At 48.6% G+C, this 504,083-nt stretch overlaps 22 protein-coding genes and 1 long non-coding RNA gene across 42 annotated transcripts in view; 11 read left to right on the forward strand and 12 right to left on the reverse strand.

Moving 5' to 3' along the window:
- The first annotated feature begins 5,286 nt into the window (after positions 1-5,286).
- Positions 5,287-7,827, forward strand: ZFP36 (ZFP36 ring finger protein). The gene is made up of 2 exons (XM_082608298.1): positions 5,287-5,364; positions 6,189-7,827. The coding sequence occupies exons 1-2, from the start codon at positions 5,341-5,343 to the stop codon at positions 7,140-7,142; spliced, it is 978 nt and encodes a 325-aa protein (XP_082464424.1). The 5' UTR covers positions 5,287-5,340; the 3' UTR covers positions 7,143-7,827.
- A 3,245-nt stretch (positions 7,828-11,072) lies between these two features.
- PLEKHG2 (pleckstrin homology and RhoGEF domain containing G2) lies at positions 11,073-24,592 on the forward strand. Its single transcript, XM_082605892.1, is given in 20 exon segments — positions 11,073-12,108; positions 12,774-12,897; positions 13,693-13,964; positions 14,043-14,143; positions 15,092-15,158; positions 15,256-15,302; positions 15,547-15,697; positions 16,022-16,159; positions 16,352-16,552; positions 16,995-17,087; positions 17,178-17,264; positions 17,861-17,894; positions 17,981-18,082; positions 18,181-18,228; positions 18,306-18,344; positions 18,511-18,527; positions 18,713-18,889; positions 19,010-19,922; positions 20,005-21,507; positions 21,510-24,592. Coding segments are annotated over 19 exon segments (4,323 nt in total). The 5' UTR covers positions 11,073-12,108; positions 12,774-12,794; the 3' UTR covers positions 21,740-24,592.
- A 1,349-nt stretch (positions 24,593-25,941) lies between these two features.
- RPS16 (ribosomal protein S16) lies at positions 25,942-28,551 on the reverse strand. Of its 2 annotated transcripts, XM_082607210.1 has the most exons (5): positions 28,416-28,551; positions 28,177-28,278; positions 26,437-26,533; positions 26,288-26,335; positions 25,942-26,149 (listed from the first exon to the last, which is right to left on the reverse strand). In XM_082607210.1, exons 1-5 carry the CDS (start codon positions 28,461-28,463, stop codon positions 26,004-26,006), a joined length of 441 nt encoding a protein of 146 aa, XP_082463336.1. In that variant the 5' UTR covers positions 28,464-28,551; the 3' UTR covers positions 25,942-26,003. The 2 variants fall into 2 exon arrangements, with proteins under 2 accessions (XP_082463336.1, XP_082463335.1); XM_082607209.1 differs by having other exon boundaries at positions 26,288-26,533.
- A 6,338-nt stretch (positions 28,552-34,889) lies between these two features.
- Positions 34,890-61,467, forward strand: SUPT5H (SPT5 homolog, DSIF elongation factor subunit). 2 transcript variants are annotated; one of them, XM_082608028.1, is made up of 30 exons: positions 34,890-34,965; positions 35,237-35,314; positions 39,725-39,890; positions 43,534-43,599; positions 44,123-44,134; positions 44,660-44,729; positions 44,826-44,894; positions 45,004-45,069; positions 45,362-45,392; positions 46,131-46,199; positions 49,865-50,116; positions 51,314-51,403; positions 51,512-51,582; positions 53,163-53,268; positions 53,500-53,593; positions 53,682-53,818; positions 54,251-54,406; positions 54,506-54,652; positions 55,516-55,662; positions 55,749-55,874; positions 56,757-56,841; positions 57,165-57,284; positions 57,369-57,471; positions 57,555-57,682; positions 57,774-57,879; positions 58,334-58,492; positions 58,611-58,779; positions 58,895-59,098; positions 60,865-60,960; positions 61,047-61,467. In XM_082608028.1, the coding sequence occupies exons 2-30, from the start codon at positions 35,240-35,242 to the stop codon at positions 61,188-61,190; spliced, it is 3,264 nt and encodes a 1,087-aa protein (XP_082464154.1). In that variant the 5' UTR covers positions 34,890-34,965; positions 35,237-35,239; the 3' UTR covers positions 61,191-61,467. The 2 variants fall into 2 exon arrangements, with proteins under 2 accessions (XP_082464154.1, XP_082464155.1); XM_082608029.1 differs by lacking the exon at positions 44,123-44,134.
- Positions 61,468-62,755: 1,288 nt separating this feature from the next.
- TIMM50 (translocase of inner mitochondrial membrane 50) lies at positions 62,756-69,811 on the forward strand. Of its 2 annotated transcripts, XM_082605998.1 has the most exons (12): positions 62,756-62,886; positions 63,046-63,171; positions 63,825-63,981; positions 64,508-64,539; positions 64,755-64,776; positions 66,248-66,306; positions 66,399-66,518; positions 66,921-67,025; positions 67,133-67,231; positions 68,215-68,371; positions 68,711-68,817; positions 69,602-69,811. In XM_082605998.1, the coding sequence occupies exons 1-12, from the start codon at positions 62,779-62,781 to the stop codon at positions 69,701-69,703; spliced, it is 1,194 nt and encodes a 397-aa protein (XP_082462124.1). In that variant the 5' UTR covers positions 62,756-62,778; the 3' UTR covers positions 69,704-69,811. The 2 variants fall into 2 exon arrangements, with proteins under 2 accessions (XP_082462124.1, XP_082462125.1); XM_082605999.1 differs by lacking the exon at positions 63,046-63,171.
- Positions 69,812-74,888: 5,077 nt separating this feature from the next.
- Positions 74,889-82,888, forward strand: DLL3 (delta like canonical Notch ligand 3; the record flags this gene model as incomplete). Its single annotated transcript, XM_082607118.1, has 9 exons — positions 74,889-74,957; positions 75,085-75,366; positions 76,208-76,265; positions 77,187-77,429; positions 78,357-78,571; positions 79,660-79,882; positions 81,428-82,007; positions 82,258-82,342; positions 82,682-82,888. 9 exons carry the CDS (start codon positions 74,889-74,891, stop codon positions 82,685-82,687), a joined length of 1,761 nt encoding a protein of 586 aa, XP_082463244.1. The 3' UTR covers positions 82,688-82,888.
- Positions 82,889-87,391: 4,503 nt separating this feature from the next.
- Positions 87,392-91,541, forward strand: SELENOV (selenoprotein V; the record flags this gene model as incomplete). The annotated part of the gene is made up of 7 exons (XM_082606676.1): positions 87,392-87,655; positions 87,716-88,056; positions 89,467-89,482; positions 89,613-89,666; positions 89,784-89,858; positions 89,959-90,046; positions 90,677-91,541. 6 exons carry the CDS (start codon positions 87,392-87,394, stop codon positions 89,995-89,997), a joined length of 789 nt encoding a protein of 262 aa, XP_082462802.1. The 3' UTR covers positions 89,998-90,046; positions 90,677-91,541.
- Positions 91,542-100,146: 8,605 nt separating this feature from the next.
- LOC309795304 (EP300-interacting inhibitor of differentiation 2-like) lies at positions 100,147-107,804 on the reverse strand (the record flags this gene model as incomplete). The annotated part of the gene is made up of 2 exons (XM_082607553.1): positions 100,147-101,058; positions 107,615-107,804. The coding sequence occupies 2 exons, from the start codon at positions 107,802-107,804 to the stop codon at positions 100,556-100,558; spliced, it is 693 nt and encodes a 230-aa protein (XP_082463679.1). The 3' UTR covers positions 100,147-100,555.
- An 81,602-nt stretch (positions 107,805-189,406) lies between these two features.
- Positions 189,407-197,947, reverse strand: DYRK1B (dual specificity tyrosine phosphorylation regulated kinase 1B). 5 transcript variants are annotated; one of them, XM_082606077.1, is made up of 11 exons: positions 197,800-197,947; positions 195,597-195,760; positions 194,427-194,546; positions 194,149-194,337; positions 193,620-193,767; positions 192,462-192,748; positions 191,596-191,742; positions 191,374-191,514; positions 190,749-191,064; positions 190,249-190,355; positions 189,407-190,153 (listed from the first exon to the last, which is right to left on the reverse strand). In XM_082606077.1, exons 2-11 carry the CDS (start codon positions 195,657-195,659, stop codon positions 189,782-189,784), a joined length of 1,890 nt encoding a protein of 629 aa, XP_082462203.1. In that variant the 5' UTR covers positions 195,660-195,760; positions 197,800-197,947; the 3' UTR covers positions 189,407-189,781. The 5 variants fall into 5 exon arrangements, with proteins under 5 accessions (XP_082462203.1, XP_082462202.1, XP_082462201.1 ...); XM_082606076.1 differs by lacking the exon at positions 197,800-197,947 and adding an exon at positions 197,022-197,404; XM_082606075.1 differs by lacking the exon at positions 197,800-197,947 and having other exon boundaries at positions 190,749-190,944; positions 191,029-191,064; positions 195,597-196,007.
- A 283-nt stretch (positions 197,948-198,230) lies between these two features.
- Positions 198,231-207,238, reverse strand: FBL (fibrillarin). The gene is made up of 9 exons (XM_082606396.1): positions 207,127-207,238; positions 203,415-203,588; positions 203,228-203,329; positions 203,045-203,139; positions 201,854-202,024; positions 200,822-200,954; positions 199,388-199,500; positions 198,426-198,571; positions 198,231-198,339 (listed from the first exon to the last, which is right to left on the reverse strand). Exons 1-9 carry the CDS (start codon positions 207,134-207,136, stop codon positions 198,315-198,317), a joined length of 969 nt encoding a protein of 322 aa, XP_082462522.1. The 5' UTR covers positions 207,137-207,238; the 3' UTR covers positions 198,231-198,314.
- Positions 207,239-212,774: 5,536 nt separating this feature from the next.
- FCGBP (Fc gamma binding protein) lies at positions 212,775-295,021 on the reverse strand. Its single transcript, XM_082608126.1, has 23 exons — positions 294,950-295,021; positions 291,038-291,165; positions 257,876-258,023; positions 252,008-252,064; positions 249,495-250,742; positions 247,208-247,557; positions 242,710-243,280; positions 240,154-240,758; positions 237,112-237,679; positions 233,224-233,816; positions 231,703-232,288; positions 231,396-231,595; positions 230,047-230,185; positions 227,455-227,792; positions 225,764-226,337; positions 224,816-225,432; positions 223,825-224,368; positions 222,156-222,727; positions 221,267-221,840; positions 219,954-220,153; positions 216,643-217,026; positions 213,072-213,340; positions 212,775-212,950 (listed from the first exon to the last, which is right to left on the reverse strand). Exons 3-23 carry the CDS (start codon positions 257,931-257,933, stop codon positions 212,920-212,922), a joined length of 9,078 nt encoding a protein of 3,025 aa, XP_082464252.1. The 5' UTR covers positions 257,934-258,023; positions 291,038-291,165; positions 294,950-295,021; the 3' UTR covers positions 212,775-212,919.
- Positions 295,022-298,182: 3,161 nt separating this feature from the next.
- Positions 298,183-306,764, forward strand: PSMC4 (proteasome 26S subunit, ATPase 4). Its single transcript, XM_082605898.1, has 11 exons — positions 298,183-298,289; positions 299,207-299,305; positions 299,430-299,616; positions 301,028-301,174; positions 301,256-301,365; positions 301,469-301,562; positions 305,094-305,261; positions 305,708-305,784; positions 305,928-306,096; positions 306,304-306,359; positions 306,532-306,764. The coding sequence occupies exons 1-11, from the start codon at positions 298,254-298,256 to the stop codon at positions 306,643-306,645; spliced, it is 1,257 nt and encodes a 418-aa protein (XP_082462024.1). The 5' UTR covers positions 298,183-298,253; the 3' UTR covers positions 306,646-306,764.
- A 106-nt stretch (positions 306,765-306,870) lies between these two features.
- Positions 306,871-312,022, reverse strand: LOC309794424. The gene is made up of 3 exons (XR_014292045.1): positions 311,681-312,022; positions 308,765-308,959; positions 306,871-307,609 (listed from the first exon to the last, which is right to left on the reverse strand). It is a non-coding gene; the product is annotated as an uncharacterized lncRNA (long non-coding RNA).
- Positions 312,016-326,484, forward strand: LOC309794422 (uncharacterized protein). 3 transcript variants are annotated; one of them, XM_082605897.1, is made up of 7 exons: positions 312,016-312,154; positions 312,507-312,601; positions 312,739-312,970; positions 317,637-317,723; positions 319,082-319,208; positions 320,272-320,367; positions 321,247-326,484. In XM_082605897.1, the coding sequence occupies exons 4-7, from the start codon at positions 317,715-317,717 to the stop codon at positions 323,361-323,363; spliced, it is 2,349 nt and encodes a 782-aa protein (XP_082462023.1). In that variant the 5' UTR covers positions 312,016-312,154; positions 312,507-312,601; positions 312,739-312,970; positions 317,637-317,714; the 3' UTR covers positions 323,364-326,484. The 3 variants fall into 3 exon arrangements, with proteins under 3 accessions (XP_082462023.1, XP_082462022.1, XP_082462021.1); XM_082605896.1 differs by lacking the exon at positions 312,507-312,601; XM_082605895.1 differs by lacking the exons at positions 312,016-312,154; positions 312,507-312,601; positions 312,739-312,970; positions 317,637-317,723 and having other exon boundaries at positions 318,801-319,208.
- Positions 323,047-370,272, reverse strand: LOC309794791 (uncharacterized protein; the record flags this gene model as incomplete). The annotated part of the gene is made up of 5 exons (XM_082606677.1): positions 323,047-323,179; positions 352,610-352,707; positions 354,817-354,933; positions 369,416-370,095; positions 370,181-370,272. 4 exons carry the CDS (start codon positions 370,270-370,272, stop codon positions 352,664-352,666), a joined length of 933 nt encoding a protein of 310 aa, XP_082462803.1. The 3' UTR covers positions 323,047-323,179; positions 352,610-352,663.
- On the forward strand, positions 338,105-338,499 carry LOC309795073 (large ribosomal subunit protein eL31-like; the record flags this gene model as incomplete). Its single annotated transcript, XM_082607119.1, has 1 exon — positions 338,105-338,499. One exon carries the CDS (start codon positions 338,105-338,107, stop codon positions 338,480-338,482), a length of 378 nt encoding a protein of 125 aa, XP_082463245.1. The 3' UTR covers positions 338,483-338,499.
- MAP3K10 (mitogen-activated protein kinase kinase kinase 10) lies at positions 369,711-386,283 on the forward strand. Of its 2 annotated transcripts, none has more exons than XM_082605894.1 (10): positions 369,711-370,952; positions 375,056-375,236; positions 378,115-378,146; positions 378,742-378,917; positions 379,544-379,790; positions 381,338-381,454; positions 383,510-383,687; positions 383,788-383,900; positions 384,273-384,959; positions 385,738-386,283. In XM_082605894.1, exons 1-10 carry the CDS (start codon positions 370,271-370,273, stop codon positions 386,058-386,060), a joined length of 2,736 nt encoding a protein of 911 aa, XP_082462020.1. In that variant the 5' UTR covers positions 369,711-370,270; the 3' UTR covers positions 386,061-386,283. The 2 variants fall into 2 exon arrangements, with proteins under 2 accessions (XP_082462020.1, XP_082462019.1); XM_082605893.1 differs by having other exon boundaries at positions 369,712-370,952; positions 378,115-378,263.
- A 334-nt stretch (positions 386,284-386,617) lies between these two features.
- TTC9B (tetratricopeptide repeat domain 9B) lies at positions 386,618-388,748 on the reverse strand (the record flags this gene model as incomplete). The annotated part of the gene is made up of 3 exons (XM_082607211.1): positions 386,618-386,727; positions 387,584-387,766; positions 388,322-388,748. The coding sequence occupies 3 exons, from the start codon at positions 388,746-388,748 to the stop codon at positions 386,618-386,620; spliced, it is 720 nt and encodes a 239-aa protein (XP_082463337.1).
- Positions 388,749-391,225: 2,477 nt separating this feature from the next.
- CCNP (cyclin P) lies at positions 391,226-395,326 on the reverse strand. The gene is made up of 7 exons (XM_082606932.1): positions 395,282-395,326; positions 395,005-395,202; positions 393,461-393,550; positions 393,227-393,382; positions 392,467-392,625; positions 392,225-392,376; positions 391,226-391,468 (listed from the first exon to the last, which is right to left on the reverse strand). The coding sequence occupies exons 1-7, from the start codon at positions 395,285-395,287 to the stop codon at positions 391,303-391,305; spliced, it is 927 nt and encodes a 308-aa protein (XP_082463058.1). The 5' UTR covers positions 395,288-395,326; the 3' UTR covers positions 391,226-391,302.
- Positions 395,327-400,765: 5,439 nt separating this feature from the next.
- On the reverse strand, positions 400,766-449,357 carry AKT2 (AKT serine/threonine kinase 2). 4 transcript variants are annotated; one of them, XM_082606399.1, is made up of 14 exons: positions 449,189-449,357; positions 430,176-430,305; positions 421,371-421,499; positions 419,779-419,890; positions 410,548-410,701; positions 409,932-410,063; positions 408,127-408,192; positions 406,950-407,018; positions 406,035-406,157; positions 404,775-404,903; positions 404,343-404,557; positions 403,763-403,850; positions 403,552-403,654; positions 400,766-402,441 (listed from the first exon to the last, which is right to left on the reverse strand). In XM_082606399.1, exons 2-14 carry the CDS (start codon positions 430,219-430,221, stop codon positions 402,362-402,364), a joined length of 1,446 nt encoding a protein of 481 aa, XP_082462525.1. In that variant the 5' UTR covers positions 430,222-430,305; positions 449,189-449,357; the 3' UTR covers positions 400,766-402,361. The 4 variants fall into 4 exon arrangements, with proteins under 4 accessions (XP_082462525.1, XP_082462523.1, XP_082462526.1 ...); XM_082606397.1 differs by having other exon boundaries at positions 409,932-410,099; XM_082606400.1 differs by having other exon boundaries at positions 410,548-410,697; positions 419,775-419,890.
- A 12,622-nt stretch (positions 449,358-461,979) lies between these two features.
- Positions 461,980-482,409, reverse strand: LOC309795566 (uncharacterized protein C19orf47). Of its 6 annotated transcripts, XM_082608032.1 has the most exons (10): positions 479,616-479,687; positions 478,558-478,755; positions 478,151-478,200; positions 474,559-474,646; positions 474,331-474,445; positions 472,826-472,907; positions 468,365-468,502; positions 466,684-466,836; positions 465,256-465,326; positions 462,623-463,280 (listed from the first exon to the last, which is right to left on the reverse strand). In XM_082608032.1, exons 3-10 carry the CDS (start codon positions 478,167-478,169, stop codon positions 462,786-462,788), a joined length of 1,161 nt encoding a protein of 386 aa, XP_082464158.1. In that variant the 5' UTR covers positions 478,170-478,200; positions 478,558-478,755; positions 479,616-479,687; the 3' UTR covers positions 462,623-462,785. The 6 variants fall into 6 exon arrangements, with proteins under 6 accessions (XP_082464161.1, XP_082464158.1, XP_082464157.1 ...); XM_082608035.1 differs by lacking the exons at positions 478,558-478,755; positions 479,616-479,687 and adding an exon at positions 461,980-462,256 and having other exon boundaries at positions 462,932-463,280; positions 466,684-466,833; positions 478,151-478,194; XM_082608031.1 differs by lacking the exons at positions 478,558-478,755; positions 479,616-479,687 and adding an exon at positions 482,365-482,409.
- A 240-nt stretch (positions 482,410-482,649) lies between these two features.
- Positions 482,650-499,870, forward strand: PLD3 (phospholipase D family member 3). 2 transcript variants are annotated; one of them, XM_082607438.1, is made up of 13 exons: positions 482,666-482,758; positions 491,199-491,387; positions 491,980-492,070; positions 492,182-492,256; positions 492,345-492,487; positions 492,939-493,122; positions 494,974-495,094; positions 495,175-495,302; positions 496,370-496,570; positions 497,815-497,954; positions 498,555-498,720; positions 499,176-499,275; positions 499,368-499,870. In XM_082607438.1, the coding sequence occupies exons 3-13, from the start codon at positions 492,044-492,046 to the stop codon at positions 499,553-499,555; spliced, it is 1,473 nt and encodes a 490-aa protein (XP_082463564.1). In that variant the 5' UTR covers positions 482,666-482,758; positions 491,199-491,387; positions 491,980-492,043; the 3' UTR covers positions 499,556-499,870. The 2 variants fall into 2 exon arrangements, with proteins under 2 accessions (XP_082463565.1, XP_082463564.1); XM_082607439.1 differs by lacking the exon at positions 491,199-491,387 and having other exon boundaries at positions 482,650-482,758.
- A 106-nt stretch (positions 499,871-499,976) lies between these two features.
- Positions 499,977-504,083, reverse strand: part of HIPK4 (homeodomain interacting protein kinase 4) — a gene marked incomplete at its 5' end in the record, with an annotated part of 6,965 nt that continues 2,858 nt past the window's right edge. The window contains 3 exons of the mRNA XM_082607437.1: positions 499,977-501,092; positions 501,648-502,484; positions 503,393-503,749. Coding sequence (XP_082463563.1) covers positions 500,913-501,092; positions 501,648-502,484; positions 503,393-503,749 — 1,374 coding nt within the window. The 3' untranslated portion in view covers positions 499,977-500,912. The remainder of the gene's footprint in view (positions 501,093-501,647; positions 502,485-503,392; positions 503,750-504,083) is intronic.

A 504,083-nucleotide genomic window follows, 5' to 3' on the forward strand; every position in this document is an offset into this window, starting at 1 on the left:
GTTCCTTCCCTTTCTCCCTGACCTTCCTTGAAGTGCCAGGCACATAGGGGCAAGCTTCACGCAGGGCAGCAGAACTCTTGGACACTAGCTGAAGCTGTGGCCCATAGGTAGAATTTCTTCTGAAAGGAAGCCACAGCTCTGCCCATTTATCTGACTGAATCAGCCCTCACCCCCCCATGTGACTCCCCAGATCTTCTAGGATAATCTACTTAAAGTCAACTGATTATAGACTTTAATCATATCTACAAAATACGTTCACAGCATCATCTAGACTAGTTTGATTAAATAACTGGGGACTGTAGCCTAGCCAAGTTGACACATAAAACTGACCATCATAACCTTGTCCTTGTCCATTTGGCACCCATACACATCTCCTTAACCATACGTAAGGTCCAAATAAATACAAAAGCAAAGTCATATTTCCACCTAACATGATGCAATTATCTGAGTACAGCATGCTGTCCCCAGAAGAGCCCAGTGGCTTCCAGCCTGGGGGCACACACATACTGGTAGAGACGTGTCAGTGCACAGGCCCACACACTCAGAATGCAGCACAGCTGGCCCTGTGAGGCAGCGTCCACACGTCACACACAGGTGGGGGCGTGACATCCCGGCAGCCCTGACATGGGGCCCAGCAGTGCTTAAAACCATACCCAGGGAGACCGCGGAGACACCTGGTGGGCAGCGGGATGATGGATACACAGCTCACACAGCCACACAGGGTGGAAATTGTGCACCCGGAAGTGGAGTTCATTCAACACACATTTGCCGAGTATCTATTTTGGGCCAAGCCCTGTACAGTGTAAACCAAAGATCCCTGCCTTGCTGGAGGTGATATTCTAGTGACAGTAAAGTGTGGTAAAGTAAAACACAGTATGTCAGGTAATGAGAAATTCCAAGAAAGAAAATAAAGCAGAGAAGTGAGATCAGAAGTGGAGAGAGAGAATAGGAGGAAAAGAAAAGTATTTGGGAATAAGTAACAAGATTTGCATATGGAGAATTATGTTACTTTATTGGAAAACATGAAAGTTTGAGAGTTTAGGTTGGGTAGTTCACGTGTATTAATATCTGTAAATAGATGTTACATGTATTTATTATCTGTTAAATAGATGACAAGGTTATTTTTAAACCTGTTAAAGTCCTTGACCCAGGTCATGAAGGCCTGAGAAGGTAGTATTGGAGTGAACTTGAAGGAGAGGGAATAAGTTGTGGACATTCCAAGGAGAGGGAACAGTAAGTGCAGAGGCCCTGCCTGAGGCAGAAATGTCATGGTGTGTTGGTGGAATAATGTGGAAGCCTGGGCCACAGTGAAGAGGCAGGGATAGGAGAGGTCCTTAGTGAAGGTTCTTACTGGATTATTAAACCCAGAGGGAGACTACAGCCTCGTGCACAACCGCCCACTCCAGGGAAGCATGCACGTGAGATGCACAGCCACACAGAGCAAAACAGACCATGGCAAAACACAGGCACACACGACACCCTTCTTCCCTAGCAGAGAATGGCATAACCCACCATCCTACAATCATGGTGTCCCTGGTGTCGCCGTCCTGGGGGCAGTCCCACAAACAGACTCAAGGAACAATCCAACTATGTGAATATACAAACAACTCTCTAACCACCCTTTAACCCGCTATCTCCTACCCCATCTCAGACTTTGCCCATCACAGGGTGACTCAGCCCTGCTCAACATTATCAAAAGCAGCGGAGGCTGGATTTAGATAATGCTTCTCAGGTTTGAGTGTGCGTGCATGTTTTCCTCTGCTCTGCCCACGGAGGCCTGTGCGAACCGCAGGAGTGGGCCAGCTGCCCTCCCCATCATGTGCGCCTGTAGACGTCAGGAACCAAAGTTCAGTTTCACTGCCCTGTGACTGAGCCACAGAGGAACTGCTTCCAGACACTGGCCTCCTGGTGTTTTCAGCTACACTCCAAGGACACAGACACAGGAACACTATTCACACACCTGATGACCACACACACAGCTGCAGGCGCCCTGCACACAGCCGCAGCTGCCTGCAGCCACGCACATGCTCCCACACACCCTCAGCTCCCAAGCTGTGTGCTCACAGAGGCTCATCACACCTGAGGACACAGCCACTCTAGCCAGCCTCCCTCAAAGAGTTACAATCACTCAGTCACTACAGATCCCAAGGTGTTTCAGAGCTACAGATGTGCAGGGAGGTATGTAAGTCACACGTTCTCAGGGATGCCACCTCAAAGACAGTTACAGCCGAGTACACACTCCCTCCCCCATAGATGGTGAGAGTAAATACAGTCTGGTCAGAAACACGCAGGCATAGGCGGTTTCCCGCATTTATTCTCACAGCCAGCCTTGCCAGGTGGGTTGTAAGGACACAGCGTTGACAGAGGAAAGTGGGCGCACTTGTGTCCCATACCTAATTGCCCAACTGCACACCCAGGCGCGCCAGGGCAGCCCCACCTCGCACCTACAGCGCACACGCGGTCCACACGCCGCAGGGCCCGCGCAGCCGCGCACACTGCCAGCCCGCGTCGGCCGCACCCGCTCCCGCCCAGTCAATCACGCCTGGGGCTCACAAGGCACACGTGCCACGCATACACGGTCCCCAGCTCGCCCGCGCACTCTGGCCGTCTCTCACACCCCCGCGTTTCCCGTCCCCGCTTGTTTTTCTGGAAACTGCTCAACGTTCCCCTCCCCCTAGGCCGGAAGCACTCGCCGTATTTTTAGCCTCTCTGGTTTCCGCCCCTTTCCCCCTCTGTCTGCCCGCCCAGGACCTGCCCTCTTGCGCCCCGCAGGGGACCCCGGCCGTCCCCCCCCCCACCGTCATTCCAGAGGGGATTCCCGGCTTTAGCTGGTGCCACGGATTTTCCCGCTGGCTACGTGGGGAGCGGGGCGGGGCCCTGCCCTGAACTTCCTCCTGGGCTGGGACGCCTGAGGCCTGGACGGGGGGTGGGGGGTGGGGTGAAGGGGGGATGGGAGCCAGACTCCTAAACCGTTGGGAGAGGGGCCTCGGGGCTCGGACTCCTGCGTTTGAGATCGAGGGTAGCTGGGGGCCTGGACTCCTGGGTCTGGTGAAGGAAGGGGCTGGGGGCCGGGTCTCCTGGGTCTGAGCGAGGAGGCGGCTTGGAAACCCGGACTCCTAGATCTGAGCAAGGAGGGGTGGAGGCCCGGGCTTTTAGGACCCCCGCCCCCGTCAGTGTTTCCAGGGGTGGTCGGTTCTTCAACGCGCAAAGCTCCTTCTAGCCTCTTCGAGAGTCGCCCAGTCCGAAGCGTCCTGGCTCTCGGGCCGATGACTCAGCAGTTGGGAGAGGGGAGGGGGTCAGCTTGACTCAGGGATGGGAAATGCTCCCTGTCTCCAGGGAATTGAAACTGGTATCCCTCCTCCAGGATCGCGGCCAGAGCCGAGCCGGACACCGGGGACCCCAGGGTGCCTCCCAACTCTCGTTTTACCGCCACCTTAGTCCCACTAGCCGCACAAGGATTTGGAGCCCAACCGGGCGGCGGGTGCCAGGCACCTCCCCTTTCCCCCTTTTCCCGGAGCCCTCAAGCGTCTGTTTACAGACGACAGAAGCCCTGGTTACAGAGAGGAACCCTGGCATCCAGGCCTAGCCTCCTCGTCACGGCTTCCAGGAAGCCCCCCTCCCTCGCCCCGTGCGAGTGAGTCACAGGCTAGAGGGAGGCTGCAACCGTGCCAGAGCCGCCCGCAGCCGCCCAGCTCACGAGACCGGCCGGGAAGGCCCCTCGGCCCCAGAAAGCGCCGCACCAGGGATTCCCCCGTGCTCTGTCGGATGAGCAAGTCGGCGTGTCTAGCAGAATCTCCCCACCTCAATACAAGCCCGCAGTCTGCAGTCGCAACCTGCAAGAATGAACTTTCCACCATTATAACTGCACTCCGTGGCAATGGTTTATTTCTACCCCCGTGTTTTCACTCAGGGCAGCTAGCTAGCTCATCGAGACCCAGTTTAAAAATTAGTTTCTCCTCCATATCTTAAGAGAGCGTCACTCAGTGCAACCCCTTGACAATAAAAGACTTGCCAATAAGGGGAGTGATTTCTGCACATTTAGAATTTTTTCAAGGTACATCCCTTTATTAGAGACCCATCCGACCGTCAGCTGGGGACGACCCATTTCTGCCATTCGAGACAGCTTTCCACCAAGGAAACCCACCACCATAATAAAAGATCTCCCCCTTTCCAATCTTGAGTTTTCTCTGAGCACAAACTCTTAACATAATTTAAGGCCCTGGTATTAGGCTGCTGCCATTTACTAAAGGAGGATAACTTGGCCTCTCTCTTCCAGGGTTTCCTCGTGTGTAAAATAGGCATAACGATACCTCTTTGAGTTAATGTACGTAAATAAAGCACTTTCATGCAACAGTGCCTAGCCCAGAGGAAGCGATCAGAAGTGCCATTATCTGCGTGAGGGTGAGAAGACACAGAGGAATTGGGAAATTGGAAAAGGAGGCCCCTTTCCAGCCTCGCCAGGTGTCCAGAACCCCACCCACCCCCAACCCCCGTGAGTGGGGGCGGGGAGGGCGGTCCAGGTCTCTGGATCTGGGCTGTTTGAGAGCGAGACCGTGCCAGGCCGGCAGGTCTCAGAAGAGAATTCTCCACCAGGCCCGTGGGTCTCCTCTCTCCGTTTTGCTCCTGCGGATTTCTGTCTGTGGATGCTTGTTTCTCCCAGTTTTCTCCCTTTTTCTCTGTTTCTTTATGTGACTCCCTCCCTCCCGCTTCCCGCTCTGAATTTGTCTCTCTGGGACTGTCTATATCTTGTCTTTTCAATCTGTGCCTCCCCACCTCGCCTCCTCTCCTTACCCTGTCTCTCTCTCTCTGTGCACGTCTCCCTGTGTGCGCAACTCCCTCCCTCTGTGTGTGTGTCCCTGTGTTTTTCTCTTTGGTCTCTCCATTTCTGTCTCTTGCTCTCCTTGCGTCTCTCCCCGCCCCTGTCGGTCAGTCTCTCGATCGCACGCCCTCTCAGCCTCTGCCCTAGTCAATTCCCCCAGGAGCCCTGCCCCCACCTCCGTGCCAGTTCCCTTCTCCGCGCCTCAGTCTCCAGCCTTTGAAAACTGGGCCGACACCCCCCACCCCACGCACTCCCCGCGGTGTTGCGACCGCACGCAGGCCCCCCTCAGGCGAATCCCGGCCGGGAGCCGGGCGGATGGGGTCCGGTCCAGGGCTGGGCGGGCTGCGCCGGGGGCGCGCGTCCGGGAAGCGCCCCTCCTGGCCCCGCCCGCCCGGGCCAACTCCTCAAGGCCCCGCCCCCCTCTGGCTGGATAAAAGCGGCGGCTCTTCAACCCCACTGCAGCCAGACTTCAGCGCTCCCACTTTCGTCCTGTACCTCAGCCTTCGGCCATCTGCGCCGCCATGGATCTCACCGCCATCTACGAGGTGAGCCCCCGCTGATCGGCACCCCAAGGTCCGCAATGCCTGACTCCCTTTTCAAACCAGGGCTCTCTAGCGCCACAAACTCCCGCCCGGGACCCCTGGCTCCTTTCTCAAACTGGAACTCCTTAGTGCTTTACACTTCGGCCCGGGGTCCCTGCCTCCCGTCTCAGACCAGTGTGATGCTCTGGAGGTGAAAATGGAGCCCGTGACTTTCTGGTCTCGGTCCAAACACGGGTGGGGTGGCCCTCGGAGATGGAAAGCTGGAGAACTTTTCTCAGACTGGGGCTGTCTGCAGGCGGAAATGACCCCACACCTGGCTTACCCCTGGTAGTTGCTGAGGGTGCGGTTTTGCGCGGAGGCGTTTCTTGGGCTGGAGTCTCAGGGTGAGGGGGAGCCGACTTCTGTCTCTCCACTCCCTGACCCAGAAGACTCTGGCAACTCTAAAACCGAAGAGATCCGGACTCCTGGGTTAACTTTGCCCGCTCCTCCACTTGTGAAACTGGAGAACCCAGTGAGCAGGGTCAGATCCCTAGAGGCCCAGAGGCTGAAAATTGGAGGACAGCGGTGTGTCCTGACTTTAGAGCCCCTCTGATCCAGCCGGGGGAGCCGGGATTTCTGGGTCCCTCGGGATAAGTTTCAGTCGCGAATAAACTCAGAACCTCCAAATCGGGATCCTTGCGATCCGGAACCCATGTTTGTTTTCTGCGGACGGGTGGGGCTCAGGCTGGGAGCCCACAAACCGGACTGGCAAGCTCTTAGGTGCCCTGCAACTGGGGCGGGGCGTCACCCTGCATTTTCGGTGTCTTGACCGATCCCTGTTCCCACAGAGCCTCCAGTTGCTGAGCCATGACCTGCCTTCCGACCACGGAGAGACTGAGTCCAGCTCGGCCTGGGCCTCCTCGGGACTCTGGAGCCTCGGCTCACCCGACTCGAGCTCGTCTGGGGTGGCTGCCCGCCTGCCTGGCCGCTCCACCAGCCTGGTGGAGGGTCGCAGCTGCGGCTGGGTGCCCCCACCCCCAGGCTTCGCACCCCTGGCTCCCCGCCCAGGCCCTGAGCTGTCACCCTCACCCACCTCGCCTACTGCGACCCCCACCACCTCCTCCCGCTACAAGACCGAGCTATGTCGGACCTTCTCAGAAAGCGGGCGCTGCCGCTATGGGGCCAAGTGCCAGTTTGCCCACGGCCTGGGTGAGCTGCGCCAGGCCAGTCGCCACCCCAAGTACAAGACGGAACTGTGCCACAAGTTCTACCTCCAGGGCCGCTGCCCCTACGGCTCGCGCTGCCACTTCATCCACAACCCCAGCGAGGACCTGGGTGCCTCTGGCCACCCCCACATGCTGCGCCAGAGCATCAGCTTCTCAGGCCTGCCCTCAGGCCGCCGAACCTCGCCACCACCAGCAGGCCTAGCAGGCCCTTCCCTGTCCTCGTGTTCCTTCTCACCCTCCAGCTCCCCACCACCACCACCTGGGGACCTTCCACTTTCACCCTCTGCCTTCTCTGCTGCCCCAGGGACCCCGGTGGCCCGAAGGGACCCCACCCCGGGCTGTTGTCCTTCCTGCCGAAGGGCCACCCCCAGCAGCATCTGGGGGCCCTTGGGTGGCTTGGCTCGGAGCCCCTCTGCGCACTCCCTGGGATCTGATCCTGACGAATATGCCAGCAGCGGCAGCAGTCTGGGGGGATCTGACTCGCCTGTCTTCGAGGCCGGGGTTTTTGGGCCACCCCAACCACCTGCAGCCCCCAGGAGACTCCCCATCTTCAATCGTATCTCCGTCTCGGAGTGACAAGTGCCTGCCTAGTGCAGATCAGCTGGATCTTAAGGGGGGCCAGTTCTCTTATGCTGTGGGTTCCACAAGGGGTCCCAAGGTTGTGGGGGAACTGAGGGACTCTTAATCAAGTAGCTCCGCCCCACCTTCCAAAGTGCATTAACTCACTCCCCTGACCCTACGCTGGGGCAGGTCCCCAGTGTGCAAGCTGTTCATGCTGTTGGGGGAAGGAGTGTTTTCTGGGGTCTTAAAAAAATGTAGCAAATCGGAGGCAGTGAGGCCTCTTTCACCTCTCCCCTGCCCAATGCTGTGAATAATAAGCCCCCGCTGCCCCCTTCCAATTTTTTCTAGATCCTGAGGTTCCGGTGTCTGATGGTGACTGGAGCCTCCCCTGAAGGGGAATCCTGGTGCTCAAATTTCTCTCCAAAAACAAGCAGCCAAAGCCGTTGCCAACCCCCTGCTCTCCCACCCACCCACGCCTTTGGGCCTTTTATTTATGACGACTTTATTTATTCTAATAGATTTTATAGTATTTATATATATTGGGTCGTCTGCTTCCCTTGTATTTTTCTTCCTCTTTTTTGTAATATTGGAAACGATGGACTAATTATTGTTATAAGTATACTATAATATATGAAGTAATATATATTGTTAAAATTTTATTTTTTTTGGAATTTTTAAATAAAAGAAATCTGTGTGTAAACTGGAATCCTGGCTCTTCTACGGTCTAGAGGTAGTGAGATGGGAGGGGAGGACAGTGTGGCCTTTTTTAGAAGCGGGATGGAATCAGCCGATAGCTTCTCCAAACCTCCCCGGAGCCGAGCCGCCAGCGGCGCTTACCTGGCAGGAAGTGACGTCACATGGCCCTGCCATTCACCTGAGAGGGCGGGGCCAGGTGAGATCACCGGGTAGGAACCAGGAGAGCCAGTTCCCGGGGCGTGGGAGGCGCTCCCGTCCCGCCGGGATCCTTGACCCAGCTCTCGGCCGGGCGCGGGCGGGGACGGGATGTTTCCGTCCCCATGGGGCCGAGGGAGGAGGGCGGGGCGGAGTGGGGAGGACGGAATGTGCCGGGGCACGAGCCCAGGGCAAGCGAAGGAGGCCGGCGCGGCGGGTGGGGGAGGGGTCGTCCCGGAAGCCGCGGCGTCCTGGGGTCCCACCGCCCGGCCTTCCAGGATCGGAGAGTGTGGGGGACTCAGGCTTTCGGCATCTCGGCGGAAGCAGCTTGAAAGCCTTCAGGATTCTAGAAGGTCAACACTGTGGAATCTCAGACTTGGTCTCTTGGCGACTTCTAGACCCTGGGTGTCCCAGAACGTTTAGGAATCGCAGAACTGTAGCCTCTGGCTTTCCGGGCTCCTAGACCTTCGGAATTCCAGAATCTTGGCCTGTCGGGATTCGAGAAGTTCGGGATTGCGAGATCTCGACACTTCTGAGCCTTGGAAACTCGTGGTCTCGCGCCCCAGGCGGGGTGGGGGTCGCGGCCGCGCCGGGACGGGGCGGGGCCCCCGGGAAAGCAGCGTCCTCGGACCATACAAGGCAAGAGGCGGCGAGAACCACACTGGGGCGGAGGAGCCCAGCGCCCGGAAGCCGCCCCGCGTCAGTGCCTGCGCCCCGCCCCCTTCCGCCGCGGCCTCCTACCCCTCCCCTCCTTACCCCTCTTCCCCCCGCCCCTCACTTCTCTCTCCTCTCCCTACCTCACCCCTTCTCCTCCCTCTCAGTTCCTCCTGCCCAGACCCTCCTGCGCCGACCTTCCCCTTCCCCTCTTCCCCCACCCTCCCCAGCTCTTCCCCTCCCCCAGCACTCCTCTCCCCTTCCCCTTTTTAATATCCTTACCTTCCTGCCGCCCATTCCCCGTCCTCTATCCCCTCCTCTCTTTCCTTCCAATTCCCCTCCTCTTCCCCCTTCTGGCCCCCTTTTCTTCTCTCTCCACCCATTCCTTCCCTGCCCACACTCTTCATCCCCTCGGTTCCACCTCCTCACCCCATTTCTCTTCACCCCATTCCCTCCTGCGAGTGTTCTCCTCTTCCCCTCCCCTCCTCATGCCTCCTTGACCTCTCAGCCCTCCTTGGCCCTCTCCCCTCGCCCACTGGCAGGCCCTGACCTTTGATCTCCTCTTCCACGAAGCACCCCCGCCCCCGCGCCCCGTTTTGGGAAAGGGCTCAGGTCCCCATACTTGGAGAGGAGGTTTGGGAAAGAGAGAGAGAGAAACCCAGAAACCCAAAGACGTTGGAGAGGAAGAGCAAGCCACGCAGACATTCACAGGCACTGAAAGAACAAGAAGTAACACATCTCTTGTCCTTCCCTTTGCGAAAAACAGATTCTCTGCCCCTTGGAAACAAACGAACTAACAAACCCTCACTTGCAAAAATGGCACCTAGCACCAGCTACCAGTGCCAAACACCTGAGAGTCATTCCTCTTGACTCTTTCCTCAAACCCACACCCCAATTCAACGTCAGTCCTGTCTGATTCACCTTCTAAAGAGATATTACAATCCACCCTCCTGCCTCCTCCTCTTTCCCCCACCCTGGTTCTATCGGGCATCATCTCCCACCTGAACCATCATAGCAGCCCCTTCCTGGTCTCCTGGCTCAGGCCCCTACCCTCAGTCTCTTCCCCACTCCCCCACTAGGCAACCAGAGGGAAGCTGTCATGACACCTGAGTCAGATCACATAAAAGCCAAAGTCTTAAGTCCTCACCAGCCTACACAGCCTGGCTCTTATCTTTGATCACTCTTGCTCTAGCCACTCTGGCTTCCACCAGTGCATTTGCCATACTTCAGCCACAGGGCCTTTGCACTGCCTGTTCCCTCTGCTTGGAATACTCCCCCAGGTATCCCAACAGCTTACTCCCCTTCTTCAGGTCTCTGCTCAAATGTTTCCTCAGTGAGATGGTCCCTGACTACTATTATTGCAACCCCCATCCTCCCTACCGTGCTCTACTTTTTCCAAGATGTTTATCACCACCTAACTTATAAAATGTACTTAGATCTTATGTTTATAGCAATCTTCCTCCCCCACTAGAATGTCAGATCCTCAGGGGCAGGGACTTTGACTTTGTCTTGTTCACTGCTGTATCACACCTAAACCCTAATCACTCACACAGGAAGCAGTCACATAGTGGTCACAAGCTTCAGAATTTGTTGAAAAAAATAAATAAATCGATTCAGAAATGGGGAGAGAAAGAGAGAAAACTCCAAGACACACACACACACAAAATAGTAACTGTGTGAAGTAATGATGTTAATTAAACATTGTAATTATTTCACAGTTCATACGTATCTAAAATTATTATTTTGTACATCTTGGACTAATACAATGTTATACGGCGATTACATTACAATAAAACTGGGGTGGGGGTGGGGGCGGGAATCCAAGACAGAAGATGATGGAGAAGGAGACAGTATCACATAGGCAGTTTGCTGAGGACCCATGGCCTGACACACCTCCTACAAAAGTCTTAAACTGATTTGCAGACTGAAATTCCCAGGCATCTAAGAGGCAATACCACCCCCTGGTGACCAAGAGGAAAACGGCACCTCCCCACAACAGAAAACACTCCCTAACAGATCGTCACCAGAGTCCCAGGATTCCTCCCAGCTTAAAAATTCAGGAGACCGAAACGTTTATTCTTTTAAGTGATGTAGATGTTCGGGTTGATGAATAAGATGCATAAATTTATAAAAACCGGTAAGAGAAAACTAAAAGTGCTCCAGGTGAGGATCGAACTCACAACCTCGGCATCGCTCCGCTCGCACTGTTATATAAGTACCGCGCGCTAACCGATTGCGCCACTGGAGCTCCGGCCGCACCCTCTCGCCGCGGGGTCTTTCAGTCATTCCTGGCCACGTGACCTTGATGAATTGCTCCGCCCCGTCTTTGCATATACAAATAGGAATCTTTGGATTGGCCAATAGGAGAAAGTGCGTTACCAGTTCCGGATTCTCACGCCTGGAAGGCTCTTGCTGTAAAAGGGAAAAGTCCGCGAGGTTTTTGGAATGTGGGGGTGCAGCCTGCCTGGGACTCGCCTTCTCATGAATATTCAGAAAGCAGAGAGGAGGGGTCTTAACCCTTCGCTGGCTGGCCGGCCGGAAGGCGGCCCCTCCCCCCTGCGGGCGGGAACAGGATATGAGCCCGGGCGGCTGGGGGGAGGGGAAGCCCCAGGCGACCGCCCCCCACCCCACTGCTGGGACCGGGCTCTCCAGCCACAGATGTATGTGGCGCCGCCGCCGCCAGAGCCGGCGCCACCCATCCCGGAGCCTGAGGGGTCCACAGTCGCAGACTCCAGCCTCCCGAAACTGCACCGCGTCCTGAGGGACCCCGAAGCCCAGGCCCCAGCGTCCAGGCTAGAGGACCCCAGATATCCAGGTGCCCAGCGCCCCCTCCTGGAGGAGCTAGGAGTCCGGGACATCAGCGCCGCGCCGACCCTGGAGGCCGAGCTTCCTGCACCCGGTTTCCAAGAATTTAGGATCCCAGACCGGAGATTCTCTCCAGAGTTTCCCAGAAAGCTGAGCCCAGGACTCCCGGGGTTTGAGGAACTTGGGATACGGACTCCTAGCGCCCCATCCAGCCCGTTTGGGGTTGAAGCGCCAGCTACTTCAAGAGGACTCTGGAATTTGGGGCTCCCTGCGCTCCCTCCTGGAGTTGGCTTAATCTCTGCTCTTAGAGTTAGGGGAACTCAGGAATCCGGCCACTCCACCCCACGGCCCCATCTAGAAGACTCAGGAATTTGGGTTCCCAGCACCCCCATCTGAGACTCAAGAGTCGAGGCCCCCAGCATCTTTCATTTAGAGGACCAAAGAAATTTGGACCACTGCACCCCATCCTCCGAGAGACCCCGGATTCTGGTTCCTGGATCCTGAGAGCCCGAAGTTCAAACCCCTGACTTGCAGAGACCCAGGAGTCCCGGCTCTGCGCCTCCCCGGGGACCGTGCTAGGGTCGAATAGGAACTGGGCTGCCTCGGTTCGGGGCTGGAGACTCCCCGGGAGGTGAGGGGGGAGGCGAGGGGCCCCGAAGGGTTGGGGGAGGGGGCGGCGCCGCTGCCGCTGAACAATGAGGGGGCGTGCCGGCGGGGGGCGAGCGGAGGAGCTGGCGGGAGTTGGGGGCTAGAGGGGTGTGGGGAGGCGCTGCAGGGGAGCTGCGGCGGTGGGAACAGTGAGCGGATCACTGAGGGACTGGCTGGAGGGGGTCGAGAACTCAGGGCCAGCGCCCCAACTCGCAGCCCTCCGCGGGGGAGGGAGCCGTCTGCAGGACCCTGGCATCCGGTCCCCCAGCCTCCTCCGCCCTCCCCTGGGACCCCGCGGCCTCCCGCCCACGGCTTTTTCCCAGCCCTGCCCCTCGCCCTCGGCTCCAGCCAGAGCCCAAACGTTCCCAGGATCCCTGAGCCTCCGGCCCCAGACACACCAGACTCACAGCTTGGACGACTCTTTCGCTCGCTTTACTCTTTTGTCTCACCCTTTCCATCTTTTTCTCAGTGTTATCTCTCCTTGCTCCCCTCTTTCTATCACTTTGCCTCTGTCTCCCCCAACAGTTACTCCCTGGGCCGCCTCCCAGGATTTAGACCGCACTGTTCATTCTCAGCCCCCAGCCTCTGAGCGTGGGGGGCAGGGAGGCCTATGGGGTCCTGATATCCAGGAAGGGGGTCTTTCTGCAGAAGCCGCTGAGCCACTCAGCCATGCCCGAAGGAGCCCGTGGACTGGGCCTGTCCAAACCCAGCCCTAGCCTCGGCCGCAGAGGTGAAGTGTGTGACTGTGCGGCTGTGTGTGAGACTCGGACAGGTGAGCCTGTGAGGGAGGGGTGGAGCCTGCTGGGCATTCATTCTTTCATGAAAGACAGTGCAACGCTCTGGGGCTGACCCAGTGCTGGCAACACAGGCTGACCAAGACAGCCCCAGCCCTGCATGCACAGAGCTCCAGGTCTGGTCCGGGAGATGGACCCATCCCCATACCATGATAGTCCAGAGGGGAAGCCCAGCATAGAGTGGTCAGGGCTGGGATGAGGAAAGCCCCGGGGGCTGTGGGAACTTAATCTGGGAGGTCCAGGGAGGCTTCCTGGAGGAGGGGACATCTAAACTGAGAATTGAAAGATGAGGAGGAATGAGTTGAGAGAGGCAAGGAAGAGTGTTTTGCACAGAGCGAACAGTATGTGCAGGGGCACAGAGGTGAGAAGAGGCTGCTTATTTGAGTAACTGAAAGAAGCTGAGTGTGACTGGAGTCCAGAGGGTAAGAAGTGGCGTGTCGGGAAGAGAGCAGATTGGAAAGGTCTCTAATGGCCACCTTGCACAGGCCCCTGTGGATCTGAGGAATCTGGACTTTACCCTGAGGGCAGGAATGGGGTAATACTCGTGGGAGTGACAGAGTCAGGCCAATTAATAAAGTTCTCCCAGGATGACACATGGAGGTAGATTCAAGGAATGGAGGCCAGCAGTCCAGAGAGGACCCTGATGGGAGAGGACAGGGCACAGTGAGGGGAGCAGGGAGCCCATGGGAGAGCTGTTGAGCAGGGGTGGGTGAGCGTGGGGGCTAAGCACACTTAGTTGGGGAGACCCCTGATCGCCTCTTCCACACCCCCAGCAGCCCCTGCAACCCCCGCCATGGCCTCCCCCCGAGGTTCTGGGAGCTCCACATCCCTGAGCACAGTGGGCTCAGAGGGAGACCCGGCTCCGGGGCCCACCCCAGCCTGCTTGGCCTCCAGGCCAGAGCCCCTTCCAGGGCCCCCCATCCGCCTGCATCTCTCACCCGTGGGGACCCCAGCTTCGGCGAAACCCTCGAGGCTGGAGCGTGTGGCCCGTGAGATCGTGGAGACGGAGCGGGCCTATGTCCGGGACCTCCGCAGCATCGTGGAGGTGAGGCGGGGGGGCACCCAAGTGCAGTGGGGACCCAGGCCAGCCCCTCCACCCCTGTAACACCAGTCATTCCCACAGGACTACCTGGGCCCTCTGCTGGACGGCGGGGTCCTGGGGCTGAGCGCGGAGCAGGTGGGCACGCTGTTTGCCAACATTGAGGACATCTACGAGTTCAGCAGGTCAGGGACGAGTTCAGCAGGTCAGGGACGGGTGGGATGGGCGGCAGCGCTGGCTCGGGGGGGTCGGGGAGGCAGGCTGTGTTCTAACCCCAACCTTGGCACCCCACAGTGCCCTGTCCAGGCTGGAACACAGGGCGTCATGACATTGGGCAGGGGTCATGATGGGGAGTGAGGATCCAGAGTGGTGGAGGAGTGAGGTGGATGGGAGCCTGAGGGCCCAGATGAGGTCCAAATATCGGGATGGGTCCAGGCAGCGAGATGGGGCTATTGCTATGTCAGGTCTGGGATCGCGATGAATCCAAGGCTTGTGTGGGGCCTGAGGATCATGACTGTGTGAGCATTTGTGTGACCAGCTCATCCTGGGAAACCCCTCAGTCCCAGACAAACCAGAATGGTTGGCCACTCAGTCCAAGGAGCATGACACCAAGTGTCTTAATGACACCTAATTACACTTAATTTCTTTTTTTTTTTTTTTTTTTTGGCCGCACTGCTTGGCTTGCGGGATCTTAGTTCCCCAACCAGGGATTGAACCCGGACCCGGCAGCAAAAGCGCGGAGTCCTAACCACTGGACCACCAGGGAATTCCCTAATTACACTTAAAGTTACTGCAGGAGGTTTGTGAGTCACGACAAGATCTCGGGGTCACAGTGGGATCTTAAGATCATCACAGCTCTGAGCGTCCTGACACCCCTCTCCCTGGGTTGTGCCATGAGACGTCCCAGGCTCATGCCAGCTGTCACAAGATCTCACGCCAAGGAATGTAATGCTGACCAAGAACAAAGTCTGAGCAGGTCGCAGTCTCCCATGTCGCGATCAGAGGACCCTTCGTACGGACATGACATCCCTCGAGAGATCCTGGCAGCCACCAAGGCCCCAGTCTCCTGGAGTCCTCCCACAGGGTGCTGGGGGGGGCAGGGCAGCCCCTCACCCTTCCTCTCCCCTCCACAGCGAGCTCCTGGAGGACCTGGAGGGCAGCAGCAGTGCCGGGGGCATCGCCGAGTGTTTCGTGCAGAGGGTGAGGCGAGGGCCTGGGTAAGGGGGGAGCAGGCCTGGGCTAGGTGGGGGGGGGTCATCGGGAACTGAGGTCTCCCTGACTCCCTTGCTGCCCACAGAGCGAGGATTTTGACATCTACACGTTGTACTGCATGAACTACCCGAGGTGAGGGCTGAGGAGCCCCTGCTGGGCCCCAGGCTGTGCCCACGAGCTGATGTGCCAGCCAAGCTCCTTCCACCCCGACCCATCCAGCTCCAAGCCCTGCCATACCGTGACAGCGTCCACCTCTCCCTAACCCACCCCAACCCTGGCGGGCCCCTGAGGGTTCCAAAACCCTGGCCACTCCCTGACCCCTCCCAGCCTTGCCCACTGTAGCTGCAAGTCCCCCTGACCTGTGCTGTGCCCCCAGCTCCCTGGCCCTGCTCCGGGAGCTGTCAGTGTCTCCGCCAGCAGCCCTGTGGCTGCAGGAGCGCCAGGCCCAGCTCCATCACTCACTGCCCCTGCAGAGCTTCCTGCTGAAGCCTGTTCAGCGCATCCTCAAGTACCATCTGCTGCTGCAGGTCAGCTGTGGCCCCTGGGGGGCTGCTTGGGGAGGGGCAAGGTCCTGTCCATTGGCCACCTGGTGGAGCATCTGGAGAGTGGACCCTGGACGAGTTGGGCAAGGCCTGGGAAGGCATCCGGTCCCTAGAAACTGGGCCGGTGCTTGGGGCAGGGTCTTGCTGGCAGTGGGGGCTGGCGCCAGCTGATTTCACTTCGTGTCTTCGCCTGTTTGTCTCTCTCCGTCGCTGCCCCTGCCTTTATTTCTCTCTCTCTCTTTTATCCTTGTCATTCTTTCTTCCTCTGTTCCTCTTCCACTCCCTGGGTGCCTGGTGGCTGCCCTCCAGGAGCTAGGCAAGCACTGGGTGGAGGGCCCAGACGCCGGGGGCCGCGAGTTGGTGGAGGAGGCTATCGTGTCCATGACGGCGGTCGCCTGGTACATCAACGACATGAAACGCAAGCAGGAGCACGCCGCGCGCCTCCAGGTGACCCCTGGGAGAGGGCTGGGACCGGCGGCATGGGGGGCAGCGGGCGTGAGGGCCCTTGCGGGGGGTCGGTCCGTGCCTAGGAGGGCGGGCTGGGACAGCACAGTCTGGTTGCTAACCCCCCTGTGTTGGTGTGCGTGCACCGCCCACCGGTGTGTTCCTGTGCCCGCTTCACTGGCGTGGTCCCGGCAGGAGGTGCAGCGGCGGCTGGGTGGCTGGACCGGTCCGGAGCTCAGTGCTTTTGGCGAGCTGGTGCTGGAGGGTGCATTCCGAGGTGGTGGAGGGGGCGGCCCCCGACTTCGAGGCGGTGAACGGCTGCTCTTTCTATTCTCACGGATGCTGCTCGTGGCCAAGCGCCGGGGACCAGAATACACATACAAGGGCCACATCTTCGTGAGTTCAGGGATGGGGCAGGGCCAGAATGTTGCCTGCCAGGTATGTTCTATACACGCAATACCTGCAGACCTAACGGCTGGGGGCAGGATCCGCAAGGAGGGACAACCCAGCTTAAGAGGGCCACGTTTTCTTGAGTCCGAGGAGGGGGGGCAGGGTTTAATAAGGAGGGGTGAGGCCAGTGGGATGCATGGGTGGTGAGGGCCTGGAGGGGGAGGACCTGGATTTGCCCACCAGACAAGCATCTTCATGGGCAGGTACGTCTTCTTGATCCAAATGAGGTGGGGAGGGCTGGTGAGGGAGAGCTGAGCCCAGCCTGGTGGGGAGAGTCGACGGGGAAAGGGGACATCTTTCTAGGGGGTAGGGACCCAGATACACACGAGGGGCACATGGATGAGTCTGAGGCCTCTGAACTTGCCTCCCCTCTCTGCCCCTCATCCAGTGCTGCAACCTGAGTGTGAGCGAGAGCCCTCGAGACCCTCTAGGGTTCAAGGTGTCCGATCTGACCATTCCCAAGCACAGACACCTGCTCCAGGTGAGCAAAGGGTGGAGCTGGGTGGGCAGGGATCCCCCAGTCCCTAGACCTCACCCCTGGCTCCCCATTCCACCCCTACCCCCCGCCCAGGCCAAGAACCAAGAAGAGAAGAGGCTGTGGATTCACTGTCTCCAGCGCCTCTTCTTTGAGAATCACCCCGCCTCCATCCCTGCCAAGGTACAGCTGCTGCCACTGCGGGGGGTCCTCAGGGTGCTGGAGACTCCCCTCCCCCAGTAACACCGAAAAACCCTGAGGGCAGGGGGTGCTGTCTTAGAACGTGATAGTTAACTTGCAGTGTTACGTTGCCTGGGTTTCAATCCCAGCTCCATCACATCCCTGCTTTGTGACTTTAGGCAAGTAATTTAACCTCGCTGGCTTCAGTTTCCTCACCTGGAGGAATGATAGCACCAACCTCATAGGGTTGCGGTGAGGATTAGTCATTATCAGTCACGTAAGGCACCTGACATGTAGCAGCACCCTTTTTTTTTTTTCTTTTTTTTTTTTTGCGGTACGCGGGCCTCTCACTGTTGTGGCCTCTCCCGTTGCGGAGCACAGGCTCCGAACACGCAGGCTCAGCGGCCGTGGCTCATGGGCCCAGCTGCTCTGCGGCATGTGGGATCCTCCCGGACCGGGGCACGAACCCATGTCCCCCGCATCGGCAGGCGGACTCTCAACCACTGCGCCACAGGGAAGCCCAGCAGCACCCTTTAATAGGACTATGCCTGGGGTGCTCAGGGACCAGCCCCCTCATCCCTCATCCTTGTCTATTTCAGGCAAAACAAGTTCTCCTTGAAAACAGCCTGCACTGTGAGTGGGGGCCCTGGGTTGGGAGGATGTGGCAGTAATCACTTCTAAGAAAAAGTAAAGTATTAGCCCCAAATCTCTCCCTGCAGGTGCTCCTAAAAGTAAGTCTATCCCAGAGCCCCTGACACCTCCACTTGGGTCTCCCCGACCTCGAGATGCTAGAAGTTTCACCCCTGGACGAAGGAACACAGGTAAAAGAGATGGAACCCTGAGTTCCCCCTCCCTCCACTCCTCCCCCAGAAGCCTGGAGCTGGGCTCCTAACAAGGTTCTGATCCGCCTCTCCCACAGCTCCATCCCCAGGACCCGCCACTACCCGCCGTGGCCGCAGACAGTCTGGTGAGTACCGTTCACCTAAAAGTGAACTAGGCATCAGGTGGGACCTGGCCCCTGACATCACTGTGTCCTCCCTCCAGAGCCCCTGAAGGACCCTTACGTCATGTTTCCACAGAACGGTGAGGGACCACCCACCCCAGCCTGCCCCGTCCCTGTCTGTCTGTCTGTTCCCAGGGATGCCCAGAGTTCGTGAGGGAGGGGTGATAGGGACAGCTCATCAATGACAAGGAATAACACTTGTTCTTCCATCTCACTCTTTTCTCTTTCTCATCTCTTCATCCCCAGCTAAGCCTAGACTCAAGGTGAGAAACATCCTGGGACAGGGTTTGTTTTGGGTCCTGGACTCCTGGGTCTGAGGGAGGAGGGAGCTTGGGTTCCAAAGTGCTGGGTCTGAAGAAGGAGGGGGCTGGGGACTGGATTCCTCTGTCTGAGGGAGGAGGGGGATGGGGCCTGGGACTCCCGCCCTCCTTCCTTTCCTTCCTCACAGCACACTGGCAGTGAGGGGGAGCTCTACCCGCCCTTAGAGCCTCTGCCACCAGTTCCAGCTTCTGAACCCCCTGAGGACTTGGAGGACACTGGGCCCCCCACGCTGGACCCCTCTGGGACCTCAATCACTGAAGAAATCCTGGAGCTGCTGAACCAAAGAGGCCTCCGGGATCCAGGGGTGAGCCGGGCATCCCCTCACGGTGTCCTTGGGGCTCTGGGCCTGGGCAGGCACAGCCTGGGGGTCAGGGGGGCCAACCCACCCTGATACCTTTGGCTTCTTTCTCAATGCCCACTACAGCCACCCCCCCCTGACATTCCCAAGTTCCCCGGAGATTCCCAGGTGCCAGGCGACAGTGACACCCTCGCATTCCAAGCCCTGCCCAGCCGGGACTCTTCAGAAGAGGAGGAGGAAGAAGAGCTGGATATGGATGAACGGGGCCCTTCCCCACTCCACGTCCTAGAGGGGCTCGAAAGTTCCAGTGCAGCTGAAATTCCTGACATTCCCAGCCTTTCCAAAAATCCTGATGTACCCAACCTCCCTGAAATTCCCAGCCTTTCTGAAATTCCCCAAATGCCCCGCCTTCCCAGTCTCTCTGACATCTCCAGTGTTTTTGAAATGCCCTGCCTTCCAGCCATACCTAGTGTCCCTGAGATTCCTAGTCTTTCCAGCGCTCCCACCCTCCCCTGTGACTCCTGGCTCCAGGGACCTCTGCAGGAGCCAGATGAGGCTCTAGCCACCAGGAGAGAACTCTTCCCTGGAAGCAGTTCTGGAAAACTGGGAGAGCCCTCCTCAGAAAGCAGGGCAGGGCAAGAGGAGGGTGAAGGAGTATCATACCCAGATTTCCAGCCCCGGGATGCCACCCAAGATCAGGAATTCCCAGATGAGCTGGAGTTCCGCTCTTGCTCAGAAATCCGGAGCGCCTGGCAGGCACTGGAGCAGGGGCAGCTGGCCCGGCCAGGTTTCCCAGAGCCACTGCTGATCCTGGAAGATTCAGATCTAAGTGGAGGCAGCAGAAGCGGGAAGGCAGGAGCCCCAGCTTCGGAGAGGTCAGCGTCCCGAGTGCGAGAGTTGGCCCGGCTTTACAGCGAGCGGATCCAGCAGATGCAGCGGGCTGAGACCCGGGCATCAGCCAACGCCCCCCGCCGCCGGCCACGGGCTCTGGCCCAGCCGCAGCTGTTGCCCTGCCTGCCCCGTGAGCAGGCTGAGCCAGGTGAGGTCCAGGTGTGTGGTTGGCAGACACAGCCCACGTGGGGGCATCCGTCCTAACTCGATCCACCTTTCTTTGCATACAGGGCCCCTGCCTGCCTTTGGACATGTGCTTGTATGTGAGCTGGCCTTCCCGCTGACCTGTGCCCAGGAATCTGTCCCCCTAAGCCCTGCTGCCCAGGTTCAAATTGCCACAGCTGTGACTAAGCAGGGAGGCTGCCTGGACGGCCAGGGTCTAAATGTTTCAAGTTTGCCTGAGCAAGACCATCTGGGCATCCAGGTTCCAGCTGCTACCCCTCTGCCTGAGCAAGGAGGCCTCTGGAATATCCGGATTCCAGCCACCACACCTTTGCCCATGCAGGAAGGCCCCCCCAATGGCCAGATGCCAGCTATTACAACTTTGCCGGATCAAGAAGGCCACCCGGAAATCCAAGTTCCAGCGGCCACTCCTTTGCCCGAGCATAGAGGCCACGTGGATATACCGGTTCCATCTACCACCTCTTTTCCTGAGCAAGGATGCCACGTGGACATCCAAGTTCCAGTCACCCCAGCTTTGCCTAAGCGGGGAAGTTGCTCTGATGTCATGGTTTTAGCCGCCACTCCTACGCCCAAGCAAGAAGGCCACCTGGACAGCCAGAGCCCAACCAACACCCCGTTAACTAAGCAAGGAGATTCTAGGGATGTTCCGGTCCCAGCCACTGCCTGTGGCCAAGCCGTCAATCCTTTGCTTATACACAGAAGCAGCCTGGACCCTCAGATCCCAGCTGACACTCCACTGCCCTTGCAACATGACCTCCCCGACATTCAGGTTCCGGGTACCTCACCTTTGCCTGCACATGGAGGCCACCTAGACCATCAGACCCCAGCCAACACTCTGCCGTCCTTGCCCCAGGACCTCCCACACTTACGGGTTCCAGCTGCCACACCTTTCCCACAGCCACAAGGCCTCACGGACACCCAGGTCCAAGCCCTCCCACCTTTGCCCCAGCAGGGAGGCCTCCCGGACATCCAGGGTCCAGCTGCTGTGCCTCTGCTTGAGGAGCAAAGCCTCACAGACCTGCAGGTTCAGAAACTGACACCTTTGTTGGCGCAGAAGAGCCTCGCCAACGACCACGTTCCAGCTGCCCCGCCTCTGCCTGGGCGAGGAGGCCCTCGGGACATTCAGGGCCTGTTACCCACCCGAGTCCAGACCACGGTGGTTTTGTCTAAACAAGAAGGCCACGCGGTCTCTCACGTTGCCAGGTCAGAGTCTTCAGACTTGAGCCCACCCCACAGTCCCCAACTCGCAACCCGGCAGCTCCTGGGCTCCAACGCAGCTGCCCTCTCAAGATACCTGGCAGCCTCATACATCAGCCAGAGCCTGGCGCGGCGGCAAGGGCCTGGAGGAGAGGCTCCCCCAGCTTCCCGGGGCCCTTGGTCCTCCTCCGCCCCCACGTCACGGGCACCTTCACCACCACCCCAGCCTCAACCCCCAGCGCCCCCAGCCAGGAGGCTCAGCTATGCCACCACGGTCAACATCCATGTTGGGGGTGGCGGGCGGCTACAGCCAGCCAAGGCCCAGGTCAGGTTGAACCACCCTGCTCTCTTGGCAACCCCCCAGGAATCGGTGGGCCTTCGCAGAGCCCAGGGGGCTCCCGATGCCCCTTTCCACATGTGAGCCAGGATGTCGGGCTTCTTGAAAAGCAGAGACTTCAACCAGATGCCACAGACCCTCAGAATTCACCCCGAAGTCCAGACGCTGAACACGGGTCTAAAAATTGCCACAGCTTTCCAACACCTGGAGTCTTTGGCGAATGGGCCTTATTACTTAACCTGGATTAACCCAGCAGGGATGGGGAAGGGGATGTCATTAATATTTTGTTAATTAATATTATGAAATTATGTATCTTTCCCCATTCTGGGGGCCGTGGGGGATGACAGAAGACAACAATGAATGGGAAGGTCTGATACAGCACCAATCAGTCGTTCTGAAAATTTGGGGAATCTCAAACTCCTTTGAGAATTACTGAAGACTGGACCCATTACAGTTTGGTGTATGATTTTAGAGGGTTTATGAACTGCTTGATGCCTATCCAGGAAGGCCAAGTTAAGAAGCTTTTTCCCAAGCAGATCCCTCAAAATTCATTCCCTTAGCAGTTTATCCAGTTGATGTGTCCCACTATCATCTATTCCTGTCATCTACTTAGCCAATTCTATCCACCCAGCTATCTCTCCGTCATCTCTCTCTGTCCATCCGTCTTCCAATCCATCATCCCACCCATGTCTTGCTTCATTCAACTTTCTCGACCCTATTCATCCATCATCCTACCCCACCCCCCCATCTAGCACCCATTCCTCCGTCAATCCACACATCTATTATCCCACCTGTCCATCTTCTCCAACCAACTCTCTCCATTCATCCATTTGTCCCTCCATATTCCCATCTATGTCCATTCATTCATACATCTCATCACTCAACCATCTCCTAATCCATCAAGCCAGCCGTCCATTTAACCATCTCTACCACCATCCATCCAACCATTTTAATCTCTTTACATCCATCCCTCCTTAATTGGATTCTTCTGGGTCTTGGTACTACAAAATTTCAGAGACAGTTCCCTGCTAATGCCAAAATGGATCAGGTTTGGGGTTCTGGCAGAAGTGTCCCACATCTGCCTTACTTCTCTTGGCAACCACTCTCCACCCTCCTAAGTATTCCAGTTCTTGTACCCACCCATCGAATTCTTGTGTCAGATCTCTTAACTCCCTCTCTCTAGTTGGGGACCTCTACAGTGCCTCAATATGCCCCCACACCCCACAGTAATTCAGGTCTTAGGGACAAAGGCCTTTATATTAAGATCGTTCTGTCCTCCCAGCAGTGGTATGCCCAGTGAGCAGCACAATTTAAGCAGTTTCTTTGGTAATATTAGCTGCTTTTATTGAACACTTAACCTCTTGTGCTTCAGTGCATCATCTATTTAGTCTTCCCTGGAATTCTCTGAGACACCACAGCATCATGGCTGAGTTGAAGTCCTAGCTTTTCTAGTACTTGCTGTGTTAACTGCCCTCCGAGCCTGGGTTTCCTCATCTGTACAATGAGGACAGCAATATCTGCCTCGCAGGATCATCGTAAAGTTTCAGTGAGCGTATCCTTACTTCCCAAACGTATTTAAGCCTAACTCATCGAGGCAGTGTTCAAGTCAGATGCCCCAGGATCCAGTCCCAACCCATGGAATGAGAACCTCCAAAGGCAGGAGCCTAAGAATCTGGTTTTTAACAGTCAATTAACGGCAACAACAAAGAGTGCCGTTGCAGTACTGACTGCATACCACAGGCATTAGTCACTTTATTTGTCACCTTGAGTCCTCACAACATCCCTAAAAGGCAAGTGAGGAGGAGTTTTACTCCCCACTTCAGAGATGAGGAAACTGAGGCACAGAGAGGATAAGGGACTTGCCCAAACAAGTGGGAAGGAGCAGAACTGGGACTCATCCGCACTGCCAAGCCCGTTGGCACTTTTACTTGAGTGTGTCAGTCGCGATTCTTGTCACTGGGGGCACACCAGGGAGCAATTCCATGCCCACAAGGGGCTTGCAGCCTGGTGCTCCAAAGGCCCTAGGTAATTGGTCATTAGCTGGGTAAACTGAATAAGTCCTGGCTCAATACGCATTAGCTGCCGGCTTCTATTCAGTTACTGAGTGGTCACCATGCCATACACTGGGGCCTAGGCTGAGTCGGCTTCTTGGCCTGGACCTGCTCCACCGCAGCCTCCCGACAAAGGTCAGGACTGAGGCTGGCCCTCCCCTCTTCCGCCCCCGGCTGCACATTCCCAGCTGAAAGAAAGTTCCCAGCCTGGCCTGGGCTCCCAGCGGTGCCGGAATTCCTGGTATTTGAGGAGGCAGCGGGGAGGAAGGAGGCTGTCTGCTCCAAGGCTTGCAGTGAGGAAGGCGAGGCAAGCCCCCTCGGCCACTCCAGAGGCGGCCCGCTGTGCCTCTGCGAGGGGGCTAGGAGTCTCAGTAAGGGGGTCTCCGGACCCCGTGGGAAAACCCTGCGCACTAGGCCTGCCTCGGGCCCTCCTACTCCCTGCCCCTGAATTCCATTCCTCTTGCCTGCCCAACTCCTACCTCTGCTTCATGACCCCAGCTCCAACGCCTCCTCAGAATACCTTTCTTGCTGGTCTACTACAGCCTGCCTTTTGTAAACTGTCTTTAGAGCTGCATTTAAGACAGGCTTGAAAAGGGAAAGGGCAGCCGTCCACTGCCTTCTCTGAGACACTGCTGCCCTCCTTGGGATGTTTAGGTTAATGCCAGCCAAGCCCAGTTAACCCGAGTTAACTCCAGCTCCAGTTAACTCCAAACTTGGTGAGGTAGTTATTTAGCCACTAGGCTTTCTCACCAGCTAACACGAAGACACCTGTCGCCAACCTCACAGGGATGCTGTAAACACTTAGCCTGGCAACCAGCTGGAGCTCAATCAACCCCACTCTCCATCTGTAGGCAGCACTTTATTTGTATGTTTTCTCTGTACACCAGTGCCGTCCCACAGAATTTTCCTGTCAGTGATGACGTTCTCATCAGTGCAGCCCAGCTTGGCGGCCACATGTGGCTACGGTTTTGGTAGGGCAGACATACAAAAAAGGGCAACTAGTCAGTAAATCCCAAGATCCTTCTTTTATAAAGAAAATTTGTGAAACTACTCCTTGATTAAGTGTGTAATGATGTTCTTGCCAATACGCTCAGCAGGGGGAGTAGTGAGGAAGCCCACCTGGGGGCAGATGGCTTAAGTATCCAGGTTGGCTGCAAAGGCTGGTATGGAAGCACAGATGCCCTTCCCACCCCAATGATGTTCACTAGCTTCCCTTAAAAATGGGGAAAGAGGGCTTCCCTGGTGGCACAGTGGTTGAGAGCCCACCTGCCGATGCAGGGGATATGGGTCCGTGCCCCAGTCCGGGAAGATCCCACATGCCACGGAGCGGCTGGGCCCGTGAGCCATGGCCGCTGAGCCTGCGCGTCCGGCTCCACAATGGGAGAGGCCACAACAGTGAGAGGCCCGCGTACTGGGGGGGGAAAAAATAATGGGGAAAGAAACTGAAGGCAACTCAATTCACAAACAGCACTTCCCTATACATATACCAGGGCCGTCCCACAGAACTCTCTTCCACGATGGAAATGCTCTATCATCTCTGCAGCCCAGTGGTAGCAACTGAGAGCCCACCTATGTCAGCTGTTATCATCCCATGGCAGACACAACAGATGAACAAGTCCTCAGACCTGTATGTTCCCAGGCCCATAAGGACAGTCACCACACTGAGCGTAACTGGGACCTGCTTTAAGGAAGCCACGGGGAGTGGCAGACTTCTCAGGAGTTACTGTTGACATCCTGAAGATGTGGCCAATCGGGGGGAAATCATGCACCCATCCACAGTGGGGTGGTTACAGCCCCCTGCCCCAATGTCAGTCCTATCTACACTACAGGTTGGCATTAAGAAAAATTCTTTTCCCAACATAGGCATGGATGGCTCTTAGTTGCTGACTTAAAGACTCCATCCAGGCAGTTTCTCCTCACTTTGTAGTAAAGATTATTGATCTTCCACATTTCCCCTGCTCTTCCCTGACATGTCATTGAAACAACAGCAAAGAGACTTGCTGGTGGCGCAGTGGCTAACACTCCACATTCCCAATGCAAGGGGCCTGGGTTTGATCCCTGGTCAGGGAACTAGATCCCACATACCGCAACTAAGACCCGGCACAGCCACATAAATATTTAAAATAAATTAAAAAATAAAACAACAGCAAAAAGATTGGGAAAAAAAAAACTCACAAGGATACCCCACAACCAATGACCTAGAACCACGCCCACCTCAGCTGTGCCAACACACTGAACTCTACTGGAGGTGCACAGAAACTGAGACCAGGTCTGCTCCCACCAGCCTCTCCAACCCAACCCATCTCCTACCCCCGAGTGGTAGCCTCTAGAAAGGCTTCTGGGGCATCTCTTGCATTCCTTTTAGACAAAGACCACCACAGAAGACCACAGCATAGTCCTTGAAACCTTAAATCCCATAACGTTTTTATTATAAAGGTGAACCCTGATCTTTATGATGGGCCTATCGGTACGATTTCTGGTAGCGAGCACGGGCACCAGGACCTCCAAACTTTTTGGATTCGCAGCGACGGGGATCAGCTACCAGCAGGGTCCGGTCATACTGGATGAGGATGTCTTTGATCTCCTTCTTGGAAGCCTCATCCACGTCTGGGGATTAAAGTATGGGTGAAGATTTAGATATGCCAGGAAGTGTCCTCCTGCTCTTTGTGACTAAATGCAAGAGTGCCAGAGCTAGACCTTGACCTGCCCCCACCCACCTGATGGGAAGGACCCACCCTCACTCACATTTCTGGTAATAGGCCACCAAGGCTTTGGAGATGGACTGGCGGATTGCTGTGCAAAAGAAACACACACACAAAAAAGGTACATCAGCTTTAGGAACACCCAAGGGTAGGACCCACCTTCCACCCATGTGCCCAGTTCCTGGGACTCACCGTAAATCTGAGCTACGTGACCACCACCCTTCACTCGGACACGGATGTCAACACCAGCAAATCGCTCCTTGCCCAGAAGCAGAACAGGTTCCAGTAGCTAGAGCAACAGAAAGCATGACAGGATTTTAGATCACAACCCGGGCAGCCAAGCCACCTCACTGAACATTCCTCCCCAACTCTCTCCAAGTAGCTTCGGCCACCACTGGCCTCAAAGTATTAGTGGAAGAGGGCTGGGCTGTTACTCAAGGCACTCGGCACAGCCAGCAAAGCAGGGAGGTTTCCAGAACAGAAGAGATTGCTGAAGGCAACCTGAAACTTGAGGTGGGCTCCCTCCTCTGTGTTTCCCTCTGGACATCAGATTACCTATCTTTAAGACTGATTCTTAGAATGCTGGCACTTTAGCCCAACACTAAGGAAAACCTCTGCAGCCACTAAGGCTGCCCCAAACAGTGAAAAGCCACTCCTGAGCTATGTCACATGCTCTCCCCACCTGAGCTCTGTGCCCTCCCTTTGAGCCTCACAGATTTCCAGATTACAACTATGTTATAACCCTACTTTGTTTTCCCTACTTCAGGCCTCAGCTCACAAGTCTCCCCCGACCCTGCTCTGACGCTTCCACCCAGGTTTGAGCCAGAAACCTTCTCTGGGCTCCTCTATGGCAGCTCTGACTACTTTGGAGCAGTGTCTGGTACTGGGGTCCAATGTGTCTCCCCCACTGGATTGGGAGCTCTGTGAGGGCAGGCCCTGAAGCCAGCAGGGTCACTGATTTGTCTCCAGCGCTCAACACAGGCTGCACACACAAAGCCTTCGAGTAAACTGACAGTAAGAATAAGCAACAATACTCAATTATCTGCTATATAAAGGAATCTCAGACACCACCTTATCAAGTTTTAACTAACCCTGCAACGGAGACGTTACTCTTCACCTTTAAAAGCAAGAGACTTGACAAATGCATTCTCACACACACGAACCACCTCACAAGGAGAGTCCAATTTACCCTCACAACAGCCCTCCAAGGTAGGAATCATTCCTCTTTTACAGAAAAGGTAAGTTACTGCCTCAAATCACACAGCCAGAAACGGCAGAAATCAAACTCGGATCTCTGTCCATTCTGAGCCAAAGAAACTGAGACCTTCCAATAAAACTTTATTCAGGGAGAAAAAAAAAAAACAAAACTGAGGCTCAGACAGGGAGAGGAGGAACTCCTTTCACAGCCAAGCACAACAAACTCAAATTCTTGTTCTTATAATGCTTATTAAGTATGTACAATATTCTAACTCTACTTTAATCACAATGTTTTGAAAAACAAAACATTGATTCCTGTTGTCGGAGAGTGTACTATGCTAAAAGCCAAAACATTAAGATATAAACAACCTTATGTCCCCCATTAACTTACTGCAAGAAATCAGACCACATAAACTCGGGTAATCCCCATGCCATCCGGTCCCCAAAATTGAGAGAGCTTCCAAATAACCCAATTAAGCACCTGTTTAATCTTCAACATCCACGTTTCCACTCTCAATTCAAGCTTTTATAACATCGCCTGAACCCCCAACACCCGACTCCATTCATCGACAAATACCCCATTTTTCTGTCCCCTACTCAGCTTCTAAACGTCTCACTGTTGACACCAGACCCTTCAGCTTCCAAGATCGACGAGCTCCAGGAACCCACTTACTCCAACATCTCTATCTCCAGAACCCTCCACTCAACCCAAACAACCATCCTCAATTCCAGCACCTTGTACTGCAGCGTGCGAGGTTCGATCATCTCCAGGGGTCGCCCGTTCACCTTAATGAGGCCGTTACCTCTTTTACAGTGCGCCACGGCCGTGGCCGTCTTCTGCGGAAAGCGAAGAGAAAACAACGGAGCCACGTGAGCTCCGGGCCCCGGCTCCCAAGTCGACCCCAGACACCTGCCCACAAGCCTCTCCCCGACCCAGGCCTCCCCTCGCCCATACCATCGGGAGCCCGGCTTACTTTGCGTCCGAAGACCTGCACCGACTGCAAAGGGCCCTTGGACGGCATGGCTGCTGACGTTCACAAGAGCTCCTCACCGCGCGGCGCCGCAACCGGAAAAGGAAAGTGCGGGCCCTCCCTGGCTGCTTTTCAGGGTCTGCGCAGGCGCGTTGTGCTCACCTTCGCGACAGGAGGGAGCTTTACGGCTCGTGGGCGGGGCTTTGGATTGGCGGCGGGAAGGTGGGTCCAGAGAGCGGAGGGGGCGGGACCCAGGAGCGGAGGGGGCGTGGCTTGAAGGGTGTCGGGGGCTGACAGAGAAGGGTGAGGACAAGCCGAAATTCACATCCTTGGTCTTCATTGATCACCTCCAGTTCTCATTTGCATTTAGGCTCTTTAATAACCTCTTTCCGCTTCCATACGCAACCGATTATCACCCTCTTCGAAGGAGGTTTGTGTTACTGCTTCATCATCGGCAATCTTCTTCCCCTCTGGAGTTCCCTTCCGAGAAACCTGGCAGGATTCAGACTCCCCCTACGTCCTAGAACCCACCTCCTTAGAGAGTCCCCCCAGAATCCTCTTCCTCTTAGAGCTCCCTACCCCGAAGTCTGGCTTTCACCAGAACTTCCTTTCTTTTAGAGTCTCCTCCTGCCAGAATTTGTCTCTAAGAGGTCTTCTCCCAAATCCCCCTCCTCAGAATCCTCACACTAGACTCCTTCTTTCCCTGAATCTCCCTCCACTCAGGGCCCTTTCCCCCCACATAATTCTCCCCAGAATCTTTCTCTCCTCAGACCCACGAGCCCTAGAATCCCCCTTCTTCAGAAGCTCCTTCTCCCCCAATCCGCTTTTCCCGCAACTGTCCCCCTAGAACCCGTTTTCACAGAATCATCACTTTCAGAGGCCCCGCCCTCAAAATCTACCTTTCCCAAGAATTTGTTTTCCTTCAGAGCCTCCTCTCCCCAGCAATTGTCTCCCCTGAAATTTGCCTCCCCACTAGAATCCCCCACTCCTTGGAGACCCTCCCTCCAAAATTCCACTCTTCAGAGTCTCTGAGAACCCTCTTTCTCCAGACCCCCCCAAATCACCCTCCTCTCTAGGCCCCTCCCACACAGAATTCTCTATCCCAGGGGTCCCCAACCCTCAGGATCTAACGCCTGGTGATCTGAGGTGGAGCTGATGTAATAATAATAGAAATAAAGTGCACAATAAATGTAATGCACTTGAATCACCCCGAAACCATTCTCACCCCCACCCCCGGTCCTTGGAAAAATTGTCTTCCACGAAAACGGTCCCTGGTGCCAAAAAGGTTGGGGACCACTGCTCTAACCCCAGTCCCCCCAGCCCATCTGAGGAACCTCAGGATTGGGTAGCTCCCTGGCTCCCCACCACTCAGGATGCTCCCTCCCTAGCCCAGAGCTTCCTCTCAGGGCTGCAGGGAGCCCACCGTTGCCTCAGTTTCTCTGGCAGCACTGGGTCTGGAGTCCAAAGTGCAAAGGGGTGTGGTGGCTCACCTGTTCCTGGAGGGCCCAAGACAGGGTGGAGATTGGTGGGCGGGTCGGGGGCCAGAGGGAGGATCCTGCAGCTCAGAATCCAGCTCCTAAAGGGTGAGAGAGGGAGAGGAGCCAGGCCCCGGGGAGAGAGGAAGGGCAGACCCAGAGGCTGACTTGGAGGGACCCACGGACAGATACACAGCACAAGAGAGAGACAGGCACACTTGGAGGTGAAGGCAAAGACGGGACCAACAGAGGAGAGGAAAAAGAGAGACACCAGGTCAGTCAAAGATAGAGCCAGGAGACACAAGTGACAGAGATCCAGAGGCAGAGAGGCCAACCCTCAGAGAAAGAAGATGGGCAGGTACAGGCAGGCACGAAGATTCCAAGACACTTTCAACAGAAATAGAAGTAGAAAGCAGAGCAGAGACTCCCAAATATGCACCTGCAGACACAGATAAAGCCTAACACTGGCGTTTTCCAGTGAGAAGACAGGCCACAGAATGCACACACTTTCACACACTCTGTACTGCCTTATGGGCCTCTTTGGGGAGCAGGGGAAGCTTCCAAACTCTCCAGTCTCTCCACGGTGATCCTCGTAGCCTCGCTAAGTCTGGTATCTTGGGTGGGGGGGAAAGAAGGGGGTCTGGGAGTCCCCTGACCTAGGTCCTCCCTACTCTAGGGTCACCATCTCCCCCAGCCTCTTGGAGTACATTTCCTGGGTATCTGTGGATTGAGTAAAGCTGGAAGGGAGGGAAAGGGGGCAATTCCCCTCACCTATTCCAGTTTTCCAACTTGCTCCCACTCTCTGTACCTCTCATTTCCAGGACCCCAGGCCAGAACCAGAGAAAGTCTGGGGGTGGGCAGGGTGCCCATCTGGACCATCCTCCTGCTGGTGCTGCCCTTGGGAGGCCTAGGACCACCCTTCTGCCCAAGGGAGACTTTCTACTTCCTCATTGCCATCATGAAGGTGCTGATGAGGAGGGAGGGAAGAGCCAGCAGACAGGGGCAGGCTAGTTAGGGAGTGGGTGGGGGGCATGTTTGAGGAAGGGTCAGTCTCTCCCCCCCACCCCCAAGATCTGATTTTACTCCCTACCCCGCCATTGTAAGGAAGCAAAAATGATGGCACTCTTTACACCGCAGATGATCTTTTGGTGAGTATCTCATTAGCTCCTTACTGAAGTTGGAAGTTTAGGGAGAACCCACTAGGCTCAGAACACGCACATGTTAAGGCCAGGAGACAGGCAGGCTGGTATTCTGGCTGACCAGCTCCTGACCCACCCCAGCCTTGACAAATATATATGGCTGCGTTGTGTCTTCATTGCTGCACGCAGGCTTTCTCTAGTTGCAGGGAGCCAGGGCTACTCTTCATTGAGCAGCACGGGCTTCTCATTGCGGTGGCTTCTCTTGATGCAGAGCACGGGCTCTAGGCCTGTAGGCTTTAGTGGCTGTGGCACTTGGGCTCAGTAGTTGTGGCGCATGGACTTAGTTGCTCTGCGGCATGTGGGATCTTCCCGGATCAGGGCTCAAACCCGTGTCCCCTGCATTGGCAGGCGGATTCTTAACCACTGCGCCACCAGGGACGTCCAACAAATATATTTTATTCACTGCTGTCTCTAACACCGACTACAGTGACTGGCACATAATCACAACACAGGATGATGGTGATGATTACAGCTGTTCTTATATAGTGCTTACCCTGTACCAGGTACTGGGCAGTATATTAGCTTAATTACTCTTCACGCTGACCCTATGAGGTAAACAAGGCCATCATGTATGGATGTGAAGGTGTACACTGCACAAGAATCCCACATCTACAAGGACAGTATTCTCATCCTGGATATATTTGTCAGTTTCCGGCAGATGGCAGTAAAGTATCTTGTTCTAACAAAATCAGCACTTAGAAGTACTTTAAGGAAGGAGTGTCTTTTTCTAACTTACACAGGTGCACTTCCAGTAAGGTAGAAGGTAGGGATTATTCAGAGCTCCACTTTACAGATGAGGAAACTGAGGCTCAGAGAGGTGAAGGGGCTTGTCCCAGGCCACAGGTCAGAAATTGTGGGGGTGAGGACTTGGGATCAGCCCTTGCCCAGAGACACCAGATCATTCTGTCCCCACAGGTGTGTCCTACTGAGGCTCTAGGCTGCTTCTGGCTGGAGCTGTCTGTGATTGGGTTTGAGGAGGGCCCATCCATGGAGACTGCTGTGTTCCGGCTACAGCGCCTATTGGATGCCCTGGGGTCCTGGCTGTGGGTGACTGGCTGGGGCCCTTGTCCACCCTGTGGAGGATACCTTCAGAGACCTGTCCATCTTTTTCTGGCCAAACTCTTGGAGTTAAAACAGGGGGCTTGTGCTCAGCATCTGCCCTCAGCATGAACCTGGGAGGATACAGACTCCCTGGTACTCCCGGAGAGGCTGCGTGGAGAGAGGGAGAGGAGATTTGGTCTCCAGCCCCAGTTCCCAAACCCCAAGCCTTCTCCTTCTAGGCCAGAGGACCTCACCTGGAGCCCCAGAAGCCAGGGGAAGAGGAGAGAAGGGAAAAATAAGGTGAGATCTGAAGCCTGAAGTCTCTGACCTACTGGGGCAGAGGGTTGGATAAATTGCCCACACCTGTCCCCGTTGGTCTCCGTCTCTTTCAGATACTCCCTCCTCTCTCCTCTTCCAGGAAGGGACCGAGAATTGCACACCTGTCCTCCAAACTCATCCCCATCCCTTGAGGACAGGAAGAGTCTTGTGGCTCACATTCCTGGCTGCAAATAGTCACCACCTGGAAAACTTTTAAGTGATGCTGATGGCCACGTCCCAGCCCAGAGAATTTGACAATTGGTCTCTGGTAAATCCTGAACATCTATATATGTATTTTTTTGAATTTCATTTATTTTTTTATACAGCAGGTTCTTATTAGTTATCTATTTTATACATATTAGTGTATATATGTCAATCCCAATCTCCCAGTTCATCCCACCCCCACCACCACCCCCTGCCACTTTCCCCCCTTGGTGTCCATACGTTTGTTCTCTACATCTGTGTCTCTATTTCTGCCCTGCAAACCGGTTCATCTGTACCATTTTTCTAGGTTCCACATATATGCGTTAATATACGATATTTGCTGAGCATCTATATTTTTAAAATCAACTCTATTGAGGCATAATTTACATACATTTTTTAAAATATAAATTTATTTATTCGTTTATTTATTTTTGGCTGCGTTGGTTCTTTGTTGCTGCGCGCGGGCTTTCTCCAGTTGCGGTGAGCAGGGGCTACTCTTCGTTGAGGTGCGCGGGCTTCTCATTGCGGTGGCTTCTCTTGTTGCCAAGCACGGGCTCTAGGCATGCAGGCTTCAGTAGTTGTGGCACGCGGGCTCAGTAGTTGTGGCGCATGGGCTTAGTTGCTCCGCGGCATGTGGGATCTTCCCGGACCAGGGCTTAAACCCGTGTCCCCTGCATTGGCAGGTGGATTCTCAACCACTGCGCCACCAGGGAAGCCCCTACATACATTTTAAGTGTACATTTCAATGAGTTCTGACGAATGGATATATACCACCACATTTCCATCACCCCAAAGCATTCCTTTATGCCTCTTCCCAGTCTCCATCTCTAGTCCTAGACACCCACTAATCTGCTTTCTGTTTGTATAGATTAGTTTCGCCTGCTCTAGAATTTCATATGAATGGAATAATATTGTACGTATTCTAGTGTCTGGCTTCTTTCACTCAGCTAATGTTTTTCAGATTCATTCATATGTGTATCAATAGCTTGTTATTATTCCATTGCATGTATGTACTGCAACTTGTTTATCCATTGTCTTCATGATGCACATTGGGTTGTTTCCAGTTTGGGGCTATTATACATCTCTCTCTCTTATCTTCTCAACTATTCTGATGTGCTGCCAGGTTGAGAGTTGAGAACCACTGATACACCAAAGAAGAGCTTTCCACAGGGAGAAAATGACAGTTCCTGCTCCTTCCTGGAGTAAATGTCTTCCTGCAGAAGTGTCAATAGGCATTTTTATGTGGACTCCTATTTTAAAGAACTGCTGTTTAAAGAAACCAAGCTTATAGAAGGGGAAACTTTTTTTTTTTTTTTTTGGCCTCACCCTGTGGCACGTGGGATCTTAGTTCCCCAACCAAGGATGGAACCCACACCCCCTGCAGAGTCTTAACCACTGGAAGGCCAGGGAATTCCCGGGGAAACATTTCTATTGTGTGCGCAGCCCCTCCCCAATCTGTCTTGGGTTCATTTGGGGGTTGGAGGGGAGACTGTATGCTTATGCAGAGATGCACCTGTGATGTATACTCACTCCATGGACTATGAACCTGCTGCCAGTCCAACAGCAACTCATTCCCTTTTAACTAAATAGATGTATATTATATTTCTGTAAATTGAATCCGGATGTCTCAATGCTTATGTGGGAAATTTTAGCAATGTGTTTTAAAAGCTTCGATTACTTTTTCCTCCATCAGGTTAATTTTTCATCTCTCTACCTCATCATACCTGGTTGTCTTTGCCATCTCTCTGACAAATAATTACTACTATGTAAATTCACATTTCAGTCAATTTAGGGAGATTGCTAAGGAAAACAAGGGCTTTGGGGCTACCTAACTTGGGGAGGAGTCTTAGGTCTGCCACTTTGCAGTTACATAGTTTATTTTTGAGATTCGGTTACCTTGTCTGCAAAGTAGGGGTATCTACCTCCTAGGAATGTTTCAGAGGCTGTGAGATAAAGTCTGATTTATATGCAAATTTGTTATTATTTGCTAATCCCTTGCTTCCTCACGGCTTGGCACACCACGTTAGTGATCTGGACTAAATTCAAGCAAGCACTTATTTCTGACTAGAAAAGGCCGATCCCAGAGTGTTATAACACTCCGATTTGACCATCCCAAGATGTCAGCTCCACGCTCTACTTTAAGACAACTCTGCCACTCTCAAGATGGCGTCCTGGAAGTGCGTCACCGGGGATGAGCCCCAGAAATCTCGCGTTAGGCGGGGCCAAGTGGTAGGTTCTCGCGAGAGGGCACGTCAGTCTCAGCCAGGCGTCGTGTGAATTGCAGCTGGTGCCGAAGGCGGAGGTGGCACCTGAGCGGTGAGCCGTTGGGTTGGAGGCCGTGGTGGCAGGCCCGGGAGTCGCCGGGGGCCAAGGAGGTGTAGAGACCTGATTAGGGGACTCGGGAGGTATAGCGGGTGGCGTGTGTCGGGGGGTGGTCCCCTTTCGGGATCACAGTTGCCGGAACGAGGCTGCCGGAAGTGCGCTGAGGGGTTTTTCTTCTCCTCGGGAACCCGAGGGGAAACTGAGGCTCGGGGTGGGGCTCGGAACTGGGGGAAGCGCTGAGGCCGCCGTCTTTTCCTGCGAGCAGAAGATGTCGGACAGCGAAGACAGCAACTTCTCCGAGGAGGAGGACAGCGAGCGCAGCAGTGACGGCGAGGAGGCCGAGGTCTGTGGCTGGGACGCTGGGGAAGGCATTGCGCCTGGGGACAGGACCAGAGCAGAACGGCCCATGTGGGAGCTTAGCGGGGATCAGAAGGAGCTCTGGCCTCTGGGAGCTTCCAGGTTGTCGGGAGAGATAGGGAAGTAGGCAAGCCCAAGTCAAGCAGAGGCTCAGGTGCTGGAGGTCGGGGATGTTCCAGGTCCAGTGAGATAACAAGTGATGTGTTTGAAGGACTTGGCATATAGTAAGAACTCACTATTAGTTTTTATTTTTAGGTGTGCTCAGTCATTCCAGAAATATACTTCTAGTGTCTACTACATGCTAGACGTACTTCTTTACCCTTGGGCTACACCAGTAAACAAAACAGATTTTTAGAATCTGTCTTTGCTCTGGTGAAGGTAAACAAACATAACTGAGAAGTAAATCATTTAGTTAGCTAGAAGGCACTCTGGAGAAGAGTAGAGAAGGGGAATAGGGAGTGCTGGTTGCACTTTGAGTAGGGTGATCAGGGTGATCATGGTGAGTCTGGGAGGGTGACATTTGGAAAAAGATTTGTGAGGTGAGTGAGTGAGTCATGTCATGTGGAAGAAGGGTGTTCCAGTAATGGGGAACTGCAAGTGCAAAGTTGGGAGCATGTCTGTGGTGTTCAGAAAGTAACAAGAAGTTCAGTTTGGCTGGATCAGAGTGAGTGCAACATAGAAGTAACAGGAGCCAGATCTTGTCGAATCTTAAAGGCTGTGGTGAGGAATTTGTCCTTAACTGAGTGAGATGAAGCCATGAGAAGGTTTTGAGCAAAGGAAGCATGTGATCTAATATTTTGAAAGGATCACTTTAGCTTCAACCCTAAGGGGTCTGTTGAATGTCACTGTTTTAGGAACGAAATAAACACTTCCTGGGACATATCTGATTTCAAATATTATTTTATTGGCTATTAGCCTGTTTTATTTATTTCTCATTTACTCATTTGTTGAACAGGTAAATGTTTGAGCATCTATTGCTATGTTCCAGACACTTCCTAGGTGTTGGAGAGAGTGGAGCAAGGCAAATTTCTGCCTTCACAGAGTTTACACTTAGTAGGCAACAATTACAAACAAATAGATGGGAGTATGATTATAGAAACATTAACTTATTGCTTAAGTTAGTTGCCAACACTTGTAGAAATTTCATGTAAAAATCAAGCTTTCTTGCTTTTCTGGGACAATGGGAGGAGCCAGCAATCTGAGTGACACCCACAGCAGCCGTTTTCTCAAGAAGTGGCACCCCCTCTTTAAAGTTAGGAATTTTCTCCAGTTCCCGGGATATATTAATTGCCATTTGTCATCATGCAGATTTAAGAAAAGGAAAGATTTCATAAACCTGTGTTCTGGAAAACATCAGGTAGGTGAAGAGTGCCATAGGTTTCCCTTGAGCTGCCCTACTTATTTACGTTTCCTGTTTGCCCTCTGCAGGCATTTGATTGTCAATCCTTGTTGTGTCCTTTGGGGAGTCCTCAGCTTGCCATGGTGGGAATGGGACGAGGGAAGATGACACGAAGGGCCTTTACTTGAAGCTGTCTCACTGAGTCCTTGGTCTCTGACTCATGGCTTCAAGACACTTTGCTTGTGGTTAAAGCCTGAGGGTAATGAGACCCTCATGAGCTCTCTGTCTTGAGGTGGAGGTAGTTTTATAAGCAGATGGTTACTCCAGGGGATGCTGAGGACGGACTGTGTAAGAGCACATTCAAGCCCTGAGGTAACATAGAGATAGTAGTGAGAGCTATCTCCTCAGAGGATGCGGAGCCAGGTCTGGAGAGAAGACTGCTGGGACTGAGCCAGGGGGATGATGGCAGGGTTCCTAGAAGTCAGGCTGTGGTCCTCTTGTAGTTTGAGTTGTTAAAGTAAGGGACATCGTGGGCTAGTTAGGATTCTGTATTAAGCAAATAGAATTGACCCTTGAACACGACGGATTTGAACTGCTTGGGTCCATTTATATGTGGATTTTTGTTCAATAGTAAATTGTACTACATGATCCAAGATTGGTTGGATCCTGAGATGCAGAACCGTGGATACGGAGGAACCTTGTATTCGGAGGGCTGGCCATAAGTTATGTGTGGATTTTTGACTACACAGAGGGTTGAAGCCCCTAACCCCCATGTTATTCAAGGGTCAGCCTCATTTTTTTAAAGTCATTTTCTGTTCCCAGCCCCAGGCTGGGTGGTGTGTTAGGGACCCAGCAATGCCTGAGCTAGCATGGGCCTTTCACTTAGGGAGCTAGCTCTCGGTGGTCAGGGCTGTGATGGAGGAAGCCCAGAGAGTTGTGAGCCCAGAGAATGTGCCTGACTTTCCCTCGTGGGGAGAGGGCAGGCATCACTTCCTGGAAGAGAGGGTATTTTGACTGAAGTATGAACAAGAGGCAGAAGAGAAAGGCTTTTTATGCTGAGGACCGGCACGGATGATGGACAGTGCGATGAGAGCGTGCTGCAAGTGTTCAGTGTGGCTCAAACCTAGCATTTAGGAGGGGGAGCCCAGCGAGGCGGGATGAGAGGGAGAGGCAGAGGGTACAGTGTGCACTCCCAGACCAGGCTGCTAGGGAGCTGGTTCTTTACCTGAGAGCAGTAGGGATCCGTGGCTGTGTTTTAAGCGGGGGACCAAATGATCAGATTCGTGTTTTTTTGTTTTGGTTTGGTTTGGTTTGTGTTTGTTTTTTGGCCGCATGGTGCGGCGTGTGGGATCTTAGTTCCCTGACCAGGGATTGAACCCGTGCCCCCTGCAGAAGTGTGGAGTCTTAACCACTGGACCGCCAAGGAAGTCCCCCAGATTCGTGTTTTAGGTCATAGTTTCCCAAAACTGTAGGATGTTTTCCGGGTGAGGAGTAATGAGAAGTGCTTTTAGGTGGAATAAGCATAAGACCTGAAGCGACATTGACTCATTTAGTGAGAAAGTTATTTTCTTTTTAGTTGCACACCCTGTCTTTTAATTGGGTCATGGAGAAAGTTTCACTTTAGTGCTACTGTGTTTTGAACACCTTTCTGAAATGTGCTAGTCTCTGTGTTTGGGAGGGAGAACAGGCCTTCAACTTAGCCTGCAGCAGGCGACAATATCATGTTGGGACTTAGTAACATTGTTTTCATTGCTTTGCTTTTATCTTTATGGTTACTTTCTGTTTATAACTAGCTAACCTTTAAAGAGTTTTAACTTCTGAAACATTTCAAAACAAAAAAGTTTGCCTCAGAAGTAAAAATTTTCGTGAATTTAAAGAAAATATTAGATAAATGGGTTGTACCGATGTGGACATGGCAAGAAGTCATGAAGTTAATGGGGGAAAGGTTGAAGTTTGGGGAACACTGTTTTGTGTGGGTCATTTCCTTTTGTGGTTTGTATGAAAAAGAGGGATTGGAGGCCAAGAGACAAGAAAGGAAGCTGGGGCAAGGATTCAGATTTAGAGGGCAATGTTCTAGCCTAGGCTAGGGGCTGTGCAGGTGGGGAAGAAGGGACGGATTGAAGAGATGATGCTCAAAAAGCAGAAAGGTCAAGAATTTGGTGCCTAATGGGAGCTAGAGGAGGCAAGCACAGGTCTAGAGGAAGACACAGAGGCCAGTTTGGGGTGTGGTGGTTGTGAAGGGCTCAGAGGACATCTGAGGAAGGTATCCAGGAGGCTGCTGGCACAGGAGGGTCTCTAGTTCTGGAAAAAAGTAGGGGACTGGAGACAGATGGGATGTCATCTACAGAGACAGTAGGTGAGATCGTGGAAGGTAAAATGGCCAGGAAGAGAGTGCGTGGAGGGAGAAGGAAAGTGGGCCCTTGGTTGAACCCTGGTGATTGAAGCCAGTATTTGAGAGGTGAGCACAGTAAAGGGAGCCTGCAGAGGAGCGGGCGGAGAGGTTGGAGAAAAGCCAGGAGAGTGCGATGTGGCGGACACCAAGGGAAGAGCATTTGCCTGCATAGAGAGTGGTCGGTGGTGTGAGAGGTCTTATAGGTAAGCACCAAAGAATGTCCATAGAATAGCTGTGAGAGGCGGTCAGTGGCCTTGGCAGCAGTGTAGACTGGAAACAGATGTGGGAGTCGATGTCACAGAGATGTCCACCACAACCAAGGGAGTGGATGAGATGGCCCGGGGGAGCTGTAGCATGGAAAGAGACAAGAGCCAAGGACCAAACCTAATGGAGTGATAACATTTAAAGGCTCCGGGGAGGCTAGCAAGGAGATCTGGCTGGGGGTGGGGTCAGCTCCCAGATATCGGTCGGGTGGATGGTGTTGCTGTCACTGAGATAGGATGGCTACCAGGGAGGCCTGGCCGGCGGGGAAGGGCCTGTATGCAGAGCAGAGGGGGGCTGTGATCGTCCAGGCAGAGCTGAGGTCAGATTTAGGGGTGGAGAGCATGGTGTCTGGATTTGGGGGGTTCAGTACACTGGTGCCCCAACCCTACCTGACCCTGCAGGTAGAGGAGGAGCGGCGGAGTGCAGCAGGTAGTGAGAAGGAGGAAGAGCCTGAGGAAGAAGAGGAGGAGGAAGAGGAGGAGGAATATGATGAGGAAGAGGAGGAGGAAGATGATGACCGGCCCCCCAAGAAACCCCGCCATGGCGGCTTCATTCTCGATGAGGCTGGTATGTGACAGGGCTGGCGAGTGCTGAGCAGAGGCTGGACTTCCACCTTCAGTTCTATTTCTCCAATGTACTTTTTAAACATTTTCTTTTGGTAAATGTCAAGCACACAATCGTAGGGGAGTTTACAGAGCCCCGTGTGCCGTCACCTGGCATCAGTAGTGAGCAGCTCAGTGCCGCACCTGCTTTGCTTATTTCCTCCTCACTCCCACCCACCACTGGATGATGTGGAAGCCAATCCCAAGTACATAATTTAACCCCCAAAGATTTCATATGTATTCCTATAAGATAGATCCTTTTAAAACCCAGTTACAATGCCATTATCCTCCTTTAAAAAACTACTAATTGTGAAAAGCTCAGATGACCTAGAAGTAGGCAGCCGGACGGGGTAGCGGAGGCTGACAGGTGCAGGTCCCTTCTGGCCTCTCTCTGCTCTTTTCTCCACGTGGCCCTGGGCAAGTTGCTGCCTGTCTGTCTGAGCCTCTTTTCCCCCTTGTACAGGGGGACAGGCAGTTCTGCCTACTTCAGCAGGGATATTTTGGGGATTTGGGGGACTACGCATGTAAAGCACGTCAAGGTGATGGCAGCCCAAAGTATAATGCCCAGCCTGCAGTAGGCCCTCGGAAAACAGGGTTATTATTTATGTTACATAGACCCACAGTGTCTCTGCTGTTGTGTAACCGCTTTTCTCTTCAATGCTTGTGGAGGTAGATATAACATAGATAGTTTAGGTTAAATGAGTTAATTCTTGTAAGGAAAGTTTTCTGAACATTTGGCAAGTACTCTGTAAATTTTAGCTGCTCTCATCATCATCATCATCATTGTTGAAATATCTGTTTTTTCCAGTGGCTGCAGATTGTTCCATTCTGTGATGTGCTTTATTGAACCAGTCTCTTGTGGGACGTTGATGTTGTTTGAAGTTCTCAGTAGTATAAGCAACACTGCCGTGAGCATCTTCATATAACATTTAGACTCACATATGCAAGTTATTACCTAGATCAGGCGTTCTTAATCTTTTTTGTACTGTGACCCCTTTTGGAGACTGGTGAAACCTATGGAAGTGTGATTCCCTGACCCTTCTCAGAATCATGTTCTGAAATGCATTAAAAAAAATGCATAGGGGCTTCCCTGGTGGCGCAGTGGTTGGGAGTCCGCCTGCCGATGCAGGGGACACGTGTTCGTGCCCCAGTCTGGGAAGATCCCACATGCCGTGGAGCGGCTGGGCCCGTGAGCCATGGCCGCTGAGCCTGCGCGTCCGGAGCCTGTGCTCTGCAACGGGAGAGGCCACAACAGTGAGAGGCCCACGTACTGCAAAAAAAAAAAAAAAATACATAGGATTCCAAAGAAAACAATTATATTGAAATACAGTATCTAAATATTAAGAGAACATTGTGATGTATGTGCTTCTTTTTTAGCACATTGAAATAACAAGATTTAGTGGAGGCTCTGTTAAGAATCTAATTTTGAAGTAACACTGATTGTGAGTAATATTTTGAGATATTTATAGCTGTACTGTGCTATGAAAATATCAGATTTCATGGCTAACACTACTGTGGTTTGTTGCCATTGCGCATAATTGATGTAAATACTAAATTTCACTTAGAGATTAGTGAAAATGAAGATGTAGTCTTTTCATCTAACACAGACGTGGCAGATTTTTTACATGGTAAATCCCTATAAGTCAAATTGCTGGACAATGGGGATGCATATGTTTTTAAAGCTTTTTGATATCTTTGGCCAAATATCAGCTCCTGAAAAAGTCACTACTTGATACTCCCACCATCCATAGATGAGAATGCTTGTTTCCCACACGCAGGTAAAGAGGAGCGACTTGAAACACCACCCTTCATTTTCTTGGGACCTTCTTACCTGAGGGGAAACCAGGGAACAGAGGGGCAGGAGATGCTCTAGGTGTTCCTGGTTCTCAGAGAGCTTCGGCCCTTTTCTGAAAGGCTGAGAGGGAGGGAGTCCTTGCTTAGAGAGAAAGTCTTAGACAGCAGATGGGCTCAGATCAAGAGAACGGATAACATGCCATGTGACAAAGATGTGGGCCACTAGGGACACCCACTTGGTGGTGGTGGGAGTGACATTCAGCACTGCCTGTGGCGGTGCCCATTAACATCTACCACATCAGGACCCTAGATCCAGCAATTCCCTTTTAGGAGTTCACCCCACAGGTACATGAGGATACAAGGACAAAGACACTTGCTGCGATCCTGTTTGCAGTTTCCAATGTTTGGTGACCTAAATGTCCATCGATGATAAGGGCCTGGTACGATGAACTATAGGACAGATAGTGAGGCGTGTGCTGCTGTGGAAGAGCTCCAAGCTACTAGCATTGCTTTAAAAAAGAGGGTGGGACAGAACAGTGTGTTTAAAGAATTGTGTGGAAGGGGACTTCCTTGGTGGCGCAGTGGTTGAGAATCCGCCTGCCAATGCAAGGGACACGGGTTCGAGCCCCGGTCCGGGAAGATCCCACATGCCGCGGAGCAACTAAGCCCGTGCGCCACAACTACTGAGCCTGCGCTCTAGAGCCCACGAGCCACAACTCCTGAGCCCGCGAGCCACAACTCCTGAGCCCGCGTGCCACAACTCCTGAAGCCTGTGCGCCTAGAGCCCGTGCTCTGCAACAAGAGAAGCCACCGCAGTGAGAAGCACGCAACCACAATGAAGAGTAGCCCCCGCTCACCACAGCTAGAGGAAGCCCACGCGCAGCAACAAAGACCCAATGCAGCTATAAATAAATAAATAAATAAATAAATAATAAGTTTATAGAAAAAAAATTGTGTGAAGGGAAAATAGTGGTGGGGGTTTATATGCATTTCTTCTATAAAGTCAGATTACCTCTAGACTAGAAGCTGGTCACACAGTTGCATCTGAGAAAGGGGACTGAAAGGGGTTAGAAATGGGAGGGAGACTCACTGTACACTTACATCCTCTGTACACTTTGGATTTTTTCGTTGTGTGTTGTTTCAGTTTTTAGTGTAATATTCGATACATACAAAAGAGTATATGTTATGTAGTGGAGAGGTTAAGCGCATGGACCTTGGAGCCAGACTGCCTCTCAGGTGTCAGAGAGTCTTTAGGCAAGTTAGGTGACCTCTCTGGGTCTCAGAGCCCTTACTGTAAAATTAGAACAATGGTGGTGCCTCCCTTAGGGTTGCCAGGATGATTCAATGAGGAATTTGGAAAGTACTTAGAGGAGGGCAGGGCACACAGTACGCTGTCAGTAAGGGTTGGCTGTTACACATGTAAGCAAATAATAATAAAACCAACAAACCACAAACCCTATCTTTAAAAAAACAAACAAAAAAAACCTATATACCAATTTTCCCTTCCCTTGATATTTGGGAGGGAACTTTTCTGCTTCCTTGTTTTTATCTTATTTTTAAAATGGATCTGTGGGTGGTAGGGGGAGGGATGACTTCTAGAGTCAGGCGGATCTGCACATTAGACCTGACCCTGCTGCCTGAAGCACTTCTGAGGCTTTGGGTGAGAGCCTCACCTGTCCGAGCCTCAGTGTCCTGACCTGTGAGGTGGGGATTTGTGGTGCCTGTTGCCCACAGGAGATGTTTCCTGGGAGCTGTTGTCATGAGGTCATCTTTTCCCTGGATGCCCCCCTGACCACCTGGTGTTCCCGTTCCAGATGTGGACGATGAGTATGAGGATGAGGACCAGTGGGAGGATGGAGCAGAAGACATCCTGGAGAAAGGTGTGTGTGGGCCCCACCTCTGGGAGACCGCTGGGGGTGTGGCCGAGAGGGTCTTGAGAGCCTACCCCCACCCCCATGCCCGGAGCCACCCCAACCCACACCCTCCTCACCTTGCTTCTTTCTGTCGTTGCCGGAGAGGCCAGCTCCGCACCCTTTTCCTTTTAGGCCCATGAGTTGGGGGGATGGGGGCTGTGGGGAGAGGACTCTGGGCTCCTAGGGCCCCAGTGAATCCCTTCTGGGGGCTGTGGGGGTGGGACAGGCTCTATCCCAAGATACCCCCCACTTCCTGGGCCAGTGCCACCCCTTCCCTGTTATTTTTCCGTTCTGTGCGCCTCATACATTTCGGCTTCTCCCCCCACCACCTGGTGCCTGGCCTTTACTTTTGATTTTCAACCTTCTTGTGTCCCTCCCTTCCCCCTCCCCCAACCCATTGGTTGATTTCGCTGCTATAATTTGGCTCATACTTTGTCTGCCCTCGCCCACCACCACCACCACCACCACCACCTCCTCTTCCTCCGAGTAGAAGAGATTGAAGGTAAGAGCCTGAAAAGTGTGCTTCCCCGACCCTCCTCCCATATCCTGACATCTCCTCCTCCCTGCCTGTGGCACCCTCCCTCACCCCGGACCCCTCCCCGGCCCCGGGGGCTCTGACTCACGTAGGGTCCAGAGGCAGGGGGTCTGGGGCCAGGTCTCCCGCAGTTGTTGGCCTGGAAAGCGTGTATGTGTTTATGTGTGCGTGTATGTGTGAGTGTGAGCGTTGCCGGTAGCAGGGTGAAGGGGTGGGGGGGCTGGGACGGAGTTCAGGATGTGCTTAGGCAGTGGCGATGAGATGGGGAACAGCTGGATGTCCCCAACTGCTGGGCCCCATCCCCAAGGAGGACACTGAGAAGCAGGATGCTGAGTAGGCCAGAATAGGAAGGCGAGGGTTACGGGTTTCCTCAGTGAGGTATCTGCCGCCCCAGGACCCACCTCTGACCCCCTTAACCCCCACCGCTTTCTCCAGGCCCCTGCTTGCTCTTCATCTCCCCTTACTCACCCCATCTGCCCATTTTTTTTGCAGCCTCCAATATCGACAATGTTGTCTTGGATGAAGACCGTTCCGGGGCTCGCCGCCTACAAAACCTCTGGAGGTAAGCAGTGAGGGGAAAGGGAGGTTTGGGGGCAGGTCAGCCCACCCTCCTCTCCCCGACCTTCAATTCTTGTTTACTTTCCCCCTCACACCCCAGGGACCAGCGAGAAGAAGAACTGGGCGAGTATTACATGAAGAAATATGCAAAGTCATCTGTGGGAGAGACGTAAGGGTGTGGGCTGGGCTGTTGGGAGGCTGGGAGCCGGTGGTTCCTCTCTGAGAAGGGTCAGGGGTCTGACAGACCCCTTCCTTCCTGACGGCCTTTCTCTCTCCAGGGTGTATGGAGGATCCGATGAGCTCTCGGATGACATCACCCAGCAGCAGCTGCTCCCGGGAGTCAAGTAAGGGGGTGGGACAGGAGGGCCGAGGTGGGAATTTTTACTGGGGTGATGTGCCCACACGGCTCATTCTCTGAAATAAATCAGGTCACAGTGTCACACAGACAGAGTGGTGGATGGTGGGGAAAGAGGGGAAGGGCAGATTGGCACTGTTCTCCTTCTCTCTGCTTATGGATGGAAGGATGGAGAAGGGAGAGGGTGTGGAGGGAGAGGAAGAAGGATGGGTGTGGTGATTTGTATGTTTCATGATGAGGAGACAGTTTCACTAACGGGCTTCCTTTTCCTCTCCTGTCAGGGATCCCAATCTGTGGACTGTCAAATGTAAGGTATGTGCTCTGGCCTCACGGCCTGGGGGAGGCAGGGGAATGGGAGAGGCGGCCTCGTTGGGGGGAACTCTCCTTCCGTCTTTCCTGGGTCTCCTTGATCTGTCCGTCTCTTCCTTCTGTCTGCCTCTACATCCTTCTCTCCCCCCCCACCCTCCTCCTCCCCTCCCCTCTCCCTCCCTCACTCAGTGTCTCCTCCCTGTTTTTCTTGCTGTCCATTACTCTTGCTCTGTAATCTCTCCATCTCTCTTGCTCCTCTCTCTCTCCTACTTTGTCTTTTTTGTGGCCACGCCACGTGGCTTGCAGAATCTTAGTTCCTCAACCAGGGATCGAACCCAGGCCCCTGGCAGTGAGAGCGCCAAGTCCAACCACTGGACCGCCAGGGAATTCCCGCTGTCTTACCCCATCTTTTTTGCCTGATGATTCTTTCTTTCTTTTTTTCATTGAGGTATAGTTGGCTTACAATATTATGTAAATTTCAGGTGTACAATATAGTGATTCACAATATTTTAAAGTTACTCCATTTATAGTTATTAGAAAATATGGGCTATGTCCCCTGTGTTGTACAATGTATCCTTAAAGCTTTATTTTATTTTGTACATAGTGGTTTGTACCTCTTACTCCCCTACCCTTACCTTGCCCTCCCCCGACTCTGTCTTTCTTGTTGCTGTCTCCTGCCCCCTTTTCTATGTCCTATTCTCCATCTTGTCATTTCTCTTAAGTCTGCCTTTCTTCTTCCAGATTGGGGAGGAGCGGGCCACAGCCATTTCCTTGATGCGCAAGTTCATTGCCTACCAGTTCACAGACACGGTAAGTCGGGTAGGCAGGCAGCTTGTGGGTGAGAGACAGGTAAAGCCCAGAGTGAGGGACAGTACAGGTTCAGGGGTACCAGGTACCCCTTGCACTGAGCAGCACTGCCTGGTAGGTGAGCTGCTTCAGCTAGAAAATGGCCACTTTCTGGATCAAAGTGTTCTTCATGCCTGACAGAGATACTGTCTTCATTCTCTCTGCATTTCTGGCAGGATTCCCCAGCCTCTGCACCCCTCTGGAAGTCAGCCATCTAGCTCCCTGAGCCTTCTCTGCCTGAGAACGAGTTCTGCCTGTTCACCAACCCTGGTGGGCAGCTGTCACCCTCTTACTGTTTGGCTGGGAGTCCCACCATAGGGCAGTGTGGCTAAGTGCATCACGGAACAGGCCTTTTGGGAAGAGAATTCCTTCCTTCTCTCTTTCACTCAGTTATCAAAATCCGCTGAGCCCCTCCTCTGGGCTGGTCCCGGCATTGGGAGATGCTGAGGATACAGCTGTGACAGTGCCAGAGCTGGTCCCTGCCCCTTAAGGGCTCATTCACACACAACACACAAAACATGAAGTAATGCCGGCTGCATGCAAGGCAGCAGATGCTGTATTAAGGGCACAGATTTTTCTTTAGACTCCTGGGTTTTGAATCCTGCCCCTGCTGCTTCCTCACTGTGTGACCTCTATCAAGCCGCTTCCCCTCGTTGCGCCCCTTAATTGCCCCTCAGCATCATTAGGATTAAGTGTATTTGAATATGTCCAACCCTTAGCCGGGACTTGTTCTGCAGCTTGTGTTCAGTAAATGTAATTGTTGTCATAGGCGTAATTGTTAGTTTTGGAACCAGGACGTGCTGGTTGGTAACTTTCTCACTGAATATGATTTGTGTTAGACTGAGTGCATAGCTTTTACCTGCCAAAACAGTGGGTGTGTGTCAGTGGGACCAAGTGGACAGTTGCAGGATTTGCAAATCATGATTTTTTTTTTTTTTTTTTTTTTTTTTTTTTGCTGTACGCGGGCCTCTCACTGTTGTGGCCTCTCCCGTTGCGGAGCACAGGCTCCGGACGCACAGGCTCAGCGGCCATGGCTCACGGGCCCAGCCGCTCCGCAGCATATGGGATCCTCCCAGACCGGGGCACGAACCCGTATCCCCTGCATCGGCAGGCGGACTCTCAACCACTGCGCCACCAGGGAGGCCCGCAAATCATGATTTTGAATGTGCTCAAACTTCTACCCTGTGCCCTGGGCAAGATTCTAGTGACCCCATTTGAGATGGGACTGAAGTGGTACATGTATATCATGAAAGCCAAAATCTCTCCATACCCAAGTCCCATTTTTCAGAAGTAATTACTGTTGGTTTGTGTGTCTATCCAGACCATCTTCTCTGCATATTGAAAATAGGTATTTAAAAAAAATAAAATGGTATTATCTACGTATCATTCTGCAGAGAGCCTTTTGTCAATACCATAGTCCTCTTTCCATGACAGTAAACATAAGGTGGTTTCCATTTTTCACTATCACAACGAATACGGAAACAAACTAGGTGCTTTTTAAAAAATTGAAATATAATTCACATAGTGTATGAAAGCATGTTGCTGGATTTGGTCTTCTACTATTTCATTAAAGATTTTTGCATCTATGTTTATAAGGGATGTTGGTCTGTAATTTTCTTATGATGTCTTTGTCTGGTTTTGGTATCAGGGTAATAATGGATTCATAGGATTAATAGGGAATGTTCCCCCCTCTTCTATTTTTTGGAAGAGTTTGTGAAGGAGTGGTATTAATTTTTTAGATGTTTGGATTTCACCAGTGAAGCCGTCTAATCCTGGGCTTTGGGTGTGTGTGTGTGTCTGTGAGAGTGTGTATGTGTGTGTGTGTGTGTGTGTATGTTTTTTGCTTATTAATTTAATATCTTTACCTCTTATAGGTCCATTCACATTTTCTATTTCTTTTTGAGTCAGTTGTAGTAATTTATGTCTTTCTACAAAACATTCATTTCCTTTAGGTTATCTAATTTATTGGCATGCAGTTATTCATAGTATGCCTTAAAATTCTGTAAGTTTGGTTGGTTGTAATGTCCTTTCTTTCATTCCTGATTTTGGTAATTTGAGTTTTTTCTTTTTTTTCTTGGTCAGTCTGGCTAAAGGTTTGTCAAATTTGTTGATCTTTTCAAAGAACCAACTTTTGGTTTTGATGGCCTTCTCTTGTTTTTCTAACCTCTATTTTACTTATTTCCACTCTGCTCTTTATTATTTCTTCCTTCTGCTTGCTTTGGGATTAATTTCCTCTTTCTCTTCTAGTTTCTTAAAGTGGAAGGTTAGGTTATTGATTTGAAAAAAAATTTTTTTTAAGTTGGTGTTTACAGCTGTAAATTTACCTCTAAGCACGGCTTTCTCTGCATCCCATAAATTTAGTATGTTGTGTTTTTGTTTTCATCATCTCAAAATATTTAAAAATTTCCCTCACGATTTCTTCTTTGACCCACTGGTTACTTAGAAGTGTGTTCCGCGTATTTGTGAACCTTGTAAATTTCCTTTGATTTCTGACTTCATTCTGTGTGGTTGAAGAATATATTATACTTCATATGATTTCATTCCTTTTACATTTGAGACTTGTGTTGTAGCCTAACATATGGTTTATCCTGGAGAGTGTTCAGTGTAACCCTGAGAATTCCACTGCTGTTTGACAGAGTGTTCTAGCTATAGATGTCTGTTAGGTCTTGTTGGTTTGTAGAGTTGCCCAAGTGTTCTGTTTTCTTGTTGATCTTCTGTCTAATTGTTCTATCCATTGTTGAAGGTGGGGTATTGTAGTCTCCAGTTATTATTGGTGAATTACCAATTTCTCTCTTCATTACTGTTGGGTTTTGCTTCCTATAGTTTGAGTCTCTGTTATTAGGTTCATATATATTTATAATTCTTATATCTTCTTGATGGATTGAACTTTTTATCATTATTAAATGTCCTCTGTCTCTGGTAACAATTTTTGTCTTTAAGTCTGCTCTGCTGTTAGTATAGTCACTCCAGCTCTCTTTGGTTCTAGTTGCTTTTTCCACAGAACATATGTTGGATATCTTTCTGTGTCACTACATATAGATCCATCTCATTGTTGCTTTAAGTACTACATTGTATTTCATGGTACAGGCAGACCTCGGAGATACTGGTTCCAGACCCTCACAATAAAGTGAATATCATAGTAAAGCAAGTCACATGAATTTTTTTGTTCCCCACTGCATACAACAGTTATGTTTACACTATACTGTATTCTGTTAAGTGTGCCGTAGCATTATGTCTAGAAAAAACAATGTACATACCTTAACTAAAAAGTAATTGCTGTTGGGAAAATGGCACCGATAGACTTGCTCCCTGCAGGGCTGTCAAAAACCTTTAGCTGTAAAAACCACAATAGCTACAAAGTGCTATAAAGCCAAAGAGCAGTAAAACGAGTTATGTCTGTATGGTTATTCCATAACTTAACAAGTCCCTCTTTGGGGGCATTTTAAAATTTCCAGTCTTGTTTGTTTTCTATGCTAAATGGCTCTGCAGTGAATGTCCCTGTGTGGGGGTCATTGCACAAACATGTTTCTGTGGGATAAATTCCTAGAAGAGAGACTGCTGAGGTGGTGGTCATTCCTGGTACCAGCAGTCGTGTCTCACTGTCTCTTTTCACTGGCTCGGCCCTCCAGCCCCTGCAGATTAAGTCGGTAGTGGCACCAGAGCATGTGAAGGGCTACATCTATGTGGAGGCCTACAAGCAGACCCATGTGAAGCAGGCCATCGAGGGCGTGGGCAACCTGCGGCTTGGCTACTGGAACCAGCAGATGGTGCCCATCAAGGAGATGACAGATGTGCTCAAAGTGGTGAAGGAGGTGGCCAACCTGAAACCAAAATCCTGGGTCCGCCTCAAGCGGGGCATCTATAAGGACGACATCGCTCAGGTGTCCGGGGCCGGGCTGGGCTGGGGCGGCCGAGGAGGCCAGGGCTCTCTGTTCTGTCCTCCCCTCCTTTCTCTTCGTCCTTTCCAGCCCCCTGACTAGTGCAGAGAGCAGAACCCCACATGGATCAGGTGATGCAGAGTCTGGACTTTGTTGCGAGCACACAGGAAACGGATGACCATCTTCTGTGCATGTTCTGTGCATGCTGAGTAAAGATCTGAAGGTGGTGAGGGAGTGAGCCACGCGGAGTTCTCGGGGGAAGGGGTGTGGCAGAAGGCAGCCCATGAGCTAGGACCATCACTGGCCAAAGCAGAGTGAATGAGGGTGAGAGTGGCAGGAGATGAGCTCAGGGAGGCAACGGGGCCTGTGACTCATCCTAGAGCCTTGGCTTTTACTGGAGTCAGATGTGAGGATTCTAAGGGATACAGCGTGGCTTGGATTTTGATAGGATTACGCTGCTGACTGCATTGGGACTAGACCGCTGGTTCTCAAGCAGGGGTTCCCCCAGGGGACATTGCATAGTGAATGGAGACACTTCTGGTTGTTTCACCTGGGGAGGGAGTTGAGTCTGCTATCTAGGGGCTAGAAGCCAGGGGTGCTGCTAACATCTGTCAAGGCGTGGGACGGCCGCCACAACAAAGGCTTACCCGGATGAGAAACCCTGCAATAGACTGGATGGACCACGGGAGCAGGGAGACCAGTAAGGAGACCTGCTGCCACAGCCTAGGTGGCAGGTGATGGTAGGACAGGACGGAGGCTGCAGTAGTAGAGGAGGGGGGAGAGGTCAGAAGTTTTGAAGGCAGAGCTGGCTGGTTTGCTACCAGGTTGGATATGGGTGTAAGAGAAAAAAAGGAGCGAAGAGTGCCTCCCACGTTGTGTGCCTGAGCAGAAGGAAGGATGGAGAGGGACAAGATGGGGAGAGGAGTGGGTTTGGGGCAATCAGGAGGTTAGTTGCAGTTATGCTGGGTGTGCGGGACCTTCTAGACATCCAGGTGGAGACGTCAAGATGGCAGTGGATACTCAGTTTCAGAATGGAGGGAAGACAGGCTAGAGAGTGAATTTGGGGGACTTGTCAGCAGTTTCATTTCTTCCCCATCACCCTCTGTCCCTTGCCCTTCCTGGCATCTCCTTTCCCTTTCTGTGTCTGGGGTCAGGAGGGGAGGGCTGGGCCCCTGCTGACCACCTGTCTGGCCTTCTCAGGTGGATTACGTGGAGCCCAGCCAAAACACCATCTCCCTAAAGATGATCCCGCGCATCGACTACGACCGCATCAAGGCCCGAATGAGCTTGGTATCGTGGGGACATGCTGCCGGTGGGGAGAGGGGGTGATTGACACCCCTGCTGGTGGCCAAGCCCTCGTCCCTCACCCTTCCTACTCATGCCCCTTTTCCTGCACAGAAAGACTGGTTTGCCAAAAGGAAGAAGTTTAAGCGGCCTCCACAGAGGCTGTTTGATGCAGAGAAGATCAGGTGAGTGTCCTTGGGCTGGGCCAGGCCGGGTGCCCAGAGCTGTGGTGTAGGATGTGCCTTTGCAGGTTCCCCCACAGGGCTGGGCTCCCGGAGCCATCCATAGTTTGTGAGTGGTTAGCTTGGCAGTATAGCCTTAGCCACGTTATTTAACATCCTTGTGCCTTGGTTTCCTCTGCTGCAAAGATTATAATAGTAACCCCCACTTCCTAGGATTGTATTGAGACTCAAATGATTTAATATGCATGTGTACCCAGAACAACACTCGACACCTAGTAAGTGTGATTAATGGTATCACATATTGAAATGAGATTTATCGACACATCAGGCTTTATAAAGTCTCTTACCCTCATCTCCTGATGCCTGGACACCTCAGTTGTGGGTACAGAGCCCCTTCCACTCAGGGTGTCTCCCTCCCGCTCCCCGCTGGATAGAGCATTGGAGCAGCCCAGGGTTTCCAGTGTTCCAGGGCTGCCGGGGGCTCTAGCAGGAGGGCAGGAGAGGAGGAGGTGGAGAAACAAGAGCCAGTAACACTTTTCCTCTGGTCCTGTTCTGGAAACACATCATGAGCAGCCAGTTTTTCATTCTGTTAAAGGCTGGACTGTAGAATGAGCCTTTTGATTTGCCAGGCTGGGCTAATACCTCCAGCCCAGGCCAGATTAATACTTCACATGCCTGAATTGGACTCATTTACACCAGTGGTCTCCACCCGTCTGGACATCCCCTGCTGAGCACAAGCTAGAGTGACCCTTCCCTGCCCCCCAGTAGCCGGTCTGACGCAGTGCCCAGACATGCGCAGCTGAGCAGTCTCGCCTCTTGCCAAATGTAGCGTGTGAATGAGAAGATGATTGAGCGGTTGGCAGGAGGAGCTCAGCCTGCTCCCCAGCGCTCCCTTTTTGAGAGCGCGGCAGGCTTTCCCTCCCCACTCTAGAAGCACTGGCAGGAACTAAGGTCCCGCTGCTGTCCCACATGCAGGGCCAGTAGAGTTAAGCACAGGCTTGGGAGTCCCGCCCCCATGCATTTGAATCTTGACTCTCAGACTCAAGGGCTCAGGCCATGTTGGCCATGTGGTGTGCCCTCCCTGAGCCTCGTTCTCTCATTTCCCTGGAAACAAGGCTCATATTACTGATGTCATGGGCTTTGGGGAGGAGTCAGTGAGGTCATATGTGTCCGTGAGTGTTAACTGTTAGCAGCGTCTGAGACTTTGTCTAGCTAGTACTCACCGAGTGCCTGCTGTGTGCCAGGCCCTATTATAGGGGAAATAGTGAATAAAAGATGCTAAGTCCTCCCCTTCTGGAGCTGCCATTCTAGTTAGGAAAATGGGTCAAAGTTGCTATAGTGGAAAATAAAGCAGGGACGGGGGGCAGCAGGGTGCAAGAAGGTGGGTGCTGTGCGCCCTTCCGTTGAGGCGGGGCCTTCGGGCTTTGTGAGAGGTCACTCTCGCCAAGGGGTGTGTGTTTTGGGAGGGGATGGCTCAGGCATCCTGTGTTCTTTTCCCCCTTTGCCAGCAGAGGAGACTGAGGTACAGCCAGATTCTCCTCTTAACCTCCACTTCCAATGTTCTCTCCCCCACAAACTCCCAGGTCCCTGGGGGGTGATGTCGCCTCTGATGGTGACTTCCTCATCTTCGAGGGGAACCGTTACAGCCGGAAGGGCTTTCTGTTCAAGAGCTTTGCCATGTCTGCTGTGGTGAGGGTCCCAGAGGGGGTCGTGCTAATGGCGGTGGGAAGCGGGGAGCCCAAGCTTTCTCCCTCCTGCAGTCCAGGCCCCAGAGCAGTGGGTTATCTGGGCTTGTCTTGGATCCTCAAGTTAGGAGTATCCCCAGGGGATTAATCTCACCATCTCTCCAGTCCCCTCAGCTGGGCTGTGACGCTGACTTTCATCCACTTCCTTCTCTCCCTCTTGTCTCTTGGGGCTCAGATCACGGAGGGTGTGAAGCCCACACTCTCTGAGCTGGAGAAATTTGAGGACCAGCCAGAGGGTATCGACCTCGAGGTGGTGACCGAAAGCACAGGTATTTGGTCCCGGTCAGTAACCCAGGCCAAGGAGGGGGCGGCCCATGGTGAGCAGCCTTCAGTTTAGCCCTGTGCCTCCCCCCACAGGGAAGGAGCGGGAACACAACTTCCAACCTGGGGACAACGTGGAGGTGTGTGAGGGTGAGCTCATCAACCTGCAGGGCAAGATCCTCAGCGTGGATGGCAACAAGATCACCATCATGCCCAAGCACGAGGACCTCAAGGTGGGTACCATGCTGCCTGTATGTACGTGGTGGGTTGAGGGCATGACGAAACCGTGGAGTAATCTTGAGGTCACTGGTTTTAGTTTGCTTAGGGGTGGTTGTGTCTGAGGCTTATCTAGGCCCAACATGGTGTGTCTGGGGTGAGGCTGTCTCCAGGTGGGTCTGAGGAGGTGTCTAGTCTGGTGTCATATGTCTTGGGGACAGGCTGTCTCTGTGCGGGGTAAAGCGTTGTCCAGGCTGATATCCTGAGTCTCCGGGGCAGGCTGAGGTTGGTCCAGGTGGCCTGGGGTAGTCTGTGGTTGGGGGTGTGAGCCTGGAGTGGGTTTTGGCCAGGGTCTTTCTGAGACTACGAGTGGAATCTGAAGATGGGTGGACAGATAGGTTGTGATGACTTCCCCTGACTTGCTCGTTGTCCTCACACCCGATCCCTAGGACATGCTGGAGTTCCCGGCCCAGGAACTTCGGAAGTACTTCAAGATGGGGGACCACGTGAAGGTGATTGCCGGCCGGTTTGAGGGCGACACAGGCCTCATTGTGCGGGTGGAGGAGAACTTCGTCATCCTCTTCTCTGACCTCACCATGCATGAGGTAGCTAGCGGAAGGCTGGGAGTGGGGTGGATGTGCCAGGAGGAGACCAAGGCCGATGAGCCACGTGGACCCTGCTTCACCCTTTCCCATCTCCCACAGCTGAAGGTGCTCCCCCGGGACCTGCAGCTCTGCTCGGAGACGGCATCAGGTGTGGATGTCGGGGGCCAGCATGAATGGGGGGAGCTGGTGCAGCTGGACCCCCAGACCGTGGGTGTCATCGTGCGACTGGAGCGGGAGACCTTCCAGGTATGTGTGCTGCACGCAGAGGCAGGCTTACTTTAGGGGCTTCCTCTCCCTCCAGCTCCTCATCCTGGGAGGTGGCCGAGCATGGTGACTAAGATCCCAGACTGCTCAGGGTTGCAGACCTGGCTCTGTCACCCATGGCCAGCTGTGTGATATCAGGCAGGTGCGTGTCATTTACCCTCTCTGTGCCTCGGTATCACACCCTGTGAAAAGAAGATAGCAGCAGCATGTACTTCATTAGTTGTGACTGAATCCGTGATATCAGATACGTACCCAGGCATTCGGTGCTTTCTCAAGGGCTGGGTGCTGCTGGCGCCTTCCTCCCTGTCACCGTGCACGTGGGAGCCACAGAGCGTAAATGCTTAGGACCCTGGGCTCTGGATTCACCTCTCATCTCTGTTGCTCTGTGCTGTATGACCCTGGGCTAGTAACTTGCTCTCTCTGGGCCTGAGATTTCCCCTCTGTAAAATGGGAATTGTGACAACATCCATCTCAGAGGGAAATTTTGAGGCCTCAGTGAAATCTTGTGTGAAGAATTTAGCATGGGTCTGGCACAGAGTGATGGGTAGACGTTAGCTATTATGTTAACATCTGTTCCTCTGCTCATCTCTCAGGTCCCTGATGCTCAGTTGGAATGGAGGCTCCTCCCAGAGGGTGTTTTGGAATGACTGGGGACATTTTCGGTTGACCCAGTATCGGGGGGGTGGTTCCCTGACATTACCTGCCCCAGAGTCAGGGAGTCTAGACGTCCTGCAGAGCTTGCGACAGTTTCCTACAGGAATAATCATCCCACTGTAGGGAAGCCCTGCTCCACATCACCCCTTTCTACTCTCATCCCCTCAGTATCCCCTCCCCTCCCTCCATAGGTGCTGAACATGTATGGGAAGGTGGTGACTGTCAGGCACCAGGCTGTGACCCGGAAGAAGGACAACCGCTTTGCCGTGGCCCTGGACTCAGAACAGAACAACATCCATGTGAAAGACATTGTCAAGGTCATTGATGGCCCCCACTCAGTGAGTATAAGCTCCTGCCCGTCTGTCACATCTGAAAGAGTTGGGGTGGGGCATGGCCACGAGAGTGACTGTCCTTCCCCATCCAGGGCCGGGAGGGCGAGATTCGCCATCTATTCCGCAGCTTCGCCTTCCTGCATTGCAAGAAACTGGTAGAGAACGGGGGCATGTTTGTCTGCAAGACCCGCCATCTGGTGCTGGCAGGGGGCTCGAAGGTGAGACAGGCATGGTGGCACCCTGTCTGTTGGCTACCTGACTCGGCTCTCTGACCTACCCTGGCCCCAGGAGTGACAAGAATGGGCTTGTGGAGGATTAGGAGAACAAGTGTCAGTGTCAGGTCCTTGGCAAAGTATGGAAAAACGGTTATTGGGATACTGAGCTGTTTACCAAATCATTTGTTCATTCAGTTTTATTGTGCACCTGCTAGGTGCTTGACACTGGAGGTACGGCAGTGAACAAGACAGAAAAATCTCTGCCTTTCTAGTGCTGCTGCTCTGGAGATGAACAGATAAATAAATACATGCATAGTACTGCTGGGGCTGATGGCAAGCACTGTGAAGAAAAATAAAACGGGACAAGGAGATAGAGAATGCTGGGGGCTGCTGCAGGTGGCATTTGAGCAGAGACCTGAAGGAAGGGTCAGAGAGCCACCTGAATGTCTCAGGGGAAAGCAAAGTTCCTGAGGTGGGATTTATAGGGAAGTTGTACAGAACCAGGTATCAGAAAGGAAATCAAACCTGGGATCTGGGGAGCTGGGACCAGGAGATGGTTTTCTCAGGCCCTGCAGGTGGAATGCTGAATTCCCATGGCTTGCAGTTTCTGTGTCACTGGGGGTTTAAATTCCTGACTACCACATTTTAGTCTCACTCCTTGCCCAAGGGAGGCCTGGGCCTCTTGATTGACAGGCCCACAATGGCATAGGGGTGACTGTTTTCCCAAAGGGAAATTGAGGCATTGTGACCAGAAAGAGGGAGGCATGGCTGCTGGGCAGGTTCAATCAGGAACTGTTCCCAAATGGCAGCAGGCAGTGTGGTGCAGGGACTGGGAGCCTGTCACACAGGCCCTGCCTTCCCGTTCACTTCTTGCCCTTTCCCCAGCCGCGAGATGTGACCAACTTCACAGTAGGTGGCTTTGCCCCTATGAGCCCCCGGATCAGCAGCCCCATGCACCCCAGTGCTGGAGGTGAGGGGAATTTGGGGTGGGGATGTGTCTGGGGGGTGGAAGAGAGAGGCTGTTCAGCCCACACTCACTGAGTGTCTGCTCTGGGCTGGCCCGACCATGGTGGGGCTCACAGCCCAGGGGAGACCCGACCCCCACCGCAGTGCAGCCCAGGGTGGCCAGGGCGGTGATGGGAAAGCCCAGGCCTCTGGTGGGGGGCCCCCAGAGGAGCCTCCTAACCCAAGGGTGGAGGGAGTCAGGTGAACAGGGGGCTGGAGGGTACCCTGACTGTGGGCACAGCACATGAGAGGGTGGCCCCGGGGACTGGTGACAGTCTTCTTCCCCAGGTCAGCGTGGTGGCTTTGGCAGCCCGGGTGGCGGCAGTGGCGGCATGAGCAGGGGCCGGGGGCGGAGAGACAACGAGCTCATCGGCCAGACTGTGCGCATCTCCCAGGGGCCTTACAAAGGTGACCTGCGAGGCCGTGTGGAGGCCTGGGGAGGGGCACGGTGAAGGAGAGCCCACCCGGCCTGACCTCCTGCCTCCCCACCAGGCTACATTGGCGTGGTAAAAGATGCCACGGAGTCCACAGCCCGCGTGGAGCTGCACTCCACCTGCCAGACCATCTCAGTGGACCGTCAGCGCCTCACCACGGTGTACGGGCCAGGGCAGGGCTGGGAGGGAGGTTGTTGGGTGGTGCAAGGGCCCTACTTACCCCACTTGTTCTCTGTGTCTACAGGGGCTCACGGCGCCCGGGCGGCATGACCTCGACCTACGGGCGGACACCCATGTATGGCTCTCAGACGCCCATGTACGGTTCTGGCTCCCGCACGCCCATGTACGGCTCTCAGACACCTCTCCAGGATGGTGAGCACTCCCAGGGGATGGGGATGAGGGACAATGTGGGGGGATCTGGAGCCAGGACAGAACTGATGGACACACATCTCTCCCGTTCCAGGTAGTCGCACCCCGCATTATGGCTCTCAGACGCCCCTGCATGATGGCAGCCGCACTCCTGCCCAGAGTGGGGCCTGGGACCCCAACAATCCTAACACACCGTCACGGTGAGGGCCAGGAGCTGGGGGCTGGGGCAGGGTTCCCTGAGCCACTGGGTGTGTGTGCCCATGTGCATGAATGGTTCTGCTGTGTTTCTGTGGGATGGATGGGCCTGTGTGGTCCACCCTGAGTTCTCTCCTCCCAGCCCCAGGCTGGTCATGTGAAGGGGTAGGCAAGGCTGGGGCTGGGGGCAAAGTAATCTCTCCAGCTCCCATCGTAGTAGCGTGCTGTGGTCAAGACCTGGGCTTGGAGACAAATTGTGTGATCTTGGTCATGTGACTTTGGGCAACCTCATCTCTATTTCCCAAGTCTCCTCACCTGTGAAATGGAGGCCTCTGGATGGGGCTGTTTGTGAGGATGAAGTTGCCTTGGTTTTGCCTGGTGTTCAGCGCTGTTCTGGAAGCATTTGCTGTATCATTGCGATCACCACAGTCATTCTCAACAGACGTCTCTCCCCAACAGGGCTGAGGAAGAATATGAGTACGCGTTCGATGATGAGCCTACCCCATCCCCACAGGCCTATGGGGGCACCCCCAATCCCCAAACACCTGGCTACCCAGACCCCTCGTCCCCGCAGGTCAACCCACAGTACAACCCGCAGACGCCAGGGACGCCAGCCATGTGAGTCCACTGGGGCTAGCCCTTATCAACCGCTGTCCAAACCCTCCCCACTGCCACCACCTCCTTCTCTCCCCTTCTAATGCCCCCAGCTAATGCCCCCGCCTCCTTGTCTCTGCAGGTACAACACAGACCAGTTCTCCCCCTATGCAGCCCCCTCCCCGCAAGGCTCCTACCAGCCCAGCCCCAGCCCCCAGAGCTACCACCAGGTGGCGCCAAGCCCAGCAGGCTACCAGAACACCCACTCCCCAGCCAGCTACCACCCCACCCCCTCGCCCATGGCCTATCAGGTACTGCTCACTTGGCACGCCCTTGAGGGTGGTGGGCTAGGATGGGCCTTGGACCTATAGGGACAACCAGGCCAAATAACCTGTTGCCAATGACCCCATCCCTTTTTCCCTACAGGCCAGCCCCAGCCCGAGCCCTGTTGGCTATAGTCCGATGACACCTGGAGCTCCCTCCCCTGGTGGCTACAACCCGCACACACCGGGCTCAGGCATTGAGCAGAACTCCAGCGACTGGGTGACCACTGACATCCAGGTGAAGGTGCGGGACACCTACCTGGATACACAAGTGGTGGGGCAGACAGGCGTCATCCGCAGTGTCACGGTAAGTGCCCAGGCTGGTGGGTGGGCAGGCATCCCTTCCTTTGGGGTCCCCAGTCTCTCTGGTTACTGTTTTCTGTTTTCTTTTTAACTGTCTATCCCCATTTTCCAGTACTCATTTATAGCTGGAAAAATAGATGTGGAAAGGTTTGGCATGTAAGCTCTACAGGGCAGGGACTTCTGCCTTTTGTGCACATGGCTGGGCCCCCAACGGCCTGGGACAGTGACTGGCATCCAGGAGTGTGGTTACTTTTTGACATACTCTTCTGAGATCAGTTCAGTAACATGGACTAAGTGCTCCTCTGTGCCAGGCTTCGGCTTAGCGCCAGGCACCCACGCCCCCTGGGCGTTCCCAGCTCCAGCTCTGCTGGCCTCTCTCCATTCTTCTCAGTCACTGAATTCTCTGCAGCCTCAGGGCCTTTGCTTATTACTTTCCTCTGTCTAGAACTCTCTTCCTGCCATTCTTTGTCTAGTTAACTCCTACTCATCCTGCAAGAAAGCACTTGGGCTGTCTCAGATCTGTCTCTTATGGGTCCATGTAATTCTTTTTCATGTTATCTACCTGTTTAAAAGCTTAAAGTTTACCCTGGTATGGTTCTTTGATTACCAAGCCTATATTTTCTTCCCAAGTAGCCCCAGTTCCTAGATGAGGGACTGACACCTTGTTGGCCCTTCAGTAAATATTAATTGAATTAATTAAACACCAGAGAGGAAGACAGCTCCAGGCCCTACCCTCACAGATTTCACATTCCAGTGGGAGAGACAGACACGTTTCCAGACAGTGACAGACCAAGTGGCCAGAGCTGGGATATGGGAAGCCCAGAGGACAAGGGGAGCTATGTGAACCCAGGGAGGCACCTTATCCAACTTTGGAAGGGATCAGGGAGGGCTTCCGGGAGAAGGTGACATCTGCGCTGAGACCTGAAGAATGAACAGGAGTAAGCCGAGAGAAATGGCTGGGGAAGGGGTTGAGTGTGTTCTAGATAGAGTGCATGTGCAAAGGCCTGGAGGTGAGGGAAAGCCTGGCACATTTGGGGGGTTGAAGTCTCTTCATTGTGGCTGGAACATAAAGATTCAAGGGGGAAGGTGAGTGATGAGGCCAGAGGAGTGGCTGGAGCTGGTCACATGCCAGCCTGGGGAACTTGGATTGTGTCCTCAGGGCACTAGTGGGTGGTGGAGGAATCTAAGCAGGGGAGTGGTGGGATCAGATCTGTGGTTTGGAATCAATTCACTATGTTGCTCTGTCATAGTTGGATCAGGGGCTGGGAGCCCAGAGGGAGGTCAGGCTGTACTACAGGGCTGGGGGGAGGAGAGGAAGGAGGGAGGTGGGAGAGACCCTCGGAGGCTGAATGGACAGGCCACAGAGCTGGAGGTTGTTGGTGAAGTTGCTGACTAAGACGAGGTCTAGAGCTCTGGCTGGTGCCGGGGACCGTGGGGCCATCCTTGAGACGGAGACCCAGGATGAGAAGCGAGTGTGGGGAAGAAACTGAGGCCAGATTGGGGCACGATGAGTCAAGAGCCTGAGAAACAGTCTCCCTTTTGGCCTAAGTTAGCTTCATGCTGGAGCTTCCCTTGCTGAACTGATCACCCTGCCCCCATACACCACAGACCCCAGGCCTTGGAACCAGGCCCAGCCTTCACCTTTCCTGCCCCTGTGTCACTTTGGGAAAGTGACTTCTTAGAATAAGCCCTGATCCTATGTCCCTTGAGGGGGGGTATCAGTCCTGTGTTGGGAGCAGGCCAGGCTGACCAGGCTGTCCCCACCCCCAGGGAGGCATGTGCTCCGTATACCTGAAGGACAGCGAGAAGGTTGTCAGCATCTCCAGTGAGCACCTGGAGCCCATCACCCCGACCAAGAACAACAAGGTAAGGGAGGACAAAGGGATGTGGGGACATTGGGCTGCTGCCAAGGACCGTGACCCCATGTGTCGTGTCGTCCCTGCCCCCCCCAGGTGAAGGTGATCCTGGGTGAGGATCGGGAAGCCACAGGTGTCCTGCTGAGCATTGATGGCGAGGATGGCATAGTCCGCATGGACCTTGATGAACAGCTCAAGATCCTCAACCTCCGCTTCCTGGGGAAGCTCCTGGAGGCCTGAGGCAGGCAGGGTGGACTTGGGCAGATGAATCTGGTAGATGGAGAGTGTCCCTCCTTCCTTTCCTGGCCCTTGGCTCTGACACAGGATCTGGGCCCTGGAGCAGGGCTAGCCGGGTTGATCAGGATTTCTTTTATTTTCCTTTCTGGGTTCCTGTCTCCCTCCCTGATATTCATGGGAATCAGAGTAGAGTCGACAGGGAGGGTCCCCACCTTGTACTCCACCTTCCCCAGCTTTCTTTTGTGTTACGGTCTTTCAATAAAAAGCTGTTTGGTCAAAAGTCGTGCGTGTGTGTGTGTGTGTGTGTGTGTGTGTGTGTGTGTGTGTGTGCTGGTTTGTAAGTGGGGTCATTTGCAGACCCCACTTCCATGCTGTGTGGTCTTAGGCAAATAACAGTCCTACAAAAGCCTGTTTCGCCATCTAGAAAATGATACTCCCTACCCCAGAGGGCTGTTGAATGTATAAGACATTGGAAAGAGATTATTAGAACAGAGCCTGCCATGTGATTGACAAAGTTACATCTTACTCATGCTCGAGTTAAGTGAAAATCACTGAGTATCCCTCAGGAAACCTAAATTGCTCCTTTGGTGCAGGTTACAGCATTTGATAGTTTTTTCTCTTGAGCCCACATAGCAGTGACACCAGAATTGCCGTAGCTTGTGTAAGGGCGTGGGGATGGGGAGCAGTGTGGAGAGTGGGCTTAGTACTTGACCCTCCTTCACTTTCCTCATTTGATATTCACATGTCTCTTTACAAATTAATATAAGCTGTATTATAAAATAGTTCAGATGTTTAAAAAGGTATGTCAGGAGCACCCATGTCCCCACCACCCAGCATAGGAACCATATGTGTACCAGATAGGAAGGACCCACTTGAGCAGCACACCCAGTCCATTCCCTTCCAGAAGTAACCGCACCCTGAATCCTGTCTTTTCCTAACTTTGTACATTTACTACCTTAGTAAATGTCCCTAAATGTTGTGTGGTGATTTACATGTTTTCAAAGTTTACATAAACAGTATCAGACTTGTTTTCCTCTCAAAATAATTTGAGGAAGATTCATCGTGGTTCCTGTAGCCTCTAATTCATGGATTTCCTCTTAATACCCGGAGTCCGCCAGATACGGGCAGCTGTTCTTTTGGCTGAACCTCCATGAAACTGGCTGGTTTTCCAGACCCATTTTAAGAAGCTCACGGGAAGAGGGGCAAGAAAGGGTTCGGAGAATGGGAGGGAAGACGGATGAGGCCTCTGGGCCGCACGTGAGTAAGAAGGTGTGTGAAGGTGGCTTTCAGGTTTTAGGACAAAGCAGGCAGCCACCGGGTTCCTCCGTAGGGCTCCCGCTTCACCTCGGAGCAGTGGGTGTCCGGCGCCGACCTGGAGCGTGGGCGGTGGAACGCCGTCCGGCGCGAGGGGGGCGTGGTGCCGGCTGTCTACCAGTCCTAGTTGGAGCGCCCGCGGCAGTGCGCCCGCAACCCTTTGTCTCTCTCGGGCTCCCGTCCACCCGCCCCTCCCCTACACCACCCATTGGCCGCGGCCCCGGCCCGGGGCGGGGAGAGAGAGTGAGGGGGCGGGGTAGCGTGGCGTCAGCGCAAGATGGCGGCCTCAGCGGCGCCGTTCCTGCGGTTGTGGAGCGGGCTCCGGCAAGGCGCGCGGGGGCTGTGCGCGAGGCTCGCGACGCCGCCCCCTCGGGCCCCGGACCAGGTGAGCGGGGTGGGGGTGGGGGTGGCCTCCGGGTGCTGGGGCTCCTTCCTGGAGTTCCAGGCGGACCGCCGCCGTCCGGAGGTTCTGGGACGCAGCACCTCAGGGTGCTGAATGGAACACCGCCAGCATTTTGGGTCTCTTCCCCGCTTCCCGGGGTAGGCAGCGCTTGCGTCCCGGGCTAGATGCTTGGGGGCTCAAGTGCGTCCTCTGGACCCCACCTCCTCGACCGCACGTGGGCGCCGGGGGAGGGGAGTCATCTGTTCCCCCATCTCAGTGACTGTTCAGGTAATACTTGAGGGGGAGGAGCCCGGGACGCTGGAGTCCCAGCTTGGCCTTGGGGGTATTTTCCCCGCGGTGGTGGTGGTGGTGGTGGTGGTGGTGAGGTAGATGTTCGGGCTTTTGATTTGACCTGCCTCCATCTTGACAGAGACCCAGTCATTCTGACCTTCGGGTCCATTACTTCCGTGCCCTAAGCCCCAGCAAGCGATTGCCCCTCTGGCGCCGCTCCCATTCTCTCCCCCTCCATACCCCGCTACTGTGAGCCCCAGGCGTCCGGAGGACTTAACTCCCCGTCCTGTCCCCTTGAGTGTCCTTCATTGTCTTGCTCCAGGAATCCCAGTGTTCAGCCAGGCTCCCTCGTCTTATCTCCCTGCCCTGCTTTTTCCGGCTCCAGGCCCTCCAATTTTTTGCCTTGGGATCCCGGGCACCAGAGCTTGTCAACTCTTGAACCCCTGGGATCCTGGCGCCAGACAGTTTAGTTCTTGACCCTTCTGAGAGACCCAGTCTCCTGCCTGCCCCTCCAGGCACACAACACCTGGAGGCCATGTGGGTGGCTGCTTCTTGGCTCCCAACCTCGATTCTTCTCAGACCAGGGTGCCCAAACCACCCTGACCTTCTTTCTCTCCTCTCTTGGCCAACCTACCCCCTTTCGGTTGCAGGCTACAGAGATTGGGAGCCGAGCAGGCACTAAGGCCCAGGCCCAGGGGCCACAGCAGCAGAGGAACTCGGAGGGTCCCAGCTATGCCAAAAAAGTCGCACTCTGGCTTGCTGGGCTGCTCGGGGCTGGTGGGACCGTGAGCGTCATCTATATTTTTGGTGAGGAACATGCCCTTGCCCACCAGTTTTGTTCTGTTGGCCCTCTGTTCTGCTTGGGAACTTCCCCCTCTTTCCCCTAAGGGCTTCACCCGTCTTCATTCCCTGGCTCCTCCCTCAGTAGGGCAGCCAACTAGAATTTGGAAATGAGGGAAGTCTCCCTACTACCCCTCTACTCAACGTTCTACTCTTTCTAGTTGGTTCCTGCACTAAGCTATGGGGAGTCAATTGGAAGAGAAGGAAGGATAGGCTGGGCCCACCCCCCTAAGCTACCTCTTCCCTCAGCACCCAAAACTCCAGCCTTCCCCCTAGTCCCTTCATTCCTCAGAGACCCAGGAGACTCTGCCCCAGCCCTTGTCTCAGAGGCCCAGGTATCCTGGCTACCAGCCCCCTCCTCTCTCTCAGGAGGCCATGATGCTCTAGCCCGCTTCCCTCAGGCCCAGGAGGCTAGGCCCCCTGCCCTTTTCCTTCCTTAAAACCCAGGAGACTGGATCCTCAGTCCTCTCATTCATCACTATCTGCCTTACAGGAAACAACTCTGTGGATGAAAATGGTGCCAAGGTGAGCGGGAGAGAGACCCAGAGCCTTACCAGGGGTCCCATCCTGTGGGTCTCCTCCCATTTGGCCTGTACAGGCTCATTTCTGGTCTGGGGTGAACCTCTCCCTCCCAGGGACCTTCGCCTACTCTTCCCAGGGCCCTGGAGATTCCTTTTCTGGGTGTGATGGGGTTCTGCCTTTGCCATCCCAAACCCTCCATTTTTCTCTCTACCTCCCAGATTCCCGATGAATTCGACAACGGTGAGTAAATAAGCACAGATCCTGGGGTCCCCTGACCCTCTCTACTGTGCCCTCCCCATTTGGTGCTCCCCCACCCCTCCATTGGGAGGTAGGGGAGTCAGCAGCTGGATGGCTTGGGGGGAGGGGCATACAAAACTCCAGTCCCCTTCCCTGGCCCCTCAGCCCAAGAGCAGATGGTCAGGGACAGATAGATGGGGGAGGGGAATCCTAAGTGGGTGGGAGTGCTTGGGGAGAACTGGGCTTTCTATTGCCAGACACATGACTTCCTGTGCCTTAGATCTGAGCATCTGCAGCCCCTCACCCCCTTCTTTATGACAGCCTCTTTTTTTCCCACCAGGCCCCTACCCCATCCAACTCCTCATTTCCGAAACAATGCCTCCTTCCTTCCTCCCCCTTCTGATTAACCAGCTCTTAGGGAGCTTCTGACAAGTTGGATAGTAGAGAGTAGTTGTCAATTCTATCACACCTGGTCCCTCCCAAGAGAAATACACAATTGGTAGGTCCAGAAAGCCACTTGTTTGTGGTAGGGATGTTTGCAAACTGGCATGTTAGTACATTGATTGTTTTAAACTAGGCAGGTAGGTAAGTATGCTGTTTTAACTGGGCGGATGTGAATCATACTGGTTTAAACAAGGCAGTATACTGATTTAAGTTGGGCAGGTAAACTTGTAGTTTTAAAGTGTGTGTGTTTATTAGCTTAAGTGGTGTTTCGATATTTTGGTTTCAAAAAGGCAGGCCCACGGACAGTAGTTTAAATGCACTAAAAATATTATATTGAAACAGGTAGTCATGTAAGATTTCTGTTTTAAACTGGATTTGGTGTGTTCATTTATCCAAGATTTGTCAACCTCAGCCATTCTGATACTATAGATCATATAATTCTTTGTTGTAGGGGAGTGTCCTATGCATTGTAGGATGTTTAGTAGCATCCTGGGCCTCTATCCACTAGATGCCAGTATTGTGACAGTCAAAAATATCTCCAGACATTGCAGAATTTTCTGGGAAGTGAGGAACAAAACTGCTTCTAGTTGAGAACCACTGGTTTAAAGTATACAGACGTGTGTATATGTTTATCGTGGCTTAACTAGATTTCACATACTTGCTTAAAGTGGGCACATCTGGAAACCTAGAGGTTCAAAATGGACTAAATATACTGGCATAATGTCAGCAGATTTATTTATATGTATGTGGGATTTAAGTGGGCAGATGTATAAGCATTCTATTTTATACCTGGGGTGGTGTGTGGATATAAGTATTCAGATTAAAACTTGACAGGTGAATAAAAACATTATTCCTACCTGGCAGTTAGTTATGTCATTGCTTTTTACCTTTGTACTCGGAAATGAGCTGTTTCAAACCAGGTAGGTATGTAGACCTATTTGTATCTGGTAGATAAATAAACCCCTGGTTTGTCCAGGAGGTTGAGCAGTGGCTTATCTTGGAATCCTCTTGTGCCCTGGTGTTCTCCTAGATCCAATTCTGGTACAGCAGTTGCGCCGGACATACAAATATTTCAAAGATTATAGACAGGTGAGCAGGAGCCCTGGGCCCAGTCCCTATCCCTTCACCCCCAGCCTCCTGCCTCCTTGTCTGAGTGCCCTCATTACATCTCTCTTTCACAGATGATCATCGAACCCACCAGCCCCTGCCTTCTCCCAGACCCTCTGCGGGAGCCGTACTACCAACCACCGTACACGCTGGTCTTGGAGCTCACTGGCGTCCTCTTGCACCCTGAGTGGTCGGTGTGTCCTGGGGAAGGCAGCGGGTTAGGGACACCAGATAGGGCTGGGTGGCCGGCTTGTGATGATGTGGTTAAGAGCATAGACTCTGGAGCCAGGCTGGGGTTCAGCCCCAGTTCCACTCTGTGATCCAGGGGAAGAGGTATCTCCCCTCATTGCCTTGCTTCCCTCAACTGTGCTACTCCGCAGCCCGGAGGTGGTTGTAAGTGTGCCTTGGCACACAGTAAGTGCCATAGGGGAGTCACATCCTCCATACTCCTAGACCCTCAGTCACAGCCGTGTACTCCTGAACCCCTCCGAGAGCCACAGAGATTTCCAGGAATCCCCCGAGACTGGGTCTTTGTCCTCTTGGGGCTACAGGGGCCTCCGGGTCTCAGTGTTTCACTGTTCTCACTGCCTTTCCAGCTGGCCACTGGCTGGAGGTTTAAGAAGCGTCCAGGCATCGAGACCTTATTCCAACAGCTCGCCCCTTTGTATGAAATCGTCATCTTTACATCAGAGACTGGCATGGTGAGGCCCCCAGGGCATGGGCGGGATGGTCGACATGGCAGGAGGTGAGGGAGAACTGCAGGGCCAAGGCTCAGCCTGACCTTGTTCTCCCCCCCGCCACCCCCCAGACTGCCTTTCCACTCATCGACAGCGTGGACCCCCACGGCTTCATCTCCTACCGCCTGTTCCGGGACGCCACGAGATACATGGATGGGCACCATGTTAAGGTGCCATGTGGGGGCCATGGTGGGGCTCTGGGATTTGGGGGAGGGCTAGCACTTCCCAGAGGAAAGAGGACCTAGCTCTGACCCCAGCCTCAACCTGTTTCTGGTTGAGAAGCAACCGGCTGCTTCTGGTTCTGCCCCAGGTCTGATTCTGGTAGGACACTAGCCTGCCGCCAGCCTAGGCTGGCCCTCTACGCCCTTTTCTCTGTCCCAGAATCTGGGAGTGGGAGCAAGGGGAAGTGGGGTCTCTCCAAAGAAAACAGTTGGGAGTACGGGGTAGGGACATGAAATTTGGAAGTGGATTTTTGTTTCTGTATCTGCAGCTGAGTGTCTCTGGGACTATGTAATTGTAATAGTTTAACTGAGACTGTGTTGGAATTTGACTTGGGGTCTGTTGCTGTGACCAATGACATATCCAGGGGTCCAGGAGTCTGTGGGGCTGTGAATGGGTCTCTTTGTGGGTCTTTGTCCAGGTATCCATGGGTCTTGGTGTCTGTTGGGTTTCTGAGTGTGTCTTGGTGGGTCTGGGGGTCTGTGTAGTTTTTCAGGGTTCAGAAGGACATGGGCTATGATTGAGGGTCTTGAAGGGTCTGTCTGGGTACCTGTCTTTGTGTGACTGACTCCCTGTGTGTTGCTGTGGATCAGTCTGCACCTCTGTCTGTGAGAAGTTGACAAATGTACAGCTTGTCACAATCACCTGGGGCAGTGGTTACATACACGAGTGCCCACCTCCCTCCCCAGGGAACCTCCAGATCGGCCTGCCTGTGCGCCAGGCCCGGGTCCAGGAACCCGTGTGACCAGCTCCTCTGCCCCCGGCCAGCTTTGATGTCTTCATCCCAGCCTGGCCTTCGGGAGGCCCTGTCGTGATGATCCCAGTGTGTGATACCAAGTGCACGTGTAGTCTGTCCACCTCTCTCTCCCTCTGTGGGTTCCTGGTGGGAAGGGAAGGAGCACAGGCCTTGACCTGACCTGTCACCCACTTCCAGGACATTTCGTGTCTGAATCGGGACCCAGCCCGAGTAGTAGTCGTGGACTGCAAGAAGGAAGCCTTCCGCCTACAGCCCTACAACGGCGTCGCCCTGCGGCCCTGGAATGGCAACTCCGATGACCGGGTCTTATTGGACCTATCTGCCTTCCTGAAGAGTGAGGCTGACCCCTGACCTCCTGGCCTCTGACCCTGGAGCCCTTGACATTCAAGAGGAATGATAAGATGTTTGATTCTGGCTTGTTTTTTTTGTGAAACCAGGGACTTGCAATGCAGGAGATCCATGAGCATCTTGCAGTCTTTAGAAGCTTCTTAGAATGTTGTGATGCTCCTCTGGAATGTTTAGGGGATGCCTGGGAATATTCAGGGGAATCCCTTTTAGACTGCTGAGAAATGTTCCACGTAGCTCTGACCCCACCCCAGTCTGACCTTTACCCTTGCGGGCCCTGTCTCCCTCTGACCGTCAGCTGGCTGACCCCCACCTGCTATCCCCACAGCCATTGCTCTGAATGGTGTGGAGGATGTCCGAACTGTGCTGGAGCACTACGCCCTGGAGGAAGACCCACTGGAGGCTTTCAAGCAGCGGCAAAGCCGGCTGGAACAGGTGAGTCCTCAGCTTCCCAGCGTGGGTGGGGGGTGTCACCCTCAGTTACCCAGGCTCTTGAAGGCGGAGCCCTGGGGCAGCCTGTCTCCACTCCGGCTGTGTGACCTTGAGCAACTACCTTCCCTGTCACACCACCCGTCCCCGGGGGCCCTTTAATGAGGGGCACATTGATTCTGCAGCCTGCGCTGAGCACAGGAGGCAGGAAACGCCAAGCATTTGAGATAGGTCCAGAGGCCTTGATGGTCTGGGGGTCCTGGTATTTTGTAGGGTGGGGGTTTGGATCAGGTACGGGAAGAGAGATCCTTGGACACTTGGCCCAAGGGTTTGGGCAAGGAGTTCTGATGATCTGTGATCCTCTAATTTGTAAGTGGGGATAAGAATATGAATTGAGTCTGAGAAAGAGATTCCCAGGAGTCTAGGCTGAGGTTGATTGAGTTTGGGGTTGTGTTCCTGGCTAGAGCTCCTGAGTACCCAAAGGAGGAATCCCTGGAGATTTGGGCCTGGGATCCCTCAGCATCCAGACAGGGGTCTTAGGGCTCAAGACTGGGCACTGGGGGCTTAGGGAGCAACATGTTGTAGTCCAGTGTAGGGCCTGGGATAGGTTCCCAGGGTTCAGGGGACAGGCCCCCTGGGATTTGAGTCTGGGCTTCTGTGGCTCAAAGCTGGCTTTTGCCAGTGTCTGAACTGGGTCCTTAGGGTCTGGGTGCATCCTGTGTCTGGGCTGGGCAAAGGTTTAAGGAAGGTGGCCCCTGGGCTGACTCTCCCTCTCTGCCCCCAACTCCAGGAGGAGCAGCAGCGCCTGGCTGAGCTCTCCAAATCCAGCAAGCAGAACCTCTTCTTTGGCTCCCTTACCAGCCGCTTGTGGCCTCGCTCCAAACAGCCCTGACCTCTAGGCCGCCTCAAACTCAGTGCCTGGGTTCTGGGCCTCAGGCCCAGTGCTCCCAGACCACGGCTTGGCCAACCACATGTCCAATAAAGTTCATCCCAGACGCCACACTGCTGTGTCCGGAGAGTCTCCAGATGGGGGCATCAGGGTGCAGTGTGGGACTCTTCGGGGGTCGTCCCACAGTGGCTGATCAGCTGCCAAGCAGTGAGGGCACTCTGGTGGGTGATGGTTGGTTTTTAACTCTGGCCTGGGAATCCAAAAGCCTGGGTAGGGCCCTGCCCTAGCCGTGTCTTCCCATGTGCCATGTGGTCTGCGAAAGTGCATCTCCCTCTTTGGCCCTGGATTCCCTGTGGAAAAGAGGAGAGAGGACGGCACTGTGGGTTGAAATACAGGTAGCCGCCAGGCTGCTGTGTAAATGTGTGAAGTGTGGGCGCATGGGGCTTCGGTGGACCAGAGGCCCCGCCCCATCTCAGGAGGGCAGTTGCTGCTCAGCTCTGCCAGCCATGGCCCTGTGGGAAGGTGGGCCTAGAGTTGCTTGATCTTCTGGTTTTTCAGTAGAAGCCAGGAAAGGGGTGGTTATATTAAATCTCCCAATTTAAAAATGTTGGCTCCTAACTAAAACAGACTGTAGCAGCACTCTGCGATGGAACTTTCCGCGATGCGTACCCCATGTCATGTATCTGCACTGTCCGGTAGAGCAGCCAGTGGCCTCATGGGGCCATTGAGTACTTGAGATGTGGCAAGGGTAACTGAGGGATGAGATTTTTAATTTTGTTTCATTTTAATTAATTTAAATAGCTGCATGTGACTACTGGCTCCTGCAATGGACAGCACATTTGGGTATTATTTAAGAGTGTTGAGTTCCAGACTGTTTTTTTTTTGGCCGCGCAGCAGCACAGCATATGGGATCTTAGTTCCCTGACCAGGGATCAAAGCCTGCTGCAGTGGAAACGCGGGGTCTCAACCACTGGGCCACCAGAGAAGTCCCTCCAGACTTTTATAAACCCAAATCCAAGTTCGGATCCAAGCTCTATACCACGTCCTGACTTGTGTGATCACAAGCAAACGAGCAAGTTACTTCCCCTCTCGGTGCCTCAGTTTCCACGTCTGTGAAATAATAGTATCTACCTCATAGGCTAGGCTTGAAGGCTGAGTGAGGCCCCCCAGGTAGGCACTCAGATGGTAGCCGTATGCACCTTGGGAGCACCTTTCTGCCTCCCTTTCCTCATCTCTAAAATGGGGGCGATGATAACATCCATCGTAGTGCAGTGGCTGCGAGGAGTAAATGGGACAGCTCATGCTCAGGCTGCATGTATATTCAGTGGGGCTTATTGTTACCAGGCCATGTTGGTTCTTCCCAGACTGAAATATCCTGTACCATTTTGGCAGTTGCCTGCCCCCCGGCTGTCTCAGCCTCTCCTGCTCCAGCCAGCATTTAGTGCTAGTACCAGTTAGATACTTTTAAAAACCCTTCCCTGGTGTCTGTGAAAATAATTAAAATGTATTTGAAACTGTGTGGGCCAGATTAAACTTGAACTCTAGATTTTTAAACAAGGCTCACAGATGTCTACAAATGAGTAACATTTGCAGCCCTCCACCCCCACCCTGAGGTGTACCATTTGTAATCCAGGAGAGAGTTTCCTCAATATCCTCAGGATTCCCTAGCTTGAGAGCATCTGCGGGATTGAGGGAGGGCCTGTGTTTCCTTTGCAGGTAGCTTTGAGTGTTGGAAACTCCTAACTGAAAGCAAGGTATTTGGGGAACATGATCCTGGGGAGAGGGTTTGTGGACGGAGCCACCACAAGTGAGTGCTTGCCGACCACGGGGGGTGACCCATGGGACCTTCTGAGGAGCCTTTTGAAATGTGACTCAGATCTGTCCATCCACGGGGCATGAAAGGAGGAAGTACGTTTGTCCATTGGCCTGTGGCCCTGGGGGTTATGGTTAGCACTCTGGGTGGCACATGCTTCAGTGTCCAGTGGGTTCCTCCAAGGCCACTCCCCGACATTGAGGCTGGTTCAGGGATGGTGCTGTCAGGTCACACGTGCTTAAAGCTGGATGGGAGGAGAGGGTTCGACTTGCGCCAGGTGGCCTGTGAGACGCTGCTTACGTGATATGGCATAGGATGTTTATATCAAATGCTCGGTGCTAGGGCTGCATTAGGGCGTCATCCAGTGGGCAGGATTGGGCCAGTGTTAAGGCATATCCCAGCAGGGGCTGAATTCCCAGGTTGCATGCCACTTGCAAGCCCGGTGACCCTGGGCAAGGTCTCAAGCATCTCAGTTTGCTCGTTCATAAGAGGTTAATAATAGTACCTCTCATTTGCTTACTCAACAAGTATTCCCTAAGTACTGACTGCCAGGCCTCATTTTAGGCACAAGGGTGTATTGGTGAACAAACTAGAGAAAAAACTCTAGAAAAAAAGCTGATGTTCTCATGGAGGAGACAGAAAGTGGTCAGGTATTTCTCGGGGTAGAATAAATGCATACAGAAAAGCATGGTAAGGAGATAGAATGGTTTGGGAACAGGAGTGCTGTTTTAGATTGAATGGGACAGTCAGAGAAGGCCTCTTGGGAGGGTGTATTTGAGCAGAGACCAGAATGAAATGAGACAAACCATGGGGATATCTGGGTGTGCTGGGCATGGTCACCCCAGGGCCTTTGCACTTGCTATGCCCTCTGCCATGAATTTTTTTTCCCAGGATCCATATAGCTCACTCCCTCCCCTCCTTCAGGTCTTTGCAGATGTCACCTCAGCATAGCCTTCTGTGGGCTCTTAGGTGGGCACATAAGGAAAAGTCCTAGATAGCCAAAACGATGCTTGGAAATCCCTTAAAGTATACATACAGACTTGAGAGAATTCACATGAAACACTCATGCCTGGCACAAACCCTCAATAAACGCTGGCTATTTTTACAATCTTTAAAATTTTTGAGATATCTCAGACCTGGAAACTGTTACCTCCCCAGTTATTATCCAGGGCAGGAATTTGCCTTCTCCCACAGCTTCTAATAGCTGTCCAAATCTCATTTGAATAGTTCCTATAATGGGAGGCTCACTCCTTCACCTACCCCAGTACAGGCCCTAATTTGCCTCCTAGTAACTGGGGTCCACAGGGTCTGGCTCTGCTTTGGGGCCACAGAACCTGTTTGAGTAGGGGGATGTGGAGGGAGGGCCTTAAATGTCAACCTTAGAGTTTCAGAAGCTGGAAGGCACTGGGGAGCCATGGAAGAGTCTATGTAGGAGAGGGTCATGGTCAGATTTGTGCTTAGAAAGACCTCATAGGCCAGAGTGGTTGGGGCTGGGATAGAGGAGTCCCCAGGGGCTGTGGGAACTCAGAAGAGGTGACTGACCCCCTTGGGGGTGTTAGGGAAGGCCTCCTACAGGATGTGAAGTCTGTATGGTAAGAACAGAATTTAAAAAGAAGGAAGTGGAAAGAATATATCAAGTAGAAGAAAAATCTGTGCAAAGGAACCTGGGATGTTCTGCACAATTGACCACGGCCCTCCCCTGTTCAAAACCCTTCCATGGGGCTTCCCTGGTGGCGCAGTGGTTGAGAGTCCGCCTGCCAATGCAGGGGACACGGGTTCGTGCCCCGGTCCGGGAAGATCCCACATGCCGCGGAGCGGCTGGGCCCGTGAGCCATGGCCACTGAGCCTGCGCGCCCCGAGCCTGTGCTCCGCGACGGGAGAGGCCACAGCAGTGAGAGGCCCGTGTACCGAAAAACAAAAAAACAAAAAAACCCTTCCATGACTCCCGTCCTCAGGATTATGAGAAAACTGTTTAGATTGAGTTCTTTCATTCATTAAAAATGACTGAGCACTTACTGTATGCCTGGCTCTACTGGGCTGTGCTTTACTGAGCACCTTCTCCAAAAGAAAAGTATGTACGTATATAATTGAACCTGTATTTCCCCCTATAATTATTAGCTTCTAAGTGTTAAATTTTTTTATTCTGGAAAAAAAAAAGTTTACTCCATCTAAAGGGCTTTGCTCAGCACCTGGCACAGAGTAAATGATTAGGACCGGAGGGCTGGAACATCTGCTCTAACCGGCTTTCCTTGCATTGGTCCTGGAATACTAAGGAGCTTCTGGAGGGCGCGGGGTGCCCCCCCCATTCATCCTGGAGTGAGGGAGCGGGCCCCTGATCTGTGAGGACCGAATTTCCTGCCCATTTGCTGCTCACACCTTCCGGAGGCCAAACGGGGCAGCCCAGCTGCGGCCCAAAGGGGGAGGGGCGCGGCCGCCCAGCAGATGGCAGCATTTACATACAGCTGGGAGCCCCCTCTGAGGCGGGGGCTCCTCGCCCTGGCGTCTGGTGCATCCGTGATGCGGGTTTGGTGAGGGTGGCTTTGTTTTGGGGAGGGGAAACACACTCGAGCATGCTCGCGCGCACACACACACACACACGGGTCCACAAAGAACACTGGATCTTCATCGTATCTACACAGGGCTACACTCATGGACCTCCCACACCCAGCCTCCTTCACACACAAACCCTCAGCCATTCACAACCTTGCACAGACCTTACCACACACACACACACAGCCACCTAGAGGCACCTGCACAGACCACAAAGTCACAGGTTCCTATGACTACACGTAGTGGTCCAGGAGCTAACACGTTTTTGTACACCTGCACAGAGAAGCATCTACACAGCCACAGAATCTCAAAAGTTACACAACCATGAAATCATGTACATCTCCATTCTCCCATGCAGGTGTGTGCGTGCGTGTATACACACGCACACACACACAGAGAATCTTAGAATTATTTACAACCTCACAAAGACTTAACCATATACAATTTCAGGCACATGTGGAGCCACACAATCTGACCTAGACACACAATCACAGTCATGTACACCCTCCAGTAGCTCTTGCTCACACACCACACATACTCAGAGTTTTAAAATCATATCCAACCTCACACACAAGCTTAACCCCCCAACCCCACCCTATCCTCAGCCACACAAATCATGCCCACAACCGCATGTAAGATGTACACTCACTGCATTGCCTGTGGCCACGACACAGTCTCATGGCTGCTCCAGCACGTTCTCCTTCCCCTGCGACCTCCTCCCCTAGGGTCCCCTGGAGCCGGCGGCTGCCCGAAGGGGCGGAGCTGTCCTCTCAGATATAAGTCTCCGGAGCCAGCAGCTGCGGCTCCCAAGACCTCCGGAAGGCCATGGTCTCCCCACAGATGCCCCAGCTCCTCTCCCCGACGGTGATCCTGGCGCTCTTTTTCCTTCCCCAGGTCGGAGCCCAAGTGGAAAGGGTGGATGGGAGGGTGTGCAACCCGGGAGTCTTGGGGAGGGGGCGCGGGGCGGATGAGATGTCTGGGTCCCCGCAGTCCCCTCACCCTGTACCCCTTTCCGCCCCAGACACGGCCGGCCGGCGTCTTCGAGCTGCAGATCCACTCTTTCGGGCCAGGACCAGGCCCGGGCGCCCCGCGATCCCCCTGCAAGGCCGGGGACACCTGCCGCCTCTTCTTCAGGGTCTGCCTGAAGCCAGGGATCTCCGAGGAGGCCGCCGAGTCTCCGTGCACCCTGGGCGCGGCGCTGAGTGCGCGCGGACCGGTCTATACTGCGCAGCCCGGAGCGCCAGCGCCTGACTTGCCCCTGCCAGACGGCCTCATGCGCGTGCCCTTCCGGGACGCCTGGCCGGTGAGACCCAGCCCCGGGGCACGCCCGTACTGGGGGCCTTACCCAAACCTCGACTGCCATCTGCCCTCCAACTTCAAAGACCCTGCCCCCTGGGGACCCCAAATTCCCAGTAACTCCATCATCTGGAATCTCACATTCTCAGACCCATAAACCCAAATTTTCTGATTCCGAATTTCCCTCTAGGGATCCCAGATCACAGCCTTGCATGCCTGGAACCCTGAATTCCCAGAACCCCAAACTCACCTTCTAGAAATCCTCAATTCACAGGACCCTACCCCTGTTCCTTGGGGATCCTTAAACACTGGTATCCTCATCTTTGTCCCCAAATTTCCTTGCACCTAGGGAGACTTTCACACTCTGTCTTGGGGAGCCCCAATATCCTCTCACCTTATCTCTTCTCAGACCTTGCAGTTGGGGCCTGTATCCATGACTTTTTCACCTCCAAAATCCTATTTCCCATCCCACAACCCCAAAAGCATAAAGGTGAAGAGAATTGTTTTTTAATTCTAGACACTTATGCTTTTGGGCAAGTGACTTTCCCTTTTCTAGCCTCAGTATCCTCATCTGTAAAATGGGATCATCATGGTACATTATAGTGGTCCCTTTTGAGAGATTCAACCAGGTATCTTGAGTATAGTGCTTACCACATAGTAAGTACTCAATAAAGAAAGCCAAAACAGTCATTCCTTGCCTGGGCCAGCCTCTGGGAATTGTCCCTTGCCTGTCTGGCCCCTGGAATGGTCGTCACTCTTTACCTCTTAAAATCTGGCCTTCATTGAGTACCTACCTGCCCTGACCACTGTCTTCATTCTTCTCTCTCCACCTTCCTCCACCCAACCAGGGCACCTTCTCTCTCATCATTGAAACCTGGAGAGAGGAGTTAGGAGAACAGATTGGAGGTGAGTATCTTCAATTCTGGGACTTCAGTGTAGAGTGTGGGAGATCCAGGGAGTTGGGGCCCGATGTGAGGTCCAGGAGGGTGATATGGGGCTGTCTGTAGGGTGGGGCATTCATGGGATTGCTGGACCCATGATGTCATCACAGCTCCCGGAGTGTGGTGCTGGGTGTTGACAACCCCAGGGCTCTTGGCCAGAAATGTCCTGATACCAGGCAAAGCGGGGTGGGGGCAGGGAGAGGCGGGAAGAAGCTCTCTTACTATCTTGGAGTCGAAGCAGCAGCGTTTCACAGTCCTGCCCTGTCATCATCTGATTTTGAGAACCCAGGGTACAATATGAGTTACTTTCTGGTTCTTGTAGGCAAAGCTCTGTCACCTTGTCCATATAGAGGGCCTCAGGACCCCTTTGGGATGTTGCAGTTTCACCAGAGAGGTTTCAAGGAGGGATATGGGATGATCTTAACCTTAATTCGAGGGAGACTTTGATGCTATATAAGGCCCAGAGGAAGGGTTCTGTCACCATTTTGATATAGGAAAAGCCTGAGGCACAATTTGGGGGTGTTTTTGACCTCACTTCAAAGACCTGTCATTGCCCCTTGGCCATATTAGGGATATTATATGTCCCAGGATGTTAGGGGTCTCATAACTACTTTAATATACAAAAATTCTGGGGCAAAATATAGGGCCACTTCGGCTTCTCTGGGAGAACTGTTATCATCATGATGGTCATAGGGTTCGCGTCATCGAAGATCCCAGGGCGCATCAGGGGAGTTTGCAGCCTTGCTAAGTAACTGCCATTCTCAGGACTCAAAAGGGGTGTTTTGGCTTCGTTAAGATGGGAAAGGAGAGTGCAAGCCTGCGCGCTCCGTCTCCATCCCAAGACCGAGGCGGGCCGCAGCCTAGCACATCTCCCTTCTCACCGCAGGGCCCGCTTGGAGCCTGCTGGCGCGCGTAGCGGGCCGGCGTCGCCTGGCGGCCGGGGGCCCGTGGGCCCGGGACGTGCAGCGCGCAGGCGTCTGGGAGCTGCGCTTCTCCTACCGCGCGCGCTGCGAGCCGCCGGCCGTTGGGGCCGCATGCGCGCGCCTCTGCCGCTCGCGCGGCGCCCCCTCACGGTGTGGCCCGGAACTGCGCCCCTGCCCGCAGATTGAGGACAAATGCGAGGCACCGCGTGAGTCCTGCGTTCAAACCCACCCCATCCCGTCACGGCCCCTCCGGCTCCTTTCACAACCTAGTTACCCTCTTCAGGGCACTGGGGACCTGAGAACACCTCGCCAGCTTCATTCATGGTCTTCAGCCCGCTCCCATGATCCAGCTACCACTCTCTGGGAAACTAAGGGCCCTAGACTTCTCTCCAGCCCTGCCTGGACACTCCAGCCCCCTTCCCTCTTCCCAGCACACTTGTCTCCCCAAATAAGGGCCGCACACCCATTTCCCATCCTTGTACCCCCGGTTCCTCCCCTAATCCATACCCACACCCCTTTCCAGATGCTCGGACCCCAAAGCTCTTCTAATTCTGGGGCCCTCCCTACCCCCACTCAGGAGCTTTGGAAGCTCCTCCCATTCCCCCCAGGGGTTCCACCATCCTCCCTCCCTGTGGTTGCACTCTAGACCCCACTGCGTTCTAAAGCTTGGGATCCCCCAACCCACCCTAGATATCCCAATGTCTGAGCCCCACTGAAGCCCCTAGGACCCCCAGGCTTATCCAGATCCTCCCAGACCTCCCCTAATCCAAGGCCCTCCCACTTCTCCTGAAAGGCCAAGCGTCCCTCCTCAATCCTCTTCCTTCATTCTCCTCTCTCCAAGCTCAGACCTGGGAGCCCCCACTCCATTCTCCTTCCAAGAGCACAGACTCTGGAACTCACTGGTCTGGGTTCAGATCCTAGCTGTGCCACTTCCTAGCTGGGTAAATCACCCTGCCTCTCAGGGCCTCAGTTTCCCTGTCTGTAAACTGGGTGTTGCAATACCATCTAGCCCATTGGGTTGACAGTCACAAAGATGAAACAAGTGATGCACGGAAAGTGCTCAGAAATTTCTCTGATTTCCTATCCTCCCTTCATCAATATTCCTCTTCCCTCTGCCTCTCCTTCCCCCATAGCATGTCGAGCAGGCTGCAGCCCAGAGCACGGCTTCTGTGAGCAGCCCGATGAATGTCGATGCCTGGAGGGCTGGACTGGGCCCCTCTGCACAATCCCTGTCTCCACCAGCAGCTGCCTCAGCCCTAGGGGCCCATCCTCTGCCACCACTGGATGCCTCGTACCCGGGCCTGGGCCCTGTGATGGGAATCCGTGTGCCAACGGAGGCAGCTGTAGTGTCAGTATCACCACCACCCCCGCCCCCCTCCCCCCCGATCCTGGGTAATACTTTTCCCAGGGAGTCCCCTGTCTGGGACTCCATGAGACAACAGCCTGGTGGGGGAGGGGGGGCTGGGGAAGCTATCAGGGAGGGCTTCCTGGAGGTGTCCAGTCTGCATCTGGGGTCTTGAAGTAGGATGACGTGTTGGGGAGAGCAGCCCCAGTGGGTGGCACCTAAAGGTGTGGATGTGGGAATGATGAGGGATCCTATCGGGCCACAAACTGCCCCGCCTATGGGGTAGAGAACAAGTCAGAGCTCAAGGCAGGGGTGGTGGGGCCGAGTGGGTTGAGGATTAGGGAAGGGCAGGCATCAGAGAAGGCTTCCTGAAGATGGACCCGGGCTGGGGCTTCTGAAGTAAGCCCCATTTGGCAGACAGGAGGTGACTGGAGAAGCTAGACCGGACGAGTGGCCTGGGGGAAGCGAAGGTGTGGTGGTGGGAGTGAGCCTGGGATGAAGCAGAGCCTGGTGTGGGCCACCTGGACACTGCCACCACGGGACAGTGAGAAACACTCAGCGTTCAAGTTAGGGGGAGGGCCTGAGAAGGGGAGATCCAGGGAAGGCCCCATGGAGGAGGTGGGCTTAGAGCTAGGATCTGGAATTAGGCCTGGGCCATGCGGACAGCATCGGGGAGGGCAGACAGGGCGGGCAGCATTTGGCAGCAAAGGTGTAGAGGTGGGAACGGGATCTCTCTGGGCCTCCAGAGCGTCCCCTCTGTGGGGTTGGATGGGCAGACCCAGAAACGTGGAACAGAGAGGTTGTCTTGGCCTCAGGGACTTCCTCGGTGAGGCCGCTACACCCTAGGAGGTGGGACTAGACCAGGAGCAGCCCCACAATGGTCAAGACTGAGGAAGGGGGGACTTCCCTGGCAGTCCAGAGGTTAAGACTCTGTGCTTTCACTGCAGGAGGCACGGGTTCAATCCCTGATCAGGGAACTAAGATCCCTCATGCTGCACCCGGCGGCCAAAAAAAAAAAAAAAAAAAAGACTAAGGAGAGGGATGGGATTTCTAAGGAGATGCTGATCCAAAGTCCTCTTGCCTGTGCCCAGGAGACCCCGGGGTCCTTCGAATGCACCTGTCCCCGTGGGTTCTACGGGTTGCGGTGTGAGGTGAGCGGGGTGACATGTGCGGATGGACCTTGCTTCAACGGCGGCTTGTGTGTGGGAGGTGCAGACCCCGACTCTGCCTACATCTGCCGTTGCCCGCCCGGTTTCCAAGGCTCCAATTGTGAGAAGAGGGTGGACCGGTGCAGCCTGCAGCCATGCCGGAATGGTGAGGTGGGGAGGACAGAGCGGTGGGGGAGGGGAGTGGGGGTCCCTGCATGGTCAGTGGGCAAGAGCAGGGCTTGGCTCACACAGTCCCGGGTGGGGATCCTGACTTTGTCTCCTCTCAGCCTGTGGCTGGGCTCCCCTCTGCCCAGCCTCAGTTTGCTCTTCTGTAAAACGGGCGAGGTGACATTCCTATCTCATAACTATTTGTTGAGCATCTACTGTGTGCCAGGCCCTGTTCCCGGGATACAGTAGGGAATGAGATGAAAACCCCCACCCTCGTAGAGCTGATGGAGCAGAGAGACAATAAATAAGATCAATGAGTAAATATAGGAGGTTTTGTGGTGATAAAAACTAAGAAGAGGGAATCCCCTGGTGGTTAGGGCTCTGAGCTTCCACTGCAGGGGGCATGGGTTCAATCCCTGGTCGGGGAGCTAAGATCCCAAAAGCCGTGAGGTGCCGCCAAAAATAAAATAAGACAAAAACAAAAAAATGAAAAAAAAAAGAAAGCCAGAAGGGGGATGAGAAGTAGTGTGTATGGGGTGGCAGGTTGACATTTTAGCTAGAGTGGGTAAGGAAGACCATGCTGCAGGTAGGGAGGCAGCCATGTGGGGATCTGAGGGAAGAGTATGTTCCAGGCAGAGGGATGAACAAGTGCAAAGACCCTGAGGTAGGAATATGCCTGGTGTGTTCAGCATCGCAGGGAAGCCAGTGTGGTTGGGGCAGAGGGAGTGAGGGTAGGCTGGTGAGAGATGAGGTCAGGGAGGTGACTGGGACAGATCCTGTAGGGCTTCATGGGTTATGGGGAGGATTCGGATGTTACCCTGAGATGGAGCCAGAGGAGGGTTCTGAATAGTGGGGAGACCTGATTTGACATAGGTATTAAGATAGTAAATGAGACCATGAATATGAAGGGCTCAGCGCCCTCTTCTTTTAATACTAATTCTCTCGAAAACGCTCACTGAGTGTTCACTCTGGGCTGAGTGGTAGTGGGAACACAGCAGCGGTACATAGGGGTAGCAGTCCAGAGGGCAAGACAGAGTCGTCCTTAGGGCCCACAGTGGCCAGGGTGTGATGGCGGAGCGCAGGGTTGGGATGGAGGAAGAATCGGACGGCTATCTGGAGGAGGGGACACCTGAGCACAGACCTGGAGGATGAGCTCGAGAAGAGAACAGGTGAAGAGAATGAGAGAAAAGGAGGAAGGGAAAAGGGAGAAGAAGGCACGGCCAAAGGCCAGGTGGTTCAAACCCGTTGTTCCAGAACTGTTGAAACTATTTCAGTACGGTTAAAGCCGAGAGAAAAAGAAACAGAGACCCAGAGAACCAAAGAGATGTGAGGCCGAGTTAATCCAAGACTTCACCAGGGGGAAAAGAGGCGGGCCGGTTTTCCAGGCAAACTCCCAGAGGCTGGCCCTAGAGTTAGACGGGCCCAGAGAAAAAATGAGGGCGGGGATCACCGAGCTGAGAAGAAATCGCGGGCGGGCTTGGGGCGGCGGGCTTGGGGGACTCCCCCCAATCGGGCCGCGCCCCTGACACCCCCTTCCCCACAGGCGGGCTCTGCCTGGATCTGGGCCACGCCCTGCGCTGCCGCTGCCGCGCGGGCTTCGCGGGGCCGCGCTGCGAGCACGACCTGGATGACTGCGCCAGCCGCGCCTGCGCCAACGGCGGCACCTGCCTGGAGGGCGGCGGCGCGCGCCGCTGCTCCTGCGCGCTGGGCTTCGGCGGCCGCGACTGCCGCGAGCGCGCCGACCCCTGCGCCGCGCGCCCCTGCGCCCACGGCGGGCGCTGCTACGCGCACTTCTCCGGGCTCGTCTGCGCCTGCGCGCCCGGCTACATGGGCGCGCGGTGCGAGTTCCCGGTTCACCCCGACGGCGCAGGCGCGATGCCCGTGGCCCCGCCGGGTCTGAGGCCCGGGGACCCGCAGCGTTTCCTTTTGCCACCGGCTTTGGGACTGCTGGTGGCCGCGGGCTTGGCCGGCTCTGCGCTCTTGCTGGTCCACGTGCGACGCCGTGGCCCTGGCCGGGATACTGGGTCTCGCTTGCTGGCGGGGACCCCGGAGCCATCGGTCCACGCGCTCCCTGATGCACTCAACAACATGAGGACGCGGGAAGGTGCCGGGGATGGCCCGAGGTGAGTGGCTTGGCCGCAGACGTAAGCCTTGTCCCTCTCGTCTGCTTGCATCAATCTCCGTAATGCAATTGGCCTGATTCCTTGATGGGCCTTCCTTGATTGGTCCCTTTCTCTTATCCCAGCTCCAACCTTTTTCTGGTTGGGTCGTTTCACAATTCCTCTGGTTGGCTTTGGGTTCCCTTCCTTGGTGGGTGGGAAAACAAGATATGAGAATTTGAAGTGTCTGGATCTTACTCTTTTCCTCCCGCAGCCCGTCCTCAGACTGGAATCGCCCTGAAGATGGAGACGCTCGTTCGGTTTACGTCATATCTGCTCCTTGTATCTACGCTCGGGAGGTAGTTACCCACCTTTCCCCACCCTGCGCACGTTGGGCATGCTGGGCAGAGGCAGCTCCTGCTTTTCCTGTAGATCTCCTTTATCTGTAAAATGAAGAGGGTAGTGTCTCTGGAAGGTCCTCTGCCCATTTTTCAGTTTTGACTTAATTTCGTTCTATCTTGCATGCCTTTTGCTATCGTTTTGAGCTACTTGGCATCTTCTCTTTGGATGATCTTTGGGCCTCAAGAGGTCACAGTGGGGAGCCTCAGCCAGAGCTTCTCCACTGATTTCCACTCACTGGGGAGAGGGAGGGGAGAGGGAGGGGCAGACCTTTCTAATGCTTCCTACTTTGTTTCTAGGCCTGAGCTGCCCCTTCTCCATCAGCACCTGGGGACAGAACCTGGATATTTTTGTATTCTCTGCTTCAGACACTTAGGAGTTCAAGCTGGAAGGGGTGATGGGGAGGATTTTACCATTGGAAGTTGTACATAATGGTTATTTATATCCTATCTCTTTTTCTCTCCCCATCTCTCCAGAGACATCTATAAAGGCTCTTAGTTTGATCAGCTTTGACTCATCAAGTTGAGTGCTTTGTATGTGGTTTTGGGGCTGAGGGGAGAGATTTTGTCTCCTGGGAAGAATAATAGACAGGACTCTACTGCAGGGGTCAGAAACAACTCAAAGTAGTTTAAATAAACGAGAATTTATTAGTTTATAAAGGTGAAAATCCTGTGGCAGGTGTAGCTTTAGCAGGGCTGGATTCAGGGGCTCTGTGTTTTCCTCCAGTTGTCTCTAGGATGACTTCATATGTAGACAGGCTTTCATTGGCCCTGGCTTATCACATGACCTTGCTCAAACTAGGGGCCAGGCAGTATGGCTTATTTTGATTGGCCAGGCTTGGCCATCTGTCTAGTGCGTGCATGGCAGGGATTAAGGTCACCCTGTTCAAACCACATGGAATATGTGGGCAAAGGAGTGTCCCTTTCTGTATCAAAAATCAGCATTTGTTACTAGATATAAGTACTGTACCTGGCAGGCAAACGGACAGAACCAGTCAGAGCAGAAAGAAACTATTTTACAGAGGAATGGGAGGCTCAGAGACTGAAGTAACTGCTGCAGCTCCTTCCTGATGAGATGGAACAAATCTAGGTAAGATCTAGCAGAGAGGGGGAACCTTCCTAAATTTGGGGACTATCGTAAGACAGTTCATCGCACATCTAATACTACTTCTACCACTGAAAATATAAAAAGCCTGCATCAGCCAATTTCTGCCAATCCTCCTTCCCCATATTTTCTAGTGGGGAGTAGGCTGGGACAGTGCCCAAGCACTTTTGGAAATGAGCAGAATCATAGGAACTGAAGATGAGAGAACAGAGAAAAGTAACAAATGGAATATAGCAACAAATGAACAAAGGAGTCCTTTTATTAGAACATCAGCCAAGGTATCCACATGTTCTTTTAATTCAGTCAACGATACCATATATTGAATAAATACTTATACATACGAATTCTCCTTTCAAGTTTCACTATATTGAATTTCTGTGTCATGAGAATTAACTGTACCATTAAGGAATATGGACATTGAAACAAAGGCCTACTATCAAATGATATTTAAATTGAGATTAAAGGCAGACATCAACACCAGTCCATTGTTCCTTCAAAGACAACGCGATATTCAGAGGCCGAGTCTTTGCTGCCTTGAACAAATTATACCACCTGCCAAGAGAGCAGAACTCAATTTAAAAGCAAAGCTGGGAAACTGTGTTACACTCATCATGTATTTTTTTAAAAATTTATTTATTTTATGTATTTATTTTTAACTGCATTGGGTGTTCGCTGCGTGTGGGCTTTCTCTAGTTGGCGGTGAGTGTGGGCTACTCTTCATTGCGGTGCACGGGCTTCTCATTGCGGTGGCTTCTCTCGTTGCAGAGCACGGGCTCTAGATGTGCGGGCTTCAGTAGTTGCGGCATGTGGGTTCAGTAGTTGTGGCTCGTGGGCTCTAGAGCACAGACTCAGTAGCAGTGGCACACAGGCTTAGTCGCTCTGTGGCATGTGGGATCTTCCCAGACCAGGGATCAAACTCGTGTTCCCTGCATTGGCAGGTGGATTCTTAACCACTGCACCACCAGGGAAGTCCCTTCATCATGGACGCTCAGGTTCAACGGCCATGCCTCACGGGCCTAGCCGCTCCACGGCATGTGGGATCTTCCCGGACCGGGGCACGAACCCGCGTCCCCTGCATCGGCAGGCGGACTCTCAACCACTGCGCCACCAGGGAAGCCCTTCATCATGTATTTTTGATCAGTGACTGCATGCAAGCTGAAGGCAGGCAGCTGAATCCCATGGATTCCCCCCTTTGATGCACTTCTGGTGTCAAGGATGCCTCACCTATCTCAGAGTCTTGGCACCATCACTCTACATGTTGGTGAGTCATCACAGGAACAGTACTGGCTGGATTATCAAAGAGTGATGACCAGAGTCCTCTGATTCACCACCATAAGGGAGGAGTCCCACACCCAAGCCTGGAGGCCCTTTAAAGTGCAGGCTCTGTTCTATCGCTTTGCCTCACAGGCTGCTGCAGGCTCAGCCTAAGGTCATAGCCTCTGGGGCAAGGAAGACTATCTCAGATGATCAGAGCTTACAGGGAAGAGAAAGTTATCCTGGTCCAAATCCTTCACTTGAAAGGAAGCAGGGCCCCAGAGGAGTAAGGTGGAAGGCATTGCACACCAAGGAGAAACTTGTCATTTTTTTTCTCTTTTGGCAGAGCTTTAAATCTTTAAATCAGGCATATACTTATTGCATTTAGCACAATGGCAGTAACAAATAAAGTAACCTAAATGATCACTCCAAAAAAGCACAAACAAAGACAAAAAACCAAAAAGCCTACAAATGCACAGAAATCAGACTGCTTTGGTTCAGATCTTGGTTCTGCCATGTATTCAGACAAGTCACTTTACCTCTCAGTGCCTTAATTTCCTTATCTGTAAAATGAAACTAGTAATAGAATCTGCTTTAGAAGTTTGTGAGTGTTAAATGAGTTAATAAGTACAAAGCATTTTATAACAGAGGCTGGCATGCAATAGATGCTCAGTAAATATTCTCAATATTATGCTATAAGAGGAAAGCCCATTTCAAGTTCATTTCACAGAGGGGCAAACTGAAGCCCAGAGAGGGGTAGACGCTTGCCTAGCATCACACAGAAAATTCAGTGTCTTTCTTGATCTTCCTGGTTTTTGGGACCCAGGCCCAAGGTTTAGCACAGGAGGGGCTCTCAGGGGTTGGGAAGCACAGTGGACTTATGTCTGAAACCCTTCCATGAATCTGAGTAAGGTCTGTACCTGACCTAATAGCATTGGACTGGACTTCCCTGGTGGTCCAGCAGTTAAGAGTCCACTTGCCAGTGCAGGGGATGTGGGTTTGATCCCTGGTCCGAGAAGATCCCACATGCCTCAGGGCGACTAAGCCTGTGTGCCACAACTACTGAGCCCACACGCCGCAACTACTGAGCCTGCGTGCTGTACCTGCTGAAGCCTGCACCTAGAGCCTGTGCTCTGCAACAAGAGAAGCGACTGCAATGAGAAGCTCACGCACCAAAATGAAGAGTAGCCCCCGCTTGCCACAGCTAGAGAAAGCCTGTGCAGCAACAAAGACTGAGTGCAGCCAAAAAAAAAAAAAAACCAATAGTATTGGACCAATTGGTTTTGACAATGTACTGTGGTTACATAAGATGTTATCAGGGGGCTTCCCTGGTGGCACAGTGGTTGAGAGTCCGCCTGCCGATGCAGGGGACACGGGTTCGTGCCCCGGTCCGGGAAGATCCCACATGCCGTGGAGCGGCTGGGCCCGTGAGCCATGGCCGCTGAGCCTGCGCGTCCAGAGCCTGTGCTCCGCAACGGGAGAGGCCACAACAGTGAGAGGCCCACGTACCACAAAAAAAAAAAAAAAAAAAAAGCCAAGATTAGGGGCTTCCCTGGTGGCGCAGTGGTTGAGAGTCCGCCTGCCAATGCAGGGGACACGGGTTCATGCCCTGGTCTGGGAAGATCCAACATGCCGCGGAGCGGCTGGGCCCGTGAGCCATGGCCACTGAGCCTGCGCGTCCAGAGCCTGTACTCTGCAACGGGAGAGGCCACGACAGTGAGAGGCCCGCGTACCGCAAAAAAAAAAAAAAAAAGATGTTATCAGGGAAAACTGGGTGAAAGTTACACAGGAATTCTCTGTACTATTTTCCCAACTTCTCACGAGTGTTAAAACTATATCAAAATATGAGTGCCTACTGTGTGCCAGGCCTTGTTCTGGGAGCTGAGGATTCAGCAGTGAACGAGACAAGTTCCCACCCTGGAGGAACTCAGTGTGATAGAGCCCTTGACACAAGGTTCTGTGTCAGGACCCTACAGTCTGATGGCTGCCGTTTGAATCCTGGCTCTGCCACTTACCAGCTGTGGGTATGTGTGTAGCACTTAGCGCTACGTGAATGTAAAATCTGTTACTGTTGTTATTATTTTTCTCCAGGTCTCTCAGTCGTCACCTCTTCTAGGAAGCCCTCTCTGATTGCCCCCAGACTGGTTCTAACACCTGTTTTGGGATCCCACAATTCCCCGTGTTTCCTCACCATATCTCTTAACCCCTCTGCCTGTGCCTCCTCCACCCTCACCCTGACCTCACTGGGCTGTCACTGTTTGGTAAGGGGTATATCTCCTCTACTGGACAGGGAGCCTGATAACTGGACTTCGGCTTTCCTGACTGCTCTGGCCCCAGAATCACCCAGTACAGGACTGTGCACATAGCAGGCACTCAATGAACATATAGTGAACGCCTGAACGTTAAGGACGCTGGCAATCTGGAGGTAGGGATTTGGGGGATGGGAATTATCAGGGGAGATCCAGAGGCCTCCGCCCCATCTGCGGCTCAGGGCAATAGAACCTGAGCGCTGAATGGAACCCCGTGTAATAGCACCCCATTGTGTTTGCCTCCCGTTTTAGAACCTGGTGTAGATGAGGCTCTCCCCACCCAAGGCAGGAGGGTCGGGCAGGATCCCAACCCGGGCTACCTGGAGTGTATCCCTATCCCCCATGAACAACCAGGCGCGGGCCCCAGCTCCTTCCCCGGTCTGGCCCTCAGCCTCGGTCCGGGCCTTGACTCTGGCCCGGGGTACGACCCCGGTCAGGACTTCGATCCAGGTTCGGACTCCGACTCTGGTCCCGGCCTTGGGCCCGATCCGGACCCTGATTCTGGTCCGGACCCTGACCCCGGTCCGGACCCCGACACCAGTCTGGTCCCCGACTCCGGTCCAGATCCTGACTCCGGCCCGGATCCCAACCCCGACCGCATCTCAGGTCCTGGTTCCTGCCTCAGAATCCTTTCCGAATTTGGCCCTATCTTTGGATCCGCCCTAGGAACCTGAACCCGAGCTCACTTTGTCATCTGATAGGGATCCTGAGCCAGCCTTGAGGGTGAAGCACGTCCCATCTGTCACCGATGGATTTGGTCCCATCCAAGAGCCCTTTCCTGCCCTTACTCCACTGGCCACCGATTTACTGGGGCCCCCCCTTGGGTCCACTCTGAGGGCAGACCTATCGGCCACCAAGTTGACAGATTCCTCTTCTGGACATATCCTGGGGACGCCCATCCTGGGGGCCATCCCAGCGTTAGCTGTCACCTTACCGATTTCTACCCATGCGTTCGCCTTCACCAGCGAGAACGTCCACGTGGATGGCAGGATCATGATTCGAGTGGTGTAAGGGGCTGTCCCTGCCCACACCTGCCTCCTCCCCGTGGGGAAAGGGCTGCAGGGGGCAGGCTGTACCTGCCATTCTCTTTGGGACTAGAGAGCTCTGAATTCATTCATTCACTGTCCTGCCCGTCATGGGTCAGGACTTCTGGGGATAGAGGGCTGAGCAGAGCCATGCTTTCCTGGGGGTGGGAGGGGTGGGTGGGAGTGGGGAGCAGAGAGCCCTGAGGGAGGACAAGGGGTGGGAGAACTTCAGAAACTGAGTGTTCGGAGACAGCCTTTCTCAGGAGGTGGGTCTTAGGCGGCTACATCTCAGTGATGAAGCTACTAAGTGGGGTGGGGAGGGGAGGGTAGGAATAGGGGGATCAGGGTAGCAAGGGGGAAGGGGAGCAGCCAGTGCAAAGGCCAGAGGAGGATGGCTTCAGTCCGTCTTTGTGGTCTCAGAGCTGAATCTTTGTGTCCATGACAAGAGTAAACAGCAGTGACCTTCCTTGACCTCCCTGAGACCCAGGGCTGAATGTGGCCCAGGGAGGGGCTTTGTCTTCCCCTCCAGTACCTTGCTGTGTCTCTTTTGCTCTGGTCCTTCTCTATAGCTCTCCAGCTCCCTCTCCAACTCACTGCCTCTTTTCCTTTCCCCTTGTGGTATGGGTCTCTTTCTCCTTCTCTCTATCTCTCTTTTCCCATCTCCCCCCTCTCTCTTTCTCTGCCCATCTCCTCTTTTCTATCTCTTTCCCTGACTGCATGGACTCATTCATTATTTTATTCATTCAACAACCATTTATTCAGCACCAACCCTGCTCTCAGCATCACAGACACAGCAGTGAATAAGACAGAGATGCCTGTGGCACTGACATTCTGGTTGGTGTGGAGGGGCAGGGATGGACAATAAATACGACACATGGCAAATTAGTATCTTAGAAAGTGATCAGTGCTATGGACAAAAGGCATCTTGTGGGGCGGGGGTGTCACAATTTTAGCTGGGGTAGTCAGGAAGGCCTCACTGAGGAGGTGATATATGAGCAAAGACCTGAAAGAGGGGAGAGAAGGAGCCATTCAGATACCAGGGAAATAGCATTCTGCAGAGGGAAGAGCAAGTGCAAAGGCCCTGAGGCAAGGCATGCTTGGAGTGTTGGAAGAAGAGCCGGGAGTGTTGGAAGTGGCTGGAGCCAGGGGGTCAGTGGGAGGAGATAGAGCAGAGAGTTGATGGGGGCAGATCCTATGGGGGCTTGTGGGCCATGGGGAGGACTGTTTGTTTGCCCTGAGTGAGATGGCACTATGGGAGGCTTCTGAGCAGGGGAGGGATGGGATCTCACTTAGCTGTTCAGTGTCCCTCTGGGCTTGAGGAGATACTGATGCAGTGTCTTCCTTCCATCTCTCTTCCTCCCTCCTCTCTGCCCTTGCCTCCAGTGGCCTCTGAAGCTATGGACTTCGGGTGAGTAGTTTTGACTTTAGAGGTGCGGGGAGTGGGGTCATGAAGTCTGGAAGAAGTTCCTGTTTTCCCTCCTTTTAAGACCTGTGATCCTGTGATGCTGTGACTACACGATCCCATCTCTTTCCCACAGTATATCCTACTGAAAAAGAGTCTGGAGCAGCAATTTCCAAACTGTCTACTCTTTGTGAGTGTGCTGGTGGCCTGGGAGAGTTGGGGGTGGTGGTGGTCAGGGCTCCAAGACCCCCAGGGAACTTGGAGGGAAGTTCTTAACCTCCCCCAACCTCCACCATTTCCTCCCCAGGTGGAGGACATATCTGCCCAGGCTACAGGGGAATTTGAAGTGTTCGTGGACGGGAAACTGGTCCACTCAAAGAAGGTGATTCTGAGCAAGGGTCCTGGACAGGGAGGGAGGGTGGAGCTGGGGTCCCAGGGGATGGGAGACATACGTGTCTGTGCTCTTTCCCTTCTGTGCCCAGAAAGGTGATGGCTTCGTGGATGAGACCAAGCTGCAGTAAATTGCGAGCCTTATCAATGAGGAGATCAAGAAAAGGTAGCAGGCAACTGGTGAGCTGGAGGTGAGGTGAGGGAGGTGACGTGGGAGGGGTGGAGGCTGGGCTGTGGATAAGTGGGTGGGTGGGCAGGAGGCAGGGCCCTGTCTTGGAGCCAAAGACACCCTAGCCCCAGTCCTAGCTCCGCCAGTCCTCACTGTTATAATCAGGATAAGTCATCTACATCCTTTTCTGAGCCTCAATTTTCTCATCTGTAAAGTGGGGTTGTTGAGATGATTCCATAAGAGGCCTCTTATAAGGTAATAAACAGTACACAGCTCAGAGCAGGGCTCAGTGTATGACAACTATACATTCTTTTCAAAAGAGCTTTAGGGTTTTTTTTTTTTTAGCTTTTAATTATAAAGCTGTGCTGTCCAATAGCAGCATGTGACTTTTCAACGTATAGTGGAGTTAATTAAAATTAAATACATTAAAAATTCAGTTATTAGTCACACTAGCCACATTTCAAATACAGCGACATGTGGCTGCTGTACTGGATAGCACAGATATAGAACATGGAATCCATCATCGCAGAAACTTCTATTGCTAACGTTATCTTAAGGTATTAAAGCATAGACACAATAATTTATTTCCCACCAATACTGGACTTTTTTTTTTTTTTTTTTGCGGTACGCGGGCCTCTCAGTGTTGTGGCCTCTCCCGTTGTGGGGCACAGGCTCCGGACGCGCAGGCTCAGCGGCCATGGCTCACGGCCCAGCCGCTCCGCGGCATGTGGGATCCTCCCGGACCGGGGCACGAACCCGTGTCCCCTGCACCAGCAGGCGGACTCTCAACCACTGCGCCACCAGGTAAGCCCCTCCTTTTTCTTTTTTGTATGTATATCTATTATGGAGATTTGGTTTGCGGTTACCATGAGGTTTTTGTGTAGGAGTCTATATACATACGTGATTGTTTTAAGTTGCTGATCTCTTAATTAGAAATGCATTTTTAAAACCTTGCATTTATACTCTCCTCCCCTCAGAATTAGTTTTTTTTTCTTTTTTTTTTTTCGGTACGCGGGCCTCTCACTGTTGTGACCTCTCCCATTGCGGAGCACAGGCTCTGGACGCGCACGCTCAGCGGCCATGGCTCACGGGCCCAGCCGATCTGTGGCATGTGGGATCTACCCAGACCGGGGCACGAACCCGTGTCCCCTGCATCGGCAGGCGGACTCTCAACCACTGCGCCACCAGGGAAGCCCTACTGTTTTTTTAAAAAATTTATTTATTTATTTATTTATTTATTTTTGGCTGCACTGGGTCTTCGCTTTCTCTAGCTGCGGCGAGCGGGGCCTACTCTTCGTTGTGGTGCACGGGCTCTAGGCGCGCAGTTTTCAGTAGTTGTGGCGCACGGGCTTAGTTGCTCCGAGGCATGCAGGACCCTCCCAGACCAGGGCTCGAACCCGTGTACCCTGTACCGGCAGGCGGATTCCCAACCACTGTGCCACCAGGGAAGTCCCGCAATTACTGTTTTTTGACATCATATCTTACATCTAATTGTTTTGTGTATCCCTTAACTGCTTATTGTAGATACAGATTGTGCATACAGATAGTGGATACAGATTTTACTACTTTTGTCTTTTAACCTCCCTACTAGCTTTGTGTGTGGATGATTTCCCACCTTTACTGTATGTTTGACTTCGCCAGTGAGCCTTTTCTTTCCGTAGTTTTCTTTTTTCTAGTTGTGGCCTTTTTTTTTTTTTTCGCTTAGATAAGTTCCTTTAACATTTGTTGTAAAGCTGGTTTGATGGTGCTGAATTCTTTTAGTTTTTGCCTGTCTGTAAAGCTTTTGATATCTCCATCAGATCTGAATGTGAGCCTTGCTGGGTTTCCTCGTTTAAAAAATCTTATTTCTCTTTCCTCTTCTACTTGTGTCACAGAGTTCTATCTTCAAGCTTGCTAATTCTGTTTTCCATATAGGGTGCTCTATTTCCAGTGCTTTCTAATGCATTCTTCATCTCGTTTATTTTGCTCTTCCGCTCCAGAATTTCTGTTTGATTCTTCTTTAGAGTGTCAATCTCTTTGGTAAAGCATTTCTTCTGTACATTAATTTTATTCCTGAGCTCACTGAACTACCTTTCTGAGTTTTCTTGTAGCTCCTTGAGTTTCTTCATAGACTTATTTTGAATTCTCCATCAGTGAGATCTCAGTAGTCTGCGACTTTAAGTTTGGTTTCTGGAGAATTGTCATTTTCTTTCGTGCTACAGTGTTACCGTGGTTCTTCATGGTGCTTGATGAGTTGCTCCTCCGCCGATTCATCTGAAGTAGGGGACACCTTTCTGCTTGATGCTAACGATTTAACAGGTTAGAAACTGAGGCGTTTCAGGGAGTTCCTTGGCGGTCCAATGGTTAGCACTCGGCGTTTTCACTTCCATAGCCCCGGTTCAGTCCCTGGTGGGGGAACTAAGATCCGGCAAGCCAAAAAGAAAGAGAAAAAAAGAGAAAAAAAAAATTGAGGCGTTTCTTCTGTTTTCCAGTAGGTGGTGATATAGCACAGGGTTTGGGTTTCTCTTCCCTGCGCTGCCTCCGGTTATATTTGAGAGTCTGCATTTTCCACACTCCACTGCCTTTATCGTTGCTTCAAGCCCTCTTTATTGCTCCTTGTGCCTCCGGGGTCATTGGTGCCTTGTTTCCTGCAGGAAACACCAGCAGGTGTTTCCGCCTGGGGCTCGGAGATGGTGTGCTCTTCTCTTACATTCGGGATCCCCACCCCTTGCAGACTCCGCCCCTGGGGGAGGGCGAAGGTGGCGATGGTGGCGGGGGAGCGGTGTTGCATCTGGCGCCTCTGCCAGTATTGTAAGGTTTGCCGGCTCCACCGCTGCGAGTGGGTGGCCAGAGGTCCGAACTGTGGATGCCTCAGCAGCTGGAGGGATGGGATCTCAGGCTCCACTGCTACCGGTGACTGTGGGCACCGCTGCCGCTGGGAGGTTAGAGTCGTGTGTGCCGCTTCCTCTGCTATTGTTACTGGCTCTCTGGGGCTGCGGCCTCAGCTGCCATGGCAGGAGGGCTGGGTTTGCACGAACCACTTCCCTGTTCCCTCAGTTCCGGCTCCTCTGTGTGTCCCTGTACATCCCCCTGTAGGTGTTCAGATGTGTGAATTCTCTGGACACCTGGTGTGTTGGACAGAGGTACCTTTGTTGTGTTGTGGATGTTTTAGCGGTTGTAGATTGAAGAGACAGAGTTTTTCATCTGCCATGTTGCTGGCGTCATTCTTCTGAAAAAGTTATTTTTCATAAAGCTGTTAACATGTAACTTTTTTTTTTTTGGTATCTGCGCCAGACAGGCCTGTGGGATTTTCGTTCCCTGACCAGGGATCAAACCCGGGCCCTCGGCAGTGAGAGCTCGGAGTCCTAACCGCTAGACCACCAGGGACTTCCCTAATGATTTTTTAAAATATTAAAAAATGAAGGGCTTCCCTGGTGGCGCAGTGGTTAAGAATCTGCCTGTCAATGCAGGGGACACGGGTTTGAGCCCTGGTCGGGGCTCCACGTGCCGCGGAAAAACTAAGCCCGTGCATCACAACTACTGAGCCTGCGCTCTACAGCCTGCGATCCACAACTACTGAAGCCTGCGCGCCTAGAGAGCCTGTGCTCTGCAACAAGAGAAGCCACTGCAGTGAGAAGTCCGAGCACTGCAACGAAGAGTAGCCCCGCTTGCCACAGCTAGAGAAAGGCCCGCGCACAGCAACGAGGACCCAGTGAAGCCAAAAATAAATTAATTTAAAAAAAAAAAGAAAAGAAAGGACATGAAGTCATCACTTGTCTTACTTGTAGGCTTTGGATAATTTTTCATAACATAACTGTCGATATTGTTAACATCACCCCCATTTTACAGATGAAAGACTGATCCAGAGAAGTAGAGTAATTCACCTTAGAGCTCACTGCTGGTAAGAAGTGGAGTAGGGATTTGAACCTTGACAGTCCAGCTCCAGTATTCGAGTATCTCATTGGCTCAGCCTAGTTGAAGTGCCACCGTTGATCAAATCAACTATAGTTGGAGGGGAAGTGAAGTCACAAAGGTCAAATAGCATTAAGAGGGTGGGGTGAGATTCCTGGAGAAAGGAGAACATAGTGGGTAGCCATCTCAAGAAGTGTCTTCTAGAGTCAGAGTGGAGTCCTGGGAAAAAATTTTCTGGTCAGCACTCCAGTTCATTTCTAAAGGTGGTCCGTTTGGGCAATCACTGATGAATTGATTATTAGTATGAGTTTTGGAGGCAAGAAAGCTGGGTTTGAGCCCTAATTCTACTGCTTCTTAGCTGTGTGAACTTGGGTAAGCGTGATGATAAATTCTGTGTCCACTTGGCTAGACTATGATGACCAGTTGTTTGGTCAAACACTAGTCTAAGATGTTGCTGTAAAGATATTTCTTAGAAGTGATTAAGATTTATAAACAGTTGGCTCTAAATAAGGCAGACCTGCCTCATCTAATCACTTGAAGGTGGCTTTTTTTTTTTTTTTTTTTTTTTTTTGGCCGTGCGGAGCCAGAAAGATCTTGCGGGGTCTTAGTTCTGTAAGAGCAAAAACTAAAGTTTCCTGAAAAAGTGGAATTCTCCTCTAGATTGCAACATAGATATTCTACCTGAGTTTCCAGCCTTCACATTCGGGACCACAATGTTAACTTTACCTAAATCTCCAGGCTGCTGGCCTGCCCTACAGATTTTGCACTTGCCAGCCTCCACAATCCTGTGAGCGAATTCCTTAAGATCTCTTTCTCTCTCTGTATATACAATATATATGTATACATATACAATATACCTTACACACACACAGAAAGATAGAAGCCCACGTGCCTAGAACATGGCTTTCCTATTGGTTCTATTTCTCAGAAGAACCCTGATTGATACAGCTAGTAAGCCTCAGTTTTCTCATCTATAAAATGGATATGCTAATACTCTTTACCTCACACCATGGTGAGAATTCTGTGAGATGCCATAAATAAAGCACCAAGATCTGTGCCTGGATCACCGTAAACTCTCAACCAATGGTGATGGTGGTTATATCATCTGTGGTGACCGGTTTCCAAAGATGGCTCCCCATAAACCACAGTGCTCAGGATTCAGTTCCTTGGGTATTGCTTCTCCTCCCTGGCCTATGTAACCCACAGAATGAGGCGGATGTGTGCTAGCTCTGGGCCTGAGTCTGAAGGCCCGGCCGCTTCCCACCTTTGCACTTTTGGAAGCCCTGAGGCAGCCACGTAAGAAATCTGGCTACACTATTGGAGAGCAAGGTGGAGAGGAAGAGGGTTTGAAACTGCAGAAAGGGAGAGGCCCAGGCTTCTAGCCTTTTCCCACCAATATGACAGGCATGTGAGTGACCTGTCCAGGACATTCCAGCCCAGCTGAGCTCCTGGCCAACATCACGTGGAGCAGAACTGCTGAGCTGATTTCGGTCAACCTACAGAAGAGTGAGCAGTGATAAAATGGTTGTTGCTTAAAGCCTTTAAGTTTTAGGGTGGTTAGTTACACAGCAAGAGATAACTGGAACATCAATATTAGGGGACAGAGACTAATTTCCCCCAGAATTCGTAAAGAGATGCCAGTACTGGTTTGGAAGAACCATCATGTTAATTTGACTGGACTTTGTCCCTAATTCCTAGAAGGTAACCTATAAATCTTTGGAATTTCCAGCGATAGTGTTACCAAATGCGAGTCTGTGTGCCCGATGCACAGTGAGGCCGAACAATACCAAAACGTCCAAGTTTGGAGCAGAGAAAGGTTTATTGCAGGGCCACGCAAGGGGATGGGTGGTTCATGCCTGAAAAACCCTAAACTTGAAAACTTTCAGCAAAGCCCTCTTATAGCAATGGTGAGGGAGGGGCGTGGTTAGTTGTAAATTTCTTGGTGTCAGATCCTTTGTTCTTGAGGTTAGGTCAGGGTCAGGTAATGTTCCTGTAAATCTCCACCCAACAAATGTTATTCTCTGTTCTGACAAGAAAGAGCAAGGTCCCAAGGCTCAACTTTCACCCTCCGAGGTCTAGGTCCTGGCTAAGAGGAGGGGGTCCCTGCGGGGGCCGGTTACCCTGCCCAGGAGCGTTCGTCCGGCACCCAGTCTGGATCCTCCCGGCTGAAGAGGCAGATCCCAGCTGGCAGTGCCCTCAGGACCAGGTCCCCAGACCCTGCACAGCTGTCATCACTGAGGGAGCCAGGTGCCTAGGACCCAGCCAGCCCTCAGGCTCCTCAGGCCGCCCAAACGGCGGGGGCCAGGTCCCGCAAACCGCGTCCCACGCAGACTGCCGCTGCCATTAGGTCGCAGAGGTGGGGATGGGGGCAAGGTTCACCGCAGTCTCAAGGCCTGGGCCCGGCCAGTGGGAGGCCTTGGCGAGGGCTCTGGAGCCCTGCAGGACACAGCCCCCAGCCTATCCCCAGCCCCCCAGCTCACCTGCTGGCCCAAGGCCAGAGTGCCTGGAGGGCCCCCGGGAGAAGGCCGGGATCCGCCTCTTACCTCACTTTTCCCCAGAGAACCACCAACCTCCTGACTGGCAGAAGGGGCCCTCTAACCGGCCAGGCTGGCGGTCTCGCTCTAACAGTCCCGCATTAGCGGTCTCCCGGTAACGGTTGCCTGGTAACTGTAGCGCCAGAGGCAGCAATGCGAGGGACCTGTTCGTAACAGGGCAACGGTTGCCCGGTAACTGTCGCGCGGTAACGGCCACCCCATCCCCATTACAATAGGAGTGTCTTTGTTACTCGTGTGTGTGAGGGACCCCTTGGGCCATCCCTGAGGGTCTTAGAGGATTTAAGCCTCGCGATTTCGGCCTAACTTCAGGGCTCGTTGAGCATCCCTGGTTGGTAAATGCTCTGCACGTGCCGGAGGATGATGCATCCCTGAGGATGGCAGTAATATCATGTTTGGGACTCTCCCAGACTTGGTCCTACTCGTCTTTCCCTTTAGCTGGTTATGATTTGTATGCTTTGCTATCATGAAATTGTAATCATAACTGTAGTGCTTTCTTGAATTCTGTGCGTCTTTTTTTTTTTTTTTTTCCGCAAATTATTGAAACTGCATGGGAACTGGGAATCCTCAAACTTGTAGCCTGCTGGTCAGACGTGGGAGTGGCCTGGGGACCCTTGAACTTAGAGCTATGGTGTCTAACAGAGGACTGTGTCCCTGACCTGGGGAGTTTGGCTAAATTCTGGGGAAGAAGCCACTGTACGTGCTGACACTGCAGCTGAAATTGTTCAAGCAAGAGAAGAGGCTCCTTAAAATGCTTTGAGAGACAAGAAGAGGACTTGATTTTGCTCCTGGGTTGAAAGGTGAAGAGGAGGGAAGGGGAGAAGTTGAAAGGAGCCAGCCAGGTGGGGGGGCTTGTCTTCCAAGGGATGACCCCAGCCCTGCGACCCACCAGATTTTCACTCAAGTCTACCAAAGTGAAGGGGTCTGTCATGTGAGTGGATTTGATTGGAAACGTATGAAGGAACTGTCAGGGAGGGGGAAATTTTCCCTTGGACCCATCTTGAGGTCTTGTGGCTGGACTAATAATAAAATTGACACAAGACAGATCAACAGGAGAAAAAGAAACAAAATTTAGTTCATGCGCATGGAGGTCTCATAGAAATGGGATCTAAGAAGTGGCCAAGAGAATTCCCTGGCGGTCCAGTGGTTAGGACTTGGCGCTTTCACTGCCAGGCCTGGGTTCGATCCCTGATCGGGGAACTAAGATCCTGCAAGTCACTTGGCGAGGCAAAAAAAAAAAAAAAAAAAAACCCCAAAGGATTATATCTCATTTGTAAATAAGGATCATTTGAAGAATACAATCATGGTGGTGGATATAAAAATAACACCTTCATGGATTACGAAAAGGCCTTTGACAAAATTCTATAACCACTCTAGATAAAACACACACATGTACAAATAGTGAGAGATGGATATGTGAAGAATTTCTACAAAATCAGGACAAGTTAATGATGCTTCACTATCATTCATATTATTTTACATTAGAAAGAAGGTAGCAATAAAGTACCTTCTGTCTAATGTATAAATAAAGAGAAAGAAGTCAGAAGTATAAAAATTATAAAAGAGGCAATACTGTCACTATTTGCATATGACTTGTTCCCCAATCTAGGAGATTCAAATGAAAAACTACTGTAAAACAGTAAGAGAATTCAGTATGTTAACAGGCTATCAAATAAATATGCAGAAATGAATTATTTTCAAATACATAGGCAAGCTTTTAGAAAATATAACAGAGGTAATCCTCATTTACTATAGAAAAAAGATAAAAGATAAAATGTCTAAGAATAAATTATTAGACCTGTAAAAGACCTACTTTAGGAACACTAATTTAAGGACAAACATTAATACTCTTCTGAAGGATACAAAGGAAGTCTTTAAAAAATGGAAAAATAAATAATTTGGATATCTTAGAGATGGCAGTTATCTTCGATTTATTAAATATAATGTGATTCTAATAAAGAACTTTGAAATAAGCTAAGCTGACTTTGAGGTTGACGTAGTAATATAAATAAACAAAAATAGCCAGAACACTCTGAAAATGAAGTATAATGAGAGGTTTTAGCATTATTACATGTAAAACTAGTTAGAAAAATTTAAAAAACAGTTTAGTATATGATGAAGAGGCATCTTTAAACAAAGTTAGTGGGGAAAAGATGGGCTAGTTAGTAACTGGTGTTGGGGCAGCCAGGTAGCCACCTAAAAAAGAAAATTTGGATCCTTACCTCATATTGTACATCAGGATAAATTCCGAATGGTTCAAAAATTCAAATATGAAAAATAAAACCACACACATACATACACATGCACACACACTGAGAAAACCTTGAGTTTCAAAATCTTGCAGGTTTTCTCTCTCTCTCTCTCTCTTTTTTTTTTTTTTTGGCCACGCTGCACGGCTTGCAGAATCTCAGTTCCCCGATCAGGGATCAAACCCGTGCCCCGGCAGTGAAAGCACTGAGTCCTAATCACTGGACCACAAGGGAATTCCCCAAATCTTGCAGGTTTAAAAGATAAAAGGAAACAAGAGCAAAAATCTCCATGCCAAAAGGCTTTCAGGAAAACCAAAGACAAATGACAACCTAGGAAAAAATATCCATAACTCACATTACAAGCTATTATCTATCATATCTCATCTCACTATTTCATTAATAGTTAACAGAGTCAATAAAGAAAGGACAAAATTATTCAGGAAAGAAATGGAGAAAAGATTTTGAATAGATAGTTCATGGAAAAGGGAATATGTATGACTCAAATGAAAAGATATTTAACTTCCCTCATAATGAGAGATAAGCAAATTAAAACCGATATACCATTTTCCAACTATATAGATTGGCAAAATCCAGACACTTGATGACTTGCTGTGCTGGTGAGGCTGCAGGGGAAATGTCCACGTTTAGCAGTTGCTGGTGGGAGTGTGAAGAGGTACAACATGAATGGAAGGCAACTTAGTAATATCTATAAACTTTCACATGAGTGCATTCACCTCAGAATTCTCACCTCTGGAAATTCGTACTAAGATATTATACATAACAAGGAATCTAAGAAGATGCTGATTATAATATGCACCATTATTTTTATGAAAATGCTGTATTACACCATCAAATGTAAGATACACCCCAATTTCAGAGACGTCAATATATGAAAAGTGCATTTAGAATCAGAGCAATACTGTATTTGTGCCCATGCCATGGGATATACAGACTAGATTATTATAGCAACTTTTTTGGCCAATGGAAAATGATGGGAAAAAACCTAAATGCCCATCAGAATGTTCCTGGTTAAGTAAATTACAACATAACCACAGAATGGAATAAAATGCAGCTCTAAAAAACAATGAGGAAATGTAGTGGTTTGGAAGGATATTTAAGATAAGTTCTTACTGAAAATGCAATGCATAAATCAATAAATATAATTTGCCAACTTTTGTGAAGAAATGAAAAAAAAAACCCACCCAGATTTGTATTTGCTTTTGTATACATAGGGAAACTGAAAAGACAGTAGAGGTACAGTGGTTACAGATGGGAATTGTGGTAGGTACTGGGTGGGCGGGGGGAAAGGTATAGAAGACTTTTCATTGCACACTTTATATTTTGGGGGCTTATAGATTATTTACCAAAAAGGTATTAAAAATTGAATGAAAAAAAATCCAGAAATTTCTGATAGTCTTGAATACATAATTTATCATGTAATATATACAGTATTTACTTTGCCTTTCATTTGAAATGCCTCAGAAAACACAAAATCAATCTTACACTATGGGCTCTATTGGCAGTTTTTCTTCATCAAGTCTCAATTACATAAAACCATTCTTCACTTTAGTGAAGCAATTTTAAAAGACATTTCCACAATGCAGGGAAAACAATCCGGATCAATCACAAACTCAAAGGACGTTAGAGGAGTCATAACGGTTTTTATTTTTTTCTATTTGTTTTCTGATGGTTTTTCTTGATAAGCTTCCTTTTCTTTTTCAACTGTGCCTTGCCTTATTCTCAAATACTTTGACTTTTTAAAAGCAAGTTACAGGATTGGTATGACTGTACTGAACGCAGAGGTTCTTGAAGTAGTTTCATCACTAAACTATTCTCTACCGATAAACTTATCACAACCAAGTTCTTCTATCAGAGGATTGATAATTTCAGATGCAGTCAGAGTTATACTAAATGTTAAAATATCAAAATCCATCCTCTGAGGATTCCGCTGATATTCGGCATCAAACGCTGCTTCCCTTGCTCTGCAGGCTTCCACAAATCTCCTGCGGCGTCCTTCAAGCTCCTGAATTCTGCCGGGAGCAATCGGGTAGTGTTCCAGATAGTGGCGGAGGAGCTGCTGATAATTAATTCCTAAAACGCCAAGTGGGTGACGGAGGCGGAGATTCGGCAACGCAGCCTGGCCTGGGCTGTTCCCGGGCCTGGGCCGGCGTCTGCCCTCAGGACCCTCTTCCTCTGCTGGCTCCGCCAACAATCGGGCAACCTCTGCAATCCGGGCTTCCCTGGCCGCCGCCGTCGGACCTTCTCTGGCATCCGCCACTGGACCTTCCCTGGCCGCCGCCATCGGACGGTCCCTGGCCTCCACAGGCCGCGCTGGGGCCGGCTCCCGCCTCCCGCCGCCTACCTCCGCCTGCGGGACGGCGCCGTTGTCATTCGCCGCGCCCTTCGGTGGGACACTGCTGTCTGCGGGCAGCTCGGACATCCCGGACCGCGGGGTCAGCTCGGCCGCTCTCAGAAAAGCTGGAATAACGGTACAACGCGATCAGCGGTGTGCACCTAAATGCGCGTGCGTGAGCGCTGTGCATACGGGTCAACGCTGTGGGCAAACCCACGTGCACGAGCGTAGGGCCTGCGACTGAACCTAAGAGCACTGCGCATGAGTCATCCCCACGCGCCTGCGATCTTCCAGGTGCCACCTAGCGGCCGGAGGAGCCAACAAACACACCTGAAACCTTCCCCTGTTACCCAGAATGTCTAAGGGCGGAGTCGAGCCTTGTTTTACATTTCAACCAGTTTAATGTTTACAAGGAAAGTCTCACAAGACCGCTTCCTGTTGGCTTTCCCAAGATTACATCCTAGGATGCCTCTTCCTAACTTTCTTGTTCTCTAGTGATTATAATGCCACCTCTATTATATACCCAGATAGTTTAGACTCATGGGTTATTTTGGGGGTATTTTTCTATTTATTCGTTTGCCTATCTTCACCCATACCAATCCTCTTAATTACTAAAACTTTGTAATAACGTTCCCTTGTTATTTAAAAAAATTGCTTTGGCTATTCTTGGACATTTATTTTTTTTTCTAAATCTTTTTCATACAATATAACATGCAGGAAAAAATATACAAAATATAAATATACGGCTGAATGATTTATCGCAACGTGAACGTCCATGTAACCACCACTTGGGTCAAGGAATTGAATATTTCTAGTATCCCTGAATCCTTTCCCCCTTCTTATCACTATTGTCTCCTTTCTACCCAGAGGTAACTACTATACTGATATGTATGGTAATCATTTCTTTGCTTTTCTTTATGTTTTACTACCTAGGGGTGCATTCTGATACTGTAGTTTAATTTTGCTTGTTTTTTTGAATTTTACATACTCTTGTGTCTCGTTTCTTTCCCACAACATTATTTTTATGAGATTCACCTATGTTTTTCATTGTGGTTATAAATACTTCATTTTCTTTTCTTTTTTTAAACATGTTTATTGGAGTATAATTGCTTTACAATCGTGTGTTAGTTTCCGCTTTATAACAAAGTGAATCAGCTATACATATACATATACATATATCCCCATACCTCCTCCCTCTTGCGTCTCCCTCCCACCCTCCCTATCCCACCCCTCTAGGTGACTTAATTTTCTTGATAGTTACATATCCATTACCATTATTTTTATGTGTTCCATAATATTACAACATTCATCTTAAATACTGACTCTCCAATTAACTTTTTCCTTATTCTAATTAACGTGAGAAACATCATATAAGGAAATTCCGCCTTTGATTTTGCTAGTGATGACCCCCATGGTGGTGCCATGATTCATGGGCATCAGTAAATAAGTTTAGTGACTCGTTCTCTGCCCTGTCAGGAGTAGCTATTCTGAGGCATTAGGTCTCACCTACAGATCATGAGGTTGCTTTTTTTCTTTTCTTTTTTCTTTTTTGCAGTGCGCAGGCCTCTCACTGTTGTGGCCTCTCCCGTTGCGGAACACAGGCTCCGGACGCGCAGGCTCAGCGGCCATGGCTCACGGGTCCAGCCGCTCCGTGACATGTGGGATCTTCCCGGAGCGGGGCACGAACCCGCGTCCCCTGCATCGGCAGGCAGACTCTCAACCACGGCGCCACCAGGGAAGCCCGCATTTTCTTTTTAAAATTTATTTATTTATTTATTTTTGGCTGAATTGGGTCTTCGTTGCTGCACACAGGCTTTCTCTAGTTACAGCGAGTGGGAGCTACTCTTCGTCGTGGTGCGCGGGCTTCTCATTGTGGTGGCTTCTCTTGTTGCGGAGCACGGGCTCTAGGCGTGCGGGCTTCAGTAGTTGTGGCTCGCGGGCTCTAGAGCGCAGGCTCAGTAGTTGTGGCGCACAGGCTTAGTTGCTCCACGGCATGTGGGATCTTCCCGGACCAGGGCTCGAACCAGGGCTCGAACCCGTGTCCCCTGCACTGGCAGGCGGATTCTTAACCACTGCGCCACCAGGGAAGCCCCGAGGTTGCATTTTTGTTTTCCTGGTCCAAGCACCACATTTATAAAACACAACATCCAGCCTATGTGCTGCTTCAAACACAGCTTCACCCCAGCATCTGGGCAATGACTAAGTGTGTGGCTCCTTTAAGACAGCTCCCAGGCTAGTCTGGAGACCAAAGGTCCATTGCTGCCACCCTCAGGCTGCCTGGAAAATCACAAATATTTAATAGAAGAATCCCCAGACTTGTATAATAACATATACTATTAGAGGGGGAACTAGAAATTGCAGTAATTTGCTATAATACTATGGAGGCAGATATCTGTCCTGCCTTTTGAGGCCCCAAATCACCTTCCAGCTGAAGCTGAAAGGCCCTCCCATTATCCAGGGATAAGAATAGCTCTAGAGAAAATTATGGTGTATTAAACAGAAGTGCTCATGTGGGGAGATGAAAGCAAAAATTTGAGATAGAGTCCAGGTTAGCTATTGCTCCCAAGACTGTTCCTGTGTAGCGGCTGTAGCATCTTTGTCTCTGACTCACCGCCAGCATTTCAGAATCATTTGAGGACAGTTTTAGTCATGGTGCAGACTAAACAATTAAGGGAGCTGATATCAGGGGCTCCACGCTGGCATATTTTTACAGGAAAAAATACAGAATTTAAACCCGTGGTCATACAATTAACATTTTAAAAGAGGAGGTGAAGAGTTTATAAGGAAAGGGACTGGATCTTCTCCCAAAGGCTGCAAAAGCCTGTAATAAATAGCACTGGTGGGATATTTATCCTTACTGGGAACAAAGACTTCCTTTAAAGGATAAATACACATATTGACCTAAATCAGTACTTCTGTGGATATGGGTTGAAACCACAACTCAGAATCTGAAACCTGGCTCAGGAGAATTGGGGAAATCGTGATGTCACTCTTGCCTCTTTATTACCCCTGATTATTCTAGGCCTTACATGTTCTGCTCACTAGATGGGCTTGAGCTGACTTAATGGTGGCTATAGGTGCTTCTTTCTCTAAGGGGATTTTCCAGATTTGCTTATCTCTCCTGAGATATTTAATGCTGTGGTGACTGTTACTGTGCTAGATTAATTGTAAAAGTGGCCCCAATTCTCCATCCTCTCTGTTTCTACACCCTTTGTAATAATAGTTTGTAGCTCTTCTCATCAATAGGTAGATTCCTTTTCTCCATCCCTTGAATCTGAACTGGCCTTGTGACTTGCTTTGACCGATAGGATGTGGCAGAAACACAGACATGTATAATCAAGTGCGGCTCATTCATCCTGGAATGTAAGTGAGCAGCCCTTTGAAATTAAATCAAATCAGACTGAAACCTGAGGAGCCTCTTCTCAAACTGCCCCATATCCCTTTGTATCAGAAGCAGAGGAGGGTGTTCAAAAGTTATCTGTAATGCCGTAAAAAGTGCCACCTATTTTATACTTTTTGTCTATTTTAGCACCCAAAACAGTGTCTTTTATTTTTTTATATAGTGTGTGCTCAACAAATATTTATTGAATTAGAGTGAAGTCCACTTAGGACTTTAAGCTCCCTCTCCCCCACCACTGACTTTCATATACCAAGGTATCCAATATTCCTGAAGCTACTTTGTAGCCTCCCAAATTTCAAAAGCTAAATGAATGACATGAAACTCACAAACATTCATTCAGTGGGTTTAAAATATCTTGTCCAACAGGTGTGCAAAGAAATTAACCACTTTGCTTGACTTTCTTTTTTTAATATTTATTATTTATTTAATTAATTTTTTTGGCTGTGTCGGGTCTTAGTTGCGGCACATGGGATCTTTGTTGAGGCATGCGGGATCTTTCGTTGCAGCGCTCAGGCTCTTTGTCACAGTGTGCGGGCTCTTTGTTGCAATACACGGGCTTCTCTCTACTTGCGGTGTGTGGGCTCCATAGTTGTGGTGCGGGATAGAGAGCGAATGGGCTCTGTAGTTTGCAGCACGTGGGTTCTCTTGTTGAGACACAGGAGCTCAGTAGTTGTGGTGCTTCAGCTTAGTTGCCCCGCGGCATGTGGGATCTTAGTTTTCCCCACCAAGGATTGAACCTACATCCCCCGCATTGGAAGGCGGATTCTTTACCACTGGATCACCAGGGAAGTCCTACTTGACTTTCATCTGTATCTTTTTGCTTTTCTTTCATCTGTATCTTGTCAAAGTTCTGAAGTTACCAAAGAAAATAACCCATGCCATTAATCTACTGCCCAGGACACAATATTTCTGCAGGAAGTGTGACAGCTCTCCAACCACGACAGCTGTTCTCAGGACCTAGAAAAACTCAACCTGTTTTGAGTTTCACAAATGCATCTCTTTTTATTTGTGACTTGCTATTGCCAACAATGGAATTAGGATATTGATCAGCCACAAACCACTAATAAAATGATCCCAGAATTGCTCTGCCACAAGAAAATATAGAAATGCCCCCCACCTCACCCCGTCCCATAAGCAAACCCTAACTTGAGCCCAAGAATTAATTCTAATTATATCAAAATTACTTTCTTTTACCCTCAAAATATTGGCATTGTACTGGAAATACTGATACAAAACCACAGTGACATGTGGGCTTCCCTGGTGGCGCAGTGGTTGAGAGTCCGCCTGCCGATGCAGGGGACACAGGTTCATGCCCCGGTCCGGGAAGTTCCCACATACTGCGGAGCAGATGGGCCCGTGAGCCTGCACATCCGGAGCCTGTGTTCTGCAACGGGAGAGGCCACAACAGTGAGAGGCCCGTGTACCGCAAAAACAACAACAAAAAACTGGTTACATATATTGTGGTACATCCTTAGAATGGAACAGTGCACCTTTGTAGAAGATTGTAGGAAGATTTCTATGTATGGACTTAGAAAGGTTTCTAAGTTACAATGGTAAATTAAGAACAGAGGCATGAACTAGGATATATATCTTTTGTGAAAAATAACCTATATTTGTATTTGTGTTTTAGTCTATGAAGACACTTTGGAAGAACACATAAAGAACTAATAACTGTGATTATCTGTGGGGTTGTAGTAGGAACTGGGTGGATGGGAACAGGCAAGGAAGACTTTTCACTGTATATTTTATACCTTTGCTCTTTTGAGCCTTATGAAAGTATTACCTATTCAAAAGATAAAATAAATAAAAATTTAAAAGTGAAATATGTCCTTTTCATATTTCAGATGTTCTTGGAAACACTTTAACACATAAGATATACAATATATGCTTTGTTCTATTTTGATTTTACCTGTCATTTAAAATATCTTAGGGCCCGCTCGCCCCAACTAGAGAAAAACCTGCGTGCAGCAACAAAGACCCAATGCAGCCAAAAATAAATTAATAATAAAAAAAAATCTTAGGGGACTTCCCTGGTGGTCCAGTGGTAAAGAATCCGCCTTCCAATACAGGGGACGCGGGTTCGATCCCTGGTCGGGGAACTAAGATCGCACATGCCACGGGGCAACTAAGCCCACACACTGCGACAAAAGATCCCGCATGCCGCAACTAAGACCTAACGGAGCCAAAAATAAAAAGTAAAAATAAATAAATAAAATAAATATTAACAAAAATCTTGGAAAAGACAAAACTAATCTTCCACTAAGTAATCAGTCTTCGTTGATTATGACACAAAGGAATTACAAATTCTGAAATTTCAAAAGTTCCTCAATAGTCTTCCATTCCTAATCTTCCAGGTGTTAAGTTTAGAAACTTGGGTCTTGTAGTTATTTCTTTTCTCAACTTGGTTAATATCCATGGGCTTTGCTATTGGCAAGTTGTTGAGTCATGCTTTATTCTTGTAAAACAAACCTTTGTAGTGAGGCAAACATAAAAGATACTTTCCACAATGCAGGGAAAAGAATCTGCATCAATCAGGATTTTTCTAAAAACAGGCTTCAAAAGACCCAAGATTTACTCTCCCTGTTTTCTCGTTTCCTGATGATATTCTTTTTTTTCAACTGTGTAAGAACTGCTTTCTTTTCCCTTATTTACAGTCCACTCCACCTGCCCCAATAAAAATGTTTTAGTTGTAGGATTGGCAAACGACTCTGTCTTAAATGAATCCAAAAGAGAATGGCAGGGTTCTCTGAAGTAGCTTCCTCCTCTTCCGATGTACAGGACATCGCGTGTAACTATTCCCTGTTTCAGCTCATCGCAGCCGAGTTCTGCAGCCAGGTGACTGAGAGCCACAGATGTAAAGAGATCTTCGATAAATGTATAATCAGACAGACGCTGGGATAACGCGTTTGCCAGCTGGCATCGTGGGCTACTTCCCTTGCTCTACACACATCCGTAACACACCCAGTTGGGTTCGTCAAACCCTCTTAATCGGCTGCCGTGGGCGCTGGGCACCTATTCCCCACACCAAGGCTGCGCCTGTCCCAAGTCAGGTTCGAAGCCTTCGGGCTCGCGTTGCGGTCGTGGGAATTCGGCAGGGTCGGGGCCATTCCCCTGCCGGGGCGACTCTCGGGGACCCCCTTCCCCGCGTGGCCCAGCCACCGGGCCTTCTCTGTCCTCGTCCGTCATACGGGCTTCCCCGGGCTCCGCAGGCCCCGTAGGGGCCGGCTCCCGCCTCCCGCCGCCGACCTCCGCCTGCGGGACGTCGCGGTCACCATTCGCCGAGCCCGTCGGCGGAACACTGCTGCCTGCGGGCAGCTTGGGCATCTCGGACCGCGGAGCCCGCGCGGCCGCTTCTCAGAAACTTTGGAACAACGGAACAGCACAATTGTGCGCGTGAACACGTCAGCGAGTGCGCATGCTCGTGCGTATCTCTGTGCGCGTGCGTGCACGTGAGCGAGTACGCTCGCGCGGGTGTATTTAACTGGCATGCTTGTGTGGTGACCGTGCCTGTGAGAAGGTTTATAATGCTAAGTTTCGGCGAGGCTTTGTTGCTGTTAGTGCCCAGCGAATGACAAGGGCTGCTTCATACTTTTAAGTTTTAGTCAAGAATTCTTGGTAAGGCACACCAACACCATCGGTGTCTCGGTCCTTATTTTTTTTTTAAAGATTGGGGGTAGGAGTTTATTAATTAATTAATTTATTTTTGCTGTGTTGGGTCTTCGTTTCTGTGCGAGGGCTTTCTCTAGTTGTGGCAAGCGGGGGCCACTCTTCATCGCGGTGCGCGGGCCTCTCACTGTCGCGGCCTCTCTTGTTGTGGAGCACAGGCTCCGGACGCGCAGGCTCGGCGGCCATGGCTCACGGGCCTAGTTGCTCCGCGGCATGTGGGATCCTTCCAGACCAGGGCTCGAACCCGTGTCCCCTGCATTAGCAGGCAGATTCTCAACCACTGTGCCACCAGGGAAGCCCTCGGTCCCTATTTTATTTTAGAAAGCTGTGCAACTTTTTTTTTTTTTTTTTTTGCGGTACTTGGGCCTCTCACAGTGTGGCCTCTCCCGTTGCGGAGCACAGGCTCTGGACGCGCAGGCTCAGCGGCCATGGCTCACGGGCCCAGCTGCTCCGCGGCATGTGGGATCTTCCCGGACCGGGGCACGAACCCATGTCCCCTGCATCGGCAGGCGGACTCTCAACCACTGTGCCACCAGGGAAGCCCCAAAGGTGTGCAACTTTTGATGCTGGAAACCTGAAACTGCCCTCCCATGTGTGCTGTTGCGTCATAAACTCTTGCCCCTCTTGGCGTTCCTCACCTCCTTTTCTCTTTCCCGCTTTTCTCTTTCCATTCCTTTCCTCCCCTCCCCCCTCTTTCCCTTCTCCTCCTCCTCTTCCCCTGCTACCTTCTTCCATTCCCCCTTTCTCTCTTTACCTCTGTCCTACCGCTTTTTCATCTTCCTTCTTCTCCCAGCCCCCTTCCCTTCCATTTCTTTCTCCCCACCCCTTGCCTTTCATCTTAAGTCTAAGTCTCTGGCAGGCTCCTCTGCCTACCCGACTGTTGTAACGTCCCAGACTTTCAGCCCAGACTGCTTCTAATTTCTAGGGGAACTGTCTTCCAGACTCCCTCGTAATGCCGCCTCTCTGCTTGGGTCTGTTTCTGGACTTCTGCTCTTTTCTTTCCCCTTCCCCTTCTTCTTCTTCCGAGCTGTGTGGCATGCAGGATCCTAGTTCCCCTACCCGGGATCGAAGCCCGTGCCCCCTGTAGTGGAAGCCTGGAGTCTTAACCACTGGACCGGCCGGGGAAGTCCCACGTCTGTTCTTTCCTATTAATTTATATCTGCACCAATACAAATCGTCTTACTATAATTATATCAAACACTTTAATACGTGACTTATTGACATTGGATGAGGCTGAATCCTCCTAGTTCTTCAAGATTATCTTAGCTCTCATTGGACTTTTACACTGTGTGTGAATTTTTGAGTCAGTTTGAGAATTTCCTTAAAATCTTATTGGGATTTTGCTTAGAAATTCATGACTTCTTAGATTAATTCAGGGAAGAACTGGAATCTTTAAAATGGATTCTTCTCCTGAATTAATGTGATGTATGTATGTATCCACTTATTAAGGTTTTCTATTACATCATAAAAGCTTTATAGTTTTCTTTCTAATTGTTTTTAGATGTAGATATTAAAACTAAAAACGATGAATGAGAAATTCAAAATGGAGTTTACTTGGGACAGTGAGCAAGTAGAGGCAGTAGGGAGGGACACCTAGAGAAATTCACAGGTGTTACCTACCAGGGTTCTTGGCCTCCTTAATCAATAGAAATCGATGAGGCCAGACAAATTCAGGCAAGCCTTTACCAGGGCTCCTGCTGCAGCAGGAGGGAGTGAAAACAAGTAACAGTTTCTCTTGCTGGCTCTCTGAGGGGGTGGCCAGCTGGTTCCTTTTATGGGGGTGAGGGTAAGCATGGGTGGGTGCAGGGGTTAGGCCAGAGGCTTGGCTTAGGCCACCCCCTTGGTGGTGCTGGGTGGGTTTTTGGTCTTTTTGTATCTTGTTCATAATTTGCCTCAACTGTGCAGCACGAAGTTATTTTTAGTCCCTTGTAGTTTCTTTGTATTTTACTGCTCTAGGAGATGTTTGTCCAGGTGCAAGCACTGCAGCAAAGGGTCCCAGGTCCCAGCCTGTCTCACAGGTACTGTTTTTATTTCTGAAGCTTGGTGGTGGGTACATGACTATTTTGTGTGTGTGTGTGTTTTTAATTCTAATTATTCTAGTTTGTTATAAGTTTTACGTGCATGATATATTTCACAGTTTAAACAAATCTCGCATGCCTTTTAGTGGATTGAATTTTAGGAACATTAAGCATTTAGTTGCTGTTGTGAATAGGCTCTTTATTGCCAAAGGACTCTCACGCTGCTCTTTAAGAATGCTGATGGTTCCCACGTTGTTTTGTCCAGTAACTTTGCCGAATGTTTGTAAGTTCTAACAGACTTTAAAAAATAGTTTCTTCGCCAGTTGCAAATAATTTGAGCATTCTCTCTTTTTTCTTGGTCAGTATACCTAACAGTTTGTCAATTTTGTTAATCTTTTCAAGGAACCAGCTTTTGGTTTTGTCTATTGTTTTTCTCCTCTCCATTTCTTTTTTTTTTTTTTTTTTTTTTTTTGCGGTACGCGGGCCTCTCACTGTTGTGGCCTCTCCCATTGCGGAGCACAGGCTCTGGACGCGCAGGCTCAGCGGCCATGGCTCACGGGCCCAGCCGCTCCGTGGCATGTGGGATCTTCCCGGACCGGGGCACGAACCGGCATCCCCTGCATCAGCAGGCAGATTCTCAACCACTACGCCACCAGGGAAGCCCCTCCTCTTCATTTCTGTTGTAATCTTTATGATTTCCTTCTGCTTGTTTTGGGTTTAGTTCACTCTTTTAGTTTCTTAAGGTGGGAGGTTAGTTTATTTATTTGAAAATTTTTGTTTTTGTTAATATAGGTATTTACAACTATAAATTTCCCTGCAAACACTGCTTTTTCTGCATCTCATAAGTTTAGGTATGTTGTGATTTTGTTTTCATTTATCTCAAAATATTTTAAAATTTCTCTTATGATTTCTTCTTTGACCAGTTGGTTATTTAGGAGTGTGTTGTTTAATTTCCACACATTTGAGAATTTCCCAAATTTCCTTCTGTTATTGATTTCTAATTTAATTCCATTGCCCTCAACATACTCTGTATGATTTCAGTGCTTTAAAAATTTTGAGAATTGTTTTAGGGCCTAACATGGTCTCTCCTGGAGAATGATCCATGTGCACTTGAGAAAAATCTGCATTCTGCTGTTGTTGGGTGATCTCTGGATTTCTGTAAGGACTAGTTGGTTTATAGTGTTGTGCAAGTCTTATATTTCTTTGGTTTTCTGTCTAGTTGGTCTGTCCATTATTGAAAGTGGAGTATTGAAGTCTCTATTATTGTTGAATTGTCTCCATTCAAGTCTGTTTTTTGCTTCGTGTATTTTGGGGCTCTGTTGTTTCGTGCTTATATGTTTGTTATATCTTCTTGATTAAATGACCCCTTTTAAAATGTCATTCTTTGGCTCTAGGAATAATTTTTTTAAATAAATTTATTTATTTGTTCTTATTTTTGGCTGCATTAGGTCTTTGTTGCCACGTGCAGGCTTTCTCTAGTTGTGGCGAGTGGGGGCTACTCTTTGTTGTGGTCATGGGCTTCTCATTGCGGTGGCCTCTCTTGTTGCGGAGCATGGACTCTAGGTGCATGGGCCTCAGTAGTTGTGGCACGCGGGCTCAGCAGTTGTGGGTCACGGGCTTAGTTGCTCTGCGGCATGTGGGATCTTCCCAGACCAAGGCTCGGACCTGCGTCCCCTGCATTGGCAGGTGGATTCTTAACCACTGCGCCACCAGGGAAGCCCTCTAGTAATAATTTTTATCTTGAAGACTATTTCTCAAATATTAGTATAACCACTCTAGCTTTCTTTTGTTTACTGTTTGCATGGTATATGTCTTTCCATCCTTTTAATTTTGTCTATTTGTGTTTTTGAATCTCATTTGTGTCTTGTAGATAGCATATATTTGAATCATAAAAAAAGTGAATTTTACCAATCCCTGCCTTTTACTTGGAGTTCTCTATGCTGTCATTCAGGGAACCAGGTTGGTTTCAGCCCTGCCATCATTAACACCTGGATTCCCAGGTCACCCTGGAGGTTTGCATCCCAGTCAGCCAGAATAGGGAGAATGGAGCCTGCATAGGAGGTTTTTGTGGGACAGGCTTGGACATGGTGCCTGCCACTTATATTCCATTGGCTAGAAGTCAGCCATATAAATATTTAACTGGTAGGGGGTTAGGAAGTGTGCTTAGATCTGTGCTGAGGAAAAAAGAAGAAAGGGACTTAGTGAAAGACTAGCAGAGTCCACCACAGTTATATAAGAAAAGGACAATGTATTTGGAGAGTAACACTACCATCAACGGGGTTACATATTCCAGTAGCTAAAAGATCTTGCTGATAACCTCTTTAAATCAGATACCTACAGAGATGGTGGCTACTGGAACTAAAGTCCTACAGAATTCACGGCTCTGGATTTTGCTTGGATAGCAGGAGGAATTAATACTGCAATTGTCAAATTATGATAGACCTTAACTAGTAGAAGGGATGTGTACTCTCACTGATAAGGAATGTCAGGCCTATTTGACTCAGAAACTAGAAAATGTCCATAAAGAAGCATTGAGGCTACACAAGACTGGGAGCTGGGTTCTGTTTACATAACTTGTAGCCTTTAGGGAATTTTGGGATACATATTTTAAAGTTATTTTAGTAACACTAGGAATAATAATTGGCACATCTGCAGTGGAAATACTTATAAAAAGTGTAAGTTCGGGGCTTCCCTGGTGGCGCAGTGGTTGAGAGTCCGCCTGCCGATGCAGGGGACATGGGTTCGTGCCTCGGTCTGGGAAGATCCCACATGCCGCGGAGCGGCTGGGCCCGTGGGGCCGTGACCGCTGAGCCTGCGCTTCCAGCAGGCCACAGCAGTGAGAGGCCTGCGCACCGCAAAAAAAAAAAAACCAGAGCTGATTAGATTCAGTCTTATTTGCTTTGAGGGATGATTGATACACTTATTCCCCGAGGGTGCATCCCTCTCAGAGCTTTAGCTTTAGCCTAAGGTGCTTATCAGATCCCCTCCCCCCTTGGCAAGCACTAAGCTCCAATTTTTGTACCTTCCACAAGACTGATAGATGTTCTGCTCTGCTACTGCTTAAGAATTGGAAACTAGCTAACTAACTAACTAATAGTCCATATTTAAATTTCCCCAATTGTCCAAAAACATGTCCTTTATAGCAGAGTTTAAGTCCAGAATCTAATCAAGTTCCATGTATTCCATTGGGTTGTTATGTCTCTTTAGTCTCTTTTTAATCTAGAACATTCTTCTGCCTTGTTATGCCATTTTTGTAAGTTTCCAGGACAGTTGTGTAACCAGCAAGGATTCGTGTGCCCGTGGCCAAGAAAAACAAACTCTCAGTGAGTGTGTGCAGCAAAGTAAGGGTTTATGCAGGGCATTCAGGAAGGGAGTGGGAGACAAGCCCTCCACTTCACTCCAACCTGGTCTTTGAGTTAGGGTTTTGTTTTGTTTTGTTTTTTTAAATAAAGGGGAAGAACAAAGAAGCTGGGGTTAATCATCATCTTGTGATGTTTCTGTGACATTTCTTAATGTAGTTTCGGGAGTCAGGATGTCTCTGGTTATGATTCTCTGGCCATGTGGTCCATGGCTCTGGAGTTTCTTAGCTCCTTTTTGCCCTGGAGAAACAACCCGAGTTTGTACGTTAATGATGATGTCTGTAATAGCAATTTTAGTACATTAATGATGTTATCGAAAACAGCAATTTTAGTCACCTGATTCTGCTTGAGTAGTGTTCAGTTAGCACAGGATGAGGTCCGAGGGGACAAGAAAGAAGTTTTGGATAGAGAGATTAATCAAAAACTTGGTAAAGAGACTTGGTTTTAGGGGATTCAGTTTCAATCCCCGCTCCTGTTTTAACTTTCCCTAAAATTTTGAGGAAACAAGGCAATGATTGCTCTAGTTAATTCCTGCTGAAATAGGGCATAGTCCTGCCTCAATTTGGGGAATCGACACTGAGTTGGAAATCTTCCAAGTTCCAAGTACTGGATCTAAGTCTTTCATGATTAAGAACTTAGTCCCTTGGTCCTCCCTTTTGGGGCAACAGACCCAATTAAAAGCAAGTGGAGGAGCGACAACCAGAAATTTAATAACCCTTGGAAAACAGATCTTGTTCCCTGAGGAATTCAGGAGAATAATCCTGAGAAACAGTCTGGACCTGGCATTTCTGGGGAGACTTGTTTTAGCCTTGTAGCCAGTTGCCTAATTTTATCTAAGTAGGTTTTATTTTGTTATGTGGTATTAATATATACAAAACAAGAGCTATTGGCCACTATGCATATGTCTCCTTTTTCTGCTAAAATCTAATCTAAAGCAATTTTATTGTTGAGTACTATTCAGGATAAAGAATCTAGTGTTTTATTCTGAGAGGCTGTAGCTTGAGCTCTTTCATTTGTTACTACTATTCTTAAGTAAGAGAAAGATTTCACCATTACCTTGAGACTCTAATGTTGTAGCTGGCAGATATTGTTTTGAGAATGGATGGTGGTATCCTTGATTCTGATACAGTTCAGAAAATTCAGGTTCACAGTAATACAGGCATGTGTCTAAAACCATGTCCACAATGGCCATCCAGCTCTATTTTGATTTCTAAATGTATTCTTTCCTTAATGGTTAAAGCAAGTGTACAATCATGTTTGATAATCCAAAAAACAGACCACTCTGGTCAGCATAAAGTTTAAGTTAGATAATGTATAAGCCAGAATGACTTCCCCAATATGTGAAATTTGCTTCTGTCATTTTTTGATTGCAGATCTTTAGCTAGATCAAAATATTTGTCCTTTGATGCCAGGGTGGTTGGTTGCTGCCTGCCCTGGGACCATGATGTCCTTTGGTGCTAAGCCTACTTTTTGTTTATATATATATTTCCTAGTTATCCACATTGGAAGAAAACTAATCATACATAGTGAACAAGCTCAGAGGTATTCTAATGGGGAAGCATTTTATAGGATATACATTTTATTTATCAATTATACCAATTTGTCATACAAACACTGTACACATGCTTTTAGCATAGACTTAAAGCAAGCAGAGACATGTCATGAATAGCTATACTCTGTGACAACTTCACTAGAGAATTTTCTTTCCATCTTAAATATTGGGGCTAACAGTATGGTTAGAAGTAAAACAATAATTTTCAATGTTGTAGGAAGATAAACATCTTGTGAACAGTTCAATTAAATTAGTTGAATGGGTCTTACAAGCCTGGTCCAGATTCTTGGATCAGCTGCCGACCACTGCTGTGGTTTTCTTCTCATCCTGATGTGGGTGTCATTTGGGGTCAGCAGGCCTTTCTATAGACGAGTCCAATGCAAAGGCCTTTCTTAAGTGGGAAATACATATTCAAGAGTCAATTCCCTTCAGTTTTATTGCATATGAGCTATTTAAGAGTACCTGATGAAGGCCCTTTTATCTAGGTTGGAGGCAGTCCTTTAAATGATGCCTTTTCCAGTATGCACAGATCTCCTGGTTGCAGTTCTTGGGGCATCTGATCTTCATCCAAAGACAGCTTGCTGTGATCAGCTTCAGAAGTAAATTTAAAATGTCCTTCAATAATTCAGTTAAACTTTAAAATAATGTAACATAACAGGAAGGAGCTATCTTAGAGGTGAGTCTTAGACAGTAAATACAGACCTCAATCAACAAAATTAGAATTTAATATCCACTGAAGCATAATCTTTTTCTCTCTAAAATTACCCTCATTTCTACCAAATATAGCCAAATAGAGACTAATTTGTTTGCGAAATAAGCTTGGTTTCAATGAACTTGTTCTGATTTTTACATTAAGTGTAATTGATTACATAGGCTCTTTTAAATTAGCTGTGCTGGAACTTTTTATAAGGAATCTTAATAACTTTTAAAAGGCCTCTCAAGGCCACAATGCCATGCCAAGAGCTTGCCATAGATTTGGACTATGCTGTCTGTAGACTTAGGTGAATTTCTGTCTTCTTGAAGTTCCCAGAGTATCTTGAGAATTCTGCACCTGTCAGGAGGTGACCTTCCTTATTCAGTTGATAAGCCTGCTTGGAATTTAAGAGTTTCCAATTCTGGAGGGGTCAGTAGAGAGAAAAGATAAATGTTTCAATTCTGCTTACAAAGTTATAATTTATCAAGTTGCTGTAATTCATAATTATCTTGAGGGGAAATGTTTCCTTATATCTGGAAAACACAGATTAAAAGCCAGTAATATTTCAGATAAAACATAAAATTTTTGCCCATGTTCACCAGTTCTCTCCATCCTGTATAACGAATTCCATTTTGTTAACGGTTTTATGAAACCATTAGGGTTTCCATTAGAATTATTTAATTTCTTACCCAGTTCAGTGGTATGATCCAAAATTTATCAGAAACGTGTACTTGTGAAAAAATCCTTTCTATGAATATTCTTGAAGATGAAGAATTTTTGCAAAAGCATGAGTAGAACAATAACTGTCTATGAAAAACAGAAGACTTAATGTATGGTTAAAGATCTGATTACAATGCAATTAACAAAGAAAAATGGTTACCCTTGTGACATACAACACTTTAAGATAATAACTTGAAATATGACTGATAATATTATGCCAGGACATATCCAAATTTTAGAAATTTCATATAATTTCCAGAATATCTATACTAATGACATTTAGTAAAACCTAAGAATGTTTATCTCCAATCACTTGACAACGTTTCCTAAGTAATTAACATACCAAATAATCCTAATTAGTTTGATATATCTCTCTGAGATGCCTCAGGATTCCTCTGAAGCATCTCTCTCTCTCTCTTTCTCTCTCAGCCATGCTGTGTGGCATGCGGGATCTTAGTTCCCCGACCAGGGATTGAACCCATGCCCCCTGCAGTGGAAGCTTGGAGTCCTAACCACTGGACTGCCAGGAAATTCCTGCTCTGAAGGTATTTCTCAAAGGTAGCTGGAGGTCAAAATAATTCAACTAGGATTTGATATTTGGGAATTTGTAAAAAATATCGAAAAAAAATATAAAAAAACTTCAAAACACTGGGTCAAGTAGGATCACAGGTCACTGTGAAACAATGCTTGGTCCCTTAACCAAAGTGATAATAAAAGATAAAGAAATTTTACAATCTGTTATCAAGGACGGATGAATATTCCAAGAATACTTTGTTCCTCTGACAGAGGGAGAAAACCTAATTCAAGGTTTGTACTACTTTACCTTTAATATTAGAATTCCCTTATTCAATAAAATTAATTCTAATCTTAGTTAGTCCTGACCACACATAGAATTCCTTTTTAAAGTTTTTTTTTTTTCCCCTCACAAATCTACAATTTTCTATATCCATATTACTTTCTTTCCCATTTAGAAATAACCAGTTTTGGACCAAATTACTTTCTTTTCCTTAACAAAATGGATTTCCATTCCTTATGCCTTCTTTTTCCTTGTATACAAAGATGTGTTTCTTATACATTTGAATTCTCAACTCTTAAAAACCTTAATTTCTAGTGAAAACTAAGAAGTAAGCAATTATAAACTTTCTTACATTAGCACTCTGTAAGATTATAAGTTACAGCACTCTGTAACTTATAAATACTCTTCATAATTTCTAAAACCATGTGCTTTTTATAGAATATGTGCAGTGTAGCACCAAATATATGTATTAATCGTCCCAAATATCTTTAGTTTTTCTGTAAAAGGAAGCCTATGTTCAGTAATCAATGTTCCATTATCTTATTTTATTTGGGAATGATCTAGATATTTAATAAACTTCCACCATTTACCTTAAGTTAGCAAAACCCTAAAGGTTCAAGTTACCAAAATCTGGAGAGACTATTTAAGTAGACAGTCATAAAACATAATTATTCCTAAAGAGTTCACCCCAAAACTTTTATTTACATTTAACTTTCCATCATATCAAGTTATTTTTCTTGCTGGCAAATTTGCAACAAATAAAATAACATCTTATTTGACTTCTAGTAAACCTAGGTACATTCAAAGTATTATACTTAATGGATGACTCTAGAGACATGTCTAAATTAATTAAGCTAACTAGCATCAGCTACTTTAATATCAGATAGTAATTTAATAGTGAGTATTTTCCAGGTCATGTGATCCTGAAATTCTTCAGTTTAGTCTCTTTTATATTTCTAAGAATTGATATAAGCACTTAATTTCTTACCTTTAAAAAAATTTATTTATTTATTTTGGCCGCATTGAGTCTTCGTTGTTGCACACAGACTTTTCTCTAGTTGCGGCTAGCGGGGGCTACTCTTTGTTGTGGTGCGCGGGCTTCTCATTGCAGTGACTTCTCTTGTTGCAGAGCACGGGCTCTAAGTGCACGGGCTTCAGTAGTTGTGGCACATGGGCTCAGTAGTTGTGGCGCACGGGCTTAGTTGCTTCGCAGCACGTGGGATCTTCCCAGACCAGGGCTCGAACCCATGTCCCCTGCATTGGCAGGCAGATTCTGGAAGACCAGCACTTAATTTCTTTTAAGCCAATTAAATAGAACTCATTTATAAGTTAGTTTTGATAATGCTGTCTCAAGGTAAAGACATATCATACTCATAATGCACACATAGATACGTAGAACCAGAGATCTCATAAGTTCATTTTAAAATTTAGTCACGGGGCTTCCCTGGTGGTGCAGTTGTTGAGAGTCCGCCTGCCGATGCAGGGGACACAGGTTCGTGCCCCGGTCCGGGAAGATCCCACATGCCGCGGAGCAGCTGGGCCCGTGAGCCATGGCCGCTGAGCCTGCGTGTCCAGAGCCTGTGCTCCGCAACGGGAGAGGCCACCGCAGTGAGAGGCCCTCGTACCGCAAAAAAAAAAAAAAAAAAATTAGTCATGAATCAGGTATTACTATATAAAAGTCACTCATTTATAAATAACAGTTGAAATAATTTAGGTTTATTACTTTTTTTATTAATTTTTATTGGAGTATAGATGCTTTGCAATGTTGTGTTAGTTTCTGCTGTACAGAAGAGTGAATCAGTTATACATATACATATATCCACTCTTTTTTTAGATTTCCTTCCCATTTAGGTCACCACAGAGCACTGAGTAGAGTTCCCTGTTTATGCAATAGGCTCTCATTAGTTATCTATTGAAATAATTTAGGTGTAAAAAGACCTCCTTTACCTTTTTTTCCTTCAGTCTCAGGAATTGGAGGTGGTCTAGATGAGATAAGACAGGAGTTCCTGAGGGCCCTGGTCAAACATTTACATCTCAAGGCACAGGGAGAGAAAAGCACGTTCCTCCTACAGAGACTTATTCCCTTAGGGTCAGAATTCTGAAAAGATGTTTATGGAGTTGGAAAACCGGTTTGGGATTGTTAAATGAGCCTTATCTTGGACATTTTTCTCAGGAGTCTAAAGAATATTGTGGCCATGCAGTGTTACACAAAAAATATCATTTTGGCCTTAGTCATGGAACCATAACTAAAGGTGGTCCAATTTTGTAGGACTCATTTTAAAGGACTGTTTTTAGGAACTGAACTTTCCCATGTCTGCCAATTAAAATAGTGCACCTTCTTTAAGACAAATATACAAGAGAAAAGTTAAACCACTTCCAAAAGATTTGAAGTTAAACCAATTTCAAAAAGTTTAAAGCCATTTAAAGCAATTCCCAAAGCAACCTTAGACTATTACTTTTATCAAACCCATTTTTCCCCCAATACCAGGCAATGGGCCTAGGAGGGCACCATAATACAAGGATAAATGTTTTTGGCCTGAACTGTCATGCTGGCTGCTTACCGAAAGATGTATTTCAATCCAAAAACTGTTCCTTTACTGCATGCCTAAAACATTGCCTACGGCCTTCCCTGGTGGCGCAGTGGTTGAAAGTCCGCCTGCTGATGCAGGGGACACGGGTTCGTGCCCCGGTCTGGGAAGATCCCACGTGCCGCGGAGCGGCTGGGCCCGTGAGCCATGGCTGCTGAGCCTGCGCGTCCGGAGCCTGTGCTCCGCAATGGGAGAGGCCACAACAGTGAGACGCCCGTGTACCACGCAGAAAAAAACAAACAAACAAACAAAAACATTGCCTAGGGTTGCTGATGCTCTGTTGCAAAGGGAATTCCCCAGCTGGATCCCCAGGCCAAAGGGGCCTGGGCGTCTGCTGGATCTGCAAATGGAAATCCCCGCACCTGCAGAGGGCCAGCAGACCATGGACACTATCCTCAGAGGAAACTGAGAGGTCCCTCATGGTTGCCAAGTTGTAACCAACAAGGACTCTTGTGCCTGAGGCACAGAAAGACAGATTCTGACAATGTGTGTTTGCAGCAAAGTAAAGTTTTTTTGAAGGGTGCCAAGCAAGGGAGTATGAGACAAATCTCATATCCATTCTGACCTGGTCTTTGAATTAGGGTTTTTTTGTTTTTTGTTTTTCAAGGGGAAGAATGAAAGAAGCTGAGATTGCATGGCCCATGGAATCCCTGTCCTTGTGCTGACCTACTGGTGGGTGGGGACTGGGACACGAGGCTGCTGGCTGTGGAGCCCCAAGGGTCCTGGGGCTAGTGCTGGCCCACTGGTGGGCAGAGCCAGGTTCTCGTATGAATGGCTGAGGGGCCAGAGCCCCAGAGCTGGTGTCCTGCTGTTGTATGGGGCTAGATTCTGGGGCAGGTGGCTCAGGAGCCCAAGGTTTCTCGAGGCTGGTGCCAGCCCGGTGGTGGGTGAACCAGGTCCTGACCTGGCTGGCTGCAGGGTTGTGGTGGTCCTGGGGCTGCTGCCCACACACTGGTGAGTGAGGCTGTGTCCTGGGGCTATTGCTGAACCACCGGTGGGTGGAGCCAGGTCCTGGGATTTCTGGCTGCAGGGCTTGGGGTTCCCAGAGCTGGTGTCAGCCCACTGGTGGGTGGAGCTGTGCCCCAGGGTCTTTGTTCCAGGGTTCTGTGGGTCCCGGAGTTGGTGTCACCCACTGGTGGTCAGGGCCGTGTCCTGAAGGCTAGCTGCGGGGCCCCATGGGTCCCAGGGCTAGTACCAGCCCACTGGTGGGTGTGGCTGGGTCCTGGACCTTCTGGTTGGTGGGGCCAGGTCCCAGGGCATCTACCTGCTTGGTATTGGGTATCCCAGGACTGGTGCCAACTGACGGATGGGTGGGTCTAAGTCCCTGTGCTAATAAGCTAGAGGGAGGATTCCAGAATGACACTTGCCAGTAGCAGTGTCCTCCCAGTAGAATAAGCACCCCAAAATGGCTGCTGGCAGGGTCTGCTTCCCCAGGGTGAGTCCCAGTTTTCTCCTGCCCCTCTAGGAGGCTCTGTAAGATCAGCAAGTGTGTCTGACACAGGTTCCTTTCAAATTACTGCTCCTGCCCTGGGTCTCAGAGCAGGAGGGAGTGGAGTCTCTGTTTCCTGCAGCCCTCTGACTCTCTCAAAAGTAAGTCCCAATGGCCTTCAAAGCCAAACGTTATGGGTGTATGTCTTCCTGATGTAGAACCCCTGGGTTGGGGAGCTCAGACCCCTCACTCCTTCGGGAGAACCTCTGCAATTGTAATTATCCTCTTGTTTGTGTGTTGCCTAACTAAGGGGGTTGGTCTTGACTATACTGCACCTCTGCCCCTCCTACTTATCTTGTTGTGGATTCCTTCTTATATCTTTATTTGTAGATCTTTTCAACTAGTCTTTGGGTCGTTCTCATAGATAGTTGCTCTGTAAATAGTTGTAATTTTGGTGTGCCCATGAGAGGAGGTGAGCTCAGGGTCTTCCTACTCTGCCATCCTGGCCACTCAGCGAATTTTTTTTTTTTTTTTAACATATCACAACTGACTCAAGAAGAAAATATAAAGTGTAAGCAGAACTATAAAAGTAAAGAGATTGAACCAGTAACCTCCCAACTAAAGCCCTCCTAGATGAGATGGCTTCACTCTGAATTATACAAAACATTCTATGAGGCCAACTTTACTCTGATAACAAAGGCAGACAAAGATATCACAAGAAGGGAAAATTGCAGATCAATATTCATATGTATTTTCTGCATGCCTCGGAAAGAGGAAATATGATTGCTTAATATCTAGCTATTCTCTCCCACAGTGTGACTCACCTGTGAATTTTACAGGGTTGCAAATGACCCCTTCTAAACCAAATTCTCTCCAAATTATGGAAAGCACACAATTTCAGAAAACATTAAAATTAAATTAATTATAGTAGAAGGTAATTGAGTATTCCTAAAACTTCTAGACTCTACAATGACCTAAATTAAAATGGTTCTTTAAAAGAAAAAAACTGCCATCAAATTTCGATGTTGCAAATATTTATAACAGATATAGAGTTGTCCTAAGGCTTTATAGTACATCCAGGAAGTCACCAATAGGTCTCCATATATATGTAAAGACTACCCTGGGATTGCTAGGGACAATGGTCATCAAAGTGTGTTTCCCAGATCAATAAATCAGCCCATCTGGGAACTTCTTAAAATATATATTTGTGGGTCTTAGTCCATATCTACATATATTGGGTTGGCCAGAAAGTTCGTTTGGGTTTTCCACAACATCTAACGAAATTTTTGACCAACCCAATATATACTGAACTCTGAGGGTGGGATCCAGCCTTATGTGTTTTTATAAGCCCTCTAGGTGGTTCTCATGTACCCTAAAGTTTGAGAACTACTGGCCAAAAAAAAATCTCTCTTCTGGTAAAACAAAAAACAAAATAAAAACAAAAAAACTCCTGCAAACTCTCAAGAGAATGAGAAGACAAGCCACAGGTTGGGAGAAAGTAATTGCAGAACACATATCTTGATAAGACTCTTGTCCAAAATAAAAGAATTCTTAAAAGTCAACAATAAACCTAAACAGACCTAAATAGACATTTCTCCAAGGAAGATATACAGATTGCCAACAAACACATGAAAGAATGCTCAACATCATTAATCACTAGAGAAATACAAATCAAAACTACAATGAGATATCATCTCACACTGGTCAGAATGGCCATCATCAAAAAATCTACAAACAATAAATGCTGGAGAGGGTGTGGAGAAAAGGGAAGCCTCTTGCACTGTTGGTGGGAATGTAAATTGATAGAGCCACTATGGAGAACAGTATGGAGGTTCCTTAAAAAACTAAAAATAGAACTACCATACAATCCAGCAATCCGACTACTAGGCATATACCCTGAGAAAACCATAATTCAAAAAGAGTCATGTACCACAATGTTCATTGCAGCTCTATTTACAATAGCCCGGAGATGGAAGCAACCTAAGTGTCCATCATCGGATGAATGGATAAAGAAGATGTGGCACATATATACAATGGAACATTACTCCGCCACAAAAAGAAACGAAATTGAGTTATTTGTAGTGAGGTGGATGGACCTAGAGTCTGTCATACAGAGTGAAGTAAGTCAGAAAGAGAAAAACAAATACCGTATGCTAACACATATATGTGGAATCTAAAAAAAAAAAAAGTCATGAAGAACCTAGGACGGGAATAAAGACGCAGACCTACTAGAGAATGGACTTGAGGACACGGGGAGGGGGAAGGGTAAGCTAGGACAAAGTGAGAGAGTGGCATGGACATATATACACTACCAAATGTAAGATAGATAGCTAGTGGGAAGCAGCTGCATAGCAAGGGAGATCAGCTCGATGCTTTGTGACCACCTAGAGGAGTGGGATAGGGAGGGTGGGAGGGAGGGAGACGCAAGAGGGAAGAGATATGGGGATATAAGTATATGTATAACTGATTCACTTTGTCATAAAGCAGAAACTAACATACCATTGTAAAGTAATTATACTCCAATAAAGATGTTAAAAAAAGGGGATGTGATTGAGCTAATTAAATAAACACATATCATTGAAAAAAAAAGTCAACAATAAGAAGAAGAACAAGTCAAATATCTGAACAGATGCCTTAACAAAGAAGATACACAGATGGCAGATAAATCTATAATAAGATGCTTAACATCAAATATCATTAGGGAATTGTCAATTAAAACAACAAGATACCACCACACACCTTTTAGTATGCCTGAAATTTAGAACACAGACAACACCGATACTGGTGAGGACGTGGAGAGACAGGAAATTTCATTCATTGCTGGTGGGGGTGCAAAATGGCACAGCCACTGTGGAACGACAGTTCGATGTTTTCTTACAAAGCTAAACGTATTCTCACCATGTGATTCACCATGTGCTCCTAAATGTCTACCCAAAGGAGTTGGAAGCTTCTGTCCGTAGAAAACCTGCACATAAATGTTTATAGCAGCTTTATTCATAATTGCCAAAAGCTGGAAGAAATCAAGGTGTTTCTCGGTAGGTGAATGGATAAATAAACTGTGGTACATCCAGACAACTGGGATATTGTTCAGTGCTAAAAATAGGAGTTAACGAAGCCATGAGAAGACATGGAAGAACCTTAAAGGCATATTAGTAAGTGAAAGAATCCAATCTGCAAAGGCTACATAGTGTATGATTCTGACTATAGGACATTCAGTAAAAGGTAAAACTATGGGGACCCTAAAATTATCAGCGGTCCCCAGGGTGAGGGAGATGAGTAGGTTGAGCACAGAGGATTTTTAGGGCAGTGAAAATCCCCTGCATAATATTTTATTATTACGTTATATAAAATATGTTATAATATCTTATAACATATAAATTATGTTATTACACATGTGTCCAAACCCATAGGAAGTATAACACCAAGAGTGAACCCCAAGGTAAACTATGGATTTTGGATGATTATGATGTGTCAGTTTAGGTTCATCTATTATAAAAAATGTACCACTCTAATGGGGCATGGATAATGGGGAGGCTATGCAGCCGAGGGTTTATGGGAAGTCTCTGTATCTTACTTTCAATTTTGTGTGGAACTTAGAACTGCTCTAAAAAATAACGTCTGAAAAAAGACATTAGTGGAAAAACTGGTGAAATCAAAATAAAGTCTGATATTTAGTAATAACATACCAATGTGAATTTCTTTTGGCAAGTGTACTTGGGTATGTAAGATCTTAACATTAGAGGCAGCTGGATGAAGTGTATATGGAAACTCTCTGTATTATCTTTGCAACTTTTCTATGAATCTAAAATTATTCCATAATAAAGTTTATTCACACAAACAAAAAACTACTACAAGGCCTACCTGGATATCTAGACTATAGGAGGCTCCAATGACCAGTTCAACAGAGAACATATTAAAAAATAAGTCGGGGCTTCCCTGGTGGTGCAGTGGTTGAGAGTCTGCCTGCCAATGCAGGGGACACGGGTTCGTGCCCTGGTCCGGGAAGATCCCACAAGCCGCGGAGCAGCTGGGCCCGTGAGCCATGGCCGCTGAGCCTGCGCGTCCAGAGCCTGTGCTCCGCAACGGGAGAGGCCACAGCAGTGAGAGGCCCGCGTACCACAAAAAAATTTTTTTAAATTAAAAAAAATAAGTTCAACAAGGTACATATGGTCTTTGGGAAAGAGTAAGCTCCAAGTCTGGATCCTGGGAAAATCGCCTCAGAAAATACAGAAATGCTTACATATGTTCACCAAAATACATGAGTTAAGACCTATCACAGAGAAAAACGTCTTGAGGAAGAATAAATAAATGAAGGTGGAAGAAAAATGAAGAACACAGGGCCAGTGAAAGGGAAGCTAAGAGGCAAGAGAGAGGCATGGTTATTTTTATTTATTTATTTATTTTTAAAATTTATTTTTAAAAATATATTATTTCTCCTTAGTTGCAGCTTGCCGGCTCCTTAGCTGTGGTGTGCAAACTCTTAGTTGCAGCATGTATGCGGGATCTAGTTCCCCCCTGCATTGGGAGGGCAGAGTCTTAACCACTGTGCCACCAGGGAAGTCCCAAGAGGCATTTTTTTTTTAAATTATATTTTTTATTTATTTTATTATTTTTTTTGCGGTACGCGGACCTCTCACTGTTGTGCCTCTCCCGTTGCGGAGCACAGGCTCCGGACACGCAGGCTCAGCAGCCATGGCTCACGGGTCCAGCTGCTCCGTGGCATGTGGGATCTTCCGGGACCGGGGCACGAACCTGTGTCCCCTGCATCGGCAGGCAGACTCTCAACCACTGCGCCACCAGGGAAGCCCAAGAGAGGCATGATTCTTTAAAATTCATACGTTCCCTTGCTTAGAATTCTTCATGGGCTTTCGACTGTCCAAACTGCAAACTCCGTAACGTAAGTTACAAGCACCTCTATGATTTCAGCCAAGTGTTTCACCCGAGTTTACTGCCGTCTCGTGTGGGAAAGCTGGGCAGAACTGGATATCGGGGGCTTTGACAGTCCATCTCCTCCACAAGCTGTCCCCTAGACACCTCATTCTTGCACCCCAGGTCACGCCAAGAGTTGCCCACCCACAGAACCCCTTCTTCACCTTCTGATTTCAGGTGTCTTACAAAACTTATTCTTTCTCCCAGCACCCTGTTTACTTACTCTTTTGTCCTGAGTGACAATTTTGAACATTTTATTCATTTCTTCCTTGACTTTCATTTATTTTCCTCCACTATTTGAGGTCAGAGATTAAATCTGGACTCACACTTTTATTCCCGGGACCCTGCACAGCACCAGGCACAGAATAGGTTCTCAATAAGCATGTGTTGAGTGGATGATTGGAGGGTGTGGCATTAGGGAGGGGTGGGGCAGAGAACTGATTTTGTTAAAATCTTGCTTAAATATTGGGCTTCTAAGCCCAGCAGACACATAGACGACAATTCAGAGTCAGGAAACACCTGGTTGAATCACTGCACTTCTAAAAGATATCATGGCAGGTAAGCTGGGGCAAAGGCAATGTATGCTTAAGATGCTAGAGTTGAGTGTTTGGGTTGTGATAAAGTAAGGTGAGAGGGGTGAGACTTTGTGGTAGCCCCTGGGCTTTGCCAACACCGGTTGTCAGTTTTGGGAACCACTGGGTTATACCAAAAAGGAGCATTTGAAAAACAGTTTGTAACTGGACTACCACTACGGAGTCCAAGCTCATTCTGCTCGCTGCATAACAGGCCAGTAAATCGAGAGGTGACTTGTTGGGGCAAGGAATAGCGACTTTATTCAGAAAGCCGGTTCAGTGGCCATGGCTCACGGGCCCAGCTGCTCTGCGGCATGCAGGATCCTCCCGGACCGAGCATGAACCCGTGTCCCCTGCATCGGCAGGCGGACTCAACCACTGCGTCCCCAGGGAAGCCCCAGGCTTCTTTTATGCTAAAAGGCGAGGGAGTAAAGTCAAACATTTCCTGGTTTCCATCAGCCTCCAGAGCGGATGTGTTAATTTCTTGTTTCCTGCAGTCATTCACAGGTGGGCCTGGTCAGGATGTTTCCTGTGAGCTAAACAAAAGATATTTTAGCTTAATGATCATTACCTGGGAGGCAGGGTTCCCAGAGATGGGCTATTATGTATAATTTAACATCCCTTTAATGATTAACTTGTAGTAGAATACAAATGTTTTCCCCATTTACACCACCAGTAATGTGAGTTTTTGTTTCTCCACCTTTTTTAACACCTGGTACTGGCATACTTTTTAAATGTCAACCATTTGGTGGTGTTAAAAAAACAAAATTCAACTGAGTAAATTTTTTTTTTTTTTGCGATACGCGGGCCTCTCACTGTTGTGGTCTCTCCCATTACGGAGCACAGGCTCCGGACGCGCAGGCTCAGCGGCCATGGCTCACGGGCCCAGCCGCTCCGCGGCATGTGGGATCTTCCCGGACCGGGGAACGAACCCGTGTCCCCTGCATCAGGCAGACTCTCAAACACTGCGCCACCAGGGAATCCCCTCCACTGAGTAAATTTTTAAAGATCTTACTGGCTTTATTCAACGATTCATGAATCAGGCAGCATCCAATCTAGCATATCAAAAGGAGCTCCGAGGAACTGTGTAAAATGAATGATTTTTATGTGCAGAAGGGAGCAGGAACTAGGAAGTTATACAAGGCAAAAAATCAGATTGATTATTGCAGGGTTACTTTCCTTTATGGGGTGGCAGGAGTCTATCAGGCAGTTACCTAACTATGCTGATTGAGCAATTCCTGATTGATTGGTTTAAGATTCCATTTCTGGGAGAGCTGAAACTAAATTAAGTCTCTGATGATGTGGAGCTTAGCATAAGTGACTCCATTTGGGGGGTTTTGTTTTGAATAGTGGGTACTTGAAATTTGATCCAATTCCATTTCTTTATTAACCAGTGAAATTGAGTCTCTTCGCTCTATTTTAAAGTCTATTTTTAAGTTTTGCTTTTCTCTTATGCTGATTTTCCACTTCTCTCCTTTGCCATTTTTCTAGTGTTGTGGGGTTTTTTTTTTCCCCCTTGAGGCTTAGTAGAACATTTTATTCTAGACACCAATAATGTATTTCTTATATTTGTTGCAAATATATTCTCCCAATCTGTGGCTTGTGTTTTTAAATTTACTCATGAGTTTTATTGCCCAGATATTTTAAATGTTGATGTTGGGATATTTATCAACATGTCCCTTTTATTATTATATTTGGAAAGCCTAGTTTAGAAGTGTACTTCTTGTCCAGGGATGTGAATATAATTGTATACATATTTTCTTTTTAAACTGTTTATTTTTAAAGATTTTTAAAAAGTTTTTTAAAATGTAGACCATTTTTAAAGTCTTTATCGGATTTGTTACAATATTGCTTCTGTTTCATGTTTTGGGGTTTTGGCCTGGAGGCATGTGGGATCTTAGCTCACCGACCAGGGATCACACACACACCCCGTGCAGTGGAAGACAAAGTCTTAACCACTGGACCCCCATGGAAGTCCCCTTAAATTGTTTTTTTAAGACAATTTTCTTTTAATAATAGAAGAAAGCAGTATTGTGCCTCAAGAGGCTCACTCATCAAAACTTGTAACTGGTTCTTCTGATACATGTTCCATCCCTATTGTTTGATACTGAACTAATGAAAATAGTAGTTCATTCATCAGTTTTATATATTGTCCTCTCAGTTTGGTAGATGAAGATTTTAGATCCATAGCCACATCCCACCTCATTTTCACTCTATACACCTTACTAATAGAGGTTAATAATAATCTAACACTTGATTAACATTGGTTAGTTAAAGTAATTTAATAATATTTTAATATTAATATTTTGGGGGCTTCCCTGGCAGTCCAGTGGTTAAGACTCCATGCTTCCAAAGCAGGGGGCACAGGTTTGATCCCTGGTCGGGGAACTAAGGTTCCACATGCCGCATGGTGCGGCCAAGAAATAAATTAAAAAATATTTTGATTAAGTCAATATCAATTTATTTTAATCAGACTTATGTAAATATTGTTCCCTGCAGAATTAATTTAGACCAGAATGACTCACGTAACATAAACTTCACAATTTGGGGTGTTAATATTCTCCTTTTTTCCTCATATGCTTAAGATGCATCTTTCTAAATTTTCAACTGTGTGATTTATCAATTTGGCCTATTGCATATTCAGTATTTTTTCCTGATTACCCAAACCCATCAGGTAATCAATTGAACCCATTTTCCTGATTGTCTCTTATATGGTGTGTTAAATAACAAAATTCAACTGAGTAAATTTGAAGATCTAATTGGCTTTATTATTTATTTATTTTTATTATTGTTATTTATTATAACAATTCATGAACTGGGTAACATCCCATCTAGGAAAAAGAAAGGAGTTTCTGAGGAGCTGTACAAAATGAAGTGTTTTTTTTTGTTTTGCTTTTTGGCTGTGCATGGGCTTTCTCTAGTTGCTGAGAGCGGAGGCAACTCTTCGTTGCGGTACGTGGGATTCTCATTGTGGTGGCTTCTCTTGTTGCAGAGCATGGGCTCTAGGCACGCAGTCTTCAGTAGTTGCAGCATGCGGGCTCAGTAGTTGTGGCATACCGGCCCTAGAGAGCAGGCTCAGTGCACGGGCTTTGTTGCTCTGAGGCACGTGGGATCTTCCTGGACCAGGGATCGAACATGTGCCCCCTGCATTGGCAGGTGGATTCTTAACCACTGTGCCACCAGGGAAGTCCCAAAATGAAGGTTTGTAAAGGCAGAAAGGGGTGAGACAAGGAAGTCATAAACAAAAGAAAGGATTATTTCAGGCAGAGTCACCTTTGGGGGAAGACAGGGGTCACCTTTGAGGGAAGATTAGCTCACTAGTGCTGGCCAGGAAATTCTAGATTGACTAATTAAAGGTCACATTCCTGAGAGGGGCTGAAAGTACAGTTAGGTTAAGTATTAAGTTTTGGTTTGCTGACATGGAGCTTAGCACATTTGGGGCCTACTGTGTCTTTTACACAGGTGCTTCTGTCCTCCTGGAATCAGCTCTGCTTGCTTTCCAGGCCTGGTGTATAGGACTTAACCTGGGAATTCCCCATGTCACCCTTTTGTGTGGATCCTCTTTTCTTCCACACAAATCCCACCCCCTTTTGTTTTTGTTTTCCTTGCCATACTGTGTGACACGCAGGATCTTAGCTCCCCAACCAGGGATCGAACCCATGCCCCCTGCATTGGAAGCACAGATTCTTAACCACTGGACCGCCAGGGACATTCCTCCTCCCTGACCCCCCGTTCTTTATTTTGCTGGGTTGAACTATATCCTCGTGTAGTACACGGAAGATAAGTTGGTTGAACCTGTGAGCATCTGAAAGTGTCTTTATCCTGTTGTCACATGGAAGGATAAATTTGGCTGCATAGAGAATTTTAGCTTGAAATTAGTTTCCTTAAGAATGTGATATTAAAGTCCCTAACTATTATTGTTGCTGTGTATTTCTTTATTTCTTTAATATTTACTTTCTATATTTATGTCCTCCTATGTTGGGGGCAGAAATGTTTACAAATGTCATATCTTCTTGTTGGATTGACCCCTTTATCATTCTATAATTCCTTTTTTGTCTTTTGTTACCATCTTTTAAAGTCTATTTTTTCTGATACAAGTATTGCTACCCCAGCTTTTTTTCCTTCCCGTCGGCATGGTATATATATTTTTGATCCCTTCACTTTCATTCTGTGAGTGTTTTCAGTTTTGAAGTGTGTCTTTTATAGGCAGCATATAGAAGGGTCTTGCTTCCTTGTTTTTTTTTTAATTTTTATTTATCCATTCAGCCACCTATGTTTTTTGATTGGAGAGTTTAGTCCATTTACCTTTAAAGTAATTATTGATAGGTATGTAATTATTGCCATTTAAAAAATTATTTTCTGGCTATTTTTGTAGTCCTCTCTGTTCCTTTCTTCCTCTCTTTCTCTCTTCCCTTGTGGTTTGGTTTTCTTTTTCTTTTTTTTTTTTTTTTTTTTTTGCGGTACGCAGGCATCTCACTGTTGTGGCCTCTCCCATTGCGGAGCACAGGCTCCGAATGGGCAGGCTCAGCGGCCATGGCTCACGGGCCCAGCCGCTCCGTGGCGTGGGATCTTCCCGGACCGGGGCACGAACCCGTGTCCCCTGAATCAGCAGGCGGACTCTCAACCACTGCACCACCAGGGAAGCCCTGATTGTTTTCTTTAGCGTTTTTATATCTTTTGTCATTTTCTTTAGGTATTTAAGTGTTTTCTTTGTAGTTACCATGAGGTTCACATATATAATATACTATGTATTTGACAGTCTTTTTTTTTTTTTTTTTTTTTGAGGTACGTGGGCCTCTCACTGTTGTGGCCTCTCCCATTGCGGAGCACAGGCGCCGGACGCGCAGGCTCAGCAGCCATGGCTCACGGGCCCAGCTGCTCCGCAGCATGTGGGATCTTCCCGGACTGAGGCACGAACCCGTGTCCCCTGCATCGGCAGGCAGACTCTCAACCACTGCACCACCAGGGAAGCCCTGACAGTCTCTTTTAAGTTGACAGTAACTTAATTTTGAACACATACCAAACTTTATATTTTTAATTCCCCCTCCCACGTTTTATATTTTTCATGACACATTTTACATCTTTTTATTTTATGTATCTCTGGACTCAAAATTAATTTTGAATCAATTTTACTACTTGTGATTTATCCACTACCTTTATTATTGGATGTATCTTTTATGAAAGTTTTTTGTCTATTTTTTTACAGGAAAGCCAAATTCAGCTCGCCGATTCCGCACACAGTTCACCTGGGAACAGCTTGGAGCACTAAAAGATACATTTGAAAAGACCGTGTACCCAAATTGGTTCATCATAAAAGAACTTTCTTCAAATACTCATCTTGATGAGTCAGTAATAAAGGTATGTCCCTGAGTCTGTCTCTGTATAGCCAGATAGCACACCTAACCCAGAGTTTCACACACATTTAGTCATCAATATAATTCTGATTGCTTGAAAAATTGCCTTGTGCCAGAACAGATGTTAAGCATTTTATATATTTGTTCTAATGACCACCCCTTTTATTGAAGAGCACTAAGGGTCACAGAGAGGAATTGTCTTCCAAGAATTATAAACACAAGAGCTAGAACTTGAACCCAGGCCTTTCTGACTCCAGGCCCACAATGCTAGATGATATCCTTTGGTGATGGATCTCAGATACTCCCATTTGGGTCTGTTCCTGTTTATTTCTAGGTTCTCCTTAATCATGACATTCACAGTTATCTACATGCCTTGCAGCTAAGTACCCACAGAGTATTCAGGGCATAAGAACCCCTGAACGAATCCTGAAGGCACCCCAAGCTAGAATCCCTCTCCATATTCTCAGGCTTCAGAATCCTCTCTCTGAGAACCCAGAGTATCCACCAAGACAAAACCCACTTTCTTAAATATACCTCCTGTTCAAGGCTTAAGGTGTTCTGTCCTATTCTACCTATTGCTAGCACAATCCTACACTCCCTTTGCCCCCTGGATCCCAGGACAGAGAGGATAGAAAGAACTTTCCTCATTCAAATAAATATGAAGACATGTGAGAGTAACTTTCACACACTAAAGCAACCTAATTTCTGAGATACATGAGGAATTCCCCTTTGGGCACATTCCCCCCCCCCTTTTTTTTTTTTTTTTTTTTTTGCGGTACACGGGCCTCTCCCTGTTGTGGCCCCTCCCGTTGTGGAGCACAGGCTCCGGACGCGCAGGCTCAGCAGCCATGGCTCATGGGCCCAGCCGCTCCGCGGCATGTGGGATCTTCCTGGACCGGGGCACGAACCCGCGTCCTCTGCATCGGCAGGCGGACTCTCAACCACTGCGCCACCAGGGAAGCCCCATTGCCCCTTATTAACCTGCTCATCTCTTCCCTTCCCAGACTTGGTTTAAAAACCAGCGTGTCAAAAGGAGGAAGGAGGATCAAGCTCAGAGAAATCTGTCACTAGAAGACCCGCAACAGGTCATTTCAGTGAAAGGGGAAGAGATGCCCTTACCTGGCACTTCAGGAAACACTCATCCCATGAGTCCCAGCCTTTCAGATGCTCCCTGTCATGAACTACATGAGCCTTTCTGTGTTGAGCAACACGAAGGGGCTGCCAGCACTCCATGCCGTTCCTCCTGCGATTTTCTGCCTGATGATCTCCAACAGATACGTTTCAGAGACTCTGCTCTTCCTTGGGCCTCCATTCCTTACGACGTGGATCAACTTATACAATTATATGTCTTACCTGAGGAGGATGATTCCAGCAGTCTAGATCAGTACCTCTTCCCAAAGTGCTCCAGTTGAGGGAGTATGGCAGGCACTGATCTCCAGAGTGATGGCAAACAAACACATCCATGGATCCTCAGAAAGTTCTGTGATCCAAATCTTGATCAACTGAGATACATTTCTAAACACCTTTAATGGGTCCACTTCAGTCTAAACAGGTCACAGCCCAGGAATTTATTTTTTTTTTCTGAAAGAATAAATCCTTCTATCTTTCATCATTACCAACAATTTCTGTCCTCTAAGTGCCTCCTTAACCAAACTTCAGTATAAAGGACAGTCATCAGGTGTCTTTGGAGAAATAGCAGAAACCAACTAGTTTTCCTAGCTTGTCCCAGTTGAGCTAGCTCCGTTAATACCATGTAAAAATACCTATTTCGCATGGACCATCTTAATCTCCTAAAACAAAAAAAAAAGGATTTAGGAGTGTGACATTAGCAACAGAGTGGACTAGGTGGTCCCAGCACTTGTACCTGACAAAAAACAATGATTTAATAATTATCCACTGGGCTTCCCTGGTGGCGAAGAGTCAGTGGTTGAGAATCTGCCTGCCGATGCAGGGGACATGGGTTCCTGCCCCAGTCCGGGAGGACCCACATTCCACGGAGCAGCTGGGTCCGTGAGCCATGGCCGCTGAGCCTGCGTGTCCGGAGCCTGTGCTCCGCAATGGGAGAGGCCACAACAGTGAGAGGCCCGCGTATCGCAAAAAAAAAAAAAAAAAAAAAAAAAAAATCATCCACATTAAAAATAATAATAATAATTATCCACTGATGAAAACAGCTCTGGGAGAGCTCTGGAGTTCAATTAAGAAGTGGCAGGGTAACAGGCACATGAAAAGATGCTCGACATGGCTAATCATCAGAGAAATACAAATCAGAACCACAATGAGATACCAACCCACGCCTGTCAGAATGGCCATCATCTAAAAGAACACAAATAACAAATGTTGGCGAGGACATGGAGAAAAGGGAACCTTCATACGCTGTTGGTGGGAAATGTACAGCCACAGTGGAAAAGAGTATGGAGCATCATTAAACATGGGTTCTATAGCAAATATTTTATAATAACTATAAATGAAGTATAACCTTTAAAATTTGTGAATCACTGTATTGTACAACTGTAATTTGTATAATATTATACATCAACTATACTTCAATATTAAAAAAAGCAGCAGCAGCAGCAGTGTCTGTGGGGCACAGAAAAACCAAGAAGGTCCCCATAGGAAATGGAAGCATTTTACCTGTGTCACCACATCCTCCCATCCCACATATCTTGCTGCCAAGAGTGATCCCTTTGGCTGTGACCTCGCACTGGAGGAGAAAAGAAGAGCAGGAAGACCTTATCCACTATCACCAAGGAGTACCAAGCAGCCCTTGTGGCTGTCAGTGATACCCGCAGTTTTGCCACTGAGGACTCCCTGAGTCTTCCCATATGCTAATCCCAGCTGATGGAGCTGTGCAGAGTCCATCCCTGAGCCCTCAAGAGCAGGAACTGATGCCGCAACTTCATCAAACACTGGCCCTCACCTACTGCGTGGACACTCACGTCGCTGATGGTTAGGTGATGTCGGAGGAAGTAATCCAGAGGATGTGACCTGTGAGACAGACCTAGCCAACGAGAGCCTCCTCACCCCGTCTTCTGTCCTTGGAATGTACATTCTGCCCACATTTCCCACAGTGGAAGCTTTTGCAAGAACACAGCCTTGAGAGAGTAAGGTGTTGTTGAGACCATCCGAAGTCAGTATGTGACTGAACCCAGTTAAGTCCTCTGTATAAACATTTTAAGATTTGTTGGGTGGGTGTGGGGATCTACTTGTCTTGTGTCCACCCAGGACAAGCCTTTTAACTAAGTTTCTTTGCTCATTAGACTTGTCACCCACCAATCTAGTGTGATCTACATCTTTCTCCAGTCTCTCCTTGCCCTCTGTGAGTATGGGGACCAGTTTATGAATCATCAGGTGGTTATCAAGAAATGGGATGAATAAAATGCAAACTGGGACTTGCGTGGTGGTGCAGTGGTTAAGAATCCGCCTGCCAATGCAGGGGACATGGGTTCGAGCCCTGGTCCGGGAGGATCCCACATACCGTGGAGCAACTAAGCCCGTGTGCCACAACTACTGAGCCCATGTGCCACAACTACTGTAGCCCGCATGCCTAGAGCCCGTGCTCCGCAACAAGAGAAGCCATCTTAATGAGAGGCCTGCACACGACAACGAAGAGTAGCCCCCGCTTGCTGTAACTAAAAAGAAAGCCCGTGTGCAGCAACGAAGACCCAATGCAGCCAAAAATAAATAAATTTATTTAAAAAAAAAGAATAAAGTTAACCAAACAGGTAAAACACATGAACACTGAAATTTATAAAAAATGGATAGAAATTAGAGAAGTCATATTTAAATGGAACGATAACCAGCATTCATGGATTGGAAGAATTAATATTGTTAAAATGATGTTTATACTTCCCAAAGTGATACCCTCCAGAAGTCACCTCATGAGCACAGTGAAAAGCACCTTTATGGCTCTCATCACAGGAAGTGCCAAGGGTTTTAGGAGCTCTGTGTCAGGAGCAGAGACTAAGACAAAATATATATTTCTTATAAATAACAGTATCACAACTTGAGCGCCCAAGTACCTGGAAAAGAATACAGAAGTTCAGACAAATCAGAGAATTGCAGAACAGGAATTATGGGTTATAAGAGATTTTGAAGGAGACTGCAGAGGAAGAGAGTTACAATCCTGGTTCTTCCCTGTACAATGTGTCCCATCTTCCACTTCCAAAATCAGCTATAAATTGAGTTAGGTTCCCCCAACCTAAAGTTTGAGAGACATACTGAATTTGACCAGGACAAGAGTGAGCAAAAGTGCATTGAAAAGTCTGTGCATAAGAGGAGTGGATGAAGAGAGGGAGAGAAGAAAAGACGGGAGAATTAGAATGGAGATATGATCCCCATCAGCACGGGGGGTGGGTAGAAGGAGGGGCTGAAATACATGAATGAAAGGGGGAAAGACAGTAATGAGGGGTGGCAGGACTGGAGGGTATAAAAGACAGAATAGAAGCAGCTGGATTTATCGAGAAGTGATAGTATATCAGTGGGAAGGATCAACACTGACTCAGACTTGGATGTTTGAAGTGAAGACAATATACCTGGGCCAGCTCCAGGTGACAACAATGTCCTGAGTATGTATGCAAGGCAGGCTGGGAAAGGAGGTCATTTACTTGAGTTGAGTGGCTAGAGAGATGAACTCATCACCCACCTGAATTCAACTCACTCAGTGGTATGGGGAAAGCCTGTGATGCAGGGTGGGGGGGAATAGTGCACCATGTAAAGGTATAGGGAATGCGGTATTTTGCATAAAGTTGGGGAGGAAACCTAGAATGCACAACAGGTGGAGGGAGAACTTATAACCCAGCTCCCATTTCAGAGGTAAGAGGAGTGAGAAGGTGAGAGGTTCTACTTGAGAAAGTTTCAAGGGAGAGAGGGCTGTTTCAAGGTAAAGACAGATTTTATACTTGTGTATCTCTCTCTGATGGTGCTTTTTAAACTCAAATGTACCTTTAAGTTCCCTGGGAATCTGTTTAAACTGCAGATATTGATTTCTTGGGTATGGTGATTCCGTTGGCCTGAGATTCTGCGTTTATAACAAGTTCCGAGGTAATGCAGATGCTGCTGGTCCACAGACCACACTTTGAGCAGCTAGGCTCTATGGTACATTTTTATAGTGGTTATCAAACTTTTCATGTATTTCTGTGAGTTACAAATGGTTCTCTTTTTTTTTTCAGGTTCTGAGTTTCCTGAGGGCAGTGTTTTCTTTAAAGCTGAACCCAGAGGCCAAGCAACGATATGAGGCAGGTACTCCATAATCTTGCAAATGATTACATATAAAAATGTGATTATTTTATTTTGTATGTATGACTTATACTGCATACTTAGCCTTGTGTGTACAGAACTTTATGCATTGTAAGTGTTACCGGACCAAACTTGGGTCCACTCGCCCAAGGTGCAGCAAAGCCAATCTCTTGACACTGGGTTGTGGTGAAGCAAAGTACAGTGTTTGTTGCCAGGCGAATGCTTAAAAGACCTGGATTCTCTGATGGCTTTTAGGGAAGAGTTTTTAAAGGTGGCATGAGGGAGAGGAATGCAGGCTCCCTGATCAGCTCATGGACATTCTTCTGATTCATCGGTAACAGGGTGGTATTTCAGGAGTTAACATCATCAACCTTCTCTTTCCAGCGGGTGTGAGGTCTATGTGCCTGTGGTCAGCATGCAGTTAACGACTTCCACCTGGTAGGGTTTTAGTATCTGCAAAACAACTCACGCATATGGCTCAGGATATCATCTATAGCCCTTTAGGAGGAACTAAAGGTCCTTGACTATGTTTTATGGGTATTAACTATTATTATTTTGTCTTGCTTGTCTGTTTTTGTTTCTGCATTTTCTCACTTCTCTGATGAAATTTGCTCTTTGGACTGGGGGAAGACCTAGGAGACTAAAGCTTTTCTGCAAACAGGAGGCAGGGAAAATGGTGGGGGGAGGTCTGTGCCTGGGGGTATCCTGCAGGTTCCTGCTCAGTTTCATAATTAATGTCTTGTTCCTGGTCCCACCTCATGAACTCAGACACACAGCACCCCCTCTTCAGTTCTGGGTATCTCCCACCTGTGAGGGAGGCAGTGGGTGGTCTCTAGCCTTGTCCAGGTAGGATCACCTGAAGTGGATCTGCTACCTCTTTCATTAAGTCTTATTACCTGTTATTTGAATGCTTTCTGCTAAAGTTGGTCATAATTGATGAATTTGATGAGTTCAATCAGGAAATGGACAAAGAAAATTGCTAAATTGATCTAAGAACTCTCAGGTTGTCTGGGGAAGGAAATAGTTCTGGGGAGGACACAGAGTATGGTCTAGGGGGAAAGAATGTGATATGTTAATTATAAAAAGGCAGACCTCAGAATTTCAGTTTCTAATTGGCATGTGAGGTGCTTGGAAGTTGCACCTAACAAAAATGAATCCTAACAAAAAGTGAAAAGATGAACATATTGAAAAACCAAACAACTCTTCCTGAATATATGAGAGAGGGGAGGGACTTCCCAGGTGGTGCAGTGGTTAAGAATCTGCCTGCCAGTTCAGAGGACACAGGTTTGAGCCCTGGTCTGGGAAGACCCCACATGCCTCAGAGCAACTAAATCCATGCACTGCAACTACTGAGCCTGCGCTCTAGAGCCCATGAGCCACAACTACTGAAGCCCGTGGGCCTAGAGCCCGTGCATCACAAGAGAAGCCACCGCAATGAGAAGCCCGTGCACCTCAATGTAGAGTAGCCCCCCCCGCAACTAGAGAACGCCCACGTGCAGCAATGAAGACCCAACGCAGCCAAAAATAAATTTAAAAAATAAAATTAATTTAAAAAATTAAAAATACCTTTAAAAATTATTTAAAAATTATTTTAAAATTATTAAAATAATTTAATATTTTAAATTATTTTAAAATATTGTGTTCCCTGCACTGGCAGGCAGATTCTTAACCACTGCACCACCTGGGAAGTCCCTCCCCTCTCTCATATATTCAGGAAGAGTTGTTTGGTTTTTCAATATGTTCATCTTTTCACTTTTTGTTAGGATTGATTGGCAACTTCCAAGCACCTCACATGCCAATTAGAAACTGAAATTCTGAGGTCTGCCTTTTTATAATTAACATATCACACAGGGCATACTGCTGCTCCCAAGATTGGAGAGACAGGCAAATACATGAAGTCTTTGCTTGCTGGAACAGAGACTAGGGGAAACTACCATGGGAACCAGTGCTGGGGTAGGAAAACCTAAGTTGTAGCTGACAAACTGTTAGAGGACAAGTTGCACAATCTGGGAGTTAACTCCAGTGGGGAACCCAGTCATAACGGGGCTGCTATAGTATTGTGGAATTTGCCTCGAGGAGTTTGACCAGGTTCCCACATTGAATGTGGAGGAAAAACCCCTTGTGCTTCTAGCATGGGGAAGAGAAAAGAACCTTTTTTTTTTTTTGGCCGTGCCATGCAACATCTTAGTTCCCCAACCAGGGATCAGGGATCGAACCTGGCCCTGGCAGTGAAAGCACCGAGTCCTAACCACTGGACTGCCAGGGAATTCCCTTTTTTTTTTTCAGCTGTGCTGCACAGCTGTGGGATCTCAGTTCCCTGACCAGGGATTGCCAGGGATTGAACCTGGGCTATGGCAGTAACCACTAGGCAACCAGGGAACTCCTGGAACCATTTTGAAATATGCTAGAGCACTTTGTTCTTAACAAGGCCTGCCCTCAGGGCAACCTAACTAGCCAGAGCCTAACCTGCTAGGGTATTATCAGAGTCTCACTAACCTGGTGGAAGAAAATATCCAACTTCAGCTGGCTTGAGCCGCATGGGAGAAGGGAAATGCCTACTCCAGCCCACTCTAGCCATCTTGTCCAACCTAAGGGCGGGTGGAATCTGAGAAATAGTTGTGAAGTTTATAGTCCAGAATCAGAGTCACTAAAAGACAGACCTAATCATAGGACTATAGAATATTTCTCCTCCCCTCACCGCAACTACCACATTCCTCAGGTATTTTTTGATGCAATTTTAAATGGGAGTTTTAAAAACTTTATTTTCTCATATTTCATTATTAGTGTAAAGAAATGCAACAGATTTCTGTATATTAATCATGTATCCTGCAATCTTGCTGAATTCATTTATTACTTCTAATGGTTTTTGGGTGGAGACTTCAGGGGTTCTCTATATAAGGTATCATGTCATCTGCAAATAGTGACAGTTTTACCTCTTTCCTTCCAAACTGGATACATTTTATTTCTTTTTCTTGTCTGATTTGCTGTGGCTAGGACTTCCAATACTATGTTAAATAGAAGTGATGAAAGTGGGCATCCTTGTCTTGTTCCTGAATTTACTGGAAAGGCTTTCGGCTTTTCACCATTGAGTATTATGTTGGCTGTGTGTTTATCATAAATAGCTTTTTTTTTTAAATTAAAAATTTTTTTTTAAAATTTTTGGGCTGCATTGGGTCTTTGTTGCTGCATGTGGGCTTTCTCTAGTTGTGGTGAGCGGGGGCTACTCTTCATTACAGTGCACAGGCTTCTTGCGGTGGCTTCTCTTGTTGCAGAGCAAGGACTCTAGGTGCGCGGGCTTCAGTAGCTGTGACTCACGGGCTCTAGAGTGCAGGCTCAGTAGTTGTGGTGCATGGGCTTACTTGCTCCTCATCATGTGAGATCGTCCTGGACCAGGGCTCGAACCCGTGTCCCCTGCATTGGCAGGAGGATTCTTAACCACTGTGCCACCAGGGAAGTCCCATTATATAGCTTTTATTATGTTGAGATATGTTCCCTCTACACCCACTGTTATGAAAGTTTTTTATTATAAATGGATGTTGAATTTTGTTAAATGCTTTTTCTGAGTCTATTGAGATAATCATGTGATTTTTCTTTCCTTTAAAATGTGGTGTATCACAGTGATTGACTTGTATTTGTTGAACCATACTTGTGACCTTGGAATGAATTCAGCTTGATCATGGTGTAGTTCCTTTTTATGTACTGTCTAATTCAGTTTGCTAATACATTGTTGAGAATTTTTGCATCTATATTCATCAAAGGTATTACCCTGCAATTTCCTTTTTGTTGTAGAGTCTTTGTCTGGTTTTGGTATCAGGGTAATGGTGGCTTGTAGAATGAATTTGGGGGTGTTCCCTCCTTTTCAATTTTTTGGAATAGTTTGAGAAGGATAGTTATATGTTTATGTTTTTATGTTTGGTAGAATTCCCCAGTGAGGCTATCTAGTCCTGGACTTCTGTTTGCTGGGAGTTTTTGTTTTTGTTTTTTTTATAATTAGATTCTATTTCACTTCTAGTGATTGGTCTGTTCAAATTATCTGTTCAAAAAAATTTTTTTTGTTCCTTCTTGATTCAGTCTTGGCAGGCTATATGTTTCTAGAAACTTGTCCATTTCTTCTAATTTGTCCAATTTGTTGGCATATAACTTCATAGTATTCTCTTATGACTTTTTGTATCTCTGTGGTATCAGTTCTTATTTCTCCTCTTTCATTTCTTATTTGGGTCCTCTCTTGGTGAGCCTGGCTAAAGGTCTATCAATTTTGTTTATCTTTTCAGAAAAACCATCCCTTGGTTTCAGTGATCTCTCTATTATTTTTATCTCTATTTTATTTCTTCTCTGACCTTTAGTATTTCCTTCTGCTGACTTTGGGCTTTGTTTGTTCTTTTCTAATTATTTTAGGCCGTAGGTTATGTTGTTTGAGATTTTTTCTTGTTTCTTGAGGAAGGCCTATATCACTCTAAACTTCCCTCTTAGAATTGCTTTTGCTGCATCCCACAGATTTCGAAAAATTGTGTTTTCATTTTCATTTGTTGTGAGGTATTTTCTGATTTCCTCTTTTATTTCATCATTGATCCATTGTTTTTATAGTACAATGGTGTTTAGTCTCCACATGCTTAGTCTCCACATGTTTGTTCTTTTCCTGTTTTGATTTCTGTAGTTGATTTCTAGTTTCATACTATCGTGGTCAGAAAAAAATGCTTGATATAATTCCTATCCTATTAAATTTGTTGAGGCTTGTTTTGTGATCTAGTATGTGGTCTGTCTTGGAGAATGTTCCATATGTACTTGAAAAGAATGTTCTTTTTTGGATGTAGTGTACTGTAGATATCAATTAAGTCCAACTGGCATATTGTGTCATTTAAGATCTCTGTTGCCTTATTGATTTTCTTTCTGGATGACCTTTCCATTGATGTCAGTGGGGTGTTAAAAGTCTCCTACTATTATATTATTGTCAGTTTCTCCCTTTATATCTGTTTGTATTTGCTTTACATATTTAGGTACTCCTGTACTGGGTATGTATATGTTAACATGTGTAATATCCTCTTACTGTATTGATCCCTGTATCTTTATATCTTTGTCTTTCATTGCAGCCTTTGTCTTAAGTTCTATTTTGTCTGATATAAGTATTGCCACCCCTGCTTTCTTGTCACTTCCATTTGCATGGAATATCTTTTTTCCTTCCTCTCACTTTCAGTCTGTGTGTGTCTTTTGTCCTGAAGTGGTCTCTTGTAGGCAGCAAGTTTTATTTTTAAATCCAATCAGCCACCCTACATTTTTTTTTTTTTTTTTTCTTTTTGCGGTATGCGGGCCTCTCACTGTTGTGGCCTCCCCCGTTGCGGAGCACAGGCTCCGGATGCGCAGGCCCAGCGGCCATGGCTCACGGGCCCAGCCGCTCCGCGGCATATGGGATCCTCCCAGACCGGGGCACGAACCCGTATCCCCTGCATCGGCAGGCGGACTCTCAACCACTTGCGCCACCAGGGAGGCCCCACCCTACATTTTTGATATGAGCAGGTAGCCCATTGACATTTAAAGTAATTATTTTTTTTAATCAAGCTTTTAATGAAAATATCATAAAATAACAGTTTCTCATCACTGTACACTGCACGCTTCTGAATGGAGAGATTGGTGAACTGCTTTACTATGACACTTGAGGGCTACATACCTGCAGCTCTGACCTGAATTTATCCAAACTCTCAAGGGAAGTGAACTCAGTGTGATGACTGACAGTGGCAGTGGCCAGTACAGGAGTGTGACGGTGGTCCCCCCCTTCCTGGGAAGGGCACAGAGCAGGACATGATCCCTCTTCCAGTTCCCATTAAACAAAACAGCTATAACCCCATCCCTCCCCCTCCCCCTCGAGGTATTTGTGAACGGGCCAGTGCCCAACCTGGGGTCCCCCAACAGGGGAGGGGAAAAGCAAGTGATGGGTGGGGGGATAGAGAGGTTCTCCTCAGCACCTGGCCCCATGGGGTCCCGCCAAGTGGAGGGGGGGGAGCCCTGGGGATTCTCCCTGCCCTGAGTGAGGTCTGTTGTGCAGCATTTTGAGGTCAATAAATTACAGCAATAAATAGCAAGGTGGGGTAGGGGTAGGGGTCCCTGGTAGAAGATTAAAGTGGGGTGACAAGCCCGGAGGGGGTGGTCCTAGGCAGAGGATCCCAGGCAGCCTCAATTCCCATAGAGCACACCCACCCCCTGATTTGGAATGTCAAACTGAGGCTCTGGTCAGGCCCCGCTCCACCACCCCGTCCTGGCATCGAGCTCACATGTTCAATGATGCCCACCCTGGCTCTGGGGAAGAGCGAGGGCCTTGGTCCCTGCAGGGGGCTGGCAGGGCTGGGATCCCTGGTCTGTTCTGAGGCCTGGCACCTCTGCTTTTGCCCCCACCCAAGCCAAGGGGATGGGACGGATGAGGCCACCTCTGCCCTGAACCCTGCCCTCCCACCTGCCCAGGCCTCACCCTGACTCAGGATGGCTGTGGGGAGGGTGGCTGGGGTCCGCCAGCCCAGCCAGCCTGCCCCTATCGCACTCCTACACATAGCCAGTCCAGTGAATACTGATGGGTGGGGCTGGGGTGGAGGCCACGGACAGCCCAGAGCCCCCAACTGGTGACCAACGGTGGTAACACACATGGCTGTGTGAGGTTCTGAAAGTCCGTCTGGGCCCAGATTGTTTGTTTCACAAGCGGAGGTGTATGGCTATGCTGCAAGTCTCTGAGATTCGTATTTGCTTAAAGGTTCGTCTTTTCTTCTTTACCTTTTTTGCAATCCTGGAGGAGGCCCGGTGGTGGGCTTGGTCTGGTGGGAGTGAGCGGTGGCAGAGCCCAGTTGCTGCTCACTTGCCCCAAGTCTGAGAAATAAATACATTCATCACTGCACAAACATATTGATACAAAAACAACACTGTTCAGAATGTTTGCACCATCTGTGTAGGTAAGGACCGGCCCAGTGAGCCCCTCCCATGGCTGGGGTGGAGGTGGTGGTCCCCAGGGGGAAGGGACCTGCTGGAGTTGATGGAGCTGTGCAAAGCTCCTGGCTTTTTGGCTTGAGAGGGACCCTCACATCAACCCACCCGAGGGTTGCAGGCAGAGCTAAAGTAATTATTGATCAGTGTGTACTTACTGCCATTTCATTCCTCGATTTCTAGTTGTTTTTGTAGTTCTTTGCTCATTTCTTCTTCTTTTTGTTTTTCCCATTGTGGTTTGATGATTTTCTTCTGTAGTATGCTTGAGTTCCTTTCTTTTTCGTTTTTGTCTATCTATAGTAGGTTTTTGATTTGTGATTACCATGGGGTTCATATATATTGACCCATAATTATACTCACTTGCTTTAAACTGATAACTATTTAATTTCAAACACATTCTAAAAGATCTACACTTTTTACTCCCCTCTTCACATTTTGTGTTTTTATGTCATATTTTACATCTTTATGCTTATCCTTTTACTGTTTATTGTAGTTATAGTTGCTTTTACAATTTTTTTGTTTTTTCCATCTACACTGGCTTGTTTAAGTGATCTTCAGTCCTTACTATATATTCACCTTTCCTGTTGGAATTTTTTCTCTTTCCTATTGACACTTATTTCCCTCCTTTTAGAGAAGACCTGTCAACATTTCTTTTAGGATAGGTTTAGTATTGCTGAATTCTTTTAGTTTTTGCTTGTCTGAGAAATTCTTTCTGTCTCTTTCTATTCTATTTTTTAAAATTAATTAATTTATTTATTTTTGGCTGTGTTGGGTCTTTTTTTTTTTTTTTTTTTTTTGTGGTACACGGGCCTCTCACTGTTGTGGCCTCTCCCATTGTGGAGCACAGGCTCAGCGGCCATGGCTCACGGGCCTAGCCGCTCCGCGGCATGTGGGATCTTCCCGGACCAGGGCACAAACCCATGTCCCCTGCATCAGCAGGTGGACTCTCAACCACTGCGCCACCAGGGAAGCCCTGTGTTGGGTCTTTATTGCTGCGTGCAGGCTTTCTCTAGTTGCGGCGAGCGGGGGCTGCTCTTCATTGTGGTGCATGGGCTCCTCTTGTTGCAGAGCATGGGCTCTAGGGGTGCAGGCTCAGTAGTTGTGGCTCACAGCCTCTAGAGCACAGGCTCAGTAGTTGTGGTGCATGGGCTTAGTTGCTCTGCGGCATGTGGGATCTTTCCGGACCAGGGATCAAACCTGTGTTCCCTGCATTGGCAGGCAGATTCTTAACCACTGCACCACCAGGGAAGTCCCTCTCTTTCTATCCTAAATAATAATCTTGCTGGGTAGAGTATCCTAGGTTGCAGGTTCTTCCCTTTCAGCACTTTGAATATATCGTGCCACTTTCTTCTGGCCTGCAAAGTTTCTGCAGAGAAAGCTGATAGCCTTATGGGGATTCCCTTATATATGACTCTTTGTGTTTCTCTTGCTGACTTTAGAATCCTCTTGATCTTTAACTTTTGCCATGTTAATTTTGATATGCATTGGTATGTGTCTGTTTGGGTTCGTCTTGTTTGGGACCCTCTGTTCTTCCTGTACCTGGGTATCTGTTTCCTTCTTTAGGTTGGGAAATTTTCAGCCATAATTTTGTCAAATATGTTTTCAATCTCTTCTCTCTCGTCTCCTTCTGGAACTCCTATTATGGGTAGGTTGGCACATTTTATATTGTCCCATAGATCTCGTATGTTGCTATTGGTTTTTCGTTTGTTTTCTGCTGTTCTGATTGAGCAATTTCCATTATTCTACTTTTCAGGTCACTTAGGCATTCTTCTGTGTCATTTAGTCTGCTATCCACTGCTTCTAGAGTGCTTTTTATCTCAGAAATTGAATGACCTATTTTTTATTTTCTTTATAATTTCTAGTTCCTTGTTAAAAGGATCTGTGCTTAGATCAATTCTCTTAATTCTTTTTTTTTTTTTTTTGCGGTACGCGGGCCTCTCACCGCTGTGGCCTCTCCCGTCGCGGAGAACAGGCTCCGGACACACAGGCCCAGCGGCCATGGCTCACGGGCCTAGCCACTCCGCGGTATGTGGGATCTTCCCAGACCGAGGCACGAACCCATGTTCCCTGCATCGGGAGGCGGACTCTCAACCACTGCGCCACCAGGGAAGCCCTCTTAATTCATTTTTATTACCAACTTTCTGAATTCATTTTCTGGTAGACTGATTATTTCTGTTTCATTATTTTATCAGAGGTTTTATCTTATTCTTGCAATTGAGGGTAGTTCCTCTGCCTTTTTATTTTACTTAACGTGCTCTATGAGTTTAGGTGAAATAGTTATCTATTGTGGTCTTAAAGTTGGTGTTTTTATGTGGGAGTGTCTCACGTAGACTGTGTGTGCCCAATGTCTTTGTGAGGACTGGGTACGATGGGGGTGCTGGCCACGCCTTTCCTCACGGTGTGCTGGGCACTGTCACCTTGATAGGGGTGTGGGTGGTGTTGGGGGAGCTAGAGCCTGCACAAAGTGTGAGGCCGAACTTCCTCTCTGTTCCATGGCTGTGGCCGACCTCTCAGAGTTGGGGTCTGCTCCCAAGTTACTGGAGTGGAAGCCCCAGGCTCAAGCTGGCTCTGTTCCCTTTAAGTGTGTTTCTTGTCCTCTCTCCCACTCTGGGGCCTCTGCCCCAAAGGAGGGGAGTGCTGAAGTAAGTGGAGGTTGTGCGCTTAGAGGTCCAGGGTGCTGCCTGTGTAGGCATCTGCGGCTCCACTAGGGTGCAGTTCAAGTGCGCATCTTTTCCCCTGTTGTGGTTGCCCCAGCTCTAGTGCAAGGTTCTGGTGTGGAGCCCAAGCATTCGCCCAGCTGGGAGTGGGGATCATGGCACGGTGGTCACTGGGGTTCCAGGGGCTGTGCAGCCGGGAGGTCTGGCTGCACCTGGGGCAGCAATGGCTACTGCCGCCTCACCTGGACTACTCCCCGGGCACCTGGGCTGCCTCTGCATCCCTAGTTCAAGTCTTTTCCCAGGACCTGGCTGCCCTAGACCCAGCGCCAAGCTGTGGCATGATGGGAGTGGGGCCAGGGGGTTCGCTTAGTTTGGATTTGGGAATGTGGCAAGGTGGCAGCCACTGGGGCAGACCTCTCTCCACCCTGTCTAGTGGCAAGCCAGCTCCCACGCACTCCTCATGAGTGGATTCTGGGCTTCTCCAGCCTTTGTATCTATCCCAGAGATTCTCCAAGCAGCCAAAGGGGCTTGTCTTCTCCACGTAGGACCCCAGGACTGGCAGGTCCAGGCTGTGGCTCAACCCACTCACTCCCCAGGGTGAGTGTCTTCCCATCCTACCCGATTATGTGGGAATCTTTCTTGCAGCCTTGGTTGTATAGGAGTTCTTCTGTCAGTTTCCAGTTAGTTTTCCATGTGAATTGTTCCACATGTAGATGTTTGTTTGTTTGTTTTTTTCTGTACGAGGGCCTCTCACTGTTGTGGCCTCTCCCGTTGCGGAGCACAGGCTCCGGACGTGCAGGCTCAGTGGCCATGGCTCACGGGCCTAGCCGCTCCGCGGCATGTGGGATCTTCCCGGACCGGGGCACGAACCCGTGTCCCCTGCATCGGCAGGCGGACTCTCAACCACTGTGCCACCAGGGAAGCCCTGTAGATGTATTTTTGATGTGTTTGTGAAGGGGGTTAAACTCCACAATCTCTTAATCCACCATCTTGATCCCCCTCTACAAAGAACTCTTAAAACTCAACAATAGGGACGTCCCTGGTGGTGCAGTGGTTAAGAATCCGCCCTGGTCTAGGAAGATCCCACATGCTGTAGAGCAGCTATGCCCGCGAGCCACAACTATTGAGTCTGCGTGCCACAAATACTGAAGCCTGCACGCCTAGAGCCTGTGCTCCACAACAAGAGAAGCCACTGCAATGAGAAGCCTGCGCACCGCAATGAAGAGTAGCCCCTGCTCGCCTCAGCTAGAGAAAGCCCACGTGCAGCAACAAAGATCCAATGCAGCCAAAAATAAATAAATAAAAATAAATAAATTTATTTAAAAAACCTCAACAATAAGAAAACAAAAAGCCAAATTAAAAGTGGCCAGAATATCTGGGCACCTCACCAAAGAAGATATACAGATGGCAAATAAGCATATGAAAATGCTCAACATCATATATCATTAGGGAATTACAAATCAAAACACCAGTGAGATAACCATTACATACCTATCAGAATGACTTAAAAACTGACAATGCCAAATACTAGCAAGAATGTAAAATGTGAGGAACTTTTATGTAGCCACTTTGGAAGGCAGTTTGGCGATTTCTGACAAAGCTAAACAAAGTATATGATCCAGCAATCAAACTCCTAGGTATTTATCCTAATGGAAAACGTATGTCCATGCAAAAACTGCACATGAATGTTTATAGAAGCTTTATTCATAACTGGAAGCAACCAAGATGTCCTTCAGTAGATGAATGAATAAACTTTAGTACGTCCATACCATGGAATATTATTCAGTGATTTAAAAAAAAAAAACATGGGTTATCCGGCCATGAAAAGACATGGGGAAACCTTAAATACCTATTGCTTAGTGAAAGAAGCCAGTCTGTGAATCTGTGAAGGGTACCTTTTTTGTTTTTGTTTTTGTTTGGCTGCATCGAGTATTAGTTCCAGCAGGCCGGAGCTTCGTTGAGGCATGCAGGCTCTTCGTTGTGGCGCGTGGGCTTCTCTCTAGTTGTGGAGTGTGGGTTTTCTCTCTCTAGTTGTGGTGCGCGGGCTCCAGGGCACGTGGGCTCTGTAATTGTGGTACGTGGGCTTAGTTGCCCTGCAGCATGTGGGACCTTAGTTCCCTGACGAGGGATCGAACCTGTGTCCCCTGCATTGGAAGGCGGATTCTTTACCACTGGACCACCAGGGAAGTCCCAAGGGTACTTACTGAATGATGCCAACCATATGACATTCTGGAAAAGGCAAAACTATAGAGGTGGTAAAAAGATCAGTGGTTGCCAGGGGTTTGGGTGGGGGAGAGGAGAGATGAATAGGTGTCCCACAAGGAATGTTTAGGCCACTGAAACTATCTTGTATAATACTGTAATGGTGGATACATTTGTCAAAACTCAGACCGTACACCATAAAGAGTGTTGTACAACTAAGGCAACTTTAGTTAATAACAGTGTGCCAATATTGTTTCATCAGTTATAACAAGTGTACCACACTAATGTAATATATTAATAATAGGAGAAGCTTTTAGGGGTTGTGTGAAGGATACATGAGAACTCGGTGCTATCTGCTTAATTATCTGTAAACCTAAAAATATCTACTCAAAGAACAAAACCAAAACAGAAAAATGAAAACAACAAAATAAGTGTCCAGCTTGATTAAAATGGAATCAATGTTTCCCAAAGAGAGCTTAGTGAGTGCAGTGGCCTTGGAGTCTGCTGGCTAATCCCTGAAATTGGCTGTAAAAATGACTCTCACTTCATTGTTCTTTGTACAGTTCAGCTTGATCAGGGACCTCCTGTCTAGTTTATGGAAGAAGGTACAATAACCCTTAAATAATAATGGTACATAAGTGACTGATAGGAAGAAATGCTTAGGCACTAAAGCTGGATGAAAAAACAGAACGGGTGAAAACTTCTCTGAATATCTAACGCTATGCAACTATAAACAAGAAAGTGGTAAAGCTGCAGATGCTGACCCGAGGAGCCCCAAGGCATAGCCATCCGCCAGGATAGGAACAGCTGCAGAATGTGTGGACAGGGTGGTCTTGTCTATGTAACCTGCCTCCCCACGCCAGCCTTTAAGTGAGTACACATTTGCAGACACAGGAACACATAACACTGTTCTCAGTGGCTGGAGTGTGAGACCAGAGGCTGGAGGTTTGCTGCAATGTAAAACACGTTTTCAGAAGTAAGCATCGATTACTTCTGAAATTTAATAACAAAAGTATTTCTAGAGAACAGATTGGCGGTTGCCAAATATGGTGAGTGGGCGTAGGAGGCAAAATGGGTGAAGGTGGTCAAAAGGCACAAACTTCCGGTTATAACATAAGCCCTGGGGATGTAATGTACAGCATGGAGACTATAGTTAATAATATTATACTGTATATTTGAAAGTCGCTAAGGGAGTATCTTTAAAGTTCTCATCACAAGAAAAGAATGTATAACTATGTATGGTGATGGATATTAACTACACTTATTGCGGTGGTCATTTTGCAGTATGTACAAATATCAAATCATTATGTTGTACACCTAAACCAATATAACATGTCAGTTATCTTGAAAATAAATTTAAAAAAAGGCAAAACAAAACATAAATGTATTGTTTAAACTGCATGGTGGGTACACAGGTATCCTTATTATTCTGTTGTATGGACAATGAAGAAAAAAAACATTAAAAGGTGGGGGTGACCAGGACCCCCCAAGCCCCACAGTCAACTATGCCAGGACTGGCCACACCCACCAGCATGCTGGCACCAGCCTTGGGACCCTGCTGGACCATGCAGCTAGCTGTGCTAGGACCTGGTCCTGCCCACCAGTGGGCTGGCAGTCACCACACAAGTCAGAGCCTGGAAGCCAACAGTCCAGGAGCCAGTCCCACCTACCAAGACACCTACAGTAGTCAGCCCCACCATGACAGAGGGCACACACAGCCCACATAGGAGGCATCCCTAGAGCACATAGCTCTGCTGACCAGCAGAGAGTGTGCTGCTGGGCCCAACAGGATGTTTTCTCCAAGACTGGGAAACGTAATCAACCTACCTAATATAATACATAGAAACAAGCACAAAGAACTAGGCAAAATGAGGAGACAGAGGAATATGTTTCAAATGAAGGAGCAGGATAAAACCCCAGAAGAAGAACTAAGTGAAGTGGAGATAGCAGTCTACCTGAAAAAGAGATCAAGGTAATGATCACAGAGATACTCAGTGAACTCAGGAGGAGAATGGATGAACACTGAGAAGTTTAACAGTATTAGAAAATAAAAGAAGAATCAAAACAGAGCTAAAGAATATAATCACTGCAATAAAAAACACACTAGAAGGAATCAACAGTAGATTAGATGATCCCCTAATCTGACAGAGTAGTGGATATTACCCAAGCTGAACAAAAAATAATGAAAAAAAATTGAGGATAGTTTAAGAGACCTCTGGGACAACATCAAGCCTAACATTTGGGGTCCCAGAAGGAGAAAAGAGAGAAAGGGGCATATAATGTATTTGAAGAAATAATAGCTGAAATCTTAACTAACCTGGGAAAGGAAACAGACACCCAGGTCCAGGAAGCAGAAATCACATTCTTTTCAAGAGTACATGAAACATTCTCCAGGATAGATCATATGCTAGGCTATATTAATGTCCCAATAAATTTAAGAAAACTTAAATCATATCAAACATCTTTTCTGACCACAACAGTATGATACTGGAAATCAACTACAAGGGAAAAAACTGCAACCCCCCCCCGCCAAAACCCCATAAACACAGGGCTAAACAATATACTACTAAACAACCAACGAGTCACTGAAGAAATCAAACAGAAAATCAAAAAATACCTAGAGACAAAAATGGAAACACAAAAATCCAAAATCTGTGGGACACAGCAAAAGCAATTCTAAAACAAAACTTTGTTTTTTAAATTGAAGTATAGTTGCTTTATAATGCTGTGTTAGTTACTGGTGTACAGCAAAGTGATTCAGTTATACATGTGCCTATATTCTTTTTCATATTCTTTTCCATTATGGTTTATTATAGGATATTGAATTTAGTTCCCTGTGCCACAGAGTAGGACCTCATTGTTTATCTATTTTGTATATAGTAGTTTGTATCTGCTAATCCCAAACTCCTAATTTATTCCTCCCCCACTTTGGTAACCATAAGTTTGTTTTCTATGTCTGAGTCTATTTCTGTTTCATAAACAAGTTCATTTGTGTCATATTTTATATTCCACCTATAAGTGATATCATATGGTATTTGTCTTTCTCTTTCTGACTTACTGCACTTAGTATGATAATATCTAGGTCCATCCATATTGCTGCAGATGGCATTATTTCATTCTTTTTTATGGCTGAGTAGTAGTCCATTGTGTTTATATACCACATCTTCTTTATCCATTCATCTCTTAATGGACATTTAGGTTGCTTCCCTATTTTGGCTGTTGTAAATAGTGCTGCTATGAACATTGGGGTGCATGTATCTTTTTGAATTATAGTTTTCTCTGGATCTAAGCCCAGGAGTGGGATTGCTGGATCATATGGCAACTCTATTTTTAGTTTTTTAAGGAACATTCACAGTGTTTTCCATAGTGGCTGCACCAATTTACATTCCCACCAACAGTGTAGGAGGGTTCCCTTTTCTAAGAGGAAAGTTTATAGCAATACAAGCCTACCTCAGAAAACAAAACTCTCAAACAATCCAACCTTACACTTAAAGGAACTAGAAAAAGAAGAAACAAAAAAAAGGTCAGTGAAACTAGGAGCTGGTTCTTTGAAAATGTAAAAAAATTGATAAACCTTTAGCCAGATTCATCAAGAAAAAAAGAGGACTCATATAAAATCACAAATGAAAGAGAAGTTACAACAGACACCACAAAAATACAAAGGCTCACAAGAGATTACTACAATTATACACCAATAGAATGGAAAACTTAAAAGAAATAGATAAATCCCTAGAAATGTCCAACATCCCAAGAATAAATCAGGAAGAAATAAAAATATGACAGACTGAATATACCAGTAATGCAGTTGAATCAGTAATAATAATAATAAAATAAAAACTCCCAACAAACAAAAGTTCAGGACCAGACATCTTCACAGGTGACTTCTACCAAACATTTAAAGAAGAGTTAACACCTATCATTCTCAAACTATTCCCAAAAAATTGAAGAGGAAGGAATGCTTCCAAACTATTCTACAAGGCCAGCATCTCCTTGATACCAAAACCAGACAAAGACACTACAAAAAAAGAACATTACAGACCAATATCACTGATCAGCATAGATACGAAAATCCTCTACAAAATATTAGAAAACTAGATTCAACAATATATTGAAAGCATCATATACCATGGTCAAGTGGGATTTATCCAAGGGATACAAGGATGGTTCAATATCCACAAATCAGTCAGTGTTATACACCACATTAACAAATTGAAGAATAAAAATCATATGATCATCTCAATAGATGCAAGAAAACTTTTGACAAAATCAGCATCCATTTATGAAAACAAGTCTCAACAAACTGGGAAAGGAAGGAATGTATCAACATAATAAAGGTCATAGAGACAATCTCACAGGTAACATCATACTCAATGGTGAAAAGCTGAAAGCATCTCCTCTAAGGTCAGGAACAAGACAAGGATGCCCACTCTCACCACTTTTATTCAACATAGTACTGGAAGTCCTAGCCACAGCAATCAGATGAGAAAAAGAAATAAAATAAATCCAAATTGGAAAGGAAGAAGTAAAACTGTCACTGTTTGCAGATGACATATATATATAAAAATTCTAAAATGCCACCAAAAAATATTAGAATAAATAAATCCAGTAAAGTGGTAGAATACAAAATTAATATATAGAAATCTGTTGCATTTCTATACACTAGTAATGAGCTTACAGAAAGGTAAGAAAAATATTCCTTTTACAATTGTATCAAAAGAATAAAATACCTAGAAATAAACCTACCTAAGGAGGCAAAAGACCTGTACTCTGAAAGCTGTAAGATGCTGATGAAAGAAATTGAAGATGACAGAGATGGAAAGATATACCATGTTCTAGGATTGGAAGAATCAATAATTTTAAAATGACCATACTATCCAAGGCAATCTACAGAGTCAGTGCAATCCTTATCAAAACACCAAAGACATTTTCCACAGAACTAGAACAAAAAGTTGTAAAACTTGTATGGAAATACAAAAAAACCCAAATAGCTAACACAATCTTGGGAAAGAAGAACGGAGCTGTAGGGAAAGAACAGTGGAGCTGGAGGTATCATGATCCCTGATTTCAAACTAAACTACAAAGCTACAGTAATCAAAATAGTATTGTACCAACACAAAAACAGACACATAGATGAATGTAACAGGATAGAAAGCCCAGCAATAAAAACATGCACTTATGGCCAATTAATCTATGACAAAGGAGGCAAGGTTATAATAGAGAAAAGACAGTCTCTTCAATAAGTGGTGCTAAGAAAACTGGACAGCTACATGTAAAAGAATGAAACTACTACTTTCTCACACCATAGACAAAAATAAATGGAAAATGGATTAAAGACTTAAATGTAAGACTGGATACTATAAAATTCCTAGAGGAAAACATAGAACAATCTTTGACATAAATTGCAGCAATGTTTTTTTGGATCTGTCTCCAAGTAATGGAAATAAAAACAAAAATTAACAAATGGGACCTAATTAAACTTAAAAGCTTTTGCACAACAAAGAAGACCATAAACAAAATGAGAAGACATCCTATGGACTGGGAGTAAATACTTACAAACAGTGTATCCAATAAGGGGTTAACATCCAAAATATACAGACAGCTCACATAGTTTAATTAAAAAAATAAAAATAGGCAGAAGACCTAAATAGACATTTGTCCAAAGAAGATATACAGATGGCCAACAGGCACATAAAAAGATGTTCAGCATCACGAATTATTAGGGAAATCCATATCAAAACCACAATGAGATATCACCTCACATCTGTCAGAATGGCTATTGTCAAAAATACAACAAATAACAAGATTTGTCAAGGATGTGGAGAAAAGGGAACCCTCTCATGTACTGTTGGTCAGAATATAAATTGCTGTAGCCACTTTGGAAAACAGTATGGAGTTTCCTCTAAAAATTAAAAATAGAACTACCATAGGATTCACAAATTACACTCCTGGGTATTTTTCCAAAGAAAACAAAAAAATTAACTCGAAAAGATATACACATTCCTCTGTTAATTGCTGCATTATTTACAATAGCCAAGATATGGAAGCAACCTAAGTGTCTATCAGTGGATGAATGTATAAAGATGTCTTATACATATACAATGGAATATTAGCCATAAAAAGAATGATATCTTGCTATTTGCAGCAACATGGATTGACCCAAAGGGTATTATGCTAAGTGAAATAACTCAGACATAGAAAGATAAACACTGTATGATTTCACTTATATGTGGAATCTGAAAAACAGAACCAACGAACAAACAAAACAGAAACAGACAGATACAGAGAACAAACAGGTGTTGCTAGGCGAAGGTGGGTGGGGGGATGAATGAAATTGGTGAGACAGATTAAGAGGTAGAAATTTCCAGTTATAAAATAAATAAATAAGTCACGGGGATGTAACGTACAGCATAGGGAACATAGTCAATAATATTGTAATAACTTTGTACTACCAAAGTCTAGATGGTGGGGCTTCCCTGGTGGCACAGTGGTTGAGAGTCCGCCTGCCGATGCAGGGGACACGGGTTTGTGCCCCGGTCCGGGAGGATCCCACATGCCGTGGAGCGGCTGGGACCGTGGGCCATGGCCGCTGAGCCTGCGCGTTCGGAGCCTGTGCTCCACAATGGGAGGGGCCACAACAGTGAGAGGCCCGCGTACTGGGAAAAAAAAAAAAAAAAGTCTAGATGGTAACTAGGCTTATCCTGATTATCATTTTACAGTGTATATAAATATTGCATCACTATGTTGCACTTTAAAAAAAAAAAGTGGGGGTGGGGTTTGGGAGAGACCACTCTTTAACCAGTTCCCTACATGTTACAGAGGGTCTGTCTTCCAAAGAATTGGTGAGCTGCCTCTCATCCTGCATGCAGCTAAACAGGCGTGGGGATGTTGGAACCGTGAGTGGGTAGTGTGACCCTGGAGGGTACCTGTGGAAACCTCGGACCCAAGAAATGTTCTGAGTTTGGGACAGTGAATGAACACTATGTCGCCTATCTCCACTACCAACACTGAGCTCCAGGTGGCGCCATTTGGGCAGAACATGAAAGATCCTGCTTAGTGATGGTGTGGTACTCTATTCCATCTCCTGCCGGTGGGCACCCTCCTCCGCCCTCTGCACAGGGACCGCTGCTTCTCAGGTTCACAAACTGGTTGGTAAACACGAGTGGATACCGGCTGAGACCCAACCACCTGCTTTCCACAGGGATGTTCTATCCAAGTTTCCTGCTGTGTTTCCAGCATTGTTGCTCAGGGCTTAAGACTCACCCTTTACCTTTGATGTCCAATCAGGACGAGGACTGGATCTCTAAAGGCCCTAGCCAGGCAAAGGATACTTTATACCAAAAAAACTAAATTTAAATGAAAATGGAATTTCTCCATGGAAGTATTAACGACAATAATTGATATGTGAAAAAGTAGAAAATCTGAATAGAACAATAACCAAAGAAGAAGTTATAAAGGAAGTAAAAAGAAAGACATTAGATGATTTGTTAGCCAATTCATTATACATTCAAAGAAAGAATTCCTGTGTTATAGAAAGTGGTCCAGAGAATAGAAAAAGAAGGGGCACTGCTCAAATCATTTTTTTTTTTTTTTTGCTGTACGCAGGCCTCTCACTGCTGTGGCCTCTCCCATTGCGGGGCACAGGCTCCGGACGCGCAGGCTCAGCGGCCATGGCTCACGGGCCTAGCCGCTCTGCAGCATGTGGGATCTTCCCAGACCGGGGCACGAACCCGTGTACCCTGCATCAGCAGGCAGACTCGCAACCACTGCGCCACCAGGGAAGCCCCTACTTTGTCTTTTGATCACAGCATCTAGTCTACTGACTTTTAATTGCTGATAGGTATGTACTTACTGCCACTTTATTTATTTATTTATTTTTTTTATAAGAATTTAAAGCTTGTGGTTACATTTCAAGTGGTGCCCATTATAACAACCCCTATAGCTGAGTCATTTATAAATTTATTTATTTATTTTTGGCTGTGTTGGGTCTTCGTTTCTGTGCGAGGGCTTTCTCTAGTTGCGGAGAGCGGGGGCCACTCCTCATCGCGGTGCGCGGGCCTCTCACTGTCGCCTCTCTTGTTGCGGAGCACAGGCTCCAGACGCGCAGGCTCAGTAGTTGTGGCTCACGGGCTTAGTCGCTCCGCGGCATGTGGGATCCTCCCAGACCAGGGCTCGAACCCTTGTCCCCTGCACTGGCAGGCAGATTCTCAACCACTGCACCATCAGGGAAGCCCCTTACTGCCACTTTAAACCTTATTTTCCAGTGTTTTTATAGTTCTTCTTTGTTCATTTTTTCTTCTTTCCCTTTTGTGGTTTGAGGGTTTTCTTTTGTAGTATGCTTGAGATCCTTTTTTTTGGTTTTTGTTAATCTTTTGTATGTTTCTAATTTTTGGTTACCCTGGATTTCAAGTATGTTGAGTCATAACTATATCTACTTGCTTTAAACTGATGTCATAGAAGTTCAAACACATTATAAAAGATCTACATTTTTATACTCCCCTCCTCCACATTTTGTGACTTTTATGTCCTAATTTACATCTTCATGCTTATCCTTTTGCTGTTAATTGTAGGTATAATCACTTTTATAATTTTTTATTATTTTTTGAAATCCATGTACTGGCTTATTTAAATGATCTTCAATCCTTTTATACATTTGCCTTTCCTACTGTGATTTTTCCTTTCCTATAGATCCTTGCTTCTTTTCTATTTAGAGAAGAACTTTCAATATTTCTTTTAGGGTAGGTTTAGTATTGCCAAATTCTTTTAGTTTTTGCTTGTCTGAGAAATTCATTCTCTCCTTCTATTGGCTGCGGTGGCTCTTCGTTGCTGTGTTGTGGGCTTTCTCTAGTTGCGGTGAGCAGGGGCTACTCTTTGTTGCAGTGCGCAGGCTTCTCATTGTGGTGGCTTCTCTTTGTTGCTGAGCACGGGGTCTAGGTGCATGGGCTTCAGTAGTTGTGGTTCATGGGCTCTAGAGCACAGGCTCAGTCGTTGTGGCACATGGTCTTAGTTGCTCCGTGGCATGTGGGATCTTCCCGGACCAGGGCTCAAACCCGTGTCCCCTGCACTGGCAGGCGGATTCTTAACCACTGCACCACCAGGGAAGCCCTCCTTCTATTCTAAATAATAATCTTTTTTTTTTGAATGATATATTTTTATGTGTTTTTTATTAGTTTCTGCTTTATAACAAAGTGAATCAGTTATACATATACATCTGTTCCCATATCCCTTACCTCTTGCGTCTCCCTCCCTCCCACCCTCCCTATCCCACCCCTCTGGGTGGTCACAAAGCACCGAGCTGATCTCCCTGTGCTATGCGGCTGCTTCCCACTAGCTATCTACCTTACGTTTGGTAGTGTATATATGTTCATGCCTCTCTCTTACTTCGTCACAGCTTACCCTTCCCCCTCCCCATATCCTCAAGTCCATTCTCAAGTAGGTCTGTATCTTTATTCCTGTTTTACCCCTAGGTTCTTCATGACATTTTTTTTTCTTAAATTCCATATATATGTGTTAGCATACGGTATTCGTCTTTCTCTTTCTGACTTACTTCACTCTGTATGACAGACTCTAGGTCTATCCACCTCATTACAAATAGCTCAATTTCGTTTCTTTTTATGGCTGAGTAATATTCCATTGTATATATGTGCCACATCTTCTTTATCCATTCATCCGATGATGGACACTTAGGTTGTTTCCATCTCCGGGCTATTGTAAATAGAGCTGCAATGAACATTTTGGTACATGACTCTTTTTGAATTATGGTTTTCTCAGGGTATATGCCCAGTAGTGGGATTGCTGGGTCATATGGTAGTTCTATTTTTAGTTTTTCAAGGAACCTCCATACTGTTCTCCATAGTGGCTGTACCACTTCACATTCCCACCAGCAGTGCAAGAGTGTTCCCTTTTCTCCACACCCTCTCCAGCATTTATTGTTTGTAGATTTTTTGATGATGGCCATTCTGACTGGTGTGAGATGATATCTCATTGTAGTTTTGATTTGCATTTCTCTAATGATTAATGATGTTGAGCATTCTTTCATGTGTTTGTTGGCAGTCTGTATATCTTCTTTGGAGAAATGTCTATTTAGGTCTTCTGCACATTTTTGGATTGGGTTGTTTGTTTTTTGCTATTGAGCTGCATGAGCTGCTTATAAATTTTGGAGATTAATCCTTTGTCAGTTGCTTCATTTGCAAATATTTTCTCCAATTCTGAGGGCTGTCTTTTGGTCTTGTTTATGGTTTCCTTTGCTGTGCAAAAGCTTTGAAGTTTCATTAGGTCCCATTTGTTTATTTTTGTTTTTATTTCCATTTCTCTAGGATGTGGGTCAAAAAGGATCTTGCTGTGATTTATGTCATAGAGTGTTCTGCCTATGTTTTCCTCTAAGAGTTTGATAGTTTCTGGCCTTACATTTAGGTCTTTAATCCATTTTGAGCCTATTTTTGTGTATAGTGTTAGGGAGTGATCTAATCTCATACTTTTACATGTACATGTCCCGTTTTCCCAGCACCACTTATTGAAGAGGCTGTCCTTTCTCCACTGTATATTCCTGCCTCCTTTATCAAAGACAGGGTGATCATATGTGTGTGGGTTTATCTCTGGGCTTTCTATCCTGTTCCATTGATCTATCTTTCTGTTTTTGTGCCAGTACCATACTGTCTTGATTCCTGTAGCTTTGTAGTATAGTCCGAAGTCAGGGAGCCTGATCCCTCCAGCTCCGTTTTTCGTTCTCAAGATTGCTTTGGCTATTTGGGGTCTTTCGTTTTCCCAAACAAATTTTGGAATTTTTTGTTCTAGTTCTGTGAAAAATGCCAGTGGTAGTTTGATAGGGATTGCATTGAATCTGTAGATTGCTTTGGGTAGTAGAGTCATTTTCACAATATTGATTCTTCCAATCCAGGAGCATGGTATATCTCTCCATCTATTTGTATCATCTTTAATTTCTTTCATCAGTATCTTATAATTTTCTGCATACAGGTCTTTTGTCTCCTTAGGTAGGTTTATTCCTAGATATTTTATTCTTTTTGTTGCAATGGTAAATGGGAGTGTTTTCTTGATTTCACTTTCAGATTTTTCATCATTAGTGTACAGGAATGCCAGAGATTTCTGTGCATTAATTTCATATCCTGCTACTTTACCAAATTCATTGATTAGTTCTAGTAGTTTTCTGGTAGCATCTTTAGGATTCTCTATGTATAGTATCATGTCATCTGCAAACAGTGACAGCTTTACTTCTTCTTTTCCGATTTGGATTCCTTTTATTTCCTTTTCTTCTCTGATTGCTGTGGCTAAAACTTCCAAAACTATGTTGAATAAGAGTGGTGAGAGTGGGCAGCCTTGTCTTGTTCCTGATCTTAGTGGAAATGGTTTCAGTTTTTCACCATTGAGGACGATGCTGGCTGTGGGTTTGTCATATATGGCCTTTATTATGTTGAGGAAAGTTCCCTCTATGCCTACTTTCTGCAGGGTTTTTATCATAAATGGGTGTTGAATTTTGTCAAAAGCTTTCTCTGCATCTATTGAGATTATCATATAGTTTTTCTCCTTCAATTTGTAAATATGGTGTATCACGTTGATTGATTTGCGTATATTGAAGAATCCTTGCATTCCTGGAATAAACCCCACTTGATCATGGTGTATGATCCTTTTAGTGTGCTGTTGGATTCTGTATGCTAGTATTTTGTTGAGGATTTTTGCATCTATGTTCATCGGTGATATTGGCCTGTAGTTTTCTTTCTTTGTGACATCCTTGCCTGGTTTTGCTATCAAGGTGATGGTGGCCTCGTAGAATGAGTTTGGGAATGTTCCTCCCTCTGCTATATTTTGGAAGAGTTTGAGAAGGATAGGTGTTAGCTCTTCTCTAAATGTTTGATAGAATTTGCCTGTGAAGCCATCTGGTCCTGGGCTTTTGTTTGTTGGAAGATTTTTAATCACAGTTTCAATTTCAGTGCTTGTGATTGGTCTGTTCATATTTTCTATTTCTTCCTGATTCAGTCTTGGCAGGTTGAGCATCTCTAAGAATTTGTCCGTTTCTTCCAGGTTGTCCATTTTATTGGCATAGAGTTGCTTGTAGTAATCTCTCATGATCTTTTGTATTTCTGCAGTGTCAGTTGTTACTTCTCCTTTTTCATTTCTAATTCTATTGATTTGAGTCTTCTCCCTTTTTTTCTTGATGAGTGTGGTAGAATATCCTAGGTTGCAGGATTTTGAGTATATCATACCAATCCCTTCTGGCCCTCAGAGTTTCTGCAGAGAAATCATCTGATAGCCTTATGAGGGTTCCCTTGTAACTGGCTTTGTTTTTCTCTTGCTGCCTTTAGAATCCTCTCTTTAACTTTTCTATTTTAATTATGATATGTCTTGATGTAGATCTGTTTGGGTTCATCTTGTTTAGGACCCTTTTTGCTTCCTGTACCTGGGTATCTGTTTCGTTTTTTAGGTTTGGGAAGTTTTCAGGCATAATTTCTTCAAATACATTTTCTATCTCCCTTTCTCTCTCTCCTTCTGAAACCCCTATTATGTGTAGATTTGCAAACTTTATATTATCTCATAGATTTTTTTTCCATTTGTTTTTGTGATTTCCATTATTCTATCTTCCACATCATTTATTCGTTCTTTTGTATCATTTAGTCTGCTATTCATTGCTTCTAGATTGGTTTTTACCTTGGCAATTGAATTGTGTAATTTTGATTTGTTCATCTTTATAGTTTTTACTTCCTTGTTACAGTGGTCTGCATTTCTCTTGATAATCTGTCTTAATTCCTTTAGTATTTTTATTACCTTCTTTTTTTTTTTTTTTTTTTTTTGCGGTACGCGGGCCTCTCACTGTTGTGGCCTCTCCCGTTGCGGAGCACAGGCTCCGGACGCGCAGGCTCAGCGGCCATGGCTCATGGGCCCAGCCGCTCCGCGGCATGTGGGATCTTCCCAGACCGGGGCATGAACCCATGTCCCCTGCATCGGCAGGCGGACTCTCAACCACTGCGCCACCAGGGAAGCCCTATTACTTTCTTTTTGAACTCGGAGTCTAGTAGACTGGTGAGGTCTCTTTCATTATTCTTTCAGGGGATTTCTCTTGTTCTCTTAATTATGAGTAGTTCCTCTTCTTTTTCATTTTACTTAACTTTTTCTGTCTCTATGAATTTAGGAGAAAAAGTTATCTGCTGTGGTCTCAAAGGGGTGTTTTTATGTGGGAGCATCCCTGTGTAGACTGTGTGAATCCCGTATTTTTGGTGCAAGGGCTGATTTTGGTTTGAATGACAGCCACATCTTTCCTCAGAGTGTGCTGGCTGCTATCCCTTTGATTAGGGTATGATTGGTGTTTTGGTGTCCAGAGCCTGTGCTGTATGTTGGGCGGGGCCTCCTCTTTGCTCCATGGTTGTCACCACCACTGGGGGCAGGGTCTACTCCCCAGTTGTTGGAGTAGAAGACCTGAGGGTTAGGTTCTGTCAGGCTCCATTGCTCTTGAGTGCATGCCACGCCCCAAAGGAGGTGACCGCTGCAGCCAGCGAGCCCCGTGTGGTCACAGTGCACCCGCGTACCACCTGTGCAGGCGTCCTGCGGTTCTTCCCAGACTCAGCCCAGGTCCATGTATTTCTCTCCACTGTCTTCACCCCAGACCTAGTGCTGTGGGCCATGGTGTGAAGTGGCCTGGGGCTCAGCGCGGGAGCACTGTTGTTGCAGGAATCGAGTGGCTGTGCTGCTGCCTGGGATCTGGGCTGCATCTGTGGCAGACCTCTTCCAGGACCTGTCTTCCCCAGATCGGGCTCCAAGCTCTGGTGTGGAGTGGGCAGAGTCAGAGGGTTCCTGCCTGGAAACCACTGCATCCTCCTGCCCAGGGCCTGTCCACCTGAGACTTAGCATCCAGCTGCTGTGCATTTCTGTGGCACTGCCCAGCGTGTGTGCCAATAATGACTGCCAGGGCCAGACCCACTCCCACCGTGTGTGTGTGCTGACAATAGGCTCCACCATTCCCCACCATCACCACATCCCATGCCCTCCAGGCTGTCTCCATGCAGCTAGATATAGTCCCCTCCCAGGGCCTGTATGCCTGAGATTCAGCTCTTTAGCCACTGTGCCTATTTGTGGCTCTGCCCGGTGCTTGCCTTGACAACGTCTGCCTGGTTTGATCCACCAGCCCACGCGTGTGCCGACAGTGGATTCTGTGGTTCAGCCCGGATCACGCTCCAGGTAGCCCAGTCTGTCTCTGCACAACTAGACCGAATTTCTGCTCTGATATTGTGCCAGACTGTAGTGTGGAGTGAGGGGGCCAGGGCATTTGCCCCTTTGGGTTGGGAAGTGCGGCAAGGCACAGATCTCTCTCTGCCCTGATTGCTGTGCAAGTCAGCACACACGCACTCCTCACGGATAAAACCTAGACTTCTCCAGCCCCTCTGTCTGTCCCAGCAGATTTTCCAGCACACAAGGGGGCTCCCCAGGGTGAGGGGCTGCCCATGTTGACCTTCTTTCCCTTACAGATCACTCCCAGTGTCACCAGCCCTGTCCTGATGCCTTTTTTCCCCCATTGTACCTGGTTACATGGAGATCTTCCTTGTAGCTTTGGCTGTATAGGAGATCTTCTGTTAGTTTTCAGTTGGTTTTCTGTGAGAATTGTTCCACACATAGACGTATTTGTGATGTGTTTGTGGGGGGAGTTGAGCTCCATGTCCTCCTACTCCACCATCTTGATCCCCTCCCACCACATCTTCTTTATCCATTCATCTGTTGATGGACACTTAGGTTGCTTCCATATCTTGGCTATTGTAAATAATGCTGCTGTGAACATTGGGGTGCATGTATCTTTTTGAGTAAATGTTTTCATTTTCCTTAGATGTATACCCAGGAGTGGAATTGCTGGATCATGTTATTTCTATTTTTAGTTTGTTGAGGAACCTCCATACTGTTTTTCAGAGTGGCTGCACCAATTTACATTCCCACTGACAGTGTACAGGGTTCCCTTTTCTCCACATCCTCCCCCTAAATTGTTATTTGTGGTCTTTTTTATGATAACCATTCTGACGGGTGTGCAGTGATATCACATTTTGTTTCATTTTTTAAAACACCTTCATTGAGATAGAGTTCACAGGCCATAAAATTCATCCATTTAAAGTGTGCAATTCAATAGTTTTTAGTATATTCATAGATATGTGAAACATTCATGATAGTCAATTTTAGAACATTTTCATCACCTCAAGAAGAAACCCCATACCATTAGCTATCACCCGCTAGCCCATCCTTCCCAGTCCGAATCAACCACAATTCTCTCTCTCTCTCTCTCTCTCTCTCTATATATATATATATATATATATATATATATATGTATATATAATTTGGCTATTATGTACATTTCATATAAATGGAATTGTACAATATTATAACATGTGGCCTTTTGCATCTGGCTTTTTTTTTAACCTTACTGTAATGTCTTCAAGGGTCATTCATGTTGTAGCCTGTGTCAGCCCTTCATTTCTTTTTATTAATAATATTCCATTGTATGGATATACCACATTTAGTTTATCCATTCATCAGTTAGTAGACATTTGAGTTGTTTCCAGCTTCTGCTACTATGGATAATGCTCCTATAAACATTTGGGGTTTGTGTAGACATAGTTTTCTTTTCTCTTGGGTATATCCCTAGGAGTAGAATCATTGGGTCATATAATAACTGTATGTTTAATCCTTTGAGAAACTCCCAGACTATTTTCTAAAGTGGCTGCACCATTTTACATTTCCTCCAGCAGTGTATGAGTGTTCTGATTTCTTCACGTCCTCACCAACACTTATCTGACTTTTTTTTTTTTTAGGAGTTTATTAATTATTTTTGCTGTGTTGGGTCTTCGTTTCTGTGCGAGGGCTTTCTCTAGTCGTGGCAAGCGGGGGCCACTCTTCATCGCGGTGCGCAGCCTCTCTTGTTGTGGAGCACAGGCTCCAGACGCGCAGGCTCAGTAGTTGTGGCTCATGGGCCTAGTTGCTCCGCGGCATGTGGGATCCTCCCAGACCAGGGCTCGAACCCGTGTCCCCTGCATTAGCAGGCAGATTCTCACCCACTGCGCCACCAGGGAAGCCCTGACTTTTTATTTATAGTTACCCTAGTGGGTGTGAAGTGGTACTTTATTGTAGTTTTCATTTGCTTTTCCCTGATGACTAATGATGTTGAGCATCTTTTCATGTGCCTATTGGTCTTCTGTATGTCTTCCTTGAAAAGATGTCTATTCAGATCCTTTTCCCATTTTTAATTGGGTTTGTCTTTTTTATTATTGAGTTGTTTAAGTTCTTTATATAATATATTCAAGATACAAGCCCCCCCCCCACTTTTTTTTTTTTTTTGGCGGTACGTGGGCCTCTCACTGTTGTGGCCTCTCCCGTTGCGGAGCACAGGTTCCGGACGTGCAGGCTCAGCGGCCACGGCTCACGGGCCCAGCCACTCCACAGCATGTGGGATCCTCCCAGACCGGGGCATGAACCCGTGTCCCCTGCATTGGCAGGCGGACTCTCAACCACTGCACCACCAGGGAAGCCCAAGCCCCTTTATATATATATAATTTGCAAATACTTTCTCCCATTTTTTGGGTTGTCTTCACTTTCTTGATAGTGTCCATTGAAGCACAAAAATTTTTTATTTTGATGATGTCCAATTTATTTTTTCTTTTGTTGCTTGTGTTTTCGGTGTCATATCTGAGTTTCATAGTTTTTCCTCTTACGTTTAGGTCTTTGATACATCTTGAGTTAGTTTTTTAATGTGGTATGAGGTAAGGGCCCAACTTTATTATTTGTATGTGACCATGCAGTTTCCCAGCTCCATTTGTTGATGGGACAATTCTTTCCCCATTGAATGATCTTGGTAACCCTGTGGAAAATCAGTCAGCCATAGACACAGCTCTGTCTCTAGGTGTGTTCACACACTACACTGTGAACCTACAATATCTCCAAAGTATGCCTGTACAAGATCATGTCATCTGCAGTTTACTTCTTCCTTTCAATCTTGATGCCTTGTTTTTCTTCCTTAATTGTTCCAACTAGAACTTCCAGTACCATGTTGAAAAGAAGTGGTGAAAGCAGACATCCTTGCTTTGCTCTTGATCTTAGGGGGAAAGCATCCAGTCTTTCCCCACTAAGTATGATGTCGCTTAATTGTTTCATAGATGCCTTTATCATGTTAAGGAAGTCCCCTTATATTCCTAACTTGCTGAGAGTCTTTGTCATGAATGAGATTTTGCCAAATATTTTCTATGTATCTATTGAGATAATCATGTGGTTTTTGCTTCTTATTCTACTGATGTGGTGTATTACATTAATTGATTTGGGGATGTGAAACCAATCTTGAATTCCTGGAATAAATCTCACTTGTTCTTTGTGTGTGTGTCCAAATGCAAATTTTATTTAGAATAATTAGGGTTTGCCTATAAGCTGATGGATGTAATACACAGTAGCAAACAGCAGAGAGTTCATGACCTACTTCCTACAGATGCTGAAATGAAAAGTGGTTTGAGTCTTGTCTGATTCCAATTTTATGTCAGAAAATTTGTAATTGGCTATAGGCTAGACATTAAGACACAATACCCAGGTCTATCCAGGAAAACTCCTAACCGTCAATCCTGGGTGTGGATCACACCTCTGCTCTTGGCCTAGATACTGGCCCCAAAGCAGCAAAGTGTTGGACATGATCAACTTCTCCTTGTGCGGAGCAATAATGGGAAACCCACATGGAGCCATCTTTTCCAGCCAGAGCTAGAAGGCGGAGGAAAATCTCACTTGTTCTTGATGTATAGTTATTTTTATATGTTGCTGGATTTGGTTTGTTAGTATTTGAAGATTTTTGCATCTGTATCTGTATTCATAAGAGATACTGGCCTGTAGTTTTCTTTTCTTGTGATATTGTTGTCTAACTTAGGTAGCAGGGTAATACTGGCCTCATAGAATGAATTGGGAAGTATTCCCTCCTATTTATTGGAAACATCTGTGAAGAACTGGTATTAGTTATTATTTTAATGTTAGGTAAAATTCAGTGGTGAAGCCATTTGAGTCTAGGTTTTCTTTGTGGATAGTTTTTAGATTATGAATTAAATATTTTTACTTGCTTTGGGTCTCTTCAGATGCCCTGGTTTCTTCTTGACTCAATTTCAGTAGTTTGTGTCTTTCTAGGAATTTGTTTTTCATCTAAATTATCTAATATATTGGCATACAGTTATTTATAATATTCCTTTTTATTTCTGTAAGCTTTGTATAATGTCCCCTCTTTTGTTTCTAATTCTTATCATTTCAGTCTACTTGCTTTTTTTTTCTTGGTACACCTAGCTAATGTTATGTTCCTATCTTGATCTTTAAAAGAACCAACTTTTGGTTTTTCTGATTTTCAGTATTTTTTTAAATTATCTATTTCACATGTTTCTGCTCTAATCTTTATTGTTTTCTTCCTTCTGCTGCTATAAGTATAGTTTATTCCTCTTTTTCAGTGTCTTGAGGTGGAAGTTTAAGTTATTTGTTTGCAGTACTTATTTTTTAGTATAGATATTTACAAATATAAATTTCCCTCTAAGCGCTGCTTTTGCTGCATCCCATGAATTTTAGTATATGATGTCTTCATTTTCATTTATTTCAAAGTATTTTCTAATTTCCCTTTAATTTCTTTTGGTTATTGAAGAGAATATTGTTTACTTTCCACATACTTGTGAGTTTCCCAAATTTCTTTTTGTTATTGATACCTAATTTCATTCCATTGTCATCAGAGAATTATCTCTGTCTCTTTAAATTTATCAAGGTTTGTTTATGGCCTAGCATATGGTTTATCCTGGAGAATGTTCCATATGCACCTGAGAAGAATGTATATTCTGGTTTTCTGTAGATGTCTGTTAGGTCTAGTTGGTTTATAGTGTTGTTCAAATCTTCTATTTCCTTGTTGATCTTTTGCTGAATTCTGTTATTGAAAGTGGTGTACTGAAGTCTCGAAATATTATTGTTGAATTGTGTATTTTTTCCCTCTACATCTTTGTCTCTATTTCTGCTTTGCAAACCAGTTCATCTGTGCCATTTTTCTAGATTCCACTTATATGAGTTAATATACAATATTTGTTTTTCTCTTTCTGACCTACTTCATTCTGTATGACAGTCTCTAGGTCCATCCACATCTCTACAAATAACCCAATTTCGTTCCTTTTTATGGCTGAGTAATATTCCATTGTATATATGTACCACATCTTCTTTATCCATTCGTCTGTCGATGGGCATTTAGGTTGTTTCCATGACCTGGCTATTGTAAATAGTGCTGCAATGAACATTGAGGTGCATGTGTCTTTTTGAATTATGGTTTTCTCAGGGTATATGCCCAGTAGTGGGATCGCAGTTCTATTTTTAGTTTTTTAAGGAACCTCCATACTGTTCTCCATAGTGGCTGTATCAATTTACATTCCCACCAACAGTGCAAGAGGGTTCCCTTTTCTCTACACCCTCTCCAGCATTTGTTGTTTGTAAATTTTCTGATGATGCCCATTATAACCAGTGTGAGGTGATACCTCATTGTAGTTTTGATTTGCATTTCTCTAATAATTAGTGATGTTGAGCAGCTTTTCATGTGCCTCTTGGCCATCTGTATGTCTTCTTTGGAGAAATGTCTATTTAGGTCTTCTGCCTATTTTTGGATTGGGTTGTTTGTTTTTTTGATATTGAGCTGCATGAGCTGTTTATATATTTTGGAGATTAATCCTTTGTTGATTCATTTGCAAATATTTTCTTCCATTCTGAGGATTGTCTTTTCGTCTTGTTTATAGTTTCCTTTGCTGTGCAAAAGCTTTTAAGTTTTATTACATCCCATTTGTTTATTTTTATTTCCATTACTCTAGGAGGTGGGTCAAAAAAGATCTTGCTGTGATTTATGTAAGAGTGTTCTTCCTATGTTTTCCTCTAAGAGTTTTATAGTGTCCTGTCTTATATGTAGGTTTTTAATCCATTTTGAGTTTATTTTTGTGTATGGTGTTAGGGAGTGTTCTAATTTCATTCTTTTACATGTAGCTGTCCAGTTTTCCCTGCACCACTTATTGAAGAGGCTGTCTATTCTCCATTGTATATCCTTGCCTCCTTTATCATAGATTAGTTGACCATAAGTGTGTGGGTTTACCTCTGGGCTTTCTAGCCTGTTCCATTGACCTATATTTCTGTATTTCTGTATTTTCTCCTTTCATTTCTGTATTCAGAGCTGTTGTTATGTGCATATGTGTTTATAATTGTTATATCTTCATGATAAATTGACTTGGTTATCATTATAAGATTTCCCTCTTTACTTTTATTTAGTAACATTTTAAAAATCAATTTCATCTGATATTAGTATAGCTACTCCAGCTTTCTTATGGTTGCTGTTTACATGATATACCTTTTACATTCTATCACTTTTGGTCTATTTGTATCTTTGAATCTAAAGTATGTTTCCTATAGGTCACATATCATTGGATCTTGGTGGGTTCTTTTTTTTTTCCCTGACAATCTCTGCCTTTTGATTGGATAGTTTTAATCTATTAAATTTTAATGTTATTATTGGTATAGATTTATATCTGCCATTTCACTTTTTATTTTCTATGTGTTTCATGCCTGTTTTGCTCCTTTATTCTTCCTTTACTGTTTCTTTTACATTAAGTGAATCTTTTCTAATGTAGCATTTAAATTTCTTTACTAATTTCTTTTCATTAATTTTTTTTTTTTTTTTTGCGATACGCGGGCCTCTCACCGTTGTGGTCTCTCTCGCTGTGGAGCAGAGGCTGTGGACGCGCAGGCTCAGCGGCCATGGCTCACGGGCCCAGCTGCTCCGCGGCATGTGGGATCCTCCCGGACCGGGGCACGAACCCGTTTCCCCTGCATCGGCAGGCGGACTGTCAACCACTGCGCCACCAGGGAAGCCCCTTTTCATTAATTTTTTTGAGTAATTTCCTTAGTGGTTGCTTAGGGCTTACCATATACATCTTAACTAATCAGAATGAGCTTCACATTTATACTAACTTAATTCCAGTGACCTATAGCAACATTGCTCCTATAGAGGTTTTTTTTTTGGCTGCGTTGGGTCTTCATTGCTGCACACAGTCTTTCTCTAGTTGTGACGAGTGGGGGCTACTCTTTGTTGTGGTGCACAGGCTTCTCATTGCAGTGGCTTCTCTTGTTGCGGAGCATGGGCTCTAGGCACTTGGGCTTCAGTAGTTGCAGCACACGGGCCCTAGAGTGTGCGGGCTTCAGCAGTTGCGGCGTGCAGGCTCTAGAGAGCAGGCTCAGTAGTTGTGGGGCACGGGCTTAGTCGCTCCGCAGGATGTGGGATCTTCCTGGACCTGGGCTTGAACCCACGTCCCCTGCATTGGCAGGTGGATTCTTAACCACTGCACCACCAGGGAAGTCCCTCCTGTAGAGTTCTATTACCTTCCCCCCTTTGTATTGTATTATTGGTATACATTTTACATCTATAAATGTTACCAAGAATGCGTTGTTTTAATTATTACTTTATATAGTGTTACGTCTTTTAAAGAGGATGAGAGAAGAGAGGAGAGCAAGCATATATTTATAGCTTTTGTTATATTAGCCTTCTTACTTACCATTTCTTGTCTTCATTTGTTCTTGTTCGTTTCAAATTACCATCTGGAGTCCTCTCCTTAGCCCAGTACAACTTTGCTTTAATGTACTTCCTTTGTGCTGTTGTTGGCAGTTATATTACCATTCTGTATGTTATGGGCTCAACAATACTATATGTACATGTACGTGTGTATGCATGTGCTGTGTGTGTGTATACACCATGATTTCTTAGAATAATGTTTCTTCTGTTCTCTCTCCTCTCCTTTTGGCACTCCATTAAGTGTATACTGCTCTGCTAAATGGTGTCCCACTTTTCTCTGGGTTCTGGTTATTTTGTTTCTTCATTCTTTTTTCTCTTTGTTCTTTAGAATACATAATATCTCTCTTCAAGTTTGTTAATTATTTCTCCTGTCAGATCTACTATTGAGCCCCTCTAGTGATTTTTTCATTTCAGTTATTGCACTTCTCAGCTCCAAACTTCCATTTGGTTCTATTTTATAATATCTAATTCTTTATTGATATTTTAAATTTGGTAAGTCATTATCATCATACATTACTTTTACTTTTTAAGTCATGATTCCCTTTAGTTATTGGGACATATTTATATAATGGCTACTTTGAAGGCTTTGTCTGTTAAATCCACCATCTGGTTACTCCCACAGGCAGTTTCTCCTGCCTGCCCTTTTTACCAGTTGTGGGGGGTGGTGGTGGGGGAGTCATACTGTCCTGTCTTATGGAACCCAAACCACTCCTCCTTCCCAACCAGCACTTGTCCAATAGAACATTCTGCAATTATAGACATTCTATATCTGCAACAGACACTAGCCAGCTGTGGCTAATGAGCACTTAAAGTGTGGCTAGCATAACTGAGGAACTCAATTTTAAATTTTATTTCATTTTATTAATTTAAATAGCCATGTGTGACTAGCGGCTACCTTCTTGGATAATGCAGTTCCAGGCCATGCACAGAGGACCCAGTTCTCTAGAATCCTCTACCCAGGTGTTCCTGAACCTGCTTCCAGCACCTGGGTGGACCTTTGTCATAGTCCATCTCGCCCCCCAACCCAGGGCAGGTCATGCTGGTGTGCACACCTCTAGATCCAAGGGGTGGGCAAGAGGTGATTTGAGACGGACCAAGCTCCACCATGCAGATTAGGGTGCCCTCACACATGCATAGATGACCCCACAAGGGTTCAGGATGTAGACAGGAATGGGAAGAGAGGGTGAGAACTGTAGGCAGGGAGCCTCCATTTGCACTGTTGGTCCAGGATCCACAAATGTTAGGGGAGGTTTTGACTGGCAATGTCCCATTTCTTACCTATGTGGTGGCTACACGTATGTTCAGTGTATAGTTTTTTTCAACTGTATACACGTGTATAAATGTGTGTGTATATACACATAGATATACTATATGTCACAAGTTTTTAAATGATTTAAAATTTTTACCACTATTAGGTTAGAGCCCAAGTTCTTCTCATGACATGTAAAGCCTTTGCACAATCTACATTCTGCCTGTATGTCTGACCTGACCTCCTGCCATCCTTCTCCCTCACTCTCAGCTCCAGCCACACTGACCTTCTTGCTCTAGCTAACAGGTCAAGTTATAGAGGAGCTTGTTGGAGGGGAGCTTAATTGGCTCTGCATTTAAAGCCATTTGTATTAGCAAAGCAAAGAAATGCCTGTGATGGGGGTTGGACAGCCAGTGTCAGGAATGATGTGGCAAATGCAGCCCACTAGAGGTTAGGAGGAAAGGGGTCTGCTTATATAAGCAAGCTGGAGACAGTTCTGAAGGCAGACGAAAAAGGAGCAGTTGTGGTTGAAGGAACCATCAATCAGGTTCCCTGAACAGGTGGAGGCTGGGGCTACTCCCAGTGGAAAGCAGGGCTCAGAGCTCCAGTTACCAGCACAGAGAACCCAGCTATCAAAACTGATGCCAGAGGGGAGGGAGAGGAGGAGAAAGAAGCCTGAGTCAGTGGAAAAGAGTGATTCCAGAGCACCTGAGGTGACTGCCGAACCACCGGAAAGGGAGTTGGAGACCACTAGCAGTGACATCGAACTCAGTGGTTTTCAAGCAGGGTCCCCTGTACCAGCAGCATCACCGTGACCTGGGAACTGGTTACAAATGCAGATTTCCAGGCTTCCCTTAGTGAGGGTCAGAAAGGCCGAGGGGAGGGGAGGGCTGGGTCATCAATGTTTGAACAAGCCCTCCAAGGTGATTCTAGTGTCCAACCAAGTCTGATCTAACTTTAACGAGCGTGGACTATGTGCCAGGCACTATTCTGAGCGATTTACCTCTATGAACTCATGGGCCTACATAACAGTACTGTCAGATAGAAGTGCACCATTTTCCAGATAGGAAATGTGAAGCAGGGTGATTTATGTAACTCACCTGAAATCAGAGGGCCAGACAGAGAGAGGCAAAGACACAACTTGGACCTCAAGCCTGTGCTGTTCCCCTCCCACCATGCTCACCTATGGTGATGCTCTGACTAGCACACAGCCCCTGGCGGGCTTCTCAAAACCCTCTTGGCGGAACCCATTCCGAGTTTGTGATTCGCTGAAGTTGAACCCAAGAATTTGCATTTCTCATAAGGTCCCAGGTGATGCCGGTGGGCCTGGTCCAGATTCCAGTGTGAGAACTTCTGTACTGTTACACTGCCTTTTCCACACAAGCACTGGGTCTCTTTAAACAACTCCATGTGCATAACCCCCTGCAGGGACTCTCTGGGCTACAAATAACAGAAAACCCAAATTCAAACTGGCTTAAGCAGAAAAAATATTTATAGACTGATCTAATTGAAACAGGTTAAGTTTGCCTTCAGGTACAGGCGGACCCAGGGCCAAGGAGGTAGCTAGGATTCTCTTTCTGTCTCCCAGCTCTGCCTTCCTCTCTTGTGTTGTCTTCATTCCCAGGCACACTCTCCTTTCACAATGGGCCCCTAGCAGCTCTGGCCTTAGGTTCTACCAGCTGGGAAACCGTATGATAAAAGGAGCTCCCCTTCCCTACTAATTCAGCAGAAGCCCACCCTGGCTCTCATTGGCCAGGTTCAGATCACAGGCCCATTTCTCAACAGTCATTGTGGTCAGAGAGATGGAAGAGTCTCATTAGCCAGGTCTAGGTTATGGGCTCATCCCCAGAGAACCAGCAGGTGGACTTTGCTGCCCCCCAAACACACAGATGAAGAGTGAGGGATAATTTGGGGTGCTGCAACCAGAAATATGAATGGATGTTGGACAGGCCAATATAACCAATGTCCACTACACCACCTTCAAAGGAAGGAGCACCAGGAAGCCAAAGTGTGTGCCCACTCCTTAAACTCTCCTAAGATGGGTCCAGGCACAGAGATCATGATAAAAGAGGAAACCCGGAGGTTGATACACTTTATTTCATTTATACAAAGTAAAGAATTGGGGGAAAAAATAATCTACGGCATTAGAAGTCAGCACAGTGGTTATCCTTGGGGAGAGGGGGGTGTATCAGCTACCTACTGCTGCTTAACAAACCTCCCTAAACTTAGTGACATAAAATAGTGGTAACTGATTACTATTATCACTCATGTTTCTGGAAGTTGGCTGAGCTCTTGAATATGTGATTGCAATGTTGGAATTCCTTGAAGGTGATGGGCAGACACAGCAGTGTGTCTAGACCCAGGAGGCATCCAGTGGGAGGCAAGAGCAAGCTTGACAATCCGTAGTCTCTTTGAGGGCCCACAACACCTCACAGGGGTGTTGTGAAGATTCAAAGAAATCATGCAGGTAAGGGCCTCACATACGGCCTGACACGCAGTAGGTGTCCCCTGTGAAAATTAATAAAAGGAAACCAACTAAAATTGGAGTCAGAGAGGCCTGTAGAGGGAGGTCTCATGCCCTACCACTCCTAGTCAGTTACCTCAAACAGGAGTATCAATTACCCAGACAGGAAGATGCCAGTTACTGACCCCAGCAGGAAGAGAGGTACCTTGCACTCCCAAACAGGAAGCACAACTACTTTACTACCCTAGCAGGGGGACGGAAGACTTCCTTCTTGTCTTGCAACAAGCCCAGCCAATGGAAAACACCACAGCTCAGCCAGTGAGAAGCCAGTGTCACCTGAACTTTTGTTTTCCACCAATGAACTTTCATTTTTTCCTTGCTGATAACTTCGTTTCCTTGTCCCATCCTCCTTACTATAAAAGCCTTCTATGTTGTGTAACTTCCAGGAATATCTGTCTGCCGTATAGAATGCTGCCCAATTCATGAATTTTTAAATAGTGCCAATTAGATCTCAATTTACCCAGGGAAATTTTTTTTCTTTTAAGTCTTTATTTTTTTTAAATTGGAGCATAATTGCTTTACAATGTTGGGTCAGTTTCTGCTGTAGAACAAAGTGAATCAGCTATATGTATACATACATCCCCTCCCTCTTGAGCCTCCCTTCCACCCCACCCCTCATAAATTTTGTTTTTTAACACCCCTAAAATGTTAGCAGTTAACTCACTCACCACGCGGTCACCAGTTAAGATGTGTTTGGCTACAGATAAGAGGATCCAAGTCAAAAGGGCCTGAATCAGAAGGAAATGCGTAACTTCACACAGCAAGCACTCCAGAGGCAGGATGCTTGGGGGTTGTTAAATTCAAACAGTTAAGAAAATTATATTTTACTTCCAAAAGAATTTTACTTAAAAGTACCTATATTTATTGAGCTCCAAATAATCACCAGGCATGGAACTGGAACTGGAGACATAGCACAGAAAGCAAAGTCCCTTACCTGGCTCAGTGATTAAGTGGCTCAGGTCCTTTCTTCTGCCTGACCTCCTCAGCATGACAGGTGAGTCACCATATGGTGGCATTTGCCCCCAGCATCACCTCCTTACCCAGTATATCCAGAGGCACAACAGGTAGTCTGTTCTGCCCACTCTCCTTTTTAATTCAGCTTTACTGAGGTGTAAGTTATGCACAATAAAATATACCCATTTTAACTGCACAGTGCAACCAATCCCAAAAGATTCCCTCTCCCCCTTGCTATTTTAAGATACAGTTTTATCACATATTTTCAGATGCCTAAACAGTGTTTCTGTGTGCTTGGTTTTGAGCTTTATAAAATAGTATCATCCCAGATGAAGTCTTCTGACTTCTGCTCCTTTCACACATTATTTTGCTTGTGCACCTGCAGTCCCCTCCTTTTCACTGCTGCGTAACGTGCCACGTGTGAAGGTACAACCTCTCCACTCTCCTTTTAGTGGACGTCAGGTTTGTTTCTGATTCTTTGCTGCCAGTGCTATTACATACTTTCTTGGACATCTCACCTGATGCATGTGCTGATGAGATTCACAACATGTCTTCTGTACACCCAGTAAAAGTTAAAGCAGTTCAAAATGCTGCGCTGATGTCAGGGCACATCAAAACAAGACTTCGAAAGCTGGCTTCATGGTCCAGTTCAAGAGTTACAAGTGCACATGACCCACATCTTACTTGTCATTTCTTAATTCAGTTAACAGATATTACTGACTCTGTGCCCGGTTCTGGAGATAAAAGTGGTGACCAGAACAGACTTTGTCCCCATCCTCATGGATTTATCTTTCTAAAGAGGGAGACAGACATTTATATCGTGAAAGTGTCCCTCCCACTGTCTCTTTGTGGCTTCTTCTTTGTCTTTGGATGTAGAATATCTTTCCTGGTAGGTTCCAGTCTTTTTTTGTTGATGGTTGTTCAGCAGTTAGTTGTGATTTTGATGTTTTCGTGAGAGGAGGTGAGCTCAAGTCCTTCTGCTCTGTCATCCTGTCTCCAGTCTCCGGGAGACAGACGTTTAGACGCTGACATCACAGATGGTCAGGGCTGGGATGGGGGAAACCGAGAGAGCAGAAGCCCAAAACAGATACCTGACCCACCCTGGGGGATCAAGGGGGCTTCCTGGAGGAGGAGACATCTTGAGACCTGAAAGATGTGTGTGATTAGTTGTGAAGAGGAGGTAGGGAGAAGGGGGGGGTGCTTCAAAAAGAGGGAAAAGCATGTACTTAGAGGTGAGAAAGAGTCTGGCGTGTTCTAGACCAGCACGATCCAAGAGAAACATAATTTAAAATTTTCTAGTAGCCACATTAAAAACCAAAAACAGGTGAAATGAATTTTAATAACATTTTATTTAACCTGATATATCCAAAATATTACCATGTTAACATGTGATCAATATAAAAACTATTAATGAGATATTTTACATTCTCTTTTTTGTGCTAAGTCTTTGAAATCTGGCTGGTACTTTACACTTAGAACACATATCAGGTCACACCAGCCACAATTCAAATTCTCAACAGCCACATGTGGCTGGTGGCTGCCTTACTGAACAGCACAGCAAGAGCCTTGTGACTCAAAGCATTGGCATCATTTGGGAGCTTGTTAGGGATGCAGAACCTCAGGCCCCTCCCCAGACCCACTGACGCAGAACCTCAGGCCCCTCCCCAGACCCACTGACTCAGAATCTGCATTTTAAGAAGATCTCACGGGATTTATATGCACGTTAGTTTGAGAAAAATGGGTCCAGTTCTGCCTAAAACACTTCTGTGGCTTCATATTGCCCTCATGATAAACACCCAGATATTGACCTTGGCAATCATTCATTCATTCCTGTTACTGAGCGCCTACTGTGTGCCAGGCCCTGTGCTGGGTGATGCTGGGGACACAGAAGGGATGAAGACAGACCTGAGTCATGGAGCTCCCAGGCAATTAATGGATAAGTACCCAAATCCCTGTTTCATTTCGACTTGTTAAATATACTGTGCTTGAAGTTACAGAGTGCAAGGGGTGTTACAGGAGGCCTGACCTGGCTTGAGTGGAGGGGGTATCCAGAAAATAACCCAAATAAGGAAGAGGCCACTATCATGGCAGAAAGCCACACGTAGATTAAATATCCCTCTGCAGGGGATGGGCCTGCCAGGCAGCACCAGCCATCCACGGTCACTAGGAGGGCCATTTTCAGGCTTCAGGGCAATGTGGAAAAATGCCCGGCGGGGGTAGGGTTTCAGGAAATGGGAGAGCCAGGGACGGAGCCAGTGATAGTATCACATCCTGCACAGGTGTGTCTGCATTTGGAAAATGAGAGGAGAGGGAAGAGAGAATCAGGAAGGTGTTCAGTTTGCCGGAGGGGGGCGGACTTGGGGCAGGGAACTGTGGGTCCCCTTTCCTTTAAAGGCAATGTCTTTTATTTTTTTTATTTTTAATATTTTTTTTGCGGTACACGGGCTTCTCACTGTTGTGGCCTCTCCCGTTGCGGAGCACAGGCTCCGGACGCGCAGGCTCAGCGACCATGGCTCATGGGCCCAGCCGCTCCGTGGCATGTGGGATCTTCCCGGACCGGGGCACGAACCCGTGTCCCCTGCATTGGCAGGCGGACTCTCAACCACTGCGCCACCAGGGAAGCCCAAGGCAATGTCTTTTATTTTTTTTTTTTTTTGTTTTGTTTTTTGTTTTTTGCGGTATGCGGGCCTCTCACTGTTGTGGCCTCCCCCGTTGCGGAGCACAGGCTCCGGATGCGCAGGCCCAGCGGCCATGGCTCACGGGCCCAGCCGCTCCGCGGCATATGGGATCCTCCCAGACCGGGGCACGAACCCGTATCCCCTGCATCGGCAGGCGGACTCTCAACCACTGCGCCACCAGGGAGGCCCAAGGCAATGTCTTTTAATAAAACATATCTGGGTTTGCTTTAAAATTCACTGAGCAGGGGAGGAAAAGGTGCAGAATATGGATGGAACAAGAATGGCCGCATGCTGGTTAACTGCTGAAGCTGGGTGATGGGTGTTCATTAGACTTCTCTCTGCTTTTGTGCATTTTTGAAATTTTCCCTTAAAAAAAAAAAGTTAAAAGTGTTTCTCTTTGCAAGTAATCGGGGATGTTGAAAACAGATTTTTGGCAACTAGAAAAGAAAGTTATTTAACCTCTTCTGAAAAGAAGAAATTGCAGTATTCAGAACTGTGAACATCTCAGGGACCTCCCTGGAGGTCTAGTGGTTAGGACTGAGGGCTTTCACTGTGGAGGGCTCGGGGTTCAATCCCTGATCAGGGAACTAAGATCTTGTTAGCCGTTCCGCGAGGCCAAAAAAAAAAAAAAAAAAAAAAGAAAACATGAGCTTCTCCTTTAAGAATGGAGTCCAGGTCCAGGAGGAAGGGGGTTGAAGGCACAGACAACAGAACCAACGGTTCCTGGGTTCAAATCCCAGTGCTGCCTCTTACTAGCTCTGGAACCTGAAGCAACTGAGTTAAACTCTAAATGCCTCACTGAAACACTGGGATAATGACAGCAGCTGCCTCCTAAGGGCCACGTGAGGTTATTCCTGAATTCATACATGCAAAGGGTGTACACTGGTGCCTGGCATGAAGCAGCGCCATGTAAACGTGGGCAGTGATTATTAAAGCACGTGCCAGCCAGATGTAAAGCCGCAAAAGGTCTCAGAGCAGATGCATCCATAGTTCCTTTACACAGAATTCACTGATATCAGAGGGTAAGACAAGAATTCTCCCAACACCAATGTACTTTAGTAACCTTCCTTTAGACGTACAAAATCCTTTTCTACAAGTCAGTTGTTCCAAATGCTTGTCAAACACCGTCTAAATTACATAAGTCCTGTCTATAATGATAACTGTGAAAATTAACGGTAGAAAGTTCCCTAAGTTGATGTGATTTCGAAAGGAATCTTACAAGCACTCCTCCGAAGTCCAGTCTGGGGTGACTGTTACAGTGTGCTGAGAAACACACCTCTGTTCTCTTCCTGCCTGGCAGGATTTTGTAGGTAATACAAATGATTCTTGAGAGGTCTCTTCCTCTTAGACTCAAACAGCAGGTGACTTTCTTCTTGTTTAGGTAACTCTCTCCCACAGCAGCTCTTGGTGTGTTATGTTAGTAGTCAGTGAAAACGTGTTTGTTTGTTGCAAAAAATTTTGCAACTTCCAACACTCAGAAATGACCACTGGTTACATCTTGTTCATCATCTTTCCAGATGATGTCTGGGAGTGTTTCAAAGTAATATGAGTGGGAAGAAAGTGGGAGGTGTGTGGATTGGGCAGTGCTGGCTGGGCTGGAGGTTGCTGGGGCCAAGAGAGGGTCCATGCCAAGGCCCAGGTGAGAACGCTGGCCATGCTCAAGGGAAGAGAGGAAGTTCAGTGTGTCTGCAGCTCAGGTGGTCAGGGAGACAGGCTGAGCGACAGTCAGGGACCAGATCACACCAAGTCTTCAGCATTAGTCTAAGGAGTTAGGACTTGGTCCTAAGGACTCTGGAGAAACATGGAAAGGCTTCAAGCAGGAGGGCATGATCAGTTCTGTTTCACACAAATCCCTCAGCTGTCAAGTGGGAGGGGGGTTAAACAGTGAGACGGGAGGCCAGGCAGAGACAAGGTGGGAGAGGACAGGGTTAGACCAAGGCAGGGCCATGAAAGGCGAGAAAGGGCAGGTGGGAGAAATGTCCAGGAGTCCTCGTGGTCAAGCTCTGGAGGATGACGGGTTGGGCCGCAGGGCGGGGATGGGGAGGGAGGCATCAAGGGTGAAGCCCCGGGCTCTCTCTGGGAGCCTGGGGTGTGGAGGAACCAGCCCTAAGATAGGGACCAAGAGGAGGAGCAGGTTTGCAACGTGGGACACGGTGAGTATTAGGGGCTCAGGGGTCACCCGGGCCTGAGGGCAGGATGGGGAGAGGGCTTCTTGAGGCCTCAGGACCCTGAGGTCTGGGGCCCAGGGAGGAGGTGGGGCTAAGGGCAGAGAGTGGACATCATCAGCACAGAGATAGGAAACAGACCACAGAAGAGGGTAAGATGGCCTGGGGGGGAAGGAGAGAAGAGCCCGCCAGATTTAAGAGGTCGGCGAAAACAGGAACTTCTTACAAAGAAGCAAGACACAGGAGAAAAACCAGGGGACAGGATTGTCACAGAAACCCAGGAGAGAGTATCCTTATGGAAGGTGGGAATGGTCAACACTGTCAGTTCTTGCCAAGATGGCCCATAAGATGAACAGCAAAAAGTGCCCACTGAGCCAGGTTTCTCACTGCCAGAGAAAGAAGTTACAAAGAAAACGAGGGACGTTCTCACCTGAGAACGAACCCTCTGGAGATGGATTAGTCAGAGATAGCAGTATGGATTGAGGTATATTTTTATACACAGATAGCTATATCTATATATACACACACACACAGAAATATAGACGTGTATGTATACATGGGTTTGTACACATCCATTTTCCCCAGCTCTGTCAGCTGAGAGGGACTAGAAATAGGACACCTCAGCAGCAATGACCACACTCAATGTCCAGACCTTGGTTTCTAATACCATTCTCTATCAAAGGAACCAGTGCTCCCTGGAAAGGGGCTGATTCTAGGGCTGGGGCAAGGAAAATGCAATGTAAGCCTGGAGCATCTCACGGTGCCAAAAAGTAAGGAAGTGCTCAAGGAAAAAGAAATAAAGAATACAGAGCCAACCTGAAAGAGCCCCTAGGGCCAAAACTGGAACAATCTGAGTGAAAAAGTTAATTATGATGGTATTGGGTTATACCCAAAGAAGAAAATAAATACCCATGAGTCCACACTGATGTAAGGTAATGATTGTACAAATAAAATAAATGGGGTAGAAGGGACAAACCTTCCTACAGAAGAATTCCCAGTAATTAATGTAGGAGAAATGAGGAAAATAGAAGAGTATCATTAGAACACCACAGTAATGATTTCTGCAGGCAAGGTCCACAGATGCCAAAATTAGTGGGTGGAACTTTGAGGAGAAATAGGACATTCGCACGGCCTCAAAGGATCTTCCCGTGTTTATCAGTTACTGTAGTGGTTTTGACAATATGAACACAAATTCTTTGATATTTTCCCTCCAGGAACCGGAGCTCACGGGCTGGATTTTGTGACCTGCTTCTAAACAGCGTAAGGGAAGGGAAAACCCGTCAGATTACAGTTGAGAAACCTGGCGGACATGGCTGTAACGAAGTGATCCGGGTTACCATCACCTGAGTGATGTTCTTCCCCAAATGTACAATCCCAGTCTAACCATGAGGAAAACATTAGACAATCCCAGACTGAGGGACATTCTACAAAATACCTGACCGGTACTCCTCAAAACTGTCAAGGTCATGGAAAACAAAGACTGAGAAGCTGTCACAGATTGGAGGAGACCAAGGAGACAGGATGAATAAACGCAACAGGGTACCCTGGATTGCATCCTGGAACAGAAAAAGAACATTAGTGGAAAAACGGGCGGAATATGAACAAAGTCGGGAGTTCCAGTAGTAGAATACTAATCAATGTTCATTTCTTAGTTTTGACAAATGTACTGCAATTAAGTAAGATGCTAACATTAGGGGACGCTGAGTGTAAGGTAAGGTATATGGGAAGTCTCTGTACTATCGTTGCAACTTTTCTGTAAATCATCTAAAGTTATTAAAAAAATTTTTTTAAATATCTACTAACTGGGCTACAAGCAGTCATCGGCAGAGTCCCTAACTCCCTTCATCTGACTCTTCAGGTCTCATCTCGTGGGGTCTCTACTCCAGGAAGTCCTCCCTGATACCTTCAACTAGGTCAGGTGCTTCCTCTGGGCTCCCCCTTCCCGCCCTGACCCCATCTGGTAAGGGGTTGTCCCCCCACCATGTGTGCTCTGTGAGGGCAGCATGGAGGCTGTCTCAGGTCATCGCTGTGTGTCCCTTACTGTGGGAGCACCCACAGGTGGCAGAAGCTGGGCTGGATCCCCACCACCTTCCCAACCCGACCCTAACCCTTCTGAGCCAGAGCCTGCCGGGCCCCACCTTCCTGGTTTCCCCCGCCCCATCACCCAACCCAGGACGAGTCTAAGGCTACATAAATGGTCTGTCCCACCCACCTACCAAAACAGGGTCAAATCACGCCCAACGCCTGCCCATAATACACCAACTATCAGGGACACTGTGTGAATATCTGAGGTGACCGCCCAGTCCACAGCCCTTCCCAGCAGACAGACATCACTGTAGGAATCCTCCAGCTACAGCGGGTTGAGCAAGCTTGGATGCTGGACCCCGGCAACCCGAGTTCTGTCTGGGGGAATTTGGAGTGGGGACAGAAGGGCTGTGGGGCACTGCACGGGAAGGTCGCCTAGAGTCAGGGCAAGAGCCCACCCCGGGCCGGCCCGGCTGCCTGCAGACAGAGGAAGCAGCAGAGACCACAGGGCCTGGGGAAGGAGGGAAGCAGAGTCACTGCCCCACGTTCTGACTCTATTCTGTTCTCAGGAGGCCCTGGTCCATTTCTTTGTCATCACCCGCAACCAATCCATTGTGGGTTCTACCTTCAAAATGCATCCAGACGACCGCTCACGCCTGCCTATGCCCTGGTCCGGGCCACCGTCATCTCTCGCCTAGACGACTGCAGTAGCAACCTCACAGAGCTCGCCGTTCCCACTCCCTTCCTTAGTGATCTCATCCTGGGCCTCACTACCATGAAAATGCCAACAGCCCCCAAGTTTATATCTCCAGCCCAGAACTCGGCCCTGGATGCCAGACTCGTGTATCGTGCTGATGCTCATCCCGCTGGGATGCTTACCATGTCCACAGGCTCCCTCAGCCCCCGCCCCACAGCTCAGGCTAAAAATCTTACAGTCGTTGACTCCCCTGTCTCCCCCCACACCTAAATCCTGCCCACTCCTTCCTTCAAGTCACACCCCCAAACCAGCCACACCTGCCCACTTCCACCGCCGCCGCCGGCCAAGCCACCATCGTCTCTCAGCTTCACTAGTGCAGCAGCCTCCTCGCTGGAGCCCTGCGTCCACCTTGGCGCCCACACGGCAGCCAGAGGAGTCCCATTAGGACGTGAGATCACATCACTTCAGCTCAGGATGCTCCAACTGCTTCCCATCTCACTGCCCGTCAAATTCAAGCTCTTCCCAAGGCCCATCCAGCCCTGCATAACCCCTTGCCCTCATCTCCTTCCTGCTCAACGGGCTCAGTCTGGTCCAGTTCACTCCTTTCTGCTCCTCCCACACACCGAGCACACCTGAGGGCCTTTGAACTTCCTGTTTTTTCCCCTTGGAATGTCCTTCTTCCCAAAACAGGCGCACAGCTGGCTTCCTCCTTTTTTGTCAGGTCCCTCCTCCAATAACATTTCCTCAAGGATATCTCAGTGAACCCCTCCACCTAAAACAGCAGCTCCTGTCACTCTCTATCCCTATCCTCAGCCTTCATAGCTCATATCACTAATGTTAATCTTTAAAAATCATCTACCTTCGGGGCTTCCCTGGTGGCGCAGTGGTTGAGAATCCGCCTGCCAATGCAGGGGCCACGGGTTCGAGCCCTGGTCCAGGAAGATCCCACATGCCGCGGAGCAACTAAGCCCGTGCGCCACAACTACTGAGCCTGCGCTCTGAAGCCTGTGAGCTACAACTACTGAGCCCGTGAGCCACAACTACTGAAGCCTGAGCACCTAAAGCCCGTGCTCCACAACAAGAGAAACCACTGCAATGAGAAGCCTGCGCACTGCAATGAAGAGTAGGCCCCGCTCGCCGCAACTAGAGAAAGCCCGCGCACGGCAACGAAGACCCAACGCATACAAAAATAAATAAATTTATTTTAGAAAACTCATCTACCTTCCCCACTAGAACGTAAGTTCCACGAGGACAGGGCTTTTGAGGGTCTTGTTCACCGTTATAATACCAGCACCTAAAACGGTGCTTTAAACAGTATCCACATCTGATGAATCAACAAATAACAGAACCCAGGAATCAGGATGTTGGTTCCAAGTAACAGTTGGTTCAACTGGGCTTAAATGATTTTTTAAAAAAAAAAGATTTATTGGATTCCCTAATAAGAAGGCCCTGAAGTAACTTATTTCAGGTGAAGCCTGATCCAGCACTTGACAACATCACCAAGGACCTGATGCCTTTCTGTCTCTCCACTAGGCCTCCCAAGAAAATAGCTTCATCCTTGTGGCCACAACACACCTGGATGCATGCTTTGTAGTAATTATCACCCCTGCTGTATATTAGATGTTTGCCCCCTGTCAGACCCTGTGCTCCTCACAATAATCCTGAGATGAGAAGTATTATAATTTCCATTTTACAGTGAAGAAATTGAACCTCAGAAAGGTGAAGTCACTTATTTAAAATCATACCACTAGTAACTAGGTTAATAATGCTCTAATTCCTTTTACTATCACTTCTTTAACAATTATGGAAATTTTAATGCTGATGAACATGCTGCTGATAATAGCTATCACATGCTCAGCACTTACCATGTGTCAGGTATCTTGCTAATACTCCACTAACTTCTCTGTGCCCTGGTTCCCTCATACATATAAAAGCAATAATAATATTACCACATAGAATGACTATGAGGATTAAATGAGCTAATACACAAAATGGTAAGATCTCAAAAAACATTCATTTGTTTCAGTTAGCTATTGCTGGGTAACAAGTCATCCTCAAAACACAGTGGCTTAAAATAGCAACCATTTATTTGCTTCTGATTCTGTAGTTTGGACAAAGCTCTGACTCAGGATGGCTCGTCTCAACGCCGCATGGTGTCAGCTGGGGGCTGGGCTAGACTAAGATGGCATCACTCATGTGTGATTTAGCACATCGGCTAAAACAGTGGAAGAGCTGGGGGATGACTGGGCCCCTCTCTTGCCACATCTCTCTCCAGTGGGGGAGCTGGACTTCTTTCTACGGTAGCCCAGGGCTCCAAGACAGTAAAAAAGCACAGCTGCCAGGCCTCTTAAGGCCCAGGCCTCCCAACCAGCAGAGCATCACTTCTACTGCATTCTGTGGGTCAAAACAACTCACAGACCAGCCCAGATTAAAAGGGAGGAGGAGACTCCGCCTCTTCATGGGAGAAACAGGGAAGAACACGTGGCCTTCTTTAGTAGCAGCCATTTTAATCTCATGGTAACAGCCTCCTCACTGCTCTGTCTACTTCCATCCTCAATCCCCACACAATAGCCAATTCCCCACACAACAGCCTGAGGGAGTTTTTAACACACGTAACTGACCATGCCTGCTTCCACTGTTTAAAATTCTTCTACAACTTCCCTGGGAATTCCGGGAAGCTGCGTGGAGAGGCAAAAAAAAAAAAAAAAAAATCTACAACTTCCCACTGCACGTGGGGGGTAAGGACACAACCTCCTTACAGGATCCACATGGTCTGGCCTCTTGCTCCCCCTCAGCCTCTAGGTTCCCAGCACCACACACACACTTACCTCTTAACAGAGCTAATGCCTACCCCATCACCTCAAACCGCACTTCCTAGGGTCCAGATTAGACTTCCTGTCAAGTGCTCTTATGACACTCTTAACTTTTTTTGTAATTTCATATTTGCGTGATAAGTTGACAATCTGAACCTCCACCCTGGAGACTGTGAGCTCTCTGGGGACAGGGAAACTGTTTTGTTCTCTGCTGTATTCTCAGTCCTGAGCACAAAGCAGAGGCAAGATGAAATGTCTGTTGAATGTCTGAGACCTCAGAAAACTTTAAGGCAGCCCCTTAAGGTTCTGTGCACAGGGGATCAACAGAGTCCCTAGAATGCTAGGATCAGGAATTGTACTACTGAAATCATCCATCCATTCATTCAGTAAATAGTTATTGAGCCTGTACTACATGTCAAGAGCTCTTCTAGGTGTTAGACATAAAGCATGGAGTAGACAAAAGCTCCTGCCCTCATGAAGCTCATGATCTACTACGGGGGGGAGACAGACAATAAACAAGATAAATAAATTATGCAACGTGTTAAGCAGTAATATGATTAATGCTAAGGAAAAAGTTAAAGGGAAGACAGATATGAATTTTTTTAAATAAATTTATTTATTTTTGGCTGCGTTGGATCTTTGTTGCTGTGTGCGGGCTTTCTCTAGTTGCAGAGAGCGGGGGCTGCTCTTTGTTGTGGTGCGCGGGCTTCTCACTGCACTGGCTTCTCTTGTTTCAGGGCACAGGCTCTAGGCGCGCAGGCCTCAGCAGTTGTGGTGCACGGGCTTAGCTGCTCCGCGGCATGTGGGATCTTCCCGGACCAGGGCTCGAACCCGTGTCCCCTGCACTGGCAGGTGGATTCTTAACCACTGCGCCACCAGGGAAGCCCAGATACAAATATTTGTGGCACCATTCTAGAAGGGTGGTCAGGAAAGATCTCAAGGAGAAAGTAACATCTGAGTAAAGACCTAAAGGAGATGGTGGTGAGCCCTGACTATTCGGGAGAAGAGTGTTCAACATAAAGAGAACAGCAAGTGCAGAGGCCCTGAGGCCAGTGTGGCTGGAACAGAGGGAACAAGGAGAAGGGAGTAGACGATGTCAGACAGGCAACAGGGACAGATAATGCAGGGCCTTGCGGGCCATGGAGAGGAACGTGGCATTTACTTTCTGTGAGATGGAGCCACAGGGTGCCGAGCAGGGGAGGGATGTGACCAGACCCAGGTGTTCACAGTGTCCCTTTGGCTGCATGTGAGAAACAGAAAGTGGGGAGCAAATAGACCACTGAGGTCTAGGCAGGAGATAAGGGTGGACAGGGCTAGGGTGACAGGAGTGGAGGTGGGAAGAAATGGTCCGATTCTGAATATACTTTGAAGGTATTTGCTGATGGACCAGACATGGATAAAAGACAAAGAGGGGAACCAAGGACAGCTCCCAAGCTTTTGGCCTGAAGGACTACAAGAATGGAGGTGGCATTTAGTGAGAATGTGGGAGGTACACGTTTTGGGGAAAAAACCAGGAGTTCAATTTCGCAAAGATTACTCTCAATATCTCTAGATATCCAGGAGGAGATTATCATGTTGGCAGTCAGTCAACAGGCCAGGAGAGGGGTTCTGGGCTAGAAATAGAAATTGGGAATATATATTTCCATGCTCATCACAAATTCCTCACAGGACCCACATGATTTGACTCCTGCTGATGTCTTGAGGTTCATCCTGCACCGTGCTAAGTCAATAGTTCACACACAAATCCTGAGCCCTCCACTTCCTAGCCATGTGATCCTGGGCAAGTTACTAATTTTCTCTACCATTAGTAATCTTATTTGCAAAAGGGAGATCATAGTAGTACCTGCTTCCTATGACCGTTCATTCAAAAAAAAAGTTTTATAATCATTTTTGATATGTCAGGCACTGTCCCACAGTGCTGAAGAGATCACTTTCGCGCCCGTCTTCGCCTCCCTCTCCCACACAGCCTGTCAACTCAGCCGTCTGGAAGTCTCCCCCACCGACACTCATCCTCCCCTCCCATCCAAGGCCCGTGCCCTTCTCCATCCCCGACATCTCCTGCCTAGGATACCACAGCTGCCATCCTGGGCTCCCAGACCCTAGTCTTTTTCCCGTCAATCTATTCCCAGCTGGCAGCAAATTGGGCCCCTTCCCTTCTGGAAATCCCTCCGTGGCTCCTCACCGCCCTCAGGACAAAGTCCAAACTCCTTAAAGAGCCAACAAAATCTTCCACGATCTAATTCACAAAGCACTTTCAGTAAGATTTCCACCAACACCAATCACCTGCAGGTCATTCACACACCAGGCTATTTCTCATCGTTGCCTTTGCGCAAGCCATTCCACCGCACCACCGCCACCCCCAAACGTCCCTCCGTCTTCAGGTCTCAGCTCAGACAGCACCTTCTCCCCCGGTAACGTTTCCCTACCGGTGCCAGGCCTGGGTTCTCCGCGTTTCACGCTGCCTCCGTTAGCGAACACATGCAGGCCCGTAACGGGGCCTTTGCCCGTCTCTCCTATTGACCGGGGCTTCCCGCGAGCCGGGCCCAGAGGCTAGTGACGCCCCACGTGGTGGGGCCGCTTCGGGACTCCGCGCTTACCTCCTGCTCGGTAACTATGAACGCCTAACCTGCACGCTCTCCCGGCACAGCGCAGTCACCCACCTTCCGCAAGACTTACAGAACTCAATACTCCCGCAGTCTGGCCAAAGCCACCCAATCACGGCCTTCTCCTCCTCTACAGCCCGCCTTAAGCATCCGGGCCCCGGCTGCTTCTGACTGCCCATTGGCTACCTGAGAACCCGCCCCTAAACACGTGAGCGAAAAGAATTCTGGTCTTTGTAGTTCAGCAACGAAAACGGGGAGAAGAAATTGCCAAATAGAACTCCATTTCCCAGGAATCCTCGGGGGACGATACCCTTTGAACCTGGCGGCTCTTGATTGGCCGGTTAGAGACAGAAGTTTCCAAATTACTGTGGAAACGGGCCCACTTACCTGGAACCCCGGGAATTTCTTTTTGCCTGAGAATCTTAAAATGCTTTGCTCCACAATGGTTCCGAAGAGTGAGACAAGACGTGTGGGGGGTAAATTCTGTACCCACTGCCTGCCTGCCATTCCCCAGGTGGCACCAATAAGGCCTGCTACATGCACTCAGCACCTACCGGATGCCTGGCAAAATGAGCCATGCCTGTGCAGACTCTGTGGAAGCCCTGGCTTATTAGGGCAGAACCTGATGTTTCCCAGAGACAGGCCAGAGCTGCGCCTTTACCTTTCAAGGTCTCAGTTTACCCTAGAAAAAGCAAGTGTGGGCTAGCATCCTATCCAGGATTTCTGTCTAGATTTCCACAGCCCCAGACCTCCTGCAGTCCCATGCCTGCACCAACAGCGATAACCTCCCCAGGGACCAGGGACTCATCCCACATGACAAAGCTCTTCCAGCACCCCTTCCCCAAACACCGTTCCCCACCACGCCTCTGAGGGCTGGGTGAGGGGAGCCGAGGGCCTGCAAACGCTCAGGCGGGAATGTGAGAAAGCTCTTTACTGGGGGGTACAGCAAGGAGGAGCAAGGCCATCTCCCCCTACCTGCCCCCACCCCCTCCTAGGGCCCTGGGGTGAGAGGGAATCTCCCCCTCCCCGCACTGGACCACCACTGTCTTTGGTACAATAAATAGAAAACAAGGGGAGAAAAGGGACCAAGGGTCCAGTCCTTAGTGGGGAGGTGAGCCTAAACCCCTCTCCTTGAACCCCTGCCCCAGGCCCCAATCAGTGCAGGCCTCACCCACCCCGGCTGGGTAGCAGCAATTCCAGTCAAGGGGAGAGATGAGGATGGGAGCCCAGGGCCCCCAGATTGGGTGTGGGGGGGTATGGCTTCAGGAGGGGCCCCAGGGAGGGGGCAGGGTCATGAGCTGGCTGCCGTGCTCTGGGGTATACCACAGAGGCCCAAGTGCGGCCCCAGAGTGGCAGGGTCATCAGGGGGTGGGAGGGGTGGACGACCTCCTGTCATCCGAGTCCGGAGGGCTGAGGCAGCCGGGTGCTGGGGGGCAGGCGCTGGGTGAGGCTGGGAGCAGTCCGGAGGGCCGCCCAGCAGGCTCACGTCCATCAGCTCCGGGGGTGGTGGCGAGGTTGGTGACGGGGGACGGCCAAGGCATCGGGGTTGAGGGGGTAACTGGGCCCCGGCCCCTGGCAGTGATGAGGCAGAGGCAGGGGCCTGATGTGTCTTGTGCGGCACATCACCCCCTGCCCAGGGGCGCAGTGGCTGGGAGGGCGGGACCTAAAGGAGCAAAGGAACAGTTGGTGATGGAGACCTAGGTCCTGAAGCCCCAGACACTCCACCACCCACTTCCAAAGTCCCCAAGGTCCCATTACCTGGGGGCTGTTCATCTCACAGTCAGTGATGGGGGGCCCAGGGCCCCCACAATATCGGTTGCTATAGCGGTAGGTCCGGTTGTCACTGGAGGAGCCACTGGAGCCTCCTGGAAGTGCCAGGGGAAGAGAGGAGAGGCCTTAAGTGAGGAAAGGTAGGCCTGAGTTTTCAGGTGGCTGAGTCTGGTTCATGGTCCAGGCCCAGGTCTGGGCTTTGAGGCCAGCACCCAGTCGAAGGATCAGACCCAATTTTGAGATCAGGGGTCAGAGTTCAGTTTGGGGTGTCAAAGAGTCATAACCAGTTTTAGACGTCTGAACCCAAGCTCAGTTTCAGAGACCAAATCAGGGCCAGTCTGAGCTCACCTACCCCACCCACTCTGGAGTTGCGGATCACGCAGCTTCATAGCTCTAGGTGAAGGCCCAGTGACAAGGCCCCCCCCAGATCAGGCCAAACCAGAGCTGCCCCGACCCCTGTTCTACCCCATCTGGCACTGAGCACCCACCAGAGCTGGAGATGGAGCTGGCGGTGCTGGAAGAGGGGCAGGTATCGAGGGGCGCGGGCGAGGTGGAGGCACTGCTGCCTGCCGGGCCCGTGTTGGTGGCCTCATCAGCCGTGCGGCGGAAGAAGCCATGCTGCAGAGCCCCCAGTGGGCTGATGCGGGCGGCGGGCTCATACTCCAGCATGCGCAGCACCAGGTCCTGGAAGCGGAGGTAGTCGGCGGGGCTGTGGCCCGGCTCCCCCGCCCGCCGGCCCCCGGGCCCGCCCGTCTGCACGCCCAGCACCTCCTGCAGCCGCCGTGTCCCGGGGCCCTGGTAATCCTGGCAGGGGGAGGTGGGGGGGGGCAAGAGAGTGGCCGTCAGTGGGCAGGAGGGGCAGGGAGACACACACGGGGAAACAGAGGCACAGGAGAGAAAGTGGAAAGAGAGGAGCTAAGAAGAGCTGTGGGGTAGGTAGTAGGAGAGATGGGGTGGGTGGGGGAGGAAGGAAAGGACAGACGGGATGGAGGGAAGAGGAAGGAAGGGAAAGACACAAGGGAGGGGAAGCAGGGAGAGAGGGAGGAGGGAGCCCCAAGTGTGAGAGTGAGGGGCCACCGGGGTAGGAGGAGCGGCATGGGGCAGGGGCCGCACCTTCCTGAGTTCCTTTGTCCTTCGCAGGGTCCAGCCACCCCCAGGCAGCCGCTCAAAGTACTTTCGAGCCTTGGGTGCCTGGTCCAGCATGGGGGCTGGTGGGATGCCCAGCACCTCCACAATCCGGTTCATCTGGTCCACCTGAGAGCAGGCAGGCAGTCAGGATCATCAGGCCGGCCAGCCCTCCACCCCCTCCAGCACACCCCCTCCTCAGGAGCACACCTCGTTGGAGCCACTGAAGAGAGGCTCTCCAGTGTGCATCTCCACCAGGATGCAGCCCAGGGACCACATGTCAATGGCCAAGTCGTAGGGTGTGCCCAGGAGCACCTCGGGCGAACGGTAGAAACGGCTCTGGATGTACTGGTAGATCTGGGGGAGGAGAGAGGGCAATAGTCAGAGGTCCCGCCTCCCCGACTTGCACCAGTGGCACCCCCGCAGCTAGGAGGACTGACTAAGGACAGGTCTCCTGCCCCCAAAACTGGGGACAGGGGTCTCCAACCCTGATGTTATCAACACCAGCTTTCCAGGAGTCACTCTGCTGGCCTAATCGGATCCTGATCTCCATTTCTGCTGGCCTGATCCTGAGCCTCTCTTGGTCACCAGAGGCCAGGAGTCTGTAAACCTAGGCCCTTCCCGCCCTCCCAACTGGACACTTCAAACCACTACCAGCATCGTCCTAAATGCCAGCTCACAGGAAGCTGCAAAGCTGGAGCCCCGCCCCCTTCCATCCCCAGCTTTAAGAGCACAGGGTAAACAAAACTTTGCAAACTGCCACGCCAGGCTCAAAGCCACCCAACTCCTCCCGCCCCACTACAATCTGGCAGCCTCAAAACTGGCTTGTTCTCCCAGGCTCCACTCCTCTTTCCTTCCCGCAGTATACCGTGTGGCCCTCTCCTTCACCCACTGGCCCCACGCTCCGTACCCGCAGACACCCCCATCCCAAGCACTATCCCTCAGGCATCAGCCACTTCAAGCTGCACATTACGATCCAATCCCCTCCTAGCCTCGCCCCTTGGCCCCAGGCCACCAGTTGGCCCCGCCCACAGCCTGGCCACACCCACACCACTGGCCCCGCCCCGGGGCCGCACCCGCTGGCCAAGCTGGCAGGAGCTGCCGAAGTCCACGATTTTGATGGCGCTGCGCTTGGGGTTGCAGAGCAGGATGTTCTCGGGCTTGAGGTCGCAGTGAATGATGCTGAGCTCGGGCGTGGCCAGGAAGAGCAGCGCCGTGCAGAGCTGCTGCGCTAGCTTCCGCGTCAGGTTCAGCGAGACGCCACGGAAGTGCGTGTTGCGCAGGAGGTCGTATAGGTTGTAGGAAAGCAGCTCGAACACCAGGCACAGGTGGTTCCGGAACATGAAGTGCCGCTTCAGGTGCACTGCCGGGAAGAGGACGGAAATGGGCCGAGGGAGAAGAAACAGGCTCAGAGAGGGCCAGCGGCGGCCTGGGGCCCACGCTCATAAGGAGAGAGGCTGGAACCAGATCTCTGCTTCTGTCTCTGCTTCTGGAGCACAGGCCAAACTGTGGTGTGCCCACAGGTACCAGCTGCTAATCAGGATGTTTTTATATGTCTATAACTTGATTCACACAGGAAGTTAATCTTCTTTTCAAGTCTCTGTCAAACTTCCTGATTAAACCAAAGAGAAAGTTTCCATTTGGTGCTGATGGGTTTTTAACAGCATCCTACACTTCCTCATTTAATTTTATAATCTTGTTTTAGTCTCAGTTCTGTTTATTTTTGTGACAAGGGATGCTTGCTTTCCATTTACTGTAAGGTTGTATATTTTCCTTTGAAAAGAAACGCACTCCTTAAATCCACTTGCTTTTTCTAAGAGGAATCAGTACAGGAAAGAGGAAAAAGACTGGCATAGATGTTAAGAGTAAAGGCTCTGGAGTCCACTGCCTGGTCAAATTATGGCTCTACTGAGTACAAACACTGTGACCTTCTGCAAGTGACAGCACCTAAGTGCCTCTGTTTTTCCAGCTCCAAGCTGTGGGCAATGATAATGGGGCTTCGGTGCGGGTTAAACAAGTGAATTTATGTAAAGTCCTCACAACAGAGCCTGACCCTTAGTGAGCACCGGATAAACTCTGACCAGCATTCTCATGTGAATAGGGTAGACATCCTGAAAGCGACAGGAGAAATCACTGATGTCAGGGAATTACAGACCAAACCCTGCCCTGAAGACACCAGCCCCTTCCTGTGCCGAGGGTGACCCATCCCCAGGCAGCTCTGCCCCAGGCCTCACCTATATAGTACTTCATCTCTGTGTCGTGCTGGTTCATCAGCTCCAGCAGCCGCAGCTCAATCTGGGCCTGGTTCAGGAAGGCCTTTTTGTTCTTGATGATCTTGATGGCCACCAGCTCCTGGGTCTGATGATCATAGGCTTTCACCACCTGTGACCACAGGCATGTCACAAAGTGAGGGAATGGGGGCGTGGAGGACAGAGCCAGGTACCACCACTCTTCTCCCTCCAGTAAGGAGACCCACCAGCATCACCATCAGTAACACTAATAACTCAGTTTGAGTGCTCACCAACAGTCAGACACAAGTGTAAACACTGGACATGAGATAACACAAGCACCTTACGTGGAGAGTCCTGTTATTTGCACTGTTTTACAGAAAAGGAAACGGAGGCACAGGTAACCAAGTGACTGCACTGGGGTGAGTGGCCCAGCACGGAACTTGAAGCCACTGAACCACTGGCTGTGTGGGTATCAGTGGGTGCCCGTACCTCCTAACCCCTGGATCAGGGCCGGGTGGGGGGCATCCCGCACCTGGCCGAAGGAGCCTTTGCCAATGAGCGAGTCAATCTCATAGCGCTCCAGCCAGCGCTCGCCACTGCGCACGATGTAGTCATGGTTGTCATCGTCATAACCGTGGTTCAGGACCTTTTTCTCCTTCTTGGTGCTCGAGTCCTGAGGTGGCACCTGCTGGGCCCGCCGCTTCTTCTTCGCATAGTATACCTGCCCGGCCGGCCGGGAGATGAGGGCTGGTGAGTGACCGACGCCAGGACCCCTCGGCACCCAGCCGGTGTCCCCCACCCCCTGCCCACCTCATTGATGCGCTTGTAGGTCTTGATGAGGTCCACGGAGAGCCTGCGCAGCGGGGCCGAGGTCGCGTCTCGGAAGGCCAGGGGCAGCCTCCGCGGCAGTAGCCGCCCATCAGGCAATACCTGGGGGAGGCGGGGTGACGGGTGAGCACTGAGGACAGGCCTTCACCTCTGACCTCAGGGGGGAGAACTGCAATGGGCAGCTGGCTCATCATTTCCACACACATTATTTAGTTGGTCACTGTCTGACAACCCCACTGGAATAGAAACTCCCCAAGAGCAGAAACTTTATCTTGCTCTTGCTTCATCTCCCGTGCCTGGAGCAGGGCCTGGCACATAGTGGGTGTTCATGAGAAATTTGCTGAGTGAATGAAGTGAACTATTTACCCCTGATCTTTCATCACATACCTTTATTCTTTTCTAAACCTCAGTGGGAGAGATCGGATAGAAAACCTGGGCTCTGACCCTCCCAATCCTTCACCGGAGACCATCCATTTTGGGTATCCCATGTTGAGGAGCTCCCTATCTTGCTTTATCCTCCTCATCCCTTGGGGCCTTCCTAACCCTCACCCCCCACTCTGTGCATCTTTGACCAGTTTTCTCATCCTAAGGATCTGGGATCTGGGTCCAGCACCCTAGACCTCCTGCTCCATCCTGCTTCCAGCTCTACCGTTTAGAGCCTTAACAGTCTACCCTTGAAGGTCTTTACCCTGCGCCCCCAGGCCCTGCTGGCTCCAAGACCCTGCAGCTCAACCTTCTTCCCTTTCAACCCCTCCAGATCTTTCACTCTGGACTTTTTTTTCCCCTTAATGAACATTTATTGAGTGCTTACTATGTGCCAGACACTGTTCTCAGCATTTCCAATTGCATTTCATTAACTTGTTTAATCCTCACAACAACCCTGTGAGGTAGGTATCATTATAGGCCCATTTCACAGAACAGGAAACTGAAACATGGAGAACCTAAGTAATATAACCGTGGTGCCAGGATTTGCACCCAGGCTCTCCAAACCCTGCCTCCACCAGCAACCCCTCTATACCTTCCACTCCCATGGCACCCTTCATGCTCCTGGGAGACTGTCTTGGGCAACCACACCATCTTTTCGGCCCCAAGATCCTTCTATCCCAGCCTCCCCCGACCCCCAGGCAGGTGAGGATCCAGCTGAACGCGTACCTGCGTGTGCTCCTGGGGCCCCGGGAAGCCAGAGAAGGGACCATGGCCCGGTGGGACGGCCATGGTGGGCTCAGAGGGCCGCAGGGGAGTGAGGCCTGGAGCGGGAGCCCGGCCGGGGGGCGCCTTCTCGCATCCTGCACCTCGGCTGCCACCGCCGCTGAGACCTGAGAGCGGGCGGGAGGCGGGGGAACAACATGGAACAAGGGGATGTGTTGGGCAGTTCCAAGCGGGAAAGAGGCGGACAACACAGAGAAGGCAGGGCACAGAGTGAGGAAGAAAAGGGTACAACACAGCAGCAGGTGGCAATGAAGAGAGGGCACAGAGAGAAGTGGTAGAGGCGGGGCACAGCGGAGTCCCCAACAAATGATTACCAAATAAATGAAGTAGGCAGCACAAAGACAGGAACATGGAAAAGGGAATGATTGGGGAGCCAGGCAGGGATGTGGGCCATGACAGGAAAGGACAGAAAGACACGAATAATTGCGGGGGAGGAAGAGAAGAAGAGAGAAACCACAGACAGTATAGGGAGTAGGGTTCACTCTTCTCTCCCCATCTCTCCTCACGGCCCTCGCCAGGGCCCCTCACACGAGACCCCACCGTCCTGTAGTCTTCCCTGAACGTCATGACCTCATCGTACCACAGCAAGGTCCCTCCACTTCAAGATCTACCCTTCCCAGTTGGTCCCCTAGTCCAGAGAACTCTAAGATCCCCCCAAACCACATGAGAGTCTTCTAGGCCCCCTCCAAACCACAGAAGGGTCCTCAGGGATCTCCTGATCACACCAAGGTTTTCTGAGGATCCCTTCATAACAGGGTCCTAACCCTATGGCATTCTCACCCACCAGGGTACACCCTTCCCAGGGGACCCTCCCCATATGGTGTTAAGACCTCTTCCCTATCATTTCCTCCCACTGAGGACCACCCCTCCGTAATTTCCCAAACGATATTCCAGTTCCCCCATGCCACGTCAGGGCCCTTCCCCACATTACTCCAAGCCCCCGCCCACCCCCAATCAAGGCCCACTCCTTCTGATGGAAGCAAGGGGGAGGCGTTCCTTCCCACGGTTTAGAGTGGATGGTCCTTGTCTCCCCTACCCTTGCTCCTACCCCCACCCTCCCTAATCGTTTTTCCTGTCAGGGCCCTTTCTCCAGTCACTCCTCTACACCAGCGTCAATCCACAACTGTGCCCATTCCTAGAAGGCCCCCATAGGTAAATTCCCCAAATATCACAGAGTTCTCCCCTTCCAGAGCATCTATCATACCCAAATCATCTCCCCACGGACCTTCTCCCATGTCAATCCTCTTCCCCTATGCCAAGCCTTGCCACTCCACGACCCCTCCTCTCTCTTGGAGCTCCCCCACAAAACAATCTCTTCCTCGGGGCCCTCCCACACCAGGACCCTCTCTCCCAGCCCCCACCCCCTACCCAGGTCGGGGTTGGCGCGCCCACGGGGGGCTGGGGCGCGGTGGGGCCCCCAGTGGGGTGGGCGAGCGGCCAGCATGGCGGCGGTGTCTGTGGTGAGAAGACGGCCGCCTGTCCCGGCCCGGCCGGCCCGGCAAGCCCCGCGGCGGGGAGGACAAGCGGGACAGGCGGCTCGGTGGGTGACAACAGCAGCCGCCGCCCCGCCAAGGGCGGGGAGAGGAGGGGACGAGGGTCAGCCCGGGGCACGCGGGGGAAGGGGAAAGCAGGTGGACGGGGGAGGGGCGGGTTAACCCTCACCCCGCCAGCACCGCCCCGCGCAGCCACCCGCCCCAGGGGACCCCAGCGTCCCGCCCCCCACCCTGGAGGCCCGCCGGGGCCAGCGGAGCCCCGGCGGGCGGGGCCGGACAGAGCTTGGCAGTCCACACCTACGATGGCAACAACCTTGCCATTGGCCGCTGCTGCCAAGAGCTCAACCAATTACAGTCCAGGACAGCTGTTGCTAGGCGACGAAGATGCGGCCGGCGGAGCCGAGCCCAAACAAAGAGCGGGAGCGAGGCCCGGCTACCCCCTCCCAGTCTCCCTCCCAAGACTGCTACCTCGGGGCTCGGCCCCTTCCAGGAATCCGACTAAGAATAGCCAGGCAAGGCCTGCACCTGCCCACCGCCCCCCTCCTCTTCTCCCTCGGCCTCATGCTAAATCTCGCGGCGACGCGGGCAGGGCGGGTCCCGTACTACCCCCTTCCCGAGAGCGCGTGCTGCCCCGCCCGTAGCCGCGTCCTTACCTGAGGGCGCGGGCAAGGGAACTCAAACTGCCCGGGAAGCCCGAGCTCAGTCCTGCCCACTGGCTGAAGATATCCGGCAGACGCGGCGAGCCAGGGCCCCGATTACCCAGTAATGCAACCAGCAAAATGGCGACCACAACAAACCGGCCCCCCCCGCCCCGGACTCCGCCTCCTGCCCCCCCAATCTGTTTCCCCCTCACGTGACCCAGGGAAACACTCCGCGCCTGCGCTCAGAAGAGCTTACAGGGATCTACACGCAGGGAGCAACCAACCCCGCCCAAGCCCCGAAGTACACGTTACGGCTGCGCAGGAGGCAGCTACGGTAGGAGCATGCGCTGTATGACCGGATGAGAACGCCCGCCCCCACCACCACGCAAGTTGACTGAGGGCGCATGCGCCCTGTTGATAGAGGTCGCCAAGCAATCAGGGGCAAAGGGAGATGAGTCTTTTAATAGAAAAACACACGTGTAACAGTAGCAACACAGTCTGTCTCGCGATCCTGATGGCGCTGGGCTTCAGTTCTTCACCTTGGGGGGTGGCCTGTGAGAGGAAAGAGATGAGGGGACTCAGAGCTCATCACCACTGTGGGGGACTCGTAACAAGTACTGACTGGACACCCTGCTCACCTGTACACACCCACGACCACAGCGTGGTCTCTTTCGTATGGCTCTAGCGTCAACTGCTCCTGGGGCTTCATGTTCTCCTGCTGCATCTTTTTCACTTCAGACGCAAACACGGCCTCTGCAGAGGCTGTGGAGTCAATGCAGTTGGCCTGCAGAAGAGAGAGGATTTGAAGTCCACAGCAAGGCTTTGGGCTGTTTTCCCTTTTTTGTGCTTCTTTAAACCAGTAGAATTTGTTTTCATTGGAGACTAGGCTTTGGGAATGTAGGGAAAGACTTCGTTAGATAAATTTTCAATTTGGTTTGGATTGGAACAGGAAGCCTTCAACAGAGCCCTATTTATCTAAAAGCCAGTGTTTAAATCTTACACTCCGGGTTTGTTTTTCTTTTTTCTACTTCCTCTTCTTTAACAATAGCAATAATGCAGCTGAGAATACTAAAACAAATGCAGCAAAGGCTGCAAAGAACAATGATGAATCTGGATGAAGACAATGGAGAGGCCTCTGAACTTCAAAATGAAACATGTTTTAAAACGCACCTAGCACTTATCTGGTATTTATTTTACACCAGGTTCTGTTCTCAACACTCCATACATATTGAGACATTTAGTCCTTACATCAACACTAAAAGAGATAGGACTCACATTGCTATTTTGCAAGTGAAGAAACAGGCATATAGGTTAGGTAACTTGATCAAAGACACACAGCAAGATGCAATTCAAACTCAAGATACTCAGACTCAGCGATCATGCACTTAATCGCTACAGTCTATGGCCTCTTTAAATTCTAAGCGTTTTACTCTTGCAGACATTTTTCATTATGTGCTATTTGATTGGGTGGCTTATAGGGAGCTGGGAATACACTGACTGGATTGGGGGATGGAGGCCCCCTTGTTTTGACTGGCTGCTTGGCAGTTACAGATAAAGAAGATACTGCCACCCCATCTTAGGACTCCTCTAAGCCCCGCACCTTAATGGAAATCACAAAGTGTCCTCCATTACGCAGGAAGGTGTGGGCATTCAGGGCTACAATCCGCGTCTGATCTGGCTGGGCCACGTCAGCAAAGATCACATCCACCATTGCTAGGGAGAAACAAGTAGCGGTTAAAAGCTGGATCCCCCAGATCTTCCCAGCTCCTCCCATGGGGCCTGCGCCCCAACACCAGCAGGTTCCTGGCAGAGTCTTCCCTGTCTCCAGTCTCACTTCCCCCCGTTGATCCCCCTCCCTCCACAGTGCCCCCAAGATGGGTCCAAAACCCACAGTCACACCATTCATTCATTCTTCTTGTAAACTGTGTTGCCACCTACTCTGTGGCCAGCCCTGGGCCGGGCGTGGGGGACAGAGAGACGAGTCAGACCCGGACCCTGCCCTCGAGACGCTCCCGGGTCTGGGGGGGAGACAGACACGTCATCAAAAAGACAAGTAAAGGTGAGCACTTACAGGCAAGAGCGACTGCAGGATTGTCAAATGAAAACAAGTTGCAGGACAAAGGGTAAGGTATGAATGCACAGGGGAAAAAACTCACGGAAAGAAAAACCAGGGGGAATGCAAAGTAGTATTTTTAAGGCAGAGTGATTAAAAAAATAAATAAAATAAAAAACTTTAAAAAATGAAAAGATGGTGTAATGAAAACTGACTTTTTTAAAATCAGGAAAAGCAGACATCAAATTGTTCATATTGGTTACCTCTGGGGGTGGTTTATAATGCGCTCCATTTTTACATTATGCTTCTGAATTTGTTTTTAAAACAAAGTTATTTACATTCACAATGGGCCCCTCTGGGCCAGGCCGTACTCGGTTTGTGCTTTCTGGGTTATGATCTCCCCAGACGGTGCTGATGAGGACCGTCGAAGCAGGCTTTTATGCATAAGTCAGGGGTAGTATAAAAGGTACCACGTTTTTGTTTTTGTTTTGTTTTGTTTTGCGGTACACGGGCCTCTCACTGTTGTGGCCTCTCCCGTTGTGGAGCACAGGCTCCGGACGCGCAGGCTCAGCGGCCATGGCTCACGGGCCCAGCCGCTCCGCGGCATGTGGGAGCCTCCCGGACCGGGGCACGAACCCGTGTCCCCTGCATCGGCAGGCAGACTCTCAACCACTGCGCCACCAGGGAAGCCCAAAAGGTACCACGTTTTGCAGGGAGGCAGGAAGTACTGGGGTGGGGGAGATTAGGGGGAGGGGCAGGAGATTGGAGGAAAGGAGGTTGGCCCTCCAGACATCCCAGACCCTGAAGCAGGACTGCCACCTCCACAGCCTCACCTGGCTCCCCCGACCCTTTTCATTTCTGCAGACTCAAGAGGCCTGTTCATCCACTCCAATTCCATCCAAATCAGGGCTCTGGAGGCCTCTTCCAGGAAACCTGGAGTGGCCTGTCCTACCCCACCTGAGCCAACCCCAGATCCCTCACCGATGAGCATGCGGTATTTGTGCGGGTGCCGAGCATCTTCAATGACAGGAATAATGTTGGTCCTCTTCTTGGCCAAGTTAATGAGGTCACGGCCAGAACGGTGGGAGAACTCAACTGCATAGACCAGACCGTCCTAAAATAAATCAAAATCAAACAAAAACAACGATACCAGTTCTCATGTACGGAGTGACTATTTTGGCCCATATACTGCATGCATCTCTTCAAATCCCCAAATCAAAACCCTACCATTTAATGACTTGTTATCATTTTAGATGAATAAACTGAGGTCCAAGGGTTATTCAATCCTGCTTTGCCTGATCTGAGAGCCCAGGCCCCCAATTCAGGCTTAAAATGAGGAAGCTAGGGCACAGAGATGACATCGTAACAGCTAAGAATATTTGTAATGGGCCAGGCACTGCTCTTGGCACTCTACAGGATTTAACTCATTTATCTTCACAATGACCCTATTTTCCAGATGGGTAAACTGAGGCTCAGAGAGGGACAGTAACTTGCTAAAAGCCACTTCACTGTTAAGTGAAGTGCCAGAGCCTGGGGTTTTTAACCACTAAGTTACACAGCCTACAGCCTTGTAGCTGAGTGAGGGGTCATGAAGTGAGATGCATGGGTGCCCTCTCAACGGGGAGCCTGTCCAGCCACACAGAAACACAGGCCCAGAAACTGACATCTTCTGTTCTTTCAAGAGAAACCAGAAGACCAGATTTGGGGGGTATCCATTTTTAAAGAGGGCAACCAAATCAAATGTACTCTCAGCTCTGGGCCCCTCTATCACTGGTCACCCCGATACCCACGCCCCTTCCCTCCAGGCCGAGAACTCAGGAGTGAGGCTGAATGAGGCTTTGGAGACGATGTGGTTCAAGCCGCTCCTTTCACTCACAGGCACTGTGACCAGGAAGGGCCTGGCTCCAAGCCACACGGTGCAGAGAAGTGGCCAGGGCCTCTGACTTCCAGGCTGGCAGAGGAGGTGGCCTTTCCCTCCCTCCCACCCCTTCCTGCCCCCATCTGTCTACTCACCGGGCCTACGATATCAGAGACGTGAGAGACGGTGGTGCCCGAGGCAGCCCCAAGGTACAGCACCTTGGCCCCTGGCTTGATGTGGATCTGGTCCACGCCGCCCAGGATTGCTGCCGCCAGCTTGGAACGGAAGGGGTTCCAGGCGCGGTACTCAATTTTGTCATCTCCCTCCTGGGCCGGGAGAGATGGGGACAGAAGTCAGTGCCAGGCTCTTCTGCAAGACCGCACCGCTCTTAACTCCTGGGCCCTCAAAAGGGACTGGGCGCCCAATCATTGTACAAGAAACGAACGTGGGTACACATCTGTGGCCACGGCAGAGGCAGGGCCTGCCCTCTCGTGGAGGTTCCTGACTCAGGGGCAGCGACAGGGACAATAAACAAACAAGATCATCCCGGGTAACAGCAAGGCAAGACCTATGTGTTCATTCTATAAACACTGACCGTGCCCCTGTGCTTAGGAACTGGGGAAACACAGTGAAGGGGACAAAGGCCTCGCCCTCAAGGAGTGAGGATACGCTGAACTGATTAACACACATGGCATAATAGCTAGTGACAGGGCTAAGGAGAAAAGATCAAGCCAGGAAGGAAGATCTGAAGTATGGGGAGCAGGGCGAGGGCAGGTGAAAATGAGAAAGGGTGGCCAGGGAAGAGCCAAGGAGGAGACATGTGACGCAGACCTGAAGCTGAGGGGCCACTCAAATTATCTGGGGAAGTGCATTCCAGGCAGCAGGAAAGCCAGCAGAAAGGCGGTGAGGGCAGCTCTTGATAGACAGGGTGGTGCAAGGGGGCCTTGTGAGAGAGACAAGGTGACACCTGCCCAGAGCTGCTGGTGATGAAAAGGAACCAGCCATGCACAGCTGGGAGGACAGTGTTCCAGGCAGAGGGAACAGCAAGGTTGTCATTGTGGCTGGAAGACACCAGGTTAGGAGGACAGTGGGAGGAGACAGTGGGGAGGTGGGGGGCTAGAATGTGCAGGGCCTTCCAGGCCACACCGAGGACTCGGGACTTTAACCTGAAGGCAGCGGGACATCACGGAAGGTATCTGAGGAGGGGGGTGCATGATCTGACTTATGGATTAAGATGATCCCCTGGCTGTCACGTGGAGGACGGACGGTGGGAACAGGGAGACCAGGCAGCCGGTTACACCGTCAGCTTGGGGCTCTGGTGGCTTAGCCAGGCGCCCAAGTCTCACCGAAATCGAGACTCTCTTCTCTCCATAAACCGATTCTCCAGGGACCAGATTCTTGGTGACCAGTGCATCTTCCTTTCCTCGACAAATGAAGACACCTGGGTGAGGGGATCAGAGCAGGGGTGAACACCCCAGGGGCCACACCCCACCCCTGACCCCAGGGGGTTCCCTGCCTTCCTCACTCACCCTCATGCCGATGAGGCTCGACCATCACATTCTTCCCCGACTGGTTTCCTTTTTTCCCTCCCCGACCACGACCCCGGCTGCCACCAGACTGGAACCCGCCACCTACAAGGCAGAGATGCAGTGAGAGCGAGACCCCACGATGCTTCCCTCCCCGCTCCCCAAGCCCAGGGAAAGCCCCCTCCATCACCTCTTCCTCCTCCTCCTCCTCCTCCTCGCCCACGGCCCCTAAAGCCTCCGCCTCGACCTCGGCCCCCGCCAAAGCCTCCACGGCCTCCGCCAAAGCCTCCACGGCCTCCGCCGCGACCACCACGGTCACCAAAGCCACCTCGGCCACTGAAGCCTCCCCCACGGGGGCTGAAACCTGTGGTGGAAACAGAAACACCAGGCCACAATAGTGAGAGGCCCGCATACGGCAAAAAAAAAAAAAGAACGGTTTTCAAACTCCTACACCAAGAGTTGTTGACCTCTGGTCTCCCGCTCCCTCTGCAGTCTACTGCCCACACAGCAGCTGGTGACTGACCTTTGCAAAACAGCAAATCAGCTCTCATCATTCCCCTGCCCAAATCCCTTCAAAGGTTTTCCATCACATTCTAAATGAAATCAAAATTCCTTTCTCTGCCTTCCAAAGCTAGAAATCGGTGGGTCTCATCCTTGCCCAGTGCTGTTGCTTAGATTCTCATGTTGTGGCCTCTCCCGTTGCGGAGCACAGGCTCCGGACGCTCAGGCTCAGCGGCCATGGCTCACGGGCCCAGCCGCTCCGCGGCATGTGGGATCCTCCCAGACCAGGGTCCAAATCCGTGTCTCCTGCATCGGCAGGCGGACTCTCAACCACTGCGCCACCAGGGAAGCCCCATGGGGCTTTTTAAAGTTCCCCAGGTGACTCTAATGTGCAGCCCAAACAGAATCACCACCATTGGGCTTGGCTTTTGCTGACTTTTCTGACCTTATTCTCTCTATGTTGGGTCCCGTGCTCTTCCTCCCCAAGAACAAACTTCGCTTTCCAGCTTCTAAACCTTGAGCATCTCCTGTTCCCACTGCCTGGGTCCAGAGGACATTGCTTGACCCACCCACCCCACTGCACTCAGGTCTCTAACTGAATATTCCTTCCTCAGAAGGGCCTTCTCTGGCTACCTGACCTTTACTCTGCTTGCTTTTTCTTCCTATCAGTTATCATACATGGCATCTTAAAGATTATTACTGCCTGCCTCTCCCACTAGAATCAAGCTCCAAATGGACAGAGATGTTTGTTTTGGACATCACTGCATCCTGCATAACACCTGGCACAAGTATGGGCTCAACAGATAGTAAATGGGCTGATAACTCTTAAATCCCTGGGTTCTGTCTCAGGAAGAAAACACCCTCTCTGTTCATTCAGGAAGCAGGTGATCAGATGGTGACCAGAGCCCCAGTCCCTCCCTCAGGCAGCTCATGTATTGACTACAGGGAGACGGCCATGTCATTCACGACCCTAGAGAGAAGGGAAGGCCTGTGGGTATCCTGAGAAGTTCACCTGTAAGAAGCAGATATGGAAATAACACAGTGTCCACCTCGCAGAGTTGTAAAGATTAAATGACAATACACCCAGAGCACTTAATATGCTACCTTGCACACAGTTTGAATATATTATTCAAACTCAGGAGAATGAATCCCTCCTCCGTCCTACTTAGGGGAGAAACCACTAGGCCTAAGAGACCCTCAACACAGGCCTGATAGAACAGAGACCCAGAAAGTGTGGGCACGGCATGGGGCACAGTGGGCATGATACTCAAAACATATCTCAATCCATTTCAGGTCCTGGGGTGCTTAGTAAAATGTACTGAAAGTACCCACTCCTCAGAAAAACGCACATTCACATACCTTTTTCTATAAGTTTTGGCTGGAGGGTCCACAGACCCCCTCCCCCACCCCAGTGTAAAACTGCTCTCCTGCCACAGCCTCCCCCATCTCAAAACTGGAAACTCTACCCCTCCAGTTACACACGCCAAAACCCTTCATTGTCCTTGACCCCTCTCTCTCACACCCACATACAAGCTGTTGGCTCTATCTTCAAAATATATTCCCCGACAATTTGTCAGCCAGGTCCATTGCTACCACCCTGGTCCAAGCCACATCATCTCCTAGTAGATGACAGCAACAAACTTCCCACTGATGTGTCTACTTTCACTCTTGTTCCCCTAAAGTCTTTTGCACACAGAAGCAAGAAGGATCCTTTTAAAGGTCTCAGTCAAGTCTGACTGACATCAGGTCCCCGCTCAAAATCTCCCAAAGGCTTCCTCTCTCAACCAGACTAAAATCCTCGCTAAAGAGCTGACTCCGGACAACTTCTACAGCTTCTTATCCTAACACAGTGAGGGAAGGGATGGGAAGGCGTATCCTCCATTCCTGGGACAATCAGAGCACAGGATGCCTGCAGGCTTGCCAGGGTCTCAGTGGGAGACACACTGCCTGGCACTTCCTATTCCACCAGTAGATCCGTAAACACTGAAGAGAAAGGGAACTTGGGAGGGTGCATGGACCCACAAATTCTGCCCCCCCAGATGACCCCATCTCTCCACAGGCTGAAGAGGGGGGGAAGGAAGGAAAAAAGAAAACCAGCACTAGGAAACAGACCCTTTCAGTCATGGCAGAAGATCTCCCCAATTCCAGGGGAGCAAGTTGTGGGGAGGGGAGAGGGGCTCGGCCTGATTCAGGAAGAGCTGAGACACCAGGGAGAAGGACCCTAATTTTGCTCCCCTTGAGAAGAAAGATAAAGCTAACAATTAGAGAAAATACTATTATATGTCAAGCACCGTGCTATATGAGACAGAACTGCAAACTGTAACATTGTGTAAGTTTAAAGGGTACAACATGTTGATGTGATACACATATATTGCAAAATGATTACCACCATGTGCTATTTTTTAACATGCTCTCACTAAATTAGAACTGGGTGCCATTTTATTGATGAGATAACTGAGGCTCAGAGAGGTAAAGCCACTTGCCCAAGGTCACACAGTAAGTTAAGCATAGTTAGGATTGAAACTTTGAACTGAGGCCCTTCTGCTGTCAAAGCCAGGACCCTCATCATTCCACTAGGAGGGAGGTGTGGAGGGTTCATCAAAATCTCGAGTAAAATCGGAATGAATAAAACCACTCACGCCCTGTGATTACCTCCCTTGCCCACCCCACGATAATCCTACACTGGGCGTGTGAAGTTTCACCTCACCTCTCACCGCGAGTTGAGAATCACTAGGCCCAGGAGCTCCACTCCATTCTCAGGGACCCGCCCCCCTCCGGAGAGTAGAGAGCGGGAAAGTGGGCCAGGGAGGGCAAGCCGGGAATACTCATCTGTGCCGGCCCTCTCTGAGAAGCTAGGTTTGGAGCCAAGGGTACTGTTGTTGCGGCAGCGACTGGGGAGCATATGGGGTCCTAGAAGACCCAGCCCCCGCACCCAAGACCGGGGGCTCTCCGCCTCCCAATCAGGACAAATTCCCAAATCCCACGCCCAGAGATCCAAGACCCCAGATGCCTGGATCTAGATTCTGGTTCAGTACCCTCGACTGCCGCCCGCGGCCCAATATCCAAGACCCCTAATGACTGCCTCAATGAAACGAATCCCAGTTCAGGACACCCCCAATTCTACGCCCAAGACTCTCTACTAACGACCGTGACCTCTGAGAAGTCAATCACAAACCTCTACACCAGGAACCCGAACCCCAGGCTCAGGTTCGATCACAGGGCGGAACCAAGCCCTCCCATCCCCACAAGAGACCGGAACAAGACCCCTTCCTCACAAGAGACCGGATCCGGGGCTCAGAATCCTTGCCCCCCGGCCAGGACCCCGCCCCTCCGTTCCGGCCTGGCACCCCGATCCCCGTCGGATCCCAGTCCTGAGCTCCGACCCCAACCCCGGCCTCCACCTGGCTTCATAGCGAGCGTGGAGCTGCACGGCTCAGTAATCTGCGGCTTCCCCGGGTCCACGCGTCTGAGGCTTCCGCACGTGGAAAGGAGCGCACGCGCGCGGCGACGTACACTGCGTGATGCAACCACGCAGCCCCGCCCCTCGGAGCCTCAGCCCCACCCGGAGCCTGGTGTGCGCGCTGTGGGCGGAGATTTCTGAGCCTCTCAGGGCACCGCCCCCTCGACCGTCCTTGATGCTGCCTTGACCTGTGCAGCGTTCGCTGTCCTAAATACGCTCCCCACTTCCCTTTTACTGGTGCGATCACCCCAGTAATCAGGGCTTATCCCCAAACTTTCGCACGGGCTATGCCCTCTGCTCCTCTTCTCTATTCCTAGTTAGCTCCCTAAGATTCCCTCTACACTCAAAAGCCTTCCCTGATCCATTTCCATCCCCAAGAACAAGGGCCGACTCTGGACTCCCATTCATACATTGGAAAAGCATTTGTTGTGCGCCTGAATGTACCAGACACTGTTCTAGGCCCTGGGAATACAGTAGGGAACAAGACACACAAATCCTGGAGCTCATCTTCCAGTGGGGGAAACAGACACCAGACAAGTTATTAAAAGCACGCTGAATGATAGACGGCGATAAGTGCTTTGGAGAAAATAACAAGCAGGGAAGGGGGATAGGGACGGGTGCTGGGATGGGGGGTGTGGGGGGTGTATGTGTGTGAAACTGCTTACGAGGTGGTCAAGGAACGCATCCAGTGACTTTTCTTAAAAATTAATTAATTAATTAATTTTTGGCTGCATTGGGTCTTGGTGGCTGTGCGTGGGCTTTCTCTAGTTGCAGTGAGCGGGGACTACTCGTTGCGGTGGCCTCTCTTGCCGCGAAGCACGGGCTCTCGGTGCGCGGGCTTCAGGAGTTGTGGCACGTGGGCTCAGTAGTTGTGGCTCATGGGCTCAGTAGTTGTGGCACACGGGTTTAGTTGCTCTGCGGCATGTGGGATCTTCCCGGACCAGGGCTTGAACTCGTGTCCCCTGCATTGGCAGGTGGATTCTCAACCACTGTGCCACCAGGGAAGCCCCATCTGGTAAGGAGTGAGGCATGCTCCTATCTGGAGGAAGAAAGTTCTAGGCAGCTAGGATTTTAGGTGCAAAGGCCCTGAGGCAGGAAAAGTAAGGAGGGTTGTAGAAACACTGAGGAATGTGGTCGAGACAGAGTGAGGAGGGGAGAGTGGGAAGAGATGAGGGCAGGGAGGTTAACAAGGCAAATTATGTGGGGCCTTGGGGTGAGAACTTTGACTTTTACTCTGAATGAGATGGAGGGTCCTGAACAGAGAAGGGATATGATCTGACTTGGGTCACTCTGGCTGCATGTGGGAAACAGAGTGAGGGAGCGGGGTGGGAGCAAGAAGACCAAGGAGGGGCCTGCTGCAGTGGATCAGGTAGGAGACAGGATGGACCAGATCAGGATGCAGGCAGAGGAAGGAGGGAGGAGGGAGAAGATTCTGTGTAAATATTGAGAATTTTTTGGTAACTTTATAATTTGAATATTCATCCTCATACTCATTCCACAAAGCAAAACACGTGCTACTAAGAGAAGTTACTAACAACCTCCAGGAGAATCCACTGGTCTGGTCTGTTCATTGTTGTATCACTTTGTACCCAGAACAGGGCCTGGCACAGAGTGGGTGCTCAGTAAATGTTTGTTGAAGGAACGAATGAACCTATGCTATCTTGAGTTCTCTGTGAAGGGTCTCAGAAACATTCCTGAAAATTTGTTTACATATTAAGATGGAAAATCTGCTGAGTCTATGCTGGATTTCCAGGAGCTATGTAATAATTCAAATGGCTCCAATTCAGGGTGATGTTATCTACTACTGATGGATTTTACTGTTCGCCTTCCAATTAAAAATGTTTTTTTTTCTAAAGGATGAAAATCCTCAGCGTACAGTGCAGACTGTATTCTAGAATCCTGGCACCATCTCCTGGGTCTGAGGTATTTCACCTGCCAACTTGCAACCTGAAATGTCCACTACCAGTGAGTAATTAGGGGGTGCCTTCTGGTTTTGTGCTGGGGGCACAATGGTGACTGAAAGAGTCCAGGCTTCCTGGAGCTTCCAGTCCCCTGGTCCTCAGACAGTGGCAGCCCAGAGGGGTCAGGGCCAGAATGGGGGAAGTACAGGCAGAATGGTCAGGGCTGGGATGGAGGAAGCACTGAGGGCTTTATCGGATGTCCCCCATGTCCTCTGAACCTTCCTTTTACCTTGCTGCTCTGACCACAACCTAGTTCTCCCATGAAGACATGCCTTTCCATGCAGCCCTTCTAAGCAGAGGCTGTTTTCTCTTCCTCAGCCTTCATGCCCCCTGGGCCTGTAGATAGCATAAGCTCCTCCGTGCTGCTTCTAAACCATTCTCTGCCTCGTCTCTAAGCCCCTAACTTTGAAGTTTATACACGGCACCTGCTCCCATTCTTGTAACCAGCTTTATCAACTCCCAAGTCACTGCACCTCATTGCATCTTTTTAGCTCCAGGCTCACTGCCACACAAGCTGCTCCTCTCATAATTCTTGGTGATTTTCAAATTCAGGTAGATGAACCTTTGACCCTTCTGGCCTCTCGATGCCTTGACTTCCTCTTCTCTAGCGATCTCGTCCTCCACCCAACACTTCCTTCCCACACTTAGACTATGTGCTGGGGACACAATGGTGACTGTGGCAGCCCCGAGATCCCAGGCCAGTGGGGGAGAAAGGCCCACCCCCATACAGTGGCAACCCCAAAACCACAGCCCCTGCAGAGTCTCAGTTCCATGCATCTGTCTGCCCATCACCTCATGTCTTTCCAGCTCACTCCCTCTAAACCTATTGCTCCGAGGATCCTTCACCCCCACAAGCTGACCTCCTTTTCCCTGCCCCTCACCCCCTTGGGACCACAGTACTCACCACCCAGCCCGATTCCTCATCCAGTGTTCTCTCCTTTGCTCACACCCTCAAACTTCTAACTTTATCTTTTGCACCCAATTGAGACCACTCTCCACCTCCTCCGCACCTGCACTGGAAGCTGAATATGGATGGAGAAAAACCCACACCCACTCTGGCTGGTCTCACTTCGGATTCACGACCACAAACCCAAGTGGGCCCTAATGCGGCCCAGCCATCCTATCACATGTCCCTAATTAATTCATTCTCTCGTTTCCTTTTTTTGCTTAATAGTATGGGAAATGTGCTCATTTTAAAATGCCTGATTAAGGCATAATTTACATACCATAAAATCCACCTATTTTAAGTGTATATAGGTCCACACATTTTAGTAAATGTATACAGTTGTGCGCCCATCACCGCAATCCAGTTTCAGAACAGATCCATCATTCCATTTCACACAAATAAAACCATACAATATGTAGCCTTCTGCATCTGGCTTTTGTCACTTAGCATCATGTCCCAAATGGTTGCATGTATCAGTAGTTGGTTCCTTTTCATTGCTGAGGATTCATCGTATGGCTATACCACATTTCGTTTGTCTGTTCACCTGTCGAGCATTCGAGATGTTTCCAGTGTGCAGGTTATTAATGCTGCTATAACCATTCACTTACAAGTACTGGTGTGGACAAATGCTTTCATTTTTCTTGAGAAGAGTCCCAGGAGTCAAATGGCTCAGTCAGGAGATCAGAGTATGTTTACCTTTTTAAGAAACTGACACACTGTTTCCCAAAGCAGTTGGACTCATTTTCTCGAAGGATTATCTTACGCTCTCTCTTCTCATCAGACCTCAAGACTTACTCTTTCTTAGCTGATGACCTTGCTTCCCACTTGAATGAGAACATACAAGCAATCATAAGAGAACTGCAGTATCCTCCTATCCCTGTATCTACCAGGCAATGGCACCTGTTACCTCCTATGCCGTAAAAGAAAACTGTTTTTGTGCTCATACACTTCACTTCTGACACCAAATGTATCTCCACACCAAGCAATTCTCCAGTGTTCTGCAGACTCCACCTGCTGACCTATAATTTAATTCAGTTCGGACACTAACTACCCAGAGTCGCATCAGACCCCACAGGTTAAGGACGGAAAGGAACAGAGGAAATCACTTTAAGTGAGGTGGTTGTGGAAGCCCTCTCTAAGGTAGCAACATGTAAGTGGACATTTGAAGGATGAGAAGCATCTAGTCATGTGATGACAGCTTTTCGCAAAGGAATGAAGCGAAAAATTTTGGCATGTTCAATACCCTGAAAGATCAGGTTCCCAAATCGTAGTTAGCAGGAAGGACAGTGATAGATGAGTCAGAAGAGGTTAACAGGGGCCTTGTAGGACAAGGTGAAGGAATTTGATTTTATGACGAGATAAATTTACAGCCAGTGGTCCTATTTATATGTCAAGAAGAGTCATCTAGTGGCTGTGAGGATGAATTACAGGCAGGGAAGAGCAGATGGTAGGCTACTGTTGACAGGCATGAGGATGGTGGTGACAGCGGGCACAACAAGAAAGACAGATTTCAGGTGCGTTTTGATACCATCCAGAAAGATTTGTTGATGAACTGAATAGATGGCAAAGGGGAGGGAAGAAGCAAGAACAATTCCCCATTTTCTGGTTGCTAGACTGAGAATTGGTGGTGCTATTCACTGAGGTGGGGAAGACCACTACAGGCAGGGCACGAGACAGGTTTCAAAGAAAGGGAAGAGAGACTTCAATTTTTGAGTTGTAGTTTGGATGAACACACTAAATCCTTGCTCCAACTCTGAGAGGTAGGTACTGTCCTTAGCTCTACTTTATTATTTTTTAAAAATATTTATTTATTTGGCTGCACTGGGTCTTAGTTGTGGCATGCAGGATCTTTAGTTGCAGCATGCAGAATCTTTAATTGCAGCATGCAGGCTCTTAGTTGTGGCATGCGGGATCTAGTTCCCTGACCAGGGATCGAACTCGGGCCCACTGCTTTGGGAGTGCAGAGTCTTAACCACTGGACCACCAGGGGAAGTCCCATCCTTAGCTCTACTTTAAATATGATGCTTTTGGCTGAATGTTTGTGTCCCCTCAAAATTCATGCGTCGGAACCTATCTCCAATGTGATAATATTTGGAGGTGGGGACTTTGGGAAGTGATAGGTCATAAGGGTGGAGCCTTCATGAATGAGATTAGTGCCTTTATTAAAGAGGCCCAGAGAATACCCTTGTCCTTCCACCAAGGGCGCATGAGATAGCCACCTATGAACCAGAAAGCAGGCTCTTACCAGACACCGAATCTGCTGGTGCCTTGATATCGGACTTCCCAGCCTCCAGAACTTCTGTTGTTTATAAGCCACCCATTTTATGGTATTTTGTTACAGCAACCTGAGTGGACTAAAACGTATGAGGAAACCGAATGACAGAGACATTAACGTGCCAGGGTTATAAATGATAAAGTCAGAATCTATTGATCTTTCTTTTCATTTTCTACTTCTTCCCTCCAATTATTCATCTTCTCATCCATCCATTTTTCTAATCCTCCATTTCTCCATTTTCCCATTTCCCCACCCATCTTATTCCCAATCTACCCATCTATCTCCATCCATCCATCCCCTCACCTGCCAGCAAATATTCATCATGTGCCAGATTCCCCAGGCACCTGACACCTGCTGTGCAGGAAGGAAAGTCAGGGATGAGAAGACATAAGACAGGCACATTGGTATGCAGCTTAGCTTAAGATATTTATTCAATGCTTTCACCGTTGGCCTCAGTGGCTCAGCAAAGGGGTAGAGTGGATGAGGGACATACAGTGACAGAGTGCATCCTTCAGTTATTGCAACCTCCAGGGGGTTCGGGTCCTGAAGTCCTCATTCCCGGTGGATGACTGATTGGTCCTGACTGCAAGAGACAGACACTTAGCACTTTTTGTAGACTGAGCACCCACCCCGACTGCCCCTTTCCCATGAGGACCCAGGTGCCCCTGCTCCAAGTAGCCTGGCTTCCAAGCTACATTCCTCACCATGGGGAGAAGTCCTGTGCTCTCCAGTTCTCCAACGTTGTCTCCTGGGAGTCATGCCCCTCGTTGGTCTGGTCTGCGTCAAAGTTTCCGCAGGCCCCACACAGCATCCCAGCATGGTCATCGCTGACCACCACAGCCAGCTGCCCGTCGGTGCCAAGCTGCACCTGAACCCCTGCCTTCTGCTGGACTAGCACAGAGCCATCAGGATTCCGACTCACGGACACAGATGTTAACACCTCAGCTGGGAGATCTACTTGGCGACCATTCACCTGGTGGTCAGGGGAGGGTGGGTGAAACACAGAGGTGAGGCTGGAACCACAGGAGAGCTGAGGTGTTATTAGGATGGAAAGCCCAAGGAAGACAAGAAGTTCAAGGAGTGAAAGCAGAGAGGCAGATTCTGAAAGAGATGAAGACCTGGATGAATGGACCACATGGAGAGATGGAAACCTAAGGTAGCTGGAGATGTGGATGGATGGATAGAAGGACAGAGAGTGGATGGATGAACAGATGGATCAATGCATAAGCAGGCGTGCACACAACATTCCAAGGGCGGCCGGGGTTGGGGGGAAGCACTTGTATCAGATAGATAAACAAACAATCAGTCAAACCCCAGCATCATCCTGTCTGATTCTAGTTTTCAAAAGAAAAGAACACTTGAGCATGTCCTGTAAGTTACTGATTCTGTAACAAGGCAACTTCATCCCTTATTTTTTCAATGCTGATGTCTGAAGACAAGTAATGACCTAGCAAGTATAATAATCATGTGAGAAAATGACTATTTCTCCATCACTGGCTGTGGACTCAGTAACCTTGGTAACCTTGTGAATTTTTCCCTTTAAATAACTGTGTCTGTTGGTTTTTTTAAAAAAATAAATTTATCTATCTATCTATTTATTTACTTATGGCTGCATTGGGTCTTCACTGCTGCGTGCGGGCTTTCTCTAGTTGTGGCGAGTGTGGGCTACTCTTCGTTGTGGTGCGTGGGCTTCTCATCGCGGTGGCTTCTCTTGTTGCGGAGCACAGGCTCTAGGTGCATGGGCTTCAGTAGTTGTGGCGCGCGAGCTCAGTAGTTGTGGCTTGCGGGCTCTAGAGCGCAGGGTCAGTAGTTGTGGCATACGGGCTTAGTTGCTCTGTGGCCTGTGGGATCTTTCCGGACCAGGGCTTGAACCTGTGTCCCCTGTATTGGCAGGCGGATTCTCAACCACTGTGCCACCAGGGAAGTCCCGTTGTCTGTTTTCTTCGATGAGTTAACCCTTCTAAAGTTAGATTCCCTAGCAAGCCTTGTTTCAAAGAAAAGTTCTTTTTTTCTAAATGCTTTTTAATGTGACTCTTCCTCTGCCAGATAATTGGAGAGTTGGGTAGATAGACTGGAAAGATAGGTAGATAGGTCTGAAAAGATGGATGGATGGGTGGGTGAATAAATGGATGGGTGGAAGGAAGGAATGGAGGGAGGGGAGGGGGGAGGAAGAGAGGGAAAAAGGAAAGAGAGGTGGAAGGAGGAGAGAAGAAGGAGGGATGGATGCAGTGAAGGATAGTTGGAGAGACGGATGGAAAATTTCACCTGGCTGCAAGCTTCGACAATATAAGAACTGGGTCTGAGTTATCTGTGTTACCCAGCATGTGGCCTGGTGCAGAGGAAACAGGGATGAATGTATTCACAAAACCAAACTTTTCCTGGGTACCCTCTTGTGCCAGGCCCTGATCTGGGTACTGGTGACAAAGTGATGATCAAGATGAACAGGATCCCTGCCCATCTGAGGATTATATTCTAGTAATGTAGAGAGGCAACAAACACAAAGAAATAATGGATAACCTCAGGTAGTGATAAGCACTTGAAGGAAATAAAACAGAGTAACAGCACTGAGACTGGGATGGAGTCAGAGCTTCCACAGATAGTTGGGAAAGGCCTCTCGGTAGAAGCAATGCCAGAACTGAGGTCTGAAGGATGAGAAGGAGCCAACTCTTAGAAAATTTGCATTGCAGCAGTGGGAACAGCGAATGCAAAGGTCCCGAGGTGGGAACAAGCTTGCTCTACTGTATGAATAGAATAAAGGCCAGCTTGGCCTATTATCAGCACAGCCAATGAGGGGAGGAGTTGTAGGAAATGAGGTTGGTGAGGCTGGCAGCAGTCCGATCACACAAGGCCATGGAAGGGAGGTGGCTTGAGTTTGGAATGTTGTTCTGGGAAGTCACTGTAGAGTTTTAAGCAGCAGAATGCCCTGATCTGATTCACATTTTTAGAACATCTGCTGTGTAGAGAATCGCTTCTTGATAAAGGAGCAAGGGAAGGTCAAGAGTAGGGGTCTGTTCACCTGAATTATGGATCAAGCAGAGGGCCAGAGAAAAAGAGTGACTGGTCCAGATTACACTAACAAGAGAACTCAAGCTTCCCTGCTTTCAGCAGGGCTGAGTCTTGGACCATCTCGATGCCTTAGTGGAGGGATGTAGACAGACCATTCATTGGGGGAGGAGTGTGTGGAGCATTGGCTTTATCGCCCCACTAGACCCAGAAGACACCAGTGGATGTCTCTGCAATCAATGAACAGGTCATGGAAACAGAGACATGGGAACTTTAGGGCAGCCTGACATCTGTGTTTGGGTCTTAGGCTCTATTACTTGGGCCACGGCTGATTAGACTCCGAGTCAGCATCAGCCCTCAGTTCGGCCAGATTCTCTCTCTAGAAATTTGGAATTGGGGTGGCGAGAACTGTGGGGTTTGGCAAATGCAGGGCAGTGGTAAGTCAACAGAAGCCAAGGGGCAGAAGGGAGAACCCACTGGGGCTGGAAGGGACTCATGAGGCAAACAATGACAGGCCTGAGGGGGCCCTAAGAGCAAGCTGAAAGACGGCTGAGGGAAGGGTCGAGTGGCCTGGAATTGATAGAGTCCAAAGGATGTTCCCACTGAGCACTGCACCTGGAGTCCATCTTGGTCCCTTATATCCACACAGTCACCACCACACTCCATTCCCATCAAAGTGGTTCCGAGCCTGGGTGCCGGTGGGTTCAAAGCCTGGATCTCCCGGGTACGCTCTGAGTGACTTGGGTAAATGATGTCACCTTTTGGGGCCCTAGTTTCCCCTCTGTGTAAAATGGGGATAATAATAGTCCCTGTCTCATGAGTATGTTGTGGGGAGTCACAGAGAATGAAGCTGATTTGGTGGACAGCAAGTCTAAAACACAGAGGTACAAGTCCCGATGACACTGCCAGGCACCTGGATCCAGCCACTCCTGAGGCTCTGTCCCTGGATTTTCTAGTTATGTGGGCCAATCCATTCATTTTTACTCAAGGCCCTCTGAATTTGGTTTTCTGTCACTTGCAAACAACAGAGTCTGGATTAACACTAAAATCAAAACTAGTGAGTAACTTGAATGTGTTTTTGCTCTTCAAGAGCTCAGCCAGAATAGAGGGACTAAGTCTGAAGTACTGACACAAACAGAAATCCAGAGAAACAAACTGCAGAGATCTGTAAAGAAAACAGACAGCAAGACAGATGGGCTGCCAGGAATGTAGGGACACTGCAACAGGAAGAACAAAGCCCGGGGTAGACATGCCCCCTGTGTCCAGGCTTACCCACACGCCCTTGTTTCGGGTCACAGTCACCAGTCCATCCTGGAAGAAGATGTGAACCGGGCCCAGAACTTCAGCTTTGCCATTGCAGGGCCAGACATCAGCGACCACACGGTACCACGGGACGGTCTCCTGTAGTCCTGGGCAGCGGAAAGAGAGCTCGTAGATGCCGGGGGAGCTGACGGCACTGCGGGCCCCATCGAAGGTGGTGAGGTTGGCATCCACAGAGAGGGAACAGTGGCCACGGGAGACCCAGCAGTCCCGGACCCCAGCCTGGACCTCGCATACGCGGCCTGGCGGACAGCTGGCCTCCTGGCACGTCAGGCCGGTGCTTGAGGAGCAGGAACAGCGCTCGCTGCAGTCTGAGGTCAGCAGGGAGGAGTTCACCTGTGCACAGAAAGGGGCCAGGTTATAGTGGTGTGGTGGACTGCAAAAACAGACACAACCCTTCCACCCTCTGGATCCATGCAGAGTGACTTTGCAGTAGCTCCCATTAAGAAATGGAGTTTATTTCCCCTTCCTCACAAATCTGGGCTGGCCTTAAGACTATGCCTTGGTTATTACAATGCAGCAGAAGCAACGCTGGGCCAGGCTCAAGCCTGGACCTCAAGAGACCTTACAGGTTTCCTCTCTTTCTCGGAACCCTTCCCAGACACCACAGGCTAGCCTGCCTGAGTATGAGAGACCCCGTGGAAGAGAGACAGCCAGCCCTCAGCTGACCCACTGGGGGACCACAGATGTATGAGTGAGCCCAGGGGATGGCAGAAGAACTGCCCTGCTGATCCCAGCCCAAACTGTAGAGCTGCAGAATTGTGAACTAAACAAACCATTGTTTTAAGCCACTATGTTTTGGGGGTGGTTTGCAACCCAGCAAAAGCTAACTGATACAGGTAGGAGTGGGCACTGGAGATATTCCAGAGTCCTGGCACCACCAGCCTAGAACAAGAGGGCTCTGGAAACCCAATTCCAGGAAATGGACTTTCTCCTGGTTTTCTCCTGACTGGCTGTTCTTTCTTCACTGCATTTTCAAGTTCCTCCTCACCTCCCAAATCCTGAACACCATCCTGCCCAGGGCTTAGTCCTCAGACCTATTCTTTCTCTACCTACCATTTACTACCTGGTGATCTCACCAAATCTCATGAAGACTAAAAGCAGTGTCTGATCCTCAGCTGTACCCTGGCCCAGGGTGTGGGTCAGGTGGGGGTAATTGTTATAGAGACCATTATTGGGCCAACAGGTGAAATTCAAATAAAACCTGTACGTTAGATAACAGCATCAAGTCAGTATTAATTTTCTGACTTTGAATTGTATTGTGGTCAGATCAAATGAGTTTTTTATTCTTAAGAAATCCTTGCAAAAGTATTTAGGGGTAAAGGGGTACTATGCATCATACTCTCACATGGTGCAGAAAAAGCAGTATGTGCGTATGCATACAAATATATATATATATATATATATATATATAGAGAGAGAGAGAGAGAGAGAGGATGATAAAGTGGCAAAAATGGTCAACATTCGAAGTACTTGAGTAAAGGGTAGGCAGGAGTTCTTTGTACTATTCTTGCAATTTTTCTTAAATTCGAATTATTTAAAAATAAAAGTTTGAGGGCTTCCCTGGTGGCGCAGTGGTTGAGAGACCACCTGCTGACTCAGGGGATATGGGTTCGTGCCCCGGTCCAGGAAGATCCCACATGCCGTGGAGCGGCTGGGCCCGTGAGCCATGGCCGCTGAGCCTGCGCGTCCGGAGCCTGTGCTCCGCAGCGGGAGAGGCCACAGCAGTGAGAGGCCCGCGTACCGCAAAAAATAAATAAATAAATAAATAAATAAATAAATAAATAAATAAATAAATAAATAAAAGTTTGAGAACTTTAAACAAAATGAATACATTTGATTTAAAAAAATTACCATCTCTATACTGATGACTCCCACATTTATGTCTCCAGACCAGACCTCTCCCCTGAATATCAGACCCACAAATCCAAGAAACCTTCTAGCACAGGCAGAGTGGTCAAGGCTGGCATGAGGAAGCACAGGGGTCTGTGGGAGTCCAGAGGAGGAGCCTAACCCAGCCTAGGGGATCAGAGAGGGCTTCCTGTAAGCAGTGAGGCCTGAAGGAAGGAGTAGGAGTAGCTTGGCATCTTCTTCCGCAGAAGTCCTGCACTTCTAGACACTCTAACCTACCTTTCTGCCGTTAATAAAACTGGGAGGAACGGGGAAGGGATGTGGCAATCCATCTGTCCTTTATTTGATAAATATGCTTTTGAAGAAGCAGGACAGCCTAGTAGTTCAGAAGGTGAGCCCAGGCTGCTGGGGTGTGCATCTCAGACTCCCCACTTGCTAATGGGTAGCCTTGGGCTGACTTCTCTCTGTCATCCATAAAATGGGGAAAATAACAATAGTACGTGTCTCGTAGAATTGCTGTGACTATCAAATGACGTCTGTAACAAACTTGGTGCATAGTAAGAGCTCAAAAAATATCAATCACAAAAGTAAATCAACTATTAACTTTCGATTCCCATTATTAAATGACTGTAGCTGTGCTGCTATAAATTACTATTATTTTTACTGAGTGTGATGAACATGGAGGGTGAGGCCCAGTGCTCCGTGGGTGCCTTTTAAGCACAATCACCCCCGCTTCCTCAGACACCTATGGTGCAAGGATGATGATTAACCTCATTTTACAGATGGAGAAAATGAGGCTCAGGAAGGAGACTGTAGTAGGCCTGATAATGGCCACCCCAAAGACATCAGGTCCTAGACCCAGTAAATGTTACCTTATATGGAAAAAGGGTGTTTGCAGTTGTGATTAAGAATCTTGAGATGTTGAAATTATCCTGGGTGGGCCTTAAATACAATCAAGTGTATCCTTATAAGAAGGAGCCAGAGCGAAATTTTATGACACGTATAGAAGAGGAGGAGAAATGCGACATGGAAGCAGAAATTGGAGTGACGTGGCCATAAGCCAAGGAATGCCTGCAGCCACCAAATGATGGGAGAGGCAAGGAACAGGTTTTCCCCTAGAGCCTCTGGAGGGAGTGCCGCCCTGCTGACATCTTGCCCCAGTTATCCTGATTTCTGTCTTCTGGTCTCCAGAACTGTGAGAGAATAAATTTCTCTTGTTTTAAGGCACCGAGTTGTGGTCATTCGTCACAGCAGCCACAGGAAACTAATACAGGGACGTTACTAACATTGAGTCACACAGCAGGGAAGTGGTGGCAGCCTCTCTGTCCCCATGCTCGAGGGGGTCAGCACAGAAACTCTGAGTCCCCCTCAAGCTCCTCCACCCTCCCTGCTCATCTCAAGCTCCTGCTTACTGGCAAGTATCGGCCGTCATGGGTGCAGCCACAGTCTTGGACAGGGATGCAGACACCTTGGGACAGCAGGAAGCGGTCGTCACACTCACAGCCCTCAAAGCAGCGGGTGGTGCAGCCCGTGAGGCCAGAGAGAGCGGCACAGGAGCCCTGGCAGGAGCGCGTGCAGATGGAGTAGTGGCTGTGGGCAGGGCACTGGAGCGCTGCGGAGAGAGAAGGCAGGGTGGGGTCACGCCTACACACAGCCACTGAATAATGAATGGGGCCTACTGCACACCCAGCTCTGGGCTGCCGGTGCTGGGGATACAGCAATGAAGACAGCTCCAGGCCCTGCCCTATGGAGCTCATGTCAGTGGGACAGATAGTGATGGCCCAGTGTGATCAGGGCTGCATTGGGGAAATACAGACAGAAGGTCAGGCCAGGATGCGGGAAGCACAGGCAGAGGGGTCAGGGCCAGGATGGGAGCTGTGAGGATCCAGGGGAAGTAACCAGAGTAAGGGTCTGGGCTCTGGCTAAGCAATTGGTGGATGGTGTGGCTGCCCCATGATGAGGACCAGGATCAAGGAATAGGAGGATCAGGTTTGGGGTGAAATGCTGATGTCATATAGAACACAGGAGGTGTGTGAGGGACCCTGAGGACATCAAGTGGAAAGTGTCCAGGAGGTCACTGGACCCATGAGGCTGGCAGTCAGGAGAGAGGTGAGACATGGAGACAGACAGTGTCTACTGCCAGCACCGAGGACAAATCTAAGGCTATAAGGGTAGGTATGGGCCTGGATGTAGGTCCTACGCTGAGGAGAATGAAGGAGACACAGCCCTGCTCTGGGGGTATGAGTGGCCACTGCCTTGTCCAGGAGAGTCCAAGGAGACATGGCCCTGTCCTGGGGGTTTGAAGGAAACAGATAAGCCCTAACTGGGGGTATCTAAGAGGTACAGTCTTGGGCTGGGCGTCTGAGGGAGCTGCAGCCTTGTCTTAAAGGATCTGAGGGGCTGTGGTCCCATCCTGGAGGAACTGGGTGAGCCACAGACTCAGGCTTTATTGTGTGAGCTTCTGACCTGCCTGACCCACCCTCCAAGGTCACCACAAAAAAGGTTCAGGATGGGCCTTGAGAAGAACTGTATCTGAGGTCTCAGGAGAGCGGGGCCCTGAAAGGAGTATGAGAAGGGCCAGTCAGCCAGGCAGGAGGGAAGCCAGCAGGGTGCGCTGTGGGAGGAGCTGGGGACTGCTCCTGAGATGCAGACAGGACAGGGAGCAGGCCAGAGGGTGCCCCCCGAGCCTGGGCTGAAGTCCTCCCAGGGGCCCATGGACACTCACGGCAGAAGCTGTCTGTTCTCCAGGGCTTCATGGCCACGCCAGCTGCCTGGCAGGCCGCTGTGTAGGCTGACAGGCTGCTGCAGAGGGCGGCACTGTTGCCCTTCTGGGCACAGAGGTCATACACGCACTGGCGGAAGTACTCAGAGGGGCTCAGAGCCGCATGGCAGGCCGAGAAGGGGCCCTTGGCATCCCGGAGCCGCCCGCAGGCCTCAAGGCTCTCATGCGGCGCCGTCTCCTCTGCTGAGCACAGGGGGCAGCCCTGGGGCCCACAGCCTTCGCCACAGCCCTGGGAGGAGCCGGGCGCCCGCCATGCGGCTCCAAAGGCATCCACGCTGGGGGCCATGGCGCCACTGGGCAGGACAAAGTCATCACTCCAGTTGCCGTTGAAGTTCCCACAGAGGCCACAAAGCCGGTCACGGAAGGGGCTAGGGATGGATATGAGGACGTGGGCATCGCCGTCAAAGAAAAGACGCAGCTCCTTGGTGGTCTGCAGAATCATGTTCCGGCCCTCGGCAGTCACCCGCACGTGGTCCACAGCCACAGGCAGGGCTACGGCCTCGCCGTCCACAGTGACCTGGATGGAGGGTCAGGTGCGTCAGGGACTCATAGAAGCACAGGTAAGGCAGGTAAGGCAGTTCCCTCAGACTCCCAGGATGCAGCTGTCTCCCTCTCAGTCACACTGGGGTGGGGCCATGTCCCCCCGAGACTTCCCAGGGCAGGGTCGTGTCCCCCTCAGAGACCCCAGGGCAGCGCTGTGTCTCGTTCAGTCCCCCGTGGGGAGGGGTCATATCTCGCTCAAAACCCCCAGGGTGGGCCCTGTCCCCCTCAGAGCCCCCAAGGTGGGGCCAGGTTGCCCTCAGACCCCCAGGGCAAGGCCACGTCCACTTACCTGCAGCCCTCGAGCCAGGCCCACAACCTGGCCAGCCACAGTAACCACCAGACGCTGGGGATCTCCAGCCGCATTCTTCTCAAGCACAATGGTAAAGTCCTCATCCCCAGGCTGTGGGTGGCAGACCTGGGCCAAGATATAGGAGCAGGAGCCATGCAGGTCATAGGCACGGCCGTCGAGGGTAATGTAGTGGACGCCCCCGTTGGCCAGGCAGCGGCCACAGCCTGTAGGGCGACAGGCCTGGACGCCGTCCTGTAACCGGCACTCCTCATAGGGCCCGCAGGCCGCGCCCTCCTGGCAGCTGACCTGGCCGCCCGGCCCACACTCGCAGCGCCGCTCACACTCAGGACCCGGGTAGAAGTCCTTGCCCAGCGGGTAGTAGCGGCCCTCGTGGAGGCAGCCGCACTCGCCCACAGGCACGCAGGTGTCTCCACTAAGCACAAAGCCAGCGTCGCAGACACAGCCCTCCCGGCAGGTGGATTCGCAGCCCTCGGGTGCTGAGAGGCTCGGGCAGCTCACAGGGCAGGAGTCACCACAGAGCTTGTAGTGACTGTGGGTCGGGCACTGGAGGGCTGTGGGGACAAGAGGGGAATGAGCCAGGCAGGCACGAGGGAGGGCCACAGGGGAGGCACAGGGCGGGAGAACCTGCCCAGGTGGATCTGTATGTTCTGCCTGAGCACATTTCGTGAGTGAATCTGTCTGGGGATCTGAGCAGGGTGTCTGATCCACTACATCTAACAGGGGGCTTCAGTGTGGGGATCTGGGGTCTCTCTGCCCAGGTAGTGTGTCAACCGGATCAAGTGTTTCTAAAGATAGAGTCGATCTGACTGGGTGAATCCAACCCCATATATCTGACCAAGATATGCAGGAACCAACTGTGTCTCAGGGTGTGAATCTGGCCGGGGTGTGGGCCCAGATGTACCCTGGGGTATGAACCCACACGAGTATGCCTGACTGTCAACGTCTGACCTGGAGTCTCTCACGGTCTCGATGACAGGGTCTGTCAGTGTGTGACTCTGACCACGTGTATGTGGACTGGGTGAAGCTGACAGTTTAAATCTGACCAGGAGATCTGTCTGAGGGGAACTGCCCAGGACTATCTGACCATGAATCTGTATGTATCTGCCTGGGGCTATGTCAGGGTGCTGATTCTACGTGGGTATATCCGCCTAAGTGTGTCTCAGTGTAAATGTGATCAAGTGTCTCTAACCAGAGGAGTCTCTGTCTGAGGTTATGGGACCAGTTCTATCCAACCCTGTGTATTTCCTTGTTTAAAACCGTCTAGGGGCATCTGACCAGGTGTAACTCTCTAGGTCTCTCTGACCAGGGGTAGCTGAGAGAATCTACCTGACCAGGTGTTATCTAGCTGTGTAGCTTGGACAGGGTCAGCCACCCCAGTCTATGTGAGCGCATGAATCCTGAGAGGGTACTCAGGACGTGTATCAACCACGTGTATCTACCACGTGTATCTGAGTCTCTACCACTGCAGTATGTGGTAGTATGTGACCTGGTATATTTCAGTGTGTGAACGCCAAGGAGATATCTGGGCTCAGGGGAGGCAGGGTGGTGCCTAAGCCCCACCGAGGAGAAGGCTCTTGTCTTAGAGCCCTGGGAAGGGGGGAGGAGGGGAGACCGCTGCTATGCGGCCCATGCATGGATCAGTACTCACGACAGAAGTCCGGCCGCCTCCACTCGCCGAGCTGGGCCCCAACGGCCTGGCAGGCTGCAACATAGGCGGCCACGGCAGGGCAGAGGCCTCCCGGATGGCCCTGAGCCTGGCAGGCGTCCAGCAAGCAGCCCTGGAAGTACTGCGTGGGCGGCACGCGGCTGTGGCAAGGAGCCAGCGGGCCGTCGGGGGCAGAGATCACGCCGCAGGCGTCCGGGCCGCCGAAGGCCTCCTGCTGCTCCTGCGTGCAGGGTTGCGGGCACGGCCCGGGCACGCACTCCCCGCAGCCCTCGGCGCCGCCCACTTGCCAGCCGTCCGGGTTCCCGCCCACCGCATTCAGATCGTCGTTGGGGTTCTGGTTGTAGTTCCCGCACAGGCCACAAAGGGCGCCCGCGTACGCCGCCGGCACGCGCAGGCGCAGGTTGTTGTCTCCGTCGAAAGCCAGCGAGATCACCGTGGCCGTGGTCACCACCACGTCGGCGCCGCTCAGGTATGCGCGCAGGCGCGAGTCCAGCTGGAAGGGCAGCGCCACCAGCCTGCCGTCCACCTACAGGGTCGGGGTGGGAGTGGGGGTGGTGAACGTCGCAGGCACAGGTTCGAATCCTGACTCCACTATCTAGTGGCGGGGGTGGGGGGGTGGGGGGGTGGGGGGGTGGGGGGGTGGCGGGTAGGGTCCTTGTGCACGTGACCTCCCCCCTTGTAATTATAATAGTAGTACTAATAATGAGCGACTATAGGCACGATGTCACTGGCTCCTCACACTGCCCTCCGAAGCAGGTAGTTCTTAGACCCATTTTACAGAGGAATAAACTAAGGCTCAGAGATGGGGAAGCCACTACTCCAAGCCATCCAGCTCCAAGGCCTATGCTCTCTCTTGATCCCTCCATCTGCCCTGTTAACCTGTGAAAGGCAATCAGAGTAGTGGCAGACCCCTAACTGTCCCAGGCAACTTCAGGGCTGGCACATGCTCTTGCCTGGCCCACTGACCCCTCACCTGCAGCTGTCGGGGCCTGCGGGCACTGAGGGTGAAGCTGTGGCCGTAGATGTGCAGGGTGACAGTGCGGGTGTAACTGACGGCCTGGCTGCCCCGGTGCTCATTGGCTACAGTGACCGTGAAGTTCTCTACCCCCGGGGGTGGTCTGTGGCAGGGCATACTCAGCAGGTACTCGCAGGTGCCTTGGAATTCGAATCGGTGCCCATCCAGGGTAATGTAATGGGGGTCACCCCAGGCCTGACACTCAGCTGTGCTGATAGGGTGGCAGCCATGCTGGCCTGAGGGCAGTAGGGCACACTCTTCACCTAGCCCACAGCTGGCAGGCTTGCAGACCAGTGAGCCACCGCCAGGCCCGCAGTGGCATCGCTGGGAGCAGGTGGTATCAGCCCAAAACTCGCTGCCTGCCTCGTGGTAGGTGCCGTTGGCCCAGCAGCCGCAGCCACCATCCAGGGGAACGCAGCGGTCGGCGCTCAACACGAAGCCTGAGTCACACTGGCAGCCCTCGGTGCAGGGGCCCTCACATGGGGCAAGGGCGGTGGGGGGTGCAGGAGACGGGCAGCTGGCTGGGCAAGGTGGGCCACAGAGCTCGTAGTGGCTGTTTTCTGGGCAGGGGAGCTCTGTGCGTGGATGAAGGGGTGGGAGGGAAAGAAAGGGAGAGAACGGTGTCAGGAGGTGGGGTCTGAGGATAGGGTAGGAGGAGACAGACAGAAACCACGAGAGACAGAGCAGGAGACAATGAAAGACCCAGAGACAGGGAGAGAGAGGATGAGAGACAATCAAAGGGAGACACAGAGACAAGCGCCAAGAGACTGAGAGACAAAAACAAAAACAGAGAGACAGAGAGAAAAAACCAAACAAACAGACCCAGAAGGACTGGAGTGAAACCAAACCAGCCCCAAAGAGACAGGATCCCTGCCCCCAGCTTCTGCTCTGTCCCCCAACACTCACCGCAGCCGGCCTGCGTCCTCCAGTCCTTAATGACAATCCCAGCAGCCTGGCAGGCAGCGGCATAGGCAGCCAGAGCCTGGCAAAGTATGTCCTGGGCCCCACTGCCCAGGCAGACATCCAGAACGCAGCCCTTGAAGAAGCTATCAGGGGCCACGTGGGCATGGCAGGCAGCAAAGGGGCCTCCGGAGCCAGGGGCCAGGGGTCCACAGAAGCCGGGTCCCCTGTACTCCTCTAGTTGGTCCTCGGCGCATGTTGGGCAGGACCCCTGACATTCATCCCAGCACAGTGGGTCCCAGCCTGGAACCCGCCAGCTGCCGCCCCAGACGGGTATGGAGGGAGCCAGCGTGCTGTTAGGGAAGGCTTGGTCGTTGCTGGGGTTAGAGTCCATGTTCCCACAGAGCCCACACACCGCACCATGATAGCTACTGGGCAGCGTCACCTCCACTCGCCAATCCCAGTCATAGCTGACCCGCAGCCCGAAGTCGGTGGCCAGCACCGCTCTCGATGCGCCCTGGGTGACTGAAAGCCGCCCACCGGCCACAGAGACAGGCAATGCCGTCAGCACGCCGTTCACCTGGGGGAAGAGGGGGAAGGGAGGCAAACACAGGTCACTGGAGATGCCGAGGCCCAGCTCTGGCCCCCTGCCTCCCTCGCTCGTCCTGCCGTGGCTGGGAGCTGCCAAGGCCTTCCCCGTGACTGCTGGTCATATAGTAATTTGACAAACATGGACATCTGCTCTAGTCCAGGCCCTGGAGAATGAAAGCCCACTCTGCTGCTTTTTCTGGGTTTCTCTTTTGATCTTTGTCTCCCTCCCTCATCTCTCTCTCTCTATTTCTCTCCGTCTTTCTACATCTAGACTTATCTCTCTCTCTCTGGATTCTGTATGAGTTTCTCTCACTTTGTCTCTCTCTCTGGGCCCCCTCCCTTCTCTGTGTCTCTCTCACTTGTGCACTATCTCTCTCTGCATCTGTGTGTGTGTGTGTGTGTGTGTGTGTGTGTGTGTGTGTGTGACATTCTCTCTCTGGGTCCATCTCTCTGGGTCTTTCTCTGGGTCTCATTCACCTAGTCCCTCCCTCTCTCATCATCTGTGTGTCTGGGCATTTCTTCCACTCACCGTCGTTTATTGAGGGCCTGCTCTGTTCCATACCTCATTCTCTCCCTGTGAGCTGCCATTAATCTGCATCTCCATTATTCTGGGCAGTCCATCTCTCTCTCTCTCCATCTCTCCCAATTTCTCTTCATGTCGGAGGCTCTGGGCCTCTCATTTGTTCCCTCACAAACAATCAAGGGTGCTTACCTGGGTCAGACCCTCAGCTGAGCACTTTACATGCATCACCTCACTGTGGGGCAGGGCCTGCTATGATCCCCATTTCACAGATGAGGAAACTGAGGCCCACCAAGTCAAGTCATTTGCCCAACATCACACAGCTCATAAGGAGAGCCTGGATTCAAACCCGGATCTCTAAAAAGGCAAATTCTAAAAAGGCAAAATTTAAGTCCTACATTAAAGCCCTTAACAAAGGGCTAGGCTCATTTGATTCCCAATAGAGGGGTGATGTTTTTGTTGTAATTATTATTGCTCTTGCTGCCATTTTGTTTCAGGCCTAAGTGAAGAGAGAGAGCACTGAGCTCCTAACTGTGGCTGGCAGGACCCTTCCCACCCTACCTGGGGGCTCAGGGGCCATCCTTACCCGGACTTTGCCAATCTCGCCTTTGTGGATGGAGATGTTGGTGTTGAGGGTGGTCACGGTGACCAACCTCACGAAGGACACAGAGGGGTTGCCCCGGTTCTCATTCTTGGTGGTGACAGTGAAGGATGTCAGGCCCTGGGCACTGCTCCCTGGGCAGCTGGTTGATGCCAGCACATAGTTACAAGTACCCTGGAAGTCAAAGTTCCAGCCATCGAAAGACTGGTAGTGTGGGTCACCCCACAGCCAACACGTGGCCTCGTAGTTGGGCATGCACACACCCTGGCCATTCTTCTCCTGGCATGTCTCCTGTGGCTGACACGTCACACCATGGCACGGGTCTGGGGGCAGAGGAGAGAGGACCTTGAGGGGCTGCCAAGCATACGGCCAGCTACTTCCCAGCATCTGCCCCAGTCTGTGCAAGGGATACTGGCTCTAAGGGCACCTGGGGGTGAGACCAGATTCCAGGTTCCTCCCATCTGAGATGCAGGCCCTACAGTCTGCCATTTCTGGCCCTGGGCACCCCTCCACGTCTGAAACTCTGTGTCCAAGACCCTGTCAAAGGTCCCCACATCTGAGACCCAGGCCCTGCTGTTTGTTGTCTGAGACCCAGGCCCCAAGGTCCTTGCAGCCAGGACTCAGGTCCTAGGGTCCCTACATCTGACACCCAGGCTCTGGGGTCCCCTTGCTTGAGATCTCAGCCCCAGAGGACCGAGGTCTGAGACCAGAGACACAGGAGTCCCTGTGTCTGTGATGTCAGCCCTGTGGGCATCCATGAGGACATCCACAGCCCAGGGTTCTCTGTGTCCAAGACCTCGGGCCCGGGTTCCCCCACACCTGAGATGCCAGCCTCCTGGGGGCCACCACACCTGAGACCCAGGTCCTGGAGGTCTCTGTGCCCAAGACCAAGGTACTGCAGGAACTTCCTGATGAGAAACTAACCCCAGAGGTCCCACCATTTGAGACCCTGACCCCAGGGTCCCCGTATCTGAGTCTCATAGCCTGGCAATCCCTCTGTGCAAGATTCTATCTCCCTGGGGTTGCTGTGCCTAAGACCCTGGCCTTGGGGGATCTCATTTCTCAGGCCCTACCTCCGAGGGTCTCTTTGTCCAAGACTGTTCCTAGGGCCACTGAATCTGTGAACCCAGCTTTTGGAACCCCTGTGCCCAAGACCCCAGCCTTAAAACTTCCTTCTCTCTCCCCCTGTGCCAGTTTTCAGTTGACTGCCCCTTAGCTCCAAATCCACCAATAAAGTTAGGCTTTGTCAGCAGAAGGTGCTGGAGGGTCACGGCAGGAGGAAGGGGCTCCTCTGCTTCCAGTGGGCTTTGCTCTCCAGGCTCCTGGTGGCAAGCAGGGCCAGCAGCCTGGGGGACACCCACTCGGTGAGGTTCACTGGCCCCAGCTGGTTTCCCAGCGAGTCACTCAGGCACCCCGGCAGGTGGCCTCCCAGTGAGTTTTGCCAGCACCCCAGTGGGGGCTTTCCCACCTTCCAGCTCAGCCTGCACAATCTCTCTGCTACCCTCCAACGAGATCTGCCTCTCAGCCTTGGAGTGGGGGCCGTCTTCCCAATTCCTCTCTTCCTTAGGTGCTCTGCTGTAACATTTGGGGGCAGGGGCTGCTCCCTATATCTGCTCTTCCTGTGTTCATTGGCGTTCTTTTTATCCCTTAGTAGTCAATCCCTATTACAAGCAAAGAATTCTATTAAACTTTCCCTATTTAAGCTACTGTGTGGCTTTTGTCTCCTGTTGGACTCTGACCAAGATACTCAGGTCCCTGGGAGTCCCTGATATCCTGCCCATCAGCCCTGAGATCTCAGTCAGTTCTGGAGGTATATCCCTTTATCCTCAGGAATAAGGGAATTATTCTCTGCCCTCCACCCAGAGAAGTCGGTCATGTGGGGTGGCTTTGTGGCTTAGACTTAATCCTGAGAGGTGTCCCCTCTCTGAGAGTGTATTCCTATAAATCCTGATTTTTCACTTGAGGTGGGTCCTGTATTCAAGACCCTGGCTTTGGTGGGGTCTCTGCCTTAGACCTCAGGACTCTGCTTTCTGTCCCTGTGGGTCCCAGTCTCCTCTACCCCTTGGGGATGGTGTCTGAAACCCTAAGCCTAAACCCGCATACCAGTGGCCAGCAAACTATACACTTCCAGCTGCCGGTTTCTGTAAATAAAATTTCATTGGAGCCACACCCCATTCACTTATAAGGTCCACAGCTGACTTCATGCTGCAAAGGCAGAGTAGAGTAGTTGTGACCAAGACCATATGGCCTGCAAGTTTACATATTTACCATCTGGCCCATTAGAGAAAAAGTTTGCCGGTCCCTGCCTTACACTGAGGGTCTCTGCCATCTGCCCTGGGAAACCTATCCCTGAGGGTTCCCACAGCCTGGTTTCCACCATAAGAGTCCCTGCCTTCCAGTCTGAAGGGCTACTGCCCCTGGCCCTGGGAATCCCAGCCTAGGGGTCCCCAGGTCTGAGACCTCAATCCTTAGTCCTCTGTGCCTCCCACCGTGAAGAGCCGGGTCACATCACCCTCAGCTCCAGAGTCCCTGTCCTCTGTTACCCCAGCCACACCGGCCCTGGCCCCAACCCAGCACCTTTGCTGCAGCTCAGGACGCCTCCCGAGGGCTGGCACACCTGCCCTGGACTGCAGCTGTGGTCCTGGCACAGCAGGCCTTTTCCGGCGTGGCACACGCACTGCTGCTGGCAGTTGTCAATGAGTACAGTCTGCCCCAGCTGTGGGGACAGAGGACGCAGCTATCAGGCTGGGAGCTGACTCTGGCAACTTTGGTGTTCCGGGCATAAAGGGGTCGGGAGGACATAAAAGGGACATCTTCCAGCAGGGTGGCCCCTTGTCTAAGGCACAGCATGGCCTTGGGGCCCAATTTATTCATTCATTCAGTTTCATTCATTTACTCACTCATTTGTTTATTCCAAAATAGCTACTAAATGTCTGCTGTATGGGAGAAACATAGGAATTAAGGGCAAAGGCTCTGGAGCAGATTGCCTGGGTCTGAAGCCTGTTTCTGCCATTTCCAGGTTACACCCCTCTGCTCAAATTACTTAGCCTCGTTATGTCTCAGTTTCCTCATCTGTAAGTTTCAGGTAATAATGGCACCAACTTATGAAAGTATAACTGAGTTAATAATACATATAAAGTACAGATGAAATGAAAAAGGATTTCCTTTAAATATCCAGAATGGAGAGGAAACGGGGGTAGCGATGAAATAAGATTGGGAAAATGTTGATTATTTTTGAGGCTGAGTGATGGGTACATGGAGATTTATTATACTGTTCTCTTGACTTCTGCCTGTGTGAAAATTTTTATAATAAAAAGTTTATATATAACATTATATAAAAAGTATATATATTATATATAAATAAATAAATTCATATATATTGTACATACAGCGCTTAAAGCAGTAACCAGCACATAGTAAGCACCATACACCTGTTTGCTGTAGTACTATTATTATTCATATGAGGAGGTAAACAGAGAGGGTTCCTGCCCTCACAGAGCTTTCAGACCTTTGAGGGAGACAAACTTTAGATAAACACACACTCAAATCAAAGGAAAAGGAGTAACTCTCAGAGAGTGGGAGAGGGAAGCAGAGGGAGTTAGCCTCTGGTATCACAGAGACGAAATCTAGACCTGGCTACAAAGCCGAAACTTGACCTGGGGAGCCGGGATGGTTTCAAGTTGCAGGACCTATGGTCATATTTGGAAGGGTCTTACCTGCTACCTTGGGGATGGTAGACGAGAGGGAGCAAAAGTGAGGGCTGGGAGAGGACAAATTTGGACCACGGTGGGGCCATGGCGAAGGGAAGAGGAGTGGGTGGGAGAGACGTTCAGGAGGCCAAGCGGACAGGCCGTGGGGCTAATGGGCAGTGGGAGGGGGGTCCAGCTTGCAGTCCCCAGCTCTGCCCAGGATGACCAGGTCCCTACCTCGTAGTAGACACCGTTGTGGTAGCAGCCGCATTCCTGGATGGGCACGCAGGCTTGGCCGTTGTTGAGGAAGCCGGAGTCACACTGGCAGCCCTCGGCACAGCTATCCGGGCACTGCGGGGGGGCACTGAGTGCCCAGCAGCCCAGGGAGCAGGTGTCTGCACAGAGCTCGTAGTGGCTGTTAGGGGGGCACGGCATCGCTGCAAAGAGGGGGTGCGGGTCAGAGCCCCTGGGAGTGAGAGGCTGCAGGTTCCAGGGTCGGCCCCTTCTGTGCCTCTACCTCCCCCCCGCTCCGCCCCTCACTCACGACAGAAAGATTCGGTCCTCCAGGGTTCGACGTGGCCTCCAGCTGCCTGGCAAGCACTCACATAGGCATGAATGTTGCTGCAGAGAATGCTCTCGTTCCCGCCACCCACACAGAGATCAAAGACACAATCTTGCAAGGGACCCTGGGGGTCCACCAGCTTGTGGCAGGCAGCCAGCGGCCCCGTGGGGCTGGTGAGGAGCCCACAGAACTGCTGCTGCTCGTATTTCTCCTGCAGCTCAGGTTTACACTCCGGCTCTGTGTCACAGCTTCCGCCGGGCTTGCAGATGGGCAGGCAGGGAGAGCCTGGCACTGCCTCCTCCCAGGAGCTGCCGAACTCATTGGAGCTGCCTGCCTGTGAGCCGTCGGGCTTCTGGAAGTCGTCCTTGGGGTCGCCATTGTAGTTCCCACACAGGCCACACAGCTGCTGGTAGTAGTTGCCTGGGATGGTGACCCGCACATTGTACATGAGGTCGTAGGCCACACGCAGGCCAAAGTCAGTCTCGATCACAACGTCTGAGCCATGCTGGGAGGCGCGGACCCGGCCCTCGGCCAGCACCATGGGCAGCCTCTTGTCCACACCATTCACCTGGGAGGTGGGAGATGCTGTGCTTCAGAGGGTACACTTCGAGAGGTCAGACCCTAGATCAAGCCCCTGTCCGACACTGAAGATCTGTGTGACCTCACCTCTCTGGGTCTTAGTTTCCATATTTGTAAAATGGGCCTAAGAATAGGGTCTTGTAGTGGGTTGAATGGTGGTTCCCCAAAGATATGTCCATCTAGAACCTCAGAATATGACCTACTTTGGAATAAGGGTCTTTGCAGATGTAATTAGGGTAAAGATCTTGAGATGGGATCGTCCTGGATTAGGGTGGGCCCTATATCTAATGACAAGTGTCCTTAAAAGAGCCAGAAGAGAAGATACAGGGACACACAGGGGAAAAGGCCATGTGAAAATGAAGACAGGGACTGGAGTGATGTGGCCACAAGCCAAGAACACCTGGAACCACCAGAAGCTGCAAGAGGAAAGGGAGGATTCTCCCCCAGAGCCTTTGGAGGCGGTGCATCTCTTGCCAACACTTTGATTTCGGACTTCTGGCCTCCACAACTGTGAGAAAATAAATTTCTGTTGTTTTGAGCCACCAAGTTGGTGGTAACTTGTTACAGCAGCCTCAGGAGACGAATACAAGTCTCAATGTAATAACACCCTTATGAAAGCAGGGACCAGGAGGGAGGGGAAGATGGAGTGGAAGGGGTAGGAGAGATGTCCAGAGGGGATAATCAAGGGGAGGGAGGTGGAGACTGAGCCACATGGGAGAAGGTCTTGGTCCCCAAGACCTCCTCCCTCCTTAGTTCCCCACTGTAGGCTCTGACTGGCACCTCCTCTCTTTGCGGACCCCATGCCTCCCACATCTACTCGGAGCTCTGTGCCCCCTGCCCCTGGCCTGAGTGCTTCACATGCTCCACCCACAGATCACCCTCTACCCCAGACCCCTTCCCTTCATGTTCCACCCGTGCTCTCACCATGACCTTCCACTGCTGCTGCTCCAGCCGCAGGGTGAAGTTGGCCACCTGGACAGTGATCACCCTGGTCACACTGACTTTCCCATTGCCCCAGGCCATGTTCTCCTGCAGGATGGCAAACTGGGCCAGGCCAGGCTGGGTCCCGCAGGTCTGAGCCAGCGTGTACACACAGGTGCCCATGAAGTCGAAGCGGCGGCCGTCAAAGGTGGTGTAATGGGGGTCTCCCGATGCCTGGCAGGTGGCAGAACCCACAGCCACACAGCCCAGGACGCCACCGGACGGCTGGCAGGCCTCGTGTGGGCCACAGCTGGAGGGCTCACAGGACACCAGGCCACCCTCCTCACAGTGGCACAGGGAACTGCACCCCGACCCCGGGTGGAAGGTCTGGCCGGGTGGGTGGTAGGTGCCCTGGTACACGCAGCCACAGGAGGGCAGTGGCACGCAGGACTCACCGTTGAGCACGAAGCCCTCATCACACACGCAGCCCTCTTTGCAGTCGAAGCCACAGCCCCCAGGCACCGGGAGGTCTCCGCAGGACAGCGGGCAGCCGTAGGAACACGCCTCGTAGTGACTGTGGGGCGGGCATCTCAGGGCTGCAGGGAGAGCGGCCATCAGGATCAAGAATCCCTGCTCCCTGGGGACACCGTGGACCTCCCCCCCCCACACACGCATGCACACACACATGCTCACACACACTCACACGTATAAGCGGTACAATGGCAAGGAGACCCTCTGTTCAGTGGGGCCTGGCAAACATATCACAGTTAATCTACTCCTGATAATTAAGATACTATTCCAACTTAACAGTGGTCTGGGTTTATCTGCAATGTCTTTAATGACCTTATTCAAGTTGGTAACAAGTTGTGGATCTGTGGTGCATATTTTAACCATGCAAATGCGTGTGTGTGTGTGTGTAATCTATGCACTGTATTTGTGAATGCAGTATTTTTAGCTTCTTCACTCTGTAGCAGTAATGTTGTAGTAGTAGTAATTTTATAGTAAATTAAAGTATTTGGCCAGGGTGGTAAAGAAAAAAATAAAAAAGAATCCCTGTTTCTCTCTCCAAACTCCAGTCATGCCAGATTATAAAACAGGTGGTTTCCTCACAAAAAAAAGAACAAAAAAACCACCTAAAACTGAACCCAATCAAGCCTCTATCTGCACCATCCAATATGATAGCCACACGTGGCCATTTAAATGTAAGTTAATTAAAATTAAGTAAAATTGAAGATTTAGTTCCTTAGTCACACTAGCTCGATTTCAAGTGCCCGATAGCCACACGTGACTAGTGGTGACCAGATGGGACAGCTTTTAGGTATAGAACATTTCCACCATCACCAAAGTTCTATTGGACAACACCATTATAGATCTAATATCCAGTTTCCAAGAGATTCAGGGGACAGAGGGACAAATTAAATACACTGTGAAGAAGCAGCTAGCCGAATCCAGAAAGTAGGAAATTCTGTAGAATAAATGACCTGTTTTTCCCGTGAACAAAGGAAGGGGTGGATAGAGGGATAGACATGTGATAAAGCAAGTATAGCAAAACACAGATTGTAGGATCTCGATGGTAAGTATATGTGTGTTCACTGTAAAATTCTTTCAACGTTTTTGTATATTTGAAAATTTTCATAATATGATGGGGAAAAAAAGGAGGGGGCTATTACAGGATAAAAATGAATACAGAAAAATCAACCCAGTGCAGTGTGGATTTGGTCTGGATCCTCATTCAATTAAAGTGAAAAAAACCCATGTTTTAGACAATTGGGGAAATTCGAACCCAGGTTGGGTTTTAGAGGATGTTACAGAATTAGTGTTATTCTTGTTCTTGGTAATAACAGCACTGTGGTCATGTTGCTTAAAAGTCCTACCTGCTGGAGATGTTTACTGAAGTATTTGTGGCAAAATTCATGTCTAGAATTTGCTTTAAAATATTTCCACAAAATAAAAAAAGAAAGGGGCGGTGGTGGAGGACATAGAGGAACGAGAATAGCAAAATATCCACAAGAGCTGAAGCTGGTGCTGGACACATGGGTTCAGGCACCACCCAGGCCTCCCTCTGCCTGGTGTCTGAGTCCTCACAACCCAGTCTTCTAGAACTTCCAAGGGGTCCAAGGGCAAGAGTAGTTTTAAGGAAATAAGAGATTCTCAATTACTACAGAGGCCATAGAATGCAACAATTAACTGTACAAATTCAGGAGCCAACCGGCCTGGGCTCAAATCATGCTGCCCTGCTGTGTGACCCTAGGCAAGTTACTTAATATCTCTGCGGTTCCATTTCCTTGATGATCCCACCTCACAGGGTGGTGGTGAGGATGAAATGAGAGCTGTTAAGCCCTTAGAACAGAACCTGCCCAAAGGGAAGTGTGCCACACAAGTCCTGGCTCTAATTATGCGAGTCCTTCCTAAAAACGATCAGCCTGAGAATGCGCCTCTGATGGAGTTGCATCTGCTTTCCCACCGTCCCTTTTGCAAGTGTGCTTCTCCCACTTTACAGAAGAGAACAGTCCCAAATCTTAACACAGTGTGCTGCCGTGGGGATGTGAAAACTTCCAGGGACACGAAAGGACAATTTCAAATATTACCATAAGCATGGAGACAATGGATGACAAATCATTACTGGTATCAAATCAGTTCCAGCTCTGATCCCGACAAAACAGAAGGAGGGCCTCATAGAATTCAGCCGCTCAGAAGTCATAAAAAGTAAGTTTTATGGCATCTCTCAGTGTGACTAACTTCCCTGCAACTCAAAAGGGGTTCAAAGAACGGAGTGATGTTCCTCTAGCAGAACTCCTGCCACTTCCACCCACTTAGTAATATCATATCTACAAAATGAAAAATAGAATTGATGCTACACCCTGTCTCCTTCCAACAACAGACGTGAACTACTGGGGGAAAACCCCCATCCATCTCATTAAGAGATGTCTTTCCAATACGTGTTTAATTTTTTTTTTTTTTTGAGATACGCGGGCCTCTCACTGTTGTGGCCTCTCCTGTTGCGGAGCACAGGCTCTGGACGCGCAGGCCCAGCGGCCATGGCTCACGGGCCCAGCCGCTCCGCGACATGTAGGATCTTCCCGGACCGGAGCACGAACCCGTGTGCCCTGCATCGGCAGGAGGACTCTCAACCATTGCGCCACCAGGGAAGCCCCGTGTTTAATATTTTTTATCAGTTGTGTACTAACGAGACTTGCAATGATAATTCACTCTATCCTTTTTTTTTTTAACACTTAGAGTCTATGGTCTCAGGCATTTCTCAAACTTATTAAATGTTGCCCACTCATGCATATGTTTGTGGCAGAGATGTATGATGGGGATTGTGACAGACTGACGCTGGCCACCCCTTACTCTGGGTTTGGCCATGGTACTGACTTTGGCCAGTGGGACATTAGGAAATGTGACGTCAAGCAGAGGCCTGGAGTGTGCTTGCCCACTGGGGGCTGTCCACCCTTGCTGCTCTTTGGAACCTTGAGACCACTGTGTGAAGAAGCCTGTGCTAGCCAGCTGGAAGATGAGACCAAGCAGAGCAGAGACAAGCAGTCCTGACTGAGATCCTCCAAACCAACCAGCCTGACAACTGCCAGATGTGCAGGCAGGGATCCTTAGGAGCTCATCTCTGAATGACAGCTGCTAAGTGGGAATCAGACCTGGGGCCACCAGATGTATTCAGCCATCTTACAAATATTTACTGCATCTGTGACTTCCTAGCTGTCGTGATCCCCGGCATGTAACAAACTTTCTGAGCCTCTGTTTCCTCATCTGTTAAGTGGGTATAACCACAGCCCCTACCTCATGGGGCTGTTATAAGAATTCAATGACTTAGTGATATTTATACATTAATGAATATACATAAGGCTGAGTCCCCCAGTCGTCACTCTCGGTACTCACGGCAGAGTTCCTCACTCCTCCAGGGGTGCACAGTGGCCCCGGCGGCCTGGCATGCAGCAGCATAGGAGGCCAATGCGTCACACAGTGGTCCAGACTGGCCTGGCAGCAGGCAGCGGTCATAGACGCAGTCTCGCACAGCACCCTGTGGGTCCAGTGTGTGGTGGCACTCCCGGAAGGGCCCACTGGGGTCGGCAAGGATCCCACACTCCTTCTTGCTCTGCAGCTGCTGGGCCACCAGGGTGTCCAGCTTGGGACAGTCGCCTGGCTCAGCTGCTCCACAGCCTGGCCTTGTTTCCTCCTGCCAGCTCTTCCCGAAGGCCAGTGCGTTGGCAGCTTGGCCTCCACCCCTCAGAGCCAGGTCGTCAGCTGGGTCCCCATTGAAGTTCCCACAGAGCCCGCATAGGGCCCCCGCATAGCTGCTGGGCACCTTGGCAGTCACATGGGCATCCCAGTTATAGGTGACAGTCAGGCCAAAGTCTGTGTGCACGACAGCGTCTTGGCCCTGGCGGAACACCTGCACCTGCCCATCTGCCGCCTGGAAGGGCAAGTACTGAAGGACGCCGTCCACCTGGGTAGAGATGCGGGAGGACCAAGAGGTCAGGGTATTCAAGGCTCTGTGGCTCACCCTTCACTCACTCAGTTCTGGCTCCTCTGGGCTCCTTGCTATCCTCTTGAGCACATTATGCTTGATCCACCTCAGGGCCTTTGCACTTGCTGTTCCCACTGCCTGGCAAATCATCCACCTCTCTTCATCCTTCAAGTATTTGCTTAAATCCAAATCCCTAACCCGCGGCCTTCAAAGCCTACAGGATCTGTCTCCCTATTACCTCCCTGACCTAACCTCCTCCCACTCTCCCCCTCACTCATTCTGCTGTAGCCACCCTGGTTTTCTTGAGATTCCCCCAACTCTCCCAGTTTAATCTAACTTTAGGGCCTTTTCACCTTGCCAAGAACACCGCCTACCACTTTTCTCCTGGCTGCTTCCCCTTCATTCTTTAGGACTTGGCTTAAATCTAAGCCCCTTTCCCTAGAACATCCTGCTTAACCTTGGCTCTTGTCCACCTTTGTGCCTGCACCACCTCCCACATCACTCACTCAGGCTCCCTGCTGTCTCCCAGAACATATTAAGTGCACTCCCACCTCTGGGCCTTTGCACTTGTTGTGACCCCTTCCTGGGATACCTCTCATCACTCTTTAGTTGGCCACCTCTACTTCCTATTCTAGGGATCAGCTTTGATCCAAACCCTTTACAATGGCCTAAAAGACCATACATGATCCGAGCCTCACTGCTCTCCAATTTAATTCTTCAGGACTGCCTCATTTCCCACCCTTGGAACTCCAGCCATGCAGGCATTTTGATAGTCTCCTGAACTCACCAAGCTCAGCCCAGCCTCAGGGCCTTTGCACTTGCTATACCCTATGTACCCTATGCTTGCAACATACCTACCCTCTTCCACATCTTTATTCTTTGTCTGGCTGCCTCCCCATCACCCTTCACATCTCAGCTTAAAATCAAATCCTCTACCCACTAGGCCCTGCTTGTCCCCTCTTTTCTGACTTCATCCCCTACCAACCTCTCTATCCCATCTCCCCAGGCTCACTCTCTCAGGTGCAGCCTCCTTGGCCCCATCCTGCTCTCCTGCACTCTTCAAGCTCAGTCCAGCCTCAGCCTTTGCACCTGTTGTTCCCTCTGCCTAGCAACCACTACTCTTCACGTGGTGGTCTCTTCCTCATCCTTCAGGTTTCAGATTAAATCAGAAACCTCTAACATAGCCATCCCCTACATCATCTCCTACCTCGCTCTCCCTTCCCTCTCTCCATTCCAGGCCCACTGGTCTCCATGCTGTTCCTCTACCCCTCATGTTTGTTCCTGCCTCAGAGCCTTTCAGTTGCTGTTCCTTCTGCCTGGAACAGTCTTCCACCCACTTCCATCCCTGCCTGTTCCATCTCTTTCTTCAGGAAAGGCAATAGAATGCAGAGGTTAAGAGTATGGACTCTGGAACCAGACAGCTTGGCTTCAGATCTTGGCTCTGCCACTCATTAGCTGTGTGACCTTGAATAGTTGACTTAACTTCTCTGTGCCCAGTTTTCTCCTCTAACAAGATTACCTGTTTCACAGGGTTGTTACAGAGATTAACATATGAGTTACCGTATGTCAAGCATTTAACACATAGAAGTAAATTATATATATATAATTTACTGGGTGGTGGACCCTGTAAGAACCCTCTGTCCAGAACCCTGTGGGCCCATCTGTAAGTACCCCCACACCCCTGTAACACCCCGCCCAACACCTTTTGTTCCTGACTTTTCACATGTCACCTTACTCTCTGAATATCAAATTTCCTCCAGAAAATGCACCAATCTTTACCTTTGGAGGGTTCATAACAATAAAACATTGAGTCAACATTTACTGAACACTTGTTGGGCACCAATGTCTCTTTTAAACATCCTACAGGGCTTCCCTGGTGGCTCAGTGGTTGAGAATCTGCCTGCTAATGCAGGGGACACGGGTTCGAGCCCTGGTCTGGGAAGATCCCACATGCCACAGAGCAACTAGGCCCGTGAACCACAACTACTGAGCCTGCGCGTCTAGAGCCTGTGCTCCGCAACAAGAGAGGCCGCGGTAGTGAGAGGCCCGCGTACCGCGATGAAGAGTGGCCCCCGTTTGCCACAACTAGAGAAAGCCCTCGCACAGAAACGAAGACCCGACACAGCCAAAAATAAATAAATAAATAAATAAATAAAACAGTTTAAACATCCTACAAATAGTAACTTGTCAAACCTCCACAACCACCTTGTGAAGCGGCTCGCATTGGCGAGGCACCATCTTATTATCCCATTTGTCAGAGGACAAAACTGAGGCACCGAGAGACAAAGTCACACAGCCAGGGAGAGGCAGCGCCGCCTGGCTGGGGGGCCCCAAGCCTAATCAATGGCCACAAGGTCTTCTAGCAGACCCCCACCCTCTCCCAGTGGCCAGATCCCTACTCTTTAAGGGGGATTCCCTGCCCCTCCACCTGGCCTTGGGCGCCCATCACTCACCAGCACTTGCCCAGGGTACTCCCGGCGCACGGCCACCTTCACGCCACGAGCCTCCACGCGCACGGCGCGCGTGTAGCTCACTGTCTGGCTGCCCCGATGCTCGTTTTCCACCAGCACCCGGAAGGCAGGCAGCCCCGCGGCCTGGCCGCACGAGCCGGCCAGCAGGTACGTGCAGGTGCCCATGAAGTCGAATCGCCGGCCGTCGAAGCTCACGTAGTGCGGGTCCCCAGACGCCTGGCAGCTCCCAAAGCGGTCGGGGTAACAACCCAGGAGACCGTTCTGGACGCGGCAGCGCTCGCCCGCTGGGCAGCCCTGCATGTCGCTGCAGCGCACCTGCTGGGTGGCGGCGTCACAGGTGCAGCGCCTCCGGCAATACTCATCGGCCCACACCTCCTGGCCGGGCGCGAGCGGGCGGCCCTCGAAGTTGCAGCCGCAGGACGAGGCGGCCACACAGGCGCCGCCGCTGGCCACGAAGCCGGGGAGGCACACGCAGCCCTCGACGCACGGGCGCGCGGAGCAGTTGGACGGCACCGCGGAGGGGTTGCAGGAGGCCGGGCAGGCGGGGCCGCAGAGCTCATAGCGGCTGTTGGCGGGGCAGGACAGGGCTGCGGGGACACGGGAAGCGGGGGTCAGGCCAGCACAGTCAGAAAGTGCCAGGACTTTCCTCCCCAACCCAGCTCCTTCCTCAGAGATGCCCATCTCAGTTAATGACACTTCCACCCTTCTGGGTGCGCAGGCCCCAAACCTCAGAGATATAGTTGACTCCTTCCCCTTTATTCACTGGACAACCAACCTGTCGGTAAGTCCTGTGAGCTCCATATTCAAGATCTATGCAGAATCTGCCCCTTTTTCCTTTCACCACAGTCCCCACCCTTGTCCTGTTCACCCCAGCAGCCTCCTGCCTGGTCTCCCCCCTACTCCCATCCTGCATCCCATTCTATTCCTCACATGCAGCCAGAGGGATCCTGTGAACACTTGAGTTAGATGACATCCGTCTCCTGCTCAGAGGCCTCTTGTGGCTCTGTCTTGCTCAGGGTAAAAGCCAGAGTCCTCCTATTCGTCCATGAGGCTGCCCATAATCCACGATCTGCCCCCATCACCTCCCTGTCCTCATCTCCTCTCACTTTCCCTCTGGCTCACTCCGCCCCAGCCACAGTGGCATCCTCTCTAGTCCTCACACTCCCGCCTCTGGGCCTTTGCACTGGCTTTTCCCTGTGCCTGTATTAGCCTTTCCTCACATGGCATGTGGTTAAGAGAAGGTTACTGGAATGTAGATGGCCTGGGTTCAAATCCCAGCTCTCCCCTTCTTAGCTGTGTGATTGTGAGCAAACAACTCCAATTTCTCTGTGCCTCAGTTTCCCCATCAGTAGAATGGGATAATAATAGTCCCAATATCACAGGAAGTTCCAATGGCAGCTTCTCCCAAGGGCCTTCCCTGAGCACTCTCTTCATGAGCCTGCCATTTGCTCTTATCCCATGAACTCTGTTTCTTTTGCTCTCTGAAGCTATTCCACAGTTTACTGCTTACTCTCTGTCTCCCCTGCTAGGATTATAAATTCTGTGAGAGTGGGAACCTGATCTGTCTCAGACATGGCTGAATCTCCAGCACCAAGGATGGGGCCCGGCCCACAAGAGATGCCCAGTAAATACTTTGAAAATGAATGGGTAGATAAGTGAATGCACTGGTTCTTCTTTTGCACCAGGCATTGGGGAACTCGGCGGTGGTGGGGAGTGGTGTTTACTGGGCAGTGAGGACACAGCAGTGACCAAGACAAACCCCAAATGGCCTCAGTGTCTCCCCTAGACTTACCTCTCTCTGGAGTCCCTGTCCCAAGCCATGGGCCTGGGCCTGGAAGCCTCCTCCTCCTTCCTGTGCTAGCCTTTCTGCCTCCTGAACATTTCTCTGGGAGCCTCACAAGGGCAGAGACAGGTGTTTTGGTCCCCACTGTGCCCATCGTCAGCACAGGGGTGGGGCCAGATAGGGACTCAGGGAATGCATGTTGAATGAATGAATACATGAGTGAATGAATGATTCAGTGGATGGATACCTGGCTATGGAGCCGGGACTTTATCCAGAAGACATCGGGGACTCATGGAAGAGCTATAAATGAAGGGATGTTCGCATGTCTGCTTTGGGACATCTCATGCCAAGTCTTTGCACGTGCCCTTCTCTCAGTTCGGAACCCACTTCCTGCCCCCCCTTTTTTTCTATCTAGCTCCAATCCCTCCTACAGGCTTCAGATTGGGCATCCCTTTCTCTAGGAGATCCTACTTGATTCCCCAGACTGAGTCAGGAAGCTTCTCTGGTCTCCCATAGCCCCTCTGAACTTCCCCCATCCCAGCCCTGACCACTCTGGACTGTCACTGTCTAGTGTGATACGTCTGCCCCAACCTTAGGCTCACTGTGGGCACAGCCTGGCCATCGTGGCCATTGCTCCGTCCCTGGCATGGTGCAGCTCCAGGCTGGACCACAGTAAATGCTCAGATATTGAGCAGATGCAAGGGGTCCCCTGCCTCCCACCATGTGCTCCCAGCCCCCACCAGGGTATCACTCACGGCAGCTGGCTGGCAACCTCCAGTTCCCAACAGAGATGCCAAACTCCAGACAGGCCTGGGCGTAGGCGCTAAGGGCACGGCACAGGCTGGCCCGGTCCCCATTGGCCACACACAGGTCATATACACATTCCTTCAGGAAGGGCTGGGGGTCCAGGGCATCATGGCAGACAGCAAAGGGGCCATCGAGCTGGGTCAGCATGCCGCAGAGATGGCTGCCCTCATAGTGCTGGGCCTGGTCTGTGGTGCAGGAGGGGCAGTTGTTCTGGCAGCCGTCCTCACATAGGTAGTCCTCGTCATCCAGCTTCCAGCTATTGGCAAACTCCACGGCATCAGGAGCCTGCTCCCAGTCAGGTGTAAGGAAGTCATCAGTGGGGTCACCGTTATAGTTGCCACACAGACCGCACACCTGGCCTTGGAAGTGCACGGGCAGGCTCAGTGCCAGCTGGGCATCCCAGTCATAGGTGAGTACCAGCCCGAAGTCCAGTTCTACCATGGCCCGTGTCCCACTCTGGTACACGCGCAGGCGGCCCTCAGCCAGGGAGGCAGGCAGGCGTGAGCGCTGGCTGTCGATCTGCAGAGGGAGTCAGGAGAGGAGGGTCAGACCCCCGTGTGGTCTGGCCTTCAGCCCCTCATCTCCTCCCACTTGCTTCCCCTGCTCTAGCTGCGTGAGGATTCCTTCCTCCCGTCAGTGCCACCGACCAAGCCTCAGGAGCTTTGCTCCTGCCTTCCCCGTGACCTGAGATGTTCTTTCCCTAGATATACACTTGGCTCACTCCCTCACCTCTTACAAAAACTTTGCTCAAATGTCACCGTCTCAGGGAGGCCATCCCAGACCACCCTATTTTATATGGCAACTCCTCCCTACTCCCTATTCCCCTTCCCTGCTCTATTTTTTTCCCTATAGTGTCTAACCTTCTAAAATGTCATCTGCAAATATCTGATGTTTATCATCTCTCTAACTTGACTACGCTGTCAGCTCCACGAAGACAGGGCAGATGCTTCATCTCCAGTGCCTAGAACTGTACCTGGTAGAATAGCAGGTGCTCAGTAAGTGAATGAAGCCCCTGCTGTATTAAATAAACATTCACTGGGCACTGACCCTGTGCCTGGCCCTGGCCTGGGAGATCCTGGAGATACACTGATGACAAAGACAACCCCAGACCCTACTGCCATGGGGCTTCCAGTCCAACAGGGGAGACAGACCTGTCACTAGACAATGACAGATCAGAGTGATCAGGGCTGGGATAGCGGAGGCACGGGAGGCTGCAGGAGCCTAGAAAAAGAGCCAGACCCAAACTTTCAGGTCAGGGAAGGCTTCCTGGAAGAAGAGACAGCTGAGCTGAGCCATAAAGGACCAGTGAGAGATAGCCACGAAAACCAGGAGGGGGAGTGGTGTTCCTTTGCAAATGTCCTGAGTGGAGAGAGAGTCCAGCCAGGAGATAAGGAGTGTGTTCTCTCTGTCCCCTGGGCCCATTCTCCTCTTCCTAAGCATGTCTTTCTTATCCTTTCTTCACAAAGTCTTGTCTTAGCCAAGAGGATGGGGTATGAAAAAAGGAGTAACAGGCAGAGGGGACAGCATGAGCAAGGTCAAAGGTAAGATAGATCGTTCATTCAGTCAGCAACGCCTCCATGAGCCTTCCTGTGTGTCCAAGTCTGTGCCAGGCAGTGACCGAGACAGCCCACATTCACAGGCTCTCAGTCCAGGGACCACTGTTCACATCTGTCTTCCCCCTAAGACCAGTGATCTTCATTTTTAAATGACCCAAGTAGTGCCTGTTCAGTACAGAAAACTTACAAAATATGCACGAGCGAAAAATGAGAAAAGAGAAAATCACCCATACTGCTGTACACATACACTCGGGGAGGGGCAAGGGTAAGCTGGGACGAAGTGAGAGAGTGGCATGGACTTATATACCCTACCAAATGTAAGATAGATAGCTAGTGGGAGGCAGCCGCAGAGCCCGGGGAGGTCAGCTCGGTGCTTTGTGACCACCTAGAGGGGTGCGACAGGGAGGGTGGGAGGGAGGTGCAAGAGGGAGGGGATATGGGGATATATGTATACGTATAGCTGATTCACTTTGTCGTGCAGCAGAAACTAGCACAACATTGTAAAGCAATTATGCTCCAATAAAGATGTTCAAAAAATACTCACATTTATGAATCATGCCAGGTTTTTTTCTACCTTTAAATACATTTATACTCAAAAAAATAATAATGAGACCATGCTGAAGTCACCATTTCATGAACTCCTCTTTTCTCCTAACAAGCTCTTGTGGACATCCTACCATGATCCTACCAGGAACTCTAAACCTTTGTCAGGTCACTGACCTCTGTAAGGATCTGACAAAGTAATGGACCCTCTCCCTGAAAAACTACCCGGCATATGCAAGATTCTGCACATAAGGTCAAGGGATTTGAGGTCCCCCTGAGCTTGTGTTCAACCTCTCTAGCCTTCAAGAACACGACTTTAATCCACTTATTAATCTCACAGATTATTAATCTCACAAACCCACCTGCACACTCACAAAACGAGGGAGATACAAGAATATTCACGGCAGTACTGCTTGCCAGCATGAACAAAGCGTCCAACCACAGGGGCCTGAGCTAAATGAACTATGATGCATCCAGCCGATGACAAACTGTGCAGCTGTAGAAAGGAAAGAGGAGGCCCCCTTCCTACTGACAAGGAGACAGCTTCAGAATGCACTGTTCAGTGCAAAAAGTCAAGTTCAGAACAGAGCACAAGTACAGTACTGTTTGCTAAGAAAGGGGAGATGTAAGAATGTATTCTTTGTGTTGGCATAAAGAAACCCTAGATGAATACTCAGGAAACTAGTAAAAGTCATTACCTGTGGCGAGCAGGGAAAGCAGGTAAAGATAGGCGTAAAAGCAGGATCTTTCACAACATGTCTTTTTGTTTTGAGCTGTAAATTCTTTTCCTATTTAAAAAAATTAATCGCAGCAACATGGAAGAAACTCGAAAGTATCATGCTGAGCAAAAGAAGCCTTACACAAAAGGCTTCTTGCACTGGATGATTCCATACTATGAAGTTCTTGAACCAGCAAAACTAATCTATGGTGGAAAAAAATCAGAACTGTGATTGCCTCTAGGGGTGTGTGGGCCATTGTTTGGGAAGGGGCACGAGGGAATTTTCTAGAGGGATGAAAACCTTCTATATCTTAACAGAGGCTTGGTTTGCACATTTGTCAAAACTCAGTGAACAGTGATTTGTGGATTTTATTATGTTTAAATTTTGATTTGTGGATTTATTTATGATTTGTGGATTTTATTATGTTTAAATTTTGTTTCAAAAGTAATCAAAAAGAAGTGTGAAAATATTGTATTCTAGTTAACAGTATGCTTGCTAAAATCTTTAGGGGTGAAGTGTATTGATGTCTAGGACTTATTTTAAAGTGCATAAAAAGTAAGAGGGTGGGCTTCCCTGGTGGCGCAGTGGTTGGGAGTCCGCCTGCCGATGCAGGGGACGCGGGTTCGTGCCCCGGTCCGGGAGGATCCCACATGCCGCGGAGTGGCTGGGACCGTGAGCCATGACCACTGAGCCTGCGCGTCTGGAGCCTGTGCTCCACAACGGGAGAGGCCACGACGGTGAGAGGCCCGTGTACCACAAAAAAAAAAAAAAAAAAAGTAAGAGGGATTGTTGAGTGGCCAGAGGGATGGACAGATGATAGATGTGTGATGAACTAAGCAGAGTAAAATGTTTAGAATCTAGGTGATTGGCAAATGAGTGTTCACTGTACAATGATCTCAACTTTTCTGGGTGTTTGAACATGTTCATAATAATACGGTAGGAAAAAGGGAAATTGTTGTTTCTATTTATTTTGCTGTTATTATATTTCTGTAATTTATATTGGCTGAGTAGTAATCCATTTACCAGAGGCAGAATAGCCTAGAGGTTAAGATAGAGACTCAGGAGCCAGCCTGGGGGCGTTCCCAGCTCCATCCCTTACTAGCCCTAAGCCCTTGGGAAGTCATTCATTTCTCTGGACCTCAGTTTCCTCATCAAAAGTGTTAATAATAATAACCCCTACCCCCATAGATTGCTGTGAGCATTAAATGCATTAACACATGGAAAGTGCTAAGAGACAAACCCGGCACATAGGAGGTGCTCACTACATTTTTAGTGTTTGGTCACTTAAGAAATTACCCACCGTTGGACACTTTGTCTTCTTTCTCTCTCTGCCCGCCCCCTCTTCTTGCTATTATAAACACATCGGCATAAACTTTTTTTCCCCTAACCATATCTCTGAGCATTCTAAAAATTTTTAGAAATTGAATTGCTGGACAAAAGGGGTTTAAGGTTCTGCCACTGATTTTCAAATCCCCCCTCCCGAGCCCCCACGCCCTCGGCCCACTTCTCTGCACCCTCCACCCCTTGGCAAAGGGCTCGGGTCTGGGGCCTGACACTGCCTCCTCCTTCTGCTTGTTGGGTGGCTCATGGGTTTCTTTTTAACCGGGAACCCTCCTCTGGATCCTTACCCGAGCGAAGCCAACTTCCCCGCGGGCCAGCGACACCGCGTGGCTGTAGGCGCGCACGGTAACCAAGCCCACGTAAGAGACTCTGCGGCTGCCCCGGTGCTCGTTCTTGGTCTCCACGCTGAAGGCAGGCAGGGTCTGGTCGTCGCTGCACAGCTCCGCCATCGAGTACAAGCACGTGCCCATCATGTCATAGCGGCGGCCATCGAAGGTGGTGTAATGGGGGTCACCCTGGGCGCGGCAGGTGGCCACGGAGTCCGCCAAGCACCTGGCCTGCCCATCCAGCACCTTGCAGAGCTGCTTGGGACCGCACTGCTTGCCTTTGCAGGAGGCCTTCTCCTGGGTCTGCAGGGCTGGGGAGGGAAGGGGGGTGGCCACAAAGAAAGAGTCAGGAGTGTCCATCCCACCAGGAATCCTGGAGCTCTCCCACCCTGGGGAGTTTGGGCAGTTAGCTCACAACCACCCATTCTAGAAGTGGGGGGACTGAGGTCTGGAATCTCAGAGGGAGAGAGCTGCTCAGGCCTGACTTCTCTTAGGTTTTCTGGTTCCCCAGAAAACACAGCTCAGCCTAGAAGATCTGGAAGGTGGTGAAGAACCACCAGGCAGGAACAGTCATGGAAAGGTTAATGTGTGGCTTTTCTCTCCCTGTTTCCCCCTTGCCCCTACCTTCCCAATCAGGCTAAAAGGCTAAGGGATCGTTTTTATTTTTTATTTATTTTAAATTTTTGGCTGCACCACACAGCATGCAGGATCTTAGTTCTCTGACCAGGGATGGAACCCATGCCCCCTGCAGTGGAAGCACGGAGTCCTAACCACTGGACCGCCAGGGAATTCCCCAAGGGATCTTTTTTAAAGATAGAAAATGGAAGACAGAGACTGTTCAGTAGAATGGAAACGGTGGCATCAGGCTGCCTAGGTTAGAATCCTGGCACAGTCAGTTAGCTGTGTGACACTGGAAAGTAATTTATAATTCTGTATGTCTCAGTTTCCTCACTTGTGACATGGGGGTGATAATAATACCTTCTTCACAGGGATAGTTGGGGAAGGGGGGAGTGGCCTGGCTTAAATAAGCTAAAATATAAGCAGGGTTTGGAACTGATCCCAGGTGTTAATTAGGTTAATTATTACCTATTATAATCAATCACCCACCTCTTCCACATTACTATTCAAGCCTGAAGTGGCCCTTTGAAGTTGGGTAGCTTCCATGCCCTGGAGGATGGATGGGAGGGGCATTTTTGCCAGTGCCGGGAACTCTACTGTCTAGGATCCTTGCTTCGGGAAGGGGATCCACATAGGGAGAAACAGCTCTTCCTCCCCTGCCTCCTAGTCTCCAGAAGCTCTTGCCTTCTGTCTGCTCATAATAATAGCTCACCCTTATGTAGCCCTACTCACTTGCCTGATACCCTCTAAATGAGCTACAAATGTTAACTCATTGCACTGTCACTTAACAACCCTGTGAGGGGTGCAGTTATATCCCCATTTTACAGATGTGGAAATAGGTCCACAGAGGTGAAGTCATATGCCCAAGGTCACACAAGCAAAGGTGAGATTTGAACCTGGGAAGTCTGGCTTTAGCATCTGTGCCCTCAAACGCTGCACCGCTTGGAGGCAACTCCTCAACAGGCTGGGCCCAAAAGTACACAGAGGGCCAGGTCCTAGAAATTAACTATGTTAACACATACAAGGCACCTAGAGTGGACCCTGGTATGTTGAGAAATACTCCCCCCACATGGTAGCCATCATTATTAGACTTTTAGACCTCCTGAGTTTGGCATTCCTATATGAGGTGTTGGGGGAGTGGCAGTTAGCAACTGGTATGGTTGTGTGTCAGTAGCTAAAATAACAAAATATTCCCAAGCTGGTTGGTGAGAAGCTGCTGACCTGACCCGACCCTACACAAAGATCCCTCCCTCTTGGCACCTTGGCTCTCCCCAGGAACCTTTCCCCAATGCCACCCCCCACAAAAGCAACAGACAAAGGGCTGATGCCAGACACCCTGGGGGCTTCTAGGACCCTGCTGCAGTGCTCTTCAGACTGGTTGGGACCCTGGATCATACCAGTTGCTAAACACTTAGAGTATTGTTCCTGCAGGGGGTTGGGGGACAGGGAGGGCTTGGGAAGCCTTAAGGAAAAGAAGGATGGCAGGGAGGATGCAGGTGAGTGGGAGACAGCCCAGCTGAGCCAGGAAGCCACAGATGAGCACAGAGAGGGTGGGAAGGGGGAAAAGGCAAGTGAGCTGGCACAGGGGTCCCCAGGTGGACAGGGCCAGAGGTCATTTCTGATCACTTACTCCGGCCGCAGGCAGCTGCTGTCCCAAAGCTCACGTCCTGGTCCAGCCCAAAGGTGAGCAGCCCAAAGTTGGCAGCAGCCTCAGCCACATGGATACTGTCCGTAGTGCCGAGGTCCACTTCAGCATATGAGAACTCACTGCCTGGCACAGCGGCCCAGGTGAGGTTGGCCCCCAGCCTCTGCCCATCTATGGTCAGCTCACCAGCAGCCTTTGTTGGTGCCACTACCAGGGCCACGCACTTAGATTTTGGCACGCTCTTCACCACATAGGCAGGGCAGTAGGCTGCCACATCTGGGATCAGGACCAGGAGGGGGTCATAGGTCACTCCATCTTTGGTGGTACCCGTGCCAAACAGCAGGACTTGGATGCCCACATCTGCAGACAGGTAGAGTGGCCGGGACTGCTGGATCTCAAACTCTGCTACGTTACCTGCCTGGAGCCCACGGGAGCCAGTGGTGCCCCCGAGGTTGTAGGTCAGCTGCGTGGCCTGGCTGGCCACGACATAGACCAGGTCGTAGCGGGTCTGGAAGGACAGAGGGGGCACCACATAGCGGGTGCCCCAGGCAGATGTGGGTAGCAGCTGCTCCACCACATGGTTGCAGTTCGTGTTTTTCTGGGCACAGCTGTGGCCAGAGAGGACAGCCACGGGGCTACTGGCGGTGACCTTTGACCCTGAGAGGTCAGCTGTGCTCTGCACCTGGGCCACCTGGTAGGGGTCCAGAGTCACACTCAGGACACTGCCCGCTGAGTAGTACTTGCCCTGGAATGTCACTGACCCCTTCAGCTGTATACTGACAGAGGCACCGGCTGCACCCGCCACCACAGCAAACTCCTTGAGATTCTGGGACGAAACGCTGGCGGGTGTGAGCACAAAGTACTCAGTGCCTAGGGCGCGGACAGGCCACAGCTGTGTCACATCTGCTGTGTTGGGCTTAGCGTTTACTGCCTGCACAGAGATGTTGCGGTCAGAGTGGACCACCACCGCACGCTGGAAGGTATTGCTGCTGGCCATCTCAGCCTTGGCAGTGATGTTGACCACGACTGACTGCCCAGGCCTCACAGTGACATCCTGTGAGGTGCCATCTACCCGGCTGAGGATGGAGACTGAGGTGAGGCTGTCCGACAGACTGGAGAGGAGGAGGTAGAGGTAGGCTTTGCTGTACCCGAGATTATAGTTCTGCAGGAAGGCCGTGAGGAATTCCTCTCCCCCGCTGTCCTTGGGGTCCACTGAGGCCTCCTGGGTCAACCCTGGGGTGAGAAAATGCAGCTGTGGGTCTGCTTTATCCAACCCTCCCCATCAGAGAAGTAACCTCATACCCCGTGCCTGGGTCGCATGTTGAAATACTAACGTGGGTTTCTATTTTCTCTCTTCTCACTCCTTTCCCCTTATTCATGCAGTGTTCACCTACCAGCCTTTCTGGCTTTTGCCTTCCAAAAGCCTGAACACTTCAGACAGGGATCTCAAACTCAAACACTGACGGGGCCAGGCAAGTGATGTAAATGTGTGAAACAGAATGGGCAGACTGTGCAGCTAGAGCATTCACATGCCATGGAAAGTGGGGTGTTGCTATTAGCTTTAATCTGTTGTTATGATGATGGCTTATGGGCTCTTTCTTAAAAATGTCACATCTTACCATTTTTTCAAGAGAAATTGGATATCTGAATTTCCATGTGAAATCTCCTATCCAAAACTGTTTTAAGTAAGCACTATGGGGCCCAAACTGGCTGGATTCAGGTGCCAGTTTGTGATTTCTGTCTTCATAGGATTAGGGGTGTATGTGAAGGGGAAAAGGGGATTATGGGAGTATGGACAAAATGACTCCTAGAAATAGAGAGGAGTGGGGACTTTTCAACACCTCAATCTAGGAAAAGATTCTCCAGGGCTGAGAAGAGAGAGGGGGAGGGAGAGAGATCACTTTACAGGATCTTGGAGAGAGTTGTGGTGGTTATAGAAGGACTGTCTGCCGAATAAGGGGAGCCTTGAAGGACATCCCAGGGTCCCATGGGGCCAGGGGATCAGGGACAATGAATGTTTCTAAAGTAACCTAAATAGATGTTGACTGGTAAAGAGGGCTGGGATGTCCCATCCCTCCCCCCAACTTTGGCTTTACCTAAGACTCTAGTTCTGGACATAGCCCTAGATAATTGGGCACCAAGTCCCCCCTGCCCCCTGCCAAGAAAGACTTCAGTGAAATCTTCCATCACCTCAGCAGAATGAGGCTCTAAGTCAAAACTTTAGCTGAGTTGCAGAAAATCAAGAAAGTAGTAGTTCTTACCTACTTGAATTTGGGGACTAAAGTTTTTACCTGTTTCCCTCTGGAACAGAGAGAGAATGGGTGAATTCCACCACATTTCTCTGCAGGACTTAAAGGGTCTCTCTCCCATCTCAGCTAGCCTGGGGTGATACTGGGAGATGTGTTTGTGGAGGGGGCTCAAATGGAGGGTGCTGACCCAGGCAGGTAGAGTTCTTCAGGCTGGAACCAGGACATAGATGGGATTTTCGTCTGACTTACCCCACAGGAGGGTTGCTCCGGCCCAGAGCATCCACCAGCTCCGCAGAGAACCCATGTCTGCAGTGGAGAAAGAGAGGGGGTCATAGGAGGCTGGTCTGCCCCTCCTGCCAGAGGACAAAAGGGCCCAGTCTCAGGACAAGGGCTGCCTGGGCACCAGGAAGGCTGAGGTGGGCTGAATCCAAGGGCCGGTGTGTGTGTAAGGAGAATTGGACATCTGGTGGGCCTGGGGGTTGGGCAGGGAGGGCAGGACAGAGGTAGGATAGGGAGTTGGATGTCCAGTGGATCTGGGGGGAGTGGGATGGGGAGGCCTAGAGCCAGGGGCAAGGGTAGGGGACCTGATGTCCCACTTCCAAAGGGGATGCAGCCTCTCTCACCTGCAGGTTCCCGGAGCTGCAGGGCTAGTCCCAGGTTCCCTGGGCTGGGCTATATAGTGGAGTTTCTGGACTCCTCAGGCTACGCCCTGGGCCACCTGCCAGGCAGATGATGCCAACTTCTTGGAGGAGGCTGCTGATCTCAGGGCCAGCTGGAATGGGGCCCCTGAAGGCCTGAGAAGGGTGGAGGGCAAGTCTGAATGCCTGAGTCCTGAGAGGGATGTGAGAACAGCTGGTGGCTGTGCCTGGGGAGCCTGCTAGAAACTTCAGTCCTGGAAGGGTGGTGACCCTGAGAGAAACAGCTGGGGAGCAGGGTGCTGAAGGCCTGGAGCTGGGTCCCCAGGGGGTGGGGAGCAGGAGTCGAAGTTGGCAATTGGTCTTGTTTGCTGGTTCAATGGCTAAATTTTTTTCCTTTGGCTCCTGCCAGGAATAACAGTGAAGGACCCACATCCGGGTCCCCACCCCCCACAAGCTGTTCCCTGGTCCCCAGCCACACATATCCTCTTTCCAACCATTCAGGGTGGGGGGCAGGTGTCTGAGATGTGCAGAAACCTGAGCACCTGACTCAGGACTTTGTTGTGGGACACAATACCTCCACCCCCAGACCAACAGGGCTTCCTGGGTACCTAATCTGCAAAATAGGAACATCAGAACTAGCTTCACTAGGCTTACTTGTCTCCCAGAGGGCACTCTGTAAACTCTCAAGGAGTACAGGTGGGAGGCAGGCTCTTCTGGTGTGGTCCCAGGTGGGGAGCAGGTGGCACCTGGGGGCTGGAGTTGTGTGTAAAGAATGATGCAGACCCCTGTTTCCTGGTTCCACGCAGACACTGGGCTCCACTTTCTGGAGAATTTGTTTTCTGGGAGGTGTTTTATTTTTCCTGAGACAGGACTCGCTGAACAAGTTTTGGGTGATTCTGTGCCTCCATCACCCAAAAATCTGCCTGGGATGGGAGTTGGGGGTGTAGGTCACACACGGGGAGCAGAAGCAGAGACAGCTGAGAGGTGGTGTGGGCATTCTGAGGTGGAGTCCGTTCCTCCTGAGGGGCTGGCCTGACCCATGCCCTGCTCTCCTCCGCCCAGCCCCAGGACTCATTGCCTGGGGAGTCTCCCCTGGAAATAGCAGCTGCAAAGCCTGTGTGTCCCTCTTGGACAACACCCCAGCAGCTGCTGCCCCCAGGATTTCTCCTCTCTTATCACAAGGCTTGGGCCTCTGTGTGGTCAGGGTGGATGGGGGCTGTTAGAGCCCCACCCAGGGCAGGTTCCCAGAGGGAGAGAGAAAGGCTCAGAGCTGACTGGGCCCCAAGGTCAACCAGGAAAATGAGGTGAGTAAACAAGAGACTGGATAAGAGCCAGACATATTAAGAAACAGGCAGGGGTGAGGGGACCAACGGGGAGTGAGAGCTTTGTGGGGAGTAGTGCCTGAGTCCCTGAGGAAAAGGACCGGGAGGAGGGGCTGCTGGGATTCCTAAGGAGGAAACAGCTATTGCAAACCAAGATGTCAAAATCTTCTGTCGGATACACCTTGTTTAGCCTGAGACACTCAGAGAAATAAGGGGTGAGGGAGCAGAAAATTAGAGTAAGACTCAGAGGTGATTCTGTCCCCCAATCTCTAAGCCTTGAGGTCTCCCCTGGTTGACCCCAGAGAGATGCCTTCCCCCTCCTCAAAACCCATTGTTGCATTCTGTGGCCAGAGTCCCCAGAAGTGGGGCGGCGGTGGTGGGAAATCTCACAGTTTAATATTTGACACCCCTGGGACCTTCTCCCTCCTTTCAGAGCCCAAGGGGTGTGAGAGTGGTGGGTGGGTATGGTACGATGCACCCTGTACCCTACTCCATATCATATCGATTCTCAGAAACCCCACTGGGAACCCCCTGAGATAATCTGTGAGGACACTTCCTTGTGGTCAGCGAAATTACATCCATCCTGCCACTGGCAGCCCTGCTCTGAGCCCAAACAAGGGGTGTTTGTGTGTCCAAGCCCTCTATCCTCTCCCTGCTGATAAGATCTGTAGGGGACAGATCTGTACTGGTCATATGACTTGAGACCCCTGGGGACCCTCTGGCTTGTCTGGGTTTTAGAGATCCAGGGTACAGGTGGAGACAATTTACTCTGCAGCTCAATTCAGATTTTCTGGCAATTTTCAACTTCATTCTTTCATGCTCTGGATTCCACAAGGGTCTCTGTACCCCCTTGGGGAACTCCTTCATCTTGCACAAGTTGCCACTAACCTCCCTGAGGTTCAAACTTGATCTTGTTCCTCCCCTGCTCAAGGAAATTCCATGCTTCCCTGTCCCTGTGAATGCAAGTCCACACTCTCGGCAGGACTATCTCAAGCCCTAATGCTCCATTTCCTGCACCCTCCACCTTGCCATTGCCTGTGCAGTTCCTTCCACTTGGAACACTCTTCTTCATATTCTACCTGCTAACTCCATGCCTGGAGTCCAGACCTCATTTTCTGCATGTGTCATTTCCTGAAAACCCGAGCTGAGGCTAATCTCTTTCATTCCTCCTATTCGGCACTGGCCATCTGCTCCCTTGCTTTATGGAAATTCCCTTTATTTGTTTTACCTTCTTGAAACTTCAGACCTGTTACAGCTATGTTCCTGTTCTTCACCTCCCCACCCATCACTCTTTGACCCACCACAAGCTGACTTCCATGTGCATTGAAACTGTCCTGCTAAATCCTCCAGTCTCCTCTTACTTGCCACTTGATTCTAGCTCCTCTTTAACATTTGACATGAATGTTTCCTCCTCAAAAAATTTTAATGTCTTGGTTTCCATGATATCACTTTCTTGTGGATCTTGTGTTACTTTGGTCTGTTTCCTATAATAACCCCTTTAACATTGGTGGCCCTCAGAAATGCAGCAACATGGATACAACTAGAGATTATCATACTAAGTGATGTAAGTCAGAAAGAGAAAGACAAATATCATATGATATCACTTATATGTGGAATCTAAAATATGGCACAAATGAACTTATTTACAAAACAGAACAGACTCATAGACATAGAGGACAGACTTGTGGTTGCCAGGAGGGAGGGGGGGAGGGAGAGTGGTGCACTGGGAGTTTGGGGTTGGTAGATGCAAACTATTACATTTAGAATGGATAAACAACAAGGTCCTACTGTATAACACAGGGAACTATACTCAATATCCTGTGATAAACCATAATGGAAAAGAATATAAAAAAAGAATGTATATATATGTATAACTGAGTCACTTTGCTGTACAGCAGAGATTGGCCTAACATTGTAAATCAACTATACTTCAATATAAAAAAACTGGTGGTCCTCAGATTCTCTTTCTCTGCTTCTTTCTCTAACTACCTCTTTTCTCCAGGAGATCTTATCCATGTCCATTTATGCTGTCTAATAGAACTTTCTGTGATGATGAAAATTTTCTGTGTTTTGTGCTGTCCATTGTGGAAGGCAATGGCTCCATGTGTCTACTGAGCTCTTGAAATGTGACTAATGTAATGGAGGAACTGAATTTTTTATTTAATTTCATTAACCCATTTAAAATTAAAGTAACCACCTGTAACTTGTATCCATATTGGACAAGACAAAACTCTAGAATTGTTGCTAGCCCAGGCTCCATTTCATCTACCTAGTCAGCTGCTTATATGTCTGTCACCCACCTACCAACCTATTTATTCTCTTTTATACCCATTTTTACATTCCTGGCCCCCTTGTAGGCAACCATTCTAATGTGATTCATGAGAATATTTTTAATGTCTTCTTGAAATAAAATACACATGTTAGTAAGTGCACAAATCATAAATGTATATAGCTCATTGAATGATCTCAAAATGAATACATCCTTATAACCTACACCCAGGTCAAGAAAGAGAATGTTTCCAGCATTCCAGCAGCCCTCTTCATTCTCCTTCTTTCTTAATCACTATCCACTCCCTACCTCCCATAAGGAGCCACTATTTTGGCTTCTAACACCACAGATTATTTAGCTTGTTTTTGAACTGTACACAAATGGAATCATAGGTCTAGGTTGTTTTGTGCTGGCTTCTTTCACTCAGTGTTATCCTGTCTAAATAACTATAGTTCATTTTCATTGCCATATGGTACTTGCTTGTTTAAAAATCACTACAGGGACTTCCCTGGTGGTCCAGTGGTTAAGACTCCATACTTCCGCTGCAGGGGTCACGGGTTTGATCCCTGGTCAGGGAACTAAGATCCCTCATGCCACGGCCAAAAAAAAAAAAAAAAAATCACTACATATTTACCCATTCTACTGTTTCCACTTTGGGCTAATGAATACTATCTTCTGATGCACATGTGCACAGTTTCTGTTGGGATGTGCTGTGGAGTTCCTAATGGTCATTGCTGGGTCATTTGGCTCAGCTTTAGTAGATGCTACCAGACATGTTTCAATTTCAACTCCCACGATCAGTGTATGACCAATCTGGTTGCTCCACAGCCTCACCAATATTTGGCCTTGTTAGACTTTGTAATTTTAGCCATTCTAGAGGTGTAGTGGTATTGGGTTGTGGTTTTCATGTGCATTTCCTTGATTTTTTAGTGAAAAAATCAAGAATGTACTTGTTCATTTTAGTAATCTATTTGTTCAAGTCTCTTGCCCATTTTTTAAATTGGGTTGTCTGGTTTTTTTTCTTATTGATCTGTACAAATTCTTTATATATTCTGGATACAAGTCATTTTTTGTTAAATGTTTTGCAATTTTTTTTCTCCCACTATGTGACTTATCTTTTCACTTTTTTTTTTGGCCCACATTGTATAGCTTGTGGGATTTTAGTTCCCTAACTAGGGATCAAACCTGGGCCCACAGCAATGAAAGTACACCAAGTCCTAACCACTGGACCATCAGAAAATTCCCTTTTTTCACTTAAAAATATATTGATTGATCGACTGATCTGGCTGCACCAGGTATTAGTTGCAGCATGTGGGATCTTTGTTGTTGTGTGTGGGATCTTTAGTTGCAGCATGTGGGCTCTTAGTTCCCTGACCAGGGGTTGAACCCCAGCCCCCTGGACCATGAGGGAAGTCCCCCTTTTCACTTTTTTAATGATGAAAAAATTCTTAATTTTAATGTAGTTCATTTAATCAATCTGTAACATTTCATGGCTGGCCTTTTTTTTTCTGTGTTTAATTTTTCTAATCCAGAAACATTCTATTTTTTCCCATTTATGTAGATTTTCTTGGATTTATTTCACCAGTATTTAAATTTTTTTCAGAAATATTATGGGGACAGGAAGTAAGAATTCTGAGGGGACTTAGAGAAAATAGAAAAGTGATGTGAGCCCTGTCACCTTGGCATGTGCTGTGTCTGAAGAAACTAATAAACATGCACTCTGAAGACTTTCAAAGGGACACTTTGTGCTTGATGTAATGGTTAGTGAGAGTGAGTGGGCTCTGGTAGATATTGACTCTGATGAAGAATGAATAGGTATTTCTCAACATTCTCAGGACTTGTGACCAAACCCTTTTACAACTGGACTCTTAAGAGTGGATCCTCCTACCTAGAGTGAAAACATGACACCATCCAGGAAGTTGAAAGAATGCCTCCCAGTCAGACATGCCATTTTTCTCTTCTTTGAATAGGTGAACTACAGGGGTTTAACAGCTTCCTGCCTGAGCCATGCCCTTCTCCAGCAACCACAGATGGAACTGAAAGGAAAAAGGAAAAGCAGTGGGCAAAATTATCTAACTCAAGATTTCAGAGCTGAGTTGATGCAATTCTATGAAGAGAAGCTTTTGGAAAACCTTTAAGACTGAGTTAGGGGACCCCAGAGAGCTGGGTTCTCCACCCCCGGCACCCTGTAATTCCTTTACCAAAACACATTTCACATTGTCTTGTAATTGTTTTCTTGACTTCCTTAATCTGAATAAGGATGTGTTTATTTTGCTGATCAGTGGATCCCCAGGGCCTGGTATAGTCCGGGCTCATAGTGGGTAGATAATAATTATTTCCTGATTGAATGGAGAAATGAAGAGAAGCTCTGGAGGGGTGACACAGGTTTGTGGGGTTCAGCTCTGTTTGTCGTATGGCCCTTCGGTGGAAGTTGTCCTTCCCATAGCGATAATGGGGGGTGGTATAGACACTTTGCAGAGGCAGAGTGGGAGAATCAGGCTGCCTGGTCATATAACATGGATACTCTGTACTTCAAGTACACAGCTCAGATCAATGGTCTCTGTGTTCAGATCTTTTTCTAGGAAAAGTGATGTTGGCTATTTTTAAGCTTAGTCAAATATTGCTGTGACACACAACATATATGTATTAGTCAGATCTGAATAAATATAGACCATGGGACTACATATCTGAAATTTACAGAAATATTTAAAGAGAAAAGTGCAAATGCCCTGTTGGTTAAGAACCTAAAGTCACTTGGCCGGCTAGTGCCAGAAATGGAATTCCATCTGGCTCTCTGGGCTCCAGGTGCAGTGCTATTTCCACTCTGCCACTGACTCACAAGTCCTTTTGGTGGGAACATATAAAATATTACTGTTTTGCACATGGAAAAGTAGTTGAACAATTCTGGATCACTTAATTGTTGTAATTCCCACTTCTCTCCAAGGAAGCCCAGTATCTACCTTGAAGGACATCTATAAGGTGCCTTAAAGGCTCTTAAGTTGTTTGCTTAAATTTGAAATAGCTATACATACTTGTTGAACATTTTTCAACCAATTCAAAGTGTGGAGATAAAAAGTATAAGTATTGCCCACCTACCCTCCTCATTCCCCATCATTTCCCAGAGGATAACTCCAGTTAGCAGTTTGATGTATACCATTCAGTCCTTTATATATTCATATATACTTATATACACATATGCATATGTACACATACATAGCTCTTCTAATAAGGAAAAATGAGATCAGTTATAGGTTCAATTGTGTCCCTGCAAAATTCATATGTTGAACCCCTAATCCCCAATACCACAGAATGTGAGCTTATTTGGAAATAAGCTTGCTGCAGATATAATTAGTTAAGATGAGCTCATACTGGAGTAGGGTTGGGCTCCTAATCTGATATGACTGGTGTCCTGATAAAAAGGGGCAATTTGGACACAGAGTTAAACATGCACACAGGGAAAACACCACGTGAAGATGAAGGGAGAGATTGAGGTGATGCATCATCTACAAGCCAAGAAATGCTAAAAATTACCAGTAAAACCATAAGAAGCTGGTAGAAAGGCATGGAACATATTCTTCCTCACAGAGGAACTAAGCTTTCTCCAAACCCTTCTGACATCTTGGTCTTGACTTTCTGGCCTCTAGAACTGTGAGACAATGCATTTCTATTCTACAATGCATTTCTATTCTAAGTCCAAAAAGTGTGTTTTCTCAACACACAGATTCTGAACGTGTTTTGTTAGATTTATACTTAAATACTTTATTTTTCTTTGGATCTATTGTAAATAGCATTGTGTTTTAAATTTTGGATTCTACGTTTTCATTGTTAGTGTATAGAAATGCATCTGATTTTTGTGTGTTTATTAGTTGTTTTTTTTTTTTAGAATCCTTGGGATTTTCTATGTAATCATGTCATCTGAAAATAAGGACAATTTTATTCCTTTCCAATCAGTATTTTTTTAATCTTTGTTTTGCTTTGTTTAGCTGGCTAGAACTTCTAGTACTATGTCAAATAAGAGGTGAACATCCTTACTTTGTTCCTAATAAGGGGAAAAACGTTCATTCTTTCAGCATTAAATATATTAGCTGTAGGTGTTTTTTTTCTTTTTTCTTTTTTTTTTTTGTGGCCGTGCCACGCAGATCTTAGCTCCCCAACCAGGGATCAAACTCACTCCCCCCGCAGTGGAAGCACAGAGTCTTAATCACTGGACCACCCGGGAAGTCCCTGTTAGTTGTAGTTTTTTGGTAAATGCTGTTTTATCATGTTGAAGAAGTTCCCCTTTATTCCTAGTTTGTTGGGTTTTTATCATAAATGGTGTTGGTTATTGCCAAATTATTTTCCCATGTCAATTGATATGATCATATAATTTTTCTTCTTTACCTTGTTGACATGGTGGATTACATTGATTTATTTTTTAATATTGAAGCAGCCTTGCATACCTGGAATAAATCCCACTTGGTTATGGTATAGAATTCTTTTTACACTTTGCAGGCTTTGATTTGCTAATATTTTTAAGGGTTTTTGAATCTAAGTTCACGAGAGATACTAATTTTCTTTCTCTCTCTTCCTCTTCCTCTTTCTTCTTTTTGTAATGTCTTTGCCTAGTTTTGGTGTCAAGGTAATTCTGGCCTCATTGAATGAGTTGGAGAGTGTTCTCTCTTCTATTTTCTGGGAGACATTGCATAAAAGTGATGCTAATTCTTCTTCAAATGTTTGATAGAATTCTCTAGTGGAACCATCTGGACCTGGATATTTCTTTCTCTAGAGCCTTTTAATTACAAGTTCAATTTCTTTAATGCCTATTCAGGTTAACTATTTTATATTGGTTGAGTTTTTATAGTTTATGATTTTTGAAGAATTGATCTATTTCATCTAAGCTGTAAAATTTGTGAGTGTAGAGTTGTTCATAGTATCCCCTTATTACCATTGTAATGGCTGCAGGGTCTGTAGTGATATATCATCTTTTATTCTTGATATTGGTAATTTGGGTTTTCTCTCTTTTTACCCTTGTCAGTTCTGCTCTATGTTAATTAATTTTATTGATCTTTTCAAAGAACCAGCTTTTTGTTACATTGATTTTCTCTATTATGTTCCTCTATTGAATCTTATTAATTTTTGCTGTTTATTTTTTCCTTCCTTCTGATTGCTTTGTGTTTATTTTGGTCTTCTTTTACTAGTTTCTTGGGTAGGAGCTTAGATTATTGGTTTGAGACTTTCCTTTTTTTTTTTTTTTTTGCAGTACGCGGGCCTCTCACTGCTGTGGCCTCTCCCGCTGCGGAGCACAGGCTCCGGACGCGCAGGCTCAGTGGCCATGACTCACGGGCCCAGCCGCTCCGCGGCATGTGGGATCTTCCCGGACCGGGGCACGAACCCGTGTCCCCTGCATCGGCAGGCGGACCCTCAACCACTGCGCCACCAGGGAAGCCTGAGACTCTCCTTTTTTGTAATGTAAGCATTTAGTGCTATAAATTTCCCTTCCAGTACTGCTGTAGCACATCCACATATTTTGATGTATATAAATATATATAATGTGCATACTGGTGTCGTTGGATAGAGTATTCTATGAATGTCAATTAGATCCTGTTGATCAGTGGTGTTATTCGGTTCTTCTATATCTTTGCTTATTTCCTCTCTATGTTCTATGAATGGTGAGAGTGAGGTTTTGAATTCCCTAACTATAATTGTGGATTTGTCTATTTCATCTTTCAGCTCTACTGGTTTTTGTTTCATGTAGTTTGAATCTCTATTGTAAGTATACATTTAGAATTGCAATGTCTTCTTGGTGGAATGATTTTTTGTCATTATGTAATGTCCCTCTTTATTCTTAGCAATTTTCTTTGCTCTGAAGTCTACTTTATTTGATATTAATATAATAACTTGTGGCTTTTTAAAGTGAATATTTGCATGGCATATTTCTTCCCATCCTTTTATTTATTTATTTTATTTTATTATTATTTTTTTTTGCGGTACGTGGGCTTCTCACTGTTGTGGCCTCTCCCGTTGCGGAGCACAGGCTCCGGACGCGCAGGCTCAGCGGCCATGGCTCACGGGCCCAGCCGCTCCGCGGCATGTGGGATCTTCCCGGACCGGGACACGAACCCGTGTCCCCTGCATCGACAGGCGGACTCTCAACCACTGTGCCACCAGGGAAGCCCGCCATCCTTTTATTTTTAACCTACGTATGTTGTTATATTTGAAGTGAGTTTTTCTGGAGACAGCTTTATAGTTGAATCATGTTTTTTAAATTCACTCTTTTATTTTGTGTATTTAGATAGAAATTTACATCTAAAGTAATTATTGATGTGTTTGGGCTGAAGATTGCCATTTTATTATTCATTTTCCATTTGTCCCCTCTGTTTCTCATTTTTCTAATATTCCTGTGGGTTATCTGAGCATGTTTTAGAATTCCATTTTGATTTATATTCTTTTTGAATACATTATTTTGGATAAATTTCTTACCACTTGCTTTAGGTATTACATATTAATATGTAACTTATCACTTAAGTCTAACATCAATATTTTACCACTCTGATTGAAGTGCTGAAACTTTACTTCCATGTAGGTTCTTTTACCTTCCTCACTTTAAAAAATATAATTGTTTCAAATATTTCCTCCATCTACAGTAAGCACCACATCAAACAATGTTATAATTGATTTTAAATTATATATATGATTTTTTAAACTCATGAGAAAGGTAGCCTATTATATTTACCCCTGTTTTTACCCATTCTGCTATTCTTCCTTCCTTTCTGAAGTTCTGAGACTTCTCTTATCATTTGGAGTTTGAAGGACTTCCTTTAAGGGTGGTTCTTCTGATGACAAAGCCTCTAGTTTTTCTTCATCTACAAACTTAGATGGACTTCCCTGGTGGCACAGTGGTTAAGAATCCACCTGCCAATGCAGGGGACACAGGTTCGATCCCTGGCCTGGGAAGATCCCACATGCCATGGAGCACCTAAGCCCGTGTGCCACAACTACCGAGCCTGCACTCTAGAGCCTGCAAGCCACAACTGCTGAGCCCGTGAGCCACAACTACTGAAGCCCATGTGCTCTAGGGCCCGCATGCTGCAACTACTGAAACCTGCGTGCCTACAGCCTGTGCTCTGCAACAAGAGAAGCCACTGCAATGAGAAGGCCGTGCACCACAACAAAGAGTAGCCCCTGCTCACCGCAACAAGCAAAAGCCCGTGAGCAGCAACGAAGACCCAACACAGCCAAAAAAAATTAAAAATAAAAATAATAAAAATACATAAATAAATATATAAATGAAAACATTATTTCCCCTTAACCCCTGAAGGGTAGTTTTGCTGGACATAGGATCCACAGTAGACAGTTCTTTTCTACTGGCACTTGAAACATTATGCCATGCTTTCTTCTCAATGGTTTTAGATGAGAAATCCATTGTAATTTGATCAGCGTTTCCCTGTAGATAATGTATCATTTCTCTCTAGTGCTTTCAATAGTCTTCTTGCCATGGTTTTCATAAGGTAATTATGCTCTGTCTTGATGTGTATTTCTTTGGATTTATTCTGTTTAGCTTCTTGAATCTGTAGGTTTATGTCTTTTGCCAAATTTGGTAAGGTTTAGACATTATTTCTTCAAATACTTTTTTGGCCCTGCTCTTTCTTCTCTCCTTCTGATACTCTGTGATACAAATGTTAGATTTTTTGTAATTGTGCTGCAGGTTATCTAAGGATTTGGTAGTTTTTTTTTTTTTTTTTTTTTTTACTGTCAATTTTCTGTCTGATTTTTTTCTTGATTGGGTAATTTCTATTGTTCTATCTTCAGAATCACTTATGCTCTCCTCTATCATATTCGTCCTGCTCTTGAGTCTTTCCAGTGAGTCTTTAATATCAGTTATGGCAGTTTTCAGTTTTATCACTTCCATTTAATTCTCTTTTACATTTTCCATATCTTTGGTGAAATTTTCTATTGTTTTCATTTGTCTCAAGAGTATTTGTAATTGCTTGATGAAGCATTTTTATGACGGCTAGTTTAGATCTTTGTCAGATAATTCCAACATCTAATTCATCTCAGTGTTGGCATCTGTTGATTGTCTTTTCTCATTCAAGTTGTGATTTCCCTGGTTTTTGTTATGATATGTGATTATTTATTATGTCTTGAACATTTTAAATACTATGATGGAAAACTCTGGATCTTATTTAACTCTTCCATTTTAGCAGGCAGTTGCCATGTTTAGGTTTAGCAGGTTGGTCCTGGCCTAGTTTTGTGTGCTGTGGTTCCCATGACACTTTAATTTTCAGAGGACTTGTAGTGTTATTCTGTTCTTTTTCATTTTCCCAGTTCTGGTTGCACTTGCACCCAATTCATATTGTTACCACCAATGGAAACTGAAAGCATTTCCTAGCGTCCACATGGTGCTGCCAGATTAGGGGTAGGAGGCACCAGCATAAAGGGGTGGAGAGTGCTTTCCTGTACGGCCCAGTGCCCGTGGGGCTCCTGCTTCAGCACTGCTGATATTGCCCATGGGAGAGAAAAGCACCTACTTGGGTGCCTTCTGTTGCTGCATGGAGGCTAGAGAGCCACTGAGCCTGGGCCACCTCCTGTCACTGGGTCAGAAGTTGAGAAATGCTGAATCACTGTGTTGTTCCTCAAGTCCTAAGGTGCCCAGCCAGCTAGCCTTCTACTTTCTACCTTTCAAAGACCTCTTATGAATGTCTGCTGTATTATTTCCAGAGTTTTTCATTGCACTTATCAGGAAGGGGTAGGGAGAAATGAGCCTCTGCCATCTTGTCTGGAACCAGAGGTCTCCACTTATTATTCTAATAATTTATTTGTAGGGTTTTTTTTTGATTTGCTATGTACACTATCATATTGTTTATGAATAATGAGTTTAATTACTTTCTTTCTCATCTCTATATCTTTTCTTTAGGCTCTCTATTACCCAGTAGAAAAGAGGGCATATTGGGGGCATCCTAGTCTTGCTCCTGAACAGAAAGCAAAAACTTTCAACATTTTGCTACTGAGTATAATGCTTGCATAGTATTTTTGTGGGTACACATCATTATATTTAAAAAGTTCCTTCTATTTTTAGTTTTAAAATCATAAATGAATGTTTAGTTGTATTAAATGATTCTTCTGCATCTATCTCAGTGATGTTAACATCCATTGTTGAGTATTACCTAGTTCTAGGGTTGCCAGGTCAAACACAGGACATTCAGTTAAATTTGAAATTCAGATAAACAAAATTAATTTTCAGTATAAACATTTTCCATATAATGCTAGTATAACTTTGTAAGTATGTCCCATGAAATTTGTATGCTAAATCTGGCAACCTACTTAGATTCATTATTTCTTTAGGGGTTTACAAAATGGGGATTTCTAATTTATCATTCTTTCTTCATTTATTAGCTACTAAAAGAGAAACATCTGTATACTAATATATACATATACTACTATACAGAGAAACATCTAATTCTTTGGTTATCCTGAGTTGCAGTGAATACAGAAAAAAACAACTTAAATGCTTCAATTTTCAGATTTAGACAGTTCTCTCTGAAGGTAAACAAACATTGTGTGTGTGTGTGTTTGTGTTTAATATTATTACGAATATATAGGTTTTGAACATATTTGCTCTTTCAATTTCCACCCTAGACCAGTAGGAGCCTCCTTAATTTACGGTATGGCAAGATGTTCCAGGCTCATCTTTGTACATTTCTTGACCAAATCCGGAATCAGCCATTTCTCAGAGAGCTTTGATTCCTATCAGGAATTTACCAAGTTGTATTTAGAGACCATAATCTGGGCACTAGCAGGGGAACTGTCTTTTTGTTTAAATTTTTAAAAATTTTGTAGAACATTTGCATGATTCCAAAGCCAAAACTTTATAATGAAGTATCTTCACAGAGGTCTCACTGCCATCTCTGTGCCCTCTACCATATTTCCTCTTTTGCCCTATATGAAACCATTTTTATTCATCTTTCCATTGTTTCTTTTTGAAAATATATATGTGTGTATTTTCATTTCCCTTCTTTCTTACACAAAAGGTAGCATGTCATATACACCATCCTTCACTTTACTTTTTTGCGTAATACTTTATCATGGAGATCACACCATCACAACATGTAAAGATCATCTCCATTCTTTTTTAGAGTTGCATAGTATTCTACTGTATAAATATACCTTAGGCTTATTCAATCAGTTCGCTACTGATGGATACTTTGGTTTCAAGTATTTTTCTGTTACAAAAACTGATATCACAAATAACTTTGTGCATTCACTATTTTGTATTTTTGCCACTGTATCTTTGTCATAGAACCCTAGAAATGATATTACAATGAGAACTTCTGGATCAAAGGGAATATATAATTTTGTTAGAAGTGAGATTGATAGGTAAAAAGTCACATGTATGTGACTCTGCTGGAAATTGCCAGATCCTCCTTCATGTGGCTCGTACTATTTTTCATTCCTACCAGCAATACCAGTTTCCCCACAACATGACAACAGAGTATGATGTCAATCCGATAGGTGAGAAATTATATCTCAATGTAGTTTTAGTTTGCATTTCAAGTATTATAAATGAGGTCAACCACCTGCTCATTTGTTTAAGGACTTGTGTTTTCTGTGAATTCTGTTCTTCTGTCTTTTTACTTTTCTCATTGTGTTTTTTGCCATGCAAAAATTTATTATTATGTAGTCAAATGTATCAATCTTTTCTTTTACTGCTTCTACATTCTGAATCATGGTTAGCAAAATTTTGCCCACTTCAAGATTATAAAGGAATCCATTATGTTTTCTTTTAGTATTTTTATAGTTTCGTCTTTTAAAATACAGATCTCTGACCCCCTTTTTTTTTTTTTACCTCTAACCCTTTAAAAATTTATCCGGTGTATGGTGTGAGGAGCAGATTTAATTTGATCTTTTTCCATATGATTATCCACTTACCTCAGTATCACTTATTTTAAAAGTCCTTCTTCCCTCCAAATGGTTTGAGATGCAACCTTTATCATATACTAAATTTCTATATGCACGTGGGTCCATTTCTGAATTTTCTATGCTGTTCTTTTGGTATATCCATTCATATGCTAATACCTCATTGTTGCAATTACAGAAGTTTTATAGTATGTATAACTCTCTGGTAGTGCCTCCCTATCATGGTCCTCTTTCTCAGAGTTTTCCTAGCTGTTCTTATTTATTCTTTCAAATAAGTTTTTATAGTCAACTTTTCTAATTCTAGATTAAAACCTGATGGTATTTTTGAGGGAGCTGCTTTATATTTATAAATTAACTTTGAAAGAATTACTATCTTTGGGATTTCGCTGGTGGCACAGTGGTTAAGAATCCGCCTGCCAATGCAGGGGACACGGATTCAATCCCTGGTCCCGGAAGATCCCACATGCTGCAGAGCAGCCAAGCCCATACACCACAACTACTGAGCCCCCGTGCTGCAACTACTGAAGCCCGTGCACCTAGAGCCCGTGCAACAAGAGAAGCCACCACAATGAGAAGCCCATGCACCACAACAAAGACTAGCCCCTGCTCGCCGCAACTAGAGAAAGCCCGCGCGCAGCAACGAAGACCCAATGCAGCCAAAAATAAATAAATAAAATTTTAAAAAAGGAATTACTATATTTATTATGTGAGACTTCTATCCAAACACACTGCTCTTCCATTTGTTCATGTTTACTTTTGTGTCCTTCATGAGTATTTATAGTTTTCCGCATATAAGTTTTACACATTTCTTAAGTTTCTGCCTGGGTATTTTATTATCATTACTATTTGCTCCTGTGAATAGGGTGTGCTCTTCTATTACCTCTTCTAACTGGATACTGCTGAAGGCCGTTGATTTCTGTACATTAATTGTATGTCATGTTACTTAACTAAATTCTCCTATTTGTGGTTGCTCTTTGCTGATTCTTTTATAACCATATAATCATCAAATAGAGATAGTTTCCAGTTCTTATGCCTCTAATTAGTTGCCCAATGGCTCCAGCATAAAGTTAAAGGGACTGAAGATAGAGTGCACCCTAATCAGAATACTATCTCCCTCCCTCTGTGACAGGAGACTGGCTCTATCAATTAACCCCATTCTCTAAATCTCTGCTTCTGCACATCATCTTATAAGCATGATCAAACTTCTTTAAAATACATATGCACATGCACACACACACACACACACCTTTCTAACAACTCGTTCTGCCCTAACTACAGCCCTCTTACTCCCCTTTCCATCAGAGTCAAGTTTCTTGAAAGAGCTATGTATGCTCTCTGGCTCAACTTTCTATATTCTTCCACTTTCTACATTCATTCTTTCTACATTCTTCAGCCCCTACAGTCTAGTTTCCACCCCTACCACTGCACTGAATTTATGCCAGCTTAGGTTACCAATAATCATTGTAATTATATCCAGAGAACATTTTCCTGCTCTGGTGTGATCTCTCACAAGCACCTCTTTTATGAATTTTCTCCTTCTGTTGGCTTCTCTGACAGCACATACTTATGTACACACACACACAGACACACACACACACACACACACACCTGGTTTGCATCTAACCGCTCAGGCTGGAACTTTCAAGCTCCTAATCCTCTGTCACTTCTCATCTTCGAGCCTCTGTCATTGCTGCTTCTTCTTACATTCCATACTCTTCCTAAGCCATCTCGAGGAACCTTCTCTCCTTTCCTGGCTTCAGATACCACCATAAGGTGACTCATACTCTATAATGGTTTTAATGGCCTTCTGCTTTTGTTATATTTCTTATTGTAAATAAGATCCCACACAGAAGTTTTCAGTATTCATTATTTACCACCATATAATGGCTGAGATGTAAAAACTAAGTTGATGGTGTTAGGCCAATAGAAGTACAGTGATAAGAAACATGGCACAGTAGTTCTTGATAACACGGGTACAAGTTCAGGAGAAAAATCCATGATTCTACACCAAGTGAGGATTTTGAAAATTTTAAGAACAGTTCTCCTTTGAGTTCCAGATGGTGTGTCTAATTGTCTAGTTGATACCTGTTGGATGTCTCAAAGGCACCTCAAACTTAGTATATCCCAAACCTCATTGTCTCCCTCCACCTACCCAGTTCCTTTTCTTATTCTGAATCTCAGTGAATGATGCCACCACTGGCACCAGTTCTCCAAGCCAGAAACCCAAGAGTAATTTTCCTGTTTAACTTTTTAAATTAATATACAGTAGAATTGACATATATGGATGTCTGTTACCACTACCACAATCAGGATACAGAACAGTTTCACCATTCCCCAAACCTCCCTCATGCTGTCCTTTTTTTAAAATTTTTTATTCATTTATTTTTGGCTGCATTGGGTCTTCCTTGCTGCATGCATGTGGGCTTTCTCTAGTTGCAGCGATTGGGGGCTACTCTGCGTTGCGGCGCACAGGCTTCTCACTGAGGTGGCTTCTCTTGTTGCAGAGCACGGGCTCTAGGCGCGCGGGTTTCAGTAGTTGTGGCTCGCGGGCTCTAGAGCACAGGTTCGGTAGTTGTGGCGCATGGGCTTAGTTGCTCCGTGGTATGTGGGATCTTCCCGGACCAGGGCTTGAACCCGTGTCCCCTGCATTGGCAGGTGGCTTCTTAACCACTGCGCCACCAGGGAAGCCCCATGCTGTCCTTTTGTAGTTCCACCCGGGCTCTCCCCATAACCCTTGGCAACCACTGAATATGTTCTCTGTTCCTACAGTTCTTTTTCAAGAATGTCTTATAAATGGAATGAGACATTAAGTAACTTCCAGTCCCATATATCCATTTGACTCTGGGACATTCCCACATAAATGTTTCATGGGTACCTTAACCCAACGTCATAACCCTCCTTCCAAATCTGCTTCTCCCCCTGTATCTTCTCAGTGAACAATATGCCCTCATCCAGTAGCCCAAGCTTGGTTATTCTCCCTTCCTTTCATCCCCACTTCTAATGAGTCACTTAGTCTTATTACTTATACTTCCTTTACATCTCTCAAATTCATCTATTTCTTTCCAAGTCAACTGCCATTTTACCAAGGGATTCAGGTAGCCATCTCTCACTTGGATTATTGCAATAGCTTTCTGGTTTTTTTTTTTTTTTTTTTTTTTGCTCAAAGTCTTATTCCCTTTGCATCCATATCTACACTGTAGTAAGAATGATTGTCCTAAACAAACAAAATCTTGTCAAGTCATCCCCCAGCTTAAAACCCTTCAGTGGTTGTCCCTTACACTTAGGAGAGATTTTAAACTCCTTGGATGACATTCAAGACTCTGCAAATTATGCCTCCAGCTCTCCTTTCCTATCTCAGCTCATCACTCCTGGTCCCCCCATGTCTCCTACACAGACGCTCACTTGCGCTTGTTTCTTCTTTTAGTCTGGAATGCCCTTCTCCCTCACTGATCTAAATCCTACTTATTCTTCATGTCTGTTTGGCTATAACCTCCTGCCTGGGTTAAGTGCCATCTACTTTTATTCCTGTAGGAGAACCCCAATGCTTCCCTTATCTTTTCTCTTAGTAGAGTGATTTTCAAAGTGGATCTGCAGACCCCTGCATCTCCCCAACCCTTTCAGAGGGTCCCTGAGGTCAAAATTATTTTCATAATAAAAGTAGGATGCTATTCAGATTTTTTATTATGTTGAAATTTGCACTGACGGTGTAAAAACAATGGTGGGTAAAACTCCTGGCCCTTGTCCTGAATCAAGGCAGTGACACTGAACATCCTAGAAGTTGTTGTATTCTATACAACCACTCATAGCAAAAAACAAACAACAAAAACCAGTTTCACTTAAAATCCTTCATGAAGCAGTAAAAATTATTAATTCTACTAAATATCTACCCTTGTACACTTTAATATCCTATGTGACAAAATGCAAGGTATGTATAAAGCTGCATAATGATATATGATGACTGTCTCAAGAAAAAGCTTTTGTTTATTTGAGTTATGAACTGTGCTAGCAGCTTTTGTCATAGTGTAATTTTTTTTTACATTGAAAGAACAATTTAAAAACTATAGACTTAAGTATCTGGCAGATATTTTCTCACAAGAACAAAGTGAGCTTTCCCTTTAAGGAGAATAACTGACAGAATTTGTGACAAATGATAAAATCTGAACCTTAAAGGGGAAAAACATATCTGCCACCATGTGCTTAACAATTTTCTAAATATTTATAGATTTTCTGATGAGATCATTGTGGATACTTATGACTATGATTTTTGATATTATATAATGGAAATGTTTCAACATTTTTGGAAATCTGAATAACTCAGTAAACCAGTATTTTCCAGATATGTGATGTGTGATGTTATAAAAAAATGAATAGGTAAAAGATCTGTTCAAGATAGGTAAAAGAGCTATTCAAAATGCAAGACAGACCAACAGATTTTTTAAAGTTTGTTGATATGGTTTCAGACTGCACATTGCAACTAACCTTTAAGAAACTACCATTTGTAAAGTTTTGCTGTAGTGTTAAAAATAAACAAGATCCGGGGCTTCCCTGGTGGCGCAGTGGTTGAGAATCTGCCTGCTAATGCAGGGGACACGGGTTCGAGCCCTGGTCTGGGAGGATCCCATATGCCGCGGAGCAACTAGGCCCGTGACCCACAACTACTGAGCCTGCGCGTCTGGAGCCTGTGCCCCGCAACGGGAGAGGCCGCGGTAGTGAGAGGCCCGCGCACCGCGATGAAGAGTGGCCCCCGCTTGCCACAACTAGAGAAAGCCCTCGCACAGAAACGAAGACCCAACACAGCAAAAATTAATTAATTAATTAATTAACTCCTACCCCCAATATTTTCCAAAAAATAAAAATAAAAGATTATCTGAAAATATTATAAAAAATAAAAAAATAAAGAAGATCCACATTTATCTAGAGAGACTATTAAATATACCCCTATATTGTAACTGCTCCAGACTTTCCTCATATACTTCAACCAAAACAACATTTCACAACACATTGAATGCAGAAGCAGTTATCAGAATCCAGTTGTTTTCTATTAAGTGGGACATTAAAGATATTTGAAAAACTCAAAACAATGTCAGTCTTCTCAACAGATTCTCTTGTGTGTGTTTGCTTATGGTTCTCATTAAGATTGATTAAGCCTACTATACATAATTTCTCACTGATTACAACTAAAAGCTCTGGCCGGAATACATAACGCAACTATCTGAGGACCCTAAAAAGTAATTGAGGGCAGGCATATTGGGGAGGGAAGTCAAAATTCAAAAAATTACTGATATGGTAATTTCAAATTTACAAAATTCCAAATTTACTGATATGGTAAAGTTTCTGTGGGTTTTTTCCCCCTCCTGTATCTCCCTACTTTAACCAGATGGTGATCCAAATCCCAGATCTGGGAGGCAAATGAAGGCAGAAAAATTTTAAGAAACTCTCTTTTCAGTCAGAGGACAGGAAAGGATCACCTATAAGCAGAAAGTGTATGTGTGGGGGGCAGGGAGATGTTGGGGAAGCCAATAGAGAAATTAAATTTTAAAAATTCAAACTGAGAAGAAGACTAAAAGGGGGAAAGATAAGAACAAAACACAGAGGGAACAAACAGAAAACAAATAATAAAATGATCGACCTAAGTCCAATTTATCAATAAATACATTACACTTAAATGAGCTAAGCATACCAATTAAAGGCAGAGATTGTCAGGTTAGGTTAAAACTACATGCTGGGACTCCCCTGATGTCACATTGGTTAAGAAGCCTCTTGCCAATGCAGGGGACACAGGTTCTATCCCTGGTCTGGGAAGATCCCACATGCCGCAGAGCAACTAAGCCCGTGCGCCACAACTACTGAGCCTGAGCTCTAGAGCCTGTGAGCCACAACTACTGAGCCCACACGCTGCAACTACTGAAGCCCGTGCACTCTAGGGCCCACGTGTCGCAACTACTGAGCCCGTGTGCTACAACTACTGAAGCCTGTGCACCTAGAGCCTGTGCTCCACAACAAAAGAAGCCACCACAATGAGAAGCCCATGCACCGCAATGAAGAGCAGCCCCCGCTTGCCACAACTAGAGAAAGCCCACACGTAGCAATGAAGACCCAATGCAGCCCTAATTAATTAATTGATTATTTTTAAAAAGAAATGCACCTATTTTTTTAAAAAAAAGAATAATCTTTAAAAAAAACTATATGCTGTCTGACTTTAAAGTGAATTCAGCATCATGGCAGCGTGACACTCCTTTGTGTCTCCCCTTCAATCTACAACCAGTGAAACATCCATAACTCAACAAAGGTGCCTCATCCCAACACATCAGGATGCCAGAGAATTCCTCACATCTGTACATCTAAAGGTGGGTGGATTGGAACACATAGAGGAGGGAGAACAGGGGAAACAGCAGAGGTGGTTTGTGACCTGACCCCTGGAACCTGGCCATGGTGGCTGATCTTGCAGAGAACCCAGTAGCATCAGGGAGACAGTGTACATGACACCAGCCTCCCGGCTGCAGCAATGCTCCTGGCCACAGGGAACCACACAGCAGCAGCAGCAGGGCCTGTGACCCTGTCCATCAGGGTCCAGCTACAAAGGGACCCACAACTCCAGCCCTGCCCTGTCTGCAGCAGCAGAGCCCACCAACCTGAAAGCCTGGTCATGACAGAGATGCCTGCCACCCTGGCTCCCCCTTGGCTCCCCGCTTTGACAGAACCAGGACACCCCAGACATGGTGGAGGCGTGCACCATCCCAGTGCCCCAGGTGGTGATGCCACATTGGCGGCAGCAAGGCACCAAGTAGCTACACTGAGGGCACCAAGGGACACCTCTGACAGAGGCAGTGGAGAGTGGAAAGTACTCTTTCTCAAATATGTATAACCAGAGGTAGCTCTGGTAAGAGAACCCAAAAGCTTGTGCTATAGCGCCACCTATTGGAAAACACAAGAAAGGCCTCCTATTGCTAACGGATCCTTAGCCTCAAGTTTAAGCAAAAAAAAAAAAGCTTTACCTGAGGAAGAAAGTTGTTCACTACTCCATATGCTCCAGCTAAGGAACAACTTACCAGGCACCTTGAACAACCATGGTAACACGGTATCACAAAAAGACAATGGCAATTCTCCAGAAACCAAACTTAAAGTCACAGAATATTGTAATCTAATTGACAGAGAATTCAAAATACCTGTCATGAAGGAACTCAATGAGCTACAAGAAAACTCAAAAAGGCAGTTCAATGAACTCAGGAATAAAAATAATGAACAGAAGGAAATTGAAAAGAGATTGAAACTTAAAAAAAATAACCAAACAGACTAGAGCTGAAGAACTCAATAAATGAGATGAAGAACCTCTAGAAAGCATTGGAAATAGGGCAGACCACATGGAAGAGAGCTCGAAGATAGAAATCTAGAAATGATACAGGTAGAAGAGGAGAGATAATTAAGATATTTAACGGATTACTCAGTTTTTCTGGGTCTCTCCCATGTATACATGTTATTAAAACTTGATTTTTCTCCTGTTAATCTATCCCATGTCAATTTAATTCTTAGACCAGCCAGAAGAACCTAGAAGGATAGAGGGACATTAATTCCTCCCCAGCAGTTGATGACAAGGATGGAATGAAACCTTACTGGCTGGACACTACTCGCCCTAAGGCTACTACAGTTAGGAGATCCTGGGACACCTGACAAAAGCAGGCAAAAGGTAAGAATTCTTACCATGTCAGTCAGTCTCCCAGATCTCTGCCTGCAGCATCTGTAGAAAACAAGAGTCGTGAGAATTTTCCTCTTTTTTAAAAACTAGATTCACAGGAGAAAATATTTGTAGGTCTAGCTCCTTGGACTCCGTGACTCTTGGTTTGAAGTTTGGTAGAATACTCCTGGTTTGTGGATCCTTTTCCTCCCAAAGATGGTCATTGTTTTTCTTTGTCTGTCTTTTGTGTCCGCTGTCATAAGGAGGAAAACCACTGGCCAGATTAGGTTTTCCTTTCTTTTTGTTATATGTCCTGAGAACCTCACTCACTGACCAGTGAGAATATTCTTTCTGATCTCCTCCATCTGGAAAGTGCACGTACCAACACATATTTGGCAGTCAGTTGAATAGACTGGGATTCCAAGCTGAGTGTTCTTTGTTCAACTGGGTCAGCTCTCAGAGGAGTTTGTCATGAGGGTCTCAGTCCATAAACGGCCTTTGTCATCTCAACCTTTGTTGTTTCCACTTGTACAACGAAGGTCATTGAGTTCTTAGACTATTTTGGGGAGTGAACTTTCTGGATCTTGTGAGGGCTGCATCCTTTGCCTCTCTTGTGGGGCTGTCTCTTGTGTTTTATTGGTTTGAGTTACTATTAAGATCCTACTCGTCAATGGCCAGATGATGGCCACTTCAATTGGAAAATTTTCGAAATCGGTAAATTTTTAGAGAGTTCTTATCCTAAACAATTGTACCTATTTTAATTGGTATGCAGAAGCCCCAAGGCTTCAAAATTCCAAAATAGCTTGATGGAAGGATTTGCTGTGGAAGGCTAATGAATGATTAAAGATATAAATAGTACCTAAAACAAAGGACTATAAGACTGACATAGCTTCCCTCTATCCTCCTTTATTTGAGTACTAATTCTAGTAACCCTCTGACTGAATTGAAGAGACTATTAAAAAGGTTAACTCTAATTTGTGGTTGCCAAGGGCGGGGGAGGGAGAGGGATGGACTGGGAATTTGGGGTTGGTAGATGCAAACGATTATATTTAGAATGGATAAACAACAAGGTCCTACTGTATAGCACAGGGAACTATATCCAACCTCCTGGGATAAACCATAATAGAAAAGAATATTTTAAAAAAGAATGCATACATGGATAAAACTGAGTCACTTTGCTGTGCAGCAGAGATTGGCGCAATACTGTAAATCAACTATACTTCAATTTTTTAAAAACTACTAAAAAAAAAGGTTACCTTTAGAAATGGGACCACCTGAGGTTGTAGGTGATCTTCTTCAGGTCAAGGGCCAAACTGAGGGACATAGGTAAAGAATTTCTTAAGCTCAAAGAAAACAAAAAATAAAATGGCAGTACTAGGTCCTCATTTATCAATAATCACCCTAAATGTAAATGGATTTAATGCACCAATCAAAAGACATAGAATAGGTGGGTGGATTAAAAATTAAAACTCAATTATATGCTGCCTCCAGGAGACCCACATCAGTTCTAAAGACAAACAGGCTCAAAGCGAAGGGATGGAAAATGATGTTCCAAGTAAATGGAAGCCAAAAGAAAGATGTAGCCACACTCATCAGACAAAATAGACTTCAAGCCAGAAGAGGTAACAAGAGAAAAGATGGATATTATATATTGACAAAGGGGAAAAAGCATCAAGAAGACTTAACAGTTATTAATATATATGCACCTAACATAAGAGCACCAAAATATATAAAGCAATTATTAACAGATCTAAAGGGAGAAATTGACAGCAACGTGATAATAGTAGGGGACTTAACAGCCCACTTACATCAGTGGATAGATCATTCAGACAGAAAGTCAACAAGGAAACAGTGGCCTTAAAAGAAACATTAGATCAGATGGATTTGACAGATTTGTAGAGACCATTCCATCCAAATGCAGCAGGATACTAATTTTTCTCAAATGCACATGGAACACTCTTAAGGATAGACCATATGTTGGGACACAAAACAAGCCTCAGTAAATTTAAGAAGATTGAAATCATATCAAGCATCTTTCCCAACCACAATGGTATGGAACTAAAGGTCAACTACAAGAAGAAAGCTGGAAAAATCACAAATATGTGGAGACTAAACAACATGATACTGAACAAGGGGTCAATAGAGATATCAAAGGAGAAATGGAGAAATACCTGAAGACAAATGAAAATGAAAATATGAGATACCAAAATCTATGGGATGCAGCAAAGCAGTGCTAAGAGTAAAGTTTATAGCAATACAGGCCCATCTCAAGAAATAAGAAAAATCTCAAATAAACAATCTAACTCTATACCTAAAGGAACTAGAAAAAGAAGAAGAAACAAAGCCTAAAGTCAGTACAAGGAAGGAAATAATAAAAATCAGAGCAAAAATAAATGAAATAAGGACAAAAAGACAGTAGAAAAGATCAATGAAATTAAGTGTTGGTTCTTTGAAAAGATGTTAGAAATTGACAAACCTTTAGTTAGACTCACTAAGAAAAAAAGAGAGAAGACTGATAAATAAAAACAGAAACAAAAAGGAGAAATAACAATGGATACCACAGAAATACAAAGGATTATAAGAAAATATCATGAACAATACACCAACAGATTGGACTACTTAGAAGAAATGGATAAATTCTTAGAATCATACAACCTTCCAAGACTGAATCATGAAGAAATAGAAAACATGAATAGATCGATCACTAGCAAGGAGATGAAACAGTAATCAAAAACCTCCCCCAAACAAAAGTCCAGGACCAGATGGTTTCACTGGTGAATTCAACCAAATATTTAAAGAAGATTTAACACCTATCCTTCTCAAACTCTTCCAAAAAAATTAAAGATAAGGGAATGCCTCCTAATTCATTTTATGAGGTCAACATCACCCTGATACCAAATACAGACAAGGACAATACAAAAAAAAGAAAATCATAGGCCAATATCTCTGATTAACATGGATGCAAAAATTCTCCACAAAGTATTAGCAAACTGAATACAACATTGTACAACATGATCAAGTGAGATTTATTTTAGGGAGGCAAGGATGGTTCAACATCAGCAAATCAATCAATGTGATATACCATATTAACAAAATGAAAGATAAATATCATATGATCATCTCAGTAGATACAGAAAAAGCATTTGACAAAATTCACCCACTTATGATAAAAACTATCAATAAAATGGGTATAGAGAAAGCGTATCTCAACAGAAAAAAGGCCATATATGACAAATCCACAACTAATATCATACTCAAGGGTGAAAAACTGAAAACTATGCCTCCTAAGATCAGGAGCAAGACAAGGATGCCCACTCTCATCACTCTTATTCAACATAGTACTGGAAGTCTAACCAACGCAACTAGGCAAGAAAAAGAAATAAAAGGCACCCAAATTGGTAAGATAGAAGTAGAACTGTCACTATTCACGGAAGACATGATTTTATATATGGAAAACCATAAATACACCCAATAAAACTATTAGAAATAATAAACAAATATAGTAAACTTGCAGGGTACAAAATCGATACACAGAAAACCTGTTTAGGGCTTCCCTGGTGGTGCAGTGGTTGAGAGTCCGCCTGCCAATGCAGGGGACACGGGTTCGTGCCCCAGTCCAGGAGGATCCCACATGCCGCAGAGTGGCTGGGCCCATGAGCCATGGCCGCTGAGCCTTTGCGTCCGGAGCCTGTGCTCCGCAACGGGAGAGGCCACAACAGTGAGAGGCCCACGTACCGCAAAAAAAAAAAACAAAAACCTGTTTAATTTCTATACATTAACAATAAGCTAGCAGACAGAGAAATTAAGAAAACAGTCCCATTTATAATCACAATAAAAAGAATAAAACACCTAGGAATAAATTTAACCAAGGAGATAAAAGACCTGTACACGGAAAACTAGAAGACATTGTTGAAAGAAATTGAAGAAGACACAAATAAATGGAAAGATATTCTGTGCTCATGGATTGGAGGGATGAACATTGTTAAACTGTCCATATTACCTAAAGCAATCTACAGATTCAATGCAATCCCTATCAAAATCCCCAGCACATTTTTTACAGAAATAAAACAAAAAATCATAAGTTTTATATGGAACCACAAAAGACCCTGAAAAACCAAAGCAATCCTGAGGAAAAAAGAACAAAACTGGAGATATCATAATCCCTGGTTTCAAATTATATTACAGAGTTACAGTAATCAAAACAGCATGGTAGGGCTTCCCTGGTGGTGCAGTGGTTGAGAATCTGCCTGCTAATGCAGAGGACATGGGTTCAAGCCCTGGTCTGGGAAGATTCCACATGCCGCAGAGCAACTGGGCCCATGAGCCACAACTACTGAGCCTGCGCGTCTGGAGCCTGTGCTCTGCAACAAGAGAGGCCGTGATAGTGAGCAGCCCGTGCACCGTGATGAAGAGTGGCCCCCGCTTGCCGCAACTAGAGAAAGCCCTCACACAGAAACGAAGACCCAACACAGACATAAATAAATAAATAAATAAATAAATAAATAAATAAATAAATTTATATTAAAAAAAAAAAAAACCCAGCATGACATTGGCAGAAAAACAGACACATCAATGGAATAGAATTGAGAGCCCAGAAATAAACCCACACATATACAGACAATTAATTTATGACAAAGGAGCAAAGAACATACAATGGAGAAAGGATAGTCTCTTCAATAAGTGTTGTTGGGAAAACTGGACATCCACATGCAAAAGAATGAAACTAGACCACTATCTCACACCATACACAAAAATCAACTCAAAATGAATTAAAGACTTGAGTGTAAGACCTGAAACCATAAAACTCCTAGAAGAAAACAAAGGCAGTACACTCTTTGACATCATTTTAGCAATATCTTTCTGCCTATGTCTCCTCAGGTAAGGGAAACAAATGCACAAATAAACAAGTGGGACTACATCAAACTAAAAATCTTCTATGCAGCCATAGAAGCCATCAACAAAACAAAAAGACAACCTATTGAATGGGAGAAGATATTTGCAAATCATATATCCAATAAGGGGTTAATATCTAAAATATATAAAGAACTCATACAACTCAAACAACAAAAAAACAATCAATTAAGAAATGGACACAGATTGGTTCAAGATGCTGGAGTAGAAGGATGTGTGCTCACTCCCTCTTGCGAGAGCACTGGAATCACAACTAACTGCTGAACAATCATCAACAGGAAGACAATGGAACTCACCAAAAAAGATACCCCACATCCAAAGGCAAAGGAGAAGCCATAATGAGATGGTAGGAGGGGTGCAATCTCAATAAAATCAAATCCCATAACTGCTGGGTGGGTGACTCACAAACTGGAGAACAATTATACCACAGAAGTCCACCCACTGGAGTGAAGGTTCTGAGCCCCACATCAGGCTTCCCAACCTGGGGGTCCGGCATTGGGAGGAGGAATTCCCAGAGAATAAGACTTTGAAGGCTAGCGGGATTTGATTGCAGGGCTTCAACAGGACTGGGTGAACCAGAGACTCCACTCTTGGAGGGCACACACAAAGTAGTGTGCACATCAGGACCCAGGGGAAAGTGCAGTGACCCCACAAGAGACCGAACCAGACAAACATGCTAGTGTTGGAGGGTCTCCTGCAGAGGCAATGGCTCAGAGTGGGGACAAGGACACAGGCAGCAGAAGTTCTGGGAAGTACTTCTTGGCATGAGCCCTCCTGGAGTCCACCATTAGCCTCACCAAAGAGCCTGCAGCCTCCAGTGCTGGGTCATCTCAGGCCAAACAACCAACAGGGAGGGAACTCAGCCCCACCCATCAGCAGAAAAGCAGATTAAAGTTTTACTGAGATCTTCCCACCAGAGGAACACCCAGCTCTACCCACCACCAGTCCCTCCCATCAGGAAGCCTGCACAAGCCTCTTACATAGCCTCATCCACCAGAGGGCAGACAGCAGAAGCAAGAAGAACTACAACCCTGCAGCCTGTGGAATGAAAACCACATTCACAGAAAGATAAGACAAAATGAAAAGGCAGAGGACTATATACCAGATCAAAGAACAAGATAAAACCCCACAAAAACAATTAAATGAAGTGGAGATAGGCAACCTTCCAGAAAAAGAATTCAGAATAATGATAGTGAAGATGATCCAGGACCTCAGAAAAAGAATGGAGGCAAAGACTGAGAAGATGTAAGAAATGTTTAACAAAGACTGAGAAGAACAAACACCTAGAATAATTAAAGAGCAAAGAAACAGAGATGAACAATACAATAACTGAAATGAAAAAAACACTAGAAGGAGTCAATAGCAGAATAACTGATGCAGAAGAATGGATAAGTGACCTGGAAGACAGAATGGTGGAATTCACTGACGTGGAGCAGAATAAAGAAAAAAGAATGAAAAGAAATGAAGACAGCCTAAGAGACCTCTGGGACAACATTAAACGCACCAACATTTGCATTATAGGGGTCCCAGAAGGAGAAGAAAGAGAGAAAGGACCCGAGAACATATTTGAAGAGATTATGGTTGAAAACTTCCCTAACATGGGAAAGGAAATAGCCGTCCAAGTCCAGGAAGAGCAGAGAGTCCCAGGCAGGATAAACCCAAGGAGAAACACGCCAAGACACATAGTAATCAAACTGACAAAAATTAAAGACAAAGAAAGATTATTAAAAGCAACAACGGGGAAAAAAAGACAAATAACATACAAGGGAACTCCCATAAGGTTAACAGCTGATTTCTCAGCAGAAACTCTACAAGCCAGAAGGGAGTGGCACTATATATTTAAAGTGATGAAAGGGAAGAACCTACAACCAAGATTACTCTACCCAGCAAGGATCTCATTCAGATTCCATGGAGAAATCAAAAGCTTTACAGATAAGCAAAAGCTAAGAGAATTCAGCACCACCAAACCAGCTCTACAACAAATGCTAAAGGAACTTCTCTAAGTGGGAAACACAAGAGAAGGAAAGGAGCTACCAAAAAAACCCCAGAACAGTTAAGAAAATGGTAATAGGAACATACATGTTGATAATTAGCTTAAATGTGAATGGATTAAATGCTCCAACCAAAAGACACAGGCTCGCTGAATGGATACAAAAACAAGACCCATCTATATGCTGTCTACAAGAGACCCACTTCAGACCTAGGAATACATACAGACTGAAAGTGAGGGGATGGAAAAAGATATTCCATGCAAATGGAAATCAAAAGAAAGCTGGAGTAGCAATGCTCATATCAGACAAAATAGACTTTAAAATAAAGAACGTTACAAGAGACAAGGAAGGACACTACATAATGATCAAGGGATCAACCCAAGAAGACGATATAACAATTATAAATATATATGCACCCAACCTAGGAGCACTTCAATACATAAGGCAGATGCTAACAGCTATAAAAGAGGAAATCGAGAGTAACACAATAATAGTGGGGGACTTTAACACCTCACTTACACCAATGGACAGATCATCCAGACAGAAAATTAACAAGGAAACACAAGCTTTAAATGACACAACGGACCAGATAGATTTAATTGATATTTATAGGACATTCCATCTGAAAACAGCAGATGACACTTTCTTCTTAAGTGCACATGGAATATTCTCCAGGATAGATCACATCTTGGGTCACAAATAAAGCCTCAGTAAATTTAAGAAAATTGAAATCATAACAAGCATCTTTTCTGACCACAACGTTATGAGATTAGAAATAAATTCAAGGGCAAAAAAAAAGTAAAAAACACAAACACATGGAGGCTAAACAATATGTTATTAAATAACCAAGAAAGGAGAAATCAAAGAGGAAGTCAAAAAATACCTAGAGACAAATGACAACAAAAATACAATGATCCAAAAGCTAGGGGATGCAGCAAAAGCAGTTCTAAGAGGGAAGTTTATAGCAATACAATACTACCTCAAGAACCAAGAAAAATCTCAACTAAACAACTAACCTTACACCTAAAGGAACTAGAGAAAGAAGAACAAACAAAACCCAAAGTTAGTAGAAGGAAAGAAATCATAAAGATCAGAGCAGAAATAAATGAAATAGAAACAAAGAAAACAATAGCAAAGATCAATAAAACTAAAAGCTGGTTCTTTGAGAAGATAAACAAAATTGATAAACCTTTAGCTAGACTCATCAAGAAAAAGAGGGGGAGGACTCAAATCAATAAAATTAGAAATGAAAAAGAAGTTACAACGACAGAAGTACAAAGCATCATAAGAGACTACTACAAGCAACTCTATGCCAATAAAATGGACAATCTGGAAGAAATGGACAAATTCTTAGAAAGGTACAACTTCCAAGACTGAGCCAAGAAGAAACAGAAAATATGAACAGACCAATCACAAGTAATGAAATTGAAACTGTGATTAAAAATCTTCCAACAAACAAACATCCAGGACCAGATGGCTTCACAGGTGAATTCTATCAAACATTTAGAGAAGAGTTAACACCCATCCTTCTTAAACCCTTCCAAAAAATTGCATAGGAAGGAACACTCCCCATCTTATTGTACAAGGCCACCATCACCCTGATACCAAAACCAGACACAGATACTACAAAAAAAGAAAATTACAGACCAATATCACTGATGAATATAGATTCAAAAATCCTCAATAAAATACTAGCAAACAGAATCCAACAACACATTAAAAGGCTCTTACACCATGATCAAGTGGGATTTATTCCAGGGGTGCAAGGATTCTTCAATATATGCAAATGAATCAATGTGAGACACCATATTAACAAACTGAAGAATAAAAACCATATGATCATCTCAATAGATGCAGAAAAAGTTTTGACAAAATTCAACACCAATTTATGATAAAAACTCTCTAGAAAGTGGGCACAGAGGGAACTACCTCAACATAATAAAGGCCATATATGACAAACCCACAGCAAACATCATTCTCAATGGTGAATAACTGAAAGCATTTCCTCTAAGATCAGGAAAAAGACAAGGATGTCCACTCTTAGTTTTGGAAGTTCTAGCCATGGCAATCAGAGAAGAAAAAGAAAGAGAAATAAAAAGAATACACATTGGAAAATAAGAAGTAAAACTGTCACTGTTTGCAGATGACATGATACTATACATAGATAATCCTAAAGATGCCACCAGAAAACTACTAGAGCTAATCAATGAACCTGGTAAAGTTGCAGGATACAAAATTAACGCACAGAAATACATTGCATTCTTATACACGAACAATGAAAGATCAGAAAGAGAAATTAAGGAAACAATCCCATTCACCACTGCAACAAAAAGAATAAAATACCCAGGAACAAACCTACCTAAGGAGGTAAAAACCTGTACTCAGAACACTATAAGACACTGATGAAAGAAATCAAAGATGACACAAACAGAAGGAGAGATATACCATGTTCTTGGACTGGAAGAATCAATATTGTGAAAATGACTACACTACCCAAAGCAATCTACAGATTCAGTGCAATCCCCATCAAATTACCAATGGCATTTTTTACAGAACTAGAACAAAAAAATCTTAAAATTTGTATGGAGACAAAAAGACCCCGAATAGCCAAAGCAATCTTGAGGGAAGAAAACAGAGCTGGAGGAATCAGACTCCCTGACTTCAGACTATACTACCAAGCTACAGGAATCAAGACAATATGGTACTGGCACAAAAACAGAAATATAGATCAATGGAACAGGATAGAAAGCCCAGAGATAAACCCATGCACCTATGGTCAACTAATCTATGACAAGGGAGGCAAGGATATTCAATGGAGAAAAGACAGTCTCTTCAATAAGTGGTGCTGGGAAAACTGGACAGCTACATGTAAAAGAATGAAATTAGAACACTCCTTAACACCATACACAAAAATAAACTCAAAATGGATTAAAGACCTACATATAAGATAGGACACTATAAAACTCTTAGAGGAAAATATAGGAAGAACACTCTTAGACATAAATCACAGCAAGATCTTTTTTGACCCACCTCCTAGAGTAATGGAAATAAAAACAAAAATAAACAAATGGGACCTAATGAAACTTAAAAGCTTTTGCACAGTAAAGGAAACTATAAACAAGACGAAAAGACAACCCTCAGAATGGGAGAAAACATTTGCAAACGAATCAACGGACAAAGGATTAATCTCAAAAATATATAAACAGCTCATGCAGCTCAATATTAAAGAAACAAACAACCCAATCAAAAAATGGGCAGAAGACCTAAATAGACATTTCTCCAAAGAAGACATACAGATGGCCAAGAGGCACATGAAAAGCTGCTCAACATCACTAATTATTAGGGAAATGCAAATCAAAACTACAATGAGTTATCACCTCACACTGGTTATAATGGGCATCATCAGAAAATTTACAAACAACAAATGCTGGAGAGGGTGTAGAGAAAAGGGAACCCTCATGCACTGTTGGTGGGAATGTAAATAGATACAGCCACTATAGTGAACACTATGTACGTTCCTTAAAAAACTAAAAATAGAACTACCATATGACCCAGTGATCCCACTACCGGGCATATACCCTGAGAAAACCATAATTCAAAAAGACACATGCACCCCAATGTTCATTGCAGCACTACTTAAAATAGCCAGGTCGTGGAAGCAACCTAAATGCCCCTCAACAGACGAATGGATAAAGAAGATGTGGTACATATATACCATGGAATATTACTCAGCCATAAAAAGGAACGAAATTGGGTAATTAGTAGAGATGTGGATGGACCTAGAGACTGTCATACAGAGTGAAGTAAGTCAGAAAGAGAAAAACAAATATCATATATTAATGCATATATGTGGAATCTAGAAAAATGGTACAGGTGAACCGGTTTTCAAGGCAAAAATAGAGACACAGATATAGAGAACAAACGTATGGAAACCAAGCGGGGAAAGTGGGGTGGGGGGTTGGGGGGGATGAATTGGGAGATTGGGATTGACATATATACACTAATATGTATAAAATAGATAACTAATAAGAACCTGCTGTTTAAAAAATAAATAAAATTTAAGAAAAAAGAAATGGACAGAGAAGCTGAATAGACACTTTCCCAAAGAAGACATACAGATGACCAGGGGGCACATGAAAATATGTTCAACATCACTAATTACTAGGAAAATGTAAGTCAAAACCACAATGAGATATCATCTCATGCCCGTTAGATTGGCTATTATCAAAAAGACAAGAAATAACAAGTGTTGGGGAGGATGTAGAAAAAAGAGAACCCTCACACACTGTTGGTGGGAATGTAAATTGGGGTGGCCCCTATGGAAAACAGCATGGAGATTCCTCAAGAGATTAAGAATAGAACTACCATATGATCCAGCTGTTCCATTTCTGGGTATTTATCTGAAGAAAAGTAAAACACTAATTCAAAAAGATATATGTACCCCATGTTCATCAAAGCATTATTTACAGTAGCCAAGATATATAAAAAACCTAACTGCACATTGATGGATTAATGGATAAAGAAGACGTGGTATATATATATAATAGAATACTACTCAGCCATAAAAAAATGAAATCTTACCATTTGTGAGAACATGGATGGACCTTGATGTTATTATGCTCAGTGAAATAAGTCAGATGGAGAAAGACAAATACTGTGTGATTTCACTTGTGGAATATAAAAACAAAAACAAAAATACATGAACAAACCAAATCAAACAAAAGAAACACATTGATACAGAGAACAGAGTAGTGGTTACCCAAGGGGAAAGAGGGTGGTGGGAGGGCTAAATGGGTAAAGGGGGTCAACTGTATGGCGACAGATGGAAACTAAATTTTTGGTGGTGAACATGTTGTAGTGTATACAAAAGTTGAAATATTATATTGTATACATGAAACTTATGATATAAACCAATAAAATATATAACAATTTTTTAAATTAAAAAACTATAAGCTGTATACAAGTAAAAGTATGGAAAAAGATATGCCACTCTAACTCTAATCAAAAGAAAGCAAGAGGGCTTCCCTGGTGGCGCAGTGGTTGAGAGTTTGTCTGCCGATGCAGGGGACACAGGTTCGTGCCCCGGTCCGGGAAGATCCCACATGCCGCAGAGCAGCTAGGCCCGTGAGCCATGGCTGCTGAGCCTGCGCGTCCGGAGCCTGTGCTCCGTAACGGGAGAGGCCACAACAGTGAGAGGCCCACGTACCGCAAAAAAAAAAAAAAAAAAAAGAAAGAAAGCAAGAGTCATCCTATTAATATCAGACAAAGTAGATTTCAGAACAAGAAAAATTACCACGGACATCATATAATGATACAAAAATAAATTCACCAAGCAGATTTAATAATCCTAAATGTGCATGCACCTAACAACCGAGCTTCAAAACATCAAGCAAAAAACTGATAGAACTGAAAGAAGAACTAGACAAATCCACAATTATAGTTGGAAATTTCAACACTTTTGTCTCAATAATCAATAGTACAAGTAGACAGGAGATAAGCAAGAATAGAGAGGATTTGAACAATACTGTCACGCAACTTGACCTAATTGATATTCCAAAACATTACACCCAAGAATAGCAGAAAACACATTCTTTTCAAGTGCACTTAGAATATTCACACCAAGATAGACCATATCCTGGGTCATTAAATAAAACACCTTAACAAATATAAAATAATTCAAATTATGCAAAATATACACATCAAAGTATATCCTCTGACCACAGTGTAACTGAAACAGAAATCAATATTAGAAAGATATCTAGGATATTCTCAAATATTTAGAAATTAATCACACACTTCTAAACAATCCCTGAGTCAAAGAGGAAGACTTAAGAGGAAATAGAAAATATTTTTAACTGAATGGAAAGGAAAACATATAAAAATTTGTGGGTGCAATTAAAGAAGTTTTAAGAGGTAAATTTATAGCAGTAAACACATATATTATAAAAGAAGTTCTCAAATCGAACCCTCTACATTAAGATCCTGGAAAAATAAGAATAAATGAAACCCAAAGCACTGAAGGAAAAAATAATAGAGCAGAAATCAATGAAATTGAAGAGGGAAAAATAGTAGAGAAAAATCAATAAAACTAAAAAGTGGCGCTTTGATAGGTTAATACAGTTGATAAACCTCTACCTAAACTGACCAGAGAGAGAGAGAGAAAGAGAGAGAGGACAAAAATTACCTATATTAAAAATGAAAGAGGAGGGACTTCCCTGGTGGTCCAGTGGTAAAGAATCCACCTTACAACACAGGGGATTGCAGGTAAATCCCTGGTCAGGGAACTAAGATCCCACAAGCCGCAGGGCAACTAAGCCCGCGGGCCACAACTACTGAGCTCGCGCGCCTCAACTAGAGCCTATGTGCCACAGACTACAGAGCCCATGCACTCTGGAGCTGCACGCCACAACTAGAGAAGAGAAAACCCGCATGCCACAACGAAAGATCCCACATGCCTCAACGAAGATCCCACATGCCACAACTAAGACCCAGTGCAGCCAAAAATAAATAAATAAATAACACGTATGCCACCATTACATGAAAACTAGTTTAAAAAAAAAAAAAAAAGAGAGGGGCTTCCCTGGTGGCGCAGTGGTTGAGAGTCCGCCTGCCGATGCAGGGGATACGGGTTCGTGCCCCGGTCCGGGAAGATCCCACATGCCGCGGAGCGGCTGGGCCCGTGAGCCATGGCCGCTGAGCCTGCGCGTCCGGAGCCTGTGCTCCGCAACGGGAGAGGCCACAACAGGGAGAGGCCCGCGTACCGCAAAAAAAAAAAAAAAAAAAAAAAAAAGAATGAAAGAGGAGATGTTACTACAGAACCTATAGGCATTAAAAGGATAATTAGATAATACTACAAAAAACTCAGTGTTCATAAATTTGACAACTTACATGAAATGAACCAATTCCTTGAAATATGCTAACTACCAAAACTCATCAAAGATGAAAATGATAACCTGAGAGCTCCTATAAGTATCAATATTAAAGAAATTGAATTTATAGTTAAATATCTTTCAAAAATAAATCTCCAGGCCCATGGTTTTACTGGAGAATTCTATCAAATATTTAAAGAAGAAATAACGTGAATTCTAAAAAATCTCTTCCAGAAAATAGAAGAGGAAGAAAAACTTTCCAACTCATTTTATGAGACCAGCATTACTTTGATACCAGAAACCGGAAAAAGACATTACAAGGAAGAAAATTACAAATCAATATCCCCCATGAACTTAGACACAAAAATCCCTAACAAAATATTAGTGAATCGAATCCAACAATATATATAAAAAGAATCAATTTTAAAGGATATCATATAAAAAGGCCAAGTAGGGTTTTTTCTAGAAATACAAAGATTGTTCAACATTCAAAAAGCAATCAATGAAATTCATCATATTAACAGGCTAGAGAATAAACACTGCATGGTCATCTCAATAGATACAGAAAAAACATTTGACAAAATTGAACATCCATTCATGGTAAAAAACAAACAAACAAACAAAAAAAAAACTTCAGCAAACTAGGAATAGAAACGTCCTTAACCTGCTAAAGGACATCTAGACAGATATTTAATGTTAGAAAGTCAGAATGCTTTCCATGTAATTTTGGGAACAAGAAAAGAATGTTTGCTTTCACCAATCTTATTCAATATTGTATTGAGAGTCCTGGCTGGTGCAAGAAGGAAGGAAAAAATAAATAAATATACACATTGAAAAGGAAGAAATAATATTACTCAGCCATTAAAAGGAACGAAATTGTGCCATTTGCTGAGATGTGGATGGACCTAGAGACTGTCATACAGAGTGAAGTAAGTCAGAAAAAGAAAAACAAATATCATATATTAATGCATATATGTGGAATCTAGAAAAATAGTACAGATGAACCTACTTGCAAGGCAGAAATAGAGACATAGACATAGAGAAAAAACATATGGACACCAAGAGGGGAAAGGGGAGGTGGGATAAATTGGGAGACTGGAATTGACATATATACACTAATATGTATAAAATAGATAACTAATGAGAACCTACTGTATAGCAGAGGGGAAAAAAAAGAAGGTACAATCTGTTTGTAGGACATATATTAAGTTAACCTTAAAAATGCATTCCAATATACAGTAGGTGCAGACAAATACTGTTTGATTCCACTTATACGAGGTACCTAGAATAGTCAAATTCATAGAGTCAGAAAGTACATTGGTAGATGCCAGGGACCCCCCTCGGGGTGGGGAGGGGGAATGGGGAGTTAGTGTTCCTATCTTTTTTTTTTTTTTTTCTGATGTGGACCATTTTTTTTTGTCTTTATTGAATTTGTTACAATATTGCTTCTGTTTTATGTTCTGGTTTTTTAGACCTGAGGCATGTGGGATCTTAGCTCCCTGACCAGGGATCAAACCCACACCCCCTGCATTGGAAGATGAAGTCTTAACCACTGGGCCACCAGGGAAGTCCAGGGGAGTTAGTGTTTAATGAGGACAAAGTTTCAGTTTAGGAAGGTGAAAAATTCAGGAGATGGATGATGATGAGAGTTGCACAACAATGTGAATGTACTCGGTGTCACTGAACTGTACAGTTAAATATGGCTAAAATAGTGTTTTATATTATGTGACTTTTACCACAATAAAAATATATTTTAAAAAAGAAAAGGAAGAAATAAAACAATTTCGGGACTTCCCTGGTGGTGCAGTAGTTAAGAATCCGCCTGCCAGATTTTGACAGATCAAGAGGAAATACACCCAAGAAGCCCCACCCACACCTGGGCCTGATTTAGACAATGAGATTATGGACTTTGAACAGATACTATGATGGGATAAGGCTCTTGGGGACCTTGGGAGGGGGGATGTATTTTGCATGTGGTAGGGACATGATAAATGGTGGCCAGAGGGCAGACTGTGCTGGACAGGTGACCCTCATGATGCTCCTGGTTTTCACACTCTTGTGTAACCACCTCCCTTTGAGTGTGGTATAGCCTGTGGCTTGTTACCAACCAATAAAATATGGCAAAGGGGATGGATGTTCATGATTACACATATGTGATGATATGATTATGTTATTTAAAGTTACTTAAAGGCACAGTAGTACCTGTTTTTCCTCTTTCCCTTGCTCTCTTTGAGGAAGCAAGCAGCCATGTTGGGGAACCCCATGTGACAAGGAACTATAGGCAGCCTCTGAGAGCTGAGGGTGGCCTCTGGCCAATAGCCAGCAAGAAACGGAAGCCCTCAGTCCTGCATCCCCAATGAACTGAACTCTGTCAACAACTCGAGTGACCTTGGAGCAGATCCTTCCACAGTTAAGCCTCAGATGAGACCACAGCCCTAGCCCTTATTGCAGCCTTACAAAACCTTAAACATAGGACCCAGTTAAACTGTGTTCAGGCTCCTGACCTGCAGAAACCATAAGATAAGGAATGTTTTTGTTTTAAGCTGCTAAGTTTGTGACAATTTGTTATACAGCAATAGATGATTAATACAGCATTTGCCTGACCCTGATAGTGAGTGTCTCCTTAAATTTTGTGCCCTAAGTGCCCCCTGTTGCCTCACCCTGGTTCCAGCTCTGGTGTGAATTGTGGTTTACGATGTGTGCAAACACAGTACCTGAATGAGCAGTGTCATTGGGCCATTCTTATCAATTTCCAGGATCTCTCCATTGTTCATTCCCACCAGGATATGTCCATGTCCCAAAGTGATGGCACGAATTGAAGGGTTATCTTCCAAAAGCAAGCCTGAGGAGGAAAAAATGCATTTAATACTGCAAATGTTGTATTTAATATAATAAAAATAAAGCGATTGTAATGATTAAAAAAAAAAGAATCCGCCTGCCAATGCAGGGGACACGGGTTCCAGCCCTGGTCCGGGAAGATCCCACATACCGCAGAGCGACTAAGCCCATGTCCCACAACTACTGAGCCTGCGCTCTAGAGCCTGTGAGCCACAACTACTGAAGCCTGCACACCTAGAGCCTGTGCCCTGCAACAAGAGAAGCCACTGCAACGAGAAGGCCGTGCACCACAACGAAGAGTAGCCCCCCACTCACTGCAACTAGAGAAGGCCCGAGCACAGCAACGAAGACCCAACACAGCCAAAAATAAATAAAAATAAAATAAAAATAAATTTATAAAAAAAAGGAAAGAAAACAATCTCTATTCATTGATGGCATGATGTGTAGATGATCCCAAGGAATCTACATAAATACTCTTAAAACTAGTAAGTGATTTTGACAAGGTCACAGGATAATGTGCAAAAGTAAATCATATTTCCATATACTAGGAACCAAAAATTAAAAATAAAAAAATTTTAAATACCATTTGTAAGATCATTAAGTATATGAAATACATAGGGATAATTCTGACCAAACATGTGTAAGATCTGTACACTAAAAACTAAAAAACAGTGCTGGGAGAAATTAAGGTATACCTAATAAGTGGAGAAATATACTGAGCTCATAGATTGGAAAATATAATGCTAAGATGTCAGTTTTCTCCAAATTAGTCTATAGATCCAATACGTTCCCAAATCCAATCCTGTAAGAATTTTTTACAAAAATTGAAAAGCAGATTCCAAAATTCTTATAGAAATGCTATGTATGTAGAATAAACAAAATAACTTTGAAAAATAAGGATAAAGTTGGAAGACTTCCACTACTGAACTTTAAGATTTATAAAGCTATAGTATAAAGCTTAAGACAATGTGGTATTGGTGTCAAGATAGAAAAATAGATCAGGAGAAAAAACAGTCCACAGAGAGATCCACACATGCATAGTCAATTGAATTTTGACAAAGTTTCAAGGTAATTCACTGGGAAGAGTTTTTTCAACAAATGGTGCTGGAACAACTGGGTATCTATATGCAAAAACGTAAACTTTGATCAACACTTTGCACCATATACAAAAAACAACTCAAAATGAATCACAGATCTAAATGTAAAATATGAAACTACAAAACTTTTAGAAGAAAACATAGAGGAAAAATCTTTGTGACTTTCCATTAGGCAAAGATTTTTTAGGCAAACTGAGAGCATGACCCATTAAAAATTTGATAAAGTGGATTTAAAAATCAAGAACATGGGGCTTCCCTGGTGGCGCAGTGGTTGAGTCCGCCTGTCAATGCAGGGGACACGGGTTCGTGACCCGGTCTGGGAAGATCCCACATGCCACGGAACGGCTGGGCCCATGAGCCATGGCCACTGGGCCTGCGCGTCCAGAGCCTGTGCTCCGCAATGGGAGAGGCCACAACAGTGAGAGGCCCGCGTACCGAAAAAAAAAAAAAAAACGGCAAATGATTTGAAGAAGCACTCCACCAAAGAAGATGTATGGATGGTAAAAAAAAAAAAAAAAAAAGGCTCAACACTGTTAGTCGCTAGGTAAATTCGGATGTAAACCATACCTGTTAGAATGTCTAAAATTGAAAACACTGATTCAAAAGTCAGGGAGTATTTGGTGAGGATGTGGAGCAATGAGAACTCTCACACTGCTAATGGGAATGTAAAATGGTACAACCACTTTGGGAATCAGTTTGGCAGCTTCTTAAAAAGTAAACGTACACCTACCATATGACCTAGCCATTCCACCCCTAGGTATTTACCCAAGAGAAATAAAAGCACACGTCCAACTTGTACATAAATGTTCATAACAACTTTACTTGTAATAGCCAAAGACTGTCAATCAATACAATGGAATACTCAGCAATAAAAAGGAATGAACTGTTGATACACACAGTAACATGGATAAATGTGAGAATAATGCTGAGTGAAAGAGTGCATACCACATGATTCCATTTACATAAAATTCTAAAATGTGCAAATGAATGAGAGTTTTCGGACGTGGAGGTAAGGAGAAGGCAGGAGGGAGAGAGTACAAAGGGACGTGAAGCAACTTTTGAGGGTAATAGATATGTTCATTATCTTGACTCTGGTGATGGTATTTTGTGTACATGTATGCCAAAACTTATCAAATTGTATACTTTGAATATGTGCAGTTTATGGTATATCAATTATACCTGTTTTTTTAAAAGCACTATTTTAAATAGCTTGAAAAATTGTATTAGGTATAAGTCTAGCAAAATATGTGCAGTGTCTGTATACTGAAAGGGACAAACACTAAAGAAGGAAATCAAAGAAGAACTAAATAAATGGAGAGACACACCACTTTTATGAATGGGAAGACAATATTGTTAAGGTGCCAGTTCTCTCCAAATTGATCTATAGATTTAATGCAATCCAAATAAAAATCCCAGTAGCAGTTAAAAAAAACAAATTATATATATATATATATGTATAATATACATAAGCTATATGTATAATATGTATGTGTATACATACACACATATATAAGAATGAATATATAGAGAAAAAGAGAACGATAAAGCAAATGTGTTCAAATGTTAACATTTGGGGAATCTGGGTAAAGAGTATTTACCAGTCTTAGAAGTTTCTGTAACTGAAATTTCAAAATAAAAAGACTTTTGAGAAGGGTTTATACTGTATTGCTTTGTTGTCTATTTTTTTTAGGTATTACATATTTTGTGAACATATGGCATATCATTAAATATTCTACACCACTTTAAAAAATTGTGATAGCCTATAATGGATGGATGGTTTAAAGGTTATTTATTGTTAGACATTTACATTTGCTCTTTCCCAGAGTTTAATACTTACCTAACATTTACTCCATATTTTTGCTGCCTTCTGAATAGTTCAGACCCCTCCCTCCACTTCTACCCTGGGACTAAGTAAAGCTCTTCCTTCCTGGGCCTTTGATAGTAATACTGGGGACAGGATAAACCTAGACCAGGTGTCATCTATCTACTATATGAAGCCCCCAGATGTGTTTTATTTGGCCTGCATGGTGTGTTTGTGTTTGAATTTATTGTCAACATTTAAAAATTAGAAGACTTCACTTGACAGGGACTTCCCTGGAGGTCCAGTGGTTAAGACTTCACACTTCCACTGCAGGGTGTGCGGGTTCAATCCCTGGTCCGGGAACTAAGATCCCACATGCTGCACAGTGCGGCCAAAAAAAAAGGACTTCACTTGAAACTCTAGTTGAAACACCAGATCTGGCAACAATGGGCCAACACTCTGGCATGGCTATTGTAGCTGGAGTTGAGTTTCAACCACTCTCTGTAGATGAGGAATAGGTTCTCTGCCAGCCCAGCTATCTTTACAGACTTGTCTGCTGGCTCCTGTATGCACTTAGCCTCACCCAGGGCTCTAAAGACACAGATTCATAAACACCCTCACTCAACACAAGAGCTGCTCAGGACTTCTGTTAGAAGGCAGTGTAGTCAAGAGGAAGAAAGCCCTGGCCTTAAGCCAGGAGAGTTAAATTTTAGTCAGCTGGGCTGGTCCTGGCTTTAATATGTCCACTGTGAAATGACCTAGAAGGTGTGGTTCTTAACTGGGAGATGGAGGGGAGGGTCATAATGATAGGGTGCTAGGAAAGGTGGGTCTAGCTTGAAAAATCTCCCTAAATGATTTGATGTCCTCCTTTTTGAAAACAACTGGCTTACCTGTCAAAGATCATCTGCAAATCCAAATGATAGGCTCTGGATTTGAATGCCAGGTCTACCATTTACTTGCTGTGTGATCTTGGGCAAGATCTTGGGCACCTCTCTGGCCTGGTTTCTCATGTAGGACCTGAAAAAGAAAGAAGACAACAGTTCCCATTTCAAATCCCACTTGAATCTGAGATTAAATCATGATATATATAAGACACGTAAGAGTCCCTGGCACAAGGTAAGGACTCTGTATAAGTGGTTGCTTTTACTACCCCCTAAGATTGTTGTGAAGATTAAATGAGATAATGAGGTAAAATGCTTAGCAAAGAACCAGGTACATGGTCAGTGTTCAGGAAAGGGCTACTTATGATTATTCTCCATAAAGATTCCAAAGGGATACATTGATTTATCATTGCCAAAGGTAGCAAAGAGAACTTGGAGACAATTTGACTGGGCTTGGGGGAATAACTTATAGACTCTAAGACTCAAGTAAAAATCTGGGATGCCTTTTGGGTGTTAGACAGAGATATGAAAGATGGAACTGAGGGTTGTCAATGCAGAGAAAAAAGGAAGGATTTGTTGCCATTGTTTTCCCTTTTTTGTGGAAATAAAAACGCTGGGACCTTAAACTAGGAAGACAGGGACCAGATCTGATTAATCTCTGGGTTCCCCCTGTGTAGGGCTGACACTGAGCAGGAACCACTGACTTTCTTTGACTTAGTGGAAGTGACTTTCTCTTGTCTGAGCCTCAATTTCCTCATCAGTAAAATGAGGAAAAGGAAACCTACCCCTGAAAGTGTTGTAAGGATTCAGAGATCACGGTTTGGAAATTGCCTGGCTAAAAGTACTCACACAAAACGGTGTCTAGTGTGACAACCCATCACACACCGCTGAGAATGGGGAAAAAAATTTTTTTACATTCTTTTTTTATATTCTTTTCCATTATGGTTTATCACAGGATACTGAATATAGTTCCCTGTGCTATACATTAGGACCTTGTTGTTTATCCATTCTAAATGTAATAGTTTGCATCTACCAACCCCAAACTCCCAGTCCATCCCTCTCCCTCTCCCATCCCCCTTGGCAACTATAAGTCTGTTCTCTATGTCTGTGAGTCTGTTTCTCTTTCGTAGATAGGTTCATTTGTGCCATATTTTAGATCCCACTCATAAGTGATATCATATGGTATCTGTCTTTCTCTTTCTGACTTCACTTAGTATGATAATCTCTAGTTGTATCCATGTTGCTGCAAATGGCATTGTTTTGTTCTTTTTTATGGCTGAGTAGTATTCCATTGTATATATGTACCACACCTTCTTTATCCATTCATCTGTCGATGGACATTATGTTGTTTAGGCTACTGTGAATAGTGCTGCTATGGACATAGGGGTGCATGTATCTTTTACAATTATAGTTTTGTCTGGTTATATGCCCAGGAGTGGGATCGCTGGATCATATGGTAATTCTATTTTTAGTTTTCTGAGGAACCTCCATACTGTTTTCCACATTGGGTGCATCAACTTACATTCCCACCAACAGTGCAGGAGGGTTCCCTTTTCTCCACACCCTCTCCAGCATATGTTATTTGTAGACTTTTTTTTTTTTTTTTTTTTTTTGCGGTATGCGGGCCTCTCACTGCTGCGGCCTCTCCCATTGCAGAGCACAGGCTCCGGACGCACAGGCCCAGCGGCCATGGCTCACGGGCCCAGCCTCTCCGCGGCATGCGGGATCCCCCCGGACCGGGGCACGAACCCATGTCCCCTGCATCGGCAGGCGGACCCCCAACCACTGCGCCACCAGGGAAGCCCTGTAGACTTTTTAATGATGGCCATTCTGACCAGTGTGAGGTGGTACCTCATTGTAGTTTTGATTTGCATTTCTCTAATAATTAGTGATGTTGCACAAAAAATTTTTTTATGACAGACTATATCAAATGTATGCTTCACCAGTGGGAGTGTAAGTTAGTACTATAGTTTGACAGTGTCTGCTAAAGCTAAACACATACCTGCCCTGGAGTATATTCCCATGTTTACCAAAGAAATGTATTAGAATATTCATAGCATCAGTATAGCCCCAAACAGGAAAATATCCAGTTTTAGGCATATTCACACAATGGAAACCATACAGAAATGAAAATGAAAGAACTATCCCTACACACAATATGAATCTCACAAACATAATGTTAAGTAAAAGAAGGTAAAAACACAGTACACACTGTATGGGTCCCTAGAGAGTTTGAAACAAACAAAGTAATCCATGCTGTTAGAAATCAGGTAAATGATAATTTTCAGAGGGGATGAGGGTGGCAGAAAGAGCATGTGCGGAGCTTCTGGGGGCTTCTCTGTTTGGTTTCTTGATCTGAGTATTGGTTATATGGGTGTGCTCACTTTGTGTAAATTCGTTGAACTGCACACTAATGACATGTATACTTCTCTGTACTTATACTTGAGTAAAAAGTTTACTTGACAAAACTGTAGCTGGTGTGATGAACAGCGGCCAGGAGAACAGGCTTTGAGGACAGATCTGGGGCCCCGCGCTCTGGTTTCTTTCCCTGTAAAAGAGGGAACATAATGTCTGTCAAGATTCGATGAAGTGAGCACATAAGACTTAAGCACAGGGCCTGGTCTATACAGGCCTGCAGTTCTCCTGCGTGATCCAACTCCTGGCACCGCTTCCTCACCTTCTCCAGCCCTAATGCGTGGGTTCTACTTGATTCACGGTAATGAAGTAACTGGTAATGGCGGGCTTGGGGCTCCTCACCCCCGGGATGGAGCCCGGTAAAAAGTGTCATTCTCAGGGGCAGCCCCCGTCTTCCCGCCCCCGCGCAGGGGGCAATCCTCGGCTGCAGCCTACTTGGAAACCCCCTAAAAGAGTCCCTCTGCGAAACCCGGCCAAAGGCAGCTCCAGCCCCGCCACTAAAGATAAAAGAGCACTTTGCCATCAGACTCTGACAGATCTCTGGGAAACTCCTCAGGTCAAAGAGCAACGAGGGCAGCGCCGCCTGCCGGCGAGAACACCCGCGCGCGAGAATGCCGTGTGAGACTGCGCCAAGGCGCGCTATTGCACACGCGCACCGCCCCGGGCCCGCCCGCGCGCTCGCGCGGTTAGGAGTGCGCCTGAGCATATCTTGGGGGAGGAGCTCAGGACGAGGTCGCCCTGCCCTTCATCTATCTGGCCTATCCGGCCCATCCGGCCGTCTCTCCTTGGTGTCTTAAACTACGTTTCCCAGAATCCATCCAGGCCCTGGCTTTCCGGTGGCATCAGCGGAAGCGGTGACTGGCTTAGGCCGGGCTGCACAGAGGCCGGCTTGGTCGCTATGGAGGAAATAGGCATCCTGGTGGAGAAAGCTCAGGTCCGGTGGGGCCTGGCTCGCGGGGAGAGGGCGAAGCCGATCTGAATGGGATGTTGAGCGACTTCGGGGATCCAGGCCTGGGTCTGAGTGTTTTCGGAGGTCTCAGTGGAGAGCTTCGTGCCGTCCCGAGGCCTGGGCTGTGGCTGAGTGATGTTGGGAGGGCAGTACGGCTCGGAAAGCTGGGCTGGGGAAACGAGTGACATTAGAGGTTCTTTGGGACTGAATGATTTCGAAGTTTAGCTGGGAATGCTGTGACATCGGTGACCCGGCGGCACTGGGGATGGGTCGGTAGTGAGTGATGTATGGGATTCGGCCGTGGGGCAGAATGATATCTGAGGCTGGGCTGGGGAGCTGACTGACATTCGGGGCTTAGCTGGTGTTGGAGGGCCGAGTAATGTATGTGGTCTGGCCCAGTGATGTTTGGGGACTCCCTGGGAGCTGGATGACATAAGGGCCTAGTGTGAGTTGGAGTTCTGTGACATGAGGCGTCTTCGGGAGGTAATTGAGTAATGCCCGGACTGTATGAAGGCGTGTTGACTTTACCAGTCAATTGAGAGAGCCGTATGATATTAGGAACCTGTTGAGGGGGGCTGGAGGGCATTGGGGTCTGGTAAGGAACTGATAAGACATTTAGGCCCTAGATGGGAGTTGGGTGACATTGCAGACATGTGACAAGTGGCATATGATACCAGAAGATCTGTTTGGAAGGCTGTTTGACCGAGGGGCCTGTGAGGAGTTGGGTGACTTCAGGAACCTGTTTAGGGGACTGAGAGGTTTCCAGGATCTATTTAGGGAGCTGAATGATGTCAGGAGCCTATTAGGGGCCAAGTGACTTCATGGTGAAGTGGGAGGGGGGCTCTAGATTCTTTCATAAGGGGACCTTCTTTTTCCAACCTGAGTTTCCCTCCATGGTCTAGGATGAGATCCCAGCCCTGTCTGTGTCACGGCCCCAGACTGGCCTGTCCTTCCTGGGGCCTGAGCCCGAGGACCTGGAGGACCTGTATAGCCGCTACAAGGTACATTCAAACCCAATCCGGACCCTGCACAGGGCCCAGCATCCCATACTTCCCCCACCTTCCACTGCTCCTTGGCTCAGCAAGGCCTGGAGCCGTCCCCTACCTCTTCCCTCTCTGCTCACAGAAGCTGCAGCAAGAGCTGGAGTTCCTGGAGGTGCAGGAGGAGTACATCAAGGATGAGCAAAAGAACCTGAAGAAGGAATTCCTCCATGCCCAGGAGGAGGTGAAGCGAATCCAGAGCATCCCACTGGTTATTGGGCAGTTTCTGGAGGCTGTGGATCAGAATACAGCCATCGTGGGCTCCACCACAGGTGCGTGGGGGGTTGTTTACTCATCTGTTCATTCAACAGCTGTCAACTGTTTCCTGCCACGTGCCAGGAACTTACAGCGGCAAATGAGGCAAGACAGTGTAATGGCGTTTTTCAGAGTATTTTGAGTCTGATGCAAAAGTGGAAATATATTTTACGTTCTCTCGCTCTTTCTTTCTCTATGTGTGTGTATATAACTCATATAGTAAAAGTTTGACCAAACGATAGTTAGCCACACTATGTGTGACATACTCTAACTAGTTTCCCATTTTGTTCTAGTCTGTTTTGTTTTAAACAACGTTCTGGTCATGACTCTCAAATGATTTCACAACTCCTACTGGGTTGGGACCTGCAATTTGAAAGCACAGGTGAAGTGTTAAGAGATTGGGCTCTAGTAAGGACCCAGTATATGGGAGCTGCTGTTATTAACATGGGTCTAGGCTCTGCCTTCATGATGGGTGTTGTCTCTGCGTCTTATCTGTCTTTTCATGCTTCTGGCCTCTGCTCCTCTGGACCAAGCCATATTCTTATAAAGCTTGCGGGGAAAGGTGTGTGACTGGGCCTGGAATTGGAGTGATGGGTTGGTAGTGAGGTAGTAAAGGGAGGGAGATATCCAAAATGAGGCCTGTGTCTTTGATCTTTAGGACTTAGGGGGACAGTGGCTATCTCTGAGATGGCGACATGGGCAGAAAAGCAGGTTTGCAGGGAGACAGTGAGGGCAGTCTGGGACATCATGGGGAAGTGTCTGGGAGGTCACTGGACAGCCAGGTCTGAAGGTCAGGAGAGAGACTGAGGCCAGAAAGAGATGTGTGTGTCACTACCATAAATGTAGAAGGTGGACTGGGGACGTGAGACTGGAGGCTGGGCAAGCAAGAAGGATTCTGCTGCAGAGACCTAGATGGGAGAGGATGGTGCTGAATCAGGGCAGGGTCCCTGGGCAGGAGGGAAGGGATTAGTCAGACATTTTAGGAGGCTGGTGGACCACCATGGTGACTGACGGGCTGTGGAGGGAAGCAGAGAAAAGTCCAGAATGAGGCTTAGGGCTCTCGCTAGTGACTCGGCACCGTGGGCCTCCCTGAGACAGAGACCCAGGAGGAGCAGCATAAATGGGGGGAAGGTACTGAGAACACATTGAGACATGGTGAGTGAGACATGCCGTGGGGATGTCCACGGGCAGGCATTCCAGGAGGCTGCTGGTCACCTGGGGCTGGAGCTCAAGAGTCAGGGATAGACAGGGAAGTTGTTAGTGTGGATGCGGGGGGTGGACTGGAGGAGGCAAGACTAGAAGCCAGGAGGGCCATTTGGGGTCTGAGTGAGAGATACTGTCTGCCTGGAAGTACAGCTGTGAGGTTGGCAGTTTTGAGGTTCTGGCACTTCTCATTTTCCCGTCTCCCTTCTCGTCCTCTTCCCAAAGGCTCCAACTACTATGTGCGCATCCTGAGCACCATCGACCGGGAGCTGCTCAAGCCCAACGCCTCGGTGGCCCTCCACAAGCACAGCAACGCCCTGGTGGACGTGCTGCCTCCTGAGGCCGACAGCAGCATCATGATGCTCACCTCAGGTGAGGGGGAGCCCAGGGCCAGGGAGGCCTGAGGGGACCCTGCGGGCCAGGCTGGGAGCCCCAGCTCTGCTCTCCCACCAGATCAGAAGCCAGACGTGATGTACGCGGACATCGGGGGCATGGACATCCAGAAGCAGGAGGTGCGGGAGGCCGTGGAGCTCCCCCTTACGCACTTTGAGCTCTACAAGCAGGTGAGGAGCTGGAGCTGGCAGGGAAGGGAGAGGCCGTCCCCACCATGTCTCCAGTTGGTGATGGACTCCTCGGCTCGTGCTCGTCTCCGCCTCTGTGCTTCAGATCGGCATCGACCCTCCCCGAGGCGTCCTCATGTATGGCCCGCCCGGCTGCGGGAAGACCATGTTGGCAAAGGCTGTGGCTCATCACACGACAGGTGAGCTGCTTGGCCCCTCCCCCGAGCTCTGACCTTCTGGGCTCTTCCGACCTTGCCCTCAGCTCTCTCATCCTCCCCAGGAAGTAGTGTGGCACAGCGATTCAGAACATGGGCTCTAGGGTCAAAGACCCAGTGTGTGTCTTACTGAGTGGCTGTGCTGTCCTGGGGAGGTGACTTTACTCGTGCCTCAACTTCCTCATCTAATAGAACACTCATTTCACAGCATGATTATGGGGATTAATGAAATAATGCCATGTTTTTCCTACTAATGGGTCATTACTAATGACCCGTTAGTAATTATGAATTCAAATTCATGGGTTGCAACCAGCATTTTAAAAAATGAAACAGAACAGAAAATGTTGGAGTCCACCCCACATAGTAAGAACTTGTATTGTTTGTGAACACACACAAACACTGTACACAGGTGTGCTGTGGTTGTTTACAGATGTATTTCTTCTTGTAGGTTCTAAACAAAAATGTCTGAAAGTCACTGTATTACTGTTTGTAAAGCCTAAGGACAGGACTCAGCTCATCTTAAAATCTTAATATGTCTAAGCCAGGGAGCAGTAGAGGGCAGTGGGTAAGTAGTGTGTTTTCTGGGCCAGACTGCCTGTGTTTGAAATCTGGCCCCCTACAAATACTTATATAAGTTAGTACTACTTATGTAAGTTAGTTTATGTAACTGCTTGGCAAGTTAGCCTCTCTGTGCCTCCATTTCTTAATTTTCTGGATTATTCAGAGGATGAAATCAATATAAAGCTTCTAAAACCATACCTGGCACATAGTAAGTGGACAGTAAATGTTAGCTATTGTCATGATCAGTCATTGAACTTCTGCTCTCCCAGGTGCTGGGATATAGGGATGAGTCAGACCTGTCCCCTGCATTGGAGAATCTCCCAGTGTGGCTGAAAAAAAGGAAAATAAACACTTAGAACTCAGTCAGTTAGTATTTATTGAGCACCTAATATGTACCAAGCTGTGTTCTAGGTGCGGAAGACATGGCAGTGAACAGAACAAAGTCTCCCTTCCTCGTAAAGGTGATGTCTTAGTTGAGGAAGCACTAACAGATGAATGAAGAGATTATATGTCATGTGGTACTAATGCCTGAAGAAAACAACTAAGGGGCAGGGGATAGGGAATAACAGGGACTGCAGCTTTATGTGCCGGGACTGGAGGTGGTCAGGGAAGACTTTCCTGAGGTGACATTTACATAAAGACCTAGAAGAAGCCTTGAGGGAGTGAGTCATGTGGACGTCTGGGGGAGGGAGTGTGTCAGGCTGAGGGACTTGGGTGCAAAGGCCTTGAGACAGGTGTGTGCTTAGTGTTCTAGGAACAGTGAGGAGGCCCCAGTAGTTGACGCCGAGTGAGCAAGGGGATTATGGTTGGAAGTGAGCTTGGGTGGGAACGGTCTGCAGAGTAGCACATGCTCCAAAGAAGCAAGGAAGGTAGTGGGATAGCCCTAAAGGAGGGTTGTCAATCCATTCTGCGTAGGCTCTTGGGTAGGGGTTCCCAGAAGAGAGGTGTGAGGAGTCTGTCAGGCACACAGTTGGGAGAAGGAATAGCATTTGCGAAGGCCAGGAGGTGGGAAAGAACCCATTTAGGGAGTCGTGAGTAGTGGTGAGTAGACCGTGACTAAACTCGACGAGGGCAGGGAACTTGTGCATTTGTCCTTTTTTGTGTTTCCAGTGCCCGCCGAGTAGCTGAATTGTGGTAGGTGCTCAGAAAATAACTGTTGAATGGCTGGCTGAAGGAGAGGCTGTGCAGGTCCAGGGATCAGAATGGGCGTGAATATAAATAGTCTTAGTGCTAACCTAAGAGATTTCGACTGTTGTCCTGAGATCAGGGTGGTTTTAGACAGGCAGGGTTCAATAGAAATACAATTGCCCCTCAAACAACAGAGGCTTGAACTTCGAGGGTCCACTTATACCCAGATTTTTTTCACATGATGCATGGTTGGATGAATCTGCAGAGGCAGAACTGCAGATCTGGAGGGCCAGCTATAAAGTTATACACGGATTGTATGCACAGAGGGTCAGCACCCCTAGACCCTGTGTTGTTCAAGGGTCAACTGTATAATGAAGCTACATATATAATTAAAATTTTTAAGTACTCATTTTTTAAACAAGTTAAAAGAACTAGGTGAACTTCGTCTAAAATGTCTTTTTATTTAACCAGTATACTCAAAAATATTTTAACATGCAGCAGATACAAAACTTGAGTTTTTTCTATAATTTTTTATTGTAGTAAAATATATATAGCATAAAATTTACCATTTTAACCACTTTATAAATATACAGTTTATAAGTGGCATCAAGTGGATTCACAGTGTTGTACAACCATCACCACTATCCACTTCTGGGACTTGTTCATCATCCAAACTGTAACTCCATACCCATTAAACAATCATTCCCTATTTCTCCCTCCCCGCAGCCCCTGATAACCTCTATTCTACTTTCAGTCTCTATGAATTTGCCTATTCTGGGCACCTCATATACATGGATGAATCATGGAGTATTTGTCTTTTTGTGACTGGCTTATTTCCCTTAGCATAATGTCTTTGGGGCTTACCCATGTTGAAACATGTGCCAGAATTTATTTCCTTTTGAAAGCCAAATAATATTCCAAATAATATTCTGTTGTATGTATATAGCACACTTTATCTATCTATTCATTTGTTGGTGGACATTTATTGAGATATTTTACTTTTTTTGTACTGTCTTTTGAAGTCTGGTGTGTATTTCACATTTACAGCACATCTCATTTTGGACCAGCCACATTTTGGTTGCTCAGTAGCCACTTGCCGCCAGTGGCCACCACATTAGAGAGGGACAGGGCTGCAACTTGCACAACTCCTAGTTTATGACCAGATCTACATAATGGACTTTGTGTCTCCTTTCTCTGTCGTGGCTGGAAGGAGTGTCCTGGAGGTTGCTCCGTGCAACACAAAGCCACATGCAGTCACTAACAAACAAGTTAAACTCTAAGAAAAGATGGAAAGGAGAGGCAAGCCCAGAACAAACCTGTCTTTAACCCCATTGCCACTTGTTGATTATGTCAGAATATGTGTTCCTGGTTCTTGACTCTTGCATGATATTCAAAAGTGGGTCCTTTGAGCTCTTGGTAAGGCAGCATGATGCCTGTGTATGGAAAACCTATTTTCTTACTGATTTTTCAAGCACTCTGGAAATTCATTTTTTGGTATGTTGGATTCCATGAATGTCTCTAGCTCTACTTTGTCAGTATGTTGAAGCACAGACACATCTTTTTTAATACCTGATTTTTAAATGTTGGGCCAAAAAATGACACATCCATAGGCAGGATTCATGATTTGTGCTGCTGGGTCTCTGTGGGGTACAAGCTGGTCCTCCTGACTGGATCTGGAACCCAGCCCAGGTCATGAGAGAATGACCTGGCTACTTGGAGTGGGTATCCAAAGAAAAAGATGTCCTCAAGGAATTCTCAGTTTCAGTTGAAGTATTATGGGGCCCTACAGGTGTCCCATTCTCGTCTAACCCGTCACTCTGCCATCAGCTGCATTCATCCGAGTTGTGGGCTCAGAGTTTGTACAGAAGTACCTGGGTGAGGGCCCTCGCATGGTCCGGGACGTGTTCCGCCTGGCGAAGGAGAACGCACCTGCCATCATCTTCATAGATGAGATTGATGCCATCGCAACCAAGAGATTCGATGCCCAGACAGGGGGTGAGTGATGGCCAAACAGGGCCTGGGGCCTTCTTTTTTTAATGACTTTTTTTGGCTGCGTTGGGTCTTCGTTGCTGCGTGTGGGCTTTCTCTAGCTGCAGCGAGCAGGGGCTACTCTTCATTGCGGTGCCCAGGCTTCTCACTGCAGAGGCTTCTCTTGCTGCATTGCAGAGCACTGGTTCTAGGTGCACAGGCTTCAGTAGTTGCAGCATGTGGGCTCAGTAGTTGCGACTCGCGGGCCCTAGAGCGCAGGCTCAGTTGTGGCGCACGGGCTTAGTTGCTCCGCGGCATGTGAGATCTCCCCAGACCAGGGCTTGAACCCGTGTCCTCTGCACTGGCAGGTGGATTATTAACCACTGTGCCACCAGGGAAGTCCCAGGGCCTGGGGTCTTGGGCAGGCTTGTCATGCGGGATGCCCTGGACTGACCGTGTTATGTACTATCCAGCTGACAGGGAGGTTCAGAGAATCCTGCTGGAGCTACTGAATCAAATGGATGGATTCGACCAGAACGTCAACGTCAAGGTTTGGGGTTCAGGATGGGCGAGGGGAGGTGTGGTGTGGGAATCAGGGAAGGATGGAGGCTGGCATGTGAGGAGATAGGTATTGCGACAGGATGGAGAGTATAGTGGGGACAGAGGTCTGAGCTGGCCTGTTGCCGATGCCAGGTGATCATGGCCACAAACAGAGCAGACACCCTGGATCCTGCTCTGCTGCGGCCGGGACGCCTTGACCGTAAAATTGAATTTCCACTCCCTGACCGCCGCCAGAAGAGATTGATTTTCTCCACTATCACCAGCAAGATGAACCTCTCTGAGGAGGTTGACTTGGAAGATTGTATCCTGCTCTAGAAGCGAGGGGAGGGTCACCGTTGAGAATGGGGATTAGATCTCCACCTCTGCCATCACCACCACCCAGACTGTGCAGGTAGGAGACCAAGGTCTGGGGAGGGGGATGGTGACAAAGACAGCCCAAGAATGACTTCTGGCTCCAGGCATTCACCCAGTCATGCATGGAGTGGTTTCCTTAACTCACCTGCTATAGATGTGGCCCGACCAGATAAGATTTCAGGAGCTGATATCAACTCCATCTGTCAGGAGGTGAGTGATGGTTTCTCTCTAGATTGGGCAGGGGGTGTGTGAAGACCCTCCACTCTGCTGCAGTCCTGTCCATCATTGCCTCCCTGGGTCTTAGGCTGCGTCTCTCTCTTCCTGCACCATCACTAGGGGCGGGGAGTGCAGGGAGTAGATTTTAACTGTCATCCCTCAACAGAGCGGGATGTTGGCTGTCCGAGAGAACCGCTACATTGTTCTGGCCAAGGACTTCGAGAAAGCATACAAGACAGTCATCAAGAAGGATGAACAGGAGCATGAGTTTTACAAGTGACCCCTCTGCCCGCACACAGGGGCTGGGGGTTCGCTCACTTCCCCAGCCTCTGTCCCCAAAGCTAGTTCTGTTTTTTCTTTACCCAGGATTGATTCATTCAATAAACTAACAAGATCAAATCTGTTTAATTTCTTCTTACAAGTTTAACTCCTTTGGAGAAGCTGGGCCTTGAATAGGATCCTCTGTGCCCCTCCTGCTCTCCTGACAGATGAGCGGTTGAGGTACATGGTCTGGGTTACAGCTTGAGAGAGAAGTAAAGAATTCAAACTAAATGACCAGAAATTTGGGGAAAAGGATGGAAAATGAGCAGACTGCAGCCCCTGACCAGAAAATAAAGTCTCTATCCATCTCCCCACCCACATTTACCATTCGAGTCTTGGGCAGTTCCTGCCTTCTTCACACTCAGAGGGAGTATCAAGGACAGAGAGACCACCCATTAGAGTCCCCCAGAGCAGGGATGAGGGGGTGGGGGGTGGGTTGGATGCCTGGGTTCTGTGAATGTCTCTGGCTCTTCATGCCATCTTGTTGGGGCACAGATTCGTTTGGTAGGACCAATTCCCACTTTCTCTTGAAATCTGTTTAAACACCTCTCCCTCTGGGGAGTCTTCTCCGATGCACCAAGAAGGGAAGTAACCCTTCCCCTACACTGCCCTGGCGTCGTGCACATGCTATGTGCTTTGCACTCCTTACATCTCCAAGTGCTTGCCTCCTCCAGACTGGAACCTCTTGTAGAGTAGTCAGGGATTGTAGCTTGATCACAATTCAAGTCCCAGCACCCACACATGGTAGACATTCAGTTCATGTTCCTTGAACAAAAGTATGAATGTCACTATATATTTGGGAAGAAGATAAAAGGAAAAATAATTGAGGAATCACAGGTCCTTGAAGAAACGGGGGTGATTCTGCTAGATAAGCATGGCATGTTGAACAGAGAAGTTAATTCTTCCTCTCTCCTGTGACCTCACTAAAACAAAAGGAAGGTATAAATTCACATGGACACAGGCAGAGAGAGGAGATGGCAGCAACACAATTTTGGAAAGAGGCAGATACCTGCTTATTGATGTAGCAGACCTGAGGAAACTTGAACCTGAACTCAAGGGAAGCCCAGAAACAGTCATTTTCCCCTTTCAGAAGCCAGGTTCTGAAGGTGAGGCCTGGAAACAGGAGGACTACCTGAAAGGCTGTATTAAAACCAGAACTGATACACTGATTATGCAGGAAACAAATGAGCTGTTGTTACTCCAGGCCCTGTGACCCTTCCCCAGCCTGGCTGAAGACCTCAGATTTACTCTGGAAAGGCTGAACCAGCAGTCTCTGGGCTGGTGTGTCTGGAGCAAGGATGAGAGCGGGGCCGTGCAGAAGACGAGATTGAGATTAAGTGAGATCCCTGGGCAGGCAATTGAAGGATTCCTTCTGAGGAAACCAAGCAGCATGAGAGAAACAGGAAAGTGGGTTGTTAAGACACCTAAAGTCCTCACCATTCACATTCAGCAGCAGCTAATATCTAAAACTGATGAGTTTACAAACGCATGTAACTCAGATTTATGGAAGTAAATTTCAAAAGAAACAAATGAGGATGGGAAGTCCTTGCCTCTTGGAAGTAGACAGGGAAATACACGGTGAGGGTGACATGGGAATGCTTTTTGTTTCTAATATACTTTATATATATTTAACCTTTTAAAATAGGTACTTAAAAAACGACAGTGACAAAACCACGCGAGAAAAAGGATTTTACAAGTCCTCTCGGAGGGACGATAAAGGAAGGAAATTGCTGAAGTGACAAAACACATCCTAAACATCAGTGATAAAGGGCAAAGAGATTGGGAAAAGAACAAAGCCATGTACCTAAGAAATGACAGCAGACTAGTGTGAGGCTAAAGCTATAACTGGTAAGAGGTGGTAGCCACTCACATTAGCTGGGAGAAGGGATATTTGGTATATGTTGTGGGTTGCCCAGCAATCTTGTTGTCTGTGCTTAGGCAAAATTATGAAATGGCCTACCATTATTATGGTCTCAGAGTGACTTTGATATTGATGTTCTGTGAGACTGTTCATGTACAACAGGATAACAGGCCCAGCTGTGAGCACCAGGCCAGCTTTCAATACCACTGAGGCCTACCTGGAAGTGTCAGGCCAGTTCCTGGATGTCAGGGGCTGCTTTTTTTTGTTCTCAATTACGTGCTACCGCGTTAAGAGGGAGAAACTAACGCCGGCTTGCTGAAGAGCCCAGACACTCGTGCGTTTTGGAAGTGGAGTCTTGAAAGCAAGTGTTTTCCTGCCAAGCGAAACACATATCGCTTTTCTCTGTTCTTCTCTGCAAAGACAAGAGGGAAAAAAACCCTTAAATATATGTAAACCTTTTTGTTTATTTGTTTTTAATTGTCTTAACTAAAAATAATACACATAAAGGAGCCCAAAATATAAATATATAATGTAACAACTTATTATAAATAAAACACTTGCATAAACATCATCCAAGGACCAGGCTGTAGCTTTCCACTGAAAAAGAAATTCCTACACAGCTGCCCATAGGCAGTGATGATCCATTTTGTGAACACATCTGTAATTACTGCAATGGAGAGTGCACCCTGGATTGATACAGCCAGTTTGCACAAATGGCAATCATTTCCCCAGGTTTCATGTATTCTTTAGTAACATTTCCTTTGAGTACAACCAGCATCAGTACGCATATCTCAGATGAGACTACAGTGCATGTACTGCTAAGTAGTTAAAAAGGACTCTTGATCAAAAATGACTCTGTACCAATGCAGCAACGTGACAAACGTCACCACTGTCTGCACAGACCAGAAGCCATGTCATGATGGCACAGGTCACACCAAAGCCAACCTAGATGACTCAAACGTGGTCTTCCATGTCAGTCTCAAAGGGAGAGGAGGAGGATGAGGGAGCATAAGAAGGAGCCAGGGGCTTCCCTGGTGGCGCAGTGGTTGAGAGTCCGCCTGCCGATGCAGGGGACACGGGTTCGTGCCCCGGTCTGGGAAGATCCCACATGCCGCGGAGCGGCTGGGCCCGTGAGCCATGGCCGCTGAGCCTGCGCGTCCGGAGCCTGTGCTCCGCAACGGGAGAGGCCACAACAGTGAGAGGCCGTGTACCGCAAAAAAAATAAATAAATAAAAATTAAAAAAATAAATAAATAAAAGAAGAAGGAGCCAGAAGAAGACAGGGCTCAACATCCTAATGACTGCATAATTTTTTTTTTTACTTGTCCTCACAAATTATCCCAAAATATTACTTGGACATTTTGCTTCTTCTTCAGGATCTTAAGGTATATTTACTGTCTTATGTCATAGGATAGGAGGCTCCAGTGGAACGCTCAGCATGGTGACTCCTCCTGCTAAAGCAGGGACACATCAGGCCAGGCAGACGCTGAACCCAGAGTCCTGCAAGGGAAAGCAGGGTTCTCCCCAAAAGTGAGCCTGGTGACCCCAGTGGCCCAGCACCTGCTTATTTTTATTTTTATATCGATCCATATATATAATTGTGAGTTCATACCATTGCATCTAGTTTCAACCTGCCATCACAGGCTCATTCTAGTTCTCTCCTTTTCCATATCTGAGGTTCCCCGCTGACAGGGAGAAGCTTGGCTGCTCCCGATGCACTTATTGGGTTGGCCAAAAAGTTCGTTCGTAATAGCTTCCAGAGAAACCCGAATGAAATTTTTGGCCAACCCAATAATATATTTACTTACTTGATCAGAACCCCACCTCCACCCCCGCTTGCCACTGCATGTAACAAACTCCTATCACCCTGTTGCGCCCTTCCCCATACAGATGCTCTCCTCACCCTACTTGGGTTCTGAGACTCACTACCTCCTATATCCAACCGACATGAATGTCTCCAACACCCCAATTTGGGCTCCAACACCCAATGCTGGGTAGTACCCACACCCACATGCCCTTTTCACCCTGTTCAGGCTCTGAAATCCCGTACAGGGCATTCCTCCTGTGTGGATGCCCTCCTTATCCTGCTCAGGTTGACACTCCCATGCTGGGCCATTCCACCACTTGGAATGCTCCCTAGTAAGCCCTGTCACCCTACACCAAGCCACCAGCTGCATGAACACCCTCCTCATCCTGCTCAGGCTCAAAGACCCTGCTCTGAGCCCATCTTATGGCTTTAGGACTGAATTGCTCAGAAAGGGAAGGGAAGAGGAAGAGCAAAATGTGTTAGCGTCTGACTAATTGTGGGCTCGCTACACTATGGCACGCTGCCTTTTCAAGCATAAAGCTATCCCCTCAGCCCAAGATTCTCAAACGTATCTGCCACGAGACCCCTCATAGCACAGAAGAGTGAAAAGAATTCCTTCATATTAAAAAAAAAATTACTAGGCTTCCCTGGTGGCGCGGTGGTTGGGAGTCCGCCTGCCGATGCAGGGGACACGGGTTCGTGCCCCGGTCCAGGAGGATCCCACATGCCGCGGAGCGGCTGGGCCCGTGAGCCATGGCCGCTGAGCCTGCGCGTCCGGAGCCTGTGCTCCGCAATGGGAGAGGCCACAACAGTGAGAGGCCCGCGTACCGCAAAAAAAAAAAAAAAAAAAAAAATTACTATGATTTACATTTTTCTCTAGGAAAAAATTCATTTGATTCTATACAAAATTGTTTGACAGATAAATTACAAATCTTCGGTCCAAATCTTGAAATACACAGCTGATGCTGCAAGAAGATGCACCATATCCTTTTTATAATAGGCCTGTGGCTGCACACGATCACACACACCCAGTCGCGAGGCCACTGGCACCCGTGACGTTCTACACGCAGATACTCAGATTCACACAGCCTCGCTGCACTCGCCAACCGCCCCGGTCACACAGCGACCCGCACACCCACCCCATCGCACACACATCACCCCAGTCACAGTCCGGCACAGCCAGTCTCCCACCGCGCCTCTCGCCTCACTGCTCAGTCACGAATCACACTCCAGGCTACTTTCTGTGGCCTCCCTCCGGTCAGGTGCCGCTGCAGGCACACACCGCCTCCCACCCAAAGAATTACACACACGCAGAAACACAACTCACCCTCAGCCAGAGGCGGGGTCGGCCCCGCAACCCTCACGGCGTCGCGCGCGTGCAGACAGGTGCACACACACAGACACACGCTCATGAGGCCGGGTACAAAGGGCCACACGCCTGTGAAGCACGAGAGGGGACTACCCCAAGGGAAGAATCTGACAGAATCCGCCTCGCACGTGCTCGGCCTCAGGACGGCACCCACGGACGCACTCGGCGGTCAAGACTCTAGAAGTCCGTCGAGCCTCGCACTGCCTGGACAGGTCCCCGCTGTGAGTTCTCTCAGCTTACCTCGCGAGGGCGCGGATCCCCGGCTCCGAGACTAGAGTCGCTCGGTCCCAAGCGTGCCTGCGCCTGCGCACTCAGAGCCCAGCCCAGCGGCTTCCGGCTGTGGACTACATTTCCCAGAAGCCCCAGGGGTTGGTGTAAACTTCCACCCGGAGGGCCTCTAGCCGTGCGTACTGGGTGTTTCAGCCACCGCGGGTGAGTTAGTCGAAACCTGGGGAGAAGTTGGTGCTAGGTGAGGCGGATCAGGACTCGTCTGGGGTAGGGAAAGGGATGGAGCTGTAGCCCAGAGTGAGGAGCCCAGGGCGCATCGTGCCCGCAGCCTCAGGCCTGTATTGGAATGAGAAGAGAGGGGGGATTGTGTGACTAATTGTAACAGGCTGTGTGTGTGTGTGTGTGGTGCGTGTGCGCGCGCGCTCCCGCGCGCTTTCCAGAACCAAGTTGGGCCTCCTGTCGGTGGGCGCGGTTGTCATTCTGATACTGGTGCTTGGCTCAGCGGTGTGTGTGACTGACCCATGCCCCTGCTGCTTTCCCCTTCCTTCCCTCACAGCCCGGGTGTCTGTACAGACTTTCCCAAGAGGAAGTCAAATACTGAACCCTAGAATGAAGATTCCCAGAAAGCAAGAAGACACAGTCCTGGGCTTGGTATGGGACTTTTAGAGCTAAAAGTGTCTCCAAGGCAGACTCCTGGCTCGAAATGGTGGGAGGGGTTCCTACTTAGAAGTGCTGTGGGTGCTGCTACATTTTTCAGAACCACAGCTTTCCCATATCTCTGATTCTAGGAATCGGCTGTGATTTCAAAGACAGGTTCCAGCCTCCCTGTCTCATCTGGTCATATGTGTGAGGTCGGAGCTGATGTGGCCCTGGAGGGGACTTCTCCGTCTCTCTGTGCTCTAAGAAAGGCCTGAAAAAGGTCTCATGATTTCCTTCTTCCCCAGTCCTGCCTTTCTCCCCCAAGAAGTATCCTGAGCAGGAGGGGAAAATTGTTGTTGCACATCTAAAAGTACAGATCAGGTGAGTTTCTACTTCCTCTTTGTTCATAAATGCATCTTTGTTTTTAGTACATGGAAGCATTTGCTTTTCTTTTCATGAAATGTCCAGTGGCCTATTCTAGGCCTTCCTTCCCAATGAATGAGGGGCCGTGCAGGTGGCCCTCTCTCACTCACTTTTTATAATGGTAAGAAATATATATCCTGGAGTCTAAAGTTAAAGCTTTGTTTTATTGAGATTAATATTTAAGTGGAATCACATCATTGATCTTCTGCAGAACCTAAGTTTAAAAGTAAGGCAAGATCAGAGGTAGTCCGACTGGTGTCAGTAAGTAAATGACACGGGCGTCTGTTTTTTTTGTGTTTTATTTTGCGGTACGCGGGCCTCTCACTGTTGTGGCCTCTCCCGCTGTGGAGCACAGGCTCCGGACGCGCAGGCCCAGTGGCCATGGCTCACGGGCCCAGCCACTCCGTGGCATGTGGGATCTTCCCGGACCGGGGCACGAACCCGTGTTCGCTGCATCGGCAGGCGGACTCTCAACCACTGCGCCACCAGGGAAGCCCCCGGGCGTCTGTTTTTTAAGGTGTTTAGGAGCAGGAATGTGATTGGAAGTCTAAGCGTGGAAATCTGTACCATCATGGTCAAGGGTTTCTTCCAAGGAATCAATGGGTTGAGATGTATGTTTATAAAGAGTTTGTCAAAAGAAAAAAAATGTACATATGAGTAAAGTAATATTCATTGTGATGAACGATAATACTCAAATTTTATATGAATGTCATTTACTATTATTGGAATTCAGAGACATTTTACAAGGGTTATATCCAAAGCAGTATTTCAGTTGATTATTCAGTGGAGAAAGAGAAAAAGAACCAAACACTGTTCTGTCTGCTTTGCCCAAATTTTCTCATTTAGTCTGCAGATGCCCCTCACCTGACATGTCCATTCAGAGGAGAATTTTGTCAGTAAAAAGTTCTTATTGTATTGAAGAAGAATGTTCAGGAATTGGTAGGCTTTATTATAATGGTCACACTGATTCCCTTACTATTCCCACACATGTCAAACAGATTTGCTTCCAAGAATTTTCAAATATTTTAAAATTGGATATAGATTTATTGTATACTTAAGATTATGGAATTAATGCTCATTTTTGCAAAAAGAATCAGTTATTCAATTATATTACATGAGGGACTTATAAAAAAGAAAGTTAAATAGCCCCAGCACCACTATTAATACTTTGGGGAGGTTTTTTTTTTTAATACTATGCTGTTTGAATTTTATTTTGGAACATCTCATTCAGATCAAAGTGACAACAAAACTTGTAGTAATAAACAACAAAAATTCCACGAGGAGTGATTTGTTGAGCCAGATTTATTAGAATTCTACTAGAAGTCTTTTCTTAGGTAATGACATTCTTAGTTCTCCCTTAGCCAATTGTAGTGAGTTCCAAAATATTTAGATCCCAGCTAGTAGAATTGAAGTTTTGAACCCAAACTCGTAAGTTCTTTTTTTTTTTTTTTTTTTTTTTTGCGGTACGCGGACCTCTCACTGTTGTGGCCTCTCCCGTTGCGGAGCACAGGCTCCGGACGCGCAGGCTCAGCGGCCATGGCTCACGGGCCCAGCCACTCCAGGGCATGTGGGATCTTCCTGGGCCGGGACACGAACCCGTGTCTCCTGCATCGGCAGGCGGACTCTCAACCACTGCGCCACCAGGGAAGCCCAAAAGTATTCTTTTTTTTTTTTTTTTTTTTTTTTGCGGTACGCGGGCCTCTCACTGTTGGGGCCTCTCCCGTTGTGGAGCACAGGCTCCGGACGCGCAGGCTCAGCGGCCATGGCTCACGGGCCCAGCCGCTCCAGGGCATGTGGGATCTTCCTGGGCCGGGACACGAACCCATGTCCCCTGCATCGGCAGGCGGACTCTCAACAACTGCGCCACCAGGGAAGCCCCGTAAGTTCTTTTTTAAAACTTTTTATTTTACACTGGAGTATAGTTGATTAACAATGTGTTAGTTTCAGGTGTACAGCAAAGTGATTCAGTTATATATATACATGTATCTATTCTTTTTCAAATTCTTTTTGGGGAGGTTTACTTTAGCAAAATTTTTTTCTCTCCAGCTGTATATGTGTGTGTGTGTGTGTGCACAGAATAGAAATTATTCTAATTGAACATTCAAAGGACACAGACTCCCCAACTCCTATTTAGAAAAAGTAATTCTACCATAGGTTTCTTATACCTCCATGAATATAGAAAGAAGAGGAAAATGCCAATGAACCCCTCTAGTTTAACAAACCTTCCAAGTATTTACACCTCCAGATTTATGCCTTTTAGTGTTATATAAATCAATTCAGAGTAATCATTATGGCACAATTTATCAAATAAGATAACCTTCAGCTTACACTTTTTTTAGATTTTTAAAGTTGCTTTAAAAACAGGACATAGCAATACCCTCTCCAGTCCAAGTATCTTTTAATGCAAATAACATTTTAGAAGACAGATTTATAATAGTAGAAAACAGAATAAGATGGTAGGGCTTCCCTGGTGGCGCAGTGGCTGAGAGTCCGCCTGCCAATGCAGGGGACAGGGGTTCGTGCCCCGGTCCGGGAAGATCCCACATGCTGCGGAGCAGCTGGGCCTGTGAGCCATGGCCGCTGAGCCTGCGCGTCCGGAGCCTGTGCTCCGCAATGGGAGAGGCCACAACAGTGAGAGGCCCGCGTACCACAAAAAAAAAAAAAAAAGAATAAGATGGTAATAACTATAAATATTCATGTAAATCTTTCCATAGGACAGGAGAGTAAGATTGAACCTCTTATTAACGTTCTCCATCTAATACCTTATTAGGTTCTTTACTTTAGCTTTATGTTGAAGAATGGTGTCTCTTCTTTGGTAGCTGCAGGGACGAGGAGAGATTTGGTTAGCACTTCCAAGCCTTGCCTCTAAAATATTTAAAATGTCATTATAAAAAGGAGTGGGCATGAGACTCAAATTTTACTATAAAAAAAGAAAGTAGAGGGCCTCCCTGGTGGCGCAGTGGTTGAGAGTCCGCCTGCCGATGCAGGGGATACGGGTTCGTGCCCCGGTCTGGGAGGATCCCATATGCCGCGGAGCGGCTGGGCCCGTGAGCCATGGCTGCTGGGCCTGCGCATCCGGAGCCTGTGCTCCGCAACGGGAGAGGCCACAACAGTGAGAGGCCCGCATACCGCAAAAAAAAAAAAAAAAAAGAAAAGAAAGTAGAAAATAATTTTATCTGATAACAATACTATCTAACTTTTATTTAGTAATTATATGTCATTAAGTGGTGTCTATGTAATATCCCAACCTTCATGACAACTGTAGGAAGTAGGTGCTATTCTTATCCCTGGTTTATCAACCTAACTGAAAAGTTGGTAGTTGTCAGACTAGGACTCACATTCTGGAAGTCTGACAACAGAGTCTGTATTTATGAATGACATTATAATCCCTCCCTTCATTTTACATACCTTTTTTGTTTTGTTTTGTTTTTTGGCCGCATTGTGCTGCTTGCGGAATCTTAGTTCCCTGACCAGGGATTGAACCTGGGCCCTTGGCAGTGAAAGTGCAGAGTCCCAACCACTGGACCACCAGGGATTTCCCTATAATTCTTTAATTTGCCTGTATCAATCAGTAATTCATCATGAATGTCTTTCTCCAACATTAATAAGGCCTAGTGTGCCATTATAACTGAACATAAGTTATGTAACCTGTTGCCTCCTGTAGCTATTTATTTTTCTAACAGTTGGTTACTCTAAGTTGTTATATGATAAACATCTTGTGCATGTATCTTAGTGTGCTAACAAAAACTGCCAGAAATGGAATTTTGGTCAAATAACAGACATAAGGGCTCACAGTATGCTGAATCTCATGATAGTAGTTAGAGGAATACAAGCACTGAAACATAGTTACTATCCCTTAAGTTTCTTGTTATACAGCAAATAATATAAAATCAGAGTAGATAGAATAAGCATGAGATAGGAGGTAATAAAGCCACTAGAGAAATTCAGGTCACATGCCTTGGGAATTCATAGGAAGGAGATGTTGTATCTCTAGCAACCTCTGTCAGGTTTTGACCAAATTATTCTGAGTTCAGAGGAACTCTACGGTAAAAAATGGAATTTAGGCTGTATGATTCATACCAGCTCTGTCCAGTAGAACTTTCTGTGGTGATGGATATGTTCTGTATTTACATTCTCCAAATGGTAGCTACTAGCCACATGAAGCTATCGAGCACATGAAATGTGGCTGGTGCAACTGAAGACACTGAACTTTTAATTTTATTTAATTTTACTTAATTTAAAATTTTGATTTGATTTAAATAGCATATGTGGCTATCATGTTGGATCTCACAACTTCATAACTTACAGTTTTTTTCCTAATGATGTTAGTTTCAAAGTGAGACTAATGGAACAGCTACAGATAACATCATCAGAAATTGGGGTGGACTAGAGACCTTTCTGCTAGAGTTCGGCCTCTGCTCTGTATCTACACTTGTGCAGCTGGTTCCCTCTGGTATAGGAAGGGTTTGGCTTCATCCAAGCTCCCTCTTATCTCTCCTGATTTGTATGTGGGGCACTGTGGGGTGGAAGTAGAAAGAAGGCAAAACAGGATCATGTTAACTTAAGTCATTTTGGGATTTCTTTGAGACACGCCTGGTCTCAAAGCTTCCTGTTCCTCCCCCAGTCCTGGCTTCTCTGGACTCTGTGCTTTTCGAGTGGAGGAAGCCCAAAGAGGAGATCAAGTTCTTGCGGTTCTACAACCATGGCCCATGTAAGTTCATGTTTATCCTCCTTGAGATGTTGTGGTTTTGAATTCCTGTGATCATTTTTATTATCCTGAGACTTCCTTCCTAAGACAACCTGATTGCTCAAGCTGCACCCAGTTCCTCTGATCACAGTGAAGGATGGTGTCATACAGCCTAGTGGCCTCCTCCTTTGCCCCTCTTCTCTCTTTGCCCCTCTTCTCTCTCACCTGTGTTCACCTATTCATCACCTTTCCACGTGCCCAGTCTCTCTCAGGAGCATTAATGGAGCAGTGATGGATGAAGTTGCTTGAGGGAGATATTTGAACTTCCCTTGTTAGAGTCATGATTCTATGACACAGAGATGATGGTCCATTAGACTCCACAGACCTGAGTTTTACAGGTTGATAAGATGGAATTTAGTGTTGAGTGTTCTTCATGTGATGAGATCCCATACCCTGAGAAACTTATAGGGCTAGATTGGAGTGTGACTGAGGCCTGCACGTGGGGATATCAGGGATCTATCTAGGGGGTCCCCAGAGGGATGAATAACAGGACAAAAATCAATTTTGTGGTTGAGGAGGACGTGCTGGTCTCTAGTGACATCAGTGCCATTGTGGATCATCCTACGTCAGCATCCTCCAGCTCAGGATCAAGACAGGTGTTCCTGAGGGATGGTGGTAGCAGGTAGGAAGACCCTCCAGATCCCTTATGGGGAATGAAGAAAGGCTAATGGGACTGGGGAAGACCTTAGACATCTTGTCCAAAATAAATGCCTAAATATGACAGAAGGATTCGTCTGATATATCCACAAGATGGATGATTAGCCAGCCGGTAAATAAATTAACTAAAGAGTTTGTCATTTGTTATAACAAGGAAAAACGCTTATGACATTTTCTTGCATAATGATGAACTTGAGTTTTAAGGAAATCAAATGTCAATCGCATCCTATTTTCTAAGATAGAGATTTTAGAGTACTTTTGGGGAAAAACAATTCATTACTTCATTTTTTTAAAAATTCCTTAAAAAAAAATTCCTTGAAGGGAAAAGAGAATGGAACTCACATTTATTCAGAACTTAAACGGCAGGCACGTGATAGGCAGTGTGCTTATTTATATGATTTCATTTCATTGGGAACCTTTGATTATTTTATTCATTCATTCATCCCATGGTATACAGGACATTCTGTTTGTACCAACTGTATTCTTTAAAAACATATAGGCATTCCACTTTAGAAATCACTGATTTTCTTATTCTTCTCTACATACCACGGGCTTGAACCTCAGTTTACTGCTTGCTTTATCATTGCCTCTTTCTTGCAAAGCAGTTTTCCATCTTGAAAATACATTTAAAACGTTGTTTATGATACATGGGTCTGTCATTTCAGATGTCCTTGTCATTCAGGGACGTGGCCATAGACCTCTCCCAGGAGGAATGGGAGTGCCTGGACCCTGTTCAGAGGGCCTTGTACAGGGATGTGATGTTGGAGAACTACAGCAACTTGGTCTCATTGGGTAAGGATATCTGTGCAAATAACTGACAATCTGTTTTCTGGAATATCAGTTTTCTCCATTGTTGAATTTCAGAGCTCTGTTTTAAGACACCAGCTGAATGTCTGCCCCCTATTTTGAAAGAAATGGTTTGAGCATTATTGGGTTGGAAATAGGCACTTGGTTAAGCATCATCTTCTCCATCCTGCAGTGACCTTCTCTCTCCCCTCTATCCCTTCCTATAATTGCCTGTTTTTATAAATTAGTCCTAGATTTGAGTCCCAAGACATCTTCAGAGAAGCCAGGTGTCATATAATGGGTATGCTCAGAATTCCTGTAGCTGCTCTGTGTTCTTGTCTGACTCACTTGAAAAGAGATTAGCTAGTCTCAGGGTTTTGTGTTTTTGTGATCAGATCAACCTCTACATTTCATATAGTGGTGAACTGGGTTAACAATATCCATTTAAAATTCAAGCAAACATATCTCATCAGAGAAAAGATGTATTCTCTTCAACCTACTTTGTGCTTGAAAATTCTAGTCTGTGAATTTTGCGTTTTCTATTGAAAGAATTCTGAGGAAGAACTTGGAAGTGTTTTAGGAAACAGTATTTTTCTTTTACGTAAAAAAATAAGAAGAAGAACAACAAAAATAATACTACATGTTAGGCATTCTTGCAAGCCCCTACATATATTAATTCATTTAATTCTCACAAGAGCCCTATGAAGTAGGTAATATTAGGCCCATTTACATTGATAAAAGCATAATACACGGAAGGAATAACAGCTGGTGGGTGACAGAGGATCTGAACCCAGACCACAGGGCTCCAGAGTCTGTGTCCTCAACCCCTCTCTATACTGCCTTTAAAAGCAGAGCAGACCTTTTCCCTCCCCTATCTGCCCTCTTTAGTCCTATGACCATGAGTCCATGTAAATGACAGTATTCTTCAATGGCCTTTTTTCATTTTATCAAATACTATTTTGACCTACAATTTAATATAAATGTAACCAAGTCTAAATTAAGTCATTTTGAACTTACGGTTTTTTGTTTGTTTGTTCTAAATCATGTGGCATTTCTTTCCTGTGAGCAGGATGTTCCTCTCCTAAGCCAGACGTGATTACTTTATTGGAGCAAGAGAAAGAGCCCTGGATGGTAATGAGAGAAGGAACAAGAAGCTGGTACACAGGTCAGTGATGGCAAATCAGGCGAGGGGGATGCCGTCACAAGTTATAGCCCTTTGGATCAGGGAGAGGCATGGCCCTAAGATGTTGTTTGGAAAGCTCCTTTCAAAGGCCCAAGGCCTGTGGGGAAAAGGCATGAAATCTGGGAAAACATTCAAATCCTCTCAACATGAGCTCCCATATATAGGACTTGTTTCTATAGATTTTGATTCCGCTTGTCTGGGTCGGTGCCTGAAGAGCAGTATATGTAAGGAACTCCCCTACATCCATCCTAAGTAGGAGGACCACTGACTTAACTTGTTCCTCTAATCACTTATTTTACCCTCTTTTAGAGTCATATCATTAAGTCTTTTGCCTTCTTTCAAATTGCATTACAATTTAGAGTTCTCTAAATCAGGATCCAGCAAACTTAGGCCCAGGGGCCAAACAGTTCACCATCTGCTTTTGTATGGCTCACAGGCTAAAACTGGTTTTTACATTTTTAGTGGTTGAAAAAAATCAGAAAAAGGATATTTTGTGAAACATAAAAATTTTTGAAATTCAAATTTCAGTATCCGTAATAAAGTGATATTATAGTACACCTACACTTATTCAATTACATACTGTCTATGGCTGCCTTTGAGCTATAAGAGCAGAGCTGAATAATTGCGACAAAGACCACATGCCCTACAAAGCCTAAAATTTTTACTCTCTGGCTCTTTACAGAAAAAGTTTGCAGACCCCTGCTCTAAACCTTTTCATCTAATGTGTTTGTTTTTAGTTTGTCTTTTATTTCAACTATGAGATGCAATCCCTTATTCTACCCCAACATAGAAAAATCACATCACAGCATTTGTTTCCTTCTTGGTTTTGTTTTTCTTTTTTTTTTTTTTTTTTTTTTTCAGATTTGGAGTCTAAGTATGTCACCAAGAAGTTATTTCCTGAAAAGGATATTTGTGAAATATATCTGTTTCAGTTGCAGAGAGTGGACAAAAGTAAAACTTACATCCATGAGGATACCATTTTCAGAAATGATTTGCAGTGTAAACATGAGTTTGAGAGACAAGAAGGACATCAAATGAGATGTGCTAGTCAAATGATAATCCAAAAACATATACCTCTTCTTCTGCATCAGAAAATTCATGCTAGAGAGAAATCATATGAATGTAAGGAATGTAAGAAGGCTTTTAGACAACAGTCATACCTTATTCAACATCTGAGAATTCATACTGGTGAGAGACCCTATAAATGTAAGGAATGTGGGAAAGCCTTTTGTCGTGTAGGGGACCTTAGAGTACATCAGACAATTCACGGTGGGGAGAGACCCTATGAATGTAACAATTGTGGAAAGACCTTTAGGCTTCATTATCATCTTACTGAACATCAGAGAATACATTCTGGTGTGAAACCCTATGAGTGTAATGAATGTGGGAAGGCCTTTAGTCGTGTTCGAGACCTTAGAGTACATCAGACAATTCATGCTGGGGAGAGACCTTATGAATGTAAAGAATGTGGGAAGGCCTTTAGACTTCACTATCAGCTCACTGAACATCAAAGAATTCATACTGGTGAGAGGCCTTATGAATGTAAGATTTGTGGAAAGACCTTTAGGGTACAACGACATATTAGTCAACATCAGAAAATTCATACTGGTGTAAAACCCTATAAATGTAATGACTGTGGGAAGGCCTTCAGTCATGGCTCATACCTAGTTCAACATCAGAAAATTCATACTGGTGACAAACCCTATGTATGTAAAGAATGTGGTAAGTCCTTTAGCTTTCATGCAGAACTTACTCGACATCATAGAATTCATACTGGTGAGAAACCCTATGAATGTAAAGAATGTGGAAAAGCCTTTCGTCTCCAAACAGAACTTACTAGGCATTGTAGAATTCATACTGGAGAGAAACCCTATGAATGTAAGGAATGTGGGAAGGCCTTTATTTGCGGCTATCAACTTACTTTACATCTGAGGGTTCATACTGGTGAGATTCCCTATGAATGTAAGGAATGTGGGAAAACCTTCAGTAGTCGTTATCATCTTACTCAACATTACAGAATTCATACTGGTGAGAAACCCTATGGATGTAAAGAATGTGGGAAGGCCTTTCGTCTTCAAGCAGAACTTACCAGACATCACAGAATTCATACTTGTGAAAAGCCCTATGAATGTAAGGAATGTGGGAAGGCCTTTATTCGTAGCAATCAACTTATTTCACACCAGCGAATTCACACCAATGAGAACACCTATGAGTGCAAGCAATGTGGGAAGATTTTTAGTCGTCGCTACAATCTTACTCAACATTATAAAATTCATACTGGTGAAAAACCCTATGTATGTAAAGAATGTGGAAAGGCCTTTCGCTTTCAGACAGAACTTACTCAGCATCACAGAATTCATACTGGTGAAAAACCCTATAAATGTAAGGAATGTGGGAAAGCCTTTATTCGTAGCAATCATCTTACTCAACATCACAGAATTCATACTGGTGAGAAACCCTACGAATGTAAAGAATGTGGAAAGACCTTTAGTCGGCACTATCATCTTACTCAACATCACAGAATCCACACTGGTGAGAAACCCTACATATGTAATGAATGTGGGGATGCTTTTATTTGTAGTTATCAACTTACCTTACATCAAAGAATTCACACTGGTGAGATTCCATATGAATGTAAGGAATGTGGAAAGACCTTTAGTCGCCGATATCATCTTACTCAACATTTTAGACTTCATACTGGTGAGAAACCTTATGGGTGTAAAGAATGTGGGGATGCCTTTCGTCTTCAAGCAGAACTTACTCGACATCACACAATTCATACTGGTGAGAAACCCTATAAATGTAAAGAATGTGGGAAGGCCTTTAGTGTTAAGTCAGAACTTACACGACATCACAGAATTCATACTGGTGAGAAACCCTATAAATGTAAAGAATGTGGGAAAGCCTTTATTCGTAGTGATCAACTCACTTTACATCAGAGGAATCATATTAGTGAGGAACCCCCATTCATAATGTAAAGAGGATACAGTGGCCTTTAGAAAACGCCTTTTATAACAACAGAATTCATAATTGATTTAAGAAAGTTTTTACTTGTTAGGGAACATATGGGAATCCCTTTTGCTTCGTGCTCAAAACTTAGCAGTAGTTTTATACTATATATATTGATTTAAAGAGTTGAAAAATTACAGCATCACCCAGCCTTTGTTAACTTTAGAGAATGATACTGCTGCAGTACATCTCAAACCAAGATAAAGGGTACCCCCTTCCCCCCTCAAAACTGTTGTTGACCAATACTTTTACAAGACACAATGAAATTGGATTACCAGATACATGAAACTGAAAGAAAAACAAACATACAAAATGAAAGCCCCCATTTTTTTATTATTGGACTTAACAGACATAAATTAGCTCTGTCATTTTTCTGTAAATGTCTCTAAATGTTTGCTCTCGGTGTCTGTACCTCAACTCATTGCAGACCAGAAGCAAACAACCTGTGGACCAGCATCAGTACATGGACCACACTTTATATAGCATTGTAACAGAAAATAATTCTGTTAATGTAACAGATGTGGGAAAAGACTTCAGCCATAGCAAATCTTTACTATAGTTCTCATAATTCCACCCCTGCCTGTGTGGTATTGGCAAGACACTACTCCCCTCTGTGCTTTATTTTATTTTATTCTATTTTACTTTATTTAATGTCCTTTGTGCCTCAGTTTTAAAGTGGTGATTATAGTACCTACCTAATAGTACTTTTGTAAGGATGAAATGTTGATTAAAAAACAAAACCTTTGGGGTTTCCCTGGTGGCGCAGTGGTTGAGAGTCTGCCTGCCGATGCAGGGGACACGGGTTCGTGCCCCGGTCCGGGAGGATCCCACATGCCGCAGAGCGGCTGGGCCCGTGAGCCATGGCCGCTGAGCCTGCGCGTCCGGAGCCTGTGCTCCGCAACGGGAGAGGCCACAACAGTGAGAGGCCCGCGTACCGCAAAAAAAAAAAAAAAAAGAAAAAAAAGAAAAAACAAAAAAACAAAACCTTTAGAAGAGCATTGTTCAATAAATATTTTATTATTAGTGATATTAGTAAGTTCATGTGAGAGGAAGACCCTGTGAATATAAAGAATTTGTAAAAACTGTCCACTACCTTTCATTTTGTTTACTTAATTAATTATGGATAAAGTTTAGTAAAATAAACTTTCACTTCTAAAATTCAGAAGTCATTTCTGAAAACAAATGTGAGAAAGAAATCTCTAGAGTTGATGGATATGGAGATTACGAGAGAAAGCTTTTGAAGAATCAGGGAGAGCTGTAATGCTTTTTCTTTTATAATCCATAAAGCAGACATGTTACAGTATTCTCTTTCTGCCCCAAATTCATGATAAATTAGAAACTAACAATGAAAAGGCCACTGTCCATTTGGAAAAAAATAAAAGAATAGTACAGGGAACACCGGTATGCCCTCTAGATTCAGTGATTGTTAAACGTTGTCATATTTTGGTTTGCTTCTATATAATTTTTGACATATTTTTTGCTGTGGTATTTAAGTATAAATATAGACATTATAACATTTCACCTCTCTCTATATATATATCATATAACTCCTAAGAATAAAGGCTGCCTCCTACTTAATCACTATATAACTTCACACCGAAGGAAAGTAACAGCAGTACCATATCTGTAATATTACAGATAGATAAGCAGTGCCTTATCCCAACGTATCTAAAAGAATGTTTCTGGGAACAGTAGTATTTAATGGTACTTGAAAAATGTTCTGTGGTCACAGATACTTATGAACTTCTAAATACTAAATCCCTTCTAAGAAAAAAATGCTAATTATCACGCTAGCAAAGGACTTAAGAGGCCTACAATAAAGAAAATTTGCTTAACTTAGTTTATCTTACTGTATCTTAAAACTTTACTAAGGAAGTCCCATTCACAATACCTAATTTCTTTGGGATGTGAACCCACACTGACAAGGCTGCCATAACTGAAAAACAGTGACCCTAAAGATGGACACTCCAGATAACCGTGGCAGATGCTTAGCTATGTTGAGAAAGGAAATGCATGATGTATTTCTCTGCTGCTCACATCTCTTCCTCTGCAGTCAGTTGCTTGCCCTCTGAATGTAGGGCTGATACTTTCTACAAAATTAAAAACCCATTTGGTTTAGTTTTTTATATGAACATACCATGACATATTTAAACCTTCTTTTTTACTGTTTAACAATTTTTCACTATTTCACATATACTTCAGTGAATATCCTTGTCTGTGACTATTGGTTTCTGTGAGCTGGAATTTCTTTAACTGTATACATGTGGAAGTAGAACTGCTCATACATTATATATTCTTTCAGTTATGTTAGATATTGCTACATTGATCATAGGTCACATACACTTCCAATTCTATTAGATATTGCCAAATTGTTCTCTTAGACTCCTATCAAATTGAGTATTTCTACAGCCTTATGTTAGGTATAAGTTTTAATAAATATTTTCATAAATTTCAATTTCAGTTGCACATTTTTTCAAACGTGTTTCTTGGCCAATCATTATTCCTTTACTTTGAATTTCCAACTCTTGACTTTCTCCATTATTATTGTTCTGTTGTTTGTTTGTTTTCTAATTGACTGGAGTGGCATTCTGGATAATTCATTTGCAATTATTTTCTCCTACCTTAAATATAGCATTAGTTATGTATCTACTGAATACTCATTCTATTTTTATGAGACAGATTTCTAGGTTATAAATTGTATAATCTGTATAATAATAAGTTTTATTTATTTTCTAATATTTATGTCTATTACTTTATTTACTTTTCTTTTTGAGATAGACTCTTCAGAACAAAATTGAATTTTATGGTGATAGCAGTCATCAATTTCTCTTAACTTAATTGAAATTTCCCAACACTTAATCATTTACCATAATGTTCACTCTATTTGGAGATAAATTCTCTTTGTTGCCTCTAAATAATTTCCTGCAATATTTGTAGGGGACCAGACGATACCTACTTTGTTTGGTAGTGATTGCTGAATTTTGTCCAAGGCCATTTTGTTATTTATTGGTATAATCTTATGTTTTCTCACCTTAAATTTATTGATGTATTGATTTGTTTTTATTAGTTCCTTGATATAAATTTATTGATGCACTGATTTGTTTTTATTTAAAATTGAATTTTAAACAATTCTGGTCATATACTGTGATTTTTGTCCTACTGCTGAAGTACATTTGGTAATATCTTACTTAGAATTTTTCCATCTATAATCATATGTGAGGCAGTATTATAGTTTCCTTTTTCTTTGATAAGATTTTAGAATTCAAATTAACTTATTTAAAAATTAGAAACAACTTGTCTCTAAAATATGCTGAATTTTGTTTTCTATTTTTTGGCCATGCCAATTGGCATGCAGGATCTTAGTTCCCTGACCAGGGATCGAACCTGCACTCCCTGCAGTGGAATGCAGCATCTTAATCACTGGACTGCCAGGGAAGTCCCTGTTGAATTTTTATATATGGACTATGTATTTGATATCCTTGCTATAAATTCATTTAGTTCTAGAAGGGTTTTTTTTAAATAGAGCTTTCTATAAACACAATCAAGACACATATCAATATAAAGATAATTCCTTTTTCATTTTCATTTCCTTTTATGTCCTTCAGTTGCCTTATTGCACAGGCAAGGACAGTGTTGAAGAAGCACTCAGAATGGACCTCGTTTCTGACCTTAGGGAAAAAGCATTCAATATTTTATCATAAAGTGTTATGTTAGCTGTTCATCTCCATAGATATCCGATTGTGAAAGATTTTTTCATTACTAACTTACTGAGAGCTTTATCATGAACAGTGTTGAATTTTGTCAAATACATAAAAAGCAACTATTGACATGATCTTTTAGTTTCCCTCCATCTTTAATGTGGTGAATCACTTTGATTAATTTTAGAATGTCATACCAGCCTTGCGTTCCTAGCTTATGCCCCATTTGGTCATGATGTATTATCCTTTATATATATATTGCTGAATTCCATTTGCTAATTGTTTTTTGGAAATTTCTGTGGGTATGATTATTATTGATATTGATCTGTAATTTTTTTCTTATGATCTCTTTCTCAGGTTTTATTATCAGTTAAGTTGATGTCATAGAGTGAGATGGAAAGTGTTCTTTATATTCTGAAAGCAATATTGTAAGATTCATATTATTTCTTTCTTAAATTCTGGGTCAAATCGCCATTGAAACCATCTGAGCCTGGAGTTTTCTTTGTGGAAAAGATTTATAGTTTCAACGACAATATATGCCCCAAAATTGAATTTTTATATTACACCAAACTAGTGACAATGAATTGTAAAAGAGAAAAGTTCCATTTTTAGAGAACATAAAATACATAGCAATAAGTTTAACAAAATGCATGCAGGACTGCTGCTTAAAAATTATACAGTTTTGCTGAGAGAAGCTAGAGAATACCTAAATAAATGGAAAGGTATGCCATAATCATGGGTGAGAAGACCCAAAAATGTATGAAAGGCAATTCTCCTTTAATTTACCTGTACATTCAATGGAAGGTAATCAAAATCCCAACAGGCATTTTTGTAGAAGGTGCTACGTTGATTGTAAAACATATATGGAAATGCAAAGGACTTAGAATGCTTAGATAATATTTTAAAAGAGGAACAATGCTGGGGGATTTATACTACCTGAACTCAAGGTTTAATATACAGCTAGAATAATCAAGACAATGTGGTATTGGTATAATGATAAACAGATAAGTGGAACAAAATAGAGAATCAAGAAATAGATTTACACTTATACAGTCATTTGATTTTCCTTAAAAATTTCAAGGCAATTCAGTGGGGGAAAGGACAGTTCTTTCAATAAATGGTGCTGGAACAACTGGCTAAACTTGGTAGGGAAGTTAACCTCAACCTATACCTAACAGCATACAAAAATTTAAATTGAGGTGGTTCATAGATATAAACAACTATAAATTCTGACCTAAGCAAAAAAGAAAAGACCAGAACCAGAAATATAAAAAGTATAAAGGAAAAACTTTATGGGTAAAGGCAAACATACAGTAAACTTGGTAGATCAATCACTTATAAAGCTAGTTGGAAGGTTAGAAGACAAAACTAGTAAAATCATCTATATCCACAATAATTAGTGAAGGGATACACAAAACAAAAAGATGTAAAATATGATGTTAAAAAACTAAACATGGAGTGTGTTAAAAAGGCAGAATTGTTAGAATATGTTTGAACATAAGAGATCATTGACTTAATATATTCAGATGGATAGATAGATGATAGAAAGATAGGTAGGTAGCTAGCTAGCTAGCTAGATGATAGATTCCCATCATAACCACAAACCAAGAATATATAATAGATACACACAGAGAAAAAAGAGAAAGGAATCCAAACACAACACTAAAGATAGTCATCAAATTACAAGGGGAAGAGAACAAAAGAAGGAGACAGGAACAAAAAAACTACAAAAACAACCTTAAAACAATTAACAAAATGGCAGTAAGTACGTACCTATCAACAATTACTTTAAATGTAAATGGAATAAAGGCTCCAATCAAAAGACATAAAGTGGCGAACTGGATACAAAAATGAGACCCATAAATGCTTCTACATGAGACCAGATCTAAGGACACACAGACTGAAGGCGAGGGGATAGTAAAAGCTATTCCATGCAAATGGAAATGAAAAGAAAGCTGGGATAGCAATACTTATATCAGACAAAGTAGAATTTAAAACAAGATTGTCGGGCTTCCCTGGTGGCGCAGTGGTTGAGAGTCCGCCTGCCGATGCAGGGGACACGGGTTCGTGCCCCGATCCCGGAAGATCCCACATGCCGCGGAGCGGCTGGGCCCGCGAGCCATGGCCGCGGAGCCTGTGTGTCCGGAGCCTGTGCTCCGCAACGGGAGAGGCCACAGCAGTGAGAGGCCCGCGTACAGCAAAAAAAAAAAAAAAAAAAAAAAAAAACAAGATTGTCGGGACTTCCCTGGTGGTGCAGTGGTTAAGAATCCACCTGCCAATGCAGGGAACACGGGTTTGATCCCTGGTCTGGGAAGAACCCACTTGCCATGGAACAACCAAGCCCATGCACCACAACTACTGAGCCTGTGAGCCACGACTACTGAGCCCATGCGCCTCAGAGCCTGTGCTCTGCAACAAGAGAAGCCACTGCAATGAGAAGCCCACACACCTCAACGAAGAGTAGCCCCCACTCGCTGCAACTAGAGAAAGCCTGCATGCAGCAAAGAAGACCCAAAGCAGCAAAAAAAAATAATTAAAAAAAAAAGATTGTAACAAGAGACAAAGCACATTACATGTTGATAAAGGGATCAATTCAACATGAGATGTAACAATTGTTAATATATATGTAACCAACAGAGGAGCACCTAAATACATAAAGCAAATATTAACAGACATAAAGGGAGAAATTGAAGCTTGCACATTAATAGTAGGGGACTTTAATACCCCACTGAAGAGATCATCCAGACAGTAAATCAATAAGGATGTATTGCCTTAAATGACACATTAAAGCATACAAACTTAATAGATATATACAGAACATTCCATCCAAAAGCAGCAGAATACACATTATTTTCAAGTGCACATGGAACATTCTCCAGGGCAGATCACATGCTAGGCCACAAAATGTCACAATAAAGTTAAGAATATTGAAATCATACCAAGCATCTTTTCCAACCACAATGATACAGAACTAGAAGTCAAATACATGAAAAAAAAACCCTGCAAATAAACACAAACACATGGAGGCTAAACAATATTCTCCTAAACAACCAATGGGTCACTGAAGAAATCAAAGAGGAAATCAAAAAATACCTCGATAGAAATGAAAATGGAAACACAATCCAAAATCTGTGAAACACAGCAAATGCAGTTCTAAGAGAGAAATTTATAGTGATGCAAGCCTACCTCAGGAAACAAGAAAAATGTCAATCTAGTCTTACACATAAAGAAACTAGAAAAAGAAGAAGAATCAAAATCCAAAATTAGTAAAAGGAAAGAAATAAAGATCAGAGTAAAAATAATTGAAATAGAGACAAAGGACAATATAAAAGATCAATGAAACTAACAGGTAGTTCTCTGAAAAGATTACACTAAGTGAAACAAGTCAGACAGAGAAAGACAAATACTATATGATATCATTTGTATGTTGAATCTAAAAAGTACAACAAACTAGTGAGTACAACAAAAAAGAAGCAGACTCACAGATATAGAGAACAAACTAGTGGTTAGTTACCAGTGGGGAGAGGGGGAGAGGGAAAATATAGGGGTGGGAGAGTGGGATGTACAAACTATTGGGTGTAAAATAGGCTACAAGGATGTATTGTACAACACAAGGAATATAGCCAATATTTTGTAAAACCTGTAAATGGAGTGTGACCTTTAAAAATTATTTTAAAAATTAGGGCCTCCCTGGTGGCGCAGTGGTTGAGAGTCCGCCTGCCGATGCAGGGGATACGGGTTCGTGCCCCGGTCTGGGAGGATCCCACATGCCGCGGAGCGGCTGGGCCCGTGAGCCATGGCCGCTGGGCCTGCGCATCCGGAGCCTGTGCTCCGCAACGGGGGAGGCCACAACAGTGAGAGGCCCGCATACCGCAAAAAAAAAAAAAAAAAAAAAAAAAAAAAATTATTTTAAAAATTAAAAAAATTTTTTCATCATCACATTGTACACCTTAAGCTTACACACTGTTTCATGTCAATTATATCTCAATAAAGCTGTAGAAAAGAGCAAACTGTAAAAGCAGGAGGCAAAACAGCCTGAGGTGAGGAAGTGTAGGTGTTCTCTGAGGAGCTGCTCCGAAGTCAGATTTTATCAAGTCCTGTGGGAATTTCAATCAGATGAGTGAAAACTAACTTTGATCACTTTTCTGGATTCTGAAGTTAACTTTATGATGCAGTTCAACTGGGGAAAATGTACATCCCCAAATGGTGACTTTGCACTCAGATGGTGATAAGTTTACCAGGAGAATCATTCTGCATCTGGGAGAGCAATTTGTTGCTCCTCTGGGTGCATCAAGATGATCCCCAATAAACAAGGTCATGAAGACAGCAGGTGACAAGGTGATCCACTGGGAGAAGTTTTGCCATCTCATCCCTGATATACAGTCTGCCAAGTCAAACCCAGTTTTTCAAGATGTTCCACATTCCTGAGGAAGCCAACTGCTTTTAGTAAGGATCTGTGTCACTCAGCCTTGAGAATGAGATGGAGGTATGAAGACATTTTCAATATTCCCATTGCTCATCCTAAGCTTTTTTTTTTAAAAATAATTTTATTTATTTATTTTTGGCTGTGTTGGGTCTTCGTTGCTGCGCGTGGGCTTTCTCTAGTTGCGGCGAGAGGGGGCTGCTCTTCATTGTGGTGCGCGGGCTTCTCATTGCAGTGGCTTCTTGTTGCGGAGCACAGGCTCTAGGCATGGGGGCTTCAGTAGTTGTGGTGCATAGGCTCAGTAGTTGTGCCTCGCAGGCTCAGTAGTTGTGGCACACGGGCTTAGTTGCTCCGTGGCATGTGGGATCTTCCCGGACCGGGGCTTGAACCCGTGTCCCCTGCATTGGCAGATTCTTAACCACTGCGCCACCAGGGAAGCCCCATCCTAAGCTTTTTTACAGAGACTTCCAGTTTTTTCAGATTTAACCTTCTGTTAATTTTCTGTTTGACATAAGTATACTTTATCTTGTTTCTTACATTATTGTCCCTATTTCTCCCTTCTTTCATATATGTTGTTTTACTGTCTTCATTTTTTTCATTTTTTATTCTTTAGTCTCTCTTACAGCTCCAGTACTGTTTCATTGTCTTGATCAATTTGGTTTCGTTTAAAAACTGTATCACACTTTCTTCATTGTATGTTGACTTTTCAGTTTACTAGTAACTATTTGAAAATTCCATATATTCCATGAATTGGCTGATATCTCCCCTTACTTATGTTTTCTTTTATGTCTCTTCTTTATTCTCTACACCTTAATTGGTATTTATTTACATTTGATACATTTGCTTCTCAATTTCAATACTTGACCTCTTTTCTAATCATCTTATCCTTGCTTTTGTTTCCCTGCATCATTGTTTTTATATATAATACCCCTTTCCTCAAGTTATTGTACATCATTTTCGGTTAAAAATGCTTTAATCACATTTATGCTAATTTATAATATTGCTTCCTCCCTTAGAGGTTTTACACATTTGTTAACATATATTAAATCCTTTGTTCAACATATTTTATGCTATTTAAATGGTTTCATTGTTTTTATTGCATTTAAAAATCATCTTCATTCTGACATACAGAAATCCAAATGATTTTTATACTAACTTTGCTTTCACTAACCTTTGGAATTGGCTCTTAATAATTCTAATAATTTAGCAAATGATTCCATCAGTTTCCTTCTTAAAATTTATAGAATCTGTCAATGATAAAAGATAATATTACTTTCTTTCCAATTATTGTAAATTTTACTTTTTCTCTTTAATTTACAGCCCAGGAATCTGAAAACATGAGAAATAGAAGTGGTGAAAGATATTTTTACTTGCAGCAATCCCAAAGGAAAAGCTTTCAATGTTAAACACTTACTATCATCCTGTATTGTAGATGTTTTTGTCAGAGTAAGGGTATTCTTTCTATTGCTACCTAATTAAATATTATTATGATAAATATATGTTTAATTTTATTACATGATCTTATGCATATATTAACGTGTTAATTTCTTCCCCCTTTGGTCTATAAGTGTGGGTAATCATACAGATGAAGTTTCAATTTGGGGATAATTTATTGGTCAAGTTTGGGATAATTTATTGGTCAAAAGCTTGACTCTTTTTACATATTGGGAACACAATTTTACAGTTATTTTGTATAGACTGTTTTCACTGAATTAGTGAAATAGTCTTGTAATTTTTTTCATTCTATATTTTTACGTTTTGCTACCAAGATTATACTAACCTCATAACATGATTAATGGAATGTTATTCGATTAGCTGACCTTAGCAGTGGGTTGCAGATATTATTTGTATCTGGTGTGTTTGGCATACTTCACCATGACATATTCTTTGAGATTTCCTTTGGAACGATTTTTGCTCACCATCCAATTTTATCATGAGGAGCACTGTATACTTACATCTTTTTGTTATTCTGAAATCTTTTTTTGGTAAGTTAAGTCAAGTCCCCTAGAAATTTGCCCCCAGATCTCTTACATTTGCAAATTTATTGGCATAGTTAATCATAGTATCATGTTATTTTCTGATATTTGCAACTTCTTCACTGCTATCTTTTAACATGTTTAATCCTGAAATTATTTGTACGTTCCTTTTGGGGAGTATTACAATCTCACATAGGTGTGTTAATTTTATTTTTCTTCCGAAGGAACTGATTTTTAACATTTTTTTACCTTTCCATATGAAGACTGCCATCTATTAATTTCAGCTTTTACTTGTATCAATTCTGTTTATTTCTTTTTCTAATTAATTTGCTTTTCCTTTTCTAGTGTCACTGTTCCTCCCACCCCCATTTGAATTAACAGTTTTAGTTACACCTGCTTTATAACCTAATTCTGTGCCTATATTCTCAAAAATTTCTGGCATACAGCCTCTGGAGGTGACATATCTTGGTCTGAAATATAGAAGAATTGAATATTTCAACAGCCTCCCTCATACTGAACTGTCAATCATTACAAGCTCCATTATGTGCAATTTCACAGTACTTTGTTTTATTTGAAGCCCAGTTGACCTAATTAAAATATATTTAAAAAATCAATAAGATTATGTTTCCAAGTGATGCAGTTTTGGGATTTTTCTTCATACTCAAGTTTGTACTATATGGAAACACAAAATACCCTGAATAGCTAAAACAACCTTGAGAAAGAAGAACAAAGCTGGAGGTACCATACTTCCTGATTTCAAACTATACTACAAAGCTACAGTAATCAAAGCTATAGGGTACTGGTACAAAAACAGACAAATAGATCAATGGAACAGGATAGAGACCCCAGAAATGAATCCACACTTATATGGACAATTAATCTACCATAAAGGAGGCAAGAATATACAGTGAGGAAGACAGCCTCTTCAGTAAATGGTGTTAGAAAACTGGACAGCTATACACAAAAGATTCAAACTGGACTCTTCTTTCCCACCACGCACAAAAATAAATTCAAAATGGATTAAAGACTTAAATGTAAGACCTGAAACCATTAAACTTTTATTTTTATTTTTTTTAATTAATTTATTTATTTGCAGTATGTGGGCCTCTCACTGTTGTGGCCTCTCCCATTGCGGAGCACAGGCTCTGGACGCGCAGGCTCAGCGGCCATGGCTCACAGGTCCAGCCGCTCCGCGGCATGTGGGATCTTGCCAGACCGGGACACAAACCCGTGGTCCCTGCATTGGCAGGCGGACTCTCAACCACTGCGCCACCAGGGAAGCCCCCCATTAAACTTTTAGAAGAAAACATAGGCAGTACACTCTTTGACATCATTCTTAGAAACATTTTTTAAATATGTCGCCTCAGGAAAGAAAAGAAAAGCAAAAATAAACAAATGAGACTACATCAAACTAAAAAGCTTTGGGACTTCCCTGGTGAGCCAGTAGTTAAGACTTCACCTTCTAGTGCAGGGGGTGCAGGTTCGATCCCTGGTCAGGGAGCTAAGATCCCACATGCTTCACAGCCAAAAAACCAAAACATAAAACAGAAGCAATACTGTAACAAATTCAATAAAGACTGTAGGGCTTCCCTGGTGGCGCAGTGGTTGAGAGTCCTCCTGCCGATGCAGGGGACACGGGTTCGTGCCCCGGTCTGGGAAGATCCCACATGCCGCGGAGCGGCTGGGCCCGTGAGCCATGGCCGTTGAGTCTGCGCGTCCAGAGCCTGTGCTCCGCAACGGGAGAGGCCACAACAGTGAGAGGCCCACATACCGCAAAAAAAAAAAATAAAGACTGTAAAAATGGTCCATATCATAAAAAGCTTTTGCACAGTGAAGGGAACTATCAACAAAATGAAAAGGTCACCTACTAAATGGGAGAAAATATTTGCCAACAATGTATCTGATAAGGGGTTAATATCCAAATAAAAAAAGAGAACTCACACAACTCAATCAAAAAACCGAAGCAATCCAACTAAAAAATGGGCAGAGGATCTGAATAGACATCTTTCCAAAGAAGACATAAAGATGCAATCAGACACATGAAAAGATGATCGACATCACTAACGATTAGTGAAATGGCAACAAAACCACAATGAGATACCACCTCACAACTGGTAGAATGGTTATTATCAAAAGACAATAACAGGTGTTGGTGAGGGTATGGAGAAAAGGGAATCCTGTGAACTTTTTGTGGTATGTTAATTGGTGCAGCCACTATGGAAAGCAGTATGGAGATTCCTCAAAACATTAAAAATAGAACCATATTGATCTAGCATGTGATCCATGTGATCCAGCAATTCCACTTCTGGGTATTTATCCAAATAAAACAAAAACATTAATTAGAAAGGATATCTGCACCCCTATGTTCACTGCAGCATTATTTACAATAGCTAAGATATAGAAGCAACCCAAGTACCCATCTATAGATGAATGGATAAATAAGATGTGGAATGTGTACATATATTATTACTCAACCATGAAAAAGAATGAAATCCTGCCATTTGTGACAACATGGATTGACCTAGAGGGTATTGTGCTAAGTGAAATGAGTCAGACAGAGAAAGGCAAATACTGTATGATTTCACTTATATGTGGAATCTAAAAATAAAAGAAATGAAAAACATAATAAAACAGAAACAGAGTCCTCGATACAGAGAACAAACAGGTGGTTGCCGGAGAAGAAGGGGGTGGGGAGGAGGAAAGAAATAGGTGCGGGAGATTAATAGGTACAAAATTCCAGGTGCAAAGTGAATGAGTCTCTGGTATGAAATGTATGGTGCGGAGAACATAGTCAACAACTATGTAATATCTTTGTATGGTGCATGTCATAACTAGACTTATCATGGTGACCACTTTGAAATATACAGAAATACCAAATCACTATGTTGTGTAACAGGATCTGACATAGTGGTGTAGGTCAATTACACTTCTAAAACAAACTCATAGAAAAAAGAGATCAGATTTGTGGTTACCAGAGGCGGGGGGTGGAGCGAGGGAAAACTGGATGAAAGCAGTCAAAAGGTACAAAGTTCCAGTTATAAGCATTAGGGATATAATGTACAACATGATAAGGATAATTAACACTTATATGCGAAAGTTGTTAAGACAGTAATTCCTAAGAGTTCTCGTCACAAGAAAAAAAAAAGTTTAGATTGCATAGGCTGTTTGCAAATTCTACTTCCTTAACGACCTCCAGGCTTTATTTTAGATCCCTTTTACATAAATGACTGCTTTTTGTTGTTCATAGTCCACCTTTCTCCCTTTTGATCAATATCTTTCCTTGGAATGCATCGATGATCAATTATCTTATGTTTTTAGAATCATTTTTTGGTATTATTAAATAAGAGCCCCTCAGCACCGGTTAGGCTAATTCCTAGTGTGTCACATACCATGGAGGAGGGAAAGGAAATAAGAATCATGACTGTAAAGGAACAGCTACATTCAAACAATAAAAAGTCTTTCAGAAAGTAGAATTTAGGCATTGTCCACACCTAAAATAATGATGGAGTCAGTCCACTCTTCATTGGTGGAATGAATTGCAGGATGTGTCTGGTTGAGTAATCCAAGCCTCTGAGCAACTGTAATCTTAATATCCTAAGTAGCTGAGCAACAGGGAGAAATACAGAGTATAAAGAGAGAGTTTTAAAACAAAAAAGAGAGAACAAATTAAAACTGATTACATACGTAGTTGTAACCTGGATTTGCAGTAAGGCACTGAGTCCGGAGGGGAGCCAGCTGAGGAAGAATTCTAGACTTAAGGGTGGAAACCTCATTTTCAGTTTATAATGTCTCTGATGATGTCATCAGATGTTTAGGTAAACTTTCAGAGTGTCTCATATAGCAACAGACACAAAAATTTGTTTATACATGAGCTATTGTGGTGAAGTTTATGCTCTGAAGCATTATTAAATTGTCCAATATTAGCCATTGGCTTTAGTCCAGTGGCTTTGGGAAAAGGGAAGTTTTAGTTCTCAATTATTCCAAGTCAAAAGGATGGGAGAAAAACTGAAACTGTTTGTTTAGAGATTAATAGGCAGATATTTGAGGAAAACAGAAGAATTCTGGATCCAGTCCAGTTTACAGGGAAATACCAAAACCTCAAAGACAACAGCACTAGAACCTATTGTACACACAATAAAACCAAAGTTGGTTCTTTGAAAAGACCAACAAAATTTACAAACCTTTAGCTAGATATATTAAGAAAAAAAGAGAGAAGCCTCAAATCACTAAAATCAGAAATGACAGTGGGGACATTACCATTGATTAAACAGAAATAAAAAGGATTATAAGAGCGTACTATGAAAAACTGTATGCCAACAAACTGGATAACCTAGATGAAACAGACATATTTCTAGAAACATACAATCTACCAACATTGATTGTTGTCATGATTCACATGAAGAAATCGAAAAATCTGAACAGACTAATAACAAGCAAGGAGATTGAATCAGTAATCAAAAATCTCCCTGTAAAGAAAAGCCCCTGGACCTGATGGTTTCAATGGTGAATTTTACCAAACATTTAAAGAAGAATTAATATCAATCCTTCTTAAACTCTTCCAGCCTTCTCCCACAGTCGCTCATGCCCTTCTTTTCCAACCCTGGCCGGGCAGGATGGTTCCTGCAAAAAAGGGTAGCAAGAATAAGAAGGGCTGGTCCACCATCAATGAGGTGGTGACCAGAGAATACACTATCAACATTCACAAGTGCATCTATGGAGTGGGTTTCAAGAAGTGGGCCCCTCGGGCACTCAAAGAAATCTGGAAATTTGCCATGAAGGAGATGGGAACTCTAGATGTACACATTGACACCAGGCTCAACAAAGCTGTCTGGGCCAAAGGAATAAGGAATGTCCCATACCGTATCCATGTGCGGTTGTTCAGAAAACGTAATGAAGAAGAAGATTCACCAAACAAGTTCTATATGTTTGTTACTTATGTACCTGTCACCACTTTCAAAAATCTACAGACAGTTAATGTGGATGAGAACTAACCGCTGACTGTCCAATAAAGTTATAGAACTGCCAAACAACAACAACAACAAATCTCTTCCAAAAAATTGAAAAGGAAGGAACACTCCCAAATTCATTTTACAAGGCCAGCATTACCCTGATGCCAAAGCCAGATAAGGACACTACAAGAAAGCTACAGGCCAATATCCCTGATGAACATAAATGCAAAATTTCTCAACAAAATACAAGCAAACTGAATTCATCAGCACATTAAAAGGATCATACACCATGATCAAGTGAGATTTAGCCCTAGGATGCAATGATGTTTCAACACAGGCAAATCAGTAAATGTGATACACCACATTAATAGAATCACAAATACATATCCTATAGTCATCTCAATAGATGCAGAAAAGCATTTAACAAAATGCAACCCACTTTCTTGATAAAAACTCGAAACAAACTGCATGTAGAAGAAACACACCTCAACATAATAAAGGTCATATATGACAAGCCCTCAGATAACATACTCAACAGTGAAAGGTTGAAAGTTTTTCCTCTAAGATCAGGAACAAGACAAAGATGCTCACTCTAACCACTCCTGTTTAACACAGTGCTAGAAGTCCTAGCCAGAACGAGCAGGCAAGAAGATGAAATACAAGGCAACCAAATAGGAAAGGAAGAAGTAAAACTGTCTCTATTTGCAGATGGCATGAAAGAAAGAACCTAAAGAACCCTAAAGACTCCGCCAAAAAAACTGTTAGATCTAAACAAGAAATTCAGTAATGTTGCAGGATACAAGATCAGCATGCAAAAATTATACACTAACAGCAAGTTACCTGGGAAAAAAGCAATCCCACTTCTGATAGCATCAAAAAACAACAAACACAACAATAAAATAGGAGTAAATTTCACCAGATCTATACAGTGAAAACCTTATATAAGATAGTGACGAAAGGGACTGAAGACGCAAATAAATGAAAACAAGGGGGACTATATCAAACTAAAAAGTTCTGCACAGCAAAAGAAATTATCAAAAAGTGAAAAGGCGACCTACAGAATAGGAGAAAATATTTGCAAATGATGTATTGGGTAAGAGATTAATATACAAAATATATAAGGAACTCATACAACTCAAAAGCAAAAACAAAAACAAACCCCAGATAATCCAATTTTAAAATGGGCAAAGGACTTGAAAACATCTTCCCAAAGATACTCCAGTGGTCAACAGGTACATGAAAAGGTGTTCAACATCACTAATCATTAGGGAAATGCAAATCAGAACCAAAATGAGATATCACTTCACACCTGTTAGAATAACTATCAGAAATACAGGAGTGGGGTTCCCTGGTGGCACAGTGGTTAAGAGTCCGCCTGCCGATGCAGGGGACGCGGGTTCGTGCCCCAGTCCGGGAGGATCCCACGTGCTGCAGAGCGGCTGGGCCTGTGGGCCATGGCCGCTGAGCCTGCGCGTCCGGAGCCTGTGCTCCGTGGCGGGAGGGGCCACAGCACTGAGAGGCCTGCGTACCGCAAACAAACAAACAAACAAACAACTTGTACACAAATGATCATAGCAGCATTATTCATAATAGCTCAGGGGTAGAAGCAATCCAAATTCCCCTCAACTGATGAATAGACAAATATAATGTGGTCCGTCCATACAATCGAATATTATCTGGCAATAAAAAAGAATGAAGTATTGATACAGACTACAATGTGGATGAACCTTGAAAATATTATGCCAAGTAAAAGAAGTCAGTCACAGGAGACCACATATTGAATGATTTCATTTTATGTCAAATGTTCAGAATAAGCAAATCTATAGAGACGAAAGTAGATTAGTAACTGCCAGGGGCTAGGGGTCGAGGGAACAGGGAGTAACTGCTAATGAGTGTGGGATTTCTTTGGGGGGAGGTGAAAAGTTTCTAAAATTGATTGTGCTGATAGTTGCATACCTTTGAGGACATACTAATAACCACTGGGTGGTATACTCTTTTTTTTTGGATAGTGTACTTTAAATAGTATGTGGTATGTGAATGGTATGTGGTATGTGAATTATATCTCAATAAAGCTGTTATTGAAAATAATACACACACCAAAAAAACAAAAACTATGCACACATTCCATTAGCTGGCAGAGTAATGACACCACCATACATGTAACCTCTGGAAAACTCCACTAAGTCCTCATGGGAGAGTGTAAGTCCTCGTGGGAGAGTGAAAGGGGAAAAAATATAAGGTCCAGGAATTAGTGCCAAATAGGGAACAACTCTAATGGGCTATCTACACTCCAGAGGCCCTTGTGGGGTCAACCAAGGTCAATGTTGTACCTGCATCACAGTTCAAATTCTCCATCCACGCAACCCTCGTGCCTCCCTCTCCCTTCCACACGTGTCTTGCACTTCAAACTGCATTTCAGTGTCAAACTGCAACAGGATTCATCAGCATATGGATGGACTACGAAGCCTAGAAGTTGCATTTAACATATAGACAAGCCCTAGTGTATTTCAGGTCTACTTCCCAAGACATAGACTCATATCTGTACTGTGAGCCTGACATCCTGACCTGAAAGACAAGAGAAGAATAAAAAATAGCTGCTAGAAGCACTATTTACAATAGCCAAGACATGGAAGAAACCTAAATGTCCATCGACAGATGAATGGATAAAGATGTGGTACATATATACAATGGAATATTATTCAGCTGTAAAAAAGAATGAAATAATTGCATTTGCAGCAACATGAATGGACCTAGAGATTGTCATACTAAGTGAAGTAAGTCAGACAGAGAAAGACAAATACATGATATCACTTATACATGGAATCTAAAAAATGATACAAATGAACTTATTTACAAAACAGAAATAGACTCACTGACATAGAAAACAAACTTATGGTTACCAAAGGAGAAAGGTGGGGTGGATAAATTAGGAATTTGGGATTAAAAGATACACATTACTATATATAAAACAGATAAACAATAAGGACCTATATAGCTCAGGGAACTATATTCAATACCTTGTAATAACCTATAATGGAAAAGGATCTGAAAAAGAATATATATATATATATATATATATACTGTACTTCGCTTTACACCTGAAACATTGTAAATCAACTACACTTCAATAAAAAAATTTTTTAACTTTAAAAAAGTGTACGGAATTCCCTGGTGGTCCAGTGGTTAGGACTCCATGCTCTCACTGCCGAGGGCCTGGGTTCAATCCTTGGTCGCGGAACTAAGATCCCACAAGCCACATGGCACGGCCAAAAAATAATTTTTTTTAATAATAAGAAGTGTAAAAAAAAATAGCTGCTATAAGCATTACCTAGAGGCCACAAATGGAAACAGCCAAAGATGCCCAACCTCATTAGAATTCAGTATTCAGAAAGATTCTAATTAAAACCATAATAGCATACCACTTCATATCCAGCCAGCTGTCAAAAATTTAAAAGACTCTCGATATGAGGTTTTAACCCATAGAATAAAACAGATATCCATGAGTTCATGTTGATCTAAGTAAATAATCAAATAAGTAACGGGGAGAAGGAACAGCTCTTTCTTTCAATAGAATTCCAACTAATAGACGTAGAAGGAGAAAGGGACATGAAAAATCACTATTAGGCAAATGCCCCAGTAACAACTGTCACAGGCCAGATCCACCAACAGATGCTAAAGTTAGCAGGTGCAAGTTTGAGGAGAATCAAGACTTGTATAGTCATGAAGTATCTCCCCCAAGACACTTATTAATTGCAAAGGGAAAGACAGTAACTTTACAGTGGAGAAGTGCAGCAGACTGTCCCTTAACCTAGAGACCAAGGTCAACATCGCCCATAACAAGACATACTGACATGTCTGATATGATGCACTGAGAAAGACACAGCATCATCTGTGTGGTATTCCTGGCAAAAATGTGTAACTTCAACGATGAAAAGCATCAGATAAACCCAAATTTAGGGACAGTTAATAAAAGAGCTGATAAATACTCCTTAAAAGTGTCAAGGTCATGAAAGACAAGGAAATGTAGAGGGACATGACCAAGCCAGCCTGGTCTTCCAGATGTGGAATTGAGCCGCCTTGGGAGGGAATTCCCCCAGCTCCATTCAAGCCTTCTGATGAGTGAGGCCCTGGCAGTGAGGATGAGCCAGGGCTTCGAGCCAGGAACATCCAGATAAGCCACCCACCAAAACCTGACTCACAGAAAGTGTGTGTGAGGTGACAAGTGTTTATTGCTTTGAGCAGCTTTTTTAGAGAAAATAATTGCTGTTGTGAACAGTGGTCACCAGATGGCGCCCAGCTTCCAAGGATGGAAACAAAAATGACTGCCAACATTATAAAGAGGTCATTGCCCGTGAGTTCATTTGTAAATGCATCACAAGCCTAATAAAAATGTCATTGGGGTTTTTTCCTAGAGCTAGACAACTTGATTATAAGGTTCATTTGAAAGTAAAACAGGCAAATATGGGGGGAAAAACTGAAAAATAAGAAGGAGGAGGAGAAAACAGATATTAAAAACCATATAAAACAATGTGTTATTGGTGCATCAGTAAGTAAACAGATCAGTCCAGAAATAGAAACAATTGCTTACGGAAATTAATATGATCATATAATACGTTTTAATTTAGGAAGGAACTCTAGGGAAGCCTTTAATTTAGTAGTGTTAGAGCAACTAGATAAACAAAAAGAAAAGCTTGAGTCTGTTCCTCACACTGGATACCAGATTAAATTCGAAGTATATCAAAGAACTAAGTGGAGGGGCTTCCCTGGTGGTGCAGTGGTTGAAAGTCCGCCTGCCAATGCAGGCGACACGGGTTCATGCCCCGGTCCGGTGAGTCTCCTAATGACCTGAGAGTGTGGGAACAAGGTAAATTTGCCAAACTGTTCATCAAAATCCAGAAGCAATGAAAGAGAATTTTGTCAAATAACCAAGCAAAAATGAAAACCTTTTGCGGGTTCAAAACATAAACCCACCAGGCGCAAACTAAAAACTACAGATGACAAAATGAAGGAAAAAAAATTTACAACATATATCACAGACAAAGGGTTACTATCCCTAAAATATAAAGGCCATCTAAAAATTGAGGCAAAAAGGGCTTCCCTGGTGGCGCAGTGGTTGAGAGTCCACCTGCCGACGCAGGGGACACGGGTTCGTGCCCCGGTCCAGGAAGATCCCACATGCTGCGGAGCGGCTGGGCCCGTGAGCCATGGCCGCTGAGCCTGCGCGTCCAGAGCCTGTGCTCCGCAACGGGAGAGGCCACAACAGTGAGAGGCCCGCGTAACCTCAAAAAAAAAAAAAAAATTGAGGTAAAAAAGACCAAGAAACCTATCGAAAGTGGGCAAGATACATGAAGAAGAAGTTCACATAAAAAGAAATGCCAACGTCCTCTACATATACAAAACTATGCTCAACCCCACTCATAATTTTTAAAAACCACAAATTCAAACCACACGGAGATTCTTTTTCTCACTTATCAGATTAGCAAAACTCCAAGCGTTTGACAACACTGTTGGCAATGCCATGGGGACACAGGTGTTCTCACATCTTGCTAGTGGAATGCAAAAAAGTAAAGCCTCCATGGAGGAGAATTTGGCAATATCTAGCAAATTTACCCTTTGTCCCCACAATCCCACGGATTCTAATGCAAAGACACACACCAAGACACTATAGCCATCTGCCGATGGGATGTCTGCACCTGAGTATCTCTGTTGGAACCTGATCAAATCCAAAAGCAAATCAATCATCTCCAACACCATCACCCCATCCCTCTTCCTACAGTGCCTGTATTGTGTGAATGGGCACCACAGTCCATCTGCGACCCAGGCCAGGAAAGTGGGAACTGTCCTAGACTCCTCCCTCTGCTCAAATAGTAATCAAGACTTTTAAATATCTTCTGTATCCCTCTTCTCCACCCCACTCCCACTACTCTAGTGTGGACAGTCTTCATCTTTAACTTGTATTACTGCAGCAGGCTCTGGATCAGTCAGTCAGGGTCCGGTAAGGAGAGAGAAACCACACCAGTTACTCTAACAGAGAGAATTTAATAACATATGGACTATAATACAAGGAACTGACAACTTGGTATAAAGTTGTTATCTAGATAACTGAAAGGGTAAAAAAAAAAAAAAAAAAACAGAATTCTAAGGCAGCTAGCTGTTCTTAAACCTTAGCCAAATCACCTGGAGGACTTGTTAAAAGGCAGATGGTTGAGGACAACTACCAGAGTCTCTGATGGGTCTGGGATGGGGCTTGGAGTTTTGCAATTCTCACAGGTTCCCAGCTGATACTGATGCTGTTGGTCTGGGCACCACACTCTGAGAACTACAGCTCTAAGATAGGAGAGAAATAGCAACTGCAGGAAGCAGGGACCACACCTAGAGCTGGGGGAACACAGATGCAAAAGAAGGGGCACTAGCCAGCTGGCGCTGATGTTTCTGATGAGACTGGTTTTGCAAGAGTTAGAAAACTACAAATTGGATTCAGCAGCTGCTACAGGAAGACAGCACTGCTTCTACTCCTGCCACTGCCACCACCATCAGAGTGAAGAAGTGCTGCTGGGTAACACTCACAAGAACAGCAGGCAAGTCAGTCCCTTCTGCATAAGGTGACCAAGCACCCTGGCAAGAGTTTCCCAGGAAGCAGAACTTTCAGTGCTAAAACTGGAGAAGTCCTGGGAAAACCAGGATGAGTTAATCACCCTACTTCTGCAATCTCCTAGTAAACCCCATTGCCAGGGTCTAAAACAGAACCACCTGGTAAAGCAGAAGTGTGGTTTCCCAGCTCAGCATCACAAAGCAAAACATAGCAGGGTGGGTTGGGAGCTCAGAGACAATAAATTCATAATCGACACTGCCTGCACATGATCTTCCTGGTCCTCTGCAATCCATCCTCAGGGGTGCCGTCAAGAGAAACTTTATAAATAGGTATAACCGATCACTTCAGACTCTTGCCAAAAATTTTTCAATAGCTGTCTGTGATATTGTGATTTATATTAAGAAATATATATTTGGTCTTTGTTCCCTTTCCTGACACAGAGTCCCTAAAACCCTTGGATTTCCTAAGTGATAAGAGCGAAAAAAGTGAAAAGAGTGTCTTATTCTTCACAAGCCCCTTTCAACCACACCCGAGTTTATGGTAATGAAGTGGCTGTTGGAAAGCCAAGGATGAGGGCTGGTTGCCAGGGAACCAATCCTGTGATTAGAGGGTTGGAACTCAGCCTCCCACCCCCCTCACCTCCAGGGAGGGGAGAGAGGTTGGATGTTGATCACCAAAGGGCAATGATTTAACCAATTATACCTATGTGACAAAGCCTCCATAAAAAACTCTAAGACGTTCCGAGAGCTTTCGGGTTGGTGAACACGTGGAGGTGCTGGGAGGGTGGCACCACGCCTGCAGAGGGTATGGATGCTGCTCTGCATCCGTGTCCCATACTTTGCCCTGTGCATCTCTTCCATTCAACCATTCCAGAGTTGCATCCTTTTTACAAGTAAGTAAACTGTTTTCCTGAGTTCTGTGAGCTGTTCTAGCAAATTATCGAACCCGAGGAGGGGGTGATGGGAACCCCCGATTTGTAGCCAAGTGGGACAGAGGTTGCAGGTAACCTGAAGACCCACTGCTTGCAATAGGTATCTGAGTTGGGGGTTAGGCTCGTGGGACTGAGCCCTTAACCTGGGTGGGATCTCAAGCTAACTCCAGGTAGGTGGTGTCAGAATTGAACTGAATTCTAAGACATGCAGTTGGTGTCCCCAGAGAACTGGAGAATTTCTTGGTGTGGGAAAAACCTCCACACGTTTGGTGACTGGTACTGAGAGCTGAGTGGTGACTAGAGGAGGAAACAGCGTTCTTCCTTTTCACTGCCTGCCAGCCAATCAGGGTGAAATTCCAACTTTATTTTTTAATTTAATTATTTACTTATTTATTATTTTTGGCTGCATTGGGTCTCCATTGCTGTGTGCGGGCTTTCTCTAGTTGTGGAGAGCGGGGGCTACTCTTCGTTGCCGTGCGCAGGCTTCTCTTGTTGCGGAGCACGGGCTCTAGGTGCTGGCTTCAGTTGTTGTGGCTCGCGGGCTCTAGAGCACAGGCTCAGTAGTTGTGACGCACGCGCTTAGCTGCTCTGCGGCATGTGGGATCTTCCCGGACCAGGGCTCAAACCCGTGTCCCCCGAATTGGCAGGTGGATTCTTAACCACTGCGCCACCAGGGAAGTCCCCCAACTTTTTAATGCAGCATAAAAGGCTCTTCAAGGTTATCTTCAGCGCAGTCTCATCTCCTTTCCTGAACTTTATGTTCCAGAAATACAGACATTTTTGAGTTTCCTAAAGCAAACCGTGTTCTCAAGTCGCTATGCTTTGAATATACTATTGACTCATCTGTTGAAAAGCACATAAATTCCTTTTTCAGAGGAAAACAGAAGATCAGAATATGTGCTTCCCCTTTAAGAATGGAAGTTAGTTTTCAATCCATAAAGTGTTAGCTGGATTTGAAGGCCAAGGACAATCTCAAAGCAAATGAGTTTTTTTGAATTCCACAGTAGTTACTGTTCTCAAGTTTTTAACACCCAAGGAGAAAAAAGATAAGAACACTTCCAGTGCTGATGAAACTTGTTAGTTTTTTTGTCCTGTTAAAGATATTTATATTTGAATTTCTTTTAAGGCTTGAAATATTTTTAGATGAAATCCATAAATGAAAAGCAATGGTTGCTTTAAAAATTAGAGATGGTTTATAAAGCCGTATCAGATGATAAAAAAAAAGGTTCAGTAATAATGTACAAAGCTTGTTCTTAAATTCAAAGGCTATTAAGATCCTTATGTGGTTATGTGGTTAAGAGAGAGATTTTGCTTTTTTTCTGTTTCTACTGTAGTACTTTTTTTTTTTAATTAAGTAATTTATGACCAGTCTTGTTTGGTTTTTCTCCAGCATAAATTCCCCCATGAAAAAGGACTTCCAAGGCAAACACTGAGCTGTTTATAGGACCCCACTGGATTCAATATCTTCCTCCAGTGAGTTGGATTATAACTATTTGCATGACCATCTTTCCCCTACAGTGATCCTCCTTTTAGCCAGTAACTCTGGGTTTTGGTCTTCAGACTCCACATTGGTAGCACAATATCCTTTGTAGGGTGGACACCTGTGAGTGAACGTAACAGCACTTTTGATAAAACCGAGTTCCCATGCAGCCCAATGCAGATGATCGTTATTTAACCTTGGGCAAGCTTGACTTGGGCAATGGTTGACTTGGGCAATGGTTGCCTGACTCTCCGGTAACTCGTGGACAGAAGGCGGAGTGCAGGGGGCAGGAGTGAGCACTCCGAAGTCAGACTGCTCTACTTGGCAGTTGCCCGTTCCACGCACTTGGGCAAGTGATTGAACTGCCCAGGGCCTGCCTGCCTTTCCTATAGAATAGTGGTGGTAAGGATGGTTCCCACCTCCTCCGTCGCACTGAGGATTAAATGAGGCGATGCATGTTAGGTCCAGAGCACAGTGCTTGACACTTTAGACAGAGTGTAAATATTCGCGGTTGGAGTTATTTTCTTTGAAACACGGTCAGTGGTACTCACTTCATAGTGTTTTAAGGACTAAATGGAGTGACGTGGTCAGTGACTGACAGTGATCTGACATATGGCAGGCACTCCTGCTTGTCTCCTTTACTTGTTCTGGGGCAGTTCTGTCTCTCCAAAATGCACCCAGCTGAGTGGCTAGCTCTGCTACTTCTTGTGTATCACCCATGGGGAGAAAAAGTTCTTCTCCGAAAGAAGGAACACTGGCTTATGCCAGAACTAATGGAGTGGAGTTGAAGGGCAGCATTGAAGACTGGTGAGAGATGAGGTGGGTGTTAGCTTGCTGGGGCTGCTATAACAGAATAGCATAGACTGGGTGGCTTAACAACAGAAATTTATTTTCTCACAGTTCTGGAGGTTGGAAGTCCAGTATCAAGGTGCCAGAAGGGTTGGTTTCTCTTGAGGCCTCTCTCCTTGGCTTGCAGACAGCCACCTTCTCACTGTGTCCTCACGTGGCCTTTTCTCTTCGTGCACATGCCTTTGATGTCTCTTCCTCTTCCAATAAGGACACTAGTCCTACTGGATTAGGGCCCCAGCCTTGTAACCTCATTTAACCTTAATTACCTCCCTAAAAACCCTATCTCCAAACTCAGCCACACTTGGGGGTCAGGGCTTCAACATACAGATTTGAGGGGGGAGGGCATTATGCAGTCCAGGACAATGTGATAAGGCAGGAGATGAGTAGGGACCAGAACCAGATCACAAAGGGCTGGCTTGGGGGCTTTCTTCTTCACCCACCCAACCCTGGAGGTCTCCTGGGAATTGGCTCCATGGAGAGTCCCTTTCTGTCCTTTACCTTCCAGACAGGACTAAGCACAGCTCAACGGTGCATTTTTCAAGGTTGCCTGGGATTAGGGAGTTCCCTGATGGCCTAGTGGTTAGGATTCCGGGCTTCCAATGCCGTGGCCTGGGTTCAGTCCCTGGTCAGGGAACTGAGATCCTGTAAACTGCATGGCACAGCCAAAAAATAAACAAAAGTGGGTTGCCTGGGTAAGAGCAGACCCAGTGGAAATCACTAGAGGGAAGTTGCCTGGAGAGCAAGCACACCTGGGAGGGATTATGCAAATTACATGCACAGGATTCCCCCCTCCCCCCACTCCTCCCCCAGTTAGGCTTCCTTTTTTTTTTGGCTACGTTGGGTCTTCGTTGCTGCACGTGGGCTTTCTCTAGTTGCATCGAGAGGGGGTTACTCTTTGTTACGGTATGTGCCCACTGCGTTGGCTTCTCTTGCTGCAGAGCACGGGCTCTAGGCACGTGGGCTTCAGTGGTTGCAGTGCGCGGGCTCTAGGGTGAGTGGGCTTCGGTAGTTGTGGCTCGCAGGCTCAGTAGTTGTGGCTCGCAGGCTCTAGAGAGCAGGCTCGGCAGTTGTGGCACACGGGATTAGTTGCTCCGCGGCATGTGGGATCTTCCTGGACCAGGGCTCGAAGCCATGTCCCCTGCACTGGCAGGCGGATTCCTAACCACTGTGCCACCAGGGAAGTACCAGGCTTCCTTCTTTGAGTCAGTGGCCCAGGGCTTTTGAAAAAGAGCCTAAACCTGACCAGAGCAGTCCATTAATTCCTGCATTCCACAAATCTGAGTGCCCACTGCTCCAGGGACTGTTCTAGGCCCTGGGGCTCTTGCAGTTTAGGTTCTAGGCCTGCACCATCCAGTATAATATTGTCAATATTAAGCACTTGGAATGTGGCTAGTCTGAACTGAGATGTCCTGAAGTATAAAATACACACCAGATTTCAAAGACAATATAAAATATCTCATTAATAATTTTTCTATTAAATGCATGCTAAAATCATATGTCCAATACATTGTATTAAATACAATATGTGTTATTAAAATTAATTCCATCTATTTCTTTTTAACCTTTTTTTTTTAAACAGGATTCCTGGAAATTTGACATGATATATGTGACTCGCATTTGTGGCTCACATTCTATTTCTCTTGGGCTGTGCTATTCTAGAAGCTCCACCTGGAGACTCTGATCAAGCTCCTTCTAATGGACATAATCAGAGGGGACCTTAACTTGGACCACCATTCTTAAGGATTAGGCAATTTGGAGCAAATGCCTCTAGCTGATGATATCTGTTTTAAAGTAAGCTGTGAGGATGGGGGAAAAAATGGGAAAAGGGGGGAAAGAAATGAGATCAGCAACAGCTGGAGAGACCAGAGAGGGACAAAGAGTGCTCTGAGGCCTGAGAGCACATTTCCAACTTGCCCTCTGTAATAGGCAGAAAAATGACCCTCCAAAGATGTCCATGTCCTAATGCCTGGAACCTGTCCATATGTTATCTTACATGGCAAAAGCGAGACACTGCAAATATGATTAAGCTAAGGATTTTGAGACGGGGAGAGGATTCCAGATTATCCAGGTAGACCCAATGTAATCACAAGGGTCCTTATAAGTAAAAGAGGGAGGCAGGAGAGTCAGAGAAGATGTGAGGATGGAAGCAGAGCTCAGAGTGATGTCACGCTGGCTCTGAAGATGAAGGAAGGGGCCACAAGCCAAGGAATGCAGGTGGTCTCTAGAAGCTGGAAAAGGCAAGGAAATGGCTTCTCCCCTGAAGCCTCCATAAGGAATGAAGCCCTATGACACTTTGATTTTAGCCCAGTGAGAGTGATTTTAGACTTCTAACCTCCAGAATTGTAAGATAGTAAATTTGTGTTCTTGTAAGCCACTAAGTTTGTGGTAATTTGTTACAGGAGCTATAGGAAACAAATCCACTCACTTGCCTGCTGGATCTTTCTTTCTTTTTCCTTTCTTTCTCTCTTTCTTTCTTTTCTTTTTCTTTCTTTTTCTTTCTTTTCTTTCTTTTTCTTTCTCTCTCTCTCTCTTTCTCTTTCTCTTTCCTTTCTTCCTTTCCTTCCCTTCCTTCCCTTCCTTCTTTCCTTCTTTCCTCCCTCCCTCCCTCTCTCCCTCTCTCTCCCTCTTTCTTTCTTTCTCTTTCTCTCTCTCTCTTTCTTTCTTTCTTTCTTTTCTTTCTCTCCCTCTCTTTTTTTCTCCTGGATATTTCTTTGAGTCACATTCCTCACTAGCTGAGAGAGCCACTTCCTTCTAAGATGTAGTGGGGAAAGCCCTGGCTGGGTCTTCAGTATACCCTGTGGGTCTCTGGACAAATCTCTTTTCCTCTGTTAAGGAGCAAGGAGATTGGGAAAACTGTGTGGACTTCTAGTGGAGAGGACTGGCATATTTGTCTGCACTGGGCATCAGCATAGATGCCTTTCTGAAATTAGGACAGAACAAGTATCAAAGAATTGGATAGTAGTTCAACACGCTGAGTCCTTTAAATGAGATAAATCATCTCATTTAATTCTGAGAAGAGCCCTATGACTTAGATAACTATGAGTATCCCATTTTAAAGCTAAGGAAACCAAGGTCAGAGAGGTTAGGTAATTTGCCCACGATGACTAAGACAGAAAAATATGAGCCAAGAGTCAAACCTAGGTTTACAGACTGCTGAGAACCACCCTTCTTACTGATGGGAGAGACCATGACGAACAGGATGGATCCATAAGTTTTTTTTTTGTTTTTTCTTTTTGTGGTACGTGGGCCTCTCACTGTTGTGGCCTCTCCCATTGTGGAGCACAGGCTCCGGACGCACAGGCTCAGTGGCCATGGCTCACGGGCCCAGCCACTCCGTGGCATGTGGGATCTTCCCAGACCGGGGCACGAATCCATGTACCCTGCATCAGCAGGCAGACTCTCAACCACTGCGCCATCAGGGAAGCCCGATCCATAAGTTTTATTCATTCATTCATTCATCTCACAGGTAGCTGGGCCCCTGTGCTTAGAATTCAGGGTACAGTGATAAACAACTCAGGCCGGACTCTTACAGCATGGAAGTCACATTCTATGAGAAGGACACCAACAACTCGGAAGTGAGCTGATTGTGATGAGAATGATGAGGAACATTAAGAGAGTGAGGTGAGAGGGAGCGGATGGGACTAGGAGGCTACCTTCTGAAGCAATATGTGGTTCTGAACTTGAGAGCCCACTGCCCTCCAAGGGGTGTCATGACCAAATTCATCATGTTTCCTCTCTTTTGTTTCCCTTGGTAATCCCCCCAAACACAAGCTCGTCTCGTCATCTCAGGTTCTCTCATCTCCATCATTCTATGTTGTCTTTTTTTTTTTTTTTTTTTTTTTGCGGTATGCGGGCCTCTCACTGTTGTGGCCTCTCCCGTTGCAGAGCACAGGCTCCGGACACGCAGGCTCAGCGGCCATGGCTCACGGGCCCAGCCGCTCCGCAGCATGTGGGATCTTCCCGGACCAGGGGCACGAACCCGTGTCCCCTGCATCGGCAGGCGGACTCTCAACCACTGCAGCACCAGGGAAGCCCTCTGTGTTGTCTTTTGCTCTGCCCGCTCCTGCCTCACTCCCTCCTTCCCAAGCTCTTCCACTGCAACCCCTGTAAACCTTTCCCTCAACGTTCCCTCCAACTCTCACCTTAACTAAAACAGGACCGTTCTCCAAAGATAATCCCACAACCCTAACTGAAGGCTCTTCATCCCCCGCACTTGTCAAACACCTCTAGGTCTGGAGGAGGAGAGAAGTAATCAGGATAGGCTGCGGAAACCAATGAACCCAAATCCCAGTGGCTCACATACAGGAAGAGACTCACTCTGGTGCCACGTCCAGCACGGGTGGGCTGGGCTCTGCTCCACGTCTTCCTTCGTTAACCTGGGCTGATGGGGCAGCCTCTGAAGCACGGCCACCCTCCTGGCAGAGGGAAGAGAGACATGGACAGCCATGAGCCGGCTCTTGAAGCTTCAGCTTGGAAGAGATATACATCACTGTGGTCACATTTCATTGCCTAAAGCGAGTCATATGGCCAAGCTTGATATCAAGTGGGTATATTTCAGGAGAGACAGCAAACACTGTGGACAGTAATACACCCTGCCATTCCTTGGCGTCCCAAGGCTGTGTCCAAATATTATTCCTTCTCCGTGCTCTTAAAAAAAAAGATCCTTCTTCCCCTTAACAGACCTCCTAGAGTAACAGCTAGACCTCTTCTCTCCTCTCGTCTCCTGGCTCTTCTGTCTCCCTAGAAATCTGAGAGTCACACTTACCTCCACCTGCTCCCTCACTCCATATCAGATCCTTTACCACGTGCCAGAGGTTCAAAATCTGTCACTTCTCTCGGTCCCCGCAGAAGCTGCCCTCCTCCAAGCCATCATCATCTCTCTCCTGTACTACAACGGCAACCTTCCAAACCTTGCTCTACAATCCACACATGATCTAGTAGTCACTTCCCTGCTTAATCCTTCTGTGGGCCCTTCCAGGGCCCCCACCGGGACCCCACGGACAGACCAGGGCCTCACCGGGACCCCACGGACAGACAAGGGCCCCACCAGGACTCCACAGTCATATCAGGGCCCCCACTGGAACCCCACACAGAGACCAGACCATTGTCCTTCAGGGAGAGTCTAAAATCCTTACCCTTTCCCTTTCCCAGATCGCTCTTCCCAGCAGGCTTCTGCTTGCTGCCTCAGCCTGGGCCACCATCCCCGTCACTCCACAGTCCAGCCACATGGGGCTTCCTCAGTGTCATGAATTGATACTTTAATTACTTTAGGGCTTTCACAACCCAGTTCTCTTGAACCTGAAACTCTCTCCCTTCCCACCCCTCCTCATCTTTCAGGTCTCAGCTTCCTCACTGAGGCCTTCAGGTCTAGTTGGTTCTTTCTGTGTCTGTGCTCCTGCAGCACCCCTACTGCCCCTTCTGAAACACTCACTCTTTTTTTTTAATGATATTGTAGATGTAGTTAATGTTTTTTTCTTCAATTTTTTCTTATTGCAGTATAGTTGATTTACAGTGTGGGCCAATCTCTGCTGTAGAGCAAAGTGACTCAGTTATACACTTACATACATTCTTTTTAATATTCTTTTCCATTATGGTTTATCACAGGATAGTGAATCGAGTTCCTTGTGCTATACAGTAGGACCTTGTTGTTTAACTTCTAAAGGTAATAGTTTGCACCTACCAACCCCAAACTCCCAGTCCCTCCCTCTCCCTCCCCCCACCCCCCTTGGCAACCACAAGTCTGTTCTCTATGTCTATGAATCTGCTTCTGTTCTGGATCAATAGATAGGTTCATTTGTGCCATATTTTAGATTCCACATAGAAGTGATATCATATGGTATTTGTCTTTCTCTTTCTGACATACTTCACTTAGTGTGATGATCTCTAGTTGCATTGCATCCAGGTTGCTGCAAATGCCATTATTCCGTTCTTTTTTATGGCTGAGTAATATTCCATTGTATATATGTACCACATCTTCTTTATCCATTCATCTGTTGATGGACATTATATTTATGTCAGAGAATGTTTTGCCTATGCTCTCTTCTGGGAGTTTTATGGTGTCATGTCTTGTGCTTAAGTCTTTAAACCATTTTGTGAAACATTCACTCTTGTGAGAGCTTGCTCTCCCAGATTTGGAGCTGTGTGAAGGCAGAGACTGTCTCCTCGGCTGCTATACGCCCAATACATTGATTGTGCTCAGGAAATATTTTTCCAGTGAGAGAATGAATTTGTCATACATGAAGTCTAGGGGAGGGAATTAATAAAGGTGAATAGATGCAATTACTTATGATTGAATGAGCCTCCCGAGTTAATCAAGAGAGGCAAAAGAGGGCTGGGATGCTTGAGCCACCTCTGAATCACTTAGTCCTAAACTCACCGGACATCATTCCCTTCCTGCATTTCCCCCTGTGTTTCTAGACCTCATAAAATGCCTTCCTCACCCACACCTATTCAGAGAATCTGGTTTCGGGCCTGAGAGAGTGCTTCTGCCCCCCATCCCCCTCCCTAACTCCTGCTGTCCTCACCTCTCCCGCAGTCCTTCTCAGCACATCCCACAGGTCCTCTACACCAAGCCAGCTGGAAAGTCTGGAGCATCACCAGGATGTTGCCTGTCCTCAGATTCATTCCTGAGCAGAAGGACCCTGAAAAAAGAAACATGATACAGGAGTGAGACACATTCTAGGCCTGGGCTTGTTAAGTCTGTCTGCCAAACCAGGCTGTGCAATGGGTGTGATGGGAACAGCTTTAGAAAGGCCCCAGTGTCAAATCATAGTTCCTCCTTCTATGCTACTAAGATGGTGTCTGAAATTATAGCATCGGAGACAGTATTAGTCTGCTGGGGCTGCCATAACAAAGTACCACAGACTGGGTGGCTTAAACAACAACAGAAATTTATTTCTCACAGTTCTGGAGACTAGATGCCCAAGATCAAGGTGTGGGCAGATCTGGCTTCTTCTGAGGCCTCTCTCCTTGGCTTGCAGATGACTGCCTTCTTTCCCCTGTGCACACACATCCCTGGTGTCTCTTTGGGTTTTTTTGTTTTGTTTCATTAAATATTTTATTTATTTGTTTGTTTGTTTGTTTGGCTGTGCCTGATCTTAGTTGTGGCACGTGGGATCTTTCAGTTGCTGCATGCAGAATCTTTAGTTGCGGCATGTAGGGTCTCTAGTTGTGGCATGCAAACTCTTAGTTGCAACATGTGGTATCTAGCTCCCTGACCAGGGATCGAACCCAGGCCCCCTGCATTGGGAGCGCAGAGTCTTAGCCACTGGACCACCAGGGAACTCCCTCTGGTGTCTCTTTGTGTGTTCAATTTTCCTCTTCTTATAAGGACACCAGTCACGATTAGATTAGGACCCACCCTAATGGCCTCATTTCCACTTAACCTCTTTTTTTTTTCAGTGTTTTAAGATTTTTAAATTTAATTTGAAATGAAATACAATTATTCATTCAACAAATTGGAAAATATTAAAACAACTGACATTATCTAGAGTGGGGAAAGAAATAAGAAAGTTTTATACACTGCTGACATGTCAGTAAATCATCACAACCTTTTAGGAAAGGCATTTCCTGTTAAAAGTTTTTAAAAAGGGGGCATAAAGCTGTGACTGAAGTTTTACCTTGAGGAATCCATACTACAGGAACGAAGGGATTAGTAGCTAAGGATATGCTTCAGTAGCTAAAGATATGTTGTATGTAACAGCACTAGAAGGCAATCACAACAAAACCAATCTGAATTGGAGACCATCTGAACGTCTGTTAACAGGGAAATGATTGACTAAATTATGGTATTTCCAATTCTATGGCTCATTCACTCACCATATATATTTTTTGAGGCAGGCATTGTTTTACCATTTACTGGGGGTAAGGAAGTGAATAATACAGATTTGACCTCTTTATCACGAAGCTTAGTGTTCGTGTGTGGGGGGGGGGGGCAAGGGAGAGACAAAAATGATAAATGATAATAATAATAACAACAGCAACAATAAAACAAGTCAGTTAACCTTTAGAATAATTGCCTGTTTCTAGAGGCAGGTATCTTGGGTTTTTCACTGAAAAAATTACATCCAGATTTTTATTCTGCTTCGAAATCTTTGTGTCCTGATTAGTTGCTCCTGGTGTGTCCTCTCATTGCATTTTGGAAATTTTTAATAGCACTTATCCTACTTTATTTTTATGTTTTTTAAGCGAAACTTCAGACTTTATCTGGATTTCCCTAGTTTTTCCACCAATGTTCTTTTTCCTTTCCAGGATCCCAAGCAGGATGCCACATTGCATCTATTTTTATTTTTCCTAGCTTTATTGACATATAATTGACATATAACAACTGGATAAGTTTAAGATGTATGAGGTAATGATTCGATACATGCATATAGTACGAAATGATTACCACAATTAGGTTCGTTAGCACCTCTATCACCTCACATAATTACCATTTTTTTGTTGCCCACTTAACCTCTTTAGAGGCCCTATCTCCAAATACAGTCATTTTGAGGTACTGAGGATTAGGGCTTCGACATATGAGTTTGGGGGTGGGGTGGGGGGAGACACAATTCAGCCCATAAGAAACATTCCTTAGTTTTAGGATATTAACAGTCCTTCAGTGTTCTCTGAATAAGAGAACTATCAGATTAATGAGGAATTGAATTTGCTGTCCATGAAAGCTAGGGACAGGATATAATTAATTTAAAAATGAATAGGTACAGTTAATTGTATGTAAACTAGCTCTCTGATTCAACGAGAGCAGGGGAAGCCTGGGGGCCCAGACACTTCCTCTTGGTTGGGCCATTCTTGAAGGAGAGACAGTGGGCCTTAAGTATATCCTTGCAGACCAAAACCAAGAAACATGAATCCAGAGAAGTAAAGAGAGCTCTAGACTCAGCACTTTTCCTGGGGTTAACTGCATAAAGCCTGGGTGTTAATGAACCATTTTCACAGGAGAAAAGTCCTGGGACTTAAGCAGAGTGAGAGGAAAGATCAGAGACCTATATAAAAAATTCTAGAACCTGAGGGCAAACCTTCAGTTAGTACTTTTTAAAAAAGCCCTCCATCTGAAAAAGACGGTGGGAATATATGTTTGTCTCTGCCTTTATGATGAGTAAATCAAGAGAAAAAGATTTCCCCTGAGAATTCCTAACAGTAAGTCCATATTCCTGTGGGTTTAAAGCCTAAATTGGTACTATCTGTGTAACCTGAAAGACCTCCAGACAAAATTTTAGAGTGGTCCCAAGTTGGCTATTCCCACAGGTACACGGCATAAGCAAACACTAACTCTACCCAGGGAAATGCATTTTAAACCCAGGCTTTAAAGAATTTCCACAGATAAAATCCCAAGGAACATGAGTTCCACAAACCACACAAGCAGAAGCAATAAACCTCAGAACCATACTCAGAATTGGTATAAATATTGAAATTATAAGGTACTGAATATAAAATAATGTTTAAAGAGATTGAAGATGGCACTTAAAAATACTGAAGGAAAAACAGAGTATCAAGATTGGCAAGGAAGATTTGAAAAAGAAAAACTAGAAATTACATATATGAAAAATTTTAAACCCAGTGGACATATTAAATAGATTATATCACAGCTGAAAGGAGAAGAAACTAGAACACATATGTACTTGAAGAAATTACACAGGGACTTCCCTGGTGGTGCAGTGGTTAAGAATCCGCCTGCCAATGCAGGGGACATGGCTTCGAGCCCTGGTCCAGGAAGATCCCACATGCCGCGGAGCAACTAAGCCCATGCGCCACAACTACTGAGCCCGCGTGCCACGGCTCCTGAAGCCCACGCGCCTAGAGCCCGTGCTCCGCAACAAGAAAAGCCACCGCGATGAGAAGCCCGAGCACCACAACGAAGAGTAGCCCCTGCTTGCCTCAACTAGAGAAAGCCCTCATGCAGCAATGAAGACCCAATGCAGCCAAAAATAAATAAATTAATTAATTTAAAAAAAAAGAAAGAAATTACACAGAGCACAGCCCAGGGAGAAAAAAGATGGACATTATAAACAATGGGTTAAGAAATATGGAACAGAGTGGGAAGGTCCAACGTACGTCTAATTCATGGTTTTAAATATTTACTTATTTATTTATTTATTTGGTTGCGCTGGGTCTTAGTTGCGGCTCACCAGCTCCTAAGTTGCAGCTCGCTGGCTCCTTAGTTATGTGCATGCGAACTCTTAGTTGCGGCACACGTGTGGGATCTAGTTCCCTGACCAGGGATCGAATCCAGGCCCCCTGCATTGGGAGCACAGAATCTTAACAACGGTGCCACCAGGGAAGTCCCTAATTCATCGTTTAAAAACAAAAAAGATAATAGAAGGGAGAGAAGCATATATGAAGAGATCATATCTGGGAATTTTTCACAACTGATGAAAGATTCTTCCTCAAATTCAGGAAACCCAATGAATCCCAGGCAGAACATATTTTAAAACATCCACGCTACGGGCATCCCTGGTGGCGCGGTGGTTGAGAGTCCGCCTGCCGATGCAGGGGACACGGGTTCGTGCCCCAGTCCGGGAAGATCCCACATGCCGCGGAGCAGCTGGGCCCGTGAGCCATGGCCGCTGAGCCCGCGCTTCCGGAGCCTGTGCTCCGCAATGGGAGAGGCCACAACAGTGCGAGGCCCGCGTACCACAAAAAAAAAAAAAAAAAAAAATCCATGCTAGATATATAGTAAACTTTAGCACACTAAAGAGAAAATCATTAGAAAAGCCAAAGCATTACTTTTTATTTTTCAACAGCAATAATGGAAGCCAGAAGATAGTGGAATGAGACCCTCAAAGTGCTAAAATAAAATAACTGTCGCACTAGAATTGTTTGTCCAGCAGAATGTCTTTCAAGAACAAAAATAAAATTATTGTTTAGACAAACCAAAAACTAGGAATTGATTCCCAAGACACCCTCTTCAAAAGAACTTCTAAGAGATACACTTCAGGAAGAATAAAACTATTCCCAGAATGAAGGTCTGAAATACAAGAAGGAATGATAAGAAAAAATAAACAAAAAAAGGTAAACATATCAAAACTCTATCAAAAGTACAGTAACAATGTCAAATTTAGGTGTTTAAAAAAGAATTAACATCTTGAAAAACTTATAAATGGAGAGGATTTTGTTGAATACACATGATGATATTTTTAGAGTAAACACTAAAAGAACAGAAAGTAAGTGTAAAACTTGCAACATAGCATAGAGGGGAAAATGGAAATGTTGGGAGGAGACTCAATCCAAATGAATGCCGTAAGGAGAATAACAGAAAAAAGCAACACAGGAATGGATAATATGACTGGAGGAATTCTGTATCTCCCCTGTTTGGAGAGCAGATGAGAGCATCTTTGTTCAAGATTAGGTGAAACATGATGTTTTACGGTTCTTAAATGGAAGTTCAAACATGTGTAGAAAGATATGTATGGATGCTGAGTGGTCAAAAGGGTGGGTGAACTGTGTTGGTGACTAGTCCATTGTTTCTTAACCCAAACCCACCCTTTTGCACTCTGCTTTGCAGCTCTGAGGCTGCCAGCTCCCTACTTGGTTCTTTTGAGAGGAAGCACAAGAAAGAAAGACAAAAGGCTGGCAGGAGAAAGTACATGCTTCTTCCTGTTTTGCTTCCCTTTCCTGTTAGCATCACCCCAGCAGTGGTTCTTCCCGCTGATGGCAGCAGCTGACTCCTGCCTTTTCCATACTCTCAGTCTCATTTTTCTCTCTCTGACATACAAAGACCAGCTGTCCCCTTGTCAGAGGCCTGGGTTCCAGCTCTACTGGAGTATTCCTTCAACCTTCTAGATTCTAATAACCCCATCATGATTTTAATAACTCTATTATGTTTACATAACAGTAAACAACTAGAAACCTATTCCTTTTGTTGCCCCAGTCCTAGGGGTGAAAGCTGATTTCTGCATCTATTATCTCTGATTAATACAAAATCCCCATTTTGTCATCTCAACATCTATTTCACTAACTCAACCAATTCCTTTTATTAAATTCTCTCTGTTAACATAACTGGTTCACTTTCTGTTTTTAGTACTCTGTCTCCTGTAGCCATGTGACTAATTTTTGGCCAGTGGGATATAAGCAGAAGTAAGGTGGGCAACTTCTGTGTCATGTCCTTAAAATGAAGCTAATTGTTCTATACTTCTTCATTCTGTCTTCTCACAGAGGGGAACACAGATTTGGTGACCCTAAGATGGCTTCAACCATGTGAGTCAGGATGATGCTCAAAGCAGGGCAATAAGAAAGGTGGGACCTGATGACCTCTTGGGGCGAGGCCACCTACCCTACTCTGGGATGTTTTGTGAAATAAATAAATGTCTTCTGAGGCATTGCATTCTGGACTCTCTTCATTATACCATAGTTATCCATCCCAGTGTAGACGGTTCTAAAAAACAAAAATACCAAAGCCTGGAAACTTAAATAATATAATACGAATAACTATTGAGTTAAAAAATAAAACATAAAAGAAACAAATCCTTATAACTGAATGGCAACAAAAGCAGTACCAAAGCAATGATTCAAGGGTAATCTATTGCTTTGAATATTTCTTATCAAAAGATTGAAAACAAATGAAGGAAGCCTCATTTTAGGAACTTAAGTATGAAACAACAGAGAAAAATAAAAAAAAAAAACAAGAAGAAAAAAATTTAAAGGCAGAAATTGACAAAGTAGAAAAATAGAGAAGATCAACAAAAACCACAACTTGGCAACTTGAAATTCTAATAAGATAGAAATGCTTCAGCAAGACTGATAGAAGAAAAGAAACATACAAATAAAAAACAAAATGCATAACTAAAAAGGGGGAAAACTATAGATATAGATATTCTTAAATGCTAAAATAAATTTTTGAACTACATAAACCAATACACTTGAAAACTGACAAAATGGACAAATTTCCACAAGAATAGAAAATGCCAATACTGAAACAAGAAACAGTAAACTTTGAAAAGACCAACAACAATTAAAGAACCTGAAATTTTAGTTAAAAGAAGCCCCAGAAGGTTTAACAGGGGAATTCTACCAAGCTTTCAAGGAACAAGTAATACCTGCTGTATACAAATTATTAGAGGGAGAAAAAGAAGAGGAATTCATTTTACAAAGCTGGTATATCCTTGATTCCTAAACTGAATAGGGACAATTTAGGAAAAGAATATTAGAGGCCCATTTTACTTTCTAAGTGTAAATACAATTCCTAAATAAAATATTAGATAAGCAAATACAATAATGTATGAAAAATAAAAATAAAACATAATTGAGTAGGTTTTAATAAACATCAGAAAGTTAACAATGTAATGCACTACATTATGGAATAAAGGAGGCAAGTCATATGGTCACCTCCATGGATTGAAAAAAACATTTAATAAAGTTCAACATCTATTTATGATAAAAAGCTCTCAGAAAACTAGGGATAGAAAGGAACTTCCATAATTTGATAAGGACTATCTACTAAAAATCTACCACACACCACACAGTTAAGACAGAATCTTGGGCTTCCCTGGTGGCACAATGGTTAAGAATCCGCCTGCCAATGCAAATCCGCCTGCCAATGCTGGGGACACAGGTTCGAGCCCTGGTCCGGGAAGATCCTACACGCCGCGGAGCAACTAAGCTCGTGTGCCACAACTACTGAGCCTGTGCTCTAGAGCCCGCGAGCCATGACTACTGAGCCCATGCGCCACAAGTATTGAGCCTGCATGCCACAACTACTGAAGCCTGTGTGCCTAGAGCCCATGCTCCGCAACAAGAGAAGCCACCACAGTGAGAAGCCCGTGCACGGCAAGGAAGAGTAGCCCCTACTCATCGCAACTAGAGAGAAGCCCATGCACAAAAACAAAGACCCAATGTAGCCAAAAATAAATAAATTAAAAAAAAAAAAAAAAAAAAGACGGAACCTTAAGCTCATTCCCTTTAAGATCAGGAAGAACACAATCACTACTACTGTTCACTCCTAGGGATCCTGACCATTGCAATAAGACATTATAAATATGTATATACAGAATGGGAGGGAGGATGACAAAATTGTCATTATTTGGATGTGATTTGGTATTCCATACAGAAACTCAAAACCATTAAAACTGTAAGTCAGCAAATTAGCCAAATAAAATATCAAACTGGAAAAAGTGAATAACATTCCTCTACATAATAGTAAACAACTAGAAACTCTAACAAAAAATAAGATTCCATTCAGAATAGTAACAAAAGTTTAAAAGTAATCTAGGAATTCACCTGTCAATCCACAAGATGTTTATGAAGAAAAAAAGTTTAGGGAATTCCCTGGCAGTCCAGTGGTTAAGACTCCGCACTTTCACTGCCAAGGCCCAGGGTTCGATTCCTGGTTGGGGAAGTAAGATCCCACAAGCCACGTAGCATGGCCGAAAAAAATAAAGAATTTAATGTTATTAAAGGAAACAAAAGAAATCTAGCAAATGGGGAGATGAACCATGTTCATGAATGTAACAATTTAGTATTATTAAGATGTTTCTTCTACCTAAATCAAGCTATAAATTCAATGCAAGCCCAAATTCCAGAAAGATTTTTTTTTAGAAACACAATAAATGGATTCAAAATTGCATGTGGAAGAATCAAGACCCACAAATAGATAAGAGTGGGCCCAAAAAAGAGGAATTTTCTGTATAAGATATACCCAAAAACCAGAGTAAAAAAAAAAGATGAAAGTGGAATGGCACATAAGCAGACAAACTGATCAAAGCAACAGAACAGAGAGGAAAGAAAGAGACACGTGTACATAAAAAACCTTGAGATATTTCAGAGTAAGCATCCTAATCAGAAGGGAAAAGATGGATTGTTAAAGGATGGTATTGGGAAAACTGGTTCCTTATAAGGAGAAAAGAAAAGTTGGTTCCCTACCTCTCACCATAATACGAAGGTCAAATAAATGGATTTGAGACCTAAATGTGAAAGATAAATCTATAAAGCTAGTATATTCATTTCATAGGGCTGCCAGAATAAGGTACCACAAACTGCGTGGCTTAACACAACAGAAACGTATTGTCTCACAGTTCTGGAGGCTACCAGTACAAAATCAAGGTGTCAGTGGGGCCATGCTCCCTCTGGAAGCTGTAGGGGAATCCTTCCTTGCCTCTTCTTAGCTTTTGGTGGTTTACTGTTAATCTTTGGAGTTCCTCAGCTTGCAGCTGCACTGCATAACTCCAATCTCAGCCTTCCTCAACACATGGTATTCTCCCTCTCTGTGTTTGTCTTCAAGTGACTGTCTTCTTATAAGGACATCAGTCATATCAGATTAGGGGCCCATCCTATGCCAGTATGACCTCATCTTAATTTAACTAATTACATCTGCAACTACTCTGCTTCCAAATAAGAGCACATTCTGGACTATGGGGGGGGGGTTAGGATTTCAACATATCTGTTTTTGTTTTTTTTTTTTTGCAGTACGCGGGCCTTTCACTGTTGTGGCCTCTCCCGTTGCGGAGCACAGGCTCCAGACGCGCAGGCTCAGCGGCCATGGCTCACAGGCCCAGCCGTTCTGCAGCATGTGGGATTTTCCCAGACCGGGGCACGAACCCGGGTCCCCTGCATCGGCAGGAGGACTCTTAACCACTGTGCCACCAGGGAAGCCCAACATATCTGTTCTTAAGAGAAACAGTTCAACCCAGAACAGCTAGTAGAAAAATGTACAATATTTTTATGACTTTGGAGTGAATAAAGTTGTTTAAACCAAGAAAATATAAACTATATAATGAGATGAATTTGACTATATTAAGATTAAAGATTTCTTCCAAAGACATGATTGAAAAAGTTAACTAATAAGTGACAAACTGGGAGAAGACATTTTCAGCTTCAAAAAAAATGTGATTAATATCCAGAATATACAATAAAATCCTGTAATTTTTTTTTTTTTTTTTTTTTTTTTTGCGGTACGCGGGCCTCTTACTGCTGTGGCCTCTCCCGTTGCAGAGCACAGGCTCTGGATGCGCAGGCTCAGCAGCCATGGCTCGTGGGCCCAGCCGCTCCGCAGCACGTGGGATCCTCCCGGACCGGGGCACGAACCCATATCCCCTGCATCGGCAAGCAGACTCTCAACCACTGAGCCACCAGGGAAGCCCCCTGCAAATATTTAAGAGTAGGAATCCCAATATAAAAATGGAGGGACTTCCCTGACAGTCCAGTGGTTAAGACTCCATGCTCCCAATGCAGGGGGCACAGGTTCGATCCCTGGTCGGGGAAGATCACACATGCTGTGTGGCGGGGGCAAAAGATATGAATAGGCAATTAACATAAAAGGAAATCTAACTAGCTAACAAGTCTGAAGAGATGCTCAACCTCCCTCAAAATCAGTTAGAAAATTACAACACATTTTAAATTCATCAGAGTGGTCAAAATTAAAAGGTAAGAGAGGAACTAGTTTTAGTAAAGACATATAGAATTTGGAACTATCATGTACCTTTGGTTAGCATAATTCAGTATGTATATCCTATGATCCAGCAATCCCAATTTTGGTATATAATCCAGAGAAACTCTCACACAAGTCCCAAAGGATATAAGTACAAGATTGTTGATTGAAGAATTGTTTGTAGTAGCAAAGAATTCAAGGCAATGTAGGTCTTCTTCATTAGTAGGTGAATAATTAAGGATGGTGAACTAATAAATTGGAGTGCTATGCAGCAAACAGACACAATTAACTAGATATACAAACAACATGGACTGCTCTTAAAACAATATTGAGCAAAAAATGTAAAAAACAGAAATGTACTTAGTATAATTTTTGTAAATTAAAAACATATACATATAGAAAGCACTATACATGTTTTAGAAATATAGACATATCCAAGAACCATAAATTAAACATAAATCAGAAAGTGTGTATTTGAGGTGGAGGAAGAAATGAAAGTGGGAATAGGGATATGGAGAAAAAATAACATAAGAGGATAGCTTTACACAAACTATTGCTATAGTGTGTCAGAAATGAAGCAGTAGGGTAAAATCAACCCACAGAAAAAGAAAAAAAAAGAAGAATGAATGAAAGAGAACAGAAGTACCAAGGAAATGTTAAGAAAAAAGACACATTAAAAGCAAAAATCATTAGGAAGGACAGCAAAGGATATTTCATATTGATAAAAGGAATAATTCACTGATGTCATATTAATATCATAATCCCTTATGCACCTAACAACATAACTTCAAAATATATAAAGCAAAAACTGATACAGCTAAAAGGAGAAATGAACACACCCTCACTCATAATGGGAGACTTTATTACACCTTCCAGAAGCCAATAGATCAAACAGGAAAAAAAAAAGGTAAGGATATAATAGTTAAGAATTAGATCATTAATAAACTTGTATAGTCAGAACTCTTAACCCAACAAATAGAATGTACATCCATTAAAAACAGCACACTTCCAAAACAAAACAAAAAAATGCCACATACTATGTCATAAAGGAAATCTCAACAAATTCCTAAGAATTTATGTCATTTGAAATACATTCATTAAATAAAATTAGAAATCAACTATAAAAGATAATCAAGGAAAAATCCATATACCTAGATATTAAAAACCACATTTCTAAATAATTTGGGGGTTAAGGGGAATTGAAATTACACTTTTTTTTGGAACTGAATGACAATGAAAGCACTACAAATCAAAACCTGGGGTATACATAACAACAAAATAAATACTAAAATGGAAAAAAATGAGTCAGCAATTAAGGAAGAAATTAATGAAATAAAATACCCCCCCCCAAAACAAATAAGTAGAAAAGATCATCAATAGCACAAAAATCTGGGAGTTTTTTAAAGACCAATAAAACAATATTGAGCAAAAAATGTAAAAATAGAAATTTTTTTCTATTTAAATTTTTGGCAAATTTGATCCAGAAAAATAAGAGAAGGAACAAATAAATATCAGGAAAGCCAAAAGAAATATAACTTCAGGTTCATAGGATTCATAAGAAATAATATGCATAAAGTTATACCAATGAATCTGAAATCCTAGATAAAACAGATGTTGTTCTAGGCAAATATAAATTACAAAAATTTATCTCAGGAGAAAGTAATAAATCTGAATAAACTAATATCCACGGAAGAGGTTGAAATTATAACCAAAGACCTACCAAAAAGGCACCAAGCATGGATGATCTTACAGTCAAATTCTACCAAATGTTCAAAGAACAGATAACTCCAATATATCACAAACCATTCCAGACTGCAGGAAAAGGTAGGTGGTTCCCCCAAATCGTAGAACAGAGCTAGCATTTCCCTTATGTCATAACTGGGCAAGGACAGCACGAGAAAGAAAACCATGAGTCAGTCAATTCCATTCATGAAAACAAATGCACAACAACCCTAAAGAAAATGTTATTAAATCAAATCCAGCAATAGTGAAACAGAGGAGGATGGTTCATCATTAACAGATTAAGGCAGAAAAGTCATCTGATCATATCAACAAATGCATAGAAAGCATCTGATAAAAGTCACCGCCTGCTTTAAAAAAAAAATAAACTTCTCAGCAAATTAGGAATAAAATTTAGAAATCTACTAGAAATCTACTGAAAACATCGTACTTGATGATGAAACCTTAGGGGCATTCCTTTAAAAAGTCTAGAACAAGACAAGGATTGTCCATTATCACCACTGTCATTCAACATTGTATTGGAACCCTCAGCCAAAGGGCGAGGGGTGAGAAATGAGTTATAAAGATTGGAAAAACTAAACTGTCTTTTTTTCCCTGGACACCAGGGTCATCTAACTGGAACAGTATAGAGAATTATCTGTCAAGCTATTCTAGAACAAATAAGAGTGAGCTCAACAAGGTAGCCAGATCCAAGCTCAGCATTAAAAACAGCAGTAACTGATTAGGAAAAAATAACAAAATCCCGGCCACAAGTAAATAAGTAAAAACAGTAAAATCCAGTGAGTGAACCAAAGAAAGCCATATAAGATATCCCAGGAAAAAATTATACCTGTCCAAGAATAGAAGACGCAATATTGCAAAGTCATATTCTCCCCAAATTAATAATTTATTCATTATAATCCCAATCAAAATCCGAAGGACTTTTTTATGGATTTGACAATTGCTATTCCACTCTCCATTTCCATTATAGAGCCTACCAGGTTTAGAACCAAGCCAGGTCCCTCTCCTCACCTAAGTCTAGGCATCTGCTTGGAGACCACCTGTTCTGCCCACCTTCTTTGACTTGAATCACCCCATCAACAATTGGTAAACAGAGTAAGGATGTCAGCATATCACAGTCATGTTGGTTAATATGCAATTTTCTCTAGGAAGTTAACATTTTGAAGCAATCAAGGCCAAGGTTTCTCACAGGCAAAGAGGAAACCTTAGTGATAAAAGAAGATCTTAAGGGGAAAAGCTGCAACTCTATAGAAATGGCTTCCTTTAGATCCACCGTGGATCGTTTAGTGATTTCAGAGACCACAATGCTTGCTACAATGGTATGGTATGTGGCAAAGCTGTGAAAGCAGATGAAGAAACTGCAACGATATTTTCCTACATTAAAATAACAGATTAATGAGGAAGACTACACCTTGGATCAGATTTTTAATTTTGAAGAAAATGGTCTCCATTAGAAGTTAATATCTCCAGCCGGCATCTCTGTGAAGGAAGTACAAGCTCCAGCCTTTAAGACTGCAAAGAAGGCACTTAAAGTATTGATTGCTAAGTGCAAATACCCCGTGTATATTTAACTGTGCTCGTATTTCTTATTAGAATTGTTATTGGGACTTCCCTGGTGGTGCTGTGGATAAGACTCTGCGCTCCCAGTGCTGGGGGCCTGGGTTCCATTCCTGGTCAGGGAACTAGATCTCACATGCATGCCTTAACTAAGGAGCCCACGTGTGGCAACTAAGACCGGGTGCAACTAAACAAATATTTAAAAATAAATAAATAAGTAAACGTTATTGGTTTTGTAGCACTCTGATTACTAAGTTGCATACGTTTTGAGCAATCTGTCCCTAATTCTATTTTTCCCATAAAGCCTTGTCATTTTTAGTGCACTGTTTTGCAGAACTACAGGTTTTTCAGGAAAGCATGTATCAGGTTATAGCAGAAACGCCTGTACTCAGAATGAAGCGGGGCCTCTCTTCCAACAAGCATTCTTGAGAGGTCCAGAGTTTCCCTCACAGGAGAGCAGGTACCCACTTCCCTCTGAGCGCGGAACAACTTCCCAGGATACTGTGGGGCAGTTCTCTAGGGTTTGGGCACCAGAGCCCATCAAAGTTCCCCTCTTCTCTCCTCCCGCCAGACCCCTAGACCACTAAGGAGAGGCTAAGTGAAAAGACCCAGAATTTTGCTGCTTACAAGCTTACAGATCTTGAGCAAGTCATCGAACCTCAGCAGGACTCAGTTTCCTCACTCTTTAAATGGGAAGGCAGTGTTTTTAAAAATCATGATTGTCGTGGTGGTGGCTGTTTTTAATTTTAAAGTATGCTTTTGAGGGGCTTTCCTGGCGGTCGAGTGGTTAAGATTCCGAGCTTCCACTGCAGGGGACACCGGTTCTATCCCTGGTTGGGGAACTAAGACCTGCCGCACGGTGCGGCGAAAGAAAAAAGAAAGAGAGAGAGAGAGAGAGAGAGAAATACATGCCTTTGATTGTTGCTTTGCCATTTATAGTTGTGACCTTGGACAAGTGACTTTATTTCTCTATGCGTCATCTGTAAACTAGGGGCTTTGCGAGGATTTAATGCTACCATGTATGCAAAGCACTCAGCATAAGATGCCCGTTAAGCCCCAGAAAATTGAAATTCCCATTATGGAAGGCGGGGATTCTCGAGTTCTGACTGCAGAGGCAGAGGAACCCAGGGCTGGTGGGGAAAGCAGATGTGGCTGTGATTTTCCCAGGGACACTACAAACATCCTCCCAGCCCTGTCTTCCCCCAGAGGCCTCACCATCAGCCTGACCCCCAGCTTGCTGGAGCCACCAAGCAGCTCTCCCTTGCCCGCGGTTGGGGGGCTGCCCCACAGCGCCGGTTCGCGAACGGACTACACTTCCCGGTGTGCACCTCGGGTCGGGGCCCCGAGGGGCAGTCCAGCTGCGGGGACCTTGTCCTGGCCTGCGTTAGAGGTTCCGGGCAGTAACCACCATTCACGCAGCTGCTACTTTTCGCTTTGCGAAGCGCGTCAGTCACCGTCAACCCCACCTTGGGCCGCGGCCCCCGCAGGGTCTGTGAGGAGCGCTCGGCCCTCTCCTCCTCTCTTCTTCCAGGCGTCCGGCCCACGGTGTCCCAGGGAGGGTCTGAGGCCAGGCTTATCTCCCCGGGAGAATTCCTTCGCCCACGCGCACTCCTCACTTCGGCCCGAGGCCCGCAGCCGAGCTCTGGAGGCTGGGGGACTGAGGACCGACCAGGAAGTCGCGCTGCCGGAGACTACAACTCCCAGGCGGCACCGCGGCGCGGCGGCAGCGAGTACGTCACTCAGGCACTGCCTGCGGCCCCGGGAAGCGGCGCGGGCGGGGGCAGGGGCTGGGGCCGACCGGGAGCCCGATGCTGAGGATGGGGGCCGCCCGGCCGCCCCGCGCGTGAGGAGGCCGAGGGGCGCGCCACCCCGTCCTGGGGGGGGCTCCGCCAGCCCCGCCCCGCCCGGCGATCGTGGCCCGGGATGCGGAGCCGGGGGCCGCCGGTGGAGCTGCGCGGGGTGAGAGGCGCGGGGAAGGGGGCTGCCTGCTTCCCTCACCCTCGTCCCCCACCGGCGGACCCCGGCAGGAATTCGGCAGCCGCGCGGCCAGGCCTTCTTAGCGCCCTGACGTTTAGGGGGGAGAGGTGAACCCGCCGCCCTTCCCCCACCCCACCCTGCCTGGACAGCTGAATCAGAGGGGACAACCCTGCCTTTTTAAAGAGGCGTTTTCTTGCTCCTGCGGAGGGCCCCCCAGCCATGGCCCCCAGGAGCCCCCTAGAACCCGCAGGGACTGCCCCCCATCCTGGCCGCCGGGGCCCGCCCTCTGCATCCCGCGGGCAGCCTGTGTGAAGCGGCCTCCCGCAGCCCCTGGCCCCACCCCCATGGAGGAGGAGGAGTTGGGGGCGGCCAAGGAGTGGGGCACGACCCCCGCGGGGCCCGTCTGGACCGCAGTGTTCGACTACGAGGCGGCGGGCGACGAGGAGCTGACCCTGCGGAGGGGCGACCGCGTCCAGGTGCTTTCCCAGGACTGTGCCGTGTCAGGCGACGAGGGCTGGTGGACCGGGCAGCTACCCAGCGGCCGTGTGGGCGTCTTCCCCAGCAACTACGTGGCCCCCGGCACCCCCGCCGCGCCCGCGGACCTCCAGCTGCCCCAGGAGATCCCCTTCCACGAGCTGCAGCTGGAGGAGATCATCGGTGTAGGGGGCTTTGGCAAGGTCTATCGGGCCCTGTGGCATGGCGAGGAGGTGGCGGTCAAGGCCGCCCGGCTGGACCCTGAACGGGACCCGGCAGTGACAGCAGAGCAGGTGCGCCAGGAGGCCCGGCTCTTCGGAGCCCTGCAGCATCCCAACATCATTGCCCTCAAGGGAGCCTGCCTCAGCCCCCCACACCTCTGCCTGGTGATGGAGTATGCCAGAGGGGGCGCACTGAGCAGGGTGCTGGCAGGGCGCCGGGTGCCCCCTCATGTGCTGGTCAACTGGGCTGTGCAGGTGGCCCGGGGCATGAACTACCTACACAATGATGCCCCTGTGCCCATCATCCACCGGGACCTCAAGTCCATCAACAGTAAGTGGTGTCCTCCCCAAAAAACTTGCTTCCGTAGAACCTTGTGAGAACAAGCCTAGGTGGCGGGATGGGGACACCAGAAGACGCTGCCTGGGGCAGGAAGGGGCAGCAGTGTACCTTCAGGGCCAGGTGAGGCAGTCCTTGCCCCATTAAGAGAGGAAAAAGGCCCAGAAAGGTTGAAGGAGTACCTGCCTCCTAGGCTACAGTCACAGTAGCCCAATAAATATGTATCAGTGAACACTGTGACAGGCTGTAAATAGGACAGGTACAGTGCCTGCCCTCATGGCACTTACTGTCCAGCCACGCTGCCAGGGTCCACCAGGCAGAGACAGATAGAACCTGGCCTGGAGTCGGGGTTTCTCAGTCTCAGCGCTATTGACATCTGGGGCCGGATGATTGCAGGGGGCTGTCCTGTGTGATGTAGGTTACTTAGTAGCATCCTTGGCCTCTACCCCCTAGATGCCATTAGCATTCTCCACCCCCCATCCCCCACTATGACAACCAAAAATGTCCCCAGACATTGCCGAATGTCCTCTGGAGGGCAGACTAGCCCTCAGTTGAGAACCACTTCCTGGTGTCCTCCTAGGCCTCTGCCCCAGCTGGCCAAGACACACTGGGAAAGATGAGGGAGGAGGAAAAGGGATGAGGCTTACGTAAAAGCATCCAAGCTGTCTGGCCTGTCATAGACTTTCAGAAGTTGATTGGTTGGTTGAATGAGGTCTGGGGCCAGATGGAAAGCAAGGTTCCCCAGAACCTACATCTAGTTCAAGGAGCTTCTCATGATGTCAAATATTAATTGAGCACCTATCAAGTAGAAGCCCAACAGGGACCAAAACAGCCATGGTTTCTGCCCTTACAGCACTCACAATCATTCCCCGGATATTCATTCATTTCCCGGATATTTCCCGAGCACCTGTTGTGTACCAGGCCCTGTCCTGACCCTTAGGATACGGCAGGAAAAAAAATCCTACCTTCCTGGCTGTCCTGTCCTTCCTCTGCCTCATGTCACTCCCTTTCATTTCTGCATTTATTTGTTCAATTTATTCTTTCATTTGGTATTTACTGGGCCAGATCATATACTAAGCAAGGGAGATCAATAGTGAGTGGGGCCAGCATGTTCCCTGCCCTCATGCAATATGTGAGGGTTTTCTCTTTGTCCTCAGCCCTCACATCTCATCTATTTCTGACTCCTGTCAGTTCTACGTCTTGAAGTTTGTTTGACCCCATCCCACTGTTTCATGTTCGTTGCTAGGCCTCACCACCACCAACTGCAAGCCCCTAGAATAGAGGGACGGAGTCTTCCTTACCTGACAGGCCTGGCATTCATACACTCAACAGATAGATAGCTACCAAGTGCCCAGGGTGCGCCAAGCCCTGCGCCAGCCCCAGAGAATTGAGCAAGACAGACTGATGGTCCCCATCTCCATTGATGCTGATGCTCTGACTCCTGAAATGCTGGGTAAATGGAGGCAGGACTGCCGACACGCTCCTCTTGAAGGCTGGGGTCCCTTCTCAGCCCTGCCTCACCCCTGCCGATTCACAGCCTGCAGGTGGGGTATCAGGACATGCTCCCACTCCCCCAAGTTTTTCTGTAGCCAATGCCACTTGGACAAAAGGTTGGTGGGGCTCTTAGTCCAGGGCTTCCTGCTTGGGCAATGGAACTGCTCCATGCCTGAGACAGAGGAAACAGGGCCTCCACAGTACAGCTTCCCCCATTCAGCCTCCCCTGAGGAGCTCCTCATCTGACGTCATTCATTCATTGTTTTATTCAACTAATAATTCTGAAGCAGAATTAAGTGTACTAGGCACTGTCCTGGGCTCTGGGATTACAGATGTGAACAAGCCAAGACACATGTGACTGAGGCAAGACCCCCCCCCAGAAGTTATAGTCATAGATGGTTGATATTTAAATAGATAACAAAATTTCAGAGAGTATCAAGGACTCTGAAGGAAATAAAGCGGATTAAGGGTGGGGCAGAGGGAGCTCTTTAGATCAGAGCTCCAGGAAGGCAACGTTTGAGCAGAGACCTGAGCCCAGAGGACCCAGCTTTACAAAGATCTGGGCATGGCAAAGGTCCTGAGGTGGGGATGAAGCTGCCTTGTTGGAGAAACAGCAAGGAGACCGAAGAGGTCGGAAGAGCAGGAGTGAGGCAGAGGTGGAAGGAGGTGAGGCATAAAAGTAGACGGGCCAGATCACGTTAACCTTGGGGGCCACTGTGAGGGCTTTGGATATTTTATTCAATGTAGTAGAGGCCATTAGAGGGTCTTAAGCAGGGGTAGCATCATCAGATAAATATTTTTTTAAGTGAATTGATTTAGGCCCAGCCTGGGAGATGCAGACATCAAGTGTAAGACCATGGGGGTGTTCCCTCTGTCACAGGGTCACTCCACAAACAGGAAAGTTGGTGACTCGAGAAGGGAGAACTTCTGGGAGGTAGAGTCACATGCTAGAGAGTCTCGAGAGGCTTCCATGAGGAGGTGACATTTGAGTTGGGTTTTAAAGAAGGGACAAGATTACCAACAGTGTTACCTTGGGCAGTGGTCTGAGCTCTCTAAAACTTAGTCACTTCATCTGCCAAATGGGTATGACAGTAGAATTGCCTCATTGTTATGATGATTCGAGAAGTAGCCAGGAATGGCCAAAGATAAAGGTGGAGAAATAAGGAACAGTTATGGCAACATCACACACTAATAAAGAGAGCTGATGCTTTTAGAGGGCCTACTATTGCTTCAGGAAATAAACCTTTACTACAACCCTAGAAGGTCAATGCCATTATCATCTCCATTTAACAGAGGAGAAATCGTAGTGTTAAAAATAAAGTAAATAAGGTTATGCAACAAATAAGTGGCAGAGCTGGGATCCAAACCCAGGCAGGATACTGTACACTACCTTCTGTTTGACAGAAGGTAGTAGAATATCACAGCAGTTAAGAGATTGGACTCTGATGACAGATCTAGTTTGGGTCTTTGCCCCACCATTTTCTCTTTTTTTTGGCCGCACCGCGCACCTTGCACGATCTCAGTTCCCCAACCCGGGATTGAACCCAGCGCATGACAATGAAAGCCCGGAATCCTAACCACTAGACCACCAGGGAACTCCCCCCACCATTTTCTAGCTGTGTGATCTCGGCCAAGTGACTTCATCTCTCTGAGCCTCAGTTTTCTAGTCAATAAAGTGGGTTGCTTGCTAGTTAATTTGTATAAAGGGCTTAGCACAGTGCCTGTCATATAATAGGCACCTAATAAACACTAGCCATGGTTGTTATTGTTATTAGTAATAACCCTAGACAGCAAGTAAGTTGGAACCATTCAATATGCTTGGGGGATATATCAGTCAGATTTTTGTCATAATAATGCTGTGTAACAACCCTCCCACCCTCCCTGAACTTGGTGTCTTAAAACTCAGTGTCCTTTATTACTGCTCATACATTTGCAGGCCTGATGGAGGGTAAACTGATTTAGGCGGGGCTCAGCTGGAGAGGCTTTGCCCCGAGTAGCTCTCATGTTCCTTGGACCAGCAGGCTAGCCGAGGCATGTTCTCATAGTGGTGGTAGAAGGGCAAGAGGGCAAGCAGACATGAGAGGCCTGGGCTTGGAACTAGCATTCTGTCCCTTCTGCCTCATTTTATCAGACAAAGCAAGTCATACGGCCAGCCCAGAGTAAAGGATGTGGAGATACAAAGAATGTGACACAGAAAGGAGCAGAATTGGGGCCATGAATGCAGCTACCCACAGCAGGTGACAAAAAGGAAAGGAAAACCATCCCCTTCTGCTTATGGTTTGTAGTTGCCACTTCTGCGGTGGTTGGGAATTCAAGGCCGTGGCCATCGACATTTCCCTGAGCTCCCCTGAGCCCAAGTTGGAGTCAGGAGGCCAGTGAACTCAGGAGAAGCTCCCCAACGCCTCCTGGGAGCCCGAGGCAGGGATTAGACCATCAGGAAAGCGTTCATGGTCTTCGAGGCCAGGAAAGGAGCTGCTGCAGAGGTGGGTGACCCCAGGCGGCAGGGAGAGAACAAGTAGGAGATTCCAGCTGAGGCGGGGGCAGGACACATGGGGCTGCAGCCCAGCACGTCTGGGGTGACCCACCTCTCTTCCTACCCACAGTCCTTATTCTGGAGGCCATTGAGAACCACAACCTCGCAGATACGGTGCTCAAAATCACAGACTTCGGCCTCGCCCGTGAGTGGCACAAGACCACCAAAATGAGCGCTGCGGGGACTTACGCCTGGATGGCTCCGGAGGTTATCCGTCTCTCCCTGTTCTCCAAAAGCAGTGACGTCTGGAGGTGCTGACGGTGGGACAGGGGAGGCCTCCTGGGAAGGGAGGAGGGAGGAAGGGGGAAACGGCAGAGTGGGAGGGACGGTCTGCCACTGCAGCGGGGATCAGAGTCTGGCAAAGGGGTCTGCCAGCAAGGTCAGACCATCAGACAAGCACAAAAGCAGGTGGCTGCTCTGCTAGCAGAAGTGGCAGCTGAGGAGGACTTGGATTACGTTTGAAAATTCCAAAAGTATAAAGATAGGCGGTCAGCACCAAAGACCCCTCACACACCATCCATTACATTGCCCCCACTCATCAAACAGGAACTTGAGGCCTTTGAAGGTGACCATTCATTCATTCATTCATCCATCCAACTGCACTGGGAGCTAGGGATACAGCAGTATATAAAACAGACCCATTTCCTGCCTACGGGAACAATACATACCTCAGAAGCTAAAAAAGGCTGTTTTTAAGTTGAAATTATAAAAATAATTTTTTAAAGGTAGTAAGTTAATCCACCAGAAAAGTACTAGACAGTGTTACGAGCTAGCAGGTTGATTGAAAAGCACTCCGAGGGCTGGAGATGACTTTGGGAAAGGCTTTTCTGAGAAGTGGTACTTGAGCTGAGTTCTGGATGACAAGGAGCCGATCATGCAAAGTTTAGGAGAAGAGGCTTTCCAGGAAGAGGGAACAGCTTCCACAAAGGAGAAACTGAGGTGAGAACGAGCATGGTATGTTCCAGAAAGGAACATGTGGCTGGAGCGGAGCAGGCAAGGAGGAAAGTAGTAGGAAATGATGGAGGAGGGAGAGCCGGAGGGCCTTGCAGGTGAGGGCGTAGATCCGGGTTTATTCTAAGTGCACTGGAAAGCCATTAGAGGCACTTGTGAATGACATGATCTGATTTAACATCGCAAAGGCTCCCTCGCCTGATGGATTCTAGGGGACAGGAGTTGGGGCAGGAGGCCAATGAGGAGGCTGTTCATTGCCTGCGAGGCCTGGTGACAGCAGAAACTCAACCTTCTACTTGCGGTGGGCAGCCAAACCCAGATCAGTCCCCGGCTGAGGCTCCAGATGGACCAAGCCGCAAAGTCATGGTATTGGGGCAAACAAATAAGACAGGAATTCTCAACTAGAGCAGCGCAGCCCTTTGGGGGGAAGTTTAGTCTTGCTTCACATAAGGCATTCCTTTATGGTCCCAAACATTTATAGAAGCCATATTTCAGTGGCAAGGAACAGAAAACCCAAAATAAAAACAAGACTGATGTTTTTGCTGTCATGTAAAAGCCCATGACTTTTACACGATATAGTACCCCCAGCATTAGGGATTGAGTCCTATGTTAGGATTTTTTACTGTGGTGTCACTGACACGGGGCAGGATAATTCTTCCTTGTGTGGTACTGTCCTGTACCTTTCAGGATGTGAAGTATCCATGATTCCCAGCCACCAAATGTCAGTAGCACTCCCCAGTCATTGTGACAATCAAAACATCCCCACAGGTTTCCAGAGACGTGGGAGAGGTTGTGAGGGGAGGGCCTGGCCCCCTCCAGTTACAAGCCACTGTTACTCTTCTCCACCATGAAGCCTCCATTCCCAAGTCCACTTCATGGTCCAAAATGGCTGCTTGAGCTCCAGATTTTATGTCTATATTCCAACCAGAAGGAAGGAGAAAAGAGGAAAGGGGACCCCTTCCCTTTAAGGACACTTCCTGGAAGTTAGTTGCACACTACACACTCTTCTGTATCCCACTGGCCAGAACCGTTGCCATATGGGCACACTTAGATGCAAAGGAGGATGGAAAATTATTTCAGGCAGCATTTGCCCAGCTCAGATTTACCAGTGCCGTCACTGAGAGAGGAGGGGAAGCTGTCAGCTGCATGAGGGCAGGGGTGGTGTCTATCTTATTCCAGTACCTGGAACAATGCCTGGCACACAGCAGACATTTAATAAGTGTATGTTGAATGAATGCATGGAACGGGGGAGCACGGGGATCTACTACGTGTTGGGCACTGCGTGAAACAGTGATCAGGATCCAGAAGGAGAACAGTTTACTGGAGAAGATGGACACGCAGGTGACTGTAGCACAGTGATGCACGCTCTGGAATTATGTAGCCATTAAGGACGCTGTCGTGGGCATCAGACAGACCTAAGTCTCAGTGTGGCTCCATCACTTACGAGCAGTGTGACTTTAAGCAAACAACTTAACCTCTCTCTGCCTGCACCTGCTCATTGGATAAAATGAGGGTCATTCCAGTGCCTCCTGCCTCATAGGACTGTTGTGAGGCCTCGAGCAGTGCTGGCCTGGAGTAAGTGCTTTATAAATATTAAATAGTGTTAACTTGTTTTTAGTGGTAAGTGCAGAGGGTTCTATGGAAACATAGTGAAGGGGCCTCCAACCCAGCTTTGGAGGCTGTGGAATCAAGGAAGGCTTCCTGGTAGAGGGGACACCTGAGTTGTGACTTAAAGGACCGTTAGGCAAAGGAAAGGGTGTTCTCGACCAAGGGAACAGCACGTGCAAAGGCCAGAGGTTAGGAAGAACAGCGTTTGTTCAACCGTTCAGCATGGCTGCACGATGAAGCTGGGGGTGGTACGGGGCTGAGAGTGTTTACAGGCGAGGCTGCAGGGGTCATCAAGGTCAGGGCTAAGAAGGGTGGGTTTGCTCAGTGGGCGTGGGGAACCCACTGAAGGTTTTCAGGCAGAAGAGAGGCAGGCAGAGCAAAGGAGAGACATCAGAGAACCAACCCCACCAGATCAGGCCACTAGAGGTCACATCAGGTTCTTGCAGCCTCATTGGCCAGGGCTGGCTGCTGGGGGGAGGGAAGCCCACCATGGGACTGGAGGCAGGGCTGGGGTGTAGGTGAGGATTAGGGTGGGCTGTGGCATCACCCCTCCCTCTCCCCCACCTGCAGCTTCGGAGTACTGCTCTGGGAGCTGCTGACGGGTGAGGTCCCCTACCGTGAAATCGACGCCTTGGCCGTGGCATATGGTGTGGCTATGAACAAGCTGACTCTGCCCATTCCCTCCACATGCCCCGAGCCCTTTGCCCGCCTACTGGAGGGTGAGCCAGGGCCCCGTGGAGAGGGTAGGCTCAGCTAGGGGTGGCAGGGGCCCTCAGGCCCAGACCTCACTCTTTCACACCCATCCATACCTTTGGGCCCAGGAGTGAGGGACAAGGGGCTGGAACCATGGGACCATGAACAGTCTCCCCCACAGTTGGCTCCATGGCCTCCAGACCTGTGTTCTGGCTAGGCCTACAGCTCTTGAGGGCAACCTGTTAGGACCCACTGGCCCTGGGATTCCTCCCTGATCCTCGATTCTGCCACCAGTCAGGGAACAGGTCCCTGAGTTTCTCTCCCCAGAGTTTCACCAAGTGAAACATTGCCAGGAATTTGGCTTTGAATTCCTTCCCCTCGGCTCCATGGGAGCTGTTTGTCCACAGACCCTTAAAGTCCTGCCTCCACTGAGCAGGCCGATGCCCCAGAGCATGGCCACTGACATTTCCACTCCCACTGCTGTCCTCTCCACCCCCACCCCAGAATGCTGGGACCCAGACCCCCACGGGCGGCCAGATTTTGGCAGCATCTTGAAGCAACTTGAAGTCATCGAACAGTCGGCCCTGTTCCAGATGCCGCTGGAGTCTTTCCACTCACTGCAGGAAGACTGGAAGCTGGAGATTCAACACATGTTCGATGACCTCCGGACCAAGGAAAAGGTGAAGGCAGGAGGAAAGGTGGGAGGGATGGAGCAAGATCCCTGAGTTCTGATGCCTTGGATGGGGCAGAGTCCCTTCCCTTGAGCCCAGGGGTCTTTGGGTCCATGCAGGGCCAAGGGAGCCTTTTTTGCATATTAAGAAAAGACAGCCTCCTGTTGGAAGGTTGATTTAAAAAAAGGCACCCTGCACTGAAGTACTTACAAGTGACACTGCATGAGGTCTGGGACTGGCTTTAAAATCCTACAGCAAAAATGGGGAGAGAGGAGAGAAGGAAGGTAATACATGAAAAAAGATTTGCAAAGTATAGAAAATTGTTGAAGTTGGGCGATGGGTACATGGGGTGCACTTTTTCTCTCCTTTTGTGGATGTCTTCCAAATTGAAGATTTAAAAAATTAAAAATCAAAGAGGAAGGAAAAAAGAAAAGCCACCCCTTTCTTTGAGCTAAGACAGTCCCCTGCCCTGGCACCCAGCCTGGCTAGTGAAGTGTAAGTTGGATTGTGCCACCAATTTGCCCCACAGCAGGACAGCCCTGAGCAGGACACCAACCAGACCCAGCAGCCCTGGAGCCATCCCCAGAGGCAGAGTAGCTAAGCTCCTAGCCCCAAGCCCCTCATCTCCTCTCCAGGAGCTCCGTAGCCGCGAGGAGGAGCTGCTGCGGGCGGCGCAGGAGCAGCGGTTCCAGGAAGAGCAGCTGCGGCGGCGTGAGCAGGAGCTGGCCGAGCGCGAGATGGACATCGTGGAGCGGGAGCTGCACCTGCTCATGTGCCAGCTGAGCCAGGAGAAGCCCAGGGTCCGCAAACGCAGGGGCAACTTCAAGCGCAGCCGCCTGCTCAAGCTGCGAGAAGGCAGCAGCCACATCAGCCTGCCCTCCGGTACCCGCCCACGTCCCCTGAGCATCCCCGAGAGGCCGCTGAGAGCATCCCTAAGCCAGGGGTTATCTCTTCCTTTTATTTATTTATTTTTTAAACTTTTTTTTTTATTGCTAAATATATCACACCTACAGAAAATGACCAAAGAGCTGTACAGCTTAATGAGTTAGTAGAATCTCTCCCATGAAAGCAGGGAGAACCTACAGCCACCCCATCTGCATCCACACGCCCTGTCCAAACACATCCCCCTGCCGCTCCCTGAGAGTAACCCCTGTCTTGACTTTTAGGGCAATCACTTCCTTACTTTTCCTTATAGTTTTATCTCCCAGCTATTTGTTTAATATCTTTTAATCTGCCTTTTTTTCCTCCTTGCCAATAATTTGTTGAGGAGCTGCATCATTTAACCTGTAGCATTTCCCACAGTCTGATTTTGCTGCTTGCATCTCCCTGGTATCTTTTAACATGTCGTTCTGTTCCCTGAATTTCCTATAAATTGGTATTAGGTTAAACCATGTGAAATTGCTGATGTTCAGCCATTTTTGACCTACAGAAACAGAAGTTTCACATGGCTCAACGTAACAGTTGGATCTCAGGGCTTAATCAGTTTCAAGTTCAGGTTTGATTTTTTTTTTTAAATATAGCTTCCTAGGTAACATCAGAAGGCACATCATACCGATTTCTCTCTCTCTGTTACAAGAGATGTTACAAGCCCTAAAGCAGTGCCTAGAATAGCACCAGCCAACAGAAATATAATGCAAGCCACATGTGTAATTTTACATTTTCTAGTAGCCATATGAAAAAGAGGAAAACAACAGGTGAAATTAACTTTAATATATTTTGTTTAGCCAAATATACCCAAAATGTTGTAGTTTCACACGTAGTCAGTACAAGAAAAATTGTTAATGAGATATTTTACCTTCTTTTTTTCACACTCAATCTTTGAAACCCAGTGTGTATTTTATATTTACAGTGCATCTCAATCTGGGCTCTAAATTTTCATCAAAAAATCTTGACCTGTATTTAGATTTCATAAAATGTACAGTTGAGAAAGCAGATTCACATACCAAAGTTGTTCCAAACATGCTTAAATGTTTCCGATGACTGAACTGAGTGTCTGTTTTGAAAGGTAAACTTAAATTACTTACAATTAAATAAAGGTAGAACTCTCCAGTTCCTCAGTTGCACAAGCCACATTTCAAGCACTCACTTGCCGTGCGTGGCTAATGACCACCATATTGGACACTCAGGCCTAGATCCTCAGGGCAGCAGCTCTCAGACCCGAGTGTGCATCAGAGGTAACTGGGGGACTTTTACACCGCAGTTAGATGGCTGCACCTCACCCCCACCGTTCCTGATTAAGGGAGGGCCCAAGAATCTGCATTTCCACGAGGTTTCCACTTGACGTTGATGCTGCTGGTCTGGGAACACACTTTGAGAACCACTGCAGGAAGGATTACAGAATGGTGGCATTCCTTCTATCCTTCTACAAAGGGAACTTCTCTTTGGCTACCCATGGAACTGTGTGCTTAGGGAAGTCTTTCTTTTCGCAGGCTTTGAACATAAGATCACAGTCCAGGCCTCTCCAACCCTGGACAAACGGAAAGGATCAGATGGGGTCAGCCCGCCCGCAAGCCCCAGCATCATCCCCCGGCTGAGGGCCATTCGCCGTGAGTATCTCCCAAGGCCCTGACCAGTCAGTCAGTGAACAGACTCCTCTGAGCACATATCTTGTACCAAGCCAGAGCAACAGCAGGGGACCAGGTGGGCAGGGTCCCCTCCCTCATTCTCATGAGGGGAAACAGACAACAAGTAAACAAGTTGGCGAGCAGGATAATTTCCTGTAGTGATAAGCGCTCTAAAGGAAATCAGGGAAGGGAATAAAACACAAGAGTTGCTGTTTTTATTTTTTATTTTTTTTTTTATTTTTTCTTTTTTTCTTTTTGCGGTATGCGGGCCTCTCACTGTTGTGGCCTCTCCCGTTGCGGAGCACAGGCTCCGGATGCGCAGGCCCAGCGGCCATGGCTCACGGGCCCAGCCGCTCCGCGGCATATGGGATCCTCCCAGACCGGGGCATGAACCCGTGTCCCCTGCATCGGCAGGCGGACTCTCAACCACTGCGCCACCAGGGAGGCCCAAGAGTTGCTGTTTTTAAATCACAAGGAAGGCCTGTCAGAGAAGCTGAGGTTTGAACAGGGACCTGCATGGTAAGGAGGAGTGACACATGCAGAGATCTGAAGGAACAGTGTCCCTGGCAGAGGGAACAGCAAAGATGAAGGCCCAGAGGCAGGAACAAGCATGGTGTGTTTATCAGCTGGGAAGGCCAACTTGGCTGGAGTAGGATGAATGGGAGAGACAGCACTAGGCTTATGGTCAAGGGTTCAACAGGGGAGGGTCACACTGGGCCTTAAGAGCTGGGATAAGGAATCTGGATTTTATTTTAAATGAGACGGGGGAGTCTCTGGAGGGCTGTGAACAAGGCAGTGATGTGGTAAAATTAACCTTTTCCCTCTGGCCACCGTGAGGAGTAGGGATTGGAGGAGAGCAGGAGTCAAGGTGGGAGACAAGTGAGACGAGGGGGCTGGGCCAGGGCGGGGGCCTTGAAGAGGGGAGATGGTGAGTCAGCTACATGGCAGAGGTACAGCTGTCAGGGTTTGCTGATGAGTTGAAGGGTACCCGGCCGGCTCCCCAGTCTGTTCTGCCCCATCATTCACCCCTGGCCTCGCCCCACACACCACCCCCTACACACACTTCTGTTTGGGCACCTGCTTTGTACCAGGCCCCAGAGGTCATTCCCCTGGGGGGATGCAAAGACAAATAATGACCACACAGTGAGTCAGTACTAGTATCGGGGTACGTTCAACGTGTGATAGGAACAGAGGAGAGAGAGCAACTGGCTCCGCAGGGAACAAGTCTGCTCCAGAACACTCCGCAGGGCCTCAGCATCTGCTGTTCCCTCTGCCTGAAAGGCTCCTCTCCCTTGTATCAACTTGACTCACTCCCTCACCTCCTTCAAGTCTTTGCTCAGATTTCTCCTTCTCACACATGAGACCTTCCCTAACTCCCCAAACCCCTTACCTGCTTTATATTTCCCACAGCACTTATCACCTTCTAGCCCCCTACCCAGATGATGTACCTAGTGTGACTCTTGTTGATCATCTGTCTTCACCCACTAAAACGTCAACTCCTCAGGGCAGGGACTTCTTTTTTTAAAATATTTATTTATTTATTTGACTGCACCAGGTCTTAGTTGTGGTATGCAGGACCTTCGTTGCCCCGTGTGGGATCTTTAGTTGCAGCATGTGGGCTCTAGTTCCCTGACAAGGGATTGAACCCGGGCCCCCTGCAGTGGGAGTGTGGAGTCTTAGCCACTGGACCACCAGGGAAGGCCCCAGGGCAGGGACTTTTGTCTGCTTTGACCACTGCTGTCTTCTCAGCACCTGCCACAGGGCTTGGCACATAGCAGGTGCTAGTAAACCTTTGGGAATGAATGGATGGCTGAAGGGTTAGGCTGTGAGAAGTGACAGGTGATGAAACGGAGGAAGCTGGGACGTCGTCCTGACAGCAGTGGGGCTCTATGGAAGGATGTAGAGCAGGGAAGGGTCATGATTGGAGTTAGCGTCCAAGCTCCCTTGGGCTTCCAGGTGGAGGGGGGGAAGAGTAAGGCTGGGAGCTCAGCGGGGACAGACTAAGACCCACTAACCAAGTGGCTTCTCTCGGCCCAGTGACTCCTGTGGATGGTGGTGGAGGTAGCAGCAGTGGCAGCAGCAGTGGTGGCAGTGGGACGTGGGGCCGCAACAGTGGACCCTCGAAGAAGGAAGAACTGGTTGGGGGCAGGAAGAAGGGCCGGACCTGGGGGCCCAGCTCCACGCTGCAGAAGGAGCGGGCTGGAGGAGAGGAGAGGTATTGGCTACCTGGAGCCCATCCCACACCCTGTGCCTCTTCCCCAGACCCTTGGCAGCCAGGAGGCCTATAACCCCCCCATCTTTGGTGACCCCTGCAGGCTGAAGGCCCTGGGAGAAGGAAGCAAACAGTGGTCATCAAGTGCCCCCAACCTGGGCAAATCCCCCAAACACACTCCCATCACCCCGGGCTTTGCTAGCCTCAATGAGATGGGTAAGAGGGTGAGGGCGCCTTTAAAAGGGAGGGGGAAGGAATATTCCCTGGCAAAGGGGACCGTAACCCAAGACCAAGGGGTCACCATTCCCCAGGGCTGCAAGGAGGGAGCCGGATTTCACTGGGCCAGAGGGTAGGATATACCCGGAATGGGAGCAGCCGGTCCCTGGGGTGTGGGGATCGTTCCCAGGAGGAGGGGGTTTGAGGGGAGAAATAGTCGAGAACCACGCTTAGTGGGCCTTGGTGCGCTTGTTGGAGGGGTCATTTCACTGGGGCAACCCCTTGCCTCCAGATCCGAGGCGGGTGGGCCGAGGGGCCAGGCTCCCAGAGTTAAGCGGGTCGAGTCCAGTGATGGCCCTCTCCCGGTTGCAGAGGAGTTCACGGAGGCAGACGGAGGCAGCAGCGTGCCCCCCTCGCCCTACACCACCCCGTCCTACCTCACGGTGCCGCTGCCCAGCCAGCCCTCCCCCGGGGCGCGGGCGCCGTGGGAGCCGACGCCGCCCGCCCGGCCCGGGCACGGCTCCCGGCGGCGCTGCGAGCTCGCGCTGCTGGGCTGCGCCACGCTGCTGGGCGCCGTGGGCCTGGGCGCCGACGTGGCCGAGGTGCGCTCGGCCAACGGCGAGGAGCCGCGGAGCTGGCTCGATGGCCTCTTCTTCCCCCGAGGCGGCCGCTTCCCGCGGGGCCTCAGCCCACCCGGGCGCTCCCCGAGCCGCCGCGATGACTCGGCCCCCGGCCCGGGCCTGGTGCCCTCGGCCACCCTCGTGTCGCTGTCGTCCGTGTCCGACTGCAACTCCACGCGTTCGCTGCTGCGCTCCGACAGCGACGAGGCCGCGCCGGCCGCGCCCTCCCCGCCGCCCTCCCCACCCGCGCCCGCGCCCGCGCCCAGCACCAACCCCCTGGTGGACCTGGAGCTGGAGAGCTTCAAGAAGGACCCCCGCCAGTCACTCACGCCCACCCACGTCACGGCCGCGCGCGCTGTGAGCCGCGGGCACCGGAGGACGCCGTCAGACGGGGCGCTGGGGCAGCGGGGGGTGCCCGAGCCCACTGGCCCCGGCCCTGGTGAGTGAGGCTCCACGCGCCCACGGCGCAGAAAAAGGCCCATCTCCCGTGCCCCCGCCAAAGACCTATGTCCCAGCCCAGCGACGACGCCCTGGATGCTAAGGCATCCTCCCCTGCCTAGCATGGGGAGGAAGGGTCTGTGTCCCCATGGCCCCCACTGCTTTGTGAGGCATTGTGAGTCCCTGGGTAACTGAGACGCAGGATGAAGTAGGGGTAGCAAACTCTAATGCCTACAGGGGCCAGGCAGGTGACATTAATGGCAACAACAATTACTAGAGCTAACACCCACGTGCTATGCCCTGTTCGATATAGTTTACTAACTCACAAAGGTGATTAGGACAGATAGGAGCCCAGGGCTTCCCATCAGGCACTGTGCTACTGGTCTACAGTTACTGTTATCATTTTAGTTAATCCTCACCTATGTAGCAAGGTGCTGTCATCCCCATTCACAGACAGCAACATGCCTGAGGAGTCTCTGTGGGTCTTTGTGAACCTGGCCCAGTGTCAGAGAGGTGCAAGGGATGAGGGCTTTGTCTAGAGTAGCAGCAAGGAAATGGGCTCTGAAAGATAAAGGACTGAGCCCAGAGTTGCACCCAGATGATTGAGCAGTTGGGGGGGGTGGTGGCTAGGTAAAGGTCCAAACCCTGCTGGAAAGTGGGCCCAACAAAATCAGATTTTTCAAGAGAAGTCAAATTCCAATTTTCATGGAAATGCTCCTGGCTTTTAAACACCACCCTCTGGCCCACGCCACTCACCTCATCTGATCCTCTCTTACCAGGCCCTCGAGATCCTCTGGACTTCCCCCGCCTGCCCGACCCCCAGGGGCTGTTTCCCACCCGCCGTCGGCCCCCCGAGTTCCCTGGCCGTCCCACCACCCTGACCTTCGCCCCACGACCCCGGCCAGCCGCCAGCCGTCCCCGCCTGGACCCCTGGAAACTGGTCTCCTTTGGCCAGACACTCAGCATCTCTCCTCCCAGCAGGCCGGACACTCCGGACAGCCCCGGGCCCCCCAGCATGCAGCCCACGCTGCTTGACATGGATATGGAGGGGCAGAGCCAGGACAGCACAGTGCCCCTGTGCGGGGCCCATGGCTCCTGCTGAGGCCTGCCCACCACCGCCCGCCTGGGCAGCCATGAATGTAGCGCCCCAGGCCCCGCCCCAGCCCACCGTGCCACAAGGCAGGGGAGGCCCTGGGCAGGATACTCACTCTATTTATTGGGGAAGGGGGGGAGGGAGGGCAATTAATTTATTCCTTTGTACCCCGGGGGGGGGCCCTGTGCCTGCCCTGCGGTGGGGGGGAGGGTGGGCAGGGATACTCAGGGACAGGGCATCATGGGGGATTCGGCACAAAATGCAGCATTAAAGGTAACCCCTGCCCCCTACCAGGCTTGGCTGTGTGTCTTTCCCTGTGCCGGGCCCTGATCCTAGATCATCCCCAGTGGGACACGCCCCCACCCATGCTCCCAGGCCTCTCTGGATCTCCGAGGTCCAGGGGTTGAAGTCCAGGCCCATGTCCCCACCCGGGCCCCCACAAGAATACCACACGGAGAGGTTATGGTCACCAGCGACAAGTGCTTTACCAGCAAACACATGAGTCGGGGAAGTTACATGGTGAGGTGGGGGGCAGTGGGGGTAGGGACAGTCCCCCCAGGTTGGCCTCAGCCAGTGACACCCCGGGACGCAGCCCCAGCCCCACTGTCTTCCCGCCTGAGGCTGCAACGGTTCATCTTCAGCTGAGTCAGCTGGATGTAGCGCAGGACGTTGGTGTCTGCAGGGGAGGTGGGCAGGGCATTATCTGCGTGTCCTGGGGCAGCAGGTGACATCTGCACCACCTCGGCTCACACTTCATGGTCCCCGGCCTTCGGCGCCCCACCCCCATGGCTGGTAGAGCCAGAGCCCTTCTCCAAAAGCCCCAACTGAGCAAGCAGAGCAGGGCGTGTCACACGTCCACACTTCTGCATCTGCTGTGCCCTCTGCCAGGCATGCCTCTTCTCAGAGACTCCTGTCACACTTCTTACCCTCCAGTGACATCTGTAAGAAGCCTGTTCCCTCCAAACTGCTCAGCAGGAAAACTCACCTTGCCCCTCCTCCCACACCCTGTGTCATGCGCCTGCTGTGCTCCCTCGTCAGTGGCTACTAATAGAGAACTGAGTACTGTGTCTGCCGACACCCCACCGCACACACACCCCGTGACCTCCCCCAGGGCAAGGAACAAGCCTCCAGCACTGCCAACACCCCCCCCCGCCAATCTCCTGGCACTGCCAGGAAACAGGTGAATGAATAGGTGAGTGTGTGAACAGGTTAGTGAGTGAGTAGATGAATTAATTCAGGGGGAGGGGGCTGTGAGTGGCCAGGGAAGTGGCTGAGTAGGTGAATGGGAAGCAGCAGGACGGGCTTAGGACGGAACAGATGAGAGGTGGTTGGGTGAACGCCAGAGGAACGAGGGGTGAGTGGGCGCGAACGAACGGCAGGTGAGTGGAGGCGTGGGTGTGCAAGGAGTAGGTGGGTGGAGGCCGGACGGGGGGTGAGGGGTACAGCATTCATTGAAGCAGCTCTGCCCTGATCCTCCTGCCCTTGTTTCCTCCTCTCTAGCCCCTTTCCCTGCTCCCTCCCCGCCCCCTCACCTGTGGGTTCTCGGCTGCGGGCCTCCTGCAGGTAGCGCAAAGCGCGTGCATAGTCGCCCAGGTGGTAGAAGGCAATGCCGGCGCGGTAGGTCGCCTTGAAGTTGCCCTGCTGCTTCTCCAGCACCTTGAGACAGTACTCGCGCACCCGCTCGTAGTTCACCAGCTCCGACTGCAGCAGGCAGGCTGCGGGGGCACCACGACCGACACTCGCAGAGCCTGTCGACACCCCAGGCCTCACCTGACCGCGAGGAGCCTGGCCTTCAGGCTGCGGAGGACGCCTTCCCTTTCCCACGGCTGAACCCGGCCTAAGGGATTGCTCAGGCCACCGGGGGCCACCAAGCTTCTGACCAGTCAAGACAGAATCAATCTGCACCGCCGCTAGAGGGCGCGAAAAACACAGACAGGTGCTTAGCTGGGAGGTGTCTGTAGGGGAGAGCACTAAGGGTGATCTCACAGGTGAGGGATGGGTCCTTGAATGGCTCATCCAAGGTAGGTTTTTCTCACCTGAGGTTCGCAGGTCGCAGCCCAAAGCCCATTTCCTGCAACCCAGCTCCTTCCATTCCCTGTGGTCCCCTAGAGTCTCAACCCCTCTTCCTGATCAAGTTCTGAGGTCTCCCATCACAGACCCCAGCCCTAGCCCCTTGAAGCCTCCAGCCCCCCCCCCAAGGCTTGACTAGTGCCTCTCACGTCCCACCCCTCTCACATATGCACCCTCTGCGCTCCCCGACGGCCCCGTACCAGTGAGAGAGTCATAACATTCCACCTCCGTGTTCTCCACCAGGCGCCGCTGCTCCTCGCTGAGGCGGGCTGGCCCTTGGCTGGTGGCGGGCCCGGGGGCGGGGGCGGGGGCGGGGGCGGGCAGGCCTCCAGGGTGGGCCCCCTGCGCCGCCTTCAGTTGCAGCAGTGCCCGATGATACTTGCCGATGGCTTCCCGGAACTTCTTCTCTCGGTAGCAGCGCTGACCCTCCGCCTTAAACGCCACGGCGGCCCGCAAGCTGCTGTCGAGAGCCGCACCCAGGCCCCCCGACGGCTCTGGGGCAGGACTGGACCGAGCCGACCCATGGCGGGGGCTGGGGCCCGGCGGGGAAAGGGCGGGAGGCGGGCACGGCGGAGGCTCCGGGGCAGCGCTGAGCATCAGCACCGGGGACAGCGCGCCGCGCTGCATTGTGGGAAACTCCTGCGGCCGCCGCTGCAGCTACCGCATCGCCCCCCCGCGGGGCTGGTCCCCATTCTTTCTCCGCCCCCGCACCTCCGGTAGCCGACTCCGGCTGCCCCCTATGGGTCTAGAGAAACCCCTCAAGACTTCCCCACTCTCTCCTTCAAATCCCTTCTTCCCACTCCCCTTACCCTCCCAACCCTCCTGCTTGCTCTCCTCTCCCATGCCCAAAGCTCCTAAACCTTTCTAGAAGGAAAGAACAAGTCTGGGAGAAAGAGCAGGAAGATAACAACCTCGTGGAAGGCTGGTTTTCAGACCGCTAGGCATTTGGCATATTGGATAAGAACACAGGCTAGGGACTCAAGCTGCCCAGATTCAAATACCTGCTTATTTTCTCATTAGTTGTATGACTTAGATAAATCACCTGAATTACCTGGAACTCTGTATCCTCATCAGTAACATGGGACTATGATAGCAACTTTGGAACCCATTCATTTATCTATGCAACAAACAAATATTCACTGATATCTTTCTGTGCCCAACTCTGGGGCTGGGTGATGCTGGGACATAGCAGGGACTGAGAGAGCCTCAGATTCTACCCTCACTGGGTGCCTATGGAAGTGGGGAGACAGACCAATGACCAGACAGTGGCAGCCCAGAGTGGGCTAGCCTGGGAAGTACAGGCAGGGAGGTCGGGGCTGGGACGCAGGAGGCACAACAGGCTCTGACGGCCCAGAGGAGGTACCCAGCATAGGCTGAGGTGGTGAGTGAAGGCTTCCTGGAGGAGGGGAGAACTCGATGAACAAGAGAGATCTGCTTCTTGCCCTTATAGAGCTCACTGTCTGGGTAGGAAAACCAGTGGGAAAGCAGTCAAGTGACAGCCCAGAGTGAGGATCACAATAATAAAAGAGTGTAGAGAAGGAAATACATGAGAGGCTTTCGAGAGAAAAACTGAGAGTGAATGATTGTCCTTCAACACTCCTTAGCCTCTTACTCAGTGGTGGGACCTTGGCCAAGCTCCTTGGTCTTCCTCCACCTTCCTTCTGTGTAACAGGGAGGTAACAAGTGAGCTTACTTCAGAGTAGCTGTAGGAACTGAATTATATTATGCAGGTAGAGCACAGGGCCTGGTACAGTAATGGGCAAATAACAGCCAGTGTTTCTTATCGTCCATGAGACTGTGAGATATGTGATCATAAGTGCCTGACTCTGAGTCGGCATCCACATATAGTTGTTGAATAAATGAGTAACTATGTATTAGCACCATTACCGCCCCCCCACCGACACACACACACCCAAGACCCTAGCTGGAGTCTCATTCCCAAGCACCAAGCCTGTATTTCCACTGTCCCCTCCCCCTCCCACTGCACATCCTTCTTCCGGAGGTCCCATGGCACTTCCCACCCAACAGGCCCAAACCTGAACATGACACCTTTCATCCCAACTGCAGCATCTGCTCCTATATTTTATTGTACTTTGCTGAGTCTCTCCCTGATCCCCGATCCTCCACTTGAACACCTCAGTGGTGAAAACTTCCTCCTCTCTGCACCTCCAAACCCAGCCTTGGTTAAGAGTCTAATATTCCCGAGATTGGATTCCGGAACAGCATTGGTCACCTTTTCGCACCTCGGGCATGTTTTTGTTTTAATTAAAAACTTGGAAACCCACTGATTCATAACAATTATTTTCTGAGCACCTACCAAATGGCTAGGTGCTAGGGGCTCGGTAGAAACAGGGGACAACCGTACCTCACAATCCTGCTAGGATGCAATCCTAGCACATTCGCAATACCTACTAAGTGTCAGACACGGTCCTAAAGCTTTAGGTTTACGTTAACTCACGTCCTCATCACACCACCAAGAGGTCGGTACTATATTATACCTACTGACACTGTGGCACCTCAGAGGTTAAGTAAATCAGATCCCATTTAACAAGCTCTTGCTATCAAAAGCCCATACTATCACAAACTGATGACCCTCACAGGCCAGTATATGTGATGTGTTAGATTTGTGCAACCGTTAAAAATATTGAATTAGTTGCCAGCATTAGAAGAGCAGAGATATTTATGGAATCACAGATTTTCAGCTTCCTTCGTGAACAAAATCTGAAAATCTGGCAACATCAAGGTAGCTAGCATTCCTCATGACTAGAACAGGCATTCTCAGTTTCTCACAGTCGCCACTGCTCCTAGTTTCTCCCCAACCCGAAGACCGAGTTTCCTTCGCTTGCATTGAGATTTTCCTCTCAGCATCCCTATCTAACTCCTGCAAGCGTTTGCGTTAGGGATCCCCGTTTTGTCCCGCTCAGCGGCGCTTGCGGAAGCCCGCCACTGCCCCCTGGCGGCGGAGTCCAGAATTCTCATCGCGTCTCCCAGCAGCCGTTAAGGGACTTGGTGAGAACATCCAATCAGGTGGGTGAGAGGCCCGGGAAGTGACCAATCAAAAGCGAGAGAGGGGCCAGAATTCGACCACTGAGGATAGAGAGCGCTCGGAATAAAAAAACTCTTTTATTGAAGTGGAATACAGACGCACAAAGAGAGTCTTTTTTTGCTGGGGTCTCGGGGCTCAGGGAGGCCCGCCCGGGGGGTGGCGAAGCAGGCGGGCGGCGGCGAGGCTGGTGCCCTGGCGTTGGGGCCGCGCGTACTTGAGGAAGATGGCGGCGAGGCCGGGCGCAGGGCCTCGGAGCGCGGCGCGGACCATGCACGGCTCGACCGGGCCCAGCTCCGCTCGGCTGCGGCGGAGATACGGAGAAACAGAGATGAGTCAGGGGTAGCGGGGAATAGGAGACGACCTGTCCTCGGAGCTTGGGGCTCGAGGCTGAGAAGACAAGCTGACTTGGGTCCCCGAGGACTTCTCAGGAGTTCTCTCGAGGTCGGACACGCGGTCCATCATCTAGAGTGACTGGAGGGCGCCGAGGAGGGGCACACCCCCTATTCTTCCCTCAGAGCGCGGCTATGGGAGAGCCAGGACCCGCGGAGAGGGAAGGACTGGGGCTGAGGATGGGCAGACAGACATCAAGCTCTACCCTAGGGCACGGGCTGGAGGAAAAGATGATTCACCCTGCCCCGCGGTGGCATGGTTAACAAGGAGATGAGGGACTCCAGCAGCTAAAGGGACACCAATTCGTGGCCAGGAAGGGAGCTAAGGGACTCGAGGCTGGCAGACCTCTCGTTCTCAACCCTGGAACGCAGTTAGAGCATCTTCTGGGCCTGAGGAGATCCTATTTTTCACCCTGGGGCAAGGTTAAGGGCCCCCACATCTGAACAAACACCTCAGTCTCTCAGACACCCCCAGAGAAAAGCAAATGGGACCCCCCAGACGAGGCAGACACCCCGTTCTCTCTCGCACCCAGCAAACAAGTTTAGCCCCACCCCAGCCCCCAGCCCCCCGCACACACACCTAACTGTCTCACATTCTCTGAGACGGTAAAGACGGCGACCAAGAAGGTAGGCCCTGAAGCCACAGAGGCCCTCCGCCGCGGCCATACCTGTAAAGCGCCGGCTCGGGCCCGGAACCCGCCCCGTGGAGCACCCGGTGTGCCAGGCTCAGCGCTGCAGCGGCACGGCGACCCGGCTCCCATCCTGCTGCCTCGGCCTCCAGCAGAGATAGCTCCAGGAAGTAAGTGGCAAGTAGCAACACCTGCCATTGTGGCGGGGAGCAATCAAGTCACGCCCCTTCCCGCGCAGGCCACGCCCCTAGCCACGCAGGTCACGCCCCTGCCCCGCGCACCTGGGGGCCGCTCCGGGCCAGCGCAGCAAGCAGCCCGAGGCAAAGTAGCGGGCCCGGGTGGTGCAGCCGGAAATCCAAGCGGCTCAGGATGCGGCGCTCCGCGCACAGAAGCTCGGCCCGCGAGAAGGAGCCATCGCCCAGGAGGCAGAGGGAGGCGGGCTGGGAATTGGGGGGAAAGAGGTGGAGGAATCTTGAACCCCGGCTCGTTACTCCCTGCCCTTGAGCTCCTGGGATCGGTTCAGTCCCTGTTCTGGACCTCAGTTTCCTGGTCTGTAAAATGGGGCCATTGATTTGTTGTCTGGAAATCGTGGGAAGCAGAGGCTCCAGAGTCAGATAGACTTGCGTTCCCGAGCTCAAACCCTACCATTTACTCTCTGTGTGACATGGACATCCACTGAAGCTCTCTGAGATTCAGTTTCTTCATCCATAAAACGGAGATGTTACTCCTTACTTCACCAGGCAGTTCTGATAAGGCACTGAGTTTATGCATGTTAACTATAACTACTCAAGAAGGACTGTAACTACTATAACTATTCAAGACTGAGTTCAAGTCCCAAATGCTTGCCTTTGGGCAAAAGTCTTCCTCTCTCTGGGCCTCAGTCTCTTCCTCTGTTAAAGGGACACACTGGTGGCCTCTACCACAGACAGACATGCTGGGATTCCAAGAGTAGGTAAAGTGCTCGCTTGGCACACAGTAGGCGTTTAATCTGTGATGCGGCGAGGAAGGGCTCCACCCTCCCAAGCCCCGCCCCGGGAGTACCTCTGGAAGCACGCACTCTTCCATTTTGCACGCCACGAACAGGCAGGCCACGCCCAGCAGCTGCAGGCGGTGTAGGCGCACTCGGCCCGCGCCTAGGTAGGAATCGAGCAGGTGCACGGCCAGGTAGAGCGTGTCCCCCGCCAGGCCCAGGTACTCCTGGGGAGAGGCGCAGGTAATCACCACGGTTCTAGGATGCTACGCAGGCCCAGCCCTTTCTCCCTCCCCATTACGTACGTGAACCTGCACTAGCCAGTCCACCACTAGCGCGCGCATCTCCGGGGTCACGGTGCGGGGCAGGGCCCTCCGGGGCAGCGCGCGGCACACCTGGGGTCGGGCAGGAACGGCCTCACTCTCCTCACCTGTGCCTCGGCTTCTCTCCCGGGCTCCAGCCCTGGGTGCAGCAATCTCCTCGCACCAGTTGGATGTCACGAGTGCCACACACAAACTGGCCTCCGACGTCCCCTCCGAATATGCTCCTCCGTGTCCCCATCTAGAACCCTGGACGCCTCACTTTCCATCTCTCCAGTCTAGCCCCCATGGCCACAGGACTTCCTGAGCATCTCCTCCTGGGTTCCCACACTCCAATCTTAGTTACCAAGCCTCAACCCATCCTCCGCAGAGCACCCAGAGGGTCTTTCTAAAGTATAAATGTGACCAAGGAACTCCCCTGCTTAAAACCCTTCCTTGGCTTTCAGTACCCTTAGGAGAAAATCCCAATTGCTCTCAGACTCTCTCAGGCCCTGCTCCAACATCACCTCTTCCCTCTCTCCCCTCACAACCCACACTCCACTACTCCAGCGTTCTTTTGGCCCTAGACTATGCCAAGCTCATTCCTACCTCAGGACCTTTGCACTTATGTACCGGCCATTCCCTCCAGCTGAAATGGTCATTCCCCACTCCTTGCATTGCTGACTTCTCGGTCATTCCAGTCTCAGCTAAAATTTCCCTGACTTTTTCTATACTTTTCCTTGCACCCCATCATCTCTATCTCATTGCTTTATTTTCTTCATAGTATTTCAGTCTGGAGATATACCCTGTGTCTCCTTGAATGTTTTGTCTTTTTGCCCCACTAGACTGCTGGCACCACGAGGGCAGGGGTTTCTGTTCAGATCACAGCTGTGTCTTGGTTCCTAACAGAGACCCTGACCCAGGAGAGATGCTCACAAGATGTTTGTTAAATAAACACATCCCTTCAGTATTTCTTCTGGCAGTGCCTGTTTCAGACAGGTAACTGTGGACCACCGTGGCCTGTGTTTGGTTTTTGTAGCCCTTCTGAAATTATCGCCCGCATTTGTTTGCCTCCCCACAGTGAGGACAGACTATCTCATGTTGTCCATCACAGCATCCCCAGTGCCTAGCACATGCTCAGAAACATTTGTTATAACTCGCTAAATAGTTGGTAAGTGAGTAAATGTGAGGGACAAGTACGAGAGGTTATGCAATAGCAAAGGAGGGGCTGCAGACAGCCTGGGGAAGATGGGAAAGGGCATTCCCGGCAGTGGAAACCACACAGGCAACAGTGCGAGAAAAAAAGCCAAGTTGTGGGTGGCAGTGGTGTAAAAGCTGCAAAGTCGGGTGGGAAGCGAGGTGAGAGGCTAGCGAGGTGAGAGGCTGGCGAGGTGGGAGTTAGGGAATGCTTGCTGAGTGGGCGTTGTGCGAGCGAGTCAGCTTTGGCTTCCTCTAACGCGACAGCCTCTGCTGCCCTCCAGGGATGTGGGCGGCGCCAGAGTTGCCCAAAGCCCGCTGGTCCACGAGTGTCCCGCCCCAGTCCCACTCACCATGACTTCGGCGAAGATATCCCCGGCGTACTCACGTTCTCCCTCCAGCCCCAGCGCGCTCAGAGCCTCCTCCAGCCCCGGTGGCGCGCACGGCCCGGGGGGCCTCTCCTGGCATCCTGGGGAGACCCTCCTGCCCGCGGGGACGCCGTCGCGGACTGGGGTGCTCCGAGGCTCGGGATCGAGGGGGGCAGTTGGACTCTGCAAGGGAGAGGGGGTGGGGTCAGGGCCTGGAGAAAGGCCCATGCCAGGAGGTGGGAACCCGGCTCCTGTATCTCACCAGCATCCTTCAGGCTGGAGTCAAGGGCCAAGCCGAGCTCCCGCCTCTTTCCGCTGGAGCTGAGGACCCGCGGTGGGCGCTTTAAATGCGCCTGGGCGCATGCGCGCTGAGCACGCCTCACCTGGGCAGGCGCACAGGCAATGACGAATGCTACGCGGGCTGGCTCTGCACCCTCCAAACCTTCTAGGTCAAACAGCTGGATCAAATCCTCTTCCTGCTACTTACTTATGACCAGACGCAGGCCCTCTGAGCCTCACTCTCCTGAGCTATAAAGTAAGGATTTGAAAACTTAGCCGACTGAGTTATCCTGAGGAATTTGTAAGATGGTTTAAGTGTCCAGCACAGGGATTAATACAGTAAAAGCTCAAGGCATGGAAGCTATAAAATCACATAACAGGCCTTCCCTGGTGGCCCAGTGGTTGGGAGTACGCCTGCCGATGCAGGGGACGCGGGTTCGTGCCCCGGTCCGGGAAGATCCCACATGCCGCGGAGCGGCTGAGCCCGTGAGCCATGGCTGCTGAGCCTGCGCGTCCGGAGCCTGTGCTCCGCAACGGAAGAGGCCACAACAGTGAGAGGCCCGCGTACCGCAAAAAAAAAAAAAAAAAAAAAATCACATAACAAATATTAATAGAGGGCCTCTGTCCCCTGTAGTGAGTATTCAGGGATGAGCAAACCACCAGTGGTCGCTGCCTTTACCAAGCCCACAGCCTACTGTGGAGGTGACCCGCACAAGTCACCGGCGATCGGTCTGGACTAGTGCAGCGGCCTCTTTACTGCTCTCCCTGTACCCATCCTCTACAGTCTGCTACCCACATGCAGCTGGAAATGACCCTGTGACACCTAATAAGTCAGATCACACTCTGCCTCTCTTCAGAACATGTGGCTCCCATATCCCTCAAGTTGAAAGTCCAAGTGGCCCTGTGTTATCTTCCCATCCCAAACACACCTTCGAGCTCATCTCCTGTCCCCCTCACTCATTCCTCTCCCATCACACTGGCCTCCTGGCTCATCCTCACCCACACCAGGCACAGTCCTACCTCAGGGCCTTTGCACTGGCTATTCCCTCTGCGTGGAACCTCTTCCATCAGAGATCCTTCATTTCCTGTAAAGTGTTTACTCAGATGTTACCTTCTCCATAAAAAGTGCCATCCTAAGCATTTCCTGTTCCCATTCTTTCTGGGCACTTATTCTCTTCTTAGCACTTACTGCTTTATTTATTGTCTCCCTCCTGACTAGAATGTGAACCCCATGAGGGTAGGGCTTATCTAGTTTTTGTTTGTTTTTCATTGCTGTATTCTCAGTGCCTAGAACAGGGCTTGGCACATAGTCGGTACTCAAATGTTTGTTGAATGAATGAACAGGCTGGATGTAATTTTTAAATGATCTGGAAGGGCCTCTTTGAGGAGGTGATGTTGAAACTGAAACCTGTAAGAGGAGAAGCCAGAAACACAAAGAGAGGGGAGAATATTCCAGGTGGAGTGAACAGCATGAGCAAAGGTCCTGAGGTAGGAGAGCTTGCTATTTTCAGGCACTGAGAGGTCAGTGAGGCTGGAAAAGTGAGCAGAGAGAGAACAGTGTGAGATCCAAGACCACTGGCTTTCTGTCATACTTAAAATAAAACAAACTCCTTACCTTCAGCACAAGGTCCTTTGGGCACATCGTTACCTCTCTAAACTCATTTCCTTCTACTCTCCCCATTCCTCAGTCTTTTTGAAATACCCTGTCTTCTTTATGTTCCCCAAACACATCAGACACCTGCCTGCCTCAGGACCTTTGCACTTGCTGTTCCCTTTGCCTGAACCCCTGATGAGAACCTGGATATTTATATGCTCAGAGTATCTCTACACAGTACAGGCAGACCTCAGAGACAGTGCAGGTTTGGTTCCAGACCACCTCAGTAAAGCAAATATCACAATAAAGTGAGTCACACAAATTTTTTTGGTTTCCCAGTGCATATAAAAGTTGTGTACACTATACTGTAGCCTATTAAGTGTGCAATTGTATTATGTCTAAAGAAACAATGTGCATACCTTAATTTTAAAATGCTTTATTGAAAAAAATCACACACACAAAAGAAAAACAAAAAACACGCTAACCATCATCTGACAATACAGGGTTGCCACAAACCTTCAATTTGTAAAACATGCAGTATCTGCCAAGTGCAATAAAGCAAAACAATAAAATGAGATATGCCCGTACGAAATAACTACAAAGGGAAAGTAGTAACTTTACAGAGGAGAAATCTGACAGATGCCACCTTAACCAAGGAATCAAAGTCATCACCAGGAATAGGACAGATCACCTCATGTGCCTCCTGATAGGACGCACTGAGAGGGGCATCTCATTTCAGAGAATTCCTTTCAAAAACAGCTTACATATAACCACAAGGAAACATCAGGCAACAAACTCTGATTGAGGAGCATTCTGCAAAATAACTGCCCTGTAAGCTTCAAACCAGACAACTGAATGCAACGCGTGAGCCTGGACTGAGTCATTAGCCAGGACTTTCCTTTTGTATTCGGGGACATTAATGTGACTATTAGTAAAATCTGATCAAGGTCCAAGAGAAAAGCATTGTATCAATGTTAACTTCCTGACCTTGATAGTCGGACCGTGATTATGTAAGAGAATGTTCTTGTTTTGGGACAGATACATAAATATCGGGGGGGGGGGATAAAGTCAGTGTAGGATATCACGGAGAACCTGCGTAAAGGGTAGATGAAAATTTTTCGTACTTTTAAAAAATAAATTTTGGAGATTTATGGAAAGTTGCAAAGAGAGGACAGAGTTCCCATATACCCAGAGCCAGTTTCCCCTTTTAACACTTTAGTGTGGTCTTCTTGTCACAATTTACTGAACCAATAGGGACACAGTATTATTCAAGTCCACGCACTATTCCGATTTCCTGACTTTTTACCTGTCTTCTCTGTCCCAGGACCCCATTCAGGACACCACATTACGTTTAGTCTTCATGCTTCCTAAGGCTTCTCTTGGCTGTGACAGCTTTTCAGGCTCTCCTTGTTTTGAACAACCTTGACAGTTCTGAGAACCAGTGGTCGGGTCTCGTGCAGAACATCCCTCAGCTGGAATTTTCCTGACGCGTGTTTTCTCTTTATTAGACTGAGAGTGTATGTTTCAGGAAGACCCCAGAGGTCAAGTATCATCTAATCGCCTCCTATAGGAGGTACACATTGCCGACATGATTCACCACTTGACGTTGACCTTGACCACCTGCCTGATGCAGCTCCACTTTCTCCACTAAACAGTTGCCTTCCCCCCTTTCCATACTGTACTCTTCGGAAGCAAGTCACTTTGCAGTCCATACCAAAGGAGTGGGGGCCACGTTTCCCCTCTTTGAAGGCAGACTATTTACAGATATTATCTGGAATTCTGTACAGATATGTCTGTTCTCACCATTTGTCATTTATATCAGCACAGACTCATTTATTTTACCCCTTGGGTATAACCCAATACTATGCTATTTATTGTTGCTCAAATTGCTTTCAGCTGTGGCCACTTGGGGCTCTTTCCCATTGGCTCCTGTGTCCCTTCAATGCCCCATCAGTGAGGGTATGGTTTGGTTCTAGTTGGTCCTTATTTTCGGGCACAAGATGCTCGGGTTCATCTTGTACATTTTCTGCTCCAGTCCTAGAATCACTGTGGTACTATTTTTAAAGTTAGAAAGTTTTCAACGAGTCTGCAATTATTTCAAAATTGAAGTTAAAAATATGTGAATCGCTACATTTTTGGGGAAAGCTATCTGGCATGTATTAAAGTACAGCAACTCTAGAATGTAGGTCACAAAAATTTAAAAAGCACAAGCGCGATAAGATGGATTGTTACACTGTCAAAGGTTTATTACCGTACTGCTGGTAGCAGCAAACAAACTGGAAACCAAGTAAATTCTTGTCGACAGGGGGCAGCTGAATCAGTTGAGGCACATCCAACCCGAGAAAGCAGAGCAAGCTCGTGAAGCGGCTGGAGGCATGACAAGTGTCCACGAGGAGTCCCCCACATGCAGAAAAGTGGCTCAGAGAGGAGGATCTCGTTTCTACCAACGACCCAGCAAGCCTACTGATGTACATATGCAGGCAGGAGGGGGGAAGGGGTAAGATGCAGCAGTACAGAGCCCAGCAGCTGGACGACCTCAGCTGGGAGGAAAGTTATGCAGACAGAGGGACAGCCTTTCACGGCACTGTGTCCACTGGCACAGGGGTAACATGAGGACCAGAATGACCTGCTCAAGGCCTGGGGGCGGTTTTGAGTTTCCTCCTCCTCCTTTCACAAAACTTGTGAAACCGTCTAAATGCGTGTGTCAGAATCTATTCAAAATTTAGTTTTCCTAATTGGTAAAATTTATTAAAACACTCCCCTCTAAAACTCCCTATTTGGGAAAAGTTCTCCTACGGAAATAAGCAGCACCACTACACCTACGGATATACATTCAACTGAGGGCAGCAGCTGCGGAACCCGTGGGAGGCCTCCGTGGACTGTTAAGACAACCACTAACTGGCTGAGGTAGATACGGGGGTGGACCCACACGAAGGTCTGAGTGACAGTGTGGTGTGACAAGAAACTCTAGCACCGGTCACCTCCAGGGGCTGGACAAGAGGGAAGAGTAAAAGGCTTTTCTTTTCAATTAACTTTTATTGGAGTATAGTTGCTTTTAAAAGGCTTTTCTTTATAAGCCTCTCTGACGTTTATCATATGACCACCAGGACATACTTTTGTAACTCAATTCATAATAAAGTCCATATGAAGTTAGAAAACAAAAAAAATCCCTTGAGTCTTGGTTGTAGCATCTGACTTTTCCTCTACCCCCATGTACAATCTCAAAGCCTGTGTGTGTGTGAAGGCCTACACCTTCGGGCAAAATCTGACATTAAATTCACCTGTGCCAGGGCTCCGCAGGGGCAGCCCTGGCCCTGGGGTCTGAGAGGAGTGACTCAAGTATGGTAACTCCAGGGTTAAAGGGACAGGTGCCAGCGGGGTCCCAGAGCTGTGAAGGCTGTAACCCAACCTGAGGTGCTCCCAGCCGACCACCACCACACATCCCATTGATCCACCAAGGGTTCTGTATCAGAATTGGGGGCCATAGGTAAGATGGGGTGAGCAGGCAGTGCCCCCTTCCAGGGCTCAAGGGCCACAGGAAATGAGTCCTCTCCCTCCCACGCCCACTCCAGGGCCCAGCGACACCTCGCACCCCTTCCACCCCCGTCTCTCCACCCCACCTCATTTTTCCCAAGCAGCTTCCGGGGGACTGCCATGGTCTCTGTCCACTGTACCCCCCGCCCAGGCGCCTTCCCCAAACTCTTCGGCAGCTTCCGCCCAACGGCCCCCACCCTCCACCCTGAGCTTGAGCACACCTCACCCCCTCCTCGTGGCTCAACAGGCCCTGGGACCAGAAGGACAGGAGCAGGAGGCAGCTGATGCCCGGGGCCAGACTCCGGAAGCAAGGAAAGGCCCGGGGGATGGGCCCCAGGCTGAAATGAGTGTCTTTATTGCTTGTACCGTACAAACACGAGGGATGGGGACAGGCCGGTGGGAGGAGGGAGAACTGTCAGGTTAACGACATACACAGACAGGAAAAGTCAGAACCCACCCACCCAAACCAACCCCCCACCCGACCCCAGAATGTCTCTCTGTGACCTACCTACAGAAGGTGGGCTGGGGTGATCAAAACCTCAGAAACTAAATCCCAAACCCCAGAGATGCTGGGGGGAACGGGGCAGGGGGGACAGGGCAACAAGTGGACCTCAGGTGTGGCTCCCCTGCTAGGCTAGCACCACTCCCCCTCGGGTTGAAACGCTTGAGCCAGGGGCGGGGCCCGAGCCCACACACACCACGCACACTCGAGGCCGGGACTCGCTTGCCCTTGCACACACATACCGAACACACATGCACACACACACACTCCACGTGCATCTGCACCCCAGATGCACAGGCGCACACACACACACACAGCCTGAGGCACGCACGTTGAGTGCCCACAGCACTGACACGTTCACCTTAAGGCTGCAGAACGCGGGGCCCGGAGAGGGGGAAGGAGTGAGGTGGCCCGGAGCCTCCCTGCTCAGAGGCCCCTACCTCAGTTCGTACCAGACACCCAGCCCCACCCCCTCTTCGACCCAAGTCCACCGGGCCCAATACTGTCTCGGTGCGAGATGTGTAACAGCCGAGGCTGGCGCCCCTCCACCCCAGGCAGAGAGAAGGGGGACATCCCGGCCCCCATCCTCAGAAGGGGCGGGGCCAGGCCCGGGCTCCAGCAGGAGGTAAGGCACAGGGCTGGTGGGTGGGGAAGCCAGCCCCGGGATGCTCCTCTTGCCTCATCCCCAGGGTCAGGAGAGCAGCTTAGGGGACGGGGGAAGACAGGGCCAGGAGGCAGCGCCCATCCCCTGGGCCCCCTCCCGGTTCCCCACAGGGTAGAGCAGGCCCCCTCCCCACGAGGGAGCCCTGAACCCCCAATCCTACATGCGGCTGCCAAAGGCCCTCGCCTACTCCCGCACCCCCAATCCCTGGACATTATTGCTTTTCCGCCCCCATGGGAAAAGGGGGCTGCATTGCCCCACGCCAGGCCACTCCGAGCCTAACGACAGGGCAAGGAAGGCAGCACCAGGGCGCTGTCCACCGGGCGGCCCACCAGAAGGCAGCCTCTGACAGAAGCAGCAACCCAGAGGCAGGGCTGCCTGTGGGCGCCCCAGCCAGAAATACAGGTAGGCCCCACGGCTCCATGCTCCGCCCCTCACTGGGGCTTTATGTTGATTAAAAACCGGCATCTCTCCAACTGCCCAAAGGCCTGGTCCTGGGGCAGGCAGTGGAGAGTCTCCCAAATCCTGGTCTGGGCACAAAGGTGACGGCAGGACAGGATCCTGTAGGCAGGGCCACTAGGACCGCTGAGGTGAGTTTGGCAGAGGGCTGAAGAAAAAACTGGAAATGGGGGTCAGGAGGTGAGGGATGGGGACACAAACAAAAAGGCAAAATAAGAAGTTTAAAAAAAAAGCCCCCCGGTGGTGATGGCAGCCGCGCGTGCGTCCTGTGGCAGTGGCGGCGGCGGCGGGCAGGCAGCGCTGCTCACTCTGCTCACTCTCGGATGCTGGCCGAATAGGAGAACTGAGGGAAGTGGGTCCGCTGGTCCAGTTCGAGTAAGCCCAGGCTGTCATCTGTGGGGGTCGGTAGAGGTGGATTGGGGAGAAGCGGCCTGCAGGGGGCCTGGGCACCCCACCCAGCCCCAGGAAGGGCTGCAGCCAGACCACAGTGCAACCCCCAGCTGGCGCGCTGTCCCCGAGAACGAGAACGGGGACCACCGGACCGAGGCTCAGGGGATTCCTCTCAGCCACAGCTCCACTCCGGGCCAGAGCCCTGGCCCACGGCCCCACAGCCTGCTCACTCAGCCTCCCGAGCTCCCCCCAGCTCCTCCGCCCCAGGCCACACCGGGGTCCAGCCCAGACCTCTGTGGCCCCGCCCCTGCCCTGGGCACCACTCCTACCCCCAACAATCCTCCCCTCCACATGCAGCCGAGGCGGGGGTACTTGCTAAAGCCCTGATGCAACCCTTCCCTCCTCTGCCCAAGACCCTTCCATGGCTCCCCGTGCAACACACCCGTACTCCTCCAGTGGCCCCCAAGATCCTCCTGCTCTGGCCCTGATGCCCTGGCCCTTCCCCCATCTATTCTGACCTCTGCAATGCTCCCATTTCTGGGAGTCCCGTATGCCACTCCTTCTGCCAAGAGCAAGTCTCAGCTGCCATGTCTCCTTCTCCAGGAAGCCTTCCCTGATTCACAGGCCAAGTCAGGCATTTCCTCTGAGCTTCTCCAGACCCTGTACTTCTAATACCACAGGCCTGATCACTCTGGGCTGTCACCCCACGTGGACTCTGAGCTCCCTGAGGGCAGGGCCCAGGGCCGTCTCGCCACTACTGTGTCTTCAGCACTGGGCAGGTGAGAGTAAGAACTCAAACAGCTACAGAATCACTGAACCCATCCAGCCCCAAAGACCTGAGCAACTTGGGAGACAGCTATGGGCACTGATGACTCCTCAAGTGTCTCCTGCCCAGACCTCTCCCCCGAGTGCTGCGGCCAATGGCTCCTGGTGACCCTCACCAGGTCTGCCGGTGGGCCAACGGCCAAAGCCCTGGCGAACACACTGCAGGGTAAAATGCCCAGACACGGAGGGGGACCTGTGAGCTTCCTCCTGGAGAACTGGGCCAAGAGCAGACCCCACCCCTCCACCACCCAGCCTGGCCCACGGGGAGAGGGGGCCTCAGACACTCACAGCGGTCCGGGGGTGTGATTGTGATGGACTGGGCGGTGAACTCATCGTCAAAGTACCTTGTGTCAACCTCAGATGTGACCTGAGGTTTGAAGGGTGGCAGGAGCTGTGGAGAAGACAAGTCCAGGCTCAGGTCCCTGAGAAGTGGAGGCCTCAGCCAAGGTCACCCGGAGTGGCCGGGTTCCTGCGGGGAGCAGGCAGGCAGTGGGCTCACCTTCTTCTGCACCACGTCCTGCCAGTTGATACTGAGGAAGAACCTGTGCTCCATGACCTCCTTGGCATCGCTGGGCCCCCCGCCGAGCCTGGGCAGAGACGGCCATCAGCACCCGCCTCCCGGGGCAGCGGGGGTCTGGGAGACGGGCTATCGGTGCAGGCCTGGACCTGCGACGTGCAGGCCCTGAACAACCTTTAATGATTCTGTCCCGCCACAGACCACCAGCTCACAGAGGAGGAATCTGAGGCTCAGGGAGGGAGCTCCTGTGCCCAGGGCCACATCCTGCGAGCTGAGAGGGTGGGCTTGGCAGACGGCCGCTTCACATCCTGGCTCTGCCACCCTAGGCTGGGTACAGGGCCACCCTGTTCCTCAGTGTCCCCATGAAACAAGGCAGGGAGGCCAGAGGGCTAAGGACAGGCCTAGCCAAGGGAGTGCTCCCTAAGTGCCAGCCAGCTGTGGGGACGATCAACACACACCAAGCATCCCACGGGCGAGTGCACCTGTGAACGCTGCCCCCTCCAGGCCGAGGGAAGTGGCAGCAGGTGACACTGGGCTGGGTGGGGCAGACGCCAGCCCTCACCTCTGCTTGGGGTCCTTCTTAAGCAGCCCAGCAAGCAGGGACTTGGCCTCAGGGCTGAGCGTGCGCGGGAAGCGGATCTCCTCCATGAGGATGAGCTCGAAGAGGCGCTCGTGATCCTGGTTGTAGAAGGGCAGGCGGCCGCACATCATCTCGTACATGACCACACCCAGCCCCCACCAGTCCACCGCCCGGCCGTAGTCGTTGTCCTCCAGCACCTGAGCAAGGAGGGGCAATGAGGGGCCAGGCCCACATCCCCCGGGGCCAAGGCGCTGAGAGGGGCCCAAGGGGGACACGGCCCTGCCCGGGGCTGGGAGGGCCCCCTAAGGAATTGGAGCCCTGCCCTCAGCGGGTCTGGGCGGGGGAAACACACAGGGCTGAGGGCCCCCTCCTCCCTTGGCCTCACATGCCCCTGGGCCCTCCAGCCCCAGACACCTCGGGCGCCAGGTATTCAGGGGTCCCACAGAAGGTTTTCATGGTGGCCCCGTCACTGATGCCCTCTTTGCACAGGCCGAAGTCAGTGATCTTGATGTGGCCATCTTTGTCCAGCATGAGGTTTTCCAGCTGTAGGAAAAGCCAATGAGTCAGTGACACAACGTATCTCAGGGTTTCCTGCCACCCCTGAAACCCCACACACCCCTGCCCTTCCCTGGAGGAGGCTGTGGCCTTGGGGTAGTGGCAGCTGTGCCAGGGGCTCCAGGGGGGACCAGAGGTCACACCCCAGCACAGGGTTAGGCCCTCCGAGGCTCAGGGGGAGGCCAGACCCGACACCTCCCCAGCGCCCCCTGCCCCCAGGGAGCTGGTAAAAAGCAGGGCAGGGAGAAACAGGAGCCAGGTCCTGCCCAAACTGCTTCCCCCACTGCGGGCTGCGGCTGTCACACTCTGGACGTAAGGAACACCATCTTTATTTCTCCTCTTTTTTCCTAAACTTAACACAAATGGGCACTTTAGCGGGCCTCTGTGTAACCTCTGCCAGGTCAGTAAAGACCACCACCAGACCCTTAGAAGCCCCCATGTGCCCCTTCCCTGTTATTAGCCACCACCTCCTCCAACATAGAAAGAACTTTACTTCTCTGCTTTTTAAAGATTTTTTCCACCTATATATACTCTGTAAATTCCACCTATATATACACTGTAAACGATACAGATTCACCTCATCTGTTCTGGCTTGCCCCTCAGCCTTAGCCCGTGAGACTCGCCCAGGCTATCGTGTGTCGCTGTAGTTTGTCCTCTTGAACTGCTGTGCAGAGTTCCACTGTGTGGATACACCTCCATGTCTTTTACCCACTTTCCGACAACAGACACTTGGGTTGCTTCCAGTTTGGGGTCAGTGTACACAGTGCTGCTAGGAGCGTGTGCGTCCACGTTGAGATGGACACAGGCACCTGTTCCTGCGCATGCTCCTAGGGGCAGAATGACTGTCTCACAGGGGACACGTGTGTCTGGCGTTGGTGGGCTCAGCCGGGCCATCTTCTAAAGTGCCTGACCAACTGACACCCTCTGGCTGCACAGCAGGAAGCCTGGAAGGGCCCCACGCAGGGCCACCTGCTGTGGAACCACCCACCTTGGGCCTGGGTGGGAGGCTCAGCCCCGAGAAGGACAAGACAGACAGACCCTCCATGGAAGGGGAAGCACAGCAGATGGGCAGAAGGCCTGTGCATGGCCTGCCCAGCCAGAAGGCGACGGCGCACGCACCTTGATGTCACGGTACACCACGTCCCGCGAGTGCAGGTACTCCAGGGCTGAGACGATCTCCGCGCCATAGAAGCGGGCCCGCTCCTCCGTGAAGACGCGTTCCCGGGACAGGTGGAAGAACAGCTGCCAGCAGAGGAGGCAGGGGAGGTGAGATCCCAGCCCAGAGGAGGGGAGGAGGGGACCGTGTGTGGCCCCGGCACCCAGCCCACTGACGAGGTGACCCCTGCCTGCCCCACGAACCGGCAAGTGACGGCAAGAAAGCCCAAGTGAGGGGTGGTGAGTAGAGAAGAACTCACGTGAGCCAAAAAAAAAGAAAAGAAAAGAGAAGGAAAAAAAGAGCAAGGGATAAAGAGCAAAGGATAGACACCAGGCGCTGAGTGGAGGGTGAGGGGGGTGGCAGGAGGGGGCAGGCGAATGAGGAGCAACAGCCAGCCAGCAGAGGACCACGACTCAGGAGCAAGTGACAAGCTGTGAGACCAAATGGGAGAGACGAAGCCAGTGAGTGACACCTACGTGGAGAGAGAAGGGTGTGAGGAGCGGGTGACAGGTGAGCGACAGCAAGTGGCCGAGCGCTCTCATCAGGAGGCCACACTGACAGCAGAGGAACGGGCGATCCTGACCCCCAGAAGCTTTCTCCGCGCCTTTAAGAACGTCCTTGTAGCGCTGTTGGCCAGCCACCCACACAGCCCTCTGCACAGCTTTCTGGACCTCAGTTTGCATCCTGCCTACCAACTCACTAGCTGTGGGAACTTGGACAAGTCACTTAACTGCTCTGAGCCTGTTTCCCCTCCTGCACAACAGAAACGGTGATGCCTGCCTCAAGGGGAGGGGGGCGGATGGAACAAGATGACACCCAGCAAGTCTCCCTCTGCCCCCCACACCCAGAAAGGCAGCCAGGGGGCAGCCGCAGCTCACCTCGCCACCGTTGGCGTACTCCATCACGAAGCACAGGCGGTCGTGGGTCTGGAAGGCGTACTTCAGCGCCTGGGGGGAAGGAAGGCGGCTGGGATACGAGGTGGGAAGAAGGAGGGCTCTCCGCTCGGCCCTGGGAGGCAGGGGCGCTGCTGTTTCTGCACATACACCCCCTGCCCTGGCTCAGGCCGTGGGAATTAGGCGGCCAGGTTTCAGATCTCAGCTTCACCTTTTGTGGCGTATGAGTGAGCTCAAGCCCTGACAGCAGGGAAAGGGTTACTGTGCTCAACGACCCTGTCTTCTGCCTTCAACTAGGCCTCCAAGAGGCACAGCCAGGGGAGAAACTATGTTCTGAGCAACCAGAGCTGTTTCACATCTCTCCTCCTCCCATGTTACAGTCAAATGGACACACACACACACACACACACACACACACACACACACACACACACACACACACGAGGTTTGCTGGCTGGGAGTTGGCAGTGGCTTGGGAGCCAACCCCCAAAACAGGCTGGACAAGCAATCTGCCAACAAACAAGTAGTTCTCAAACTGCGTTCTAAGGAGCCCTACAGAGAGCTCCTAAGAGGACCCTTAGGTGACCTCCTGCTCACAACAACTCTACTGCTCCCTGTCTTCTATGCTGAAGAACCTCGTAAGATTTCATTTGAACAAGTGCTTTGGCTCAGTAGGACACCTGGCCAGCAAGTGAGCTAGAGAAACAACCCGTAAGCCATCTTCAACCTGGTCCATTCAACTGATGGCTGCTGGCCTTGATGGAGACTGCAGCCAAAGAGGTGTCTTGTCTGCTCAGCCTAAGTCGATAGGCAGCACAATACTAATACATCTGCTCCTAGGATTACCTCTTAAAACATAAAAAAATAGCATTCCCACTCCGACCAGCCGGACAAAGTGCCTCTAACCCATAAAGACAGCAGCCACGCTCTCCTGGGGCCATCTTATAACCTGTTATCATCAATCGGCTGAGGTGTTGACATGAAGGCACCATCTACGAAGAAGCTTCCACCCCAGACACCGTGCCCCAGCCACCTGGCCAACACCAAGTCTGTTCTTCATAGTGGCAGGGGTCAGGCTCTTTCCCTGAGCTCCGTCCTAGGGGGCTGGCCTGGAGGCCCCACAGGCAGGCGAGGCCCTGCCTGGGACAAGAGTGCTACTCACAGTGAGGAACGGGTGCCTGGTGTTCTGGAGGACCCGGCTCTCGGTGACCGTGTGGGCGACTTCATCCTGCAGACAGAGGCTGGGTGAGGGGCTGGAGGGAACCACCACGTCGGCCACACCCCCCCCGCCCAACTTGAGAGATGGGAGAGCAACATCTTGGTGATATCCAGTTCCATTCCTAGTCAATGCACAGACAGAATGGCAGGAGCAGAATGCTACCATTCACAAGCCCTGATGAAATACCACACCCAGGCAAGCACACCCCGTGGCTCGCTCTCAAAACCATAGGGTGAGAAGCTGATGGTGACTTCACACGGGAGGATCAGGCTGTCACCACCTGAACCCACGGGCCAATTCTGACATCCTTGGTGGCGGGGGCGAGCAGACATTTTGAGACCCCTAAGGTGATGCCACAGGCCACGGGAATCACCACCTATAAATGTTCTTGAAGGACCTGGATCTAATCAGGACGCTAGGCTGTGAGCAGTGGTTCTCCACGTGTAGTCCCCACACTGGCAGCATCAGCGCCGCCTGGGAACTTGGAAAAATGCAAATTATCAGGCCCCCTCCTCAGACCCATGAATCAGAAACTCAGGGGGTGGGCCCAGCACAGCATCACAGGCCTTCCCCTCCCAGGACTCTAACATGGGCTTGAGTTTGGTATCTGAGTGCACGGCAGTAGCCCAGAGAGCTGCACTGCCCAGACACTGGCTCTCCACGGGGCAAGTCTGTCTCCAGGGGATAATGTAATAACATCGGTAGAATGTCAAAGAACATTTTTGACTGTCACAACTCGGGGGTGGAGGGGTGCCCTGGTAGAGGCCAGGGGTGCTGCTACATGTCCCACAGTGCACAAGACTGCCCCACAGCAGACAATGGTCTGGTCCAAATGTCAGTGCTGAGGCTGAGAAACCCTGCCGTGGGCCGATGACACCAGGGATTGTTAATTCTGTTGGATATGATCACAGTACCATGATTATAGTCTTTAAAATCATCATCTGTTAAAAATACACATCTAAGGGCTTCCCTGGTGGCGCAGTGGTTGAGAGTCCGCCTGCCGATGCAGGGGACACGGGTTCGTGCCCTGGTCTGGGAAGATCCCACATGCCGCGGAGCGGCTGGGCCCGTGAGCCGTGGCCGCTGAGCCTGCGCATCCAGAGCCTGTGCTCCGCAGCGGGAGAGGCCACAACAGTGAGAGGCCCGCGTACCACACACACACACACAAAAAACACATCTAAGTAGGTATGGCTGAAAATCTGTGATGTCTAGGACATGCCTTATAAAGTACTCCAGAACAAAAAACGAGCAGGGCAAAGGTAATGAAACAAGACTGGCCAAATGTTAGTTAATGTTGAAGCTGAGGACTGCTAAATGGGAGTCCATTATATTTATTTTTCTTTAAAAAATTTTATGTACGTTAGGAATTTCCTATTTTAAAAACTTTAAATAAGGAAAAAAAGGAATAGAACTCCATTCCTGGCCCAACCTCCTCCTGAGACACCCTGAGCCAAGCCCCACCCTTGTGGCCTCCCCACAGGCCCTCTGCCGCCACAGGGGGTTCTTTCAGGCCTGACAGCACCTGCTGGGTGAGGCCCCAGTCGCACTCCCCCCACCTTCCTTCCTGGTGCCCAGAGGGTGGGCGACTCAGCAGGCAGGACCCCACTCTCTGGGCCTTAGGCTCCCCCCTTCCCTGGGGACTCACGGGTTGGGGGATACAGCAGCAGACCCGGGAAGCGGCCCGCCCAGTGCGGCTCCGAGCCGGGTCCCCACAGCGGGCAGCCCGCAGCAGCCCTGGGAGGGCCCACCTTAGCGATGATAACCTCCTTCCGCAGAATCTTCATGGCGTAGTAGCGGCCGCTGGCCTTCTCGCGCACCAGGATGACTTTGCCAAAGGTGCCCTTGCCCAGCAGCTTGAGATAGTCGAAGTCATTCATGGTCTGCCCAGGATGGGGAGAGAGTCGGACAGTCGGTGTCTGGCACGTGGCCCATGGGAAGAAATTTTAACAAAGAAAAGGGAAAAATCAAAGGACACTGCTGCCAAAATGCTCAGGCGGGAGTGGGAAGGGAGGCTCCGGGCAGCAACTGTTTGTTCTGAAGTGGCCTTCAGACCAAGGCTCTCCCACCATTTGGCTCTCCCAGGGACGCGGCCCTGGGAGGCCGAGCCTAGGGCTCTGACGTGGGGGTAGACGGGTCTTCACAACCCCCCGGGATAAGGCTGCCCCTCACCCTGTGGGCCCAGAGCAGCACCGGGGCATCTACAACCTGAAATCACCCAGTCTACAGGGCAGTCATGAAGGGTCCTGGCTGGGCCCGTGCTCTCGGTATGGAAATCAAGGGCGGCAGGGCCAGGGTTGAGAGGGAGAGGGGTGCTCACACACTGGCAGGCCCCAACCGCCGGCCACCTGCCTTCCCAGCACTTACCACCTTGGCCCGTGCCTTGCTGACTGCCACTTCCATCTCCTCGGCTGCAGAAGAGTCGCTGGGGGAGCCACACTTGTAGTCCATGGGATCCTCGCCGGGACCCCGCTGCTTGAGGCTGTTGGCAACCATTTGGATGGCCTGCATCCACTCCTCCCTGTGCGGGGACACGTCCAGGGAGCTAAGAGTCCTGGGGCGCCTGTGCCTTGGGGCAGGAAAGGCCAAGCCCCACGCCCCATGATGGGCAAGCAAATGGCCAAACACCTTCCGGCATTTTGTCGAGATGTGTCTGACCTAGTGGAGCTGGAGGGACCAGACTGAAATTTGACAGACCCTCTGGCTGTGGTGGGTGGGAGAGGGCAATAGCAGAATAAGGACAGAGACAATCTGTGTCCCAGAAGGGGCCTGACCTGAGGGCCACTTGAAGCCAGGCAGCAATTACGTGACAAGAGGGGAGACTGCCTTTCTTCACAGCCCCTTGAAAATAAGCCGCCACCCTGAACCCTGAATGAGAGACAGCGCTCCTCCGAGCCCCTCAGAACGAATGACAAGCTCACGTGTGCAAGTGACCAGTGTCCTGCAAAAGAGAATCAAGAGCAGAAGGAGGCATTCATTAGCCAAAAAAGCTGGAGATCTTACAAAGCAAGAGCTGACCGACATGACTCCCTGGAGGTGCCCGTCTGCTGGGAGGACAGGTCAGGGACCATCCTGGTGGGGCAGGGACTGGGGAGAGAAGGTGGCGGACACGGAAGCAGGTCCCAGCAGAAGGCAGACGGGTTTAAGAACAATACACTAGTTCTGTCACTCAGGATTTAGAACTTGCTGGGAAATAATTTTCTTTTGATACTTGCTAAAGTTCTTTCTGTAGAAAGGGAAAATGCATCTAGGAGAAAAAAGTAAAAAAGACCACACACCAAAAAAGAAAAAAATATGAAGCTGAACGATACTAAATTGTCCACACCTCCCCATTATTTGGGACCCACCACACAATTTTAGGTGGCTGAGCCCAATACTTGTTGAACCCCCTATGGATTTTGCTTAGGTCTATAAAAGCCACGTGAACAGTTCTGGCTGAGCTCCGTGCCTCGCTGAGCAAAGCAGCAACCAAGCCAATGGGTCCCAGTTCTCACCTAGAAGCTCTGCCTGTCCAAGTGGCCTCACTCACATGAGATCACGCTTCCTAAGACAGATGCATGTGTACCATGAGCACAAATATCAGGTGCTGGCACACCAGCCCTCCCCAAGCCTGAGCAGAGCCTGAGGGCCCCATAAGCCCCATATGTGCACATCCCCGCACGAGGCCAGGGGTTTGGTCTGTTCATACATGGTGTGACCAGCACCCCGGCGGGTACTCGGTAAGTATCTGGGGAATGACTGGCAACCCAAACCCCGAGTGGCCCCAAGCCCAGCTCACATCCAGGCAGAGCAGCACGAGCCTCTTCCCTCCTTGACCCACTGCCTCAGGTTGGCATTTCTCAACGCGTTTTACCCATGCCCTCTTTGGAACAAATAACAGTACAAATCCCTATCCCTACATTAATATTCCTGTTTTTCAAAAAAATAGGGGTGGGGGAGCATATCCCGTGATGGGCTTTATCCGATCATAACTGTCCTCTTAGAAATTTTAAAATGTTGACTTTGGGTATATGACCGTGGACTGAAAAAAAAAATAAAATCACCGATCTCCTAAGACGTGCAGAATATACTAAAAAGAAAAAAATACGTATATACCTCACATATACAGACCTCAAGGGACTGTCACATAAAAAAAGCAACTTGCAGGGCTTCCCTGGTGGCGCAGTGCTTGAGTGTCCGCCTGCCGATGCAGGGAACATGGGTTCGTGCCCCGGTGTGGGAAGATCCCACATGCCGTGGAGCGGCTGGGCCCGGGAGCCATGGCCGCTGAGCCTGCGCGTCCGGAGCCTGTGCTCCGCAACGGGAGAGGCCACAGCGGTGAGAGGCCCGTGCACCGCAAAAAAAAAAAAAAAAAAAAAAGCAACTTGCAGACCAAGATACGTAGTGTGCTATCATCTTTGTTTGTAAGGGAGAACGCAGTCCATCAACAGCAGCGTGAATGAACGAGAGACTGGAGCTTCCACACCACAGAGGGAGCACCAGAAGCAGCTCTGTGGGGCCTCTCTGGGCAGCAGAGCTGGGGCTCAAACAGCAACTCTGCCACCTGGGCAAGCCCAGGCCTCCCAGCTCGCCCCTCCTTGGTACACTGGGGGCACTGAGACGCTAGTGAGCTGCTGTGTGCAAAGCCCGCACCCAGAGAAAGTGCTTGACTCAAGGACGGGGCTAAAGACACTGGTGAGACCTGGACCCATCCCATCTGGAGCCAGAACCCACGGAGATGCAGGAGGCTGGTCGGGGGTAACTCTCCCGCTGCCCGACAAGCCCCCGATCCTGTTCCAACTGGACCGAGGTGGCAAGGTTGCAGCACTCAGAATTGCAGAGAAAAAGCAAGGGCCTCCGTCCAGGATACTCCCCAAGGGTTTGCAACATGGTGTCTGGGGCAGAGGGGAGCTCCTACCCAGGGCCGGGGCTGACGTGCCTTCCACCCCTCAAAGGAGAGCCCCCAGGGGAAAGAGCCTCCTGCCCCGAGGGACACGCAGAGAAAAATAACGCACACCACCGCATTCCATGTTCCTCAAGAGGGCTGGAGGGGGAGGGGCGGTGCTTCTGATGAGGAAACTGAGGCACATGGAGGGGGGGTCACCTGCGGAGGTCACGAGGCTAGGAGGCAGCGGAGTTGAGCCCCGTGCCTGGGCTTCCCCCCGGCCCCGGCACCACACTGCCCGCCCTGATGAGCTGCAGCTTCCTCCCAGACCAGGCCCACCAGGCCTCGGAGGATCAAGCAGGGCAAATTCGCGGGAAGGCTCAGGGAATAAGGGCCACCATGCCAAGGAGCCCAGAAGCGGGCGAAGGAAAGCCGCCTGTCGGGAGTCCTGCCCCTTCCCAGAGGCAACACCGGGCAGGCCACTTGACCTTCCGGTGCCTCAGTGGGCTGACACATGGAGCGGGGACCAGAAGGTCGCGTGAGGGAGCACACGATACAAAGCGCTCAGGACAGTGCCAGGCACAGAGTAAACACCTCAAAGGGTTATGAGAATTCACCCAGCCAGGCTGCAAATCCCTCCCGAGTGTCTTCTATGTGCCAGGCCTTATTCTGGGTGCTGAGGGTGCAGCAGGGAACAAGCCCCATTGGAGCTCCAGGCCTAAGGGAGAAGACAAGTATGTCAAGGCTCCAAGGCAGGGGCTGGAGAGGAAGCCCCCTTCTCAGAGGGTGGTCAGGGAAGGCCGCTCTGAGGAGGTGGCATGTAAGCCAGGATCTGGAAGACACCCCTGGAACGTGGCACATCCCCAGTGCCAAGAACAGGGACTTAGCTGTGAAATAAATGAAATGGAGGGAAGGAGGTAGGCCTGCGAAGTGCCAAGAGGGAAAAGAATACAGGCAGAGTGACCAGCATGGCCAAGGGCCCGAGGAGGGAGCCTGGGGTGTCTGTGGAAGGCACAGCAGGTGCCAGCATGTCTGGAGCCAACAGAGAGAGAGGAATGGAAGGGATGAGGGTAGGAGGGAGGACAGGCCACACCCGGCTCCACGAGCCACTGTGTGAGGGATTTATGTCTTGATCCTTAACATCACAGGAAGCCCTGGAAGGGTTTATCAGGGGGGATGACAGGATCTGATTTCGGCTTTAAGTAGGCAGCTGCTGTGTGGGGTACGGACTGGGAGTCGAGACAGGAAGTAAGAGGGGGCTATGGCAGTACCGGGGCAAAAGGAGCCGGTGGCACAGGAGACGGAGGAGAAAAAAGGCACCAACAGGTGCGATTCCGTGGGGCGCCCAGGCCAGGCGCATCCACATCCATGTCCTCTCCGTTCCTCACGACAGCCAGGGAACTGAGCCCCACTGCAAAAGTGGCACAGTGGCTGGTCTGACTCCAGACCCTGGGCCCCAGCCCTGGGCTACCCTGCTGAGCAAAACGAACTGCACCCTGGAGGGAAGCTCGGTGCACTGGAGGCGGCCGAGCTGCCCTTAGTGCACAGGCCTGTCCTCGTCACGGCCTCAGAAGTAACAGCTGACTGCTGGTCTGATGGCAGGTGGGAACCTCTCTCCCTAACAAGGGCCCTCCTCTGAACCAGAGGGGTGTTCACAGCTGGAGGGCACCTGGGGTCGCCCTCTGTTCAGACACTCTCAGATGGGCTGACTTGGCTGACCCAGGTCCAGCCCTGCCTGGTAGGGAAAACCCAGGCCCTTCAGATCTTCTTCTTTCTTTTATTCTGTGACACTCTGTGCCTCAGCCTCACCATCATTATGCCTCTTTAGCAGGTGAGGAACTCCCTCCTGGAAACGCTGTGAGGATAAATGAGTTAATATATGTAAAGACCTTAGAGTAAGGTCTGGCTCAACAGAGCATTCGTTCTAATTATTCTTTTATTCATTCAACAAACACTTACTGAACACCTAGTTATATTCCCGGCACAAATAAATAAATAAATAGGAAATGTCAGGTATTCCCTGGTAGTCCAGTGGTTAGGACTCCACGCTTCAACTGCAGGCCCCTGCAGGGCACGGGCTCGATCCCTGGTTGGGGAACTAGGATCCTGCAAGCTGTACTGCATGGCCGAAAAAAAAAAGAAGAAAAAAAGAAAATGTCACACCAGGTAGGGTAGGTGCTATGAAGAAAAGTAAAGCAGAGTAAGGTAACAGTCATGGAAGGCAGAGCAGGACACTCTGAGAAGGTGGCATTTGAGCAGAGACCTCACAAAGTTAGAAAGAGAACTGTAATGGTATCTGGGGGAAGAGGATTCTAAACAAAGGAAACAGCAAGTGCGAAGGTCCTGAGGTAGGAAGTGTGCTTGGCATGTTTAAGGAACACCATGGAGACCAGGGTGGCTGAAGTTGAGGGAATTGGTGGTAGGAAATGATTCTGGAGAGGAGGTCAGATCACGTAGGACTTTGTAGAGCATCGACTTTGGAGTTTACTCCAAGTGGAACTAAAAGCCACCAAGAGTCCTAAACAGAGAAATTACAAGACAAGATTTACATTAAAAAGATCACACTAATGTGATGCACTATTAAGTATACCTGCCAAGACCAAGGGTCTGCAAACTTCTCCTGGAAAGGGTCAAATAATAAATATTTTAGGGCTTGCAGATCACACAGTCCCTGTCACAGCTTGGTCACTACTCAATTCTGCCACAGGACAGCAAAAGCAGTCATAGATAATTGGTAAATAAACGGGTGTGGTATGTTCCAATAAAACTTTATTTATAAAAATAGGAGGCCAGGGGGCTTCCCTGGTGGCGCAGTGGTTGAGAGTCCACCTGCCAATGCAGGGCACACAGGTTCGTGCCCCGGTCCGGGGGGATCCCACGTGCCGCGGAGCGGCTGGGCCCGTGAGCCGTGACCACTGGGCCTGTGCATCCGGAGCCTGTGTCCGCAGTGGGAGAGGCCACAGCGGTGAGAGGCCCACGTACCGCAGGAAAAAAAAAAAAAAAAAAAAAGGAGGCCAGGGACTTCCCTGGTGGCACAGTGGTTAAGAATCTGCCGGCCAATGCCGGGGACACAGGTTCGAGCCCTGGTCCGGGAAGATCCCACATGCTGTGGAGCAACTAAGCCCATGTGCCACAACTACTGAGCCTGCACTCTAAAGCCTGAGAGCCACAACTCCTGAGCCCATGTGCCACAACTACTGAAGCCCGTGCGCCTAGAGCCCATGCTCCACAACAAGAGAAGCCACCGCAATGAGAAGCCCGCACACCGCAATGAAGAGTAGCCGCCGCTCGCCACAACTAGAGAAAGCCCGCGCACAGCAACAAAGACCCAATGCAGCCAAAAAGTAATTAATTAATTAAAAAAAAAAAAGAGGAGGCCAGGCAATAGTTTGCCAACTGTGCTTCAGACCTTATTTCTGTTTTACAGGAAATACAGGCATGGAGGAACAAAGAAAACAGTGCCAAAAAGCAAAAATAAGACACATCCAGAGTATGGGACATCCTACAAGACAACTAGTCTGGCTTGTCAAAAAAAAAAAAAATTAATGTCATGGTCGGGGAAGAAAGACAAAGGCTGAACTAGATTAAAATAGGCCAGAGACAACATGTACCTTGGTTTTTCAAATCCTGGTCTGAAAGACAACATTTTGAGGACAACTGGGGAAATTCAACTACGGCACAGATCTAGAGAGGATGTTAGTAAATACATATTATCAATGATCATCTCAGGCATGATAAGGGCACCAGGATTCTGTAGAAGAAAGTCCTTATTCTTAGGACATGCCTGCTGATGTATTAAGGAGAAACGTGTCACAAAGTACGAACAGAAGTTCAAGATGCAGCATAAAACACAGCCACGGGGGCTTCCCAGGTGGCGCAGTGGTTGAGAGTCCACCTGCCGATGCAGGGGACATGGGTTCGTGCCCCGGTCCGGGAGGATCCCACATGCCGCGGAGCGGCTGGGCCCGTGAGCCATGGCCGCTGAGCCTGCGTGTCCGGAGCCTGTGCTCCGCAACAGTGAGAGGCCCGCGTACCGCAAAAACCAAACAACAACAACAAAAAAACACAGCCAGATGAGGTAAACATGGCAGATGTTGAATTGCTGAACCTAGGTGCAGGGTATCTAGCTGCTCAGTTACGATACTGTTCTTTCAACTGTTCTGTCCACCTGAAACAACAAGTTGGGGCAGGGAGTAGGGGAATCGCTCGAGTTGCCCTGGGGAGAGCCGACTGGGGGAGGAAGTGAGCGGGCCGCTGCAGCATCCAGGCAACCACCAGTCACCAGCGTGGCCCCTGTCGGTCCTCACCCCGCCCCCCACCCCGCCCCCCACCCCTCCCCAGGCTCAGGCCTGGGCAGGGCAGTGAGGACAGCCATGAGCAGAGCAGCCTCCCTCTTCTGGGGTTCTGGCTCACACTTTCCCTGGGGTTAAGGTCAGCAACCTGGGGTTTGGTCTCAGAGCAATCCTATCAGATTTCTTTCCAGTGGCAGGGGCAGGTACGAAGAGGAGGAGGAAGCTGGGGGCTCTCTAGCCCACACAGCCTTAGTAAAGGGATTCTTCCCCACGCCAAAGAGCATGGTATCTTCCTATAATGGAAACTACAGCAGGTCTCTTGCCTACTAAAACGTTTTGCCAGCTCCCCACTGCTCCTTCTCCAGGCTTGCGAAGTGTGTGCCAGGTACTGCTGAGTCAAGGGCTTCCTGTTTATCATCCCCCTGAATCTTTTAGCAACCCTGTGACAAACCCCAATTGATTCACTGCTTGCCAAGCCCTGTGGGGACCTCCATCTGGAGTCCAGGCGCCAGCTGAGCTTGCCAGCTTCAAGGCCTCCACTTCCCCTCTTCCAAGACCCCTGGCCCTTGATTCTTTAGTGATGCTTAACCCTCTTGTCCCTGGAATGACAAGCTGCCTCGCCTCCAGGCCTTTTCACATGCTGGTCCCTTTTCCTGAAGCCACCTTCTTCTTCCTATCTCCATGGCCAACTCCTACCCATTCCTCAAAACTCAACCCAACACCTAGACCCTATGCACCTACTGGTCTCAATTTGCTTCTACTGGCAGTCAATGTTTCTGCGCCCAGTTTTCATCTGAGTAACACCTCAGCTGGCCTGAGATGGTCATCCTGTTCCCCATGGTGGGGCGATATAGCTTTAATCTTGGGAAGCTTTGCAATGACAATTACAGTATAGATTATAGTAATATATCTTATGATACCGTTTTGTGTATGCTCTAGAAATGCACTGTCCATAAAGGTAGCCACTAGCCATATGGGGCTATTTAAAATTTAAAGATAATTAAATAAAATACAAAATTCCATTTTCAGTCTCATTAGCCACATTTCACATTTCAAATGCTCAACAGGCACATGTGAGTAGTGGCTACCCTCTTGGACACCACAGCTGTTAAACATTTCTATCATGGCAGAAACTTCTCTTGGATGGCACTGTTTCAGGTTTCTCCAGAGGATCAGCTGAATCCTCACCCCACAGACAAGCTAAAGGAATATTTCTCAAAGTGAAGGCCAAAGGGACAAAGTGAGGGAAAAATATTTGCCACTCATTACAAAGATCTAAGCTCTCTTATAAAGAGCTTTCAGGAATGAATATGATATGAAGTGGATATGAATATGATATGATACAAAGGATATGAACAGACAGTTCAGAAAGGGAAACTCACATGGCCCCTGAACACATGAAAGGACGCTCAAACTCACCAAACGTTTGGTAAAAATCCAAGCGTTTGAAAACACAAGGCTGTGAGGACACTCTTAGACATGGCCTAAAAGAAGCATTTCTCAAAATTACAAATGCATATTCCCCTGTGGCCCAGCAATCCTACATCTAAGAATTCATCTTACAGATTTAACTACAAGTATGTCGAACAAGATAAGCACAAGGTACTGCTTATCTAATTATTGCTTACCTAATTACAATTATCTCATTATTCTAATGAGCCCAAAAGGCTGAAACAACCCCAGCCACCATGAATAAAGAACTGCTAAACAAACTCGGGGACACAGACGTGCAGCTGTTAAAAAAAAAATGCAGCAGCAGCAACTCTATATATACTGAAGTAGAGAGAGTCCCCAACACACATTAAATAAAAAGCAAGTTCACAACAGTTTGGGTACAATGCCACCTTTTGTGTAAAAAGAAAAAACAAGGGGAGCAGGGCACCGAAGTCCTATCTGAGTGAGCTTGTCCGCGTTCACGGTGAGGGAGCGCTTGCAGGATACAGAAGAACAGCAGTTAACTTGCGGGTCGGGGATGGGGGCGTATTACGGGGCTCCAGTGAGAGTGAAGCTTTCACTAGACACCTCCTTCTGCTGTTTGATTTCTCAACTAGGTGAATCTGTGTGTCTTCTGATTATTAAACTGATCCTTTAAAAAACGGAGTCTCTAGACCACCTGCCCCAAAATCAACGGAGATGCTCATTAAAAATGCAGCTCCCTGGCCCTCTGCAGATCTCCAGACAATCAGAGGCCCCGACGTGGCCCAGAGCGCCTCACTGTTAACAAGCCCCGCCGCGATTCCAATGCAGCCCCCAGTCTGAGGACACGGGGCGGTGTGGGCGGGAGTCTGTGGGCTGAGAAGCCCTGCACGTCCTAGCTGGCAAAAGGGCTGAGATGGGAAACTCCCAAGGAGGGGCTCAGGGCAATCTGTCCATCTGCGCCCCTTCTCCTCACACAGAGCCTGGCCCCTCTCAAAGGGCCGCCACACAGAGGTCCAGACTTGCCTCTCATCCGGAGAGTCTACATGGAAGGTCCTCTCGATGACTGTGGTCCACTGCAGGCAGCGTATGACGAAGGTGTTGGGCCGCGGTCTCTCGGTCTTCATCAGCTGGCATTCTGCAGAAGAGGGATGTGAGCAGGGAGGGTAAAGGGACAGCCCTGCCAGTCTGCACCCCACATTCCCCAAGCCACCTCCTGTGTGCCAAGCCCCATGACACTTTAGTGACCGAGACAGCCCTGGCCTTGACCCGCAGGGCTCAAGGTCCAGTGTGCATATGTGGAGGGGAGACAGCCCTTCCAGTGATGGCTCAGTGGTCAGGGCTGTGACCAGGGTGGGGAGCCCAAGAGGCAGCCAACCCAGTCCAGAGGCTCAGGACACTTTCCCTGAGGAAGGGGCATCTCTGCATTGAGCTCTGAAGGCAGAAGGGTGCGTCGTATACAGAAGCCTAGAGGTGAGAAAGGGCCCAGCTTACTTAGGGAAGAGCAAATTCCGTGTGAGGCAGGGAGAAGTGAGAGGCTGGAGAGGTGAGCAGAGGCCAGCCTGCGGGGCTCAGGGGGCATGGCGAGGAATCTGGACTTTGTCTTGAGGGCAGCAGGCAGCCATGGAAGGCTTTAAATAGGGAAGGGACATGAACAGATTTAGACAGATCCCTCTGGCTGCCGTGTAGAGGGTGAGAGAGAATGGAGGCCGGGAGCCCAGGAGGCTGGGGCTACACCAGAGTGGGGCAGGGGAGGGGAGGGAAAGGCAGGTAGATGGGCCACAGAGGAGGTACAGAGAGGCACCTGGGACGACGCCCTGGCCTCTGGCCTGAGGATGAGGGGGCAACAGGGCCCTCCCAGAGAAGGAGATGGGGAGTAGGAGAAGGTTGGGGAGGGAGAGGAGACTCAAAGGCCAGTTTGGGACACGCTGGGCATCCCACGGTGGGCATCCCAGGGAGAAACATGCAGGAAGCTCCTTGGCACAGGTGGGGAGAGTTCAGGAGGGAAGCCAGGGCTGGGAACAGCCACGTGGGGGTCACCAACACACAGGAAAGCCACCAGGACAAGGCTTTAAGCAGGACAGGGAGGGGCGTGGGGCTGGACTGCAGAGCAAGCAGGTGAGGTGGCCTCGAGAGGTGAGGCTGGGGAAGAGGCTAGAGCAGGGAGCTAGTGGGGAGGGGACAGTGGTCTGGGCTATGAGGTGGCGGTGGAGGTGAGTGTCTTTGAAATGTTCTAAGGAGGTGGGACAAGGATGTGGTGACCAATCAGGTCAGTGGGGAAGGAAGGTGGTGGCAGCGGGCTGAGGGCAGGTTCTGTGAGGCCCAGGCAAGGGCTTTGCACCGGCCAAGCTTTCACTGGTCAGGGTCTGGCAAGAAGGCACCACTTCGGGTAGCACAGAGGGGACAGAGGCCAGAAAGTGCCCCAGCTTCTCTCTTCTTCCCGCTCTCCACTGCTGACCGGTACACCCCCCAGGCCCAGTAACACAGAGGTGGAGCAGGGAAAGGGTGGGAAACAGATCTGAGGGCAAACAGGCTCCAGACGGGCCCACAGCCCAAGAATGATCAAGCCCACGTGTCCCCAATACCTGCCAGCCGTTCTCTGAGCCCCTGAGACGCACCTGCGACAGAGAAGTTGTTTAAGGGGGGCAGGGTCTGGTCAGGGGCCTCGGGCCGCTCCTTATATCCAATGAAGGAGCCGTCGCTCTTCAGCAGGAAGTACCGGGGCCGCCAGGTCTTGATGTATTCACCTGTACGAAGGCAGGGTGGGAGGGACAGCGGTCAGGGCAGCCAGCCCAGTGTGGCAGCGCCTCACAAGGGGCACCACATTGGGAGAAGGATGGACAAGAGGGTGGGCAGGAGGAGGGTGCTTCTCATGGAGAAACCCTCGAGATGGCCCCTGCTAATGCAGGCTGGGCGCTGGGCTGGGCCCAGTGATCCAGAGGTCATGCCTGGCAGGAAGGCGCCTGCCGCAGTGCCTCAGGGCACCAGCTGCCTCAGCGTGTGTCCAGCAGCGAGCCATCCTTGCCAGCGCGTGGCCCAGTCCCAGGGGAGGCCCAGGCTTCCAAACACACATGCCCTGTGGCCCTGTAAGGCCAAATCCCATGGGCGGATATTCACCAGTACAGCTGTGCAGGTGATCAAATGTCAAAACACTGTGCCAGGCGGGGTATAACTGTTGCTGTGCCCTCCAAATGCTCCTTGACCCCTTCCATTTTTTCTAACCGTGAATATCCAGGCACCCTGTACACACATACACACAGGTGCACACTATAAGGACCCACTCCTCGGAGGGCTGCTAAGGACTAAAATAAGATGGTGAAACATATATCCACACAAAAAACGTAAATGTCCACAGCAACATTATTCATTATAGTAAAGGGTGGAGGGACTTCCCTGGTGGTCCAGTGGTAAAGAATCCACCTTATAATGCAGGGGACGCGGGTTTGATCCCTGGTTGGGGAACTGAGATCCCACATGCCGCGGGGCAACTAAGCCCACGTGCCACAACTACTGAGCTCGAGCGTCTCAACTAGAGAGCCTGCGTGTCGCAAACTACAGAGCCCACACGCCCTGGAGCCCGTGCACCACAACTAGAGAAGAGAAAACCCGCACGCCACAGCTAGAGAGAAGCCCAGCACCGCATAGCAAGAGCCCGCGTGCTGCAACAAAAGATCCCACACGCCTCAACGAAGATCCGTGTGCTGCAGTTGCAGCTAAGACCCGACACAGCCAAAAAAAATAAAGTAAATAAATAAAGAAATAGATAATAAATCTTAAAACAAAGAGCGGAAACGCAAAAAGTTCGTCAACTAATGAATGGATAAACAAAACATGACATATCCGTATGATGGAATATTAAAATTAGTCATAAAAAGAAATGAAATATTGGGAATTCCCTGGTGGTCCAGCGGTTAGGACTCCGCACTTCCAGTGCAGGGAGCACGGGTTCGATCCCTGATTGGGGAACTAAGATCCCTCATGTCGTGCAATGAGGCCAAAAGAAAAAAAAAAAGGAAATGAAGTATTAATACATGCTACAAGGTTGATGAATCATACCTTATGCTAAGTGAAAGAAGCCTGTCACGAAGGATCACAAATTATATGATTTCATTTACATAAAATGTCCAGAATAGGGAAACTTAGAGATGAAAAGTTGATTAGTGGTTGCCTATGGCTGAGGAGGGGGCGAGTCTGGGGGGAGACTGTAGGGTGATGGCCAAGGGTAGTGAGAATGTTCTGAAATCGATTGTGGTGATGGATGCACAACTCTAAATACCCTAAAAGCCACTGAACTGTACACTTTAAATGGCTGAATTGTATGGTATGTGAATTATATCTCAAGTTGCTAAAAAAAAAATGAGATTTCAAATATAAAGCAAACATAAAGCACCCAGCCTAGCTAGGGCCCAGCACACCAATAAATCAATAAATACTCTTTATCATCAGTCCACTGGGCAAGCAAAGAGTGTGCCAGGCCCTTCACTCACGTAGCACATGGAGAGGCAGGATGGCAGGGTGGGCTCCAATAAGTCACCTGACTTCTCTCTGTCTTTGTTTCCTCTTATGAGGATATCCATTAATCAGTGATGATGATCAGATAGTGCTATACAGTGGTACTGTGTGCCTGCCAAGCACTGTCCTAAGTATCTTACAGGTTTTAACTTGTTAAATTCTTTCAAATGTAGATACTGAATGATTCCATGTATGTAAGGTTCAGAAACTAGCAAAACCCCAAATTCAACAGCACAATAAAAGGACTATATACCATGACCAAGTGGGTTTTATCCCAGGACTGCCAGGGTGGTTCAAATACATGAAAATCAATCAATGCAGTACATATCATGAAGGGCAAGAAACACAAGGTCATCCAGATTGACACAGAAAAGGCATTGGACAAAATCCAACACTCTTTCAAATAAAAGTAAGCTAGGAAGAGAAGGGAGTTTCTTCCACAGGACAAAGGACATCTATGAAAAACCCACAAGTTAACAACATACTCAATGATGAAAGGATGAAAACTTTCCCCTAAGATCAGGAACAAGACAAAGATGTCCACTTTCACCACTGCTATGAAACACTGTAATGGAAGTGCTAACCAGAGAAAAAGAAAAAGATAAAAAGTATCCAACTTGAAAAGGAATAAGTAAAAGTATCTCATTTGCAGATAACATGATCTTATATACAGAAAACCACAAATAATCCACAAAACAATTACTAGAGCTAACAAATTCAACAAGAGCAACACACAAAAACAAACAGTTTCTATACACCAGCAATGAATAATCCAAAAAGGAAATTAAGAAAACAATTCCATTTACAACAGCACGAGGAGGCCAAGATTTATACACTAAAAACTACAAACACTGCTGAAAGAAATTAAAGACCTAAATAAATTCAAAGATCCTGTGTTCATGGATTGGAAGACCTGATAGTAAGATTACAATACAATCCAAAGCCATCTACAGATTCAACACATTCCCTGTCAAAATTCCAATAGCCTTTTTTGCTGTTGAGGAAGAGTCAACCCTCAAATTTACATGGAATTCAAATTCATGTGGCAAGGGGTTCCAAACAGCCAAAGCAATGTTGAAAAAGAAGAACAAAGTAAAAGGACTCATACTTCCTGATTTCAAAAATTACTACAAAGCTATAATAATCAAATCATTGTGGTATAAAGATAAACATATAGACCAATGGAGTAGAACTGAGAGTCAAAAAATAAACCTACTTACTTATGGGCAACTGACTTTCAACAACAATACCAAGACCATTCCAGGGGGGAAGACCAGTCTCTTCAACAAATGATGCTGGGACAACTGGATACCCACATGCAAAAGAACAGAGTTGGAACCCTATACCCTATACCATATAAAAAAATTAACTCAAAGTGGATCTATCTAAATATAAGAGCTAAAACTATAAAACTCTTAGAAAAATACACTGGGGTAAATCTTTGTGACACTGGACTTGGCAACAGATTCTTAGATATGACAACAAAGGAAAAAAATAGATCAAGTGGACTCATTGAAATAAAAAACTTTTGTGCAAAGGATGTTATCAAGAAAATAAAAAGACAACCAAACAGAATGGGTGGAAATATTTGCAAATCATATACCTGATAAGAGTCTAGTATCCAGAATATATAAAGAACTCTTACAACTAAGCAACAAAAACACAGTCTGATTAAAAATGGGTGAAGGGGGGGAAGGGTAAGCTGGGATGAAGTGAGAGAGCAGCACTGACATATATACACTACGAAATGTAAAACAGACAGCTAGTGGGAAGCAGCTGCATAGCACAGGGCGATCAGCCCAGTGCTTTGTGTCCACCTACAGGGGTGGGAGGGAGGCGCAAGAGGGAGGAGATACGGGGATATACGCATATGTATAGCTGATTCACTTTGTTATACAGCAGAAACTAACACAACATTGTAAAACGGTTATACTCCAATAAAGATGTAAAAAAAAAAATTAAAGAGCAAAAAAACTTGATAGACTTGATTGTATAAACTATGAACTATATGCCAAAAATCAGTATTGACACTTTTGAAGAGTTAAAATCTTAAAATACATATATAACATAATCAATACAACAAGATATGAATAGGCATAAAAATAAAAATAATTTACCCAAATCTTAAAAGAGAAAAAAGGGTGGAGGACTTAGACATCTCACCAAAGATATACAAATGGCCAACAAGCATATAAAAAGATGCTCAACATCATCAGTCATTAGGGAAATGCAAATCAAAACGAGATACCACTTAATACCCACCAGGATGGCTTTTATTAAAAAAAAACAAAAACAAAAAAACAAAACGAAAAAGAACAGGTGTGGGTGAGGATGTGGAGAAATGGAAACCCAGTGCACTGCTGGTGGGAATGTAAAATGGTGCAACCCTGTGGAAGCTTGGCGCTTCCTCAAAAAGTTAAATACAGAATACATTGTAGATTACACATACAGAATGTATGACCCAAATTTTATACATTTCTTACCTACATTATCTAACTATATATAATAGATTACAAATAATATAATCTAATAGATATATACGTCTCAGCAATTCCACTCCTAGGTGTATACCCCCCCCCCAAAATTGAAAACAAGTACTCAAATCCTTGTATACAAATGTTCATAGCAGCATTATTCACAATAGCCAAAAGGCAGAAATACCTCAGATGTCCATCAACAGACATACGGATAAACAAAATGTGGTATATTCATACAACGGAATATTGTTTGGCTATAAAAAGGAAGGAAGGGGCTTCCCTGGTGGCGCAGTGGTTAAGAATCTGCCTGCCAATGCAGGGGACACGGGTTCGAGCCCTGGTCCGGGAAGATCCCACATGCCATGGAACAACTAAGCCCATGTGCTACGACTACTGAGCCTGCGCGCCACAACTACTGAGCCTGCGTGCCACACTACTGAAGCCTGCACACCTAGAGCCCGTGCTCCACAACAAGAGAAGCCACTGCAATGAGAAGCCCACGCACTGCAACGAACAGTAGCCCCCGCTCGCCGCAACTAGAGAAAGCCTGCGCGCAGCAACAAAGACCCAATGCCGCCAAAAATAAATAAATAAATTTAAAAAGAAAAAAAAAAAGGAATGAAGTACTGATACGTGCTACAGCATGGATGAACCTCAAAAACATTATGCTGGGGGCTTCCCCGGTGGCGGAGTAGTGAGAATCTGCCTGCCAATGCAGGGGACACGGGTTCGAGCCCTGGTCTGGGAAGATCTCACATGCGCGGAGCAACTAAGCCCGTGCGCCACAACTACTGAGCCTGTGCTCTAGAGCCCGTGAGCCACAACACAACTACTGAGCTCGCGTGCCGCAACTACTGAAGCCCACGCGCCTAGAGCCCGTGCTCCACAACAAGAGAAGCCACCGCAATGAGAAGACCGCGCACCACAATGAAGAGTAGCCCCCGCTCGCCACAAATCGAGAAAGCCCGTGCGCAGCAGCGAAGACCCAATACGGCCAAAAATAAAAAAATAAATAAATTTATTTTTTTTAAAAAAAGTTATGCTAAGTGAAAGAAACCAGACTTTTGTGGCCACATATTGTATGATTCATTTATATGAAATGTCCAAAATAAGTAAATCCATAAAAACGGAAAACAAATTGGTGGCTGCCAGGGGCTGGGAGGAGGGGGGATGAGAACTGACTACTTAACAAGTACAGGGCCTTCTTTCAGGCAGATGAAAATGTTTGGGAACTAGACACAGGTAGTGGTTACACAACACTGTGAATGTACTAAAGGCCACTGAATTGTGCACTTTAAAACAGTTAATTCAGTGTTATGTAAATTTTACCTCAATTTTAGAAAGAAAAACAAAACTAGAAAAATTCATCTACTCTACTGGAGGTTGGGAGAGTGATTACTGCTTGGGAGAGGCACAGGGGCTTCTGGGGACTGAATGACTCTATTTCTTGACCTGGACACAGGTTTGGGGGTAAGCTTATAATCCAGGCACTTACCTGTGGTGCTTTATATATCGATAACAAGCTAAGGAAAAATATCCTCACAACAATCCCATTTTACAAATGAGGAAACTGAGGCACAAAGAGGTTTCATTACTTGCCTGAGGCTCACAGCTGTTGGCTGGGAGAGCTGGGATTGGAACCCAGGTTTGCTCTGTCCAGAGTCCATGTTCTTGACCACTACGCTGTCTGCCTCTAAACTGGCAGACGGGGCCTGGCCTGGTGGGGCCTGGCAGAGAGTATGCTGAGGCTGTGTCAGAAAGGACACCCGCACATGGCATAAGGGACCCATTCCTTGAGTGGACCTTGCTGAGCAAGAGGCGGCATGTGAGCCAGGAGCTGTCTCAGGAGTTGGAGCCTGAACCTCAGCACCACCACCTCCTTGCTGAGACCTCAGGCAAGTCAGTCTTCCTGCCAAGCTTCAGCTTCCTAGTCTGTGAGACGGTGCGCACCTGACGGGGCAGTAATGGAAATGCAACAAAACTGGGTCTGCCTAGAGCAGAGCCCCAGGCCCGGCAGAGTGGGCACACAGTAAGCCGGAGCTGCTGTTATTTCAACCACCAGGGGTGGGGTGGGGTGGGGTAGCGGGGGTGTCCAAACAGCTGCAGGGCCCACTTCGCCTTACCCACCTCTACCAGTTGCTGCTCAGAATGACAGGCACTGGAGAGACCCAGGAGTGACACGCACTCATGTGTGTAGCTATGGTACAAACCCAAGGCAGGTGGTCATCTCAGCAGCTTGTCTGGGTCCATGCAGGTAAGTGGAGACACTGAAGGTCTAGGAGGGGCTGAGATCCACTTAATGCCATCAGCATTAATGCCAGAGACAAAGCCCTGCCCCGGCCACAGTTCTCGGGCCACCATCAGGGCTCCGCCAACCCAGCCTAGCGAGCCACGGGCCACGGAAACTGAGGAGCCTGAGACCCTGGCACACCTTAACACGCTCACACTATCCACACACACAATCCCAAACGTTCATTCAACAGTTACCGAGTGCCTATTGCATGCCAAGCACTTTTCTAGGGCACTGGGGACATCTCAGTGAACAAGCCAGATAAAATCCCTGCCCTCATGAAGCTGACAATCTCAGAGGCCTGGGTTGTTGACCCATTTTACAGATGTGAAACCAAGGCTCAGAGAGATGACATAGCTTACCCAGTCACACTGAGAGGAAGTGGCAGAGCCAGGGTTGACACCTGCCAAGGTTCAGAAAGCTCCATCAACAGCCCCAAACTCAGGGCCCAATCTGGGCGGGTAGGCCAAGGTGTCTTCAGTACCATCCTGCCTGGAAAGGGCAGCAGGAAAGGATTCTCCCCTGCTCAGTGTGATGGGGGAGGCCTGGCCTGGGAAGCCACCTCCGTCCCTCATCACTGCTCCATGTCTGCGGGCTGGGACAGGGCAGGATGGGCGGGCACCTCTCGCAGTTTCTGCAGGGCCAGCCCCACCAGCCTCTTCGCCCCCTTTAAACATGCCTGGCCTACTCCCCTCTGTAGACTCATGGGCTGTCCCCTTCGCCCTTGCCCCAGTTAACTGTGGGGCTCACTCCCTCGCGTCCCTTCAGATCTTTATTCAAACCCCCCCTTCTCAGTGAGGCCCTTGCTGACCACCCCGTTTGGGACAGCTCCCCCTCACATCCCTCCTCCTCCTCACATTGCTTGGCTTTCCTCCGTGGCACTCACCACCCACTGCACACACCTGTCTACTCAGGTGCCATGGGCTCTCCCCGCCAATGTAAGACATCAACAAAAGGATGGGGACTTCTGGCTCATCTGGTTTACTGCTGTGTCTCCAGCGCCTAGAACAGTGCCTGGAACACGGGAGCTGCTCAACACATGTCTGCTGAGTGAACGAAAGCGCACAGAGTGGCTACCCCCAGGCCTGGCGTCCCCCTCCGCAGGGGAAGGTCCGCGGAAGCCAGGACAGTCTGCCTCCTTTGCTCCTGGGTGCCTGAACAAGCTGACTCTCAGCACGTGCCTCTTCCTAGCTGCCCCTGCACACGGCAGCGCGGGCGTTAGGTGCGCTGGTTCTGGGGCAGGGGCTGCATTTCTCAGCTGCCCACAGCACAAGCAGACCGGGTCACGCGCCGGCTCACCACATCCTGGGCTTCTGAACGCCTGGAGAGTTAAAGCCCTTTCCATGGAGTCTGATGCTGCGTCGCCGCTCTGCCCACCTCCTCCAGCTCGCCCTCGCTCACTCTGCGCCAGCCACACCGGTCAACTCTCCGGTCCGGGCACAGTCCCACCTTTGTCCTTGCTGTCTCGTTCCCTGCAACACCCCTGCCTGTCTATCCGTGTGGCTCGCTCCCTCACCTCCTCCAGGCCTCTGTTCACTGTCCCCTCCTCAGAGCCGCTTCCACTGAACCCCATCTTTCTCCAGCCCGTTCCCCCTCACAGCTCCTATTTTTCACAACAGCACTTACCACCCCCTGACATCATGTCTGTTTATTGTTTGTCCCCACCCCCGAGTGCAATGGATCGCAAACTCCATGAGGGCACCACAGTGTCCCCAGAGCCTGGGGTGGCCAGCCCGGCATACCACACACTCCGTGAGTATTTGCTGAATGAATAAATGCTGAATATCACCTCACTGTGTTACTTCAGTTAAGTGACTGACCCTCTCTGAGCCTCAGTTTCTTCATCTATAAAATGGGGCTACAAACAGGATCAACTAATGCAGAGGCAGAACTTGAGGCCTGGCCTGGAGGCTCAGGCCCAGGCACAGCCACAGTCCCTCTGTCCAGACTACTTTCAAAGATCCCATGAAATGGGCTGGTAAGGAGCCACTGGCCAGGGGCAGGGAGGGAGGCAGACAGGGCTTGGAATGCTGGCTCCTCAGGTGGTAAAGACCCTGTACCTCTGCCTCTCAGGGCACAGCTGCCAGGAGAGCCAGGGCGGAAAGGGGAGACACGCAATCCCGTGGGCAAAAGCAGCCCCTTACCGCGCTTGTGGAGCCAGCCTTCTTTGATGACAGACACCTCGTTCATGGTGGCAGCGTGACAGGCTGTCACCTAGCTCGGGACAGCTCAGGGCAGCAGGACATGCAGGAGGTGCGGTGGACAGAGCACAGCCTGCAAGACAAGAGAGGAGCCTGTCAGAGTGGGAGGGGGATTGGGCCTCAGCGCCTTCCCTCGGGACAGCCCGCCTCTGAGGCCCCTCGGGCTGCTCTGACAGGGTGGAGCCAGGGCGGGTGGGGCGACACCTGCCCTGGGGCCCAGGCTGAGGGGGAAGAGGTGGCCATGTCCCCAGGGAGCCCAGTCTTTGGGGGAAAGGACACGAGCTTGCCCTCAGAGCCCACTCTGGAAGGAGCACAGCTCCCTGGCCTGTGCCCGGACACTCAGGACACCCGTGCTGAGCAGAGGCAGCCCCTCCACCCACCGTCACTCCTGGCGGGGCGGGGCGGGGCAGGAGGCAGGCGAGGAGCTGAGGCTCCGCCCCCTGCGTCACTCCCATGCCCCAGCGCTGAGGTCACCTGGGCTGAATCAGACAGCCCTGGGCACCTGAGGGAGTGCTGAAAGCCACCAGTATCTGCCTGCCAGACAGACAGACAGACAGACACACACACACACACACACACACACACACACACACACACACACACACACTCCCTCTCTCTCACTCACTCACTCTCTCACCAACCTGCCACCTTTAGCAAACCGAGTACCCCCCCAACCCCAGCACCAGGCCACCTCATATCACTCCCTCAGCCTCAGTTCCCTCCTTGTCCCCACCAGATGACAGAGGAAAGAAAGGCCTCAGTGCTCCGCATCTTCAACAAGAAAGGAACCTACTGCGTGTACACTTATCTGGGGCCCAGGAGCCAGTCCTGGGGGCTTGACCGAGGCCCTGGTCCCCTCCCAGAGACCTCTGCTTCCGTCCTCAGGGACCAGCAGCCAACAGACTGACAGACGCCGAGGCCGCTGCTTCGTCTCAGGTTCCCAGGGCAGAGGGGAGAAAGGGGGGAAGGCAGCCACCAGCTGGGCCCCTACCTGGAGCCACAGGCCTGGACAGGGGCCATAGAGCTCAAGGCGCCTTTCGCCTTTCCTGGCCTGGGGTTATTTGCGGACAGCAGGTCAGGAGCTACGGTGGCCCCCAGAGAAGTGGCAGCTGGCTCTGGGGACACCGTGGGCATCAGCTTTCTCTCGTGCCCCAGGGGAGCTGGTGGGTTGGACACATTACTGCCTGGCATGTGATGGTGGCAGGCTGCCCGGGCCCCAGGCAGAGGGAAGGGAGGTAAGTGGGAGGAAGCCAGAGGAAGACAAGATGGACAGTGACAGGGAAGTAAACAGCGGGGGAGAAATCACGTTCTGGACTCTGAGCTGCAAAGACAGGGTCCAGCAGGGGCTCCGTCCCCCAGCAGGTACGGCTGGCGCCTCTGGGGCTCACACCCACAGACTGAACACACCCAGGACCGCCAGATCTTCGCTCCCAAACATCCACCAATCTGTGCTTCAGTCTTAATGGGACCAGGGTTTCCACCCCAGCCTCCCTACAACGCGGCTCAGGTCCAGTGCTGTCCTCTCCCACGAGGACGCACCCCACCTGTTACCCGGCCTCCCATCTTCCCATCTGTCTCCCTCAGCACCTAGAGGGACCCTCAAATCTGACCCGTGGCTTCCCCCGGGCCTCAGGAAAGAGCCAGGCTCCTTAGCTTGGGATTCCAGGCCCCTCAGGCCCTGGCCTCTGCTGCTCCCCACCCCTGCTCCACCGGCAGTCCTCTCTGCCCATCCACGGGCTTCCTGATCCTCTCCCGCCCCGCCTCCCCTCCCCACCTCCCCTCCCACCCTGGCTTTCTCCCTGGTTTCCCAGCCTGTGCTCTCAACCCCTGTACTCCATCCTAAATCTGACCCTGTCCCTCTCTGTTCAAAACCCTTCCATGGCTCCCCAGTGTGCTCAGAACACAGAACAAGGTCCTTTCCACCAAAAGAAGGCCTGGCATAAGCAGAAAGGCACCTAGAAAGCCCTCAAGAAAGGCTAATGACCGTGACAATTATTACCACATGAGCCACTATCCACCTCCCCAGCCCCTCCTCCCCGACTCTCACTCTCTGCCAGGCTTCTGGCACTCAGGCCCTTCCCTCTGGCCTCCATCCCCAACACCTTCTGTGAGTTCCCCCTCTTCCTTAAGGTCTCAGCTGAACCAATGCCTCCTCCAGGAAGCCTTCCTGACCTCAGAGGCTGGACTGGGTCCTCTCCATGCACCTCCTGGTCAACTCTCCCCACACCTCTAAACACTAATTCAGTGCACCAGCCGGGTGTCTGGCTCTCTGTTGAATGCACAATGAACGAACCCAAGTCTCCCCAAAAGATTCCCAGCCCAGGACCAGACACAGCCTCAGAAACAATTCCAGAATCTATTCACACCACCAATCTTTTTCTGAGCATGTCCTAAGCTCCAGACTCTGTCCTGGGTTCCAGAGACAGAGAGTCACTAAGACACAGCCCTGCCTTCAGGAAGCTCACATTCCAGTGGGGGAGGCAGACAGTACACAGGCCACAACGTCAGGTGGCAGCAAAGAAAAATGAACAGGGGAAAGGAGGGCAGGGAATGGGTGCTGTGTTAGCCACGCTGTATGAGGGACAGGTGAGCCAACGTGGAGGGAGCAAATTTCAGGCAGGGGAAGAGTAAGTGCAAAGCCCCTGAGGAAGCTTGGGAAGGAGCTTGGGGACTGTGGCTGGCACAGGGCAAGGAGCCGGGACAGGGAGCACACTTGGGGCCTGGAGGCAGGCGTGGTGGGGAGTTAGGGAATTAGGGAATTCCTCTCCAACACGCGGGCCAACACTACACCTTCCCCTGGTACGAGCTCAGTTCAGAATAGGGCTGGGTTCCCAAACTGGGCTGGGATGGAGAACCCAGAGTCCAAAGGAAGGGTGGATGTGGAAGTAAAGGACAGGGGCCTCGTGTCCAATCTCAGCTCTCCCCTCCCCTCCCCACCCTCCCCAGCCCAGCAACTTCACCTCTCAGAGCCTCTGTGATTCAGCAGCACCAGGGCTGTCAGCAGCATGAAAGCACCCACTGTGTGCAGAGGTTCGGCCCACTGCCTGGCCCCCAGTGAACACCCAAACACATGGCTGCCAAGATCAGAGAGAGGTGAAGGCAGCCGGGTGTGGCCGCGAGTGGTCAGGGTTGCAGAGTCCAGGAGCCAATGCCAGCTGGGTGGCCTTGAGCGTGAGGGCGCTCCTCCAGAACCTCTCCTGATCACTCCCAACCACCCCACCAGAGGGCCATGACCATGCCCAGGGCAGGGCAGAGGCTGAGAGAGGGAATTGTTTACCTTGGGTCTCCCAGCTGAGGAGTGGTGGAGGCCCTGGCTGCTGCTCGGCACACCAGAGCCACTTTTTACATTCTCACTTCAGCGACTAAAAAGCCAGCAAGCAGCAGCTCGGGCGAGGACGGGGGAGGAACTGAAAGATCCCCTGCATCCTGCCTGGATCCTGCCCATCCTCCCACTGAGGGTGGCACCTCTGCTGAGGTATCTGTGACGCAGTCCTGCAGTGACGAAACACCATCACCGCAGCCAAGAAGATGGCCTGCTCCCTGGGGAGCTCCCGATGGAGGACACCCAGACCTGCCTCTGGAAGCCAGGCATCAGCAAAGCAGGGGAGTGTCTGCATGGCCCCACCCCACCCAGTGCTCCGTAGGGTGTCTGGGCTTCAATCGCTGAGGGTCTGGGCAGGAGCTGCAGCTGTCAGTTAGAGGTGAGCCACCTGGGAGGCAAGGTGAAAAGAGCAAGGGCACCTCAAAGGAGAGGACACTCACACAATGAAGGAACGCACACAGTTTCATTAGTTATGGGGAAATGCAAATTGAAACCACCCACCAGGATGGCTAAAATTTTAAAAACTGACAACTCCAAGCGTTGTCAAAAATGTAAAGGAATCGGTACTGCTGGGAGTATAAAATGGTTCAACCACTATGGAAAATTGTTTGGCAATAACAATTAAAACTCAATTAAAAAATACCCCATGACCCAGCAATTCCACAGCCCTCTAACAGAAATGAGTGCCTTTGTTTACCAAATGACATGTACTAGAACGTTCACAGCAGCAACATTCACAGTAACCTCAAAACTAGAAACAGACCAGGTATCCACCCACAGGAGGATGGATAAGCAAACTAAGATAAATTCATAGAGCACACCACCACACAGGGACCGAACTACTGATACCTACAACAGGGATGAAGCGGAACAACTTTACACGGAGTGAAAGAAGCCAGACGCCAAATGACACATCAAGTATGAGTCCATGGACAGCAAGTTCAGAACAGGCAACATGACACCATTTGTTTCTCACTTGTAAAACTGTGCAGAAGATCAAGGAAGCAAATATCCAAAAGTCAGGAGAGTTGTTACATTTGGGAGTAACAGAGGAGGGAGGTTTCTGGGAGCTGACAATGTTCTACTGTGATTACAGAGAATCGCAGCTTTACAGTTATTTGTTATACTGTACTGTATAAAATACGTTGAACGTATTTTTCTGTACTTTATGATGAAGTCACAATAAAAAAGAACCTGGGTTTGGGAGCCCAGAACATATAGGGGAGCTAAAATCGGGCCTCCTGGCTTCTGGGGCTCCCCCCAACCCCAAGGCTGGCTTGCCTGGATTTTCACCCCAAGGTCAGTCACCAATGAATAAGGAAGAGGAATCTGGGGTCCGCAGGCTCTGGATTTCAGCCCCAGGCTTTGCTGCTTCTTGGCTGTGCGGCTGCAAGCGACACCCTCATTGGCCTTAGTGCTCCCATCTGTACAATGATCCGGCCGGAGGAGGGACGTGCACCCCGGAGGGGCAGGGCTGGAGGGTTGGTGAGTATGTTTAACACAGAAGAAAGCTGAAAGGGAATGAAAATCACCATCCACAGTGGTCAGCTCTGAGCAGGGAAAGGAGAGGTAACTGGAGACGGGTCCCTAGGGGCAAGGGCACAGTTTGATGTTTTAAATATCTGCTAAGTACATGGATATCACTGACTCATTCTAGTGTATGTCTTAAACACTCTAGTAAATTTTTTTTTTTAATTTTAAGACTTTTATTTTGGCCGTGCCGCGCAGCATGCGGGATCTTAGTTCCCCAACCATGGATCGAACCTGTCCCCCGTGCATCGGAAGCACAGAGTCTTCACCACTAGACCGACAGGGAAGTCCCTAATTTTAGGACTTTTTATTTCTGTCTGCCTCGGAAGTCTTATTTCTCAATGGTTTCCAAACTGTAGCTCCCCCAGAAGCTTCATCTCACCTTGCTGGATCACGTCCATTAGAGGTGATTTACAGGATGACACAGGGCCACGGGGAGACAGGCCCTCAGGTGACTGCCTCGTCCTAGCTGGCAGCCTTGGGAAGGGACTGGGTCCTGGAAAGGGTCCTTCCAAACCTCTTTTCTCATCTGTAAAATTAAGGTCACTGTGGTTCCTGCCACTAGAGGGACTGTGTGGCCTAGATGAGCGAGCTCTAGTGCTCCTGTCCTCGCCCCCTTCTACAATCTGGGACCCTGTGACCACCTGAGTCAGAGGAAACCCCCTCCTCTGCTCAAACCCTCCCAAGTCCCCATCTCACCCAGAGTAAAAGAAGCCAAAGTCCTTTCAGGAGCCCAGGACCCTATTCTGCAACATCTCCCGCTTCACCTCTCCGAACCCTCCATGGCACCGGTGCCTCCAACACACCTGGACCCCCCTACCTTGGGGCCCTTGCACATGCTGCCCCCTCAGTCAGAAGTGTCTTCTCCAAGTATCCGTGGGGCCCCGCCCCACTTCCTTCAGCCTCAGCTCACATGTCTCTTTCTTCGCGAAGCCTCCGTACCCTCCGTGGTCAAGAGGACCTCCCGTTATCCTTTATGAAAGTAAAGTGCTCATCATCACCAGTGCGACTGTGCATATTTACTTGTTTACAAGCTGACTGTCGACCTCTCTGCACTGTGATGCCAGCAAGGTAAGGGCAGGGGCTCTGGCCTGCTCGGCACTGCAGAACCCGATCCTCACGTTCAGGTCCTCAGAACCTTGCGCGGTGCTAGGTCCACAGCGGGCACTTAATAACTATCTGTGGAATGAACGTGGGTAAGAGTGAAGCTCTGTGCCCAGAACACCTTCAAAGTAAGTTAAATTCCTTTCCTTGCCCCTTGTCAAGTCCTTTTTCACTCGCCCCCTCTCCCTGACCTGCTTTCCATGCCAGACAGCACAGATGGGATAAGGAGGCAGGAGGGGGAGACAGAGGCTCTGCATCTCCTGGGGCTGCAGACAATGGGGTGGGGCTCCGTCCTGACACCCTGACCCCCCAGGAGCCTCTGTCACCTGCTCTGTAATCTGCACAGCATCTACAAGTCCCAGGAGGACTTGCTCAGGAGAGAAATTCAAAGACAATAGGGACCTGTGGTTCGACAGGCAGCATCTGCCCGTGGGAATGTGGGAGGAAAGGCGCACAGGGCAAGCGAAACGACTCCCTCATTCGCCACCTGCAGCTCTGTGAACTGGACCCGCGTTTTGTGCGGGCACTTTAGCAAAACTGATAACGTGGAAAACGCACATGTCCTTGGAGCAATTTCCCTTGCAGAAAACGCTTATGCAGGTGCACACAGGTTCTCGGGCAGGGTTGCTCAACCTCGGTACTAGTGACATTTAGATAATTCTGGTCATGGGGCTGTTCTGCCAACTGTAATAGGTTTTAGCAGCATTCCTGGTCTCTACTTGCTAAAACCAACAGCTCAACCTCCCTCGGAGTTCTGACCATCAAAAATGTCTTCCGCCATGACCAAATGTCCCTTGGGGGCAAAGCCATTCCCCTTGGTGAGAACCACTGTTCTGAGAATACTGTTGCTGGAATAGTGAAACACAGGAAGCAACTTAAATGCCCACAACAAGGGTCTGGTATTGTCACAACGGTTAATATGATGCCAGTATGAAAGTGTCAATGCCTATGCAGCACCTGGCACACGCCAGGCATACCTAAGAGCTTTGTACATGAGAACTCAACTCTCACAGAAACGCTATGCGGCAGGCACTCTTTAGCTGAGGGTTTGTTTTTTTTTTAATCTCCTTCTATAATTATATTTAAACTTTTTCTTTTTTTTTGGCTGCACCACACAGATTGCAGGATCTTGGTTCCCCGACCAGGGATTGAACCAAGGCCCCAGGCAGTGAAAGCGCAAAGTCCTAACCACTGGACTGCCAGGGAATTCCCAAGGCACTCTTATTATCATCTCCATTTTTATGAAGAAACTAAGTCACAGGGGTGAAATAACTTGCCCCATCACCTGATCAGGAAGTATGGAGCTGGGCTGGGACCACACGGGCCCAAGTGGCCTGTGGAGTTAAGGCACACCTGGATTCACGTCCCTGCCCGTCAACTTTATAGCCTCCCCAAGTCTCAGTTTTCTCTGCAATGCAACGGGGATGATAGCAGTGCCTCCATCGCAGGCTCATGTGTGGGAAGAGCCCAGCAAAGCACCCAACCCTCGGCGAAGGTCCACCCACCAAACAGAACATGATGCAGGCACGCCATGCGCAAGAACCAACCTCAACATGACATGCTGACACTGCCTGTCAGCGTTCAGTGTGCTCACGGCACAAGAGGACATCGACCTGATCCCTTTCTGAAGCACAAACGTGTATGCACCACATCGCCTCAATTCTGATATGCTTATTTTTTCACAGGCTGACAATACTGAGATTGCCGTGCATCTCACAAACCACGTATAAACTTCATCTGCAGCATCCTTCTCAGAAAAGTGGTTATGTGATCAACAGTGGATCTTACGGGGAATAGTGTCTTCCACGGGAGGGCACGAGGTATACGTTAAGTGTCATGTGCAGAGAAGGAACTGTGCCAAAGAGCCAACAGAGGCAGAATAATGGGAGCAGGAGTGAAGGTGGCCTCGGGAACCAAATGCATTTCAACCTCAGCTCCGCCACTTGCTGTGTGACCTTCAGCAAATCACTTCCCCTTTCTCCACCTCGGTTTTCCTCATCCGCAGGTTAGAGATAACAATGGAGCAAAGGTCCAAGGCTGCTGTGAGGATTAAATGAATTTATCCACATAAAGGCCTTCAAACAGAGCCCAATACGATGACTGCTCAACACCTATCAGGTGTTAGCATTTCCGCAGCAGGTGGAGACATGGGGACCATCACTTCCTACATGACACGCTTCTGTAATGTGAATTTTTACCTATACTGCCTCTTTGGTAAGAAGGCAGTATTGAGGATACTTTTTCTTCTCCTGGGCACTACATGCTCCCCACAAATGCCCCATCTGACTACTTGGAGCAGGTAAGACTGGAGGCAGGCTGAAGACGTGGGTGGGCTGCAAACAATACTGGGACAAGAATAAGCACCAGAGCAGACTTCCTCCTCCTCCCTGCCACCAGCCCCACACTGCCCTGCTCTGCCCGCCTTTCAGCACCCACAGAAATCATGTCAAATGTTTGAGTCTGCCTGGCCACAGACCCGTAACACTCGAGAGCACCAAGTCACAGTTAGAGGGATCCTCCAAAAACAGCTCTGCTCTGGGATCACGTCACAGGCCCTTATGGAGGCCACAAAGGCCCACTTGAGGTGGCCCCTGCCTGTTCTCCAGCCTCATTGGTCAGCATGCTCTCCCTGCCCCTCCACTGTCCCCTTTACTCCTTGCTCGCTCACTCTCTCTCTCTCTCTCTCTCTCTCTCTCCCCCTCACCCCAGGGCCTTTGCACATGCTAGTCCCCCACCCATCTTCACCTACCAAATCCTTGTTTCCTCAGGGAAGCCTGCCCTGACTGCTCCCTGCCTCACGAGTCACAGACCTTCAGAGCTCGGCTTTCCTATCCCCTCACAGCACTTACCACCTCTACCGTGCTCAGTCACTCGTATAATTAATTATCCGGGTAATGGCACCTCCCACACCAGACTCAGAGCTCCACGCACGAGGCAGAGACAGGGCCTGTCCTGGTCTGCACTGTGTCCCCAGCCCCACCCAGCCAGGGCCAGGCCCAGAGCTTTCATCAATTCAGGGTGGGGGTGGCAAACAGAATCACAGCTTCTGAGCTCAGAGTTCTGCCAAGTGGAGGGGAAACAAAAAAACCTGCGTTCACTCATTCCACAAATATGGCACCCTTGCTGTGTCAGCACTGCTCTGGTCACCAGAGAGTCAGCAGTGACCAAAACAGAACTCCCTGTCCTGGAAGAATTTAAGGGGGGGGGGGGGCGGTTGGACAGGCATTAAAACAAATAATTTAAATAAACAGATAAGTTATACAGTACACCAGAATGACCAATGTTATGGAGAAAAGAAGTATATAGAGGACTAGGTGTGTGGGAAGCGGGCAAGGGTTTCCGATTTTATAAACGGTGGTCAGAGCAGGGCTCACTGAGACAGTGAAATCTGAGCACAAACCTGAAAGAGATGAGGCAGCCATGTGGAGACCTGGGGGAGAATGGTCCAGGCCAAGGAAGAACAGCACCAAGGTGTGGCCTGCGTGAGACACAGGAGGTGGCGGACGGGAGCGAGGCACGTGTGGCTACAAAGGAAGCCGGGGACCTGGCTGGGCAGGGCCTGGGAGGCTACTGTAAGGGCTGTGGCTAGGATTCCCTGGAGGTCCAGTGGTTAGAACTCGGCACTCTCACTGCCAGGGCCCGGGTCCCTGGTCGGGGAACTAAGATCCTGCAAGCCTCACGGTGCAGCCAAAACAAAAAACAAAAACAAAAAACAAAAAACCAACAAAGGGCTGTGGCTATTTCTTGGAGAGAGATGGCAAGTGTCAGCTTGAAGAGGGTGCAGTGTATGGAATCCCCTGGCCCCAGTGAGGCAGGAGCTGTGTCCCAGCCTTCTCCTCCAGGAATTGTGCCCAGAAGAAGCCCTATGCACTGGCCTGACACTCCCACCACCTGGCTCACTTGGGGACCACAAGGACCCATACTTCACAGATGGGGAAAACTGAGGACAGGAAGGCTGGACAGCTAGGACACAGCTGAGGAGACTGAATCACGGCGTCCCAGCCTGAGCCTCTTCCACCTCCCTCTACCCTCACTCCCGAGAAACCGAACCCCTCCCACACCCCAGCCAGCCCTCCCTTACCATCCTCGATGCCCTGCAGAAGAACAGGGCCGCCCCGACACACACACACACACACACACACACACACACACACACACGGCCCCTCCCATCTGGCTGAGGGGTTCCTCCCTCACAGGAGCGACTCTGCACCGCCAGAGGCAGGGCCTGGTGGTGTGAGTCCCCACGTCATCCCTAGGGCACCTTGGAGCAAAAAGGCAGGGTCCTAACCAGGGCTAATATTTACTGAGCGCTCACAATGTGCCAGGCCTGGATTCATATTAATAATCCTCACAGTCACCCTGTGAGGTAGATATTATTACTATCCCCATTCTTTGGAAGAGGAAACAGAGACCCAGAGAGAATAAATTGTGTGCCCAAGACCATAACAGTGGGTGAGTGCAGGACATGGCTGATCTAGACAACAGAATTTTCTGTAATGATGGAAATGTGGCTACTGGGGCTAGTCCAACTAAAGAACTAAATTTCACTTTAATTTTAATTACTTAAAATTTAAATAGCCACACCTGGCTAGTGGCTAGCATACTGGAGGTGTAGCTCTATAGAACCTCAGCAAGAGCCTGAAGGCAGGGGCGGGGCTGAGGGCAAGCCAAGTACCATGGATGCTCACAGGCCCGAGGGCTGGCTCATCCCGGCCCTCCGAGGAGATGCTCCCACACTACACCACCACTCCCGAGCCATGACCCTGACCTGCTCGCCCCAGAGAGCCGGAACAGGGCTCCGAGGCCCAGACCCACACCTGGTGTCCTGTTGGGCTCAAATCCTGACTTCCACTTCCAGGCTGCAAGGGATGCTTCTCTGAACGTCAGCATCCTCGGTCTATAAAATTTGATCTTAATACCAACCAGACCAAGCATTTATTATGTTATTTCAAAAGATGCCTTTTTTGACAACCCAGGGTCATCGTGGGGACCCAATGAAATGTGCTTCCAGCACAGCTGGGGGTGAGGCCGGCGCTTTGGAAGACGGGAAGCAATTATACAAAGGTGAATTCCAAAGTCAAGGGCCAGCCTGAGCCTGAGTTAGCCAGAGCTATGGAAGTGGCAGCTATGTTAATACTGTCACTAGCTGGTTAAAAGGTATCAGCCAGATGATTCATGACATACCCATATTAACTTTTTAAAAAATATCATATAAATGAAAACACACAGCTAGAAAGCAAGCAGACAACTCGCAGACACCACCCCAAAACACACGCTCAACACCCTCACCGGCCACCCCCCACCTAGGTCTCTGGACACCAGTTTGAGAAGCACGACCCTAGGGGACCCCAGACCTGCCCGAACAACCTGGGTCCCGCCACCCTCCGCTCCCTCCCTCTCTCCCAGCTCCACCACAGTGGCCTACTCTCAGTATCACCACCACATCAAGGTACCTCCCACCTCAGGGCCTTTACCCAGACTCTAGCGTGCCTGGCCCATTCCTGAATGTCTCACCTCAGGAGAATTCCCCAACACACCCTGCACCCCGCCCCCCCACGGCCAGCTTAGATCTCTGTTCCCTTCCTCGGAGCACCAGTAAGGCAAACGTTACCTCTCCACGGCCTCCTCTAGACTAGGTGCTGCTCCCTGGTGTCCAGAACTACACATGGCACAAAGTAGGTACTCAGTAAATTATCTGCTGAGAGGATGGAATATGCAAATGACCAGAAACAGCCGAAGCTGGCTCCAGAGGCCATTCAGGAATCAGTGCCTTCCACCCTCATCCCTTCCCCCTGGCCTCTGGGGAAGGATGGAGCTGGCCAAGGTCAGGGCCCCACAGGCATGAGAGGCAGCCGCAACCCCTCTCCCAAGCAGGCATCAAGTGGCTCTAACTCACTCATTTCCAGGACAAGTGAGGCTTACCTTGTGCCAGCTCTGTCTAGAAGAAGAGAAAGCAAAAAAGAACAGCAGTAACAATCCCAGAAACAGTGGCCATGGCATTGGTCAGAGGCAGAAGAGCCAGTCTTAAAAAGGCAGACTTGACCCCAGATAGAGCTGGGTTCAAATTTCATGTCTGTCACCTATTAAAACTTTAACTTTGGGTAAATCCAATGACCTCCCGGGCCTTCATCTGGGGAGAAGAGCTGCACCGAGCTCCCAGGTTGTGGTGGGAAGCAGGCATGTACAGCCCTGGAGCAGTGCCTGGCACAGAGAGCCCACCGTGCCAGCTCTCAGCAAAACACGGGCATTCTATGTAGCGCTCTGAACCTCAATTTCCTCTCCACAAAATGGGGTGACTGCTGCCTACCTCACGGTCTGCCATGTGTCTGAAAGAGCATGCACGGAGTGCTCATAGCGTCTGGCCGAGCCCCTGCTCAGCGACGGGCGTGATGAATATTCCTGTCCGGTGCCCTCTCCAGTGGGAACCTCAGCTAACTGGCCTGCCACTCCTTCCCTGCCAACCAATAAGCCCAGGCTGGCCACATCCAGAGCCCCTTCTCTGCTCTCAGGTGCCCAGCCTGAGAACCTCCAGCAACAGCAGCTCAGATACACTGAGCACCTTCTCTGGAGGCCCCGTGCCACGTACTTTCTGACACGTTAGCTCCCTGAATCCTCCCTACAGCCCTTCTCGGCAGGGATGTGCCGTCAGCTGAGCAAAATGCATCTCCAAGGGATGAAATCAGGCCCCCACCGTTGCATGGCAACCAAGACAGGAGCCAGGAGCAGGGTTCACACCCAGGTTGGCTGCCCCCAGCCCGGACCACTACACAGATGATGAACACCTTGAAACCAGGCTGCAAAGGCCTGGGGAGGGGGGCAAAGGAGCGGCAGCCACCCCAGCCCGTTTGGAAAGGGCCCACAAGGTGGCAAACCAAGGCAGACTTGGATTTCTGGCCTCACCCTTAGAAACAACATCTGCGGAAGAGCTTCCTGGGCAGGACAGCTGGGCCTGAGGAACTTCCTGCAGGAACCTCCGACATGTAGTCTCTCCTCGGCCAGCCCTGGCTTGCTGCCCCCTGTTCCCGCACCCAGGACAGCCGGGACCTGACATGGGTGCCGAGTTGGCAGCAGGTCCTGCCCCCAAGGGGCCAGGCTGAGCTCCCACCCCACCACCCCTCCCACCCCTGCTCCCTCCCTCCCTCCCTCCCAGTCTGCTCCCAGGGCTGTCTCCCCAAGCTGGGCCTCCTGCTGCTTGGCTGGCTGTCCAGAAGAGCCTGCCACGGAACCACCCCACCGTGCAGCCCAGAGGCCTGGTGCTTGAGAGCCTTCCACTGAGAGCTCTTGGGAAGTTGAAGAGGGGCCCAGGGAGGGGTGTCCCTGGGTCCCCCAGAGGCTTGGAGATCAACTGAGAAAAATACTCCTTTCCATCCCCCCCCATCCCAAGGGATTTCTGGAGGCCCAAGGATGTTTGCTCTGAGGGGCTGTGCTCCTTCCAGGAAGACACTCCAGATTGAGCCTGGGAAAATCAACAGCCAGGCTCCTGCTTACTGCGCTAAGCCTTAGGTTCCAGGCTCAGGTGTGGGATTAAAAGTCCATGGTTACCAAGCACCTTCCTGGGCTCGGGGGACTCTGGAGCCACTCTGCCCAAATACAAAGCCTGTCAGTGTTGGGGGACCCCTCACAGACTACCGAGGCTCTCCAGGCCTCATTTCTCACCCCTGGGAGGTGGGAACCACAGCTGATTCCTCCTCGGTCTGAGGGGTTTTCACTCAAGTCTCCCATGGCTCTTCACTGCACACCAGTCCTACCTACAGGCCACCTCCCCAGGGAGGCCCTCCCTGGTCATTCCAGCTAAAACATAACGTCCCCACTCTCTCTTTCCCCTGACCCTCATTCATTTTGCCTTTGAAACGTTCATCACAACCTGATGTCCTATTATTAGTTTGTTTGCTGGGTACTTGCCTCCAGTAGAAGGTAGGCTCATAAGGCCCGGTCTTCCAAGTTCTCGAGCAGTGCCAGGAATGTTGCAGGCCCTCAGGCCATAAGCTGAGTGGAAGGCAAAATCAGCAAGTACAGTTTTTAGCAGGTATTACTGTTGTTCTGTGCTGTTATCTGATATTAGCTGTTTGGTTGGGGAGGGGTGGGCAGAAAATTAGCCCCCTGAGCCTCCGCCATCTGTCCCTAAAGGGAGAAGCCATGGGCCCTGGGAAACATGGTGTGAAAACCACAGAGGAGGGAGGCAACCAACAAGGCCTTTGCTCTTTCTACGGCAGAGATTCTACTCAAGGGGGAAGTGGGAGGCATGTGAAACTCCCTGACCGGCTCTAAAATCTACCCCCACCCCAGGCAGAAGCCTGAGAACCTCTCATATGGCAACAGGCAGCTTCTAAAACCCTAAATCTGACCAAGCTGCTCTTCAAGATGGTCCCCAAGGCTCTGAGCGACCCTGCCTGCCCTCAGCTGCTCCTCACCTCACCCTGCACAGCCACACGGGCCTCTGTGCAGCCCGTGTCTGCACCTCGCTGAGCTCAGTCCTCCCTGCAATGTTTGCACTGTGGTTCCCCCCACACCCCAAGGCTGCTCCTTCTCCTCAGGTCACCTTGTCAATCTGAGATCAGCTCAGGGGCCTTGCTGACAGCCCATCGCACCTGATTTTAATTGCCAAGCACCTCCCTTTAGCCTGCCCCTTGTTTATGCAGCAGGTTTAGGGTTTGCCTCCCTCAGTTCCACGGGGGTAGGGCCTTTGTTGAGTGCCCCGCTGTATCCCCGGCACGTGAAGCAATGCCAGGCACAGAACAGGTGTTCAATAAATGGTGGCGGATGAACGAAAACCTTTCCTCAGCTCCGCAGTGCCTTCGGGATCAAAGCCACACTTCCTGCCCAGGCCCACGAGGCTGTGGGAGGCCTGGCCCCTGACTCCCATAAGCACTGCTGCTACCCCCCCTGTTGGAGACCACCCTTCTGCCTCTCGGCCTTCAAAAGGACTGTTCTCACCCAGGTCAAGGCCGTTACCACCACTCCTGGGAGCTATGGTGGAGAGTCAATAAAAGCACAAGCAGGAAAAGGGTTTAGCAGAGTATGACATCTGGAAAGGAGCTAGAATTTCGACCTCGAGGAGGGGCTCCGGGCAGCCACTGTGTAGGGAGATGGGAGGACCTGGGGGCTGCATTTGCCCCGCCCCTCAAGCCTCCAGAACCTCCTGTTTCCTCACCTGGAAAATGGAGATGCTAATTTCAGCCCTGCCCTCCTCCTGGTGTTACCTGACAAGGCTCTGTAACCTGGGAAGGGCCTTCAAGATCCTAGCAGAAGTAATAAGAATTACAATTGTGAAGATACCCTGAGGGCTCACCATGTGCCAAGCATTCTTCTCAAATAGTGATAGCAGGCTTACTGTTACACCTGCACAGGTATACGTGCTCTCCAGAAATTAACCCGTTTAACCATCACGACAACCTATCAGGAGGGAATTAGCATCATCCCATGACACAAATGATGAAATGAGCTCAGAAGAACTGAGAACATGCTCAGAGTCGCACAGGCAGCAAGTGGTAGGGCTGGATTTGAAGCACTGAAGCACTTCAGTACAGCTCTTTACAGAGTTTAGAAACCAGAACAGCAGATTCCTGGATCCTGGCTGGGCCAGGCTGGGGGGCTGGATTCCAGGATGATGCCTGAGAGGACTGACTGAGGGTGGGGGTGGTGGGGAAGGATCGATGCCCTCAGACTGCCACTGGAGCATTTATTCAGTGCCAGGCACCATTCTAGGAGCTTCTCTTGGATTCATTCATTTAATCCTCATGAAAGCCTGAGGGGGATGTCATTCTGAGCCCATTGCACAGAGGTGAACACTGTGGCCCAAGGTCACACAACTAAACGTGAAAGCACCAGAACGTGCACACATGCCCACTACACCATCCTTGTGCAGGGACCTCAAACACGGGTCCCCTAGTAGCTGTGTCACCCCCTACATGTCTCTCCTGCTGTTTCCTCCTGGCTCCCAGCAGACATTCTGCCCCAGGTTAAAAGATGCCCTGGCTCAACTCTGAGGAGGGATCAAGTTTTATCAGCAAGCCCAGAAACTGCTAGACTGGCTGCCGGCAGAGGTGCTCATGGCAGCCCTAGGCTCCAAGGGTGAGGGGAAGGAAATGCCCGCAGCTGGCAGGGTCTAGGGCAGGAGCTCTGAGGTGACAGAGACCCTCTCCAGCTTTGGGACCATGAGCAAAGAATTCATTCAAACCCCAGTCTGGCCCCCAAGCATCTGACAGACCTAGAACAAAGCAATTCCTCCTCTGAGCCCCAATTTCTGACTCTGAAAAATGGACAGAAACACCATAACCACCCCTGGATTTAACTAAACCACTGTTCCAGTTACATGTTGACAAGCTGTTTACTGTGAGGCCAAACCAGGCCAGGGGTTCACGTCCCAGCTGTACCACTTCCAACTTTGAGATGTCGGGCAAATCATTTCACTTCATAGCAAGTGTCTTGGTTTCCTCATCTGTAAAATGGGTATCACACTGCTACCTAGCTCATAGGAGTCTATAAAACAGGCATAACCATACTTACCCCATGGGTGTGTTTTGAGATTTAAATGACGTCATGGGGTACTTCCCTGGTGGCGCAGTGATTAAGAATCCTCCTGCCAATGCAGGGGACACAGGTTCGAACCCTGATCTGGGAAGATCCCACATGCCTCGTAGCAACTAATCCCATGCGCCACAACTACTGAGCCTGCGTTCTAGAGCCCGCGAGCCACAACTATTGAGCCTGCGTGCCACAACTACCGAAGCCCGCACACCTAGAGCCCATGCTCAACAAGAGAAGCCACCGCAATAAGAAGCCCATGAGCCACAACGAGGAGTGGCCCCTGCTCGCCGCAACTAGAGAAAGCCCGCGTGTAGAAACGAAGACCCAACGCAACCATAAATAAATAAATACCTAAATAAATAAATAAAAATAAAAGAATAAAAAATAAATGAGGTCATGTGTGTAAAAGGCCTGTCACATGCCTGACATAGGGTGAATGTTCAGTAGCTCTGGAAATGATTTACCACTCTGTGCCTCAGTTTCCCCTTCTAAAGTGGAGATCATGACAACAGTACACAAAGCTCTAGGCTGTGGGCATTCTGCAAGTTAATCCACGTGAAGCATTCTGAACAGTGTATGGCACACAGAATGCACTCAATAAATATCAGCCATTGGTCTCAAGATTATTGTTTTTACTACTGCTGTTAATCCCATCAGGCAAACCCTCTAAAAGCTGGCAGACCAGAGAAAGAAACCCCTGGCGCAGAGAAATTCTACACAGCCACCGTGGCCTCACAGAGACTCAGGGACCGTTCTCTCCAGCAACCACAACCCATGGAAGCCAGTTAGCTAGGAAGCTGATGATGTGGACCAGAGGGACTGTCTGCCCCCTTTGACCACATCACCAGCCCACATTAGCTGGGTCAATCAGGGATTATGGCCAGCCCTCTGGGAATTCCAGACCCAGGACAAAGGTTACGGTGCAAGCCAAGGTCACAGGCTGGCCTGAGGAGCCAAGCTCCCACCCAGCAACCACAGTGAGAAACCAGATCCGTGGGGGATTTGGCCGCCCCAAGTCCTTCGGAGCAGCCTTCCTCCCTGGGTCAGTGTGGGGCAGGGGCATCGCCACCAAGTCCCCTCGGCCTATGCAGAGAGGAACAGCTGGGAAAACAGCACTCAGCCTCATTGCCGCCTAATGGTGAAGCCAACTGTTATCGCCTGGTGGGGAGCGTAAACATGATGAGCGGCTGGACCAAGGAGACACAAACATGTGTCTGGCCTCATGGCCAGGGATGGAGGGGCCTGGGGTGGTGCCTGGCCCCTTGGCACCCACCACCAACCACTCTCAGGCCAGAGCTCCTGATGCTTCTCTGACAGAGGAAGAGTAAACAAGGTTCAAGGGCAGACCACGGAAGACCTAATTACGCCCAGGCCTCTTGCTGAGCCCAAGTGCCTTCCAAATGAGAGGAAAGGGGTGCTCAGAATTCCAAGGATAAAGATGTCCCAGCCACCCTCCCCACGGGGAGAAGTGTCCCTCAAAGCACTCCTTCCCCCCAAGTCTTAAGCAGGTCCAGGGACACAGATCCTCAAATCCAAGCTCCACACCCCCTCCCCTCCCTAATATGGAGCCGAAAGCTCAGAAAACAAGCGGCTTCTAAGACGTCTCCCCCAACGCCCCAGCCAAAACCACTGGAAGAATTTGCCACAGAGGTGTCCCAACACACCTTAAAATAAGGTTTAATAACATGAAAATGTTCTAGGGTAGACAGCAGTCCCACTGACCATCCACTTCCCCTCAAAGTCAATAAGAAGTTCAATAAAGGGTGATTCCCCCTCCAGCTCAGCGTAAACCCCCAAGCTCCACCCACCAAACACAGGAGGCAGAACCCCCTCCTCATCGTTCGGCATTACAGCGCTCCCAGAGTAACTCCCCTGAAAACCCACTCGGGCCCGTCCCCACGCCGTCCCTCAAAATTATAAACATCACAGCCCTCCTCCTTTGATATACCGCGGCTCTACGTTCTAAGGATGGCTCCCCCCAGGACCTCAGTGGTACAACCCAGAGGGCGCTACCCGGGCCACACTAGGTACAGCTCCCTCCCCAGAAGCCCCTACCTCTCTAAGCACACTCTAGAAACTATTTCCACAGCCCCCTATACTTGGTAAGACGCGCCCCCTCAAAGGCTTAGCCTTCGAACACCAGGAGGGCTCTCCCCTCCCAGCCCACTGGCTCAACCCCCAGCCCAGCACGCAGGGGTCTGCGCCTCCAGCCCTTCAGTGGTCCGGTCCCCACACTTTGATATGCGCCCTCTGCAGCTTCAGTGGTACAGCCCGCCGCCCCCGCCCCCGCCCCCTCGGGGCTAGTCCTACCGCCCCCGCGCAGCCTCCCCAACTCAGTCCCGGAAGGGGGGGCTCAAGAACTACCGTCCCCGCCCAGTGGGCACCGGTGGTACGGCCCAGCGCAGCTTCGCTGGGGGTCCGGACGCGACCATCGCGGGGGGGGGCGCTTGGGGACACGCGCTGGCGCACTCACCTGTCACCGGCGGCCGCCCAGCCTCTCTGGCGGGGTTCTACTCCTGCCCATCGCCACGCTACGCTTGATCCCGCTCCTTGTGTTTCCTGGCGGCGGCGGCGGCAGCACCAGCAACAACGCCTTAGCGGAGCCAGGCCCAACGGCTCGCGCGGCGCGGCCCCCCCGCCCCCTCCCCCCAGCCCCCGCTTACCGCCCCCTCCCACCCCCTGGACGGAAATACCGCCTTCTCCCGCCACAAACAGGAACTGACGTGAGAGAGGGAGAAAGGAACTCGAAGAGCGCTAGAGCGCAAGCGCAAGGAAGGGGAGGTGGCCGACTCAGAGAAGGGCGCCTGCGTACATTAGGCAAGCTTGAACCGGTGTGGGCAAGGGATGTGCCTCGCGCAGGCGCCGGACGGAAAAAAAAAAAAGAAGAAGATTGCGCAGGCTCAGTAAGACTCTGACGCCCGCTTTCCCTGGAGGCTAGCCGCGATGATATTTCCCGGCAGCCCCTGGTCCTTATTTACATACGCTTTGATCTGGTTTTACTCCGCTCTCGCCTTTAGTTCAGGTTCCGAGGCTCTTAAAGAGCCTTGGAGCGGGCGTTAGGAAGGGTTTCCTTTTCAGTATTTCCTCTCATGGTTGAGCACAGGCTCTGAAGCCACACAAACCCAGCTTTGCATTTCCTTACTGGTGACAGAAGGCTTTACCATTTTCTGTGCCTCAGTAGCCACATCTGCAAAATGGAAACAATCATAGCTGCGTCCCTGGGCTATTGGGCTATTTTATGTAAACAGAACGGTGTGTGTCAATTAGACATGCTATAACTCCAAAATATTAATCCTATCTGCTCATGATATATATATGCAATTAAATATGGGATATAACTTTTTCACGGGGTAACTTGGGCCTACAAATGCCTTAAAATCGCCCTGGGGGGAAAAAAAAAAAAAAGAGCACAGATCCTGGCCCGTGTATTAGCTAGTGTAGTAGACAGCTGTGAGACATCCGGATCCCAGTCCCCGCTCTCTCTCATGGGTTGGGTGGGGCTTCCTACTTTATGAATTTGGGTTCCAGTAATGCAACACAGAAGGCATGGGTGGAAGTTGAAGAACCCTGGGTCCACCTAAGTCTGCGAGAGTGTCTCAGGCAAAGTCCTACTCAGGGGTGGTAGTTTCCCCAGAGGTAAATCTACTGCTGGAACTAGCCCTCTGCTGGTGGGTCTCCAGCTTGGAACTCTTTGCTCTGTGTTCCTAATTCCTGGTCTTCCCCCATCACACTCTGACCGGACCCTCCCCACTACAACCCTGACCATTTTAGCCTCTCACTGCCTGGTAAGAGATCTGTCTCCTCCATTGCACAGTGAGCCCCAAGAGGGAAGAGTCCAGGACTATCTTAGTCATCTCTGTGTACCTAACACTAACCAGCAAAGGTCCTGGCACAGAGTGGGCTCTCGAGGAATATTTGTTTCAAAAAGTAGCCCTTCTGCTCTGATCTAGACTCAAGGTTACTCTGGCCTACTCGATTTACTCCACTCCAGGATGAACAGCTCATAGCCCATTTCCCTACCTCTAAGTCTTCCTGGGCTAGCTCGAATCCCTGCCCCTCCTGGGAAACAGGATGGATTACAAGACACAGAGATGTCACTGAAAGCTTCCGTGTGCTTCTGTCTGAACTTGTAGGGGCACTAGTAGTAAAGGGTAATGGCTTTCAAACTATTTTAAGACCTAGTAGGAATTCCCTGGTGGCCCAGCGGTTAGGACTGGGCACTTTCACTGCCGAGGGCCCGGGTTCAATCCCTGATTGGGGAACTAAGATCCCGCAAGCCATGGCGCAATCAAAAAAAAAAAAAAAAAAAAAAAGACCAAGAACACACAGATGTATACTTACAATCCCGTGAAACATAAGTGTCACCAAAGGGAACTCCCTGGCAGTCAAGTGGTTAGGACTCTGTGCTCTCACTGCTGAGGGCCTGGGTTCAGTCCCTGGTTGGGGAGCTAAGATCCCACAAGCTGTGAGGTGCAGCCAAGGAAAAATAAAAGTGCAACCAAATGCTATTTACCCTATGTATGATGCAGTCTGATATTTAAATTTTTTTTCAGTGCTGTTTGAGACCCCGCTGAACTGATTTTCTGACCCACTAGTGGGTCGTGCCTTGCAGTTTGAAAAACACTAGTCTGGGAGTGAACAACACTTACTTGCTTTGGAAACAGATAGGCCCTAGTTCTAATTATGCCTCTCCTGTGTCCTTGTCAAAATAACATAATTTCTCTGAGCCTGCCTTTCCTCGTTGCAAAACAGTAGCAACAGAATTTATTTAGCAGTTATTACAGGCCAGGTTCTGTTCCTGACACAATCTCACCAATGCTATCCTGTTGCTGTCAACACAATCTTGGAGGTTAAGTGGGACAGTATGTTAACGGGCTTGCTCAGGGTCCCAGGACAAGTTAGGGCTGGAGGCGGGATTTGAACCCAGATAGCTTGATACAAGAGCCTGTGCTTAGAACTCACATCATGCTGGAAAATGGAAAGTAATAGCCCTACTTCTGTCCCTTGTGTTGCTTTGGCAAACCACTTAATTATTGTTTGGGGGTCTCAGTCTCTCAATTTCCACATCAAGGGTGATTGAGGAGAAAATTTCCTAAAACCCCAAATTGTTCTCTACCCTCTACTCTATTCTGTGAACTTCCCACCTATGACTATAAATAGGGGCTGCACAGGCACTTTTCTCGGGAGAAGGGCCCAAAGCTTCTCATCTTGAGTCTGCTCAAAGGCCTCTTGATTTAAAAAAGATGATGAAGAATCCTGCCCTGAGGGATGGAGGGGGCATCTCCTCAAAGTCCCCTTCTGTCCCCAGGGAGTGGGAATAAGCCCCTAGAGTTCATTTCAACCCTTCTCAAAGATTGCGCTCCGATGGTGATGGGGCAAGCTGCCTGGGCCAGCCATAAAGAACCTCCTGGTAGCCCCAGATGGGGAGGCTTCCACTCCACCCGACAAAGTCTGGGGGGTGGGGTCTATCCCTGGCAGTGGCTCTGGGTGGGGGGACCCTCCCTGCTACATGGGTGATCAGGAGATACAAGCAGGAATACTCAGATTTCCCCTTTCTTCATCCTAAGCAGAGCATTTTCAAGGGAGAAAGTCCATAGCATTGATCAGATTCCCAAAGAAGACTGGAACTGTTTAAAAAAAAAGTTTTATTTAAAAGAGTTTCCCACACTATACAGAAATGTTGAAATAATATCTTTGACGCCGCAGCCAGAAGTTACTAAGCCCCACCCGAGATGCTACTGTGTTGGAAAGATCCTTTTAGAGTCATTTTAAGTGTTTGGCAGTAGTACAGATAAGGGATTCTGTAAATGTTGGTTCCAATTTCCTTTTTATAAAATGTTTTATCGTTCAAAAATTCTAATAGAAGATACCATGCACCATGCACATTCAACTTTTTAACACATCGCAGATTTCCAAAACGTGTAAGGTGAGGCTAAATGTGCTTTAGTGCAAACTTTGGGATAAAACTTTTTCTACTCTTAAGACTGAACACCTTATCGATCTGCTCTGAACACGTAGATGGCTTCCCATCCCGCATGAAATAAAAGCTAAAGGCCTCACCATGGTCTTCAGGGACCTATGTGAGCTGCCCCTGTCTTACTAACTTCATCTCAAGCTACTCTCACCCTTGACCACCATATCCTAGACACACTAAACTCTTCTCTGCCCCATCAAAAAGACAAGCTTGTTCCTACCTCAGTGCCTTTGCACTTGCTGTTCCTTTTGCCTGGACTGGTCACCCCCCTGATCCTGATCTTTGCATGACTGACTCCTTCTTGTCTTTCAGAACTCAGTTCAAATCTCATCTCTATAGAGAGGCTTTCCCTGGTCACCCCAAATCCAAAAGAGCCACACTGTCACTTCTTTTCAGCATATTTGAATTCTCTACCTAGCGCTTAACACTAAAGATTTTTTTTTTAATTTTGTAACTGTCTTCCCCCAAAACCAGAACATAAATTTGCCCGTGAGGGCAAAGACTTGTCTTGGGCTGTATTCCCAGCATCTAGAACAATGCCTACCACACAGTTGGGACTTGGGGATCAATAAATACTTGTTGACTGAACGTGGTTTTGATTAGGAAAGTTAAAGCTCTGTACTGGGGTGAATTTTACTTCAGGTCTGAACTTGTCTACTCACAAAAAGTTGAAGAAATAATAATAATCTCTTAACCTTTATTGAAGAATTCCCACATATCAGGCACAGTGCTGGTAACTATATCCATGACCTGAATATGTTCCTGCAGGTAGAAGTCTCTGTAAGGCCTATTTTGCAGAAGTAAACATAGGCCCAGAGAGGGGAAGTCTCTTGCAAAATATCACTTAGCCAGAATGTGGCTCCCAGATCCATTCCCAAAGATATCTCAGGCCAAGCCCTCGTTTTTACCCACAGCACTGGACTTCACCTGCGTGAGTCCAGATTTGAGATACAGCAAAATCTCATTTTATGCTAAGTTAAGGTATGTGGATTATTCGAATTGAGAAAAAAAAATTTTAAGATTTAATTTTACTTAGTTTTGGCCGTGTTGGGTCTTCATTGCTGCGCACAGGCTTTCTCTAGTTGCGGCGAGTGGGGGCTACGCTTCGTTGTGGTGCGCGGGCTTCTCATTGCGGTGGCTTCTCTTGTGCGGAGCACGGGCTCTAGGCGTGCGGGCTTCAGTAGCTGTGGCGCACGGGCTTAGTCGCTCAGGGGCATGTGGGATTTTCCCGGACCAGGGCTTGAACCCGTGTCCCCTGCATTGGCAGGCGGATTCTTATACACTGCGCCACCAGGAAAGACCGAAAAATATTTAAAACATAGTTTCCCACATTATTAAGAAAAAATGAGATGATATGAATATCACCTAATTTCTTTTTAGGTTAAATCACTTCACAGCTGCCCAAGGAGACGATTTATAAACTCTATTTGTGCTGTTACCACAAGATGGCGCCACGTGAGCTGACTATCCCGGCTGGAACCCAGCTGACTTGCAGGCATCAAGCCTTCCGGGAGAAAGTTGGACCTTTGTGTTGTTATGGAAACATTCACTGTTTAAAAGGAAACTCTGACATAACACCTAAACGCAACACATGATTGGAATTGGATTCTGAGCCGGGGATAAAAATGACAATAATGGGCTTCCCTGGTGACGCAGTGGTCGAGAGTCCGCCTGCCGACGCAGGGGACACGGGTTCGTGCCCCGGTCCGGGAAGATCCCACATGCCGCGGAGCGGCTGGGCCCGTGAGCCATGGCCGCTGAGCCTGCGCATCCGGAGCCTGTGCTCCGCAACGGGAGAGGCCACGGCAGTGAGAGGCCCGCGTACCAAAAACAAAAAACAAAACAAAACACAGCGTGTGTGTGTGTGTGTGTGTGTGTGTGCGCGCGCGTGTGTGTGTGTGTGTGTGTGTGTGTGAGACGCACTTATGGAGACGGGGAGGGGAGAAGAGAGAATGATAAGACAAATGGAGCAAACAGTTGACAAATCTGGCTGAAGAGTACACAGGAATCTCTTGTACTATTCTTGCTACTTTGCTGTAAGTTTATAATTATATTAAAATAAAGAGTTACCCCAAAAGCTCTTTTTTGTAGCCAATGAGAATGTCACTAAAGGGTTCTTTAAGTGGTGATGCTAATGCTGGTATGGAAAATCTTCCCTGAAAATCATCAATTTCAGACAGATTAGATAACCACACTGTGCCAGGCACTGTTTAAGCCCTTCACATGAATTGACTCATTTAATCCTCATAATCATCCTGTGAGGTGAATGCTACTATTACTCCCATCTTAGTGAGGAGGTAACTAAAGCACAGAGAGGTTGAGTAACTTGCCCAAGATCACACAGCTGCTCTTAATCATAACAGCTCAAGCTCTTAACCATAATAGACCACCAAGAAGGCCAAATGATCACCAGGATATGCTATGTTGGTTATTTAGGAACAAGCACTGCATTAAATATGAGGGAGCAGAAAACGCAGCTCTAGGGGAAAACTTTGGAACAATGAATATAGGTTTATGTGCTCTGAACCCCTGCCTCAACCTGACATTCAAGTCTATGTAAAAGTCAGTCTTGAATTATGCAAGGTTTAGCCAAAATAAAATAGGGAAATTAAATGGCTGCTTATTCTGATGTGAACCTGCTAGCCGTCAACACTGGAGGAAAAATTAGAATGTTCCTCAAACAAATCTGATTATTCTCAATATTTACTTTTAAATACACAAATGGCATAAGTTCAAACTTATAAAACAGGAGCATTCCCTTTGCCCCTGCAGTTTAGCTCCTAGATATTTACCCTATGGATATGTTCACACATGAGCAAACAATGGTATATACAAGAGGCGCTGTTTGTGATAGAAAAAGACTTAGAAACCACCTAAATGCCCACAATAAGGGACTGGTTCAAAGGTACATCCACACAAGGGAATACTATGCAGTTAGTTTAAAAGGAAGCTCTTTCCAATAAGGACATTAAAAGATGTTTAAGGACTTCCCTGGTGGTGCAGTGGATAAGAATCCGCCTGCCAGTGCAGGGGACACGGGTGCGAGCCCTTATCCGGGAAGATCCCACATGCCGCGGAGCAACTAAGCCCGTGAGACACAATTACTGAGCCTGCGCTCTAGAGCCCGCGAGCCACAACTACTGAGTCTCCATGCCACAACTACTGAAGCCGGCGTGCCTAGAGCCCATGCTCCTCAACAAGAGAAGCCACTGCAATAAGAAGCCCGCGCACTGCAACGAAGAGTAGCCCCCGCTCACCGCAATTAGAGAAAGCCCATGCACGGCAACGAAGACTCAACGCGGCCAAAAATTAATTAATTAATTATTTTAAAAGATGTTTACGATTATTAGCCATCAGGGAAGTGCAAATCAAAACCACAGTGATATCATTCCGAACCCACTAGGATGGCAATAATCAAGAAGACAGATAATTAAGTGTTGGCAAGGATATGGAGAAATTAGAGCCCTCATACACTACTGGTGGGAAAGTAAAATGGTACAGCCACTTTGAAAAACAGTCCAGCAGTTCCTGAAATGATTAAAAATAGAATTAACTTATGATCCAACAATTCTACTCCTAGGTATATACCCAAGAGAATTGAAAACATACGTCTACACAAATTTTGTACATGAATGTTCATAGCAGCATTATTCATAATAGCCAAAAAGTGGAAACAACCCAATGTCCACACAATGCAATATTACTCATCAACAAAAAGAAATGAAGTACTGCCACATGCTACAACATGGATGAACCCTGAAAACCTGCTAAGTGGAAGAAACCAGACACAAAAGGCCACATATTGTATGATTCCATTTATATGAAATGTCCAGAAGAGGAAAATCTATACAGACAGAAAGCAAATTAGTGGTTGCCAAGGACTTGGAGCAGGGGGTGGGGTAGAGTATGAGAGGGCTTGGGGATTGTGCTTAAGGAGTGTGGGTGTTTCTTTTCAGGATAATGAAAATATTCTAAACTTGTGGTGATGGACACAACTCTGTGAATAACCAAAAGCCACTGAAGTGTGCATTTTAAATGGGTGAATTGTCGCATATGTGAATTATATCTCAATAAAGTGTCTTTCTTAAGTTCTTTATGTACTGATATGAAATGATCTCCAGGATATATATTAAGTAAAAAAAGCAAAGTGTAAAGCTATCATATATTCTACCATCTGAGTGAGAAAATATAGTTATGTTTATAAATGAAATGTTTCTGGAACGACACATAAAACCCCAGTAACACTGATTCTCCTGGAGAGGGGAACTGGACGACTGAGGCATCTAGAGCAGGAGAGAGAACTGTTTTTTTTAAACTGGTAATAGAAACCAAGAAAGTATTAAAACTTTGAACACAATGAACACCTGTGTACCCACCACCCAACTTTAAAAACCACTACCATACAGTTGGACCCCATGTGCACCTCTCCAATCACATCCCATCCCACCCCTGAACTGATCCACTGTCCTACATTTGGAGTTTATCATTCCCATGCATTTTATACTTTCATTACACTCTAAGTATCTATAATCAATATGCATTATTTTGCTTTTTTTGTTGTTGTTGGCCGCGCGGCTTGCGGGATCTCGGTTCCCTGACCAGAGACTGAACCTGGGCCACGGCAGTGAAAGCCCAAAATCCTAACCACTAGGCCACCAGGAAACTCCCTATTTTGCATATTTTAAAACTACACATATTCTTCTGTAATTTGCTTTTATCGCCCAATGTTTTGCTTTATTCATATTGATATGTACAACTTTAGTTCATTTTCATTTAAGTGTAATATTCCACATCCAATACCTAATGTAATACACCCAGTACTGATGTACTGGATTGGCCAAAAAGTTCATTCGGGGTTTTCCTTGTCATCTTACAAAACCCCGAATGAACTTTTTGGCCAACCCTATATAATTTTCCAAGGTGGCCACAACGTGATCTCTCATCCCATATGCTCTTCTGTCACTGAGAAGTAAGGCCTATGGTCCCTCTTGAATCTAGGTGGGCTAGTGACTATGGCAGAAGTGAAGCAATGTGAGTGACTTCCAATGCTAGGTTAGAAAAGGCAACACAGTTTTCCCTGACTCTCTTGAGAAGCTTGCTCTTTGAACCCAGCTGCCATGTTGTAAGGAAGCCCAGGCCACATGTAGGCACTCTGGCTGATAGCCCACACTCAGGTTTTATCTAAGTGCCAGTATTGGTTAACCGCCAGACGACTGGGGAAGCTTTCAAGAGGACGCCAGCCCCAGCCAAGATCTTACAGCAAGCGCATACAGCAAGTGCCCAAGTTATAACAGTCTAATTGAGCAAGTCAGCACCCAGAGCCATCAGAGATACTGATTATTGATCTGAGCCACTAAGTATTGAGGTGATTCATTATGCATTAGATAATTAGAACATCTATGTCACAATCTGCCCATTCTCCAGCAGATGGATATTTGGGTTGTTTCCAAGTTTTTTATGGCATTACAACAGTGACCTTATGAACATTCTGATACATGCCCTGTGTGCATGTGTAAGCTTCTCCAGAAGGGTAGTTACTGGGTTGGAGAATATGTCACCTTCAATTACACTACAACCTATCAAAATATTTTCCAAAATGGTTGATACCAACTTACATTCCAACAGGAGTATATACACTCCTATTACTCCAAATCTTCCCCAACACTTGAGACTTTAATTTTTTTGCTAGTCTTTTGCCCAGTAGGGCACAAAACAGTCTTATTGTATATATCCTTTTGTACCTTTGAATTTTGTGTTGTTTGCATGAATTAATGCAAAATAAACATTTAAATGTATGCTAATAAATTACTGCTTTTCTGTTTTAAGCATGTTTTATATATTGGGGTTCCCCCGTTACTTTTTTTTCTTTTTTGGCTGCACCGCGTCTCTCATTATCCAGCAGGCTAGCCCAGGCTCATCTACACAGTGGTGGCCGCAGGGTTCCCAAAAGCAGCACAAGAGGGCAGGCCCCAGTGCACAGAGCACCTCTTAAGCCCTATCAACTTAGCAAAGCATGTATTTTGTACTTCCTAGGTGGTGGTCCATATTAGCTCTTAGCATCCCCTGATCCGCTTCCTCCAGCGGTCTCCAATTAGAAGAGTCCAACTGCTCTTCATTCCTTTTTGGAATGGGGTGATATATGTATAAGTAAATCAACTGAAGAGTGCCAATAATCTTGGCGGAGAACCTCATTCAGATCTGCTAGTGACCCTATAACAGTGTTGGCACTAAAGTGATACGATTGGAGTTCTTAAAGTTCACCCCTGGGCCTCCCTGGTGGCGCAGTGGTTGAGAGTCCGCCTGCCGATGCAGGGGATACAGGTTCGTGCCCCGGTCTGGGAGGATCCCATATGCCGCGGAGCGGCTGGGCCCGTGAGCCATGGCCGCTGGGCCTGCGCGTCCGGAGCCTGTGCTCCGCAACGGGAGAGGCCACAACAGTGAGAGGCCCGCGTACGGCAAAAAGAAAAAAAAAAAAAAAAAAAAAATTCACCCCTGAATCGACCCCCCCTTTCTCCATTGCAGCACTACTGTTAATAACAAGGAACTGGAAACAACCTGAACCACCTTCCAAAAAGGACTGGGTAAGTAAGCTAGGCCGTTAACGTGCATGTGTGCTCGTCTGTGTGCACTGTGTGTTCCTCTTGTATGTGTGTGTGTGTGTGTGCGCACGCACACACGCACACACATCTCTGGAAGGCTTATCCAAGACGCTGGTAACGCTAATGGCCTCTGAGGAGTGGACTGGGGAGCTAGGAGACATGGGAAGAGACTTTTCACCATGAAGCCCTTTGTATCTTGGCATTTTGCACCGTGTGTATGTATTATTTATGCTCAAATATGTTTCACAGAACCAGAGAAAAAATAACGCACCCCTGTGGGCCACAGCTGTTGGGGCTGGTTTGGGGGAATCGCCGTATCAAATGAGTGGGACACTGGCACTCTTGAGCGGCTGGCTAGGAGGCTGAGGAGGTGTCTGGCTCCACCCTGTCTGGCAACCGGTGGTGGGATGGGCATGACCCTCAAGGCCCGAGGTCTCCCAGAGCTACAAATGCTCCCTAGGGTAAGTTGGTGGGGGCGGGGTAACATGTACGCACAGACAACTATAGCAAATCCAAAACCACTCTCCTATGACCCTACCCTGCCCTTTCCAAAACGGCCTTGTCTCAAATCTGCGGTTGAGGCAGCACAGGGCAGGGGCTAAAGGGCGAGGCTCCTGGTCACCTCCCTGATGGCAAGTCCAGTGCTGCCACTTCCCAGCTGGTGAGGCCTTCAGCAGTTCGTTCCCCTCTGCGCCTCTGGAAGGAGGCAAGAGTGACTCGACTAACCTCATCAGCTTTTCACGAGAAGTGAGCTATACATGCTTTTATATCATTTCAGTTCCTATTACACATCAAGAAATTACCCCGTGCTCTTAAATTTAGTAACTGGAACTCTTCCAGTTAACCCTGGCAGTTGCTAAAATTATCCAGGAAGTGGAACTCAAGGAAATTACTGGGTGGGGTAAAAAGAAGAGTTGAAGATCAGCAAGAAACCTGTGTATATGTGTGAGCGCCTCCTTGTGGCCCTGACACAAAAGGGCGGCCTCTGGAATCCCTATGTTGCCATCCTTTGCCGGCCTTCTGAGGTCCAGAAGGCCCACGAGGGTCTGGCCTGGGCCTCACCAGGAAAGGGGTCTATGGGTCCTCCCTCTACCACTGCCCCTCGTACTGAAGTCCGGCCCCTCACACCACAGGCCCAGTTCTTGGGACGCCACCTGACACACAGTAGCCTCCCCAAATGACGTTACCAAAAACCTAAAAATAAGTGGATGATCACTTACGAAGACAAAAACAGGTCTGGAGATGGATGATGGTGACGGTTATGCAACAATATGAATTACTTAATGCCACTGAACAGTACGCTTAAAAACAGTTCAAACGGTAAATTCTGTGTTATGTATAATTTACCACAATGAAAAAAAAAAAAAGGATGAGTTCTAATCTCAGCTTTACCTGCAGTTAGTTCTCCTCCAAACCCCTTGCCCACTCCTTGGTAATCTCCTTATCAGATCCTGTTCTCTACATGGGAAAAGGGCCCCAACTCCCTTCTGGGTCCCCTCCTCTCTCTATACCCTTTTCCAGCTGGTATCGCCAGGCCCTCGGCTTTGAACACGGCTGTACTCTGAGCACCCCCCAAGCTGTTGCCCCAGCAGCCTGCTCACCTCGCAGTCAACCCCTGACAGCTGAGTGCCCTCCCGCCCCAGCCGGCTCCACAAACAGCACCTTCCTCTAGATGCTCAAGTCCTCCATCTAGGTGTGATCCAGCCCCTCCCTTTGCCCCAGTTTCCAATCCACCCGTGTGGAGAGTCCTGCTGCCCCTTCCGAAGCGCACCCAAGGTCCACCCACTGCCTCCTCCACCCTCCATCTCTCCCCACGCTGCCTCCCCGCCTCCGCCCCTGCCCTCCCAGCAGCTTGTCCTCCTCACAGTGGCCCAAGCAATCTTCGTAAAAGGCAACTCAGATCATCACTTGCCTGCTTTAAACCACCCCCCCCCAGACTCCTCAGCGCTCTTGGGAGGATGTCCGGATTCCTCCAGCCCCTCACTCACCTGCCAGCCACGCTGGTGTTCTCCGTGTTCACTGTCCCGCCTCAGAGCTGTGGCCCTGGCTGTTTCCTCTGCCTGAACTGCACACAGGCCACCCTACAGGTCACCTCCTCTGAAAGGCCTTCTTGCCCCAAACATCTAAGAGGCCCTGGTCACTTGCAGTCACCCTTCCAATTCTTTGGGCACCCCCTGAACAGTACACTTAAAAATGGTTCAAATGGCAAATTGTGATTTACTGATTACCGCCTGTCTCCCTGGCTAGAGAGGTCAGCCACGCGGGAAGAGACTTGTCTGCCTTGCTCATGGATGGATCCCCAGCTCCTAGAACAGGCCTGGCACAGAGTGGGTGCTGTGCAGTGGTGAGTAGGTAAATGGTCAAATCCACAGGCACCCACACAAACGAAGCCTGCACTCTGGAAAGCCATCCACAGGCAGAGTGGCAGAAACGGGAAATCTGTGGAAGGGGAGGGCAGCGGGACAGAAGCCCTGCGGGTTGCCGAAGGGAGGAGGAGGCCCAACTAGATGATGACCATGACCGTGACTCCCTTCACCTCGGGGCCTGCAGCAAAAACATGGCCCACCTATGTATGTGGGGAGCTTGACCCTCAGAGACGAGGCCCAACACTTCGTGGGTGCCCTGCCCACACTGTGCTTCATGTGAAAAACAGTCCTGCGACTCGCCCTGAAGGAGGGGAGGGAAACAGTCTGAAAGTCACAAAAATATATTAAAATAGCTGTTTTCTTCTCTCGGTGCTGGCTTCCCTTCTTCGTGCCCCTTACCCGCCACCCGCCACCGACTTTCAGGGAAAAAGATGCCCAGGCAGGTGCCCCAGCTGCAGCCTGGGGTCTGGGGACGTCCCTCCAGCCTAGGAGTGACGGCGGCTAACAGTCTCTACAAGCTCGACGCCACCGCCGCCGACGAGGGGGCCGCTGGGAGGCCGGAGGTGCAGGAGGGTCAGGCAGGACGCAGCGGACAGTCGGGCCTTGCCACAGGGACAGAAAACAGAAAAGAAATGAACAGAGTGAAGAGACGGAGAGAGAGAAGTCACAGCATCCGGGGGAGGGGGCAGAGGAGGGAGGGCAGCGAGGAAGCCAGGGGGGTGGGGGACACGGGAGCCCCTTCAGACGACACCCACCCTGGGGGACAGGGAGGCCCGGAGCCAGGGTTTGAGGCAGCAGATGTTGCTGAGAGGGAGGATGGGGAATGGAGGACAGGAAAAGGGCACTTGGCACTTGGAGAGGTAGAAAAGTGTGTCCTGCCAAGGCCACGGTCAGAGAGGAGAGAACAGAGGACGGGAGAGAAGGGAAAGTCCCAGAGCGGCAAGGCCGGGCCACAATGACCATCTCAGACTCAGAAAAACTGGGTGAATCCCCAGAAAGCTCAGGCTGGCAGAATGCCTGAGGGAGACAAGCAGTGTCATCCAGCAGCCGGCAGGGAGGCGTGAGCGCGCCCTCGCTGAAGACTCTGATGGAGCCTGGAGTCTGGAGAGGGGCCTGCGCCCCGCCCTTGGGCTAGAAGGTCCTGCGGCCCAGTCTTTTGAACACGCTCACAGTGCCCGCGTGGTCCATCTGGGCACCAAGGCCCTCGCTGGAGCTGCTCCCCCGGGGCCCCACCAGAGTCCTCTTAATGGTGACCTTGACCTCAGCCGAGGACTTACTCTTGGTGCTCGTGACCTGGCTGTCCTGGGCCTCCGGCACAAGGGCAGCCTTGCCCAGTCTCTGGATGATGCTGACTTTGGATAGGGACTCCGGCTTCCTCTCGAGCCCAGGTCGTGAGGAAAAAGCCAGGCGCCGCAGCGTTGGGGCGGCAGCCGTTGCCGCCGAGCTTGTGGCCTTGGCTTTGACAGTTAGTGTGGGCTGGGGACTGGCTTTGGCTGGGGCCCGGCCTAGCTTCTTCAGGACCCCGGCATACTGCAGGACAGAGCTGCTGCTGTCGTTGTCACTGTCCCAAGCCAGATCCTCGTCCATCTCTGGGGTGGCCCCCAGGCGGCTGAAGACTCCTGTGGGCTGTGGAGGTCAGAGACAGGACGAGTGAGTCACTTAGTCACTCAACATGCATTCACAGAGAGCTGCCTCATCTGTGCCTACCTCACGGGGCTCACAGTCAGGAAAAACACCCATCGGTGACACACTAGACAGTGATCAGAGTCAGGAGAGGGCAAGCCCAGGGAGCTGGAGGAGACCAGGAGAGGAAGGCTCCGTGGAGAGGGACATCAGAGATGAGATCTGAAAGCCGAGTGGAAGTGAGTCGAATCAAGAGGGAGGGGGAGGGGAGGTGAAAGGGAAGACCATTTGCAAAGGTCTACAGGTGAACGTGAGAGAAAAGGCTAATTTGGTCATTCGCTCCACAGACATTCTCTGAGTCCCAGGTCAATACCGGGCCCTGTGTTGGGCAGTGCTGGGGACCCAGCGGTGACCAAGACAGGCCTGGTCCTGCTCTCAGGGGGTTCACAGTCCAGTGGGGAAAACAGACCCAGCATCGGATATAGCACAAGTAATTCTCTAATTACGAGAGGGAATTCCCTGGAGGTTCAGTGGTTAGGACTCTCACTGCCAAGGGCCCAGGTTCAATCCCTGGGAATTAAGATCCCATGAGCCTTAATTAGTGTTCTTGGGAGGAGAGGGGAGCGCTGGAGAGCAGGGGACAGGGAGGCCTCATCTCCTCTTGGAGTTCAGGACAGCCTTCTCTGAGGCATCAACGGTTAAGAGAGTAAAGAGTGCCGTCTAAGTCCCCAAGGCAGGAATAAGAATCATATTTACGGCACACTCACTATGTGCGGCTGGAGAGCTCCACCAGAGTTACTCAAAGGTGCCACTTAAAGATGCTCACCAGGGCTTCCCTGGTGGTGCAGTGGTTAAGAATCTGCCTGCCAACGCAGGGGACACGGGTTCGAGCCCTGGTCCGGGAAGACCCCACATGCCGTGGAGCAACTAAGCCTGTGTGCCACAGCTACTGAGCCTGCGCTCTAGAGCCCGCGAGTCACAACTACTGAGCCCGCGTGCCACAACTACTAAAGCCCACGCGCCTAGAGCCCATGCTCGGCAACGAGAAGCCACCGCAGTGAGAAGCCTGCGCACCACAACGAAGAGTGGCCCCTGCTCGCCGCAACTAGAGAAAGCCCGCGCGCGGCAACGAAGACCCAACGCAGCCAAAAATAATAAAATAAAAAGTCAAAAATTTAAAAATAAATAAATAAAGATGCTCACCACTGCACCAGACAGCCCCCGCGCTACGAAGCTATACCTCACTCAGTCCTCACGACCACGCTGTGAGGTACTATACGGAGGAGGAAACTGAGGTACAAAGGGCTTAAGTGACACGGTCAAGGCCATGCAGCCAGGCGGTGGCAGAGACGGATTTGTGCCAGGCGATGGGCTCAGGCTGCGTCTCCCAAGCACATGCCGTGGTTAGGCCTGCAGGACCGCAGGTGGAGGAAGAAGAGCGGGCTGTGCCTGAGCACGTGGTGAAAAGCCTTTGAAGGGTTTCCCGAGGGCGAGGGGGGAGGGCCTGTCCTGGAGGCAGCACATGCTGCCGCTGTGGGAGAAGGGCTGGAGGGGTTCACAGGAGCTGTGCAGAGACCAGCTAGGAGGCCACTGACCTACGCAGGCAGGGAGAGGTGGCAGACAGGTGGGGACAGATGGCCCCATCAGACTCAAGACTGCCTGGAGTGGGGACGGTGGGGCACCCGAGACAGGGCCCAGGGGAGGATTTGCTTTGGGGGAAGATGCTGAGGACAATTTGGGGACATGGTGGTGGGAGGGGTCCGAGGGCGGCATCCATGAGTTGCCAGATCCCCGGGGCTGGAAATCGGGAGAGAGGTCGGGATAGAAGACAGACAGGGAAGCCACCAGTGCAGAGAAGGGCACTGGGCCTGGAAAGGTGGGTGAGACAGGGTGAGATGTATGTGGGAAATGACAGCAACAACACCCAGGGAAGACAAGAATTTGAGAGTCCCCAGTGGCTCCCCCATTTCCAACTCACTTTATTCCCCGTCGTCGTGTCTGCCTTGGTCTCGGCGCCAAGGCGGTCAAACACAGACGTCCTGTGGGGACCTGGGAGGGAAGCGAGGCCATCAGCCAGAGCCTGCTGGGCGGCCCTGTGGGCCCAGGCCTGGTTGAGCGCCGTGCAGACAGGGAGGGGTCGACACAGCCAGCCGAGACCCCAGGCAGCTCTGGTCCAAGCAGGCACCGACTGGGCCCAGTTAGGTTTTACGTCTATGTTGTCAGCTAACACTGACCTTAACCCACACACTTCTGGCTAGTGTCAAATGTGGGAAGGATCAACTAAAATGGACACTTCCGGTCCTCACACCTTAGTACCAGTTCATGAAGTGTATGTGCGGGAAGAGTTCTTAATCCCTTCTGGTTCCTTTCCCTCTTCTTCGGGCCATAGGCCTCTCAGAGAATCTGATGAATGGTAATGCTCTCCCTAAATAACAGCCTAAAGAGCCATTAACAGGAGAATGCTTACTAGATTACAGTATAGAAGTACTATGAAAATATTAAACGACCATTAAAAAGAATGAAGAAGGGGCTTCCCTGGTGGCGCAGTGGTTGAGAGTCCGCCTGCCGATGCAGGGGACACGGGTTCGTGCCCCGGTCCGGGAAGATCCCACATGCCGCGGAGCGGCTGGGCCCGTAAGCCATGGCCGCTGAGCCTGCGCGTCCGGAGCCTGTGCTCTGCAACAGGAGAGGCCACAGCAGTGAGAGGCCCGCGTACCGCAAAAAAAAAAAAAAAAAGAATGAAGAAGATGAAAAGATCTTCAATAAAAAAGTTATAGAAAAATACATATAGGAAAATGCTATTTGTGCTTAAAAAGAAAAAAATGCCCAGATATGTGTAAATGTACAAACAGATGCAGCTGGTCTGAAAAGGTTAACAATATGTGTGGGATATGGGAGTGAGGGGAGAGAGTTTGGTTTTACTGTACATGCTTTGGCATCCGCTGGATGTTTTTCCATGAGACTGTTTACAATATTCTAAATGGAACACTGTTAGGAAGACCATCTCTGCACCACCAGATTCAAATCCCAGCTATGGACTGAATCTCATCCAGACACCTCTGGCTTGTAACGATGGTTCCTACTGTTTTGGGCATCTGCCCTCAGCCAGGCACAATCACTCACTTAACAGGCAGGCTAGCACTGAATCCGTGCCACGGTCCCTCGGGGAAGAGGCGCCAGCTGAGGCACCGAGGAGCCCTGCTACACTAACTGCAGGACAAGAGGACAGAGGCAGTGATGAGTCCCCCACTACTATGGTCACCATCACTGTCCCCTTGGTCCAAGGCCCCCTGGACCCCATCAGAGCCTGCTTCTGGGCCAATGCCTGTAGGACGTGACCAACCCTGCAAGATGCAGCAAAAGCGAAACACAGTCTGTGCCCCCCAGTCCCCACTGGGGCCAGTACCTTTCACTGCCTGCTGCTGCTCCAGGATCTTACGGGTCCGGGGGGTGGTGCCTTTGGGCATGTTGATAATGTACTTCCCCTCCATCTCGGCCGTGACCCGGCGCCGCTTGGTGGGACCAGTCAAGCTCTCCTCCTCCTGGCGGGCCAGGGCTGCTGGAGGAGGAGGGGGTGGTGAGCATCTTTTGGGATGGAATGTTCTCCTGGGGTGGGGGCTGGACGCCCTGCAGAGGGCACACATGTGCCCTTTATCGCCATGCATTCACGTGACTGGAATCCCTTATCCTCCCAGCCACCCCCCAGGCCACTGGCTGAACCACCGGGAAACTCAGGGGTCTGGGCACAGTGGGGTCGCAGAAGGCTGTGGCGGGCCTCCCAGGCTCTCTGTGGCTCTGGCCCTCTGTCCCCCAGCAGGCTCACCTCCCAGCCCAGCCAGAATCCCCTCAGATGGGGAAACTGCTGGGTGGTGGAAAAGCCAGCTAGGTGGTGCTTCCACAGGTGTAATCACTTTTTAAAAATTAATCAAGGTATATACTTACAATCTGTGCATCGTGCATAAGTAAATTACACCTCAATTCAAAAGAAAGACTCCTCAAATGTGTTGAGTCGAAGAGAGCCAGTCCCTCCCAGGCTCCCCATCTTTTCAATACTTTAGAAATGAATATTAACTTTCTTGCTCATGGCGTACAAATCAGAAGATCAGAAGGAGGGTGAGGCACTTGCAGACACACGTGGCCAAAAGGGGGCACGTGTGATGGAGGTGGACAGGGCGTGATGGGGCTGCGGGCCAGGACTGCCAAGCCCCCAACCTGGGCCTCAGTTTCAACTTGGGCCAAGATCACTGCTGTGGAGATGGGTCCAACAAAGGCAGGAGAGCGTGACGGACAGAAGGAGGGCCTGGAAGCCCAAAGGCCGGAGTCCCATTCCCAGCTTACCAGCTGAGAACTGGAAGAGGAACAGTGGCCAAGCATGGAAAAGTCTGTGGAGGAAGAAGGTCTGGGAGAAGGGAACATCAGGGCAAAGGCCCCACAACAGGAAGGAGCCTGGAGGGGAACCGAGGCAGCAAGCGAGATGTGAATCCACGTGTCGCAGGGCCCAGTAAGGCCACAGGGGAAGACGACTTTATTAGTGGAACAATGGGAAGCCCTGGAGAGTTCTAGACAAGGGTGTGAAAGGATCAGATTGAAGGTTTTAAAGGATCCCTCTGGCCGCTAAGAGGAATGATAGCTTCTTTACCTTTGACCCCAGGCATCAAGCACAGGGCCGGGCACCACTTCGGGGCTCAGTGACCATCTGTTAAAAAAGACTGAACCACCCATAGTCAACAATACTGTATGTACCCTTAAAACTTTGTGAAGAGGGTAGAGCTCACGTTAAGTGTTCTTACCACAATAAAATAAAAAGTACAAAAAGACTGAAACAGCCACCGCATGAGAACTGCAGTGCACCTACGACGCTTAAAGACACCATCTCAAGTGCTTCCAGCCATCCTCTGGGGAAGGTGTCACCAGCCCCCTTCTACAGTGAAGTCCACAGAGGTGCAGTGATCTGACCAAGTCTGAACACTCTGGACACCTTGTGGCCTCCAAAGCACCCTGCAACGTTGGGAACATGTCCCCCAAATACCGTCTGCCAGCCCACATTTGCCCCCAGCTCCTCCCACCACCTGCCTGAGTCCCCTCACCGGCAGCCTTGGCACTCTTTGCTGCCATCTTGTTGGACACGGTGACAGAGATCTTGGAGGTGCTGGTGTCCGGCCGCCTGGGGGGAGTGCCGGGTGGGGAATCTCGGTTCAGGCTATTGGTGATCATCCGGGAGGCGGCTGCCAGGAGGAAAGAGGAGAGAGTCCAGTGGGGCGAGGCCCTGGGAAGGGGGTCAGGATGGGGAAGGCAACCTTGGGACCGCACGGGGAAAGGGCAGCCAGAGGCACCCTATGGCTGCACTGTCAAGACGAGCATGCTTGGGGTGGGCCTGTCTTCCCAGGAACTAGCCCGCCCCTCCCTGCCCTGGGGGCCTTTCCTGAGGCCCCAGACCAGATGGGTTCCTAGCACATTTCACCTATCAGTTACCCAGCCCTGCACTGAGCTCTTCCCTCCCCTCTCCCTCCACCAAGCTGGCCTCCAGGATCTTCCTCACTCAGCAAGTACATGCCCACTCAGGGCACTTGCTGTTCACAGGTCTGGTGTGCAGCTCCCCTAGAAGCAATGGGCTTGCTCTGGCTCTGCATTCAGGTCTCCTCTCAGACGGCACCTCCTCAGAGAATACTTCCCTGCCCTTATTACTGCTTGACATTAAAATTACATTTATTTGTTTACTGGTAGACTCTCCCACAAGACTGCAAGGCCCACGAGGAGATACTGTCTGTTTATCGCTGTATCCCCAGTGCCAACCACAGTTTCTGGCACTTCACAGGTCTTCAGTAAACATCTACTGAAAAGATGAACATGGTCACCAAAAGTCCCAACACCCCTACTAGACACGCTCCACTGTAAACCAATTTTATAGATGAAGAAACTGAGACTCGGGGAGTGGGGTCACTCAGCCAGGGCCCTGGGCATTGTGGGTCTGGCTCCAGTTGGGCTGGGGCAAGAAAAGAGGTGACCTCCCTCAGGGGTGGAAAGCAGTCTCTGGCCCCCCTGAATTCTGTGGAGCAGAAGGGATGTCCCAGGGTGCAAGGTGGGCTACAGCGAGCAGACTGGAGGGCCAACTCCAGTGGGGGGAGGAGACGGATAGTGTCTCCAGGTGCAGCTGCTGCTAGCTTCAGGGTGCGGGTTTGCTGAGCTCTTGGGGAAGCCCTGCAGGGAGGGGAGAGGGGGAACCTTCACGCTACTACCACTTGCTCAGCAGGCCCAGCACCAACCCCCGCCCCACAATGGCTTTCAGACTTTGGTATTTTGTCCTACCTAACCCCAAGAAAGCCTTCTCTCTTTCTGCCATGTGCTGTCTCTCAAAGCCTCCTGAAGTCCCCCATAATGACCCTCAACACCTGATTATAATTCCATATTGCTTGGTTACTTTTTAAATTATAACTACAACATACAGAAAAATACATCAAACCTACACAGATCGTTTAACATCAATTCCCATATACCCACCACCCAGGTCAGGAACTGGAGCACTGTTGGCACCCAGAAGTCCGGGGATTGGCCCTTCCCAACGAGACCTTCTCCCTCCCCACCACCCAGGAAGAAATGGTCAGTTTTCAGGCCTGCTCACTGCTGTTGATGATTTGGCATACACCCTCCCGTGATCTTCCCAAGACATTTCTTCAGCCCAATAGGGTGGCTTTCTTTCTTTCTTTTTTTTTGGCCTCGCCCAGGCCCCAGCAGTGAAATCGCCGAGTCCTAACCATTGGACTGCCAGGGAATCCCCAGGAGTGGCTTTCTGATGAGTGGCTGTGTGGAATCTGCACCCAGAGCCTCCGCTCACAGCACTCTGACAGGCCAAATGCAACACGATCGGGATTTTCTGCTACAAAACATAAGCAGTTGAGAGGGCCTGCCTCTTGCAATGGACACAGAGGGCAAGGTCTTGCTTAAAAGGGATATGATGTTTTCTCACGCCAGGTAAGCATCACCTGGGTGGAGGGAAAACAGCTCTGTCTGTGAGCGACTGAAGCTGAGCTGCAGTCAGATGCCAGAGTACAACGAACTGTTCTTTGTTTCTCCCAGTGCGGACACACGTGTTCAATATTACAGAGTGTACACAAGTGACCGGAATGTTTTGGGGTATGCTTCTCCACCCTTTTCCATCTGTGCCTGTTTCCCCTACTCTTCTAGCTGCCTATTTTCTCCATCAGTATTTTTGTTTTAATTTTTTAAACTTATTTTAAACTATTTAAGATACTCAAAATGGCATAAAAAGTACATACTACCTGATTACATTTATAGAGGTTTGAAAGACTGGCAAAACTAACCTAAGCTGTTAGAAATCAGGGCAGTGGATACCCTTGAGAGGTGGTGAGTGATGTCAGTCATCTTTTCCGTTTCTGGATTTGGATGCTGCAGGCTACACGCGTGCTCCATTTGTGAAAAGTCATTCAGCTGCCCCTTTGTCATCGGAACCCTTTTCTGTATGTCAGTTGAGGGAGACCATTGAAGAAACGAACCCAATTTGTTCAACCTCCCTTCATCCATGCCTTTGGATAGGCCCTGACCACACTGACGCTGGGCTTAGCCATGTGACTGGCTTTGGCCAATGGGACAGAAGCAAATGTTATACAAGCAGAGACCTAAGAGGTGCTTTGCACATTGGGTCCTGCCTTCTTATGCTGCTTTGGGGAACCCTACAATCACCACAGTGTAGATGAGCCTGGGCTAGCCTGCTGGGTAATGAGAGACATGTGGCCAAGTCACCTCTTTTGGCCCAGATGACACCAAGCCAACCATCAGATGTGTGAGGGAGGCCATCCTAGATCAAGAGATCTAGGAGCTGCCAAGTGACCACTGAGATCAGCTGAGCTGTCCCAGAGCAGAAGTGACCAGCCAAGTCACAGAATCATGAGAAATAAAAGTCTGTGTTTTCAGCAACATGGATGGACCTAGAGATTATCATACTAAGTGAAGTAAATCAGACAGACTTAAAAAAAATGATACAAATGAACTTATTTACTAAATAGAAACAGACTCACAGACAGAGAAAACACACTTATAGTTACCGAAGGGGAAAGGCGGGGGGGGCTGGATAATTTAGGACTTTGGGATTCAAATATACACACTACTATATATGGAGTAGATAACTAACAAGGACCTGCTGTGTAGCACAGGGAACTATAGTCACTATTTTATAATAACCTATAATGGAAAATAATCTGGAAAAATATATATATATAGGGAGTTCCCTGGCGGTCCAGTGGTTAGGACTCCGAGCTTTCGTTCCACTGCAGGGGGCACAGGTTCAATCCTTGATCAGGGAACTAAGATATATGTGTGTGAGAGTGTGTGTGTGTGTGTGTGTGTGTGTGTGTGTGTGTATAACTGAATCACTTTGCTGTATACCTGAAACTAACACAATGTTGTAAATCAACTATATTTCAATAAAAATTTTTTTAAAAAGTCTGTGTTTGGGGCTTCCTGGTGGCGCAGTGGTTGAGAGTCCGCCTGCCGATGCAGGGGACACGGGTTCGTGCCCCGGTCGGGGAGGATCCCACATGCTGTGGAGCGGCTGGGCCCGTGAGCCATGGCCGCTGAGCCTGTGCGTCCGGAGCCTGTGCTCCGCAATGGGAGAGGCCACAACAGTGAGAGGCCCGCGTACCACAAAAAAAAAAAAAAAAAGTCTGTGTTTAAGCCAGTTTTGTGGTGGCTTGTTAAGCAGCGAAAGCTAATTAATACGTATGTTAAATTTTTTAAGTGTCACACTGCTGAAAAAAACAAAAGTATAAATACAGTTGATTCTTACCATTCAGATTCCATTTTGTAAATTCGCCTGTTCACAGATTTATTCGTAACCTCAAAACCAATACTCGTGGTGCTCTGTGGTCATTCACAGACATGCACAGAGAGGCAAAAAACTTGAGTCGCCCGACACACGTTCCCAACTGAGGTCAAACAAGGTGACGCTCTGCCTTCCTGTTGCAGTTCTCACTTAGTAAACAAGTCTATTTAGCGCCACAGTCTATTTACGGTCTCCTTATTGCTATTTTCAAATCTTTGTGCTTTTTGTTAGTGACTTTGCTGTTTAAAGTGGCCCCCAAGCATGGTGATAAGGTGCTGTCTAGTGTCCCAAGTTCAAGAAGGCTGGGATGTGCCTTATGGAAAAAATACGTGCATTCAATAAGCTTCGTTCAGGCATGAGTTTTAGTGTTGCGGGCTGTGAGTTCAATGTTTATGAATCAACACCATATATTAAATAAGGTGTCTTGGAACAGAAACACACATAAATAAGGTTGTGTATTGGTCAGATGATGATAATGAGAATATGGATTCCCCTGGGAGAAGTGATTCAGTGTTCACTGACTCGGTGTTCGCAGTGGCTGTGTAGAATGGAACGACCACAGACGAAAATCCATTGTATATACAGCCACTCACTACCTAAGAGAGGAGAGCCTCGGACGGCTTTGCTTCCACCTCTGCGAACTCCAGGTGTGTCCCCTTCACTGCCGGAGTGTAAGAATGAAGGAAAGGAGGGCTGAACACATGGGACTCACCGCTAGAGGCGCCTCGGCGAATCTCGCCTGGAAGGGGGCTGGGACTGCAGGGTACCGACTCAGTGGCAGCTTTGCACATGTCCTGTAAAGAAAACAGGCGCCTGGTTACCATGGGGACAGGGGCATGAGCTGGCGGAAGAGGGAACCCAGATATCTGAGCAAAACTCGGGGGATCAGAGCCTGAGCTGTTAGAGGTTTCAAAACATTTCCCTCCTAATCATAATGAAGCATCGGACAAACCCAAACTGAGGGACAGGCTACAGAACACCTGACCAGTACTCTCCAAAACTGTGAAGGTCATCAAAAACCTGGGAAGACTAGGAAACTGTCCCAAATCAAAAGAGACTAAGGAGACGTGAGAAGTAAATGCCAGGTGGTATCCTGGAACAGAAAAAGGACATTAGTGGAAAAACTAATGAAATCCAAACAGTCTATAATTTAGTTAGCAATAGCATACTACTAACGTCCATTTCTTAGTTTTGACAAATGGACCATGGCTGTGGAAGATGTTAACATTAAGGGAAGCTGCGTGAAGGACGTGCAGAAACTTTCTGTACTACTGTTGGAACTTTTCTATAAATCTAAAATTGGCCTCAAATTTAAAAGTTTAAAGAAATCATTTTGCTCAGTGACCTCCGTGATAACTCAGCTAACGCCCCTGGCTTGAGAAAGCCCTCACTGCGGGCTCTCGTCCTGGATGGGGGACAGACGAAGGCCTGTCCCTGGGATGGAGGAGCCACTAAAATTGACGAGAATAACCCCAGCAGCCGTCACTCGGTGAAGTGGAGCGCTGGAGCGCGCAGCTCTGAAGCAAGCTTCCTCCTCAGTCAAGAGGAGGGAAGAGTAAGTGAGTTCATAGTCGTAGAGGATGAAGACAGGGCCTGACAGGCCACGGCAAGTGCTTGGTAAGTGCAAACTACCATAACTAAACAAGCTCTTCACTCCAGGCCTGGCCCTTGGTGCCACATACACTCTCTGGTAAATGGCCACAGCGACCCCATGTAGCAGGGCTGTGTGAAAAGCCTGTTTCAGAGACTCGGGGAGGTGAAATCACTAGTCCAAGGTCACTGTAAGCAGAAGGGCCAAGAATGGAACCACCATGTTGTTGGCCAAGCCACCAACTGGGTCCCACATAGAAAGCTCCTGTTCTGGGGACAGAGAAAGAGTCCTGGTAAGGATAACTATCATGAGGAGGATGAGAACTAGTAATAATAATACTTATAGCGAGCCCCTACCGCGGCCTGCTGTCTACACTGTCCTAGGGCGTTATAGAACTTCGTACTCGCAACCCTCCTGCGAAACTGGTTTGCCTACGTACATCCTACAGGTGGAGACAGTAAGGTTCAGAGAGGTTAGGCAACATGCCCGATGTCACACAGCAAACAGTGGAACCAGCCTTAGAATCCAGTCTGCCTACCTTTACTTCCAAGCCTCCAGTCGGCTCTGCCACTGCCCCTCTACCCCACCCTAAATCCAGGGACAGAGGGGTCGAGGGGAGCACCCACCTGGCGGTGCACCACCTTGGCATGCTTGAGGATGGCAATGATGTCGCCCACCACAGTCACGCCCAGCTCATTCATGATTTCCTTGTTGAGATCCAGCAGCATGCTCTTCTGGATCCTGCAGGGGAGGGTCAGCAGGGAGGTCACAAGTGGGCCAGGGTGGGTGGGCCAGCCAGCCCCCTGACTCCCCTCCCTTCCCCAAGTTCAGCCCCGTCCCCTCGGCAGCCTTACCTATTATCCACAAACATCACTGCGTAATTGACAGCAGGTCCCGGAGGAATGCCGGCTTCCTTAAAGAACTGGATCCACTCGGAAGTGGCTGCGGGGTGGGGGCACGGACAGGGCTCATTATTACATTACTCTCCTTAGAGAAGAGCAGCAGCAAAACCACAGCAGCAGCGGCTCCCACAAATTAAATGCTTATCAAAGGCCAGGCCCTGGGCCTGAGAGCTTTGCATATACGATGGAACTAAGCCGGCCTGACAGCCCTGTGAGTTAAGCAGCATTGACGCCCCCATTTTGCCAGTGAGGAAATTGAGGCAGGGAGAGGTCAGGGGACTCGCCCCAGGCCACCCTGCTAACAAGAAGCAGACTCCCCCAGCCCCTGTGCTTCCATACTGCCCTTCTCCTTGCAGCTCTACCCTGGAGCTGACCCGCAGCAATCACCCCCCCCCATGTTTGGCCAATGACTGGTTTGGGGGAGCCAGGACTCTGGGTTCTCCACCCAGGTCCCCATCAGCAGGTGCGGGGCCAGCGGGTGACAGGATTCATAGGCGGATGGAAAGAAGGGTTGCAGAGCTGACCCCTGGGTGTCAGAAGCAACCCCCCTCTACACACACACACACAGAAGCAGCCCGGCCTCAGAGTGAGGCCAAAGCATAGGCTTTGTTTGGAGCATGGGTTCAGATCCTGGCTCTGCCATCTCCCGGCTGAGGGACTTTGGGCAAGGTAACGTTTGGTGCTTCAGTGTCCTCTAGGGTAATACACTCAACAAGTACGTACTGAGCACTTGGCACACACCAGGTCCTCCTCTAGGCACTGGGGATACCGCAGGGCACAAGACAGAGTCCCTTTGCTCATGGAGCTGACAATCTAGTGATAAAAGCACTGACGTCCTTGGTCATTGTGCAGACTAAAGAGAAAGTCCACAAAAAGGGCTCTAAGCGGCACGTGGCCCAGAGGATGTCCTCAACCCACTGCAGCCATCATGATGATGATGGTGATGAAGGGGATAATGGTGATGATGATGCCACCGCTACACATGGAGCCAAGACCAGGCAGACCCCATCCATGTAGCGTTATTGCTTCCAAAGTTCTTTCTTGGCCTCTTGGGTGTGACCTTCAAACTGACCCTGACCTGTCAGGCCAGGTGTTAGAGAAGATCATTGGTTCCAAGGAGAACTTTTTTTTTTCAAATTTTAGTATCTCCGAAACTAGGATTTACCTCACAGTTGATGGTGTGCCACAATTTAATTGGCAACATTTTTTTTTAATCTTTCTCAGGGTACATAACAATCCATGCTATTTTAGATAAGAAGAAATTTGATGTTACTATGCCCATTTTGCTGATAAGACAACTGAGGCTCAGAGCAGGGAAAGAGACACACTCTGGATGAGACACTGCATGGGTGGGGGGTAGGGGGCTCAGGCGCATCCCCTCCCGAAGAGGCCCCTGCCCACCCAGCCACAGGTCAGTCTCCCTGGGCCTGAGGCAAGTGAGGAGCTCATGCCCTCAGGATATCCTCCACCAGCCCAGAGGAAAGGCGGACCTTTTTCTACTTTTCACAGGCACTATCCACCTGTCCAGGCATGGTGCCCTGGGTTCCCTTAGCCAAAAGCAGGCACCTTTGTCTAAGTATCAAAAACTACCACAATAGTTCCATTTATGTGAAATGTCCAGAAGAGGTAAATCTGTAGAGATCTATAGGGACAGAAAGTAGATTAGTGGTTGCCAGGGACTGGGTGGGAGAGCAGGGGGGAGGGGGGAGTGATTGCTAATGGGTATTCAGGTTTTGCGGGGAGTGATGAAAATATTTTGAAATTGATTGTGGTGACGGTTGCATAACTCTGCGAACATAGAATATAAAGACCATGGAATCGTACACTTCAGTGAATTGTATGAAATGTGAACTGCCTCTCAGTTAAGCTGTTATTAAGGGGAGGAAAAACCCCACATAGGTTGGGGGTAGCTAACTGCCTGAAGCAACGTCAAGGAACTGCAAAAGTCCTCCTGTCTGGTCCTCACCATCATTTCGTGTCCTACTAAGGAGGAAAGTATGCTGCCAGTTAAATGATCACAAGCACCAGCTGTAAGATGAACCCCCATTTCAGAAATATTAATATGGGCCACAACGTGTGTCTTGGACTCAAGAGTGGCTTGCTGTACACACCAGGAGACATGCACTAGAAGATTCACAGCAGCTTGTCTGCAACCCAGAAACAATGCAATATCCACCGACAATAGCATTGACAAACAAATGGTGGCTGCTCACACAATAAATACTACGGAACAGTGCAAAGCAAAGAACTGCAACTACACACAGCACCAGAGATGACTCTCAGACACTGTGCTGAGCAACAGAAGCCAGACGCAAAAGAACTCATGGCATGATTGCATTCACTTAAGTTCAAAACCAAGTCTATAGGAATGTTTTCATTCGTGGTACAACTATAAGAAAGGTAAGGAGAGATTATCACAAAGAGAAGATAGTGGTTTATTCCATCTGGAGGAGGGAGGGGGTGTATGATTGGGTTGGAGCCCTCAGGGGGGCAGGCAATATTCTAGTTCTTTTTTTTGTGTGTGTGTGTGGTACTCGAGCCCCTCACTGTTGTGGCCTCTCCCGTTGCAGAGCACAGGCGGCTCCGGACGCGCAGGCTCAGCGGCCACAGCTCACGGGCCCAGCCGCTCCGCGGCACGTGGGATCCCCCCGGACCAGGGAACAAACCCGCGTCCCCTGCATCGGCAGGCGGACCCTCAACCACTGCGCCACCAGGGAAGCCCCGGGGGTGTTTTTTTAAAACCTTTTTATTGAACTATCATTTTCACCCACAGAAGTACACACAAGTCGATACATTTTCATAAACCAACATACCCATGTAACCAGTACCCAGATCAAGAAATAAAACATTTCCAACATTCCAGAAGCATCCCCTGCCTCACATTCCCTAGGCAGTCACTTCTCCCTGCCTCGCAAGGGCAATCAACACTTTCTAGCAGCATAGATTGATTCTGCCTGCTTCTGTGCTTTATATAAATAGAATCATAAAGGATGCACTCAGATGTTTGCTTTTAATTGCTCTTATGACCACACAAATATGTTTTAAGTACTTTTCTATATGTACAAATCTCCAAAAATTTAAAAGCTACCAGCTAATAATCTCTGTGCTTTGGCAATCCCCAAGTAGAGAGTTCAAAGAGAATGTGGTGATAAAGCTCATGAGAATAAAAACAGCTAACATTTGCTGAGAACCATGCCCAAGATTTCACATGCAATAACCTCCTAATCCTTACAACGTCCCAGGATGTTACTATCTCCATTTTACAGGTGAGAAAATCGAGGCTCTGAGAGGTCATATGAGAAATCTGCTGGACTTCAGGACTTTATGGCCTGAAGTTCTTTATGGCCAAAATACATTGTCAGCAGGCCAAGATACAGAGCGGAGGGGGATAGGCCCTGAGCAGGCCCTGGCCCTCCCTCCACGTTCCCCGGAGCACAGCTGTTCCTGCCAGTGACCAGCCCTCCCTCCCCCAGCCTGCTCCCGCCACCAAGGTCATACCTCACACAGGGCAGAGGGGAGAGGGGGCCCCAGAGAGAAGACTCACCCATGGTTACAGAGACCATCCTCCCTCGCCTTCACTCTGCTCCCTGGAGCCTGCAAGAGAGAACAAGAGGAGAGCCCCCATGAGTCGCCGCCGGCTAAGTGTCCGTCCCTCTCTCGCTGCCTGTCTGCCTGCCAGAGGAGAGTTCCTGGGCTGGGGGCTCACAGCCCAGGAATAGCCTGGAGCGGCTGGCAGGAAGTCAGCCTGGGGCAGAGCTGTCAGCACAACTATCACTCCTGCCTCGGGTAAGGCCCAGAGGCAGCAAATGTCCACATCTCCATTCCCACACACCTCACAAGTTTCTGGCTGGAATAAGAGAGGGACAGAAAAAAAGACACCCCCTGCCCAAGACCTTAACCCTAAATACTCATTGCATTCACCCATTCAAAAACTCTTTCCTGAGAACCTACTGTGTGTGAGGCACTGTTCTAGGAGCCAGGAATACTGAGGTTAACAAAAACCAGAGCTTGAGGACTTCCCTGGCGGTCCAGTGGTTAAGACTCCACGCTTCCACTGAAGGGGGCACAGGTTCGATCCCTGGTCAGGGAATTAAGATCCCACATGCCGCAAGGCGCAGCAAAAAACAAACAAACTCCAGAGCTTGGCATCTAGGTGGGGACATGGGAAACAGGGAGACAGAGAGTAAACAAGCAAACCAGTGGACAATATCACGTGTCAGAAAGGCTTTCGCGTTATGGAGAAAACACAGAGGGCCCGGGGAAGGGAGGGCTTGCGATTCTGAATGGGTGGTCAGAGAAGAGCTCTCTGAAGTGACAATGTAGAGGCCTGAAGGAGGTGGAGGGGTGAGCCGTGCAGTTTTGCAGAGGAAGAGTGTTCCAGGAGAAGGTACAGCAAGTCCAGTGCCCTGAGCCAGGAGCCCATCTGGCATGTCCGTGGCGCAGCAGGAACAGGGGAGGGAGAAAGGAGGCAAGTGAGAGGGGCCAGAGCAGAGAGGCGGGGCACCAGTCAGGAGGGGGTCCCAGAGCAGAAATGGAAAACCAGTTTTCTCTTGGGGAAGATCAGCAGGTGCCAGAAAGGTGTTAAAGACATATTAGCCCCAACGGAGACTTCCTCCTGCACATGAACAGCAGTGTTGGAAGAGAACTAACAGAAATCATTTCCTCACCTGATGCTTCGCTACTACCTGACTCCAGGACCACCTGGCCCGTGCTGCCCCAGCCCAAACTGCCCACCTGGCCCGCCTCCTCTTCTCAGTCCCTGCCCTCTCCCTCCACGCTGCTCCCCTCCACCCACTCCAGCCCCCAGTTCTGATCCTTTTCACCCACCCCGCCTCCGCCTCCTCTACAGGGTGCAGAAGGCCCACTGTCCAGCACCTTTCTGTTTACCATCACGTACAATCTGCCCGTTCCCGCACCCCCCCCCCATTATGATGGTATCACAGAGATAGTACAAGAGTAAGGACTCTGGAACCAGACTTGCAGGATTCAAACCTGGCTCTACCACTTACTAGCTGTGTGACCTTGGCAAGGGACTTCACCAGTCGGGCTTCAGTGTCCCCATCTGTAAACCGGGATGGTACAAACATTATTTGCCTTAGAGGACTGCTGTGGGGTTAGATGAGTTTCTAAGTACAAAGCGCTCAAGAGTGCCTGGTGTATACTAAGTACCTACTCTAGAAGTGCTGGTTCTCCTTATTCCCCCGGCCTCCCACCACAGCTTTCCCTCTAACACCCAAGTGCTTTGCCTGCCACCCACTTTTTTTTTTTTTTTTTTTTTGCGGTACGCGGGCCTCTCGCTGTTGTGGCCTCTCCCGTTGCGGAGCACAGGCTCCAGACGTGCAGGCTCAGCGGCCACGGCTCACGGGCCCAGCCGCTCCGCGGCATGTGGGACCTTCCCGGACCGGGGCACGAACCCGCGTCCCCTGCATCGGCAGGCGGACTCTCAACCACTGCGCCACCAGGGAAGCCCTGCCACCCACTTTTCACACAGAATGTCACCTGTGCCTGGAATGCTTGCTCCTCCTGTCCTCCTGGCAAGCTCCCCATCACTCTGCTTGGCTGCCACCTGCTTTGTGAAGCCTTCCCAAAGCCCCCAGATGTGAGGCTCTCTCCTTTACTCCCAAGTAGGATGAACATGACCACGGACATCACTTCACCCTGTACTTGGCTCCTAAGATCCCTTTTCCCTTCGGGATTTTACCACTGGACAAAGACAACACAACCAACATCTCTCAAAGAGCAAGGCATGGAGAGGCTTCAGTAAGTCAGACAGAACAACAGCATTTCACATACCAAGCACTAACTATGCACCAGGACCAGTGCCAGGCATCACACTGATGCCTCACAACCTCCTCATGAGTGAGGACTATAATTAGCCCCATTTTAATCAATGAAAAAACCAACTCCTTGTGGTGCAGTCATTTGCCAAATGCCACATCTAGCAAGCACTTTACTAGGATTCAAAAACAAGTTCTCCCTGATTCCGATGCCCATGCAGGAGCTCCTGCTGAATGTTCACGTGCCAGGCACTGAATATGTTCACATCTCCATGACTCCTCACAACCACCGCAGTAAAAAGTAAAAATGATCTCCAAGTTACAGATTAGAGTGGCAGGTCCGAGGCCACACGGCAAGTAACCACAGGGCCAGGGTTTGAACCCAAGTCAGTCAGTGGCTATGATTGACACTGGTCAAGGGATTACTATGCGCCAGGCACTGTGGTCTGTCTTTGCAAAGTTTCAGTTAACACTTACTAGGAGGCTCTAAGTACTGGTATCCTCCCACTATAACTGCAGAATTCCCTGCTGGACTCAGTGTCCTCTCTCCACCACTAAAAGCCCATCTCCAGCACTGACTTTCTGAACAGTGAAGATTACATAACATTAACAATAATAGAAAAATGACAGCTCCCAAAATTCAAGTAATCACCATGCACCAGACTCCTCATCCTAAGCCCTTAGAAGGCTCGGCTCCAAATCTCGATTTTACCACTTCCTAACCCTGACTCTGGGGCAAGTGGCTTAACCTTTCTGGATCTCACTCCCTTCAACTATAAAATAAGAATGATAGGAGTTATTGTACATCAACTATACTTCAATTTAAAGAAAAAAGGATAAGCCTATCTATTCTTAAAGTGCTTAGCAGGGTTAAAAGAGTTTATAAACGCCAAGCCCTTAGAACAATGTTCAGTAGGTTTTGTACATGTGCATTAAATAAATCTTAAGCGAGTCAGAAAAAGGGTAGGACAGTCACTAAGCTGATGTCAGTCATATGCAAAGTGTGAGCTGAGAACAGAGTATAACTTAACAGGGTCCATGGGATCTGACAACATAGAACCACAATAGTACAAGTTATTCCCTTTTCAATTCTTTCAGTTTCTGTCTACCATTTAATAGACCGTTCTGCTTCCATTGGAGTTCAGGTTAAGTTTTCCTTCTTCTCACGGCCAAAATGCTAGTTTTCCATTAATAAAGCAATACAAATTTTCTTTCTCAAATGAACTGACTGGAGGATAATGCATCAGTTTTTAAGAAAAAGGAAAACGTAATACTAAGGGATTTGGCAAAATTTATCAAATGGTAAGTGGCAGGATGTCGATTTGCCCAGCTCCAGATTCCAAGTTCTTCCTATCGCCGTCTCTGAGCTTCCTTCCTCCTCTCTTCCTTGCAAGTCCCATCTACACCAATGACTCTCAGAATCATTTTTATTATAGTCCCAATCCACTGAGCTCCTGCTCTATACTGTCAGATCCTATGCTAAGGAGTTTACACGCACATTTCATCAGCATCCTCACAATGACTCTATGATATTGGGGCTATTAGCCTTCGTTGTATAGACGAGGAAAACGAGGTTCAGACAGGTGAAGGCACAGGTCCACTACCACAAAGTGTAGCTAGGTCTTGAACTGAGATCTGTTGGCTCCCAATTCCACGCTCCCACACCCAGATCTTCCACACCAAGTACAAACATCATCAACAATACAAACAATAACAGTATAGCAACCAAGTGAGCAGTGTGCCAGGCGCTGAGCTAGGGGCTCCGACATGCACGAGCTGACTTCTCACTCCAACCCATAAAGAGGATGCCATAGCCAGATTCTGATCCCCATTCTACAGAGAGGAAACTGAGGTTCAGAGAAAGAAGTAGCTTGTCAAGAGCCGAGTCGCACAGCGGCGCCAGGACTGAGTCAGGAACCCCGGGCGCCATTCATCCCCACCTCATCCAACCCAGTCCCACCACCCACGGCCCGCGCCTCACCTGGCCCTCTGGGCCCGCGCCCACTCGCGCCGCCCGCCCTCCCACCCGGCGCGCCAACTATCAGACCCTCCTCCTTCGGCCCGGCTGCCCGCCCCGGAAGCACCGTCCTCGCCGCCGGAAGCCGGACTTACCGGCCCGCGGCCGCTCTAGCCCTCCGGGTAGCCACCAGCGAGAGCAGAGCGGCAACCGTCACGTGACCACCCGCACTCTCCCAGGCGCTTCCCCTCCCCACGCTAGCGAGGAGCGCGGCCAATGAGAAAGGCAAATTGCCTGGTCCCCGCCGGCCCGCAGTCTAGCCGGAGTGCGCCTGCGCGCGGCGGGGGCGGTCGGGCGGGGCTCCAGCCTAGAAGGTACGTGCGGGGCTGAGTCCCGGAGTGGGAGACGTGGAGTGCAGGTAATATGCGATCTGGGGGCGCGGCGTCTCGGCTGCCCTCCTCGTGTCGTCCTTCGAATATAATGCATCTCTCCTCTTATATCATCCTCTGTCCCTTTATGTCCCCATTCCTCCCCTTATGTTGCATCCCGCTTAAATCGTTACCACTCCCCTTATGTCTCCATCACCCTCCTTAGGTCGCCGTCAACCCCCTTGATAAGATTTCGTTCCCTTTAAGTCCCCATGGCCACCAAATGTCGCAGTCACCCCCCCTTTAAGTCGTGTCGCCTTCTCATATCGCCTGCACCCCTCTCCCTCTTTTGTTTCTATTACTCCTTTACGAAGTCCTTCTCATAAATCGTCATCATACCCCCGTGTCACCTTCGCACGCCTCTTGTCACCATCTCCTTAAGTCGCGCTCACGCTTCCCTTATATCTTCCTCATCCTTTATGTCTCCATCCCTCCCCGTCCTCTGACAGTCACTGTCCGTGCCTAATGCTTCTAGTTTTCCCCATAAGGACCTACCCTGCCTTACAGTTGCTATTCTTCCCTTCATGTCCCCGGTATTTCCCCGTGTCCCCTCTCACATACCGGGTACTAGAGCCCGTTATCCTGGCTCCACCACTAAACATCTGGGTAACCTTGACCACCTAATCACACGTTTGCAGTCTCAGCTTCCTCATCTGTGAAACGCACACAAGGGCACCTACGTCAGGGATGATTGTGAGGATCCTGCGAGTTTATTCTTATGACATGCCCAGCTTGATGTGGCCATTTGAGCTAATATTATTAATCATCTCACCCTCACCCTCATCCAGTCACCTTCATCCCCTCCTCATTATCGCTCTCCCCCTCCCCCCAGCTGCCCTCATCATTACCGTGGTGTCGTCACCACTCTCTGTATCCTGATACTCTCTGCCACAGCAGCCAACCCCTGCTGTCCCACATCATGATCTCTATGCTGTCCTCACCTCTGCCACATCACCACACCTGAGGGGGTGACCCATCAGCCATCACGAACCTTGCTCATGTAAATACTTAATCCCTATCTCCTTACCTTGTTGGAGTGACTGATTTCCCACCCCCAAATTGAGAGCACTTAGCCAACGGCAGGAGTCGAGGAGCGCTTGGTGGGAGGAAGACTCTAGAAAGCTTAGACCCAACCCTCCCTTGACTTATAGAATTGGGGGTGCAGAGAGATGAGGCAGGTCTCACCACACCTTTGTCAAACCTCAGCAACCCTGAATCCCCAGGTGGAAAGGTAAGTATCTTAGTCACTCAGCTTGCCTTAGCATGACCGTGTAGGACAATCATTACAGTGTGTGCCTGGGGACTGGAACACCCTGGTTCCAATCTTGGTTCTAGCATTTAGTACTTAAATAGCTGCATGACCTTGGGCAGCTGGCTTAAGGTCCCTGTGCCTCAGTTGCTACATCCTGCAACATGGGAATGAAAATGCAAGTTAATTCATTCAATAAATATTTATTAAGCATGTTCTACATGCTCAGCATTGGGCTAGGCATTGGGGATACATCAGTGAGCAAAACAGAGATCCTTGGCCTCACGGAGTTTACATTCTAGCAGGGGTAAGAGACAGTACACAAACAGGGAAGTAGGTTATATGATGTGTTAGGAGGGAGTTGGGGGATGCAAAGATTATAGTTTTAAGTAGGGTGATCTGGTGACATTTGAACAAAGACTTGAAGAGGGGAGAGAGTGACATGGCTATCTGGGGGAAGAGCGGCATTCTAGGCAGAGAGAACAGCAAATGCAAAGGCCCTGAGGTAGGAGCATGCATGGAATATTTAAGGAATAGCAAGGAGACCAGTGAGGAAGGAGAGGGATGGGGGATGAAGTTAGCGGGGTGATGGGGGCAGATCATCTGGGGTCTCATGGGCCATGGAGAAGACTTGGGCTTTACTCTGAGTGAGGTGGGAGCCATGGGAGGATTTGGAGGAGAGGAGGGATGTGATCTGATGTGACATGATGTGACATGAAGAAGCAGAAGCAGCTGGAGAACTTCTACCAAGGATGGATTGGCAAGAGCAGCCTGGTTGGAAGGACAGCCAGACTCTTCTTCTTAAAGCTGCACTCACATATCCTTTGTATTTGGAGAAAGCTTCAAATGTCCCTCTCAAAGATTTGGGGTGGGGTGGGATGGGGGAGGGATGTTGGTAGGGGTTTTTAGAGGCTACTGGGGAGGGACGGAGGGCTTCACAGATCTACAGATGTTACACAACAGGAGAGGTAGCTGTCTACACCCGGGACCCTGAGGCAGCTTGGGCTCAAATTCTGGCTCCACCCTTTCCTGGCTGTGTCCCTTTGTGCCAGTGACTGAACCTTTCTAGGTCTTTTGTTCCCTTATCTGTTACCCGGGGCTAAAAGAAACACTGCTGTTAGAATTGAATATATAAAGTGTTTTGAGAAGTGCCTGGTTCCATAAACGTAAGGAGCCCCCGCTCTCCCACATCCTATCCTTTCACAGGCTCAGATCTCCCTGAGGGTGGCAAGGAAAAGATATTCTGCCTTATTCTGTGTTCGGGAATTGGTTTGACAGTGTAGTGTCCTGGAACAGAACTGAGCTCTGGGTTCAAATTCTTGGCCGACAGACCAACGCCGTGTGACCTGGGCAGTGATTTCCCTGAGCCCTACCTCCTCATCTGAAAAACAGGGATAATAATGCTTCTTTGCCCCAGATGTGTTGTGTTGTTCTTTTTGAACTGAGACATCAACCATTTTCATTGTTTTATTTTTCTCCAAGGCACCAACTGTATGTTTCGCTCATTTAATCTACTGTCTTAATCCCTCAAAGAATTTCTTCCTTCCTAGGGACTTTTTTTTTTTTTTGTCTGTGCTGTATCTCCAATTTCTAGATAGGGCTTGTCAGCAGTAGTCGTTGAATAAATACTCATTGAATGAATAGATGGATGAACTGGCCACTGAGCATCTGCCATGTACTGTCCCTGTGCTGGGTGATACTGGGGACACAGCAGTGACTGAGCCAGCCTGGCCCTGCCCTCACAGGTTTTGCAGTCCAGTGGGAGAAACAGATCCATCATCAGGTAGTGACAGCCCAGAGTGTTCAGGGCCAGGTTGGGGGAAACACAGGCAGAGGGGTCTGGGCTGGGATAGAGAAGCCCAGGGAACTGTCAGATCCCAAAAAGGATGCCTGGACCAGACAGGGGGTCAGGGAGGGCTTCCTGGAGGAGGTGGTACACGAGCTGATGGGAATAAGCAACATGAAGAGGAGAAAAGGTATGCTAGGCAGGAGGAGAAGCTGTGGGCAGGTTTGGTGGTAAACGTGTGGTTTCAGTTCGAGGAACTGAAAAACATTAAATATGACTAGGCCATCAGGGATGGTAAGAGAATAAACTCAAGAGGTTATTGAGGGGAGATCATTCAGGGCTTTGGGAGCTACAGTGAGGAGCTGAGACTTTATCCTGTGGATACCGGGGGGCCACAAAGAGGTTTTGAGCAGAGTGGGGGACAAGTCAGACTCAGATAGAGGGGGAATTGGAAGGGTTGAGTGGAGGCTGGGAGCCACGGGATGTGGCTGGAGTAGGGACCCAAGTGGGAGAGGCCAGTTCGGGGCCATGGAGGGGAGAGAAAAAGGGGGGGGAGACACGCTTGGGAGGCCAAGTGGATAAGTTCTGGGCGGTCCAGGACAAGGCCCAGGACTCTGGGGGAGTCAGGGCTTTCTGGAGAAGGTAGCGCACAGGCTGAGACCTGAAGGATGGGTAGAACAGCTCTCCTTGAAAGGGGGACCCGGGGGAGGAGCAGGTTTGGGAGAGATCCTAAGGACAGTTGGAGACATGGTTGGTGTATGGGGCTTAGGCACACCTGGGTGGAGGTGTCTAGGAGGCCATGGGACTTCCGGAGCTGAAATTCAGGGAGGAGGTGGGAATCGGAGACAGCTTTGGAGTCAGAAAGGGGGACTGAAGCTGTAATGGTGGGGAAGGTCCACAGGGGCTGTCCATGTAGGGCCCAAGAGGACATCGTAAGATGGTTGCACTTGGTCCTGGAGGCAATGGGGAGCCACAGAGGGGGTTTGAGTAGGGATGGGACAGCTTAGATTTTTGAGTTCCAGTTCAGAAGTATTCACCATTCATGATGGAGTGTTGGGGGACAGGGGGTTGTGTGTGTATTTTTTTTACTTATTTAATTGTTTTTCAGACTGAGCATCTTCTCTCCCTAGAAGGGGCACCTTCTAGGGGGTCCTTTGAAATAAAAGGTCTACTGCTAAAAACAAAACAAAAAAGTTCACAAAACCAGTGCCCTGTTCTGTTTTCTGTAGACTTGACCACAGACAATTGTGCAGTCAGTCTGAAGGGGTCTGCACAATCGAATGAAAGTCGGCTCCTTTAAACCCAAGAACAGTTCTGTTTTGAACCGTATGGAAGGTTCATAGATTAGTGAATGTTTCCTGAGGTATGGCCTGTCCAGTGCTTCACGTGGGCTTCAGCAGCTAACTGGCGCCACATCCTTCTTTGCACTTTCATACGGCTTGAATCAACCTTGAATTGACCTTGAATTTTACCCTCAGGCTGAGGTGTCATCTGCACCTACCCTATTGCTCTGGGCTTAGAACACAAGCTACTCACACATTGTGTATACACTGAGTGTCACTAGATCTAGAGAGACTTCTAAGAAAGTCTATTCTCAAGGGTTTCCGCTCTACTGCTTCTTTTCTTCTGTTTTCAATAAACATTTATTGAATGGTTACAACGTGTTGGGCACAGGGTGGGTAGAGGAATAAATAAGACATAGACTTAGCTTTTTAAGGGACACATATAAGTTTATCTATGATAAAAGTGTGTCCAGGGTACTAGGGGACACAGCTAACCAGCCAGCTTGTATCTGTGCTACCTGCCTGCTATGGATGGTTTCACTGACTCTGCCCAGCAAACGTGAGGTTGGTAAATTAGTCTACCCATTGTTCTGAGAATGCAAGTGAGATTCAGAGAAGGGAGCCTCTTCTCCCAGTGACACACAGAGCTGAAAGCTGAACCCAGGGGTTTGGGACTGCAAGACGCACCCCTTAAACCATTCAGAGAGCCCCCAGCCACCACTCCCCAGATGGGTATAAAGTGATCCCTTTTTTTTTTTTTTTTTTTTGCGGTACGCGGGCCTCTCACTGCCGTGGCCTCTCCCGTTGCGGAGCACAGGCTCCGGACGCGCAGGCTCAGCGGCCATGGCTCACGGGCCCAGCCGCTCCACAGCATGTGGGATCCTCCCGGACCGGGGCACAAACCTGTGTCCTCTGCATTGGCAGGCGGACTCTCAGCCACTGTGCCACCAGGGAAGCCCAGCCACTCAGATTTTAAACATCTCAAATTTTACATGTTCAAAAATCACATTACTTATTTTTGATTTTTTTTTTTTTTTACGGTACGCGGGCCTCTCACTGTTGCGGCCTCTCCCGTTGCGGAGCACAGGCTCCGGACGCGCAGGCTCAGCGGCCATGGCTCATGGGCCCAGCCGCTCCGCGGCATGTGGGATCTTCCCGGACCGGGGCATGAACCCGTGTCCCCCGCATCGGCAGGTGGACTCTCAACCACTGCGCCACCAGGGAAGCCCCTATTTTTGATATTAAAAAAAAAAAATTATTCCTGGTCTTTTTCCCAAATTTGCTCCTCCTCAGTGTTCCCCCAAATCACACGCCCACCCGGTCAGTTCCCCACACAGCCAGAGGGAGCCTGTAAACACCTGTATTCGTTTCCTGGGGCTGCTGTAACACATGACCACAAACTGCGTGGCTTAAAACAACAGAAATTTATTCTCACAGTTCTGGAGACCAGAAGTCCAAAATCAAGGTGTCAGCAGGGCCGTGCTCTCTCCAGAGCTTCTAGGGGAGATTCTGTTCCCCGCCTCCGCCAGATTCCGGTGGCTCCGGGTGCACCTGGGTTTGCAGCCCATCACTCCAATCGCTGCCTCCCTGGTCCTGTCTCATTTCTGTCTCTTTTAGAGATACTTGCCCTTGGGTTTAGGACCCACCCAGATAATCCAGAATAATCTCATCTTTAAATCATTGACTTAATCACATCTATAAAGACCCTTTTTCCAAATAAGGTCACATTCACAAGTTCCAGGAGTGATGACCACATCTGACATATCTTTTTTGAGGCCCCCAGTCAACCCACCACAACCCCCAAAGGAGATCATGTTCCCTCCTCTGCTCAGAACCTACCCGCGGCCCCGTCCTTCTTGCCACAGTCCAGGTAGCCCAGCATGATCTGGTCCTGTCACCTCAGACTTACCTCCTCTCCCTCTTCCCACAGGCCATTCGACTACAGACACACTGGTCTCGCTCTTCCCTATCCACACCAGGCACACTCCTGCCTCACGGCCTTTGCACTCGCTGTTCCCTCTGCTTAGAACACTCTTCCCCAAGATGTCCAGTAGCTCCATTCCTCCTCTGCTTGAAGTTTTTTCCCCTCAGGTACTCCCTTCTCTGCGAGGCCTTCCTTGACCTCTTTATTTAAAATTGTAAGCAATCCCAACCCCGGCCCCACCCCTGTCCCTCTTCCCTGAGACTCCATAGCATTTATTACCTTCTAACATATAATTTAATTTAATACTGTTTTTTGTCTGTCTTTCCTCATGTCTGTTTTGTTCACAGTGATATCCCCAGTGCTTAAAACAATACCTGGTGCACAGGTACTCCATAAATGTGTGCAAAATTAATGAACAGCCTCGTAAAAAGTAGGTGCTATTCTTGCTGTGCCCATTTTGCAGATGGGGAAACTAGGGCACAGATGCACTGTCACTTCTCTGAAGTCAGTCACGTACATGCTGAGGCTCATATTAAAATCAGGCACCTGGCTCTGGAAGCCACAGTGTTAACTGCCTCGCCAATCTAACCCAGTCTACACCACCTCTTCAGGACTAGTTTTCTTTTGAAATATTGATACCTTAGGTGTATTGCTTTGATAAAAATATAACAAGTCAAAATTAAACCCATCATTACAGACCTATCATCACGGCACAATTTGAAAGCCAAAAGCTCGCTAACAAACTGAATGAAATGCGTCTATTTTCTTCCTATTTTTGATTTATTACCAGCCATCCCAGTTCCCCGGCTCACCTTGCAGAGTGACGTCCCTCACAGCTCCGCACCCTACCTCTGCCCAGTTTTGTTTTTGTTTATCTTAGCTTCCCTAATTTCACATCACCTGCAGTTCCAACCCCATATTCTTAAATAAAACATTTCTCACCAAGGCCCTTCACAAATAAATAAATAAAAGGCAAACTTGTTTCCCGCCCCATGCCTCCCCCTCCCCCCACCCTCCAACCCTGAGGTCAGCCACATCCAAGACTGTTATCCTCTGCTTCCCTTGGTGACCTCTGGAGTTCCAAATAACCTTGATCTGTTGCCATTTCTTGCTGGATCCATTTGACCCATGCCGGTTTGGCTCGCTCCCTGCAATGATAGGAGGGGATCTAGCTGTGCTCTTCCACCCTTGCCAATCTGGGATCCGACGTTGGGGGGAAAGGGGTTTCCAAATTATCCTTTCAGATCTAGGCAGGATATTGCGGTAAGGAGAGAACCTGGCTCCCTTTTGGAATTTCCTTCCTTTTTTCTTCTTTTTTTAAAAACACATTAATGCGTGCGCATGAATTTTTAAAAACGTGACAAAAGCTGGGACGCGGCAACACCTGTGTAGGCTTTATAATTATTTTTTAACCTGCACAGAGATGTTTTCTTTTCTGTAAGTCGCTCATGTTTCACAATTTTAAAAAAGAAAATAGGCGGACGATAAAAAGCAATCCTGACCCACCCCCAAATCCCGCTGTCAAGGCAACCACTTCCAACGCTGTTGCTCCCCTCAGTAATAATCCTTCTCTGCATTTGTTGACTTCCTGCCTGGATGTGGGGAAGGGGGTCCTGCCCCTCTTTCATTGAGAAAGGTGGGCGGGGAGGGGGACCTCCAATTTATTTCTCCATCTGTGGCCTCAAATCCTGCTTCGGAGATATGAGATGGTATGTGGGAAACCCTGCTTACCCCTCCAGCCAGAGCCTGGATTTAAGAGACAAAAATTTTTAAATCCTTATCAAAATATCAGTTGACTTTTTTTTTTTTTTTTTAACGAAACACTGACTGCAGTCCACAGTCCAAGGGAAAACCCACCATCCCCTCCCCCCCCACCATTTGACCCTCCCTTAGCGTGGGCTGTGTCTTCTAAGCTGATTTCATCGCTACGTCCCTAAATCATGTTATTCAGCCTTGATCATTCCATTTCATTTTATAATTTTTAAAGTCATTAATCTTATTTATGTATTTATTTTTGACCAGGTAATACACGCCCATGGTACAAAAATTCACAAGGTTTGCAGATGAGAAAAGATGTGGGGGTCTTTTTTCTCTTTACCTGTGGCCTCCCTACCCCACATGGGGGCTCTAGGGTGGACCGTAGCAAAGCCGATCGCTCAGCCATGTACTCTCCCTCCACCCCCGTCAGGTTGGCTGTACTGGGCGGCCGGGCCCCCCTTCTTCCTGCGGTGAGCCCGGACCGGCGCGCTCACTGCGCAGACTCCCCGCTGCAGTGGGCGGAGCCCCTCGGGCCCCGCCCCCTCCTTCCTCCCGCCCCTGCTCAGCCTGTTGGGGCAGAAGCTGGGGCCCCGTGGAGGTAGCAGCAGCCGCCTGCCGAGTAAGACCGAGGCCCCTCTGGGGCAGGGGAGGGGAGGATGGTTTCGGGGATGGGCTGGGGTCTGGCGGGGAGGCCGCGATGGTCCTGGGCTCCCGGCCTGAGCTGTCTAGTGGTTTACCTGAGGGTGAGGGCAAAGGAGCCACCTGGAAAATGACTTCTGGGTAATCCCAGGGCTGGGAGAAGCCAGGCACAAAGATTTAGGGCTCCGCTGACCCAATCCGGAGCTGTCATTTTGGGAATGTATAGGTTAGAGCTCAGAGAAGGGAAAGCGCTAATGGGGAGCAGTGTGGGTGCTGATGAGGGGCAGGGTGGGGCTTGGGGCGGGGGCATGGTGGGCACTAAAGGGGGGCAGGGAGGGCACCGCAGAGGGATAGGAGGGAAGCAAAGGAGTTGGACCTTGAGGGATTTCGAAATCCCAACTGACCAGCAGTCAGCTTCCTCCTTTAGGGGTGGCAGGCGCAGTGCCAGTGGCCCCCGTGATCACAGACAAGGCGACCCAGTGAGTCCCGTGAGCCCGAAGCTGATCTGCTTTCTGTGATGTCCCCAAAAGCCTAGAACACCCCCACACAGTGCCAGCTTTTGTTCCCTGCAGTTTGGAGACCCTGACACACCCACTTTGCCGCTGGAATCTGTATAACCCCTGGCTGCCCAGCAAGATGAAGCCTAAACTGATGTACCAGGAGGTAGGTGGATGGGGGACCCAGTGGGGAGGGGCTGGACCCAGCAGAGAGTAGGGGCCCCACTGAGCTGCCCTGTCACCCCCCCACACACACACCATCATCCCTGTCCCCCAGCTGAAGGTGCCTGCTGAGGAGCCCTCCAACGAACTACCCATGAACGAGATCGAGGCATGGAAAGCTGCAGAAAAGGTAGGAGCCCACCGCCACCCTCACTCTGTCTCAGCCATGGCCTGGGCTGCCCTCCTTGGGCTGGCTGATCGCCTCCTCCTCCCCACAGAAAGCCCGTTGGGTCCTGCTGGTCCTCATCCTGGCGGTTGTGGGCTTCGGTGCCCTGATGACTCAGCTGTTTCTATGGGAATACGGCGATTTGCATCTCTTTGGGCCCAACCAGCGCCCAGCCCCCTGCTATGACCCTTGCGAGTAAGTGGAGGGGGGCGTGGGCGCCTCAGATGGTGGGGGGAGGGGCGCTGCCAGGCCAGGGACACTTCAACACGCATTAAGCAGGGCCTGCACCCAGTGGTCGAGACAGAATAAGGTGATCGCCGACTCCCAAGTGGACCGTCACGGTTCTTCCCTCCATGCCCACCCCCTTCCCCCACACTGTTGCCATGGCAGCCACAGCATCATCTTCTATCTGTCTGTGAATGGACACACATGGCGTCTTCCATCCACATCTGGGGACAGACACACACACACACACACATCCACATGCACAACCTTCCTTCCACACCTCTAGACAGGCAAATGCAGACACACAGAGAATCATGAGTACGGACACAAATACACATAGTCTTCCATCCTCCGTGGGCAGACAAGTGAGCACTCACGTTCCAGCCCCCTATGGCTGATTCTGCCTCCCCCCGCCCCCCAGAGCAGTGCTGGTGGAGAGCATTCCCGAGGGCCTGGACTTCCCCAATGCCTCCACGGGCAACCCCTCCACCAGCCAGGCCTGGCTGGGCCTGCTCGCCGGTGCCCACAGCAGCCTGGACATTGCCTCCTTCTACTGGACCCTCACCAACAATGACACCCACACTCAGGAGCCCTCTGCTCAGCAGGTACCTGGCAACCTGGGCCCTGGCTGGCAGCGGGGGGGGGGCGGGGGGGGTGGGGGGGAGGCACTGGGGAGGTGGATGAAAGGGGTTTCCCTATAGCCCGGGAGACAGGTGGACATGTCTCACACAGCGGGTTGGACACAGGTGTTTGGAAGCAACTGTCTTCACATGGCCCTCTGGACTGGGGGCGTTTTGTCACATTCATCTGGAGGCCTCTGAATGTCAGGGTATGGGTTTGGTTATGAGGGATTAGGCTGGCAGATATCACTCACCCACAAGCTGCCCCGACCCTGTCACACAAAGAAATGGAAACATGGAGTGAGTACCAGCCCAGCCTCAAGCCAGGCTGCCACTTCTCAGCCGTGTGACCTTGGGCAGGTCACCTCACCTCTCGGTCTTCAGTTTCCTCATCTGTAGAATGGGGCAATATCTAGCACTCCCCTCTTGTGAGGATGAAACGGGCTAATCCCTGCCAATTATAGCACAATGCCCGACAGAGTCAGCCCTTTATAAGCATTTGCTCTGATAGCCTTGTTAGGGTCTGCAGACAAACTTAAAAAACATAAAACTTCAAGATTTGAAAAGGAACAGCCTAGGTGGATAAGCCCTTCATTGAAAGACATGGTGAATTTGTCCCTTTTTTTCCCTTTCCTTGCTGCCACTCTTTGTCGGAGGTAGGCTTAAAATGTATTAAAATTGTGAGGTTTATTAAGCACTGCCTGAAAAAATATACGACAGTTAAAAATGATATGAGCTGGAAATTCCCTGGCGGTCCAGTGGTTAGGACTCTGCGCTTTCACTGCCAAGGGCGCGGGTTCAATCCCTGGTTGGAGAACTAAGATCCCACAAGCCAAAAAAGAAAAAAAAAGTCATGAGCTCCCACGCCCTGCTGGTTCCTACTGGAATGGTTCAAAGCACAAAGCACAGACATAGGAGGCAGACCATCTGAGTTCAAATCCTGCTTCCCCATTGATTTCTCCAATGCTCAGTTTCCCCATCTGCACCTTGGGATATACTCAGATTTGCCTCATCAGTGAGAGTGGTGAGAAGTCAGTGAGTTCACATGTAAAGGGGCTTAGAAGGGGCCTGGCTCACAGTAGAAACCAGGGAATCAATGGCTGTTGCTATTCATGTTATTGGCATCATCAAGCCTCACCCAAACCTTCCCAGACCCCAAGCCTGCACTGTGCCCCCAACATCCTGCAAGGTGCCCAGAGGTCCCTTCTGTGACAGGCATTGATACTTCCAAGTCAGGATCTTGGGAAGGTCCCGTGAAGGGCAGGAGTGGCAGGGAGGCCCTAGCAGGGCTCAGAGCGCCAATTATTAAAACAGATAAAGGGACTTCCCAGGTGGTCCAATGGTTAAGACTCTGCACTTCCACTGCAGGGGGCACGGGTTCAATCCCTGGTCGGGGAACTAGGATCCCACATGCCGCACAGTGTGGCTAAAAAAATCAATAAAATAAAACAGATAGGGGCTTCCCTGGTGGCGCAGTGGTTGAGAGTCCACCTGCCGATGCAGGGGACACGGGTTCATGCCCCAGCCCGGGAAGATCTCACATGCCATGGAGCGGCTGGGCCCGTGAGCCATGGCTGCTGAGCCTGCGCGTCTGGAGCCTGTGCTCCGTAATGGGAGAGGCCACAACAGTGAGAGGCCCAATTACCACACACACAAAAAAAAACAGATAAAGGTTTTAACATCTTAACCTGTGTAAAGCCTTCCCTGAGTGTCCCGGCTAATGTAAAGCCTGATCCGATCTAGAAGCCTAATCTCAAAACAACTCCATGGGGGGTGCTGCATGGGGTTGGAGAGTTGGCTGATCCAGCCCCTCAGAGTCTCTCCCCTCCCCCCCAGGGCGAGGAGGTCCTCCGGCAGCTACAGACCCTGGCACCCCGAGGTGTGAAGGTCCGCATTGCCGTGAGCAAGCCAAGTGGGCCCCAGCCCCAGGCAGATCTGCAGGCCCTGCTGCAAAGCGGTGAGCTAGGGGGCAGCTGGGAGTGGGCCGGGCCTGGGGCTGCCCAAGCCAGCCCCTGACCACCACCCCTGTCCCTCCAGGTGCCCAGGTCCGCATGGTGGACATGCAGAAGCTGACCCATGGCGTCCTGCACACCAAGTTCTGGGTGGTAGACCAGACCCACTTCTACCTTGGCAGTGCCAACATGGACTGGCGTTCCCTGACCCAGGTCTGCCTGCACCCTGCCCACTGCCCTTCTAGGCCGCTCCCTGCCCCACAGGGCGCCCGACCTCCAGCTGCACCCCACTTCAACCCCAGAGTCCTCTCTTCCAGTCTCTGCAATGGCTTCCTTCCCACCTCCTACCTAACATCCCCAAATCCAGCCCTCCACCCACCTCGCTCTGCTCAGGGAAGCCCCTCTGATCCCCGATGGCATCTACAGGACATTCCAGGCCCTGTTCTGATGCTGGGAACGTGGTGGACCTCTTGGAACCCCCGGTCCAGGGTGGAGATGGGCCTGTCTCCAGTGTCAGCCCAAAAGGGTCAAGTCTGAGATGGTGGCGAGGGGGGAGCACAAGTGGAGGGGTCAGGGCCAGGACGGGTGACCCAACCTGGGGTACCAAGGAAAGTCTCCCAAAAGAGACGAAAACTAATCTGATAACTGGAGGAGCTGTAGGAATTGGCACAGGACAGGAAAAGGGTACAGCTTAGGCAGTGATCATTTGCTCAACAAATATTTTCCAAACCCCTACTCTCACTAGCTCCGCAGGGAGATGCTGAATACACAGCTGTCCCTGAGACATCCCCTGTGCCTGTCCTCCCAGTCCAATGGGGAGGCAGGTTTGCCACCAGAGAAGGTGATGAAGGAGGCCCAAGGGACCCTGAGAGCCTCAAGGAATGCCTGACACAGGCTGGGCAGTCAAGTCAGGATCCCTGGAGGAGGAAACTGTCAGCTGAGACCTAAGACTGAGTAGGAGCTCAGTGGAGGGTAGAAGCAATGGTGTACGCAAAGGCTCAGGAAACCTGGAGCTTTGGAATAACTGATTTTCACCAAAACTTAAGATTTTAGTCTTGAGTCAAGATCATGTCCATCCCAGGGCTTTAGCTGGGAGAGGGGGGGTGGGGGGCGTGGTTAAGGGGCAGAAAGAAGGAAGACAGGGTCAGAGAGAGGGGAAGATAGAAGGGCAAGGGGCAAGTAGGGGGACTTGGGGGGGGGCAGGGGGAAGGGCTGCAGGTGTCCATGTCATCTGTGGGCACCAGGCCACCACCCCCGGGCTCAGCATTGCCCTCCCACAGGTCAAGGAGCTGGGCGTGGTCATGTACAACTGCAGTTGCCTAGCTCGAGACCTGACCAAGATCTTTGAGGCCTACTGGTACCTGGGCCAGGCGGGCATCTCCATCCCGTCAACCTGGCCCCGGCCTTATGACACCCGCTACAATCAAGAGACACCAATGGAAATCTGCCTCAACGGAACCCCTGCTCTGGCCTACCTGGCAGTGAGTCCGAGGGCAGAGGGGCCTGTCACACCCCGGCCACATCCCTTCTCTAGGCCCCCATCAAGCCCTGCCCAGTGATTTGGTAGGGATGGGGGTTCCTGACCACTGGCTGTCACTCCTGCTCACTCAGGGCCTGAGCTGTGTCCCAACCTCCCTAGGCCTTGGTTTCACACAGAAAATAAGTATTGCAATATTTACCACCTCTTAGGGCTAGTGAGAGGCACGGCTGGGTCCATGCAGGCCGAGCCCTGGGTGACCTGTCCAGTATAGCTGCATGTCGCATTTTTAATCAATTAAAATGAACTACAGTTAAAAACTCAGTTCCTCAGTCACACCAGCCACATTTCAAGTGCTCAGCAGCCACACATAGCAAGCAGTTGCCATACTGGACAGTGCAGATAGAGAACATTTCCATCAGTGCGGAAAGTTCTATGGGACAGCACCCACTATTGCCCTTGGCACTCTGGACAAGGCACCGCTGTTTTTAGCTGTTGATATTTTCACTAGTTGGGGTGGCCAACCTGGGTCCCCCCGAGCAAGTCACCTGACCAAGCCGAGTGTCATCCTGGAGGGCCACACTAAGGCATGGATGGGGGGACACGATTCACTGGGGTCCTTTGCTCCAGTGACCTCCCACGGGACATTAATGGTTCCCCCGTTACCACTACCCCTTTCAGAGCTCGAGTTTGCTCACCTGTTGTGAGGATGGAGAGAGCTGGGTGAAGGGCCTGGTGTGGCTGGGCACATGAGGAGTGCCATCAGGATGGACTATAAGTCAGGGACAAAAGTGATTAGAGCAGAGGTCCTCAAACTTGAGCATGCATTAGAATCACCAGAAGGGCTTGTTGAAACCCAGATTCCTGGGCTCCACCCCAGCACCTTGGTTCTGTGTGCCGTGGGCAGTGAGGCCCAAGAATTTGCATTTCTAACAAGTTTCCAGCTGATGCTGTTGCTGCCTGACCAGGGACCTCGTCGAGAACCACTGGGTTAGAGCATAAGTTCTGGAACCAGACAGCCTCGGTTCAAACTCTGGCTCCATTTATCAGCTGTGTGACCTTAGGCAAATCACTTACCCTCTCTGGGCCTCCGTTTGCTCACCTGCAAAAAAAGGACGTGGTAATTATCCCTCTCCTTCATGGAGGCTGAGCATTAGTGAGACCCACAGGACCTGGCTCGTGACAAGCTGTCTGTAGCAGGGGTCCACTGTGAAGGACATGTGTCTTGACTGTCCCCTCATCCCCCAGAGTGCACCCCCACCACTGTGTCCAAGTGGCCGCACCCCAGACTTGAAAGCCCTCCTCAACGTGGTGGACAACGCGCGGAGTTTCATCTACATCGCGGTCATGAACTACCTGCCCACCATGGAGTTCTCCCACCCACGCAGGTACCGCTGGGCGCGTGGACAGGGGTCAGGGTAGGGAGCCACCGTGAGTGGAAGACGACACAGGAGAGAGAGCGATGGGGCCCAGAAAGCAGGCACGGGGCCAAGACCAGGGGACAGAGGGAGGGGACGCCATGGGGAGAGACAGAGGTGACAGGGAGAGTGGGTCTGGATGCTCAAGACAAGGAGAAGGGGACAGAGAAGAGGATGAAAATATTCGGGGGGTGGTGTGGAGACGGGGGACTGGAGGCTTAAGGCAGAGGATGCGGGATGTGGGATTTCTGCAGGTAGGAGGCAGGGAGTGTGGTCTGGATATGGGATGACGGGCTTGGGAGGTAGGACTAAGGGTATTCAGGTTTGGGGTGGCAGGGTTTGGGTTTGAGATCTGGGATAGGAAGGGGGGATGACTGGACTCTGGGGGCTCAGAGCAGGTAGTCTGGGGGCAGCAGACAAGACAATGAGAAGATTGGTGGGAGGAGCAGGGCTTGGAGCTAGAGATGGGGTAGGGGCTTGGGGCTTCTCAGAAGCTGCAGCGGGCCCCATGCCTGGCTCCCTAAAGCTGAAGTGAGGCCTCCCTCTGCATCCTGCACCCGCCTCCCCCAGGTTCTGGCCTGCCATTGACGACGGGCTGCGGCGGGCTGCCTATGAGCGGGGCGTCAAGGTGCGCCTACTGGTCAGCTGCTGGGGGCACTCTGAGCCATCCATGCGGGCCTTCCTGCTCTCCCTGGCTGCCCTGCGTGACAACCACACCCACTTTGACATCCAGGTGGTAAGCACCTACCCCAGACCTACCCATCAGCCCCTGTGCAGGGCAGTACCGGGGACACAGCAATCGTGGAGCTCACCTGTCATCTGACAGGGACAACCCAGAGTGGGCTGTGCCCTGATTGGCCAGAATCAAGGGCACAGGCAGAGGGGTTAGGGCTGGGATGGGGGAGCCCAGCAGAAGCTCCCGCTGCAGCCTGAGGGGTCGCGGAAGACTTTCTGGAAAGGGGGACATCTGAAGTAAGACCTAAGGGATGAACCGGAGTCATTCTAGAGGGAACAGGTGGCATATGAGGCGACAGGGTCCTCCCTTTCAGCCGGCGTTTACCGAGTACCCATTCTGGCCCCCAGGCCCGCGAGAGAAGAAGCTGAGTCCCCAGTCCCACAGACCTGGTTCCACTCCCCACCCCAGACCCTGGGGCTTCTCTAACCCAACCTCGCATCTCCCCTCCCTCTCAGAAACTCTTTGTGGTCCCTGCGGACGAGGCCCAGGCCCGAGTCCCTTACACCCGCGTCAACCACAACAAGTACATGGTGACTGAACGTGCCACCTACATCGGTGAGTGTCCTGAGCGCCGTCGGGGTGGGGGGATGGAAGGGGGTCCAGGCAGCACCACGGGCCCTGACTCTCTGGATCCCCGCTCCCTGTAGGAACCTCCAACTGGTCCGGCAGCTACTTCACCGAGACGGCGGGCACCTCTCTGCTGGTGACGCAGAACGGGCGGGGCGGCCTGCGGAGCCAGCTGGAGGCCGTTTTCCTGAGGGACTGGGACTCCCCTTACAGCCATGACCTTGACACCTCAGCTGACAGCGTGGGCAACGCCTGTCGCCTGCTCTGAGGCCCGGTCCAGCGGACAGAACAGGCCTGCGAGGCCCCCGCGGGCGCGGGTGTTCCAGGTCTCGATCCCTGTCCCCGTGCCCCCGCTTCTGTCTGCCCCATTGTGGCTCCCACAGGCTCCCCCCCCGTGCTCTCCCGCTTCTACCTCCGCCCCCGCCAGCCTGATGCTGTGGCCGCAGAGGACCCAGCCAAGCTGGGGGAGGGATCAGCCCCCGAAGAAGTAGGGGTGCATGCTGGGCCTGGCCCCCTGGCCCACCCCACTTTCCAGGGCAAAGAGGGCCTGAGGTCATAATAAGAAGTAAATAACTTGTGTGTACAGCCTGTGCCTGACTGAGTGGTGTGAGGTGGGGTGCCGGGTAGGGGACAGCTGGCATGGCCCTCTGGTGGGGACACCTTCACGCATGCTGAGCCCTCAGCATGTGACCAGTGTGGTTTGGTGTGTACTGGACGCTCAGCACATGGCTGGTGTGTGCTGAGCCCTCAGTGGGTGACCAGCGTGGGCTGGCGTGCGCTGAGCCCTCGGCGCACAATGCACATGAGCTAGTGTGTGCTGAGCATGCGCGTGTGACCTTGTGGGCTGGCATGAACCGAGCCTCATGTAGCCAGCATGGCGCAGCGTGTGCTGCGCACTTGTGTCCCCAGCCAGATGAGCACGCGCTGAGCCACTGCCATAGCCCGAGGGTGGACTCACACGTCTGGACACGAGAGCATGTACCAAGCGTGAATTTACATACACCTGCTGAGTGAACTTATACTTCTCATGTCCCAAGCATGGATGAGTGCATGCCAAGCCTGTCATGTGTGGCAAGGACAGGTCAACAGACGCTGAGAACCTGGCATCTGGCAAGCTCAGATTGGCATCTGCTGAGCACTGAGAATGTTCTGAGGGTGGATTCTTACGTGCCAGGCACTGAGCATATTTAGCGGATGGGTCAGTGTGCCAAGCACAGCCTCCAGCCTGAGCCAGTGGCTGGCTGGGTGCAGCATTAGAGAGCAGGGCCTGGGTGCCCCCCCGAACCCCACCCCAGTGCCAGTCCAGGCCTCAGGCAGGGAGGACAGGCGTGAGGCAGTACTGGTGAGCAGTGCTTTATGGAAATAAACAGAGGCACCAGGGCCAGTGGGGTGCAGCCCCCTTCCTGCATCCCTCTGGCCGAGGGGGCCACGGGCCAGACCCCAAAACCCTCCTGTGTTCGGGGTGTGTGTGCAGGCATGTGCCGTGAGCGGGGCGGGGGGAATGGGGTATTTCTGGATAATTATCTTTCTGTAAGAATAATTTGTCAGTTCAGGGGATAGCTCTGAGGAGGGGATGCCAGCCCCGCTAGCGCATCACCCAGTGATGGGCAGGGGTGGGGTCACCATCAGTGGTGCCCGCCGACGTGCTGCAGAAAGCTGGTGGCCCGGGGTGGACCATGCGGGTGGGTGTGGCATGGTGGGAGCCCCTGAGCCCGTGGACCCCCGACGCTCTCCAGGGTCCAGTCTGGCTGACCCAGCCATTCCCCAGGACAGCTGCTGAGGTCGAAGAACTCAGGACCTGGCCCCTGTTGGGGAGAAGAGATGGGCATCAGCCAAGAAGCGCCCCCCACCCCACCCCGGAACCACCACGCTGACCCTCATGGACTCCTCCTGATCCCAGCTGCATCCTTGTCAATTCCTGAGGACGATTTTGTACATCCTGAACCCTCATCCCATTTTGGAGGCTTAAATGCTGTGTGTTGAGACCTTAATGTGTCCTGAAGGTGTGTTTGCTGAGGCTCTGTTACATCTTCCTGGGGGGCGCTGAGCTGTCCCATGGCCTTGTTCAGAGTACTGGGCCTCTATCACTTCCCGTATGTGGATTACTGTGTTCTGAGTTTTTACACAGCCTTAATATGGGTTAGTGTTTGCTGAGCTTCATCACATCCTACGGGTGTATTAGTGTTTGCTGAGCCTTGTCACATGCTGAGGGTGGGCTAGTTGTGTGTGTTGGATCCTGAGCCAGCCGCGGGCCATGCAAATGTACGGGAGGCAAGGTTGGTTCACTATGCCCCGATCCTGGAGCTCTGGGGAGGCCCTGACCCCAGAACCACCTGCATCCTAGCTGCCCCCTGGGTCACCTCAGCATCCACGGTCACGTCCTTGATGTCTGGCCCATCCCTGTCCCGCTGCGGGATGGCAGGCGGCTCCGCAGAGGCCCCTCGCTGCTCTCCTTCCACCCAGCCGCTGCCCCTGCACGGGGCGTCTTCCTCGGGCGAGGCCTGGCTCAGCAGGATGAGGTTGCTGACGTTGGAGTTGGACTTGGAGCCTGCGGGTGGCTTGTGGGCCTTGTGGCGGCCTGCCAGGCGGTTGCCACAGAAGGCCAGGATGGGCTTGGGGCCAGAGTCGGGCACCCAGCGGCCAGCAGCAGCAGCCTTGACCGGGGCCAGCACGTCGGGGATGACGTCGGTGTGGGTCTCGCCCCGCAGCCCACTCCCCGCCTCCTGCAGACTCAAGTCGTCCAGCTGATCGATGGCTTTCTGCATGCCTGGTGCCTTCCCCTCCCGGAATAAAGGCCCGCTGCCCAGACCCACGGTCTCCTCCTCCTCGGCCAGAGTGTAGCAGGGGGGCCCGTCTTCCGCGGCATCCACAACAGACATAGGTTTCTTGCCCTCCACCTGCAGGGAGAGGCGGCAGCCGTGCAGCGAGAGCTGGTAGTAGCGGGTGGTCTGATGGGCGCTGCGCAGCTGCTGCATGGACACAAAGGGGTGGTGCAGGGCGGCGCTGGGGCTGATGCGTTCGTGCGACTCCCACGTCAGCATGCGCTTGATCAGCTCCACCATGCTCTTGAGGTCAGCGCGCTCCGCCAGCGCCTCGCGGTCGGGGAAGGTCAGCCGACGGGCTGCCCTGCCGCCGTTCACCGTCTCTATCTGGTCCAGTGACTTGAGCATGTACTTGCGGCGCTCCAGTGGGCACACCTGGTGGGCCACAGGGTAGGGCAGGGGTTGACATCGAGTCCAGGACTTGGGTCCCAGGTACTTCTGCTGTGGAGCCCACATAGGACCCCCCAGCTTCCGGTGGGCCCTCCAGTCTGGCCCAGAGCGCTCTTGTGGCTATGAAGTCCACCCACAGGAACCCAGACTTCCAGTTCTGCCCATGATCTGACTTGGAGATCTCTTGCATCTGGGGGGGCGGGCCACACCTGCTCACTAACACCAGAACCCCTCTAGTCTAATCCAGACCCCTCCTACTGCTGCAGGAAGGACAGCTGACGGTGATCTCTGGTCCTCCTCTTGTCTAACCCAGGGATCTCACCGACCCAAGTTTCACACCTCGCCCCAGCCCTCCAGTCCTCCCTCGAGCCATGGGTCCAGCCCCTACCAGCAGCTAGCAGAAGGGCTGCCCTAAACCTCTAGTGCTCCTTGGAATCGAATCCAGATCCCTCTTGCTGCCACAGCTGATCGCCACATCTGATCCCAGCCCTCAGGCCTCCCAGGAGTCAAGCCCAGACAATTCTTGCCGAATTCTTTAACCACGACCAGCTCAGGAGTTATCAGAGGAGCTGCCATATACTTTCGGTCCCACCTTTGGTCGCGCTCAGACCCCTCTCTCGCTGTAACAGCTCCTGCGGCTGGTCCAAACTTCCAGTCCTTTCTGCTATCTCAGCCAGACTCTTGCCACACAAGTCTGATGACGGCAGCCACAGAGGTGGCAGACAGGCTGCCCTGACTTCCAGTCCCACCTGGGGTCTCCCTCAGTTCCCTCTGGCTGTGACCACCCCCACAGCTGGCCCTCAAGTTTCCAATCCTCTCTGAGATCTAACCTAGACTTTTTCTTGATGCGGCAGCTGCCACGCTGATGGCCCTCACCCCACCTGCCCCCCTACCTTGGTCTCAGCCAGGTAGTCGGCTGAGGACTTCAGCTGCCAGGGGTTGGTGGCGTCGGGGTGAGGGTCGCGCTTGAAGAAGTGGTGGGCCTTACAGGCGGCGTGCAGCATGTGGGGCTTGGGCAGGCCCTGGGTCTCACAGATGTAGCGCACCTGGTCGTACTCGTTGTTGCCTGGGTAGAGGGGCCAGCCCAGGTGCAGCTCAGCCATGATGCAGCCCAGGGACCACACATCCACCTTCTCACAGAAGGGCAGCCCCAGCAGAATCTCGGGGGCCCGGTAGAAGCGAGACTGGATATACGGCCCCTTGATGTAGCGCACCTCGCTGAATATGCTGGCCGAGCCGAAGTCGATCACCTGAGCGGAGGGAGGGAGGCAAGTGGGCCGGGACAGCCAATCGATCTGAGCCTCCCCGGCATCTCTTGCCAGTGTCTTTCTGCATCTGCCACCTGACTGTCGCTACATCTGTGAATCTTGATCTCTTGTTTACGTCCCTATCTGTCTCCTCCAGCCTTTGTCTCTGGTTTGCGTACTCGTCTCTCTGTCTCTGTTTCTCTCCACTAGAACTTATGTCCATGAGGGTTAAGACCTGTCTCTTTCTCTCTCACCCCATGCCTTGTCCATCAGCAAATCTTGCTGGCTGGGTAGAGGGGCCAGCCCAGGGGCAGCTCAGCCATGACGCAGCCCAGGG

The sequence above is a fragment of the Mesoplodon mirus genome (genome assembly GCF_964341445.2).
Source record: "Mesoplodon mirus genome assembly, chromosome: 19".
Taxonomy (NCBI): Eukaryota; Metazoa; Chordata; class Mammalia; order Artiodactyla; family Ziphiidae; genus Mesoplodon; species Mesoplodon mirus.

Coding starts and splice junctions, on each gene's coding strand:
- ZFP36 (XM_082608298.1), top strand. CDS start 5,341: ATGGATCTCACCGCCATCTACGAG. Junction 5,365..6,188: donor ATCTCACCGCCATCTACGAG/GTGAGCCCCCGC, acceptor CTGTTCCCACAG/AGCCTCCAGTTGCTGAGCCA.
- RPS16 (XM_082607209.1), bottom strand. CDS start 28,463: ATGCCGTCCAAGGGCCCTTTGCAGTCGGTGCAGGTCTTCGGACGCAAA. Junction 28,279..28,415: donor TGCAGGTCTTCGGACGCAAA/GTAAGCCGGGCT, acceptor CGCTTTCCGCAG/AAGACGGCCACGGCCGTGGC. Junction 26,150..26,287: donor GGTGGCCTATTACCAGAAAT/GTGAGTGAGGGT, acceptor TTTAATCCCCAG/ACGTGGATGAGGCTTCCAAG.
- SUPT5H (XM_082608028.1), top strand. CDS start 35,240: ATGTCGGACAGCGAAGACAGCAACTTCTCCGAGGAGGAGGACAGCGAG. Junction 39,891..43,533: donor CTTCATTCTCGATGAGGCTG/GTATGTGACAGG, acceptor TTCCCGTTCCAG/ATGTGGACGATGAGTATGAG. Junction 44,730..44,825: donor CGCCTACAAAACCTCTGGAG/GTAAGCAGTGAG, acceptor CTCACACCCCAG/GGACCAGCGAGAAGAAGAAC.
- TIMM50 (XM_082605998.1), top strand. CDS start 62,779: ATGGCGGCCTCAGCGGCGCCGTTCCTGCGGTTGTGGAGCGGGCTCCGG. Junction 62,887..63,045: donor CCCCTCGGGCCCCGGACCAG/GTGAGCGGGGTG, acceptor TTCCCGGGGTAG/GCAGCGCTTGCGTCCCGGGC. Junction 67,026..67,132: donor TTACATCAGAGACTGGCATG/GTGAGGCCCCCA, acceptor GCCACCCCCCAG/ACTGCCTTTCCACTCATCGA.
- DYRK1B (XM_082606073.1), bottom strand. CDS start 196,220: ATGACGTTCAGGGAAGACTACAGGACGGTGGGGTCTCGTGTGAGGGGC. Junction 194,338..194,426: donor CCTACAAGCGCATCAATGAG/GTGGGCAGGGGG, acceptor CCGGCCGGGCAG/GTATACTATGCGAAGAAGAA. Junction 192,749..193,619: donor AGAGATGAAGTACTATATAG/GTGAGGCCTGGG, acceptor TCTTCCCGGCAG/TGCACCTGAAGCGGCACTTC.
- FBL (XM_082606396.1), bottom strand. Junction 198,572..199,387: donor ACTTTGTGATTTCCATTAAG/GTGCGGGGCTTA, acceptor TCTCTTCTGCAG/GCCAACTGCATTGACTCCAC. Junction 198,340..198,425: donor GTGGTCGTGGGTGTGTACAG/GTGAGCAGGGTG, acceptor TTCCTCTCACAG/GCCACCCCCCAAGGTGAAGA.
- FCGBP (XM_082608126.1), bottom strand. CDS start 257,933: ATGTCTGACTGGGAGGCATTCTTTCAACTTCCTGGATGGTGTCATGTT. Junction 243,281..247,207: donor GGGAAGTTGGCTTCGCTCGG/GTAAGGATCCAG, acceptor CTCCCTCTGCAG/ATCGACAGCCAGCGCTCACG. Junction 212,951..213,071: donor GCACAGGACTTCTCCCCATG/GTGAGGAATGTA, acceptor TGTCTCTTGCAG/TCAGGACCAATCAGTCATCC.
- PSMC4 (XM_082605898.1), top strand. CDS start 298,254: ATGGAGGAAATAGGCATCCTGGTGGAGAAAGCTCAG. Junction 298,290..299,206: donor TCCTGGTGGAGAAAGCTCAG/GTCCGGTGGGGC, acceptor TCCATGGTCTAG/GATGAGATCCCAGCCCTGTC. Junction 299,306..299,429: donor ACCTGTATAGCCGCTACAAG/GTACATTCAAAC, acceptor CTCTGCTCACAG/AAGCTGCAGCAAGAGCTGGA.
- LOC309794422 (XM_082605895.1), top strand. CDS start 319,064: ATGGGTCTGTCATTTCAGATGTCCTTGTCATTCAGGGACGTGGCCATA. Junction 319,209..320,271: donor CAGCAACTTGGTCTCATTGG/GTAAGGATATCT, acceptor TCCTGTGAGCAG/GATGTTCCTCTCCTAAGCCA. Junction 320,368..321,246: donor AACAAGAAGCTGGTACACAG/GTCAGTGATGGC, acceptor TTTTTTTTTCAG/ATTTGGAGTCTAAGTATGTC.
- MAP3K10 (XM_082605893.1), top strand. CDS start 370,271: ATGGAGGAGGAGGAGTTGGGGGCGGCCAAGGAGTGGGGCACGACCCCC. Junction 375,237..378,114: donor AAAAGCAGTGACGTCTGGAG/GTGCTGACGGTG, acceptor CCCCACCTGCAG/CTTCGGAGTACTGCTCTGGG. Junction 379,791..381,337: donor CCACATCAGCCTGCCCTCCG/GTACCCGCCCAC, acceptor TTCTTTTCGCAG/GCTTTGAACATAAGATCACA.
- CCNP (XM_082606932.1), bottom strand. Junction 393,551..395,004: donor ATATCTTCGCCGAAGTCATG/GTGAGTGGGACT, acceptor GCCCGACCCCAG/GTGTGCCGCGCGCTGCCCCG. Junction 393,383..393,460: donor ACTGGCTAGTGCAGGTTCAC/GTACGTAATGGG, acceptor GCCTCTCCCCAG/GAGTACCTGGGCCTGGCGGG.
- AKT2 (XM_082606397.1), bottom strand. CDS start 430,221: ATGAACGAGGTGTCTGTCATCAAAGAAGGCTGGCTCCACAAGCGCG. Junction 407,019..408,126: donor CCAGGCACCCGTTCCTCACT/GTGAGTAGCACT, acceptor CCTTCCCCCCAG/GCGCTGAAGTACGCCTTCCA. Junction 404,904..406,034: donor TGGTGTACCGTGACATCAAG/GTGCGTGCGCCG, acceptor CTTTTCCTACAG/CTGGAAAACCTCATGCTGGA.
- LOC309795566 (XM_082608031.1), bottom strand. Junction 472,908..474,330: donor CCAAGGTGGTGCACCGCCAG/GTGGGTGCTCCC, acceptor TTTTCTTTACAG/GACATGTGCAAAGCTGCCAC. Junction 468,503..472,825: donor TCGCCGAGGCGCCTCTAGCG/GTGAGTCCCATG, acceptor TCCTCCTGGCAG/CCGCCTCCCGGATGATCACC.
- PLD3 (XM_082607439.1), top strand. CDS start 492,044: ATGAAGCCTAAACTGATGTACCAGGAG. Junction 492,488..492,938: donor CCCTGCTATGACCCTTGCGA/GTAAGTGGAGGG, acceptor CCCGCCCCCCAG/AGCAGTGCTGGTGGAGAGCA. Junction 495,303..496,369: donor ACTGGCGTTCCCTGACCCAG/GTCTGCCTGCAC, acceptor GCCCTCCCACAG/GTCAAGGAGCTGGGCGTGGT.